Source organism: Marmota flaviventris, chromosome 7, assembly GCF_047511675.1.
Source record: "Marmota flaviventris isolate mMarFla1 chromosome 7, mMarFla1.hap1, whole genome shotgun sequence".
NCBI lineage: Eukaryota > Metazoa > Chordata > Mammalia > Rodentia > Sciuridae > Marmota > Marmota flaviventris.
The window spans coordinates 24,117,206-24,693,921 of record NC_092504.1 but is presented as its reverse complement, the minus strand read 5'-3'; the positions used below and the strand labels follow the sequence as shown (position 1 = coordinate 24,693,921).

Sequence of the window (576,716 nt, the reverse complement as noted above, 5' to 3'; positions counted from 1 at the left end):
GACTCTGCTCTTCCCCTACTCCAATTGGGGTGACGTGTGTACCACGCCGACAGGCTCCTGGACCTGATCCGCTGGTCTGTCGCAGGTCTGCCTACATTGCAGGCGCGGGCGGCGGCTCTGCCCTCCCCCTCCTACCACGCCTGTGGACCGCTGGGCCTGATCTGCATGTTGGTTGCAGGTCTACTCACCCTGCGGGCATGGGTGGCGGTTCCGCTCCGCCCCCACTCCAATTGGGGTCACGTGACCACAACACCGGTGGGGCCTGATCCGGGCGCGGGCGAAGGCTCTGCTCTGCCCCTACTCCAGTTGGGGTGACGTGTGTACCATGCTGGCAGGCCGCTAGGCCTGTCCCGCCAGTCTGTCGCAGGTCTGCTTACCTTGCAGGCGCGGGCGGTGGCTCTGCCCTGCCCCTCCTACCACGCCCGTGTACCACTGGGTCTCGTGTCTGCCCATCTTGCTGGCGTGGGTGGCGGCTCCACTCCGCCCCCTCTCCAATTGGGGTCACACGATCACCACGCCGGCGAGCCGCTGGGCCTGCTCCGGGCGCGGGCGGCGGCCTGTCTTCTCCCCTCTGGCTCGACGACAAATCGAGAGAGACTCGGGTGTCTGTGCTTCACCCTCCCTATCAGGAGACCAACTGTTTCTGTCGCCGCTGGTATTGATGAAGTTCTCTCCTCCGCCGCTTTCTGATGACATCAGATCTCTGCCATGTTGGTATCCTATGTGAATGGCAGCATTTTGTTCCCTTTGCCAGGTAACCAAAGCAACGGGTGAGTCCTGACCGGCCCTCAGCAGGACCCGGACCGAGAAGCAGTTTCTGCGGGCTCCTTAGCCCTGGGCCAGGGCAGTTCCAGGAGCCGGAACTCGGCTGCTCCGTGCTCGGTGTATGCTCTGATAAGAGCAGGCTCCAAGAAGCAGTTTCCGCGGGCTCCTTAGCCCTGGGCCAGGGCAGTTCCGGGAGCCGGAACTCGGCTGCTCCGTGCTCGGTGTATGCTCTGATAAGAGCAGGCTCCAAGAAGCACTCAGGCACTGAGCCTGAGTAATCTGTCTGCAAGCCGCAGGCGAATGGCAGCCTGAAATTACCTGTTCTATGACTGAATGAGCTGCGGTCAGTCGAAAACAGGGATGGTGACGTCAGCTCTCCAAGATGGTGGCCGCTGGCCTCCTCTGTGGTCTGACCGGTGTGGAGAACCGAAATGGACCGCTTCCTTCCCCCGTCTCGAACCCAGAATTCAGCACTGAGTATGGTGCTTGCACGGCTGGCAGAAACTGCAGCGCTGTATCCCTGCGCTACTATCTCCTCCTCGTTTCCCAGCGCGCGCTGCAGACTCTAGCTGCGGGGCGATTTGCTGAATAAGCAGTGTTACCCTCCAAGCGACAAATCTCTTGCATTTGAGTCCCCATATCCAATCCTCGTGCGATGGAAATCCTTCCTCCAGGTTCCGGAGCACCCCACTATTGCTGGAAATTCCTAACAAGATAGCCTTTAGCCGTCCTGACTTGTCATCCTCCCACACAGTGACGTGGCACACGGGGGCAATGCACTCCCCTCGCCGCCATCTTCCTCCGGACTGCCAACTCTGTTGATTGAAAGGCTTAGACAACTGAGAACCTGAACAGGTCTACTCTTCCACGTTTTCATCTGAATTGTCTCCAGTTATTGACAAGAAAGAAAGTCCATGCTCAAAATAGCAAACAGATAATTTCTTAGAGTATACTTAGTAATTTTTAAAAAATCTTATACTCTGATCAGTATTATTTTTACACATAATTTATTCTGTTCAATGGGTAGGTATGTTAGCCTTGGGAAGTAACAGTACAATACTCAAAATTCTTTAACCAATATGATAAAGCCACACAATAATCTGATAGTACAATGAAAATCACTCTGTGCTCTACACAACTATTATGGTGGTAATGTTTTCGTCTACAAAATGTACTAAGCTCAATGTGGTGCTATCATGACAGACAAAATGGAAGAAGGCAAAACTCATTAACACCATGAGGAATGGCGTTTTGTTTTCCACTTTACCAAATCAAGAAGAAGCAAATAAATGTTACTTTTGGGAAATGTTGACCATCACTTTGACCTACTTAGGTAATTCAGATGTTCTTATGCAAATGATCCTGTGGAGCTGAGGAAAATATGTTAAGCACATTATAAAACCAAGGGGAGAAATCTCAAGAAAGTTAAAAATTTTCAGCTATTAGATGCAGTCATTAGTAATATTCAGAAATATTCTGACAGCTTTCACTACAATTTCCTCTTCTTTTGTTTTTAAAAAGTTCTACTCTAAAGAAATATGTTCAACTAGGTTATAATTAACGTGGCTGTCAAAAGATATTATGTATCATCAGCTGCTTACCATCCTAAGGTAGACACAGAATAGCAGCATTATTGTTCTCTGTTCGAATCAGGTCAAAGCAATGGCAACTTTAATTAGAGTTATTGTCAAGACACAGCTTAAAGTTTATAACAGTAAACTATGTCAGATGTTTTTTTCTTGCATCTTTTATTTTATTCTTATTGAGAAAATGGATTTTTTTATTTATAAATTGGCAATTTCTTCTTGTAATATGTGTTCTATTAATATCCCTTCACTTATTTAGCAATCAATGACTAGTAAGTAGTTCACCTACCAGTTCTAATAAAATTAAAAGTTTAATGATGTTATTTATTTAATAATATTACCAATGCATTAATATTCCAAAGCAGAAAAGTCAAGAGAATTGAAACTAAGAATTTATGGAGAGGATTTTTCCTACATAATAGTTATTTTCATGTCTAACATAGTTGTTATGATTTAGAATGAGGAGTTCCTCCAAAGCTCAAGTGTAGGACAATGAAAGCAAGGTTAGAGTTGAAATGATTGGGTTATGAGTACTTTATCTAGTCAGTGCATTAGTACACTAAAAGGGATTAACTGGGCAGTAATTATAGGCAGTTGGTGAGTACCTAGAAGAGGCGGGTCACTGGGGATGTGCCTTTTGTGAGTATATTTTGTCCATGATGAGCAAAGCTCTCTCCCTGATTTTCCTGTCCCATGCTTCTTTCCTCTGCCATGCCCCTCTGCCATGATGTTTGACCTCGGTTTGGGTCAGAGCAACAGTATCGGCCATCTATAGACTGAGACCTCTGAAACTCTGAGCCCCGAATAAACTGTCCTTCTTTTATGTTGTTCCTGTCAGGTCTTTTGGTCAAAGTGACAACAAAGCTGACTAAAACACCGGTTGTTTAGAAAAGACATATATGTTCTCCAAATGTCAATAATTGATTATAAAAATGATTTGGGCTTATAACTGAAAGCATGCTTACAGGAACATATTTAAATGGGCTCCAGACAGATATTCTGTTCTCATTTCTCTGTTTTATTTTAAGTATGGTACATGACTTTTAACAAGATCTAACTATAATGAATGTACTTTATATGCAATAAATGTCCTTTTAATTGAGAAAATTATACATGATTCTGAATTATTATTAGATAGATTGGTCTCTTAAGTTTTTACACATTTGGATAAAAGGAATGATTCAGAGTGCAGTAAAAAGTATATCTCAATGCAGATCAATCTAGTTCATGAAAATAAATAAAATGCATGTTGTCTTCTTTAGGAAAACATATCATTTAAAATGGAAGGATATTTGTTTCTACTCTGTATTCTAATTTATTCATCTGGCATATGCTAATTTTTCAGGAAATTACGCTTGCCCCTTTAAGGGAGCAAGTCTTGTTATATACTGATTTTCAGGTCATGACATATGCAGTTTAAGATAATAAGACTAGCAATTACTTGCTTATTTTGACACACTAGTCCAAGAACAGTGTGTTGCATTTAATGAAGCAGGCCACTTCTGCCTTTGGGATGTTTTCAGGCAGTCCTTCACTTAGGTGGCTTATCTGTCCATTACACACAAATAATCACCCCAAAATGACCAGTGGCTACTTTTTGGATACCAGCTGCCTTTTTTTCCCATTATTTCTTCTCACTCTTTCTGCAAGAAATGCCTGGAGTACTCTGTCTCTTCTCTTCAATATATGCTGCCTCCTGAAACTTCTTGTCTTACCTGTTCACAGTTCTCACAAGAAGATCCCAGAATTATGGGCCTGAACTGCTTCAGAAGTAAGAAAGAGTGAGAGAAGCAGTTAAGCTGCATCCCCCCATTAGTGATCCACTGATGCCCTTCAGTGCCACCCAAGGTCTCTTGCCTCCTTAGAACACTATTCTCATTCCTCAGCATATCCAATTTATGTTAAGTATCTGTCTTTATTTATAGATATTGGGCAAATCTTTATAAATCCCCAGTGTCTTTACTTCACAATTTAAAATTTCACTCCATGTTGTATGAAACATGATAATTTAGAAAAAAATCATATAATAGAAAAGAAAGAAATATATAAAGAAAATAAATATATATAAAAATACATATATACAAAACAGTAATTGTTTCTGTGTGTATATGTATATATGTGTGTACATGTATATTCAGATATATAAATATATATATATATATATATATATATATATATATATATACACACACACAGATACATACAGAGAGATTATGCCATTCTAATATATGTGTGTATATATACACATACCACATGCGTATGTACACACACACACACACACACATACACACACACACATGAATGATATATACAGAGAGAGAAAGCGGGAGACAGAGAGAATTCCATTCTGCTACTTTTTTTAAGGCTAATCCAGTCTGTCAGGGAGAGACACTTCCAAAGATGACAGCATACTAAAGTTAGCAATGTTTTGAGGTCTTCAATAAGAAGAAAATAACTTGGCAGAGATAAAGATTATGGTCCAAAAGCTGCTTCTCTGCCATTCCAGAGTTTCTAATTATTCTAGAGTCTACACCTCATTATTCAGGATTTCCAAGTAGGACATTCATTGTCCTAGACCCACTCTCATGTGCCCTGTGTCCCATGATACCAGAACACTGATACCAAGAAAGTTTGTTTTCCCTGCCTGGGAGTGAAGAGAGAGGCATGACTGGAGATTCATTGATAGTGTGCACATTGCTTTCCTCATCTGGGGTCCTGGGCCTATGTGAACAGTGTTGCACTTCTGGCATTTAGGAAGAAAACAGGTGTATGTGAGGTGGCTTGTGAACATTTCCAATATAGAAAAACTTTTCCTACAGGTCAAATGCATTTTGAATTTCAAACAACTAAGTTACCTATAAACTTTAGGAACACTCTATAAATTCAGTTAGTCTTGATTCTTGCAAAGAATCCATAATGAGTTTACTGGGTTCCTCAGAAATTCAAACTTGCTTCTCTTTAAGAAAACTTTGCTTCAGCATTGAGAATTTTGAAGAGAAGCAGAACAGCATTACACGGAGCTTCTATTTTGCTTTTTTTGTTGCACTTGCAAGCTCTTTGCCCATTGTGTGGTGCCATTTCTTAACTGTAATGCTTGGTCACTGGAATGACAAGGGGGCAGACAATTATTTTTAAAAGTTGTATGAGCAAGCAGGATTTGCCAAACATAAGCCTTTTGAGCAAGTAGCCTCTTCCACTTTTGCCAGAACAACAAAAGGATTATGTTTAAAATGTTGAAAAACAGGAGCTTAAAGCTTTACATCTCCTAAAGGAATGTGCATTGGAACAGAGGGGCCCAAGAATCAAAATCATTAAGTCAGAGCAATGAAACTATCAGGTAATAAGTTAGTACTTAGAGAAGACCTTCAGAAAACGCTGCCTGGGAAACAGAATTTGATGATAGTGAATGCATTTGATAAAAGAGATAAGAGCTCTTTACACTTAGGGCTTATTATTACTTGTGTTATCAGTAAAAGTTTATTGAGTGCGTAGACATCCCTGGTGAACACCAAACTGGGTATGGGGAATGCAGTGGGAATTAAAGTACAAGAGGGAACTTAAAGTCTCCAGAGGAAGAATACAGCATATAGCAGGAGAGATTGAAGCAGAGGGAAAAACAAGACAGGTAACTAATCCAATTTATGAAATTTGGGGTGGAATGAAATTGTAAAATTGTGGGTCCTAAACTCTTCATAAAGAAGTTTAAATTGTCTCAGTTAACTTAAAGCAAGCCAGAAAAAGTGGCCTATATTTATACTGTAATATGACACTTTGAAGATTTAAAGACAGATGTCATTTTTCTGTTTAGACTTCATTTTGTAGGTTATTATTTCTTTAATACATACCAGCAGTTATATTTTGAAACCCCAGTGTCACCAGGGTACTGCCACGTGAGCCATAAGACACATTCAAGGGCTTAAAGAATTATCCCATTTTGACATGACAATGGAGCTACAGTGGTTCCTGACTACAGCTAACCCAGTAAGGACAGCCCAGGTCTTACTCGCAAGGTCCTGTTGACTTATGCACTTTGCAGAGACATTGATGACAATGTTTCTTGGCTACGGAAACATTGGATAGAGTAAAAAGGTCTTTTTCTCCAATGAACCTACTACAAACAGAGATTGCTCCCCTCGAAAGGCAAGTTAAATGGAGTGGTTTGGAGAATTTTTATTAGCAACAAAAGACTCCAGCAGCTCCACGAGTTCATCTTTCCAAAGTAATTTATGGTTTATTTTTCTTGCTTTTTTATACTTTTCTAGGAACACTCCCAAGTTCAAGTAGCTCCCCACTTCCCCCACCAATCCGTTTTGGTGAAGTATGGAAAGAAGACAGGAGCAGTATTTTTGATTTTTACTCCTTTGCATTAAGCAGGCATCAAGGATCAACGTTTGCAATGCTTGCCTCTTATGGAAATTTGTCTGGGTCACAGCTTTTCCTTCTGTTGCAGAATCTGTGTTTGCCTTCCTCATCTTCACCATGGTTCCCTTCACCGCAGGGAGCTCACATCCTACTTGATGACACCACTATGTGAAATCTTGAATATGTTACCAATATTTCTTCACTTAACAAATATTTACTAGATACTAAATCCTGAACCTTGTGCTTGGTGTTTAAGATTCCACAGTAAACAAGACAGATCCTTTAGACAGCTTTTTCACTTCCATGATCAAATAACCCAACAAGAACAATTAGAGGAGGAAAAGATCATTTCTCTCATAGTTTTAAAGGTTTCAGTTCATAGACTGCCAACTCCGTACATCTAGGCTCAAAGTGAGGTAGAACATCATGTTGAGAGGGTGTGGCAGAGGAAGGCAGCTCAGGACTTAGAAACAAGGAAGAAGAGAGCTCCTCTCACCAGAGACAGAATATAAACCCCAAAAGCATGCTCCCAGTGACCCATCTTCTCAAGTCATACCCTACCTGTCTAAAGTTACCACCCAGTTAATCCATATCAGTGAACCAATCATTTCATCTCTGAAACCCAATCATTTCACTTCTGAAAAATTTTGAATTGTGCATGCGAGCTTTGGGGGACACCACATATCTAAATGGTGACCACAGGATCTCTGCCTTCAGGTGCTTGCAGTTAAAGACTTATTCCTTGTCAATACCTTTCACAAAGTCTTATAAGACTTTGTGAAAGGTATTGTCAAGGAATAGTGGAGCTGGTCTGTGACATTGCTATTATATATTATCTAGTTATCTGAGGTTGACCAATCAGTGTATGGACTGAGAAATATATATATATATATATACTGGAGTAAATGACATGGAAATTAAAACTAGAAAAATAAGATGGAATTAGGAGACAAAAAAAAGTAAAATTCAAATATTCTAAGTGGAATGAGCACATGTGTAGAAAAACAAAACGCCCTTTCCTAAAGAACTGAAAGATGTTTGACTTGACTGGACCCCTAAGAAAAGAAGAGGGGAAGAAAGTAACAGGGTCACATTGAACTAAGGAGATGCTTCTTTTCCTTGGTAACCAGAATGATGGAAAGCTTTAATTAAAGAGTGTTAAAATCAAAATTGGTTTTTCTAAAGAATGCTCTAATTGTCCTATGGAAAAGGAGAGACTGAAGATAGTCACAGTAATCTGGATCAGAAGTGATCCTGATGAATTATGAAGAGGCTGGTGAGAAGGATTAAGAGTAGTGAACAGGTCTTTAATGAGCAGCAGTCAAAATTTACTAGAATTGGGGACAGGCTGATTTCTTAGGATATACATTTTTAAATGAAAGTGCCTAGTTTCCTTACTGGTACAAGTAGGTTAAAAGTGCACCAATCCCTGAGACAGAGAACACAGGAGAAGAAGAGGATTTGAGGCTGAAGATAAAACTTCATGTGCATTTTTGGCAGTATATTTTATGCATTATGAGATATATTTCAGTCTCAAGGCCTCACTGACTCACCTGTCTTTTGTTTCAGCTGACCCTGGGTGACCAGTTCTGCATAAGTGATGGACAACTTCTTCCATTTCCAACCTGGCAGCACCTTTTCTGATATGTCACCATGCTGCCTTTATTTACCTCTCAAGGATTCTCTGTTGATACTGCTGTGTGTGGTCATCCTCAGTACCCATGTGTGTCAAACCAAAAGTGCCAGAAATGTTAACACCCTGTGGGGAAAACTGAACAGGAGGATAAATGTGCCTTTGTACCCTCATGTCCTCCTCCTATGGGTAGTTTTAAGGCTACTGGGGACACTTTTCCACCAAGAAGACCAATTTTTCTCATCTAACAGTCACCAGCTTAAGAATCATTTTTGCTTTGGCTTTCCTCCTTGTGCATGTCAATCTACTTATTTCTTACTTTTACTTTATAAAATTATACTATCTAATAAAGAAATAGCAAATAAGGACCCCACCTCTGACTCTACTTTCTTGGAAACTGAAATCAAAAACAGATCCTTATTTTGAGATACTTGGATGGGTTTCTCTCTGGCCTGCTGAATATTAGGACACCATTCTTAGCGGGGAGGTGATAATGCCTGGCATATGGTGGCAACACAATTACAGAAGTTTTTACCTGTAGTTAATTGGGAACAAATTCAGGTAAGAAGTGGAGAATTTGAATATGTGGCAGCTGTTACTGCTGGAAAGACATGTGGCAGAGATAATTATAAGGAGTTTGAAATGGGCTGGCTTATTTTAACTGCAATGGAAAACTTATAAGAGGGAAATGATAAGCTGAGGATGCCTCACTGCCCACTTAGGCAAATTGTGAAAGAGCTACTTTGCAGATTTTTAGAGATTACCATCACCTATATCTTTTGACCGTAATGAAAATTAGACTAGGGTCTTATCCTAATGGTAACAGAACTAAAAAATAAGAGTGACCTGGGGTACTGAGTGACCAAGAGAGTAATCAAGAGAGTTCCTGAGAGACCACCAGGAACCAGGAACTATGGATTACACACACACACACACACACACACACACACACACACACATGGTAGATATATACTGCAATAAAAACATATAACATATATCTGGGATTAGTTTAAAATATGTCTATAAGAAAAAAGTGCATTACTTGACGAGGTAAATCATATACCTTGCCAACTCTCTCTACTACATTAATGCCTCATCTTCAATTTGTACTTAACAACTGACATAGGGTCACTTTTAGTCAAGTGCTAGAAGAAAGAACCTTTCTGGTTCACAGGTAGGCATATTTGGCAATAGTCATTCCTAGCCAAAGAATGTATTTTAGCATAAGAGCCTCTTTTAGGGATACCTTAGGGTAATACAGTGGACCATGAGTAGTGTACTATCCAGTTGTATGTGGAATCGTCTGATGCATGTAGGGGCAGAAATGACCTCAGGTAGAGTCATCCCATTGCTGGCACACTGGAGCCATGACAGGAGTTTATGTGTTAAAAATTAAATAATAAGTTCAACATAAAGGATCACTTTTTTTTCACTCCTGAAAGTTACATATTTCAGCAACAGAGAGTTACAAAACCCTCTAGGACCACATTCTTGAAGGAAACAGACACTTGTTGACAGTTGGTTTCTATCAAACACATTATGCCCTGGAGAGGTCACATTTGTTCTTGCTGGAATCAACATTTGGTCCACCTATGTGTTCTTACCAGCCATGATCATGTCAGCTGCAATAAATGGGAGCTCAGATGTCTTTGCCATGAATTAAAAGGAGACCGTGTACCAATATAGTGAAATGAATTTCAAATGTATCATCTCTATGTAATCACTGGGTCTTAGTGTCAGCAGGTTATCTGCCTTGGCCCATATATGATTTTACCTCATGCTTATAACTCTGAATTGGGCAAACACTCTATTTAGTTCTTAATATCTATAGCTCTAACATTTGTTATGATTTTCTCCTTGGCTTGTAATTATGCTTCTTAATTATATGGTATTTTCATTTTGCTTCTTAAGAGCTATCATAGCATGTATGTTGGCCCTGCACTCCTTTACTTATATTGCTATGAGCTAATCCTTAATACATAACTTTTTATATATTAAGTACTCTGCTTCCATTTTGAAAATAAAATTGTTTTCTCACCTTTGAAATGGAGATATCAGTACAGGTGATCTCCAACTTACCATTTTTTCAATTTTATGATGAAGCAAAAGCAATACACATTCAGTAAAAACTATTTTACATTTTGAGTTTTGGTCTTTTTCTGGCAAGTCATATGCAGAACAGCACACTCCCAAGAGGCTGAGCAGCAGTAGCAGTGAGCTGGAATTCCCACTCAGCCATGCAATACAAGGGAAAGCTACCATGCTGTACAGTGTACTGTGCTGCTAAGCTGTGATGATCTGCAAGTTAGATGTATTAAGTACATTTTCAACTTCCAATACTTTCAAATTAATAAATGGGTTTGTTGGAAGCTAACCCAACCTTAAGTAAAGAAGCATTTCTACATGTACAGGAAAAAGTAAATGGATGATTAACTTCAACATTAATCCATCCACTGAAATGACTGAAATACAGTAACCATTAGACATATAAATAGATACATGCATGTATCACTTTATATTGAACAGTTATGAACCTTAAATTCATAACTTTTTAATTATTGGTAATTTTTTCAGGTACCCTACGGAAATATATCATAATGCAGTTGAGCATGGATAAGATGTCAGCCTCAGTATAACTCCTAATCAGATGAAATAACTTCTAGCTTTCCTGCCAAGAATAGTCCTTACCTTTTTAAGAACACCATTTAATCATCTGGTTACAGGTTGTAGATCACTTTTCTTCCATGCAAGAAGTAAACTTCCAAGTTGAAAAAGGAATATATATATATATATATATATATATATATATATATATATATATATATATATATATGGCTTAACATTATCATATACCAAAGGACATATTTTGCTCTTAACTCTAATTGATAGATGCATGAAGAAAGGTATTAAATCTTTTAATATCCTAGCATATTCTTAAATTTTTCATGCTTTCAGTCTTTACATATGTTATTTCCTCTTCCTGTAATATTTTAAACTGTTTTCTTGAAGACTCAGCTCAAATGTAACTTCCTGTGAATTCATACCCAAACCAAAGAGTAAAACTGCAAATATTTTTACAAGGCCTTGTGCAATCTGCCCCTAAACCCAACTTTTGATCTCTTTATGTGTCAACCCTTTGTACCATCAGATCTTTATACAAATATCACCTGCCCAAAAAGTCATTTCCTGCATACCACTAGTATTTGTTTCCTGAGACTACTGCAATAAATTACCAGAAAATAGGTTGATTAAAAGAATGGAAATTTATTCTTTCACATCTGTGGAGGCTATAAATCCAAAATAAATTTCCCATGGCCAAACCAAGGTTTCAGTAGGGTCATGCTCTTTCTGGAGGTTCTAGGGAGGAATCTGCTCCCTATTCATTCCACATACAGGTGACTTTGAACATTCCTTCGTTTATAGGAAATCACTCCAATGTTCAAGACCAACAGCTTCAAAAGACTCTGCTCCATTTTTGCATTGTCTTCTCTGTGTATGGCAAATGTCCTGTTCCCTTGTTTTATAAACATACTTAAAGCATTAAAGACCCATTTGAATAAACCTTTCCATCTAAAGATCCCTAACTTGTTCACATCTTCAAAGCCATATAAGATAGGGTTCGCCAATTCCAAGAATTAGGCTTTAATATATACGGGATCATCATTCCATCTAGTAGACCTATTTCCCTTTGAAAATTCTCACATGGACCACCATCTATACTGACAAAATACACACCCATCTACTCTGCTTTATTCTCCTTCCAAGAAATTATAATTACTAAAGAGAAATAATTATATTTCACTTTCAACCTTGTTTTATTTTTTCCCACCATTACAATACAAACTATTTGAAATCTGGATGTGACCATTTGAAACTATACAAAAGTAATTGTCAGTTAATATTCCCTCAGAAAATATTTATTGAGGAATGACAGAAGAAAGGAAGGGTGGGAGGGAGGGATGGAAGGAAATAAGCAAGAAAGGAGTGAAGAAGGAAGACTTGTTTTGAAGTCCATGCCTTTATTTTTGGTTCCAAAACATAAAATTAGATCCTCTAAGTGAATAAGTATGTAGAAAATTTAAACAAAATGAAGAGAAACTGAAAGTACCAAACATCTCTAGAACATCCCACCTGAAAACAGTACATTTTTCTCAAGCACATAAGGATCATTCTAAAAAATAATTATGTGAAGTAATAAAAGAAGTCTTAATATATTTAAAAGATTTAATCTTATAAAAATTTTCTCTGATTATATCTAAATTTAATATAAAAATAGAAAGACATTTGAGAAATATACAAGCTTATAGATATTAAACAACATATTTTCCAATAGCAAATAAATAAGGAATAAATCACAACAAGTATTAGAAAATAAAACAAAAGCACAGCACCACCTAAGATGGCTAAAATTTAAGATGGCTAAAATACACCTTAGTATGTCTATGCAAAACAATAAAATGAAAGAATTAACCAACGTTCATTAGCCAGAACAGATTATACCTGTAGGACTGTATTTTAAATATGTTTGATCAAGTGGGATGACACATACAATTGGATAAGCAAAATATATTTATTTGGTAGCTAGATGAATTATGGAGAAGCTATATGCCAACATAAACCAGAGATTCTGGAACTGATGGGAGTACTATAGGACAATCTTCCTTAGGGAGAGGATTTGCTGTGTAGCTGCAAGAAGAGCTGTCAACTGACAGAGTCTACCTGGAAAGCATCAAGGTCCCATTTGTCCTCCAAACCAAGACGTTTACTAATAATACTGCAGATACTGTCCACTGCTCCCAAAATGGGCATGCTCAGAAGGACCACCTTTGCTGTGGACTTCCTGACTGGGTTGGTTTAAAGTCTTCAACATGCATGGTAGCCAGAAGCTCCCCCTGTGCAATCTTGATTTTTCCTCCTTTTCTCTTACAGGTGTCAGTTTTAGATCATATTCTGAAGAATTTCACTGTCCAAATTTGCTCCTCTTTATCTTTCACAAGTGTTTCCCCCTTAAACCATTGGCATGATTATCTCATCATCTTTTTTTATTATATATAACCCCACTGACACATACAATTTGTCAAGTTTGGCTACAATTATAGTTTTATCTGACAGATCTTTAAAATAGACCAAATTTTAGAAAAAGCTTTAATTGTAAATGATATGCTGATAAATTTAATTCAAACTTTTTAAGGTATCACTGTTGATAATCAATTATTTAATGAAATAAACTAACATAACTATAGAAGGATTAGTATAAGCCTGTTTTACTCTCAGTGGTGTTATTACTAGTCTACTGATGATTCAAAAGATTAAAGAATTCATCTATAGTTAAAAGCAGTTGCGATGAGTATTTAAGATTTCCTGCATCAAACTTGGAACAGTATTGTTTTGTTAAAAAAGTAAAATAAACCATCTATATCTAATTTAAAAATGACAATGACAAAAGAAAAAAAACTGAACACTTACATGATCTGTAAAAAAGAAAAAGTGGATTTTACTTGAACCTACTATAAACAAGGATAATTGTCCCCTATCAAGTGATGCCACATAACATTTCATATTTTCATTCACCATGAAAATGAAAATGGTTATTTCTCTGACAAAGAGACTGTCATCTTTATATTAAAGCAAAATAAAAAAATATATAAAAGAACAACTTGAATGTGTTTCTCTTAAGAAAGTCAGTCTTTGTTACATTACATTAAAAAAAAATCTGCAACAATTTTTTTCTTTACTTGATTAAATGTGAGTCACTATCACTCTTCATCACATTAACTGCATTGTCTACTGGCTTTTGGCATAGATGCTGTGACCACAAACTGTTTCTTGAGTCAGAGGCGATGAGGAGGCTTGTGTGCCAATTCTTGAACAACCACTCTGATTGTTGAAAGAAAATTCTTCTTTTCTTGTTTCTTTCTTGATTCTTCAGCTCTTGTTTGCCTGCAGCAGTCATGTAATACAGATTTTCACCACCTGAGGTCTATATATATAGAACAGTATGAAGAATGACATATCAACTTGAAATAGATTTATCTCCCCTAGTTTAGGGATCTTAGTAATAAAATCTGTAACACAGACTACTATAGGTTCAACTGTGTCTCCCTAAAAAGGTATGCAGGAATCCTAACTGCACTACCTCAGAATGTGTACCCATATGGAGATGAGGTCTCTATACAGGTAATCAAGTTCAAAAGGCATCTTCAGGCCTCTTCAAGGACAACTGGTGTCTTTTCAATCAGGGAAGATTTAGACAGAGAGCCAGACAAGTCGTGGAAGATAGTGTGAAAACATAGAGGAAATGCCATCTACAAGGAAAGGTACACCTGAAACTACCAGAAGGTGGAAAAGGAATAAGGAACATATTTTCCCTGAAAGTTCTCAGAAAGAACCAACTCTGCCAAATAATGAATTTCCATTGTTGATTTCACCATTTGTAGTACTTTTTTTTTTATTGCAGTCCCAGGAAAGTAATGTAAAGACTATTTAATTGTAAGGCATACTTACTTCATTGAACAATTCATTTTTAGAGGCACTTTACTATATTTCCCTTTAGTTTGTGTGCTTCTGAATCAGAATATATTCCTCTATTTGTCTTGTAAATTGATTTCCTCCATCCCCACTCCTCCTTGTGCAATAAAGGAAACAATGAATACATACCATTTTGCATAGGGATGTTTTTCTTGGCTGAAAATACTCAGTTGGGGAAAAATAAAACAATAAATCTGGAGGAGTGTGTTGTGGTGGGCACCCTCTGAGATGGCTCACCGTGATCCTTTCCTCATAACATCCATGCATTTTTATGATTTCTTCATATTGAGTATTATCTGGGTTCAGTGACTTGCATCAAAGACTGGAATTTGGCAGGAACTATGGCATGCCACATCAAGTTGAGACTATAAAGACAGTGATGATCATGTTTGGAATCTCTTGTGCTCTGACTTTGGATCACGCACACTGGAGGGAAGTTCTAAGGTTGCAAATGTTTTATAGGGAGGCCTAGGTGTAATGATCATAAAGGGAGATCTTAGTCTAATGGTTCCTGAAAAACTTAATCCAGCCCACAAATTGCACTAGGAGGTAGATAGCTCAGCTCCTTTCAAGTCCTAAGATAGCACTGCATTCCTGGCCAACACCCTGGTGGTAACTTTGAGAGATTTTGAATGAGAAGCACCAATCTAAGTGTATACCAAGATTTCTGACACAGAGATTGTAAGAAATAGTATGTTGTTGTCTTTCAGCTGTTTGGTTTGGGATTAATTTTTTTACACAGAAATATGTAAGCAATACAAAGCTATATGTATTTTATCATCATGGTTAGATTAGACGAATTTGTGATTTTAGGGAAAATAAAAATGACGAAAATTTTGAGGTAAAAATAATCGTGTTTCAGGAAGTACTCAACTTCTAAAAAGTCAATAAGGTTTTAATTTGTGATTTCACAATTGTTTCTTTTGCAATTTCCTTAGAAACTAATTTATAAAGTGTCACCATGAATTCAAAGTATTTAAAATAACCTGCAAATATGTGATATTTTCTAATGCATAACTACACTCTACTTGTCTCAGAGAGTGAAAATTTCCATCTCTAGTTTTTGTTGTTGTATTGTTCATGAAATTGTATTATTTTAAATACATGCTATTATGGTATTAATAACGTTTTGTTTGGTGAAAGGAATCTACAATACCGCTAATAAGATTAAGAAATGTTATGAAGAAATCATGGAGCAGAAAGAAACGAGGCACTACCAATGAAAAGCTTATCAAAAAAGTGCTTTTTCTGTTACTATTCAATCAAATCTCTATAGTGGGTTTATTTGTTTTCTATTGTTGCTGTATCAAATTACCACAAATTTGGTGGCTTAAAACAATAGAACAAAATGCAACTTTTACATTTCAAAGGTCAGGAATCAAATACATAACTCATTTATTTAAAAATCAAGTTTTGATAGAATGTTTCTCTTTCCCAGTCTCCAAAAGCTGACCATATTCCTTGGCTTATACCTCCTTCCTCCATTGAAAGGGGCATATTCCCACAGGGCATAGATAGTTGTTCTCCATCACATTTCTCTGACTCATTTTCTGACTTTGCATCAATCTATAAGCACACCTGGGAAAGTTCTCTGATTTTAAGGACTTGTGTAGTTAGAATAGATCTACCAGGATTATTCAGGTAATATTGAATCTCAGGTCTGTAATCTTCACCATATCTGCAGAGCTATTTTTGCTATTCACAACATTCATATGTTTCACAGATTAGAGCATTCATTCTATCTACCAGAGGAGGTTATGGTTGTTGGTTAAAAAGTCTCAAATAAGATTAATTATGAAAATTCTACCTTAGTATTTAGACTCAAAATATAGAAAGATATAAAAATATATAGATTACCTTAGATTTCCCCTAAAAAAATAAATTTAAGATCACAATAAAAATTTTCATTTTGTAAGAAATTTAAATAGATTAGAGAAAATGAATTCTAATAAAATAGACTGTATACCTAGGAAACTTTGTAGAATGGAAAATAATAAACATTGTTATTATAAATCATTTCAATATAAGTGGAATCTGATTTTTATTTCTCTGTTTACTGAAAATCATTACATACAGTAGAATCAGTTAACTTCCTAAATACTGAATTTTTATGTAAATTTAAAATGGAAATCAGTAAAATATTAAAATATCATTATCAAATACTACAATGTGGAAATGGAAGCAACAATAAGAATCACTATGAATAGGAATATAGCTGAAATTAATAGCCCATTGACCATTTTTCAGATAATACTTTTTGGTCCATTAGTTCATCAATTTTATCACAGTGTAAATTTAATACACATCTGTCAATTTCTTAAGATATTTGCTATGTGATATTCCTTCCAAAACTTATATTTTTTGTAGTTCTCATGTCAAAGTTATAAATTTAACTCTAAGCAAAAATAATAAACATTATTGCTAGATATCAGGCACATCTGACTAAAATTTATAATAAATTTTGTGACTAAAAGGGATAGAAAACACTAGTTAAAGAGAAAAAGAAAAGGGGAGTGGGGATTAAACCCTTTGGTCTTTTATATTTCATTGGTTAGAGTTAGAGAATAAAGTAAAAGTTTTTTGAGCATGTCAATATTAGAATTAAATGATGTAACAGTTTTAAAATATTAGTATTTACTGTATTCTAAACTTTACATTATTTGAAACTAAACAAGATTTAAAAACACATATGACAATTTCAAACTACTCAGGGGAGTCATTTTTTTCTAATATTTCAATAATTTTTGAAGATTATTACTCTCAGTTCTGTCACAGACTCAAATTCAGTTTATCACTTGCAGACTTCCATCCCTCGTGTTACGTTTTCCTATTGGAGTTCTCTGTATCCTACTCTGCAATCACAAACCAGTTCATATCATCTCTCCATTACCTCTCCACACAACATCAAGATCCATTAAACCCAATTTTCATTTTTCTCTTCTTTTACGAGCAGATTTTACATCATGATATACATTCCACAAATTTTATTTTTTTCTTATAACTTTGAAAGGAAAATACTTATTTTTAATACAATGAAATTAATTGGACTTTCAAATTGTCACATTGAACCACTGCACCTTGTGTAAATCTAAGATATCTACAGCATCTTAGTGATATTCTTTCTATACCTTGAAACATTTTTATATTTTATTACCTTACTTGCTAATCAATACTATTAATCTTTGTTGTTGCTATTTAATCATTGCTCATAAATTATTCCCAACTGTACTGAAATAGACTGAAATAATCAGAAAACACAAGAAAAAGGATACAGTCCCTAAGAAGAATGACATAGCAAAGCTATCAATTGTCAGATATGCAAGGTCTTTCAGTGTTGTTATTTCATGGGATAAATATTGCATCATCTTTTAAGAAACTGTATTTAAAAACATTGCAATAATTATACCCATGCCCTATTTTCCACCTTTCATTAATTACGGTTAAAATTCACAGACTTTTATTTTCTGTTCTTAAAAGCAAATTAAAAAAAAATATAAGAAGATATTTCACTAAGTTAGAATAGATCAAAAGATTAATGAAAACAGCAGCACTGAGTCTGAATTCTAGAGATGGTGAAATTGATCATAAGTGAAATCTCAGACTATGGATCTTTAAATCATGATATTTTCAATGTCTTTTCTCAAAGTTAATAATTATGTGCGAATTATATTCTTAAGGACAAAAATAAATTATGATATTCTCATCAGTAGTCATTCAAAAGGAAGGACTTCATTATGCAGTGTTTTGTGGAAAAAAATTGTACCAATTCATTTTGCTAACAATAATAAAAAAATTCTTCCATCTTTAATCATTCCTATGTGCCAAAATATACTTGTTACAGATTTTTAGTAGGCAAATGTTGAAGGCAGGTGAATATACAGAGTAGCAGGAGATAAGTAACATCTAAATAAAATACTTAATTGCTTAAGTCACTCTAAATATCATTTAAAATTCTATAAATTAGAATGGTTTGAAATTAGAGAATAAAAATTATGATATGTTCCATGCTACAAAAAGCTGTCACAGTTTCCAAAATATCTGTTAACTATTTTGTTTTGAAGATGCAAAGGTAAAGAAAAGTAGCAGAAGTAATGCTAAATGAACATTCATTAGAAATGTACTTAAAATTGAGAATCAATAGTAATAAGACATATTACAGGGTGACGAATGGTGGTAGTTAATTACATTCAGAAGCATAGTCTCTATGGGTACAAGTGGGAAAAAGACACATGTAAATGGTACACACCTGTAATCCCAGAGACTTAGGAGACTGAGGCAGGAGGATCACAAGTTCCTGACCAGCCTCAGCAATTTAACAAGATCCTGTCTCAAAAAAAAATTTAAAAGGAAATGTAGTGTAGGTTTAAAACACTGGTGGGTTGAATCCTCAGTCTTTCCCCTCACACAAGAAAAAGGGGTAGACAGAAAAGGATACCAAATATTTGTGTTCAATCCTTTAAAATTCTTAATGAATATTTTCATAAAATTGCTGTTCTGTATTCCTTGATTTTTGCTTCTGAAAATGATTTTTTTATTTTTAGAGAGAGAGAGAGAGAGAGAGAGAATTTTTTAATATTTACTTTTTAGTTTTCGGCGGACACAACATCCTTGTTGGTATGTGGTGCCAAGGATCCAACCCGGGCCGCACGCATGCCAGGCGAGTGCGCTACAGCTTGAGCCACATCCCCAGCCCCTGAAAATGATTTTTAAAATACTGGTTTAGGTGGATATGTACACAAACTAGGTGAATCTCTAGGGAACCATGCTGAATAAAAAGAACCAAGCTCAAAAGGTTACATAGAATATAATTCCATTTATGTCACAATTTAAAAAGACAGTAATCTAGATAATAAAAATAGAATATTGGTTAATGGGAGGAGACAGAAAAGATGGGAGGTGGTTGGACTTATAAAAGGGGAACACAAGGGACCTGCACCCTAACTTGATGATATCTTGATTGGGGTGGTGATGAACTTCATGGATCTTGCATGTTAATTTGGATTAAATTGTGTATCCCCACCCTCTCAAAATTCGTATTTTGAAGCCTTAACCCCCAATCTGCATTTGAAGATAAGGCCTATAGGCAGGTAATTAGGGTAAGGAAGGTCACAAAGGTGGGGATTTAGTGTGATAATACTGATTTCCTTATAAGAAGCAGAGGAGATACCAGAATTGGCTTGCTTGTGCTCTCTCTTGTTCTCTTCCTCTCTCTGGTTCTTTCTCGCTCTCATTTTCTCTCCACCTCACCCTCATGCACACAGAGGAAAGACTATGTAATGATACAGCAAGGAGGCCCTCTGAAGCCAGGCACCTTGATTTTTGGAAGCACAAGAAAAAAAAACAAAAACATTTCATACGATGTAATTTACACAGTCTGTGGTATTTTGTTATTGTATCCATAGGGGACTAATACCTATGGGATAAAACTGTTAGAACCGAAGTCATACATGAAATACGTATGATAGCACTGAGAAAAACCTAGATAGGATTAGTGTTTATGTCTGTATCCTGGTTGTGATATTATAATATAGTTTTAAAAAAAAAACTTGGCTTTGAGGGTAAAAGAAAATAAAACAAAAATTTACAGAAAAAATGGATGAAATGAGGTCCATTGGGAACAGGTGGTAAATAATAATTTTTCTCATATACTACATTTTGAAACTTGAAAAAAAAAATTACTGTGATCTTGGCTCCATATATGAGAGGAACTACCCCTGGTCCTCCTTTAATTGTATTCCCCCTGTATCAAGGAATTCATAGGGCCAAGAAGACATGGCCATGAATTAGACGCCCGAGACCCCAGAAATTCATTCCCAAATATCCTAGACTTCTTAGACATTCATGGGTCTCCTGTCTGAAAAGCAGATCATGAAAGATACAGGGGAAAATTATTTCAGCTGGTGTGAATGGAATTTAAACACATGGCCTGGGGTCTACTGTGCTGGCAGAGCTCTTTCCTAGGGGATCCTATAATGCAGCTAGGGAGACAAGGGGGATGAGGTGATTCTGTGATAATTCTTCATATGGTCACAAAAATCCATTTTCAAATTTGTTGTTCCAACTTACTAACAAGGTACAATTGTTAAAGCCTGAGATTTATTGTAATGCTTTCTAATGTTTAAGTATTAAGACAAGTGTGATAAAACTGTTAGAACCATTGATAGTTTTACTTAGAACCATGAATGTTAAGGTAAAACTTGGTTGAAATAATCAAAACTCAACAAAAAAGTTTAATTTCAGCTTCTTGACCTGTGTGAATGTGTGTTTCCTTCCAAGAAAATTGTAAGGGTAAAAGAAATTGAAGTTAAAGCAAAAGTTAAAGGATAAAAGACTGGGTGTTGTAAAAGTTTCTAAGCTGCAAGGTCTGAGTTAAAATGTAAAGGAGGTATTGTTAGGTTACTATGTTACCTGCAAAAACTGAAATTTCGGTAGCTGTTAAGACAATGCTTAGAACCGCCCAGTAAACATTTCCCCTGATTGTCTGGTTGTTTAATAACTGAAGGGGTCTGTGTGGTTACACGCAGGCCTTGCAGGGCCTGAACCAATCAGTTTGAATGTGTACTCTCCTTAGGAATGACCTATCACTCCAGCCTGACCTGTTCCCGCCAATGAATGAACTAATCAGGTTTAGGAGTTGTTGTTCAATTTTCCCGCGCCTAATGATGATTTGTTCTGATGTATACAAAGCCCTCCGCCCTCCCCAAAAAGTGTACTTAAGCAGTGCTCAGCCCCTGCTCGGGGCTCTGGGCTGCTTTCCCTTCTTGAGTGGGCACGGAGCCCCAGCATGCTGGTTCAATAAATCCCCCTTCTGCCAATTGCATGAGTGGTCACTTGGTGGTCTCTTTCTCCGACGTTTCGCGGGATCCTTACAAAATAATATGTAAAATACTTTGGAAGAGACAACCACACAATCCTTTTTTATATATTTCTACCAAGAAATGTGTATTTACTTGCTTAAGTAAAATAATTTTTTAAGTTACTATTTCGAGAAAAAACTTTCTCCAAAATGACTACAAATAGCCTCTTAAATAGAGAGATATCTAGTGGTACCTCACTTAAGAAAAAAAAAATCTGCATTGCACAGAAGATGTGAGGTAGAAACTGAGTCAAGAAATAAGAAGAATGGCTATGGAGGCTGAGACAGGAGGATCGCTAGTTTAAAGCCAGCCTCAGCAACACAGCGAGGTCCTATAACTTAGTGAGACCCTGTCTCAAAATAAAAAGGGCTAGGGATGTGGCCCAATGGTCAAGCATCCCTGTGTTCAATCCCTGGTATCAAAAAGGAAAGAAGTAAGAGGAAGCAAAAACAAATATAAGGCTGAGTTGGAGGAAAGTAGCAAAGAGAACCTAAATGCTTAGATTCTAATCACTAGTGCCCCAAGTGCCACCAGTGCCATTAAAGTTACTGTATGATATTTGCTGTGGTTTCAGTGTTCCCTCCAAAACATGTTGCAATTTAATTGTGTTTGAGCATAAAGAGGTGGGGCTCTGCCCTTGGGAATTGATTGCTGCCATCATCCTTTACCTCTGGAGAGGCTTTACAATGGAATCAAGGTATCTGGGTGAGCGCTTCCCTGTCTCCTGACACCATCTGCTATATGATGATGCAGACAGTAGGCCCTCAACAGAAGCCAGTACATTGACATTGGACTTCCCAGCCTCCGGAATTGTGAGAATTTTTTTTTTCTTTATAGATTACCCAGTCTGTGATATTCTTTTATGATAACACAAAACAGATGAAGAATATTGAAACAACCAATTCACTTTTGAACTTCTCTGGTCTACTAAAAAATTTCACTGTATTGGAGGAGAGTGGAGACCCAGATTACAAATCCCGATTCTCAGATTCTAGTTCCAGAATGATGTGTCTGTTTGACCTTGGCACATGTCATTTTAATTCTGTAAAACTCAATTTATATACCTTTTAAAAAATAAATTCTGATAAAAACAATATATGTTTACTCTAGAAAGTTTGAAAATGAATGATGGTATAAAAAGAAAAATAAATCACCCACCCAGAGGTAACCACTATTAATATTTTGATATATTCCTCCCATTTTTTTTGTCCTAATGGATGTGTCTGTTTACACCTTTTTTTTTTCACTTCAACTTGTGAGCCTTTTCCCATCTCTTAAATATTCTTCTAAAGTACCATTTTTATTATGTGAATAAATATGCCAATACATATTCTATAATGTGTTTACCCTTTCTCACATTTTAGACATTTAGATGGCTTCAATTTTTTTTTTTTACTATTCTATATAAGAGTCAGGTGAAAATCTCTATTTATAAATCTTTGAGTTTATGACTACTTACCTAGGCTATATTCCATGAAAAGTGGATCGCAGGGTCATAAAATATGACCTTTCTGACAAGCACTTGATAGGAATACACAAATTGCTTGAGCCTCAGTTTATTGGTGAAATGAGAAGCTTGCGTTGGATGATTTCAAAGGTGCTTCTCTCAGCTGTAAAATTGTATGTCTATGACTTTTACCCAGCTCACTGTGGACTTCGTGTTAAGAAGTCTATGATTCATTAATCACCTAATGCTTTCTGACACTTAATAATACCTTGAAAACAATACTGCATTCCTGTACTCTCTCTGTTCTGATTCAGAGGACTTGAGGCTTGATTTGTTTGTCTCCTGAAAGCTGACTTTTCAGGCATAAATTATTTATTAAAGAAAAAAATCCCAGTTAAAATTAGCAAAGGTATGGAAGCAGGACAGAGAATAGGATGAAGCCAAGAAACAGTGTCATTGTTACAGAAGTCCTGGACTTAGTCTGACTTCACAGTACTTGCTAGAAGACTCAACAGCTTGTCCTGTTGTGTCCCAGCTCCAACTACACTGAATTCTTCACATCCTTTAACATGCTGAACTACTGCCTCAGGCCCTTTTCATTTGCTATGCCCCCTGCTGGAGAGACCCCTCTCCCATTGTTTGCACTGCTAACTTCTTATCTCTTGGAACCCAGTGTTTGTACTGTCCTCCTCCTTTTTGAGGCCATCTACCAAAAGCAGAATCCACCCACCACGTGAGCCCTTGTGTGTTGACCCATGGTATTTCTCATATTGTAATGATCTGTCCATTTCTTTCTTTTTGTTTTTGTGTTTTTATTTTTATTTACCAGTAAAATAAACTTCTTATTTACCGATAAAATAAACTTTATTAAAAAGTTATAAGAAAAACACTTTTTGTTGGTTTCTTGTAAGTGAAAAGTTAGAACTAATAACTTTGTAGAGCGTCCTTGGATTCTGGCTGCTGCAGTGTTTCTCCCACTAACATTACTAGGATTTGTAAAAATTCTTTTAATTTTTTTAATTGATACTCAAATTTTATTTATTCTCACTAGCCACACATGACAGAATGCACTTTGACACATCACACATAAATGGAGTATAACTTCTCATTCTTCTGATTGTATATGATGTAGAATCACATGGATCATGTAATCATATATGCACACATGGTAATAATGTCTGATTCATTCTACAGTCATTTCTATCCCCACATCACCTCCCCTCCCTTCACTCCCCTCTGCCAAAGTATCAAAGTAACCAAATTTACCAAAGTAAACTCTTTTTTTTTTCCTAGTGCCCTCCCTCTACTTACTGTGAATTAGCATCCACATATCAGAAAAAAACATTCAGCCTTTGGTTTTGGGGATTGGCTTATTTTGCTTAGCATGATATTCTTCAACTCCATCCATTTACTGGCAAATGCCATAATCTTCTTCTTTAAGGATGAGTAATATTCCATTGTGTATCTGGACCACATTTTCTTTATCCATCCACCTGTTGAAGGACATCTAGACTGGTTCTATAGTTTAGGTATTATAAATTAAGCTTCTCTAAACATTGATGTGGCTATGACATTGTAGTATGCTGTTTTTAAGTCCTTTGGGTTTTAGCCAACGAGTGGGATAGCTGGGTCACATGAGGTTTCCATTTCAAGTATTCCAAGAAATCTCCACATGGCTTTCCATAATGGTTGCACCAATTTTCAGTTCCACCAGCAATGTATGAGTGTACCTTTTCCCCACATCCTCATCAACATTTATTATTGCTTGTATTCTTAATAATTGCCATTCTCATGGAGTGAGATGACATTTTAGAATACTTTTTATTTGCATTTCTCTAATTGCTAGAGATGTTGTACTTTTTCCCATATATTTCTTAATTAATTGTATTTCGTCTGTGAAGTGTGTGTTTAGTTCCTTAACCTATTTATTGATTGAATTATCTGTCTTACTGGTGAAAGATTTTTGAGTTCTTTCTGTTTCTGGAGATTAATGATCTATCTGAGGTTCATAAACTTTTGCCAGAAATATTACAGAAGGACTGCTGAGCACTTAGCATATCATACAGGAGATCCTGGATTATTATGTGTCTCCTGACTGGTCCGGCCAACTTGTATCTTTAGATGGTATTTTAGAGTTGTTCCTTTGTAAACTTAGTTATTTTGTACTTTTTAACAAGTAATTGATGACTAGTTTATAAAGATAAAACATATTATTCTTCATAAAACCTTTACCCCCATATTTTAATACCAGTTGTTACTTGTCTGAAACAGTTACTATTACAATAATTCCCAGTGATTTTCTTATTCTAGTATTCATTCTATATTTATTTATTCATGGATATTTCATGATAAATAAAGATTTTATTTCTATTTTTAAAATTAGGTGTTCATTAATTTTAAATATATGTTAGTGTAATTTTACGGACTATTTATTTATTTATTTTTAATTGATTTATTTATTTTAATTAGATATAGATATCACAGCAGAATGCATTTTTATTCATTGTACACAACTGTAGCACAACTTTTCATTTCTATGGTTGTACAAGATGTACAGTTACAACATATATGCAGTCATACATATCCTTAGGGTAATGATATCCATCTCATTTCAACATCTTTCCTGTCCCCATGCACCCTCTACCTCCTCTCCCTTTGCCCAATCAAAGTTCTTCCATTTTTCCCATGCCTCCCCGCTCTCCTCTGGATCTGCCTCCACTTATCATAGAGAATGGATTATTTATTAAGATTTTTTTAACTTTCTTGCTTTAATACTGAAATTGCCCTAAATGCAGTCAATGTGTCTCTCTTCCCATCCCAATAATGTAATTTTTTGGCTAATTCTTTAGATTCCGTTTTTCTCCATTTATCATTCTGGAACCAGCTATTTCTCTAAAGAGTGATGGTTTCTTGGGTGGAGAATAGCCTTTAGAAACCAAGAGCTTTGTGCTGAGAATATTTGCTATTGGGGCAATGTCCTTGCTTCTGTTTTTTTTTTTTTTTTTAATTTTTTATTGTTGGCTGTTCAAAACATTACATAGTTCTTGATATATAGTTAATAATAATATATTGTTTACTTTAAAATTATAGTAAACATCAAGACTCTCACCATAAGAATTAATGGTAAAAGAAGTGAGATGCTAATTAGCTTGATCCAGTCATTCCATGTTAAATGCATATGTCAAAGTGTCATAATTTATAGAATTATGATTGGTAAATTTAAAACAATAATTTTTAAATAAAAACAAATTTTAAAGTTTAAAAACATTTATTATCTTTCTCCCTATTTTTATTTCATAGGAATGTGCCAATTTTCTATTGATATATAACAAGCTAACATAAACATTTATCCGACACTCATTTATTAGAGTTTTACCAAAAAAAGACTAATATGGAGTGGCTGGACTCTCTCTTTATGTTATCACAAGATTAAAATAAAAATATGGACCAGACTGAACTCTCATCACAAGGCTTTGGAGAAAGAAATATTTACTTCCAAGTTCATTCTGATTCAGTTCCTTGGGGCTGTAGGACTGTGGTTCCCCTTTCCTCAGTGGGGGTACCCTGCACCCTCAAGCCAAAAAGAGAGCATTAAATTCTTCGTGTGCAACAATTCTATACTTTGCTTATCTACCACTAAGTAGAGAAAACTTTGAATATAAGGAGTTCACAGAATTAGGTTAGGCCTACCTAGATAATGCCAATAAAAATAATCTAATCACAGGAGAATTCAAATTGTTCATATTCACAATGATTATTCAGAACTTGTGTTTTAAAGGGGGAGAATTTGACCATATTAAAATTCTACATATTATAAGGACATTACAGTTGTAAAGCAATTCTTCAAAGACTGCCACTTTTCTTTAGTCTCAATAAAGTATGCTAGGAATAGCAAAAAATATTACCTTTATTAAAATTTAGATTAGTAACAAAAGTTTCAAGGTACTCCAGCAAACTGGTTGAATTTGTCAAGTGATAATGGGAGTGGAAACAAAGGTTATTAAGAAATATTTTTACTTCAAATTCAAAATTCCCTTTATAAAAGTTCATAATAATTGGTTTTGTGCACCCATTATCATTGCTCTATTACATGTTATTTGATTATAAAATGCTAATGTCATTGCATTAATATGAGATTTTATCATTTTTTAAATGTTTATGTAAATCTCTCTGTCTAGTATGGTATAGGAAAGCAGTGGTAAATTTCTTTATTTCACACGTAAGAGTTGGAATATACATGTAACAGTTAATGAATAAATTAGCTGGTTCAGCGAGATCCATGAAGAATCACACGAAATAATACATATTCTGACTATTTATTCTGATAATTAATGAAAAAAATAATTACAGAAGAAAAGCTACTGAAGTTTTAGTCAAACTCAATACAGATATAAAGGCAACCCTTATACTTGGAAAAACAGAATGATTACCAACTCTGTTGATATTTTTTTTAAATTTTTTATTGTTGGTTGTTCAAAACATTACAAATTTCTTGATATATCATATTTCACACTTTGATTCAAGTGGGTTATGAACTCCCATTTTTACCCCATATACAGATTGCAGAATTACATCACTTACACATCCATTGATTTACATATTGCCATACTAGTGTCTGTTGTGTTCTGCTGCCTTTCCTATCCTCTACTATCCCCCCTCCCCTCCCCTCCCCTCTTCTCTCTCTACCTCCTCTACTGTCATTCATTTTTCCCCCTTGTATTATTTTTCCCTTTCCCCTCACTTCCTCTTGTATGTACTTTTGTATAACCTTGAGGGTCTCCTTCCATTTCCATGCAATTTCCCTTCTCTCTCCCTTTCCCTCCCACCTCTCATCCCTGTTTAATGTTAATCTTCTTCTCCTGCTCTTCGTCCCTACTCTGTTCTTAGTTACTCTCCTTATATCAAAGAAGACATTTGGCATTTGTTTTTTAGGGATTGGCTAGCTTCACTTAGCATAATCTGCTCTAATGCCATCCATTTCCCTGCAAATTCTATGATTTTGTCATTTTTTAATGCAGAGTAATACTCCATTGTGTATAAATGCCACATATTTTTTATCCATTCATCTATTGAAAGGCATCTAGGTTGGTTCCACAGTCTTGCTATTGTGAATTGTGCTGCTATGAACATCGATGTAGCAGTGTCCCTGTAGCATGCTCTTTTTAGGTCTTTAGGGAATAGACCGAGAAGGGGAATAGCTGGGTCAAATGGTGGCTCCATTCCCAGCTTTCCAAGAAATCTCCATACTGCTTTCCAAATTGGCTGCACCAATTTGCAGTCCCACCAGCAATGTACAAGTGTACACTTTTCCCCACATCCTCGCCAGCACTTGTTGTTGTTTGACTTCATAATGGCTGCCAATCTTACTGGAGTGAGATGGTATCTTAGGGTGGTTTTGATTTGCATTTCTCTGACTGCTAGAGATGGTGAGCATTTTTTCATGTACTTGTTGATTGATTGTATGTCCTCCTCTGAGAACTGTCTGTTCAGGTCCTTGGCCCATTTGTTGATTGGGTTGTTTATTATCTTATTGTTTAATTTTTTGAGTTCTTTGTATACTCTGGATATTAGGACTCTATCTGAAGTGTGAGGAGTAAAGATTTGTTCCCAGGATGTAGGCTCCCTATTTACCTCTCTTATTGTTTCTTTTGCTGAGAAAAAAACTTTTTAGTTTGAGTAAGTCCCATTTGTTGATTCTAGTTATTAACTTTTGTGCTATGGGTGTCCTATTGAGGAATTTGGAGCCCGACCCCACCGACTGTAGATCGTAGCCAAGATTTTCTTCTATCAGACGGCGTGTCTCTGATTTGATATTGAGCTCCTTGATCCATTTTGAATTCACTTTTGTGCATGGCGAGAGAAAGGGATTCAGTTTCATTTTGTTGCATATGGATTTCCAGTTTTCCCAGCACCATGTGTTGAAGATGCTATCCTTCCTCCATTGCATGCTTTTAGCCCCTTTATCAAATATAAGATAGTTGTAGTTTTGTGGATTGGTTTCTGTGTCCTCTATTCTGTACCATTGGTCCACCCGCCTGTTTTGGTACCAGTACCATGCTGTTTTTGTTACTATTGCTCTGTAGTATAGTTTGAAGTCTGGTATCGCTATACCGCCTGATTCACACTTCCTGCTTAGCATTGTTTTTGCTATTCTGGATCTTTTATTTTTCCATACGAATTTCATGATTGCTTTCTCTATTTCTACAAGAAATGCCGTTGGGATTTTGATTGGCATTGCATTAAACCTATAGAGAACTTTTGGTAATATCGCCATTTTGATGATGTTAGTTCTGCCTATCCATGAACAGGGTATATTTTTCCATCTTCTAGGATCTTCTTCTATTTCTCTCTTTAGGGTTCTGTAGTTTTCATTGTATAAGTCTTTCACCTCTTTTGTTAGGTTGATTCCCAAGTATTTTATTTTTTTTGAAGATATTGTGAATGGAGTGGTTGTCCTAATTTCCATTTCAGAGGATTTGTCACTGATATACAGGAATGCCTTTGATTTATGCATAGTGATTTTGTATCCTGCCACTTTGCTGAATTCATTTATTAGCTCTAATAGTTTCTTTGTAGACCCTTTTGGGTATGCTAGGTATAGAATCATGTCACCTGCAAATAGTGATAATTTAAGTTCTTCTTTTCCTATTTTTATGCCTTTAATTTCTTTTGTCTGTCTAATTGCTCTGGCCAGTGTTTTGAGAACTATGTTGAACAGAAGTGGTGAGAGAGGGCATCCCTTCCTTGTTCCAGATATTAGAGGGAATGCCTTCAATTTTTCTCCATTCAGAATGATGCTAGCCTGAGGCTTAGCATAGATTGCTTTTACAATATTGAGGTATGTTCCTATTATCCCTAGTTTTTCTAGAGTTTTGAACATAAAGGGATGCTGTACTTTGTCGAATGCTTTTTCCACATCTATCGAGATGATCATATGGTTCTTATTTTTAAGTCTATTGATGTGGTGAATAACATTTATTGATTTCCGTATATTGAACCAGCCTTGCATCCCAGGGATGAATCCTACTTGATCATGGTGCAAAATTTTTTTGATATGTTTTTGTATCCGATTCACCAGAATTTTATTGAGGATTTTTGCATCTAGGTTCATTAGAGATATTGGTCTGTAGTTTTCTTTCTTTGAAGTGTCTTTGTCTGGTTTAGGTATCAGGGTGATGTTGGCCTCGTAGAATGAATTTGGAAGTTCTCCCTCTTTTTCTATTTCCTGAAGTAGCTTGAAAAGTATTGGTATTAGTTCCTCTTTAAAGGTTTTGTAAAACTCTGCTGTATACCCATCCGGTCCTGGGCTTTTCTTAGTTGGTAGTCTTTTGATGGTTTCTTCTATTTCCTCAATTGATATTGGTCTGTTTAGGTTGTCTATATCCTCCTGACTCAATCTGGGCAGATCATATGACTTAAGAAATTTATCGATGCCTTCACTATCTTCTAATTTATTGGAGTATAAGGATTCAAAATAATTTTTGATTATCTTCTATATATCTGAAGTGTCTGTTGTGATACTGCCTTTTTCATCCCGTATGCTAGTAATTTGAGTTCTCTCTCTTCTTCTCTTCGCTAGCATGGCTAAGGGTCTGTCGATTTTGTTTATTTTTTCAAAGAACCAACTTTTAGTTTTGTCAATTTTTTCAATTGTTTCTTTTGTTTCGATTTCATTAATTTCAGCTCTGATTTTAATTATCTCTTGCCTTCTACTTCTTTTGCTGTTGTTTTGCTCTTCTTTTTCTAGGATTTTGAGATGAAGTATGAGATCATTTATTTGTTGGTTTTTTTCTTTTTTTAAGGAATGAACTCCAAGCAATGAATTTTCCTCTTAGAACTGCTTTCAATGTGTCCCATAGATTCCGATATGTTGTGTCTGTGTTTTAATTAATCTCTAAGAATTTTTTAATTTCCTCCTTGATGTCTTCTATAACCCATTGATCATTCAGTAACCTATTGTTCATTCTCCAAGTGATGTATTCTTTTTCCTTCCTTCTTTTATCGTTGATTTTCAGTTCCATTCCATTATGATCAGATAGGATGCATGGTATTATCTCTATTCCTTCATATTGTCTAAGAGTTTCCCTGTGACATAATATATGATCTATTTTTGAGAAGGATCCATGTGCTGCTGAGAAAAAAGTGTAACTGCTTGATGTTGGGTGGTATATTCTATATATGTCAATTAAGTCTAGGTTATTAATTGTGTTATTGAGTTCTGTAGTTTCCTTATTCAACTTTTGTTTGAAGATCTGTCCAGTGGCGAGAGAGGTGTGTTGAAGTCTCCCATGATTATTGTATGGTGGTCTATTAGACTCTTGAACTTGAGAAGAGTTTGTCTGATGAACATAGCTGCACCATTGTTTGGGGCATATATATTTATGATTGTTATGTCTTGTTGGTGTATGGTTCCCTTAAGCAGTATGTAGTGTCCCTCTTTATCCCTTTTGATTAACTTTGGCTTGAAATCTATTTTATTTGATATGAGTATGGACACTCCTGCTTGTTTCCGAAGTCCATATGAGTGATATGATTTTTCCCAACCTTTCACCTTCAGCCTATGTATGTCTTTTCCTATCAAATGCGATCACAAAACAAGACCCAACAATGTCCTTGCTTCTAAGCTCTCAGTGCTGACAAAGCAACAACCCCCATTGTTTCCATGCAGAGCCATACAGGAAAACACACACATGTATGCATATCCATGCCCATGCCTGTCTTGCCATTTAGATCTATCAATATAAAACTATCATTCCACATAGGTAATTTTCATTCAATTTCAACATTTCAGGTTTGTTTTTGTATTCCAGTTCGTTCTTCACAAATGCTTAACTACTTTATTTACAACGAGAGACCTTTTTCCCTAATAATTTTACTTACTGTATAACCCACCATATAGCCAACTTCCTAACTATGTAGACTTGTGCCAAACAATTTTTCTTTTCTTTTCTTTCTTTTTTTTTTTTTTTTTTTGGTATAATGAAGAGAAAAAAAAGAGTAAGAATGTGAGAGAGACACAGAGAGATTTTATTCCCCACCAGAATTTACCTAATATTTAGTTAATATAAAGTGCTCAATTATATTTATTAGATCAAGGAATGAATACATTGTGTATATGTGGTGATTCCATCTGAAACAATTGTTTTTTCACAATAATCCCATGTAATCATATAGTTTTCTAGTTTTTAATAGGTACTTAATAGATATTTGTTTAATGATTAATAGAATTAAAGTGTTATTTGTTATAATTAAATAATTTTAGCAACTTGTATCTGGTACCACTCCCCTTTCCTATAAAAACATAAACGATTTCTCAATATTGTAATTAATCACAAACATTATATTTAAAAATGTATATTTTTCAGCATTTAATATATCACTGAAATGCTCTCACATTATAAAATGGAGCATATTCTAAAAGAGAGGAAAAAAACTGGAAAAAATATAGAATAGTCTAAAAACTAACTAGATGTATAGTCAAGAAATTCATACCGTAGCCGAACATGGTCTCTTTATAACATTTGCTAAACTGGTCATTTTCTTTGTAACTCCCCCTGCAGATTAGATATTACTATGATCTCTCAAAGATAAAGGAAACAGATTGAGCTCTAAAATTTGCAGTAGATTTTCTAACAACTGAGGGTCTGAAGCAGAATTAAAACTCAAGCAAGTTTAACTTCAAAGCCCGTATGCTTTACCTTGTCTTTGAAATAATAAAGACCTCAGTGCCAAATATAACTTCTCAAACTAGATAGGTATGATCTGCTCTGAGAATTCCTCCAGGTGCAAACCCATCCATATTTAAAATACTCTTTCTGCTCAAGGCATGCATGGAAAAGTACTGGGCAAGCCTGGTAGGGAAGAACAAAATTCAGGTTAGATATTTAAACAAGGATTCACAATTAACTGGAAAACCAGAATTACAATGGAAAATGATTATTCAGATATGAAAAGAATCGTGTACTTGGGAATTGATTGGAAGTGCAGAGAGATGAATGTTCTTGGCTTAGGAACTAATTTAACCTTCTCATTTACACCTTCTGCCTTGTCCAAAATACCTTAATAAAGCTGGAGGAAAGACCCTGAGACTTTAATCCTAGATCTATGATAAAAATCAGAATGGCATGACTTTTCAGTTATTATGAGAAAGAGAGAAATAATAAAATAACAAGAGGTGAGGTGGGGGGAGAGAGAGAGAGTGAGAGAGAGAGAGAGAGAAAGAGAGAGAATATGAATCCAAAAGAAATATAAGAACTGTGATCTAACCACAGTGAGCTCCTTTATGCTCAAACAGGACAAGTGCCTTCCTTCCTGCTTCCAGACTTTTGGAAGTGCTGTGCACACATCCTAGATCAATCCCTCTACTCCTGCATGATTAACTCCCTTTTTATTATCTGAGTCCCAGAAAGGCCATTTCTGTATCTGGATCTCCTTTGCAAAACTTATTGAAGTAAATTCTGTTCAACACATACAATTCTTCTACTTTGTAAATGAAAGTTTGACATGAAACATTGTGTTGGCTTATTTATAGCACTTAACATATTCTGCAGTGGTTTTTAAATTAGCATTTTGCTTATATGTGGATTATCTAAATCTATAATTTCTCTCATGTTTTGGAAATTATATATTTAGATCCTCAGCACTTAGCATGGTATCTGAGATAGACAGATGGGTAGATAGGACACTTAATAATAGTTAATTATTGAGAGAATAAACTTATGCCAATTTTTTACCCTTTTGTACCCTTTTAAAGTTCTTAAATTGGAAATGTTAAATTAAGACAACTACATACATTATTTATATAAATACAAAATGTATTTCTTTATGGCTTTTGACTGAGGATCATTTTTATCATAATAACATTAATGGAAAACATTTAATCAAAATTTTTTAAAACTTCTGAATTAACATTGTAATTTCTTGCATCCAGAATATTTTTCCTTTTTTCTTTTTAGCACATTTGTCAATTTTGATATTTTAATTGAAAATACTTTAAGTAAATCATAGACTGAAGGAACATGAATCCATCATAGGTCATGATGGCCTGTGTAATATCCTGGTTGCATGGACTGTGACTTCAAATGATACTTTTATGCTATTAGTCTCAGAATTTATCATAAATAGGCAGTGTCTCTTTTTTGGTCTTGTTGTTATCAAGTTTCTTAGATATGAATACAAGGATAACTATGGTATAACTTTTGGTAATCTACTTGTTAGTATTGTGCAAGCTTGTTGGCCTGAAAACATCCATAAGTAAAAGAAAAAATGAGATACCATTGTAAAATCATAATTGGGTATATCCTCCATGAAACACACTTTATGCTTTCATTTAACCAATTAAAATTTAGAACTTGGGGAATAATATAAACAATAACATTTCAAAAAGTAAACAAAAAAATTACATTTTTAAAAAATTCTATTTTAAAATGTTTATTTATAATCTGAAGATATTTTTGTCATTTTCTGACTTTCCACAAGTGAAAATCTATGAAGAATTAATTAACATTTTAATGATGTATGCTACAAAGTTAACTTGTAGAAAATAATGTCATATTCAAAAAAATCTAAGTCTGTTCTCCTATACTCCATATAGCCCTAGTCATTAGTGTCTTTCATTTTCTTTTGGATATAAGAATATCGCAGACTACTGACAATGTTTAACAAGCTGTCTTTGATATTATTTTCAATAATTTGTGGTTTTCTCCCCTAAAAGTCTTGTTGTATCTATCAGGGAGGCTAATTTCAACTGCAAGTAATCATCATCATCATCATCATCATCATCATCATCAAAGAAATTCATTAAACTACTTTAAATTTTGGGAAAATTTGCTATCTCACATGAGAAGAAATTCAAGGATAAGTTCATCCACCAGTTTACTAGCATTAATTATCAAGGACTTATGTTCTTTTCATTTTTACTTATGCCAACATTGAATGTTGGCTTTATCTTAAAATGAGTTCTATTAGTGATTAGAAAATGATTCCAAATGGTTCCCATAGACCATGGGTCTGCTTGACCCAAGGCCTTATATTAATATAAGTCATACAGGGAAAAACTAGTTACTCACTGCAGAAACTACATCTGATCCTGCACCCACTCTGATATCAATTACTGACAAAAGAATAAAGATTATAAAATAAGAATAGTTCCATCGGGAATGTTCCCGAAAGTGAATAGAGCCATAATACAGTGGAGTATATTCTTGAAAATTTGGGGATTTCTGCATACATGGAATTTTGCTTATCTACAGAATAAGCAACATACTGTCTGCTCAAGTAATTCAAATATATACAAAAAATGAAAAATGCTATGTTCTGAAAAAACTAACATAAAAATTTACTGTAAATTAGTGACAACAGTACTAGAATGAGATCTCACTGCTTCCTGGTCCTTCGTTTTCCATTACTTTTCATCAGTAGATTTTTCCTGCTGGCAACAGCATTTTAAGCTGCACCCCAGAGAAGTCAAGAATAAACTTCCAACTTCATTAATATGCAGTATGTATATGAGTAGTTTTGTTATTCATATATTTTACTGATATTTACGTTCAGTTCATTATGAACTTTTATAGGAGGGAATGTGTGATTTACAATATTTACTGGGGCTCTGTAATGGTTTTATTATGCAAGCACGGTTAAAGTAATAAAACTACAGCACCACCTCACCTTGAGAGCCTCTTGCTGTTGCTGGGTCTTTTATTAATTTTCCATGGCGATGGCAGTTAAGTCCAATGACAGGATTCCCTTGTGGAACAAGACTCTGGGCCTCTACAAGTCAGAACATATAAAGCCATACAATTCCCCTTCTTCCATCATAGGGTATAGCGGTTTCCAAAACCAGAAATGAGATTTCAGAAGTTGTTTTTTCTGAATGTCACACACTGGCACATTTGTACAGCTACAATGAGAAATCCTTTAACAATTATTCCAATGGCATTACAGGAAATGAAATTCAAACTTTCTGGCAGTGAGCTGTACTTTTTGGAAGCCAGCTTCTTCAGAATCTTCCTGCATCACATAATAAAGGTCAACTGTGGATAAAACTGGCCAGTAGTCATTTATCATACTTCTCACTCTGAAAATCTCCTAATGGTTAACATAATCAAAAGGTTTTCACCCTAAATCATTGTCCCCTTTTTGATTCCCAACGTTTCAATGCTGTTACCCTCAATAACCACAAAGATAAATCTTTAGGATGGGAGTACATTGATTGTGATCCTTTTGTATTCCATTTCATTTACTTTGGAAAACAATCTCATGCAAACATAAGGAATTGGAAAAAAAACAATACTCTTCATGGAGAGAGATATTCCCCTAAAGCCTGTTGTAGTCCATAGTATCTGTAGGAGGATTGGATGCAAGAATAACTGTGGAGAGAAAAATTCATGGACACTCAAGTTCTTTATGTGAAATATCTTAGTATTGGCATGTAACCTCAACATATCCTCTTGTAAACTTTAAATCATTTCTATCTTACTTATAATATCTAATATAATATCAATGCTATATAATTAGTTGTTATACAGTATTTGTTATGGAAAAATAACCAGAAAAGAGAAAAGCATAGCTGGCAATGTTGCTCAGTGGTGAAGTATCTGCTGAGCATACACATGTGTGGCCTGGATTTAATCTTCAGCACCACTAAAAAGGAAAAAAAAAAACATTAAGTCTGCGATTGTTTTGTACAGACATAATTTTGAAAATATTTTTGATCCATGGTTGGTTGAATTTATGAATGTAGAAACTGAAGATGTAGAGAGACAAATATATGTGTATATTAATTTTTAGATACTAACATTCAAAAGCTGTGTATGTCCTAAGACTCTAAGTGTTAGATATCTCCTTCCATTATTAGACAGATGGAATATTAATATTGCAATTTATCCATATTTTCTGAATTGGGATTTGTTCTATCTGTATTGAACTTAGAATGACATTTGATTTCTTCTTTAGTGAAATATCAAAATATGTAAAAGATCACATCTTTATCTACCTTCAGTTTTTTGGCAATGGTTAACAAGGGTTTGGTTGATTTTCAATTTAGTTCTGAAATGATTTATTGAGTGTATACTAAGTGTATACTAAGGTCAAGGCACAGTAATTGGTATGCTTAGAGCACTAATCTCTAGGGTATATAAAGAACTCAAAAAGCTAAACACCAAAATAAATAAATAAATAAATAAAATACCCCAATTAACAAATGGGCCAAGGACCTGAACAGATACTTCTCAGAAGAGGATATACAACCAATCAACAAATATATGAAAAAAAATGTTCATTATCTCTAGCAATTGGAGAAGTGTAAATCAAAACTATGATTTCATCTCACTCCAGTCAGAATGCCAGCTATTATGAAGACAAACAAAAATAGTATTGGCGAGGATGTGGGGGAAAAGGTACACTCATACATTGCTGGTGGGACTGTAAAATGGTGCAGCCAATATGGAAAGCAGTATGGAGATTCCTTGGAAATCTGGGAATGGAACCACCATTTGACTCAGCTATCTCTCTCCTTGGACTATACCCAAAGGACTTAAAAACAGCATACTACAGGGACACAGCCACATCAATGTTTATAGCAATACAATTCATAATAGCTGAACTGTGGAACCAACCTAGATGCCTTCAGTATATGACTGGATTAAAAAAAAGTTGTGGAATATATACACAATGAAATATTACTCAGCAATAAAAGAGAATAAATTCATGGTATCTCCAGTTAAATGGATGGCATTAGAGAAGATAATACTAAGTGAAGTTAGCCAGTCCCCCCCAAAAAATGTCAAATGTTTTCTCTGATATAAGGAGTATGATTCACAGTAGGATAGAGAGCATGGGAGGAATAGAGGAACTCTGGATAGGGCAGAGGGGTGGGAGGGGAAGGGAGGGGGCAGGGGGTTAGAAATGATAGTGGAATGTGATGGACATCATTATCCAAAGTACACGTATGAAGACATGAGTTGGTGTGAATATACTTCATATACAAACAGAAATATGAAAAATTGTGCTCTATATGTATAATAAGAATCATAATTCATTCCACAGTCATATATAAAAATTTCATAAAAAAGAAGAATGCCAAGAAACTTTGATGGAAGAAATCAGATGTTTTTTTAAAAAGTCACATCATTTCTATGTGATATACATTATTATCCAAAGTACACATATGAAGATAAAAATTGGTGTGAATACACTTTGTATACAATCAGAGATATAAAAAATTGTGCTCTATATGTGTAATAGGAATTGTAATGCATTCCATTGTCATATATAAATTTTTTAAAATGATAAAAATAAAAATAAATATTCATAAATCATTATTTTAAGGCTACCGAGGCAGCATGTAACAAGTGACACACATTTTTTATAAGCTGAAGATTCTTATCTATACCATCCATCAGATGAAAAAAAATACATGAAACATTTGTCACTGTTTAATGGATCAAAGCACTGGTTTGATTAGCTTGGGGGGTGGGGTTCTGTAAGTTGCTACTTAATCTAGAAAATGAGAAAAATAAGATTGCCCTCTAAGAATTAAATATTCGTTTCAACCCAAAGGAAGGAAGTGATCCTTAAGGAAAAAAACCCCACTAAATATGTTAATTAAAAAAACATATTTTATCAAAAGGAGAAATCATGGAGATGCTTATCTCACTATTTAATTTAGCCATTGTCTAAGAAGGTATGTAAATTACCATGGGAATGGGGAAAATGTCTCATTCCTATGCCCAGACCATCACAAAAATAAATATAAACCATAGGAGACAGTAAATATTACTTACTACTTATACACATAATAGCACTTATCCTCTGATGTTAGACTAGCTCATTTAACCTGATGTTATTAAACATTCAGCATAACCCATTCCCCTTATTTGGAGCCTTTGCTCAATATGCAGCTTTCAATTTACATAAAAATTAGCTTTTTGATAAAGGGCTCATTATATATTTTTGAGTATTTTCTATCTCTACACTCTAGAATTTTTATAGCAAGTCAAAAATGATGCTTTTCAATGATTATATTTGTTCATGTGCCCTTGAAATTTGATAACGCAAACACTATGCTCCAAGTGACAGTTTTATTCCTTATTATAAACTAACACATCATTATTCTGATGTCTACCTCAGTCTTATTGAGAATGTACAGTGTCATTCAAACACTTAAGACATTTTTTTTCTTCATGCTAACAACCTTGTTTATGAACTTTTCAAGAACTACATTTCATTAGCTTTTCCTAGAACCCAATGAGTGTCATTTGCAGATGTATTTCATTCTTCACTGATCTTTTCAATCACCAGGTTCTAACTTACATCAATAACAAAAGAATATGCTCATTTCATTACTAAACATAGTTTAGCAAGTGACCTAGTTATATCAGAGGAAATTCTGAAGAAAGAAAATCTCTTCTTGCCATCCTAGTATAAATATCTGTGAGGTATACACTCTTAGGATATTTTGTGTATCTTCATTTGCAGCAACACATTTATTTTTCATTTATCATATATATATATATATATATATATATATATATATATATATATATATATAATATATATATTTATGCATATATGTATATGTATACATATATATAATATGTATTTATAATCACTGTGAATTTCATTAACTTAAAGTCAATTTAAAGGGAATGATTTGTGGAGAGTATATTAAATAGAATGAGAGAACCAAAATAAAACTCAAAGTTATTTTCTGCAGGGACTGAGGTTGTGGCTTAGCAGTAGAGCACTCGTTTAGCACATGCGAGGCCTGGGTTGGATTCTCAGCACCACATAAAAATAAATAAATAAAATAAAGGTATTGTGCCAAACTACAACTAAATTTTTTTTAAAAAAGTTATTTTCTGCAGAGTTAATGTGATATTCTCAAGGAATTACCCCAGCCCTTTTCTTTTTCTGTCATCAGTGAAGGAAAACATATTAAGAAGTATTACAGACAATGAAAAATTGAAAAATACAGATTAGAGAAACAGGACAAACCATAAAACTAATATAAAATAATAAGAATTACCACCAGAGCTATATAAGCATTGTGAAAAAGCAAAGAAAACTAAACATATCAGATAATCTTGGCTCAACCCTGGCTTAATTCACCCATAAAAAATTTATCTTGTATGAAACAATTTACATAATTTTATAAATCTCATTTTTCCTATAAGTAAAATGAAAATAATAGCATCCATTTCATTTTATTATCATGATAATCAAATTATATACTATATTTTCAAACTGCTTTGTAAATTGACATTTGGTGTAATGCAGTTAAAGGGAGTTAATGATTTTTTAATATCTAAATATTAATAACAACTCTGGTATAAACATTTCTGAGATGGTTACAATTTCCTATGGGATAAATTACTACTGAGTAAAGCATAGTAATTCAGAATCTGAAATTATAGAATTTCTGGCGATTGAGATGGGACACTATCACTTTAAGGGATTTGAGGCTACTCAAGCTAAAGATAGACCCATAAGAGGCAGAAACACACAATGAGCTTCAGGAGGTGGCACTTGAATAGAGTTGCATGAGAGGTGAAGACACTTTCAGAGACTCAGATGAGGGGCCTCCATCTGGAAGGAGAAGAGGATAAGGGAACTTCCATAGGAGAGTGGTCCCAGGAAAGAAGGAAAGCCCAGCTCAGGACATAGCAGGGCTTCTTTGGGTTGGAGAACTCCGAAGAGAAGTGCAGCTTTTAGCTTTATTGTGGCAAGGCTCTATCTTGCCAGTGGGTCACATTTGCAGGTTGAGGTTTACGGGATATGAAATGCAAGCAGGAACTAAATGGCTAACATTTCTAATTTGGCTGTTTTTGAAACAATTTGGTGTGTGAAAAAAAATAAATTTATTTCTGGCAGACTTTTGAGCTAACAGACTTCAACCTGCAGTGAAGAAATAAACTACCTAGAGAACAATATACAGAAGCTGTCTTTGACTCACTTTGACTTACTTAAAGTAACAGAAACATGATCTCATACTACAAAAGTGAGAGGGTTTATTGAATCTGCAGTTTGCAAAGTCTGACTTGTAAGAGTACATATTTTTATCTTTGTTTCTGGTTACATGTAATGAACAATCCAACCTTTATTTCAATAGATTTAGACAGCAGTGTTATATCAGTTTTTACCTCTAAAACTTGGAAAGATAAAATACCCACAGTAAGTCAGGTATTTTAGCAGGTTCGTTGACTTAGCAAAAATTCATGGAATTTTAATGACAAAAAAAATGTTTGTATACTTACTAAAGTAATAACATTTCATAGGAAATGATATGAAAATTGTCATGAAGGTAATGATTGCCTTCTAATGATGTCCACACTGATCCCCATGTCCTTAAATCGAAAATAGAGAAAGAGCAGATGTCGTAAAGTTAAGGATTTTGAGCTAAGGAGATTACTTTTGATTTCCCAGAACACAAATGTCCTTATAAAGGAAAGAGAGAAGGAGGAGAGTCAGAGAAGATGTGAAACCAGAAGTGAAGGTCAGAGAGAGAAACAAGGAGTGAAGAATGATAAAATATTGAGATATTGAAGAAGAGAGCACACGCCAAAACTGCAGCCTCTGGCAGACACAATAGGAATGGAAATAGATTCTTCCCTAAAATATGCAGAAGAAATACAGCTCTACCAGCATCTTGATATTAGCCCACAAGATTCACTTTGGACTTGACTTCCATAACTGTAAGAAAATAATTTATGTCATTTTATGCCATTCACTTTGTGGTAGTTTGTTGTAGCAATAATAGGAAACTAATATAGTGCTCAATTTTTAAGTGAATTATACGCTGTATCTTAAAATAAAAGAAGTAATTTTAATAAGTCACTTAAAATAGTTCAATAACTTGCGTTTTAAGACAATGTCATTTGCTTGTTTAATTGATCATGAATATATGTTGGAAAAAGATCCCACATTGTTGGAAATCCTTGAAGGGATGAGATAAGAATCAAGTTATGGACTGATTTATGTCCTCCTCAATCATTGAAGTTCAACATTAAAGCCTAATCTCCATTTTTACTGTATTTGAAAAAAGGACCTTTGAGCAGGAACTAAGTTTAAATGAGTTCACAAGGATGGGCCCTAATTCAATAAAATTGGTGTCCTTAAGTGGAGAGAAAGAAACACCAGAGATCTTCCCCATCCCTTGGCATGTGTGCACACAGAAAGGTTATTTGAAGACTCAGTAGGAAGGTGCTATCTGGAAGCCCAGGAGAAAGCTGTCACCAGAAACTTACCTGCCATCACTTCGACCTTAGACTTCCAGTTCCCAGGACTAAAGGAAAATAAATTTCTGTTTTCTATACAACTCAATCTGCAGTATTTTGTTGTGGCAGCTCAACCAGGTTAATAAAGTCTCCAAGGAAACTACTAAGCAAATAGTCTTTCAATGTTTGGTTGAATAGTAATCTTCTAATTTTGAGCAGATTTATATTTTTTTTTCTTGAATAAGAATTCATAGTGGCCATGCTAGGTTTCTGATAGAACACACTGTGAAAAGTATTATGAAATAAAAATTATGAAATTATGCTCCTCAAATAATGACCCCTCAACTTCATCATAATTTAAAATCAATAAATATTTAAATCTCCCAATAAAGTTCATTATCATTATCCAGGATTTCTAATTTAATGGCCACATGTTTCTAATAACTACTTTCTCAGAAATTTAATGATTCTGTAGCCAGTATCTCAATTCATTTTTTGTATCCCTTACACTATTTTTATTATCCTTTTTAAACCTTCTTGGTTTCTATCTGCCTTACATGAATAGAAACAAGAAAAAAAATCTTTGTTTTATTCTCAACTATATCTTGGAAATTCGAAATCAATGTCATACTTAATAGATGCTCAAAAAATGTTTTAATATCACAAGTTTAAAGCCAGCCTCAGTAACTTACTTAGGCCTTGAGAAACTTAGCGAGATCTTGTCTCAAAATAAAAACTAAAAGAGCTGAGAATGTGGTTCAGTGTTTAAGCACTCCTGATTTCAATCCCCAGCACCAAAATAATAATAATAATAATAATAATAATAATAATAATAATAATAATAATGGAATAATCACCACAAAATTAATTAATATTTAAATTCATGAAAGTTTGTTAAATCTCATTTTTTCTTTAATACCTAGTATTTATAATATATGCTTCTTCAAAGTAAATTCCCTTCTAATATATGGCATTGCTATCAAAATCATGATCCAGATGAGATAAAGTTCTAGATTCTGGAAACTAATTAGTACCCAGATTTAATTGATTGTTATAGGTTATTAGTGAAGGTGCAAATATTAGAAAATGGAATATGCAAAATCAATGTGAGCTGGAGGACAACTGATAGTCACTGAGGAGACTTTTCAGTGTATCAATGTACCAATGAAAATAAGTCAAAATGTAATAGTCACAATTAATTGAACATTAGCCTGGCATGGTGTTGGCACACACCTGTAATCACAGCTACTTGGGGGTATGAAACAGGAATATGACAAATTCAAGGCCAGACTGGGTAACTTAGCAATTCCATCTCTAAAATAACAAAATAAACTAAAATGAAGGGAAGAGAATGTATCCTAGGACAGAACATCTTCCTAGTGTGTGTGAAGCTCTGGGTTTAATCACTAGTACTGAAAAAGAAAATAATGAATACTAGTTATTTTCTAGATATGTAAAAGTTAGTAGTGTATGTGTGATATAATATTTGGAAAAGTGAACCAATAGTTTTTTTCCTATATACTTGTCTTAGGATTCATATTTATTGTCACTTAATACTTTCTACAGAGAGAAGATACATCCTAGAATAAATAAGCTAAATGAAATTCTCAGTAATTTCTTTTCAACTTGAAGCAAGGAGAATAGCCACACAAAAAAGAAAGAAAACAAAACATTTTTTTAAGTTGCAAGACTTTGGTATTTTAAGCTATATGTATAAATTCACCTCTGGGTCATAAAGGGACAAATCAAAGAAAGAGCATAGAGTTTTTGTTGAAAATCTTAATACAAATAATGTAGGGCATAGCAGAAAGTGCTGCCTACTTAATGAGAAAAAGATAAAATATTTTTTTCTGAATAGATGGGGGAAAATTTGAAAGGGACAATAAGGAAGGATGAAAGACCCAATCATGACATTTTCTTGTGATTTCTTTACAGGCTTCCTCTGGGATCAAACTTCTGCAAATAAGTGGAAAATTCCAAGTAGGTGAATGAATATCAGAGTGTGTTAGATCTTCTATAATAATAGATTAAACTGACTCACCAGCAGATCCACCCTCAACACTATGGAGATCATAACCCACTTAACAATAAACACCACCTACCTGAAGAGGCTTCTAGGTAGTCTGTTAAATGGGAGTTTACCTTTCCTTGTCATCTGTGTTCTCTCTACCTATTGTTTACAGGCAAGCTCTACAAATTGAATCCTTCAATAGTACCAAAAAAGGAATAGAATTGAAGTTTTAAAATAAAATAAAACACTTCTCTTTATCTTCACAATGCCTTCTTTTCTAAAGTATTCTCAATTTAGACTCTAAAAAGTCAGCCTAGGTCTTAAAGTTGATATTGATTTACTCTCTATAGCATTGTCTCCATCATCCCTTACATGAACAATTTCAGGGTTTAGCCTTTGCAGTTAAAAACTACAGGGTAACATCATGTATGACTGATTAAAATGTAAATTACTTTAATAATTTTATTAAAATTATATTATTTTATATTATCATCATACCTTTATTTGTTATCTGTGTCTACATTTCCTTTACAGTGAAAGGGGATAATAAAAAGCTCCAGTTTGTTTTAGTTAGTTAACGAATGAAATCCGTGACATGCTTTTTAAAAAACTACTTGGCATACAGTAAGCTTTCCAAAAAACATTATCTCATCATTGTCATCATTATGTATGCAGTTAAAATTTAGTGTAAATCTCTACATATAAATCAATTCCACCACCATCATTTATAATACACACAATTCATGAGTTCGTATTTTCCCTTTGTAGAATGAAAATAATGCATAATTTTTCAATTTTACATAAATTAGAGAGTTGGTTTAAAATAGACTGATTAAAACAAAGAATTGATTACCTTCTAGTAATTTTACCTATGTATGCACTATTTTATGTGGCCTAAGACAATATTTAAAACATGGGTTGACTTTCATCTTTCTCTTTTCCTTTTCACTATGTGAAATGAAGTAGCCATAGTTGGGTCAATCAAAAATTTGGGAAAAAAAAGTGTCCCTATTAGATAATCTTCAAGAACCACATGAAAACCACTCCATTTCTGATGTTAGAATACCCAAAGTTCTGTCATTTTGACTGAAAACATTATTTGGAAAAAATAATCCTATTCAAATTTTGAAAAACTCAGAAGCTCGAATATGCAAATTTAAGTCCAAATATTAATATGACATTCTTATTAGCCCTTCATTTGTATAGATACATACATTTGCTAGTGAATATTTATTGTAAAATAAAATGTAATTAAAATGAAATAAAACATAAGATATTCTAATTAATGAAAAAGATTATACAACACAATTATCAGCTCAACAATATAAAGTGTGCTTAAATATTATCCTTAAAATAAACTATATTGGGAATACAGAGTGAGATAAGCCATGCTAGATATCAGAATAAAACATGGCTTCTATTTTGAAACATAATCCTTCTAGAATTAAAAATTAAGTGAGAAAGTTATGTTTAAGTTATCAAATACTCAGGTCTTTGCAGAATATATCATTCTGTATATAAGGGTTTTAACTAATATTACAGATTTTAGAAACCCTTTTATTATTTAATATATTGAAAATTAACTTAGACAACTACTGTTGATCCAGTAATTGCATTAGTAATCAGATGAACATTTCCTTGCTAAATAGCTAGTGTGACCAGAATATTTTCTACTTCCTGAATATATATGTTCTTTCTCATTTCCCAATCTGGTTGCAAACATCAGACTGTAAGAGTTTCAAAAAATAATCTGAGAATAGAAGTCACACTCTAGAACCTTATTCCTCTAGTGATCATGAAGGACATCCTTTAGAATGGACAAAATACAAGAAAATACTAGTCTGGATAGCTAAATCTCCAGCTGAAGTAGCCGCCTGAGAGTGAGCATCTCCATGTGTAACTGTGTGACTGCTCTATCTTGGCTAATGATGACGGGGCATTGGGATAACTTCAATGATGCCCAGAAATAACTAAAGTTAATTTTGTTTGCTCTCTTTATGCCAGACTCAAAGCTCAGAACAATTATCACCAGAAGAACCCTTAATGTACATACCAAAATGACTATCAGTGAAAACACTAGGGAAGACTTTTTGACCTCCACTCTCTTTGGGTTTCTTTTTAGCTGACATATGACAGATTAACAGAGAGAAGCACACAAATGTATTTAATGTAAGTTTAATTTGACATGGAGCTCTCAGAAAGAAACAAAGATCCCAAGAAGCTGTTAGAGTTGAACACATACATTGAGTTGTACCAAAAATAGTAAATAATGAAATAAAACAAGGGGACTTTGGTAAGGTAGTTGATTGTTGAAAAGTGACTAGAAAAAGAAGGGCTAGTGACAGATATTTTGTACACATTTATCCAGCTTCAACTCCCCATCTCTGGTAAGGAGACTATTTTTCTTCCTCCAGGTAGAGAGAAGTCACCTTCCTCAGGGATATTTCAGAACCTGCTTTTAAGATCAGAGTGCACTTCCTGCATCATCTCTATTGTTTAATTGTCTTTCTGAATTCTGAATACCTTCAACTCCAAAGCAGTCAGCAGTGCATAGTCAATGTGAAGCATCAAAGACTACAGTTTGAACATTCCTAATCCAAATATCTGAAATCTAAAATGCTCCAAAATCCAAAACATTTTGAGTACCAACATGCTGCCACAATGGAAAAATTCTACAATTTGCCTAATGTGATGAGTCACAGTAAAAATGCAGGCATACGAAAAATATCATAAAATTACCTTCAGGTTATGTTTATAAGTTATGCATAAAATGTAAATGAATTTCATGTTTAGACTTGGATCCCATGTTCAAGATGCCTCTTTACACATACATACACACGTATTCCAAAATTTTTGAAAAGTAAAATCTAAAGTGCTTCTGGTCCTAAGCATTTTAAATAAGAGAGACTCTACCTGTATGAAATTGGTGAAAGGCTGCATCTTCATGGTCTTTAATTTTTTAACAGATAGATGTTAATCTTGCCACAGTTTTTAGAATATATCCTTTTTCTTATAAAACTTAAAAAAAACTTTTAAAAAATTATTTTGTTACTTAAGTTTTTTATTGTCTTTTATTTATCTGTAAACAGAATAGATTATAATAATAGTAATAAATAATATGAGGGATGAATTAATAAGACTTGAAACCAAGTACCCGGAGGCCAAAAAGTAGTCTTTTCAAAAAGTTACTTCCTTCCACCCAATCCCTAATGTTAGCTATGTGCCAAGTGATAACCAGCTAATATATCTATTAGGCAAATCATGAAACATACAAAACTAGGTGTTCATTCACATTCCAAACCACATGCAATATTTCTGAGCAAACAGATACCGTACAAATATCTACAAGAACATTTTTCCCTAGAGAAGCATCATTTAGCAAAGGGCTATAAAAATCACCTTAAAATGGATTTTTGTAAAAAATAAAAAAAAGTGTTATCAAGGTCCATTAATACACAAAGACAAATTGATTGAATTAGGAAGAGACTTATTCAATTTGTAAACATTAAAATAATTTGGAAACAGATGTTTCATGCATTTTGTTCTATTTCAGTTATTTTTAAGATTAGATTTTATTTCCAGTTAAACTTGGCAAGTGCAAGTGTTTGTGACAGAATCAAGCCCTGGTCTATTAAATATATCTGTTCAATGGGCACCACATACTGAGACCTTCTGTCTTTATTCTGGGCGAGATTAATGCTGTGGCAGTGGGATACAAAGGTTGCACACCTTCTTGTTTTACCTCCAGAAGCAGTGATAAAGTTTGTACAGAACCCCCACTGGAAAGGAAGCATGGTTTTAATCATTGACTATATTTTTCACTTGCATATTTCTCCCCCTAGCTGAATATCAAAGTGCCCCTTTAGTCAAAACAAAAATAACTTCAGCAGGTGTTCATTTCTTCTCACACATTTTATCTCTCTTGAGGGACTATGGTCACCAACACTTCTGCACCACAGGCTATGTTGTAAGAATAAGCTCCCCATAGTGACAGCAAAATTATCAAATGAACCCTTACTGGGGAAAACATTCTTCTTCTTAGTTCTAATATACTTAGTGTGTCACATAATAATTTCTTTGGCTAAAAGGTTAGCAGATATATGTGTACAATATTATGAGAATCTCAGTGGAAACAGTTACATAAGGAATGGCAGGAGAGTTTTATAACTCATTTTTTTTTGCATTTGTCAATACCAATATTTGTACTGGTGTACTTTCCACCATTAAATATATCTATAATGTTTTCTTTTAGATGCACACGGTTGCTAAACCTTTAAATTATTTTTGACAAAAGAAAACATTTAAAAAAATAGAAGAAACATTTGACAAGAACCTAGTTTTTCCCCATTAAGTTAATGACAATTATTTGTATCCATATGTTATTTTGTGCCTTAATATCATTATTTATCCACTTTTCTTATTCAAACTCTATTCACAATATTAGCATTTGTTTCTTTCTTCCCCCCCTTCTTACTATTGAGGAAACTTTTAGGTAAACTTATTTCTTATGAGAAATATAAAAATATTTCATAGGTACATAAGAACTTCTTTTCCAAAAAAAAACAAGGAAGGGCTGGGGATGTAGCTTATCTGTAGCATGCTTGCCTAGCATGCCTGAGGCCCTTGGTTCAATCCCTATAACCAGAAAAAAAACAAAAACAAACAAACAAACAAACAAAAAAATCAAAGGAAAGGAAAGAAGTTGTTTCTAAGTTATCTTTGGTATTTTATTTCCTTTCTTTGGAAAAATCAAGATAATTAACTCACTAATTCAGTCCGTTTCTATGTACAATCAGCTCTCCTTATCTATGGGTTCTACACTATGAATTCAACCAACTGTGAATCAAAAATATTTGGAAAAAAAAAGATATATGTAGTGAACATGTGCAGACCTTTTTTCTTGTCATCACTTCCTAACCAGTACAACAACTAATTTACATAACATTTTCATTGTATTACATCTTATAAGTAATCAAAAGAGATTTAAAATATATGGGAGAATGCACAAAAGTAATATGCAAACCCTAGGCAATTTTATATAAAGGAATTGAGCATCTGTGGATTTTGGTATCTGTGGGGGTTTTGGAAGCAATTCCCCCATGTACACCACAGAATGACTATATTCACTTAGAATATGAAATGTTGGACCATCAAAAAGACAGCAGTATCATTTTCCTTTAATTTTTTATTTGGTAGAGAGAGAAATAAGTGAATAGCAAAGTATAAATCAACAGCATTATATACATATGATACTCTGCCAATTTTGCCACCAATAATTCTTATCATCATCTTTCTTTTTGTAATTCTTTTGGTAAGTTCTCCCAAATGATTCTTGAGTAATCACAGATTTTTTCAATCTTGGTGACCCACTCTCTCTGATCAAATTTGGGCACACTTATTAATGTAAATTAGTCTTAGTATTCAGGATATTGTTTCAGCAGGGCTGGTAGGTAAGTCAAATGTTCTCAATAGTATCTTTTAGAAAGCTAATTAAGACATCAGAAAAATATTTTAGTGTGTTTGTTTCATAACAGTTATGATTACAAGATGCTATAAAATGGATGTAAACCTATTGGTGACATTTTTACACTAAATGGAAAGGGACTTTCATTATAACAGAGGCAATATCCATCAGGACTAAAAGCAGTAAATCTACTTTTAAAATGAGGAAAACTAATAATGAATGAGAGAGAAATCATGAAACAGAGACAGACAATAAACCCTGACTGACCAACTGTTAGCATTATTTGGTCCTAGATCCAAGAGTAACTGAAATCATCAGTACCCATCCACTTTGCAATTATATGAATTGATACACTCCATTTAACCTAACAAAAATATCACTTTTGAGTGTGTATGTAACAGAATGCTAAAAGTAACTTTTTCCTGATATCTCAGATTTTTGCAGAAACAAAAGCAGGTGACATTGTAACTACATGTTAACCTCAAGAAGGTTTCCAGTTTACCTGTGCAGAACTGTGAATAGATAATAATATATTATTCAGCCTGCGCACACCTCTTACCCTAGAACTATATGAGATGAGGAATACCCTTTGAAGTTTGAAAAGGCCAAAATAAGGAAAGACTCTTAATATACTCAATGTTTCCCCAAGCCCTCTGTCATGAAGTAAAAGAAAGGATACTTACTTTTCATTCTAATCTAATTGATGAAGACTAAATAAAGAACAATCAAAAAAACTTTACACGCTCACCTAGAGATAGAGAATTACAGAGCTGGGTTTCTGATTTTCATCTATCTAGAGAAATCTGAAAGCTAGATACTCTGGTTATAATATCCTCTGCTGCTGGTTGAATGAGCTGGAAAAAAAAAATTGAATGTGGTTGGTGCTTCCAGTGTTTGGCAAGACAATGAGGCTTTTTTTTTTTTTTTTAAGATGCAGTGGCCATAGGAGGGTTCCTGCCCACAAGGATGAGAGAACAACCCAAACCCATGAAATGAGCACAATATAGAAATAACCCATTAGAATCTTTTGGGCTCTAGGGAAAGCCATGAATGGCCAGGGTCAGTACATCTACATTAGTGGAACTTTTTATTAGAATCCCTTGGTTTCCACAGAAGAATCCCACCAGAAAATGAGTGAGCCTTTCAAATCTGCTTCTCCCATAATCCCTAACTCAAGATTTATGCAGGACCAATAAGTCTTTATTTTTGCTCTTATAGCTCCAATGGACAGGGGAAACAAATGAAACTAGATAAGTGAAAAAAGAGTTACAAATTCTCCTCCAGGTATAGAAACTAAGAAGCAGCAACTAATTCCCACCCCAATGACCCACTCTGGATTTCAGGAATAAAGCATATTCAATGCTAAGGAGTCAGAAGATCTTTAAAAGTCATTAAACTTTAAAAGAAAGGAAGCATATTATTTAATATAGGCCTGTTTGCACAAATAAATATTCATTGAATATTTGTTGTGTACCTCCTAGATGTCAGACACTGTTCTTGATGATGGAATAAAAGAGTATAAACAAGCAGACAGTAGCTGCTATCATGGGGTTTATATTCTGTTGAAAAGACAGAAAAAAGTCAAATGACAGAATAAGCAAATCTATTTCAGTCAGTGTTATAAAAAAAATAAGCAGGATAAAGGGGATCAAGTGTGACTAAGGGTGGCTGGGTAGGATACTCTACTCTGGGATACCCTCCCTAATAAAATAACAAGAGTAAACCTTATTGCTCATCCAATCCCAGTGTTCCTAAAAGAACATAAACAATGTTTTCAACAAGCACACAGAAGCCTAAAATTATATAACATTTTTAACAGGACACAGATAAGGCCAAACCTCAAGCACAGTGATGAATAGCATTCTCTTCTGATTACTGTAACCCCACCTAATCAATAGTTTGTTTTGCAGTTATTTTAGTTACCTGTGGTCAAGTATGCTCCAGAAACACTTAGTGAAAAATTTCAAAAATAAACAATTTACAAGTTTATAAATTGCACATCACTCTTAGGACAAAACAGTTGCACACAAGCATGTTGATATCATGACAATCGATCTGATCACCTAGATGGCTCTCAAGTGACTATTAGGTGGGTATCATATAGAGCATGGCACTAGAGAAGTGATGATTCACATTCTGGGTGGCATGGAGCAGAACAGCATGCAATTTCATCAGACCACTCAAAACAGCTTCTCAGGGATCAATCGAAAATGTCACTAGCAACATAAAATCCTGTCACACGCCTATGTCATTCACCTCAGTTCATTTCATCACATGGACTTTGTATCATCTCAGATAATCATCATCATAAGAAGGGTGAGTAAAGTACAAAAGGTATTTTGAGAGAGAGAAGACATTCTCATAACATATATTACAGTGTATTATTTTAATAATTCTATTTTATTCATTAATATTGTTTATTTTACTATGTCTAATTTATAAATTGAACTTTCTCATAGATATGTAAAGTAGGCAAAAATGTAGTAGATTAGGGTTTAGTCCGACGGGCAATTTTGGGTGTTCACTGAGAGTCCTGGGATATGCTCCCTGTGCATTAGGAGGACTACTGTAATTGCTGATTTCTTACCAGAACACCCTTTGCTCTGCCTCACTCTTCATTCCTGCCATATAAAATTATTTGGACTTCTACAAAAAAGCTGGAAATCTATGCTCCTGAATCATAATTAAGGCAGGAAAGAAGATCAGAAGGTAATATGTGAGAGGTGGTTAAATTAGCTAAGACACATAAACTATTTAAGAAGATTGGATCTTATTTGATGTGAATGGTGAGTCTTTGGAAATTTTAAGTAGGGAATAGAATAATCTAACTTTGAAAGATTATTTCTATTGCTGTGTGCAAAATATATTAATGAAATAGGGCATAGGGATCATCATGGCAATAATGAACGCAATAAAATGAATGGGATTCTAATAGACTCAATAGTCTGAGTAGGAGATATTGTTGGTTATGACTAGTTATAAAAGCATAAAATATAAGAGCACTGAGTTATGGACATAATATAAAGGAATAACAAACAGGACTTCATGAAGAATTTGATGTAGAAGTGAATCAAATTGTAAAATTAAAGAAATATTTTGGATTTCAGCCTGAACAATTCAGATAAGAAAGATGCAATTGGTCTTTTGGGGAAAACCTGGAACAAACAGGTTTAGGGGAGAAATAAATATTTACCTTTTGATGATATTCAAGTAAATATGTTAAACAAATAGTTAAATATTAAATAGTATGAGACTAATGTGTTTATTGATTTCTGAAATCAATAGAACTAGGTTAGTACTGAATTGTAGTTTTAGGGTTTGCTTGGTGAATTTGCTTACTGTGTATGAGCACAGAAGAACAGAACAGAGATAGAAAATCATGAAATAAAAGAGAAAAAGAATAGAGGATACAGGAGGAAAATTAATAATAGGTTGGAAAGAAGGAAAAGAAAGTTATAAAAATAGAAGCAGAGTCACCCAGCCAGAATAACAATAGGAAGATTTATAGTATGTGTGTTATTGTGAACTTCTACCAGGAAAAGAAGCTGAAATTAGAATGTTTTAAAAGTAGATGTGATAAGCTCTGTCTTATTGTCTTCATGAAACTGTTTTGGGTAGTCCTTCATAGCTAAGTCCTACCAAAAGCAATTTTTCACATTTAGTGTAGTTTTTATCCGATGAAATTGTGCACAGGAAAATATGAGATTTGCATTAGATTAAAATTTTTTCTTAATATACAAATTGCACTAAGCAAATTTGTGTTTTGAAAATAAGCCTTAATAATAGGACTGATTATATTTAAAGCCAAGTGACTCAATAACAATGATAATAATAACAGTACTAACAACTACAATCATTATTACTATCATGAATATTTGGTACTTATAATATGCCAGATGCTATTCCAAATATTTTATGTATATTATCTTAGTCAAGCTTCACAAAAAGGCTAAAGGAGGAGAATGTGTCAGGGAGAAAATAGTGGATTTTTTGTGATGGAGCTTTAACTATGACAGAGGTGGTTTCTGGCTAAGGTATGGGAAGAAAATATTTTTCTAATTTTAATTAAAATCCACAAGATAAAGGTTCACTATTTATCCAGTAGTTTTATATATACAATAAGCCTCAACTGCTGTATTTATTTTACAATCCAGTGGAAAATAAAGTCAATATTCTGATGACTGAGAGGAATTATTGTGCCACATAAGCAATCATCCATAAACTTTGTCCATGACAGATGAAAGTTTAAGTTGCTCAACTCCATTTCTAAAGGCTTTAAAGAATGCACACATTCACACACACACACACACACACACACACATTTTCAATATTCTCTTAAAGTTTAGCTACTAGTATCCAAATTATGAAGGTGATACATTCACTTATAAATTACAAATTTATTAATTAATGTCTATTTTAGTTAGTTATAAGTTACAAATTTATGTTAGGTGAAATTTGTATTTTTAATAACTTTTGTAGCTACCTGGTAACAAGGGTGATTATGGAGGTTGGGATAGGCTGATTGCAAAATGACTTTATTCTTTACCCTTCCCTTTAATGCTGGCAATGCATTCTTTTAGTTTTCCCATTACATTTGGAGTTTATTTCTCATCTTTTGAGTCTGTACTGGTCTTGTGACTTTCTTTGGGCAATAGAATGATGTAGAAAGGATGAGTCATAGTTCTAAACCTACTACTTGGCAAGTATTATTTGCTTCCACCATCTTTCTTGGACCTTGTGATAATCATGAGACTATACCTAGACCAGACTGTCACAACATAAGCCTTATGTTGAGAGACAGTTACCCCAGTACAAATCATTTCAGATGAAGCAGCTCTCAAGAGACTGACCAGCCAACTGTCACAAATGAGAATCTGTTCAAGACAAGTCAAGATCAGGGGACCTGCCCAGAAGACCCATAGATCCTTGAGCAATAATGAGGGATTATTGCTTTAAGCCATCAAGTTTGGGGTTAGTTTGTAACACAATATTATTATGTAAATAGATAATTTCAGTTAGCATTTAGATTCAGTAGCAGCAGAAACAGAAAGCCTAATATGAAATTCTTAATGTAATGAATATCAAGAATATAGAAATAAGACATTAATCTTTTTGGAAGTATGTACTGGGTAGAATAGATTCCTTCCAAATTTCAAATCTACCCCAAACCTCGGAATGTGACCTTATTCAGAAATAAGTCATTTGAAGATTAATTAATGAAAGCAAAGATAGAGATGAAATAACATTAGATTAGGGTGATATCTAAGCCCATTGGGATTATCCTTATAAATAGATATAAAATAATAGAGAGAGAAGATAGTAGATTAGAGGAAGGTATACTTCCCAGCCATTTGTTAAGACTAAACTTAAAAAAGCTGGAAGACTGCTCCTCAGTGAGGTGGATTACTGAGGGATTTAATTCAAGATGATAAAAGAAACCGTAGAGATACAGAAATTTTGGACATAAAAAATAGTATGCTAAAGATACACCAGTTTGACTGATGGCTGTGATGGCAGCCACAGCTACTGGAGGAAGGAAGAGCACAGAGATAGAGAGAGAAAGCACAATGGGGGAAATATTAGCTTGGGGGAATCTGTGGAACAGAGAGGAAGGCTGATCTTAATGGATCCAGAGTTAGTGGGGGTACTTGTTGAGTGAAAAGCAACCAAAATCACTTGGTTCACGGGTGGATAATTTAGCAGAAACTGGGGTCACTACTATGGGAAACCTTTAAAAACACAATGCAGTAGTTCTTAGAGCATATGGGATCTAATCTCCAAAGAGAGAGACCTGCCATGGTTACTGGAACCTCAAATGTGCTCTTGGGAAGACGCCAATAATGGCCAGAAAGGCATGTCTGCACTCCTGGGATGATTCTGGGTAATTCACATCCATAGTACTGAATATGAAACCTGTGGTGGTTTAGACCCTGCACCCTAAATGTGAAGTTTAAGAAGGCCCCTGGTACCCAGATGTCCACAAAAGATTGGCATTACTCCAGCAACAGGGGATGTATATCAAATCTCAAATACCTACAAGTTCCAAAGGTCCATCAAGACTAAAACTCTCAACGAGTAGGGCTTCCAGTTTAGAAATCTCCACCACCAACATTGCAGGAGTACACAATGAGTCAGCATTCCCCAGTCTGCCCCATCCTGGACTTGGAGATGAGAAGTAGAGAACTACTAAAACCAGCTTTGGCTCCTAGCCATAATGGTAGGCAGGTAGGTGAGGAACACAAACATGCCAGACTTAACAACACCTAGTTCTTTACCTAAAGATTACAAAGCCCAAATATAAATCCAAAGAATAAAACACATTCATGCCAATGGTTTTCACCATCTCAGGAGAAACACATTGTTTTTGTTGGCTTTTTGCTATTGTGACCAAAGAACCTGACAAGAACAACTTTTAAGAAGGAAAGTTTATTTGGTGCTCATGCTTTCAGAAGTCTCAGTCCATGGAAGGCTGAATGGAGTCAGTTTCACCTTAGGCCTCAGGCTAGGCACAACATCATGGCGCAAGGGTGTGGTAGAGGAAAGTGGCTCAGGACAGGATAACAGGAAGCAGAGAGACACTCCATTTATCAGGGATAAAATATACACTCCAAAGTCATGTCCCCAGGGACCCACCTACTGCAGCCACATCTTACCTGCCTACAATGACAACTCATTGAATCCTTACCTGAGAATTAATGCACTGAATAGGTTAAGACTCTTACAACTCAATAATTTTACTTCTAAACTTTCTTGCATTGTCTCATGCATGATCTTTGGGGGAGACACCTAATATCTTAACCATAACACAAATCCTATATTCTTCTTAAGAATTTTTATCCTTTTTTTTTTTGTATTCTCTCTGTTTTTTTTACGTGTATGTGTGTGTCTGTGTGTGTGTCTGTGTGTGTGTTTTCTTTGCTTGTTTTGTATTAGGAATAGAACCCCGGGGGCACTTAACAACTGAGCCATATCCCCAGCCCTTTTTATTTTATTTTATTTATTTTTATTTTGAAACAGAGTCTTGATAATTTTCTTAGGGCCCTGGTAGATTTCTGAGGCTGGCATTGAACTTGAGATTCTCCTCCCTCAGCCTCTCAAGCCTCCGGGATTACAGGTGACCATGCCATGCTAAGTTTTTCAACATTTTTTACCAAATTAATTTTTAAAATGTCTTTAAATTTCACTTCATTATGTATTATCATTTTTTCCATTCTGTGAGATTGTGTGTGTGTGTGTCACTGCCCCAATTGATTCAAATTATATGTCTTTACTGTCCTTTTAATTGCTTTCTTCTTCACCTGTGTATTATTATATATAGGTTTGATTTGTTTTGATATTATATTTGTTTGCATGTTTGTACTTTGGTGTTTATCCTTCTTATTGCCCCTTTTTACTCTTTCCCCCTCTTACTCTCTTGTTGTTTTATTACTTTATTATTATTATTATTATTTTTCACTTCTTATTATTTTTTACTCCTCCTTCTTTGTAGCTGTCATCAGCTTCCTATATCCTGCGTCTCCTATGTTCACTTTTTAATTTTTTCAACCTTCTCTTGACTAACCATCCTATTTTCTATTCATTTAAGAAACTGCAATTCTACTATCTGATAGAATTATATAGTTTATGTACTTAACCTATTTAGGTTGTTGAGATGATTAATAAACTGGATGACATTGTAGACACATGTTTGTTTATTTATATGGTATCTACTTCATGTGTTTTTTTTTTTTTAATTGTTGGTACTGATGTTGGTTGACGACCCCACTCTCCTACATAAATGGAAATTAGCACTATAGTTGTCAAAGTAGACACTGGATATTTATCTAAAGCTGTACAAATATTGCTAACATTATTATTGCTGGCTCCCTTCATCCTCTTTAAAGGGCTGGAAAGTGATTGGGGCACTTCAAGTTCACAGAGTAGAGACCCAGGATTCTTTTAAACGAATGAGAGATCATAGAAGAAATCAATAAATTTTTAGGAAAAAAAAAAAGAAAGAAAGAACACAGATACAACATATCAAAACTCTGAAACAGTAAGAAAATAGTACTAAGACGAAAATTTATAGAATTGAATACCTACATCAAAAAAAAAAAAAAAAACATGGAGAGATTCCAAATAAATAAGCTTATATACCACTTCAAGGCCCTAGAAAAGGAAGAAAAAACTAATTCAAAAATCAGTAGAAGACAGAAAATAATTAAATTAGAAAAAAAATGAATGAAACTAATAATAAAAAAACAGATTCGATGCAACAAAGTTTTAGTTCTTCAAAAAAGATAAATAAGATTGACATAAACCCTTACCCAAACTAACCAATAGAAAGAGAAGACACAAATAAATCAGACATGAAAAAGGTGATATCACTACAGACAGTTCTGATATCCCAAGGATTATTAGAAACTATTTTGAAATTGTATACTCTAAAAAAATGGAAAATCTAGAAGATATTAACAAATTTCTAGACACATAATACCTTCCCAAATTGAACCAGAAAGGCATAAAAAACTTAAAGACATCAATATGAAGTAATGAAGTCAAAATAGCAATTAAAAACTTTTTGACAAAGAAAATCCCAGGACCAGATGGATTCTCAGTATGTTCTACCAGACTTTTAAAGATGAATTAATACCAATCTTTCTCTAATTGTTTGATAAAACTAAAAGGGAGAGAACACTCTCAAATACACTCTACCCTGATTCTAAAACCAGACAAAGACACATCAAGGAAAGAAAACTATAGAGTTAGGTATGTCCATACCCTGGGGCCTAAGAGCATGTGGATGTGAACAAAAGTGAATTTTACTACTTCCAGTCTTGGCTCATAAAAACTTTCCCTATGACCATCCCTTCTCTTAGTTCTTTTCTTTTTGTAAGGAAAACACAGCCTTTTGCTGTAGGGAAAATATTAGTCTCAGTAGCCACATGTTCAGGGATGGCAGAGCTTCTGTCACCCTGAGTCTTTGGATAATTTGTCATAGAATCTGAAATCAACAGGAAATCTTTACTTTACATTCACAGGTCTTATGATCAGTTCCAAATCTCTTTCCTTGATATAAGGAACATGAACATGATTTCCTACTAACTTTAGCTCATACAGGACCATTTGATGAAAGCTAACTATGTACTAGACACCATGTTTTGGGATTTTTCTCATTCAAGTTTTTCTAAAGTCCTATCTTCAGAGAAAATTATAAAAATGATAATGAGAGGAAGTCAATCTTATATTCAAAATAGATCTTAGACTTCTACTGGTGTGATGTGGTATGGTTTGAAACTATGATAAATAAAATTTTGTAAGAGTATCAAGGAAACTGCAAATTCATACATTCCTTTTTTTTCAAAACAGAGGTGTCTGGAAGAAAGAACTACACAAAAAAAGAGGGCAATTAAAAAATTACAATTTTGTCATTAATTGGGGTAGTGCCTCTTTTCATATGTAGGTCTCTTTGGCAAATCTTATAATCAGCTTTATGTCCCTTTCCTTGTCAGCTATGTGGGAGCAGAAAACAGAAGAATAAGGCTATCCCCTGTGTTTAAATATTTAATATTGTATATCTCCAGCTTCTACTAAAATTAGTTAATTTGCCATCCTGAAATTCTGTGAAATAGGTCCCTCTTGAACTGTAGTAAGCATGCCAGCACTGAGGGCAGAAAAAGAAAAAACTTTCCCTCTCCATTAAAATATAATAAACTTTTTTTTTAAAGGGCTCCATTCCCAATGTTCACTCTTTGAAATGAGCCCTTCTCTTGTAACAGCTTTCTTTTACCCAAGCTATGCTCTAATTGCCACCAACTTGTTCATTATTATTGTGACCTGTGGCCCCTTCACTTAATCCCTCTCTCCTAGGCCATTTCTCAGTACTTGATCAGAGTGGTTTATCTCAGTGTGTGATTCAGAGTACCTGTGTCAGAATCACCCGGAGTGTTCATTTCCACACAGAAACCTGGCTGTACCTTATTGCTAATGAATTAGCATATCTATAGCCCGGCTAGGGAATTTTATCAAGCATCACAAGTCAGATTCCTGCCTCCAGTGAAATGTGAGAATTTGAGAATCAAAGCCTGAGGCCATTTCAGGCCAAGACCTGTATTGTGCTTATTTCTCTGTCTTGGCTGCACACAAGGGAAGTCTTTTAGAGAATGGTTTACAGTGGCTTAGAATTCCTCAGTCCTTTCCTAATCAGCAGCCCCAGAATCTCCCATTTTCTTTCTTTGCTATACTCTCTTTGTTATCTACCTGACATTGCTGGAAGATAGCAAAAAGTTGTGCCCATTGAATTAATTGTTGCTATATTTGGGATCTTAATTGTTCACCAAAAATCTACATTTAATGGCTTGGTTGGTCTCCTGGAAGGTGCTTCTGAGAGGTTTGTGGAAATTGTGCAAGCTCAGAATGAGAAGGTTTTTAGACTGTTGGGGGCACGCTGTTGAAAAAGATTGTGGACTCCCTGTCACACACACTTCAGCTTCCTGACCATAAGGTGAGTAGCTTTGCTCTGCCACATGCTCCCACCATGAAGTATTTCCTCACTGCAGGCTCAAAGCCAATGGGGCCAGCTGGACTGAAACCTCCAAAGTCTGATCCAAATGAACTTTTCTCTGAATACTTTGATTATCTCAAGTATCTTATTATAGTGAAAGAAAGCAACAAACACAATTGTGCATAATTTCCCTCTCACCTTGGATATTCTTTTCAGTTTGCTTTTCAATTTCCTACTTCCAGTCTCTCAAAATTCCCCCCAAAGACTCCACCAAACCTTCTCATCCTCACCCCAGATCTTTATGCCCTTCTCCAAAGTTCTTACTCCTATCATACAATAGGAGTTGCTATCAGCTGTTTGAGAGATTTTTGTCTTCCTTTCCAACTCAAAAGTATCCTTGCCGTTTAACCTCTTTTTGCTTACTCTACTAGAGTAGGTGAGAAATAAATTTGATTCTTTCTTGCCAAAGAGGACTCTGTTTTTCCTTGGTTGTATCATTTCCTTCCCTTTCACTGGAGGCCTCAGTTCCTAATATTGGCACCTGTCCTATCTCCCCTGGTGTGTTGAGTTCCCATACCCTAAAGGAATTTTTCCATTTTCCTTTTAGTCATCCCTTGCATTTTTCTCTCTTCAAAGCTATCACACTATTTTCCTTTCACCCTCTGACGTTTAGTTGAATATTCTACTGCCTTTGCTTCCCTCTTTTCTTCACTCACTGAAAAAAAATTTTGCAGTGTTTTCACTACACATTAACGGAGAGAAATTACTCTCTTCATGCAGATAATGGTCTCTTGATTGTGAAATTCAATACCATTTTCCATTTTTTCAAACTCTTTACAGCTTTTGATGTTGTAGAAACCCCTTCATTCTTTAAATTCCTTAATCCTTTGATCCCATGTAACTTGGCACATTTCTGATTCTTCTCTGTCAACTCCCTGTTTTTTTCTCTGTCTCTGCTCCATGCCTTCTTATCCCATATGTATATCCTCCTAACAGTCCTGCCCTCAGCTCTCAAGAATGACCCTGGTGTACAGTGTTTCCCATGGGAATTTGGTTTATTCCAAGGGTATCTGCTCTGCGTGTCATTTCAACTACCTAGGTCCCTGTTTCCTATAGTGCTTTCTTAATTTCCTCCTAGCACATACTAGTAATATTTAAATTAATATTTCTACCAATATTACGTTTATGGAAATTTAAACAATTCTTAAGATGACATATAGGTTTTCTCTATGATCCTCATCACCATTTTATGAACTCTTACAGAGTTCTTAGTATCTATATTCTACTAATGTCTGTTCAAGGATATCTAGGTTTTTCCATTACACTCTTGGAAATTTTTCTAGCTAATGTCTGTTGTCCAAACCAAAACCATTTTCTAATATTTAGGCACTTATTAATACAGCACCTCAGCACCAGGTGTCCAAATCTATATTTGTTTTCTATTGTTGCTCATATACATTATCAGAAATAGTGGCTTAAAGCAGCCCAAATTTTTCATCTTATACTTCTGTAGACCAGGAGACTAAAATGGGTTTTAATTGACCAAAATCAAGATATGAATAGTGGCATACTCCCTTCAGAGGCAGGAGAATGATAAAATTTCTTTGCATTTTCTAGTTTCTAGATGGTGACTTGGTCCATGGCCCCTCCTTCCTCCATCTTCAAAGTCAGCACAGTGGTATTTTCTCTTCTCTCTAATTGTTGGGTGCAGAGCAGGCTGAACTGTGTTGTCTGCAGGGCAGGCTGAACAGATGTTGGCTGCAAGATAGCCCACGCACTCAAACCCCCCTCTATCTGGTCCTTTATCACCTGTTTGCCTCAAGTCTGAACATTCAACCCTGCTTAAGGCTGAACACTTAACCCCTCCTTGGGCCAACAAGGCAGCTTGCAGACCCAGAGGCCCTATTAGATTTGGGCTATAAAAACTCCCTCCTGCCAGGCTCCCTCTCTCTTGCTCTCTCTCTTTCTCTCTCTCTCTTGCTCTCTATCTTTCTTACGCGCGCTCTCTGTCTCTCTCTTGCTCTTGCTCTCTCCCTGTTCATCTCTTCTCTTTTCTCTCTCTCTCTTTCCTTTCTCTTTGTTGCACTGCTACAATAAAGATCTTTTGGTTGCTCCGAGTGTTGTGGTCACTTTCCTTTCACTAATCTCTGTTCCAATCAATGCATTTTCTCTCTAACTGTGCTTCCTCCCATTTTTCTTACAACTCTCTTTGTAAACACATGGAATCATACATGTAACATAGCCAACTCTGTCCATCTCAAGGTTCTTATTTTGATCACACCTGCAGAGTCACTTTTACCACCATGTAAAGAAATATATTCACAGGTTTAAAGATTAGGATGTGGACATCTGGGGGCAACTATAATTCAAGCTGCTACATCTACACCTCTGTCTCTAAGCTCCAAAGCACAATTACAACAGCTGGCTATTTGTATACATCCAAATACCTTTTGGCACTTTAAAATCAATACTTCTAAGGGCAAAGTCATCATATTTCCATAAACTCCAGTTAATCTTCTTGACATCTCCTTTTGTTAATGGTCAAAATTGGCAAATACTATAAATTCCACCTCCACAGTGTCTGGTGCATAAATTCCTTTTTTCTAATCCCACTGTCACCTGCATAAATTAGCTTATCATTACAGCTTGCCTGTATGATGATTATTTAATAAATCATGCATTTTAGCTATTTGTTTGCTATATCTTCACACAGTCTAGCTGCTTTAAGAGAAGGCAACACACCTTGAGCATCTCTTCATGATCTGAAAACAGTAAAAAATCTTGTGCATGTGCATATGTGGTCATAAAGAAAAAAACTAAATTGTATATAAATTTACTTGTATTATTTTTGCACAATTATTTACAAATAAACTGGATTTACATGTCATGAAAAGTACATAGAATCAAAGATTTTTTCCAATCCAAATAGCATTTTCACTCAATGAGATTCAATTAAACTCAGAATCATATATTTTCTTGGTCCATGCCAGACACTGAACTATTTGCTAGAAATACAGATGCTCCATGACTTATAGTTGGACTATGTCCCAATAAATCCATCTTACTTTTACAATATTGTAAATTGAAAATACATTTAATATACCTAATCTACTGAACCTTATAACCTAGTAACATAGTACACTGTATAATATTTTTTTTGTTTTGTTTTCCCTCATGATTTTGTGGCTGATCAGGACTTGCGACTCATCATCGCTGTATCATCTTGGATTTTACTAGAGTGGGAAAAGATCAAAGTTCAAAATTCAAAGTGTGGTTTCTACAGAATGTGTATTATTTTGATGTCCAAAAATCATAAGTTGAACCATGGTAAATTGAGGACTATCTGTCTATCAGTGAGCAAGGCAGGTACATTGTCATAGTGGTGAAGAAACCAGAGGAAAATAGTAATTCTAATTTGGTAGGGAACAAACACTGAGCACTCACAGTAGGTTCATGTTGTAAGGCCTTTGTAGATTCTTAGCTGAACTGGAAAGAAAAGCAGTAATAGCCACTAACATGAAAAGTTGAGAAGGCTTTCCAGTCTAGGGAACAGAAATAAAAGTCAGTTCTGTATTTATGGCTAAGATCAATGTGTTTTGAAAAATATCCATTGTACAAAAATTCATTATGTATAATATCTTTGATTTATTCAATTAATTTGATTCTCTTGAATTTGTTATTTTAAATTTATTAGCATACTACCTTGAATCATTTGAAAATATGAACTTCTTTTGAAAAAGAAGGAGAGAGGAAAATGGGAAATGAGGAAGAAGACAGGAGAGGAGAAGGAAGAAAACTAACAAAACCATTCCTGATGCTTGTTCTAGAAAGCCAATGGAAGTGACTTGAAGAAACTCAAGGTTCCTAGGCATGTTTTTAACTACATTTTTATGGGATTAAATCTCAAGAAGCAGCATTTTTTTCCCTCTTGTTTTATTATATAGAAGAGATATTAAAAGAGTAAAATTCCATGTCTCCAAGTAAAGCATAATTTTCCCCCACTAAGCATGAGAGTTTATGAAAAATAAATTTCTAACAACTTTCTCAGAGGTATTATTAGGTAGATATCATTGCTATTGAAATGACAAGCAGTAAATTCCCTAATTCCCTTCTTCTTCTTCTTCTTTTTTTAATCTAGAGTAAAATAAATAAAAAACATCACCAATGATAGAAAAAATGTTTTGGCAGACTCTTTCTTCATGTCTCTCTGTCAGCATTTTAATATCATTCAGACAGAGTTCAAGAGGGTCAACTTTTAATAAATGTAGAAACATGTAAAGTCTTTTATAAATAAAACTAAGCCATCCCGCCTTTTGTCAGTTTGCTTATGTTGTACAGAGCATTCTTTTCCCAGGCTGTACTGATCATATTCTGTTCTTTTATTTTTCTGGGCCCCAACTTCACAACATGCTAATGGATCCAGCTTATTTCACACCATGTGATACCCCGCATTGTATAAGTGTTTGTTTACAAAGGCATTGCCTTAAAATAGAGCAGTGAAAAAGACAGTGCAAAAGACCAATTCTATTACCTAATATCATTAGTGGAAAGATTTATTGTCACTGGAAGTAGTGTATTGCTGACAATAGCTTTGGCTAAGCCACATCTGTTTATCCTAATGCTTAAGGAGCAGGATATGTGACAGGGAATGAGAATATGCCATTTGATTTGCAGCTATTACCTGACATCAAAGACAATGGGTAGGTGCATAAATAAAGGCAGGCCATTATTACAGTGCAGCAACTGGACCTCGTTTTAAAAAGCCAAAGCCCAGGTTGAAGCAGACTGCAGGATTACTGCACCATGTAAACAATATTTTAATACCTTCTCTAATGTCAGGATTTTTCATTCTCAAATAAAAATTGCTTTAAAAAACACTTTTATAGAAGACTTTTAAATGTCATTTTTAATGTGAACCCCTTTTATTATTTTATAAAAATCAAATCAGGTAATTTCTCTCCTCTCTAGCATCTTATACTTTTTTTCCAAATCATTTATTGGTGAGTAATAATAACAGTACATTTAGAAATCATTCTATCTTGACAAACACATAATAAGATTTTTTGGTTGTTGTTGCATATAAAAGACTTCTGAATGCATATTGAGATGAAAGAAAGTCCCTTTGAGGTTTAAGTTTGGTTTCCTTAGAAGATGTAATGATTTTAAGGAAAAAAAATTAAGCCTTAAGAGAACTTATAAGATTCTAATACTAACATGGGCTTAGAGATGAGTTTTAATTCTGGGAACCAACATTTGCCAATGCCGGCACTTGTTACTCTCAATTAATTGCACATTGGAGTTAACCAGGTCTAATTCATATGTCTCCATGGTAAAGTAGAAGTAATATAGATAGTACCTTTGTAAAATAATATCCTTTAATCACTCAGTTTATTCACATGCAATTGTTGGCACTCCTGAAAATAACTGCATATATTTTAAAAATGAAAATAATTATCATAACAATAACTCTAGACATTTTTAAACAACAAAACTGAACTATAGAGAAGACAAGTCCAATTATGAAATTATTCCCATTAGTCTATACCTATAGTGACACCAAATTGTCAGTCATTAAATCGTTTTCATGTGCCAATCCATTGGTTCAATAGTATGTAGGATACATAGAATTGTAAAGATGGCCACTCCATAAAGATCATTTATCTAATATGGAAATCAGAAATACAAACAAGTCACCTTACCCAAAGATTACATGTTCTCTGAGAAAGAGGAAGTTTTAGGGAGTAAAACAGACAGCATTCAATTCTGCCTATAAAGGTTAGAACAACTCCAGGCTCTAGAGGATGAATACTTTAGAGCTCATTATAGAGCAATTGCCTAGCATGTGTGAGGCACTTGGTTTGATTCTCAGCACCACATATAAATAAATGAGTAAAATAAAGTTCCATCAATATCTAATTTTTTTAAAAAAAAAGAGAGTATGGAATCAAAACTGAGATCATACCCAGAATGAAAGTACAAGTGGTCCTCTTTCACTCTTAGGAAATCCATTCCAAGATGCCCAGTAGATTCCTGTAACCATAGATAGTAACAAAACTTATATATACTGTTTGGATTTTTTTTCTTTTCTTTTTGTATATATGCAGTCTGTGATAAAGATTAATTTGTACGTTTGGCACAATAAGAGGTCAACAATGATAACTAGTAATAAAATAGAACCAATTACAACAATGTACTGTAATAAAGGTTATGATAATGTGGCTTTTCCCTCTCTCTCTCAAAATACCTTACTGTGCTACATGTGCCCTCCTTGACCACAGGTAACTGAACCATGAAAAGCAAAACTGCAGATAAGGTGAGACTATCATAAAGGCATGATATTGCATGGCATATTCTGGAAAACTGTGAGCCATTATTAAGAGAAGGAGTCAAAGTTTACAGCAGGTGGGAAAGTGACTTGATTATAATTAAGTATAGAGATGATAAAGTATTCTTGCCTGAGCTGTTAATATGTTTTGAGGAAATTTAGTTCAATATTATTTAATTAGAAACAGTAGATGTATACCATACATGATCTAATGCTGATCAGAAAGAGGTAACTTACTGTTAGGAATCAAGATAAATTTAATCTCTGTTTCCTATCATGTACTAATGCCCTCCTCAGTCATTGTTTTGACCTTCTGCGTGACTCAGAATGTTTTATTCCTCCATTTCATAGATGAGGAAAGAAACTTAAAAGGTGGAGTCACTTCTAGGCCAGTTAGAGTCTGATAAGAGAATAACAAGGAAAGCAGTGCATTGCAGTGATTAGAAGAACACACTTTGAAGACAGACTGCTTAGAGTCCTGACCCGGCACCTGCACATATAAGATGTGCCACTTAACATCTCTGAGAATCAGTTTCCTCTTCTGTAAGTGGAAATAATATTAGAAAGTACATGCTAAGGTTGAATGAGGTTTTATTTGCAAGACAAAACAATACCTAATACTTAGCGAGTGTTGTATAAAGGTCCATGTTTGTGTTAACATCATCATTATTATGAGGAAGAAGAAAGAAATGTAGATGATGACAAATTATTTCTTCAAAGGAAAATAAAATGCAAAGCTGAATATATTCTCCTGATTGAAAAATATAACATCTGAAAATAATAGCAAGGAACTTACTTTTAGCCTGTGTATATGTCATTCCCCATAACCTCAAAATTCTGCATAAGTATATTTTCATTTTATACAGAAATTTGAAATTTAGAAAAAAGCAAGTAGCTGGCTATAGTTTCATCAGTTATAACACTGATAAAATTGGAAATAAAATAGTAGGCTTTCTCGCTTCAATTCCTGTGCAGTTTTGGCCACCACTCTACAGCCTTTGTATGTCTGAAAGAAGCCAAGAACAGAGGCAGAGAAGACTTCACAAGAGGATTTCCAAGTAAATTAAAATTTAAAAGATGAATAATAACAAAATATGTAGTTGAAAGAGGGCTTATGCAAAGGAGAGAAGATATCATGTGCACAGAGATTCCAAAGAAAATTACATTTGGGGAACAAAGAGACCTGTTTTGTTGTTAATGTTGTTGTTGATGATGATGATGGTGGTGGTGGTGGTGGTGGTGGTGGTAGTCATGATGCTGTGCAGCCTAAGACTCTAAAATCCCAAGCATGCATTTACAGATCCCCCACCCCAGAAAAAGACAAGGAACTCAATGGAGAGAATTGGGACATTTCATTAGTCACACTCTCTTAGGAGTGCACCATGCCTGCAAGGTTGCATGCCCACTATGCTGATAGATTTCATCAGAGGTTTTTTGATTTCCTTTTACTCTAAAACCAAGGTCATTCTGCTTTGATTCTCACCTAAAGTGGAGTTAAGGGAAGTGGCCCACTTCCTCTCTCCATTTCCTTCATTGACACATTCTTTAGAGTTCTTCTTATTTCATTGTAAGGTTTTCTAGGTATTGATTAGTGTTGAACTCAACAGATGCTTATGATGACGTGGATGGAGAAGATGTGGAAGAAGTAAGCAGAAGCCTGACTTAATAGGGTTTCATGTGTCATTCTATGTTTTTAATTTTTTTTTAAATTTTTTATTGTGGGTTGTTCAAAACATTACAAATTCCTTGACATATCATATTCCACACTTTGATTCAAGTGGGTTATGAACTCCCACCTTCACCCCATACACAGATTGCAGAATCACATCAGTTACACATCCATTGATTTACATATTGCCATACTAGTGTCTGTTGTGCTCCGCTGCCTTTCCCATCCTCCATCCTCCCCCCTCCCCACCTCTCCCCTCCCCTCCCCTCCTCTCTCCCTACCCCCTCCCCTGTATAACCCTGAGGGTCTCCTTCCATTACCATGCAATTTCCCTTCTCTCTCCCTTTCCCTCCCACCTCTCATCCCTGTTAAATATTAATCTTCTTCTCCTGCTCTTCGTCCCTACTCTGATCTTAGTTACTCTCCTTATATCAAAGAAGACATTTGGCATTTGTTTTTTAGGGATTGGCTAGCTTCACTTAGCATAATCTGCTCTAATGCCATACATTTCCCTGTAAATTCTATGATTTTGTCATTTTTTAATGCAGAGTAATACTCCATTGTGTATAAATGCCACATTTTTTTTATCCATTCGTCTATTGAAGGGCATCTAGGTTGGTTCCACAGTCTTGCTATTGTGAACTGTGCTGCTATGAACATCGATGTAGCAGTGTCCCTGTAGCATGCTCTTTTTAGGTCTTTAGGGAATAGACCAAGAAGGGGAATAGCTGGGTCTAGAATCAACAAATGGGACTTACTCAAACTAAAAAGTTTTTTCTCAGCAAAAGAAACAATAAGAGAGGTAAATAGGGAGCCTACACCCTGGGAACAAATCTTTACTCCTCACACTTCAGATAGAGCCCTAATATCCAGAGTATACAAAGAACTCAAAAAATTAGACAATAAGAGAACAAACAACCCAATCAACAAATGGGCCAAGGACCTGAACAGACACTTCTCAGAGGAGGACATACAGTCAATCAACAAGTACATGAAAAAATGCTCAACATCTCTAGCTGTCAGAGAAATGCAAATCAAAACCACCCTAAGATACCATCTCACTCCAGTAAGATTGGCAGCCATTATGAAGTCAAACAACAACAAGTGCTGGTGAGGATGTGGGGAAAAGGGTACACTTGTACATTGCTGGTGGGACTGCAGATTGGTGCAGCCAATTTGGAAAGCAGTATGGAGATTTCTATGTTTTTGATTTTATTACCCCTTTCAGAGATGTGTGAGTCAGTAAGATTTTTGATCTAGAGAATAATATCATTAGATATGAATTTGTAAGTGCTCACTCAGGCCAGGATGCAGAAAGGGCTAGACCATACACATGGAGATTGATTCGAAAGCTATTTAATTAATGAAGACACTGGCAAGGAAAACTGAAGAAAGGGTGAGGTTGCAGAAGTACCTGGTTCTCAAGATTCTAAATTTTCCCAGAGACCAGTAACATCCCCAGAACTTTCACAGTTTTTGCCTCCTTGCTGTCATTCTCAACAAAAGGTCATTCATTTCCATTTCAAAACAGCTCCTTTGGTTAGCTCAGTTTGCTTGTGTTACTCTTCATTACTGAACACAATACTACTTTCAGTTTGTTTACATGTTTACATTTTAACAAGCATGTTTTAAAAACAATCCCCAATTAGGAGACATTATTTCTAAAGTTAGAAGTTTAAAAGCATCAAATTATGTCATGGAAAAGAGAGAAAAGAGATCCTTTGTACAAAGGGTGCCTCCTACTCTTAAAACATCTCACAATTGCACATTTTTGCCAATAATGTTACATAGTGGCAGAGACATACTACCACAACTTAAAGAAAGAGAAATCCATCAAACAACTTTAACCTTTAAATTTAACCTTTAACCTTTAACTTTTAACCTTTAACTTTAACCTTATTTTATATCTCAACAATTACAATGACTGTATTAAATCAATTTTTTTAAAGATGCCCTTATGCATCATGTCAATTTCATAATTTTATTTCATTATAATGTTAAGCATTCACATTGTTCAATGTAAATATTTCAATGAATTTAAGTGCTATGACTTTATTACACATTTATTTATGTTATACCAACAAAATGAGATTGCAAAAGTATTTCAAAATCTGAGAGTTCTCCGCATGCATTCATTCAGTATTCAGATATTAAATGCCATTCAGTGTTTCTTGATACTAAAGGTATAGTCATATGTTCATCAAATTTAACATGTGCCAGTCAGTGTTCCATCCTTGAGGATCAATAGAGATGGTGTCCCTACCTTCATGTAGTTTGCAGTCTAATGCCCAGTTTTCCAAACTATTGGTCACAAATCATTACTGGCTAATAAAATTACTCAAGTTGATCAAATGAAAAATATATTTCAAAATAAAAATAGAGTAAAATAGAGTAGAAAATATTAGAATGCCTCACATAAATTAAGGATAGTTACACTTCTTGATAGTTACATCTATTTCATTTGTGTGTGGTGGGATGGAATGGACTAATTTGAAAAGTCAAATTGATCTTTTCTTGAGAATCAGGGTCTTAAAATTATAAAGCAATTTATCCAAATTAATAACATTATTGATAAAAATATTTAATTCTACTCTTAAAGGCGTTCAAAACCAGTAGAGAGAAAGAGAGGCAAAGACGAATTACAATATAGAGTGATGAATTGAGCAGAAGCAGGCATAGAGAGTAGAAGTGACATAGAAATGGGCACAATCTTTCTGAGCAAAGAAAGGAGCAAACTCTTTTTTGTGTATTTTTTCTTCCATTTTTTTTATGCTGAATAAAAAAAAACATAAGACTTTTTTTTTTCAGAACAAATTTTATTTGATTAACTTATAAGCTTGAACTTTTTCCTGAAAGCTATGTCATGAAAAGATCTTAAACAGAAAAATAATGTGATTAGATTAGGTGGAGGAGGTGAGAAGAAGATCACAGTATAACTCCATCTTCTGGATTTTTTTGTTATTCTCATCTCCATATCTAGATAATTATATTCTAAAAAGTCCCCCTTCTAAATACTCTTCTCCTTGATCTGACCCTTAGTCCTTTTATCCCCATGATCTTTTTTTTTTTTTGAAAATCAGGGTCTTAAAATTATAAAGCAACTTATGCATCATGTCAATTTCACAATTTTATTTTATTATAATGTTAAGCATTCATGTTGTGACTTGGTTCAGAGCCTAGTCCAATCTGGATGACTGGTCCCTCTTTCTCCACCACATTGTCCCCAAATCACTCTTCAGGCTAGAGTGAAAAAAAGCTACAATACTTTTAAAACTTAATACTTTAATGTATGACTGCAAATGTCTATCATGCCCTAGCCTTTGGAAGAAGAAGTGCCTACATTTTTTTCTGTAGTGTGTTCTCACAGATTTCAGCCTACATTCTACTTAGGACAATATTTGGGGAGAGTTGTCATGGCCAGTAATACAAGCCAAAGGATGAAATTTCAGAAGACAAGTATCCTGTGCATACCTTGAGAGTCTTTCCTATTCAAGAGATCTTCACACCACAGAAACAACATTAGTGCTACAACATATAAAGTCAACCCTGCTCCTTTTGTTATATCATCTTTCAGGAATTTTAGATTTTTGAGTTGTTTCTGAGTTATCTGAAAAAATAATTCATATGTATTTAACTTATAAACTAATTCAAGGGTAGACTAGGCACTGGGTTATGCACTAGCTGAAAAACTAAACCCCAAAATAGAGTTATCAGCCTCAAATAATTTAACTCCTTCATAGACAATGTGCATTAAGTTCATCATGAAATGCATTAATAAATATGTCCCATGAAATGAAATATGTGAAGCTAAGAAAAATAATAATCAGTGAGCCAATGAAAAATTTTCCCAGGAAGATAAAATTTAAATTTGAGGTGGAATGCCACAGATCTCAATACAACTGCCTGCCATCCACAACTAAAACTGAAGGATGCAATGGAGCAAATGTGGAAATGAGGGATGGAAGAGTAGAGAAGAAGAGCACACTACTGGTAGAGGAGGGGATTGTTTTGCAAGACAATGCACATAAAGATCCTGAAGAAGAAACTATTGTACTGGAGGGGCTGAAAACCTAGCCATGGTGTTATCAGAGAAGATGTTGAGTATAACAACAGAAGATCTGACTCTGAGAGATGGAAGTAGGCTGTGAATGGTTTTTGGCATGTTTTCCAAGTTCAGGGTTTTTATTCTATAGATCAACAGGAAGTTGCTGAAGGGCATTAAGCACACATATTTGTAGAAACAATTCAAAACTACAAGGTACATCTAATATCTTTTCCTCACAATAATTCATCACAAAGACATTGTTTGGGTTATGATAATTTGTTCAGTCATATGTTTATATGTTCTTTTGGTTAAAAATTAATATGATCTTATGCATAAATAATATTTATGGAGATATCATTTAAAGAGATTATTTTCTTCTTCCATTAATTGTAATAACACAATGTATAGTGAAGTAAATGTTCTTCAATGGAGAATACTGTATTTGCTTTGTTTCTTTATACTCATTGGCTCACTGATTATTATCACTACATGATATATTGAAGGTGTCTTTCTTATCGTTTTCCTGTTGTATTTTCCTACTCAAGGTGATTTCTTAATACCAAAGTGCACAACCAAAGAAAACAACTTTGCTCCATTGCCAACTCCCACTTACTTTTTCTGGTTTTGTTTAAAAAAATCCTCCACGAAATAAATTTTAACTTTTTAAATCTCATGTGATTTTTCTCATGACTAATATCAACAAAACACTGGTGTTATAAAAGTTAATGGAAAATAGAAAACTCATTGATACTAGAATAGCCTAATAGTTAAAAACCTATCAAGGATGCTTGTCTCTGTAAAATAGTTTGAGGAAAAAAGACAGGCAAAGGCAAGTATAGAAGGGAGAATGATATCCAAACTCTAAATGAACCAATGTTTTGCAAGACAATGCTTCAACAACTAATAAATCAGAGAAGTAAAGACATTAAAATACATTATTGTATGGCCTAGCCTTTTAATTTGTTTGGTCTGAAGTATCTCAGAAGCTATGGATTTGGTGTTACATTAAAATGAAAACCTTATAGAAATAGAGTAATGATTCTGCTGGAGGAGATGTATTTCATCATCTTATTTTTAAGATACTTATACAAAGTTTAATACTATTTTTGATTTCAAAATCTCAAATATAATAGCAATAAAGCTAGATATTCCCACTAAACCATTAGCTCTTTGTTTTACTTATAGCTGTCTTGCAAAAGAATGTGAATTGGAAATCTATTTCTAAGAGGCTAAATTTAAGTTGTTCTTTGTGGATCAAAATTTCACAAGTGAGATATGTGGGCACTGCATTTTTGAGCAGCAATGAGTTACAGCATTATGATAACTGCGGAAAAGAAATTTAATCTCCAGGGTACTCCATGATACAGCTTTAAACCAAAATGGACATTTAAGAGATACCACTTAGAGGCTAAGAAAAGCAATATTCTGAAATTGTCCTTATAAATAAAGGGTAAGTATGTGGATATTGGGATGCTGAAGTCCATATTAACTTTGATTATATAAAAATGACCTGACCATACAATTTATCAGAAGAAAAACATACTCCAGAGCTAATGAAAAGCATTTAGCCACAGCAACATTTACCTTCTTTTGCACACTATTTGTTTTGCACACTATTTCTTTTGACACATTTAGAAAGGACTTTCTCTTTATGGCCATCATGTACATCACTTAAAATGAGGAATTTTTTCTTCCCTTCAAAAGACAATCCTAATGTAGAAATAGTTTTCCTTTCTTCGATGGAAAAAATATATATGCACACATATACATGTATGTAATCAATTCAGAAAATAAAAAAATTATACAGATATATATATGATACATGTAAATAATTAATAAATAAATGTTTTGTTTATTTAGATTTGCTTTTTTAATTTGTTTCCATTAAAATGTAATATAGAGGTATTCTGAATATTTTATTTAGAAAAAGATATTATATCAAATGTCTGGAAATTGAATTTTAAGCTTAGCCATATGACAATTTAATTTGAGGACTTTGACTTGGTCAAGTCATTTAACTAAAACTATAAGAAGGTAGTGTTAGTGCCAAATTGGATCCAGTTTCCCTGAACATGACTGTTGAGCTTCACAGTAAAGAATGATGAACATCAGTATCCACATACCAGCTTCAAATTTGTCCATTTCCAGAACTATATAACTCCTCTTGATATAAGTCAGAGGAAAATTTGGAGACACCAGGTAAGATTGAGGTAGGGACCATTTTCTCTCCTTATTTCTCCATAAAGGGTATGAGGTTCTTTCTCCCTACAAAGTCACAGATATAAGGGCAGAAGAGATAAATAGTGTTAGGGACTTAAGATTGAGAAGTAGAAGGAAAAATTCTAAAAGGTGAGTTAGGGAACATGAAAGTAAAATAGAACCACAGCCTCCACTATAAAACAGTAATTCCCCAGTGATGTACAACTTGAGTCCTTCATGAAGCCAGAAGTCTGGTGGTTGATACTGAAGAATAACAAAATCAGAGACAACAGAGCAGGGAAGCATTATGATGGTGACACAGAGGACCACAGCATGATGCTGCTAGACAGAACAAAAATAACACATTTTAAAACCCTTACCATTTTATGAGCCTTTATTATATGTATGTTTTACAATTAGCTAATTCACTTAATCTTCAACTTCTCCAGCCATGGTTTGAATGCCCCTTCAAGATTCATGGTGAAATTTAGTGGCCACTGAAATGGCATTAAAAGGTAGGACCTTTGAAAGGTGATTAGGTGAAGAGAGCTCTGCCCTTATAAATAGATTAATAATGGTGCCACAGCAGGAGTGGGTTAAATGTTAGTTTCAAGGAAATGAGTTTCTTGAAAAGGGTAAGTTTGTCCTGAGGTTCTTCTGTCTTCATGTGTGATTGTTTGCTCTTCTGCCCTGTCTTAAACAACATGAATGCCATCACTGGATTCCAACACAACAATTTTAAAGTTCCTAGCCTCTAGAACTATAAGCCAGATGGTATTTTATTGTTTATAACTTACCTAGTCTCTGGTATCATGTTTTACCAGAAGAAAATGGACTAACAACTATACCCCAAATTGAAACAGATAGAATCGGTAACCAAACTTACAGTTGAAATAACTGAAGCACAGAGATGTGACATGATGGGGTTTGCTCATAGTCATAATGCTAGTAAATGGCAGGTGTGGGTTCTACCCCAGGCAGCCTCTCTCTTCAGAAGCAATGAAACTGCTTCTGAATAGGTTTTCATCCCTATTGAAAACCAGCCACACAACTGGAGTGCAGTAGAATAAACATAGGTTCATTATGAGTTTATAAACTGAATTTTAAGTAAACATAATATATTCTAAATGAAAATTATCTGTTTTAATAATTACAGTATTTTAAAAGACATAGAATTGAGTTGATATATGTCTTATTATGCTTTTCTACTACATTGTGGGGAAATGATGATTCAATAAATACCCTTATTTTGTATTTATTTATTTATTTAGAAGATATAAAGTTTATTTGAGGCTCACAGTTTAAAAGGCCTCAGTCATAGACAGCTGGCTCCATTGCTCTTGGCCCAATGTAAGGCAGAACATCATGGCAGAAGAGTGTGGTGGAAGAAAGCATATAAGAACTTCACCACCAAGAAACAGAGAGAGAGTGTTCCCCTCACAGCGGACAAAATGTAAAACCCAAAAGCACAGCCTTAGTGACCCACCTCCTCAAACTGCACCCTATTTGCCTACTTGTTAATGCCCCCAAATTAATTAATGTGCCGATTAGATTAGGACTCTCCCAACCCATAATTTCACCGCTAAACCCTCTTAGATTGTCTCATACATGAATTTTGAGCGACAACTAATACCTCAAACATGAAATTCAGGCCATAGCCCCCAAAATATCTTGCCCATCTCACAGTGAAAAATACATGTAGTTCATTTCCAAGAGTCCCCATAGTCTCAAGATTTTCAGTATTGCCCTAATGTCCCATCTAATGTCTCCTCTGAGACTCAAGGCAAACTCTTAACATAAGCCCTTTCAAAAATAAAAAGTTACATATATACAATATATAAATGCACAAAGTATACATTTTCATTCTACAAGGTGAAAATAGGGACATAGAAAGAAGGAATGTGACCAAAATAAATAAATAAATCTAAGTGGGCAAACAAGTCCTGTAGCTCCATGTCCAGCATCTGGGACACATTGCATCTGATGCTCTCTCCATAGGGCTTGCAGAGCTATACCCCTACGTCTTTCTGGTGGCAGCCCACATGGCCTCCTTCTTGGCTTATCTATCTTCTATTCCTGTAGCAGCCATTCTATGGAACAGGCAGGTCTTAATCTCAGGAGTGTCCACTGTAGCTTTGACTTCCTCCTCATATCTCCATGAACTGCCTTCTCCGTGACAGCTTACAGGGACTCTGACCATGGTTCACTTTGCCTGGCCTTCCAAGCCTTCCTCTGTACTCTGGGCAGAAGACCCAATGACCTCCTAAATCCAGAATTTGCATTCCTGCAAAACCAGCATCATGTGGTTGACACCAAAATCTACCACCATCTTGAGTAGCAGCCAAACATCTAGAAAGCATGACTACAACAACTTCTGAGTGCCTGGGTAACTGAGCATGGTGACGTAACTTTCTAGGCCCCTCTGTGCAGGCGGGTACACCACTGGTCTCTTCTTAAAGGAATTTTTACTTTTACACTCCAGAACCTGAGATGGCTGTGGTCTCACCAATTCCTGAGATGCCCTCAAGCTATCTATCCTATGGTTTCTGAGAAAAATTCTTAGCAACATCTCTTTAGTTGCTCTATTCTATTTAACTACCACAACTTTCTTAGACCTAGTTTTACTCATAATTTTCTAGCCAAACTTGAAAATTTTCTAAACTTTCCACTTCGCCTTCTGCTCCTGATTATCAAAATAAACATGGCTAGAAACTGCCAGCAATATTCACACCACTGCTGAAATCCTATGTTACCTAGAAATTTCTTCCAGCACATTAATTAGTACATCATATTTAAATTCAGCTTCACAAAAACTCTCAGGATATCGCAAAATATGAACAATTTCTTCACCAGAAACTAACACAAATGACCCTAGTCTAGTTTCCAATAGAGTTCTTCTTTTCCTCTGAAATCTCATGAATCTGGTCATTGTTTCCACAGTCCTGTCAACGTTTTGGTCTTCTGAGCTCCCAGTAGAATCACCTCTTAAGCTCCACTTATAATAATATGAAACTTCTCCAGCTTCTGTCTATAAACTTGTCGAATTCCCTTCCACAATTTCCACAAAGCTCCAAAAGTTCCTAAACTATATGGTCAAGTTAGTCAAAGCAATGACCCCACTTGGTACCAATTTCTGTTTAACTAGCTTTTACACCTCTGTGACAAAAAAAAAAAAAAAAAAAAAAAAAACCTGAAAAGAACAATTTTAGAGGTGGCAAAGTTTATTTAGGGTCCATGAATTCAGAGGTCCAAATCTGTAGACAACTGTCTCCTATGCTCTGGGATTAGGTAAGGCATAATATCAGGGCAAAAGAGTATGTTGAAGAATGCAGATAAGGACATGGCCATCAAGAAGGAGAGAGAGAGAGAGAGAGAGAGAGAGAGAGAGAGAGAGAGAGAGAGAGAGAGAGAGAGAGAGAGAACTCAACAGACATTTTAAAGCTTGTTGTTTACTGGAAAAAAGTGAAGGCATTTCATATTTATTATCTTCTAAGTTGATATTCCTCAATAAACTGGTTCCGAAAGCCTGTCTCTCTTTTAAAAGGAAGCAGATGAGAACACAGGGTATGGAGTCAGAAAATTAAGTTTAAATTATGACATTTCTAATTTTGTGCACATTTACTTTGGATGATTCCAATTTCTCCTAGCTACAATAAAGATAAAAATGCCTATTTCTAAAAAGTGTTATGAGAATTATTTGAGATGGTAAGTACAAGTTATATAAGGTTATGCTGCAACTTAAACAGTAATACCAACATTTCAGTAGCTTAATGTTATTTCCTATTCATATAAAATTACTGAATGGAAATTCAGGTTTGGTGAATGGCTCTTCTTTATTTGATTATCGGAGAACTAGGCTTATAACAACTGAGTCAGTAAGTATAAATAAATAAAATAAATGGACAAAGAGATAGAAAGTAAAACAAATCCATCTGGCTGGTTTTTATGCGCAAGATACTCAGTGATGAATATGCTTCATGTTTTTGTAAAAAGATCTTAGTCCCATGACTGTACCCAACCACAGGAAATTATGGGAAATATGATCTGTGTGGCCAAAGAATGGAAAAGGGTATTTTGGTTACATGTGCATAAAAGGCTTAGCAGAAGGGCTGGTACAAATTGCAATCAATGTAACAATTATTTTTATCTCTCAAAGCCCCAGTGATATTGAAATTCAAAGAAATAAAATGGAAAATTGCTTTAATTAAACCACAGATAAACAAATGCCTTATAAACAAGATGTGGGAGATCATAAAAAAATTTCACTCAAGCAAAAGCATACACATATTGAAGAGAACAGGATACCATTTCCAGAAAGTAGTAGTTTCAGCATTATAGAATCCCCCTCTCCAAGAAATGACAAAAATAGGTGTTAAAATTTGAAAACAAGGAAGGGACAAATAAAACTAAATCTTCACACACACAAAAAAAAAAAAAGAAATAGAAAAATTCTAGCATGCACTTTCCCAATCTCTTTAAATTTCTGCTTAAGAAAGTAAAAGTGGAGCCAGATGTGGTGAGCCATACCTGTGATTCCAGCTACTTGACAGGTTGCCCCATGAGGATCACAATTTCAAGCATAGACTCAGCAACTTATTGAGACCCTGTCTGAAATAATAAATAAATAAAATAGGTGAAGATGTATCTCAGTGGTAAAGTACCCATGGGTTCAATAAGTACAAATAATAAATATAAATATAAATGAATAAATAAATAATTTGAATAAATAAATATACAGGTGGAGAACAAGCTCACAAATATAGGAAATTAATATAAACCTTTTCTTCCCCAGAAATGACTTTTCCACAACTCTATTTCTGTTCTGTCCAGACTGCTATTTGCCAAGGTACTAACACTGATCTACCTCTATTGGTTCATCAGTTGTGATCTGTTATGAAAAAAATCTAGAACCATCCAGGTAAATATTTAAAGGAATCAAGGAAGTTCAGTTATAGTGTTTGGTAGTTAATGCAACAGTAGAACAGACCTCATTATGCTCAAGGATGAGTTACCAGGGGGACAAAAGAATGTAAAAGTAAAATCAATATAACGAAAAGCTGATACAACGTAATAGAAGGAAATGAACATAGCACTGGAGAGAAAGAAATTTTCTGTATTATCCCCCTTGAGATTCCAGTGAAGTTAAACATTTTTCTAGATGGAGATCAAAGACTGAAAATATGTAGACCAAAATGAAAAGTTAGCTGTGAGATTCGGGGAAGAAAGTTAAGGAAACAAAGAACACTTTAACAAAAAATGCCAGTAGCATAAGAAAGAGGGTTTGGGGAAACTGTCAAGAGCATACATCTAAATCCCTCTCGTTTGAGCCATGTAAGAATTTGGGGATAGAGAAAAATGAGACCATAAATGTTTTTCTTTGTAACTTGGACTTAAATTTCTGTACCATAGCCTGCAAAGCAGGTTTCTTTCAGACTTTCAATGACTACTACCTATAACAAAAGCAATGTTTTATGTCATGATCCTTATTATGAATATACAGATGCAGCAGTAAAGTGAAAAATATCCTTCTGAAATAATACTATGTATGGTGCTCTCCTACATTTTCTTTTCTAAATAATCCAAAATAATGTTGACTGAGATGCATTAATTTTATTTCCTGACCACCTAATGGCTATAATAGTTTGAAATACACTGCTAAAATGTGTATTAATTTGCACTAAAAAAGAATGAATGCTGAATCCATGCTTGATGTTTCTTTTTGTTTAACTTTGCTGGTTATGGTTCCCTATGCACCTAATCTATTTAGAAAGAGGTCCATCTCTTCGTTTAAGCTCTCAGAGGATTCCCCTGGGCAATACTTAATGGAAATTTTTCTAGAAAATGTTATTTAAGGAGAAGAGAGACTCAATTTTTATGTTCACTGTCCACCAGGGACATCAATAAACTTAGAAGAATAGAGACGAGGGACAAAATTGTGGGCATTTGCACAGTGACTAGGCAAAAGTCTGGGGGTTGCCTCCTTCAACTTTTCCCCCACCAAGAGTGAGTAAGACCAACTCAAGTCTGTAGGAATTTTAAGAATTAAAATTTCTTAGAATGCTGCACACAGTAAAAATAAGCCCATTTATTCAGTACAGTTTAAATTTCAGGATACCACTAAACATTGGGTCTTGAAATAAATTTAGTGAGTCATGACAGAATTTTCAAAAAAATTACAGAATGAAACAAAAATATCTGAGCACTTTACAGCTTTTAAGCAGGTTTTCCTGTAATTTCTTCAGTTACTTGAATGTGTATATATGTAAATATATATGTCTGTGTATAGTCATGTATTATATAAAATACTGCTTATGTCACTCAGTAAAGATATTATGAAGTACTTTAGTTATTGATCTGTCATTTCATTTAATAAGTAAACAGGCTGTGAAACTGGCTTCTTATGTTTGGGTTATAGAATTTCAATTTTATTATAATAAAGATTAAAAAATTTCAGTGTATGATTCAGAAAAATCTCAAAAGGAAAAGACAAAATTTAAATCTGTAATCATAAATCCACTGCAAAAAAATTGCAAAAATATTATATAGAATTGCATAATACACAGCAACAAGGAATATACTAGGAATTTTAAAAAATCAATTCAAAATACAGAAAACCAATGACATATATATGATATACTATGGTAATTGTTATAATAGTATTTATAACAAAAAGAAGTGGAACAGAAATATTTTAAAGAAATATTTTAAAATATTCTTTAAAAAACATAAGTGAAGGAAGATATTTATGTTTACTTATCTTTAATGTAAAATCACCTGATTGAAGGAACTTATTATAAGGTAAAAGTGATCTATACTAATTATCATTCTGATGAATTAAACTCTTTAAGTATTTTTTTAAATGGCACTTAGGTGAGAGGAAAAATTAGGCCAAATAATAATAAGAAAAATTAAATTGTAGCTATATTTCCACTGAAAACAGAATCTAGAATTTATGTATTCTTTTACATAATTAGGAAATGAAGATTATTGAAATAAAAACAATACCCACATATAGATAATTAAGAACAATGGAAAATGAGTTATAAATGTGCAATACTGATAGAGATTAAATAAATAATTTATTACACTATGAATGAATGAGTTAACATTTCTTAAGGAAGAAACTAAATGCTGTTCACAGGACAAAATTAAAAGAAAATGGCTGAAACAGTTCAAAGTAAAGATGAATGAGAGGAAACACCAGATGGTTACAAACAAATCCAGAAAGCGAGGGATACAATAGCCCATTTCTACCCTTTGAGTTTGGGGGTAATGCTTACTGCAAAGAACTTTCTATCCTCATATAACTTAGGGACTCCAGACAGACAGACCTTCCACATTCTCATTCTCTGAGTGGGAAATGATTGTTTGACTACCAGATCATTGACCAATCTAGACAAATATCCATGTTCTTCACTTAATCTAACTTGAATCTGGCTTTCCCTCTCCACGGGGCCTGGGACACTGATATTTCTTTAAGTAAGCATTGGAAAACAGAAAAAACTCCTTAAGAATCCCAAGAATCAATGAACCTCAAGGAAAACAGTCCTGAACATAGCTCATCCCATCCACCCCATTCCTTCTATCTTTGTTTACCTTCCCCATAGGAGAATGCTTTTTGTCTAAACATTGACATGGGCATGTCTTATGAATGGAGAGTTCTACTCTAATAACTGCCCTATCCTAAGTATATTTTTCTTCTAAAGAAAGTCTGTCTTTACTAAGGTCCAGGTTCATCTCATTTGACAAAACTTTATTAAAAGTGTATTAAAAACAACAAATAACTTGACAGGAACACAACTATAATCATTAAAATGCACTTTCTCTATTCAACAAATATCAAGTAAAAGAGAAGTAATTTAACTGAAGGAGATCTGAAAAGTAAAATTAGTAGACCTAATTGGTTGGTTATTTCTAAACTAAACAAATAGAACAGCAGATAACATATGTTATCAAGAGAATACTTTTATAATTGTTGTAATGATTTGTGTTCATAAAATTTATTTAGTTAGAACAAATTTTAATAATAGTTTAGTATTTGCTATATGTTACGTGGATATAATATATAATAAATAGTACAATATAATACGTATAATACATTATAATGCACATAATATATTCATTAGGATTTAATACATGCATAATTTAAAAACATTCATAAAATATTCTATTTTAAAAAATAGAATACAATACCACCAGCACAGAAAAGAATATGTTTATTGATATTTCCATTATTCCTGAATTATAAAATTATCTCAATATGTATGAATTTCTAGCAATTTATTTTATGATGGCACCTTAGCCATCAGTAATATTATGGCATCAAATAAGTCTCCAATGTTTGCCTCATACAACCAAAATTTATTTACTGTAAACTTTATATGTCTATTGTAAGTAGTTTTATCACAGGAGCATGTTCTCTGTGTTGGTAGTAGGTTCAATTACAGAGGGGAAAAAACAAAACGGTGAATGTCATGACCCACTAACACTGTGGGTGCAGAAGCAGCAAATTTCACTCTCATTTACATTTCATTGGCAGAACAGTGCATTGCCATTCAAGTTTGATGTCATGGAGGTAGGGAAGTCTATACTCAACAAGACGGCAGAGAATATGTGTAGTTGGTGTCACTGTAAATTGGTGCAATCACTCTGGAAAGTAGTATAGATATTCCTTAAAAAAAAAAAAAAACTTGAAATGGAACCACCAGTTGACCCAGCTGTACCACTCCCTGGTCTATACCCAAAGGTCTTAAAATCAGCAAACTATAGTGATGCAGCCACATCAATATTTATAGCAGCTCAATTCACAGTAGCAAAACTGTGAAACCAACCTAGATGCCCTACAATATATGAATGGATAAAGAAACTGTGGCATATATACACAATGGGATATTACTCAGCTTTAAAAGAATAAAATTATGGCATTTGCAGATAAATGAATACAGAGGAGAATATCATGATAAATGAAGTAAGCCAATCCCCCTAAAACAAAGGCCAAATGTTCTCTCAGATAAGTGGAAGCTGAACCATAATGGGGGAGGGACATGGGGAGAATGGAGAAACTTTAGGCAAAGGGGAGAGATGACAGAGGAGGGGAAATGGAGGCAGGAAAGGTGGTGGAATGAGACAGACATCATTATCCCAGGTACACTTCTGACTGCACATACACTGCAACTCTACATCATATAATACCAGGGAAATGAAAAGCAGTGCTCCATTTGTGTATAATGAATCTTCTGCTGTCATTTATAACTAATTAGAACAAATTAAAAAAAATAAAAACTACTTTAAATAAAAAATAAAAAGTATTTTTTTCTTTTGCTTCCTTTTAAAATAAATTTACTTTTCACTAAAAATCTATAAAAGACCTAGAACTAAATTGCATACATTTATTTATTCATGGACTGAAGAAAGTTTTTCTTTATACCACACAAAACTAGAGCATTTCAGGAAAGATCACTAGGATACATGAAAAAATACGTATGTAAATATTCATGCATATGTGTATGTGTGTGCATGTATAAATAAAAAAAATCAAAAGATGAAATTTCTTAAAATACTTTAAAACCTGTTTTAGAAAAAATGCTGCCAAACTTTAAATGATTCTTTATATGTGTATATTTTGTATGACATAATTTCAAGAGACAAAACTCTCAGATTTATAGATTTCTATATTGTAGGTTTACAGTTTGACAATTTGCTGGCAGTTTGCAGGCAGTAAGGTGTCCTAAGGAAAAGGTCTCTTTTTAAAAATTCATACATGTATTTGGGAGAGGGTTGAGGGAATGATATTCCTACCAGAGTAGAGGAAACAGCCAATTATTTTTATATACTGCACTTTTATACTGGGTCTACTTTATATGCCTCTGGAACTTATGCAAACAACATTGATGCTTCTGTTTAAGAGAATGTTTACAAACATCAGACTCTGCTATTTCCTGAGTTAAGCTCCCCATCAACAGTAAGGCCACAACCTATCCTTTAAACATCTCAAAGGCTCAGGTGTAGTTCAGTGGTAATGTGTTTGCATAGCACTTGGGGGTTCTATCATCAGCACTGCAGAAAAACAATACCTCACCCCACCCCTGCCAAATAAAAACAAAAAAGGAAGAAGAAGCCCTGCAGCACTTTAACATCCTAAAAAGAAATAGGGAAAATTTAAAAGGAAATATAATAGTCCCCACCCAAAGATATTGAAGTCAATGTCAGTTACCAAAGTAATGCAAACAAAAAAACGTGAGTAGTTATTTTACTGTTGTCAATATAAAAGGATAAAATTAATGAAAAATCTTAATATTATTATGGAAGCAGACAATCACTAATTTCCAACATTATAAATGTTTGTGTAAACTAATATTGTTTTCCTGAAATTTGAAAAGTGTCAAAATTCACCGTCATATTATTTCTAGAAACACACCATCAGAAAATATGTAAATGTTTGAATAAGGTGTATGTACCATTTTCATTCTACCACTAGTTTTAACAGCAAGATACATAAATATCATGATTAAAATAAGAATGCTTATTAAAGCAGAAAATTTACAACACATTTCCAAGTTTAAAAGGTAGTAAAAAATATCAACACAATAATATACTACACTTTACTTAATATAATTATTTAATTTTTATGCAAAATATATTAGATCATATAACCTATAATCTATTCTATATCATCCTTATTTTTTTAACTCCCAGTATGCTATATAACAGATAATATGTATTCTATATTATCTTACTATGGCAACTAGTATCACAAATAATATGTGATGTATAGTGTATGTTAGGTCATACATAATTTACTATATAATTGTATCATAAATTTATTGTATTTGATTATATTATATAGCATTTACTACATTTAATTTCTGTTGCAAACTGAATATTCATATTTTGAAAGATTAACTTTAAATGTGAATATATTGAAAGATTGTGTCTTTGCAGATATAACTTAAGATTAAACAAGATCATATTGGTATGGCACTGATCAGATAGAATTAAGGGTCCTTTTAAGAAGAGAGTGCAAACCCCTCTTGTTCTTTCTCTAAATGGACACATCAAGGAAAGACCATGAAACAAACAGCATGATGACTGTCTCTCTGTAAACTGGGAAGAGGGACATCAACTAGCACCTTGATCTTCACTTGACCTCATCTCCAGAACTATGAGAAATAAATTTGCAGTGTTAGCCACACCATCTGCTGTGTTTTGTTACAGCAGCCCAAGCAGTCTAAGACAGCTTCTTCCAAATTTCCAAATTTTCTACATTTCTAATTTTTATAATGCTTTTTGGTCATTTCAAATAATAATTTGCAGCATTTCTTATATTTTGACAACAGTCTCAGAATACCAAATAAAAGTAAGTTGAACAATAAGGTATTGTTTTCTCAATTAAAAAGAAAACAGTCCTCAGAATAGCAAAAAGCAAGTTCAATCTTTATTCAGTGGCTTGGTGTTATTTTCAAGGACTCAGTTTCCCCCTCTGCTATCCTAATAAGACTGCTTAACCTCATAGTTAAAAGATGGATATGTAATTTCTATGATCAGATCCTTATTGGATATTATCCTAAATAGGAAATATGGGAAAGGAAAAAATTTTGCATGGTATTAAGTTAAATAAGCAGGAGACTATTAGCTGAGCTTTCTCAATACTTTGTGTTGCTACATATAACAAAACCTAATTTGGGCCTTTTGGTTTGGTAAAACATATCCAGACATATACAAATTATAAACAGCTGAGTTTCAGCCAATCATAGATTGCTAACTTTTCAGACAATGCACAGATAAGACTAACACTTCAGCACACCATGCCCAAATAAGGTAGATGCCTAGCTGTAGCCAATCAATGACCCTTTAAGTGAAAGCACAGGGAACTGGCATAGCAGCGACTATGGAAATAAGGTAAGAGGATCACAAGTTGGAGGCCAGCTTAGTGTGGCCATCACAAAACAAAACAACAAACAAAATTAAAAAAAAAAAAAGTCTAGGGATGTAGTTCAATGGTAGAGTATTTGTGGGTTCAATCCCAGTACCCCAAACAAATACGTAAATAAGTAAATTTAAAAAGTGTAAAAGAGAGATAAAAAAAAAACATCAAAGTGATGCTATCTAAAAAGGGTCATAACCTGCTTTGGTTACCTTTGACAAGTGAGGAAGTGAGCCAGGAGCCAAGGGATATGAACAGCCTCTAAAACTCCAATGTTCAAGCAAACTCTCTTTCCCCAGAACCTCCAAGAAATAAATGCATTCCTGCCAACACCTGGATTTTGACCCTGTGAGATATTCAACTTCCAGAACTATAAAAAAATAAATTTGTGTTGCGTTAAATCACTGTGTTCATGGTGACTTATTATAGCAGCAATAGAAAACTAATCAGAAGGCTTGATGTTATTGGGTTTGGGATTAGTCCCACAAGAATGCAAGGGTCTAAGGGTAGACAGAAACCCAACTGAGCAACTTCATTAAAATCTCAAGTGATAGGTTAATCTTAACTTCATCTTAACATATAAGTTTAGCTATAAAAGAAGACTTTCTACTATTGTAACAGCTGTTGTTACTGCTTGTGCACTATTTTGACTTAAGACACTTGTATTTACATTTTGCCCAGCACTGGATTTGGGTTTATTCTATATTTATTCTAGCCTCTAAAACCAATCTCAAAGCTGTAATTTTTCTCTGGCCGTGTAATCCCTGAAAAACCACAACTGGCTCATGTTCTAAGGCTGCGGTCCTCAAACTAGCATATACTAAAAACAGAGACATTCGAAGGCTATTCTGAAAAAAAGTATGACCATATAATCTTCACAAATAGACCTCAGGTAATATCCACTGTATCCAAAGATTTCAGGGAAAACAAGTTATTTATTTATTTACATTTTAAAATTGGGCAAATAAAACTATAGAATGCTGTTTCTGGTTTAGTTAAACTAATTTATTTTCTTTCCTTCATGAATATATTGGTATTTATATTATCAGGCTTTGAATGATTAGGTACTTTTATGCTCTCAAAGAATCACATGATGTCAGTGATATTAGTATTGCTGTGTCAACTGAGTAAGAATAGATTACACTATTTTATTCATTGTCATAGCTAATGCTAGTTTCAATGCTCAACCACAATGAAGTGATCTTGGAAACCGGAGAAAAACATTGATGAATTTCTTTAGTCTATCATGTTATGAACTGGAGTTGTAAATTTCATTCATGAGTACACACAAACTTGTGTGCACATGCAAACGTACATGTTATCCACAAATCTACTCAAAACCCTTTCACAATTGAGCTCTATGAAACTTCCTATTAACAAATAATCATATAGTCAATATTTTATGTAAATATTGAAAATGTGTCTTTATTATGTGATTTATTTTCTTAGTACTTTTTTCTTTTTCTGGTTTTCTTTTGTTGTTGTTGTTGTTGTTATTGTTGTTGTTCTGGGGATCAAATCCAGGGCTTCATGCACGCCAGGCAAAAGCTCTTACCCTGAACTACATACCCAGTCTTTTATTATTCAGCAGGCTCTAAATCTATTGACAGGTATACTTACAACAGACTGAACACGAGAAAGAGAAAAAAAAAGAAAAAGGAAAATGTCATTCAAGAGCCTGAGAACCAAGTCAAGCAGCTCCAACACTGGGAGGCACCAGAAGCTCAAACAGGCAAGGCAGAATTTTCCATGGGAAGATAGTTTTTCTGAGACATAGATTTCAGATCTCTGGCCTCCAAAACTATAAGAATATAATATCTTTGATTATTTTAATTTATCAAATTTATGGAAAATTGTTACAGTATTCATGGGTATAATCTCCACTTAAACAAAGATGTGAATAGCAATGTCATTTGGTGAAGAGGCACACTTATGAGAATGGGAGGAATCAGCCATAAGTATTGAAGCCAAAATTAAACAGGCAGTCATTATAGATAGGAAAATAGAGTCAGGTGGGATCAAGGAGGCCAATTTTGAGTGAGTCTGGGAAGTTGGAGACTGTCCCCTGAGAGACTGAAATGTTAATTCCTTCAGAGCCCTTTCTTCACCCTTATCAAGAACCTGCCTGCTGCTCCAACCTGTTGCTAAGGTAACCTGTCCCTACAGGGAGCTATAAGGTTGTTAATTAATGTGTCCTGGTCTGCTTCATCCTGCCCTTCCCCCTCCAGCCCACCTGATTCCCACCTTTTGACCATCCCATGGAGCATTTCCTAGGCCTAGTCATGAAGGCAGGAAGGAGAAAGATAAGGGGAAGAGGACAGGAGAACAAAGGAAGCACAGGACATATAAAAAGGGCAGAACACCTCCCTTCTTGGGATACCAGTTATGGCCACCTTCTCCCTCCTAGGAGAAGTCTATGTTACCCTTTTTTAAAATAAACCCTACTTTATATGCTTGCCTAGGCCTTCTTGTCTAATGTTCAAACCTCAACATGTGAGGAAGCAGAACTTGTCACTGATGACCAACAGTATCAATATGACACCATTACTCATAAAATACGGAAGAGTCATTTTTTCAAGAAATGAAAAATTGAACGAAAATAACAAAGTTACTCAATTAAAATGAAAGATGCTTTGCATAGATCAATATATTTACCAATTCAATTCAACATGCAAATCTTTAAGACTCTTTTTTTATTTATACATTTTATAATTTCCTAGAGAATGCTTATAAAATAGAGAAGAGAATTTTGATATATTATTGTTTTTCTAAACTAACCAGTTTTGCATAAAAAAGCAGCATAGCTGAAAAAAAGGGGAACTTATTTTTTAAAAAATTCAATGATGCATTTAAATGACCCCAGGAGCTTAGTATAGATACATTTGCGTAGATTAAAAGATAGTTACGTAGCTCATAGTACTGATTTATATTTGTTTATATTTATAATGATAATCTCTATAGAACAGTTAATTTTCAAACTGTTATTGAAAAAGATATTGAACATACTTTAATAAGGTGTATGCATTTTTTTAGCAAACTTAAACATTAAAATATAATAGTAAATTCTAAAACCATGCCCCGATGGAGCCAAATCTAGGCAGAACCTAAGATTGTGCATGACATTTCAAAATAATTTTATTATATACCAAATATCACCTGAGTTAATCACCAATGAAGTATCAAATGCATTGTCTTTTTATTATCTCAGGGAGGTAAATGGAATAATAAAACTCAAAGTTTTCTGCAAAGAAAAACTGGCTTTAATAACCACATGCGAAACAAATCTACAATAAAGTACGAAACACACCTGCAAAGTTGCCTTGCCATGCCCTGTTAGCACATAGAAGGCATTAAAAAGTTTTGAACACAGAGCTAATTTCTTACTTCTGATTTTTTTTCCTTGAAAAGAAGAAAGAAAAAACATGAAATGATGAAGTACTTAAAACTTGATTAATTCACTTGCATGAACAATGCTCACTAAGTTGGCTAACTTCGTGAATATATTTCCCAAGTTTAACTGTCCTAAAGAACAACATCAAAGCAAAACTATAAATGTTTTTATGCCATATGACAACAAAAATGCAAAAATAATGAAGCACAGCACCTGGATGAGGGGAAATAATCATAGGCATTGTGATCTGATTGTGATTTGTAATTCATTTACTTGTTGTTTAAATTATAGCTTCAACACGAAGATAAAGAATAGCATCACTAATTATTTTTATTCATTGAAAAAACATTTGGGTGATTATTGCCTTAAGACACTTACAAAGACTGAATAGTAGAACACAGATCATCTTGGTATAACACATAGCAAACAACTGCACTTCCCCTCCCTCTAAAAAATAAAATTTCCACTAATATTTCAATGTCTAATTTCTTAGTTATTTTCTTAGGCAACATATCTTAGTAATTATCTGATTATTTTGAATAAAAAGAAGTGCTGCTATTTGTAGTTAAGTATAAATATAAGGCTAAGTTTTCAAAATACTATGAAAATATAGCAATGAAAATAATTCATCACCTCTTATATTGGTAGTCCATTGTTTTTTCAAGTTGACACATTAAATGTAAGAGCCAATCTTCTATTCAATCTGAAGACAAATAGGAAACATACCACCATTTTTGTTGATAACATAAAACATTTATAGTAAAATAAATATCCTATGTTTTTCGTTGAAAACCTCCCACAAAACCACACAGCTTGCATAATATAAATATATTATATATTCTCACACCAAATACTTGAGTTCACTTACCCTTTTTCTACTTAGGATTGAGAATATGGAGACAAACTATTCCAACATGTTTCTGTTAACACAGCTACACTGTGTTTTTCCAAATATTGTTTAGTGGCACATCTGGCCGTCTTATGTTATATGAAGAACCAGCAATCTACTCTGAAGTTTCTCAAATGTTCAATTAAATCAGCATCAAAATTGGGGAATATTATTACTAGACATAATTCTAGATGGAAGTTCACCATTTCTGGAAAAATCCCTTTTTCTAACTTTTCTTTCACTTTTATGTTTGTCATGGTGACTCAACCTATATGTCCATTTTATATATATATATATACATGTATATACACACACATATATATGTGTATATATATATGTTTTAGAAATATTTATATATAAATAAATGGACATATATGTGTGTGTATATATATACATATATATATGTGTATATATATATATACATATATATATATATATATATATATATATATATATATATATGTATATATATATATGAAGTAAGGTTAAAAATTTCCTCTGTGGGCAACCCAAAGTCTAACACATTCATAAATGAAAAATATACACTTTTTTCTCTACCCCCTCCTCTCCCAAATACATTCACCTTGTAGTATTGGTAAACTAAAATTAACTGATAAAGCTGATGATGTTATGGGAAGCTCACTATTGACAGTGTGATATCCGCTCTTTATCCAGATTCCATATGAGACATACAGTACAACTACTCATCATATTGCTCAGTTCTTTTTATTTTCTTTAAAACACTTTAGATTTGAAGCTTAACTTTTATCAGTTAACCTAATGGCCTCTTAAAACTGTCATTAACTCCCAGAAGGACATCTTCATATTCTTTATGCAGTACATGCTTCCTAGATTATAATACTGCCAGTGTGTTCATGCCTTCAAAAGGCTCATGTAAAGATAAAGGCTAACTTTATCCTTCATTTGCCATTAAATTCTCCATAGGAAGATTGAAAGAATTTTGTGCACTGCATTTTGGAAAAATAAAACAACTATGCACCTTATGTTGGTTTAGTCTTTGCATTTTCTATTACATGTTTCTAGAAATGTTGGAATTTTACTAATCTAAAGAGGCAACACTTGGTTGGAAATGTCACAACTATTTTTATTGAAGAGATGATCAATTCATGCTGGCATTACTAAAAATTGCCAAAAGGTTTTTTAATTCAACAAATAATAGGTTAAGACTATATGACATTTTAAATAATACATTTTCTTAAGAATACTACCTAATCAACGATGTGGAGATCCCAGCTGTTGTCTTCTTAAAGTATACCCGAAGGATAGAGAATCTGTTATTCATAGTCAAATTTCAATTTATTCGACTTGTTATCTAATCTACCTGTCACTTCTGTAGCTGCTTCACATTCTTTTAGATAAACTCTTTCTGGCCTTTATCTATTTTTCCTCTCTTTTCAAGCACCTGCAAGTAAAAGATATGAAATTGAAAGTTATTTAATATGGTTTTGGCATATGCACATATACAGATTTTTGGTATGCTTGGCACTTAAGGTAGGTGGATAATGAAAATGGAATTATTTGTTTTCATATTTTTCATGTGGTTCTAAACTGATCATAAAAAGAAAATAGAATTTCTTTATTGTTACTTATAGTGATTGATCTTTATAAAAGAAATGATACATTATTTCTTAAAGACAGCTCACTTTCCAAGCATTTGGAGTATTTGTTTCATGCTTTGACATGATGCAAGCACCAATTCATTTCCTTGCAGTAGACATTGTTACATAGTTTCCTAAAAATAAATCATATAAGTAAATCTGGAAGGAACTTTGAAATTTGACTTAGTATATGAATTACATATTTGCAATATTTCCTTAATAAGTGAAAATACTTACCATGTGAGCTACTATGGGATAAAAGAATGTTAGTTTCACTTTAGTATTTGTTTTTAAATCCAAGTTCCCTCAGACAATTGGTAAGTTTATTCTTTCATTCAACAATATTTATTATGTGTTACACATGTCAAGAACTCTTCTCTAGAGATTAGAGATACACAGTACTCTAAACCAAACCCAAATCCTTGCTCTAATGGATTTTCCACTCATGTGTGTTGGGGAGGAGGATTAGAAAAACTAGACTTGTGAACAACTTGATTAATGTTTTGGTTGTTGATATAAAATGAAGCATGGCAAGGGAGATGGAGTACCTGAGTGAGTGTTGTTAATTGATACAGGATGTCAGGGGAGGGAGGCCTCTCTGATAAGGTGACATTTCAGTACAGATCTGAAGGTAATAAGAGAATAAGCCCTGCAGATAATCCTGTCAGAGTGTTCCGGGCAGAGCAGCTTCAGGGATACAAAAGGCAAGAAATAGAATCTTTGCTTATCATTACCAAGGGATAATAAAAGGACAATGTGCCTAGTGTTTTTTGTTGTTTAAATTTAATGAAAATGTTTTATATTTAGGAACATTTTTTAAAATATTGCACATTTGCATATATTATTGTGTTGAATCTCACCATATGCTTGATATATCATTGGAAATTATGATCTTAACATTATAAGAGGAGAAATTGAAGCCCCCCAAATTTTAAAGGATCTTGCCTTAATTCTCACACCTGTTGAGTAGAGAAGCTAGAATCAGAACTCAAATCTGATTCATGGTCCAGTTTTTTCCCCATTATTTTATAGTTAGTGCTATAGTTAGAGGAAAGCCATCATTATTCTTTAAAATACATGTTATTCAAAGGATACATTCAATCCAATATTTGAGAATTTGGAAAGAAAATTTGGAACAAAATTTCTATTCAAAAGTGCATGACCAGAAGCAAACACATTGAACATCCACTGAAATCTTCACATTTTAGTGATAGAGATACTGAGGCTAGGAGATACATATTAACTGAAACTTAAGTGACACTTAAATTTAAAATTGCCACATAAGAGGTAGAATATTCATTAACCTTAGAAAATACTATCAGCTATCATCCAATATTTGACTGGAATGATACTTTAACATTACTCAAGTCTAGATGCCCAGGACGCAGCGGATGATTCACTCAACATCTCCTGGACATGGGATAAGCCAGTCCTCTATTTCATTCATTCCTCTACCTAGGATACATTTTCATTATATGTCTGAAAATTTTCTGTTTGAGAAATCATGTGTGGTACCACTGGGCAAAACTGTCCCTGCCTCCTTCATATTCATCTCATGTTGTTCAGATCCCCCTTATTGCTTGCATTCACTCTCCATTTTGCAGCTACAATGGGCTGTTTTTTTTTTTTTTTTTATTAATTGTCTGGTGTATTTAAATGTATCTTTCCTAACATCCCCAAACAAAGCAAATGATAAACTTTTATGGACTGTTGTACTTCTAGACTCTTTATTTTACGAACTCAAATAAACATGTGTGCATATGCATATATGATAAATTATATGATAATCACTTATACAAATACATTCTGTTGAAAGATGACAAAGTGACTTAAATCAAAATGACTGATTATATAAAATTTATGATTCTTACAGACACTTCATCTTCCAGAATCTCATAATTTTATTTTACTGTTTATTTTAAACCAAATGCTTATATTATCCTTCGGGAGTTTGGGGAGGTGTAAAATGTAAAAATACAGAGCATTTTAACACAAATGTTTTTCTTCTTTCCAAATTAATTTTTAAGTTCTGAAATAATACACAAAACATGAATTCTTTAAAAATGAAAATATTAAAAATAAATATGTTCTTTCTCTTCTAGTTGTAATGCCAGTTTTCTTCTCAGTCCCCTCCCACTGTCCCTGCTCCTCACCATTTACTTGAGTCTCTTGCAGAAGCCATTCTCTTCATTTTCACACATACCTATGCATCCAAATTCACCCTTACTATTTTTGTCAGGAATATTTTATGTGATACACACACACACACACACACACACACAAACACATCATGTTAACATAAGATATAAACATTATCATTTTATGTATTTTTCCTCTTATTTTTACACAATAGTCTTTGGAAACATTCTGGTATGCATTCACATGATTCACATGTAATATTCTTTTTAAATACTGCACAGTATTCCACAGCAAGGAATTCTATGGTGAGAACACTTAGTCATTCTCACAAAGAAAAAATATTAGGATGTTCCAAGAACTTTCTATATAGGAAGAATCATAATTTTTCTCCTTCAAACTCTCTGGAAAACCACCTTATTAATGAGCTGAGTGTCTATAGGTCCTTAGACCCTTAGTGTCCCCAATTATATCTGAAGGATTGAATAATATGGAAGACAAAGGGTAAACAGTTTCAAGCTTATTCAAGAATTTTGTGTGTATGAGGGAGTGGTACTGGGATTTAAATTCAGGAACACTCAACCACTGAGCCACATTCCTAGCCTTATTTTTTATTTTATTTAGAGACAGGGTCTCACTGAGTTGCTTAGTGCCCTGCCATTGCTGAGGCTGTCTTTGAACTAGCAAGCCTCCTCTCTTAGCCTCCCAAGCCTCTGGCATTACAGGCTTGTGAAACTGTGCCTGGCTTATTCCAGAAATTCACTAATGGACAGGAATTTCATCTTATTGTATATATTCAAGAAAAATAAAGTGTTTAACCATGTTTTTTCTTAGCACTTGTGAATTAATACTATAACTTAAAGTAAGTGTCTGTGTGTTGTTTTTTTATTTTAATCAATGAAAAGAAAATCTAATAATTTAGCAAAGTACAGGTGATAATTTAAAACAAAAACTCAAAAAAAATGTAAAATAAATTAGCAACCTTACATTGATGCTTTCTGATGATTAATGAATCACAGGGATATAATAAGTTGTATTTTATTGAAGGGACTCCACTTCAGCAACTTGACACATGGACATAGCAACACATGTATTCAAGTAAGCAAAAATATTTTTGCTTTCAGCATAGATTGGGAAGACACATATCCAAGGAGAAAAGCTAAGTTTAATGTTGTCTAAGGTATCTTCCACGAAAAGTATCAGTTTCAAGAAATAGCTCTGATTATCTTTGGGGAACATCTTATGCAATGTAGGCTACTGAATTGCAGAGAAATCTTGGTCCATTGCTATTTCCTCCTGTTATTGAGGTCATGGCTGTAAGTCAAAGAGAATCATGTATAAAGCACTAACTGAAGAAGAAACCAACTGGTAAAGCAAATCATCTACAAAATTTGATATTTCCAAAAAGAGAAAACGGCAGAGCAAGAGAAGTTCTATCCTAAGAAAATAGCATAGTGACCTATAATGTTAGTGGGATTTAGGGAGATCCAAATGTAACACAGTGATCTAAATCAAGAATTGCTCATATCTAGGTGAATTGATGGCACAATGTTGTAGGATTCTTCCACAAAATATAATAAAATATAAAGAATGAAATGTAATTTAAAATATAGGTCAAAAAAAGATTATTTTGGAAGAAAACTTGAAACCGAGAAATTATAGACCAAGTAGCTACCACTTTTCTTTCCAAAGTATGGTAAACAACTTAAAATTTTGAGAAGATTTTTAAATCACAACTACATTTCAAATATACTGTCCTTAATGGATAAGTTTTGGTACATAAGTAATTCCATTTGATGAAAAATGAAATGACCAATTTTGGGGATAATAGGCAGTAGCTGTCTTAGTTAACTCAGGGATTTGTATGACAGTGACATATTACACACATCTGATATAGCATAGTGTAGTTAACATTATATTATGCATAACAAACTTCAGTTTTGCTAAATAAAAAGAATAGTAGCAATTGACACCAAACACTATGTTAGACAAATATACTATGCATTGTATATAGATTTACTTGCTTAATTATTAAAGCAATCATATGAGGAGGTGTTATTTACCCCATTTTCAGAGAGGAGAATTATAATAGACAGAAAATAAATCAAGAATGAGAAAAATGCTAGAGAGCCAAAAGAAATAGAAATATTCAATGAACCATGAAAGCTGAAATAAGTGATCTTGTTTTTGTTTTATTGCTTCAAAGTTTATATATTCCAAGACAGTTGTCCCACTTCCAAATTGGTAATAAAATATCTTGCACATGGAAACTGAATTAATTTAATTGTAGAAAGACTCCCATTTCAAGACATTTACGGAAAAGTGAAGCAACTATTATTGATTGTTGGAAATAGCTACTTAATATTAAACATCTAGACCACAAAAGGAATAACCAATTATTGATATCTATACTGATCAAGACTTGGTACATGAAATCCACTATGCTTGGTGAAATCCACTCTGTCTTTTGCTGATGAACACTTTATTGAGCTCTTCACTTAACTCTGTTAATATTCAAACTCAATTTAAAGGAAAAAGGAAATTAGCAAAGACCTGAAAATCTCTTAAAATTGTTGCATATTGTGTTTGATATCTAGGTTACAGGTAAAACTAGATTTTTCTGAAATTAAAATTATAAGGTACTTTCTTATATCAGGAAGGGAAAAAAAATTGACTTGAATGTTTTCCAAGAATCATCTCAAATAATACTGCTATTCCTTACACTTTTACAGTTTTTTTATGAAAAAAAAAGATATGGTCACACTTTCTATAAAAAGGACCAATAAATTTAATGATGGATGCTTTGCCTATATTATAGTTTTCTATTGTGAAGAGTACAAATATTAACGAAAATAAATTCTAAATGGGTAGTTGGTAATATGTTTATAGCCAAATATTTCTAAATATATTGTTCATTTATGGATACATTTCTCCATTTCTCCATGTCTTCATTCAGTGTGAAAAATCTTGAAGTATAGCAACTCTGTAATCACAAGACACTAAAAAAAAAAAAAAAAAAAAAACCAAGAATGAAAACCTACTGATTAGAAAAATGGGCATTTATGATTAAAATATTTAAAAAACCGCAGGCTCCATTGTGCTATTAAAAAGCCTCTCACACATAGGGGCTGGCTTTCACATCGCTCTGTGCTGCTTTTTTAGTCATTGCTCTAATTTCAATAGCTCTGTCATTTATTTATTTTTTTTTAAATTTGCTGCTAAAGCATTTTTCTTCATTGAATAATTCAATCATCAAGGTACCGCTATCATTTCAATCATTAAAGCATATAAGCTAGTTACTGTTTTGTTTGTTTGTTTCTCAATACTCCAAATAATTACAGACTAGGAACACAATAGTTAAGGGTGAGTCCCACTTACTTGAATAAACATTGCCCAGATAATTTCTTCCTGCTCTGTAACTTAATCTCCCCTGCTCCCTGCTCTGGGCTAGAAAATTGAAATGTATTTTATAAATCAGATGAACAGAAGTAGGAGTTTTTATGCACAATGAATATGATGTTAATTTAAACTGAGGCCACTCCCATTTTTTGCATATAGTCTATTAGGTATTTGATAATGTACACTTCTTTTCCGGTTAGATGTGACCCTGTCATGAGCTATCCTCTAAATACTTTTTTTCATTATCCTTTCTTACATTTTCCAAATGTATTGGGAGCCAATACACTTCCCCCTTGGAGTTTTCTTCTTGACTTTCATGAATTCTGTTAATCAAAGAAATAGTTCTTTTAGTTTGAACAACAAATCAATCTCAGAGAATGATCCATTTATTTCTAAGATATCATATAAAGTGTTCTGACAGGCAATAATTCTTGTACAGTCACAAAATAACAGTTTCCCTGGTTCACATTCAGTTAGGAGGGTGTTTTCCACTTAACCACTTTGTTATATAGAACACATATTGGAAACTCATTTTTGTTTAATGTGATGTAAACTGGTCTCACTAGGAAGTATCTTCCCTCAGACAAATCTGCAATCTTGTTTGTCTGCCTAGGCAAGCTAATCTGATTGTAATCATGTTACTTATCTTTTAATTTCTTTTGAGGCTGATGTATATCAGAAGTGGCATTCAGCTGGGAATAACATTGGTAAAATAGATTTTTATCACATTTAAATGTTTTGGGGGTCTGGGCATGTGTTTTTAGATACACAATCTGAAACCACCTTGGGGTAGAAGTCCAACAGAGAAACTGCAGTCACAAATTCAATGGTGAAATATAACAAGAGTATAATAATGTAAACACAATTGTAAGTAAACTCCTTGTGATTCTGATCCTCACTGATTTCTTTTTACTTTTTTTTTTTTTGCCATAGTGAATTAGGCATGGATAATCATTTAAAAATGCACACATATTTTATTAAAGAACGAGAAAAGGTAATGCTGTTCACACAATGCCTGATTGCCTTCTTGCTCTTGAATTGAATTTACTGCAGTATCAAAAACAAATATTGGGGAAAACAACAACAGTATCTTCTACTTCTAAACTGAAATTTTGAAAGATAAGAGTAGCACTTAATAGAAAACTCATTAACAGCCACCTGCAAATTTTAATTGGTATCCGCTAGTTGAGCAGGAAAAACTAGAAACCATGAGTGATAATGATTTTATTTACTCCTTCTACAAACTACTTGACTTGAGAAAAATCGGAGACGATTTCAAGTCAGAATATTGAACTATATAATCCCTCAAAATCTCTTCCTCAGGAATGAGCCCTGAGAGCATCCACCCTGGTAAAGCAGACACATGAGGAGAGAATCAGGTAAGAGACATTGGGGGCTTGACTAGCAGGCAGTTAGAAAGGAGGATCCAGGATGTGATAACTATCATCTGGTGATGGAAATCTTAGCAGATGGCTGAACTTAGGGAGGCTGATCAATCACAGCATTGTCTCTAACAGCAAGTTGGAAATTACTAAATGCTCACTGTTAGAGGAATAGATAAAATAGAACTTGGAATATTAATAGAACAATTATCAAAAACAGTACAGAACAGTGAGATTAGTGTAGAAGCGGGGAGAGAGATTTTAAGGACAAAATAAAATGTGAAAAGAATCAAGTCATACTATAGTCCACATTTTTAAAATTTTGATTTCCAAACCAAACTTGTTTACTATAAATAAACATGTATTTAAAAATATGGCTAGAAACGTACACTGAACCCCTCATGATATTTGGCTATGAAAAATCTGAGTAGAAATTATTTTAAAGAATGCAAGATTATAAATATTATTGTATTTTAATTTGTGCTTTCCTTATCTATACATGTATTTAGGTAATGAAAACAAAGAATATAAAGAAAACATAATGCAGTAGATTATATTGTGAGAATTATATATTCTGAAAAAGGAGTTGTGGAGGGTTATGATAGAGGAACTGATGGACTTGTTTCTAGGGAATTCATTTGTAAGAGGAAGTACACCCTGCTAGCTATAGGTGATTAAATTAGGACTCTTTGTTACAAGAAATAGGAATTCATTATTGCCCATTTAAATACATGGACAATATCTTAAAAATGCAAGCATTTGTCATAGATAGGCTAAGAATAGTACTGGATCATGGGAAGAAGTTTGAAACTCAGATTTCATCAAAACCCTCTCAATTTTAGTTCTTTGTGCCTGGCTCAATTTTCACTCCCCAAATATAGGCTCCTCATTAATCTATCAATACAGTGGGAAATATGGACATACCAAATCACATATTAATAAATAAGGTACCTCAATCTCAGTCCCTAGTTTCTTGTGAATAAAAACTCATTCATTGTTTGTTTTTTACTAATCCACATCCAATTCAATGAAGTTTTGTATCAAAAAAAAAAAAAAGGAGAGCTACTTTATTTTCAATAAAACAGAAAATTCTATTCTCCTTGTATTTTAGAGTAAGGGAGACTAAATCAGAAAATCACTGTGTCCCATTGAATAAATGAATAGGGTACACATCTTTCTTTCCATTTTAAATATGCAAATCAGTCCATGAAACCTACTGTCATTATGTCTTCAAGATCTAATGTGGGGCTGGGGATGTGGCTCAAGTGGTAGCGTGCTCGCCTGGCATGCATGAGGCCCGGGTTCGATCCTCAGCACCACATACAAACAAAGATGTTGTGTCCGCCGAAAACTAAAAAGTAAAATATTAAAAAATTCCCTCTCCCTCTCTCTCTCTCTCTCTCAAAAAAAAAAAAAAAAAAAAAAGATCTAATGTGTATCTTAATGTGAATTTATTAATGTTTGCATATCACCATCTATCCTAGCTGGTGATCAAATGCTGGGTTCACAAATCTGACTATTCCAATAACTTAATAAAATGACAAAGAAGCATGCAACCACACAGAAGTACCTTTTTAATATCCCTGATGGCTCTCTGACCTTAAGGGTCCATGGACAGAGAGTGAGCCTCTGGAATTCTTTATTCTTATATAAGGAATACACAATGGGAGTTTCCATGAAATATTCTATCTCAAAAAGGCAGAAGGGGTAGGATTACAAGGGAACAGGTGAGTGTAACTCAACCCCACTGGTGATGCTATTCCTGTAGCCAAGCCTCATTATACCAGTGGCCTCATGGGCATCCTGACTTAAAGGTGTGTTCATCCAGGGCAGCCCATTTGCATTTCTTTATTTAAGATATGGAGTTCTCACTATGCTGTTTGGCTGGTCCCAAACTCCTGGACTCAAATGATCTTTGCACCTTAGCTTTCCTTGTAGCTCAAACTACAGGCACACATAACTTAATGTCTGTCCTCAATAGTCAATTGATGTCCACATAACTACTTCATAAATGTAAGAAATGTTGCTAGTTGTGTTAATAAACTTTCTGTTACTATAACAAATATCTGAGAAAATCAATTTATAAAGATCAAAGGATTATTTTGGTTCATAACTTGGAGATTTCACTCCATGGTCAGTTGGCTTATTGCTCTAAAGCTTCTGATAAGGCAGCACATCATGGCATGAGTACATGGTAGAGTAAAACTACTCAACTCATGGCCAGAAAGCAAAAAAAAAAAAGAATGAGGAAGAAGCTGGTATTATGATTTGGGTCTAGGATGTCCCACAAAGGCTTTGTGTTTAAGGCTTTGTCCCCAATGCAACAATGTTCACAAGTGTGACTTCTCAAAATTGATTGGACAATGAGGGCTATGACCTCATCAGTGGATTTTGTTGCTCTGTAAAATATTTTAGACTGGGTAATCTTTAAATGATAGATGTTTGTTAAGACCAATGCACCAGCAGGGGTGGTGTCTAGTGGAGGTTGCTCTCTGCTTCCAGGATGGTACCAGGAATACTGTGTTCTATAAATGTATAAGAGGCAGTGGACAAAGGGTCAGATGTCTCCCACCAAACTCTTTCCTAAAGTCACTAATTCCTTTTTTTGAGAATACTATCTGCATGATAAAAATAATCTTCAGAATAATTAATTGCTAACATCTATAAAACTTGATTTTAAGACTACTTATGAATCCACTATTAATCAAAGCAGTGTAATGTTACCTTAAAATCACTTAACATTGACATAAGTCAATGAAACTGGTTGAACAGTCCAGACATAGGACTATACCTATACAGTGAACTGATTTTCAGCAAAGGCATTTAAGCATTTTATTGATTTTTTTTTTTTTTTACTCAAATGATGCCAGAAGAAGGAGACATACATGCGTGTATATTATTATTTTTTAAAGTGTTGGCCTATACTCTATCTCATATCCAAAATTAGTTTGAGATGAATCAGAGGCTTAAACACAAAAGCTAAAATCTTAAGTCTCTAGGGAAAAAAATTGAGGAATATCTTTGTTGCCTTAAGATAGTTAAATATGTTACACTGAGGATACAAAATTCATTAAGCAAAAAAAGAAAATTAAATGAAAATCTAGACTTCATCAAAATTAAAAATTTTTGTTCATCAAGAGGGAACATGAACAGGCATAGTGGCACATACCTATAATCCCAGGGACTCAGGAAGCTGACATAGGAGGATTGCAAGATTGAGGTCTACCTTGGAAATTTTGTGAGACTCTGTCTCAAAATAAAATAAAAAGAGCCTGGAGGTGACTGGTAGATGTCCTCTGGATTCAATCCCCAGTATCTCACACACACAAAAAAAAAAATTAAAACTAAATCTGAAGTATACTTAATCACAACTTAATGGGACATGCAATAAAAACAATTCTATCCAATATTTGAAAGTAATTTTAATAACGTTTTTCAGAGAGTCTGATCAAAAATTAGCAAAAGACTTAAACAAGTATCTGAAAGAGAATGTGTGTGTGTGTGTGTGTGTGTGTGTGTGTGTGTGTGTGTAAACTGCTGGCTGAAGTATAACAAATACTTACTAGCACTGTTTCTGATCATAAAATCAGTTTCTAATAAAATCAACTATCTAATCTAACAACATAGGAAAAAAAAAAGATCTAACTTTGTGTCACAATCATATCATGTAATGTCCCTAGTAAACATTTTGTTGAGTGAAAAAAAAAGTCAGAAAGTAAATGTTTCTTGAGAATGGGAATTGACTATAAGGCCACAGAGAAAGGTTTGGGGATTACTGAAATATTTTCTATCTTATTTTGCACAGTGGTTACATTGATATTCATATAAAAATTGACAAATTTGTTAATGAATACTGAAATCCAGTGCATTTTTTTCAAGTAAATTGCAAATCAGTGGGATAAAAACTATGAAATCACAACCAATTCGATCAACAAGTAGTTACTGAGTGAACTCCAGAGAGGTTTGATAGTGATTGGAGATGTAATTAATGCTAGCAACACAAGATTCTTAATCTTTTTTCAAACAACTGCTATTTTAGCTACAACTTCTGCTCCATTTGGAACCAAAGGAAGTCTTCCCTATGCAGGATGTAGGTGTATTTTCAATGCAGTCCTGGTTAGTTCACAGGCCTCTAAGGTACCCAGCCCCGGCTGCTTCCCCTCAGACCACTAAGGGCTTCTCTCTACACCTATGTCCCCACTTCATATGCAGGCTCATCCTCTCTCGCGCCCTCCTGGCATCCGCACCCACTGAGGCCTCAGAGACATTAAGTGGGCCCCAGGACCATTGCAGGCCAGCCCTGATTCTGTGTGGGACGCTTGCTGTGGCGGGCTCAGAGGCCCTATTTTAGTTACAAGAAAGAGAATACATATATTCCAAGCCAAATAATAACTTAAAATACCACTCTAAATAATGGCACAGGAAATTTTGTGGTTAATTATTAAAGTCTTCTCTTCACCTTGAGAGCAAAGAATGAGAACAATTTGAAATCAAGGGATCAAAAGGACCTCTTGGATATGATATATTTGAATTTGGCATTTTAATATCAGGTAAGATTTGGTTGGAAGAGACAAAGTAAAAGGAGGATGGTACAGTTAGTATGACCTCTTTAATTTTTTGCTACTTTTGGCGAAACATGGATTTATTAGTTTCTTATCAATACTGTAACAAATTATTATAGTGTAGTGTCCCAAAGCAAAACAAATTTATTGTATTAAAGTTACAGAGGTGAGAAGCCTAGAGTGGACTGTACTGTGCTACATCCAAGGTCTTGCAAGCCTGTTTTGGTTCAGGAGACTCTAGGAGACAATCTGTTCCATGTTCTGCTCCAACTTCTAGAAGTTTCCTGGATTCCTTGGTTAATAATTCCTTCACTCATTGTAAAAGATAACAACATAACCTCTTTAAATCTCTCTCTCTCTCTCTGATATTTAACTTCTTACCTTCCTTTTTTACTGATAAGGACCCTTATGTTTCATTGGGCCCAGAAGGCAATCCATCCATCTCAAGATCCTTAAACCAATTATATCAGCCAAGCCCCTTTTAGCACAGAAGATAGTATAAATACCAACATACCATAGCCACAAGTGAAACTCCCGTGGGAAACACTATTCTGCTTATCACAATCCACACTATGATCCCCAAAGACTCATGTAGTTTCACCCTGTTCAAAAGTCAACCATACTCTCAATCTATTCTAGGATAGATTCAAAATCTTAGACCTCAGTTCGAGATTCCGTCTACGTCATCTAATCTAGGTATCATGAGCGAGACTCTATGTATAATCCTACCATAGTCATATTCTTCTCTGTGAACGTGTTAAACTCAAAAAGTGGGTCTCTTGTTCCAAAAATACAGTTGTGGGAAAGGCAATTGATAGCAGTTATGAGCATTTCCTTTAAAAACAGGGAAGAAAAAAGTAAATTATGAATAGTACAACATATTAACTCAACAAACTATAAACCTGAGAGGTGTTTAGAAAAAAGCTAGTAGCATTTTCATACATTTACTACAGCAAGGATGTAGTTTTTCCCCTTAGGATATAGTCCTTAAGAAAGTATTCCATTGATTATAGTAGGGAAGGTGTACACAATTTCCATAAATTCAGAAGTATGCTCTGATTTCCTACAAAATCTTGAAAGATCGATTACTTCTCAAATCTGTTAGAAACCAAGGTTTATTGAACTAGTGTCTTAATTATCTATTGTTGCAAGCCGCACACAAACTGTGTGTGTGTGAGCCTACTCTAAAGCAGAGGTATGCCCTTCAGAGAACTCTCCCTGCAGTTTCACCAATCAGACTGCTCTGCTGCTTTGGCAGATATTCTGCAAAATTTATTGGCTCAGACAGCCCTAGGTGGAGAGAGATACCAGGGCACCAAGTAGTCTTGTGGCACCAGCTGCCAGGAGGAGAAAAAATTACTACAAGCGATAAGTCCCCAATCAGGCCAGCTTCTGCATGGCTTTCCACTTCTAGTTTACCTTGAAGAATCCCTTCTCACAATAAATTCCTTTGGTGTGTTTCAAAGGAATAAATAAAGCATTCACCGGCTTCTTCTTTTGTTAGGATCAGACCCATCCATCTCTTCCACTCATCAATGCCCCTGCTTTGAAAAATAGTTTGGCTATTGTGAATTGTGCTGCTATAAAAATTGATGTGGCTGCATCACTATAGTAGCACACTGTTTTTAAAGTCTTTTGGGTATAAACCCAGGTGAGGAATAGCTGGGTCAAATGGCAGATCCATTCCAATTTTTTTTAAGGAATCATTATACTACTTCCCAGATTGGTTGCACCAATTTGCAGTCCCACCAGCAATGAATGAGTGTGTCATTCCCCCACATCCTTGCCAACACTTATTGTTGACTGTATTCTTGATAACTGCAATTCTGACTGGAGTGAGATGAAATCTTAGAGTAATTTTGATTTGCATTTCTCTAATTGCTACAGATGTTGAACATTTTTTTCATATATTTGTTGATCAATTGTATACCTTCTGAGAAGTGTCTGCTCAGTTCCTTATCCCATTTATTGATTGGGTTGTTTGTGGAATTTTTTGTTTGTTTGTTTGTTTGTTTTGTTTTTAATGTTAAGTTTTTTTGAGTTCTTTGTATATCCTGGATATTAGTGCTCTATCTGATGTGCATGTGGTAAAAATTTGTTCCCAAACTGTAGGCTCTCTCTTCACCTCATTGATTGTATCTTCTTATGAGAAGCTTTTTAGTTTGAATCCATAACATTTATTGATTCTTGATTGTATTTCTTGTGCTATAGAAGTTTAATTAAGGAAGTCAGGGCCTAATCTGGCATAATGAAGATTTGGGACTACTTTTTTTTTTTTTTTTTTCTATTAGGCATAGGGTCTTTAGTCTAATTCTTGGGTCCTTGATCCACTTTGAGTTGAGTTTTGTGCTTAGTGAGAAATAGGGGTTTAGTTTAATTTTGCTATATACGGGTTTCCAGTTTTCCTAGCACCATTTGTTAAAGAGGCTATCTTTTCTTCAATGTATGTTTTTGGCACCTTTTCTAGTATTAGATAACTGAATTTAAGTAGGTTTGTCTCTGTCTCCTATTCAGTACCATTGAGCTACATGTCTGTTTTAGTTTAAAAACTGGTATTGTGATGCCTCTTCTTGCTAAGGATTGCTTTAGCTATTCTCTGTCTCTTATTTTTCCAGATAAATTTCATGATTGCTTTTTCTATTTCTGGGAGGAATGATGTTGGGATTTTAATTGGTATTACATTGAATGTGTATAGTGCTTTTGGTAGTATGGCCATTCTGACAATATTAATTCTGCCTATCCAGAAGCATAGGAGATCTTTCCATCTTCTAAAGTCTTCTTCAATTTATTTCTTTAGGTTCTGTAGTTTTCATTTTAGAGGGCTTTCACCTCTTTTGTTAAATTGATTCCCAAATATTTTTTTGAGGCTATTCTGAATGGGGTATTTTTCCTAATTTCTCCTTCAGAGGATTCATCACTGATGTGTAGAAATGCATTTGTCTTGTTCCAGTTTTTAGAGAGAAGGTTTCCAATTTTTCTCCATTTAGAATGATATTGGCCTTAGGTTTAGCGTAGACAGCTTTTACATTGTTCAGATATGTTCCTACTATCCCTAGCTTTTCTAGTGTTTTGAACATGAAAGGGTGCTGTATTTTGTCAAATGCTTTCTCTATCTATTGAGATAATCATATGATTCTTATCTTTAAGCCTATTGATGTGATGGAGTACATTTGTTGATGTCAAAACTTAATTTCTTTAAATAAAATTAAGCAACTATTATCTCAGAGTTATCTTAGAGTTATAAATGTGGGAATAGCCTTGTTATTTGGCTCTGGTTTGGAGGAATCTGATAAACTCACAGTCAAGATACTGAGGGTATAGTCATCAGCAAGCTTCACTGAGCCTGAAGGATCCACCTCCTGACAGTTTCCTTAATGGCCAATTGTTTCTGCCTATTGGAAGGAAGGCCTTGTTTCTCTCCATGTGGGTCCTTCATCATGACAAATTAACATGGTAACTGGTGTCCCCTGAATGAGAAATCCAAAAGAAAAACATGGACATGGCAATTTATTTTTGTCCATATTCCATTAGTCACAAGCTCAATCCTAACAGAATTGTGAGAAGAACACAAAAGAGAGTGTCTATCAGGAGATGATTATCAGCAGGGCCTATCAAAGAGATGACTATCACAGTGAACAATAAGGAATGATAAGGAATGCAAACAAAAATGTATGAGATAGAAACTAAGCTTGAAGCAAATTCTCACAGGCAGTGACAGAAAGACCCCCATGATAAACAAAGGATGAAAATTCAGTATTTTAAAAAACTCTTTGATCCTCCTTTATGAAATTATTCTCACATTTGTTTGGAAAAAGAAGATAAAGTAAGCAGAATACTTTATGAAAAGTAGATCATCATTGACAGATAAAATATGAGAATAGATCTGAACATCTGAAAACATTTACCCCAATTCGATACCAACCTGACACTCTGATATAAAGTTCATCAGCTGTGTGTTTAAGGATTAATCTTGCAAAAATGGGCATAGCTTCTAAGGAGTCATTTCAACACATTTTCAAAAACACATTGTTTGTATGGGAATTTAGCCACTATTTCAAAATCTCCTTGGCTCTGAATTCATCATTGTACCATCATAATTGAAAGGGAAAAGTAACATTTTCTCTAAACGGAAGTGTAAGGGTAGTATTAAAAATAAAAGGATAATTCAATGCATCTGTGGTCTAAAGCTTGGCTTTTGCTGGAAATAACAATGACCTATGGTGATGCCCCCAGGCTAATGTTATTCCCCTATTATAACAAGTATATTTATCTTTTTTGGAAACATTAAGTAAAAGCAGGTGATGCCTGGGATTGGGGCCCAGAACAGGGTTGATTAAATAGAAACTCCTCTGCTCTGCTTCACTTGAGGCTTATGATTTCATTTTAGCAATGTTCCTTTTCAGAAAATAAATAAATAAATAAAAATGGTTAGCAATAATCAGATGTTAGAAATCTCATAATCTCTGAAATATCCATTTACCAAAAAAAAAAAAGTATATTCTGTAGTTATTTTTTTTCTTAATATGGTGCTGGACACTGTGGAAGAAATAGAGGAAATAATACAAAGTCTTTAACCTAAAGGAATTTAGCATGAAGAGTCCTAATTCCTGCTAGAGTTTGGCAAGGTCAATTAGTCACTTTCTTTTTCTCAAGGTTCCCCATGGCTCCTGGGCAAAAAAGAGTCAGAAGAGAACAAAAGTGTCAGTTTTATTAAAGGGCATCCAAATGAAGGTGGCTGAGCAAAGGTGGATTAAGGGACAGAGCTGAGATATATCATCAAAGTGGGGTAGACACCATCTACCATTCGTATAGTCACCCTCTCCCCTCCCAATAATTCAGCGTTGATTTCTTTCCATTTGCCCACATTTAGGCTAAACCTGACAAAACAAATGCTTATCCAATACAGCAGCAAAAACTGTTTATCCTTAGGGAGTAATATGCATTTTATCTCCCTGTCTGCATGTCTCAAGATAAACCTAGGGCTACACAGTGGCTTCTCCCACTGTGACAGGCTCTTAGTCGCCCCAGATAGTCCTGGAATACATCCATTACCTGACACCCTCAGCATCTTTCATTACCATCTCTCAACCCTAAGTCCTTTTAGCAGTGCACATATGTGATTTTGCAATCACTACAGTTTACAGCAAACTTGCAGACAAATGACAAGGAATATTTTAGTGAGAGCCCAACATCTCATTCAGAATTACTTCATTAATTTTTGCTTAGTTAAAAGAAAAAAAAATAACACAAGAACACCAGAGATACCTTTAGAAGGTATATTAAAAAGTTGCTTTGAAATAAAAGAAATGTGAAATGGAAATGAATTAAACTGATATTACTTCACTTGACTAATGAGCAAATATTTAAACAACTTTACTTTTCATCTGGAAAGCTGCCAATATGAAAACTCCTTCAATAAAGAGTTGCTATCCTATTCCTTATTAAAACTCTGTTTATATATATAGTCCCATTGAAGATTGTTGGTGAAGAAATTCATAAAGAGTGGCACCAGTGCCTGGCGTGGTGGAGCAAGCTCACTGTGACTTGGGAGCTGGGGGAAGAGGACCATGAGTTCAACCCCAACCTCAACACTTGGCAAGGCTCTAAGCAACTCAGCAAGATGCTGTGTCTAATAAAATATTTATTAAAAAAAAAATGGGCTGGGAATGTGGCTCAGTGGTTAAACGCCCCTGGATCCAATATCTGGTACCAGAAATAAACATATAGATAAAGAGTGGCAGAGGTCAAACAAGTTTGAAATGTTTTAGGGTACATCACAAGCATATGAATTAATAGGATTTAATATCTAATTATTGAAGCTCCTATTATTTTATGGGAGAAAGTTGACATAAGAAAAAGCAAGATGAAACATTTTAATGACTTAAAAAAACAAAATTATGAATAACACAGTTCTTAGTAGAATTAATAGACCAGGCAATCTTACCAATGGCAAGATTTTCTTTGCTGTTGATCTTACCAGTGCCAACTACCAACCAAAACAAAACTCATGATTGGCACACACACAAACACACTCCCACACTCAAACAAAATATGACTTATTTTATGAAATCAGTCATCTTTCATTTTACATATTATGATCAGAACTCCATGTAATAATCAGGTCGCATGTATAGTTACTTAGCTAGCACTTCCAGAAAATGATAATAACAGACTATCAAGAACTAAGAAATCAATATGAAAATGAAGTCATGCTTTTTAATCCCAGTGATTGAACCCTTTTTGGTCAAATGGAGTAGTCACTACAAAGAGCAGTCACATCACTGCTTCCCTGTTAACACTGGCTAAATATTATTGCTCTGCTGTTTCAACAGCAAACTGCAGGACTTTGGAGCCAGCAGGCTCTCCTCAAGGACTTGCTGATGTGTAGCAAAAATATTTTAGTGTGAAAAAACTACTCCCTAGTGCACTTGTTTGCAAACTGCTGAATTTCTAGATAACTCTAACTATGTTTGAGGACTATTTTTGATAGTGCAGATCTGGTGCTGAAATGCCTCTAAAGAATCAACACTTCTCTCCGCACCCCCACCCCCTTTTACTTCTTTTTTTTTTGCTCACAGCATGACAAACCCAGTAGAAAAACAAAGCTGCTTGGGCAGCAATTTTTTTTTATTTTATACAGTAATTTGTGGTGTTGAACTCAGACCTTTCTGTTTCATGCTTACAAAATAGTAAAATGCAGTCAAGTGAAATGCAAATTAATATGAAAATCAAACACTGTACTTAGCAGCTTTCAACTTAGTAGACTCAATTGCCAAAAGAATGTAAAGCAGAGCTTTACACTGCTGTTAATTATGGTTTTCTTGCCAGAAACACTATTGCCATTACCTAGAAATTGTAAAGAATTGTTTTATTTCATCCAGAAATTTGTGTGTAATTTAATTACTGTTTATTTCTGTTTTCTCCTCATCTGCTTTAGTTTACATAAAATCCAGCAATTAAGCAAATATGTTTCATAATGGTTCTGTTGAGATATACATTAAATTGAAGTCCATTTAACTTCTAAAGTCTACTTAAGTGAAAATAAAGATTTATTTTTCTATTGTTATAACTTATATACACCAAACGAACTTTTAGTTTTATGTTCTCTTTTGGGAATATACTTTTGCATGTCTAATTAAATCTATTTTTACTGATAATAATTAAAGAAAAGTTAAACATGTTTATGAAAATGAAATTATGTAATTCAATGTATGGCCATATATTTGGAAAAACTCTTGCCTTTTGAGTATCGTGTGTCACATTTCATTTTACATCTGGTAGTGAAAACAAGACATGTACTTCCTTTTGGAATTCAGTGTCTAGCAAGGGAGTATACTGAAAAACCAGCCTCTACCTCAGAGCAAAGCCTGTCCAAGGAAGGGACATCACCTTTGTCCTTGGAAAGACCCACAGAGCACTCCTAGGCACATTCCCACCCTGCTAAGTTGTTTATCTACAAATAACAGGAGAGATCTGCTGTGCCTGGTGTCCCTGACTCAGTCAGGCTAGGTGGGGATCCATAGCAACCCCCTAGCAGCCACCAATCAGCATGAGACAGGGAAATACCTGGGATGCCAGATGACCCTCCCAGTAGTTTATGGTGGTTGATAACATGTTGGGAAACCATGTAGTTCAGCACTACACCCCTCTTGGCTTAAACCAATCAGTTCAAATGAATACCCCTTTTGTAGTGACCAATCACCCCTACCCAACTTGTTCCTGCCAGTGAATGTGCTAATCATGTTTTAGAGTTGTTATTTGATTTTCCCGCAGTGTGTGATGATTTGCTATGAGATGCTATAATGTATGTGAAGTCCCTGCCTTCTCCAAAGAATGTATAAAACTGCTGCAAACTCTGGGCCCGGGGCCTCTCAGCGTCACCAGTTGCTCTGTGTGTGTGTGTGTGTGTGCACGTGGGCGCGCGCAGGATCCAGCTAGCTCGCAATAAACACCTCTTTGCTGTTTACATCCATATTGGGTCTCTGGTGGTCTTTTGGGGGTCCCGAATTCGAGCATAACAATACATTTAATTAAATAACTAAAAAAACAACAACAACAACAACAACAAAAAAAAAAACTAAGTATTATTGTTAACGCTGTTTACCAGTGAGGAGCTGTTTACCAGTGAGGAGTTCTTACTTCCCGGAATGTGAAGTATAACACCAGAGAAGCACGCCAAGGCCAGTGTAGAGTGGAAACCGGAAGGCTTTATTACAGGATACCAGAAAAGACTTCCTCCTTGAGGAAGAAGTGGACCACATAGGCAGGCGGAATCCGTGGAAAGAGGAGGTCTTCCCTTTTTTATATCTAAGGTCTTCCTTCAGTCCTCCCACATTCCTGTCCTTTGTTTCCCTCTATCCTGCAGTGATAGGATTCAGGTGGGAAGGCCCAAAGGTGAGAGATAAGTGGACTAATGAGGCAGGGAAGAGTAATCTGGGCAGGAAGGACCTGGGGTGGTTTGATTAGCACCTACCTCCCTGTTTGCTGGGAGCTACTTTATTAACAGTTCATTAGGATGGGTCCTGGGTCTTGGGGACATTAAAATTTCAATTTCCCCAGTGTTGTTCTAGTTTCCCGGGACTCAGATTGAACTCCATCTTCTTTATGCACTCGGTTCTCAATATGGTCTCCATTTTCTTTATCTTACTCGATATTAGACCAGATTTCTCTAACTACACTAACTACCTATCTTTAAATCTGGCTTCATTATGATTGGTTTTTGTTAAATTGATACTTGTTTTCTTTTATCAAATGCTTAAGGCCCACCTAAAATATGTTTTTGTTTTTAATTCCTCTGGAAAAGAGGCCTATGTGTAAGTCAAAAGTCTAATGAATGAGTCTTCTTTTTTTTTTTTTTTGGTACCAGGGATTGCACTCAGGGGCACTCAGCCACTGAGCCACATCCCAGCCCTATTTTGTATTTTACTTAGAGACAGGGTCTCACTGAGTTGCTTATTGCATCACCATTGCTGAGGTTGACTTCGAACTCCCAAGTTCAAAGCCTCCCAAGCTGCTGGGATTACGTGCCCAGCTAAATGAGTGGTTTTTTAACTGTATTTTTCCATTACATTGGATGAGTTGGGCACTGTTAATTCATCACCATTCATCACAATTTACAGCATACCTGGTTGTTCACACAGAAAGTCAGAATTACAATTTGGTGAGACCCTTAATGTAGTAGAAGCTTTAGAAAATGATGTCAAACCCTCATGCTAACTTTCTGAACTCAATTGAATTTTTGGCCCAAATATTCTGTTAAAATTATATAAGTAATGAATTACCACTTTACTTTTCAATATGAAAACATGTTCTTTTACATGCTAAAGTAATATTACTAAGGTACCATCTGCCTTGAGAAATTTTCCTAGTGATGGGACTGGATTTGCACTGATCCATACATGACCTGGTCCATTTTGTGACAAAAAGCATGCAATTTAGAGACAGCTGTCATCCAAAGTCAGGGGCTTGCTGTGTGGTTCTGGAACATGGCACTGGTACCTGACTTTACATGGGGATTAAAACTTGGTCTCATTAGTAATATACTGTAATCAGTTGAACTCAATTGTCACCAACAAGTCTATTGTAAACCAGAGCTATCTTAAGTGTGTCCAAAGATTCTCTAATGACATGTATATTGAATTTACTTTTTGTTCTCTTTATTTTCTGGTGAGAGGTTCTTCTCCCTACTGATTTCTCCATTTTTCTGCACTAAAATTTACTCCTTCATCTTACTTTATAAGACTTACATATATCTGAACCCTTTCCCATTCAACATTCCAACCACTCTTTTAATATGGATAAAGGGGCAATTAGTGGTTATAACCTGAAGTTTACTAATATTACACAGCTTTGAAAAATGGGTTTTAAGCAAATAGAATACTCTTACGAAAGTAATAGACTTTGAAGTGATTTTGCTTACTAAAGATTATTATTATAATTACTCACTAAATTAATTTGATCTTCCAGGTAAGGTAATGGTGGGGTTGCCATAGTAAGAAATACCAGTTGTTTTCTTTGCTAGCATAGCCACCTGCAGTTTCAGGCTCATTGGTATTTAGAACTAAAAAATCAGTATAGCACATACTAAAACTCAAAGAAACTAAACACTTCTAGATAATCCAAAAGGTAGGCAAAGACAAAGAAAGTTGTGTTTTACATAAATCAGGGTATACACAAAGCTGATATAACAGAAAGAGTGTGACTTTATTCCCCTTCATATAACAATACAAAGACATGTTGAGGGTTATTTGAAAGGTTCTGCCATCTTTAATGTATAGGATTCATTTCTGGGTGTACCACTCCAGAACTCCAAATGCCCCAAGCATACTGTTTAGTGCTCTCAAACAAAAACTTGAAGGACTCAACAGAGAAATTGTGAACATTTTATTATTTACTCCTCAGCAACAGTGGGCTGAGACACAGTGGGGGGGCTGCCCTGTGCCTACAGGCAGGAGGAGTATATAGGATAGGTTGCCTGTCCTCTGTGCAGGTGGATTTCTTCAGATGTTTTATGAATATGCCCCTTTACTATACAACCAGGGTCACTGTTTGGATCCTCTCCTAAAGATTGGAGAAGTGACCAACTTCCCCTCTCCATTTCCTTCCTCTCCACATTCTTTTAGAGAACTTCTTATCTTGCTATAAGCACAGTGTAGTGTTTAACCCCAAAATGAGTCTAAAGTACAATCTCTAATAGTCAACCTCTCCACATCAGAGCAACAGAGAATTGAAGAATGTTATCTATAACTTCTTATACTTAATAAGCTAGAATTTAGTCACACAGTGTATGTAGCTCTGTTCAAAAGAGTCTTCTCTAATTGGGTATGATTTTTACCAGATCATACATGGAAATAATGTCTGTATTATTAAAAGGATTAAGAAAACCATTGAATACTGTTGGATCCGCAGCACTTTCTGCTATATAACTTTAGTGTCTTGATTCCAGAGATAGGAGTCGTCACAGCTCAGTGGCCTTACAATTTTATTAACTTATTCTTTTGTTAAAATTATTACTATTTTATCAAATTTTCATATCATGACACCATCTTTGAGATTGTCCTAGATGATCTTACCTCATATCTTTTGTGTTCTCTTCATGATAAACTTCTCTTTATGTAGAAAAAGTGAGAAATCTAATGAATACACTTCTTTGAAGCCATAATCAATAGTCAAGAATCTAATGTTTTTGCATAAGAAAGTTAAACAGAAATACAGATTCATTGAATAGTCTTAGGCCTTTATTAAATAAATTACAATATTATGATATTTGAATATAAGTAAAAGAATTCCTATATTTGTTTCAAATTTAATATAGATGAAATATGGTATTCACTGGACAAACTCCAGTGCCTGGAATATTTGAAATAATTTGGTTGCGTTTATGGTTTGGATGTGAGGTATCCTCCAGAAGCTCACATATGAAACAATGCAAGACATTTCAGAGGAGAACTGATTGAGTTGTGAGGCTCTTAATCCAATTAGTAATTAATCCCCTGATAGGGATTAACTGAGTGGTAACTGAAGTGGGAGGGTATGGTGGGAGGAGGTGGGAATTTGGTCATGGTTTTGGTGTATATATTTGTATCTAAAGAGTGGAATCTGTTTCCTGATCACTGTGATGTTAGCTGCTTCCCTCTGCCATACACTCTGCTGTGTTCAGAGTCACCTCCACCAGGAGAAACAGAGCCGGCCTTTTATGGACTTAGACCTCTGAAACTGTGAGCCCTCAAATAAACTTTTCCTGCTCTATAGTTGTTCTGGTCAGATCCTTTAGTCACAGCAGTGAAAAAGCTGACTAAAACAGTTGCTTAAGTAAATTTTGGAATAAATGAATGAATAAACAAATGAATGAGTCAATATTTCCCTAAGACCAACTTTGATGATCTCATAACTAAAAGTCTATACAGATTGAATATTTTTAAACTCCTTATACAATTAAATTTATGAACTTCTTGTGAGATGCTTTTATTTTGCCGTTTGTTTCTCAGATTATTAAAAATAATTCGTGTTCTAACTTTAAGAATTTGATAATCAGAATATGTGTGAATCTATAAAAGTTCCAGTTTGACTTAGTCCTTTTTTTTTTTCCAGCTTTCTGAATTTTCTCAGTTTCCAAGTCAAAACATTTGATGGTGAAGGACACAAATGTCCTCTAGCATATATCAGTAAACTCTCCAAAGACTTTTGCTATATCTGCACCTAAGAGAAACTCCAGTCAACTTCTGTGTCTTCTGAGCACTACTTGAAAAACATAATGATGATAGATTTAGTACATGTTTCCCATCTCCCAAAGCCATCTCCTCCCTTTCCTTTCTTTTTCTTGAGCTTCCTGTAATCTGTCTCCTTAACTCATAAAAAACATACCCCAGAGATTTTGCATTGATATGCTTTGGACATTCTCTAAGAGGTTCTCATTTTCTTTCTTAGTTTTTGGGTGGGAGTTGGAAAAAAGGACTGCTGGGGATAGGAGAATGTACTGTATTGTTGGCCTGACTATAAAGTCTAGTGCTATCTCTTTGTTTCCTTTTCTGTTTGAAAAGCTCTGGCCGGAAGGTATAACCCATTGTTTGGCTGAGCATCTCCAGCCAGGCCTCAGACCAGCTGACTATCTGGCACCACACCCTTAGGAACAGAAATTCCTTTCCTTTGTAGAGTTTAGCTGTCACTGCCCAGGCATTTTTTGCAAGTGATAGCTTTCCTGCTTCCCATAAATACAATTTACTTTTTACAGAACTGTATCTATTGTTTTAAAACTGTTGACAACCTGAAGACATCACATGTCTAATATCAAAATGCAGAAATGATTTTTTGAAAACACACATGTAATCTAATGGGAGAACTAAGGATCCATTAAAATATATTACAGATGATTTCATTGTAAAATCTGTAAATCTAATAACATAACTTCCTGTTTTTATAAATTCAATTTTAAGAGCATTTCCAAGGTCTGATTATAATAAAGTGTCTCTTCATTAATGTTTGTTTCTACTGGCTATAAGCTGATGACATCAGTTCTTTTCTTTTTTGAGTTTTTATTTTAAAACAAATTTTAAACTACAGGGTTATTTTGCTTTCTATTTTGTGAATTGGCAGCAAATGTCAAGCATTTAAATGAAGAATAAACTACAGAGGGATAACATTTCTATTGATCTTGTCTTTGACATATACTAAAAGCATATAAATGGAAATTAGTTATATTAGAAAGGCATGCATAAATGTATTAGCATTTTTCATATAAACCAATTTTCATGGTTCTATGAAATTGCTATATAAAATTTCTCCAAAGCCAAATTAGCAAAAATAGAACCAATCAAAAATCATTAATTACATTTACGTGTATGTGTGTGTGTGTGTGTGTGTGTGTGTGTGTGTGTATATATATATATATATATATATATATATATATACACACATATATATACATATATTCAGAAATTGGCAAAATTAGTGAACCTCGTTTTTCTGAAATTAAAAAGAAAAGAAAAAGGTACAAGATACATTATACCACTTGGGATAAGAATAGATTAACAGAAGACACAGCGCATTCCTTTGAAGTTTTGAAGAGCTGTTCTATTGAGGATCTTTTGTTTTGAAGTGTTAAGAATATACCTAGGCACAACAAATAAACACACACACACACATAAAAAAATGATTATATTTTATTACAAGGGCTTTCTATGGAACACTGACCAGGTATATGATTCTCTTGCAACATTCTGAGGATACTATCAGCACCAAGATCCTGAGACTTCCTGAAAGATCTCCTTTGACTTGAGGGTCAGACTGAACTAGGCCAACCATATGCCAAAAGAGTACTAGGCACATAACCACAAAAGAGTCTTGATTTGAAGTTCATCCCCAAATTTTTACTGGTGCCTTAGGCCAGCAGTCCAACTCTAGAGGTTCCAATGGACCAGCTCTAGCCACCCATCCATCATCCATCTCAAAGGCAACAGAAGAAATGAATTATGGTGAGAGGAAGAAAGGAATTAATTCTCAGTGTGGCAATGCTGGGGAGAAAAAGAGCAGTCAAGGGACTGAAATTCTGGCTCTCTCTCATGGGCTAATAGTCTCGGGGTTATATAGGAAGAGGTAGGGGCTTCCATAGCTAGTGATTCTGGTCAGGGTATGGTCAAGTTGGCCATCATCTCAGGATTGGTCAAGGAGAAATTTGTCCAAGATAACACAGTTGCTTACGCCTGTGTAGTAGTTTTGTCTCTTGTCCCAAGATGTTTATCCGTCTTACCTGTTATTCCTGGAATATGAGGTGACTGCAGGACAAAATGATTCAGAAAGAACTAGTCACAAAGGCAATATGGCCTGGTTTCACTTACTTCATGTATATCTGCTTGTTGGAGTGAGAACACACCCCTAGGGAGACATGTGCCATTAGAGGAAATCATAAACAATGGCTTAAAGGGAAAGCAAATGCTCTATTTGTCCCAAGCATTAAAGGTCCTCCTTTATTTAATCCCACATGAATTCACTATATCATGTTTATTGAGCACTTAACGAATGACAGATTTTCTTCCCTTTTCTGTTAAAAAAGGAAATGATAGTGGCAGGCAAAGTTGTTTCCCTCCTAGAACTTGCGGTCTACTAAGATGTTCTTCACAATATAAGACAAAATAAGGAGGTATTATGCAAATAATCCACATAAGAATATCTTGTCAAACCCTTTCAAACAGGCAAAGCCAAATTATGTAAATAATTGAAGGGTCTCATCTTACTTCATCAGGAAAGGAGCTAGGAAAACTAGTGAAAAATTCTCAATATTAAATTACATTGATTGATCTTATAAAACTAAGCATACAGAACAGCACTCATCAACTTTGATTTTGTTATCACACTCATTAATATTTCTATACTTTTTCAATAGGTTTCTTCAGAAAAAGTGAATGAATTTTTAAAATATATAAAGTGAAAAGCATCCCCATTAGTCGTGTTCAAATATACCAACTTTCTGGCCACCTCCTCTAAATGACAACATCCATTATTGTTAGTCTTCCTTGTGGTTATGCATGCAGAGTTAAGTATGAGAGTAAATTTGGAAATCCATCCTTTTTACATCCTATGTAAAGAGTTTTAAAAAGTAGTATTCATGCTATTCTGTAAATTATTTTTTATTTAATATATCTTAGTGATCTTCTTTCTATATTGTAAGATGGAGAGATTCCCCCATTCCTTTTTATAGCTAAATAGTATTCCATTCTGTTTTCATATATCATATTTTAAATGGTCCTATTTTTATAGACATCTGTTGTATTTCCTATTATATATTTTGACAAATAATATTGAGTAAATAGCGTTTTTCATACATTATTTCTATAGTGCAAAAATATTTATAGACTATATTCTTAGAAATAGGGTTGTTTGTAAAAGTGGATATTTATTTAAATTTTAATTAATTTTGTGAAAAAGACCTCAATAAATATTACAGCAATTTATTTCTACATTCAGTGTACAAAAGTTATCTCCCAATTCAAAAAAGTGTGTTGATATCATTTTTGTCAATATAAAAAGTAAAAATATTATCAATTTATTTCGTATTTCTGTTTTACTAGAGATTGATCGTCTTTTTATTGGTATTAGTAGTAGCAATTAAGAATTAGTAGCAATTCTTGTGTCTTCTCTATGAACTGCTATCCTTTGTTTATATGTTTTTTTCCTACTGAAAAATAATATTTTTTCATTTTTTGTTAATTCTCATGTACTCAGATTTTATCTTGATTTTGTGATGCAATGTGAAAATTATTTCTGTTTACTTGCCAAGTTAAACCTGTTTATATGTAAAGACATGTCAAATATGATCATTGTTATTCATAGCATTTTTGTTCAATATTTTGGTTCTCATAATATTTTTAAAGTTTTAAAGTAGTCAGTTTCTGTGTGTTTCTGTGTGTGTATTCATATGATCTGATATTTTGGAAGATATGAATTTTTGTTCCACAGGTTACCCTTGAAACTTTAACTCAATAAAATAATTTTTGTTCTGTTTTATATTTTATATATATATATTTTTTTCTTTTCTTGGTATAAACAATGACAAATCATATACTAACTTTCTACTCCATTTACTATAAAATTCCATTTTATTGATTCAGTAATTCACTTCTACATTTTAAATGCTCCTACATTTCCATGTTGAACTTTAAGGTTTTTACTTCAATAGGAGCCAATGAAGAAGACATAATCATTAAATTTGCTTTCCTGCAAATTAAATCAACCTCAAAAAAGATACCCATACCCCAGAGTTATTTGAGCATTGTTCACAGTAGCCAAGATATGGAATCAACTGAGATGTCTGTAAAAAGATAAATAAATGAAGAAAGAGTGGCATATATGGAGTCTAGAACACTATTCTATTGAAATCTAGTGAAATCATGCATTCTATTCCCTCATAGAAATAGGAAGCAGAATAGTGATTTCCAGAGGCTAGGCAGGACAGGGCTGTAGACATGGGAGAGATTAGTTACATGGTCACCATCAGACAAGAAAAGAAGTATAAGCATTGGTACTCTGTCACACAGGAGGGTGATTACAGTTAATATTGTATCATAAAATTAAGATAGCTAGAAGGGAGGATTTGTAATGTTCTCATCACAAAGAATGATGAACGTTTGAGAAGATGGAAAAATTAAGTATTCTGAAATTTTTAAAAAAGTTTCCCTTGTCTTTGTTCTCTTCTATTTTTGATACTTGTAGCCTTTCCCAATGGCAGGACACATGCCACTTACATTTTGTTTCATCACAGTTATTTTAGGATTAGGTATATTATTAAACATATTCAACATTCATTTTTGTAACATTTACAATAGTTTCTCCAGGTCTTTCCTGGCTAAAATTCATTTATCTAGTATTTTACTGAAGTATGGCTCAAAGGATTCTTTCATGATCAAAACCATTTTCAGCAGGTTTTTGTTTGTTTGATTTTTGTTTTTCTGGAAAAACAATTTGGCTGTTTAAAAGTTCTCAGTTAATCTGGGCACATAACTGTAATCCTAGTGACTCTGGAAGCCAAGGCAGGAGGATCCAAATTTGAGGCCAGCCTCATCAATTTAGGAAGGCTCTAGACAATATTGTGAGACCTTGTCTCAAAATAAAAAGGACTGCAGATGTAACTCCCTGGGTTCAATCCCAAGAACCAGGGGAAAAGTTCTCCATCCACCTGTTTTCCCCTTAAGTAATAGAAGTATGTTGTGGACATATCTTCAAATTGGTGGAGGAAAATAAGGCTAACTTCAATTTCATATGAATTTGTCTTTGCATTTCTATATGTATTGGAGTGTGTTCTGATATTGACCTTTTTGGGTCAATGTTTCCGCACTTACAGTGTATCATAACAATAAGCTTTGTAAGGTTTTTTTTTTTTTTTTTTCCCTTGAAATCTATCATGAGTTGTATCTTTGCATATACTTTTATACTTTAGACATGCTTATAATCAAATAAAGTTCTGGGCATTTTCTTTGGGGTACTACAACTGTTGAACATTCTTTTTATGTATTTCTTATGTATTTATAGATTTTTTCTTTTTTCCTTTTGTTTCTGTTTTCCTCAGTTATATTACTTTTCACTTGCCTGTAATTCTTCATGCTCTAAAATACTTCATTTTATTCTTGCACTGATTTTTATCTCTCATCTTTTATTAAAATTTGAAAACTTTTGTTTTATCTCATCCTATTATTTAGCATCATTTTTTTTGACGCTTTGCAACCCTGGTCCTTAGTCCCTTTGCAGAGGTGATTGCTTTATTTTTTTAAAAACAAAACAAAACATGAAGTTTGGTGAAATACTAATTTATACTGTTCATCTGTTTTATGAAAACAAGAAATTGTGGGGAAATTTGGTTTGTCCTTTTAAAATTTAATTTTTTTAACTCTACAGATGCTGTGCTGCTACTTTTCTTAACGGATTGATTGTTACTTCCTTGACTAGCCTTTTCCATGAAGTGTGTGAAATAACACAGGGGTCACCTTTCTGGATTCACTAAACAAAGCTATTTTTGGTGTGTGAGGGAGACTTCTTGCAAATATAACTCTCTTGTGCTTTTGGTGGCTCTCTGATCTCTTTTCTTATTACTTTGTGTTCAGAAGTGTTTTTCCTGCTCGCCTTTTGCACTCAGATTTCCACTGTGACATTTTTCCATAAGGGGTTTTCTATTTTCACTTTTTGATAACGCATTCAACTTCAGGAAGTTTGTTTTGCTGATATATTATGAGATCTGCCACCCCTTGGCCCCTTCTCCATTCTTCATGTGTTTAACTCACTTTACTTCTTCTGATTTCATTGTTTTGTCCTATTCAGCTGTTTTTAGTCAGTTTTATTCTCATTTTGAAATCTGTGTATTATATCTTTCTTCTAGATTTACTTAAAATATATTTTTTTTCTTTTTAACTCCTTGAAGGATGCGGGGGCAGATGATCATGTACCCAGCTGGGCTCCTTTTGAAAGTCCCCTTATGTTACTGTTCATGTATGGGAAAAAGGTTAACTACAGACAGTAGGAAAAATTGAGAAACAAGTCTTTTTGGCAGTCGCATCTGTATTCCTCATAATGATAGTAATCACTGAGGCGGATATAAAAATTCATTCTTTTGCCATTTTTTGTTATAACTAGTTATGAAAGATTTTGTCCTTGAGGAATTAAGTACTTATTTGAAATAAGGACAGTATTTTTATGAAGAACACCATTGGAATTTTAATAGGAATTGCAATAAATCTCTATAGCATTTTTGGTAGTGTGGATATTTTGACAATATTAATATTGCCTATCCAAGAACACAGGAGATTGTTCCTCTTCTGATTTCTTCTTCAATTTCTTTCTTTAGTGTTCTCTAGTTCTTATTGCAGATGCCTTTTATCTCTTTTGTTAGATTGATTCCCAAGAATTTTATTTTTTACTTTTGAGTCTATTGTGAATGGAATAGTTTTCCTAATTTCTCTTTCAGCTGACTTGTTGATTTTGTGAGTATTGATCATATATCCTGATACTTTGCTAAATTCATTTATGGGTTCTAGAAGTCTTCAGAGGGAGCTTGGGGATTTCTAAATATAGGATGATGTCAGTAGCAAACCGAGATAATCTGAGGTCTTTTCTTTTTTGTATCCCATTAATTTTCTTCTCTTGCTAAATTTTCAAGGACTATGTTGAATAGGAGTGGTAAAAATGGGCATCCTTGTCTCATTTCTGCTTTTAAAAGAAATTCTTTCAGTTTTTCTCCATTCAGTGTAATGTTGGCATGGGGTTAGTCAAATATAGCCTTTATAATCTTGAGTAAGTACCTTCTATTCCTAGTTTTTCTAGTGTTTTAAGCATGAATGAGTGCTATAGATTGTCAAATGCTTTTTCTGTATCTATTGAGATAATCGTGTAATTCCTTTCTTTGAGTCTATTTGTGTGGTGAATCATATTTATTGTGATTTCAATATGTTGAACCAACCTTGCATCCCTGGGATAAAACCTACTTCATCATGATGTGCTATCTTTTTCATATGCTTTAGGATACAGTTTGCCAGTATCTTATTAAGAATCATTATATCTATGCTCATGAAGGATATTGGCCTGAAGTTTTCTTTCCTTGATTTGTCTTTGTCTGGTTTTGTTATCAGGGTGATACTGGCATACTAGAATGAGTTTGGCAGTGTTCCCACCTTTTCTAATTCATGGAATAATTTGAGGAGGTTTTGTATTAGTTCTTCATTAAATATCTGGTAGAACTAGGCTGAGAATCTGGTCTTGGGATTTTCTTTATTGGAGGGCTTTTGTGTGTTCCTTCAATTTCATTAGTTGATATGGATTTGTTTAAGTTTTCTGTATCTTCATGATTCAATTTGGATAGATAATATGTGTCTAGAAATCTGTCAATGTCTTCAAGATTTTCTAGCTTATTGGAGTATAAATTTTCAAAACAGTTGCTGATAATCCTCTGGATTTCAATCGTGTCTGGTGTAACATTTTCATTTTATCTTGAATTTTGTTGATTTGAATGTTGTTGTTTTTTCTTTCTTTTAATTATTTCTGATAAAGGTTCATCAATCTTGTTTATCCTTTCAAAAATTCAACTATTGGTTTTGTTTTTTCTTTTTCTAGAGTCCTGAGATATGATGTTTGATATAATCGTTGAATTCATATTCATCTGATATATGAACTCAATGCTATAAACTTTTCTCTTAGAACTACATTCCCAGATACTTTGATGTGTTATGTCACTATTCTCATTTGTTTGTAATTAAAACAAATATTTCCCTGATTTTTGCTTCTGTCTATTATTTATTTAGGAGTATATTATTTAGTCTCTAGGTGTTTGAGTGGTGTCTGTTTTTTCTCTTGTCATTGATTTCTAATTTTATTCCATTGTGATATAATAAGATACAAGGAATTATGTCTATTTTTTCTTTGCTAAGATTTGCTTTGTGACCTAAAATATGGTCTATTTTAGAAAATATTCCATATGTTGCTGAGAAGAACCTGAATTCAGTCATTGATAGATGAAATATTCTATAGATCTCTATTATATCCAAATTATTAATCGTGCTTTTTAGTTCTATAGAATCTTAGTTTATGTCTGTATGATCTGTCTAGTGGTGAGAAGTGTGTTAAATGTGCTCCATGATATTGAATTGTGGTCTATTTGATTCTTAATATTGAGAAGGGTTCATTTTATGTATGTAGATGCTTAATTGTTTGGGGCATAAATATTTCCAATATTATATCTTGTTGTTTTATGATTCCCTTAAACAGATGAATTGACCTTCTTTGTCTCTTCTGATTAATTTTGGCTTAAAGTACAATTTGATTGGATGCCTTTTCCCATCCTTTCACCTTTAGCATTAAGATAATTTTGCCTGTGAAGTGAGTCCCTTAAATTTAGTGTAATGATGAATCCTGTTTTAAATCTAATATGCCAGCTTATGTCTTTTGACTACAGAGTTTAGACCACTTATAGTCAGTGTTATTATTGAGAGATAGTTTCATTTCCTGCCACTGTGATTTATTTCTAATGTTTAAATCTGACTTGACTCTCCATTAATTGACAATTTTTCTGGTGCAATTGTTTCTTATTCAGGTTTTTATTTTTATTCTTTCTTCATGAAACATTTAATTGGGCATGTTTTATAGTTCAGGCTTTCTGTTTATGAATTATTTTATCTACTGTTTATTATGGAAACTTTTTTTCATCTTCAATTATGAAGCTTAATTTTTCTGGGTATAGTATTGTTGGATAGTATCCATTTTCTTTCAGAGCTTGGTGTATATTATTCTAAAATTTCCTGAACTTTAGGGTCTGAGAAATTATTTGAAATCTGGATTGATCTATCCCTAAATGTGTCCTGCTGTTTTTCTCTTGAAATTTTAAAATTATTCATTATAATGTGCCTTGGAGTAGATCTATTATAATTTGGTATATTTGTAGTCCTATATGCCTCTCATATTTGAATTCCATCTCATTCTTAAGATTTTTCCATCTTGTTCTTACATTTTTCTGATATTATTTAATTGCAAAACTTGTGCATCCCTTTAGCTTGTTTTACAGATCTTTTATCTACCTCAGTAATTCTTAAATTTGGCCTCTTGATGTTATCCAAAATTTCTTGAGTATTCTGGTTATGCCTTTGTAACTTCTTTTCTTTATGGTCAACTTTATTTTTACTGAATGTAAACGATCTTAATTCTCCATTTAAAATCTACACATTGGCATACTGGATTAAAGAAATAAGACCAAACTGAACATTGTCTCCAAAAAGCACATAACTTCATGCATAGTGAAATACACTTGTAGACTGAAAGTGAAAGGAAAAAAAAATTATATTCCACACAAATGGAATCCAAAGCAAGTAGAAGTAGCTACTCTCATATCAGGTAAGTCAGATGACAAGCCAAAATCAATCAGAAGAGACAAAGAAGGTCATTACATATTGGCAAAAAAGAACACAATAACAAGAAGATATAATGCTTATAAATATTTATACTCTGAATGTCGGTGCGCTCAAATTCATAAAACAGTCTTCCCTCAATACAGTAATACTGATAAAACCTAATACAATAATAATGGGGGATTGTAACATACTACTCTCATGAGCAGACCAAAAAAGAAAAAAAAAGGGATAGACAATTGGAACTATATGAGAGTAAAAAGTTTCTGTGCAGCAAAATAAATAATTGTCAAAATTAAGATATAATTTACAGAATGGGAAAACTATTTGTAAACTAATATGCAATAAAGAATAGATATTCAGGATAAGGAAGGACCTTAAGAAGGCTAAACACCAGAAGAACAGAAAAATACAATTTATAAAATGGATTGAGGGTATTTGAAATCAAGATGGTAGAGCAGATTTAGCCTGCCAATCTTAGCTTTGCAGCTGTTCAAATTCAAAATAGCAAGAAAAAGCTACTTCTTATTCTGATACAATTCCATTTGTCTGCTTTTATTTTTATTACTGTGCCTTTGTGATCTTATATAAATCAGTTGCCTTCATAAATATCTTGAAGTATCTCCTCTTTGTTTTGTTTAAGCAATGCGATAGTTTCAAGTTTAACATTTACGTCTTTGGTCCATTTTGAGCTGATTTTTGTGTACAGTGAAGATCTAGTTTCACACTTCTGCACATACTTGTCCAATTTTTTCAGCAGCATCTATAAAATAAATTTTTTTCCATGTATATTCTTAGAACTTTTGTCAAAAATCAGTTGGCTGTATGAACATGTATTAATTTGGGGGTTCTCTCTTCTGCTTCATTGGTCTTTATGTCTGTATGTCTGTTTCCATGACAGTACATGCTACTTTATTTGGTGTACATGCTTCAAAGTTAGATATTGTGATCTTCTAGCATTGTTTTGTTTTATTTTACCCCCTCATTATCACTTCAGCTATTTTTTTTTCTGGCTCCAAGTGAATTTAAGATTTTTTTCCCTATTTCTGTGAAAGGAATCATTGGTATTTTAATAACAGTTGCATGTAATCTATAAATCATCTTGAGTTGTATGGCTGTTTTATTAATTATTATGATATAGGAATATAAGATATCTTTCCAATTTTTTGTTTTATAAGTTTTTTATTGGCATTTTATTAATCTTTCATGAATATCTTTAATTTATTTGGTTAAATTTATTTCTAATTATTTTATAGCTATTATGAATGAAATTAATTTGTTTTTCAGCAAGTTACTGGTGTTTAAAGTACTACAATAATTTTTTGTATGATGATTTTTTTTCCTGTAAACTTACTGGATTTGTTTATAAGTACTAAGAAATTTTTCATAGAGTATTGAAGTTTTTCTGTGTATAGAATCATATTTATATACAGGGAAATTTTAGTATCTTCCTTTCTAGTTTGAATGCACTTTGCTTGTTTCTCTTGATAGAGATTTCTAGTACTGTATTGAATAGAGTGGTCTTGTGCCTGATATTAGAGGAAATGTTTTCAGCTTTTCCCTATTCAGTATAATATTATCTTTGGGTTTTTCATACATAACCCTTTATGTTTTGAGTTATGTTCTTCCTGTGCTGTTTTGTTGACAGTATTTGTCATGAAGTGATGTTGAATCTTATCAGATGCTTTTTCTACATCTATTGAGATGATCATATAGATTTTGTGGCTTTGGTAGTCCTAGAGCTGAAGAATTTGGAAGGGATCTTTCTCTGTTTCCCAGGGACAAGCTTCAGTAAGTCAGATGCTTTTTGCACCAGCAACAGTGGTCCCAAGGCCATGGTTTAGGGAGAAGACCTTCACTAGATCCTGCCAAGTAAGTGCAGGTTTTGGCAGATGATGGAGCCATTGATTACCATATGCACCTGGAGCTGAGGGGCTGGGTAAAAGTTTATTAGCTCCTAAAGAACAACAGTTGCAGGTGAAGCCCGGACTTTACAACAGCAGCTACAGTCCCCAGCTTGTGGGCTAGAGAACGTATCTTCTCAGCCCGCTGCCGGATGAGTTCAGATGTTGGTAAGGGACACAATCACTGGAAGCCTGTTCCTGGAGGTGTGGGTCTTGGCTGGAAGATTTTCTGGATCCTAATGTACAGAAGTAAATGAATCTCAGAGTGTGCAACAGTGGCTACAGTACCTAGGTTATGAATCAGGGAGCACATATTCCCTAATTAGCTGGGCTAGCACAAATGAGTCTCTGACTTGTGGGTGTTACAATTGCTAAACCTATCTTCAGTGGAATCCCTTCTCCCTGGTGAGGCATATATCAACCCAAAGCTTTGGGCAGTGTCATATTTGTCTACTAGTCCTTAAGCCAAGATGGACTCTAGAAACAGCTTTTGTGATCAATTATGGTCTGAGAGTTGTGGGAGATCCCAAGTGAGTAGTTTCTTTAGAGCAGAGGAGTCACTTTTAGACTAGCTAGCTCTGCAGACTATATTTAAGTACCATGGGATTCTTCTGCAATTAGGATTACCAGTCTGCTAGTATCATCAGAGTTGCTGTCGCTTTCCTGCTTACCTTTGGCCCTGGGATTGGGTCCCCTTCGCCCAGGTTGTGGAGCCAGTAGAGGCTGTATTTGTGAATAACTTCATTTTTTTTTTCTCTAGGGTGTCCTTCTGATTCTTCATACAGTTTAGGTTTCACATCATTTCTTTGCTAATTTACGGAAGTCTTCAATGACCATTACATGTAATGACCATTACAGCCTCAATGGTCACCTCACTCTCCTCAAAATTTGATTTCTCTTTTCTGTGAAAAAAATTGCATGAAGGGCACCTCTATTCAATCATCTTGGCTTATCTTTCCTAGTTGTTGGTTCTTTTAACTTTATTACACTGTAGTTTCAAAACTTATACAATTGAAGACTAAATCCCTTCTTTTTCTGTTTCATTATCTGCATGTATGCTCAATGAATCATTTGCTCAAGTGGTTAATCAGCTGCACCTGCATTTGTAAACCTACACTCTGGTGACCTTTTGAAATTAATATGATGTTTTTATTCACATGTCTAACTTAGAAAGCTAATCAAATGGTAGTTTCTTGTCTAATTCTTCAAATATTTTCTTAGTATTTTCAAGGTAAGTTTGTCAACCAGCAATAAATAAGCTAATGATTTAATTTAAAAAGTTTCTTTTTGTTGTCTGTTTGTAAACTAAAAACATGGTGACATTTATTCAGAAAAATCCTTACAAATAAATAAAAATAAATCTTGGGGATTATTTAAGTCATTAGATGTGCTTCTTATAGGAAGGGAAATGCTATTTCAAAGAACAATAGCCTGTTTACCTCCCAAATCTTATAAATTAGCTCTGTTTTGTTCTCTATGTGTCTCATAGAAAGTTCAAAGGTTGTACTTAAAAGATAATCTTTATGCAGCCTCAATGGTCACCTCATGAGAAGAATAATTATTGGGGATCATGGAACCTTGGGACTTTTATCAAGTGATGTCTAAGTTCAGGTCCTGGTAATTTGAAATGAAGTCAAAAGACAAACCACTTAACCTGAGATGAAAATTAATGGTTGGGAATGAATTAACTCTCTAAATATTTAATTACTTATAGATACAAAAGTCAGTGGTCAGGACCAAAAGTAATCTTTTGACACATGATTGCCCAGAAGGGCATTTTCCAACTAAAAAGTTTGATTTTGGGGAAATATCTAGAAGAAAGTAAATTTTTAGAAAATATAAAGTTAAATAGCAATCCTAGTTTCCCTGAGCATTGTTGAATCTATGGTCTCTATTTTGTCTCAAATTAATTTTTTCATCGTTGTTGTTTATTAGATGCTGAAATCCCACAACATTAGTTTGTTGAGACCTTGAACTTTAAAAGTTTTAGAAACAACGTTAAAAACAATAACCAACCGTAACTGATCAGATGTGTTGTTTTCTGTGGGCCCAGATACATTGACTTCTGCATTCCCTGTATCTGTTATTCTCCTTAAGCATTTGAGATTGGAAATTAGAGAGGGATAAATTTATTTCATGTAGTTCTATGATCCTTCCTGTGTCTGAATTTGCCAAGTCTATGGCCCCTGACCAAGAATCATGTTTGCAGAATTATACACAGGTGGTTTGTTGTTGTAAAAATTGAACAAGCTCATAAGAAATTGCCCCTGAGAAATGGGGCAGTAAGTTAGTGAAAGTATGATTCACTGGGTAATGTGTTGTTCTTTTTATTAGTACCCTCAGGGAAAAAGCTTCTGGACTTTTCCAGATTAGTTGTGTTTCCTCTGAGCTATAAATACATTTCTGTATATGGATATTATGAATGTCTTCATTCAATCTTTTTTTTTCCTGTTCCTCTTTGTTGTCAAGGAGTTTAGAGCTAGCATCATGATCAGCCTTTAAGTACAGAACAGCATGTTGATGTGCTTTTTATTTATTCCTTGTCTTATTCCCCTGCATATATATTCTCCTTGCTCTTCATTTTCTTTCTTTCTTTCTTTACCTTGAAAATCAGTTACGTATTTCAAACTGACCAAACAGGTATTGATGGTGACTTAGTAGCAAATGTTCAAATGAACAAATAGGAATTTACTGTGAAGAAAGATGATGGTTCATTTGATAATTTCCTGTTTCTGCCTGAAGAGTAAAGTGTGTGTGTGTGTGTGTGTGTGTGTGTGTGTACACCTATGTGGCAGATGCAATGGTTACTGACACAGTACTTTCTTGGTAACAGAATTTTGATTTCCTTAAAATATCAAGTAAAGATCCTTTGTTCCCACAGAAGGTAGACCTAAAACTTCTTGTTTAGAGAACAGTCATAAGAATTAACAATTTCTCATGGAAGAGAAAAAGAACAATTTTACTAGGTATTTTTATGGAAAGATAATTGCACAAAGAAGAAATGTGAGATTGCCCCAGCTTGTATCCCTGTCTGAGAATAAGTTTTTTTATATTTGGAACCACAGCATACTTCTTGTAACAATGAGATAACAAACATAAGACTAAAAGTCCAAATTCCAAGGATTATAGAAAGAAAGATGGAAAAATCCTGAGTTTCTTTTGATCCTACTGAACTGCTGAAACCAGGCTTTTCACTTCCAATGAAATTATTGCATAGGGGGGAAAAAACGTTTTTCATAGTTTATTCTTTTTAAAATTTTACTTCATTTGAATTTGATCCTAATGGTATATTCTTAGAAGACAATGTTAGGAAATGTTTATAATTATTCCTAGTGATTGACAGAAACAAAAAAGGCTCAGATCTTATATAATCACATTGCTTCATTTCATTGTATTTCCCAAATAATTAGTAGCCTAACAACTTTTCATTGTTATCTGTCAACAAAACATTTATCAGGAAAATCTTATCAAAAAAGCATTTTAATTTTTAACTATGTTTATTTTTAATGAGAATGTTTCTATCATAATATGTTATTATTATTTTTAACAATTAGTAATGAACTATGTTGACTCTTTGAGAAATTGAACTTTGGCATATAGATAATTGTTTTCTTGAGGTAGGCTTATCTAATTTACATTTGAAATATTCAATCTGAAGTCATTTTTCACTTAAAATATAGTCCTATTTAATACTGAAAACAGAAGTCCTGAAATTATTCAAATCATTTTGTATTAGAAATGGGACAATATAAACAGAAAGAAGAAAAAATAGCTAAAGAGAATGTCAAAATCTTTCTACATAAATAAGAAGGAATGTAAAATCACAAATGCCAGTAACACAACAAGCAGAAAAAGGTGTTAGTGAAGAGAGTATAAAATAAAATGCAGAACTATGAACAACATAATGATGTTAAGCAATGAAACAGAAAAAATCAGAGAAGACATTATAGATATTAATTAGAACATTTTTTCATTTGCCTAATTTTATGTCAAAAGCATTATATATAGACTTTCATTTAACTTTTTTTATTACCAGTCCCTCAACTAAATTATATCATTATTCCCATTTTACAAATGACAAAACTGAATCCTAGAGAGGTTCAGCAACTTAGAATTATACATTAATAATGGAAGTCAGGATTAACTCAAATAATTTTAAAGCCTATATATCCAAAGACCCTATTATAGTGCTTTCCAGTAAACATATAAGTATAGCAATATTTATTCCTATATGGACCATGTATGCATTTTTGTCTAAAGTACTTTGTGTATTTGTATATTAATCTGTACCCAAGATTCTATTTCCCACTGATGCTTCAGAAATTTTAGAACTGAAGTTGAATGTTATGATTTGAGGACTCATGTATTACAAACTTTTATCATTGTACATATCAGCCAATTTTTTCAGCAACTTTATTCATTTCTGTTTCTCAATTAATGTTAATCACAGTGATTATGCTAATTGCGGTTGTATACAGTATACAAGAAATAACAAATAGAACCGTTTTAGGCTAAACAGCCAAAACAAGATCCACAGTAGACACAAATACTTGAATTGTACATAATTTCAATCAGGTCATACACTGAATAAAGAGTAAGCTCATTTAAATTTCTAAGAACAGAGAGAATTTTCTATTTATAATAGTACACTATAGTTTTATCTCTTGATATTTATGCTTCCACACTATCTTTGCCGTTTATGTAGAAATATTGTAATAACATAAAGATGATAAAAATTTGCCCAGACATTCAAGCTGATTTCTATCAACAAAATTGACACTCTATTCACCCATGCAATAGTTAATGCTGCACATATAACTTTTTAGTAGCTAAAAAGGTGACACTTTACTATTTTGTAGCAAAAAGCAATAGGCAGCTGAGACTACAGACTCCCCTTATACACATTTATCAAAACACCATCCCATATTTAGAAGCAATTGGGAAAGGTTAATAAATTCTCTACAATAAAAAAAGAAACTATATAGTCAAGTCTACCTTGTCTAATCTGTTCCGCCACCACTTTAGACCCTTATGAGCCCACCTAGCAAGGATATAATATCTTCACAATCCAGAACTTCTGGCTGATTGTAAAGGACTGTGTCCCTGCCCAACAACATAAGCTGGCAAACAGACATCAGTCTGTCTCATTTAAAACTTAGATCTTTTGTACACCATGAAATTTTTGGCATTAATTTTGATTTGCTTAATATGTGATGTTAAATATTATTTATCTTAGTTACTTAATTTTAGGTCACTCAATCCAACCTAATCTCAGTCCTACTCTCTATGAATCTATTATATAATCATTTACTAAAATTCAGAATACAGTTCAGTCATGCCCAGTGGACATTCTCTCTATAAAGTTACCAAAGGACTACTCTTTTGGAGAGTTGCAATGGGGAAAAAAAAATCATAGCAAGCAATTACTTGAACCAAGTTTTTTATTACAAAACAAAATAGGAAAAACAGAGAAAAGATAATTGCATTTTCTATTTTCTTGAGTTTATAAACAGCATGCAGGTGAAGGTGTAAAGCCATTCCACACTTCCTGTTTTTTAAGAAGCTAAGGTACTTTCTAAAAGTAATGGAGATTTGGCAACTAGAAAGAAAAGGCATAAGTAATTGTATAATGTGATCACGTTCAAGTATGTGTTGCCTTCTTCCATCTGGTCCTCATATTTATTTACTAATACCACTGATGTTCCTCAGTTTGAAATTCATTTTTTGTAACTTGCTATCAGAGTTACATTATGAGCCATCGAAGTAAAGTCGTCATTACTTTTGAGGCACAACACATTTTGTCTTAAAATACGTTTGTGGATTTAAAGTGCCTAACGTTTTCATGAGATGAATGTCGACTATTACCAGAAGCTAAGTCTACTTGCTAAGAATGGCCATATGCCAAAATTAATTAAATTTAAATGACTTTGGCAAGCTTCAAAGGATATTGCAAAGGAAGAAATTAGAAAAGATCCAAATATATATGTTTTCAGATAGTACTTCCCATTTGTTCATAAGTGCACTAATAAGATTGCCAAAAACTAAGCAGAATTATTTTATCATCATATCTTATATGTATTTTTTCAGGTGATGTCCTCCAGTAGTCTATAGATTTGCAATTGGGCTGATTTTGTACAGTGAATCCTAGAGTGTTAGCCAGCTTTGCATTACTGTGACCAAATGCCCCAAATAATCAAGTTTAAAGGAGAAAAGTTTTATTTTGACTTACATATTCAGAGATTTCAGACCATAGTAATTTGACCCTTGCACTGGGAATATGATAACACAGTACATCATGTTGAAAGTATATTAAAGAAGATCTATCTACTCATGGCTTCAGAGGCAAGGAAAGAAAACAGGAAGGGGCTTGCATCACAATATTCTTTTTGTTTTTAATGGCTATACATAGTAGTTGGGTTCATCCTGACATACTAATACATGCATAGAAATCAATTTCACTTCATGATCCCCCTTTTCTTTCCCAAACAGTGCTTTGTTTTGTTTTTGTGGTACATATATTTAAACCTTGGTCCTCATGCATGCTAGGCAAGTGCTCTAACACTGAGCTATATCCCCAGCTTTTCCAATAGTCTCTTCAAGGGCTAATATATTATTTTAATTTTCTTCCACTAGCTCCAACTTGCTGAAGATTTCGTCACTTCCAAAGAGCATCGCTGAGCTCTTTGGATGTCTTCTTTGACAATTATACTAAAATTTATATATTTGCTGTGAATAAATATGGTTCTTTGGGGCACATTCAACATCCACAAGATCCAAACTACAACATGAACTAAACAAAAAAATACACACACACACACACACACACAAACATTTTTTTCACAGTAATTTTTTGGAAATTCCCAAATATTTCCCGTCTGTGAGTTCTAATCAGTGTACAAGTGTAGGTGCATCTTCCATTATTAGACCAGATGACCGTTTCTTTAAGAGGAGGAGCATGGACACAGTTGGATTGTATTTAGGAGTGACATCATTAAAAGTAAATAGTTCTATACACTAAAAAACCACTAAATATACTGATAAATTTACATTGTGTGACAGATGTGGCAACTGTGGCCAAGTAATAGATAATTAAACTCATATTTTAATTTCATGCTAATTAAGGAAGTCTATTGGGTAAAATGTTTGTCACAATAGCCTGCACAGTTTGTAAAGGTATTTTTTGGAGGTGGGGGGAGAGAATCATACAATTTTAATTACTGTAAGTGAAATGCAACTAAGATGCAACTTCAGTACATTAAGGAAGAATGATGTCTTCCTTGACAATTATATTAAAATTTATATTTTTGCTGTGAATAAATATGGTTTCTTGCATGTTTGTGGTACTAGGTATTTTACTTGTGCCTAAAAGAAGAAAAATAAAATTAAACTAGGATTAGTTATTTGTGTGTCAGAAACTGTGGATTAAAACCCGGTATTTAACCCACTCAATAATTATCTAACATTCTTGAATGGATAAAGAAAATTTGGTACATATATTCAATGGAATATTACTCAGCTTTAAAGAAGAATGAAATTATGACATTTGCCAGTAAATGGATAGAATTGGAGAATATCATGCTAAGTGAAATAAGCCAATCCCCCAAATCAAAGGCTGAATGTTTTCTCTAATATGCGGATCCTAATTCACAATAAAACTGGGGCACTAGAGAAGAATAGTGTTATCTTAGATTAGGTAGAGGGAAGTGAAGGGAGAGGAGAGGAGGGGATGTGGGGATAGGAAGGATAGTAGAACGAAACTGACATTATTACTTTATGTATATATGTAACTGCATGACTAATATGATTACATGTACACACAGAAAGATGAGAAATTATATCCTATCTATGTATGATATATCAAAGTGCATAAATGCATTCTACTGTCATGTATAACTAATTAAAACAAATTAAATTTTTTAAAAAAATTATCTAACATTCTAAATTTTTGCTTACTCATCTAAAAACTAAAGGTAAAACATGATATTAATAAGTTTAAATTATATTTGTGTGTATTTAATTATATTTGTGTATTTTAAAAGCAGTACAATATATATTTTGCTTATAATAAAGTACTAATTTGCATGTTTATATACATACAGAATAGTATTTGAGATTTTTCTAAAACTAATTCATTGTAACACTATTAAGACACATATATTTAACACAACTGAAAACATTAATTGGATATGTACAGTTTGTCTTCATTGTAGGTAGTATATAGTTCTAGGTATGCTAACCATCAAATCGTAATGAAATTAAGAAATCTAGCTTGTGTTTTGCCTTACCTACATATTTTCCCCATTTTTAATATTTTTTATTGTATTCTTTCTTGCAGCATATATTTCTTGTGGGTGATACTGCATGTTGCTAAATCCAGGGCTGAAGGTCTATGATGTATTACTAATCATTGATTGTTGAACAAAGACCTGTGCTTTCCAAAAGTTCCAGATCTGAATACCTCAGCAATGTTGACAGTGTCATTTACCAATTATATTCAGCTACAACCACAAAATGTAGAACTTAATTGCTCAAATTTCAGAAACTATATCGGCAGTATATCAGTCAAGCAAGCACAGTTTACTACATTCACCCAGGCACTTTTGGAGAAAAGGAAGGATGATGGGTTTTGTACATTTTCTACATTTATTTGCTTTGGCATACCTGTTGTGAAGGTTATCCTTTCTGACCTTCACTCCCCCCACTATTTAATAGCTGTCGATTACCTAGAATGGCTTGCAACTCTAAATACCTAGAATGGCTTGCTTCTTTTGACCAAATTGTGGCATACCAAAACAGTCCCCAGAAGTAAGTCTGCACCTGAGGCCTTGGCTACTGGAGCAGCCAGGTGGTTCCGGCTATAGCAGAGTTCCTTTCTTTGGAATTTAGAATTAAGAATAAGAGATTCCAGTTTCCGTTGGGGTTCGTGTCTTGAACAGGAAGAGAAGCACATGATGAGCCTTGTGGCTCCTTAAGGACTAAATAGCAACAAGACAGTGGTCTGTGGGAAAGAAGAAAGCAGATACTCAAGAAGAAACACATGTAATAAGAGAGAAGGACAGAGTGAGGACAAAAAGAGAAAAAGTCTGGAAAGTTCCCCGTTTCCCACTGTATTACCCATCTTATTGTACCTTGGGTTTCAAAAAATACACATACATCCTTAGGAAAACATTTCCTAAGTGGTTTAATTGTAGTTCGCTTTTGGTGCTTACAATTTGTAACAGAAATGTCCTAATTACTATCTTTGGATAGATAGTTCTTATCAAGAGGGTAGATGTGTCCAAAATAGAGAAGACACTTAGTAAATGTGAAAGCCTTCTGACTGCACCCATGCATCGCCAGATATATCTGGGTTTAAGAGTCACATTTTCAGATTAAGAGTCCAAAGCCTCCCTGGGAAGCATGCACATTCTCCAACAAACCCTCAGTTACAGATATGAAAGCCATAAGATTTACTGGGACGTGGATATGCTGGACAATTTTTATAACTCTGAAGATTACTGGTCTGTTTACATGAATTTTGTGAAATGTTTTGGCCTTTCAGAGTATGTCTAATATAAAAATCAAAACAATACCCTGCTCCGTAGGTAGACAGAGTTGAAAGAATGTCTTTTATTAAATTCCAGTCCCTGGTGAGGTAAGAAAAAAACTTGAGATCAAAATTAAAAGCTCAATGGGTTTCATAAGGGAAAACATAGACAATAAAGAGGGTTGTAATTATGTATTTTATCCATTGGAAAACTCAAAAAGGCTGCATTCCTGACATACCCCATGCACATCTGTTCTCTTACAATCAGAGAGATTGACAGCAATGTTAAGATAGTTTGAAGGATGCCTGAGAAAAAGGCAAAGCTAAAATGGTCTGGTTTTCTATCCTAAGTAGTTAAATCTAGAAGGGAAAATAAATTCCCTCTAGGAAATGCTACTCACTTGAAAGTAGAACACTTAAAAAGTCCAGGGGAATGGCTGAGGATTTTTAATATAGAGAGACTGATCAGAAATGTTAGAACTCACAAATGTTTCTCAAAAGGATAAAGGATGGGGGAAATGTATAAGAAAATCATTTCTAATCAGGGAAAAGGTCTAGTAAACTGAGTGTTAGACCTCACCTGGAGGGCTCAGGGATTCTGGCTCTTGGTTTAAAACAGAGAATCAATTGCTTGACCTTAATGGTGTCTCATGTCAGGAGTGATATAATCAGGGGGAAAGAACAATGCCACTATGCTAAAATGATCATAGAGAAAGCAGAGTGAATTTCAAGTGAGAATACAGAGCTACATTAAAGTGAAGTTGCCATCAAGTGAAAGAGCTAGGGGTGTAGTAAGTAGTAGAAGGCTTTGTCGAGTATGGGTGAGGCCTTGGGTAGATCCCCAAACAATACTAGAGGATAAAAAAAGAGAACTCCCAGTGGGCAAAGTTACAACATTTTGAGCAACGAAATAATTAAAGCAATACTGAATTAAAAGCCAAAATAAATACCCTTTGAAAAGGGTAAAATAAATAGCAAATGCATAGTAAAAATACCTGACAAAGATCACATCAGCCCCGGTAATCAAGGTCAATATCAACAGTTACACAATGCTGATAGTATGCAATCTTGGTGAGATATGATGAGAATATCACCTTTCTGATCATCCTAAAACTCATAACTTCAGCTAATCATGAGAAAAACATATTAGGCAAAATAGCAATTGATGAACATTCTACAGTATCTCTGACCAGACCTCCTCAAAATTTCAAGATCTTCCAAAATAAGAAACATACAATAAATTTTCACTCTAAATGGAGCCTAAGGAAATATTAGAAGTATATAAAACGTGGTATCTTGGAACAGAAAAAGAATCAGGTAAAAATTAGTGAAGGCTAAATAAAGTGTAAACTTCAGTTAACAGTAATTGTGGTGGTTAATTTCAGGTGAACACTTGGCTACATTAATGAATACCTACATAGCTGCTAAGTCATTATTTCTGAGTGTGTCTGTCAAGGTGTGTTCAGAGGAAACTGGTGTATAAGAGTGCATGGGTTGAGTGGGTAAGATCACAACTCAACATGGGTGGGTACTATTTGACTGGGAACCCAGGTGAATGAAAAGGCAAAGAAAGGGCGAACTTGTGGATTGTCCCTCCTGTATCTGAGATACCCTTCTTTTCCTGCCCTCATACCCGAGAACTCTCAGTTCTTTGGGTTTGGACTCTGTGACATACTCTAGCAGCCTCCATGGTTCTAAGGCCTTCAGTTTCAGATACATGATGACCTTACCTGTTTCAGAGCCCTTATAACTTGAACTAAGTCATACTATAAGCATCCCAGGGTCTTTAGCTTTAGCTTGTAAATCATCCATTGAGAGTCCTTTCATTCTATATAATCAACCACATGAGACAATTCTCCAAATAAATTTCCTCTTATCAGTCTCTCTCTCTCTCTCTCTCTCTCTCTGTCTGTGTGTGTGTGTGTGTGTGTGTGTGTGTGTATATATATATATATATATATATATATATATATATATATATATATATATATTACTGTTAACTGAAATTACACTTTATTTAGCCTTCACTAATTTTTATCTGATTCTTTTTTCTGTTCCAAGATACCACGTTATATATAACAGAAAAAAGAATCAGATAAAAAATAGTGAAGGCTAAATAAAGTGTAAATTTCAGTTAACAGTAATATATATATATATATATATATATAGAGAGAGAGAGAGAGAGAGAGAGAGAGAGAGAGAGAGAGATCCCCTTGGTTATATCTCTTTGTAGAGCCCTGATTAATGAATCAGTGTATCTATATTATGTTATTAATCATAAGAATTTTATCATACTACTTACTGTATGGTGTTACTAGTAGAGGGCACTGTACATAGACTGTAAAGGTCTCTCTGTACTATCTTTGTAATTTATCTGAAAACTTTCACAATTCTAAACAATAGATAATTTTTCACCCTTTATATTGTAAACTTTTTGAGGGCAAGTGTACTCTATGTATACTCTTCCATCCCCCTATATCAACAGACATTTAACATAGTTTCTGAAAGTATTGGTATCTGGAAAATTTGGTTGAACAAATGAATGAATTAAAGAAAATACATAAGAAAAATGTACTAATGGTCAAGATAACACTGAATTTAAAGTGCCTGGAGTTTCGGGGAAGTTTTATAAAAAGAAAACCATAAATTTACAAGAGTAATTGGCTTATATTCTGCTCACGAAAGGTAAGAGCACATATTAAAACCATGTACATTTGTCATCTTTTTGTTGCTTTTCCACACTAACAAAGTATCATGATGTACTAATAGTTAACTGTCCTACTTTGTCTTCAACATAGTATCTGCTGTTTACTGTGGTCTAGCTATTGCAGCCCTAAATTTTCCCTTAAGTAAAAAACCAACTTCATTCTTCATCCAAGATGCTAACCCATTATATTACTCTGAATCCACATAGTTCCTCCCTCTTACCCTCAGATGATCAATTTTAATTCAGTTTTCAAAATCTCAGCATTTTATTATCATTTCAAGTACACACACACACACACACACACACACACACATGCTTTAATGACTGCTAATTCTATAAGCACAGGGATTATGCCTTTACATCCCTTGCATCCAGCATAATGCCTAGGACATGGTATAACAACATGGTTTTTTTTTTTGTTTTATGAGTTAATAAATGATAAAATATATTAATTAAATAGAAATAGTATCAAACAATTGTAGAATACAACAGACAAATTAATTATCAACTTTCCTATATTCCTACAGGGACCATTTTCCCCATCAATAATGGTTTCTTTCTCTCTTCCTATAGCTATTTAACACAGTGTTAAATCTTCATTCCCATCATCCAGGCTACTCAATACTATTGTATTTTGCAATTCCCTCCTAGCATCGACACTTTCTATATATTATGCAACCATTCCTTAAGTTGTTTTACATTTTACAAGACACGCATGACAATTCTTTTCTCAAATTGATAATTCACGTATATGCAAAAACACATAACCTTGCTGCCTATTTTAAATTTACTTCACTTTAAGGGACACTATGAAACACACACACACAAAAAAAAACTGTTTTTCAGCTCTGTGTGAACATACTGCACCACATGAGATATCTGGCTTGGTTCAGTGTCTGAATCCAAAAATATCTCCTTATGTTATTTATGGCTGCTGCTGTCTCTTACAAAATTAGCTGTACTCGCAGAGATAAGAATGCTCTAGTGTTCTAGTGTTTCACATGAGACAAGCACCCCCCCACACACACACACACGGAAGAACAGGGAAAGGAACATACACAAATGGATGCTTTCTTCACATGAACCACAAAAACAATTCTGACCATAAATATTCTTGTGATTTACAGAGTCTTGAAACCTAGTCACAGGATCTTAAATAAATTTAGTTAGTGCTTGTTGAATTGATTTTCCCTTATAAAATATATATAAAAAAAACTGTCATCACCAAATATCTGAATCAGGTTTAGTGTACTATATATTTTAGATTTTTCACCAAAATATAAGACTTTCACTTTGCAGAATATCATCTACTCGTAAGAAATATTGTTTGAGAAACTAAATCTTCAAGGACATCAAGGAAGAGGATAAAGATAACCTACGTGAAGGCAAAATAGCTTAATTTGGTCTTATCCAGATTCTATATACTCAAAGACCCCTGATTAAATCTAATTGTCTCTATTATTAAGGAGGCCTTGTTCAATCTGAGGTATAATCCCATAGAACATTTTTTAAAGATTCCTAAAACAAGGTGCTTTTAGTTTATTTTCATGTCAAGAGTCTGCTAAAAATGTGTAGCAACCTGCCTTTTTACATGAACAAGCAGCTCAGGTAAGTGATCAGAGGACATTTTGGGAACTCTTCCTCTCTTTTATCATAAATACATATTCTACAACTACAAGAGAAATGAAATCAACTGAAATTAATTCAGGAATTTGAACAGAATACCTCTATTTACACACATAATATGTTGGACAATTTAAGGTGGCCAAAAGGATTAGGGAACATAAAGATATGAAATATAGTTACAATATAATACTAGTAAAATAAATCTGAAAGTTTCAATTCATGCTGAACTCTGTAGTCCTAGACAAATTCTTACTTCAAAATTACCCAAAATGGACACTTACAAAATTATCCTCTGAGGACAACATATTTCTCTATGAAAGCAATGTGTTAGTTAATAAATTTTCAGAGTGAGTATCTGGATGTAATATTCTCTTAGAAGAAGAAAAAAAAATTATGTCAGTTGGGACTGAATCTAGTAAGGCAGATGCATTCAACCAACCTTTGAAATGCAATGCAGTATTTTAACAAATATATATATAGAATACATTTCAGGTATATGTTTGAAGGAGAAATTAATTCTGCATCATCCAGAATGTTTCAGAGAGAGATGTCCTTTGAAAGAGTCCAGGAGGATAAGAAAAATGTCTTCTAAAAATAGTATTGTGAAATACATGATGTTTACTCCCAAAGGATGCTCCTCCAAGTCCCATGTCTCTCCATTCCCGATAAGCAGGAAAACACCAGCCATGCATCAAACAGGAGACACCTCAAGAGTCTAAAATCTGTCATAATTTACTTCGATTTTATTTGGTTTGTTTGGCCACATTTCTTTTTCATTTGCATGCACACCCAGTTATTTGAAAAGCACACATACCCCAAGAAAAGAATCATACAAAGACACACAGTCACACCAAGATAATGAAAGAATGCTCCCTCCCACTCATAAACATAATTTTTATTTTCACAAAACACTCAATAAAGTTGAGAGAGAATGCATCAAAAATTGGGAAAGAGTGGATAAAATACAAATTATTTGATTAGGTTTTAAGGACAGTAGAAAGTAATATCCAAAATATTATTTTGAAATATTGCCATAAGGAATAAATGAGGTACAGGCATTAAGAAAATATCAGGTGTAAGAGGGGCAGGCTGATCTTCATCATTTTTTTCCTTAAATTGGGAGATAAAACCCTCAAATTTAAGATAACTTCACTATCCTAAAATGTTGCGACCCCTTGCCCGCAAGGAAGACGCAACTCAGGAATCTTCTTTCAGCAGTTTATTCAGGTCCTTGATATTTCTTCTTCTCTCTCTCGGATGCCCCTCCCAGCCTTAATAAAGCATCTCAAGCCCCAATGCAAAGCTGCCACGTGGAGCTTTCTCATAGGGTGATAAAGGATTACGTGCCAACTCTCCAAAAAAGGAGTTGTTTATCACAGGCCACAGTGGAAGCCGGCGCCATCTTCTAATGGTGGCCACGGTCTATAGGAACGGCTCACCACACTAAAAAGTCTCCTAAAGAGGGTGGAGAAAAAAAATTGGCCCATCCTACAGACCCCTATGGAAACACGTGGCTATGGTGTTTTTACCAACCGAAAACTCTGGAGATCAAAAAAAAAATACATATATATATATGTATAAAAAATACATATATAAATATATATGTATATTTATATATAAAAAAATTTATATATAAAAAAATACACATATAAATATATATATTTAAGCTTTACTCTTAATTCTATGTCAAATACATCAGATTAAACAACATTATGAAAGACTTAAGTAGATAATCTCAAGTAACCCAAGTTTATTCCCATTTACTATAGTTTAAAAAAAATGATACTTTTGTAAAGTAAGTGTAAGATATGACAAGACATACAGACTATTTGTTGAAGCTGATTCAGTGGAAATGAAGTAAAACAGAAATAAGACAAAGGAAAGAAATGATTAAAAAATAAAAATGACACATTGATAATATTACTACTTAATGAATGTTTACTTGATATCAGATGCTTCTTCACATTATTTATAACCCTCACAACAAACCAGAATCAATCTCTATTTTGTGGGTAAGAAAATTAAGTTTTCAAGAGGTGAAATAACTTCTCTCTGGCTCCACAGTGAGTAGAAATGTGGGTTTCACAGTCAAGTTTCTTTGGCACTCATTGCTGCCCCTAGATAGAGGATCTGCTATGGTTATCAGATTTTTCTGGATATAAGTTCTACATGATAAAACTAAGGATTCTAAGCTATCCCACAGTAAATTTTAATTGGTTGATTGCAAAGGAAAATATATGGAAACCCCTGTGATGTGGATATGCTAAAGACATGCTGAAAAATACCAGGTCTGCAGTGTCCAGTTTGATGATAAAAGATCTTTTCTTCTGTCCTTTTTCCTTAGTTTTATAGTTAAATACATGTGCAGTGACAACAAAGGTCAGATATATTGCAACAGTATAGCAGGATGCTCTTTTTAATTTCATCTCATATAATGCACACACACACATGCAGGATTATATTTTTTACTGAATTCATAAAGCTAGTGAACAAAGCCAGCTCTAATTCAAAATACAAGCATTAACCTGGAAGCATTATTTTTCCAATACTTTGACATATTAGAGCACTGTACCACCTCAAAAGTGTGGTTGAACTTCATTACTTTCATACACTTCATTAGCTTAGAGAAATTTAAGAGGAAATAATATATGCATATATTATACAAAAAAGATTCCAATACCTTGAGCTAAAAATGTATTCATAAGATTTTACTGCTCCTATATTTAATGAAGAAGAAATTAAATTACTTTTATTTTCTTAGGGGGGAAAATCTCAAATAATATCTTTGGGTATCTAATTAAAATGCTTATGTGCCTTGCCTAATTAAAAATAGATACTTATTCAAAATAACAGAGCATCTAATGTGTGTATGATATTTGTAAATAAGTGAAATGAAATGCCTGGCTATAAGAGGAAGTGCAGTAATTGAACTCCGTTCATGTATTAACCTTCCAGTCTCTTCACTCATTGTCTCTCTTTCTTTTGGGGGGTACAACTTTTTTATTGGTTCTTTTTAACTATACATGAAATTATAATTTCTTTTCATATAATTATACCAGCATGGAATATATCTTATTTCAATGAGGATTTCATTCTTGTGGATGTTCACAATGGTGAGATTCACTGGTGCATTCACATATATATACTTAGGAAAATTATTTCAGATTCATTCCATGGTGTTTTATCCTAATACCCCTCCCTTCCCTGTATTCCACTTTGTCTAATCTACTGAACCACCCACTATCTTTTCAGAGGAAAATCATGTAAAACACGTGCTGTCATGATCAGTCTTAAAAGACCTCCGATGGAGGCACAGCATAAAGGCAAACATCTAAAGCTAAGAGCTTGATTTTTCTTTGCTTTGCTGTTTCCATTTTTTTTTTTTTTTTTTTTTTTTTTACTTTTATGCCTCAAGTATTGTGACCACAATCCAGAATTCATTAGTCATGCTCGGATCAGAAGATGGCTTTTTCTTAAAGGACTTGAAGTTGAAAGGTCTCATGAATGCAAAATGGACCCAAAGAGCCTGCCCAGTCTGTAGTTGCATACATATCTTAAATCATAGAAAAGAGCTTCTATCAGAGAATACAGAAACTATTTGTGTAAAACTCCCAAACAAATTTTGGATTAGGTCCTGGGGCATGCCTAAATAATGGAATGAAGCAAATAAGAAAATGGAATTTTTACTAGAATATGGAAGAATTCAAACTTGGTTTAAGACTATTAATAAGAATTTTCCTAGAGCCAACATCAAAATTCATTGAGACACAATTTTCTATATTCATTGTCTCTACAAAACTTCAAACATGATTCATGTATATCCCCTCAGTTTTGAATGTTATGAAGTATAATTTTGAAGCCAATAAAAAAATTCCCCTGGGCTGGGGATGTGGCTCAAGGGGTAGCACACTTGCCTGGCATGCGTGCAGCAGGGGTTGGATCCTCAGCACCACATACTGCCGCAGTCTGGCTGGGCACACAATCATGAGCCACCACACAGCTTGTAGATTCAAACAGCAACTCTTTATTCCCGAACTCACACCAGCCGTCTACAATCACATTCTGGGGAAATCCACGTTCTCTGCCCAAATCCACCTCCACTGGGCTTCTGTCTCCCAAAATATACTGTCTGAATCCCATGAGAACTCAAGGGGAACTCAGGCAGCAGGATACGCCCTATTCCCAGCAGGAATAATCTTAAACCTTAAACCTGGAACCTAAACCGGGAACGCCCTAATCCGCCTTGGTCCTTGAACAAGGTCACCTACATTCAATGTCACTGCAACATGGGGTACGCTGGCAAGGAAATTGTCATACCTACTTGGCTAATGGCTCCCAGCACATACAAACAAAGATGTTGTATCCGCTGAAAACTAAAAATTAAATATTAAAAAAAATTCTCACTCTCCCCCACCCCTCACTCTCTCTTAAAAAAAAAAATTCCCCTAGGGAAATTACACAAGTATTTTTGTTTGTTTGTTTGTACTTTGCAACTATATGCCTACAGATTTGATAACCTAGAAGAAATGCACACATTCCTGGACACATGCAACTAACTAAGATTAAATTATAAAGAAATAGAAAACCTGAACAACAACACCAAGTAAGAATGCTGAATTGGGAAAAAAAAAATGCTCCCAATAGCGAAAGCCCACAACCAAAGTTTCACTGCTGAGTTCTACAAAATATTTTCAAAAGAATTATTGTCAATTCTTAAATTATTTAAAAAAAATTGAAAAGGAGGGAATTCAAAAGAACACATTTAATGAAGCCTCCTGCTGAAATTTGGATCAGGAAGCTTCCCGAAAGCTTGCTTATGTTGTGAAGGCTTGGTCCCAGCCCATAGCATATAGAGAGGTGGTAGAAACTTTAAGAGGTAAGGCTTCATGGGAGATTTAAGGCCACTGAAGGCAAGCTCTTGAAAGGGATGGTCAGACCCCAGTCTCATCTCTCTTCCCAATGCGTACTTAGTCATGAGGTAAGTAGCTTTGCTATACCATGTGCTCCTTGCCGAGATGTACCAGCATCCAATAGACCCCAAAGTAATGGGTCCACCAGTCCACAGATTCATACCTCTAAAACTATAAACTTCTTTTTATAAACTAATTATCTCAGATCTTTATTGCAATAAGGAACAACTAATACAGCAGTATTACCTTGATACCAAAAGCAGAAGAAGACACAACCAAGAAAAATCCAAAATACTACACATCAACTACACATCTATGAAAATAGATGCCATAATCCTGAATAAAATAGTAGGAAACTGAATCCAACAGCACATTTAAAAAATTATTTACCATCATCAAATGGGATTATTCTTAGTGATGCAAGGATGCTTCAGCATAGGCAGATCAATAAATATTATATGCAACATTGACAGAATAAAGGACAAAAAAAGATCATCTTGATGGATGCAAGAAAGGCATTCGATAAGGTTAAATAATACACATTTGCATAATAAAAACACTGAGAAAAAAAATATTTATAGAAGGAACATACCTCAACAAAATAAAGGACTTATAAAAGAAGACATAGGGTAAAATCATATTGAATGGGGAAACTGAAAACTTTCTAAGATCTGAGCCAAAGACAAGGATATCCACTTTTGACACTTTATTTGGTTCATGGCTAGAAGGCCTATTAGAGAAATCAGGCAAGTGAAAAAAAGTGAAAGGTATCCCAATTGGAAAAGAGAAGTTCATATTTTCACTATTTACAAATGTCATAAATAGAAAATTTGAAAGAACCCACCACAAAATTATTATGATAAACAAATTTAGCCAAATTGCTGATACATACAAAAATCAGTGGCATTGATGTATACCAATATTATCTGAAATAGAAATTAATAAAACAATAGCATTTATAATAGTAGCAAAAGTATATCTAGGAATATATTTAACAAAGTAAGTGAAGGCTGTTGATAATATAAACTATAAGAATGATTAAAGAAATTTAACAGAACACAGAAAGTGGAAAGGCCTCCCATTTGTGTTCAGATTTATGGCAATCCACAGATTCATGTCAGTCTCTAAGGACCAATACCATTCTTCACAGAACTAAAGAAAAATCTATCCTAAATTGTATGTGATGTCACTGCAAAATAAAAAAGAAAACAATGACCATAGTAATCTTGAAGAAAAGAAAGAGGCAGTAGTCATTACACACCTGATTTCAAAATACACTACAAAGTTGTAGTAATTAAAATAACATGGTGCCGACATACAGACAGACAAGCTGAACAATCAAAAAGAATAGAGAGCCTAGAAATAAATTCATGCATCCATGCTTGACTGAATTTCTACACAGGTGCCAAGAATACACATTAAAGAAAGGAGAGCCTTTTTAATATGTGCTACTGGGAACATTGGGTATTCATATGCAGAAGAATGAAACTAGGTATTTCTTTTTTTGCCATTTATAAAAATCAACTGAAAACATATTGAAGATTTAAATATGAACCCTAAAACAATGAAACTACCAGAATAAACTGATTTAGAACATTGGAATTGTCAAGGTTTTTTTGTTTTTGTTTTTTATTTGTTTGTTTTAAGACAAGACTCTGAAAGTAAGGAAAATAAAGCAAAGAGAGAGAAATGGGATTGCATAAAAATGAAAAGTTTCAACATAGTAAAGGAAACAACCAACAGTGAAAAGATAATTAACAAAATGAGAGAAAATATTTGCAAACTACACAACTGGCAGAGGTCAACATATAGAACATAAAATTAACATCATATATCTATCAGCACAAAAACAAAACAATTTTAAAAGGCGTAATAGGCCCAAATATGCATTTCTTAAAGGACAATACGCATATGGCTAACAAGTAAAAGAAAGTATGTTTGACATCACTGTTCCTCAGGAAAATTCAAATCTCCTCATCGCAGTAAGAATGGCTACTATCAAAAACACATAGAAAACAAGTGCTGGTCAGAATGTAGAGAAAAGAGAACCCTTGCATACTGTTGATGGGAACATAAATGAGTACAGCCATTAATGAAAATAATATGGACATTCTTCAAAAAATTAAAAAAAAAAGACCTACCATATCACCAAGAAATCTCACTAAGGGAAATATAGCTATAGTAAATAAAATCAGGAGAAGGAAGAGATATCTGTAATGCCCATTTTTACTAGGGTACTACCCACAGTAGCCAAGAAATGAAAACAGCCTAAATGTCCATCAACTGATGAATGGATAAAGAACATGTGATATATATACATACACAACGGAGTATTATTTAGTCATTAAAAGAATGAAATCTTGCCATATGTGACAAAATGGATGGGACTGGAAATCATTGTGCTAAGTAAGGAGTGAAGCACAGAAAAACAAGTATTGCACTATTTCATATGTGGAAGATGTAGAAGGATTTTTTTTTTTTATTATTCCTTAAGTTGATCTCATAGGAATCAAGAATAGAATGCTGGTTACTAGAGTTTGGAGAGGGAAAGAAGGGGAAGAAGGGATGGGGCGACATTGATCAATGGGTACTGAGTTAGAGTTAGAAAGGAGTAAGACATTCGGTGTAGCTTGCAAAGTAGAAAGACCATAGTTAGCAAGTACTTGCTATATATTTCAAACAGTTATAAGAAAGGACTTCATTATTTTTATAATAAGGAAAACATAAGTATCTGAGTGGCTAGATATGTTTAACCAGATTAAAATATTTAAAATGTTTAGGGATTGTGGAAGATATCACTTTTATTTATCTCAAAGACCAAGTGAATCCATCTTTGGGACTACAAAAATAAAAATTTTACCTTCCCTTTTCAAGTTAGTGAGCATTGAGTTAGTGTGGTAAAATATTCCATAATCAACCCCAACACCATTTTTAAATCTTAAAATCTGTTCTACTGTATCTCAAAGACTGATCATGCACTAATAGTCCCGTCCCAGTCCCCCAGCCCAAGAAATTCAGAAAAAAAAAAAATAAAAGTAAAACAGCTTTGAAAGAGCATAAAACCATTTAATTAGCTTAACTTTCTTTTAGAGAGGCTTATATTTAAATGAAGTATTTATGATTCTAAAATATACCATATGACACACATTTCTGAGCCTTGAATACTCAAATTGATTTACATGATTTTTTTCAAACCCTATATCTTGAAATTTTAGCAATCTCAGCTTTGAAGTTTGAGCTGTATCAATTTTAAACAAACATACATAGAAGTTATAATTCAGAGCAATCAGTAGTCTAAAGTAGGCCAAAAACTGTGCTCATAGAATATCCAGAATTATTTAAGATTCCTTGCAAAGATGTAGTACAACAAAGCTGTGTACCGCGGTCACCTGGGACAGCCTCTGAAGTCTGTGCTCTCTGGCCTCTTGAAGTACCAAAGATTATGCAAGGCAGTGAGTTGCCTCTGATTTACAGGAAACATTTTTTTTTTAAAGAGATACTCACTCATTCAATGCCTTAAAAAGTCTTATCTCCTTAAAAAGTCTAACTAAAAAGTTGCATAAAAATAGACAATATCCTTCTGTGTCTGAAGAGTGGGGGAGGGGGGGGGAAATGTAACATTACTCACAAATGAGGAGTTAGAGAAAAGAGGTAAAGGGTTCAGATTCTGGAGCCCAAAGGCATGGATTTGAATTTGTTATTTATATTTGCTAACCTTTGGCAACAGCCTATCGTGTCTCTGTTTTCTGGCCTCAAATGTGAGATTTTGGTAATTTTCCATAGCATTATTTTGAAGGTTAAATATGCTCAGGGAGTTGTGCCAGACATTAAGTAAGTAATATGTAAATACGTATTTATGTATGTATGTATGTGTTTGTGTGAATATTTACACACATGTATTCAATTATTTTATGATAATTTGAAAACTAGCTGCCATTTAATTGATCAGAGAGACCCAAGTATAAACATACAATCACTTGCCTAATCTTCATTTTCTCTTATGATAGATACAGTACATAATTGTTGAATGAACTGAAATACAAAGAAAAAAGGATCTGAAGAAGAAGGTCTAATGTTACAGCTGACTAGCCTAGAACAACAGAGAAGCCATATGAGGATTGCCTTGAAAAAGTTATTTAAAGCTCTCCTTTGCAAATTATCCATGGTACTAGGGGTGAGAGTCAATGCTCACCATGCATCTTTCCTTGAGAGAGTACCCTAAGGTCATGCATGCTTTTGTTACATCAGTAGGTTATGTTTTTGCCCAACATAGATCAGAGGGAGGATGCTGCCTCTTAGCCTAGTTAACACCAGTGGAGGAATTCCTTACAAATGTGATGTCCTTACTGAACACTCTTATGACAAAGAAGCAGCTAAGCCAAAATTCACATGAAATTTCAAAAGGGAGTTTAATAGTCACTTTTGTTTTTAGTGGAAGAAATGTATAGAAGTCACCTCTGCTTCCCTCCCAGCCTTGATATGTAAGTGAAACTAATTCTTTATACTTAAATTCATGTGAAGCTTAAGAGAAGAGCAGTTGGATAAATAATAGAGCTATGTAGTCTTTTTGCCTGTTTATGATCAGTGCCAGCTTTCCCCCCACCTCAACACCTTGTTGAGATTTCAAATTATTTTCAGAAAATACCATCACTTATAGAACCTATGGATAGAGCTCATTGCTAGATCATTACATTTTTATTGTTCATTTGTAAAACACATGCTTAAAAGTTTATAACTCAGCTTTCAACAATGTGAGAAAATATCTGAAAATTTTTTAAAAAGGAAAAATTTAATGACTCACAGTTTCAGAGGTTTTAGTTTATGATTGTCTGGCTTCATTGTTTCCGGGCCTGGGGTGAGGCAGAAATTCATAGTAGAAAGACAGGGTGCGGCAAAACAGGTCACCTCATGTGATTTGGAGGCAAAGAGCAAGGAAGGGGCCAGGGTCCACGCTCCCTTCAACCAGGTCCCACTTCCTACAGTTTCCACCATATCCTCACTAGAGTATTCATCTATGAATCCATAAATGGATTAATCATTAATGAGGTTAAGGTGCTCATGAACCACTTTCCCCAAGCCCCACATCTGAATATTGTTGCATTGGGGATGAAGCCTTCAACACATGAGTCTTTGTAGGAGATTCGAGATCCAAATCATAACAGTGGATAAGTAGCTAAGATGATCAAAAGTGGACAAAAATCCCCTTCTGATTTTCCATGTCAATGTGTTCATTGCCTAGTTTTAACTGATGCCTTTGACTGCTCTGTACTACGTATGAATTCCTGTTGTGTCCATTAGTTTTTCATAGCTGTCACCAAATTCCCAACCAGAAAAACTAGAGGAGTAAAAGTATATTTTGACTCAGTTTCAGAGGTTTAGTCCATTCTACAGGTTCTGTTGCTTTAGGCCTGAGGTGGGGTGGAGCATCATGACAGAAAGGCCCAGCAGAGGAAAGCTGCAGAGCTCGTGGCAGGGCAGGAAACTCAGGGGAAGGAGAAAGTGAGCAAAGGGGGTTTCCAGCTCTTCTTCGAAGTGCAACTTGCTGAGGGGTGGATATGGGAGGGATGTTAAGCATATTACTTAGCCATAAAGAAGAATGAAATGATTGCATTTTCCGGTGAATGGATGGAACTGGAGATTATCATGCTAAATTGTAATAAGCCAATCCCCAAAAAATCAAAGGCCAAAATTCTCTCTGAGATATAGATGGGAAGCCACAACAAGGGAGGGTAGGGAAGGGCAGAACAGAAGTTCAATGGATCAGACACAGGGGAATAAAGGTAAGGGAAAGGTGATGGGAATAGAAGGACAGTAGAATGAATTGTACATAACTTTCCTGTGCTCACATGTGAATATAAGACAAGTTTAACTCCACGTTATGTACAACAATGGGATCCTAATTAAAATGGGTTTTACTCAATGTGTGTATGTTATATCAAAATATATTGTCATGTATATGTAAAAATAACATATAAAAAATGAATAACATCAGTCTGGTGTTCTTAAGGTGGTTTCTGGTGTTTCCTCAATCCCAAAAGAGGGCAGAAGGGATACTTGGTTAATAAAAAGAGCAGATGTCTACCATTGGTGATTTATTGAAACTGTATGAAAGAAAAGATTTAATCTTATATAACTGTGAACACTGGAGCTCAGAAACTGACACTCACCAAACTGTTGTGTTACGATATGGCAAGGATTCCTGCCACTCTTTTCCTTATTGTACTCTAGGAATACTGAAAATTTGCATTTATAACCTCTGATTCCTCTGTTTTCTTACCTTAAACCGTATTCATCTCACTCTGTACTCAATTGATTGAAGCAGGATGACCTCAATGCAGCTAGTAGAATGATCACCTGCCTATCAACTCAATTATTCTGTCTAATTCAGTCAGATTGTAATGGAACTCTCCACCAGAATGAACACTGAAGTCTATAAATAGTATTGAATTCAGATTAAATAGCAAAATATAGTTAGCAGGCTACCATACTGAAGAAAGGATATCTAAAGAGAATAATTATTGATCACAACATAAGGAATGGAAGCAGAAGCAGAAATGGGCCAAATCAAAGATGGGACCAAGAAGAAATGAAGAGTTCCTTGGCAATAAGGGGCTTTTTACAGACTGAAACTTTGTGTCCACCAAATATAATTAGGTCCTCAAACCTAATGTGAAGATCTTAGAAAGTCAGGATTTGGGGAGATGATGAGGACATGAGGATGAGTCCATCACAAATGAGATTTTTGTCCTTACAAAAGGGACCCTGGAGACTCTCTCACCCTCCTATTGTAATGTACGAGGACTATAAGGAGGGGTGGCAGTCTGCTATTGTAAAGAGGACCTTCACCAGAACTTTACCCTCTTGCTCTCTGATCTCAGTGTTCCGGTCTTCTGAAATGTCATACATAAATTTGATATTTGTAAGTCATTCAGTCAATGGTACTTTCTGATAGCAGCCCAAATGTACTAAGACAGGGATGAACACAAACTCTAAAACTTAATAGCATAATGAATAAAGATTCAGTTCTCTGAGGGAACTCAGCTGTTGGAATGGACCCTGAACATTTGCACTTCTCACAAGTACTGAGACAACCTGAGAATGTTTCAGTTCCTTAAAATAGAGGATGACAAATAAAGCAATTCTTTAACCACAAAATATTCAAAAATATTTTTTTCAGGGAGGAGTAGAGATCAACATTTTGTGGGTTCATATCCTTTTTACCACTACCTCCATTGCACTTACTTCCCACTCACCTGTCACCCCCCCCCCCGCCCCCCATACTCTGGCTTACTCATTCTCTATCACTTCCCCATCTGGAATCTTCTTTTATGCTCTCAGATCCCTTGGGATTTATGCAGAGTTATTCTTGCCTGGAAACTTCTTTATTCTTTACTCCCAACTCTCCATTCTCTTCCTTAAACTTGGATGTACATAACCTGCTGTAATAGACCAAGATAGATAATGTGCAAGTCAGTCCAAAGAATTTTTATTTTCTTATCACTGACCACACCAACTACCAAGTGGTGCTTATGTAAGTAATAATACCTTATGCCCCTCCCTTAGATTAATAACTCTATAATAGAGAAAGAAAGAGCCACTTCTTTCTCATGGCCATATCCTCAACATGCAACATTGATTTTGATATGACTTATATCTTTGTTAAGTTAATAAATTGTATCAACATTTCCTGGAGGGATTCCGCAGTTAAAATTTAGGGGGTGGTTTACATATGAGAAACTTTACTGCAAAGATATGACAACTTTTCAGAAATTTTCTTTTGAATTATAGCATTATGTATTTCATAATGAGGAGAAATCCTGCGAAAGACAGCAGGAAAATGACCATTTTAATGAATAACTTTTCCAATTAGTTGATTCCCTGCACAATTGGAGAGACTTAGAAGTGGTATCACATCTCTGAGTAGGTGTTACTTATTGAAATATGCTTTCTGATTTGAATCTCTGCCTTCAAATCATGCTATGCCTAACACAGTTATAAGCAAAATTTCATGTTGTTTAAATTAAGTAAAATTACAGCTGAAAAATAAATTTGAAGTTAATGGAGGCATCTAGATTTTCATACATAGTAGTTGACAATATTGAATAAAATAACTATGTTTCACTTGATGTTGGTGACTTTAAATCTACATGAAATGAGCAATATCTCTGAGAATATTTTGCCTCAGTGCTATGGGGGGAACAAGTGGAACAGAGATCAAGTATCTATTTTCTGGTGATTCTAGTGAAAACAATAAATTCAAATCTTTATGTAACCTGACTTCTGGTAATTTGGCTTCAATCCACTATCTTGAATAATCTTTTTATATTTATTATTTCAGGTTGAAATTAAGCCTTAACATATCTTTCTGTTTACATATCTCACTGCCCTTCTTGAAGAGTTAAAGTTTAAATTTGACCCTAATCTTCACTGAAATACCAAGGCAATGTATCAAAGCTGGGTCTGATTATAATAGAGGGAACATTATTTTTCCACCTGTGACACTATTATTATAATCGCCTGACTTGCATTTATAGTCAAGTGGGAGTGTTTGATGAGTTAGAGCCTTTAAACCTGAACATAAGAAAATGCTAGCTGTGAAACACATATAAATCCTAAAGCAGATAAAAATTTTAAATCATCTGTTTTGCTATTTGTTTTCATCTAATAAAAATAGAGAAAAATAGAAATGAATCTGGAGAATTCCAGGCAATAAGGAAGGATTCAAAAGAACAGTACACTAAACATCTCTCCATGTGTCCCAGTAGTTGACATAGCAGGGGTAGTCCAACTATTAGGGGAAAAAATGATTCACTGAAGCTTGAGTTTCTTTAGATAGGAAGTACACAGTCCATCCTATTCACCCTCTCTTTACCAATATCATCCATAGCCTTGAAGCAAGTTTTCCAATATGGTGGCATTCTAAATTGCCATTTTAAATTTCTTAAATGTCTATAACTGATTGCATTCATTCCATCCAATAATGTCAAAGATTATTGTTATCAAACTACTACAAATAAAATATTCATATAAAGCCTAAATATGAATACTCTAAAGCCATTGGAAAGTAACATATTATGCTACTGAGAATGTATCTTTTTTTCTTCATTTATGTTCCCAGATTATTTTAGTTGATGAGATTGTCAATTGTTACTTAGATATAGATTTATGGTAGGTTTTTTTTTATTTGTTTCTAGAGGTTTAACAAAATCAACCAGCTCTAACTATGACAAAGTTGAAATATAATAATTCCCAGATTGAGATTTCAAAGATACTTGTATTAAAGAATTTACACAGAAATAGTCCAGTTTACATACTAAATCCCCATCCATATTTTCCTACATAGCTGTCAATTTTTTTCCACCATTATGTATTACTTTCCTCAGAATATAAACTTCACATTTAAATCAACGACTAGACAGTTTTGAGGTTTAGGCTTTATAAGAAGGGTTCCTTTGTACTAATTTGATAATAATAATCTTTAAAGTTATTTAGCATACCTTAGACACTCCACTGAAATATTAAATAGCTCATATCAAATGTCACAGGCATTGATAATCTAAATTTTTTAAATACAACTTTCTTTGAAATATTATTAGATTAAAAATTCTTGTTTTAAAATTATTTCTCTTACTAATCTTAAGTTTATTCACTCAACTACCCATAATTTTGGAATACTTTCAAAATGCTCACTTTCAAAATTACTAATGTAAAAGATATCCAATGTATACAGTTGGGAAACAGAAAAACAAGTAAAATTAATCACAAGGCTGTAAGTATGTTGTTGCGCTCATTGCAGTGTGTCTTCCTTATTATTTCATGTACATTATTCTCTAACTATGAAACTAGACACTATTTTTTTTTTGCCATGGATAAGGGGCATTTATCTATGGTATTTAAATGGAAATATGTTTAAAGCTTTTTGATACAATAGAAAATAGCAAATCTCCTACCTCTAAACCCAATTGGGCACTTCTAGAATAAGGCACTGTTTTGTGATTTTTGTTGAGTGAACAATGATAATTCCTGCATTAATAGATGAGCTTTCTGCCAGTGGCCTGATAGCCTTATACATAATAGCCGGCATTTCTCATAGAGTCCACCTTTTTTTGATCTAAGGATGGGAATTTTACATAATTAGTCGAGGGGAAGCTGGTCAATGTAAGAAATAACTCTGGAAACTACGGTAACCGTATTATGTAACTGTAAAGTACAACAATTATAAGCTTGCTGGATGAAACCGTAAGCCATCATTGTTCTAGACAAAGAAGGACACATTTTAGAAAGGAGAAAGAGGAGTTTTATGGATGGATTCTAAAGTACTACAAATTGAAGTAGTTTTTGGTATATATCAGGGTCAGCAAACTAAGATTTGTTGTTCAAATTCAGTCCTGCTGTCTTGTCTTCCTCAGTTCTGAACAATATTTACACATCAAAAAGACTTTTATAAAATCAAATTTGTTCTGTCTAGTCATATATAAGTGCCTGCAAAATATCCTTCATTTTATTTCTCAAATTGCAAAGCCCAGAATGCTATTGTCCTTTACAGAAAAAAGTATGTTAAACTCTGTATATACTAATAAATTTTCTACTTTCATCACACACTTATATAATACTTATTATTAATATTATTTATCCAATTCTCTGATTTGGTGTTTCTCTCAACTAAATAAAGCATGAACCCCTGTAAGAAAAAGAAAGAAGGCTTTCAAACTCCAGAAAATACAGTTGTTTAACAATATGTGTATAAACACTGACTTACAAAGCAAACATAAAATCAGCTTCAACTGAGAAATATCACTGAAAATTATGCTAAAAGATCACCTTGAATGTTACATTAATAAAACACAGCACTTAAAATTCTTGTAGAAAACCTATGTTCCTTAGTCTGAAATCGCTGTGAACTCAAATTCTAGTTTAAAGAAATGCTATTCTACCCTAGTCCAGCTGTACTGAAAGGTGTGGAAAAGCAGTCAAGGAATGGTTTCCTTTTGGAGGCAGGTGTTAAAACTCTAAGTAAATGATCTAGTTAAACTTTACTTATTTGCTGCTTCCTAGTATTTTTTGCCCTTACTTCCTTTATACCAGTATACTCTAAAATGGTTTAAATATGTGGTCAAAATTTTATATAACAATCCATAAAACTGCAATAAAATATTCCATATAATATTATATATAACATGTTTAGAAAAAAAAACTAACATGATCCTATTAAGTCTAGAAGATTATAGTGCACTTTCAAATAAATTGTTAAAATTTAAAAAATGTGTCTTTGACCCTCCCCACTTTAAGTTTACTTATTCAGTTGTTTGTTTGGTAGGGTTTTTTTTTTTATCAGAAACATTAATAAATATTTAAAATTTCAAATCGCATCCTAATCTTTAAGATTATATCTAATATTACTGTTGAACTCATGCATTTTTCTTATGGCCTTTCTGATAATGGATCATTTGATACATAACTTTTAATGGAAAAACAACACTGCACATCATTAGTAAACAATATTTTTTTAGCATCATCAAAGAGAATTGGGAAAAAATTGTATAGTTATGAACTCTTGACCATTTTTTTTATCTTCGCTCAGGAAGTTCAATAACTAAAAATTATTTGTTTGGGTCACACATATTCAATTCTACCAATGAATGAAATTTACATTTAATAGAAACAACAACATTTAATAGATTTTTAGCTTTCCATATTTTACATTCATATTCTTTGATTATTCCCTGTCGTTAAGAAAATTTATATTATCATGTTTAATCACCTTCCTGCATGCAGTTTATAAACAAGCATTAGAGTAGGGTATAGAGGCAAAAAAAAAAAAAAAAAAGCAAATTAGTAGTTTGGTCCCTATTCACTTCAATTCCTAAGAGCTCAAGTAGTTGATTCTGTAAATTCCCAATAAAATAAAGATGACTGGGTAGTAAATCCTCTAGCCCCTGGTTAGCTACCTAACATCACCTCTCCTTCCTGGGAAAACCAAGTTTGTTTTGAAAAGGGGAAAACACAGAGTAAATAACTTCTCCGTGTGGCAAAAGACTTTGGGATAGGGACACAAGAAGATGAACTGTCAAAAGAGGAAAAGATAAAGGCAAGACCTCAACTGACAATTTCTTTGTGAAGTCAGTCTATTGAAACTAAAGTCAATTTCTTAAATGTGCCATTATTTGGTCCATTTGATAGCGCTGTCAATTGTGATAATTCAAATCCCCAAAGATAAATTTTGCAACAAAGTTTCACCAAAATCTTATTGTCTTATAGATAAGGCCAGGTCATTCAACAGGAAGACATAATGCTGTATGTTTTCTGTTTATGATTTGGTTATCAAAAGTAAGTTACAATATTTCCAGGGTAACAATATAATATCATCCGAATGTAAATATCTGCCAATCTGCATAATTAGTGTCCCCCTACTTAAATGCTTACTTTACCAAAGGACTATTTTATTCAGGTAAATGTGGAGAGTGTCTTTTTTTTTTTTTTTTTGTCACTAAGTCATGTAGAAATGCATTAATTGATATATGAGCCAAGAGAAGAAAGAATATTAATATTGGTAGACATATGTGTCTGAATTTTTATCAATATGAAGATTATTATTTAATGAAAGTAAAGTTCATCTTCAGGGGTGACTGATATAAAAGTTTCTGCAATTTATATTGCAAGTATTATGAACATTTTGAGGTAAATCTGAAAGTACTTTGTAAACTACAATGTGTTTTGGAAATGTAAGGGATTGTACAGGTCACTGTCTTGTGCAGCTTCTAAGTTACAAGACAGAACTCTTTCAAGGGATCAGAGATGGTAGGAAAATGAATCCTAAGTCTTGCAAGGAATACTGTGCAAATTCTGTGGACTCCCTTGACTGACTTCATGTTTATCTTCCTCTAAAGTGCAACACTATATTTACATGTTTGAAGGTGTTGTTTTGTTTTAAAATATTTTAACTTAAGCATGCCATTTCAGGGTACAGTAAATGTTCTTCGAAATTTAAATCAAGAGTTTAAAATTGAATATAACTCTAATGTACCAATAAAAAGCGTGGACAAAAAAGAAAAAAAAAATTGAATACATACTGACTTAATTTAATGGGCTCTTCCATTGAATTATGTACTGGTGTTGAGTTCTAACAATTAAAAGAATAGTAACAATGAGTGAACGTGACTTTTTTTTTTCACCCCATTACCACCTGAGGTAGATTTCTGCATCCTGCTTCATCCTACTTTCTTCTGTAGGGAAGGAACACTGCCTGCCAGTCAAAATCAATTCATAAGGATCTTTTATTCAAGAATGTAAGTCATTCTATATAAAATATGTTGAATTTTCAAATAAGGGAGGAAAAAATATAATAACTTCAAATTAAGGATCTCTACAATGTCTGTTTTTTTTTCACATGAGTAGAGATGGGGACAAAAAATTCTATGCAATCCTTTAGTATGTATAGAAGATATTGTATTCTTCTATGAAGAATCATACTTGGAAGAAAGTTCACAATTGAAGGGTTAGAGAAGACTCTATTTTGAAATAGATGCTAACTTTGTAAATAATGAAGATAATTATTATGTTTTGTGTACAATTTTGTAATAAATAGCAAATGGAATGGTTAAAACATAAAAAGCAATAAATGAAAGAAATATAATAGGTAGGGAAGACCAAACAAAATAAATAAATAAGTGATCAAGGAAAAAAATAATGTGTTCTAAGATATTTTTCTTATTTTATGATTTAAGTTTTTTTAGTTTATAATTCTTTTTTTCTGTTTGTTACTAATTTGGATTGTAAAGTAACATTTCCTAGATTGGGGATGCAGCTCAATGGTAGAGCATAACAAATAAGGCTCTGAGTTGGATCCCCAGAATTGTAAAATGAGCATTATGAAGATGAAGATGATAATTCCTACATAGAGATACAATCTGAGTCAGGATTAATTACTTTAAATATGAAATTTCTATAGATAACTCTGAAAAAATTCAATCTTTATATTAATAGTGAGATTTTTCTTTGACTAAGATTTCAAAGCTAGATAAGCAAGTATCTCAGGAATTATTCTGATGAAACTAAAGAATCCCAGTAATCAGTCTATTATCAAGCAAGTAATGGGACAGTTATTCTCTCTGTGTCCCCCAAATCAATTATTACAGCTACATTATCTTCTTGCTCTATCTTCATTTAGAAGAAAGCAAACCATCTTAAGTCAAACTGGTCCTTTCACCCATTCACTTCTCTTCCAATCAAAACGGTATTACCTATCAACAGAGAAGTACACTTACAAGTGTGAAACCATTTGACCATGTTATATTTTAATTTGCAGAGACAAAAATGACAAGCAATTTATTTACATAAAACTGTACAAAAGCAAATTAAATTATGTAAAGAGTTCATAAATAGTTGGACGAGTGTTTAATACATTTCGTCATGTTTAGCATAGTTGCGTGCATAGTGACTCATAATAAATGATGATAAATTGTTCTCTGCTTCACTATCAACATCCAAGTAGCAGAACAATAGTCAATGATCAACATTACAAACAGATCGTACCACACTGAATGCAAGTGCTTTAAAATGTAGGAAAAGTTGTCTGAAAATAACCCTAGGTAGCTGAGAAAATGATGCCTCCTCCAGATGTTTTATAAACCTCCACTTGGGTCATGACTATCAAGCATTATTATCTTCCTGATAAGCTTCATTCCTTTCTTTTTTTCTCTTAAGGACACATTATGGATTGCTGATATAATATACCTAAAGTGACTTAAGTCTTCAGATTTTTCACAACTGCTTTAGGATGGCTGTTGGATTCTTGGCAGTTTCTTCTGGTCTGTGTGTTATTTTATTTTCCTATAAGACAGCTTCCCAGGGTAGCCTTTCAGACAGATGTCCTTAGTACCATCTTAGTTCCTCCTCCCATAAAAATAATGCCTCCCTTGTTTTCTGAAACTCAGGCAGCAGGCCAGTCAAAAAATGTACAGAAATGATGTCTGGAGAATCAGAAAGAGCAGTAGATTTTTAGATTGGTGCTACAGATGTTTTAATACACATAAATTTATATAGTTACTCAATTAATAAATGTGTCCAAATGTGTAATGCATGCAGAAAAGTTCACTTGAAATTCTTGTGTACGGAAAAAAAAGTATTGTTTATATACTGTACAACCAAATGAAGAAGCAGCTGAAAAAAAAACAAACAGAAAAAAGAATAAAAATTCTAAATCAATATTTTATCTTACAAAATAGACTGATTTCACCCCTGCTAATATGTCTTTGTGTTACTTGTAAAATAAATGCTTTCTTCCAGTGAGTTTATGCAGCCCATAGTAATGCCTGAATTTCATTTTATGAATGAACAATATTTAAGACTGGTCTATTATCTGAGTTTGTCAGAAGGCAAATTTTTAATATATTATTTATTATTTTCAGAAAATAAACATGGATAAATATACAGGATCAAAAAGTTGGGAATAGCCCATTTCCCCTCATTGTCCAAACCCAACAACCGTTTTTTTACCATAACAACAGGTATAAAAGGCACAGTTGCTTATTTTGCATTCACTCATGTATTTATTTTTTTTGTTTCTTTTTATTGATTTTTTTTCCAAAAGCACTCTATATATGGAGTGGCACCAGATTTAACCTATTCAAAATAAAAGTCATACAAACACAAAATATATTTCTGTGTCATGCCAGCTCATTATATAATAAACATGTTATGATAGCTAATTCTACTAGAATTACTGCGAATACTTACAGTACACTGAATTTTATTCTTTCACACCCATTTTAGTTCTAAAGAGAGGTTCACGAGTTAAATGACAATGACATGAATGTCCTGAATGTGGTGCAAACATCATTGGGAAAGGTGGAGCCAATTAATTTGAAGGTCCAGCATGACCCGTATTAGCTTCATAGACAATAGAAGGGTTTTAAGATAGAGTGAAATGAGCTACCTAAGTGGTTTCAAGTGTCTTGTGAAAGAAAGAAACAAAAAAACACATTAAAAAATGTTCGCTGAACATCTGTGTTATGCAATTATTTCCTTTGTAACGTGCAAGAAAAATATGTATACATTTCATAAGTATCTTTAGAAGTATTTTGTCTTAATAGGTACTTACAGATTATACAAGGCAGAACTGCTTTAATGCAGTTTCCTAACAAAGTACTAGAATTGCATCTTTCCATAGTGTAAATAATAATCAAACATAAACATGTTCAATTACTGATATTTTAGTCCAATGTTTTTGCTTCAATTACCTATCATTTTTCATCCTACCTATTTTACACAAACTAACATCAAAAGAAAACTCCATTTAAGAAAGAGCATAAGGAAATGTTTCCAAAAGAGTGTCCCACCAAACAGAGAAGTGGTTTTCTAATAAGTATTTTGATGACCTATGGTGAATTATCAACCTATATTCCAGGCTGCTTCTTCACCTTGTAGTCTAAGAAATTCTGCAAAGCATGAAACTACTCAAAGCTACTTTTTGTCTACAGTTTCCTAGAGAGCCATCACAGTTATGCCTTAACCAGGTTACACACATTCAGTGATGAGAACATTTGCTCTCTTTACCTGTTATCCCCTATTCTGTCCATGGATTGTCACTTTCATTTGAATGTCCCAGCTCAATTTTAAAGTTTTTATATCATCTTGTGTACAGCAAATGGCTAAATATCTGCATATTCTGCTTCTTTGTATTGCACTGACAAAACTCCATGTTTTCCAACTTTAAGATGTATAAACTGTGAGAAATGTCACTGTCCAGAACTCATTTCTTTCATGTTCAGTATAGATTCATTTAAGATATATATTAAATAATGGTCAAATCACATTAGTGACAAAATCAATTAACTTCTCACCGTATTTCAATGCTGTGAGTCTTAAAACATTTCTACATTGTGAAGAATTCAAAATTAGTGCACTTAATTTTGCAAGTACTACTGAACAGACGCAAATGCAATTGTTGTTTTAAATGTGAATAAAACCAGCAAGCAGAGCTGGGATTCTAAAAGGATACCAGTGGACTTAACTACTTAGACCATACACCAATGTATCTTTCTTTCTTTACCTGACTACCCATAATTATGACTTTAAAAAGTGCAATCTTCCCTGATAATACTATCTGAAATTAAACTTGAACCTCAACATGTTGACTATTACAGTAACAAATATATCTCTCATTTTCTGAGCTTTCAAATAAATCCATTTTAAAAGAAGTAAGATGTTTTCTGGGCATAGAGACATATAAACTAAACTAGTATTTGAGTATTTCTGTTTGTGTATGGGTTCCGTTGCTTTTGTTGTTTAATGGATTTCCACGCCAAGACTAAATCAACTTCATGATTTCCCTGATCTGCCGTATGATCTTTGGCCTCATAATGACAAAATTGTTCAAGTTAGTTGATAATTATGGTCCTGTTCTGAAAAAAAATATTTTTTACAAGTAATAATTAGTGTAATTGATATATGTAATCAAGATTATATGAGAATCTTGAGTGAATGTATGGAACTGAAGTTGATGCTCTTGACCTGAAAATAACAACATAATGCCAGTTTGGGACTGCGATCCCCCTTCAGTGTTGTTTTGCTCTTAGTCTTTGCTAGAATGGTAAAGCTGTGATCTTCCCGGAATGCATTTGAGGAGAGTCCACCTTTGTGAGGACTGTATCTTTAGAGGGTTGTTATCACTTTCAAAGGATTGCCTTTGATATTGATAAACCATATTTTGAGGGTATTTCGAATATAATTTACCTTCTGCTTTTTTTTAACTAGCCGGATGACACTCGAACAAAATCAAAGTGACTAAAATCATGCTTCAGCTTAGGGATAATGAGAGTGTGTTGTGTTCTGCTGATCAGGCTTGTTACCATGAAAGGAACTTGCAACCATCTTTTTTTTTTTCTTTTTTCTTTTTGGAAGGGAGTGGGGAAGAGAAAGTGGGTGTTGGGGACCAGTGAGAGGGTTAGACATGCAAGTAACAAGGATGGAGTCTACATTGTACATTGTAATCAGGCTAACGGTATCGCTAAAGGCCTGATCTGGAGGCAGAAGTGGCAGGCAAAGCTTTGACTCTTTGGTAGCCCCCTCTTTGTGATTAAATGGTTTTGCTTTGTAAGGTTTTTTGCCCCTCATTCTCCTTCTCATACATGAAAAGCACTTTGCTGTTGCTCCTTGATAGCCTACAGGTACACTTCTCTTCTAGTGAGAGTATTGACAGGAGATGGCTTATATTCCCCCGTTTTTGTCAGGGGAATATCCTCAGGGTTGGCTTCCTCATTTTTGCTGAAACTGGCTGCACTGAAGGTCTCATAGGACGAGGTCAACTTTTTGTTCAGGAGGTTTCTGTTGCGGTCACCCATGATGGCGGCCTCGCCATTAGCCAGTTTTTCCTGGCTCCCTCGTTCATCGACCGGCATGAAAGTGGAGAGTTTGGGTTGGCTCTTCTTCCTCTCTGGAGAAGTGCGGACAGGCATCCAGCAGGAATCTGAGTGGCCGTACTCATCACACTCTCGAGTGCATTTTCCAGTCAGGGCTACATCTGGAAGAGGCCTTGAATCTGAAACCCAAGCAGAAGCAGCTGTCAGTGTGAGACATTCCTCCACAAGCTTCCCCCTCCTATACAAAACTGTCCTGGGGGGCAGGGGTAAGGCCTTGCAAACTTATTTCCCATTTTCCAATACCCTGCAGCTTATTCTGTGGAACATTTTATTTCATATATATTAAAGATAAGGTCTTGCAAAAACAAATATTATAGGAGAGAATAGACCAAATGATAAATTTAAGTATATAGAAGAAACATATATGTACTTGGTACAAGATAGGGTCATACAGATATTTAAGAAAATAGTGCTAGGTAGATAAGTATATTTCTATGGATACAATTTTGTTCTACATTCACTAGAGAAATTATTAAATCCAAATAGATAATTTTCCACATCTATAAATTATTTCAGAAATGGTATGCTTTTGCCAATTGGATTTCTTCTTGCTTTTACATTATTCATAGCATGCAAATCTGCAAAACCTTATATTTAAAATACATTCTAAGACATAAGGGTGACTGAGAAGTTGAACAAAAATTGACAGCACATTATGTGGTTAGAAGTATAATACAAAATACAAGCAGGTTATACATATGAGCACGGTAGCAATACACCACCTTCCCCACCCTGGACACAATTCCCCTTCCCCATGTCAAAATGACCTTATGTGTGCCTTAGGATAATTCCCTGAGAGTTACATAGAAGTACCTTTGTCAGTGTGTTTGATGAATGGAAATATTATCTGAATGTAATGTATCATGTAAATGTAGATAAGTTCCTAAACAGTTGATGAAATAGCATATATTCCTAATTAATGGTGTCACCCAAGGGAATGAGAAATATATTCCATTTCTAAAAAGCTAAGTCTTTTCTAGAGAGTTCTTAAGGATGAAGATTAAAGGTGGCAGTCATAAAGAAATTGTATGATTTATAAGTAAAATCATGATATGTGTATGTCTCTGGAAAATAGTTACACATTTTCTTTACACTAAAGATCTTTTTATAGAATATTTTTCTTTGAGAAAGAGTGAGGGAGAGAAAAACCTACTCTACCTCAACAGATTCTAAGAGAATAACATGTTGGATTTAATTCAATTTACAGATTATCACCACATACAAGATCTACTCCAATGTATGTCATATGATATCAATTTATTGCAAGACGTGGGACTTTAAAACAGACAAATTTTGACCTCTGAAATAAATTCTCAGTGACTTGCGTTTGCCTAAGCTTGGGTGAATAGGGTTCAGATAGGAGAGAAGAGGATTATTTAAATCTCAATAGATTTGTACCTTTTGCATTTTTGTACCCATATTATGTCCTCTATTTTAACATTATATAAAGCATTTTTGAAGTTCTACTCTGCTAAATATTTAAAATCAAGGCTCTACAATAATACCTATCATTTTTTTTTCTTCTGTGATGGGTAACAGAAATATGGACATTTGTCAGCCCATTGATTTTTGAACCACACCAGCCTGGGATTTTTATGCCAAGTGCTGAGAGGTCAGAAGGAAATGACAGTGGTGTTCATGGGAAATTTAGAATTAATTTACACTTTCTTAAATGTAAAATGCAAAGGCAATTATTTTTTGAAGTCACACATGCTGCTATTTGAATTCTAAATGAGCAGATCCTCTTAATTTTATCATCAAAAGAAAAAAATCATACTATTCTTATTTTAATTCTAAATTCCCTTTGCTGCATCTCTCAGATATGTATTTTAGAAGAATTAAAAATCAAACTATTGATAAATTTTATGAATTTTTTTTTGTAATCTAGGTGGTTTAAATGAGCAAACAGCAAATTCTTTGGGAATATGTTCTATCGTGGGATACTGTGTTTGAAGCTGACCTAAATGCTTTGAACAGGAAAAAAAAAATGTGTGTGTGTGTGTGTATATATATATATATATATATATATATATATATACAAAAAAATGTAAGACCAGATCTACATTTTTACTCTAAACATTTCCTTTTATCTTCAGCTTTTTAACAAATTCAAACTTTTTATTTTCCTATTATGATAGTGCTTATCAAGGACACATAAAAATAATCAGAAATTTAGCTACTGAAGTAGGAAAAAAATCTTCATGAATGAAATTGTCATTCCCTTCAGAAATGACCCAGAATTATCTCTCATCATTTCTGTAAGTTTATTTATGTCTCATATGATGTGTCAGCTACACAGTGGATTACACAGGTAGCTGTTTTTCGGGGATTAATTTCTATTTTTAGTTTGAAATTAATTGCACTTTTTTTCTCTTGGTTTGATATGCATTTAGAAACAGCTTGTAAAATTATATTGATGCTTAAAATATTTTCCTAACTTTTGTTCAACTCATGTGTATCAACGACCTTTAATTCCTAAGAAATCATGCTCATTTAGATTGATTCAATTTCCAATCAACTCTAAGTGAGGTGCTTGATAATCTTTTCTCTTGGTCTTCATAGTCTGGAGTGTTTCCTGCTAAAATTGATTTCCTTTTATCACTTTTAATGAAAGGCTGTTTGTCTTTGTGCCATTATCCACATGTGAGCTGCCACATCTCTATCCAAGAGGCATGACTTTTAATAAGGATGTCCTGTCATTTCCAAAGTCAAACACTTGATTGGAGACCACAGTGAAAGTTGACAAGCCTAATTGGCTGAGACATGTTGCAGTGTTTGTCATCAAATTTAGAAAATAATCAAGAAAGGCTATAAGAGAATCATCAAGAGCAATCAAAACTTCCAATCTAGATGACTAAAATGAATCTTCAAAAGAAATGCCAATGATTAACAAATGCAATTTGTATTATGATGCAATTTATTAAGTAAGGGAAGGCATGAATGGAATAATATTTTTTTGTGTTTACATATTTTATTATCTTAATTATGTAGGCATATATTATAAAATCTTAAAACATAAAAATTGCAGGGTCTTCAAGAATCACCAAATATTATTCTTCATACTTCCATAAAAGATATAATTTTAAAATCACCTCTTTGGGATTTCATTATAGAGCCAGATCTTCTACATCTAGTAACTTCTTAGTCTTTCATGAAAGAATGTGTTTTATGATATCTAATTATTTCATTCTTTGGTTTAATAACATTCTCTTTAATTTTGACCTGAATGAAAATGGAGATCTTGTTAGTTGGAATGGATTAAAGAAATATAAACATAGAATGTTCTATATGGAAATACAATAGTATCCTCTATACACATTTTCCACAATAAAGTCAGTTATTTTTAGTTTTCTTCTGTTGTTGTGTTTCTATTCTTTCCCTCACTCAATCATATTAAACTGAAAAGATTAGAAACAGAAATGGTGCCCATAAGATCCTGTTCTTGCCAACCTTTTACTTGTACAGGTTTCCATTTTGAATTAATTATGCTACTTACTAGAATCATGGCATCATTTTGGAGAGTTCAAGTTCTTTCTTAGACATAAACCTAAGTTCACTCCAAAAAGCATAATTGTAAGCCATCATAACATAAAATAACCCTAGAATAATTTACAACATAAGAAGTACTGTCCCATACTTCACCCTTTTTACTTATCAGCTCAATCAAATAACAAGGAGTATGGAAGCCATGAGAGGTCAAACCCATGGGAGATCTGAGGCCAAAGGATAAGTGCTTTGACTACCACTTTAATGTTTTCCTATTACACGATATTGCTTCTTTCTAAAATATAACAGCTGAGTTATTTAGAGGTCAATTACTGCTACCCATACCAATAAGAAAAAGCTATAGTCCCTAAAGAAAGGGGGAAAAATAACTGAGCAGCACAGAAAAGAGAAACTACAGTCACAAATTTTACTGCCTACTAAAAAGAATGGTTTAACCTTCTTAAAACTATAAATATCCTAAGATAGAGAAAATTATATACCAATTCAAGAGTCACGTTTTCTCCCTAAAAGGAAGTTTTTGTTCTTACTAGTCAGGCAGGATATGTAGGTGGTGCACAGATGCCTCTAGATGCTGCTATAATGATGCCAACAATAAATGACCACAGATAATATGTAGCATCATTAGAAATAACAAGAAGAGCCCAGATTTATGGAGCTGATATTTCCAGAAGCTCTCCTACACTATTCAGAAACGATCACAGGCATCATTCTTACAAGACAGCACAGTGGATTGTTAAGACTCCTGCAGACAGCGGTGCAGTGGACAGGACTTGCATTATGCTGAGTAATGCATTCTGGCAAACCTGGCAACTCCTAATCCAGGTCCTTGACATGGGCTGAAGATACAAAGATCTTCCATTTACTAAGAGAAAGCAGGACCATCTTGCAATTAGTTTTAATATGTTTTCAACTGAGTTTTTGTTGTTGTTCAGATGCCTAAAGCTATGTACTTTGTTTATATGTTTACAAATTACTTAATTTGTAGACCAAATGAGATAAATTGCTATTCAACATTGAGACTTCCCAGATATTCATACCATCCCTTTAATTTTTCATTAAAATCAAGCACCAGTTCATTCTTCACATTACTTAACAACATTATATACATTAAAATTTGTGATAGTCTTTTTTTTAAGAGGAAAAAAATAAGCACCATTCCTCCTTTAATTTTAATACTTGTTTTTCTTCTTAAACCTTTTGACTTTTGGACAGACAAAAACTTGTTTTCTAGAAATACCTTAAAGCCTAATGGAGTTGAGTGGAGTATAAAAAGGTCTTATAAATGGATAAATTTAAAAAGATGAGAGATAAGTGGCAACTTTTCCAACAAATAGTTTTATATATTATGTATTTTATATTTTATACTTTTATTTTCATTAATCCCAATGAAAACATCTCTATCATTCAAATAATTAAATCAAGTGCTTTATTTTTAAATAGCTTTCAGAAAATTATTTATTTTGGCCTTGCATGAAAGGAGAAGTAATTAAATGTTAGCTACAAGTTTTTCTTATGAAAATTATTATAATCAATAAAGTTAGAGTTGAGGAGAAAATATCCAAAGGATGGACAATAAGTTGAACTTGGTTTTTTTATGTCAATAATTGAAGGGCCCTACTATTTGCCTGTTTAGGAATTCATAAAGACTAGTAGGAAAAAGCACAACAGATAACAGTTGAGGTGGGAATCACTGACTCACACATGTCACCAATACCCTGAACATACATGGGAACAGTCTTTTTGGAACAAGATAAAATGTACAGTTCTGTAAGTGTCACACAATCTACAGTGTGTTGGGGTTCCTAGAGTGTGCTGTAATTTATTACAGCATCACTATTCGTGGTCCAATTAAAAGAGAGTTTCAGGACTCTATTCCTAAAATCTCACTTCAGGTTTGAGCATCACTCCTGAGCATTTTCTTCAAAGACAGTGAGCATCCAAAAAGAGCAGATTTGGAGAACTGACACAACTGAGTTTAATTCTAGGCTCAATCACTTACGAAATGCATTACTTTTGTTATATCTCTGAGCTTCAAGTTGTTCTTATGTATAATAATAATACCTATTCTCCCATTTATTGTGGGATAAAAGAGTTAATATATGTGGAACACAATCTGGTCTCTGATGCAGTGCAGGCATTCAGTAAATAGTAGGTTATATATCTGAACAGATTTAAGCATATGTATTCATATACATATAATATACTCTCTCTTCAGTCTTCCAGTAATTAAATGGGAATTGCTTAAGGGAATAGACTCAGAACTAAAGTGACAATAGATTCAAAGCCTTACTTTGTTTTCCTAGTTATGTGATTGTGAAGAAGTTAGTCATTTTAAGTTTCCTCATCTAAGAATGAACAAACTTATTAGAATTACTGGTAAAATTAAATATATTAATAGATGTAACATACTCAGTATTAATTCTGTACAGGCAGCCCTCAATTAATATTAGCTATGGTACATAATCCCTAATCCAAATTCAGTCCTCAAGAAAGCACAGAAAATCATGTTTCTTGTGTTTGTGTGTGTGTAACTTTACAACAAAACTGATCTGAACTACTATAAGACTATTTTCATCTGTATCTTACACAATCTGTATTTATATGTCTTATTATTGAAATAGTGGATTCAATTAAGGGCTTGATCTTAGACTATTTTAGATCTTTAGTATATATCATACGTGGCATCTTATTGTCTTATTATCTTATTGAAGATAATATTATATTACCTTTTCTCACATGTGAAGAATTTTAAATTTTTACCCCAAAGGTCTCAGGTAACTTATTGTGAATTAATACCAATTTTCAATTAAAATAACATATATTTTTATTACTTTCCCAGTAGTGCTAATGGAGTCATGTTGATAGCATCTGAAATACAGCAGAGCTACCATTTATTTAGGAAAGCATGTTGGCCACCATATTCTAGTTACTCTACATGAGGCATCCTCAGAATCCTGTTTTAGGAGTTTATCAAATATTTATTCAGTTGCTATCAAAACTCAAATGCAAATCATTTATTGTTCGAAGTTATCTTTACAGTCTAAAAAAAACATTCTTATCATTAATTAACTTGCTTGAAACTTTCCCATGGTATGTTGGGTTGCTGGTCTGCTATCAAATATTACCCAAATGGGCAGCATAAGGAGAAGGATCATTTTAAAGATACGTCAAAAATGAGCAGTAAATTTTTTGAAGACTGAGAGATTAAAAAACTAGGTAAAACAGGAAAAGCAGAAAAATTATGTGAAATGCAATGCACCATTCACATAAAAAACAATTAAACAAAAATCAGTCAGCCTGAGCTACTGAGATTCCATTAAGTATTTACATGCTTGTTTTAAATTGTGAAATAGGACCAGAAATTTCTGTAATATCCTTAGACACACACCTTCAGACATTACTGTTTCTACCATCAAATGGACATTCTGCTTCACATTCTTTGATGCCAGGCCTTGCTTGGACAACAAGAATGTGGGATAAAAGAGGTAATGCTGTGCTGTTTCTAACCTATCTCTCAACAAGACTAGAATCTTGTGCTTTTACTCTGGAGACGCTGGGATCACCATCCTGACAGAAAGCATAGTCTCGCCTCTCTGAAGATGAACACCACTTGGATGAAATACCACATGGCAAGGAGCCCTGGCTGTCCCACCTACCTCTGAGGTAGCTCTCCAGGTGACTGCACCATTGAGCAGAATAGACAAAACTATCAGGAGAACCAAGAAGGTAATCCACAAAAATGTAAGAGGAAATAGATCTTTGTCGTTTGTAGTCACTAAGTTATGTTTGCTTGTTTTTATGTTTGGGGAGGTAATGTGGTAATAAATCACTAAAATGATGATCATAGAGTTATTATGTTATCTTCAATAAATAAACTGCTCCAAAACATAGATGGAGTTCTGGGAGTAATGCATTCTAATTCTTTAGTGTCTTTTATGTCTCTTTATCATGGATTAAAAACTGTCCAATATTAGTGTAAACATAAAACTGTGAACTAACATCTTTGGAAATGTAAGCACATTTAATTAAGAAGTTCATAGAGAAGGCTCCCATATAAAGTTTTTGAAATTCTTTTCCTCTAATTACAAGATTTTCCTCACCTTGGAGTGCTCCAATTGGTACTGACCCACCAAGACAATATTTCAAATGTTTAAACATGTTTGAAAGCATCAGCAACTTATTTTATTCCTTAGGATGAGCTCAGTTAAAGAGCAATTGAAAATATTGCAAGAAGCATTTACTGCCCTGAGGCTTAGGCCACTGTCATTCTGAATGTGACATTTGCACATATAGTGGAGACCGTGCACATCATGTCTCAAGCAGGCATGCTGAAACAGCTCAAAAGTGAACCTGCTGGTTGGTACATGAAAACTGCATGGCAGCCAGAAAATGGATGGTAACTGCTCAGGAGTGGTCTGCTTATGCACATCAGAGATGTGGCTTCCTTGGATTGCCCTTTTCACCATGCCAGCAGAGCTTCTCAAATTGAGGGGCATAGTGGAAGGAGAATAAAATGCTGCAAATGATAAGATATTGATCAAGATAGTATAGAAAACCTTGGAAGAAACTAGAGGCATCTATTGCAGAAGGTATCCATTGGTTTTCCCACTGAGAATAGATACAACTGTGGCTATTTCAATTTATTTTTCTACTATAATGATCATGCCTTTCATGATTTTCCTTCTAGCATCCTAAATTTTCTTATATTAAAGACAATTTGCTTCAATGGCCAAAGACTTCATTGATCTCATGAAAATAAGAAGTACTGCTTCCTCTTACTAATGCAGAGATGTATTTACAATATTTTGCAAAAAAAATTCAGTGAGTTTCAAGTTACATGATTGATAGTCTCATTATATTTCCAACATCCCAGTGTATGAGAGAAAGTATATTTTTATAATTACACAATTTCTCCCCCTTGAGTTATAACTAAAGGTTAAGACATATTTAACAATTTAACACCCACCCTCAAAAATAGAATCACATGTGGTAACTGTCATTCAGTGACAAAAAGCATTTTTAAACACAGAATTATGAAACACATACTTAGAAGTGAGAAAAATAATTTAGGCTAGATTATATTAATAATTTAAGTTAGTATTGAAATACCCAACTCTACAAACACTGATAAATTATAAAAAGTTTTTGTTTAAATAAAAACTTACTATTTGGGGGTGGATTTAACTAATTGCTGATTTCCAGTTTAAAAACTTAATTCCCTAAAATCTACATTCAACATTTGCCTCAAACAAGTGTCTTAAGTTGCCAGTAACTGGATGGTCACCTATTTTGCATAGAACAGAAAAAAATTCTTGTGATAGTGAAAGTTTAGAAAAAAAATAATGACCCAGATGACAGTTATTTTTAAATTAATAAAATATGTTAGCTTCTTTATATTGGTTTTGCTGAAAAGAGTCACATGGATAGTACCAAAAGAGCTGTAGGTACCAGTTTAAATTAGTGACACTTCATAGTAATGTTTAAATCTTTAAAGTTCTGATTTAATGAGGTAATTATCATCTGCTGGCAAGATATATTTACTCATTAGTACTACAGTTCAATTATCAATCAAATTTACATTACTGACATAAAGTTGTAGAACATATATCCTAGAATAAACATTAATAATATCTTTAGGACTGGATGTTTACTCTATAGTATATAAAGGTTTTATTAATTGTAAAAATATTGTCTTGGAGTTTCATAGTTCTGAAAGCAGTGAGAATTTTATCTTTTCTTCTCCATATTTATATATATATAATATATCTATATATGTGTATGCATTCATATAAATGTGCATATATATATGTGTGTATGTATACATTTCAATATGATATATATAATTTTATATGAAGAGATTGAAAAATAAAAAAACTGAAAAAGAATTCATTAGTAGACATTATTTTCTCAAAACTTTCTTAATTTCCATAAAAAAGTATAAAACTTATTTTTACAAAAGTGAGAAGTTAAAAAAATATTCTTTGCAATATGTAGTTCTTATCAAATCTCTAGATTTCTAACAAATGCAATCATGTTAAATATTAAATATTAATCAAATTAACTTGTATTAGGGAATAAATATGTTAAGGAAAAAATGCTTTGCTACCATGGTTACCATATGATAGAAGGTATTTCTTTGTGTAGTTTCTATTTATTATTTTGTGTGAACATCTAAAATGGACCACATTAAGGCTCAAATCATGTATGAAGTAGAATTGTAATGTAATTTTTTGCACAGGGGCAAATCATAGCAATTCAGATTTACTGCTGTAATTTTAATTTATATTTAAGTAGCAAAAACATGATACCCATTCATTTTCTTACCATAGTGATCCTGAGAAACAATACAATTACTCTAATGATATGGCCATTTTCCAAACACATTCTCAAACTCCTTGCCTGGGATGCATATTGAAATGTTTTACAAGTCACAGAGAAAAGCTTATCTGGTTGGAAACACCACAGTAACAACACGTTATACAGTTAAAGAGGATTCCATTGAGAGAAAAATAAAGATTTCAACTTTAGCAAGGTTTAAAGTAAACACTTAGTTCTTGTTTTGTTTTGCTATACTGGGGGTAGAACTCGGGGTCTGGCCCATGCTTGGATAAACACTCCCATAGTAAGTCATATCCCCAGTCCATGAACATTGCATTCTGAAGTACTATTTAAAAAGGGGTTCTGAGAGGTTTTGTTTGGTAAGGTCTGAAAAAAGCATGTACGGAGAGAGTTTTAAAACATGTAGAGTTTTAAAACATGCCTTCTTACTCTTTCAATAAACCGATCAATTGAGACTAAAATTGGCAATCACAATTAGGACCAAAAAAGTGTTGAAAAGCTTAGGAGTGCAGAGCAGAGAAACAAAATGAAAAAGGAAATGATCTCTAGTGACCAGCTAAGAAAACTCAATGAACAGCTAAACAGGAGGGGAAATCAATGAAGCAACACTGGATCAGTTTGCTCCATTGATTTTTGCTGCTCATTGAAATGTTTTCCTTTATTTACTTCCTATTTCCTTGGAGAGTGGTAAAGTCTCACTGCTGAGCCTCCCTCAGAGTCTATGATGGATGGGAAAGCAAACTCTATAGATGCCCTCATGCCTTCATTGCTGTCTCTGGCTGCATGGTTCAGAAGCAGATTCCAGCTTCGCTCTGCATGCTTGTTCTCAAGATCCCTCTGTGGTGCACAGAATGGTCCCCTCCAAAGACATAGGCATGTTGAGTAAGACGATAAAGAGGAATTAGGTTTTAAATAGTATTAGCATGGCTAATATGCTGACCTTCAAAGAGGGAGATTATACTGGATTACCCAAGTGAGCCAATTTGTAATCCACAGGATCCTTAATAGTGGAAGAGGGAGATGGAAGAAAAGTCTGTATCAGAGCAAAGTGATGAGAGAAAGACTCAAGGTTTCTGTCAGCTTTGAAGATCAAAGAGGGGTCTACAGACCAAGGAGTATGATGAGAAGGCTCTAGAAATGGGAAAGGCTAGGAAGCAGATTGCCTCCCTGAGCCACCAGAAAGGAAAGCAATGTTTCCAGAAGTTCCATGTTAGTCCTCTGAGATTCATGGCAAACTGAGACCTAGAGAATTTTAAGAGAATACATTTTTTTAAGGCCCCAAGTTTGTCGTAATTTTTTATAGCTGCAATAGGAACCTGATACTCATCCTACCACTTCTCTGGTCAGAGTAGGAACAACATAAACTTGATGCATTTGATCTTTCTACTGATATGTCATTCATTAAAGGAAATAAAATGGAAAAACTTCAATTATCATTTTGCAGTTGAGTCCTGTGCATCTAATTTTTGAGCATTCACTCCAGGGATTTTCCCTTTGCACTTTTGAAAATTTCACTTCACCCTAGTATCTAATTGTTCATATAATCAATCAACCCAGTGCAATTTCCTTTTGTCCAGTAAAGTATAAACAACTCACTTTCCTGGGTAATACCTGTCTTGCACTACTCTTCAGCCATAGCTGCCTCAAGAATTATTACCAATGGGCTCACTTGAAGCCATGAGTGATTCCAAAGGAGAGAAAAGGAAGAGAATTTGACATAATATCGATTAAGCAGAGAGGCAGGTACAAGGGCTGAGTCCTTTATAAAATATGTATATTTTTTTGTGATTTTCTTGTTTCTGTTACTTTTCACATGTTTTTCTTAACTGGATTGTCTCCCTTTTTGTGATTAAGAAGAAAGTTCTAATGATAAGAAAACTGAAACTTCTTTTAAGAAGAAGAATAATAGAGTAACAAGTCTCTCCCTACTTTGAACCCTGTTCCATAAACCTCACCATAAATTTAAAACTCCTTATTTTAGCACAGAAAGCCCTTCTGGACCTCGATTCTGCTTACCTCTTATTCTGGCACTCTCCCACATGCACTGGAGCAGACCGACCTAATGCAGAGTTGCTATTTCTAGAAAGCCTTGTGCTATTACATTTCTTCATGATATTAATGTGTTGCTTCTTCCGCTATTCTTTGCCTTATTATCTATCTCCCGTGAATCCTTTAAACCCAGTTCTAGAACATCTCATTGAATATTTTATTTTTGCCAGATTGATTTTTATTTTTCTTTGCCTCTCCTGTCTTGGTTATTTGTCTGTATCATAACACTTAATATTTGCACTGTATTCTGACACCTATTCATGTGATTTCATTTTGTAATGTGTAACACTCTATGGGTAGAATAAGTTAACTCTGTGCTCTGGATCCTAGCAACATACTAGTCACATATGCAGTATCTGAAAGACATGAAAAGGAGGCAGATGTATGTCATTTCTGACAATTATGAATACTTTCATGCCACAGGAAAAAGTATTAAAAGCATATATATTAATCATAAGTGCAATGTCATTGGCCAAGCTGAGAAAATGAAGTGGGTTTTGCTTGTTTGTTTGGTATGAGCTGATCTGAATGAACTTCTCTATGACTCACTCTCCTCACCCCCTTACAGCTTTACAGGGCCGGTCCTATGCTCTTTCTAATTGAGTTTTTTTGTTTGTTTGTTTTTGACACACAATTTTAGTTGAAAAAAATCCATACATGTATTTCATAGCACAAAGTTTAAACTTTATACTCAACTGATATGGGTAGAAGTCTGTCAGTGTAGACAGTAGAAGATGCTAAGAAAAAGTCTAATGGGAAAATCCTATACTTAGTGGTCCAAAGACTACACACACACATATGTGTGTGTGTTTGTGTGTGTGTGTATCTATATCTATGTCTGTCTGTCTGTCTATCTATCTATCTATCTATCTATCTATCTAAATGAATCTTCTTTGCTATGGCTGGTGGATATTCTATAGTTATCTTAGTGCTGTCAGGCTCTCTCATTGGCACTGTCTGCATGTTTTTTAAGAACAAATTGAGGAAATAGAATCTGTTATTGACTTACACAGCCCATTCCATGAAAAAAAATGTCAAAACTCAGTCATGTAATACAGACACATTTTAATAAGAACTATTGTAGGAAATGAGCCAACTTTATTTGGTTTGATAAATTTTATTTGCCTTGTGGTAGCAACCTGATGGATACATGTTCAAGGATGGGCTGTTTAGATTAGTGCTTTCAAACCGAATGTCATGAACCATAAGTAGACTGAATCCATTTAAAGAGTTATTACCAGCTTTACCTGAAGTTCACATTGTTTTGTGAAGTTTGTTTCAAATTTTTATTAGAGTGTATGGATATGTTTATGCATGTACTTGATCCCCATGTAAAAAGAATTTCTTATTGTGGGTTACACTGAATAAGCTTGAAGTATTAGTAATTTAAACTATACCAAGGATTGGGTGTGTATTTCAGTTGTGGAAAGCTTGTAGCATATGAAGCCCTTAGTAGGATTCTCAGTACTGCAATAATAATAATAATAATAATAATAATAATAATAATAATAATAAAATAACAAACAAATAAACCATATCAAACAGAAATCTGTATATTCTAGGGTATTTCTGAGTAAACTATATATTGTTATGTGACATTTAATAAATCTCATGTACACACAGTATCATCAGGATTTTAAACTATATTTTATTTGCCATTTTGAGTTGTCTTTTATATACTAAAGTTTTATCTTTATTAAAAAATATAACTCAGATAACTCAAAGAATACAGAGTCAGTCACATGTTCAAAAACTCTTTCAGGAAGCCTACTGTAAATTCAGTTGCTTACCTTGACATATTCTGAATTTATGGCTAATTTCCCAGATTTCAATTTTCCAGAATTACATGTAATTGTGATAAGCTTTCTCGTAATCTACTAAAATCTTCTGATAGACTTTGATTTATTTCAATCAGCAAAATGGCAACAGACGCTTTTATAAAGGAGAACTTAATGTGACTTTTTAAAGTCATATAGACATTAAGATGTAGGACACATTTAAACTGTCTAATTGTACCATGGTCTAATGCCTAAGTATTAATCTGTCACAATGTCAAATTACATACATTTAGGCCTTTTCTTTAGTAAAACGTGTCTGTGCTTAACAAACTCATAGTATAAAAAATTCAGGAGTGCAATTAGAATGTCATCTCTCCCCGCAGATGATTTAAGAAAAGCATGAATCAGAGCTTAACAGTCAACATAATTTCATAGATAATCATGGCAAAATTATGGTACTGCAACAATTCAAAGGAGTACAGTGAGGCTACCAGACAGTGACGATCAACTATTCATCTCCACCATCTGCCACACATGCTCTTTATTTAAGTCTTTTTTTGCGTTTTTGTTTTTGCCAGTGTTTTCAGTTTTGACTTTGCCAGCAGTAGGCATCACATAGAAAAATAGGTTTCATGGTGTAAACAGATTTTCCCATGTGTGCAATGAATTAGCTTTGCTGGCTATTCTGCAGCTCTTAGGCAAAGAAGAACGGCTGGAGGGAATTAATTTTAGCAAGCTTTTGTGTATTGGCCAGCATCTTGTACTACTCAAATGCAACAATTCTATAACAGAAAAGATAAAACTGGAAGTACTGTAACAATGGAAATTCTTACAAAATCTATGTTTTGCCAGTTTTCCTTTAAATGACATACTTAAAATATATGTAAACTGCATTTACTATTGGATTACACTATTGGTACTTAAGCACATCAGATGGAAAAAGCTGGCAATTTCTGCTTTCTAACTTGTGGTCTTTTTCTGTTCTGCAAATAAGATGAGGACTAGTGGAGCAAGACTTACTATGGCAGGATATAGGAACTTAGTGGAAATTCTAATACGAAGAGGAAATGTACTCTATTAAACAAAGTGACATGAAGTTTTCAAGCTCAGGAAAGATAGCTCCCACTATCTTCCAAAAATATATTCATTTATAAATTCAAGAAATATTGGTACATCAGGCAATATTCTACAAAATAGGCACGTAACTCATTGTACATTACCCCCATTTTACAGATGAGAAAACAAAGACCAGAGAAATTAAGCAAATTACACAAGAACTTATATTGACTGAGTGGCGAAATGAGGTTATAAACCTAAACAGTCAGACTTAAGAACCTTATTCATAACCACTATACTCTGCAACCTCTCAATGAGCAACACATCAATGTGCTATAAACTCAGGTTGTAGATTAAAAAATAATGATCTTTGTCTAAGTCAACTATAATTGCATTCCACTGTACAAGGAAGAAGAAAGCTGGAAAAAGCAGTGTTCTTGGGCGTCAGATGTAGTATTAACCACCACTGTGGTTAAACTCTTAGCTTGAAATAAAGGGATTGTTTTTAAGCTTGGAGAAAGAGAATGGTGAAAACCTGGGAATTGCATGGAAGGAGATTCTAGGCCAGAGTAGCCCTGCATGTGACTGTTGGTGTCCAACCTGTTTCTCCTTGGGGTTTTCTCTCACAGATGTCCCTTAGTTGGTTTTTAAATGGGATGAAGAATTTTCCATCTAGGTCAAAATAAGGAGACTAAATTATTGTGTTGGTAAAAAGCCTCAAATTTCTATTATTATTAAAGCCATATTCAGCTAAGAAAAAGTCGCCTCCTCATGGTATACGTCTATTTTAAATTCTACCTGGCAGGAAGACTGCTCAATTATGCGGTTTTGGATCATCATCATTCCATAGATAGAAAAGCCATGTTTAGAAACCACACTGTTCTGGGTTGAACTGAGTGTGGAATATGCCGAGCCGCTCCTGGTGAATTGGATGTGACAAATGGAAATAAGTGCTTTAAAATGTAAAATAGTTATAATTTAGACAGTTATTTTTGGCAAGTAAGGTATCAGAGAGATTATGTAGGACATATTAGCCATGATTTGGTTGGTTTAATATGAAAATTGATTATCTTTCTTAAGAGAAAATGTACCCAGCACTTGGCCCACACCTGTAATCCTAGCAATTTAGGAAATTAAGAGAGGAGGATCTCGAGTTCAAAGCCAGCCTCAATGGTGAGGTGCTAAGAAACTAAGTGAGACCCTGTCTCTAAATAAAATACAAAATAGGGCTGGGGATGTGGCTCATTGGTTGAGTGTCCCTGAGTTTAATCCCTGGTACCCACCCTCCCACCCCCCAAAAAAAAGAGAAAGAGAAAATGCACACATAATGATACTTGGCCTGAACTTACTTCTACCTGATTTCCTAAAGAAGTAATTTAATAATACCTAAAATTTTATTATATTTGATAATTATTGGTGTGACCCAAACTAAGGTATAATCTGTAGACTGAGAAAAAGTGATTTTGTTGTTGTTGATTTGCAGTAAGGGAAATTGAACCCTGGAGAACTTTACCACTCAGCTATAACCCCATTCCTTTATATTTGTTATTTTTTAGATAGGGTCTGGATAGGTTGTCCAGGGTGACCTTGAACTTTCCATCCACCCGCCTCCACTTCCCAAGTTGCTGGGATTACAGAAGTGCACCACCGCACCCAGCTATGCAATATATTAATATTAAATACTGAGATAAAATATTTATATTAATTACCATTAATTAAATGTTCATATTAAATAGTGGGGTATAATATTAAATACTGAGGTAAAAAGATTGTGGTGCCTCCAAGTACATGCATATCTCCAGTACTTTTTCATCATTGTAACTTGGAGCATTGTATATGCATTTGCTTTCATTTTGAATGCTTAAAGGAACAGAGTGGTTGACACACTAGGATTTGAGCAAAGGAAGTATGATTTGAGTTCACAAAATGTCACTCACCAGCTGTCCACCTCACTAGGTTGCTCTGAGGACTACATGACAAAATGCAGGTCAGGTACTTAATATAATGGTCTATACAGAGAGGCGCTCAGCATATTCCCCTGCTGTTTCCACTAGTGTTGCTTTCAAGTACTTTGTGTCTCCTTGCCCCTCATATTGTTGAATGATAGATGATTAGTTCTAAATTTTTGAAAATCAAATGTTTTTATTCAATGCCCCCCCCCCCCTTTTGACACAAATTAAAAAAACAGATGATAACCTCTCAAACTTCTTTTTGTACATTGACTACGGGAAAACCACACATATGAAAAATTATAGATTCATATCTTTGTGTTATAATGTATAGTGCCAAATATATTTGTTTTAAATAAGCCTCCAGAAAAGTAGAATGTGAAACAAACTCCTTTTAAAGTCGCTTATTTTAAAATTATTTAAATTAATAAACGTTGAAAATGTATATTACAAGAAGCTTAGAAGAAGAATTGCAATTTAATTTCAAAGATTAGGTGTACATAAGTTAATGATTTTTCTGACAGTTGCATTGTATTTTATAATTACTAGCTGTTCAAAGTTAACAGAAACTTAATCTTTTGTGACTTGCAGGTATGTAATAATAAAGACTATAAATAATAATTAGTACTCTGTCATCTACTTAACTGTGTATAATCTCTCATTTCCCCTGAAGAAACAATTTTTATATAATTACTATTTTGTACATTTTAAAATCACATTTTTTATTGCTTAAATTCTCACTTTTTTTTATATGGGAAACTGAAAAGATGGTAAAATTGAGAAAATTAAAGAGATTGTTTGCCTTCAACACAACATAATATCTACATTATTACATAGGTGGTTTTTAAAAGTATATCAGCAATGTTCAAAAACAAATCTAAAAAAATTTTAAGCACATCAGAAAATATTAAAGCTGCAGAATTCCAGTTAATGCGCATCAAATTATCTTCAAAAAGACGAGTTAAAAGTTAAGAAACAGTTTTCTGCTGTGCATATTAACTAGGCTAATAATGCAGAACTTAAGTGAAAAAGTCAGAATATTTAAAAGAGAAGACAAATATCTTAAGATGACTTGCTTTTATAAAGTGTCAAGTAGAATTTATTCCTCTGAAGAAAAGCTACCAATGACTTTCAGTATTTTAATTTATCCTTTACGCTGGATTAAAATGTTTCATTTGACTATTAAAGATGTTGTCCAGTTAAAATGAGGACTGAATGTCTTCTCATGATATACATACAGGGTTTCCAAAGCAGACACAGATATTTGCCACTAATAAATATATTTAGAATTGCAGTCAGGTTCAGGATTCAGAATAAGATGATCCGAGAAGTAAGACTAGTTATACATTATTCATGAATTTGGGGAAACAGTAAAATAAAATATTTTGTTTGCAGTGTATTCAGATAGTTACGGCTAAATATTCCAAAACATTTAGCATCTGACATGCTTTTATATCTTTGAATTTTGTAAAAAAAAAATCTATCTAAATAGTGATTCTATTGTAATGATGATTGTACAAATACTTAACCCCAGGACTACAAACCAACAAAGAGAAGCACCATGAACATTTTCCTGCTGGGCAAGATATAATTAAATCTTCTATCTTGTAGATAACTAAAAAGATCCACACTTTTTTTTTCTCTTCATACAAAATGGAACCCCTTGTAGATGAATCACTAAGCTACTATCCTTAAACAAAATTAGGCTATTTTAAACTAAGCTGCTGGAACTTAAAATACATTAAAATTTTGAGACAGGTTATTTCCCACCCATGTTTGAGCATGTTTTTATTTGGAAGTTGGAAGGGCTTATCTATGTATTAGGAAAGCTAACAACAGCTACAAATTCCAACTAATGATCATATTTTTCTGAATATATTTTAGAATATACAGAATATTAAAAGTCCACAAAAATGAAATATATCAAAAGGCCGCATCCACAAATTCATATACTGTCACTTACTGCAAACCATGGTATATCAGTCTTAAATTCTTAAGTTACTCAAATTGATTATTCTTGAGTTTTTAAGCAATCATAAGTAGATGGTAGCCTTCCAATCTCTTCATTCCTCTACAGATAAGGAAGTAAACATAGCCATAGAAACATTTCTTCCACTTTTCCTTCCTTTCAAGTGTTATTCTCTTATTTAAAAACAAAATTCATAAATGATGCCTCTTCTCCTCAAAACTGTCATAAATGAAAATTTTATTCAACTTGAGTTCAATTTGGTTAAAAATGTCTTTCTTCCTCTTGTAGCACCTGGACATGAAAATGAAGACAAGGTACAAAAGATGTACAGCCCCAAAGCATCTGGTATATCTCAGACATTGTCCTATGAAACTGTGAACCACACTGCTTAAGATGAATAGCTAAGGTATAATTATGATTGTCATGCATTTATCCCTGCAAAGTTGTAAGGATAGTTCTTGGCACACAGAAGACATGCATGTGTAAGCTACAATTGTTATCTTAGTCATGACCATGGGAACTGATTTTTCAATGCTTGGAATAATTTAAGACATCTTTTTGATTGAGTAAAGAAGAGAAAGAGGCAAGTGTTGTTGTGCTCATTTTTCAGAGGGCTAAAATTAAGAGACAGAGTGGTTTGTCTAAAAGTGAAACATAAGTATAAAGAATTTGGCTAAAGTGTAGCCCCAGAAGTGGACATAGGTGTTTCCTCTAACCCTACTGCTCATCTATGTGTGTATGAAAGTGATTTAATTTTGATCAGCCATTGCTCTACTCCTGTAGAGTCATGATAAAGCAGAAGCAAGATTCTACACCTAAAGTACCTGGAGACATGCAAATGAGAAATTTTCAATAAAAAATATATTTAAGAAAGAAGGAAAGAATAAAATAATAAAGGATGGATCCTGATTTAATCATCTATTATTTCCATTCTAATAAATTTAAAGTGAACACATGGAAACCAAAGGATACAGTCTGAAAAACATACAAAGAAAAAAAAAATAGAACAAAGAAAAAGAATGAAAGGAAGAAAATGGTAGGAAGTTTAGTGAGACGATTGATAGAAAATAGCAAAGAAATTGAAAGACCAGAAAGAAATTGAAAGGAGAGAAATAAAGGAACACAAGGACCAGGAGGAAGGAAGAAACAGAAAAAAGAAGGAAAAGTATGAGGAAGTAAAAAGAGGGAAATGGAAGGAAAAAAACAAAAGAACAAAGGATTAATGTCTTAACTGGACGTGTAACCTGTAGAAGAATTTATACTTGCCACTAACTTTACATAGATTTTCCAGTTGTGGTTTAAGGTGTGTCTGGATTAATTAGCATTGACTTTCAGTGGTTACAGATGTGAGACAGATTTGGGTTTGGTCAATCAGAAGGTATTCTAACAAAAGGCTAAAACATAACTTAAAATATGATTCTAGTATTACACATCATCATGATGTATAACAGAATGAATGAGTTGATTAACCATTTCCTACTATAAAGAAATAAAAATTTATAAAGACCTATGAAATGAATCTAAAATTGAAACCCAGTAGACGAGTTAATGTGAAACTGTGGACCCAGCAAGAAACAAAAACTGAATTGAGGAAAAAACAAACATTTTAGACCTCTGACATGGATCACTTGAACATTTTATATTATCCTGCTCTAATCTCAAAATGATCTTGGTAGTACCTACCTTGATGGAAAAAGGAAGAAAAAGAATGAGACAATAGGAGCTATCTGTTAATCATATATTAAAATTTAGAGTTTTTCTTTCTTTTTTTTAAATATTGATACTTGAGTATCCAACTCTAACCACAAAGGCCTTTATCTAGCCTCTTATTACATTATCTGTAACTCTTGTTCTTTTGCACCATCAGTACTGAAATTATCATTTTAAACTGAAGACACAAAATAAAAATAAAAACAGACTTTAAATTAGATAGTACTCAGATTTACATTATATTATTATTATTATTATCCCTTTCTTTTTAAGCATTTACTAACACTAAATATGTTTTTGCCTAAAATTCTTTTTTAAACTGAAAAACAAGTTTGTTTAGCTTTTCAAGAACAAAAGACTTCCAAATGACTTGGCTAGTCACAGCCATGTATTTTAGATCAACATTAGCAAAATGTTATTTGAGAATTGTTTAATGTTCTAAAAGAAGAACAACTAATGACCTAAAATTAGTACAGGATTTAGAGTGTTCCCAGTGGCTAATTTCAGCCCCCCTTCAAAGTCAATCTGAGTGCTATAAGTGCAGCAGAATCTCAGGGTAATTTACACAAGTTTAGTTAGGCAACTTTCTTGCAATTCTGGACATGGATTTAGAAAAGAATGGTGGTTTTTTAATGAGTCATCCAGGAGTCATCTTATACAGAACTTTGTACCCATTGATTGCCACCAAGTATTTACTGTGTATCTTCTACTCAAGTATTGTGAAAGTAACAATTATTTTAAGTATGAATCTTGTCTTCAGGATGTTGAGAATCTAGGAAAGGAACAAAGGGAGGTAACTTATACTCAGTTTCTGAGCACTAACTTTCCTTAGAGAAGTATGATAAAATAAGTACTGAAATGTTCAAGGAAGAATAAAAATTAAATAAAGTTTGTCTTTTGTCACTGGGCCTGTCATTAGAAATAGTAACACTGGTCTACAGTAGTCCCCACCCACCTTCACAACAGAATTCATTAATAATCTGCCTCTTACCTTCCTTTCCACTAGAGCTGACCTCTACTGCAGAGTCCTACCATTGTTACACAGAATTAGATTAAAAAAAATAAAAATGTTATCATCTCTGAATATGTAAAAGGGGGATTTTTTTGTGTGTATTTAAATCAACTATGTCTGTGATTCTTTTCTACAGAGAAACAATTATAGCTTCATCCAAACTGGAAAGTTCATTTTTTAACAATAGCAATACCGTAAGAATATTAATATACTAGTAGAAAAAAATGTTGGCTTGCTAAATATCCTGCCTTGAAAACTGCTTGGCACATTTTAGACACCAGATGAATAATTGTGGAATAAATGAATTAATGAATACTAAAATATTAACTATATCTCAGCACCATAATACTACTTATTGTTCTGCCGCATGCTTCAAATTTGGGAGTTTTGAGTGTTACTCAATGAAAAACTCAATGACTTTAATGGAAAAAAAGGAATAATTAGTAATTGTGTTAATACTTTTTCCTTTAAAAAATTATTAGCCCATCATCATTGTGCATAAAAGTGGGATTTGTTGTTACAAATTTGTACATTGTTTTCTTTCTTTTTTTATTCTATTCTGCCTCTTCTACTCAAATAACATTTGAATTTACACTGAGAGAAAAGAGACAGGCAAGATTTTTCCAGGGAACAAAGTCATCACCCCAGAAACTACTTGTGTAAATCCTAGTGCTAATACCACTGAAAATGCCACATAAGTGATCAAAACAGTTTGCCCTCCTCAATTCCCTCAGAGCTAAAGTGGTGACATCCTGCCATATAGCTAAAGTCTTTGATGTGTTGACGGGCTTTCCTGATGTTATGTTATAAGTTGCTATGAAAGTGGCTCATGAAAGCAGCATTTTAGTTACTGCCTAAAACAAGCAGAAAAGTTTGAGAACAGTGTTTATGGACCTTTTTATAACCAAATCCACTTTTGATAAACCAAAGATGGTTCCTGGTTTTCCAGAGAATTACCTACCACTCCAAGGGTGCTAAGATACAGTGATCCTGCAGGAGCTCAACAAAGATAGAAAGATCTTTGAGATATTTTGAGCACAAGACAGCCTTTTTTAGTGTCAGAGGCACTTATTTTAGAGGGGTTGGATCTTGTTGAATCATTTCTCTCCCCTCCACTGACCAGACTAGATCTTATAGAAATCTGATTAAGTTGAATATAGAGAGGGACTTTCATATGTTCTATAGCTCCCAGGAATAAGAGAATGCAGAGATGTTGCATCATTCTTTCTCTTAGATTTCCCATAAATAGTATTATCCAGGGGAGGGGAGAGAGAAAGCAGCTTTAAGCTACACCTAAGGCATCTGGATACAATCGAAGTTTTTCTTATCTATTTTGCAAGAAAAAGAGTAAGTGGGAATTCAATAGTGATAACAGAGTAAAGGAGTGAATTTTCTGAGCTGGCAAAATGTATATTTTAAACTGATTTTCTGTTGTGTGAGATCCGATTACTTTTGTTAAACTGCTTTAAAATTCAATACTGCTTTCTTCTATCCATGATTACTAGAAGGAAGAAAGCATAGAATATGTATTTTTCAAGAATTCTTTTCCTAGGAATGTTGGCCATACTAAAAAAATTCATTATATTATACGGCTATCATTACTTATAGTAGGTTTAAGGAAAAACAAGAATCCTACAATTTTCCACAGAATACAGCTTCTACAATATACATATATGAGAAAATTTAAAGAAAATAAATTAAAGAATCATGCTAGCTATTGAAAATAAAGAAGTGAACTGAAAATAAAGAATTCATATTAAATAAGTGCACATATTTCACCATAATACTGAATTTATTTTATCAGTCATCCACATCCAAATAAAATACTTTTTTTCTTTATCAGATGAATATCATAGAGGGATTAAAAATTATCCCAATAATAATGTTGTAAAAATTCAGATGATTGGTAATAATAGCACACTTTTAAAAAAGCATGTGTAAAAAAAATCATCAAAATATACTGTTTGTTCATAAGCTTCTTTGTGTTCTTTGTCCAATACATGTGATTCCATTAAATTTGATTGAAACATGACAACTTAATTTCTGATGTGCTGTTTATTTTGTACTCTATTATACTGTGTATGTTGTTTCTTCTATTCGTAGATTTTCAGCAAGTGAAAGTGGAGGAGGGAGGCAAGTGGCTCAGAATTGACGGCAAACCTGAATCAGGGCGTCCCATGCCAATGAAGCAATGAAAAACCACACTGTTCTTAGAGGGGCAATAATGAATATAAATAGACAAAAGACGTTGAATAGCTACTGGGAGAAAAAGAATGAAGCATCCATTTCAAGAAAGAACCCTTTTCTGCTATCACAGATAGCTTTGTGGGCTGGCTAAATTAGGATGCCATATAACAATTTCATGCTTTAAGGGAAGTCTTTCAAAGACAGCTCTCATACACTTTTATTTAAAGGGTCTGATTTAATAATAGGAATTAGCTTGTTGTTTTAGTTATATATGTTCACCTCTCTCTCTCCCTCTCTTTCTTCCTTCCTACACCTCTCTCTCTTTCTCTCTTTATTGTATTTGTGTATGAGTGTGTTTTAAGTAACTGACTTTAAGATAAAAACTGCTACAATAGATCTGAAGTTATACTTTAAAAATGCATATAAGTTCTTGTAGCTTGTAAGTTCAAGACCAATTTGTACACTTAGATTTGGAGTGATTTATAGGTCAATATCTGGATTATGATCATTTTAGAGAGGAAACTATAATTGACAACCATAAGTGGGTATTGCAAGAAAATATAAAAAATTTCCACATTGTCAAAATGATTGTATTTTAATGGACTCCAACTATTTTTCAAAAAATGTCAATATAACAACCTGTTATTTATTTAAAAATGCCAAAGATATATGTAATAATTCATTAATCGAATATCAGAAGTTGTATATTTCAAATTATATTAGGTGATTTCTGTTGACTAGAGATGTTTTTAATCAAAAAATACAGTAACATAAACATTATTTTGAAGGGAGGCTTAAATACTAAATGTTCTCAATTTTTAAACTTCAAAAATTGTATCTATGTTGTATGATAACATGTTAAGATTACAGTCAATGGTCATTATTTTGTGATTGTGCAAAATTTTAGAAATCTCATTATTAAACAAGATTTTGCATTTGCTTATACTCTAAATAGATTATTCACAAAATACTCATGTAAAATGCTTAATTTTGGCTCCTCTGTATCAAAATAAGTAAAAATGGTAATATATTTATGTAGAAGAGAAGCAATACCAAATGTTTTCTGCACTCGGGCCTATTATATTCTAGTTAGTAAAGATTTTGAGATAGAATGCATAAATATCACCAGAATTAAAATATAACAGATATGTTTAACATCTTTAATAATGTAATTATTCTCTGCTTGTCTCTTAATGACAAAATCAATTTGAGGATTCCTTTACCTTGTCACCTGACTTTGCTGATGTGGATATGATTCACTCTGAAGAGAGAATTAATAAATATGTATATATGGTTACCAAAGGATGTACACAAAACAGAATTTATAATTTACTTACTTTATAAACATTATGGCATTGATGGATATGCTAATGAAACTTTCATAATTTGAACAAAATTTTGATCTATGATTACTCAAAAATCGTTCAATAAGCAATTTATAAGTACCGACAAAAGAAGGTCAATAATAATATTAAGTAGCACTTTTGCTTGCAATGCTAGGCCTGCTTGCTTAAAAAATAACAATAAGAATAAAAGGCGCATAAAGGAAGACCTGAAAAAATGAATCAGCTTTCATCTAAACAGGATCTGAGCAATTACACTGAAATCCATGTAGTGTTCAGAATAGCGTCCTAGACAGTAAATCTGACTATTATCCCAAATAACATAATTACCTCCTCTCTACTAAATACTCTATGCTCTTTTCAAAAGGATGGGCAGAGAGACTAATTCTTTGTAGTTATGCAAATCCCGCCTAGAATGAACACTATCAGTAATAACCGTAGGTCAGTTTATTTCAAGATAATATACCAGGTGCCCACATTGTCAAAATACCTGCATTATAATTCTATTCCAGTTGCTGTTTTTAATTATGAGGTTCTTCTCAACAGGAAACAATCCTACAGAGAACTGAAACAATTTATTTTAAATACTATAAACAACAGAGAGTCTCTCATGGATTTGAGAGTTCTGATTATCCCATGAGCTCACAGCATGTTACGTCAACAGAACGTACAGTAATGCAAAATTTTAGCATTTCAAAATGTTTTCCTTATAAAATACCTTAAATATAGATTAAAATGGCTTTCATGCTTATTACTAATTGGTAAATATATTTTTTTCTAGACTAGGTTTTATGGAAATATAAATATAAATATGGAAATATAAATCAGTTATATGAATCAAATAGACCAGTTCTACCTCCAAAGAACATGAATTCCAAGAAAAACATTTAGATAAGACACAGCTCTGGACATGCCTTCAAAACTAAGTTCTAAACTAGTTGTTAGAATAATGATGGGTCTTTTAAGATTTCCTACACCACGTATTAACACCTTGACCTTATCTGCTTAAGGAAAGACATAGAAAATTGGTATACCTCATCAGTCTAGTCAACTGAGAAAGATTTCTCTTGCTGTGGTTAGGTTAGTATGTAAAAGGGTGACCAAATGACATTAAAAATGTTAAGAAAATAAAAATATTTTAGTTAACCAGCATCTGCCCCCATACTGATAACATTTATAGACTGTTTACTATGAGCAGGTCATGGTTCTAAATGCTTAATTATTAGCTCACTTAATATTTGATCCCCATTTTAAAGATGGTTCATAAAAAAACAAATAAATACCTTGCCCAAATCAATGTCCTAGTTTCTGCCCACGTTGGATTTACATTCAGTCTATCTCCAGAGTCCATGACATACTACTAATAAGAAAAAATATATAAGAACTATAATCTTTTGTAGGAATGACGTGGTACAGGCTCTTTCTAACTCTAACAGGCCTCATAACAAGGCCTGTTAGAGTTGGAAAGAGCTTTGTCTACTGCTTGCTGTTTAGTGGATCTACAACATAGACTTGCTCCTTGTTCTCAGTAGCCTTCCTTGATTTACATTTCTGTATCTCTGCCTGTTGTCATTGTTATTCTTGTTTGTTTTATCATGGTGGAGACTATGTGCACACATATAAATCTGGAACTGTACTTGTGATGGTAAAATGTTGAAAATGTTGAATTTCTCTTTACGTCTTATTCTAAAACCATTACAAAATACATGTGACTTTATGCTACATAAAAGATACATCAAGAATTATAATAGTAAAATTCAGTTGATTTTCTACAATAAATATGGACTACATATTTAAGAATGAAAACTTACAGAATCACAAATAAAATAAGCAAAAAAGTGTAACCACAACTACAACATACTGGTAGAGACTCTGATATCAGTAATTTGAGACTATCAAAATGTAATTTTTTAATATTTATTTTTTAGTTGTAGTTGGACACAATACCTTTTTTTACTTATTTTTTTTTTATGTGGTGCTGAAGATCAAACCCAGGGCCTCGCATGTGCTAGGTGAATGCTCTACTGCTGAGCCACAACCTAGTCCATCAAAATGGAATTTTTATACATAAAATCATACTAAATTTAACAATGACTTTCAACATATCATAGTAAATTTTCTTATATTAATACATACTTGACATTTAGATGATGTAAATTTTGGCATTCTAGGCTTTAAGATTTGTTCTCTGATACTCAAAGCCATGAATTGCTTGGGCAAAATAATGAATCATCTTTATGTGTGTGTGTGTGTGTATATATATATAATATATATATATATATATATATATATTATATATTATATATTATATATTATATATTATATATTATATATTATATATATTATAATAATATAATAGTAATATAATATTATAATATATATATTATATAATATATATATATATTATATATTATATATATATTATACACACACACACACACATACAATGACAAACTTGCATTACATCTTTCACCTAATTTGGAGAAATCTTTATTTCATATCTAATGGAACTTCATGTAACTTAGTTTCCATAACTGAACAAATAAATCTTTTGCTAGGTTTTTTTTTTTTTTAGGAAAAGATGGTTAAATGTAAAGATTGCCGGCAAAGTAAGAACACAATCCATTACTTGGGAGAGTATGAGAAGTTTGATTAGCTGTTTCCCTCTGTGCACTAAGCAATTTTGTTGAATAAATGTATTCCATACTCTGTATTTCTTGTTAAACTCTCTAGGCATGGTAAACTTCAATGATAGTAAAGACCTGTTAATTGAGCTTAAATTTGGTCACACATAAATATTTGTCAACAGTTTTCTTGGCAGCAAAAGACAAACTAATCAATACTAAATGATTAATTTTTTGAGTGGTTGTTTGCACGAAGAAGCAGTATATTTTGGATTTTAAGGGTATTACTATGAAATCAGAGTGGCTGTGTTTAAATCATTGATTTACCAATATGATGTGGCCTTGGAGAATTTTTAATCCATTTTGCCTTCTCAGGTTGAAGTTGGACACAAAATAATATGTATACTCCATGATTTCTGAGAGCATTAAATGTATAAATAATATATAGAAAGTTCTTAGAATAGACAGAGGTTTCCAGGCTTGCTTTGAATATTTGCTTATGGTTTTCTATGTATTTTTTTCATTTCTGATTAATAATGTTGAGCCTTCAGATAAATTATATCCCTGCATTGGTATCAGTTAGTATCAAAATTAATAATTTTTTTTAAAGAGAGAGAAAGAAAGAGATAGATAGAGAGAGAGGATTTTTTAATATTTATTTTTTTACTTTTCGGTGGACACAACATCTTTATTTTATTTTATGTGGTGCTGAGGATGGAACCCAGAGCCCTGGGCATGCCAGGCAAGCGCACTACCGCTTGAGCCACATTCCCAGCCCCAAAATTAATAATTTTAAGAAGACCTTCAATGAATCTAACTTAAAATTATAATGGAATGTGCCAGATTTTAGAGACATGAAAAGCAATTTATGAATCCAACACTTAGATTATCAGCATCAGGTAGCAGCATACTGAATATACCAATGACAGTGTTTGAGAGGAAGCCTGAGCTAGTATGTCGGGGCAGAGTTGACCTGTTATGCCTGAAGATCAGCCAAGCAACCCCCACACAACCTCAAATGGACACAGAGGCAGAGTGAATACCACTAAGAACATTTGGCCCAGCTGACAGGAACCTGTAACACTTATTGCCTTAAACTATGTTGTCTGCAGGTAATTCTTTGCCCAAAAGATGGTCTTTTCTGTCCAGTTTATCCTTCCTCTTCAAATGACTAATGTATCTGATGATCAACCAGCAATTGTTAAAGTGAAGAAATGAATTGATATTTGCTAATACCTTGTCTCTATAATTTATCCCACTTTTTAGGCTAGGCGTTTTCTAAGTACTTTACATAAATTACATCATTTAATTTCCTCCCCAATAAAAATACCAGTTGAGAGTCCTACCTCTCCAGAAGTGAGGCAGGCACCTAAGGCATCCTAAAACAGGTATCATCTTTCTTTGTGGAATTTTGACTGAGGAGGACACAGACCCAGTATCTCTGAGTTAGCAGTTAGCTTAGTTAAGAGGATTATTCAATTACTTGGCACCTTTTCCCCATCTCTCCCTTTCCCCTATAATCAAAAAGTGTATTTTTTACTCTATGCCTTATGTTACAGTCTACTGTAGTTGTAGTTCTATTTTTAGAATGTGTCAGTGGCTGAATATGTAGTGGCTGAATTTTACATTTTTCTCATTAGAAATATTTCTGATCTATTAGCTAAATTTCATGTTTAATAAAAGATTCATTTTTAATAGTGTAGGGTATAGGAAGAACACTTACAGATTTCATACCATAAACAGGATCAAGGTTTATTTTAGTCTCAAAGATAATATAATTTAAAAATAAGCTTTTCCATTGGCTGTCATGAGTCAAACACAAATTTATCTTTTATAGGTTTATTTTTTTCCTTTAAAAATACAAAAAATTAAAAATTAAGCAGAACTCTATTCTGTGTATTAAGAATGTACTGTGTCAGTTTACTAACACAAAAATTGTTGATATTTTGTTATCCCTTAAGTGAATTCAATAAGACCAACTGATAAAAATCCTTTTTACCTGTTCTTCATTGCAAAACCATTTTACATATATTTAATTATAAATACCTTTTCAAACTTTCTATGAGAAAGGTAATTTCATACCCATTTTAAGAAGTATAAATTATTTATTCATTTGAATGTAGAAAACAATGAAAATTCTTTCATTTTATTGACTTTAAAGGCTGTATTTTCCCCACTTGATTATAAATTAATTTTATTTCTCCCAACCAACCACTGTGAACTTTTTAAAGATATATATTGGTGTGGAATCTACTTAAAGCACAAGCTAAAAGTGAAGCAAAGAAAACAATTGGAAACTCTCCTCACAGATGCCTAACTCAGGGGCACCTGACTCAGACGAATATTATACTGACATCTCCTATCATTTTGACTGATGTCCTGTTTCTGTCTCAGAAAAAAAGAACATTTTCCTTCCCCTGTCATCTATGCAAGCGAAAGCAGGCGGGAGATTGCTTCTGGCTCATTCTAATTATCAAAACTGCTTTCTCACTCTCATTACAAGTCTTTGGTCTCTCTGCCTGAACTACATTGCTTCAGCGATTCTGTATGCCAGTTAATGGGCCTTCTATCACATATATTTGTATCACCCTTCCCCGCTTCATTGTGAGAAAGAGGAAAAAAAGCAAATGTAAAACGCATTTCTGTTGCCATTTAGCCTTCAATTTACATTCTATCATCCATGTATTCATGTCATTACTTGTATACTTTAATGCCTAAGTTACAAAAAAATCTTGCTCAGGTCATTTTTATTCAGTTATATATGCTTTTAGTTAGTATATCTGAAAATTTTAGACAGGATAAATTTTGGAACAAGAATTTATGGAAGGACATTTTGAAAACTAAAGAATGAAGGAAATACAGAAAATGATATTTCTTTTTTATACTAGAAGTAGTTATTTTAAGCAAACAATTATCCAAAAGGTAGAAGTTAAAAGTGTAAGTGGGATGGAAAAGAATTCAAAAGAGTAATGGTTAGGACATCAGAATGTATTAGTAGGAGAAGCTTAGCTGATCATCCTATATTAAACATCCTAAACTAATGTCCAGTATAAAATCCATGGTCTTTCATCAGTCACATCTCATGCCACTTCCTGAAACAGAACACTGTTTTAAATGGATCATATTGCTAAACCAGTAGGACGAGTCTAAATATGGTCTAAATATGTGTGTGGCCATTTTATCCATTATCTTTTTTCCGTTATAAATAATTTTGTGATAATTGATGTGAAGTAAATGGTTAAACTCTGGCCTTCTGAGTCCAGGAAGTATGGATAATAATGTTAAATAGGAAGTATCATGACATTTATATTTCTGCCCAAAGGCAGATCTACTTTTAGCACAGAACCCAATCAGAAAGTGTCTCTTCTGTCTAAAGGAACAGAGTATAAAACCCCCATTTTCATCACCAGAGGGCACAGGGAATCTCCCTTCATCAAACTCAGAAAGAGTCTTGCGTATAGCAAAAGCAGCTGTACCCTATGGGTCACATGTACTTGGTGGCTAGCAGACTGCCAGACACAAGGAAGAAAAACAGAGCCTCAACAGCAGACCACATGAAAGTTCTCTATATTCAGGGTATTTCTGCTCAATTTCTGCAAACAATATTAAGGGTTCAACTCATAAAAGCTACTTTCCCCCACAAACATATGAACAGTAAAAAAGATGGAACATGAGAGGCAATGGAAGAACCTCACGAAGAAAAGAAATCAAAACTAAACTGGAACAGAGACGATTGTATCAAACATACCCTAATTGTTTTTGTGTTCTGTCAATTTCTATTTTAGGGAATATAAAAATAACATAATATTCCTGCTATATATCTTTTTTTTTTTTTTCTGGTACCAGGAATTGAACTCAGGGGCACTTGGCCTCTTAGCCACATCCCCAGCCCTATTTTGTATTTTATTTAGACACATGGTCTCACTGATTTGCTTGCTGCCTCACCATTGTTGAGACTGTATCATTTTAATTTTAAAATAATATGCAGTCTATTCTTGTGTATAAATCCATAGAATGAGTTCTATGATTCTCTATAATACTCATTCTTCCAAGTGTAACACACAAAAACAAGACTATAGTAGTGCTATGAAAAATACTGACTAGTGACCTCTATTTCTTTGTCATGGGCATGATGGTGTTTCCCCCAAGGAAGAAAAATAAGTTTCAAAAGTAAGCATATTTAGAGAATATAGTTCTAATAAAGATACTCTAGTCAGGAAGTGTCTCACTCTTCTACGCTACGACTCTTATATACATATATGAGTGGTTTCTACAAGGTTCTCCAGCTGATTCCCTTACTTATACCTGGCAGAATTTAACACAGGTAACCTTGATTTTGAGACTCATCGACATGCATTAAGTATAATGTTATTATAGTCTCATATGAGTTGACGTAAGATAAAAATTTATTGTTGCAAGTCTCATACAATTGTTTAACATAAGTAGGTTAATAGTTTTTTGTTAAGTATCCTTTACTCATATACACAGAAGTAAATGAAGTATGACAATCAAGCAGTGAAAGCAAATGCTTCTGTTATGAGTTAGGTTTTGGATTGTATATTTTCAACTTCAATCCCCATCCTACTTTATATATGAAGACGGGCACCATCCTTTGGGCTCAAATGAAACCCTTTCCCATTTTAAGAAGTTCAAAGGAAATCTTCAAAGTATCACATGCAAATTGTCATGTGATTCTTAAGATACACAGGTGTCTTCATATTAAACCTCTTGTCCCACCTTTTCACCATTTATCCTAGCCAAAGTTTTCCTATCCAGCTTGGCATACACGTCTGACTTTCCTTTAGGGTTGGCGTACTCCTTGTTTGAGCTGGCACTAATCGATCAATACGCTCATACTTCAGCTGTTCAAGCAGCAGCTAACCAGGCAGCCACAACAAACACAATTCTGGCAGCTCCTAATGTGTGTCTCTGCCTGTAATTCAGATGCTGTCTGCAATGAGTTTACATGTAGACCACGTCGCTCTTAGAAAGCTCAGTGCAAGGATTTTAAACAGAAAGCTTATTAGGCACACAGTCCTGCAATTGAAATCATTATAAGTAGTTGCTCAAAATAGTTTGGGAAGATGGAGTGCATGGTAATGTATTTTAATACACAAAAATTAACATTTTGGAGGACAAGAACAATGCTATTTTAAATGATAGCATTCTGGTAAGAAAAACTAAGCATTGATCCAATTGAGTACTTCATCATTTACCTAAGAGAAGAAACTTATTTTTTTCCCAATGAAAATCAGAAAGGTTGAGGACAGAAGAAGAGAAACGTGCATAGGGCCACTAGTTGCTTTATTTTTCATTTGCTTTAAATATGTCTGTCATAAAATATAGCTACAATTAGGGATGAACGCAACTACTCAAAACCCCACAAAGAGTTCATTTCATGGAACATTATTTGGTGCAGATTTGACATTATAGTCAACAATTTGGAAGCTAAGATGGAAGAACAAACTTGGTTCTTCTACTGTAAAACATACAACATTTTAAAAAACTCACATTTAAATACTATAAGCACAATGCACAAAGCAATATGTTATAGATACACATGTCCAAGGAAAAAAATCTCCCTAAAGATTTGAAATTTAATCTGGATATTAAAATGACTAGATTTTGCCCTCCAAGGGATAGAGTAGGAGCTAGGCAAGAATTCCAGTCAAGAGAACAGCACAAGAAAATGCATGGAAAAATAAAAGATAATATCTACTTGAGATCCTTAATGTGCTCCTGAATTGATAAACCAGATTTTATGGGAGGTGGAGGGATGAAGTTAGAAAACATAGGAGTTAACGTTCTTCAGAGCCATGCATATAAATCTCAAAACCTTAGAGTGAAGTGGTAAACAGCTAATGTTTCTAAAAAGTTTTGTCTTATAATGAAATCTATTTTGAGACAACACTCTTACTTCATTTCATAGAGGAGAATGGAGTGGAAGAAATAAGAGGGTACTCAGTAATCCCAGTTAGAAAGTGTTGACTACAGTTCTTGAGAGAAGCAGACAAATTGGAGATAGAATTTCAAAGATGAAATTGGGAACAGAGAGTATAAATAGAATGAAGAGTCACAAAAAATTTTAAATTAAATTTGTTTTTAAGTTGAACTAGCATAAATGTTAACTGCCACTTACTGGATATAAAATCAAAACGACTATATAAATTTTTCCAAAGAAGTATTCATTGCAAATTAATGAACAAACTATCCTCCAATATTATCTAAGCTTTCTAACTATAGAAATATTGCCAGTGAATATATACAAAATTATGTGTATATATAAATGTATGACATTATTTGTATATATTTCAAGTAATATAATTATCAAAATGTAAATGTTACTGGTCTGACACTTTGTCATATTTTATAAAGAGACCTGTGTAAATATTCTACCTAAAGAATATATTGTATAAATTATATTTCTCTCTGTATGCCACATGGTCATACTGATGTAAACATCAAATTATAAAACAAAACACACTTTATGTCAAAACATTAAAAATCCCTCAGTGATTTATATATTATCCAAAAAAAAATATTAAAAAATTATGTTTTTATCAAAGTTATATGCAATATTTAATACTTAAAAGCTATGTATTATTGAACATGAATAATTTAGCTCTCAAGATAAATCTAAATTATATTTCTAAAAGGAAAATTGTATATACTTCTACTATGTAATACCCAAAATTGGCACAGAAAATGAACATACATGTACCTTTGTACTATGATTCTTTTAAAGAGAGAGAGAGAGAGAATTTTAATATTTATTTTTTAGTTTTCGATGGACACAACATCTTTGTTGTATGTGGTGCTGAGGATCGAACCTGGGCTGCACGCATGCTAGGCAAGCGCGCTACCACTTGAGCCACATCCCCAGCCCTGTACTATGATTCTTGACTGTCATTCTGATATACCTGTCACAAACCATTTTTGTTTTCAAAATGTGGCTTTTCCTCAGCCACCCAATGGTGGTATACACATGTAACCCGAAGTTTTGGGAGGCTAACATAGGAGGATAGAAAGTTTGAGGCCAGCCTTGGCAATTGAACAAGATTCTGTTTGAAAATAAACTACAAAACCTGCTAGAGATGCAATTCAATGGAAGAGCATCCCTGGGTTCAATCCTCAGGACCTCAAAAGATTAAACAAAGACTTTTCCTCATTGCTACACATTCATAGTAAATCTACTTATAAATACCAATGTTCCAAAGAATGCTGTCTCTTCCTGTGACTCTCAATGGCCCTAAAGAGGCTAGCAAAATAAAGCATTTCATTTCTAAATTTTTCACTTGACCTAGCTTAGATGGAATCCAGGTGACATTATTACTTTGGATTTAGGATATTGTTTGGGTTAGACAAGAGTAAAATAAAGGATAATATTATTGCAAAAGTAGCTACATTTTTGGCCTACCAGACATACCAGTTTTCATTTAAGATAATAATTTTAAGAATGATGTGTATTGCTGGAATTCTCAATATCTTATTCCTTTTTAAATAATTTGCTGTTACTTGCAGATATGAAAACATTAATAAGGCTTGAAAAATGCTCCACATGGGTAATATTTGAGTCATTAGGGTCATAGCTGTGTGAACTTTTTCATGCATAAAAAGATGAGTTTGTTAAGGCAATATATTCCTACCATGTCCTTTCATTTGTAATAGAGAATTATGCTCGATTCATCCATATTTTACCATGAGGTGTACAGATGCAATATGCTCACATGGGGACCATCTCATATATCTTTGAATTGCTTAATATGCTCTGCAGTGCCTTGCATTTAAAAATAAGTGTGCTCAATGCACTTCTGTAATATGCTCGGTTTTGAAACATTTCAGTTATAAGGAAGATTTAAAGGTCATTGCTTACTCTGCTAAGATAAGACTTTTCATACTAAGAAATAACACCCCAATATGCAGGAATTCAACATTCATATATTGCAAAGAACCTAAGTTATAACAAAGAGTAGTAGATTTTCCAGAACACCTGAATATATAAGGTTAAGACACTTGAATTCAGACAGAAGTTGACAATTGTTAACTGCTTTTTCCCTAAGTCTGCTTATAGGAAAAAGGGAAGAAGACTCTGTTTTATTGTGTAAAACATACACACACACACACACACACACACACATCCTCCAAATCTTCTCACTACAGTATATGACTACCTGAATCATACTTATAGGTATAATTTAAAGTGAGGCATACGATAAGTTCACTAAAAAATCTTTTTTTTTAAATAAAAATACCCCTTTAGATACAGCAGTTCAGAAACCAGTACATAATTAAATACACATGATGGATTTTGCTGAGTGCTTAATGCATGTAAAATTTCCTTTGACAATTCAAATTTAAACTCACTTTAGTTCTTATAAATCTTGCAAGAGTATAATTGACTTAACATTTTTTTCTAAACCAGCTAATACATTACTTTCATTTCTATCTGGATTTTCATACAAATGAGAATAAGAGAAGGAAAAAAATTAAAAAAAAAAAAACACTACCTGGTAATAATCAATGGAGAAGTAGCTTGGAAAAACCAAATGATTTTTTTCCCTCTCCTTTGTAGTCTTTTGTATAAATTTTTGGTGATTTTGAATATGATTCATTACAAGCCACATAACAAATAGGGTAAAATTAATTTTAGAGTTGCAAATATTCTGATAGGAATCAGCAGAGAGAATGCTCCAGGCAAAAATTAACAATTTTTCTCTAGAGATTAAGAAACCAATTTTCCACATGCCAATAAGTAAATGCATGTGCAGAACGATCTAGATTAAAAAAAAGCATTTTTCTATAATTTCAAGTACAAACCATCACAGTTCTATTTCCCAGACTCATTCACTTATGACTTGTCCAGAAAAGTGGATTTTGTGGACAGACAATAAAGAGGGAGCCAGAGATCTGAGATCCATCTCTGTTACCAATCCATAAAATTGGATGACCTCCTGTTAATTTATCTGCAATTCAGATTTCTCTAAACACAGAGGATGAAACTAGATTATTTCTAAAATATCAGGAATTCTAAAATTGTGCTCCTGGCTTCCAATGCTAGCCATAAGGGAAAGGCTAATCCACACCCAATACCTATATTGCATCTGAATTTTCCTCCACTTAAATTTCAGAAATCATGTGGATATATCAAATACAAATCTATACAACAACACATTTTACTAGAATTGACTCTCTCATCTGGGACTTACTGAAGCTCTTTGCCTGCAGATATCCTCAGATTTTGATTTGCATTTTTTACTTGACACTGATTTCAATCATTTCTTACTGTTTCTCCAAAGCTGTTTGACGGGGCCAATCCCTGTATCTTAACCAAACAGCTCTTCCTTAAGCAATCTACCTATGGAACTCTATGTTGGATCAACCTTCAAGTACAACTTTTTATCCTTTAATTGAGGCCTTTCCTGAGTTAAAGATATCAAGTTATTGTTTCATTTAGATTCAAGCTACAGTCTGCATACATATATATGTATTTGAGTGTGGTCACTATGGTGGTGTGGACATACTGTGTCCATGGTAAATGAGTGAATGTGAGAGCCACATTTGGCCTAAGATCCTTTCTCCCCCACTCCCTTGTTTCCTTCTTTTTTTTCCTTCCATCTAACATTTACCTTAATCTCACCATATTATAGGTACAGGGTTAAATCCCATTAATGTAAAGATGAATCACTCACATCTCCATCCTACAAAGATATGGACACATAAATAATTAATCACGATATATTCCTACAAAGGCACATGCAGACATGCTTATAGTCATCTGTTATTGTTTCAGGTTGTTAGTTGTTTGGTGAATACGATCATAGGCTAAGAAATTGAAGGAATCTATCTACTCCACTTGCTAGCTGTTTAGTTTTGAAGAAGTTTTTTAGCTTCTCAAGGCTCTATTTCTTCAACCATGAAGTAGGAGACAACATTCTCTTCCCCCAATTTTAGTAAAAATTAAACAGGTATCATAGTTTCTGACATACTGAGCAAAAGAAAAAATTGCATATGAAATAGTTTTATGGCCGTTTATATACATATACATGTGTATGTATGTTTCTTGTTTCTGAGGCCTTATTAATCACTTTCCCCACCATGTATCTTGAAAGCAATAGACAGTTAATAAATAATTAAAAATGTATTACTTATGATAAAGCATATCTGCCCTGACTTCGACTTTTTTTTTTTTTTCAAGTGCATCATCTGTCCGTGTGGCCAAGGCCAGACATGTACCTTTACACAGAGTCCTCAGAAGACACATAACTCAGAAAGCAAACAAAGTCAAACTCCACAATACTGGCAACAATGACTTCTCTTTGGCCTTTTTTCAAGCTGCATAACAAGGCAATCTCTGTGCCTTGTATTAGAGGAAACTAGCATGGCCCAGATTATAGCTAAATTGAATGGAATGGTCTCTCCCTCTGTGTATGCGCAGAATAGTATGAACTCAAAATTCATGTTAAGACTAACCCACCCTCCAAACACTGTGCTTATATTTGCAAACAGGGCCTTTAAAGATCTCATTAGATCATAAGGGTGAGGCACTAATTCAATAAGGCTGTTGTCCTTTTAAGAAGAGACATCAGGATTATGAGCCCACAGAAAGGGTCATATGAGGACACAGCAAGAAGGTAATTGTCTACAAGCCAAGGAAAGAGGCCTCAAAAAAAAAAAAAGTTTCCTCAGTCCTTGAATTTGGACTTTTACCTTAGAGAATAATTCGAAAATACATTTCTGTTTGTTGGGCATACCAATCTATGGTGTTTTATTATATCAGCCCTGGTAAATAAATATACTGTATTGAAGTACTGACCAAGGATATATCTAGTTTGTCTATTCAATTTTAGAGCCAAATGGAACTTTTGAAAACAAGGTTAGCTTTTGTATTGCATATTTACTATCTGTCAGCAAAAAAAAAAAATTGTAATGATTATGAAATTAAAGTGACCAACCTGATGTGAACTCAAGTCATCTGTTGCCAGGTCCCATGATGCCATCACAACACTGTTAACTCAACTCTTTCAAACAATGATTAGCTTTGTGGTCCTGTAAAAATTGGCCTACCTCCCTGAGTTCTTGTTGGGAAGATTAGAAATAATGTATGTAAATGGGTACACTATTAATAGATGCTAAATACACGATATTTCTGATTATATATGTTTTTTTTTTTAACTGACTCACATTGTGCTAAATTACATTTCACATAAATAGCCTTTGATTAAGGTTGAGTTTTTTTCTAGTGGTCAATCATGAGAACTGGAAACAAAAGCAATTTAACTGTTGGCAATACAGTCTAAAATGAGAACAGGAAAGCCCTGGCCTGCCTATGTGGGCAGTGACATGCCTGGGTAGTGGAATCAGCAGCTGCTGGCACATAACTCCAGACCCTAATTCCCTTTGTCTTTTCTCTGGGTGGAAAAGCAAGCAAAGCATTCCCTAAGCAGAAGTGTACAAGGACCTTGGGTTGCAATGCAACCCTCAAATATATTCCATTAGGATAATTCATGGGCTGAAAGACCTTTCCTAGAAAACCATTCTTTTATATCAAAAATGTTCTTCTTATCTTGAAACACCTACATTTCCTTATCAAGAACGAAATAACACTGACCTATACCTCCATTATGTTGGTTCCCAGTTAACCACCTTAGTTAAAAGAAACTTCCTGCTTCATAATCAAGAAGAGAGCAGATCTTTATTATGGTTAACATGTGAAAGGAGAAAAATGTACAAATAAAAGAATATAAAATCCAACCTGTCATTTAAGTAGGTCAGCTCTTTGTTCAATGTAATTTTATATATTAATTTTGACATCAAATAGATAACAAATTGTATATGAAATCATTAAGCTTTACTGGGGAAATTACATAACATATCAATTATATAGTTTTGGAAAAATATTTGGAACACTCACAGCAAGTGCATATGTGCTACTGGAGAAAACAAAATAGAAATATATCACAATGTCATGCATGGTCTTAAATATATATATATATATATATATATATATATATATATATATATATATATATATATATATATGTAATTTTTTTCTGTTAGTGAATACCAGGATAAGACATGGAGAAAATTCCTATTTCTCCCCCCTCCCGCTTTCTGTGTCCACATAGATCTACAAACATGAATAGGGCTAGTGAGAAAGCACATGTGTTCACACCCACTCCCAAACACACACATTGATAGAACTCATTGACAAGAAAAAAAAGAAAGAATTCATTGATATTCTCACAACAATCAATTATCAATTATGGACTTTTAGTGCAAGAATACTTATGGATTTTTTTCTGGTTTGTCTTTCTGAAGACACAATAAACTTGATAACAATTTTTATATTTCAACAGAATGTAAAGATCATAGAATATACCCACCTGGATTGCTATTTTCTTCATATTAATAAATATCTAAGTTTTGAAGTAAACAATGTCTCCTTATTATGTTATACTTTGGAAAAGTTTCCCCTTCTCCATATATTAATTTATTCCCAAAAACAAGAGATTGGATTATTTATATACCATCATCTAAATTTTTACAGATAAGTGATTATTTATTTTATTTCAAACTCTAGAAACAGATTTAATTCAAATTTTTGAGGCTATAAATCCCACAGGTTGATTATATGCTACAAAAAGAAATTGTAAATTTGCTACCCTTTAATTTAATTGAAGGTGTCTACTTCTACCCAGTATTTTGGTACAAGGTCAAAAGGAGATTCTTTTTTAGACCTTTTTATATCTCCCAATTGCCTCCTAATTTTTTTTCCCTTCCAGAACAAGTGAGACAACTTTCTATTTTCATGTGAGCTTGATCACATAATTTTCCACATTGGAAAGGTGACTAACAACTTGGGAAAAGTAAATATAAAATAGATTTTCTTGAGCATCTAATTCGACTCTATAAAATATTAATAAATATCATCTGATTGTCTTAAACTTTTCATAACAGAACAATTTTACATAATACAAATAACAGAATACTGTGGGGTTTTTTACACGTAGGGTTTGCTTGTATTGCTTAATATATATATATATATATATATATATATATATATATATATATATATATATATATTATTAGTAATATTATGTTGTGCAGTATTTCCACTCTTACTAGGGCCTTGTAACATTAGGCAGATTCTTTTCATATAAGTGTTTAAATAGAAAACTGGGAAAGTAGAGATGCAATGAAATGCAGTATCAATGACAGTGATCATCCTAGTAAGACTGCTTCACGCTTATATAGGTAACAACTTATAATGACCTACTTACACTTTCTGTGCACCTTTATTTGTTTAAGAAAGCAACAATATATTAACAGTCAACCATAAACAACCATCCCTGCAGGACGTATCTAAACACTAGTACAAGAAATGCTAGGCAAGGCTACAAATTTACAGAAAATTTCGTAAACACCATGTTAGTGAACAGTAGTACTTCTTAATTGATTTTTTTAACGATAGTATTCCCTCTCAGAAAATCTAAGTTGATTATTTCACTCTCAGGCCCCATGGTATCAGGGCCTGTTCCTCTGCCAAGATCTGGCTTTTACTCCCCTTCATAAGAGTGCTTTGTGATTTGTAAATAAATACTACCATGGCTGAATGTGTCATCAAAGGTTATGTGTTGGAAACTTAATCCTTAATGCAGCAGTGTTAAGGAGTGAGGCCCTTAAGAGGTGGTAAGGCCATGAGGGTTTTGCCTTCACTAATGGATTAATGCTGTTATCACGGGAGGGGGAGGGGCTGGTTCCTTATCAAAGGACAAGTTCAGTCCAGTCTCTTGTTTGCTCTGCCTTTCTTATTGTCCCTCCACTATGGGAAGATAGGGGAACAAAGCCCTTGCTAGATGTCATTCTTCAGCCTTGGACTTTCCCAGACTCCAGAATCATGAGCCAATACTTTTCCCTTCAGTGTGAATTACCAAATCTCTGTTTTGTTTTTTTTGTTGTTGTTGTTGTTTGTTTGTTTTGTTTTGTTTTTTAAATAGCAGCATAACATATAAGGACTAAGACAAACACCCATGCTAAAATTATTTTTAAATGAAAACGAATGACTTCATCTCTCTCTCTCTCTCACACACACACACACACACACACACACACACACTCACACACCCTGTATAAAAGACACAGAATTTATTTTGAAAGACAGAAAAAGCAAGCATAGATATTCTAATAAGAAACCAGATTCTATTGAAGAGCCTACAGAGAATAGTTGTGGGGAATAGTGAGATAATTTTCAGTGAAAAAAAAATTGTTATAAAACCCCTTGAAAATGTCCCCATTGAGCTACTTCTATTCCCTTTGGTTCATATCCTTACTCATACTCTGATTCAACACTTCAATGTAAAAGCCAGGGCGACAGGGAGGGTCTTATGATGCCAAAGAAATAAAATTTCACTTCAGTACAAAATCTACCATGGGACCAATTTTTAGAACCACAATTAATAGCCTAAATAAAAGGAAAGAAAATGGCACCAGAGATATTTAAAGCTGAGGTTGCATCCATTAAAAAAAATACCCTGTCTACTAGATCTACAATGAAGTGCCCTGTTACATCTTTGACTCTCCTATAGGCCAAGGTCTTTTTGTTTCTAAAAATTTAAATGTAGCAACTGCATTTGATTTTTCACCTCACCGGCTACTCCTTTACTAGAGACATTACCATTTTGGCCATAAATATTTAAACTCAAGTATCTTGTCTTTTAAAATAACAGGGAATTATAGGGTCAATTGGCACTTGTTGCTAACTCCCAAATTCTTCATAATGCATTACCAAAGCATAATATTTTTGGTAATGTAGATCACAAAATTTAACCTGCATGTTTTTAAGGATTTTAAGAGTTATGCTTTAGCTGTAGGCAATGTTTTGGAAGAGCAGAATTCAACTCCACCATACATGTCTTGTTTGTGTGTTTGCTATCAGTGGTATCTGGATGAAGGGCAGGATTTTTGCTAAAGCTCTCCCCAGTTCCATTTGCCTCTAACAGATGCTGTGAAACTGCTCCCAGTCCCACTACTGGATGTTCCTTGCTGATTTGCTTCTGTTTATCAGAAATGCTTTCTGTTATCTCAGTATGACCTGTCTGTGATTCTTCAGGATAAAATAAAACATTTCTTAGCAATAAAATACACATTTCTCCCCACAACCCATTGTGAAGATTTTTCAGTCCTTAAGACATTCTTGGTCCTTTATGGAGTCTTTCATTGATTTGTTTTTAACATGTCCTTATGTCATAGCTGGTGAAGGGAGGGTCATGCAGTTCTCTGTATTTTTAATGAAAAATCCAAATAGATTTGCTCTGTTCTATACCAAGATTCCTGGAACGTTTGTGTCATGGAGAGTGTTGCAGGTATCAGCACACATTTGAATATCTGGCTTTTCAGATTGAATTAGTTTTGATACTTTGATGGCTTTTATTTAATCAGAGATTTGAAAAGGTGGACCTCCTGTTTTGCTTTAGTCATGAGTAATCTACATTATTTCACTCAGTCTCTTTTTTGAGGACACTAGAGAAACAAATATCAAGATCCCTCTTCAGAGGAAGTAGAAATTATATGTATAAAATTTATAAGATGACTCTAAACATCTAGCAATAAATATGTCTTGAATTAATATTTTTCCAAAACATGTCTACCATAAACAAAATGAAATAGAATAATGGAAGTAGATTTTGCTCCATAAATATTGATGTGGCTGCCCACATATATACAAACGGAATATGTATATATACAAATGGAATATGTATATATACAAATGGAATACTACTCAGCTATAAAGAAGAATGACTTCATGACATTAACCAGAAAAAGGATCGTTCTGGAGACTACCATGCTAAGTGAATTAAGCAAAAAAAAAAAAAAAAAAAAACAAGAGTCAAATAAATGTTCTCTCTGATATGTGGATGCTAATACACAACAAGGGGGTGGAAAAGAATAGAAATTCAATGGATTATAAAAGAGGAATGAAGGGAAGGGAGAGGGAATAGGAATAAGAAAGACAGTAGAATGAATTTGACATAACTTTCCTATGTGAGTACACCACAGTGATCTCAACATCAAGTACTTCCACAATACTAGTACCTAATTAGGGTAAGATATATTCCATGCTTGTATAAATATATCAAAATAGATATTATTGTCATATATAACTAAAAGAAACAAATAATAAAAAAGAAATAAAAATGTAAATAGGAAGATCATTTAAACTTCCACTTTTCAATTTATGATAGACTCAAATGTCACTAACATAGATTTGTAAATAGCTTTTTTTATTATCCTGTGGTATTTTATTTGTTTACAATAGGCTTTTGCATATATTATCTCACTTAATCTTAACAACCATCATGGAAGAAACAACCAATTTTGTCGCATGTTGATGCCTTTTAAAGTCTCAAGTGTAACTTTGCCAAGATCACAGAAATAACCTTCAATGAAGCAAAAATGTTTATAGTGATGCTTTTTATAAAAGATTTTGGTTTTAGTTAAAAGATTTTACATCAAACTAAAATATAAATGTGTGTGTATGTGTGTGTGTGTGTGTCTGTGTATATATAGAGAGAAAGGTTTTACTATAGTTTGCAATTTCATTTCTGTAACTTCAAAAAAAATCTGTAGCAGACAAATGTTCCTTGTGTTGCTCAGGAAAATTCGAGCTCTTTAAGATATTCCAACACCTCAAGAAATGGACTCAGAGACATATGTTTGTTAAGAGCACAAAGAAATGTAAAGAAACCTGCAAGTTATTTTTTCCCTATCAAAATTCATTGTGCATCTTATTTTTTTTTTAACAAGAATGATGCAAAAAATAGAATTTACCTTTGACTATCACTTAGGGCAAGAAAGAAGCAAACAGTGCTGCATTGATACTCCCTAAAATTGTAATGAAATGCATTTCATGAAAATGAACGTTCCTGCTATTTTTTAGTTGTCACAAAGCTCTTATTGTAGGAGATTAAAAATAATTCCTTGTGGTTTACAACAAAGACCATCCTATCCTGTTTGAAAATCAGGTAATATCTGTGGGAAATAAGAATACAGCTTCCAAGTGCCTGTCACTGGAAAACAGGTTCCCTAGTGCACATTATTCTTTGCAGATAGAGAAGCAAACACTTAATAGAGAAGTGGAGCAGCATAGATCAGACAAATCTTTAAAATGGAAACACCACACACACACACACACACACACACACACAAGAAAAGATGGACTACTTTTTCCACCTACAGAGAAAGATTAAGTAGTAAAACTGAGGAAGTCTTTGGTAGAAAGTGTAGGTTGCCTTTACCTATTTCCATTCAGTCATAAAAATTAAAAAAAAAAGCATGAAGTGGGAAACTGTTTGAAATATTATCAGTGTAAATCACCAATTTAGAGACATAGGAAAAGTTCAATGGAATTGGAACTGTACTTCTCTGAGTCTTTAGTTTATTTAAGTGATTTATAAAATGAGTTTTCAATAATTAGAGACTCATAAATGCATCTAAGTGTTGCATGAATTAACTGGAATTCTGGAAATATATAGAGATTTTTGTGCAAATTTGTAATTTTAGGCAAATGTAGAATTTCCCAGCAAGAGAGTCTGTTATCTTATTCACAAAGCAGCTCATGATCTCAAATCAGTTAAAAATAATTGAAACTAGATGATCTCCATGTGCTTTTTCAATGGTAATGTCTTGTGATTTTATTACGTCAAATAGTCTCAGAGAAATGTTACCAGTTCTCTCTGGAGAATAGAAATACTATCATGAATAGCTAATTAAAACTTGATCTTTTGTTTATAGATTTGTATGATTCTCCATTTTTCTTGCTATTTTTATCCCTACTGAATTTTTTAAACTTTACTTCTTATTTTACTCTTACAGCCAACAAAATAAAGATTCTGGTATTTGCCTTTATATTCATATGTAAAAGAATCATCTCATTTCTTAGAGATAAGAAAGTATATATATTTTGAAATACACACACACACTCACACGAAACTATTTGTAGATTATTTTCATTATTCAAAGAAACCTTATTGCACATTACTATGTACCAGGCACTTGTGAGAATGGTGAATTAGACAGTTGCTCATAACATAAAATATGCAGAAAATCTCAGCACATGCACAGGGAAAGAATAGCAACTCCATCAGGCAAGACATTACTGAAACAACTGACCACTAGAATGGAAAACATAGTACTTCAGGTTTAGCCTGATTAAAATTTCACAATTCAACTATTATAAATACTTCTAATTTTTCATTTTCTTTAATCCACAAGCATTTAGCTCCTTTCCTTAATTATATACAGTCTAGAATCTCACTCTCTGTTTTCTAAGTTCTGAAATTTTTAATTAAGTGAAACTTTATTCATAAATGTATAAGTAGAATGAGAATTATATTTTATGTGTAATTACATGTTATACTTTGGTTGAGTAAACTTTTTCACAATAACTGAGAGACAAAAGAGTGAAACTACGATGTAAAATTGCCTTTCATAAAATTTACTTGTTCCTTTTCATCTTAGTAGTATATAATAGCATACTTAATTCAAAATGCAATCATAAACCAATTATTGATTAAGTAGTCTGAAAAATCACTATGGATTCAGAAGCTAAGAAAGATAATATAAATAACTTCTTAAACCTATAAGAAGGACTTCAAGTTTTTTTTTTCAAGTAAAAGACATTTTCTTAAACTTTTTTATAATTTTGTTTTCTAAAAAATAGACAAATAAATGAAATTCAGAAACATAAATAACAGCTATTCCAAAATTTTAAAATATTTTTTCCAGGTAAGAAATATACAAATGCTAAAAATGCACTTTGATCTATCTTTTTATGTGTTTTGTATTGTCTGTTGACATTGCAGATTGTTTGGATGCACCCTATAGTTAATGATAGTGTGTCATTATTTCTCATGGTGGGTTCTCACCCCTCCTCGCTAGCTCAGAGAGTGGCTTTAGGTTTTGATGGCAAGGTAGAATAAGTGTCCAGAAAACTCTGGAGAATTAAAGTCTAATCTGAGACAAAAATAAACATCAAAAATGAGTAATTATTATCTCATGTAAGTATTCATTACATTGAGGCAAATATGTTTACATTATCATGTTCACATCACAAAGACTTCTTTTTAACTGTAAGTTTTCTATTCTTAATACACTTCAACATTTCACAGGCCCTGAGAAGGCATAAAAAGTGGACCTAGGTAACATTTCATAAATTTCTGGGAAGAAGACTGGAATTAAATTTTACTTATGTGTTATTGGATTTAGAATAGAAAAGTAATCAAAGAAATACAAAAGTGGTACATTTTTCACCAACTTGCAAACTTTAAATATTAAAAACAATCTTCTTCAATACAAAAATGCAGAATTTAAGGGGAAAAATACATTTTTCATCATCCTTAGATGATATATCTGCTTTAGTGTTGCTGCAAATACTCATTTTATTTAAATTTCTTTTTTTTTTCTTTTTGGTTAATATTTGTTAGCATTCATATTAAAGAGAACTTGCAGGGAAGAATTCCTCTTCTTTTCTTTTTTAAGTAAATCTTCCAGAACAATGTTTACATTTAAATACTTGGTACATAAAGGACCCTCTCTTGATAGGCCCACTTAGCATAAGAGCAATGACCTGAATAAACTTTAGACTGGAAGGTTACCCTGAAAACAGTTCTCAAGGGCTGCTGACTCGGCATTTAGCCACTAAATTCAAAGGAGAGGAAGGGGTGAGGACTTGTGGTTTGCATATGTACAGGACATCTGAGTCAGGTGTTTCTTAATCACATCTTAAAGGGTAATTATTAGGTCAAATTACATTTGACAGGCTGCTCAAAAATCTTCCAAAGTTATCTGGAGTCTGCAAAAGAAAATTTAGCTTACTTTACTCAACAGAAATGTATGAAAGCTAAAATGCTGAGCTCATTAACAGCCATTTTTAGGATCTTTCTTATTGTAAGATTATGATAGGTATTTGATGGTTCTTTGAATATAATGTTACTTCTCCATTAGCTAAAATTACTATTCAAAGAACATCATTATGTGGAATTATGGGAAAAAATGAAGTTCATCGTAAGGAGCATTTGTAAATGGCTTCAGAGATTTTTCAAGAAAGAAAACATATCTAAACATGTCACTATTCTAAATTTAGCCTTAACATTTCTATATTATACTGGTACTTGAATAATATAAAAACACACTTGTAATTTAAGCCATTTTGATATTTTAAATGCAGCACTCAATACAGAACCTATCAGCAGAGATTAATTTACAATCTTACTCAAACTGACTTGCAAGCATTTCCAAGACAAGTAATATATATATATATATATATATATATTTTATATATATATATAAAATAACTTGGCATGTTATATTTTTATAAGTAGCCAAAAATCCTTAAACTGTTAAAATAGCATGTTGGCCTTTAAAAGGCAGATATGTTTTTTTCTGTTTTTATTACAAGTTCTTTTTCTGTTCCTAAAATACATTATATTATGTTCCTTATAAACCATAACACTTTACATTTTATAGTATAAAAATAATGTTTTGAACACGTAGTCCAGTTATACCTACTGGTATAACATTGCCAACAACACAATGTTCCTGTGGTGTGGTCATTTTCAGTGTGAGAGGTGATAAATGACCAGGAACCCATATTATCTAAAGCAAACAAGCGGTGCTCTTAGCTATTTTCTGACTGAGTCAGAGTTACAAGATAACATGTTTGAAATAGTTCAGAAGTGTAGAGCAAAAACACCATATTAGGAGGTAAAGACAGAATACTTTTATTCTGTAAGATATTTTGGGGTATTACACATAATATAATGTAGCAGGTACGAAAAATAACTATTGGCGCTTAAATCTATATTTTAATATCATGACTAAAAATATTTATGGTACTTGTATCTTACATTACACTCCACCAGGTATGTAGAAAGAATAATGATTATTGTTAAATGCTGACTTGAAAAGTGTTTACACTGAAAAGATGGCAGATATTAGTATAAAAATTTTGAGAGAAAATGTAATTTAAAAAATATTCTTATATCAAATATACATTTTAGAAGAGCCAGAAATAATGTTCTAAGTCAAATCATTTATAGAATGTTCTTTTTATTGCTAATTTTGGTAATTATAACTGATATCTTTGGCAGTTTTTTTTTTTTTTTACTGGTAATAGCTAAATCATGAAGACTATTAAAAAATTACTCTTGTTTAAAAAAAGACTAAAAAGGGAAACAAATATCACAAATATAGGTTGCAAAAAGTCTATGGTATGCACAAGATACAAAGAAATTAATTTAGGCAAAATTAAGAGGAACCTATCAAACTTAAAGTGATTGTTTTATAAATAGGAGGTTAATAAGGTCACTGTTATTCTATATGTGGTTTGGATGGTGATTTTTATCAACAAGTTTTTCTATTAACAAGAAATATTAACAGAAACTCAAAGTCATATGCATCTCTCAAAATTTAAAAAAAATGTAAATAATCTTTTCAGATAGATTTCTCTGAATGGCTACTAAAAAGACACTGTCCTCAACTGATAGTCTGCCCCACATGAGAGATAAATAATCTCATTATGAACGTCTATGGATATAAAAACATGCATTTAAAAGGATGCCTTGGCTTTTTTAAGGTATAGTATGGCTAGATAGGAGTACATAATCTGGAGAAAATGTACTAGTTACAAATCCAGTCATTGACTTAATGACCTTTTGCATCTTACCAGAAAATTTGTGATTAGTTTCTTTACAAAAAGAATGAGGGGTCCTAACTTCATCTTCTCCTTAAGATTGCCATAAGAATTAAATGAGTTAATACAGTTAAAGTATGTAAAAGATGTCCTTTATTAGAGGATCATCTGGTGCTTTACTTAGTAAGCAATGTCCCACTGTTGATCAATTTGTGCAATTTGTGATGCTCTATGAAACACAAGTCCAGGAATTTCCAGGGTAAAAAACAAAAACAAACAAACAAACAAAAAACAACTTTGGAAGGATGTAGTTTGAATGAAAAAAAAAAGAATGATAAGATGAATTCTGATTTAGACAATATTTCAGTCCCTTTCCTACTGTTTTCCAAATTTCTTAATGTGTGTAGTTAAAGGAATCAGGAACTTTTATTAACATCCATATTTCCACTATTATTTCTCCCACTATCCCTGTTCCTATCTGCCATTCTAGGCCACTGCTTATTAGCATAGGTCATTTCCTTGTCAACAACTGTCTACACCTAGATACCAGACAGCTTTTCTAAAAAAGGTTCAGGCTTATTCTAGTAGAGGCACTTGTTAAAATATAGAGAAATGCATGTTTTCTAAGAAGCACAGATTCAAATATAGATGCATAGTATGTGAGCTTTATCTTAGGGATAAGTATCACTCATCAACCTTTATATATAAACCTTCCCACTGAATACCACACAGCCATCTTTCTATTATCTTTACAAAGTATAATGAGCATCAGGGAGTGCAATGAATTCTGAGAGTGAATAGCAAACAGGGTAAAAAGGTTTTGATCTACCCATGGCTTGTATTTGATATACTGATTTAGGAATGATTTGAACAGGGTGACTACCTGCCCCATGATTATTTACTGTCACCATCCTGAACCGTGCCTTGTAATTAATCACACTCAGCACTAGCAGTGAGGGAGTCTGCTCCCCGCAATGCAGTGAAACGTTATTTGCCTCTCTCTCACTTGGTGTTTCTGCAACCCTGTTGTGATTTTGTTTCCAGAAAGACTTCTGTCCCTGCTGTTTGGGGAAATGTATCTATAATGTCTTGATCCAAGAATTTCATATTCAACAGATGGTATTCTTGGCTATGTATTCACTGTAGTTTCTCTGAGCAGAGTTGAGTGCTTAATATTCCTTGTTCTCTGCCAATCATATCTTAGCATACAAGTGAATGTTGATCAAGTATGTATTATTCTTGTGCTTTCACTCTAACCCTAGGGGAATTCTGATCTTTATCTAGCATGAACTGTGAAGAAAGCAAGCTTTTTTTTTTTAATGGTCCTGTCTTAAGAAAGATGCCCAATATTGTATATTTATGTGCATAGATAAAATACAAAATATGTCTGTACTAACAGAAACAGGAAAATATGAATATGAATATTACCACAGAGACTGAGTCTCTCTGAAACTAAAATTTTCTTTGTAGTATTTTCCTCTGTGCATATATATATATATATATATATATATATCTCCAAATCTTATAAAACTTAATGAAATAATTATTATGCATGATAGTACATTTAGGTTAAGCATTTTTAGCCTATAAATCTCTGTGCATAAATGTCTGTATTTGCAATGAGATGAGACATTGGTGTATATCTGTGTAGACAAGAACATACAGATACACACACACACATTCACTACATACAAAATCAGATTTCTTAAAACTATCTGTGGGCTATTAGCATCTGAGGATTTATAAATACTGTAGGTCAAGAATGAGGCTTTTTGCAGCAATTTTAATTTCTTCCCTTATAACCAATAAAAGCAAATCTCCCTTGCTTGCTTTCTTCTCAGGTCTGAACATCAAAAAGACAAATGGAGGAAGAAAATGGTAAGGACAATATAGGCTTCAGGAACCCAAATTTCATTCATTTTTCTGCCTCACCTAACAAGCCTCTACAAGGCAACAAAGGAAAGATTCTATTTTTCCAAACAAAGCCAAGCCAAGAGTGAACTGGATTAACTGATTCAGAGCCTTCGGCTTCCTTGTATGCTTCTTTAGCTGGCAAAATCCGCTATTTTTCTTTTTTGACTTACTTCATTACTTCCTGGCATTCTTTTAAGAGTTTCTTCCTCTTAGGAGCTAAATCTGCCATCAGCAGATTTGACATGGTCATTTGTAGACAAAAGCCTGGGATTTCTTGGAGAATAGGAAAAGATTTAAAAAAATAAAAAAAAAACAAGGAAAGGAAAAAAGTCGGATGCGTAGGATGTCACAATATATTTCTGACTTTATCATCAATTTTAGTAGTTGCTAAATAAAGAGGCAAGTTTAACACTTATTAATTGGTGAATTAGGAAACTTGATGGAAACACCCTACACTTATACTTTAAAGACAATAAAGTTCAATACCTACACTTTTGAACTAATTTCATACCTCAGTGTATTAATGCAGGGAAATTAAATTCCTATTCCTGGAAATGAACCTATCAAATATTTTCCAGTCTTTCAGTATTTCCCTGTAATCTGTCTATATATTCATTAGGGGCAATCAAAAGCAGCCTTCCTTAACTAGTATTGTATATGCCCATAATATAGTCAGGTCAGTTTCACTTTAGGTATTGTCATAACAGAAATTGTAATAATATCTTAATACCTGCATCAAAAATATAAACCAAATATCTATTTGAAACTCCTGGGTAATATGTATTATTTGTATATGATAAATTGAATATGATAAACATAACAAATAGGATAACTGACAAATGTATTGGCCTATAACTCATAATGTTTAATAAATAATCATTAATTTTTCATATTTATTGTTACCTATCTTCCATTTATGATGTTTAAAGAAAAAATACTTGCGAGGTTAGGCATTTGCTATTTATTAACTCAGCAACACTGAGAAGGTTGGGGAGGAATGTGCTACAAGCTAAAACTTCTGCAATAACTCCATCTAATAACATAATGAATGAAGAGCTGTCACACTTTGGCACATCTGACTTATTTGATGAGGTCAAGGGCTTGGAGATTCTGTCCTGCCCTGCCCCACCACTGAGAAATGAGCATATTGAAGACAGGTTGGAGAGCTCTTAAAGACACTGCAGTCTCTCTCCTTAATCCTGCTGGAACATTTACAACATCGCAGGATGTCTCCTTTGAATGTCAAGATTAAGAACGTAATCCTTTAAAATTTGGCTCAGACACAAACAAAAGTGAAGTTAGGGTTTTACTTTTTAAAGTATAGCAAAGAAGATGCTCTCTATTACTTGTAAAGTTCAAGGAAGAGATGATTTTGAAACCAGAACCATTCAGTTGATATGTAATAAAAATAAAAAGAATGGATTGAAAAAAATCACTCTTTCTTAAAATTAGTAATAATCAAGCTATTGTTCCTATCCATATTAAAAAAAAGACATCACAAGATTAAGAAGGATTTCTCAATATATTCTGATTATTTTTTTTGAAAACGGAAATAAAATCAAATTCTGATGTCATTATTTATTATCGATCTCTTCCTTTTTAAATTACACTTTTTTTCAGTATCCTCAATTGTCTAAGACACCTATATTTGAGCTCATTTTAATACATTTAAATATTAGTATCAGAATTATATAAAATACATTTAGCCAAATCTTTATCATATTTTGCTTTATATAATTTGGAATAAAAATCTGTTTTACTGTTGAGGGAAAATAAATAAAAGCTACTCCCTTTTATTATGTATGTTTAACATAAAGTTCTCATCTTAAGCTTGTCTTATGGTTGTCAGTCCCCTATGGATTTTGACTATGTTGGTTTTGTAGCCCAGGAAATTTACTATAAGATTGAACAATGACTTGAAATAATATAGATTCATTTAAGACTTGTCTGTTTTCTACTAGAAATACGAAGGAAAAAAAATTTCTTAAACAAGTTTGTTTCATATTAAGGAGTTTTCTTACAAGGCTATCTGATTGTTCGGATGTTAAAAAATAAATAAGAAGTTGGGGAATGAGAAAATGAATCTTGATAATGTTTCTGAGATAAATTCATGTAATCTTAGCTATCTTGGCCAAAAATCATATAAGAGAACCTAAAATAATAATGCTGCAATATTGAAAGAGACAGAAACATGAGTCATAGTAAAGGTGTATCATTGAGACTTTTGGCAAAGTTATAAGCAGAAGAAGTTTAAGAGCATATTAAGATCACATATTTCCAAATCCATCATACTTCCATTTATGAAGGGGAATATAAGAATGATCAAAATGTATATATAGTATACAGTTATTCATAATTAGGCAAAAAACCCTAAGAAATGATAAATATTAGAAAGCATCCTCACTATCTATAAAACACACCCAAATTGAATGCGAAAGCAGCTCTTCTCTTTGGAAATCTATAGCATGAATAGGTATTTTAATACTACAAATTCCTTTCAGGGTTTTTATTTTTTTTTAAATGCTGCATTTTATGTACTTATTTATATTATTCAGCATGGGACCATTGCTGAGACTGGCAGCTAATTAATTCTTCATTTCATAGCTTTCTGTGATTCTACGTCTTCAAACAAACTTTGTTATACATGCCTTACAAAGACAGGGATAGCTAGGTATAGGGGTACACACCTGTAATTCTAGCTGCTTGGGATGCTGAGGCAGGAAGATAAAAAGTTTGAGGCAAACATAGGGAGACACTGTTTCAATAAAAATAAAAATGGCTGGAAATGTATGTAGTTCAATGGTAAAGCATCCTGGCATTGATCCCCAGTATTTCAAAATTAAATAAACAACTAACAAAGATAAATGAAATGCCATAATTTTACTTTTTATTTCCTGAATGCAATAATGTTCCAATTACCAATAGCCACTTATTTATTTAGTAGCGAGTCCTAATGGTCTCTAAGAAAGCAAATTATTAAATACAATGTTTTAATAGTACCCTGTCAACTTACTAGTGAATTTTTGCATTGTTTTGTTTTTATCAAGGACAAAAATATAACACGTGTTGTCCTTTTTTGAGGTAATAAAGAAATTCTGATATTTTACCATATTAAATATACATACCATCTTTAAAAGTCTAATTGATTAATCAAAGCTGCACCAAGGAATGATTGACCTAGTTAAATATAGCTTTTCAAACAATGTAAAGAATATCTACAGATTTGTAAAGGATACAAGCTAATCAGGTGATATTTTACAGCTAAAGCATTTTATCAGCATTTTTAAAGTCATAGAGGAACCTTTATCGGTTACATTTAAATTCCAGACTAACTTCCTGATTTAAGGAAGGTGGTGTGAATCACTGAGTAACTAAAGTAGGCATGTTGAAAGACCTTGCTGTTATGCTCTTTCAGGGAGGGCTTAGGTAGCAACAGGCAGCCAGAGGATTGTTATAGTAGTGGAAGAGAGAACATGGCACATTTTCTCATTTTTCTTTTTTTTTTTTTTTTTTTTTTTTTTTTTTTTTTTTTTTTTTAATTTTTTTTTTATTGGTTGTTAAAAACATTATAAAGCTCTTGACATATCATATTTCATACATTAGATTCAAGTTGGTTATGAACTCCCAATTTTACCCCAAATACAGATTGCAGAATCACATCAGTTACACACCCACGTTTTTACATATTGCCATACTAGTGACTGTTGCATTCTGCTACCTATCCTATCCTCTACCATCCCCCCTCCCTCCCCTCCCATCTTCTCTCTCTACCCCATCCACTGTAATTCGTATCTCTCCTTGTTTATTTTCCCATTCCCCTCACAACCTCTTATATGTAATTTTGTATAACAATGAGGGTCTCCCTCCATTACCATGCAATTTCCCTTTTCTCTCCCTTTCCATCCCACCTCATCTATCTGTTTAATGTTAATCTTTTCTTCCTGCTCTTCCTCCCTGCTCTGTTCTTAGTTGCTCTCATTATATCAAAGAAGACATTTGGTATTTGTTTTTTAGGGATTGGCTAGCTTCACTAAGCATAATCTGCTCTAGTGCCATCCATTTCCCTGCAAATTCTATGATTTTGTCATTTTTTAGTGCTGCGTAATACTCCATGGTGTATAAATGCCACATTTTTTTTATCCATTCATCTATTGAAGGGCATCTGGGTTGGTTCCACAGTCTAGCAATTGTGAATTGTGCTGCTATGAACATCGATGTAGCAGTATCCCTGTAGTACGCTCTTTTAAGGTCTTCGGGGAAAAGTCCAAGAAGGGCAATAGCTGGGTCAAATGGTGGTTCCATTCCCAGCTTTCCCAGGAATCTCCATACTGATTTCCAGATTGGCCGCACCAGTTTGCAGTCCCACCAGCAATGTACAAGAGTACCCTTTTCCCCACATCCTCTCCAGCACTTGTTGTTGTTTGACTTCATAGTGGCTGCCAATCTTACTGGAGTGAGATGGTATCTTAGGGTGGTTTTGATTTGCATTTCTCTGACTGCTAGAGATGGTGAGCATTTTTTCATGTACTTGTTGATTGATTGTATGTCCTCCTCTGAGAAGTGTCTGTTCAGGTCTTTGGCCCATTTGTTGATTGGGTTATTTGTTTTCTTATTGTCTAATTTTTTGAGTTCTTTGTATACTCTGGATATTAGGGCTCTATCTGAAGTGTGAGGAGTAAAAATTTGTTCCCATGATGTAGGCTCCCTATTTACCTCTTTTATTGTTTCTCTTGCTGAGAGAAAACTTTTCAGTTTAAGTAAGTCCCATTTGTTGATTTTTGTTATCAACTTTTGTGCTATGGGTGTCCTATTAAGGAATTTGGAGCCCGACCCTACAATATGTAGATCGTAGCCAACTTTTTCTTCTATCAGACTCAGAGTCTCTGATTTGATATCTAGCTCCTTGATCCACTTTGAGTTAACTTTTGTGCATGGCGAGAGGAGGGGATTCAGTTTCATTTTGTTGCATATGGATTTCCAGTTTTCCCAGCACCATTTGTTGAAGATGCTATCCTCCCTCCATTGCATGCTTTTAGCTCCTTTATCAAATATAAGATAGTTGTAGCTTTGTGGATTAGTCTCTGTGTCCTCTATTCTGTACCATTGGTCCACCCTCCTGTTTTGGTACCAGTACCATGCTGTTTTTGTTACTATTGCTCTGTAATATAGTTTTAAGTCTGGTATCGCTATACCGCCTGATTCGCGCTTCCTACTTAGAATTGCTTTTGCTATTCTGGGTCTTTTATTCTTCCATATGAATTTCATGATTGCTTTATCCATTTCTACAAGAAATGCCGTTGGGATTTTGATTGGCATTGCATTAAACCTATAGAGAACTTTTGGTAATATCGCCATTTTGATGATGTTAGTTCTGCCTATCCATGAACAGGGTATATTTTTCCATCTTCTAAGATCTTCTTCTACTTCTCTTTTTAGGGTTTTGTAGTTTTCATTATATAAATCTTTCACCTCTTTTGTTAGGTTGATTCCCAAGTATTTTATTTTTTTTGAGGATATTGTGAATGGAGTGTTTTTCCTCATTTCCGTTTCAGAAGTTTTGTCGCTGATATACAGAAATGCCTTTGATTTATGTGTGTTGATTTTATATCCTGCCACTTTGCTGAATTCATTTATTAGTTCTAGTAGTTTTTTTGTAGACCCTTTTGGGTCTTCTAGGTATAGAATCATGTCATCTGCAAATAGTGATAATTTAAGTTCTTCCTTTCCTATTTTTATGCCTTTAATTTCTTTCGTCTGTCTAATTGCTCTGGCCAGTGTTTCGAGAACAATATTGAATAGAAGTGGTGATAGAGGGCATCCCTGTCTTGTTCCAGATTTTAGGGGGAATGCCTTCAATTTTTCTCCATTGAGAATGATGCTAGCCTGAGGCTTAGCATAGATAGCTTTTACAATGTCGAGGTAAGTTCCTGTTATCCCTATTTTTTCTAATGTTTTGAACATAAAGGGATGCTGTACTTTGTCGAATGCTTTTTCTGCGTCTATTGAGATGATCATATGGTTCTTATTTTTAAGTCTATTGATGTGGTGAATAACATTTATTGATTTCCGTATATTGAACCATCCTTGCATCCCAGGGATGAATCCTACTTGATCATGGTGCACAATTTTTTTGATGTGCCTTTGTATCCGATTCGCCAGAATTTTATTGAGAATTTTTGCATCTAGGTTCATCAGAGATATTGGTCTGTAGTTTTCTTTCTTTGAGGTGTCTTTGTCTGGTTTCGGAATCAGGGTGATGTTGGCCTCATAGAATGAATTTGGCAGAGCTCCTTCTTTTTCTATTTCCTGAAATAACTTGAAAAGTATTGGCATTAATTCTTCCTTAAAGGTTTTGTAAAACTCTGCTGTATACCCATCCGGTCCCGGGCTTTTCTTGGTTGGAAGTCTGTTGATTGCTTCTTCTATTTCATCTATTGTTATTGGTCTGTTTAAGTTGTGAGTATCCTCCTGACTCAGTCTGGGTAAATCGTATGACTTAAGGAATTTATCGATGTCTTCACTATCTTCTATTTTATTGGAATATAGGTTTTCAAAATAATTTCTAATTGTCTTCTGTATTTCTGTAGTGTCTGTTGTGATATTGCCTTTTCCATCCCGTATGTTAGTGATTTGAGTTCTCTCTCTTCTTCTCTTCGTTAGCATGGCTAAAGGTCTGTCGATCTTATTTATTTTTTCAAAGAACCAACTTTTAGTTCTGTTAATTTTTTCAATAGTTTCTTTTGTTTCAATTTCGTTGATTTCCGCTCTGATTTTGATTATTTCTTGCCTTCTGCTACATTTGCTGTTGTTTTGCTCTTCCTTTTCTAGGGCTTTGAGGTGAAGTGTGAGCTCATTTATTTGTTGGTTTTTCCTTTTTTTGAGGAATGACCTCCAAGCGATGAATTTCCCTCTTAAAACTGCTTTCATTGTGTCCCATAGATTCCGATATGTTGTGTCTGTATTTTCATTTATCTCTAAGAATTTTCTGATTTCTTCCTTTATGTCTTCGGTAACCCATTGATCATTCAGTAACATATTGTTCATTTTCCATGTGATGTAGGATTTTTCCTTCCTTCTTTTATCATTGATTTCCAGTTTCATTCCATTATGATCAGATAAAATGCATGGTATTATCTCCACCCCTGTATATTTACTGAGGGTTGCCCTATGGCATAATATATGGTCTATTTTTGAGGAGGATCCATGTGCTGCTGAGTAAAAAGTATATCCACTTGATGATGGTTGATATATTCTATATATGTCAGTTAAGTCTAGGTTGTTGATTGTGATATTGAGTTCTATAGTTTCTTTATTCAGCTTTTGTTTGGAGGATCTGTCCAATTGTGAGAGAGGTGTGTTGAAGTCACCCATAATTATTGTGTTGTGGTCTATTTGATTCTTGAACTTGAGGAGAATTTGTTTTATGAACGTCGCAGCACCATTATTTGGTGCATAAATATTGATAATTGTTATGTCTTGTTGGTGAATGGTTCCTTTTAACAGTATATAATGTCCTTCCTTATCCCTTTTGATTAATTTAGTCTTGAAGTCAATTTTATTCGATATGAGGATGGCCACCCCTGCTTGCTTACGAGGACCGTGTGCGTGGTATATTTTTTCCCAACCTTTCACCTTCAGCCTGTGTATGTCTTTTCCAATTAGATGTGTCTCCTGGAGGCAGCATATTGTTGGATTTGTTTTTTTAATCCATGTTACCAGCCTATGTCGCTTTATTGGAGAGTTTAAGCCATTAATGTTTAGAGTTACTATTGATATATGGTTTGTACTTCCAGCCATGTTTGATTATTTATCTTCTTCTTTTTTTTTTTTTAATTTAGTTTGTTTCTCCATGGTTAGCTTTCCCCCCGCCCTCTGTCTTTATAGAGGCACTTCCCACTGATGGTTTTGGTTATTGTTTTTCATTTCTTCCTCGTGTAGTGTTTTGCTCAAGATGCTTTGCAATGCTGGTTTTCTGGCTGCAAATTCTTTTAGCTTTTGTTTATCATGAAAGATTTTTATTTCGTTATCGTACCTGAAGCTTAATTTTGCTGGATACAGAATTCTTGGTTGGCATCCATTGTCTTTCAGTGTTTGAAATACGTTGTTCCAGGATCTTCTCGCTTTCAGCGTCTGTGATGAAAAATCCGTTGTTAACCTTATTGGTTTACCCCTGAATGTAATCTGCCTCCTTTCTCTTGTAGCTTTTAGTATTTTCTCTTTGTTCTGTATATTGGATATCTTCATAACAATGTGTCTTGGCGTTGGTCTACTGTGATTTTGTGTGCTCGGTGTCCTGTATGCATCTACAATTTGTATATCCGTTTCCTTTTTTATTTCTGGAAAGTTTTCTGTAATTATTTCTTTCAGCAGGTTACTCATTCCCTTGGTTTGAATCTCTGTACCTTCTTCTATCCCAATGACTCGTAGGTTTGGTTTCTTTATGTTATCCCATATCTCTTGGATGTTTTTTTCGTGGTTTTTAACCAGCCTTTCTGAGTTGGCTAGGCTCTTTTCAAGATGATATATTTTGTCTTCATTATCTGATGTTCTGGCTTCTACTTGCTCCACTCTGTTAGTGATACTCTCAATTGAGTTTTTAATTTGGTTTATCGTTTCCTTCATTTCTAGAATTATTGTTTGGTTTTTTTTTATAATCTCAATCTCCTGATAAAGATGCTTAACTTCTTCTTTTATCTGTCTATGTAATTCATTTTCAAAGTGTTCTTTCACTGTTTGAATTTGCTGTCTCGTATCTTCTTTAAGGTTCCATTCCATCTGTCTAAGGTATTCCTTGAGTTCTTTATATGACCATTTTTCTGCTGACTCTAGGTCCTCCTGAATATTTAGGCTGTCCTTCATTGTTTGTACTACTTTTCTTCCTTGCTTTTTTATGCTGCTCATGTTTCTTCTTGTTCTGTTTGACTGCTGAGTTACTGTTTACTCTTGTAGATTTATTTGATGCTTGAGAGGAAAGATATTAGAAGGGAAGGGAAGAAGTCAAATCCACTGCTGATTACACATTCAGCTTCTCCGCCCGGAGCGAAGCGAAAGAGGAAGCAGATGGGAGCAAAGCGCCCGCGGCTCTGGGCAGCCAAGCATCTCTTTTTCGATTTCTTTGTTCTTCCTGCTCCTTGGCAAAGTGGTCCGCTACAGATTAACGGTGAAATGAGCTCTAACAGAAATCTCTATTAAAGCCGCTGCTTTGAGCACCACGCTCAGCACTTCAGCAACCCCCGTACGCAGCGGCCATCTTTTCTAGTCCGCTCTCTCATTTTTCTTTAATTGGGTGCCAAACTCTTCTCCATTTGTACTCATTATGGCTTAACTGCAGTAGAATATTACAATGTAGGAACCCCTTGGAATATGTGGATCTAGAATTCTGATTAATGGACATTAGTGCCGTGTCCAAAGCTGCAGTTAACCATCATGGACACATCTCAATGTGTTTAGGTATGAGAGTGTCTCTAAGTTCTATTTACAATAATTAATGTAAATGTCAATATATGGAACTCTACTGGTTACTATGAAATTTCATATTTATGTGACTCTGCAAAACTGTACTGTTGAAAGACAGTATATGAGAAATTCTGTTTCTGTACATCTTTACTATGCACTCAGTATTTCCAGACATTATCCTTTTTTGGAATCAGGGCTGTCAAATAGTATTTAAATATAACTTAAATCAACTATTTCTTGATTACTAGTAAGATTGAGCGTCTTTTGATGTGCTTACTGGTCAATTGAATATCGTTTTTTAAAAAATGTTCTAATTATATATATGACAGTAGAATGCATTTTGACATCATACATAAATGGAGTATAATTTTTCATTGTTCTGGTTGTACCTGATGTAGAATCGCACCAGTTGTATTATCATATATGCATATAAATAATGTCTGATTTATTCTACTATTCTTCCTATCTGTATAACCCTTACCTCCTTTCACTCCTCTCTGCCTAGTCCAATTATTCTTCCCTAGAATGTCTTCTTACATCTACTTCTTTTTGTTTTATTTTTTAAAATCAGTCTCTATATTATAATATTATCTTTTCACACTGTAACCTTTTTATTAATTAGTTTAGGAGGTTTTCTGAAGTATTGATGTTTCTAATGTTAATGAAGTTTTTGTTTGTTAAATTTGTTTTTCAAAGGTAGTCATTTTAGTGTCCTGTTTATGAAAAAAGTCTTCACTCTGAGGTGATAATGTTTTCCTATGTGACCTTCTAAAAGTTTTCAATTCTATTCTTAAATATTTGGTCTTTAATCCACTTGTAATTCATTTTGTTCATTCGGTGAGGTAAATTTATACTGATTCTAGCCCCAGTTATTTCAGGTTATTTATCAACTAGAGTCAACAGGCTTATTTCCTCCTGAATTCTAAAGCAGTTTTGTAAATTAAATATCCACATATATGTGCATCTTTGCAACTTTTTTCTTCTGTTCCATTTGTTTACATTTTCTAACATTGTACTAATTCCAAACTCTTAGCCGTTTCGTCTTTAAAATGAGTTTTAAAGTTGGATGTGAAAATCTCCTTCTATTACCAAATTGGTTTTAAAAATTTATCTTGCCAAATTTTGGACTTTAAAAATTCCAAGTAACATTTGGTATTGGTTTGTTAAATTATCTGAAAAGTGTACCTACAATATTTGATTGCTTTAAATTTTAATAAGTGAAAATTGGCTATACTTACCCTGAATCTGACAGATAATTATAGCTGACTACATTTTCTTTTTAAAGAATTTCATTTTTAGTTTTACATGGATATAGTACATCACTCTACCACTGAACCACAACCCCAGTCCCTGTTGTGTTTTTTTAAAAATCAATTCCACATGAGCTCCCTTCCTTCACCTTCTCATACTATGACCACTTTGACATGGGTGACATGTTATTACCTTCCAATTTCTGTACCTGACCTTAGCCCTACTTATCCAGGGTAGCACAGAATCTTACTGTTCTACCTCACCTTTATATCCATGTTGAACAGAACTAAAAACAGTGATAGTACAGCTATTTCCTCTGCAAGGTTAAAACCTAATCATGGGAAGCATTTATGTCACCTTTGACCTAAGAAATTCTGTGATGGAGGCTATTCCAAAATCATCCACCTCATTTTAATTATTCCCTTAAAATAGTACATCAACTCTTCTCTTTTGCTTTCCAGATTTCTGTCCAGATGCATGTTGGTAGATGATGTACCTTCTAAATTTCAGAATTATATACCAAGTTCTCAAAGTAGTGACATTGAAAGCTTTCTTTTTAGTCAACCTGGCTCTTCTATCAAGCCCATTGCTGAGTGTGCATAGTTATCAGCTCTTAACAAGCAAGCTCTTAGCAAATCTACCATTCCATAAAGCTCTTTCTGCTTTCTCTCACAAGCTTGAAGTGGGAAGAAAGGATATTATAAAATTTTCCTTTAAAATTTGCAATTGATTTGTCTACTACTGTCTGATATCTGATATCTATTGTCTTCACAACTCATTCAAACCAATAATTTAGCAACTTTTTTTGCATTTTCTTTTTTTTTTTTTGCATTTTTTTTGCATTTGCATTTTCTTCATTAAATTTTTGCAAATTTATCATATTATTAGGTTTATGTGCACATTCATGTATATATTATGGTTTCCAATCATTACAATTATTTTTTGTCCCTTTTGCACTGAGTGTAAAATAGAATGTACCAGGGCAGTGATAATGAACATTGTTGTCTACTTTCAAGTTTTAAAGTCTGTTTTACAATGTTTTATCACCAAGTGTAAGATTTCATGAGGATTAAGGAAATTATTTTTTATTCCAACTGTGCTAAGGTTTTGTTTGACATGAATGAGAGTTGTTTCATCTGTTAATATGATCATTATTTTCTTCTTCTTTAATCATTTAATGTAGTGCATTACATTAATAGATAATCTGTGTAATGATGCTGCATACAAGATTTCCCTGCATGTTTTGGATCTTCATAAAATAATATCTGTAATAATACTAACTATGCTGAAATGCTGAGAAAGTACAATGTTGGCTGTTTCTTTGACATTTAGAGAATTTGAGAAAATAAGACTAAAACATAGTTTACCAAGTATTGGTTTATTTTAATAAAGTGTGCAGAAACTTTGTAAATGTGAAGATATGTGCACCAATTTATCTGAGAAAACAATATGAGCACTATATTTCAGGTAGTATCTTTGTTTACATTAATGTTGTAATTATGTTTTAGATAAGTAGAAAGAAAGAACTGTCTATCTTTAAGATTTTCCTTTGGAACATTTCTTTGTGAAAGGAATGCATCTTAAAGATGTTTCTTTTCTCTACTAACAGGCCACATAATTAAATATGAATTAAAATAATCCCTTTAAAAGAATGATAATACAAAAGGTTAACCTGTTGTATCCTAGATGTAGGATTAATTAGTGCAATTTAATATGTATTGAGGGAAATGCTAATAAAATTCAAAGAGTATGTCAGAGCTGGACCTTGAGACATCCTGGTAACACACATACACAGAAAGGGCTTTAAACTTGAGATCACATAAGAGCAAGCAAAATGATTATTTCACCCCACTAAATTATATATGCCAAATAACATTTGTGTGTTATTTGAACTTAAGTTCAAGGATGTTTTAAAGATACAAACATCTCTATGAAGTCAGAATTAACAACCTGGTCTTAGACCTCCATGAAATCTGCAGAGCTTGCTGGACTATTTCATATCCCTTCTAATTTACAGCTATTTAAACTTTGCTTTAGGATATAATAAGATAAACTGAAGACATTTTTAATAGAAAAACGTGAAATTGTGAATTTGGTTTTAAAAATGAAAGGAAGGAAGGAAGGAAGGGAAGGTTAGAGTAACCAGCTATTGACAAATCACATTCCTCATCAAATTTAATGCAATTACCGTTGTCACCTCCCATAAGACACTACAGGAATGAAATCTAGCTAGGCAGACACTGACCTTTGCTTGCTGTGTGATGGAGCTAGCATGTCCTAAGCAGTAGTAGAAGTGGGCACATGCCCCAAGATTCTGAAGTTATAATCCACACCTTCTGTTCTCAACCCTGGCACATATCTAAATTACTACCGGTGCGTCTTTAAAAGTATTCATTTCTCAGACATAAATAATTTGATTCAGTATGTTGCACATTATTTATTTCATTAATTTCTGAGGAAAGATATTAAGGAAGTATAAGCTAAGGTTCTAGAAGACGAAGAAAGATACCCATTGCCCAAAGCCCAAACCCAAGTTGATCAGGTAGGGGAAGTGGCTCTGGAATCTCAGTTATTTTCTTTTCATGTACTCAATCCCTGGTTGCTTCTTTCTTGGCACATGACTAATTTATAAACACCACTATGGTATCCCTATAATTAGTATCATACCATGCAAAAGGAGCACTTTGAAACAAATACATAGGTTGTATTTGTTATTGTAGAATAGAGCTGAATAAATCAGAATAAGGCAACAAGGACACCCACCCCATCAAAAAAAGGGGGTCTTTTTAAGGCAATATACTGTTCAAAAAGGAAGTTCATGATAAACACAACACTGTCACTTTATCTACATCTGTCTCTGTTTGTGAGGGTGAAGTCCAGAGAGTCATGTATTCTCTTTTTTTTTTTTTCAGGCTCCCTTTCAAAGCCCTTTTCAACAGAGCCTTAATAAGTAGTCTGCAGATGAGAAGGACATGGATGATTATATGCTGGAGTAGGAGGAGAAGAAGAAAGGCCACTAACATTCTCTCCTAATTCCTAATAATTTTCCTGGTACAAATGATGAGCAATATATCAGGGTGCATGAATCTCATATGTAGAGAGGGATGGTCCCTCAAAATGATGAAGCTTTTACCCACACACCAAAACTTCATCTTCTGTGTAGTGAGGAAATGAATAAGAGTTATACATTTTTCTTTTCAGGCTCCCTCAGCTATAATTTGTAGTCATTGTTACTGACATCATTTTTAAATGATCTAAATATATAAAACTGTTTTATTTTCATTCATGCAACTGATCACCCCTTGCTTAGGCCCTCAGAAAAGTCATAAGCTGAATGGATAGACTACATGTCCTCCTATTTGAAATCTCATTTGTGTGTACTGCGTAGGGAAGAGAAAAGAAAACTTAAAGCCACACACAAAGAAGGAGGTAAATGAGTGGCTTCAGATATTATATTTTGTAGGGTACATATATTTCTTATTGGGTTAAAATATACACTAGCCTTATGAAGAAACAGCTGCAGCAGCCTTATTCTAAAATCTTTCATTTGATCACTTAGCAGCATGTGAGTATCAATGTGCTATTATTTGTTCCATTGCTGTGTTTCACTTGAAATTAAGATACTTATATTACCCTGGGTAGATTTTATTATCAACTAATTTGACTAGTAGTATATCAGGTAGATTCTTCAGTTCTTCTAATGATCACGACAATATAAACTCTACTTGTTTCAAAACATCAGAAAAATTTAGAAAGTATTAGATATCAGGGGTTGACTATATTACAAACTATTTTATTTGTCTATGTATGCTATAAATCAATGCCAAAGTAATGGTGTTAAATTTTGAATCAGGACTTTTTACCTCGGTATTAAAATACTTTCAAAGGTTGAATCCTAACCTAAACACAGCACTCAAGCCCTCCTATATTGACAAATGAAGTCCCTCTGTCCCCGCTCCAATTACAAATATTTATTTCACTTTTTTTGATCATTCCCCTAACTTTCTCACTATCCACTATAATATCTTCGCATCCTCAGGATTCAGCTTAAATGTCAACTTCTTTGGTAACATTTTCCTGATTTTCCCAAGTAGATTCAGTGGCTGCATGTGTCTGAAAGTTACAATTGAAGAACTTATTACATTGGTTTGTTATGATTCATTTATACTTTTATACTCTACAATTAAAAAAATGATTCTTTCCTCTACAGGTACCATATGTGATTTGCTGTTTATTTGTTTGTTTGTTTTTGTTTTTTCATTTATTACTATTGCATCACTCATTCTTTGAGTTATTATCACCATTGCAAGAACTCAATAGACTCAATGGACGAGTGAACAAATGAGTGAATGCATGTCCTTGTTTTACACATTCCCATAATGTGGTCTGTGTAAATGAAACTGGATGAAGAGATGGTGAAATCGACTCACAATTCTACCCTTCATGTCTTTACATGTATAGTTGCCTACTCTTATATGTCTATAACCATTTACCAATGACTACCTGTTGAATCTTACATGTCTTCCAAAATCTAAGGTAGTCATTCCTCTAGGAAGTTTTATTGGCTTCTACTTCAAGAACCTCCCTCCCTCCTCTGTATTCCTTCCCACATAGTCAGAGTCCCCATTTTAAAGCTTAATTTTTTCTACATTGTTTCTATTAAAACATAATTATGTGTGCATGTGTCTTTATGCCAAAATGCAATTACAAGTTCTTTAAACAAGATCACGTGATTTTCTTTGTTCTGTTCTCCTGTGGACATTCACATAAGTGAGTATATCAGGGCTATATAATTGTAATGCTCAACAGAATAGTTGATGTAATTATAAATTTTCTCCTGTTGTCATTTTTTCAAAATATATTTTCCATATTATTTCTGCCCAAAATGACAAACCCAGAAAAACCCTTTATTGAGTTGGACATTTTTATTTGCTCCCAAAATTTCCTTAGGGTTTCATATTACTTTTGTTTTGTTTTGTTTTTCCTGGAGGTGTGCTAACGTGCATCCATATATAGGTCTTAGATTACTTCAATATTGTTTTTCACAGAAAGTTAACTTTGTTATACTTCCAAACTTAGAAAAACAAATATAGGGAAAATGAGTCATAGCTCAGACACTGTACTAAAAGTAATTATTTATAGAAACTAATCTAAAAGTAATAACAACTAAATAAACTCTTTTTACTCTCTTCAGAATACACAGAATTAATACTACTATTGATATTTACTATTAATTACAAAAATCTTCTCAACATTGAAGGAAAAGCTCCCTTTAAATACTGGATACCTGTGTTGTTTTAACAGATAAAAGGAAAAAAATTCTGATGGAATTATTATTATTCCAGGAAGGATGATGGGAACATGTTCTAACAAAATCAGAGCAACTCCTCCACCACTGAAAGAAGGTGGGTGGGATAAATGCAATGAATTGAGCTCTCTCTGCAGACTTACCCCATTATTTTACCACTAATGAATTGATTTGTCAAACATCAAAAGCAAAGAGAATAGAACCAAAATTTACCTGCATTTACTAAAAGCTTCAACTATCACTGTAATTCCAAAGTATCATTACAACAGGATGCTCTTGTCAAAGACACATTTAACATTTTTCAGTTTATAAAAAGGATACTCAAAAATTGCACACCACATTTTCTGCAAAAGAATTGCTTTTTTATTAAATATGACTTATTTAACATGGATAATAATTTATAAGTTTGTTTGTAAATAAACACATACCCAGTAAGCATGAGAGAGTGGTTTCCAATTATGGCTATACAAAATCTATGGGTATTGGCTTTGGGAAAATAACCGCCTCAGAGTGAATTAATACTATGTATTTTCTCTATATTTTCCCTTCACCAGAGACTTTTAAAAAAAGAATCTATTAAAGACTATTCTACCTGTGAATGAGCTTTGAATTACCTTTGCTTCTGTCAAAGCCCATTTATCAAATTGACAGTGTGAGTCTCTAAAAGCAAATAAGGGCAAGAAGAGGCCCTGCACTCTTGCCTTGGCAGAATTAAGCTTCTTTTCCACAAGGGAAAGGCATCCCACAGACAGCTGAAGTATTTTACACAAACTCAGCTAAACATTGCTTAATGTCTGTTTTTGGAGGATCCTATATAAATTGTGTTTGATATAATTTTGAATGCTCTTATTTTGCAACACTGCATTAACAAATACATATATTTGTTATAATCTTCACAAATCAAATGGACTTAGTTTTAAACTATAAAAGCCTAAAGGAAAAAAAAATATATAAAGTTTTCTCTATTTTATACAAAGTAACTCTCATTATGCATTCTTTTGATATTTTTATATGTGCTTATAATCTTTATATAGAAACCTACAGATATAAAACAGCTTCATATTTTAAGGGAACTATTTTATGTAGGCTATAATGGTTTAAAAAAATCAGATTAGGCCTAAGAAAGTCTGTTTAATGCAGTGGTCATTTTGTTAATACAACTAGATATATAGAGAATGGTTTGCTTGAGCAAATGCCTACATATAAACATTCAACATCTAGACACAAATATCTGTGTTTTATTAGACAATGTCCTTGAAAACATATCTATGTAACTTGAGCAACTCTTTTTTACTAATGGAGTGGAACATTCTAGAGAGAATTCTATTAAACAAAAAGTCAGTCGTATTATTAGATCTTGCTGGATCAATGATGCCCAAAACATTACCCAGACAGTTTGAAAACTACTCCTTGTCAGATGTCTATCTACCTAACTATGGCCAATTGCTTAATTGAAAATTACATTGTTGATGATTGTGTGTATCAGGCAATTAATAAATCCAAATACAGGTAAAGTGAGTGTTTGTAAATATCCAGGGTAGAAATTGGTGGTAAATAAAAGGGATTTATTCTCACACATACGTGAATGTTTAACATGCTTTATGGAAGGCTCTTTGTAGCAATTCTATCTAATGTGGAAAGAAATATTCACTTTCAACCAAATCTATTTTTATGATTTTATCTCAACTGTGACTAGTTCATTCACTTACAGTTTGAATGGAAGATCAGTTACCTCCTTAGTTAATTTAAATATTTCAATAATGCAAAGTATTTGGACTGTGAAAGATTTTGCATGATTTCCATTTTTAAGAGATTCAAATCTCATAAATTTAATTTTTAGTTCATTTGTTAATAGCACCACTAAATAAAAATGAATTGAACTAGGAAAAACAGGTATCAATTTATGTGTAAATATATTCAGATACATTTTTATATATTTAATAGTATGTATATTAGAAAAAATAATATTATATATTAGAAAATAACCCCCTGAATAGTTAATACTATCTTATGGATGGATATTTATAAATTAGCATAAGAACGATCATGATAAAGATATTAATAAAAATTATTCCAGATGTATGTATGGTATTATCAGTAAAAAATTCCACCTCATTACTCATAGAAAATCTTCAGCTTTTAAGAAAATTTTGGAATAATTACACTAAAAAACTTTTACTACCATTTGCTCTATTATTATGGAAAAACAAGCAGGATTTTCTGAATAAGTTCCAATCTGTCTTTTTAAAGTACCATGTTGAAGAAAATGTATTGTGATGTTTTTTTTGCTTTCCTTAAATATTTTATAATGATTTTTATGGTTTTGTATATATTTTTTCTGGCCCTTTTCCTGCTAATTTTTTTTCATTTAAAGAATCCCTCAAATTATTATAGAAATGCGCTACATCCTATGAGAAGTGAAGAAGTTCTCACAGAGGAACTTAAAGCAGGTAGTACCATGCTTCTTGCTTATTTCAGCAAAATGCATGAAGTGCATGAAGTTTCTGAACACTGGTCCTACAGATTAAGGCAATTTTCTTCAGGAGTAGTGCTTCTGAAAGTTGGAAGGGCCTCTTCTGCAACAATTGGCATAGAGATACTTTATGATTACCATAAAGTCCTTTTTTAAAACCCTTGTTTATCCCTAAAAATAAAAACACAGAAGGAAACAGTAGAGTTTAAAAGGTATTTATATTGTCTACCAATTTAGTATTTAGCTCAAACAGAATAGCTATGTCAATATGTTTTATGCATATACATACATACACAAATATATATGCATATGTGTGTGTATGTGTGTATATATATCATATGTACTTAACAAAGAGGTCACTTTTTCTGTCACCTCAACATTTCTGGGACATAGTCAAGTGAGTGTCTAGAATCATATTTTAAAACAAATGTTAGACTGAATTATAGGTCTTAAGTCTGTTCTGGAAATAGGCACATGGCCAGTATAATTAAGGCTTATATGAGTCACAGAGGCGGCTCTAGGCACTGTTCATCCTATTTATACTCTATCCCTGGAACAAATATTGAGAAGCTAAAGAAACAGTGACAAAGAACAATGTCAGGTGGAGTTCACTGGACACAGCCTCCTTTCTTATAACTCAAACACAACTTAAGGATCCCAGCAGACAGGTTAGGAGACCTCCTACTTCTCTGGAAGTCCTTAATGGTTATGAGGGGACAGGCAGGCAGGTCACAGATTCCTTTGAGATATGACCTTGCTGGGTTATTAAAGAGAATTGGATCCTACTGAAAAATTTGGCCATAGCAATTTACTCTGCAGCAGAATAATGTGTTCACAAGAGAAGTGTCAGAATATTCAGTTCTTTGTGTTGAAATGTTCTTTGGCTAAGAATGTGTGTGTGTGTGTGTATACACACACACACACACACACACACACACACATACTGGAGCTTACAATCCAAACAATTTCTACATATTCTGTCTGCCTTCTCCTTACATGTCATCTTGTTGTGCAGGAATGTTTTCAGAGCAACTATTTATTAGTTCCACGTTATATACTCTTTTTCTATTTTCTCTATTTTTGCATTAAATGTAATTTAGAGTAGTTTTAGGTTCACAATAAAATTTAGAGAAAGGTACAGAGATTTTACATATATTCCATTCCATCAGGCACATTAAAGCCTCCCACATTATTATCTGTTTTCTCTTAATAGTATCAGAGGAAACAAAACAACAACAAAAACAAAAACAAAAAAGATCAAAATGCTAAAAATTATAGATTCAAAGGTTAAAATAAAAGTCTTAAAAGTTATATTAACCTATAAGGCAAAGATAGCATACATTTATAAATTCTTATCTCCATTGTGTGTCTTTTCATATATAAATGTGTGAGAACTGCATTAAACTATAAAGTCCTGGACAGTAGGAATTATATGTATTTTAAAACTAAGGCACAATTATGTCCTTGAGGCGTAGACAGCAAGTTTTGAAAAGTGTCTCTTTGTATGAGTGCAGTCTTGAAGCTTAAAATATTCTTTCTTACAGAAGTCAAATTATCACTTTTTGTTGATTATATAATCTGATACTCAGAAGATCCAAAAAGCTCCACCAAAGACTGGTTGAACAAATAAACAAATTTAGCAAAGTAGCCTGCTACAAAACCAATATTCAATGAATCTACTGAAGAAATCAGGAAAATAATCTCATTCATCATAGCCTCAAAACATTTAAATAATAAATTAAACCAAGGATGTTAAAGAACTGTACAATGAAAACTATAGAACACTGAAGAAAGAAATTGAAGAAAACACCACTCCAGCCAGGACCCTTTGCTGAAACCCAAACGCAACTTAGGTATTTACCAATAAACCTCCATAAATCCCATCACAAGCCTTTCCTTCTGAAGGGCAAAGACCTTCCTGAAGAAGACACAAGAAAATGGAAAGAACATCATGTTCATGAATAGTCAGAATTAATATTGTCAAAATAGTCAAACTAAAAAAGCAATATACAGATTCAATGCAATCTCCATCAAAATACCAAAGTCATTCTTCACAAAACTAGAAAAACATTCCTAAAATTTATTTGGAAGAACAAAAGACCCTGAATAACCAAAGCAATTCTTAGTCAAAAAAGCAATTCTGGAGGCATCATCATGCCTGTCTTAAATTGTGCTGAAGAGTTATAATAACAAAAACTGCATAAAACCAGACACATAGACCAGTGGTGCAGAATAGAAGGCACAGAGAAAAATTCACAGAGATAAGTCATCTGATCATTGCAAACAGGTGCCAAAAACATTTACTGAAGAAAAGACAGCATTAGAAAAGAATGGTGGGAATCTATATGTAGAAGAATAAAACTAGATCCTTATCTCTCACACCCTACACAAAAAATTAACTCAGAATGGATAAAAGACCTAGAAATTAAATCAGAAACTATGCAACTCCTAGAAGAAAACATAGACCAAACACTCCCACATATAATTATAGGCAATATTTCTCAATAGAACCACAAATCTCAGGAACTAAGTCCAAGATTTAAGAAACAAGATGGCATCAAATTAAAAAGCTTTGGACAACAAAGGAAAAAATTAAGAATGTGAAGAGAAAACCTACAGGATGGAAGAAAATTTTGCTAATTACTTTTCTAACAGAGAATTAGTATTTAGAATATTTTAAAAAACTCAACACCAAAAAAAACCCCAAAAACTTTAATAAATGGGCAAAAAAAATTTAAACTGTCCCTTCTCAAAAGAAGAAAAACAAATGGTCAACAAATATATGAAAAAACACTCAACATCATTTGCAATGAGAGAAATGCAAATCAAAACTGCCCTGAGCTTCCATCTTACTTCAGTCAGAAAGGCATTCATCAAGAATACAAACAATAATAGATGGAAGACATTGTGGAGGGGAAAAAAAGGAACACTTTTACACTGTTGGTGGCACTGTAAATTTGTACAACCCCTATGAAAATCAATATGGATTTTCTTTTAAGTACTAGACATAAAACCACCACATGAACCAACTATACTACTCATTATAGTATCATATTATCATTATAGAATGAAGCATAATACTATAATGATACACGCATACCCATGTGTTTAGCAGCACAGTTCATAATAGCCCAAATATGGAACCAGTCTCAGTTTCCATCAACAGATAAATGCATGAAGAAAATGTGGTATATACACACAATCGAGTTTTATTCGGCCATAAATAAAATGAAACTATGTCATTTAAAGGGAAATGGATGTAACTTGAGAATATTATGTTAAGTGAAATAAGCCAAACACAGGAGGTCAAGGATCATGTGTTTCTCTCATATGTGGAAGCAGGCGAAGAAAAAAGGATAAGAAAGTTGTGTGTCTGTATGGGGGGAGATCTCGTGAAAATCAAAGAGAGATCAGTAGAGTAGAAGAAAGAGACCAGGGGGAAGGAAACAGGGGAAAGAAAGAGAAATGATATTGGCCAATTTATATTGCTATATCGTGTGCTTGTATGAATATGTAACAAAAAATCCCACCATATGTATAACTAAAATGCACCAATAATAAATGCAAAACTATATTCTTTCTTCCAGAATGGGAGGTATTTCTGTCATTCTCTTTATTCCTCTGTGTGTATTAATTTATTTTTAGCAATGAAATAACTCTTTTGGTTGACAATCTTCTATTAAAATCTAGAATGAACTTATCAAAATTCTCCAGAGATTTTTAAAGGAAGAATAGTTTTTGTTCTGTTTGAACTTTGCTTTAAATGATGCTGTAAGCTCATACCTGAATGAGCTAAACTATTAATACCATGGAAACTTCAAAGCATTATTTCACTCATCACTCATTTTATATATTTCTATTTCTTCTTGATCTCTTGACACTTTTTGATTTGGCTACTATTTGTATGCCTTCTCATCTGTCCCTCCAGCTAATATTAACTAAAACTAAATACTATAATCCATGCAATAGCCCATGGCAACACAAATAATACTATCATCATTTCTCAGAAGAAAAATAAATACATCACAAAAATTTAAAGTCTTGCCTTCCAAGGCAGATAGACAAGATTCAGACTAAAATATGGCTCCTTCTTATTCCATGTAGGCATACTAAGTCTTACTGATGAAATTTCTCTGCTTTTGGATTTGAGAATAATATCCATTTTCAACTGAAATGGATCTTAGAGATCAATGGAACAGTGGTTTCCAAACCTTATTATGCATCCAAGTTACTGTGGAATTTCTAATAAATAAATAAATAGATAGATAGATAAAATTACAGATTTTGGGGCACTGCTCTGAATTTCAGATTCCTCAGGAATAAGGTACATGTAACGTACTTTTTATTTTTATCATGTATGTATGTTAAAAATAAGAATCTATTGTGCATCAAATTCACAGTTGGAATTTGAAAAGAAATCAGAATTAACTCAGTTTAAAAACATGGATCTCCTCTAAGTTTCTTATGGTAATGATGATACCTCTGAAACTTGTTTTTGTGACTATGATAGGAATAAAACACAGACCTTCTGTTCATCTTATCAATCTTCTCTTTATCATGATAAGCAACTGGCTTATACATACATTCTAATGAGAAAGCACACAGAACAATTTAATCAAGCTCATTATAAAGTGTCTGAGATGGTGTTACTCCTTAAGATTGTTCTTTGGTCAGGGAAAATGGCTAATAATAACACATAACTAATTTCCCACTTGATTTCTCACTTTGTCTCTAATCCTGTATTAAATAAGGGCTGAAAAATTAAAAGATTATGAAGTTTCTAAATGCTTTGTAATGTTTGGTGAAAAAGAAATGGTTTATTAATACTCTTACCCTTGTATATTATATCATTAACATTATAATATGAGACATCACAGTAGATAGCATTCAATCTGGATTAGCTCTAAATCCTTCATTTAACATAGAAAAAAATAGAGCCTTTCTTTCTAATCATTGACATGTATTTTCTCTTAAATTAGTTAGCAAAACTTAAGAAAAAATAACCTGTCTTGCAGTGTACTACCAGTGCCACACAGCCTCAGATGGAAAGTTGAACTAGATATCCAGTCAGTGTTTGCTGAATGATTGATGTAGCTAATGCAGCACAGGTTGGTGGTCATTGGTTAGCATGAGTATTCTTAATGTAGGAGAAACATTCACATATGAGAACCTGGCTTTCAGAAACATTTAAGGAATATGGTGCTGCTAAGAAGGTCAAATATTTAATTAATTAGTTCTTGAGTTTCCCAGATTCACTTCCGTTATCATTAGAACTTGGTTTTTAACAGAAATGTTATTGCACTATTCATCCTGACATTAAACTTTTTTTTCTTCTTTCCAACAGATTCCACAAACGTACAAAATTTCTGTTAATGCTTAATTAAGTTATTGGGCAATGATGCTTAACAACTCTACCTTGGTAAACATTTTCCAATTTCTTAAGGGTTAAAAAGCTGAAAACGCAGAATCACAGAAAATAAGGGGAATTGCTTATAGTCACTGTGGCAGACTCAAGACTTAATACTCAGTTAATTCTGATTTCCATAATAATCATCAGTAGGATGTCTATTATTTGCATTTTCCCCTAATGCCACTTTCATATTAAAGTTCTCACCCATAGACTGCATGTTACATTTTTTCCTCTCCTATTGCTGACTACATGCTTTGTAATTGGAGAAGCATTAATTTTACCCTGAATGTGATCTCTTAGCAACAGGTAAGTGAGGGAAAAGAAAGTTGAAAATTGCAACCCTGTCTGCAAACTACAAAGTGAAGACAATTTTCGGTAAAGTCCATTTAATTTAAAATCTCTTTTCTGCCCTCTCAGACAGCCTTACCACTAAGCACTGCTATTAAAGTGCTGCTCATTCCACCTCACTGAAGAATTGCTCTCCTGGATGCTACAATGACTTAGACCTAAGTACACTAGACAGAAGCTGCTGCACAGATCTTATATTTATTGCCAATAAGCAGGCAAAAGGATGAATATAAGTCAAATTTCTTGTGTTCTTGCACTGCCCAGGGAAAATAACAACATACCAGGTTAACTCAGCATCCCTCAGAGGGGATCTTTGTTCCCCACAAAAGCACCATTTGGGTAATAAAATACATTAATCCATATTTGACAAGCAAAATTTTAAGTTAAGAATCTTTAACTTCCATATTGGAAATCAAAGTGAACTTAAGATCTACCATCAAAATTAATCTTAATGAGTGACAAGGTAAGTTGTTCAGAAATTAGTAGGTGGATAAGTGATGAAATGCTATGTGAATTCAAATTTCTCTTTTACAAAAGGAAGTTTGTGTCTCTGTGTGGGGATTCTCATTAAAAGGATGAAGTCTTAACTTCAAGTTCCTTAGAATGTGATGTTATTTGGAAAAAGGGTCTTTGAACAGATGCAATTAGTGAAATACATATGGAATCATACTTGAGGATGGACTCTTACTCTTATATGACTGGTGCCTTATAAGAAGCTGGAGGGTAATATGAAGACAGAATAGCGGGGTGAAAGCCCTGTTTTCCCAGGGCCAAAGTCTGGAGTACTACAGCCTCCAGCCAGGGAACACCAAGGTCTGTGACCACCCAGAGCTTGGAAGGGGCACAGAAGAATTCTACTTAGAGGTTTTGGAGAGACCAGGACCATGCCAACATCTAGATTTGAACATCTAACTCCAGAACTGCAAAAGAGCAATTTTTTTTCTATTGTTTTAGATTATATAGTTGGTGGTACTTTGTTGTGACAGCCTTAGAAAACGAATCCAGTTGGTGAATATAATTAAGACACCTGCCCTGCCAACCTCCTTCTCACATACACATGCAAAAACAAGAACATGTGGGTATGTAGCAATATTTTAAAGTTTACTATGTCTTGGTAACAGGAGTAAGGTGACAAGGTAACTTTCTCCCTGCATGCTGTTTTGAAATATTCTGTATTAAATATGTAATTGTTGTGATAAAATAACAAGATGATGAATGATCACAGAAGGATGCTCTCCATCATGGCCCAGTGGACAGAAGCCAACTACAATTTTATGTTCTTCAATTTGAATCTAAAAGTTGTAATTGACATTCTAAATTTTCATTTTGAAAATGTTACTGATACTTATTACATAACTCCAAACATAATATCCTGTCCTTTTACATGATTTTTGATATTTAGAATATTAGAATAATCATTTAAAAATTAGATATTATTGGACTTGGTAAAATATTGTTATAATTACTATCAACTCTTTGATTTGGGAAAAGTTTCTAAGTCACTCTCAGTCTCGTTTCCTTCATACATAAAATGTGAATATTTATAAAAATTAAGCACTGCATTTATTGAGATTCTGTAAGACATAGAAGAGATAATGTATAGAAATTGCTGAACCCATTATCTGGTACATAACTGTAGGTTAACAATAGAGACCATAAATACATTACAGAATAGCACATACAAATTAAATAAGGATTTTATTAATCCACTTTCTTATCAGAAATAAGATCATTCTTGATCTTAATGATTGCTTTGAATTCGATCTTATTGATTGCTTTGAATTTTAGCATTAGAAATTAATAAGTACAAATCTTCTCTACAAGTTACTTCCTTATAATCCTGTTTTCTCAACTGTTAAATGAAAAAAATAATACATACTCCATCTAGATTGTTTTTTAATAATAATAATGATAGTAGGTACTATAATTTATTAATTCCTAAGGATGGGTCAGGCTCTGGATTGGGCATGGCACACATAGTAGCATATTCAATCTTTGCTAAAACTATGTGAATTATGTTTAGGATTCAGTCCCTGAGAATTAAATGCACAAGGACACATAAATCTCATAGAAAAATTAGTTGCTATTAAAAACAAAAGGTAGCCAGGTACAGTGGCACACACCTGTAATTCCAGCAGCTTAGGAGGATTGCAAGTTCAAAGCCAGCCTCAATAAAAACAGGTGCTAAGTCACTCAGTGAGAACCTGTCTCTAAATATAATACAAAATAGGGCTGGAGATGTGGCTCAGTGTCTGAGTGCCCCTGAGCTTATAAGATGGTTACTCATATCAAAGTTTTATTATCTTCTGAATATGTGCAGAACACTTTAGAAGAAAAGATTATATAGTTATTTTCCTTGCTATTACAACACATATTTTATAAATGATTCCCATAAGTGAACAGATAAATGAGAGAGTGAATTAATGAAAGAACAGTATCTGTCTGGAGGTATCTGGATTTTCTTTTGTATTGGAGATTTGTGTACTTAATGAGGTCTTTCACTTTAAATTTTCATTTTAAATTTCATTTACTCAAAATATTCTCAGATATCCATTAAGGATTAGTTGGATGTGGTGGCACATGCCTGTAATTTGAGCTATTTAGGGGATTGAAGCAGGAGGATTGCAAGCTTGAGGCCAGTCTTGGCAATTTAGTAAGGCCCTGTCTTAAAATAAAAAAAATAAAAAGGTCTGGGGATGTGATTCAGTGATAAAACACCCCTGGGTTCAATCCTTAACACCAAAAACAAATAACAACAACAAAAATCAGTAAATATACACATAGGTAATATATTAGTCCATTTTGTGTTGCTAAAACAAAATATCTGAGGCTGGATAACTTAAAATAATGGGGAGGTTTACTTGGCACACAGTTTTGGAAGCTGAAAGTACAACAGCCTGGCTTTGGCCTTTGATCATGGATTCCCTGGTTATGTCATAATATGTTGGAGAGGCATTAAGAAAGAAGGCGACATGTAAAAGTGACAAAATACTTTGGTGGTCTTGCTTTATAATGACCTGCTCTCATGATAATTAATTCACTGCTCTGACATCAACTCACTCTTTGACACACATTGCATTGCATTCTATCAGGCCAACACCTCAAGGTTTCATTACCTTAACAGTGCCCTGGGGCGATTACGCTTCCAGCACATGATCCTTTGGAGAATAAACCTCATGGCAATTATAAGCACACATGTACTTCATACATGAAAACACTGCAGGTAGTATATTAGAAATATTGCACATAGGCTCAAATTTTATGCTAAAACAACAATAAACTTGGTGGTTCTTTCAACATTTTCAAAATTATGAAAGCATGGTATTTTTTTTTTTATTTTGCTTAAAGCCTCCAAAGTTACATTTCATACCAATCAAAGTGCACACAAAAAATCAGGTTTCATGGGACATCCACCCAGAAAAACAAAATTACATTTTGTATGGCCCTGTGGCATTTTGACAAAATGGCCCTGAAAAGAATATGAAGAAAGAGTATGAGGAAAGGATCATGAATGTAGAAGGAAATTGTTTTTTATTGATTTTCATTGGCAGTAGAGTTTATAACACAAGAACTAAATTTACAAAATCGGTTGTCAATTTGGCACTGAGAGACAGGCTCCTCTAGAACTCAAAGAGTTTGGCTCTCATATCCTTCTGATTATTAATTTATGGGTTCTTTTTATGATGTCCAAATAATAAGAACTAGAACAAAATAAAGGAAATTAGATATTTCAAATGAAAAAGAAAAATCCTGCATCCAGATCTTAGAATCTATATGGTTCTTTTATGTATTATTTAATTTTTTTTCTACATAACGTTACCAGTACAAAAACCAAAACTTGACTAGGAAATACAGATATAGAAAGCAATATCCTTAGTTCATTCAGATATATCCGATTGTCCTAGGATGTACCCTAATTTTTTTTTAATGTTGAGAATTTTTCCAGTTATAATAGATGATTATCATATTGTCAATGGCTGGCTTTCTGATAACATCACGGAAGCCAAATGTTAGATACTATCTTTAATATAACAAATAAATGCAACATACCAACTACATGAGAATCTGAAATAATTTGTAAAGACTATTTCTCTGGATGTTAAATAATTGCAGGATCCACTATTACTCTCCCTTGTGTATGGTTCTATTTCCATTTGCTTTCTGACACATTATTAAATGCAATCATAAAGTAGAGTGTTTCCTGGAGCAGAAGAGAAGCAGAGGGAAATCATATTACTGAGAATATCCTAAATTCAATAAACAAAGTCTCTGTGTATATGCACAACCAATTTAACAATGTTGACTCAATTGGTCAATCAATTCTGATTTAAAGCAAAGGTCAGCTCAGTCAAACCAGCAATCAATTCAAAGAAAATTAGTAATAATTTTGCTTTCAATCTGCATGCTTTGAATATTACAGGTGATGCAATTATTCCAGAAAAGAAGAAAATAACACTTCAAATCCTGTAACACTGACCTTAAGATTATTGAGTTTTAAGTCTGTTTTGTTAAAATGATATTTTTACTCTTTCTTGCCTCAAGATATTTTTACTGAAAAAGACAAAAAATAATTTAAGGGCACGGAGACAGTATTCCACTGACAAAATCCAGATAAATTTTATAATAAATAAAAATAAATATGATTTTTATATTTTAATAATTATATTATAATTTAATAATTTATAACTTCAGAGACAAACAATCTAAGATTTATTTGGGAAAAAGGATTCATTCTCTTGAAGAAAATTAAAATAATAATCTTTGAAATTTGCATTATATCACCACTTAAATTATTTATTTATTATATGATTGTAAAGATAAAATACAAAACAGAAACAACTTTGTGAGACAAACCTAATACACAATAATCACCAGATAGTTTCTGGTGAAATAGATCTAAAGATAAAATCACAAATATTCAATTGGGAGGGGTGCCATAAATGTTACAAAATACAGACTTTTAGAAAAACAATGAACTTGTAATTTAAAGCTTTCTTGCAAAGTCTGCACATTCTCGGATTTCATATTCTGTAGAAACTTACGTGGCAATAAATGAAATCAATAAGTAGACAGAATGCAGGCATGCTATTTCAAAGAGAAGTTTATGCTGAGAAATTATTACAATTTGAGCTCAGAGGAGTCTAGACAGAAATCAAGAGTCCTTCCTTACAAGTTGCATGAACTTGAATCCAAGTTTCTTGATTACCTAAGTCCTGTTTTCTTGAGAACAATGAAAACTTTTCATAAATTTATAGTGAGATTAAATGAAAATCATGTCTCTCATATTCACTGCAGAGAATTTTGGATAATTAGCCTACATAAATGAGAGCTAGCATTATTATTTATTTATTATGTAAGTTAAGTAAATCAAAAATTCTATGCACATGACTGTTTTTGTTCTAAAAAAAGAAATAAAATTTTTAATTAAAAAAATTATGAGCAGAGTAATAGAAGATAATACATTCTTTTTTTCTTCGTTTTTTTATTGGAAACCAATCCTCCTTCCTTCCTTCCTTCCTTCCCTCCCTCCCTCCTTCCCTTCCTTCCTTCTTTCCTTCCTTTTTCCTTTTCTGGCCTAACTTCCAAATATGTTGAAATTGAATACTTTTAGACTTTGAAGATGGTAAGAAATAATTGTTCTTGAGGAGTAATTAAGACTCAAGTCATATGGATAGTATTTTTAATGTACTTTCTTCTTTGTTGTTTTTGTTTTATATTGATGCATTAAAACTATACATAATATAGTGGACTGCCCACATATTTGTACACATATACAATGTAATAATATAATTTGGATAACTTTGTTTCCCAGAGCCTCTTCTCCTCTTTCACATGGGTAGTATTTTAAGCATACATTTCTATGTATGCATGGATTCTATGTATGTAGTTGTCCAAGTTGATAGCAAAGACTGTTAAGTTGAGCTTTGGTGGATATTCTTTAACATCATGAAAACTGTCCCTCAAAGGCTTTCATTAATATTTGGCCACAAAGGGCCATCCAAACACCATGACAATACACAAAAGCATTAAGGAACCTAGCTGGGTTATGGGAGTTCTTTAGACATACAAGAAATAAAGATTTCTTTGAAATTTTATACTAACAAATGTAATTACAAACAACTATCCATTGGTAGAGTCTCCATTATTTAAAATATTAAGAGATATCATCTATTATCATAGAAAAATTTAGTCTCATAACTGAGATTGGAGACAATGTATCTACAAAAGTTGGTAGTTTATTAGTAAATGAATAAAGGAAAAAAAAATGAGTTTAAAACCAGAAGCAGCTGATTTATTCTACACAGTACTTTCCAAACGTACATGAACTTCTGTGTGTGAAGACAAAGGCTCTTGGTGGAAATCAGTACAGCCCCTATGTTTTCTTTTTTTTTTGGTCTGCTATGCTTGAATAAGCATGTATGCTGCTACTAGGAGAGAGAGGCAGGCATCAGACTGATGCTAGCTTTCCTGATTCCTCAAAAATTGTGCAATTTTGTGAATCATTTTGCCTCACTATTGTTCAATTGCCTAAACTTGTAAAAGGGACCTATAGTAAATGATACATAAAAGTTTACTCTCAGTCTAATATTTTATATATGTAAAGCAGTTATAAGCTAAATAGTAAAGTATGCAGAACTTTCCAATTAGATCTATATAAATCCATTGATGTAGTATATGACATAATAAAATATTATCTTTGTTTTCTTTGAACTACTAGAACCATAGAATCAAATTTACAGATATTTAATTCTATTATTACAATAAATACAAAATATTTTTAAAATAAAAATGCACATCAATGTAATCCAAGTTGAGGACTATATTATTTTACCACATTTTCAAAACTGCGTTCTTGTATCATTTGTAGTAAATGACATGGAGCTTAATGATTATAAGAAAATATTTGCATAAATTATAATGCTGATTTTGAATAAATATTATTTAAGCAACCTCAATAGATACAATTATGTCATGTTCTCAGTGAGTGTCAAAAATGGCTGAATGGTTATATTTTAAATGATTTTATTAAATAATAATTGTAAAATGTTGTTAGAAATGTTATTAAGATGAACATAATTTTGATTTTTATTATTATAAGAACACTTTATTTAAGAAATTCTAGAAGTCATATAGATGGTAATTGTCAACAGGAACTCATGGACTATGTCTTATCAGTATGAAAATTTGGCTCGAAGTTGGTTGTCATTTTAAGTTAATTCAAACATAAATAACTAAACACTTAAGAAACGAAAAGGAAAGCCCATGAATATCAACATGATCTCAAGGAACAATAGTGTAAGGTAAGGTAAATATTTCTATTTTTAAAGTCCATTCTAAGAGAAGCTTCCTAAGCCTCAGCTTTTTCTTTATAAGGGGAAAAGTGGCTTCAGTTTCTCTTGTGTCTTGTGCTGGGGCCTATCTCTTTGCCCAGTGGAGATGGAACAATAGGTTTTAAGTCTGCAGCCACTTACACGTGGCAGCAAGTGTCAGCCCATAAATAGCTCCACAATTCTGTGCATCACTGCCTCTGTTGTTCCTTCTGCTTGGCTCTGCTCATTCCATTGTTCCCCTTTCGAATGACTGTATCTAGAATCCTCCACTAAAGACTCCATCATTATCTGAAGCACATTTGTCTACATAAGAGAGTATTTATTAAGTTTGCCACTAGAATGCTAACACAGTTGGTCTGAGAGGCTGCCAGGCAATTGACTTCCTTATTCAATAATTTCCAAAAATATTACCTAGGTCTTTTAATTCCTTAATAAAATCAGTTGTCAAATTATATTTATAGTTCTCAGAAAGCTTATTAAAATAAAAGTAATAGTAACCTAGAAAATCATCTTTTCAACTGAATATTATATACACATATCATTCACTTCCCAGGTAGATGAACTTTGCCTACCTTAATAATAACTATTTGTGCATTTGGTTTATAAAATTTTCACTTAGTTTTGCCTGGGTAGACTGGAATATGCAAATGAAGCTTTAACAAATAAATTGATATTGCTTATAAAACCATCAACACTGAATTCCACAAAATCTTACCTATTGGGCATGCACTAAAACAGAATGGAATAAAACAAAGTGCACAGTTACTTCACTTTAAGTGAAAATGAGTATCACACAGTTCCTTAGCTACATCTCTGGTTTGGAGTCAACTGGTAAAACTTTTTATATTTTTTGTTTTGTTCCTGGGATTTGGTGGAGTTTTTGTTGTTGTTTTTGCAATGTTACAGCATGCCATAGTTTCTTTAATGCTCCTACACAAAACAATTTCAGTACTGCAAGTTCTTATTGCACACTCTTGTTTTATAGCATATTCCTGTTAGGAATCTTATGGCTTTCAGTTTGTCAAAGGCCATTTACACTTAATTGGATATGTACATCTTAAGAATCTCCTGTGAGCAATCACTGAATGATTCTGCTCCTCATTGAACTCCTAATCAGGCTTTCTATGATTCTGCAGTCTCTTAGAAAATTCACATTTTTTTTCAGGTACATGTCTTGTTTCACCTTTGAAAAGATCTTGTAAGGATAATTCATCAGTTTAGCATTCTGCTGCACCACCTATATTCAGGAGGTGCTAAATAAACCTCTCTTAATGAAATGGTTGTATGGAGAAGTAACTGTTTCTAACAGTGGAGACAGACATGCATGAATTTACAAATGTAACTTTTCCAGATAAGATTTTTCTAGATCAACCAAGATTTTTAAATGATGCACTTTTCCTTAATCACACTTCTTCTGGCTTCTAAAGGAATTTACCTGTGCTTGATTTGACATGGAACTACTTGGCTTAAAACCTTGATGATCATGTTTTATCAGAGCCCAGCTCACTCAACAAGATCTTAGCAATATTCTATTTTCTTCTCTAAGAGCAAGTACAGATGAGTTAATATATATGAACATATTCATGCAATTAACTCCTCAATACCTATTTTTTTCTCTGAATCACTACTGTTAAAAGTGACAATACGTATTCCATTTAATAGATTGTTCTTTAAGATCATATCCTCATTTTCTTATATTCTATGATGATTTTGAAGAAAGGTGGAAAAGAGATCATTATTTTAATAGAATCAGAAAAATAATGTCAATTTCTGGTAAGTATAGAGGAGAACTATAAAAGAAAACAAGGCTATGATTTCTATGATTTCTTTTTTTATGAAAATCAAGATCTCTTTGATGGGTAGCAAAACAAAAAAATAAGAAATAAAAAGGGTTCATGAGTTTATAAATTTTTTAAATGAAGCACATTTGTATGTGGTTTTATGATTAAATATATTTAACAAAGGGAAAAACTTATTTAATAATACCATTTTTTTCTAGACACAAAACACTTCTAAAACTAAAGCCTCAGTAGTATCTCTCTAAAAATTTTTTTAAAATTTTCATTTATTCACCATGTATCCAAATGGGACAAGTTTAAAGATTATAATGGCATATATAATCTGCAGAAAACATGTATCTCCTCTTTAAAATGAAGTTCAGTTATGTTCTAGGTAAGTAAAACGTCTCTGAAGTCCTACTGATCACTATCATTAGCATTTAGGCAATGTTGAATGTGCCCACACCCTAATACCTGGGCAGTGACTCATCTAGCATTTCCTTTGACAGAGATGAGGGAGAGTCTCCTGTCACAATACTTAAACAAAAGTCTAATGAAAGAGGTGAAGGATTTATACAGTGAAAACTACAGAACCCTAAAGAAAGAAATCAAAGAAGACCTTAGAAAATGGAAAGATCTACCTTGCTCTTGGGTAGGCAGAATTAATATTATCAAATGATCATACTACCAAAAGTACTATACAGATTTAATGCAATTCCAATCAGAATTCTAATGGCATTTCTAATAGAAATACAAAAAGCAATCATGAAATTCATCTGGAAAAATAAGAGACCCAGAATAGCTAAAGCAACCTTAGAAGGAAGAGTGAAGTAGGTGGCATCACTATACCAGACCTTAAACTATACTACAGAGAAATAGTAACAAAAACAGCATGGTATTGGCACCAAAACAGACTGGTAGACCAATGGTACAGAATAGAGGACACAGAGTCTAACCCACAAAACTACAATTATCTCATATTAGACAAAGGTGCCAAAAACATGCATTGGAGAAAAGACAGCATCTTCAACAAATGGTGCTGGGAAAACTGGAAATCCATATGCAACAAAATGAAATTATACCCCTATCTCTCACCATGCACAAAACTCAACTCAAAGTGGATCAAAGACCTAGGAATTAAACCAGAGACTCTGCATCTAATAGAAGAAAAAGTAGGCCCTAATCTTTATCATGTGGGATTAAGCCCCAACTTCCTATTAAAGACTCCTAGAGCGCAAGAATTAAAACCAAGAATCAGTAAATGTGATGGAATCAAACTAAAAAGTTTCTTCTCAGCAAAAGAAACAATCCATGAGGTGAACAGAGAACCTACATCCTGGGAGCAAATTTTTACCCCTCACACATCAGATAGAGCACTAATCTCTAGGTATATAAAGAACTCAAAAAGCTAAGCACCAAAAAAACAAATAACCCAATCAACAAATGGGCCAAGGACCTGAACAGACACTTCTCAGAAGAGGACATACAATCAATCAACAACAAATATATAAAAAAGTTCATTGCTAGCAATTAGAGAAATGCAAATCAAAAAGATATCATCTTGTAAGGGTCCTGCGAAATGTCGGAGAAAGAGACCACCAAGTGACCACTCATGCAATTGGCAGAAGGGGGGGTTTATTGAACCAGCATGCTGGGGCTCCGTGCCCACTCAAGAAGGGAAAGCAGCCCAGAGCCCCGAGCAGGGGCTGAGCACTTCTTAAGTACACTTTTTGGGGAGGGCGGAGGGCTTTGTATACATCAGAACAAATCATCATTAGGCGCGGGAAAATTGAACAACAACTCCTAAACCTGATTAGTTCATTCATTGGCGGGAACAGGTCAGGCTGGAGTGATAGGTCATTCCTAAGGAGGGGGTTACATTTAAACTGATTGGTCCAGGCCCTGCAATGCCTGCGTGCAACCACACAGACCCCTTCAGTTATTAAACAACCAGACAATCAGGGGAAATGTTTACTGGGCGGTTCTAAGCATTGTCTTAACAGCTAACTCAGACCTTGCAGCTTAGAAACTTTTACAACACCCGGTCTTTTACCCTTACAATCTTACTCCAGTCAGAATGGCAGCTATTATGAAGACAAACAACAATAATTGTTGGCGAGGATGTGGGGAAAAGATACACTCATATATTGCTGGTAGACTGCAAATTGGTGCAGCCAATATGGAAAGCAATATGGAGATTTCTTGTAAATCTGGGAATAGAACCACCATTTTGATCCAGCTATCCCTCTCCTTGGTCTATACCCAAAGGACTTAAAAACAGCATACTACAGGGACACAGCCACATCAATGTTTATAGCAGCACAATTCACAATAGCACAACTTGAGCCAACCTAGATGCCCTTCAGTGAATGAATGGATTTAAAAAATGTGGCATATATACACAATGGAATTTTACTCAGCAATAAAAGAGAATAAAATAATGGCATTTGCAGGTAAATGGATGGCGTTGGAGAAGATAATGCTAAGTGAAATTAACAAATCCCCAAAAAACAAGTGCCGAATGTTTTCTCTGATATAAGATGATTGACTCATAGTGGGGTAGGGACAGGGAGCATGGGGGGAATAGATGAATCCTAGACGGAGCGGAGGGGTGGAAGGCAAAAGGAATGGGAAGGGGATTAGCAAGGATGGTGGAATGTGATGGACATCATTATCCAAAGCACATGTATGAAGACACAAATTGGTGTCAACAGATTTATATACAACCAGAGATATGAAAAGTTGTTGTATATATGTGTAATAAGAATTGTAATGCATTCCGCTGTCATTTATTTTTAAAAAATTCAATTAAGAAAAATATTTTTTAAAAAAAAGTCTATGCCTTTAGATTATGAGGCTCCTTTCTAGGATCTGGTATGTTGCTAGGTATTTACTGAGGTGACTGAAACAGTGCCACTGGGGTTTTTAAAACTCTACTGTTGCCCAAAGCCATTATAGTCTATAATTAGATTTTTTAAAAACCTATTATCACCCAGAGTTTTATAGACTATAAATTATACAGCTACAGTACTATAAACTGGAGTCTTAAAAATTATATTTTGATTTTTTAAAATTTATTTTGATAACCAGAATGCATACATTTCTCTGAAATTTAATTTTTTAACCAAAAAATGCTATATAAATCTGGGAATACAGTTTTATTAAACAAATCTGACACGTCTTTTTTGATGGAAAAAACATTATAAAAATGTAATACTTCGTTTTAAAGAAGTATCATATAAAGGAAGAAATAAAAATATCAGTTAAAGAGAAGAAAAAGCCAACATATTTATGAAGCTAAAACTAGTGGCATCAATGTCAAAACCACATTTGCTACTGTAAAAATAAATGCTTTGGTATTCATAAGTTACTGAAACATCTAGGGACAAAATATGTAGAGGTAATACCATAAAAAAAATAACAAGAAAGCAAGCTAAAATAAGACATTGACAGCAGCTTGAAAGTAACATAAAGTGAGATAGAATTAATTTATGTCAAGTTGGTATAATAATTAGATAGATAAACCCAGCATAAATAAAAATGTTTTTTAAAGAAACAGTACCACAGGGAAAATAGTAAAGTTCTTTTTTTAAACTTTTTAAAATATTTGTTTAATTGAAGTTCTTAAAAAAAAAAAAGAAAAAATATATATATACTGCAGATAAATTAGTCTAAATTTAATCACCAAAAGGAACTAAGGACATATTGAATCAGATGTGTCTGACTGGCATCTTTAACCACTCTGCATCTCCCATATAATGGCACCATAAAGAAAAAACAAAATCTTTAGTGTGGTTGATCTCATGTCATTCAGATATGTTCCTTTAAGTCAATTCAGATAAATGTTTCAGTTACTTTCTAATCTCCTAATGGGATAGAGGGTCTGAAAGTATTTTCCAGTATGTAAAAAGCACAGGATCTAGATATTCATAAAACATGGGCACTCCTTTCAAAGTTGGTGTGATTTAATCTAGAGGCATCTCTTACTCTTTCAAATTGCCAGCCATTTTAAGAGGTTAATCTGCATCAACTTGCTTGCTATAGCTCCAGTTGTGATATTTATTAATAATCATCAACATTTTTGTACATATTGACTTGGGCATATTAATTGTCTTCAGATTTGATGTGACTGTTTTTATTTGACATGTAACTCCCAAGAAATTCTTCCTTAACCATTGGATCGAAAATTATTCCATGGTGGGTGTTCCACCTACACACCTATAGGTGTTTTATTATCATTAATGTTGAAAGTAATATCAAATAGCTTGTAAATATAAGTTTTGTAAACGTATTGTTTTTAATATGTATTTCATATGGAGAGATCAAAAGAATAACAAAATGTAGCTACCACCTCCTAGAAAGTTAAGCTCAGCTGTAGCATAAACATATGGAAAGAAACAGGCCAATAACAGTTGATGTCAAATAGCAAGTGAGAGTTAGCACATGGAGTGTCTTAAAGTCACAGTGAAAAGAATGCAGATAACTTAGAGGAGCAGGGGGGACACAGCAGAACACAAAGAAATGAAAATGAGTTTTGATGTGGCAAAGGAGTTAGCAATATTGGGAAAGGCTGATGTATTGCAAGTTGAGAAAATAGCAGAAGATACATGGAATAGAGAAGGAATCTGAACTGTGTTGGAGAACAAGATATAAAGTTTGGAAAGAGAGGATGGGAGAGTCAATATGACTAGGTAATTTTGTGAAAGACCCATGACAATAGGTAAAAGACTGTGCAGAGGGTAGTAGCATCATGCAAATGGTGTTTCCTCCAGATTAGCCTGGTGGTGGGTATGCTGTGTTCCAGGAGTGGGGAGAAATAGAACCAGGAAGGTCAGTGGGGGGACTCTGAAGAGTCCATGTGAGCATTGATGGGCGTGAGAATAAAGTGGAAAATGCGACTTCCCTTTTGGCTTTTATACATCAAATCTAATTTTTTGAAATCCACAAAGATAATCTTATATTGCCAGAATAAAACATATCTTAATTGGCACAAAGAAAAATCTAGAACTTGATGTTTAAAACAATCTAATAAGGACATTCAATAGATGAATGAATAAAGAAAATGTGGGATTTATAATGGTGGGATACTATTCAGCCTTAAGGAAGAAAATGTGTCATTTGTGACAACAAGGATAGAATTGAAAACATTGCATGAAGTGAAATAAGCCAGGCATAGAAAGACGGATACCACACATTCTCACTTATCCTGGAATCTAAAACACCACAACTCACAGAAGCAGAGAGCTGAATAATGGTTACCAGTGTGAAAGGTTTTGGAGAAAATTGGGGAGATGATTTATGTTTTCAGTACCAATGTTTATGATCATATAGATCAAAGGGCATAAATTCTTAGGAGAAATAAGTTCATTTTTTTAGATGAACAGCACAGCAGGCTAAACATAGCTAATTGAGTATGTACATTCCAATATTACTAAAAATAAATTTCTAATTTCTCATCACCAAAAATGTGTTAAATATTTGAGGTGATAGATATGCTAATTAGCTTGATTTAATTCTTCCACATTGTGTTAAAAATCATAACACTAATTTATACTCACAAATATTAAACTATAATTTGCTAGTATACAATTAAAATAAGTTTTAAAGCTACACTATGAGATCTATTTTGCAAGAACAAGTGTGACCATATTATTTTCTTTTGTCCTTCTCCTCCAAATACTCTGAAATTCAATCTTACACAAGTGGTTCCTATGACAAATAAACCACATATTCAAATTCTGGCACCAGCAGCAGCTCATCCAATTCAACAAAGTTTGCAGTGTGTCAGAAACAAAGGTCTTTTTATAATTGCATATGCAGATAGATTTTTCAGAATCACTCATGCTTGTTATGAGTCTCCTGACTCCTGGTCACTTAGAACATTCTTATTTTCTAAAGAGTCATTTTATGTGGAAGAGTGCATGAGAGTAAAAACTAGATTTCTGAGACTCTCATGTTCTTAAAGAAAAATATGTATTTTAAAACTTTGCTCCACAAAATGATCTATGGATTGAATTCAATGCCTTATTTTATCTACCACCACCCACAAATACTTTTTTTTTATATCTTCCCAACTGTTCTGTCACCTCTACTCAGGAGTTGATTAAGTTCTTGATATTAAATATACTCTTGAGAGTAGTTCTACAATGTTCAGTGCTAAGGATAACATCACCACCCACAGCTGATAGTACTGAGAGTAGACAGAATTCTGTTATTAATTTAAAAAAGTCTCAAAACACTGGCACTGATATCATAGTATAGAAAGGACACTTTGGGATAAGCCCACATTGACCAGGAACTGGCATTCCTTCCAATACCAATTCCACAGCTATTACCTTAAAGACAAAACTCAGGGTTCTATGGTTACATTCAGTACCCAGACATGAAGTCCATTAGCTCCTACTAGCTAGTACCTGCTATAACTGAACACTTTGTTTAGATATTTGCAAGAATCATAGAACTAGAGGCCATTTATTTTCTGCAGAATATACATGAAATGAATTAACTCCTTTGAACCATTTCTTTCACTTCCAAACACCACACCACACACATACACACACACATATACACTTGTTAACAAGAAGCAATGCTTTGGTTTCAAAAGATCAAGTCTGCTCCTATTTAAGGTTTTTACTCAGAAGTTTCCATACCTGGTGAGGTGGCAACTCAAGGCTGTTATTTTTATGTTATTTTTATTTTATGTTTTAAATTCTGTTAGCCATTAAAAGCAAGTAATTCAGTGCAGTTTCATTGTACTTGTCAAGCATTAAATTTAAAACACACAAGGACTCTAGATCAAGAAAGAGCATCAAGCTCTGATGTGAGCAATTGATAGACATAAGGGAAAATACACTGCATATGACATCCAGGTACTTTATGCTATGGCTGGAGATAATATTTCTTAGCTCAAGCTTCAATAGTCTTCAGAAAGCCACTCTATCCACACACTTTTGCTATTCTGTTTTCCATGTTTGTGTGGTTCATCCATGAATTCATCAAACACTGACTGGTTAACTCTTGGATGCCAAGATCCTAGTACTAGTAACTGATGTTACACAGATGCATGAGACAAAATCTCTTGTCTTAAGGAAACTCACAGTTCAATTGGAAAAATAGTCGTATAAACAAATCATTATAATAGAGTGAGACATGCTAACAGATGCTGGTACAGTAGGGCTGTGCTGACAGACAAGGAGAATTTGCTTTGGACTTTGAGGAAGGCCTTGAGCACAGAGCATTGTCTGAAGAAAGAACTGGACTTTCCAAGGCAATTCATGAAAATTAATGAAAGAGGATGATAAATAGTTACATGAATCAAGTGATGATACAGGTGCAACTTACAAGTCATACCCTGCTCTAAATACATTAGTAGAGGAGAAACTAACATGAGGCAAAAGAACCCAGCTCTGAATTTCAGATCATAAAGAGACTCAGGGAAATTCCATAGCTCTATTTTCAGATTGAAAACACCTGATTCAGAGGATTTTGGGGGAAAGTATACAACTTGTTCTGTGCATTTGAAAGCACCTTCAAACATTATCTACTTCATTATACTCGCTTTTGTCCCAGTATTGTGAAAGTAGAGGTTATTTAATTATGAAGATGAACTTCTTAGAAACAAACAGGCCAAGAGGCAAATTTTAACATTCCTCTGTAATATAAGTATTATTTCTGTGAAATATGAGAAAAAATAAAGTCTCTTTATATTACATTATTGTCATTAATTCTCATAAGCCTAATCAATTGTTGAACATGGGCATCTATGATAAAACACGGATCATATTTAGGAGAAATTTACCATGAAAGAGTCCCTCAACAGATTACTGTCCTTGTAGCCTTGCTGAATACATAGACTTTTATTTTTTTCCCTAGTAATTTTATTTTTAGGTCATGTAATTGCAAATACAATTATTAAATCATATGAAAATTATTTCTTATACTTACCCCTGTCCGCATAATGTCAGCATAACTGATAATAATATTGTAGTTTCTCTGGTAGAATGCAGTAGTAATAGAATCAACATCCACTTCTAAAATAAGGATATTTTTTAAGTTGTTTCTTCAAATTGATATGCAATGAATCTGACACAAAGCCAGCATTTGGCAAGAGCCTGCCTGGGGCTACTCTTCTCTGCCTATGTCTTCCTGAGGCACATTCTTGAAGCTAAAGTATAGACTTAACTTAGAAGACTTTAAAAGGTAGTGCTGAATCATTGTATCTAATGTCACAGCCTGAGAGGTTCTCACTATAACGACTGACTTATTGACCAATTTAGTAGACATTTTTTGTGTCCTTGCTTCCCACAGTTATTTCCCTCTGTTTTTTTTTTTTTGCAAATACATTATTTTGCTTTGAAAAATTAACCCCTTTCAGCATTTAGTCCATGCTAAAGCAAAGCTTATGCTATTCCTGGTTCCAGGATAGACATGTGTTTTGGACCTAAGCCAATCAGTTTATTACATTCTCCTACCATGAGATTGGTTCAGATATATCCAGTGTCACACCAGTGACCATGAGACTATGATGAAATGTTTCTAGGTGCTGTATTTTAATTACAGAATGGAATAATTTGAAAATCGAAAGAGAGATGACTTTACAGAGACACTCCAACAGACTCTGATGACTACATTTGACCTTGTATACAGTCATTTCAGATCAAATTTTAAACATTTCAATCCCTTAATTCAATTTGTGTTTAAAAGTTATTTGGAGCCCTTTGTGGTGGCACATGCTTGTAATCCCAGTGGCTTGGGAAGCTGAGGCAGGAGGATCGCAAGTTGAAAGCCAGCCTCAGCAACTTAGCAAGGCTCTAAGCGACTTAGCCAAACCCTGTCCCACAATGAAAATCAAAAAAAGGGCTGGAGATGTGGTTCAGTGTTAAAGTACCCATTCATTCAATCCCCGGTACTTAAAAAAAAAAAATGGGATCAAGTTTTCTATCATTTGCAATACAATTAATAGATACTCAATAACAGCAATCTGTGCCCTATCCCCCTTACTAGCAGCAAGAAAGAATTATACTTTATTTTTTGACTATCTCTTCCCTTGTCCTCTTAACAGTTTTGAGCCACTCTTACATATCCATACCCTCAATTTCCTACCTCCAAAATTCTAAATCGTATGCATTTGTGGATTATGTTAGGAATGGACTATGCCTACTCATGACTAAATGTTTTCTCAAGTGTCTTGATGTTCCTAGTTACTCCATTATCATTTTAGATTACCTGCCTTGATATTTTTTTCAAGTGGCAATATTAAACTCCACCTTTAAACTGTATCCATGGTTTGTTTTTCTGTTTTGGAGTTACAGTGGATAATACTTTCATCACAGTTGTGTTCTCTTAGCTAGTACCTGTTTCTCAAAGTTGTTTTGTCCTTTTACAACGTGAAGCTCTGTTAAGACAACATTTTGATATGACGTTCTTACTAGATTCTGCGGAAGAAGAGCTTGTGCTGTGCTAGGTTAAGTGCATTTCCTTTGAGTGATAACAGCAACCTTACTTAAGGAATTAAGCTTTGCCTTTTTTCTCTTTTCAGCTACACCAGTGGGATGCCTTCTTCTGAAAAGCTGAGTCTCTGGCATATGGAAAAATCAACTATTTGTAGTAAAAGCTTGAGGCTTCTGAGGACTTTTGTGGGCATCCCATATAAATTCAGTGAGTTGGAATTAACAGTTCTGTCCTTGCATAAATGAACAGAAAGCCTGCAAAGTAATTCTCTGCTAATCACAGCAAATTAGTCTTGGATTCTACTGACATGGAAAGATTCTAACTGGCATGAGGCCCGAGGACTAGTAACAATTATATTATCATAGATTAGAAAGTGTCAATATTTGCAAGCCTTATTTAGATGTAATCTTTATTGAAAACAGAATGACTAGTTTTACTCAACATTGTGATTCTCTGATTATTGACATGGTTTTGGCCTTGATAAATTTTTGTTTGGGGACTGAGTATAGCCTTGGTTAAGAAATTCGGAAACATATCCCAGCAATCTGTCAGTCTTTGAAACTCTAGGGTTTTTTTTAATTTTTTTTTATTTGCCATTTAGTTGTATTTGGTAATTGCTAAAATCTTTATTTTATACACTTATTCAAAAAGTATTAATTGAGTACTCCTCACTGCACCATTCTTGAGCTGAATGGTAGAGATATGATTATGTAAAAGAGGAAGACAGATCCCTTTCCTCATATTCTAATGAATATTCACGTGAATAAATGCTTAATTAAAGTTTAGTATAATAACTATGAAACTAAAACATAAAAATATTATTTGTAAGATGTATAATCAGGTCAGAAGTCATAATGTATGTGGATCTTTAAAAGTATTATTTTAATAAGTACTGATACTGAAAAAATCAAGCAGCTTTTCTATCAAATGGGAACTTAGCACTCTTCTTTCAAGTCCATTTTGAATGCAAAATACACGCTGGCCTCAAGGAAGGAATGGTCAAAATGAATGAGGTATGGACTAAGACATCTGGCATATCTGCCTTTGCAATGACGAGAAACATCTAATTAAATAAGACCATTCAGAGCTTGGCAAAGTAACATTGGTTTCAAAATGTAAAAATGAACTCATAAAGAAAGCTCTGAAATAAATCAGGTATCTAATCAATCAATAAATTAACTGAGCAGTCTCTCCTTTGCCCCTACTGTATTTTTCTTCCAATACAAATGAGTGCTTTCTGAGAAGTAAATTTTGAGAAGGGAGAAATGACAATTGTTCGACTCCTGTGGAGTAATAGAAATTAGATAATCAGGGAGAGGCAGGGACAGTGGCTCCTATTACAGTGAACATTTGTCCAAAAGATGCAGCTGTACATGCCCTGCTGTTATAATCCCTGAATTAAAACAAAGACAAAAAATAGAGTAATGACCAACTTTCAGAACACAAGTTTGCACTTTGAAGTTTAGAAGTTGGCAATCACGTGTTTGGTACTATATGCACGCATAGTAAATTGGTTTTTGAATATTTGCCCTCAACAACAGCTGAGGAGAAATCCACATAAATTCATTCATTAGTTTAATCTTCCAGAGCATTTCCAGCCCATATTATCTGGTTTTAAAAACAGTTACTGTGTAGTTTTCAAGTAACCTGGGTAAGAAGAAAATTTCAACTGCTTGAAAATTAAGTCTATTTATGAACCAGAAAAGGAAAAAAAAAAAACTTTTTGTTAACTTGAAACCAATTAAAACTTCACTAACCAATCTAACAAAACAAAGCACTTTTATTACAGAAAGTTATAGTAGCAATAGTGGTGTTTTTACTCTCTTTTTACCTTTTCAAAAATAATTATTAAATTAAGAATTCATAATCATGCTTGTAAATTACTATTTTGCATTTATCATGCATAAATATTTGCATAATTTCTGTGTAAAACTGTAAGTTATGTTAAAATTGGTTTTTTTCTCTTAAATAGTCTTTACAGAAGAAATAATTGAATATGGATACAAGTATCATTTAAAAATTTTCAAAATGTTTCACGTCTTATGCTTTAGAATACATAATTTAAAATATTTCACTTCTTTGAGAAATAAATGTAAGTTACCTAGAACAATTTCCACAAAACTGTGTGTGTGTGTGTGTGTGTATGTGAGTGTGTACTTTGGGAAATATTTTCAAATTTTGAAGATTTCTAAAGTCCACATCTAATAAATTAAAAGTGCACAGATTTTGAAAAAATATGTTGAAATTTTTCAAATATCAAATACCAACTAAACTATAAAACCTATTTGATGATTTGAGTCATGGCAAGTGCAATGGAGAACTTTTGAAATATAAACTTTTAATGAAGTTAGCTTATTTTTCACTTATGTAACTCATACAGTCCCTACAAAAGATCAAGAAAAAGTCATTTTTTTTTTAATATTCACATCCTCTTAATGTTAGAGCTACTATTTAAAATCCCATAGTCTGGCTCTAAAATTAAGCATTGCATGGAAACACATGTTGTAGAATATAAAGCAATTATATAAACTATATTTTAATGGAAAGTTGAATGAATTGATATTAAGTGGGGATATTGTGAAAGATCCTTACAAACATGTGTAGACTTAAAATTTACCCTAGTTGCATCCATCCATAAAAATGCTAATGTTAGAAAACTTGTACACTGGTGTACAAGTCAACCCATAGTCTGTTACAATGGTGGGGGTTGAATTCTGTATAATAGATGGAATTCTGTATAATGCCAAGTATGCAAAATTCCATTTCAGATAAAATGATTAAAACCACCCTTCTTGTATTGTGAGGGGTTTAACAAAAGGATTTAAATGATGAAATAGATAAAACAGATGATAGTGCCCTCTTGAGGATACAACTGAAATTTGACACCAGCTACCTATTCAAGAATTCTGCAGGTAAAATTGATATACTTCCATGTATTATAGAAACACTGTGCTTTATTTTTACAATTTTAAGAAAAAAAACTATAAGGGCAATGCAAGAACTATTCATATGGATTCTTCAAACTTTTTCTCAAAAGGCAGGCTTTGAATTTCTTACTAAAAAATTAATGCAAGTATACAGGCAGAGTAGTTTTTGTTTCTAAAACTATGGGACAAACATGTTGCAATAACTGAATATATAGAGAGAATTTTGATTTGGCTCTGAAGATTTCCACTAAAAATATTACTAATATATACCTGTAACAAACTATAACAAATTAGGAATTTCATTTGACAAAAGATTCTAAATACGTTACCATCGTATGTATGCACCAACTTATGATTCTGCTTATTGTGCTATAATGTCTAAGAGCAAAGAACATAACGGCTTGTCTAAGTGTTTTCTGTAACTCCTGCCTTATTTCTTTGGACAAGAATCTTTATGGTTCCTACAAAAATGGACCTCTGGCTCTTCCTGTTTTCTCCCGTGAAAACAAATATGCATGTGTGTATACATACCCATATTGTGTGCATTTCTTTCTAAAACCCTAACACTATTGAGGATTTTCAACAAAATATATATCCCATGAAATAACATTGTAGGGGTCTAAAAACTGTACAAAGAAAAAGCCAAGAAGATACACACTAAAAGAACAACGTACATTTTATCAGAAAAAAAAGTAGAAATTCAGAGATCTCACTTAGGAAAAAGTATCAGAAATTCAGAAATCAAGAAAACAGACTAAAGTAAATGGATTTTCTTTCTTAAAGCCACTGTTATTCTTAGGTGCCACGACTGTGCTAGAATAAACTCTTAAGATGCCTTTAAATTACAAGCCATTCATTTACAGGCTAACTTCCTGAAGAAATCTAACTGCTTATTTGCATTTCTTTTAGGTCATAGAAGAAATATGAAAGGCAAAGTAAAATAAAATAAAATGCTTAGGAAAGGCTCTCCAAATCTTCATAGCTGGAGACTAAACCTCAGGCAGAGCAGCCAAGGGCTAAAACAAGCATCCTCTGTTCATTTGTTATTTGAGCTCAGAGAAAATTGACAAATACTTTTCCCTTCCCCTCCAAAAAGAAAACAAAGCTACAGTAGATCTTATATTAACTTTTCATGAAAAGCCTACTAAAAAATCAATTAATTTACTTGATATTCCTGTTAAAATTGCTTGTTAAAACATCAAGTTGTATTACTGGAAATATTCACATAGTTTTTCTTTATTTTGCTACTTAGTAGTCAGGAATAACAAGAGTATAAGAAGTATGGTATTATTATCCTGAACACATAAAATAATTATCTCTTAAAAATCCAGATTAAATACATAAAAGAAGAATCTTTGGGCCTTTAGCAAGGGAAGGCCTCTTCTCCTTTGTTCCACATTTAATTCTTTTTCCTAATATTAATTCTATTCTTCTCCATAACATCTGTTTTGGCAAAGCTTCATGTTTATCATCCATGAGAAGGGTTTATATACCTATATTTCTAAACTTATCTTTGTCTCAAACTATAAATCTTTATTCATCTCCACTTCTCACTCTCCTGGTCATTTGTATATTCTTAAAATATATAAAACCACTTCAAAACTATATCCAAAAATTAAATACACCACCTTGCCTCCAAGAGTCTCCCTCAATTCTCTGTTCTTTAAATGTTATAATGGACATTCCCTTTAATTTGTTCTTTTTGTTGAACTAGTGGTCATTGTATACATTTTACTTATTTGCTACATTTTTCATATGTAACATTTTAAGTTTTGTTATTGCTACCCAGTGTTATACTCAGTGTCTTCCTTAGGGATTATTATAATAGCCTTCCACTGCTATCTTATCTAATTCCAATCTATTCTGTATGTTGCTGTCAGATTAGTCATTTTAAAGCTGAAACATGTACACCAATTCACCATTGCACATAAATTAAAGTCCAATCATTTTAATCTGACATTCAAGATCTTGTATGATCTGACCTCATTTTACCATCCCAATATTTTGTATGGCCTGCTTTTATGCAACTCGTAATACTGGTTAACACAATTTTAATGTATTTTTTTCTTATTTGTCTGTTTTTTCCAAGATATAACTGCCTATACTGTGTTGCCCTTCTATGTCAATAGAAACATATTCTATCTTTTCTTTTTCTTTTCTGCCACTTAATCTATGAATATCTGTTTAATTCCCTGGCATAGAGATAATATGAATAACTCACAGAGGCACTAGCTTCTTTATGTGCATTATTTTGCTGAAAGCCATCTCTTTTTCTGTTAGCTATCACTAAATATTATCTATTTCTCTTAAGTAATACTGCAGTTATTGTAATTTATTGTATACCACATTTATTTTGTGTTATTTTCTCTCCCTAAAATTCTTGAGGTCAACTTTCGTATATCATAATCCTTCCCCACTACTGAGCACAATGCCCTTTCAAAACTAAGTTGGAAATTAATTTACAAATCTCTCTTCACTTGAAGCAATCTCTATAAACTGTATGTAATTATGATATACATATACACACCTATATGTGCACATATATGATGGTTCTGATGTATTATCACAACACTATTCATCAAAAAAGCTGAACAGTCAATGTAATTAGCAATCACCAATACAGCATGTAAAGATCAAAAGGAGACTGGATATTTCTATAGGGCAAAAAGATATGGTTGGTTTTTGCAACAAGAATATTTGACTGATTGCCATTACTCTAACAATTTGACAGTTACCAGGGAAAGCATTGTTAGGCATTGCTATCCTTCTGTCTTACCTAGGAAACAGGGAAGACAGGACAGTCGTGCAAACAAATAAACTTATAAAAAAACAATCAAGCTTTGAAATCCTTGCACATATTCAAATGCCATGAATGACTGAGCACTGAGCCCTCCGTATTTCTACGTTACTGAGCAGAGCTGCACATCAGCTGATGGAAACCTTCGTGCCCTAACTCGCTGAACACTAGCTCACTGAATACTCTGTCGATCAGAAACACTGGTAGCTTGTTGCAGGGGGAATGCTGCCTGGATTCACATGATTACCTTTTTGATTAACTTTCCTACTCCCATTGCTACCATTTGTCCCCTGTTACACACAGCACTCTTGAAGGAAAAGATACTCAGTTCCATAAACAGAAACCTTTGCTTTTTTAAAATGATATTTTGCTTTATGCCCCTTTAGACAGCATTTTATTGATTTTTAGAAATATTAAAATGTCATTATCATTTCAAGAATAGTCCAACTCATTCGGTGGCACTTTTACATCTTCAACATGAGGAAGCATATTGATTGCACTAAAAAAACTACATAAGCAAATTGGAACAGTTTGTTTGAAGGAAAATTTCCCTGACCCAAAGAAAATGTGTGTGCGTAACCAGCAAAGCCATGCCAACCGAAGCAATAGCCTGCTTGGGGGCAATTCTCTTCTTCACAGGATTGCTCATTATGAAGTTGGAGCTGAATTTTATTTGCATGCTGTGCTTCTTCAGGACTTCGCCTAGAATTACATGACTGCCAGCAATCGGGAGCCCATGATTTGACATGCACTTGTGAAGTTAGAAATTGCAGCCATGATAATTTGTATGCATTTCAACATGCTAAAAAAGGAGGTTGCACTTGAAACTGCTCTGAATAGAAGAACACAAGGTGAAGAAAAATGAAAGGTCAGTGTTTACATATTAAGTTAACTGTAATATTCAACCTTCTGTCAGGATAATCAAATACTGGAAACAATGAACTTATAAGAAGAAAAAGGTTGTTTTGGCTCATGGTTCATGAGGTTCCATTCCAGTATTAGACACCAGGTAGAAGTTCATAACAAAGCAAACTGTTTACTTCACTAAGTACAAAGCAGAAGAGAGATACTGAAAAGACCAGAGAGGTCCTAAATTCCTTTCAAAAGCATACCCCCATTGATCTAAGGACCTCCCAAATGGCCCCACCTCCTACAGGTTCATAGCACCTCCCAGCAGTGTCACTCTGGAGAACACAGCTTCAGCACATGAGCCTTTGGAGGATATTTAATGTCTAAATTATTGTACCAATGCTCTACTGCAGCATTCTCATGATTCACAAAGCATTCCTGAAATAATAACCAAGCAAAGAATTCTAATATTAGGTAGATAGTACACATACTAGGTAATTCCCCTATGAAAAAAACATATTTCAGAAAAAAAAACACTATTTTTCAGGAGGACTTAGGTGGCTGGTTTCATGCAATGATTCATATAAACCAAGAAGAAAATATAAAACAAAACCCTACAGAGTTGCTCCAAATGGGTAAAGCATTATAGACTTTTAATGATGACAATTATAATATAAACTGTTCAAAAGAAGTCATTGCTATCAAAACCCACTTCAACATTTTCTGTCCCAGAAAGTTGGGAATTTTTTTCTGTTTTTCTAAGTTGATATTCACATGTGCTCCTCTGGTCCTGTTTTTTTTTTTTTTTTTTTTTTTTTTCTCAATGTACATAATATCTGCATGCGGACACACAGAGAATCACTTTAAGTTACTAAGTTGCATATGACTTAGTTTTGCTTTTTTTTTTAACTTTTAGTGTACAAAGGAACAAAATATACAAGAGGACATTGATGTGCACAAATTGGATCTTCGATGTCAGTTTATTAAGCTCAAATGATTCAGATTGTAAGAACATTAATGAATTTTGTAAGGATAGTAGTGCTTACAAGGGCGCCTGCCTACAAGGGCAAAATAAATGGTGAGTAAAGCTCTTCCCACTGAATTACTGAGAGACTATATTGTAGATTCACTTGGGTTTAGCTCACCTCTCCTAAACTCAAGATGTGTCTCCCATTTCTGATTAATGGTGGGTATGCTTTCTGCACTCAAGTGAAATCATTTATCATTTGTTTCAACTAATTCAATATATCACTTTGAATTAAACTGATTTAAATCATTGAACATGTACAAATTAACGTGAGTATAATTTTACAGCAAAAATCAATTTTCAAAACATCCTTTCTTTTATGAATGTCATGCACATACTACTGAGTAAAAGGAGAGAGACAAGGGAAGTTGACATCAGTACACCTCCATTCATATGAAATGTTAGAACAGGTCAAACTAAAAAGATGGTGATAAAAATTAGAGGAATGAATGATTGCTCAGATGGATGAGGAAGGATTAGGAAGGAATGGAAGAAGGGACTGTTAAGAGGCACAAGGAAATTTGCTGAGGTGAAAGAAATATTTTATATATTGATTGGAGTGATGGCTTAATTGGTGTCCATACTTGTCTAAACTCATTAATGTATATAAGTTATTTTAAAATTACTTTCCTTCCTTCCTTCCTTCCTTTCTTTTTTTTTTATTGTGAGACAGGTTCTCACTAAGTTATTTAGGGCCTCACTAAGTTGCTGAGGCTGTCTTTGAACTTGAGATCTTCCTGCCTCCTGAGCTGCTGAAATATAGCCATGTACTACCACACCCAGCCAAAATTCAGTGTTTCATTGTAAATTATTCAAACCATCTCGATAAAGTTGATTTATTAATTATACAAGCAATTATTCAGCCATGGTTTTCTCAACTGCTACAGAAGCCAGTACCATATATCTTAGATTTCCTTTTTGAATACATATTTACATCTAAATTTATAATCTTGTACTATAGGGAAGCACAGTCTTAGTCTCCAATCTCATTCAGTTCTTTTTGTTGACATTAATGAAACTTACCTACCCTGCTTTAAGGATTGTTGCCTATAATTTACTCTTTCACCATAAAGGAAAATGTGACTGAATTTTTCTTTCTATTATGAAGGATTACTACAGCACCCCACATACATATAACAACAAAATATTTTGGGAAAAAAGTAGGCTTTTCAATTTATCTTATGGAAAATTAAAATGTTTCAGAGTCAAGGATTTCTTTAATATTGTATGAGAAATAAGAAGAAGGTTGGGTGAGCAGAGGGTTTTGGAGTTATATGTTACTGCAGTGGAGAAGAGCCATCAAAACACTTACTTGTGTCTAACAGGCTATCTACTTTAGGACCTGCTCCCTCTTCTTGAGGAGACAGAACCTTAGACTGGTTTTCAGCCTTCAGAGACTCTAATCTTCTTTATCTGATGGCAGATGAGTTGTGATTAACAAACACTCAAATATCTTCACTCTTTCACAAAACTACAGTGAACTAAAAAATACTAAAGGGAAATATCAAAATGAGTTTATGGTTATTGTGCTTTGAACCCTGATTATAAATATCACAGTCCTCTGATCTGAGAGTCAATGATCTTCACGAAAACAGTTCCATTGCTTTTGAGCAACACTAACAATGATAGCTACCATTTATTTTGCCCTTGTAGGCAGGCGCCCTTGTAAGCACTTGGTATTTGTTATCAAATTTGCTGTTGGCAATCCCTTTCTGTGGTTAGTTAATATTATCAGTTCTATGTTTCACACAGGAGTGTTCAGCTTTGAGAAATTGGGCAACTTATCCCAAGTTTAGCAGTATCTTATAGTGGCCTGGGATTTTAAAACACAAATACCACAAAATATGGCGTGAGAGTATAAACAGGAGCATAGAAAGTTATACCAAAAGATTGGAAACAATTCTAATGCACATAAATAGAATAGTTGATGAATAACTCTCCTGTAGGCTTTCAATAACATACTGTATACCATGGAAAATCAATGAACCACAACTATCCACATCAACATGGATTAAACTCTCAAAGAAAATTTCTGATGAGTGAAAACAGTCACAGAAGAATATATAACACATGACTACATTTATATATAATCCATAAGCAAAAATGTAAAACAATTATGTTTTGGGGGATATATGCAGATTTATTAAGACAACGGTTGAAAATAACATATCAATAAATCTCATGTCTTTTCTATATATTTAGCTTTGTCTTTATTTGCTTATATATAGCTTTCAACTGCTGAGGAATAAATAAGTTTCATGATTTTAGTCACTTTATGATTCTAAAATATATTTTAAAGAATGTTTAGGTTTATCATGGGTAATGCAACTAATAATGATACTAATATTTTATTACAAACTGTCAGAAAATAAAAACAGAACATTTTTTTGTTTTATTTTTTTCCTAAAAAATCGTGTGTCAATTTCCTTTGTTACTGATGAATTTCAGTCAAACCCAGATCTAAAATGAATCACTAGCCATCAAAGAATTTCCTCACCAGACTTCGTGAGGATTGAGTAGTTTGGCTAAACCCTTGAGAACACTCATCCTCCATATCATATAGTTTATTTTTATAAAAGTAGATCTCTGTTTTAGACACACTTCTAGAATTGCAGGTCAGGTTTGCTCTCTGAGGTGTTGGCCTGGGCCTTACTATCTGCTGCCAGACCTTCTTGAATCCAACTACTTTCCTCCCTGAATTCTGAGTATCAACATCTTCCCTTGGTCAATGAATTCACCATCAGCCAAGAAACACTCACTGTCACTCATCATCTACCTGTCTTCTCTCACTATGTTATCATGATAGTATAGTGCATCTGATTTTCTACCACTTAAAGCAAAATCCACGGCTCAATTACTAGTTTCACAGTAGGGGTGTGATAGGAGAAGCACAAACTTCCAAATTATTCTCTAGAGTTAACTCTCCAACATTTCTTCCAGAAATGAGGCAAGAGGTAAGAAAAAAATGAGTACATTTAATATGAGGGGATGAAATCTCCCCAACTATTCATGTACATTCCAAAGAATTTTTTCACTCACTTAGTTGACCAACAATTGGAGATTCTTAAATGTTTGAATCATTGAAGTACAGAGATAAATAGCACATGATCTGTATTCCCATGGTGCACACTGCTGGGAGCCATTAGCCAAGTAGGTATGACAATTTCCTTGCCAGCGTACCCCATGTTGCAGTGACATTGCATGTAGGTAACCTTGCTCAAGGACCAGGGCGGATTAGGGTGTTCCCGGTTTAGGATAATCGGGTTTAGGGCGTTCCAGGTTTAAGATTATTCCTGCTGGGAATAGGGCGTATCCTGCTGCCTGAGTTCCCCTTGAGTTCTCACGGGATTCAGACAGTATATTTTGGGAGATAGAAGCCCAGTGGATTTGGATTTGGGCAGAGAACGTGGATTTCCCCAGAACGTGATTGTAGACGGCTGGTGTGAGTTCGGGAATAAAGAGTTGCTGTTTGAATCTACAAGCTGTGTGGTGGCTCGTGATTGTGTGCCCAGCCAGACTGCGGCATTTGTGCTGAGCCAGACTGCGGCAGCACACTAATTATTATGTTCACAATCATATAGAACTTGGCAAAAAATTTAATTAAAAATATAAACAAAGTAGAGTGGTATCAGGGAAAGGCCTTCTAGGACAGCTCATATACATAAGCTGAATCTTGAATAGTATTAATAATGGCAATAATATTAGCAAAAAATTACTTCTTAACTAGCATATGGATTAAATGAATGAGATGTTTCACACATTTTATGTAATTCATCAACAATTTTTATGTTACTATGTTAGTCACCTACTTTACAGTTACTAGCACAACGGTTTGGGAGGTTTCAGTTCATGATCTATTGATGGGCTCATTATTTTGAGCAAATGGTGAGGCAGCACGTCAAGGTGGGAATGAGTGGTGGTGCAAAACCCTTCACCTTATGTCCAGGAACCAAAAAAAAGGAAAAAAAATAAATAAAAATAAAAAAGATTTGGGCTCCATACTCCCCTTCAAGGGCATACCTGCAATGATCCCAAATGTTTCACTAAGCCCTACCTCTTGAAGTCTCCCTGGCTTCCAATAGCACCACCCTGGGGAACAATCCTTTAACATGTGGGCCTTTGAGGGATATTCAAGATCCAAGTTATAATAGTTACCTTTTTTTTCGCAATACATGGATGCAAAACTAAGTTTCGGAGAGATCAGGTAAGAGTTTTAAATGATAGAGAACAGAGCAAAGGTTTGGGGCAAAGGTGGGGTTGGAGCAATTAAGAAAATAACATGAGATAATTAAAGATTAAATAAAGTTAATTCAAAACGCAAGGGATGAAGTTGGAGGGGTCAATATGGTAATGTTTGGAATTTTTAAAATTTCACCTACTGTACAGTTACTAGCACAACAGGATGTACCACTAGTACAGTGGCGTACTTTGTATGTAATAGACTATATAGAAATATTTTTAAGGGAAGAATGGACACTACATAGTTTGCTACCTAACTCAATTTTCTTCTTTGTAATCTAGCAAAGTTTACCTTACATATATTTTATAATGTGAGCTTCAGAGTCTTTTGAGGACATAATCTTCTATTTTTTTATACTTCGAAAACCATAATCTCTTAGTTTTTATTCTCAGTGAAAAAGACAATACAGCACTAGCAAAGAATATTAAACTATTATACTGACTAAAACAATGAAAACAAGCTGCACTCTTATAATATCCTATAAATCTTGTGTTAGCACTTCCTAAGATTTTGTCCAACTTCCAAGTCACAAAAAGCATATAAATCCAAACAACATGTTTTCTTGACAGTGAAAAATTAAAGGTGAAAGTCCACTTACACTTCTTAGGAACATCTACTGATGTCTGCCAAGGAAACACTTATCACTATCATCAACATTTTACTATCCATGCCAAAAAATAATTACATACAAACATTTCAAGATCATTTGAATGCCAAGAAAATCCTTCTACATCCTCAAGGAACTTTAAGGAAAACACACTTTACAATAATGAACTGCCTCCCATTTTCCTCTATTAAATGATTATCTGATGTCAGATACTTGTCACTTAGTTGTAGCTTAATTACATGGAGGCACCACCATTTGGGGAATTATAGTCTAATGTCACGCTCACCTAAAAGTAATTTGCATGCCACCTGCTCTTTGGTTCTGAGGATGACATCAGCCACTGCAGAAGCAAAGAGCAAAAATGTTATTAAGAAACATAGATATTTTCTGAGGTCATATTGAATTGATAGTACAGAATAAGCTAAGGACAAGTGCATCTCTTACTGGAAGGGATGCCATCACCATGTTTTCTGCCATGAGAGACATGTATTCCTAAAGCACCTCATCAATCATTCCATGAAAAGTGACCTGAATTATAATTTTCTTCTCCAGAAATCTGCTTTGAAATATCAGAAAAGCTGTTGATTCTCTAAGCCCCAGTCTCCCGTCTCAGGGCTAAGGATGTGTTCTCCCACATCACAGGGGTGTAATTAATTAAGGTGCAAACATTTTCCAACCTGTGGATGAAGGTAACAGGTGCAAATTACCATTTGAAAGAGAGATTCATGTCACCAAGACTAACTGCTGACTAGGGAGGCTTAAATCAACCCTATTTGAAGTCCTATTATTTTTTAAATGCTGACAGAGAATCCACACTTACATACAGCATCTCTTAGATAAGATATGCTCCCTGCCCTCTGAGTCTGCCATTTCAGCAAAACAGATGGCGAGATTAAAGAATGAATGGGGAAGCAACAGGCAGGGAAATCATGATAGATTTTTACAATCCTAAAAATGTTCTTCAATACCATTAACAGTAGGTAAATGAGGCTTAGATACTAGCAATTTCTAAATTCAGATGTTTGTCTGAATTTTTGGAAAGGAACTGAGCAGCTGGGCTTTGCTCATCCTCATTTTAAAAAATCTGTTTTTAAAATAGGTATCATTGCAACGCTAATATTTACAATGAAATATAAAAATCAAATACCTGAACACACGATTGTTGTTTATATCATAATTATTGCTAAAAGACATCGCTGATGATGAATAATTATTTCCTTTTTATGTCAGGTAAGTTAGCTTCAATTTTGAGGCTGTGCATGAGGGAAGGTAGTAGTATTTTGTGAAGAGATGAATTTTAATGTGCATTTGCACACAAAGCCCAGTTCCATTTGGAGAAGTGTAAGGAAGAATAGAAGGAAACAAACAGTGAGGGAGTCTGAGGAGAGAGAGGAATTGATCAGGGTGAGGAATAACAGAATTAAATAGAATCTTTTTTTTTCCTCCCCTGCATGGGAAAATTGGATAATTTTTAATACAAAAGAACAAGCTACAGAACATTTAGCAAGTGGAGAGTGAATATGAAAGTGGAGGTGAGGAAGCAGAAAGCAAGGAAATAAAAAGTCGGGTGGAAAAAAATATTCAAAAAGGTAGGAAATGGTTAATTCCTATGGAGTTTTGATGTATATTCCAATTGTATAACATGATGAAATTAGAGTTAGCATGTAGAACTAAATTCCACAGCAACAGTAATTCTCCCCATGTTTTTCCCACTCCCTTCTCCGTTTTTTTTTTTTTTTTTTTTTTTTTTTGTATTTTTTCCTACATGTTCTGAAGTACTACTCTTTGGTTATTAGATAAAAACTTCCAGTCTTAATATTGTTGTTGTAAGTTAGCATTTTTGAGCCTCATAACTAACATTTTTTTTTGAAAGAGAGAGAGAGAGAGATTTTTTTTAATATTTATTATTTTTTAGTTTTTTCGGCGGACACAACATCTTTTGTTTGTAAGTGGTGCTGAGGATCAAACCCGGGCCGCACGCATGCCAGGTGAGTGTGCTATCTCTTGAGCCACATCCCCAGTCTCACTAACTAACATTTTTATTGGTTTTACATGACATGAGGCTTAATAAAAAAGGATTATTTAAGCTTTGACAATGCTATTTTACATTTGTGTCCATACTTTCTATTTTTGGCAAATGTCTTGATAATAGATAAAAATCAGATATTACTTTAAAACTACACATGCTACAAATATTTTCTGAATTACTAACCACATAATAGATATTGAGTTAGTTATGCTTTCTATCCAATCGCAAACTTTAAAGTAAAAGAAGAGAGGCTAGCAGAATTACAAAGGAAAAGCATCAACTACTATATGAATTATTCTCAAAAAAGCAGTCCTATGAACAGGAAACTGTTATACCCAAAATCTGCTTCTTATTTATTACTTTCCATTAGAGTTTAAGATAATATATATTTCATAGCAATAATCTGATCTTCTAATTTCATACAAAAATGGATTTTTTTTTCAGCATTTGAATTATGGTTTTCAAATCATTTGTTTGGTTGGTCATTATCTGTAAAAATCAAACGTTCAAAAATGGTAAATCCAATCATTAAATTCAATCATTTTTATGATAGAGAGAATATAGGCCATATGAGGATTCTCTAAATATAACATTATATATAATTTACACATGTGTAGTTCTGTAATTAGAGGCCAAACCTTTTAAGAAGGGTGTATCTTCTAATGAAAAAAGTTTCTCTGATCTTAAGAGGTTGTGTCTCATAGCTTGACACATGCAGATAATTATAATCAAATAATTGTACTAAGGCAGATATGTAAAAGCTTTTTTTTAAGTTAATTGAAAATGAAGTAAATAACTATACACTTTATCTTATGGAGGTTGGGCAATAAAAATAGTGACACATGTACAATACTGCACACTACTTACATATAATTAAAATAATAATGAAAACGCCATAAAATAATTAAATGGATAATGGAGGAAAGTCATGTCAGACTTGTGAAAGCATTAAATCAGAATTTCAGCAATTTTCTCAAAGAAAAATCTCTTATTTTTCATGAATAAGTTTGAAGGAACCTGATAGATAAAAGAACTTTTGTGTAAGGAGTTATTTTAATGTGTTTCCTAATGCCCTGTTAATTCTTAATACTAAGAAAGGAAGAAATATTTGAAAAGAATGAAGCCTACTGAATATTTGAAATAGTGTTTGAATAATAAAAGATTTTTTTAAAAAAATCTATTATATCAAATGTAAAACATTTTTATCAGTTGGTACTAGAAAGAGCAACAACTAAGAAGTTGGAATTCTTTAATCTGACATCAAAATGTATCCATAACTGATTATAAATTGTCTTTTGAACCTTCACCTACCTTGTGCTCTCTTAAATACCCTGTGTCTCTGGCAACCTAGACTACAAGGTACTTCCCAAAGGCCCTAACCCTTGCTCTTGAGGACACTCTTGCTCATGCTGGGGGGATTCTTTGTACCAGGGTTGGCACTATTAACAATTTGAGGGGTATCAGCTTTTGTTCTGGTGGTCTGCAATACAGATGGTAGGATGTTTAGTAGTATCCTTGACTCTTATGTACTGAATGCTAGTTTCATTCCCCCCAGTAATTAAACATCTCCAACATTGTCAATGTCCCCTGAGGGGATGGAGTGGCCAACATCTTTCCTTGTTGAAAATCAGCACTAGAGCAGATTATGCTAAGTGAAGCTAGCCAATCCCTAAAAAATAAATGCAAATGTCTTCTTTGATATAAGGAGAGCAAATCAGAACAGAATAGAGAGGAAGAGCATGAGAAGAAGATCACCACTAAACAGGGATGAGGGGGGGAGGGAAAGAGAGAGAGAAGGGAAATTGCATGGTAAAGGAAGGAGACCCTCATTGTTATACAAAATTACATATAAGAGGAAGTGAGGGGAAAGGGGAAAAAAAAAACAAGAGAGAGAAATGAATTACAGTAGATGGGGTAGGGTGAGAAGATGGGAAGGGAGGGGAGGGGAGGTGGGATAGTAGAGGATAGGAAAGGCAGCAGAATACAACATACACTAGTATGGCAGTATGTAAGAAAGTGGATGTGTAACCGATGTGAATCTGCAATATGTATATAGGGTAAAAATGGGAGTTCATAATCCGCTTGAATCAAATGTATGAAATATGATATGTCAAGAACTTTGTAATGTTTTGAACAACTAATAAAAAAAAAAGAAAATCACTGTTTAATTCCCTCAATACATGCTTAAGGAAAACTTAGCCACTCTGCCTTTCCAGAACAGATCAAATATGATCTCCCTATCTTCCTCATAAATTCTTAAATCTCTTTTCAAACAACTCATTTGTCTTTATATTCTCTGTACTGATGTGCAGATCTTATCTACAACATCAGAGAGAAATAAGGGTGCAAGCTAAAGTCACCCATTTTCTTCATTGGTGTGTCCAAACGAGCTTTGCTAGGACAAGGTCCTGTACCTCTTATTTTCTCAGAAACCATCAAATAGTTTGTTCCCTAATAAGTAACATTATCACCACCGGTGCTTTGCCTGTACAACAATGTTCATACTGTAGTTTTTGAAAAAGCAAAGCATGATTAATGTTCATCAATCTGAAGCATGTTGCAGACAAGTTCTATTCCCTCCTTTCCTTGAAACTGGAGAGTAAGTCATTGCCATTGAAATCAGTAATGGTCTTGTTGTCTTTTCTCTGTGCAGATAAAGTTCATTACTAAACAAATTAGCTTTTCAATTACTGCTGCTAAGCTATAAGTAATTGGAATTCACTGGAACTTTCACAGACTTTTTTTTCTAGTTGTTCTTTTGTAAGCACCAATAATTTAAAATAAAATGAAATTATGCTGCTCATGATTTAAAAATACATGAATAAAAAAAGTAACTTAGCATTCAGCCTGATGACACACAATTCAGATAACTTCAACTTAATTTTCTCTGTGTTTTTCTGTCTTTCATTCTATACTGAGATTAATCAGAGTCAGTTTGGGGATAAGATTTTTAAATGAGAAACTTTGGGTTACTAAAGGTAGCTAGGCAAATAACCACATCTGGCTCTATTATTTCTTAGAAAGGGTAGCATCTTAACAAATTGCTTAACTACAGCCTAAGAGGGAAGACAAACAGAACAAATAGAATCTTTAATTAAAAGAAACAAATAGCCACACAGTTCTTTAAAAAATGAGGTAGACTTTCCCTACTGAAATTAACAAACTTGAAAGATGAGTGTTCCTGTTTTAACTAGCTCCAGGTTAAGGCCCTAAGGAAGACAGTCATTTTGGACACAAGGAAAGATGGCTGCAATGAGGAAATACAGCTGGTTTTTCCAGGACAAGTGAAAGCAACTGACAGCATTGCCACTGAACTCACCCTTGCCCTCGCCACCGGCACACCCAACCCAGACAACTTGCCCTCCCAGTCATAACAAAAGTGCTATTGACTGCACAGTTACAAATTCACAGCTCATAGTGGATATATGGAGGTAGATTGATTCACAAGCACAAACCTGGAATTTTCTACAAGACCTAGTATAACCAATACTCTAAGTGTGATGGATTTGCTTTGTTTTGATATCTCTTTAGTTTTTAATTAGTTTATTTTTATAAACCAACTAGTCACCAAAGTTCATTATGTGTCCAGACCAACAGATAACTTTTTAATCCTACATTTTTATGTCTGAACCCTAACACTGTGATTAATGCCCCAATACTTTATTAGATTCTCATTTCAGTTATATCTGCCTGCCTGGAGTTCCAAATTTTTCCCAGATTTCTCATCCAGCATACTGTTTACACACTGGAAATTCTGGATCACTTCAACTTGTTAGTAATATGAATTGAGAATGGCAGACCTGAGTGCAAACCCCAATATGTCTAATGTTAAAGTTTTCTATAAAATTCCTTGCTACGGCTATGAGGGAAGACATGTGAGTGCTGTACCTGGGTGCTGCTGATTTTTCAGATAAGGCTAGAGTAACAACTCCTCCAGGCCATGGTTAGCCTGTGTGTAAACTCATCACCCAATCCGAGCATCTTCCTCTAGGATCCATTGGCTCCCATCCACCAAGATCCTCTGTCAATATTTGGATTCGTAGGACATTTCTGACCCTGTTGTAATGTTTGAAATCCATAGGTCTCAGTAGCAGACTACCATTTTTAGTTCATGATTAGCTAATGGGGCATTAACTAAGACTGGCAAAGCCTCTTCACACTAAAAATACAGACTTGCATGACTTTAATCTGGACAAAGTTGCTGGCAATGCACTAATGTCCTTTAGTTGTTTTTTTTCCTGGCCACAGAACACACACAAATGATTAGCAGCAAAATAAATTAACCAAAACCTTCAAAATTGAAGTTGTACTTAATATTTGCCACATTTCAGGGGACAGATGATAAAATTTCATAATCATCTATGAAAATTGCTACCACTTGTACCAAATCACATTTCTGCAGCCCTGCTTAATTAGCTGTTCTGAGCATAGTCAAACATCAAAACAAATCAAAGCTCCCAGTCAGTTCTTGTTACTTTTGATCACTGGGGTAGCTACTTTTGTGACACAGGTGTTTTTTTTTTTTCCTACTTTCCACACCTATTACACTTCCCAAATCTTCATATTATCCTAGACTCAGACATCTTAGCTACTTTTTTGCAAGATTAGCACATGTGTTATCCAGTTTGAGGGAGTATAGTTTAGTATTAAACAAAATGTGCTAATAAAATATCTATACTAATCCTACAGTTTGAGTAACTTTGAAATAAAATATACATTTTCTTCTGGTATGAAAAAGTTTTTCACACTGAAATAAAGTCTGAAAGTGTTGTACTGCATGAACTTTGAAACAAACAAAAACCCAGGGATCCCTCTATCCTTCGTACTGGAGACTGAACCCAGACATACTTCACCTCTGAGCTATATCTCTAGTCTTTTTTTTAGGAAAAAAAAAAAAAAATATATATATATATATATATAAACTTTGAGACAATATCTTTCTAAGTTTCTGAGGGTCTTGCTGAGTTGCTGAGACAGGTCTCAGATTTTCAATCTTCCTGCCTCAGTCTCCCAGGATTATAGGCATGTGCCACCATGCCTGGCTAAAGCCAGGGTTTTATGAAAATATATTTAAGCCTTTTTACTCTTAGAATAATATCACTAAAGTCATATCAGCAGACATTATTTTAAGCTACTCAAGGTTAGTATCATGTAAATTAAATAAATTGGCTTAATTAAGAATATCATCTAGAGTACTTTCTTACATTTTTAAAGAAAATGTTTTGAATTGAAATTCAGAGTTATAAAAGGCATAAAATGTCAGTAGCCATTAGAAACTCATCTAAATACAAAAAGAGTTGTTACCATATCTGGAATACAATTGGCTGATTTAATTTCCACAGGAAATTGAAGCATTTCTACAATTAAATAAAGTTGATGAAATACCAATAAAGGACAAGCAGGATTGATACAAAACAGGTTTGTTTATGTTGCAAAATAGTATAAACAGCAATTTAAATAGATCCTAAAATCAGAGCCTTATTCACTTTTAATTCTACTTTTTAAAGTTAGGTATATGCTTGTATATAGGAAAAGTTTACATTAACATCAGGCATATATAAATGAACACATAATCACATAGATTCATAGAAATGCAGATTTGGGGGAAAGTTTTAAAAGAAAAATGTAGAATCTTATAAAGAATGATATAGAACACTATATCAAACATGTAGAAAGAATAAGGTGTTTGAGCAAACATAAAGCAAAATTTTCCAAACACGGAACATAATGCCATTCATGCCACAGTTCAGAGGAAGCTCAGCTGGCAATTTCAAGAATCATTGTGGACATGAATTTACCTACTTCATCAAGGTTTAGCAGAGAGTTGTGAATTGGGTCTGGTAAAGACAGAATTACATCACCAGTCAGCAACAATGGGACTGGGCTTCCTCACTGTAAACTTGGAAAGTTCTGTGAAACCAGGAAAGAGAATTCTAGGGCAATAAGTGGATTAGATTCACTTAAAACACTTTGAAATAGATTCTAGCTTCTCACTTTCACCTTTTTTTAAATGCAAAAAAATGTAAATATTTTGTGGGATACTACTAAATGGATTCCATTTATTAACTATACAAATTGTGGATCAACCAAAGCCAATCAGCTCTGCAATGTGGCTAATGTATTTCCCTCAATGCTGTGGTCATGCAACACTAGGCTATCTCCGTGAGTCCACAGGGGTGGGTAGATGTCTGCCTGTATGCTTGTGGTTTACTTCTTGTTTTCCAAATGAAAACCAAATAACGCAACATATCTTTGTGGTAAAAATAAACGGTATTACGAATATCAGTGATGTGTAGAAATGTTTCAGTTCTGTGGGATGCCAAGGTAGCAGAATGTTGGGTCCTGGAGAAAGAAAACGAGGCAGGCAGGGAGGCACGTATGCTAACACATATTTGCTCACAGACACATACACTTGCAGCTTTAAAGGGAATACATAAAAATTATGCTGCAGACAATATCTTTATACAAATTTATCATAGCATCTGTCAGCTTCATAATATGTTCATAAAACTAGGAACACGCGTCTTCACAGTATGCTCATTTTGGGATGCCCACTGTAGTTATCTCTAGTTTCCTTGCTGCTTGTCTGGCTGTTGTCATTCAGATCACAGCCTCAGGATTCCTTGTAATTTACCTCCACATCAAAGGTACAACTTGCAGGTAAAAAAAAAAAAAATAGAGGGAAATGACACTGTATTTAGAAATAAATGATTCAAATAACATTTCTAGAATTGGAGGGAATCAAGGAACAATCTCATAGGTGAGTTGGCATAAAAGGAGCGAATATAAAAATGTTAATGATTTGTTAATAAAAATCTAATCCTGATTAACATTTTTTAATGCAAATGCCAATGAAAACTCTACTCTTTGGAATTATCAATAATAGTAGTGTAAGACATGACCCATAAGAGTGCTTTGCTAAATTGCTTAAATGAGAAACCACGGCTGCATGACATTCTAGAAATACATCAAAAGTAGTTGTCAAAAAATATTTATTATCTTCTATCTTAAACATTAGTCATTTAATTAATTAATTAATTGATTAATTGGTCTGCATGTCCTAAAAACTTGTAGCATTTGCCACAAAGATTTTAGTAGAAAAATATTGTTGTAATATTTATACTTTCAGTACTTATAATAAAATACATTTTTTAAGTTATACCTTTACAAAGACTGGACTTCCAAAATACAATCTCAATAAAAAGTCACCAGGTTCAAAATCTGTGAAATAATGGAGAAACTGCACTGTATTATATTTGAGAATGTATGACTAAGTTAAAATATGTAGTTAGGGCTGCCAACTACAGTATGAATAGAGAGATTTTAGAGAAATTTTCTGTTAAATAGTAGACAAACTAAAATATTTCTTCCTTCATTCATCTGGTTAACTACCTATGATAATCAGTGGCTAAATCATCTACTTCAAAACAATCAGATTTGCTTGATACTTAAAGAATAGTACAGGACTCTGAATCCTTGTTAAATGGTATAAAAATATTTCAGCTGAAAACAAACAAGAATTCCTCCAAATACTTACTCTTTGCCAAAGTTGGGATTTCGTCCAACTCTTAGCAGAAGCACATTAAGAATCAAGTCACTCTCCTAATGCATTTATACACTAATAGCCATTTCATTTAGCTTTTCATAGCTGAAAATTAAGGGCAGATGCTATGCAAGATGTTAAATGCAACATGTCCTCTATGTGAGACAATTTGTCTGAAAATCCTGTGAAATTTATGTCAACCTTTTCCTTTTCTTAGATACTATTTCAAAGAAAAACAACATAAAATAATGTATTTCATTAATCTGACCAAAAACTGTAATAGATATTTGCAGCATCATTTCTTAGTAAGATTATGAATTATATAATATTTAAGATTTTAAAAGATCACAGCTGATGTGTCTACTAGAGTTTATTTAATGATTGTTAAGTAAAAACCTATACTCTTTCTCTGAGTAATATGCCTACAGTGTATAGTTCCAAAAAAATCAATCCTTTGAGAGAATCTGAGAAAAGCGAAAAATAAATGTGGTAAGATGGAAAGCATGTAAGTGTTGTACCAAAATCATGTTCATGTCTGGTACTTACTCTGATAATTATTTGTATCATGATATTGGTTGATAAAATCTTCCTAACCATCAGGTTCTGCATTTCTTAAGTATAAATAACAAGAATAATTATAGTAGCTAGAATAATTATAAGGGCTACCACTATTAAGAGAGCCTAATATGTTTCAGGCACTGAACCTAGTGCATTTCATAATCACCTGTAATTTTTCCAATGCAGCAGGTGTTATTATTCCAGTCTTTAACAGATGTAAAACCAGGCTAAAAGAAAAAAAGGAAATTAAAATATGAATAATATCCACCTTGAAGTGTTTTTTTAAAGTATTAAAGGAAATTATGTTCTATTCAGTTACAAGTATAGTGCTCTGAAGAAAAAATAAGAGTATATTTCTAGAAATATTTTTCATGGTTCTCCACTCACCTCACCTTTCTGGAGTATGACTTTCCTCAAACACATACTGTCTTCAATCAAATGACCATCCATCCATACTACAATCATTAGCATCTCCAATTTAATGTTCTTCTTCCTGACAAACATCAGCCCATGCTTCCACCTAAATGGACATCAAGGTCTCCCAGGCTTTTGTCAGTACTCTGTTTCCACCACGCCTCATTGCATTCCCTGACCTTGATTACCATGACATGGGACTAGGACATGCCTTTTCTTTACATGTCTATGAACATTTCTTCTGTATTCAATTTCTCCTAAATCCTGAATATTATCACTTGAAGCTTTGCCTTAAATTAAGACTTTCTTTGCTATACTATGATGTAAGGCACAGAAATCCTTTACCATCTTTTTTGTACATAGCCATTCTTCCATAATTCCAAAACAAGATCCCACAAAAGGAAGAAAAGATAGAAAGACTGAAGAGAAAATGGAACTTTTCATGAAAGTAGGTATCAAAGGAATTAATCATTAGGTCAGATTTATTCTGTGTTCCTATTACTTCAGATGCTTACCTTCACATATATGTTATTTCACTTACTGCTAAAAACAGTCTTGCAAATGAAGAGTTCCATTTTACTTAAAAATAATTTTTAGTTTAGAAAAAAAATGCAGTATTATGGTACTCCATCCCTTACATATAGGGGATAGTTTTCAAGACCCTTTGTGGGTGCCTGAAACCATAAAGAGTATCACACTGCTGGGCGTGGTGGTGGAACCTGTAATCCCAGCAGCTCCGGAGTTCAAAGTTCAAAGCCAGTTCAAAGCCAGCCTCAGCAACAGTGAGGAGCTAAGCAACTCAATGAGACCATGTCTCTAAATAAAATACAAAATAGGGCTGGGGATGTGGCTCAGTGGTTGAGTGTCCCTAAGTTCAATCCTCAGTACCTTCCCCCCCGCAAAAAAAAAGAGTATCACACTATATATTGTGTGTGTGTACCTGTGTGCATGATTTTTGCTATATATGCATACATATGAAAAAAAAGTTTAATTTATAGATTAGGCACAGAAAGATAGTAACACAATAAGTAATAATAAAATACAATATGTAAGAAAATCCTTTATAATAAAAGTGATATGATTGTGGTCTTACTTTTGCAAAATGTTGGAAAGTTTTCCTTTATCAGCTACAACTATATAATTATATATATATATATATATATATATATATATATATATATATATATATATATTTATTTACAGTTTGAAGTGTAACAGCAAAGCTAGAAAAAGTGAGCATGAACTTATTTTTCTTTTTTCACTTTTGTCTTTTCACTTACAGGAAGCACTTTACACCTTCTCTCTTGGCATATCTGAATTGCCAGCTTAAGTACTTTTGTGCTTTGAGACCATTAATAAGAATAATAAGGGTTAGTTGAACATAGCACTGTGTTAACTGTGAAAATTAATCTGATAACCCAGAGGGCTACCCAGTGACTAACAGGAGCGTGATGTATGTAGCTTATTTACAGTGGATACAAAGCAATGATTTGTGTCTTGGTAGGACAAAACTGAAAGCTAGAGATTCCATCACACTTCTCAGGATGGCTCAATTTAAATATTATAACTTGTTTATTTTAGGAATTTTCCTTTTTTTAAAAAAAATAGACAATGATTGACTGTAGGAACATGAAACCTTAAAAAATGGACAGTCCTGTATATGGTCAACTTGTGATAGGTTGGGATTTGATCCAGGTCTAACTACAAAGTTCTTATTCTTCTTAGCCATGCTCTTAGAAGTTTAGATGTCACAAGTTTAGATGTCAGGATAAGAAAAGTGATAATGAAATGTATTATACATGTAAGAACCTTGAGTTCTCAAGTCCATTTTTACAGCCTGCAGAGATGGCTGGGGATGTGGCTCAAGCGGTAGTGCGCTCGCCTGGCATGCGCACAGCCCTGGGTTCGTTCCTCAGCACCACGTACAAATAAAGATGTTGTGTCAGCCAAAAGAAAAAAAAAAACCTAAAAAATAATTATAGCCTGCAGAGAACTTTAAACCATAGCCAGTTCCCTGCAAACAGAAATTCAGACCTTGCCAATAATGAAGTCTGAATGTATGAGACTCTCATCAGCTTTGCCAGATCATCTCTGCTAATTGACCTTGACCTTTGCACCCAGCCCACTACCTCTTAAATTCAAAAATATCATCCTAACATTCCCTAAGTCTTGCTTCAATGTCCATTGCAAACATTTACCAGATTCTCTGTTCATCTGCTTTTCGTATTAACTCAAGTCTCTTGTTCAAAGCAAGATAGCTGGCATTCTTTATCTGATTTTCTTATTTCCATTCCCCTGTCACCCAACGTTTATATTTTCTCTTGAAGTGTTTTCACATTAGCTTACCTAGCCTTTTCCTCCCTAATTCTTCATCTACTTCATTCCATTTCCCTTATCATAAGCATCACATTCTACCCTGTACTGCATCTGAAGTGTTACATGTTATTTCTATTGCTATATATAAGCTATTCAAAAGAGAAGATGCCACTTTGATTCGAGTCTGTATTTCCCTCAAGGCCCAACATGTGTGCTAACACACAACAGTGTGCAACACCACTAATCCAAGCACAGATAAATTAATATCCTTTTCCAAGGAAAACCAAGCCTAGAAATGGAGGATAGTTTATGTGTCCCACTTACATCTCAAGATGATAAATCTGAATTACAGTCGAACTACCTGGGTTTAAAATAGCTTCTAAATATCCATGTGTTCTACCTTTGATCTAAGGGTATGTTTTTATTTAAGAAATAAATAAGAAGCATACAAAATATTCAGTCATGCATTATTTTGAATGTATTTTTCTACTTTCCCACCATGCTCCAAAAAATGTTTTGCTTCATTACCTAAATAGATTTAATGATACAGTAAGCAAAATTATGTACAATAAAACTAAGCACTCAGAATTTTAGAGCTTATAGTGTGAATTTTTAAAGTCATTACCTACTCTACCATTATAAATAATCATCATCAACTGTGCAAAATCACAAAATCTCTGCAGTGCCAAGAATACTTGTATCAGTAAACCCAGGATTTTTTTCTATATGAAACACATGAGATTTATAAAATTATTATTAAATCCCTAAAGGACTACTGCATGCAATCAGTTGCAAACAGAGTCTGTTGATACAGAAAATTATAAGTCTCATTACTATTTAACTATTAAGAAGCTTTTGCAATTTAAAGAGTGAGTTTGGTAAAAGGTATTTTAAAGGAAGTGTTTTGTATTTCATATATTTATATGCAAATGATTCTCCCCAGAATATCAATTAAAAATAAGATGTGCAAATTTCTTAATCCAAAGAATATGAAGCCTATCATTTCAGAACAACTAAAGATTGGGCTCCACTAGACCATATTTCCTAACTCCCTTGAAAGTAGGCTCAGTAGCATAATGGTGGTTGAACACTGGACCACAAATAAATAAAATACCTCTATTAAGTGCTGCTCTCCTTCCTTCTTATCTCCCTGAGAACTGAAAAGACTCCAAAGTCTTAGAGAAAACGCAACTACAAGTTGGAAGGAGCCATCCACACAACACCTACACAATTATAAGATGAAGTCAAGTTGGGTTAAAGTACTAAAAATCTGAATCCATTTATTACAATATTTAACCTATGCTAACCAATAAAGTTTCAGAAATGTTTTTCCAAAGGAATATAGTTTTTATTTGATTAAGATTTTTTCCTAGTCCTTTGTTTACAGAGATATTTTCTCAAAGATTTGAAATAGGAATGGGGAAATTAAAGTTTTTTGTCTGAGCAGTGATGGATCTAGTCCCTGTTACTTATAGCATGCATTTCCCCAGGGGCTGCATGAGGCCACTTGAGAAAACAATTGAAAGTGTCTTAATGAATTAGAGCAATGACATCTAATGCCCTGGGCTTTGTGTCACTGAAGACTTTTAGCCCATCACTTAATCAGATAAAACTGTTAAATTTAAATCAATATACTTTTCTTTTGTTTAAGGCAAGGTTTTATCTTATAGACTGATTAAACATATATAAGCTATTTGCTCACTACATTCCTAAGAATATTTTCTAAAATATTATTTTTTAATGTTTAAGTCTAGAAAAATACTTTTTTTGCCAAAGCACACAAATATCTTCCTTGAGTTCAACCACTCAGATGCTCAATAAAGGAAGGAGAGGAGGAGGAAAAAACCCTAATCAATTTAGATGAGAATCTTTGCACACAATCAGTGGGTAGAAATCAATGTGAATCCTAATCAAACATGGATTTCACAGTGTGAATATATACAGGCCTCCATTATTCAAACAAATGGCTAGTGTTGCTGTGTATAGTCATAATGAGGCCTGGATTGCATTTGTATTAATGCAGACAGAATCCTACTGTTAATTTACTAAAGCAAGATTGCTAGGGAATTATAGCTTGTGCCACTTGATAGCAGACAAAGAATCAAGCTTCAGATTCCACATCCTCCGGTACCTGACACCTATCCTGAAATACTTTCCTGGACTTTTTAATTGCTTGAGAGCTTAAGAGAACTCACAAACTATAATGACTCCCAAGTTTACTGTCAAAATGTGAACTAGAACTTGAATGTTGTATAACACTTTAGAAGTTGCTTCAAAATCCAGCCTCTCTCAACTACTCATATTACACCCCCCCACACACACATACAGAGATATTATATCCAGGTAATACAAGAAAAAATATTTTTAAGGAATTTGTAGATATTACCTACTAGAACCCCCACTAAGAGATTCCATTTCTTCTGACATGTTCTTGGATGATACTCGTGATTTGGTTCTCATTTAGTTTTTATAATGTTGAAAGGGAATTGTAGATTTCAAATGTCATTTGTTTCTTTGTACAGAGTACAAAGGTGAAAGGGACTCTGGATCTCTGTTTTATGTGTTTTTTACATGTATACACTTCCCTTTTTGCTTTAAAATAACAACAAGCCACAGTTATCTCTGATTTTAATAACAGTTCACTTTGCTTTCAAGAAGAAAAATTTTATTTCTAGTTATAATACATCCTCCTTTCTTCTTCTCATCAGAATAATTCTTTCCAGTTCCCTCCCTCCTAGGACCCCAAGTACTGCTTTTTCTAGTACTTAAAATAGCATTCCTATGGTGGTGGTGGTGTATGGTAGGTTTAATGAATTTCTCCTCCAATGAATTGTGAGCTCCATGAATGAAGGAACTTTATTATACTCACCATTTTGTCCTCTGGCCCAAAACAAGAGGCCTCACACAAAGTCAATATCAGCCAATATCATTATTGACAAAATAAATTACATTATTGTGGTTTTTTTAATATCTCATATCAATAAACGTAACTAGAATATTTCTTTAAGACAAAATAGTCTTGCCATGACATTGTAATTTATTTGACAATAATAATATAGATACCCAGAGTATAGGTAACTTATTTTTATTGTTTTTGCAGTTATATACAATGGGGTAATATGTGTTAGTGTAGATACATTTTGACAATTTATCTCTTTTGTAGAATAAATTTCTCAAATTGGAATGTTAGCTCAGTAGTCATGTATTTTTACCTATGATACACATTTTTAAGTACTTCATTAAAGTTGTACAAATTTATACTCTCTCCAGAAGTGTAATTCAAAATACTTATTTTCTCTCAGCTTCATCAATACTGTATACTATACCTATATTTTCATGTTTGTTAAGTTTCGTGGGAAAAATAATCAAGACTACTGATATTTCATTGTTTTCTTCTATCTTTTGGTCATTTTATGTTGTTGTTTTTAATGTACAAGGATTTTATCTTCAAAAATATATCCTGGTCTTTTATGAACTTAGTAGAAGAAAATTAAAAGGAAATACCTTGTAAAAACCAAAACATAAATTGCCTCAGTTTTTTTTCAGATATTATACACAAAATGTTGCAGGTTATCAGTGGAGTTAAAGTAGCAGGCATTTGCAGGTTTGGGCTCAAATTTCTAATTTCACCAAAATAAACCTGATATATATAACCTTGATCTTAAATATTGTAGGAATGTAGAGTATAATAAGCTTCAAGAATTTACTTTTATTTATGAGTTTGTAAGTGACCAAACTAAGAAATGAGCAAGATTTCATATATATTTCCAGGATTGAAAGATTGCAGATGGTTTCATAATATGGAAGTAGGTGCATGGCAGGTAAGTTGAAACTGAAGTGTACAGGGGGAAATGTTGGTAATAAGAAAGGAAAAAAAATATATATTTAATAGAATCCAGAATGCTGTTTTGGACAAATGGAGTTCATCTCTATTTATAATTCTCATTTCAGTGACTTTTTACTTTCTGATCAGAATTTTTCAATTACACTGGTGGATATTTTTCTTTTATTGATTCAGCGGAACTAAAAATAAAAGTAAGATAAGTGATGATATGGGAAGAAACTCAAGGCAGGCTAAATATATCAGAATTTTGCAGAAGAAATTTTCATTATCCTGTCAATCACCACGTGCTGATAATCTTCTTTTCCAGCTTTTTCTCCAAGTTAATTAAGATTTCCTAATATTCATAAGAATGAAAAATGCCAAAGGTTTGAAAAATAAAGTTTCTTGTTTTGATATTACAATTATTAAAACTGTCTAATTTCTAATTAAAACAAGGTTGAAATTGACTTTGAGTTATTCAGATAAATGGAAACTTTTATTGCTGTAATACTATTAGATAAAATATTTTATTCATTTTCAATAAGAGAAACAAAGTCTCTTGTGTTAATAATGACACCATCACTCGGCTCTCATTACAAACTCCTTATATATTGATCATCATGGTGCCTTAATTAGAAGATGGAATCAATGTACCCTTGACTCTAAAATAAGTTCCTTACTTGTTCCCACCTTTTTCTGAGTATTCTAATTATTATTCAATTTTCTTCCCTCTATGTTGTTTTCATTACAGCAAACAATCAAAGAGAGCACACTGTTTTTGTTATATAATCATTATTATTGCTGAGCAGTGGTAATGATTATGCTGTGTGTGTGTATGCGTGTGTGTACACATGTATAGATTCAAGAAATATTTATGCCACGAGTTTCAGAAAAGGAACAGCTGTTCCACCTGATTGTCTCTATTTTGGACATCTTCATTCAGTAATAAATGATTCTGACTACTCATTATGCATTATGAGCTATGAAAACTTTATATCTTCCTGTGTATATTGATATATTGGCCGTGTGTGTGTGTGTGTGTGTATGTGTGTGTGTGTGTGTAATTTAGCGCTGCTAACAAGGGCTTTGTCCTTGCTGAGCAGACATTATAGGTCATGTCATAATGCTATATATTAAATATTTTAAAATAAGTATACCTCATTTCAATTTTGTATTTGTTACACAAATTATATCTTTATTAATAATAATCCAAACATGAAAGTTAAAGGCGGAGTTTTGGAAGTCAAAAATAATCAGACTGTACGTGGAAGGAGTGGGGGCATAATGACTGGATCTGGGATAATTCTTACAGTTGACCAACTAGACCTCTTGCTATCCTACCACATGTCCCCACTTCTAGTCATTTTTCTTAAATGAACTTTCACATTAGTTGAATAAATTTACCAGTTCCACACAGTGTAGAAGAGCTCAATGTTGTAAACAAAGAAGAAAACAAAACATTCTGTTTCTCTCTCTTTTACACACACACAGACACCATCTTCCCACACAAGCACAAGATAGAACAGCCCTTACTCAATTATTTGCCTGACACTGTGTTGAGATAATTTAGAGAAGAGAATTTTATATCTTAACTATCATTTATATTGATTCCAGTTTCTTCCCCTTAATTTATATGAATAGACCATAACAGAATTATTTCATTAATAAATGTTCATAATCCTACTCTAAAAACATTACTGATCAGTCTCTACCTGCCACCCAAACCACTGCATTCCTGTTGTTGTCTGTGTTAAATGGCAGCTCCTGAAGTTCTCCAAAGCACAATCTTTGGTTGAGCCCCAAGTTCAGAAAATGGTCCTTCCTTCTCTCCTGTCTAATAATAGTGGTGTTGTACCAGAAAAATCTGTGTGCAAAGTAACTGTCTATTCAGTTACCTGCTTGGTAACCTCCTGTATCAAATCAATTTTCAGAAGATATTATTTTTAAAAAGATGCAAGAGAATGTTTTAAAATCTATTCCCTACTAAAATCATTCCATCCATAAGGTGTTTTCAATCATTCATATTACCACTGTAATCTAGTAATTGTTAATGTATAGCTATTGCATCACCAATTACAGATAAACAAGTATATTTTTCATTGGGTCATTTGGGAATTAAGCATGTTTTGTGAATTAACTAGAAACTGTAATAAGAACCTGAACATTGGTCATTTATAGGTCTTACTTGAATATCCTCAGCCATTTAGAAGCCAATTCATTACATTTTTGTAATAATTGGTTAAATTTGGCAGGTGAAATATTGGCCTTGAATAGTTTAATTGCATAAAATATAATAGATGATATTACACCCACCCACCATCCCTGGTCCATTCTTTTTCTGTTGCCAAAATTTATGTATTTTAGTAACCACATCACCAAATTAATTTGTGAAAATTAATGAATGCACATACGAACATAATTAAAAGATTTAATTTCAAAATAAATCAAAGTTAGATTTTGACATATTATGTATTAAGTAAAATCTGTTCTTACACATGTGATCTATAATTCAATTAAATATTTATTAATATCCTATGGAAGAGGCATCATACTAGAAAGTTCAGAAAGTGCAAAGATAAAGCAAACATTGTCACTACTTTTTAAGAATTTATAGTACACTGTAAGACAAATTATGTTAAAGATTGATATAATATAATAGTTTTACTATTTACTATGATGTAGTTTTACTCTACTACAAAATAATGTGTTAAATGATATAATGCAGGCATAGATAAAGACTTATGAGTGTTTGAGAGACAGATTCTTGGCAGAGTGAGAATTTAGAATTAATGAAAGAGGTGGAATTTGTATTAGGCTTTAACAAACAAAGATTTTCCATGCCACTTTTGTAAAACATGCTTTTGTATACATATTTTCATGGCAATTCTTGATTGATAGGGACAAAGTGTTGCACGGTTTGTCTTATGTGTTTCCACTTGACAGACATATTTTACTTATTATGTCAATACAACTTATAAAACACACTGTGACTCATCACCTGGGTATTCAAAGTATATGTCTGTAAAATTGCATGATACAACTGTCATAGACTTGGCATTTCATCAAAAAGTGTGGATATGAATTCATAATAGCTGGATTGTATTTATTTTTACAGTAAAACAGCTGGTAGTTTTCTGAGTTTTTGCATTCTGATTTTTGACAGAAAAAAACAGGACATGAAGTACAGTGACTTCTTTTGTGAGGAAGAACAGATATAAACCTAAAAAGACTTTCTCATTGTGAGTTTGGAGAATCAGCCACCACTGTACATGCAGTACACAAATGGTGCTGAGGTCTTATCGTAAACAATATGGAAAAAATGTTACATTCAGACAGAATTTCAGAAGATTAAAAAAATCTCTTATTAACTCTTCCAACAAATACTGGGTTGTCAATGTCATGCCAGGCATAAAAAATTTCACTCCTTACATTACTTTACATTCCAATAATAGGACACACATAAGAAATAAATTAACACAAGTATTTATCAGGCAGTGTGATGAGTCTTTGTAGAAAAATAAACTCAAATCAGAAGAGAGAAAGTTAAGAAAGGTCCAGAGGATCCTCTTTAAAGTGACATTTCTAGAAAACAAAGTAAGATTCCAATTCTGTCCACCAAGTAATTTTCCTGTGCTATCACTTATGAAAAGCATATTACTACATTTCAAGGAACCCATATCACATCTCAAACTTTATAACTTTTTCAACATCATTGGGAAGGGTCAGAATAAAATGCATTCTCATTTAATATTGAAATAAGATTTTGTTAAGATAAAAACCAAGGTGGACTTGCTCAAGAAACATAGAATCTTCTTCTAATTAGATGATGCGCAGATATATTGTATCTTCTTTGCCTTGCCTTTCCTTCTTCTCCCTGTCCTGCCCTCCCTCTTAGTCCTATCCAATGCTCTACTTTTCCTTTCCTCTTCCATCACTCCCCTTTCCTCACTTCTTCTTTCCTTTCTTCCATCTTCCTGTATATATATTTTTCTTTTTTTACAATTTAAAATCTCATTAGGTGTCATGTACGCTTCTTATAATAGAGTAACTGTAGAAACAAATAATTTCAAAATACATTAGAAATAGCCTTTTTTGGTAGTGATACTGAAGTGATATCAGGTGACTTTCGGAATAAGTCAAGTATATTTCCTCATTAAATATATTTTTAATGATAAAAAGTTAAATATTTCTGTATATAGTTCACTATTTATTTATTTATTTTTTAAAGAGAGAGAGAGAGAGAATTTTAATATTTATTTTTTTTTAGTTCTCGGCAAACACAACATCTTTGTTTGTATGTGGTGCTGAGGATCGAACCCGGGCCGCACGCATGCCAGGCGAGCGCGCTACCGCTTGAGCCACATCCCCAGCCCTATAGTTCACTGTTTAATAGAAACACTTCAACCATTTTTTTACCATTAAATTTCTGTTTTGCTTTTTAATTGTCCTTCTACTACATTTTTGCTGTAATATTTAAACAGACCATTTCCTTTCCCTTTACTAATGCACACTTCTATGCAAATCAGGATTTCAAATGAACCTACACTATATTATGTATTTTAGCACTGACAACTTTCTAATCTCCAGATAATAACTGTAAATACCTATATTTTCCAGAATTAGCCATATGGTTTTACTTTCTGTATGATTTTTTTTTGCAAATATTAGCTTATATTGTTGACATAATTAGTTACATATCAGAGCTTAGACAGAAAAATCCCTGGTGTGACAGGAGGATGGTTCCATCTGTAAGAGGTTGTAACTACCATGAATGCCCTTACCATGAATGTAACAGAATGGAATTCTACGTAGCAGAAATATTTTTTAAAATATATTTATTCTTCATGTAAATTATTTAATGCAAAGTGATTCTCAACCATGTCTCCAGGATGAAACCCTCCCTTAATGTATGTTCTTGCCAATTGTAAAATATAATGAATATATTGAATTTATGTAAAGAATAATCTGAAATAAAAAGTTTTCTATGTACATTCATAGAGATGATCCTTTCTCATAGATCATATGTATTAAACTAAATACACAGAAATATTTCCCTACATGTATTCTTTAGTTGTTGATTCTTTAAAATTTAATGTTTCCACTCCGACTCTGCTTGGAATTGAATAGAAAAATTTGTAAGAAATGTTCTGTTCTAGTGAAAAAAAAAGTTACTATTACTGTTTTAATTACTATTTAAATTTCTGGCATTCTCAATGCAAAAGAAATTTTATTTTTTATAGAGACACCTTATTTGAAGTTACATATTAAATGTATTTATCAAATAAAACATACATCTTTTGCCTCATTTGAACAAAATTTATTGTACAGGTATTGTATACAGGGCCCAGTAAATATGAGGACAATCTAAAAGTACTAAAAGTTCAGACATGTATTCCATGAATGCTGCCCTTTCATCTTTTTTAGGAGGGGAATATAGTTATAAAGAAAATGAAGGCATCTTTTTATCTTTACTTATCAGGAGACAATCAAGCAATTATAAGCTTACATGACAAATAATAGGAGTATTATTTATGAGATGAAAAGGGAAGGTTTTTTTTTTTTTTATATAGACTGATTTTTCTTTTGTGTATGTTTTCTATGTGGCCAAAATATAACTAAGCCTGAGAGATGGAGGTAGCTTTGTTTTGATAACAGACTCTGTTCTCCAGCTTTGATCCACATATTATCACAACTTTCAGTAGGAAACTTCACTGTTTTGCAACTCTAACTATTGTTTTTAATAAAATGGTTTGGTGCTGACAGAATATTTGCTAATTCACCTGATGCCTGAATACATTATATGGAATGATATTTTTTAGTAAGTATATAATTATACTCATGTAATTTAAATGCAAGAATGCTTTACTTAAATATTTATTGCTTCTTATTGATTTAAATGATATTGTTATTGGAAAAGTAGGCCACAAGAAATCATTATAGTGTAAGGGTATTGTTTTCATCTTTTATGTTTCCATGTATAATCTATAATTTCCTTGAGTATAATCTCAAACATTAATTTTAAGTAAATTAATCATGTTTACAGGTTTGCAATGTTGTAGTGTTTCAATAGCTAGTTATTATAAATTTGCCAATAAAATCATTTTGGGAATAAAGTGCATATTATTATTCATTTTTAAAAATTTTTAGACAATCCCCTTAGGCCACAGATTCTTCCATGTTTATCATTACATGGTTTCCACAATATCTGATGTAGAATGTCTGACTTAAAATGTATGCAAACATTAAAACCTGTCTTATTTACAAGGAAGAAAGAAAAAGAAGAAAAACTAGGAATAAAACTGGTCTTAAAGCCTAGGAATCTATTAAAAGTATTAATTATTAACATGCAATTCAAGATACTTCACTAGACACTTAAATGTGTGGAAAGGAGCCAAATAGCAGGAATAAAAGATTCCTGTTGAATTTTACCAACAGACCAAGTTCCCAGAATAGTGACCATATTTCAATTGACATACTGAACGAAAGAGCAAATTGATGTACTTTCTTATAGCGGCACAGTTCCTTAATACCTTCTTCTAAAATGGCTTAATGCATTTGTTATCTTCCAATTTTATTTCTTTTATGAATAACCTATCTATAAATGCCACACCTGCTACAAAACTGCAACCTTGTGGTTGCCCTTGTCAATGTAACCTATTGTTGGCTATTTACCTTGATTTATTTTGACCACAATGGTTAATTGAGGGATGTTATATATATTATAAGAATCCACAAAAAGATAAAGGACTTGATTTCTGTGAAAGTTCAGGAGAGGCAAAAAAAAAAAAAAAAGTCTTCTATTTTGCTGTAGAGAGAAAAATACATTTCCACAGATTTCTCAGTAGAAAAGGAGATTTGTCATTTATTTTCCATCAACTATACATAATATATTTGCTCTCATATTGCTGTAAAGACTGAAATTATTATCTTAATTTTATTAACGCACATAAGAAGAGGCTCCAAATTATCAAATTATTTTTGCTACATTTTTCCTTATCTCCTGTAGGTGGTAGTGTGAATAGACAGGCTTCTGGGTGTCTCATTTTAAAAGTATTACTCCTATTCCAAAACTGAGACAAGAGTTGAAAATTTGACAAGTTATAATATGGTCAGTTTTTTTCCCCCAAAATTGCTTAAGAATATTAATTTCTTATTAGGTGAACTTCAAATATCTTTTTAACGTACAGGTATGAGCTCTGAGTTGGAGCAATTCTAATATAGTAATTTTGACTTGTAATTCACTATGTCAACACAGTAGGAATAATCAGATCAAGCTAAGGTTGATTCTTACTGATAGGCCTCATATAATCTTGCACTTTCCCATTTAATTAGGCCGGTTACTATCCTTAAATGAAGTGTTGCTTTAATTTCCTATTTTATCATCAAAAAGTAAAAATCAAAAACAAGGGAAAGATTTGCAAGCACAGAAAAGAAAATGGATTTAAAAACTATAAAGACTGGATAAAAAATTTACACAAAACATGTTATTTACAGTAAACCTTTGATTAACCTTAAGTTTTTGAGCCTAAATGGAGTTTTGTAACAGAATGGTTTGCCTGAAAAGTCAGGAAAAATCCTTCTAAGTTGTTCACGCAGGCCTGAATTTCAAAATCTTTCCAGCTTTATAATGCGAACATGGATTTTTTTTTCTCTCTCAATACATTTTTTTTCAGTACAATGAGGACTTTAAGTAATATACTAAGTTTGGGGTTCATATCACAGGGCATTTAAAAATATTTTTGCAGGCATAAAAATGGCTAGAATCATCTGGTTCAGTAGGGATCATGGTCCCCAGCCCTCCAACCCTTCCTAGCTTATAATTCAAATGTGGCCAAGCTACTTGTATCTATGTTCTCCAAAAATTCACCTTTGGCCTTATATCAATAAAAAAGTTTTACTTCCTAAGAATTGCTTTCTGAAGTTTTATTAGAAAACTTTACCTCAGCAGTCAGTGAATAACAACTGTCCAGTTCCATTTTGGTCACCCTCAACAATATGCTTCAGGCTAAACTAAAGGTGGGTTTATTATTAGGAAATCAAGCCCAAAATAAATTTGCTGAATATAGCCCATACATATTTGTTACATATACCAGGGACAGATAAGGATGAGTATATGGAGATGTGGGAAAATATGCTTTGATAAACAAAGTAATTAATTAAAAATTAATGATAAATCTCTCCCTCATAATATATACAATTCAGTGATTAAAAATTTTACCTGATTAGAAATTTACAAGCCAGGTGCAGTGGCACACACCAATAATCTCAGAGACTTGTGAGGCTCAGGCAGGAAGATCACAAGTTCAAACCCAGCCTCAGCAACTTAATGAGGCCCTAAGAAACTTGGTGAGACCCTTTCTCAAAATAAAAGATAAGAGAGATTGGAGATGTGGCTCCATGGTTAAGGGCCCCAAGGTTAAATATCCAGTGCCAAAATAAAAATAAATACATAAATAAATTTTTAAAAAGAAGTTTGCTGAACTTGTAACATACAGGCCTCTTGTGGTTCCTGTCAGGGCTTCAAATTTTGTGTTTTCTTTTTATCATGTCTCTGTATATATGTGTGTATGTCTGTGCATGAATCATATTAAGATTTCAATCTTGTTTTCCATAAACATAAAAATCTCTCTCCACTAACATTCCAAACAAATGCTTCACTATTTCCACAAATTCAAGCAAGCTTTGTCAATGCCGAAAAGTAGAAGGTGAAAAAAATGGCCAAAAAGAAATGCTGTTCTGCTAAAGGGTATGCCTGACAGTTTAATACTTGAATGAAGTGTATCTGCCAGTTTATATTTTTATAATAGACATTATATGATATTTCAATGTTAATTTTATTTTATATTTCAATTATACAGAACCAATGCTACAGAAAATTGGATTCATTTTTATTGCCTCTCACTAATATGTCAATGATTTTGAAATTTATCTTTATTTTGATTATTGAAACACCTGGGTTGAACTGTTCTGTAGGTGTTCAGTGATTTAGTATACTATTTTATGGTATAAAAAGTGTGACAAGTGTAGGGAATGGTCAGGGGATTTATCTAAAATTACCCAAGTCTGCAAATTTAAGAACACAGTAGAAGAAGAGTGAAGTTGAAAGTAGAAGTAATAAAAACTATGTTAGCTTAAGGGGAGTTTTTTCCTTAAAATTACTTTTTGAAGGGATTTTCCTTAGCACAAACTTTACTGAACTGTAGAAAATAAAGAGAAAGGTGGACAAAAATCACATGGCAGGCAGTCTGTGGATATCAGAGTTAGAATAATGCAACTTGGTTGATTTGGTTTGAGAAAATAGGACCAAGAATTTAAAATGGACCTTCAAGGGCTATTTTACACATTATTCTTTAAAAGAAACCCTGTAAATTAATAAAAGAAAGACAGGAATGAAACACTAACATTTCTGTAGTACTGTTTTTTAGCTTTCAGTAGTGCATTATAGTTGTACATGATAGTTAGGTTCATTTAAAAAAAATATTATTAGTCATAGATGGACACAATAATCTTTGTTTTATTTTATTTTTTCATGGGGTGCTAAGGATCGAATCCAGTGCCTCATATGTACTAGGCAAATGCTCTAACACTGAGCTCCAATCCAAGCCCTTTAATTTCATTTGGACATAACCATATGTGCATGGAATTTAATTTACTCCCTATCAGCCCCACGATCCTTATCTTTCTTCCCCCTATCCCTCCCCCTGATCCCCTTCTACTGTACAGTGTAGTACTTTCATTTTCACCATATAACTCAGAACACCTAACCTACAAAGTAAACAAAATATATATAAATGGTAATTTACCGATTTAGAAAACAAATCTTTGGATATGATCTGTAAGAATGACTTTTAACATAAATCGTTCAAGTTTACCAGGTTAAAACATGTCTATATTTTACCGACACAATATTATCCCCTAAATTAATCACCTGAGAACTATATTCTCAACAACAATAAAGTACAATTAACAAGTAAGTCTTAAAAATGGAAAATACATAGTAGTACTGTGAAAAAATGTTAGCACCTCTCTGGAATTTAGTGTCATTTATTTTTCATAATTCATTTGACTAACTTCTCCATTCTCCAGCTGTGGTGCAGGGGGTCTGCCTTCTGCCTTAATACCATATCATCTGCTGTTTCCTACAGGTAGTATTCCTACTGTTTTTGTTTATTGTCAACATTTCATGACATTTTCCCCTCCTCTCCATATCAGGCTGCAGTGATTAAGTAGTGCATAGTAGTTAAAACTGACCTTTTATTTTGCCTCTTTACCATGGGCTTTCAGGGCAAAGCATGTTCAGGCAGTAAAATAGCTGACTGTGGAACTCACTGTTCAATGAAGCTTCAAGGGTAATAATGATGCAGTTGCCTTTGAATCCTAAAGTCATACACTAAAGCTATTACAAATGATTTAATAAATACATATTTAATTATTAAATCATTTTAAGTGCACTAATTTCCCTACCACAGATGGCACAGAATTACTAAATTTACTCAAGTTTCTCTAAGTAATTTCCATTAGCATATATTCTCACTCTTTTTTTATCCCCCTGAATTTGGAAACTATTTAGATGATTGCCACAGAGAGTGCCCAAACATACAAAAAGAAATAACAATGATAAAAACAACATAAAGCAATAACCTAAAGTAAATTTCATAAAAAAAACATGAACATACTACATAGAATTTTAGAAAATACATGGTAATTAAAGGTGGACTTCATAAATTCTTATATTTATATTAAAATCTCATAAAGTATTATTTTACGTTATGATGATCTTTATAATTAAGAAAACTGACAAGATACTTTTACACATCCTATAGCAAATTTGTAGGAGAGAAAAGGAGGAAGAGAGGAATTAGAAGAAGTCTGTAAAATCACAGCTAGACACTCCAAAGCTCTTGTTCAATATTGGAAGCAATGTATATTACAGTTTCATTAAGTATCATGCATTCTACTTATTAATTTATTATTTTCACCAAACCCACAGGAGTATTTACAGTTATATCCATTTATGGATGGAAAATTCAAGGACAGAAAGATTGAATATTTTCCAAGTCATTCAGTTTGTAATTTAATAAAAAGGTCCCCATCAATGCCAGGAAGTCGTATCAGTGCCTCCCTAAGGGATTTTCAGGTAGTTTTATTTATTAATTTTATCTGTTTTCTCCTATAAACAATGGTAGGCTTTTAAAAGAGGTATGTGTAATAGAACATTTCCCGATAATTATATGAGGTTTTGTTTCTCATGAAAAAACAAGCTAAATTCATATTTTACATATAATCAACTCTGAAACTTATGTCTATTTTGAATCTTGGCCAGATTTTTTTTAAATGTAAACATTAAAGATTATTAATTAAAGATTAATAGGTTATGCTTGAGTAGATGTGTCCCTTTGGTCATAGATACTAGTATCAGATTTGTTTTTCTATAATTGTAATAAAGTCCTTTTACCACTAGTCTTTCACATGGTTTTATCTGCTTTCAGTTCTGTGCCTTGTGCTTAAAAATGTTTAATAGTCCCAAATCCCTTTTGAAAATGGACTAAATGTATATGAATAAATGGAAGTAATAATGCAAAAGTGATTAAATATTATAGGGACCTATTAGATTGTTTGTCTGAATCTCAGGATGTGCAATTGATCCTTTTATAATGATATTTAATTATACTGATATTTCCGGGTACTTAAATAGATGCCCAAGTCATCATAATGATTAATATGATTTATTTAGCCCTCAGTTTGTGTCACATAGTAAGTGTGTTATAGATATTTTCATTTAATTTGTATGACAACTATGTAACATGAGTACTATGACCAAACCCAGGTGGCAAATAAAGAAATGAGGCTCAAATATGAAGTTGTCCAAAGCTGCACCGCTAGTAAGTAAAGAAGCTGGCCAACCATCTTGGACATGAGATTCCAGCTTCACCTGTTAGTCATGAATCTGAACTACACCATTCAACTGAACTTCCCACAATATTGCAAATGAGCTATGAAATAAAATAAAATAAAATAACAATGGCTAAGTGTGACTAAGCAAGTGGTGTTTTAATTTTATTTAATCTTAATTAATTTATATATAAAATCACCCATGCTCAGCCAATGGTTGCCATATTGTCAGTATAGTTTTCCTTACTCATATTTGCTTAGTTTTATCTTACAAAAATTATAGACTTACTGTGTTTCCACTTTTACTTGTAAAGTGGTTAAAGTTCTTCTGATTCTGACAAAATATTGTGAATAAACACAGTGAGAAAAAAATATTATGTTTTTGAAATCACATGATGCTGACATCCTAACAGAATGGGTTACTAGGGAAAACATTCATAAACCATTGCTTCCCTATTTGATATATATTTTTCCCACACATGAAACCTATTTTGAACTTGGTTTCTTGCTTTCCATCTGTTCTTCGGTTTCCTTTTTGAAGAAAGGGTGGAGACACCCTAGTAACATTCTTCATACACTTAGTCCCCAACAAAATTTGTTTCACTGATTCCATCTCCATTTATGTACATTTCTTCCTTTGCATCACTTTTCCTGTAAAAATCTGTGACTAGGGAGAGTCTCATAGAAAATAAATGCTAAGGAGTGTCACTTTCAGTTTCTCAAACCTTCCCATTAGAAATAGCTCAATCAAACACTCAGTTTCTCATAAAAAATAAAATAAACAACACATAAAACAACTAACATCTGCAGAACAGTTGATGCATTGCTATATACTTTAAAAGAAAAAAACAATTTCATTTCAAGAAAACCTGCAAGCTGTAGGCATATGATTATGCATACTTTTATGAAAAAGAAGTTAAACTCACACATTTGTGCAAATTTTACAGAAAAAGAATAACAGTAAAATTACAAATAAATATTTTAGAATTTTGTTTTGTTTTATTTTGACTAATCTTAAACTAAGTAAGTCATTTTGTGTGCTTTTGAAGCCAGACTGCCTAATTTTTAACTGTTTTAGCCTTTCAACTCTGTGATTTTGGATAAGTTAATTAATCACTCTGTACTTATGTATCCTTATCTTTAAAATGGGAATAACAGAATTCCTACTGGAGAGTACTCATGAAATTTATAATTAAGAGAAAGTTAATAAGAGTTTCTAGCATGTACTAAATCTTCAATACATATAGGCTATCATTACTGTTCTTATTAATCTGTCTCCTTATTTTAGTATTGCCTAGTCCTCTTGGTAACGTTAATAAAGCATGTATTGCCCTGCATTGTTGAAGAGTTATTCTAAGTTTGTATGGTTTCTTCCTGCTATTATCTTTCAGGATATTGTTCTGCCCTTATTTCTCTCACTCTTGCTTCTTTCCCTGTTCTATAATTCAGGTGAATCCAGCTTAGAGGATGTAACCACCAATTACATGCAGAATGAAATTAAATGTGTGCCTCCGATGTGCCTGATTTTGTAGATTGGGAAAATTTTCCCCAGCCATTATAGAACAGGGATCATGGTCACAATCATTGTGAAGTATATCTCTAAGGATCAAAAGGTAGCTCCTCTCTCTAAAACTTGAAAGTGATTTGCATATTCACTCTTCATGCCTCAGAAGGCTTTGAGAATAGACTTACTTTGCCTATGCAATCTATAATGCTGGTTCATTAAAAAAAAAAAAAAAAAGAAGGAAAACCTAGTTCACTCAATGTTAGTTAAAATTAAGAATGGTATTTATTTCATGAGTGATGAAAAAATGAAGGTAAGTACCAAAAGAGGGCAGATGCAATTGCTAACAGAAAAATCACTTAGTATTTTCTGGAGTGAAATACTTACAGTGCAGAAACTTCTTTCAGAAGATCCTCTAGACAGAAAATTTATTAGTAAGATGCTACTATTTATGATTCACTTTATTCATGCTCAATAGAAGCATTTTTTTTTCTATTGGATAGTCTGCCCAGAAGAATCCAAAAGTAACACTCTTAAATAAAAATATACTTATGGTGGTAGGCTGGTAGGTGATCCACAGGCTTAAAAAAAATAAGCTTTGGTAAGAAATTTTAAATAAGCTTCATTCTATTTCTTTTAGAACAACTGTGCCTTCTCAAAATACTGCATTAATGAAAAAATGTGAAAATAGTTGTTATTTTCAAAGGGATGCATCTATCTATGGAAATGTTAAGGTTTAAGTCAAAGTCATCTACACAAAGCTAAAGTTTGGGCTAATTAAAGTATATAAATTACTTTTCTTCTGACCTTGAGGAGATAGGAGCAGGCTGGCATCAACCTGAGCTGTGATCTCAGCAGGGGAATTATGATTACAAATGGCACAGAGCTTCAGATATTGCAGGAATGCTCATGTCAAAATATTTGGGGCTATAACTATAGACAGAATCAATATAGCAGACACGTGCATCATTCTCTGCTTGATTTTTCTATTAAGTTAAGCTGAGAATACCTCAAGGAGTAATTATTTCATGCCAAAATTATTGTAAAATTTGCATTAATTACTAAAGCATGGCTTCATTTAAAGAAATATTCTACTTGGGTGAATTTTTTTATTGGCTTACATAATGTATTTTCTAGTTTTCTTGGATTTTATCTCTATTTCTACTCAAGTCATGCATCAGAAACTAATTTTGTTAGCATCATTGCAAAAAATCTTGCCCTTTATACCCAAGAGTCATCTAAGTAGGGCCTATAATGCTATCAAGATTATTTATGCCAATTTACTTTAAAAACCAGTCTACATTAAATATACGGGAGCACTTTGAATAGCACAGTGAAACTACTGGGCTATTAAGTATTATTAAATCATGCACAGTGTTTCAAATAGGAATGATGTGTCTAGTTTGGAACTGTGTGAACATGTACTACTGGTGAAATCATGGTGCCTGGATGTTTATTATTTCATTCCTTGGAGAGGCTAACATAGCCCCAGAATAAGAAAATTTGACTCAGGGCATTCCTGTTCTCTTTGTGCCTTTTGGTTAAATAAAAATCACTCTATTTTTCAATTTATTATTATCAAATACATGTGTTTATAAGCATGCTGATAATTCCCAGTGAGGTTAAAAAAAAGAAAGATTGACAGAATTTATAGGGGTAGGGGAATGAGTTTTTTGATTGAAGTTGTTTATAATACTAAAGCAGTTTGCTTTACATATTAAAAGAAGCTTTATTCTATTACATTGGTTCAGCATATTTGATCATTATTTCCAGGAGTTTATAATTAGTTTCAATAGTACAGTCTAAATGATGCTTCTGTTGTTTTGTTGTTGTTTACAATTGTTTAATTGGACTTCAATGTTATACTTGTTAAGAAAATAATTACAATGTTGATCATAGAAGTAAGGGTAAATATTTTTGTTTTCCAACATCAACTATGAACATATTATTGGATTTTCTCTTCATTCATTAACTATTCCCAACAAGAAAGATAACAACAAAGATATTGTTCCAAACAGCTAATTTATTATCAGGTTTGGGCTCACTTTCTTTACCTGATCATTTAAAGACTCTGGTAGTAGGCATGTTTTAAATTTCCTTTTAAAATGTATATTCATGCTGATAAATGTGTGTGTATGTGTGTGTGTGTGTGTGTGAACTGTCTGGATGAATACAAGTTAACTGAGTTATTATCTATTTGAATGTGTGTTTCTGTGTATATGTGTGTGTATGTGTATGGTCATCAAAAACATCAGATATATGTATTTATATATATGTGTGTGTGTGTGTATATATATATATATATATATATATATATATATAAGCATAAACATAATTAGCAAATTCTGAGGTCCTATATAATGAAAGCTATCATATATGCTAGGGAAACTCTATGTTGATTTTCTCTGGTCTTGTAATTCTCATTAATTATGTATATATAAGCATGAGTTTAACACTTTATCATGAAAAAACATATTAACACTGTTTTAAAATATATTCTGAAGAAAATTTGTGCACTCTTACACACAAAATGCACATTTGCCTTATCATTTTATGTTTTTGGAATCCAAATGTATTACCTGAATTTTAACTAATATACCTTTTTAATGAATGTATATAAGTCAAGTTGTGGGATACTTCATGAGCTTTCTGTTTTACCAGGGACTTTTTTTATAGATGGTTTAATATTTAGCTAACATGTCTTGACCAGAATCCATGAAGAAAGAGCTTATGGTGAGTATAAATACTAATTTGACACATGTTTTATTATCAACATGGTTTTGCCCACTCTACCAGGTCCTTGTTTTACCACCTAATTAATGTATTTTTGAAGTTTCATCATCTTTATAGATTTGTGCACATGTGTGTATATGTGGATCACAAAATATATAAAATATGCCATCATAGCATAATGAATAAATGACATTAAAGATAATAATACCATCTCCATTCTGTCACCATTTCACCAGATTTAAGAACATTTTGAGGCAATACACGATTTTTTTGTTCTAAAGTTTTTTTTTTCTTTTTTTCATTTCTTTTCTGGCACAGGGGATTGAATTCAGTTTTGCTAGATTTTGTACAGACAAAGTTTGTGCTGTTTCTTTTTCTCTATATTCACAGTTTCCCATGAATTTATGGGAAGAAGGAATGAGAGAGTCAAGGACAATAAATGGGAGGATGGGTGGGAAAGTCAAAGGAAAGACATGAGAAGAAAGCACTGAGTGGTTGCATCCCACTGTCCACACTTTCTCTTACCTACTTAAATCTTCCTCTATTTCCCCTTTACAACATTCCATAAAACTTTTCCACAGTGTTGCCCAAAATTTACAATCTTGGGAAATCATTTCCAAAAAGAAAACAACAGGCCATTTAACCCTACATTGACAAAGTCATATAATCTGCTCAAAGTTCAACTGACTTGTTATGATTAAGAAATCAGATTTTATAAACTTCATTCCTATCAGACCAATACATTCAGATGTGAGCCAGCTATCTGCCTATACATACTTTCCTAGAGGGACAAGCAAATCTATCTCAAAATAGATATGCCTTTTGGCTATGATGAAGTCATTCTTCTAGCTTGAACACCTACTGACCTCATCTTCTTAATGTTAGAACTGACAGCAGAAACTTACCACTGATTTCCGTTATTTTGTAAAAATCTCTGCCCACTTCAGCCTTTTCAGTTGCAAAGCTAGTCAAGATGGGACCGTGAAATTTTTGCAGCAAGTTGTACAGAACATAATTTTGTTCAATAAAGTTATTATGCCACACGCAGCTGTATACTGCCATATAAATGAGCACATGTGCAATAGAATTCTTGTATTATAAGTTTTATAAAACTAAAATTGAGATTATACAGCTACCCACAATAATTTATTTGAAACATCAACATGTGCGTTGCTCTAGGGTTACACAAATGGTGCCATTCCTTTTCCAAGAGAAAACGTTTGTCATTTAATATTCAGTATTAACACAAATGTTTTCCTCAGAATTATAGTTTAAATTAGGTGCTTTAAAATACATCAATAAATCATTAACTTCTTACTTTAACATATTAGATCTATAGAAGAATCAATTCTCCCTAACAATGGTGAGAGAACCTAATCACTCTCTAAATTTACTTTTAATTAGCATCATCTGCATTAATTGGTGTAGCTGATAGCAAAACATTACAGTACATTGCTATTTTATATTTGAAATGTAATATATCTTTTGGTCCCACATCTCTCCAAAACAACCTTAGTCATTTTTTTCAGTAAACCCTCAGTAAATATTTTCAGATGCATTGCTCAAGAATTTTCTCCAAGACACTCAAGGATATGAAGCTATGTTAGGAATGCTCTATTCAAAAGAGTTTCTAGGTAACAATTTGGTCTTGACTTCCTCTGGAAATATCCTCAGAAATATATATTATTTTTCCTCCATTCTTTTCCTCAAACTCATTGTTTCTCCACCAAATATTTGGATAACTCAAAGAAAATGCTGTGTAATCAGCTACTAGCCAAGAAGGAAGAATTTACTACACATTACAAGCTCTCTGTTGCCAGTGACAACGTTGTTATTGCATAATTGTAATGACATGCTTGTGATGCTGTTGTTACATTGTTCCCTGACAAAAGTTAACAAAAGATGGGTGATTTTCCCATTGTCCTGACAGGTGCAGATAAGACCAAAAAACAAAAAAAAAAATCAAATAAAAAACGCAGAACTCTAAGTTATCAAAGGTAACACAAGTAATGGTCATAGCTACGTGGAATCATAGATGTAACATAGCTATGGTTTGGGCCTTCTGTCCCCAAAGTCCAAGGTGTTTACTGCTATATCACATATTCTAATGGTCCCCGCTTCTTCTCTGTAGAGGTAGACTACAAATGCATTAATAACAGACTTTCTGGTTCAGTGAAACCCCAAAATTGGTCAAATCAAGACTAATTCCTAATGCTTGGCACCAGACCTATAATTTTGTTTGTAATAACAGCTTTTCTTACCAATTGCATATTTTCAAAATCACTGTTTTGAGCCTAATTTAACTGTTGTCTTATATAGCCTGTCTCCTTAGTAGTTTACAAAATAATTTTGCTATTCTTAATTAGTCCATATTTTCCAATCTATTCAATCCTTCAATTCAGGGATTTCTACTCTGCAAATACATCTCTAGGCAGTTGTGTTCAAATAGTAGTGTGTCTCAGATTCTTATTGAATCATAGGTTGCTCAACCCCAGCTCAGGGCTTTCAATGCCTCCAAGCAACTGGCGTTTTTGGCAAGTTGCCAGGTAACATCAGCACACTGATCCAGGGACCACATTTCTGGAAGATTTCTTCTACTAGGTTCTTTTTGCCTTTGTCCACAGTGGTTGAATCATGTTCTCAGCATATAGAGACAATGACCCAAAACACCAACTGGATATTTCAGTCATTTCCTCCCTGCCCCCATCCTGTTTATCCTGTACGACTCTAGTAGATAAAACACAAATCAGATAGTTATTCGATTAACACCTCTCTATTGTCTAAGTGGAAACCACTGTTGGAAAATCAGCAGGATCACCTCAACCTAGAGTTTTCATTTGCTCTGCTTTGGTTTACTTTGACAGTTTTCTTTACAAGAAGCCCTCCCTTCATTCTGAGTGTGGCCAAATACCATTTAACTTTTAAAGTCTATTTCAAAGGTCATATTCTTTGTGAATGTGTCCAAACTTTCCCTAGAATAGTTCATAAATTACTACTTTGGACTCTTATTTTGCTTAAAAATGGATCTATTAAGTTGCTCATTATATTTTACTTACCACTTTTAGTTCCTTTAGAGATTTATTTCTATTTGCCTAATCTACCACCAATAAAAGAAAAAAAAATCCTTTTTTTTTTTTTAATTTGGGGAGTGGTACTGAGAATTGAACTCAGGGGTGCCTAACCACTGGGCAACATTCCCGATCCTTTTCTTTTTTGAGACAGGGTTTTGCTAAATTACTTCAGGCCTCACTAAGTTGCTGAGGCTGGCTTTGAATTTGCAATCTTCTTGCCCTAGCCCCCCAATTCACTAATTACAAGCATGGGCCACCAAACCCAGGCAAAAAAAAAAAAATTGAAATATATTTGGGTTTTTATGATTATTTATTTCTCACATTCCCTAGTAAAAATTAGGACAAAAATCTGATAATTTGGCCTACTGACTTTCCTTTAGTAAGTGTTCCTTAAAAATGTCTTGAATACAATTGTATCATTTAGTGTATATTATCACCAACATAATATGCTCATTTAGAGCTAGGCTAAAGAAAGTATTCAATATTATTGTCATGCATCTAGAAAAGATAACTTGTGTAGGCACATGTTTCTGAGGCACACATATCTGAATCGATGGACAATTATTTTGCGTAGTTTGTCATGCATTAAAATACATACAATTTTGCCTTGATCAGTGCCTCAAAATTCCACCTGTCTCTAACATCCAAAGTTTTAGGATTTTATCTGTTGCAGGAATATTTGAAATTTAGTACTATCCACATCAATATTTTTGAAATAATATAGATATAGTCTAAATTCTAAATTTACTGAAATAGATCACTAAGGGTTTCAGAATCTAACAAAAGCATCCAAGTTGGGGTTGAAATTACTCTGAACAAATTTTTACAGAAAATAGTATTTTCCTTCCATCTCATAACTTATTACTAATACTGAATAGACAAGTTTTTACAATAATTACTTCTAAAATGAGTAGAGAGCTTCATAAGTATACAGAATTATAAATAAATTTATTTTTAATTCCTCAAATTTATTTTATCTGTATTTATATGGTACATTTCCAATTAAAATCTTCTACATGGAAATAATGCAAACTTGCCAGAACAGTGATGATTTTCATTTCATTGGTGTGAGCAAAGCAGAAAAGAAAAAAGAAAACAATACTAAACAAAAGAAAAAAAAGTATTCAGCTTTTAAAAATATTCATGGTATCTAAATCTCTATGTTTAGAGTTTACTAATTTTACTATTATAATTTTGGCAATTAGTACCCAATTTAGCTTCGTCCAATAGGGCAAATGAATAGTGATCCTAAGTCTTGTTAAATCATTATCAATTCTGACAACAAGAAAACAATTTAAACATTGTAATTCAGAGTAGGAGATATCTTAAAAGACAGGCTTAACTTAAACCATGAATTGTTTAGAAAAAGTCTTTGAGTTCTTTATGTAAAAGTACAGTGACCAAATTGTGACTTCTACTCTCAACAATTGTGGTATAATTAAGTCTAGTTATCTTCTAATATATAAAAACACAAAGGTGAAAAATGTGTCTAATAAACTATACTTTTAAAATAAGTTGAAATTTTCCTGGTATCTGATAAGATGTTGCCAAATATCTGGCATAGTTTCTGAGCAAACCCACTTTTCACTTAACAGTAGCATGTCCCAAGATAATTTCAAAAGGCCTGAGCAGGTATGCTAAACTAACAGTCTCTTGGAGGGGCAAAATAGTAGTTCTCTTCTTTCCTTTATTTTGCTCTGTTTCAAAGCCTTTTCTTCTTCATGAAAGGTCTAGTGATTCTCTCCATGCTGAAAAATGTGCTTACCCACTGGAATTCACGCTCTGTTCTTTCTGGGTGTCTGCTGCATTAGTTAATAATCTACCTGAGGAATATAGCAAATGATCCTAAACTCTGAGGGATTTTGGTCTAATTAGAGCCACCAAGTTAAAATAGACAACTTAGTGTTCCTACGTTCTTATGTACTAGCTTTTGGCTATGACTATCTGAATGAGATATATAAAAAAAAAAAAAAAAAAAAACTACAATAAATATTTAGAGGTCTTAGATGATGACAAAATCAGTACCAAAAAGGAAAGGCAGAAGACAGTCTGAAGAAAGACATTGATGTTTTTCATGAAGGAGAGAACATAAGATAGATGACAGAGAGATAGATGATAGATGGATTTTTATATATTTATCTATTGTATTAAATGTAAATATATGTATAAACATTGCACTAGGCATAATAATGAGAATTTAAAGATGTCCACACCCTAATCCCAGGAACCTGTGAGTATATCAGATTATGTGACAAAACTGGGATTAAAGAGGCAGATCATCTGACCTTGAGATGGGAAGATTTCCCTGGTTTGTTTAGGTGGATTTAATGTAACCATATGGTCCCTATATGTGTAAAGGGAAGCAGAGACAGACAGAATCAGGGAAGTTGCCATGTTAGAAGTATTTGATAAAATGTTGCTTTGAATACCAGGAAGAAAGGGCCCTTAATAAAGGAAACTGAACAAAGCAAGAAGAATTCTTCCTTAGGACCCTGGGAAAGGAATGCAGCCTTGCTGGCATCTTGATTTTAACCCAGTGGGATCCACTTTGTATTGCTAAACTCCAGAATTAAAAGATAATAAATTAGTATTATTTTAAGTTTATGGAAATTTGTTACAATAGCAATACAAAATCAACATACACTTGCTTCATTGTTTAATTTTAGGTTGCAGAATTTTTCTATTCTTTTTTTCCCTTGTACCTTGAACCCAGGAGTGATTTACCATTAAACTACATCTCCCATGTTTTCCATTTATTTATTTATTTTTCTAAAATTTGAGACAGGATCTTGCTAAATTGCTGAAGGCCTCACTAATTTGCTGAGGCTGACTTTGAACTTGTGATCCTCCTGCCTCAGCCTTTCAAATTTCTGGGATTACAGGCATGCACCACCATGCCTGGCCAGAATTTTTCTTTGGTGCATAAAGAGAAACACTGTCAGCATCAATTCTGACCAAGAGAAATACAAATACAATGAAAATTGTACCTGACAGCAACAAAGATAATAGAAAATCTCCCTGTATACATGTTTTTACAAAAGCAAATAAGTGAAAATGACACTAATATGAATGCTATTCAAACCTATATATGCTAAATATTATTACAGCAATAAGTAATCATTATAAAATCACTAATAAGATATTTTTCATTCTTTTTGTCTATACTAAATCCTTTAAATCTGGTATGTCTGTTAATACTCACAGCACTTGTCAGTTTGAACTAGCCATACTTCAATCGTTCATTTGTCCCAATTGGCTAGTTGCTGTATTAGATAGAACAGATCTGTAAATTGAAATATTTTAGCTTCTTAAGCCAAGCCAATTTTGGTGATAGTTTTGAGTATAATTATCTGATTTTGAAAGTACAATTTTATTATCCTATCTATTTCTAATAAAGATAGAAATTTCCTTAAACATTTTCAAAGTATACTTTGTCTTCCACCTAGACATTGCAGAAAAAGTACAAACTTGAACACATAAACTCATTTGTTATTAAATTTAAACATTATTAGGAGCAACTCCACATATAAATTATTTTCAAATAACTACATAGAATTCATGGTATTCATCTCTCTCATGCCTTTAGGTGGGGATGTTAGAAAGCTGATCTAGTTTTATACAAATATGATTTTTGTCATCTACTATCTTTCCAAATATAAATTTCTATTTTTCTATTTGGTTTTGACTCTTGAAAGCTAAGAATCAAATTTGGGTGGTACAAAATAAAGACAAATGAAAACAAATCTGCTTCTCTTCATCTGCTTCTCAATGGCTGCTTATTCATACCACAGCATTATGTCACAAATCTGTCATGGGTAGTGTTGTCTATTCAGTGACACTGACCTGAAAGAGCCAGAGATGGCTGTTGAGAACACAGAGACTTCAGGTCATCATGTCCCATGGCCAATTAAATTCTATAACTGTCCAAATGTTTTAATTTGGCATAATATAATAAAGGCAAGAATGCAATTTTTTTCCTAAGGAAATACTATAAGCAATTAAAAAAGATAATAAGCAATTGTAGATTTTGAGAATCCATAATCCTTCTGAGAGATTTTTATTCCAACCTAAACAAGCAGGAGAACATCCTCCCACCACCACCCCCAATCAGGCTTGCTTTTCTAGATAGAACTTTTATTTAGCATTTCAAATAACTCTACCAATACTAGGCAATTTAGTGTACATGCAATTCAAACATGTATGCTTTCTATTCAAATAATTTACAACCTAGCTTTTCTTTTTATTTTCCAGTTTCCAGACCATAAATATCTTGGGGATATTGTAAACCGAGAACATACACCCTCAATAAAAGCACCCTATTCTAAACATTTATGAAATTGCAGTTTTTTAAAGAAAACATTTATCCCAGTCTTTTAGTATTTAATTAAATATTCCAACCCTAAGCCTTTTTTAAAAAAATCATCACTATTTAGCTAAAAATTTAAATGGAAGGTGTTTTTTCAAAACTTTTAAAATAATGTCCTGCCTATAAAACAATAATAAAAATGAAATTAAATATTTTTCTTGTCCTAATTCGGTTTTTCTTGTAAGACAGTATCAAAACTTAAAGAGACAGTGAATCTAATGCTCAGATATGACAATGCTGGTTTTTTCACAATTACCTAATACTTACATTAGAGACAGATTTTCCCTATAATTAAGGAAGTAACATGTTTAATGCATGCTATATGTACCATCATTATCCGTGTCAAAGTATCTTGTGACTTTGATGATCCCTTCTCCATAAACTTTAATTCAGTCTGGGTTATGGATGCATTAGATTCATGGGATACTGTGACTCACCTTTCAAAGACCATGCATAATCACACAATTTGAATTTATCTGAATACCTTATTTCTTAAATTTACTTTAAAAATTGCCAAGTACAGTATCTATCTATCCCCTTAAGACACTGCACATGAGAAGTGCAAAAACTAGTGTTTGAATAATCAGACTGTCATTTTTGGTAGTTCTGAGTGGCTGTTTCATGTCTGGAAGTTATTTGTTGAAAAATAGTAGGAAAATTTCCCCCAGTGGACACTGATGTTAATAATATTGGTTGGGGGCAGGGAGTAACACAGCTTGTTACATATATTTGAAGTCAATCTTTTTTTTTTTCTTTCTTCACATCCCACTTGGTAGTGTAAAATCCTTCTTTGACGTAAATGATCTACAAGAACACAAATGGTGGCCTCTAAAATTACAAGGGCTACTCCCTAAGTTTCGCTGCGGTAAATAATTAACCCCATCTGAAAGTTAATGGTTTCATGACTTGGAAATTTTGCCTTAAAATGTAAAAAGAAGAAGCCCAAAAGGAAGCAAGATTACATGCATTATTTTCCTTTCTTTGGATGATACTTCATAGCTTAACTATATTAACTTTTCCCAAAAACTGTAAAGAATTGTTAAACAGAGGTATCCTGTTAAGATCACCCCAAGTCTTTTTGTGTGGCCAGTGCAGGAAGAAATATTAAAATCCATGGATGCTGTTAATATTCAGTTGTGTTTGGAATTATCCATTGTTGTGCACAACAAAACGAAACAATGTAAAATATTCCTTTTGAGAATATGATGCACTCAACTGACCCCTTTGAAATATAAAGAATAAAAAAGACTGGCTGATATGCTGACATCTGCTAAGTAAACATTAATAGCCATGCAAAATGATGCTCCATGCTCCATTTTACTAGCTCATGTGCTAAGAAAAATTATTGGCCCTATTTATTTTTAAGAAAATGAATGCCTTGCAAGGCTTAGTTATTTGCCCAAGGTCAATCAGCTAGTCACAGAACTAATATTTGATTCCCTGTAAGTTTGACTCCAAAGCCAGGGCTCTAACCAGCACACAGGAGCAGTTTTAAAGAGAGCTCCATGACTAATAATTGCATGAAATCTTTGTATAAATATTTACTAAAAATTCACTAATAAAGAAAATTTGTGTTTGTTTTTTATATTTTACAAACATGATATATTCTATTATATTAGTTATATGTAAATTACATATATATATGATATAGATAAAATCTTAATCCTTAACAATATTTTAAGTGTATTCAGTGAAGGAGGAAGTTAAAAAACATAAGAAGTCAAGATAAGTAATCTGGAGTTAGCAAAAGAACACAGAATGTCCACAAGAATCAGTTTTATTCCTTGATGTCTATTTCAAATGCAATATTGAAAACATTTAACCTTTGCTTGTGAGGTGTTCCCCAAAATTTCATGTGTGAGACAATGCAAGAAATGTTACAGGAGTAATGATTGGGTTATGAGATGCTTAACCCAATCAGATAATTAATCCCCTGATGGGATTAACTGGGTGGTGACTGAAGGCCTCAGGCAAGGGTATGGCTAGAGGACACCGCCCCTGGGAGCTTGCCTCTGGGGTATATATTTTGCATCTTGCTAGTGTAGTCTCTTGGCTGCCTGATCGTATTGTGAGCTGCCTTCCTCTGCCACACTCTTCTACCATAATGTTCTGCCTCACCTTGATCTCTAAGGAATGGAGCCAACTGTCTATGAACTGAGACCTCAGAAATTGTGAGCCCCTAAATAAACATTTGCTCCTTAAAATTGTTCTTGCTGGATCCTTTAGTCACAGCAGTGAAAAAGCTGACTAAGACACATGGGGTTATTATTATTAACAGTTTGCATAAAAGACTTATTCAAGAGTTCTCATTTTTTAAATGAGAGGTTGAATGAGACAGGGTTTTAGATTGTGAAGTCTTCAAATAGAAGAGGACCCACAAGATGCTGTGCCCACTTTTATCCCTTGAAAATGGTTTCAAGGATAAAGATGAATATCATTGGCATCTTTATTTTTAAAAACATTAATGATTATTATAATCACAATAGCATTCATCAACTATAACAAGACTGGTGGATTATATGATTGCTTTGCCCAAGTCTATATAATACCTCCTTAATAAAGTTTACACAAGGTAGATTCTTAAGTAATGTCCTCGGGGGAAAAACAAAGAAGAAGAACAAGAAGAAACAAAGGAAGGAAGGGAGGGAGGGAGGGAGGGAGGGAGGGGAATGTATGTATATGTAAACTAATGTGACTTTTTGCAAAAGAAAAAAAAAACTATTTGGAGGAATTAACTAAAAAGAGTGAGAATCTTTCATTTTTCCTTACATATGGAATTTAAGGACATATATATTCTGGAATTTCAGGATGATAGATAGGTAGATATATTTACAGATACACATATACACACATTGCCCCACTTTTTTGAGACCATATCACTGCTTATGTTTTTCTCCTTAGGTTCAAAATTTTATTAAAGTAAAATTCCAAAAGCTTGATCTTATTTAATTGACTATATTACATTAAATTTTTTTATAATTGTAAAGAGAATTAGACAAATAAAATTAAATATCTAATCCTTAATGTAATTAATTTTGTTCATGATCCCTTGGTCCATTATTAATCTCTATTTATCAGCATTCTAATCTAGTCGACCTTTGTATTACATTTTCAGATATCAACTATACTATTGAGCACACTACAAAAAATAAACAACATGTGAAATAACTTCCAATGCATATTTTTAGTCACATCTTGAGGAAAAACTTTTCATGACGTAGGAATAATGATTGATTCATTTCTCTCCCTCTCTCCATCTCTTTCTTTTTACTTGAAAGATATGATTTGGGGAAGGATGTCAGGTAATCGCCAATAAGTTTGCAGTGTACAGCATGGCCCTCATTCAGTCATTAGCTAGCCTGGTTCACTTTCTCAGTTGGTTGTTTGTATCTCACTCATTGAGTCTTTTAACAGTGCAGTGACCTCCATTGCCCAAGGGTAGGTAAAGAAAGAGGTTATCTCTTAAGGGTGTCTAAATACTGCCCATTCTTTTAGTACCTGCAGTTCCTTGGAATGGTGCGGCACCTGTAAAAGGTTAATGAGCATAGAGACTTTCAGGCATAATGCAAATTACAGACAGACACTACACAGGCATTTCATCGATACACAGACAAGCTGCATGCATGCTGCAGGCACACTACAGGTGGCAGGTATTACTGCAGCACCACCACTGGGAAATCTTACATATTCGTGAGATATATATGCTTGGTGAGGTTTCATTTTCTACTTTAAAAAGGGAGAGAGAAATCATTTTCTAACAGCCTCCAGGTCTACCTATCATAGTTTGATTTACAACCACATATATCTATCATACTTGCCATTAGAAATCTCTTCAACTTTATAAAATAAAACAAAGAAACAAGTTTTTTTTTTTTTTTAAAAAAAAGCTTGATTCACTTCTACCAAAAATATGTTGAATTCTCAAATCTGGCACCTTTTCCTTACTATATTAAACAATTTTTACTGCTTTTAAAATAGATCGTGGTCTAAATCATCTGCAAGAAATACTTTCAATAGACTTGAACTCTGACCTGTTAAAAAAGTAGAGTGAGGACCTCTGATGAATTGCAATTTAAATAAAGAAATCAAGCCATCAGGTTTTCTAAAAGTCTTGAATTGTTTATCTTCAAAATTCTAGTCATTGCTGTATAAGAATCATCAAGCATTAATGTACATGCATTAATACTACCATCATTGCAGAGGGCCTGCAGAGAAAGAGTTCTTCCATTCCCAGTTTCATTTTTTTTTAAACAATCTCTTGCTAATTTTGTAGCACTCAGCACTAATAGAAAAGTAATCAAATTAGCATTAGCAGTTCATGTTGCAAACTTCAATTTGTATTGCTACAACATCAAAGTGAAAATATTTGCATATCAAAAGTAAAAGAGGAGGGATTTAAATGAATTTAGTGTATTACACAAACTAACTAGGCCTTGATGGTAACTTAAATGATAAATTGTTCACAAATATAGAAATTGAATATATTTATAATTCTTTTCAAAAAAACCCCCAAGGCCTGTGTACTAAATGCTAATGAAATATGAATATTAGAAAATAATGGAATATGACAGTGCATATGGAAAATGTTAGGTTTCTCATAAGCTGAGAACTCTGTTTAAATTTGATTCAGATTACAGTGTATACAATTGTTTATAATTAACTAAGAATATGTAGGTGATAATTCTATCTATCCTCCCATATATCCACCTATCTAACACATTACAATATGCTAATTATTTTCAATATTTCACCATGTAGGTAATTAGAATAGATACATTTGTGGGCATAAACATGCCAAAATAATGTGATTACCACAAAATGCATCCCTCATTTTTTATCACACACTATTATCATGCAGTTTCCATCTGCCTACCATGATGGCTAATGGTTTAATATCCCTTTCTCATGTGGTGATTCATATGGCCAAATTGGGTGATGCACAATTTTTATGAATGGGTATTTTTATGCAACTCATATTTATGTGCTTTCCAGGGAATTCCATGTTTTCATAGATGCAAATCTGGCTTTTAAAATAATTTATGTTTCACCCTTAGCTTAGTCTCATCCTGACAGTAATTTTAGTGAACCACCACCATTTGCAATATAATGTAATTCCTAGAAATTAAATATTTTCTAATGTACCTAGGAGATTCTTTTCTCCTTGGCACACATTCTTGAATTGCCCTAATAGGCACTTCCTAGATCTCATTAGTATCTGACTATGCATTAGTGTTATTTGTTGTTTCATATTCCAAGTAATCTTTAAAATAAAATGTTTCTATGCCGCTACCAAGCTTCAAAATACTCCTGAAATTATCTGTAAGAATTAAATATATTCATTTATTTTTGATCCTATGTAAGTATCTAGAAAAGAAAGAAAATGCTATTTTATAAGCCATTATCATGACTTAAAATTATGTGGCATAATTAAATTATTACTAATGACAAAGTTTCCCAGAGATACTATCAATAATATTCACCACATTGTACAGCTATTAAATGAGGTTCATATAATCTAATTTAAATTCTATACTCGGAAGCTTTTGACCATTATCTGGGAACCCTTACAGAAAAGATATCAGGAATAGGTAAACAAGCAAAAATACTTTCAATAGAAATGTGGCATACTATAAGTATGGATGATTATTTCTAATCTCCTTAGATCATCTATAAACTAATTGTATGATATTCTAAGGTGAGCAGGCAAAGAAATAAGTGTTGCATGCTCTTATTAATGAATTAGTTCTTAGACTTGAACTGAGTTTTGTTTTTGTTGCTCTTTGTTTATTTCCATTTCCCTGTGGGTGGAAGAAGAGAAAGATTTTTTGTAGTACAGTCTAATCATAATATTGATTAGCTTTCTCCATCATAAAATCATAAAGGAATGGACTGGGGACAGGGCCAGTTTCTCTACCCTACCTATATGGAAATTGCCGTTTCTCTGAAGGTGTAAAATAGCATAATGTATTGGAGAATATTATGCCAAATATGAGGATATTCTCAAGTGTAGTCTGATAATGTTAGAATAATTTTAAGTTTTAGGTAGAAATATTGAACTGTACACAGATCACCTTTGTCATTGCTCAACCATTTCTTCATAACGATATTATAGGACCATTAGATGATTTTTGTGGGGGGAACAAATAAAACAAGGATTTATTATACATTCCTCACAAGTTTCTCTTTTTACATTTGCTACATTACTTAAATAATTTGATGATTTAGAGTGGAAATGGTTATTTTGTTTGAGTGCTTTAAGGTCTTTATAGCTAACAACTCTTTTTTATTTTAGATAAAAGTAATCCTAATCTCAGGAGAAAGAAGACTAATTAAAAAAGAAAAAGACTAAAAATGACCTCTTGGGAAGACAGGACAGAGATCTGAATATTAATGTAATCAGTAGCTGTCATTTATCATGCAAGGAGAAATCAATTGCAGGTCCAAAAAAATAATTTTAAAAACCTGTAACATACATGTCTAAAACATAATAGTAGAAGAAAAATTTTAGCTTTTAAAAAACAACTCAATTTGTGGACTTTTTCTCAATTTGGGGGAAAGAAGCAAATATATTTATCTCAATTCTTTTATTTATTCCAGGTGACTATTATACTGTTTTTCAAGATGATTCATCTACAAGACTAGGATTTCATTTTAAAAAGCCACAGTAATTAAATGTTTGGTTATGACATGTTTCTTCAAAATCAAGCTTATTAGCTTATGAGTTATTTGGCCAATGTAACTCCCAACCTGATGTCTTAGATAGAAATAAAGACAAAAGCTAAATTACAAAAGTAGGACTCTAAGCAAACTTACAGGTAAAGTTTATAAGCAAATCCACATAATCAGTTCACAAGTATACCTTTCCTTTCTTTGAATGGTGTTACAAATCTCCCTGTTAGCCCCTGACAACAAATGCTGCTCAAGTTTGTTGACTACTTCTCTTCAAGAGTTTGTATTAATCTATGGCTGCCTTTCTGTCTCCCTGAAATGACAGTTTTAATTAACTTGCATTTGCCACATTCTACCTGTATTGCCTTATTACCACGGGGTTCTCCTTTGGATTTATCCTAGAAATTTTGCTGTCATAGAAGAAGAAAACTGCTTGCCTATACAGGTGACTCATAGGAACTCGAAATAAATTTCTAGAACTACATGTTTACATGTTTACAGGCAATTTACTCCTGGCTCCAGTTGGAAATTTTAAGTTTTACTCCAACTTTATTCTTTTCTTGAGGCACTAATCACCCTATGCTAATGATCAGAAAATCGTGGTATTCTAGAGCCAGTCAAAAAGATCTATAATATTAGTGAGTCCAAATCCCTTATGTTTATGTATAAGAGACTGAAGGTCTAAGAATAAAGCTATATAAAAATAAAAAATTACCAAGGAATGTCAGATTCAAGACCAAATTTAGAATTTTTAATTCAGTACTTTTTATATATGTTCTCATAATATTGTGAAACATACACTCCAATATTTTAGAAATCTCCAAGAAAAGAAAGAAAGGTGAGGCCATTATCCAAGAATATAATGTTGTAGCCTTTGTTGTTTCTGAATAGTCTCTATTGATTAAATTATTACTGACCTCTACATATTGACACCATCCCTCAGTTCATTTTTACCTCCTTCATAACATTGATATATTTTTCTTGTATTTTACATATTTGAACTTATTAGTATTTGAACTTAGAATTGTTTTACTGAATTTCTTAATTCTCTAATTCTATAAACAATGAACATAGTTATTATTTTTTTTTCAAATCAACCAATCTCAGGACTATGGACACTAGTGAAAGATGAAGAAGGCCAAATTCTGGATGTCTCAGAATTTACTACAGAGAAATGTAAAATGTTTTTTGTTAAATAACCACGAAGACATTCTTCAACTCAGTGGTGTGGGGCATATACTATGACAGTACTGAGTATCAACAGACAAACAGAAATATACTGTTACAATTCTATTATTAGTATTTATAACAGCTCTAGTGCTCTTGATAAATGAAGCCACATTAATTAGTTTCGGGATCTTATTCTCACTTTGGCATATCCACTAGCACTTCTGAACATGCAATTAAAATATTTCAAAATGTCACTTAGGTTTCCATTCTACAAGAAATGCATACTGATTACTGCCACTTGATTTATACTAAGCCACATACATATAGAAACAAAAATATGTTAACATTTTAGGGGTTAAGAAATCTCTCGAACACTGCATGCAATGAAATTTGATGAAAATAAAGCTATCAATGATTATACAAAATAAAGCTACACTATTTTCATTTGAGTATGAAAACTGAATATGAATATTTCCTGTTGTATAGATTTTTAAAGATTCAATTCTGGTAATAGTTGTTTTACTTTTATTTGTAAAATACAAATTTAGTGAAGATTTTGGACTGCAATCAGTGAAAGCAGAGAACTTTTTTTTTCCTTTGACATTTTCTAAGTTACCTCTTTATTAAACAAGTAGCATATCTGATTTGAAAGTTAGATGCTGGCCATGCGCTCACTTTACCACAAGCTATCTCCACATTTAAATATCTTGATATTCCATCTTGGTCTAAAGAATAGCAGAAATTTATTCATAGTAAATATATTTTAGAATATTATTACTTTTGTCCTTTCCTATTAAACAGAAAACTAGGTCTTAATTACATAGATGAAAATATATGTATGCATTAAGATATAAGGTAAGGGGCTGGGGAAGTGGCTCAAGCGGTAGCACGCTAGCCTGGCATGCGTGAGGCCAGGGTTCAATCCTCAGCACCACATACAAAGATGTTGTGTCCGACGAAAAACCAAAAATAAATATTAAAATTCTCTCTCTCTCTCTCTCTCTCTCTCTCTCTCTCTCTCTCTCTCTCTCTCTCTCTCTCTCTCTCTCTTAAAAAAAGATAAGGTAAGAGAGAGGAGAAAGAGAGAAAACTTGAATAATATTTTTTTTCTAAATTATTTGGCCAATGTAATTCCAACTTGCTTAGGTTGAAGTAGAGACGAGAGCTAAACTACAAATGGAGCCCCGAAGCACTTCCCTTGATCCTAGAAAAAGGCAAAAGAAGTCTGGATAAGAGTTATAACATTGTCAATTACTTCTTTATATTTGATAAGTTGAATTTTGCAGAAAGAAGATTTCATATATCTGCAGATGCCAATTGTAATTAATATTTATGACTAAAACAATGAAATATTTTCCCTTCAAGTCTTTATACCCTTTTAAAATCAATAATACAAAATGGGGGTAGAAGAAAATGGGGAACATAAACTGAAATCAATTTCCATGCATGTTTGAGTTTGTCAGGATGAACCCAAATACTATGTATAACCAAAAAGCTCTAATAAAAAAAGAAAATCATCAACAATACAAAACTTTATAATTATTATTCAACTCTGCAATACTCTTTCTTGGTAATATGAGAAATAGGTTAAAGCATTTCTCTTATCCTGGAGAGGTGAAGGACACTAGAAGAGATAACACAGGGAGAACAGCGGAAAGAGAGGGTGCTGTTAAATATGGGCAAGATCAGTAAAGTGTTCAAAAAAACGACCCCAGGAATTCTGAAATCCTCTGAATTATTTTATATGTAAGGTAGCTGGTCATACATGTATTACTCCAAGGATAAAGTGTTGCTTTGTTAGTTTACTTTGTAAAGGAAGAAATATGAAGTGAAATACCCAAATGAAGTGGGTGTGAAGAGATGATAACGTTGTTATGAAGATGAAGCCAAACCTTGGTGACTTGCTCAGATAGCAGTACTATTTTCTCATGATGGAAAAAATAGTGAGGCTTCTTAAGACAAAAACTTAGAGCATGAGTGCACCAGCCAAAAAAAGTAGAATAAATAAAGAAGTTACAGAAACTGCTAGAGAGGCTGTGGATGAGAGAGTTTGTTGAAAATGCTTGTGATGATTCCTCAAGAAGAAATAATGCTTGAGAGACAAAGTACTAGAAAATGCTCCTCCAGCAACTCTTTCTTTCTCATCACACTTCCCTTTGTACCTGCAATTCTCCTTTTTATAACTTGCTTTTAATTGAAATGCAAAAATTCTACATATTTTTCATGTACAGCATGATGTTTTGAAGTAAGTACACAATGTAGGATGGCTCAAATGCACTACTGATCATATGAGTTACCTCACATATTTATTAACACTTTGTGTGGTGAGAATACTTCAAATCTACTCTCTTGATGATTTTCAAGAATACAGCATATTGTCATTAAGTACAGTCACCATGTTGTACAATAGATCAACTTAATATTCTTGCCTGTCTACCTATAATTCCCTTCTAATAGAGTCCATATACCAACAGAAATAGAATAAAGCCTGGCCCATGAAGGTGAATGGTGTTCTAAAGTGCAAAATTTATGAATTCTTAGTCTCTATACTGGGCATTAAGGGGAAAAAAGAGCAAAAAAAGAATGAGAGAAATGGATATATAACACAAAACATTTTCATATCAGATCCACACTGACTTGAAAATTCACATAAAGGGGCAAGGTTAACAAGAAGGGTGAATAATGAACCCTTTATTATTCTTAGATACTGTAATATACTACTCAAACTGATATGTTCTATTAATTTTAAAAGGGATCTGTGAAGGTCTTATATTTTATTCATTGATAGACCATGGCTTTTTATTGTCTAAATTTGATTTCTAATAAAATATTTGCTTCAACCTTGGATGGCACAGCACTAGATAGTTCAATGTGAGAGAGTAATCTTAGGAAAAGTTGTAGAATTTTTTAAGCATCTCAACTCTTCTTATATTATCCATCAAATTCATTTCCCTTATAACTAAATCTGTCATAAAATCTAGGCATCCAAATATGAAATATGTTTCCCAGCAATAATCTACTATCAATAAACTTGATAAAGCCTTCAAATGAAACAACACTTTCTAGTGACATTAAAATGCTTCACAAATACAGTATTGATTTTTGTTGTTGATGATGGCATTAACAGTCTACTATAGGAAGGAAGCTGAGATAAGAGGGAAAGGTTAATTTGTCTCAACCATTCTTGTTCTAATTTGCTTTTAATCTTTCGTGATTAAAAACAAATAAGTATACAGAAACAAAAATAAATTCATATTCTGATAGAAATTTATGTTTTTCCACATATACTCAATCAAAATGGATTCTCCTTTTAAAAATTTAGGAATTATTTAAACTTTGAGACAATTTTTGAGAATAAAAAAAGTAATTTCAAATATAGATATTAGAAGGTGACTTTTAATCAACAATGAATGAATCTTATGTATTTGAATTGTATTTATTTATTTTTCTTTTCAAAACTTTGGTTTTCTTGCTTAGGCATAATACTCAATACTCATATTTGGTTGCATTTTATGTCTAATAGTATCTATTGCTTGGACTAAAGTGTGTTAAGCATGAAAGTTAATAGTATGCTTTTTCTAACAATTAATATATTCTTTGCCAAAAAGAGTCTGAATTATATATAACATCTTAGTTTCAATAATGAGGTAATGAATTGTAGATTATTGTGATTTTTGAATTACTAGTCTAATATTTAGGAAAACGTGTTTTATTACCAAGAAATTCTAGTGTAGACTGTTATATTGGAAACTTCTATGCCTAATGTTATTCTATGTGAGACTTGGAAGGTGCAAAATGATTCTTACAATGCTAGTGTATCTTCAAGCAAGATGCATCTTCACTTCTACATAAGGGAATGAAGAAATCAGAAGGTTCCTCATTTTCCAAAACTATTAACATTGTCATTCTAACAAGTGGAATGAAACTAGGATACAGTTAGACAATTAAAACTACTGAACAGTAATTCTGTTTTACAATAAGCAATGTCCCAAAATATTCTCAGGGTGGGAGCTATGATGCCCTATCATTGAATAGGAAAATAAACAGCATTAGGCAGGGGGTTATGAATAAAAACATGCTAGAAAATAATGGATTAAGGAGCCTTTGTAGAATGTACATTAACTACTGAAAAAACAGGTCCAACAAATATTAAAGAATAAAATTCATTTTATGCATGCTTGGGTCATTGGGAGAGATAAAATACTAAATATATCATCCCTGATTTCGAGGGCCTTTCTATATAATTGGAAATCAAAAAACATCTAGGTGAAACAATAAGTAACACTAGTAGGCAGTGATAATAAAACAAGACTGGATTTTCAGATCACATGATATTACCTGTCATATTAGCATGCAGGAGAACAATGTTTGGGAGTGACAGAAATTCCTGCTGTGATTTGCAAGAGAATACATTTTCTATTATCAGATTATATTTTTAAAAATTCAAGTCATTTTTTTTTTATGTCTGGTTCAGGTAGTCTATCACTGTTGAAGCTTGTAATATTGATCATCTCATTGTCTATTCTCATCTTTTACATTTCCTTATTTGGCAAAAGGATTAAACAAATTATCAGTCAGAGGTTCAGCTTCAATTTTAGGTAGTCCCAACATAATTTTTAAGGGATCATTCATTCAGCTACCTGATGATTCACTGATCTTTCCTTACCTGTGAAAACCGTTATCAATTTGAAGAGTCCCAAATATGAGACATGGTTTCTTTGTGGCTTTATTTTAAAATAAAATTGTTTTTATTCATAGTAGAGATAACAATTAATTTCTCTCTCCCTATTCAAGACTGGCTTTTCATTATCTTTCCTTTATTGAACTTCAATGAAAGCTGAGGTTTTATTATTTACCAAAGCGGGAAATTATCTTGAATTTTCAACATTCACTTGTAATATATTAATTAGTTATTAATGCATGTTATTGCAGACATTGCTAAAATAAAAGAATTATTAGAAAAGAGAAAATATTCAATGAATCCAAATTTTGCCAGATAATGGAATAGCTGTTTTAGGACTCACAATAACTTTAAAATTATTACTATCCCTTTTGTGTGTGTGTGTGTGTGTGTGTGTGTGTGTGTGTGAATGATGAAATCCAAATCCAGAAAGTTTAAATAACTTGCCTGAGATCATATGATTCAATTAAGATTTGAACATATGTATATGTAGGACAAATCAATACTTTCTCACTAAATCATAGCACATCTTGATGTGTAAATATTTTCACACACACACGCACACTTTTGTTCTTCTGAGAGCAGGGAAGTGCAAGCTATTGAACAGAGTGCTATGATTCTCCTGTTTGAGGGTAGAAACAATTCTTTAAAACGAAATTTGAGTGTGGCAAAGTATTTTCAAAATAATCAGTAGCTTATGTAATCATCAAATGTCACATGAGGAAATTAAGGCTCAGAAAGGGAAAATCTGGGATCCAAGGTACACAACATTCTGGAGGCAAAGATACGGATTAAAAACATAATCCAGGATGGTAATCAGTCCTGGTTAGCTCATAAGACATTTTCTTATGTAACCCTACAAAACCCTATGAAGTCAGATTTTTAACAGACTATTTCTCCATTAATTGGGCCATACATATAATTTTTAGTTCAATGTGATATTTCAATGTCCTTCTGAGTGATACTCATTAATATGGGCAACCATCAAAACAAATTCAGAACATAGGAGAAAGACAACCAGTTTGAAAGTCTAGGTCATATATGAAAATCAAGTGCATGCCTGTGTACATCAGTAGATGGGCAGTGCTCTCTGCTGTGCTAAGAACCAAGTGACTTCCACTTTAAAGTGGCTAACACAGGAGAAGACAATTGTAGTTCTTAAAACATTTTTTTTTTAAAACTTGATCAGAACATTTCTGCCCAAGATAGTCAGGAGTTAGAAGGTGGAAACTTAGACTGCATAATGAACAGCCCAAGTCAAACTGGAAAACTTCATGGTTCTCTCTCTAAAGAGGAAAGCACAGAATCAGTAATGGAATTCCTGATGTGGAACCTGGACATAATTTCAGAGAACAGTAAGTGTAGTCCTTAAAATTGTGCACTGATCAAATTTCTTAACATATCACAATATTCCAAACTTCGAAAAAATACAGGTCAAATTTGTCCCTATGAATGGGAATAAGGGAGGAAAGGAAAGAAGAAAGAAGAAGAAAAATGAAAAATTTTATTTTGCCTTTCAAAGAAAGTTTTCCATTGATCAGTGAGACTATTCCTGCCTTGACTTCAAAACGCTTGGTAGAGCACTCCACAGACAGCAATGGCTGAATTATCTGGGGGAGCAGATCAAAGGAAAGAAAGAAGACCGCAAGAAGTGCATTTAAGTATGGCTTTTATAAAAATTATAATTAGGAATACCAAGGTGTCAAAAGAGAAACTACCAAGGGCAGCCTACATAGATGCTCATTTTAATTCTTCCAAATAAGAAGATGGAACTGAATATAACTAAGATATTTCTCGTAATTGTTGTATACAGAAGACTTTCAAAAAAAGACATTATAAATGTGTGCTTATTTGTTGATATTCTATTTTAATGTGTATTGAAGTCTTTAAAATGTATCCACTTACTAAAATAATCATACATTTTCAATGAGAATAATTATTTACAAATAAGCACAGCACAGATTTAAATAACTTGCTATCACTTGCTATTAGTGAACTTGGTAAATGTTTACTAGATATACAGTTTCCAGATAAGCTACTGATTACTTTTAATGAAACAAAATAATCCTCACTTTTTGGCCTTGAATATCAAGCAGTATAATTGTTTACTTTTATTTAACAATGACTTTTGCTCTAAATCCTAACAGGAATCAGATTAAGCCATAAGACCTTGTCAGTGGCAACCAAATATAGTTTCATACTATCGTGTTTACTGACTTCTTTTAAAAAGCATTTTATGTTGAAAGTAGATATAAAACCTCCTGGAGTTACTTCAAATCAGTTTCTGATTTTAGCGATTCATTTTTGGAGACTTCAGATATTAAAGCCCACTTGGATTTTGATTTGCATTTTTTTTTAACCAGAGAAATCCTAATTGTGGAGTAGCAGGCAGACATTTATGAATAACCACATAATGAAAGCTGGAAATTCTTTCAAAGTAAGACAAATGCTCACCTGAGGAGGCAGGGATTTACCAGGACTGAAAGGGATTGAAGGACATAATGGAAATGCTGTGGGGGGTTGAGGTTAGAGACCAAAGACTGCCTGGGGAACTTTGGCATTCCTATCTGGTTTAACACACCACAGGGAGGAAGGAGAGGGAGGGGGCAGCTTTAACATTCACTGACAGTAGGCAAATAACTACAGTTTCAGGACTAAGGGCATTTTCCCCCCACAAGTCTAACAAAAGAAGGAGCCATTTCTAGGCTACTATCAGAGTATGGAATGTGTTCAGGAGCTAAACATAAATTAAGAAATAAGTGAATAAATAACCATCAATTGATTAATATAACTTAAGTAAAATTGGGAAAACTAATATTGTGATTCTTTTTAAGATAGAAGTACCTTAAAACAAAACCAGTGCAGGTAATGGGTGTGAGGAATGCCTGCTGTCAATCATTTAAATACTTAGTAGTCTTCCTTAGGTTGAAGAAAAGCCTGAGAGAAGCAGGGTTCTTTGTAATGATGATTTTGTGTGTGTAAAGGAAGTGACTCTAGTATATTAGCAATGAAGGAGAAAAAGGATTCTGATGATTGTGGAGATATAATATTAGTCGCGATTACTCATTTTTAGATCTTTCCAGAGTGATATATCCTCTGAGAATCTTCGTGGCTTTTTATAAAGCAACCTATGGGTGGTTTCAGACAATCATTGTTAAGAAACTTCCCTAGGTTCCTGGTAGGAGGTACTCTACACACACACACACACACACACACACACACACACACACACAGAGAGAGAGAGAGAGAGAGAGAGAGAGAGAGAGAGAGAGAGAGAGAATGAACGAATATGAAAAGAAGCTCCATGATGGATTCCTACAATATTGCTCTCTCTCTTTCTCTAAATTAGAAACCTCTGAAATCTCTACTGGGAATCACTCTAGTCACAGCTTTAAAGTCAGTGAACCAATCATGTGCCAGAAATCCAGAGCATGGCAGCCTCCTTGCCCTGACAGTCCTTTCCAGAGAGTTGCAACTTATGTGCCTAATTTAGGTTGCAAAGAATAAGGAAGTCTGTGAGAGAAACAGGAGCCAACTACATAAATGAACTTTTCTTCTCTGTTACTAATTCCTTCCAACTTGCCTCCTTTCACCCCAGGACTACCTCCTTTAAAATAGCCCCCTTAAACCATTAGAAAAGTCTTATACTCCAGAATTTTTTGACTGGATATTTACATTAAATGCAGCCAGACAATAGAAAATACTGAGTGGAAATATTGTTTCCAAAGGAGGTTATAAAATACTACCTTATATGCTTAATTTGTCTTGGCACTCCTGGATATTTTGGTTAATTATCAGAAATTGGCTTGAGGGAATGATTAATCTTTTTACTTAGCCAACACACAACTGGTAGTTTCTAGTTAGTCAAGTCCCATGACAGCTTCCACTATTTCTTATCATTACCAAGAAAAATGGGAGGCTTGTGTGGCAAAAGCAAATCTCTATTATCCAATTTAATTCATTAAGTATCTGACTTTCGGTTATGAAATGAAGCATGCCTGGAGATTTTTTTTTTTAAGTTTCCATAGTTCTCATATTTAGTGGAGAATTATTCTCTTTGTATAAAATTTCTGTATTGTTTTCCTCCCCACATCACCCAAGGAATTATATCTAGAGATCAAAGAAAGGAACTAATACATACATTAAAAAAAGAAAAAAGAAAAGAAAACTGCAACAATCTAATTTCCAGAAAATTTTAGGTTTTATTTTTCTAGAAGGAAACTAACTCTATCCATTTGAGTAATTTTTTTCAAGGCCAAATTGAGATCTATTATAATAGAAAGTAATAAAGCTTCCACCCACAAGCACACACAGGATACACTGGAATCTACACTGAGTTTTTAAAAAAAGCTGAGGAATACAAAAGAAAGAATTTGAAGACCGTGACCTCTACAACTCAGCATTCCTGGTACATCTTGCCACCAGTGGGGTTTTATCCCAATTTTCCTCTTTCTACCCACTGCCTGCTGCCACTAACACCACTATCCTCCCTGTTTTTCACCCATTCAGACATACAATTTAGGTTGTGTCCTCTTTTCCAAACCTCAATTACTCCTCCTTTTAAAAGAAGTACTGCCTAAATTCCAATAAGGAAGTCTTTGATTCAAGAACTGAAGTGTCTCATCACACTCTGTTACAGCTCCTGGTGTGACCATCAAGGGATGCCATCATTTGGTTCTAATACACTTATCCAAACTCCGCTCCCACATAGTATTCTCCCCAGTCTCACACCAATTTCCTCTCTCTTCCCAAGCATAGTAAAAGCAGTCCCCAAAATGCTCATGCTGTTTCCTTCCTCTGTCTTTGAGTATTTTTCCTTCCCCCCTCCATCTATTAAATTTGGAGGGCTCTTCCTTAATTTGTCTCCCCTCCCAAAAACTTTTGTAATTGTCATGTTTGTTCTCCACCACACTCTTGTACACTTAATGGCAAATTTATTAGTATTTTAATCTGTGCCCGAGATCTTATTCTGAAACATTTTAGGGAATTTTCTTCTGAATGTCTTATTTCTGAATGTCATCTCTGAGAGGTCAGAAAAGATATTTATCATGTTTTTCATATCTCTTAGTAACACTGAACATTCATTCCTCATCTAGAAAGTATGTAGGAAATATTTGTAAGAATGAAAGTCTATACTAAAAAGAGGCAATTGCAATGGCAAGGAAGATGGTGGTAGATGTGCTTCCAACTTTTTTTGAAGATGGGTGTGGATTTATGCTCTCAAGTGAGTCCATCTGTGTGGGCTGGAGTGGGGTGGGGCACAGTTGGGATGAATGGGTCTGAGTGCTTAATAATTATATGTCATGTTACAAGATATGAAACTTGCAATGTGGGATGATGTGGGTGAGGTCAGTGGTTTTATAAGCAAAATAAGATCTATGAAATGGAACTAAGTTTTAGAGATAATTTGTTTGTGTTGTAGAGGACAATTACCTTAAAATAGGTTAGGAATTATTATACTCTTGATTACCTCATCCTTTGTAAGAGCCTATGCTCCTTGGAAGGTTTGTTTAATACACCTCCACCAGAAATGGACTTTATATTTCAGTTTTGAAAAAGATCCTATGTCATATTATTCAATTATTTTATCTAGGTGACAGTAGCTTCTACCACGTTCACTGTTCACTTTTTTTTTTTTTTTTTTTTGGACACAGGGATTAAACTCAGGGGCATTTGACCACTGAACCACATCCCCAGTCATATTTTGTATTTTATTTAGAGACAGGGTCTCAATGAGTTGCTTAGCACCTCGCTTTTGCTGAGGCTGGCTTTGAACTTGCGATACTCTTGCCTCAGCCTCTCAAGCTGCTGGAATAACAGGCATGAATCACAGCTCCCTGCTCACCTTTTATAATCTTTATTTAACTGTAGGGAAGAATTACCTCTGTGGGGGTAGAAATTCTACATGTAAAGATACAGAAAATACTTTTAAAAAATAGTAATATTAGCTGATTGGCCCATCCCAAAAGCTACACTGTGTTAAATTATCATAATAACTGACAAAATTTAACAACTGAAAATGAAATATTGGTATTAGACTAGGAAAAATTGGCACACTCTTCATCCATAATAAGAATTCTGACATTTAAAGAGCAAATTATTTTAATTATAAAATATTTTCCCTTTTATCTTAAAAAAAGTGATATGAATAACATCTCTTATCAGAGTGTCTGGGGCATATTAGATTTTCTGTAAATATTAAACAAATTATAAATAAAACCATCTCAATATTTTACTGTTCAGATGAGCTTTGTAGTTGATCATTTGAATCATGGATGAATTTTTTATGAAGTGTTCATGGTTGATGTGGCTACTACAGGCCTCTGCTAGAAAGGAGACAACTGGCCTAAAATGCACCACTTATGGTGCATTTCTGTCAAGAGGTTTATTATTTAAATGGGAGGGGAAGAGAGAAAGAGAGATTGGTGGATTTTTTTATCAAATGTTTTGGGGGAGCCAGTAATCCTATTGGAAGGCTTGGAAGGCTGAGGCAGGAGGATTGGGAGTTCAAAGCTAGCCTCACAAAAAGTGAAGCGCTAAGCAACAGAGTGAGACCCTGTCTCTAGATAAAAATACAAAAAAGAGCTGGGGATGTGACTCAGTGGGCAAGCACTCCTGATTACAACCCCAGTAATCCCCAAAATTAAAGATTTGTGGGTCCACAGAACTGCAATTGTAACAGATGATCCCGATGTAAATGGTCTTAGGACTTCATTTTAAGAAATACTGATCAAATTTGCAGTAGTTACTAATAAAGCCAGAATTATTGAGTCACAATTACTTGGAAAATTTTAGAGAAATAATCCTGCCCGAACTTGATTTCATAAACACACAGCAGGTGTTCGGGGTTATTTTCCTATTGCTTTACTGCCAGAATTCACAGAGTACTTGGAGCCTTGGTTTCAGTCTACATGGAGTTATTGTTTTGTTTTGTTTTCTCAGATTAAGAAACCTGAATATAACCTCTGCTAGTCCTTTCTTAAGGTTCTTCTGATTACACATGCACTTCGTTTATACAAACACATTAAGAAATTCAGGGTGATAAAATTTCTTTACAAGCTAGTATAGTTCACCTTTCAACTCTACAGTTATACTTTCTAAGTCACCTCTGGCAAGAAATTATTTGACTATTTCAAGTAACCCAGTGTATCTGCAAACTTCAAAAACTAAATGATTCTATATTTGGGTACCAGAATTACCCTACTGAAGTGCATGTAATATTCCTAGAACTTCATCTCCTCAACTAGAGAATTGCTGTGATTAGTGCTGGAAGCCTCATTGGTGTTTGAACTCTGTGCCTTCCATAGGAAAAACCTGAAGCTTAGAGACCCATGAAGCAAATTTCGGCACTTCTCGGAATTCCATGAGAACACTGGTACTAATAATATTTAATACCATAATTATAGCGTATTATATATTCTTTCTCACTACAGAAAACATACCAAGCCCCTCTTCCACCTGACAAATTTAGTTAACAGCAATATCGGTTCTGTAAACCAGTATAGATTACCCGGTATACCTGGTACACATAGACATATGTGGTGCGGGTCTTCCAAAGAGTTAGAGGAAAAAAATAGTCTGATATTTAACAGGTATTATTCAACTCTAAAGAAATACTATTTGTGCCAGGAAAAAAGCAAAACTATCACTTGTTATACTATATACTATGTAATTTGCAATAAAACACCTGGAGCTTAATACGCCTGCTTCACAATTGCCCTTAACAAAACCCCACACTCTGTAAATGCATGTGAAAGAGTGATATGCACAGGACCTGAGATTCAGACTCTGGTCTGACCACCTGGGTGAAATTCCATGTGAGTGACCAGCACAAAAGGAGTAACTGTAAGCCTCAGCTTCCTCATGTGTAAATTGAGGAAAGATTATTGTGATGATTAAATTAATTAACACATAATTCAGAGAGCAGTCTGGTACATAGAAATAATATCTCTTTAAGTGGAAAGAGATGCTGGGCAAGAAAGATAGAAGTCTAATGATACCAGCTTCTAATAAGAGATAAGATTTGATCTAGGGTATATTTGACTCAAGTGTCCATACTTGTAACTACTATCATGAGTTAAAACCAGAGAACAAAGTCTGAATTCCATTTCATATGCATTGATAAGAGATAAGATGTTTAAAATCACGTATTTCATTTGCAGTTTTCAGCTGCAAGGATTATTTCTAGCTCACTTGATTTCTCCTTCTTCCTCTCTTTTGTCTTCCTTCCCAAGAAGAGATGGCTTCCAAATTGGACTACATCCTCCAACAATCCTTGCTTCATATTACCAATCTTCTGTGAATTGGTATAAGAACCAAACAAAAATTCTGCATCACTTGGATTAGCTGATGCATTTCCTGAATTGCTTTCTCTATGTGCCTTTTGATTCCTGGAAAATTCACCTAACAGAAAGTGGCACTCCCCCGGAGAGCACTGAGGAAGAAAAGTGAGACAGAATTCTTTCTCATCTAGGAATTTGCCACATAGGTGCAGACATTGCAGCTTCCAGGAAAGAAACCTGAATGGGAAGTGTGAAAATGCTCAGGGAGTCTTTATGTGTTGTATAGAGGTGTCAACCAAATTATCAAACTGGTATGGCAAGGGCATAGAACATTCCGAGTGGATGCTGGCTGTAAATACCAGTAAGTCTGTGCTCTGCATTCTTCCCTAAAACAGCCCTGTTTCCACAGCTGACATGACTCTTTGTTCCTGGAGTAGTGCTCTTAACAATGCAGGCTCTGGAGGAAATTGTCTTGGACTGAGATACATACAAAATATTACAAAGGAAAGGAGAAATAATAACTTTATGCAGGATCCAGAAACTGTTATATTAGTTCATGGAAATAGATGGCATTTGTAGATGTTAATATATGCATAAGATTGTTCAGGAAGAGAGAAAACTTGTAACAAGGCAAAAGAAATGCAGAGGTATACGGTCACATTATGTCCTGGAGAAACTTGTGAGATATCCTATGCCACTGTAGAGTACTATAGGCCAGGTTCAGTTTTCCAACACATAATGAGCATTTTTTTAACTTACATGATGTTCTTGTTTACATACACTTGCTAGATAGAAAGTGTTAGGCAGTTCTTTATAAAGCTGGATTCTAAATAAATGCCAAGTGAACTTAAGTAACCTTTCAAAATCCTTGAATTTTTAAAAAGAGTTACATACTTTGTGCAAGTATGTAACTCTTTTTAAATGTACAATAACGCATGTAGGAGGTTAAGGGGAAAGAAGAATGTAGTTTAAGGTTATTTTAAGAGGTTAAATCAGGAGAGAAGCAAGAAGATTCTGGTCCTGTGCTATCCTCATAAAGTAGTTTCCAACTCTGGCTTGAAGACTAGTTTGTACTCTTTTTAAAAATATTATTCTACTATAATATCCTTTATGTATCTTTAAAACCATTTTTTTTCAATTGTAAGTTTTTATGTTGTTCTTCCTGCTAAATCTTGAATTTGTACAAGCAAAGACACAATATGGTTAATATTTTTTTTCTCCCTAAAAGCTAAACAGATTTCATTCAAAACATAGTTGCAGAAAACACAAGCAGGAATGGTAGAGGTTATATGGAGAAAAAGTGTTCTTATGTTTGATATTTGGCTTTAGGAACACATTTTAAATAAAATCTAGGAACTGCATCTATTGTTCAACTTTATACAGGAATCCTTTGGAACACAAGATACTGAGTTGTGAGTTAAGCATATACATATCTCTGCTCTCAGGGTTCTCAGTGGAAAAAACAGACTCACAAACCAAGATTGTCTGAGCTATGATGCAGATTCTGCTATAAGTATGCATAAAACATAGGTCTGCCAGTTCACTTTCCTCAATTGTAGGGGGGAAGAAAAGCCCTTGCCAGGTGCCTTAATTGGGAGGAGTACTACAGAATGGGACCAAAGGTGAAAGCAGATGATAGGGACATTTCATTTCTTAAATTCCTTGCCTCTAACATGAGGACTTTGAAAGCTACTCAAAGCATTAAGTTCACTGGCCTACATTTATTAATGAACTTATTTTTAGGTATGGTTAAAATGCTCAGTTTTAATGTAACATATATGCATATGACATATGTATACGTTGGAGGAAAGAGAAGTATAAGAATGGTTCCAGGAACCTATGACCATCTACAGAAGTATTTTTTTTCTTGAAGACTCAGTGTTTATTGCTGTTAAAGTGCACTTTAGTTTTCACACTTGACTATTTTTTCCTCCAATTACAGCTATATAGTTCTCATGCAAAAGTATAAACTATAATTTTAAACAGAGAGCAAAGTTAGAAAGCCATCATATTTAGACTGTCCATTGAAAAGAATAATACCAGCCATAAGAATTGCTTGATTTTAAATGTACAGGAAATTCTATTTCGCTCAATTTGAGAAAATATCTATTGCTAGCTATTAGGCTTTTTTGTGATTAGTTTCAAAAGTATGGTCTGAAATTACAATTCACACAAGTGAAAAACCAAGAGGGTAAAAATCAATTGTGTTTATGACAGATTTTTTTTTTCCTTTTTACAATGTCAGCTATTTCTTTCCTTTCTTGTAATTCAACATTCTTTTCAGCCATTTCTTTATATGGATTGGAAACTTCTTTAAAATTTTTATTATTCTTAAAGTTTTTTAGTTTTAATATTCACATTTTATGTTTGTTAATTAATTAAAAATACCTAATGCAGAAGGGAAAAAAACACCTTAAAACTACACAGGCTGTTAAAGTCTTTAGCACAATTCCACAATTTTGCGATATGGAAATTGAGGCATAGGGAGAATAATATATTGCCTAATTTATGGCCTAATAAGGATTAAAATGTGTAATTCTTAGTTTTCATTTTGATGCTCTTACTAAATTATGTTCTTTCATAAGAATAATAGGATTTTGTCCTTGAAGGCAATTTTGATAACCTAGATTTCCATTTCAGCTTTAACAGTAATTTGATGCATGGTCTGAGGTGACTTGCTTTCAATTTGCAACAAGGCCAAGTCTCAACATAGGATGCTTACATTTATTATTTGTTTGTTTGTTTTCCAGCTACTGACAATATGGAGCCTTTGGGCTAAAGTTGATGAAGACTTTGCATGTGATTTTCTATCTAGCTTCTCTCAAAATTTGGAATATATATAAAAAAATCTCTCTTATTCAATCCACAATCCCTCAAAAACCAAGTGAACAAATAACAAAAACAAACAAACAAACAAAAATCCTCACAAAAACTATAAATGTGTTTCTCTTCTTTTATTCAAGATCCAAGGCCCCCCAATGTTTCCCATTGTCCAAATGTTGTTACTCTGCATTTTGGAGCCAACACATGAAAACTGCCATGAAATACTTTACTTCATGGATATTAAATTCTCTCTCTCTCTCTCTCTCTCTCTCTCACACACACACACACACACACACACACACACACACAATGACAGATATCCTTAATGAGTTATTAGATAAATCAAAAGAGTGTTATTTTTGCCCTGAACACCATTATGTAAGGTAAAAGTATAACATGCTTTTAATCCTGTAGAGACATTTGAGTATGTATGACTCAAAGTTCAAATGACTGAGTTATAACTTAAATAGAAATTCTGACAGTGTAGTTCTTGCTTTGCAATAATATATGCTGATTGGAGAATAGTGCTTTACAATTTCTTGGAGGGTTTCTTCCAAGCTCTGACATCCAGCCAGCAGCAGGCAGGGATCTACAATGAAAACCCTTTGATTTAAACAGCTCTGGCTTTGGAAAGTCTGATGAGTTATAATGTTGATGGTCAGAAACAATGAAGCATGTTTAACAAGGCCAGGTTAGCCACTTAAATCATCTCGTGTGCTCTGGAAATTAATTATCCTGAAAAATCCCAAGGGAAAAATGCATTTTCACCCCACAGAATTACTTTTAGTGGAAAATGGTCATCTTGCCCAGATATAGCATGATAATAATAATTTGGCTGGAGCTTTTTGGAAATTCAGAGAAATATTACTTTTCTTAATTTTTTTTTCTACTTCAATGATTGTAATACTTCAAACATTATTTTGTTCTGATAAAAGCACAGAGACTGGAATGCAGAAGGGCAAAATATTTAACAGAGCTATCTCCAGCTGACAAATATTGCACTGTAATTTCTTTAAATGTTGGAGAATGAGGAAGAAACCTAATTTGTTTGGCCAGATTCAACAGCATAAGATAACATCTCTTGTGAGGAATAAATGCTAAGAATTTTGAACATTTTTTTGCTTTACATGATTGGTGAAAGGTGATTCCATAGCTTCCATGTGATTTATAGAAGGACTAGCTTTAGGATAAAATAAAAACCTGGTGACTATTTTAATTCTCCAGTGAAACAAATTTAAAACCAAATTATTTTGATAACAGGGATTCATTGCAATTTGTAAAAGGCTTAAAAATTAAATTTCATGTATTCCTCCAAAATTATCCCTTAATTTAAAAGATGTTACACTATAAAATTAAGATTACAGAAATACAGTTTGTTTCATGAATTCATATGTCCATGTGCTATGGCTGATTCTAAAGTACATTATCTCCAAGTTTTGAGTTAGGATCAACAAACATTAAACTACATTGAAGAAATGTTTATCATGTTTTATTATTCTATATAAACTCACATGTTTAAAATATAAAGGTCTATGCTTTAAAGACCACCTACTGAATATACCACATAATTATTGCAAATCATGTTAGAATACAAACCAACTAAATTAAGAGTTTTTGAATTTAAAATAACTGCATGTAAGCTAATTAACATATATTCATTTCTTATGAATTCCAGAGTATGCCTCAAGTCCTTTGTGTGAAAAAGTATGAATTTAAAAAAACAAGCACTCAAGCAAAACTCACAGCAATAACTCGATATCACCCACTTTCTCTGAAGGGGAATCTTAGGCAATGGAATGGAAAGTGCCTCTCTACTTACCACAATTGGCAACAGCACTGAGAAAATATAAAACAAAAACCAGCTAGACAGTTCATCTATAAAATGAAAAAAAAAAAAAAAAAGCAACAGGCTTTCTAGTTGGCTCATGAATTCCTTGAGTGGAATTTCCCTTCACTCATTACGTGCTGGTATTCCTAGTACTGCCACTCCTATTGTCCAAGGCTCTCAAGCTGCACATCTACTGTTAATTCTATCCACCTCAGGGAGGTCTAAAAAGAAGTCTGGTCAGGGTCCTCACATGCAAAGACATGAAAAATGAAATGCAAAAAGCCCCCCAAATAAATGTAACTATTACATCTGAAGGAATTTCACACATGCTGTCATTTCCCTCTGTGGCAAACTAAACCATGAATTAGACAGTCCCCAAGGAAAATGAACTCTGATGCACACAGCAGCCTCAGTTCTACACCACTATTGGGGTAAGATAATGTGCACACGATTTAATGTTAACAGAAAATGGAATATTTTTGTAAGAGCCAAAGTACACATATTTTCTAAAGATATATCAGGGGAGCAAAAATAAAACACATGTGTTGGAAATGGAAAGATAATATGTTTTGTGTCTCATACATTGTAGAAATTGTCCTGGAATGCATCTCCCATGTAAAATATGATCCCTCTGATACTGCCAAGATCCACAGGACTCAAGAGTGATCTTCTTCATTAGGTCATGTTCATAGAGTTGGGAAAGGCTTTCATTCATGTCAAAATTTCCCTAACCTTGAAAAATGAGTTTAGAAATGAGATAGAGGAGTAGTGTTCTTGGTCCTGCTATTTCTGCCTTTTCTCTTTTCTGGCATTCTACTCGGATTTGGCAGGTATCATAAATTCTAAGATGCACAGTATACACCGCTTTACTATCTATGAGCTGTGAAAAATGCAAGAATATGCAGCCATTCTGTTTGCAATGAAATAGGGGGAAAAATGAAGAAGAAGCAACAGAAGAAGCAGATTAAATTCTTCAGTCTAGCACCTAGCATAGGCCTAGCCTCAAAGAGATACTCGATAGTCTTATTCTTATTAATTAAGTGAAAATTAATTACCACTATTTTATGAAGGTATACTATTCTGTAATGATGAAACATCAGGGTCCTCACATGCAAAGACATGAAAAATGAAATACAATAAGCCCCCCCCCCCAAATGTCCTAAACAATCATGCAGAGCTGGGAAATTTTATTCATAATTTATGAATCTTTAATAATGAGAGAAAATATATATACAAATACTGAGCAAATAGTATTATTCAGGGAAAGAAACTTAACCAAAGTTAGAAATATGAAATCTCCAATGACTTTTGAACATCAAAGCATATATTTAGCCAACATATGGCATGATGTTTCATGCTAGAAAGTCTTAATTTTAATTTAATTGATTAGTTTTAGGCCAAAAGCCAGAAGGATCTGAGTCATCCCCCATCACATCTTCTTGATTACACTTACTAAGAGTCACAGAGTGAATTTCGTGTGATGATTTCAATAGTGCCTCAATGTCATGCGTCTTCCATGTTTCTTACCCTGACAGTGCCTGTCATGACCCTACTACCCTCCCTTCCCACAATTAATGAACATCTGAAATGTAAATGCTAAGAGTTTTTAGGTTGATGATAAAGCCAGTAATAATGCAACTTGGTCTGTAAGCTTGTTACCTTCATGCTAGAAGTCCAACTAATATGGTGCCACTTCCCCAAAAATAAAGAACTGGGATAACTACCGAGATAAATACAAATATGAAGTCAAGACTCTTTACTGCAGACTAAAATGTATAAACATCCAATTAATTGAGAATGACTATTTTTAACATCCTGTCACAGATAAATGTGTGCATGCATGTGCACATAAACACAAACTATAGATTTTACATAACTCAAGGATTAAAAATTTAAGAAAAGAATGACTTTGGCTTTCCAGTTTGCATGAGTCTGGCTGATTTGACTTGGCATCAGACTTTTCTCTGTATTTCCCTACTAATAATTCAGAGTTTCCCCATCATTTCGTAATACTTCTTGAACCTCTGTCACTTGGAGATTCATCTGCTTACTAAACATTTTTTAATAAATGTACAATTCTCTATTTTAGAATCTTAATGGTATTCGTATATAAAAAAGAATTCAACTCAAATAGTTGGTTTCCTGAAAGATGAACTCAGGTCACTCATGAACTTATGTGCATTTATTTAACAGGACTCATCCTCCTGCTCTCAAACTCAGAAGAATGTACTTGATAAATGTGAATGTTGATGGAGGAAAGAGGGAGGTAGATTGCCAACACTGGAAAACAAATATTCTTGTTTGGGTAGTGAAGTGAATAAAGAAGATCAATCAGTTAGGTCAAAAGAAATGCTTTAAAGTTCCAGAGACAATATTTTAAACATGTTTTTAACATATTCTGTTAGGTAAAAAACTTATCCACACCTGCTACAGCAGATGAGATGTATTAGCTCTGTTTGCAGCAGAAAGATGGCAATGAAAACATCAAGAGGGTACTAGGTCAGTGGACAAATGTGTAATGTGTGTGTGAAGTCCACATCAACTGACAATATTCATGTGGAAATCAATCACCAATATTACATTTTTCAAAAACAAGAAAAATGCATTAAGGAAAATAGGACCATGGTCAACTTATGTTTTCAGCATAGTAACTATGACAAGTTGTCAATGTCTTATGATATATTTTATAAATCACTTTCAAAAATTCTAATAAGATATATATATAAAAATGTAGGTCACTATTTTAACTCTTTAATGGGATCAATTTAATATTTTAAATGCTGTATTCAAAGAGAGCTAACAGAGTTTACTCAGATTTCTAAAAAATACTTTAAAATACATTTTCATTTCACCTATTCTTAAATCACTAGAGATGTTTTTTGATCTCATTTATTGACCTATTGTTATTTTCTTATTTTGTATTTTATAAAAACATGTGAATGTAACATGAGAAATGGAGGAGTTCCCCTTAATAATTAAAGTTAATTTGTATTAATGATATCCAAGAAAATCCTTAGTAAGAAAATAAGATGCAAAGGAAGAGATGCTTTGATTAACTGATATTTGAGAATTAGTAGTTCTCTTATTTTCAGTCTCACGCTTACACACTTTTATCCTTATCTGTATTTGTAAATTACTTGTGGCCCAACATTTTCTATACTTGCCTCGTTTTCTTTCATAATGAAATGAGCAATCATACATGTAGTGATTGTCCCTCTAATAGCATGAAATGAATCCTATAATTTCTTCCCCAGATCTTTTTGGTGACCATTGTATGAGTTCTCTAGAAGATTATTCTAAAAATGAGGAAATGTTAAAGGAGTGCCACCCACACTAGGCAGTAGGAAGTATATTGATCCTTTGTTAACTGCCTGGCTTGCTGGTGTGTTTGCATGGTGCCCTGCTCCATAGTTTAGTCACTGCCAATTCTCATTTTTCAGTTTATTTCCAAAAGCATTTCTCTAAGCCTGTGCACTTGCAGATTCAAATTTTAACTGCAAATTTTTTGATTGTATCCATTCTTAATGCTCCTTCTACTTAGATGTAGCATCCCCAAATTGCATGTGGGACTGTTGTCTAATATAAATCAGTAATAATCCCTCATACCCACCACTCTCCTCCTTTCTTCTATTTCAATCCATCTGTATACTGTCTGGATGAACTGTTGGGAGCTTAATGCAGTATGACTATGTAATCATTTCATAGGTAAAGAAATGGAACATGGAGTGACTAGATTATCAATATTTAACAAGTGATAATTCAGTATAAGCATTTTGTTTTCCCATACAATTATTCATTGATTAAGTCTATATCCCCTTACATTTAGGATTTGTGTTAAATGAAGTGGAAGCTTTCAATTATTTATTCAAAGAAGGAGAGACAAATAAACAACAACGACTTACTGAAAAAATAAAGCAAACATATACAGTACTACAAACTAAGATACATGACAACTTACATTTGCAGTTTAAGTGTCTGAGTTTCATTATCAATAAGGCATCCTTAAGTGTCATGGTCACAGGCACTAAAATGACCCACAAACACTTGAAATTGATTTAATGCCACCAGCAGAAAAAGTAATATACACATTTTGCAGATAAATATAATATTCATGCAACTGCAGGAAACACGCTTTCATTAAGTTGTAATCATACCAAAGCAAACTCCATGACACTTAATGATAGTTTATGGCTTTTCTTTTCCCCAAAATGCCCAGCTATAAGCAGTTATGATTGTTAATTTTACTTCTTTTTCCTAAAATTATATAACTCATCCAATAAGACAAAATAATTTGTAACTCTGATATTTGGACTTCAGAAGAGCCCAGAAAATACTTCATCGTTGTAATTAGAAATGGTGTTGTATATATCACATACTTCCTTAGAGCATACCACTACAAAATCTCACAGCTATTTATAATAAATCCTTGATTAAAAAAAAAGTCATATTGCTAAAATGCTCCTTTTTGTGCCCCTCAATTTATGAGAAAATTTTGAAAACTAATTCTCATAAATAAACTACATAAACTACATAAATATTACATAAACCTCATAAATAAACTACAATTGCAGGTAAAACCCTAAACAAATATTAAAACATCAGTAAATGACTGAATTATAATATCTTTGGAAAATGTTACTGGTTTTTAATTTGAATGTATACTTTCTTAATTTTGGAATGGTCAAATTTTGCTAATTTAGTTCTTTGAGCCTCACACAATTGAAGGCAAGCTGGCCCCTCCCCACTTGTTACAAAAATGTAACAAATTAGAAATAATTTCCTTGAAGTATTGTTTACTTTTGTTTATTGGTAATATTAAAATAAATTGGAGATTGAGTACAGTGCCACAAACCTTTAGTATCAGCAGTTCGAGAGACTTAGCAAAGCCCCGACTCACAACAGAAAAATAAAGTGGTCTGGGGGTAGAGTTCAGTGGTAAAGTAGCACTGGGTTCAATTCCTGTAAAATTCAAAAATGAGCAAATGAAAACATAAATTAATTACGGTTGGGGTTGTAGCTCAGTGGTAGTGCACTTGCCTCACACATATCAGGCCCTGGGTTCGATCCACAGCACCACATAAAAATGAATAAATAGAAATAAAAATATTGTGTCCATCTACAACTAAAAAATATTAAAAATTAATTAATCAGTTAATTAAAATAGATTGCCAGTTACTTGGGAGACTGAGACAGGAGGATCACAAATTCAAGGCCAGCCTGGGAAACTTAGCAAGATAAAAATTTTAAAAGGGCTGGGGATGCTCAGTGTAGAGCACCCCTGGGTTCAGTATCCAGCACCAAAAAAAATAAATTAATTAACAAACAAAATGTATAACAAATATGGTTGTTCAAAAATACATTATTATATACTAAGTAAAACAGTTTTATGGTTTATCTATTCATGATGTTTTACTTTTCTTAAAAATTTTCCCTTAATTTTGTAATGGGAAGAACTTGATTTTTGTCTTTTCTAATTCACTATTCCAAAAATAATAATGGTTTATTATGTGAAACAACTGACTTTCATTTTCTTGATTAGGTAAGATAAACATAATTTTTTTCTCTTTCTCAAAAGAAAAAACAAAACACAATGCTGCATCTTTTAAATGTATCATGATGTCCTCTAATCATTTACTTCACTTTAAACCATTTCACTTTCCAGACTGAAACAATTTATTTTGCTAACAGATTATTGGAACTTTAAAATGCTTTGCCAAAAGTGCAAAAAGTATTTTATCTTATAAGTAGTAATAAATTCTTCTGAAAACTCAACTAGACTGGTTCAGGAAACTTTTATTACATAATATATATTTTATATTCTAAACTTGTCTTCAAATTTTCCAAAGTTATAGGTATTCTGATAACACTATCAAGTCAACCTCAGTGGCCATAAGTTTTTGTTTTCTAGATAAGTGTTTGATATGATGCTATGTTTACACAATCTTCACATATCTGTACATGTATTCAGGAACACTCTGCCTACCCGGCTAACTATATGAGATATCTACAGATGGACCCTAGACTTCCTTTCACCTTTAAGACATTTTTATTTCCCTTTTTCCATTCCACCTGCTTGTGTTGTCACCAATAATCTAATTAAGTTAAAATTAAGTGCACTTGAAAAAACTCACTGATTAAAATTATGTGCATTTTTAAAAATCACAGGCTCCCTATCTCATTGACTCTTTGTATGCACATGCACCTTGTTCTGCCTTGTTCTGATCTGCCTCTTCCTCTTTCCTTCCCCATAAAAATACTTTCTATCTGTAACAGTTCAGCATATATTTTCAGTTTCTGAAGCATAATCACCATTTTTTAGAGGCTCAAGTGTCACAAAACACACTGAGGTGATTTGATTCCTGCTTATTTTCTCACTCATGCTAAATGAAGCCAAAACCATTTGGATATTCTCCCTTACCAAATGTGATCCAGCAGAGTTTGTAGGAAAGAAATTAATGTGTTAGCAGAGAGTTACCTTTTATTGACTTCCACAATAAAATTATAACATAAGCACCCTAGAAGAAAATGTTTTATGGATACATACTAAAAGATATTTAGTGTACAAAACCTGACCTTGAACACATATAAGACACAATGTGTTTTTGACAACTGGTTCAGAAAAAAGAAGTCAGTGATTTTATGGCAATTTAAAGTTATTGATTTTATGGTACTTTATTGGAAAAGCTATCTTCAAAATAAGGGGTATACACCTTTGCAAAATAACTTCCCCTCCCAACCTCATTTTTGTTCTCATTATAAATACAGAGATCAGCAAAATTTCAGCAATTTGGTGAAGTTTTCTACTGTTCTCACAAGTGCACTAATTTCAAAAATTAGGTCTACATTTCTTTGTTGTATTAAAAGTAATTCCTTGCCTTTCTTCATTGCTTGAACACACTGGCTTATCATATTTCTGATGCTCCACAAAGATCACAAAGAATTATAATCCTGAACAATATGCACTACTAGTGTTTAAGGTCATTTTTTCCCCTGTCAATTAACTAATATCCTATTACAATCAGCTAATGTGCCTGTGTTAACAATTCTCTTTATAAGCTGATGTTCCATTTATTTAATTGATGTCTGTTGTCCTGATTAAAGTGGACAGGCCAGTTTAAGTAATGATGGCTAAATGTGGCTAATGTTTATGATTTGAAGTCTTTGGTAACTACAGTTCTGTTTTATTTACTTTGACCATTCTGTGGTCTCCAGAGGCACAAGATGGTGGCAATAAAGTCATATTATGCCACTCCTGATTTATAATTGTAGTGTTTTTTTTTTTTTTTTTACTAGTTTCACTTCTAGAAAAAGTTGTTAGTGGACTACAAAGAATGCTTGTAATATAAAATTCAGAAACAGTTGCCAATCTTGGTGTCTCTCTAGAAGCCCCTAAGGCTAAACTACCTAGTGTTTTACTGTTTATTCTTTATAAGACTGTTTGTTTTGTTTTCCACTTTATCCTGTCCATTCAAGACAATGAATACATCCAAAAACACAAAAAGAAGTGTCAGCTCACTGAGATCTGTACTTTTAAAGTAACCTACTGCAATAAATTTGGTTACTCAGGTTGAGAATTTAGGAAATCTGATCACAACTCTCGCTGAATAAACTTGGAAAAGTTACTTTTTTTTCTTCTTTAGACTTTTCACAATCCCTTTTAAGAAAAATAACTTATGATTCTATGGGAAATGCTTTATGTTCCACACCTTGATACGTGGAAAACAGTCAATAGAGATGTCAGCAAAACTTCAGCAATTTGGTGATATTTTCTACTGTTCTCACAAGTGGTCTAATTTCAAAATTAGAACTACATTTATTTGTTGTATTAACAGTCTTTTCTTGCATTTTTTCATTGCTTGATCTTTATTATTTTTTTGCAAGTCAGATTTATTTAACTTTAATTATCATCAGTTATATTGCAATAGAGAAATGGCATTCACCATGAGGACAGAGCAAGTAGTCTACAACAAGAAGTGCTGGGTCCACAAGTGGAAAGTGGTGACTTTCTCCTCAGAAGAGTAGCTTTGATTTAATAAAAACACTTCCCTAGAATACCATAACAGTGGCTGACAAGTAAATGTCTGGGCTGAGAATTCTCAATTATCAATACCCATGCAATTTTTGCAATTATATCTCTAAATTATAGTACAGAGGTACTGCTAGTATTATGTGTTGATTATTATGGAATCACAGACCATTAGCAATGGAATGCATTATGTCTAACTTACTGTCTTATGAATGAATTCCTCTAATAATGACTGAGAAATTGTCATGCAATCTAAATGTTAACATCTTCAATGATACAGAATTCGCAGCACAGACTAAGCCATGAACCAGCTTTTATTAAGTGATTCTTACTATAATAAATTTTATTTTTATATGGAAACAATTTTTCTCATATAATCCTATTGGCATTTGTTCTGCCACTAAGAAGCACAAAAAATACAGTGAAACACTCATTTCTCTTCGGCATTAAAATGTTCCAAGTATCTCAACTGCCTGTCTTCTTCTCAACCTGCTTTCCTTAAGGCCACCAGGCATTCTCTTCGATTCACATATTTTCAAGCATGGAAAGCATCTATATATCCATAAAAGAAGGAAAAACAGCAGTTTAAAATTGTAATTTTTTTTTCTTTTTGAATGAAAACCACTTTTAGGATTCATGTAGCAAGTCTGTGACAGAGCATGTAATTGGTCACATGCTCACAACCTTCCTTGTCATTGTGTGAAAACAAATTGTCAAAATACTTCTCCAGAGAGAGCTCTACAAAGAAAAATAAGGTGATACTTGCTCTCACTAAAGATTACATCCTTGATCTAACTTAGTCTCCTCATTGTACAGGTGAGAAATCCATGCTCCAAGAGGGTTAAATTCAGTTTATTGGTAAACTTAGAAGGAAAGCTTGACTTAAAAATCCCTAGCCTTCTGTATTCTGTTGAAAGTGAAAATTAAAGCTAAGCTAGTCCAAATGACTCATGTTATGCAGTTAGTGAAATCTTGAGGAGTTAAGTGATTAATCTGTATCTCCTGCTTTTCACTCCGCTCTTATTTGATACTAACAGAGTGAAACATATTAAATTAGACACATTGAACATGGTATACACCTCCAAGAGCAGTGTGAGACAAAGCAGATACAGGTTCCCTGTTGTTTTAAGAACACTGCCTTAGAATCCTATGTATAATCAAATACCTGAAGGGTATTGCTTTGGGAATTGAATGTCAAAAAAGCAGAGGGGGAGATGCATATATACTTGCAACTTACAAAGCAACACTTGGTATTATAGAAAAAGAATTTATGTAGGCATTTGAGCTTTTGAGAATATAAAGTAAAGCACTATAATTACCATATGGAAGTCCTTCATTAAGATTATATAGGTTTGTAATATATGAAGCACATCTGAAAATGGAAATCTTGGGTAGGGTCAGGAAAGAGGCATGTGGCATAAGAAGTGTTCTCTGCCAGCAAATTAATTAAATTTCACAGTTCTAGAAAAAGCCGTATATTAGTGTAGGCACTCACTGAAAGTCAGATGTGCAGGGCCTCTCTGTGAGTGTGCCGTAATCTACTCATAAATAGAACTCGCCAAGGGACATTGACAGCAATTTGGCATTAAGTAAGAGCTCACATAAGGGAGGAATTTACTTTGCAGTCACTTTTATTAGGGAAAGCTTGGAGCTGACATTGCATGCTTTACATACATTTCAATCTGATTTTGCTCTATTTTGACCTTCATATAACATATTGTTACATTGGAGCTCATATTATTAGTCAGCAATAATTTATGTTGAGAAAATAGTTTTCATTTTGCTTTGTCTTTTACTTCCACTAACATTATTAACCCCTTCAGAGTATTATAATTTTAGTGCATTTTTAAAGAAAAAGGAATGAGTTTCTTATGTAAAGATTCTCTTTAATAAAGATGGAAAATTTTGCATCAAATACTCTCATTATTTGAATTGTTTTTTACATACTGGTATTCATTTTTATATACTAAGTACTATCCAAAGTTGACCTTTATTATGTATAAATTCAGAACAAAGCCACACAGTTGTAAAGCATATTTCCTTCCCCCCCCCCTTTTTTTTTCTCAAGATATTTAAGTGGATTTACTAGGTCCTTCAAATTGATTAAATATGAATATAAACTGTAGGAGCCCATTGTGAATTCCTTGCTTTATTAAAAAGCATTTTGCACTAAGTGAGAAAATGAGAATAAACAGAATACTAAAAGGATTTATAAACAAGCCACAGAAAAATTAGGAAAATTGGGCTGCAAACCAGAAAAGAAGACACAGAGAGGCACTGTATATCTCAACCTTATGACAAGGTCTGTCTGAATTTAGTTCTAGAAATCTTTCATTTGGAAAAGAAATAGAAATTATTTTGTGTCTTTCCCTTGGGAAAGGCACAATAAATGAATTCAACTTATAGGAAGGTAGATTTGAGCTCAAAGAAAAAACTAGGAAGTTATAGGTGTCCTAAAATAGAGTTACCTCTGTACTTTGTGTCACTGGAATTAATCAAGCAGAGATGAGCAAATCTTATAAATGGTGTTGAAGGATGCATGTATAGTCTTAGACTGGATTGGTTGACCACTAATCTCTCTTTCCACTCTTAAATGCCGTGACTAATTCAGGAAATATTTATTCTATGCTCCAAGCACTCCGCATAAAGAAAAAAACAGATACAAAACGATACTTATATTCACGGAACTAAAAGATTAATTAATTTCATGATTACCTTGGTAGAAAGCATGATGAGGAGGGATAAATTTTGTCTTGTACCCTAATTTCCCATCAAGCTCTCTTTCAGTTGTGTTCTCCTGGCACAATCTTTTAAATTCTGAACACATAGCTCCATGTTAATGCATAAGCCCTTATCTTACTTGAAAAAGCACAGTTCCCATAGAAATAATTCTTAAGCAAATACTGTACACACATCAACATATCTTAACATGCCCCTTTTCACCCCAACTATTTTACCTCGAAGGTTTTTCTAATAAAGAAAACACAAACTCTTAGAGTTATTTTTTTCCACATACATTGATTTTTTCTTCTCTCCCAGTTTTATTTGACTTTTTAAAAAACTACTTTCAATATTTATGGTTTTTGATCATAGAGTCCCTTTACAATTCATACATTTTGAATAATTTTGCTTCCTTTTTGTCAGTTATTTTTCCCTCCTTTGATTGGACATTTTTTCATTATCTACATTTTACTTCTCTAATTTTATGGTAGACTGATAGGACCATTTTCATATTTGATACATATTGCCCTTATTTTCCTACAACATAATGTGTAATATTTTTGGATCTCCTCTCCTCAAATTTCTAAACATTTTAGTTAATTTATTTTCTATATGAGATATAAAAATTTCTATAATTCCTTTCCTACCATTGGAAAATTTTATGGAATTTGAATTATTGATTCCTTTTTAATGAATGCAATAACTTTATACTTAACTAGTTTTTAATTAGAGGTTTTAAGTCTAGGCAAAATAATAAACTATATCTTTTGATAAAATGTATTGGTCATCTATGAAACTGATAATGGTCAAAAGCCATAAGGTAAGAAGAATAAAAACAGTAGAGAGTTGTATGGGTGAGGGAGGGGTTTGTGTTTAAGTGAAAAAGAAATAACTGTTCTGCAAACATTCATTGGTTCAACAATTTAGTGAGTAAAAAACACTGTGGACATTGAAGATGGAATAAAGGTGAGGCAGAGTCACTGTCCTCTAGGAATTCAGGGTTCAGTATGAATGAGGATCTTAGCCAGCATTGCTCCAGAGGAATCAGGAGAAGCTACAAAAAGCATATAATGCTTGAGGCAATCCTGAGTGACTTTGACAGTGGTAGACTTCCTGAAGCATCAATTCTCTTACCATTAAGTACAGATATACACATTGATTAAGCAATGTTTTGTTGTGTGGACAATTTAAGAAAATGGAGATCAAGTCTATTAACACTGTACCTGGTACAGTAGCCTCTCATGTGTTTACTGCTTCTATTATTGCTTTGAGTTTTCTCAACATGGTATGGGTTTAGGTGCTCTCCAGATGGAGGGACCCAAGCACACAAAGACCTGTGAACATAAATGACCACATCTGCTGAGAAAGATGTAGAAGGCAGATCACAGGGTGAATCCAGTGTAGCGGAATTTAAGATTGGAAATAAAGCAAGAAGAATCATGAAGGGCAGCCAATGAACAGAGCTTCATATGAAAGGAGTCATACATTTCTGATTAAAGATTAATGGGACAGCCTTACAACATTCTTTTTTCCAGTTTCCTTGATATTCTAGTGCATTTAAATATAGTGGAAGAGTTGAACATTATCTTTTAATGTTCAGCACAAATTCATGTAAATCATAATGTGTTGCTTTATTAATATACATATATGGGTCTTACCGTACTGCTTTAGAAAATGCCACACATCATGCTGCCATATACAGGTACAGCTATAGATGAACTTACTATTTTTTTAAGATTCCTGCCAATATTTTTTTTCCTAGCCCAAAGATAACAAGAACCTGAGCAAGTCATAATGATGCAATGCAGAGTACAAGTGATCTTCGAAACAAGCCCCTGCAGGAGCTGGAAGGACCAGTTTCTCTGGCAGAAAAGGAAATCAGGAAGGCGGGCGTTTCCCCATAATGACTGAGTGTTCACGTTTTATAAGGTATGACTCTACTAGAGTTTGAACCCTGAGGGTCTAGCTCCTTTCAAAATGTAGCACCATGAAGGGAGGTTATCTGAAGATTGCTTGAACAAAGCAGTTCCCTTCCATCTCTCCGAAATGTCACCAGATGAGTGACAAAACAAAGTTTTGCAGAAAGGAATTAGCATGCATTCATGTTTTATATGTGAATGGCATAGCTCTGTAGGGATTTAGGTTTATTTGAACTGACTTATACCTAATTTTCTATAATGAGAGCAGTATTATAATTAATGTGCACATGACTTTGTGTCATGCTTTTGAAAATGCAAATGTTACGATAATTGAATTTTGAACAAAACTTCACAAAATACTCCTATTTTACACTTTTCAGTGATACATTATAAAAAAAAGTTGTTAGTAGAACATTAAAAGTGGCATGTTTATACATATCAGTCCCATTTCTTTCCTGTATAATTGTTTGAGCACAGCACCTTTCTCTGAGAATATCATATTTAATTCTTCTGTATTCTCCATTAAAGAAAAAAAATCTACAACAGTGTACAGATTTCTGAAATGCATAGCATGCTGGAAAATGTAAGAATACACCCAGGTTGAATAATTACTCTGAATCAGTAAGCTCTGTGTAGTGGATGAAAGTGTCTTCTAAATGGAAAAGAGGTTAGACTCTTAATGGAGAACTCAGAAGAGGGGCAGCTGCACTGCTTCATGAGAACCACCATACCTGTTGATTAATGGAGAGGCCTTAACAGCACTCTTCTTCCATGCGTCTTGCCATGAGGAAAGGGGAGGAAGGGAAAGGTAGTGATGGCAGCAACACCTGGGGAAGGGAGATGGGGAAATATGTAAAGGGAAAATCAGCAGCCCCTACACCGTGGTGTCCATCCATAGACCTTGCCAATAAAACAATTTCCACCAACTCTGAACTTGTTTACTTTCTTCCCTTTAAAAAAATCTACATAAATTTTAAAGATAATCTAAACAAATTAGTTGTTTTCAAAGGTGCTAATCTGAAGATTATACCTACAATATTCCAAATCATGGGACAGAGTGGGCTGCTACATATAATGAGCCACCATCTTTTCTCACATTTTAACTAGGCAGGGTAGCTTAAGGCAGGATATTCACATATGGGCATAGAATTTTTAGGTAACAGATTTAAGAAAAACTATAGGAAAGTCTAATACCAAATATACATATATTTTTCTTTCAAACACACAGTAGCCTATTATTTTGTCATTCTGTTTCTAATCAGTGGCTTTATAACTGGTTCACAATGCACTTTTCTTCTCATATTCTTCTAAGGGTATGCAGTGTTGACGTCAAAACAACTTCAACTTGCTAGCTTAATAAAAATAGATTAAATTTAATAAGATATCTTCATACTAGTGGAGGTCAAACTAATAAAAGTTGTAAAAATGTTCACGTTTTAGTTATGTGTTTGGTAGGTACGGTTTAATCTGAACTATATGTCATTTTTAAAATGTTAACAGAACTATATGGAAAGAAATGAATGAAAGTGTTTAATACACAGTTGATGATAGTAAACTATTTAATTGTCTCAGTAATATCAATATATGAGATAAGGCTATACCTGAAAATCAAACACTGCTAGATTTTGCTCTTAGTGTTTATTTTAAGACACTTTATAACTTTTAATGTTTATATTTAAGTACAAACTGTATATGAATATTTCTTTTAAATTATTTATTTAAAGAAATTTGTAAAGTGGGAAATAAACTTGAAAAATTAGATTTATCTTTTAGGAAGAAAAAACGTGAAAAGAAGACAGAATTTAGTTTCTACTGTTAAAAAAAAAAAGAAAAAGAAAAAAGAAAAAAAGAAAGAAATTGACCCCTTACCCAAATATGTTTCTCAGTGTTTTCATTATGGAAGGGCTGGGACATTGTTGAATTTTTCTCTAAGGACAGGGATTTTCATGAATACATGTTTGCATTCTTGTTTCTGAATGTGATTCTAACCTTTAATCCCAATGTTTAGGAAAGCAGCTATCACAAAGATCTTCGGGGCTTGGAACATAATAATCCTTTCTGGTCTTGCCTTAATCCTGTTTAGACAGAGTGTCTCAAAATTTTCCAATTTCTCAATGTCTCTGGTCTTTGACACACTGCTTACTAATAGCCATCCTGTTTAAAGTAACATGACCCACCTGAAGCTTAGGCAATATATTAGTCAGCCCTTGAGTTGAGAAATTTGGAAACTAGTTGGTTATCATAAGAGATTAGCATCAAAGAATTCTGAAGGAAAATGTAGTATCAAGACCAGTTGAATTAAAAGAAATAACTCTGAGTTGGAAACTTAACTTTTATCTGATGTGATTGAACATGTTCTTTTTATGTAGTTTTGCTTTGATTCTTATAAGTTTCATGCTTTTACATTTAATTTAAAAAATATTAATTTAATGTTACACATAATATTTTAAATGTTGAATCCTGTTCCAAAATTAAAACCTACATATTTCAGTAATAACATTTTATTAAAGATTAAATCTAATTATTCCTAATATAAATATTCCTGAGTGGTTATTTTGGGATGAACATTTATCTTTGGAAGAATCAAATGTGAGAGTCTTGCATACCAAAAACAAAAACAAAAAAGAAATAAAAGGAGAGAAAGAAACCACATATTCTCTCTCTCTCTCTCTCTCTCTCTCTCTTTCTTTCTTTCTTTCTCTTTTTCTTTTTTGGCCAAATACTTGCACTAACATTATGAAATTGTTTTGTTTGTTTCTTTGTTTGTTTGCTTATAGATCCCTAATATGCTAAGGCTTTAGTACATAGTAAAATTTTCCTTTTGTTTTAGGAAGGCTGGATTTTTTGAGATAATATAATTATAAATAAGCATAGTACTGTGAGAAATACAAAAGTAAACAGTTTTATGAGAAATGTTGAAAAGTAAATATATACATAGAAGACGCAGAACACTGGTAGGATAATTTATCATGACACAATGAGTAATATAAAGTTTACAAATAAATGAGACAGCTTAAAAGAGTAACCAAAAAATTAAGCTGGGATTTGAAAAGTCAAGAAATGACAGAATGAAAACTAGAAACTTCCGAAATGAGAGAAACCAAAGGTATATATTAAAAGGTAGAGACCAGAATAACAAATGAATCCCTTTTGCTCATGAGAAATTCCTTGTAGGAATGTGTTTATGAACAATGACCTGAGCTGGATTTCCACCTGATAATAAAAAAGTGAAAATGAGCTCGATGATACATGAGAATTAACAGCAAACGGAGAGATAATTAATGATTTTATAAAGAGTTTGTAATGAATGTGTTTTTCCAAAAGAATGAGAATTCATTCTCACAAAATAAGAACAACGGCATGGAGAATAGTATGGCACAGCCCCATATAAATCTGACTCTTCTAGATTCTATTTTTGGAAACATGTCTGACCATGGTAGCAATACTAATACTAAGATATTAATACTCAAGCTGTGTAACTTAGTTAAATAAGCCTAGAAAACTCATGTTGAACCCAAAGGGTAAAGCAGAATACAGCCCACTGGTTCCTATTCTAAAGGATTGTATTTTTTTGTGAGTTTAAGGGGAATGAAATTCATTAACAAAATACCAAACTGCTACTTAAAAACTGGAGAGGACATGGATGAGAGAATGGATTTAAAAAGTCTGCAGCCAGGGAGGCAGACACAAGTGGGAGGAGGAAGGGGGTAAATACACTGGTGAGTCAGTGAAAGTTTTCAACCAACACGGATTGCAATGGTTTATGATAGTGATGGGCCCCTTGTTCTCTGCTCACTGCTCACCAACCTTTGTCAAAAACTGGCGTGTCTGGTGTAAAGATACGTGAGAAGAGGCATACACATGCCTGATAAAGTACTGTTTTCCTTATCTTATTAGTGAGGCCTATCTTAAAAGAAAATTTTCTGTAACAATTGGAAAAAAAAGAAACATTAGCTCTGGTATGACTCCAAAAGTTTCCCACAGTCTGTCATATTTGTACACAGAACATTCCAGAATCTTTTGGGGGAGCCCATGCTTCAGGAAATGAGATTTTTCAGATTTTCTTTCATCTTTCTTCTTGCTAGTAACAGTTGGATGATTAACAAAAAGGACCCTTCAATAAACATAGGGCTACAGTCCATCACGTTAGGGGAGGGTTGGAGTACTGAAAGGCCAGCTCCGTCACTGCACCAACTCTGCCACTAACTCTGCCACTGTGGGAGTGGCAGGGTCTGCCTTGGTGGAGTAGAAATGGTGGTGGGTACAGGGGAATCTGAAACCCTGGCAAGGATGGAATGCTCCCTGTTCCTGTAGGACTCAGGAAACTGCTCTACCACGGAGAGGATGTTGCCTGATGTGCTTTTTGAGAGCAATAAGCACTATTTTAAATTATAAAATATTGATTACAACAAACTTAGGGTGAGGTTATCAGTCCGAATTTAACCATCCATATGGAAAAAAATAAACTAAAAATGGTAAAAACACCCTCTGAAGTATTTTTCCTCAAGCCAACAAAAATAAATGAGTTAAGATGAAGACTAGTTGGTGATTAATCCTATATTCAGCTCTATTTTAGAGTGAATGATATTTCTAGGATCCTGTATTTTTAATTTTATTCCTTAGATATAAAGGCATAAGTTGCATAGCTTAATGGCAAAGAAAAAAAAATCAGCTAAGTGTTTAATTTTACCAGCTACCAGCTTTAGTTTAAAAAAAAATAAATTGTAAAATGAAGGATTTAGAGATGAGTATAACAAAGGTTTAGGTGTAAATCTAGCTACAATTACTGAATAACATTATACTTGGGTTTGATATGTAGATGTATTTATGAAAATTTTAATTATGATATATTAATGTTAGTATCTAATAGTTTAAAATTTTAAATCGAGTAAAACAAGCAGTGTACTTTCTTTAATTAAAGTTATTCATTAATTTTATATAATACTATACACTTCTTCCTAAAAATTAATTTTCATAGTACTCAAACTCTTGCCATATTCAAATCTGAAGTTATGATAAAGTTTCCTTAGAAGGCATTTTTATTAAAAATTTAATATTTACCTCCATTAAAATATTTTATAAACCTACTAGGAAATTTATGATCTTTCATTAATTTCAAATTTATAGTGTTTTATAAATGTGAATTCTTAAAATCTTGAAGTATGTAGCCAAAATAGCATACCCCACTGTGTCCTTTATAAAAACAATAACCTACCTAAGTACCTAATTATTCATTGATTAATGACTTGAGTCATGTTTGCTTATGACTTTAATTTTAATCAATACATAGTTTATTCAACCAATATAACTAACATTCTAATTTTACTTTTTCCCCAAATATATTTTGTTTAATGAGTGCTCAATCTGAGTTAGACAGTGTTATTCTGACATTTAAGCTTCATGACTTCTTTTTATTCTACAAATTATATAGTATGTCAAAGAGCTTTGGTTTATGTGTATCTATTGTTATTTACCATATTCAAAATTAAAACTAAAACAATTTTAAAATAATTTATTACAAATCTATTTGAAAGTAGCCATTTTTACATACTGACATGAATATATTGTGAAAAATTTTTATATTTTTTAAAAAGTGAAATGAGTGACATTGTTTTATACTTTTGCACAACTCTTAATGATTGAATTACTAGAAGAAAGCTGCTCTGTGTTCAATATGTTGCAATATTCCACAGCATGCAGTCTCAGGGAAATTCCACTGTGCATATGTAAAAGAATGAGAATTAAAAGGATAGATGATAGCCTCATATTATCATGAAAATGGTTTTGAGTCCTGGAGATTTGAGACCACACTTTGACAACTGCTAGTATAACCCCTTCAATATTGAGCTGGATTTAAAAACTAAGTAATAATAATAGTAATAATCCAGTCTCATTGAAGCCACATTCTAACAAGAAGAATGGTACACATGTTTTTTTATGATATAATGTGAGATATGCTGACACAGATGTACAATATGCAGAGAGTTAAGGAGGTGATGCCCTCAGTAAACGCTAAAGGAAGAGCTGGCTCACGGAAAAAGAGATGCTGGGGAGAAATGTTGAGAACCCTTCCAGTGAGAGAAGGTCACAACTGGAAATAGCGCAATGTTTGGGTTTATTTGACAAGTTGTGTTCAAACCCCATCTCAGCCACTCACTAGCTATGTGACGTGTAGCAAGTTACTTCTAAGGTCTGTGTGCCTCAGTTTATTCCTCTTTGAAAGAGTGAAACTTAATCTAGTAAGGATTTAGTGAGATGAAATATGTTAATTATTCTTACCTTTAATTAGAACACCGAGTAATAGTGCTGATTATTTAAAAACAGTGACTTGTCAACATGATGAAAGCTCAGAGTACAGAGAGGTGGTGGGGACAGAATCAAAGTTATAAAATAAAAGTGAAAGGGCAGAAACAAAGCCAACTTGGCTTGGAGGTTCGATATGGATGCAAGAGATTTAAAAAACAGAACTATGATAATGAAATGTAACTACCCTGGAAATTCTAAGAGAGTCACTTCTCATGTAGACTTTAGCAAATCTTCATTTTACCCAGTATCATCCTATGGTTTCACAGAAAAAAAAGAAGAAAACAAAAGAAACTGCTATTTTTAAAAAGTACACCAGGATATTCATAGAAATAGAATGAAATATATACAGAGCCACATAGATGGTGAAAAACTTACTTAAAATAGAAATGTAATGAAACTTCCAAGAGAGGTTATCTTGATGTAATCTTACAGTTGTTGTTTGAATTAGATTTAAATTATGACTTAATAAAGAATGACCAAGTGGATAAATATGTAAATAAGAATATATTTAACCTTACACACACAATGTATTATAAATTTGAGCTGTTGTTGTTCTCATTCACAAAATTTACTTATCAGTCCCAATTTCTCTAAAAAGAAATTCTGTTAAGGGCACAGTGCACAAAGAATGTTATGATTTTTCTCCAAATTGTCTTATATCTTCAAGGTCCTTGATGAATAGAACATTTAAAAAAAAACTATTTCTCAGTTACAAAACAAATATTTTCCATTGAGGTACTTTAGTTCTGTTAATTAAGACAATGAAAGAAAAAAAATGTACTTATTATAGAAGTTTGGATTTTAAAAGGAAAAATATGTACTTTTTATAGATGTATGGTTTTTGAATTTAAAACATCCTCTTTGTCAAGTATCTACAAAGAGTTTAGGATTAACCTATTCCTTTTATAAATACCATGTGTTTTATACCAATGAATTATTTTGACTAATTTATCCACCAGCACAATTCAACCTAGATTATCACAAAAGAAAAAAAATAATAGAGCAAAAGTAATAATTTAAAATGAAATCTGTAAATAAATCTTGGATGCAGAAAATATTCATTTATTTATTACTCAGTTCAAACAATTTTATTGAGTAGCTAATACATGCCAGGCACTGTTATGAATAGCTGGAGATATAATGGAGAACATGAAAACTTGTTCTCCATCTTCATGATATTATGAGTCACAATGTCTACGTGGTGAGTTACTAAATCCATTCATAGCACACACCTCCACCCCAGCCAAGGAACATATAAATAATTCTAGAAATTATTTTCAAAATTTTTTAAAATTATATTTCATAAAATTTTGAAACAAAGTTTTTTTGCTTTATAACCTCTCATTCAGCCCTTGTAAATGTTGATAGTAAAGCCTATATAGAAAGACTGTCTTAACTCCACCTAGCACCTAGGATTTACAATTAACTATCTTAAGAACCAAAATTAAAGATGACAGTTTTTACCTCTATTCTCTGGTCTTACGTATATATGCATGTGCATGAAGTCGAGGTAATGATCAACTTCTGGCAATAAATATTTTTATTATATTGACATTTTAAACCTAAGACAGCATACCCTATTCAGCCATCTTTCCCCAGAGCTCAATTTGCTCAGAGATTTTCCTTGGAGATATCTCTGCTTTTTACAACTTGTTATCTCCCTTCTCTTAGGATCAACTACCACATATTAACCTTGTCAAGTGAAAAAACAGTTGTCAATTTTGAGTCAATTTAGCCACGTAAATGTAATAATGCACTAGCAATTGGAAAACATTTTTTTTCGTTAAAAACGTTCCAGTCTTAAGTAAGATTAGCAGAAGCTACGCAAAGCCATTTTGAGTTTACCCAAAGGAAAATGAAAACAAAATGGATGATTTCCTTCGTAAAGTAGAAATAACTCTGCTTTGCAATGTTATTTATAATTTTAAAACCTCAAGGAATGATTATTCATAGATATGTGGAATGGGAGGAAAGTTAAACAGTCTGTTCACCCTCTCCTTCACTGAAACACTGCTCACTGTTCTTGGTTAATGTATTTTAATTTATTTTTAAAATACAAGTTGTTCTTTGCCTGAAACGCGTCTCAGACGCTTAGTAAAACTTTTAAAAATTATTTTCTCCTCAACATATTCATGTACAGTCAAACAGATAAGCAGCATGCTCTAAGTTGGAATCCAGGGAATACAGAACACCTTTCTCAATGTTGTCATTTAAATGACATAAACTCAAATGCCACTTGGGGCAATGCTATTCCCTCAAAGCATATATCTTATTTCATTACATATGTATGTATTCATCATGTTTTATTTCAAGCCTATAAAATATGGTATACTCTTGAAAAATCTGACAGATGATAAAACGGCATGAGGGTGGTACATGTGCTTGTTTTCATACTTCCGCATAACTGCTGATTTCTTTTATTTCAATCAGCTGTCGAAATTGGTTGACAATCATCAAATTTAATAAACAGCATATGGGCCTACTCATGTATGTGAAAGACCTGTTCTTTCTTTCTTTTTCCCACGTAACATGCTCTTTTATATTTCAGATAAGTAATACATTTCAAGGGTAGGGAGAAGTTGAAAATAAGCCATATGCCACATGGATTTCACTGTAAAAACAATAACTAAATTTATTTTAAGAATACTGTAAAAAAAGAAACTAAGTTTTTGTGTTAGTATATTCTAGTTGCACATCATGCACAAAGTATATTTGTGCATCCTGATATTGTACATTTTTTTTCCTGTTTTCAAAACGTAGTTTTATTAAATGTTATGTTCTGTGGCTAAATGTTTGTAGAATTTTAAATATTAACATCTCAATTGATGGGGGTACCTTATAACGAGAATCTTAACATCATCCTATTTTAAAACAAAATTTACTGACCGAATACAATGAATATCTCCATAGAATTTCAAACCAATTGAGAGAGTTTTATGGTAAAAACATCTTTAAAAGATCAAGATAAGAAAAATCCACTCGTTAAAATGGGGACTGATATTTTTAAAAGTCTGATTCTTAGGATATAAAGAAAGAGATGGAACATATTTCAATATGTTAAATGTCCAGAATATGATATAACCCTCACCCTCTTGCCTGTCATACCAACATGCCTCATTCCAGTGTAATTACCGGTCTCGGAGTCCAGGCTTGTACTCATCAACCTTGACCTGCTTTCTTCTGTCATGAAGCAAACTCATTGTCCTATTCTTAACTAACCCTTGCATTTCTTAACATTAAAAGCAGTGTATAAGGATATATATCAAAAGCAGTATGTACGTGGAATATTATCTTCTGTGAAAGCGGAAGTGCTTCTAAAATAAACTCGATTCTAAATTTTCCTACATGAAATTCAGATTTGCAATGTCAGGCTGTGCATGATTAGAAATGCCAAAGGTATAAATCTAGAGTAGTACCTAGTCTTGAGATTTTACATTACAATAGCATACCATTTTTACTAGGCATTATTGGAATATTCTCCAACGTGTATATTAGATTCCTTTACAGAGGCAGTCATGTTCCTACAAGTCATAAATTTAATAAATCATCAGATATATAACTTTCATTCTCACATTTACATTACCAAGTATTTTATGGAGCAATTTCCTTACTCATGACAGTGAGACTGTTCAATGATATAAATAAATAAATAAATACTATTTCAACATAAATTCCTTAACTGCAAAGGAAAATAAATATTGGAGTCTCCCAAGAATAGAATTCACTATGAAACAGAATATAGTTATCAGTAGGGTCTATCTTGGATGGCATCCATGAAGGTTTATTACCAGGAATATCAGAAGGACATTATTATAGCAAACTACTGAAGCCAAGGACAGAGCCATGGCTGGCTTCCAATGCTCAGAGAAAGAACGTGAAAAGCAGAGTGTACCACAATATTGAAAAGGTTATTATAAATAACTGGTACATTTACCTCAGATTATCAAAGGTTTCAAAAGAAACTTGAAATACCAACTCTGTCCGTGTCAGACTCAGGGCATGAGTTCTTTATTTGTTGAGACCTGTTTTTCTGCATTAGCCCTGCCAGGCCTGAGTACTACCAGGGAATTCTAGGATTGTGTTAGGCAGAAAAAATAAAATAAAATAAATTCCATGTAAGTAGAAGCAGAGCTTTAGATATAAAGGAATAGTTGAAAAGTCCAGTATTTTAAATTTCTCTAAAATAGAAGGACATATTTCCAAGTCTCTATTGTAAACATACATGTGCACATCTTAGTCTTTAAAGGAAAAGAAAACAAAAAGCACTGTAAGGCATTCAAAAAACGACTGCCTTCAATTAAACCCTATATATTTTTTTTCAGTATTTTACTTAAAGGATCACCTTAAATGCCAAGTTGGTATGTTAAGAGAAAATGATTCAGCTTTAAGGCACATGCATTACAAATTTGCTATTTATAATTTAATAAAACTTCCTTTGACATAGTATTTTTTAACAATATAAAATTGCAATTATAGTAGGAGTCTGCGAAGTTCACAATGTTTCAAACTGTTGACTTTAATAGAACATTTCCAAATTAGAATATTTCTAAATGTATAACTTATTATTCAAATTATTTCCAAGTTGTGCTCTAACATGTTGGCACAGTCCATGAAGGTTAGAATGTGAGTGTGTTTGCTTGTGTGCATGTGTGTGTATGTGTGTGTGTTTCCTCACTGAGCAATGTCAGATTTTCCTAAAGTTCTCTCATACATTTCAGAATGTGTATAAAAAAATGTACAGTAACTGGTAAGTCAAATCCTCTACATGTTGGTCCAATAAGGTAAAACATTTGCTCTCACAATCATTTAGGAATGCACATCAGGTACAAATAGATAGTTCATAAAGTCCAATCAATAAGGAGACTAGCTAAATGAAGTGCCAAAAATATTAAAATGGATCCTCTAGCTCTTGGGAATCAATGGCAGTAAACTTCCTTTAGAAAGAATGTGGCGTAGCAATAACGTGTACCAATATTTCTCAAGCTGCTAAAATAAAAAGAGCTCAGAGGCACACACTCTCCACGTAGCTCCTACTGTGCTTTCTGTTCTTTTTTCTCTTACTGAGGCAAGGGAACTGCCCTAACCACTTCAGAAATGCCCTGTCTCTTTGCCAGGAAGGAACCGGAAGCCTTACCACTAATGGTAAGATATACGTGATAATTACAAAAGAGCAGCAGGGACAGATGGGGGCTGAGACTTGCTTAATGACTAGGTCAATTATTAGCAAGCTAACTATGCCAGCTTCTCAGTAGAAACAGGTATTTTTACTTAACTCTACATTGAAATATGCATCAACTTTTCTATATATGTGTTCCTTAGTGCATGTGATTCCAATATGTTAAATTTAAAAACACACATTATTCTCATTTTAAAGGAAAAAAAAAAATTACAACATCTTAACTGCTAACCCCCAACTGAATAATACATATACTTTTGTAAGGCATATCTTCTGACTATTAAAAAACTGTAAGAAGAAAAATTATTGAGAATGAGGAAACTTGGAAATTTTCTTTCTTTTTTTTTTTTGTTAGATAATACATAGTCTCATTTAACTTCTTTATGCTGGTAATTTTAAAATTCTTTTCTACTTTATTTGAATTTGCTACTGTATCTGAGAGAGTTTCTTATGCTTAAACAAGTTTAAACAAGTCCAGTAATTTAGATCAACTGGTAGGTGTAATTAAAATAAATATTCCCTAGGTAGGTGGTGGTGTGGTTCTTGTGATGTAGTTAAAGATATTTGTGCCTAAGTCCTGAAATAGATATTTTCTCATTTAATCACAATTTATAAAAATCATAGTGTTTAAAATAGTTTTTCAAGCATTTTTGAAGTTAGTGATAGACATAGAAATATTTTTCCTATGTATGGTCTTACAGAGAGCAAAGTTTGAAAGACAAATCTCTAAGTTTACACAGTTAGCAGAAATTTGGGGGTTATTTTGAAATTTCCGGGATAATATCAAAAGTATTAAATAAACTGTCTAAACATCTTTTTATTGCTTGCTTTACTGAATTATTTGCATACTTTAAAAGTTAATTGCTTTATTTCCAACATCTTTTTGGAGTCATGGGATCAACTGCAGAATCAGACTCTTCATGCAATAATTTCTTAAGCTTCTTCCCATTGAGTTGTCTTTCCTACTTCAGTAGAAAGATGTAATCAAAGTGCGTGTGTATGTATGTGTGTATGCCTGGAAAGAACTCTTAGCAAAACACAGTCAAGGGAATTTAATCATTAAGCTAAACAAGTGAATAAAGGACCTGTTATTTATTCTTACATTACTTTGAGTAAACTATATTTCTTTACCTGGCTCATGATACTGAGTCTACCATCCTGTTATTCTGAAATAAACAAACAAATGTAAATAAAAACAAACAAGACCTCATCTATTGGGTTCCTTTGTATTTTTATGATATGAATACTTAGTTACTCCACTTATGATCCCATGTATCAACATTCATTTCTAAACCACAATGAACATTGGCTCTTGAAGGAGAAATAAAGTATTGGTTTATGCAAAAGAACAAAAATCCATTGTGTTTTCCAATACATGAATAAAAACAAAACTCCCTGAAAAGTAGGTTAGGCATTAGATTACTGCTTGCAATATATACAACAGCAGCAAGCTAAATAAGTGATTTCCTCAAAAATTTACAATAAATTAATGCTTCTGATAAACATAAAATAAATGTCTTTTTAAAATGGAAATAATTATAATGGCTACTATGGGTTTTCCTGAACTTTGAATACAGTAATGCAAATATAACCCTTTGGAGTTAACAGCAAACACTAAATAATAATATAATAATAAATAATAACAACTAGCATATTTCATATACCTAGAATTATCAGGCATTAGACACAATCCTATATATCTTCTCAGTTTCATTATCCATAAAAGGTAGTCCCTCCCTTAGACTAACTACATAAAGCAAATGAGTGTGCAATATTTTCAGGTAAGCATGAATGTACTATGAAAAATTAGTTTATTAATCTAATTTTCCCCTCTACTTATTAACCTTTAGTTTTAGATATCTAATTAAGATACTATTTCATGATTTCTGCAAACATTTTTGATACATTTTTCCACTTCAGTTTTTTTCTTTCTATTCCCTCTCATATTCTTCTCTGTGTATATGTATGAGAAGGAGTTAATAAATCTTTAATTCATTTGTCTCTGACATTCAACACAATTCTTGATGACTTGGTTGCTTTGAAATCACTTTAGCCTTTCTGCTTGAACTGTATTGTAACTGAGTGTTTTGCACCATTCTTTTAAAATTATTTCAAATACCCATAAAGGTTGATTTCTATATTAATAAATGCATTTGGTTTAATTAATGAATTAAATGGAGATGTGAATAAGTTCTATGAATGGGTGCCTAATTGCCAGATTCTATCCACTCTGTTATTGGCCATAATCTTTAGAAGGCTTTATTTATTATCTTGACTATTTGAGCGTTGTCTGTAATGCCTTTCAGGATGACTCTGCCACTGGACACTGAATGATCTTTAATAATTTGATGAAATCTCTATGAGTTAACTGGTTTCTGTCATTTCCTATTCCTTCACAATAAATTGAGAAAAATATGTGCAGGCCTCTTGCAGACAGAAGCCATTTGGCTGGCAGAAAGTAAATGTGACACACTGTTAACATATTTTCTTTCTCTCTGGTTTTCACAGAATTATATTTGTGATAAATACAGGAACTTGTTCACAGGAGATAGAGACCACGTGCTCTTAGCCTAGAGAATTGGAAACCTGCAGGGAACTCAAGGAGGACAAGGAATAACTCACCTTTATGGCTAAACATGTGAGGCTAGTGAACAAATCTGCAAATTAGAAAATCATCACGCATTTAACAAATGTTGTGAACATGGCAAGTCTGAGTTAAAATGGAGGAAAAATGGAACTATACAACCAGAAGAATTTTTTAAATATTATATCTATATACCATTGAATATAGTTTTTAAAAAAGCATTTTGGAATAATTTTTATTAATGCTAATTTCCCCAAAATATATGTTCTTATAAAATTTCTCAATAACTGTTTGAGGTAAATAAGGTAGTAATGATTATACTTATATTATTATAATTATATTTGCAATTTTTGTTACATTATTCTCTAAATGATGAAGACAGTACATAAATTGATCCAGGTTCCCTTCCAGAAATATGATGGAGTCTGAACTAGAAAAAAATACATGTATCTCTTATTCTTTGTAAATACACATATTACATATTACAACATAGATGGATTAAATTAGATTTAAGGATTTTTTAAAACTGAAAATTATGGAGTAGACTCTTCTAGAAGTTATCCCAAAGGAAAACAGACATTTGATAGTCAGAGATGACTCATATATAATAAGTTTTAGTAGAGAAAATTAATTATTTAATCCCCCAAAGGTCAGAGATAAGGCATTATAAGAGAAAAAATGAGCATGAGATGGTAAAGTTGAGAAAAGCAAAGGAATACGTTTATTAGAATAGAGAAAAATTTTAAAAAAGACCTGAGAGTCAATCTATGGAACAGTCCTTTAATTCTCCTTCAAAAATGAAATGACTGATAGAGAAACTCAGAACTTTTTATTAAAATAAAGAAGAGTGATGTATTTTCCAAAACATAAAAAAAAACCAGAAACTAAATAATCAAGTAGAAAGTCCTATACTTTGTACTCTGAAATAAAATGTTTGTTATTTAAGAAAAACACGCATGGATAGCTCTAAACCTATGGGCAATTGCTAGAACTAACTTAATAGCTACTTGATCCTGGGGACATAGATAATTCTCAGACATGGGCTGCAAGAGAAAAGCATGGGACTTGATTTCACAAAAAGAGGATAAAAACAGTCTAAGGCTGAAATAGGCAAGAATTAGATTTTAGATCTTCATTATTCTGGGAGAAAATGATGAACCAATGTTGTCCAGGAAACTTGCAGAGCCTCTCAAAATTGAATTCCCAAAGAACTGGCGAAGGCTGAACACAATTGATCACACTGAACAAAGGGCAATAGCTTAAAAGAAAAAATCCTGATAAAATGCAGTTCTGTGTGAACCTGCTGTGTCCAGTCACCTGTTCAAAGATGATGTATGATTAACATTGCTTTCACCAAAGTTAAGGGAAAGAATAAGGTTGGTACCCTAAAATTCAATGTCCTTAAGGATTTGTGAGACTGAACATTACCTTGTTTTAGATGGGAGTTATCTGGGATAATAACTATTTAAATAATTATTTTCAGTAATCTTTTAAATAATTATTTTAAATATTATGTATGAATCCAAGGGTGTTTGAACTTCAGGTGTCAACAGTGCAGAAACTGTCAGGTAGACAAGACTGATGGATAATTGTGAATGTCTAGATAAGGCAAAGTGCTTACAGAATGGACCAGCACCAAGAAAAGGTAAATAGTCTAGTTATGCAAGGATATCTAAAGCTAATATGGGGGGAAACATTTATGTGTTTTAAAAAATAATAGGCAAAACTTTAAAGATATAATCCCAAAAGAAAAGAGAAAACAAACAAACTATAGTCATAAACATTATGTTAGAATTGTGCGTCAAGAGTACCTCATGAGTACCTCAACAGATCTTCAGTCCAGGATAGATTTGCTTCTATAGGTCTCATCAGGCCTCAATGGTTCTGGGATAGGAAATACTTCCAAGATTATCCTTATCAGATATTATTTTTAAAGGAACATTGATTTGTCTTGGATCTCCTTAAAGAAAAGGAGAGGATGCTTTGGAGAAGATGCAGGGAACTTTCTATCTCATGAATGAGTATTCTCCTGTTCTTAATTTAATAAACCAATATTCTATGTTGGCATCAGGATTTTGTAATATTTTTAAGAATTGTTTATGGCACTTGGCTCTGTATAATTTGGAGGCACTGATAAAATTATATACACCTAGAAAAAAAATTTCCAGATACCACTCAAACATCACTTGGCAATCCAAGTGGCTTCTCTTGTTACACACTACATTTATATAATTCTATTCAGTATTCCATGAGAATGGAAAGTGCGTATGCCAGGCCAAATAAATGCACATATCTAGGGATTTTTGATGAAATGAATAGATGTATGAATTGCATTTTTCACTTAGAATTTATTATGTAGCAATTAGTTAGAATATCTTAGGCTGGAGGACAAGTTTTACCAATATAGTCCTTATTTGTAATTCTTCCTAAGCAACAAAGAATTCAGAGAAAGGAGAAGAAACTTAAGGGACATTGATGGCCTTTATTTTAGTCAGCTTTTTCGCTGCTCTGACCAAAGACTTGATAAGAACAATTTTAGAAGAAAAAAACTTTATTTGGGGACTCAGGGTTTCAAAGGTCTAAGTCCCTAAACAGTTTACTCCATTCCTCAGGGCATAAGGTGAGGCTGAACATCATGGCAGAAGAGTGTAATGGAAGGAAGCCACTCACATGGTGATCAGGAAGCAGAGAGACTCTGCTTGCAGATACACAATATATACCCTAAAAGGCACCCCCAGTGGCCCACCTCTTCCATTCATACCCTGCCTTCAGCTACCACTCTATTAATTCCTATAATGGGATTAATTTGCTGATGGGATTAACTAGCTCTCATAACCCAATCTGTTAGAGTCTGTAAACAAGTCAAAATAACACCTGGCATTTTGCCAGGGGAATGTTAGAGTTCATAAACAAGTCTGGATGGTGCCTGGCAAAATGCCAGAGGGAGTGGTTTGAGAAGTAACAAAAGCGAGCCATTAAGTGTGGAGATTTCTTATTGGTTGACTGATGTATCTAGTTTATGCTAATTAGATAAGCTGTGTGGAATGTATAAATACTGCTCCTGTCCTGCAATAAGCGGCTCCTACTCCTGCTGTATCCACGTACACAAGTTATTCGTCACCCCCCGGTTATTTTGCTGCAGCCGGACTGCGGCACCAATCATTTCACCACTTAGCCTTCTTGTATTGTCTCATGCATGAGCTTTTGGGGAACACCTCACATCCAAAGCATAACAGTTATATTTCCTGTGATTAAAAATTTTTTTTAAAAACACAGAAATTGATATCCTTCTGGCAAATAATTACTAATAAGTATTTGCACATAATATATTAGAGGTGTTCCCTTGAATGGTGTACTAGTTGTGGCAAGCATTGTTGACCTGGGTGCTGTGCACATGTTGAATGGACTAAAATTAGTCTTTTTATGATGAAATTTGAATTTATTTCTCATTCAAATTCCATTTTTTATTATTTTCTGTTCTGAAGCACATCTACTTGCATAGTACTATTAACAATTGACAGACCTGTTATAATATTAAAGATCTCAAAATTATAAAATATTTTTATTGTTGTTGTTGATGACTGAAACAATGTCATCAATTGCACCACAAATGCAATTAATCCAATATTCTTTTAATTTCAAGTAAATAAAATGAACAAGTTATTGCACAGTATAATATAAAATGTAAGAGTCATATAATAAGACAAAGGTAGTCTAAAAGAATAATTATTATATGATGACTTGTTTCTTGTCTTCCCTGCAGCACCAAATATTTGAGAACCACTGCTGTCCTGATTCCAACTCCCTGTGTTAGTCTGCCATATTTTATTGGTTTATTTGCTTTTTATTTTATTTTATTATATTCCCACACAACCAATAATTAATTACATTCTTACAGGGACCCTCAGTATTATTATCTCTATTTTTCCTAAGAACATACTGAGTTTCAACAAGTCTAATAACTTAAAGATTCCCCCCAACATGATTTCATTTTTAATATACCTCTCAGCCATTCTTACTAAAGCCTTCTCTGTTATTCTCTTATATTTCAATCCTCTGGAAGCCTCTGTTTTGGTATCAGCACTTATTTGACGTCATTTGCTTAAGTGATGGTCTCATCTATTCCCAAAAGTCCATCATTACTGGTGTGCTAATGACTCCTAAGACTATATTAGTTCCATTATCTATACTTTCAGATTTCCAATCTATATTCCCAATAGCCTGCTGGATATGACTTGCATTTTTCAACGATGCCATAAATCCTAGAAGTCTGCATCAAACCCACAGAGATGGGCTATTTTTTTCTATTTTCCCCAGGTTGGCAAATGGCAGCACTCTTCCCTCCCTTTTCAGGTTGCTATTTTTGGCTTCCCTCTCTATTTTCGAAAAACCTACCCACATTTCTGCTTACAAAAAAAAAAAAATCTACTTACTCATCTTTCAAGGCTTGGTTACAATTTTTTACATCCCCAACTTCTTTGGTCCTTGTTGTATGGAATCTTCCCATATAGTATCTTTCATACATTTATTGTTATCTATCTCTCTATCTACCATCTACTCATCTATCATCTATCTCTGGATACTGGGGATTGAATCTAGTGTCACTCTACCAATGAGCTACATCCCCAGTCCTTTTTATTTTTTATTTTGAGCAGGGTCTTACTAAGTTGCCCAGGCTGGCCTTGAATTTACAGTCCTCCTGCCCCAGCCTGCCAAGTAGCTGGGATCACAGGGCTATGTGACCAAGCCTAGCATCCTGACTTTATGTTTAACAATATAATTCTGTCCACATCATTCTCCATTGCAATATGTAAACATGTAGAAAATGGAGGCCATGTCTCATTCACCTTTGGGTCCTTCATGGAAATTTGTGTAGAGTAATTACTCAACAAATGCTTGCTCAATTTAACTAAGTGAATTTTCATAATACTCTGCATTCCCTGTTCATTGTATAAAATTTCAGCTATAGCTTCTGTGACCTTTTGCTGTGAATGCTGGGTGGGTGAGATGTGGCCTCATATGGAATAGGAACAATGTGCACAACTCATCCCAGGACACTGTAGCTGCAAGGAATGCAACCTCAGAGCAGTTCATTAATCACAGATCACATATGGGTCCCCTACTGACATCATCATCTAAGATGTGAGCATTTTAAAGCAGATATATCGTAGAAAATATATTTCTAAACAGAAATGAATAAGTTGGAAGTTTTTAAATAGCTAATTGCTATTCTATTATCTATTTATCACCAAAACATTTTACACCACTCGACACCAATTTCATTGGAACATATAGTTTTAAAAAATTACTTTCCTTTGAGATTATCACATGTCAACAGTAAAAAGCCTGTTTTTGAGGAGGTATTTAAATCTGCATGCATTTTAAGTATTTTATCATTCTACTAATGAATCTGTAATCATATTTGTGGATCACAATGAGAAAGCAAACAAGATAATGAGACTCAACAACAAAAATTCTACCTATGTAAATTAAGGAAAATTCACTATAAAGATTTTAATAGGATGTAACCCACTGTCTATATTACAAATAAAGAGGGAATGAGACTTAAAGAGAAATAACCATAAATATAACTTGAATCTTGAAATAATAATTACAAAACAATTTGCAACCACCACAAAAGAAATGAATTGGTTTTCAAAAAATAAACCTAATGTGATCCAATCTACTCTACTCTAATGTGATCTAATCATCTATTTAATTTGAGAAGTATAACTGGTCTTCTGAAAATAAAAAGAATAATTTCAAAAAATTATTTACAAGCTATTATTAAATTTGAAAGACCTCATTTAAAGCATACATGTGACTAGTAATTGCCCATGGTTATATACAAGGAAACAGACATAAAATTAATGTTTTATAGTTTAGATCTGGATTTAGCTTCTGCTGACAATTGCATCAATGCTAAATTTTAGAGGTTTTGAAATAATTGTGTTTAGCAGCAAAAAAGAAAAAAAGAGTGGAAAATAAAGTCTTATGAAAAGAAAAAAAGAAGATGTAAAAAGAGAAATAGTGACATTAATGTGATTATAATAACAAAATTTAAATAATCTGAATTTAATTGGCTTAAACATTAAACCTGTAAACCAATTTAATAATTGTTTTAAACTAGATTGAAGATGAGTAAAGAGAAAGGATATGAGGCAAATAACACTTCAGGGCCTTCTTCCAACCCCAAATTTTATTTATGAATTGTAAAATTTCCAATAAATGCATGTATAATTATTCCTCTGTATAGTTTACTTTGCCCTTTTTCTGTACCTTACACTACTCTGAACTTCTCTAATGAGCTTCCTACTTTTTACATTGTACTACCATTAAGGTTGCTATCATTAAGGTTGCCTCTCCCCAACATAAGGACTTCCATTTTAAAGGTTGGGATTCTTTTTTATATATTTAAACTCCTTTGGAAATCTTTGTTTTAGATTATTTTTAATATAAGTTGATTGGATCAAAAATAATAATCACAGCTTCGTCACCTTGTAATCACTCTGTGAAACAAGACACCAAAGACATTGCTATGCCTTGCTTCATTCAAGGAAAAAATGTTTCATTTATCTATAAAAAAAAATAAATCCTGCAATAGAAGTGGTACAGTGGGAAATGCTTACCCCAGAATAGGGACATTGAGATGAATCAGTTTCTCAATAACTGAGCCAGCCCCAGAAGTGAAGAGTGCTGACTTCAGAGTCACTGTGTTCCTGTTTATTTACCACAGAGAAGTTGCTTAAGAATATTGTCGTATTTTATTAACATAAATATTTTATACATAATTGTGGGGAAAAAACCAGAGGAAATCTAGAAATACATATGATTTAGACACACAGAAAAGGAAAGCAGGAAAGATTGGAATAATGCCTTAACTAAGTAAGGACTAAACAACCAAATTCACTGTCAACAAAAAGATCCCCAGAAGCCCAATGCTTGGAGAATCTGAAGGCAACAAACCCACTAACTGACCTCCAAAGTCACTTTGAGATTTCATAAAAGCTCATTCCCTTCTTGAATGTCATAAAGGTTCAGCAGAGTGATGTAGTTTTAAAGGACCAAATTAGAATAAAAAGGGTAATATGGCCGCACGTTTTATCAGTATTAATTATTAATACTGAGATTAGAAAAGAAAGGACTGAGAGTCTGGTAAGCATGTTAATTGGACATTTTTTTAGTTCATTTTTCCTGACATTGTGAATATTTTGCCGCAGTTCAAAGGGAAATATACACCTGAAGAATAATGCACTCAACTGGAACACTGGATATGAATGTAAAAACTTTAAAAAAGAGAAAAAGAAAGATAACGATGGAAATTCCAGACCTTTCATGAAAAAGAGCACAAAGAACTAAGCTGATTCTATGTCAGAAGAGAGAAAGCTTCCTTTCATTCATTTAGATCTTTGCTATGTTTGTAAGTCACTGTCGCTGAGGTCATCCCATGTTACCCCATGAAAATAAATAAAAACAAAAAGGACTGGAAATTATCCAAGATGAGAATATTACTCCAACCAGTAATTTTAAAATGCTGTCCTTGTAAGACTAAACATTTTATGAAGGCCAAGATTAAGCCATTGGATTATATCAAATCCACTTAGATTTATAATCAAAATTATCTATAATAAATAAAAACAGCAAATAATTTCATCAATTAACAGCCAAATTATAACTACTGTTATTTATAAACTATTGCATGCTAATATCTTTTCAATTTCTTCCACAGTACTGTGATTTGTAATTGAAGAAACTGGGGCTGAAAATGGTGAGAAAATTATACTCTTAGTCTGAGGTGAAACCAGGAATCAAACTGATTCATTAGATTGCAAATTTTTTTTTTAATTCACTAGATTGTATCTTCAATGCTGCCAATTCTCCTGTAGGTGAATATTTTTTTCAGATTCTTTCAGATTGTACTGTTTATTTTAGTGGAAAATTGAAAAGTAGCTGCAGGACATATCTTGCTTGGCTGAGACCTGGCTTAGACATTGTCCCTACAATTACTTTCTCTCTATAATCACTATGAAGTAGAAGGGAATGCAGCCCTCCTGAATGAGTGGCATGAAGATTTCTTGAGGACACTTGGGAAATTCAGAACCATGTCACAGATGACTGGAAAAGTAGGAAAATTAACCTCAGTGAGACTCTGGCAACCAAAATGTCAGGAAGAAGCACAAAACCATGGAAATGAATCCATAGTGATGTGTATTAGTATTTTCCTACAAAAACAGTATGTGTGAGCATTTGTTTTTGAGATATAATACTTATGCCATTCAGAAGTCTGTGAGGCTCTTGGGCATGATGGAAGAGGCCACTTTGCCACATTACTCAGTCAAATGAGAGGACAATAGTGCCTTGTGGACAGATACCTGTCGATAATTGGGTAGGTAGGTGGGAGAAAAGGAGATGGAGAGGTTCCTTTATCTTCTACAAAGATAATGTGTTTATTCTCCATTCTCATTACCTTTGGCCTTATAAAAAATGTGTAACTGATGTAATTCTGCAATCTGTATATGGGGTAAAAATGGGAGCTCATAACCCACTTGAATCAAAGTGTGAAATATGATATATCAAGAACTATGTAATGTTTTGAACAGCCAACAATAAAAAAATTAAAATAAATAAATAAATAAATAAAATTAGGGGAGGAAAAAAATGGTTTATTCCCAATGAATCTGCATTTACTTCTAAAATTTCATGGCAGATACAAAGTGGATTCACAGTGTGCTATATCATGTTTTAATTATCAAGAACAAAACACTCTAAACACTTATTTAAAGTATGTGGAATGAAGAGATGAGGTATAAAGAATGAATAGAACAATGGCATCTATCATATGTAAATTTGAAAAAGAAAGTTCAGAAGTGGGAATTTCAAAACATTGGTGTATAAAAGTCAAAGGTACTTTTTCTGAAAGATTTGAGAAAATCAAGAAGCATAAAATTAATTAAGGATTTAGAGTTTCCAACTTGCTAACCTCATTTACCTTTTTAAAATCTGTCTGATGGATTACCTGCTGTGTTCCTACATTATTTGTAAGGTATTCTATTTGTAAAGGTTTACTTAAGAAAAAAACACATTGTGTTCATCTCTCTTCATTCTTAATCTGACCAGAGTTTAAGTTGTCAAGCAAGAAAATAAACACTTATTCCATTGCGGCATGTCTTAATCATAATTATCTGTGAAGGGCACTGTGGCAGGGGGTGAGACCAGATCTCCAGACGGCCCTTGCACAGTATGATTAAGGGAAGCTCCCAACATGTCTCCCACAGTACCCTGCTGTGGTGCCAACCTTTCCACCCACCTGGCCAGTACACCAGTTAGACTCTTTGATTTTTACAATAAATGCATTACCTCTTATTAGAACTCACATATGTTCTGCGGGTTGAGAAAAAGGCCTTAGAATTACTACTGCCACACCTCATTAACTTATATTATAAAATTTACTCTCCATCTCACTAAGAGACACAAAGTCTCTTTCTGTTCTCTAGAGGAAAAAACACAAGGACAACTGGATGTTCAGAGAGGATCACAGATTGTTGGATGGGAGTAAGATTTCATATTTAATGTAGTTAATTACTTAAAGATGATCAGAAACAAACAAGGATTAAGTGACCTACAAACTGCTGATGGTGAAGTCGGGATTAAAGGCCAACTCAGTGTTTTCTGTGTCTGAGCCACACATAGAAATGGAAAACTGGCTTTGTAAAGATGATCTGGAGGTGTCTTTTGAAAGAATAAATATGTCAGTGGGTCAAGATATATAGATAAAATAGACCAAGAAACTATTAAATCACACTCCAATAAAAAATCTGAAGATTGCTGCATCATCAAGGTAAGGGTGAGATTGGATGCTTTTAAAGCTAATATCTGTTTTTTACTTGAACATCAGTTTGTTGATCTACATTTTAATTATTTTAACTTCTTCATTGTCAAACATTTTATCATAATAATTTCCTATCATGTTTTAAAATACCTTATTCCACTAATTTTTAATGAGATATTAAAGAATGGATTACCCCAATTTCATCAATCAAAAGATCAGCATGAAATCATAAATATGATTACTATTAGTAATCTTTGCCATGAATGAATATGTAATTCACAAGCTTTTCCTAAAATGTTTTTGACTGGTATAATTCTCATTATTACTTTTTGAAAGCCCAAAGGCTATAAATTCTATAGATTTGGATCATCAAAATGGTGGGTCTCATTCTACGATACTCATGTTTCATGAAATTGTGTTTACTCTTGCAGTGCATTCCTTTTCCTCAGCTAGTCAGAGAAGAAAACTCCATTCCTTATTTGGCACCAATGTCTGTTGGAATACAAGTTAAAGCTTGTTAAAAGGAGAATTAACCAACAGGCCTTCTACATGAAATTATTTTATTATGCTAAAGTACAGAAGGCAGATAAAAGCTTTAGTAAAACACAAATACATTTCAATGTCTATTTATTTAAATTTGCCTGTTTCAGTTACTTCCTTGACACAGCATCTGTGACAACTTATTTTTATCCTTAGCTATCCTAACTTATTCCTGGTTTGCATCATGATATTGGAATGTTATATTATGTTATTGCATTGCAAATTATCTTCCAAACTTTACAATGGAAGTTAATCCAAAACAGTTAGTAAAAACTGCATTATTTCACACAGGTTAAAATTCAAGGAAAATATATGAGGTAATAATTAGGAACTAGGACAGCATCCAAAATGGTATTTCATGGAAAATCCAAATGAAAATCCAATACAAATCCTGATTAAAACCTAACCAAGCAAAACACTGCAGATTACCTGGATTCCAATTAAATGTGACAAATGAATACTTGACAGGTTTCAATTCCAATTCTATTTATGTCAGAATGACCCATTAATATCAAAGATGAAATTACCAGAATTCAAGCAATACAATTGTGCTTTCTGGCTAGATTAGTAGTCTAAAAACAGGAACTCCATCAAAACTGTGAGTCGAATATCCACTGCTATGCTTGGATCACACAAAATGTATCACATCTCCTTCTGTCATTACCTATACATTGGGACCAACATGAATCACAGCTAGCAGATGCCAAATCGTTTATATAAACTCTGCATTTCAAGTGTCAGTCACATACAAAATTAGGAAAAAGCAGTTATATTATCATGGGCCTTGCTATTGACAAGATACAACAGATGTTTACAAAAAATAACTAAAAGCCTTTTGAGGGGAATCTTAGTAAACTTTCTGTTCTATTTACAAGCTCACCTGTTGTTTTCTATGACATGTATGCTTCATAAAATGGATTTGATATGTATTTGTCATATTTAATTATGTTTTAATTATTCATAATTTCTTGATTATTTTAAAGATGTTGAATGGCCTTAAACTCACAAAAATGGAAAATAACATTAAAATGTCTTTATAATGCCAGTGTACAAAGTCCTTCCTATTTCTATAGCTGACATTCAAAAAAGGATCCATTGTGTACTATATTACTAATAACAAAAATAAACACTTTTTAAAACATAAAATTGTTATCAAATGATGATCTAAGAAATAGTAATAATGAAATAATAAATTAATACTGCTTTCCTCAGTAGATAAAAAATATATATGTATACATATATGCTTACATATGTAGGTAAAAGCTATATTTAAATAAATCTTTAAATATTTATATATATAAATACACTTAAAGATATTACATATATGTTATATATGTAATATCTTTAAATTTAATTTTAGTTTTCTCCAAAGAATATTGAATAGACTTGCCTCAAATATTCATCAGCATTTCAATTCACACCAAAATTTTATACTCACTTAAAAATTTTAAAATTTTGTCTTAAAAATCACATCAAACTCCCATCCACATAAGCACACAGCACCATACACACAGATAAGCATGCCTTTATAGCCAAAAGGCAAAATGCCACTTAACACCTGGATAATTAATCAAGAGGGACATCAATTATCAAACCCTGGTAGCATATCTTCTCACCTGATGATAGAGTGGATAAATAATTATTTGGCATGATTTAGTTTAGCAATACTTCAACTTAGGGTCATTTATGAGAATATATATATATATATATATATATATATATATATATATATATATACTGGATTTTAATATTCATAGGTAAACTTACAGAAGGAAAAAGCAATCTTTTTCCTGCATTAATATGCTGTACTTAGCATATCATCACTGAAGAAACTACCATATAACAGAAAGTTAAAAATTTTTCTACTTCACTAGAGGATTGAGATAGAGAAAGACATAAATCCATTTTGAGTTTTTACTAAAAACAAAATTTCCTTGATGCTCCTTCCTTCCCTTATATATGACCATATCTTTTTTATATACAAAATAATGATGAATTTAGGAAGAACTTGTACCATTCCATTAACTGACATAAATTCATCCTCAAACATTCACTTATGATTTGAAATCCAGAAAATGGATTACCAAATTGCCTTTGGGAACATAAACAAATGTGAACAGTTTTATAAGTACTGCTGCAATATAACTTTATGATCTAAATGAAAATGTATATAAGGTAAATTGTAATAATTATGAGAATAGCCTCACAAAAGGGTAAGAATATGGAGAATTATAATTTGTGTTCCTTCCTTTCTCTTGCACAAAAGTGAGTAACACCTTATACTTAAATGAGAGAGGAACTCTAATAGTATTTACTGCATACTGTGGAGAGCAAGACAGAGCTGTTCTCCTTCTCTGACTCAATTTCAGCTAGCATTGAAAGGAGAGATTTGAAAATGTTTTTCCTAAAAATCTAGGGGGTAAGGGGAGTCAAGCAAGGTGTGTTTATGGTCATTTCCTTTCACCAAGACTGGACAGTAGCAATTGAAGAAATAGTTGCATGACAAAAATGAGTATTAGAAAACTATCAGAAAAGACCTTTCTCGGTGGCTATTATTGAGAAATTGTGCTCTAATTTAGCATTTTCATAGAAGACACTGCTCTGGTTTTATTTGTATGTGCATTTATTTCTGACAGGCCATTTTTAAATGATGGTGCAATTTTGGTGAGTTTTATCTACATAATTATGTTGCTTTATTTGGCATTTCTATATTTTAGTAAATAGTTATTATTTAAAATAAAATAGTATTGGAGTCAGCTATTTTATTTTAGTTTTAGACTGACCTTCGCCAAGCCTACTTATTACGGCTCACTAGCGTGATTATGTGTGTGGATGTTGTGTTTGCCCCTACCATTTTCCATATGCTCTGCCTCACCAACACTGCCATCCGGCGTGGTCCTTTCATAGTTGTCCTCTGGGAGTGGAAGGGCACCCAGTCTTGGCCCTGATGAACTCTTACTGCTTGGTGTTTCTGACTCCTCCAGCCCGCTGTCATAGCAACTCTGCAGTGACCCCTGATGTGGGTCCTGAGGCTGACTCACAACAGAAAACGTCACTCTACGAAATGGCTGCAAAAGAAAAGATTCTGAATGTCACTAAGATATAAGATTGTAAATGATCTTATTAAAAAATACATAATTACATACATTAAAATCTACTGACAACTAATTCAATAAATATTGTTAAATATGTTGAAATTGACTTGGTGAACTATATATTATCTTAGACAATGCTTGGAGCTTGGATAACTGAAAATTCTCTTTCTGAAACCAAGATAAGAAAACAGAAATTTCACTAAAACATGCATTTAAATCTGATATATTAGTTCCATATACTTAACCTTTTTTTTATTCAATAGTCTTAATGCTTTTTACAAACAGAATTCATAAAAACAAGGATCAGTGATGTAGCAATAAGTGCTGAACTAACCCAATGTCAAAAAATACATCATTTTAAAATACCTCATCCATGAGATATAAAGTTTTAAAAGATTTAATGTGCTGAAACTTGACATAATTATTAAAATTACAGCTGATAAAAGGATTCCAGATGCAGGGCTAGGAAATTAAAGTATATTTATTACTTCTTTTTATAAAATTATTGTCTATTTAAAATTGTATGAATCACGTTAAAGTAAAAGTTTTCTTAAATAATGAATAGAAAATAATCTAAAAAGTCTAAACATATGTTTTACTATGACTATAATTAGTTAAAAAACAGTAAAATCATGTGCAATCTTTAATTTGTATTTAAAAAGTTCTGCAAAACTTCATCTAATAGGAACCAATAATTTATTATGCTTATGATAATGAACAAACTGAATATTTACTATAGATGAAATGTAAGATTATCTGAACTACATAATAAAATAAAAAAGAAACACTTAGGCTTATTAAATGAGTAAACTAATATCAGATAGTGGCTGTGCTCCATACCAACAATAATTTTGAAAAACAATCAAACATTGTCCCATAATATCTTTCTGAGATTATTCTTGGCAATAGTTGTATCCACTAAACTCTTGTGTGAATGTGAAGATGGCAGAGTGTATATATTTTTACCTTATAACTTGTTCTTTCCACCATATAGCATCAAATTAAATTTACCAGATAATAATGAAAAAATGAAGAGCTTTTTTTGTACTTTTGTAGCTTAAATGCTCAAGGTACAAATAACTATTATTAACTGGGATCAGTAGAATTCTATAAGTGTTAAGAATGCTCAAGATACAAATAACTAATATTAACTGGGATCAGTAGCATTCTAGAAGTGTTAAGAATTATCTGCACAAGATTTGATATTAGTGAGAAAGCTAAGAAGAATTGTGGCATTTTCCTGTAATTTATAAACTGGTTTTGCTAAAGACAATCACATGCTTCCACAAAATTTCCTTTTTTTTTTTTTGTTATAGATAGAAGATTTGCTAAGAATACAGTACATTACTGGTATTTCTCCCTAGTACCTTGCCATTCACGTACTAAAGTGTAACACACAGTCTACAAAATTCTCTTTTTCATTCTAGTTCAAAATCAAATTATTAGAATAGCTAAATCTAAGAGTAAAAGAGAAACCTTCAAATCACATTCTTTTCTTTATAAAATTTCACTGATTTGGGTCGGCAATATTGAAAAACAATTACAAAATATTTCTAGTATAAATTGCAAACACATTATGGGCCAAAATTTACATGCAATGTGCTCTAGAAACACTATCCTTATTTTACTAATACTTCTCACATTTCTTTATATTAGTATCATTGTACATTTTACTCTGTATATAAATAAATGTAGAAATATATTTGTATTTACCATGTTTCACCTTTGGTGTGAATTTTCTTTTTATAAAATCTTCCCATTTATCCCTACTAGCTGACTGCAAAGTATCTGTGATTGATGTCTTCGTTGTCACCTCAGAAATAAAACCACTGACAAGTGTCCTAAAATCACATTGCTCTGCACACAAAAGATACTCTGCAAATACTACTGCACAATGAAATTGTAATATCAATGTTGAATTTAGGCAAGAACTCCAAGGGTCAGGCAGACATATTATCACTTCAAGACACAGAAATGGGTTAAAAATAGATATATGGATATTGAAAGATAAAAGAAGGTCAAATGCTATACTTAATTCTATTTTAATAACTTTGAAATCTTTTAGGATCTGGCTTTTCTAACACAAGAAAAATTTTCAGGATGAATACAGAAATCCGTAAATAAAATTAATAAGTTGAAAGAAGAAAAATAAGAAATCATGAGAAATAGTGTTTCATTTTGATATAAAAACAAGAAAGAGAATGACATTCATGTGGAGATATTAATCTCAGAATCTGTGTTTACATGCTTGTTCCACCAAAGCAGTGATCGGAGAGCATAGATGGGTCATAAACTATGTTTGCAATGAAAAATGTCAAAAATAAAATAATGATTGCACTGTAACAGGTTAAATAATGACTGCCATGAACTTATGAACATTTTATTTACTTGATTTCCTACCCTATTGTGATTATGAATATTTTAATCTCCATAAATTATTTTAGAAGCAAGAAGAGTATAATTTTAATATACTAAGATCTATTTATATAGTAACAGATAGATTCATCAATGCTTCCTTTTTTCTGTAAAAATCTTTTCCCATTTAAAATAATATCTGGATGAATGAAGAAATAATTTATAATAAATGTACAAAATAAAAAGTATTACACAAAGGATCAGAATATGCTGTCGCATCATTTTTATGTACAATTTAAAATGTGGCCTTAGAATTCTACAAAGCATTATTAGCATTTATAGCAATCACTAAATCTTAAACTGATAATTGTGAAAAATTAAATTCTTACAGCAATATATTTAAGTTGTTAATATGAACCAAATTGGTACAGATTCCTATCTTTTGAAGAATAGTCTATGGATGCAAAGAGTTAAAATTTAATTCCAGTAGTATATCATATATATTGAGTTAGACAGCTAGATAGATAAAGAGAGAGGAAAAGACAGAGAGAGGCAGACAGACAATATTTATATACCATCTACCATCATTAGCTTGGGTCTATTGAGAAGGTGGTTTATAACATTCATAGCATTTATAACAGTGGCTATAACACAGAATTCAAGTTATCTTTATATTCCAGGAAGCCTCATTAAAGTGGAAATGCAAAACAGTGTTGACTACATAGCAGGGGATAAATTTGCATTAAATACGTGACTTTGACTTTATCACTGATACTCTGAAGCAAAATGGTTTAAATGATGATTCTTCAGCCTACATGCACCTTACAATCACCCCAGAGAACTTGTGGAAAAAAATAAATTCAAATTCTTGGCCCCAACAGAAGCCCAGTGAGTCAGCTTTCAGGTGTGACCTGGATATTAGTAATTTTTAAGATCTCCTTGATTGATGAAAAGCACAGAGAACAAAGAAAAATCCTATGGTCAGGAAGAACCTATGTAAAGACATAAAAGAAAGCAAACTGTTCCAGGAAGCCAGCGAGTTCTCTTGGGGTTGTAGCAGTTTCCAAGGAAAGTCAGTAGACTCTTGCATGGTTCCATCTTGAGACTCAAAAACATGGGCATGAAGATACTTAGTGATCTGGAGTGATGGAGCTTTGTCTTTTTCAATCTTGGCTAATAAACGATTTTGTGTTCTGCAAAGCAAACTGATCTATTTTAAAAGAGAGAAATCAAAGCGCTTGAGGAAGAGCACAGGTCTTCTAGATTACTGAAAGGGTGAAGAGAGGCTAGTGTCCTGAACAAGTAAGGCAAGCAGGAGAACTCAAAGAAGATGATTCTAGGGGCTTGGGGCTGTAGCTCAGTGGCAGAGCGCTTGGCTGGCACATGAGAGGCACTGGGTTCGATCCTCAGAACCACATAAAAATAAACAAATAAAATAAAGGAATGCTGTCCATCTGAAAGTACAAAAAAATTTTTTTTAAAAAGAAAATGATTCTAAAAAAATTGGTGGTGGAAAAAGAATTCAATTAGGTGAACAAATGATGTGATTAAAGGGTCAAGCTAAAATCTGATCATTTCTTACAAAAAAGGAGGAAGAAGAAATTTGAAGGAAGGCAGATGATTATACCAAGACATTTTGAACTATAGAGAAACATTTATCTAGCAAGGGGGTAAGGTTGAAAGAAGGTGGCAGCCGTGAGAATGAGTAGCATGGCGCTTTTGAAGCAAGCGTGTGTGGATGATTGGATTCAGTCATTAATTCACTTAACTTGTATTTATTTTGCACCCATTATGTTACAGGGTTTCAACAATAGTTCTACACACTGGAAAACCCGTAAGTCTTATAGGCTACAGAAACACTCAAAATACAACACAATCAAGTTTCCAATACAATAGAGGCAGAGAAGAGATGCTATAATCTGCATGGGATTTAGGTGTGTGGATTGAAATCCCTAAAGCTGTTTGATAGACAACATACATTTAAGGGCCATATTTGATGGATCAGCAAAAAGGGATAAAAAAACAAGTGGGTAAAAAAAAATCAGATCATATTTGAAACTAAAAAGCCCGGTACTCAGACATTTCCAGAAAGACAAAAAAAAAAAAATGATGTGATTAAAGGAATTAGAAACATTAAGAAGAATGCTCAGAACCACAAGTCTGTTGGAGTCATCTACTAGAAGGTCATTGTGGCTAAAAACCTCCAAACCATTGCGAACAAAGAAAGGTGCAAATATAGAACAAAAGAAAATAGGTATACAGCAGTAATTTTGAAAAATATGACAAAAGGGAAGAAGTTGTATAGCAGCTTAAAGAAAAAGATCTGTGTAGAGATTTACTTATCTAGTTTTGTTGTCTTCCTTCATTGGCAGTGAAGTGGTGTTTTTTTTTTTTTTTTTTAGATGAAAAGATCAAGATGTAAGCAAAAACAGATGTCCAACAGTATATGCTGAGAGGGGACTGAAAAACATCAATACATAAACTAACTAGAATTACAAGAGATTAAATTTTAAAAATTATAAAAGGAAAATAAGCAGTACAACATGTGAATTTCATTTATGGGTGTCAGTATGTCTCTGTGTGTGTATGTTTAATGAGAAAAAAAAAGGAGTGCACTAAAAATAGCAAAAAAAGAAAAGAATTATATACATTTTTTTTAAAAAGCCCTATAGATTTTCTATGTGACCTTGGGCAAGTTAGCTGACCTCTAGTTCTGATGCCTTAGGCTCAAGGTCTGTAGAATTGAGATAATATTATCTGCCCTTTACCAACTTAAATTCTCTGCGAATTAATGAGATCATTTATAAAAAGAGCCTTAAGCTCCCTTAAAGACACATACTATAAAAGGTACCATACCTCAGGCCACAGCTATATAACTTGGGCTATCTCACATCATTTTTTAGGATTTTCACTTTTTTCTTTTAAGAAAATATAAGGCTAACTAGTAATTTACAAGGCTTCTAAACAGAATTTTTAAAGTCCATACAAAATTTCAATCCTAATTATCCTACTAATATACTTAGTTTTTATTTTTTAAATGCAAATTGTAAAGCAAATATGTACAAAACGCAATTCCAATCTGGTCCTTCGCTGAGCATGAGTATTTCTGCATTGGTTTATTTTAGAATGGTATTTATCAACAATTTTTGTTCTCCATTATGGCACACTACAGACTTTCACCTGAGGCCACACACACCCTCCTACAGGATCTATGCCAATATTTTAGAGGTCATTGCAAATGTATTCAAAGGCACAATCCCTGGAGCACTGGATGTACCTTCATCCTCCCAGGGCTCCCAATTGAATGAAATGCATTAGGATTTACCCTGCTTTAAACCTACCATAGACCTGTAATAGGCATTCCCCTTCTGCACACAATTTTATTCCCTTTATTTTCAGGAAATCTAGAGGTCACACAGGAAGTGGAAAAATGCCTTAAAAGTCCTCTGTCTGCCATGCTTGCTTTTCTGCTGTCAGGGGACCTGGGGGATGGCAGCCTCTTCCTCCCCTCCCCTTTTCCATGGAAATGTTGGTGAACCTGAGGGGAGGGTTGTGTGATTACAGTGATCATTTTTATTTAAAAAATAATTTCAGGTACTTAAGAGGAAAAATTAACAAACAGATTTAATAAGTTGAATGTTGTGTGGTGTACAATGTAACATATTCAGAAGAGTCATTTGCATTTAATAGTTTTGTTTTCTGGAAAAATGTGAGCAGATGCTAAAATCCGTATATTGGAGAGCTGGAGATACAGAGAGAAACAGCCTGCCTACATTAAAAGAAGATTTGTAATACATCTGGAGAACAGAAAGAAGGCTTGTGTTCCAGCAACATCATTGTTAGGCACTCATGGAGAGTTTCTAAGGCACAATGAGGAGAACTTCTGATTCATTATCCCTTTCTGTAAGATTGTGTCTCTATTACTAATATTGTAAAACAGCTGACAGGAAACCCAAGTCTCTATAGCCCAGCAGGTATAGAGGTAACAAAAAAGGTCCCCACAAGCTCTGCTTTGCTTCACATATTGACCAGTAGTCAGATCCTACACTACTTACACATAGTCTCCAAGGAAAATTAAATAGATCAATTTCAAATTCATTAGGGGATTGAAAAAATTTTCTAAAATAATTATTTTTGTGAAAAATTATATAGAAAGCTGAAGTCAAATTGTACTACAGATATAACTGCCTGTTTTTTATCTTGCACATAGATTTTAGAATTTGTAAAAATTTTATAAAAGCATATAAGTATCCTCCAGTTTTTGAAGCACTTATATAATATTATGTACTCTTTTTTTAATATAGAGAGAATTTTTTAATATTTATTTTTTAGTTTTCAGTGGACACAACATCATTATTTTATTTTTATGTGGTGCTGAGGATCGAACCCAGCACCCCACGTATGCCAGGCAAGCGCGTTACCACTTGAGCCACATACCCAGCCCTTATGTACTCTTCATATCTGTACATTTAGGAATATTGAATTTAAAATTAACATTAATGTGTTTGTTATTCATATTGTGTCATTAATATCTTCCATTTTCAGAATATGAACATTATAAAACCTGTATAACATTTCAGGTGTTACCTATTTAAAGTTTTTGTCAGAAAGTTCACGTACGGTTTCTAGGAAAAGCTGAAAAGAACAAATGAATACATGTATATGAATGGTAACAAAACCAATATTTTATTAATTCTAAACTATATAATTAAATGTATCCATCACACTCCAAAATCAAATATTATGTCCATATCAGACAAACTTAAAATATTTGCTTTCTATCAATATTACCAAAAATCTTTAAAATTGAAATGTATCGAATAAACATGGATTATTTGCTTTGATATAACAGTGGTCAATTTTAGAAAAAGAAAACAAAAAGTCTTAAGTTCTAGGAAACTGTTATATGCATTACTTACAGTAAAAGAGAACATACAGCAAGGGACTAAGAGTGCAGGCACTTCCCCTAAGAGCCCGTTTTTTATAACCTAGTGACAGTACCTTTATAGGGATTTTATTTTCAAGAGGATAGTCCCCTAAGGATGCTATGTATTGAAAAGAACCTCAGGTTAAATCTTTTTCCTTATTGAATACTGCTATGTCTAACAGACAACTTTATTGGGAACTTTAAATCTGCACCTTCCTTTTTAGCTTCAGTGGTTTCTCCATAAATTGTCTCCTTATCTGGAGCTCACATACAGCTGTCTCAGTCACATCAATTATTTCTGAATGGGCTGAAAAGGCTTTTTTATTTTTTCCAATTCACTTAGTTATGTCCATCAAACATAGTTCTAATGACTCTCTTTGTCAGTCATAAAGCACTGAAACAGTCATGGAGCAGAACATTGCAGTATTACAAGGAGAGCTGCCTTTTATTTTTAAAGAGGAGCTATCTAATATTGGGAGGCCTTTCCTTGCAATGAACGGGCTCTTGATTAATCTGCAAACATCCTCAGCCAGCATCAGTGCTACTGAACAAACATACCTAGGATTCCATGGTGCATTAGTTACAGGATATCTGGCAGAGCACTCAAACAGATTTTAATCAGGTCTTTAAACTTTTTAGGGGCATCTGCCTTTACTGACATCTCAAGATCCCTCTGTACTTCAAACTGCCTTTCTTTCTTTCAAGTCGATAGCAGATGAAAGGATATTAAGAAGAAACATGTTGAAACATTTGGATCAGTTAATTAAAACTCTCATTTGGGGAAGGTGAAGTTAAATAACTATCTCCTTTGACTGGCATGCAGTTACATATTTGACATTATTGTTTATATTATACTTCAGAAACTAAGGACGCAGGTGGTACTTTTTAGTCCTCTGTCCTGTAGGTCACAACTACTTAATTATTATAAAAGAATAATGATACTGGTATTTAAAAAGTAGAATCTAGGATTGTGCTAGGATTGCACTCTTTATTTCACTTAGGTCACTTCTCCTCATGTGTCGTATTAATGTTCTGATTTTGCAAATGACAAAAAAAAAATTCAATATTTAAATTACCCACAGGAGCTACTCTAGCCTAAAAGTGTAAATTAGCCTCTTGGTGTTTTTTTTTTTTTTCCTTCCCTCATGAAAAATATTAAAGAACAGAATAGCCCAAGATCTGAAACTACTAGTAAATATAGGCAAACACTTCAACACTTCTTTTTTAACTTTAAAAAAAAAGATATTATGTTCTGAAACCCAAAAGATAGGTCATCTATACTGTGGACACAGATTTTTTTTCCTCTCTTTGATCTTTTTTTTCTTTCTTTCTTTTTTTTCTCTTTCTTACTAGTTTCTTTTAAACCAAGTCCAGGGTTTGGCAAAATTTTTCTGTAAAGGGTCAGAAGATAAATATTTTAGACTTTGTGGGCCACAGATCTCTGCTGTAGCTCCTCAGCTCTGCCATTGTGAGGTGACAACAGCCATTGAATGTATAAGTGAATGGACATAATCCCGTCCCAGGAATACTTGATTTGTGGATCCAGAAATCCAAATTGCAGATCATTTTCCCATTCTAGGAATGTTTTATTTATTTCTCAATATTTAAAAACGTAAAAAAAAAGAAATCAATCATATCTGGCTTGCTTTCAAAACAAGCAGAAGCCCAGATTTGGTCTAGTTTACCCATTTCTTACATAGTTCAGAATCAGGTGTTTAAAAATATCACAACAAAATGACATTTATTGAAAGGGACATTATCCATCTTGTGGATTATCTGGACTCTTTGTTTCAAACATTTGTTGCTGAACTTTGATTTCAAGCTTTTCCTTGTTACTTAGTGTGAGAACATGGTTAAGTTAGATTGAAACACCTTTCACCATTATATTCTCGTCTAGGCTATGAAACACTATGTTGGTATTTTCTCATAGAAAAGTAAACATGTTGTGGACACTTCACTAGCCTCTTGTCAGAACAAGGCAGTGTTCTTGTCCCACCTCTACAGACAGAAGAAATTGCACAGGGCTCATTGCCTTCCCTTCCTCAGACATGACATCCCTCAGCGCAGATGCTTTCACCTTCCAAAAGAAATTCCAAATAAAGATATACCAGATGCTGACAGAAATGTAGATCCATTATTCATACCAGTTTTCCAGAGTGACTCAATGATGAAATGAAATTGAACATTTATATATGAAACTTATGGCAAATGTCTCTTATGTATCAGGCACTTAAAAATGGTTGAAAAAATAATTGAAAATTGCATATGACTTAGTATTCTAACAGTTCTTCCACATACAGTATATTTGTGCTCCTTTGTAACAACCTTAAATAGGCAAGACATTGTTTTTCTTCCCATTTTTTCAGATAAACTGATTCAGAGATTAAATGATTTCAGCAACAGGAATCCTTGTGGTAGCTATCCAGTGGAATTAGAACACCAACTGCTCTTTAAAACTATCCTTTCCAAGGGGAAAAGTGGAAATACATATATGACATATTCTCATCAGTAAAATGCAGGTAACACATTGAGCTCTTTGGCTATTTAAGCGAGGTATTATTCATGTTCCTTATACAGCCCACAGCACCATGTCTTTCCATGAAGGTTATTGTAAACATATAATAGAAACTTGATACCGTCACAAGATGAGAGTATTCACAAGTTACTGCCTTCCAGAAGCTGCTGGGTCTCTGAACTACTTAGTAAAACAACCTAAAAGTAGTAAAGCAGCAAAATGCCACCTCTGCTTCCATATAGCAAACTTATCATAAGGATTTTTTAGCTAATAACTTGTACTTCAAGTCACTATAGTGTATGTGAAAAACTACTTGTGATTTGGGATCAGAAAATAGTATAATTAAAATTTAATCTTATTTCCATTCACTTTATGGCTTAGAGAAAATAATGTCCGTCATCTGAACTTCAGTTCCTATCAATTAAAATGGTATTTTCTAAAAACTGGAGCAATGACGTCTAACTTACAGAGTTCCAATAAGTATTAAGAACAATTTACTTATGAATTACTATAGCACAATAAATACCTACACATTAAATCACTGAATCACTAAATATCTGCAGATTATATAAACATAAATAGTTTTTTTAATGTAAGCAGGTATTCCTTCTCAAATTCATCGTGTTTGTTTCTTGTTACTTATTTGTTGTGTTTCTCTTCATGTAAGAATAGGCAATTGGATCATGGAATCCATCATTACCACCAGGTTCTATTGACAATTTGGCTTTTCACCATGCTTCTTTTATCCTTAGCAGTTAAATTTAATCCTTGATGCATGCTGTTTTGAGGGACACAAACATAGCTACTCCTCTTTCTCACATTTTTCCGTATCATGGCTAAGTACACTAGAGGATCCTAGCCCAATTTCTAATCTCTGTACACTGTCTAATTAATCTGTCTCACCCTAGCATTGGGCATTTGAGCCTTCCCATTGTTTCTCCATCCCAGTTTTTAATCAGTATAATCCATAGGGGACCCTTTATTCAGGGAGTGCATTTATTTAACTCCTTTACTTGTGTACACCATAAGCCCAAGTATTTTTCATTTTCATGATGTGTTGCTGAGAATTCCACCAATAGGTCATTAGTTTGGATCTCTTTTTAATAATTTTGTTTTTCCTTGCACAAGGATATCCAACAATGTGTATTTTTAATTATTGCTGGGGCTGTAATCAGTTCTATTTTTAATTCCCTGAAATGCAAAGTTCAAGACGCTATATAACAGCACTTTTCTATTATATCAAATTGTCAGAAGGTAATATTTGCCCCACAAAGTATATCTCATTGTTTCAATATTTGTTAATCCTTGTGTTTTATTAACATTTTGATTTGTTACTATGGACTTTTCATCTAGATTTGAAGGTCCACACAAACCTTATACCTGTTTTAGTAACAATATTAGAAAAGATTTTATAAATTATTATTATTAATATGATTTGATATTTCTTGTCTGTTTTGGAAATTCCTCTGAACTGGGGATAAGAAAACTTAGATTTGAGAAGTAGGTCTGATAATAAGTGTGAAATATGGGGCAATGATTAATCTTTCAGCTTTAATGTCCGCAACCATAAAATGAGAGGCTTATAGCAGATGATATTTAGTATACTTTCCAGTTTTTTAATTCGCTTAAGCTTTAAGATTGTGAAACTACAAGAATATATGTGCTGAATCAAAGAATAAAGGGTTGAAATCAATGATTTCAAAGTGAGCTTTGTTCAACCATTAAGAAATTCCTTAACATACTTTATGACCCTGAAAATATTAATGCTTCTTGGATCACATTTTCTCATCAAATAAACATCACAAACAAGAATGTGCATGATAATCAAACATTTTAGTTAATTACCTTAATGAAAAGTTACAAAGATGGCATGCTTCCCTCAGGCTTAACATCTTTGTGAAAAGAAAAACACATTCCCAAACATCAGCTCCATGAAACATGCTTGTCTAAATCTTTGAAACCACCTCTTCTGTGATTCCTCTTTGACTTGACCACATAAAGACGTTCATTTTTGTTCCTACTGTATGTATGCAAGAGGCTGTAAGATTCATGCCTAAGATGTATAATTCTAATAGTGGGGACTGGCAAGTTTGGCACAAAATAGAATAGTGAAAGCATGCTGGACCACAGTTGGATTTCACTCTCTAATTCATTGAGACATGTTCCCTTGTAAGTCTCAATGTTTACATGAACAGAAGGACATGAAAACAGAGGGAGTCCTAGGATAGGAAAAGAGAATATTGGCAGGCGACTAATGAGAAAAATACTATCTTCACAATGACATTCAGTCCAACAAAGACTTACTAAGTGCTTGCTTTGTGCCTACCACTGTGCTAAGAAATCTACAAGCTGAACTCTCAGTCATTAGACCCAGCTGGGCAAGGTGTGGATTAATCATTCAAAAGTGTTCACTGAATACACGCACAGGCTTATTTTTATTTATTCTTTTTTACTTTTTCACTTAGGCATTGTGATAACCATCCAGAGCTCAGTTCTCATGCTGGTTAGCTGCTTTGCATGACTACCCTACACACCCATGGAGTTCCGGAAACAGCTGAATGAGATCGATAAACCTACGCGGTAAATTGCACAGTTGGAATTCGTCTGCAGCCCTTGAAGGGAGCAATGCTGAAGAACCAAGTGGAACTCCAGCAGGACTGGTGGGGTTTGTAACTATTGAAATACTAGAAATGAACACATCAACAATGACAAGAAACTTAGAAAAGCTACCTCTTTAAATACATAGAAGCACAGATAGGTGCTTGCCTCAAAAGCATTTGAATCAATTCTCCCATATTGAAACGAAAATGAAACATGCATTTTAGATTTTAGGATCTTCTCAAACAGATGCTCTGTTTTCTTCTTCTTCTTCTTCTTCTTTTTTTTTTTTTTTTTTTTTTTGCCTTTTCTATCTTAGACATTTCATGAAACTGCACCTGGTGAAATCTGTTTAGGAAGCTACATACATTTTAAATCCTCCAGATTTCATATTCTATGGAATGAAAGTTTGTGTCCTTAAATACCTTCCCCTGATCTAGATGCATTCATATGTCTGGCAGGAATCAAGACAGCCAAATAGAGTAAGCCTCGGAAGTGTTATTTAAGCCCTTAATTATTAAGCTGAATAAAATCAAAACTAACTTTGAAGCCTGTTATGGTTTAGATTAGGTGTCCCTCAAAAGCTCACGTGTGATACAATGAAAGAAAATTTAGAGGTAAAATGATCGGGTTATGAGCTGTAATCTAATCAGTGTATCAATAACCTGAACGGGATTAAGTGAATGGTGACTGTAGGCAGGAAGGATGTGGCTGGAGGAGGTGGGTTATCAGGGGTGTGTCTTCAGGGTATATATTTTGTTTGTGTGGAAGGGAGTTCTTTTTCTGCTTCCTGGTGCTGCGTTCCCCAGGTGCTTTCTTCAGCCACAATCCCCATGGTGTTCTGCCTCAACTTAGGCCCAGAGGAATGGAGTTGGCCCTCTATGGACTGAGACCTCTGAAACCATGAGCCCACAAATAAACATTCCTCCACCAATTGTTCTTGTCATGTCTTTTTGATCACCATAGCAAAAAAGCTGAATAAAACAAAGCCTAACCATACTACAATTGTGTTTAGGAAAATCTGTTGATTTTGCAATCAGAAAACCAGAATTTCATCTCCTGACATCCACTATAAACTGAATAATCATAGGCCACTTACTTAACTGTTCTGAGACATGATTCATTTTAAGTAAATATAAATAATAATCCCTCTATTTTAAAGATGTAGTGAAGATCCAATGAGCCCTTTATACAGGATACAAATTGGTCTACATATGATAACAGTGAGTTCAGTCCAGAATTGTGTCCACAAGCCAAAGATTTTTATGGCACTGTATCATGCATTTAAAAAATTTTAAAAATCAGCATGTGTGAGATACTAGGTTCATTCTCCAATACCACAAACGCAAAACAACAGCAACATGAACTTAGAATAAATGAATTATTTCCACCACATTAGGATGAATTTTTTTAAAAAGTAAAAAGAAATGATGGTGTCAAGAATGTATTCCTAGATTTTCAAGAATGGCCTTGAGAAGAACTATTAAATACCAACTGAAGCCTAGCTGTGGTTACCACACCTAAGGATATTTCTTCTTGTCCATTTCTTGTTTCTCATTTCTTCATTGTTTATACATGTAAGGAACATTTTAGAAGGATGAATTCTTTGTAAAAAAAAAAAATGCTTGAGCTCTCCAGAAAAAAATGAAAAATAAGCTCACTAAATGAATATTAAATTTTGATATTTCATGATTCTTTAGGGAAATGAGGATATTCACAATCTGCCTAAGACACAGAGACTCAAAGGTAATTCCTATATTGTAGGGCACGTAGTCAGAAACACTCAAGCTCAATTTTTAGACATAATTTCATAATATAACATGGTTATCTAATATTTGCCATGTACTATTTCAATACTAAATGCCACAAAAACCATTTATTTTGTTTATCATCCTCTTTAGAAATATGGTTGAATCCTTAAGCTTATGTAAAAGGAACATTTTTAAGCAACAGGGAAAAACAAGTCCATGAGGCAATAGTAGAACAATCATATTTTATTACTAATACTATTTAACTTACTAAGACTATTTACCTTTCATATTTGAAAGAGATTTGGAGATCCATATCTAAAATAAAATATTTTATTCCTTTTTTATCTTAAGACTTTTTTTAAGTCTCCAAGTTTTTTTCTATACTAGTTTATAGACATTGCCATTTTCTAAACATTTGTTGATACCTTAATTTTCACTTCATGAAGTTTTTAAATCATAATATTTTGGCCCCTATAATTCATTAAATTATCTATAGCCTATAAAAAATGTATGACTTATTGGCATTTCTGCCTCTTGTTCTCATTATATATATTCTATGCATTAGGAAATAGCAATAGTAAGGGATGGGGCTATAGCTCAGTGGTAGAGCGCCTCCCTCATGTGAGGCACTGGGTTCAATCCTCAGCACCACATAAAAATGAATAAATATATTGTATCCATCTACAACTAAAAAAATACTTTAAAAATAGCAATAATAATAAAGCATGAATTATCATTTCATTCTTGGGAAAACAAGAGAATCTTGACTTTTTAAAAATGTTTTACTGCAGTTTTTAAATGAAAATTACTTATATTGGCAGATAATAAATTAACCAGGCAAAGTATATATTCTCTGCACTCCATTTTACAGCAAACTCTAAAATTTTAAAAATAAATAAATAAACTGACTGAGAAGGAGACTTATGTACTGCAACAACTGATCAATAGAAAGAAACCTTCCCAATGTTAATTAGTAATTGGTAGCACACAATTCCTAGAATGCACTGAAAGAAGGCAAAGCCTCATTAATGATAGAGTTGATAGCGTGTATTCAAAATGCATCGTGATGTTCTCTAACACTCATCGATTGCTTGCTGTGTGTCCATTCAGAGCTTGTTTAATAATAAATACCACTATGGGTAAATACTCATATTATTGTGCATTTTACAGAAGAGGAAACCAATACCCATGGAGGGAACTTGCCCACATTCATGCTGTTGCCAAGCAATCAGCAGATCTGTTCTCACCCATCAGACAATATAGTGGCCTTGACTGAACCCTGATTTGTTGATAAACAGTCACTGAGACTTCTGCATATCTTTGTAAGAGTGTTAGTGTAACTAAGTCATCTGCTAGCACAGGCCAGCTTATTTAAAAATAAAGGGTGCTAGAACCTGGACAATAGGAGAAAACCAGTACTCAAGGGAATAAAGTCAATTATAACCATTGCTGGTGAGAGTTTTTCACAAGTTACTTAGGTTGAAAAATTAGACATCCAGATTCAAACTCCACTGAATATTATCTGTAATTTGTTACTGTTTCATTTAGGCCATCTCTAATGGAAATAATGTATAGTTTTCTTTCTATCCTGTGAGCTTAAGCCATTAAAGTCCAATAAACCTTCCTCCTTGTTTTACACAGGTCAGCTCTTCTCAACTCTGGCTGCACATTTGAATTACCTGGAAAACTAAAATATATAGATGCCTGGATCACATCCCCAAATTATTTTGGGATTGTATTCAATATCTATGTCAGCAGGGTTGAAAAATTCACTTTGGTCCTAAAATAAAATGGGAAATCAGTCTAATTTTATCTGCCTTAGCTGGAAGTAATCTCAGTACTCAATCATCATACATTTATAAGCCTGAAGAGGGTAACTATACTGCTTATTCCACTTTCTGTGTGTTTTTTTGAGGTAGCATTTATATTTCAATAGTCTCACTATGAATATGATTTATTGTAAAATATCTCAAATCTTTTGGAAACAGATAGTCTATATTTTGAAAACAATTACAGAAAAACTTACATAAGTATTTCTTCCCATTCACTTTACTTTGTAAAAAATGGCTTGAGTGTTTTTCTTTTTATAGCTATAATACATTCTAGGAAAAGTAATTTGTAATTAAAATCAGCTGTACTTGAGGTTTTGTTCAGACACAGGATGACTAATAGAGTTTTATTTATTAGTTAGTATCTCAGTAACCAACATGCCATTAAGAAACAGGAAAATACATCTTCATGAAGTTATCTAACACTTATCATGAAACGTATAAGGCCTATTTTGTCTGTCAATTAGCAATTAGTCCTGGATGGCTGGTGAGAGTTCTGTGTTTCTCATAAGGTTATGAATGTGTATTGCCATTCCTGACTCTATTTCCATATGATCAAATGCTACTTCCTTTTCCCTGACCATGTCTTTACCACTTCCTCCTCCTTTTGGCATTTTTTATGCCACTTTTTTTTTCACTTCCTCTTTCCTCCATGTATCTCAAATCATTCTGTTAACATAATCACAACAAAACCATCTAAGACAAATTACATTTTTTTCTGTCCTTGGTTTTTAAATATCCACCATAAGGATATGAAGTTTATTTATGTGCTTCTTTCTAGTTAGGATGTTGCTACTTTCAGACAGCACTGAATCTTAATCCAATTAAAATCTTGATGCTTATAAAATAAGAAATAAACCATAAAAAGCACTAAGCACACTAGTTATTTTATTCTTATTATTATTATCATCAACATTTCCATTGTTATGGGTAATCTAGAGATGCAGTTTATAGCAGGTGAGAATGTAGGAATCATGTTCACACATTATCAGGAAATTTAGTTATGGCAAGACCCAATGCCAAGGATGACAGCTACTTCCTGCCTCTTATTGTGCCTCTCCCGGCATACATACACCCACACAAACACATGTATGCAGTTAAGAGCTGCAAAAAGATGGACAGGATATTAGAGTCACAGTCAAGTGGATCCTTCCCTAGAAGGATACTTGGTAAAAGTAAGGAAATAAATACTAAATGAGGACCTCAACAGTAGAGGCAAATCTAAAGAAGGGTATTTTTACTCATACATTGCTGGTGGAACTGAAAATTGGTGCAATCACTATGGAAGGCAGTATAGAGATTCCTTAGAAAACTTGGAATGGAACCACCATTTGACCTAGCTATCCCACTTTTCTGTTTACACTCAAAGGACTTATAATCAGCAAACTATAGAGACATAGCCACATCAATGTGCAGAGCAGCTCAGTTCACAATAGCTAAATTGTGGAACCAACCTACATGCCATTCAACAGATGAATGGATAAATAAACTGTGCTGCATATATACAATGGAATATTACTTGGCATTAAAAGAGAATAAAATTATGGCATTTGCAGATAAATGAATGGAATTGGAGAATATCATGCTAAGCAAAGTAAGCAAATTCCCAAAAACCAAAAGCGGAATGTTCTCTCTGATAAATGGATGCTGATCCATATTGGGGTGGGGTGTGTGTGAGGAGAATGGAGGAGCTTTGATTGGGCAAAGGGGAGAGAGGGAAGGGAGGAGGCATGGGGTAGGAAAGATGGTGGAATGAGATGAACATCATTACCCTAGGTACATGTATGACTGCTCATATTGTGAGACTCTACAGCATATACAACTAAAGAAGTGAAAAGTTATGCTCCATTTGTGTACAATATATCAAAATACATTCTTCTGTCATGTATAATTAATTAGAATAAATAAAAACAAAATTAATAATTAATTTAAAAAATTTTAAAAGAAGGGTATTTTGGAAATTATTGGACGACTTAACCTAGACCTGGCAGACCTGCCACTGCTTCCCATTTGCTGAAAGCCTTGACTTAAAGTTGCAGCTGGTGACATAAATGCTACATCATGAAGGGTAGGCTTCATGGTAAGAGCCTTGCAGGAGGCATGTACACCTTGAAATACAGCTTTAGGGAAGTAGGGATAAAAAAGGCATGGGAAATTAGGCAAGGATGCTCATTTAGCAGAAATGATGTAAAATATACATCTGAGGGAAGTCAAATTTTATACTTTAAAATCTGGACTAAAGCAATATCTCAAAAGTCACTCCCTAATAAATTAAATTTAGGTATATTCAAGATGGTTGAGGGAGAGAATTGAATAACAGCAGATGGGGTAGAGAGGGAAGATGGGAGGGAAGGGGAGGGGGGATAGTAGGGGATAGGAAAGGTAGCAGAATACAACAGTCACTAATATGGCATTATGTAAAAATGTGGATGTGTAACCGATGTGATTCTGCAACTTGTATTTGGGATAAAAATGGGAGTTCATAACCCACTTGAATCAAATGTATGAAAGATGATATGTCATGAGCTTTGTAATGTTTTGAACAACCAATAAAAAAAAAAAAAAAAAGATGGTTGAGACAGGAGTATGCCAGAATTTGTGTTGTTTTGGACAGTCATTCTCAAAATGACTCCACAACATTATTTTCAATGAAAAAGAAAATCACAACCAAAAGTGATGAATTTTACATTTCTGTCCTGTAAAGAGAGGTTTCATAAAACAATACTTTCCATTACTTCATTCAGTGCACTCTGATTTTTTTTCTTCTACCATAGCCAATTCCATTCCATTTCATTTCATTTTAGTCCTTTCTTTTCCTTTATTTAAAAAATACTGGTTAATATCAACCAAATTGATTTTATGATTCATTACTGGCTCTCAATCAAACTGTGGGAAAGAAAATAGCATTTGTTAAAAATGGAGACTTCAGCCCTACCTCCACCCCAAGATGTGCATTCAGTAGTTGTGGCTTAGGAGTCAGGGCTCTGTATTTTATAAGCACCATAGGCAATATTAACCTGTTAAAGTCTGTGACCTGCAGACTTAAAGACTACATTTGGAAAGAACTGATCTCACTTCTCCTCCCTTATTGTCTTCACCTTCCTGTTCTGGTATGCTTCTCCTTATAAACCAGAATAGAATGGACCTCAGATACTCTTCAATTCAATGCCTGGCACCACATTTAACATGTGAGTAAACTGAGGCCCTGAAAGGGTAAGTACCAGAAATATATTTAAAACCTCCTTCAGGTTTTGTTCAGATCAAGTCAACAACAATCAGGAAAAGAGCCCTTAAATGCAATCTATGGTTATTTAGTTCATGCAGAATGTTTCCTCCTGAGGCTACCTTTACGTTTAGAAAATAGAACTATGTTAAACCAATTTGATTGGACACTATTTTAATGTATATTTATCTCACTGCAAATTGGAAAACTTAATTTCTCCATTTTCTTATTAGGGTTCAACAGAAAATGTACCTTTGGGGGAAAGAAGGCAACATTTTCAATGTACTCTGAAGCTATATCAATAAGTTGGACCATTAGAAGGTTGAGAGAGAGAGCTGCTTATGCTAAGCTATAAAGACATTCTCTATTACTACTAAAGAATTGTAGATATTGTGCTAGTTAGCTAAAATCTGAAACAACTTCTCAAATAAATCTAAAAACAATTACACTACCATTCTCAGGATATCACTGCAGAAAAGTAAATAGAAACCATTTTATTGTTTATAATGTTCACCTATACTTATGAAAAGAAAAACAGCTATATGGTTTTAATTAATTCAGCTTACTTTATTATCTATACTCTTCCTGATCAAGAAAACAAAATTTAATTCACATATTTTGGTTAAGAAATTTAGAAATTGCAGAACTGTAACCCTGTTTTAAAAAGTGGTATCCAATTGAATATGTCCAACTAATATTCATATTAAATACCTTTGCCAGATGCTAATTAAAATATTTATACCAATCAGCTATTCTGTAGAAGAATTAAAGGAGATAACTATGTCGATTAAGAAATGTTTTATATTGGGTGTTTCCTTAAGTTCACCTTAAAAATCTTCCATGATTCCTTTGGCATGGATATATAAAATATTTGAAAATATTTATGTGTATTTATAATTTCATAGACTACAACAAATAAAACACTATTGAATCAATGAAGTAATTAATGAGAGAATGAGAAAAAATGTTTTTTAGTTCTGGGTATTTAACGTGGGGCTTGCACTAACTAGGCAAACACTCTGCTCCTGAGCTATATCCTCAACCTGTTCTAATTTTACTTTGAGATAGGATCTCTCTAATTTGCCCAGGCTGGCCTTGAACTTGTGCTTCTCTAGCCTTAGACTTCCCAGCAGTTGGGATTACAGGCATGTACCACCATGCTAGCCTAGAAAGAGTGATTTTTAAATCTCACATTTTCAAGTCCCTTTAAATATTTGTATTATCACTGTAAAAGGAGTTTGGGAGGCAATTTAATGGTGTGAACAAGCTACTGGCAGGGGGCAGGAAAGTAGTGGGAATTGTTTGGCTAACCTTTCAAAAGCACACTGGTATCCATGTAAGTGCAAAAACGTGTGCAAATTGCAAACAATTCACATTTTTGCTTAAAAAGTAATATATGAAATCAGTATAGTGACACTTAATTTGTTATTACTATAAGATATTGTAGATATTTTGAAAAATATTTTTAAAAAAACATTTTATCAGATGTTCCACATTTTATTAAAATTTTCCACACAATTAGTCTGAATTAGTGTGTTTTTTTACTGTACTTAATTGGTTAAATTACTGTTTAAATTACTCATTATATGTAGGGATAAAAAGGGGAAAATATCATTAATATCATTTTTGTTGCAGTGATGAGGTTTGTATTGCATATTCAAAGTACAAGGTAACTCCTTTATAAAAATTGAGTTTTGTTATTTTTGTCATTCATAATGAGTTAGAACCCAAAGGGGGGAAAAAGCTACAGAACAAACTACAGACAGCCAGTTCTGGCCTGGGATTACTTCCCAAATCAATAAAAGCAATTAAGCTTCATTGGAATATGTAAACCATTTCAGTAAGTAACTTCATATTTTGTTTAGTTTCCAATTTCATGGCAAGGATTGATTGCCTTTTCAATTTCATAACTAAATTGTAAACTAAATACTTTCTACACATCCCAAAATTTAGTTTAAAATGCAACTATAAATAGATTTAGCCAAAAATTGTCTAATGATAAAGTGAAGAAAAATGAAAATGCCATTAGAATATTTAGTCATGTAACAGGGTTAAGAAAGAAACAACACCCTGCAACTTCTCCTAGTTTATGTAGTGAAAATTATTCTTGAGATTAGATGAAGCCCTTTACTCTGGACATTGAACCAGTGTTATGTGTAAGATGCATTATATGAAGTATTAAAAAAAAAAGCATTGATAAAGTTTTATTTTGAAGCAGCTTGAGAGACTGAGGCAGGAGGATCCCAAGTTCAAAGCCAGCCTCAACAGCTTAGGGAGGCCCTAAGTACCTTAGTGAGACCCTGTCTCTTATAAAGATATTTTTAAAGCGGGCTGTAAATGTGGCTTAGTGGTTGAGAACACCTGGGTTCAATCCCCGTACCAAAACAAACAAAAAAAGTTTTGAATTATTGGTATGTTCAGTGGACAAAGCAGACATCCTCATTAGCTTCATCCCTTCTTGTTCTGAGCTTCATTTTGAATATATTTGCTATTATTTAGATTTGTTTACATATACACTATTCTGAGTAATATGACTTTTAAGGAAAGTTAGTCACAGGCACTGGGCCCAAGCAAAGCCAGTATTTCTAGCTACTGTCATCTATGTTCCTGGATTTATTTTTGTGGGAAGAGACACCCTAAAGCCTAGGATGTTCAAAAGAAGACCTTTTTAAACCTTTATGACTGGTAAGCTGACAAAAGGAGTATTGCTCTGCTTCCATTTAGAAGCAAAATAAATAGGAGGCAATAAGATGGATAATAGGAGAACAGGAGAGTGTGGGCATGGTGAGACAGGCACCATTGCAAAATTCCACTACAGTCTACCCTACATTGTAACTCCATCATATAGTCACAGAGCTAATTACTTAGGAGCTTTCTGTTACACTGACTCTTTAAATATCATGGACAATATCTGGTTGTCTTATCTGAAGATACTTTTAAGTATTTCTATTGCTCTACATAGCTGAGATCATGTCATGAATGCCATAGGTCTACCTACAAGAAGGTATGGCCAAATACTTAACATGTACCTGATCATGTACTGAATGCACTCCTGACTAGCCTGGAAGATTCTTCAGAGTACTTGATTTGCAGTCCTTTGCACTCCCCTTGTTACCGGAGTGAAGTTTGTACTCATTATTTTTGCTGAAATTCTTATGTTCATATTGAAATGTAATGATTTAAGTTTCAAAAAATCATAGAAAAAAATATAAAATTTCCCACTGGTAGAAGATGAAATTGATGCATGAAACTGTACTATAATAAAAAAATCATACAATAAAACTAATGTAATTACCAATGATTAATTTGGTAAGCAAATGCATTTTTAACATACACTGATTATTAATCACAAAAAACTGTGTGACATGAATTATTATGTCAGTATTGTAGAGAATGAATCTAACTTTCAGAATGTCTTACCTTCAAACACTCAAACACACAATGTAAAGCCACATTGCAAAGATTCACATTTTTCTACTCTTAAAGTTACTTTTTCATCTCATCATTATCATATAATCAAATAAAGAACCTGCATTTTTCTCATAAAATATTGCTCACAACCAACACTTAAACCTTAAAGATCATTTACTTGGATTTAACTATGAGACTGTGATTAGAAAACACAAATCTTTTGTCAAGTATACATTCTCTAGATCTTGCATAATGATAGTTCATCTGGATTGCTCACCTGATTGAAATAAAAGATGCCAAGGAAACACATAGGATTAAGAGGTGTGGGTATGTTCTTGAGGGTATTTCCAGAAATGATTGACATGTGAGACAGCAAACAGGGGGAAGAGCTACACTGAATGTTACAGCACTATTCAATAGGCTGGGGGCCCCAGATGGAACAAATAATCAGAAGGAAGAAGCCACAGTAGACAAAAGCTCAATTCTTTCTGAGTGAGTGGGTATATTGCTACTGCATGGCTTGAGGACATGGGACTCAAGCTCCTCACTGTTGTAACATGGACTCTCAACAGGGATTCTCCAGGGAGTTTCCAGGCCATTAGTCTTGGACAGGGCTTTAACATTGGTCCTTCACGTTCTGCGGCTCCAGCTTCTTAGACTGAGCAGCTGCTGGTTCACTGTTCTATTCAGCGCCTTATCATGTAACTCGCCCTAATAAATCCCCTTTTATAACCATACATATATTTATCTTATTGCTTCTGTTCCTGTAGAGAACCCTAACTAATGCAAAGCTTCTAGCCTCTTCAATATCGAACTCTAATGGAATTTATCTAGAAAGCTACAAACCAAAAAGACTGGTAAATAACCACTAGTTTGCTCTTTGCCCCAGATGGTGGAAAAATTTTCTCCTAACAATTCCATATTCAGTAGTATTTTTAAATAGAGTTATTCTTTAGGATAAGTATTTACCCTAGGGTGCTATTGTCTGGTTGAGTGGAACCCAAAGTTTGCATATACCAGCTAACAAGCACACCTCAAGTATCTGATTCCCACATTCTCACTAAAGATTATTTTAATCATTTGAGGCTTATCTTCCTGCAGACGTAATTTCTTTTTTTAAATTTTTTTTTATTAGCTACTCATGATATTACAGTGATCTTGGCAATTCATACATTTGAATCATTGGGGTATAATTTCTCATTTTTCTAATTGTACAGATTGCAGAATCACAATGGTCATAGAGTCACCTATATACATACAGCAATCACAATGTGTATTATATTCTGCTTCTGCAGACATAATTTCTTAAGAACAAAATAAAATAGCCCCAGACAATTAATGACTCATTATCAGATAATATGGGAAGATTGAAAGGTTCTTTGGGCATGAGGAGCATTTGAGCAACTCTATAGTACCCAGGGATGTCACCTAAAGGACTATGAATGGTTTTTGTCATCAGTGGCCTCTCTCTCATGGATTACACAAACATTTCATGAGAATAATGTAAAACTTATCACTCTCTGGATGATCAAATATGTTAAACCATGGTGCTATGTGCAGGCTTGTCTAAGTGGCAGCCATTTTTTTCAGTGGAAAACTCTTGGTCCTTCAATTAATAAAATCAATAGTGTATTTTATTTAAGTGAAACTCGCCCACTATTTCACCACGAATGAACTTACATCTTCGGAAAGCAGAGTTACAGAGTGTTTGCCAGATATTCATATTCAGTGAAATTGGTCTTATTATCAGGAGATTGAATCTTTCAGCCCACACATATAGCAAATAGAATTTCTGCAGAAGAATAGGTTCACATACCTGCAAATCTGAATATGTGTCAAATCGGTGACTTTACATCCAAAATCTAAAGTAGCCACAGCTTCAGAATTAGAAAAATAGACACTACTCTCTACACATCAATATACTGAAAATCTGGCAACAATGAAACCTAATAGTAATCCAAGAGAAAGTTTACACATATACCACTTTTCTTCTCCAAAGAGAGGAATGTCAACTTTTTGGAGAGTAAAACAAACCTACCTATGAAGTGACCACAAGCTTGGAAAAATAATAACAATGGCATCTTGGAAATTTTGAGATTACTGAAAATATTAATTTATTTTAATGCTTAAACAAATTCATTATCTGCTTCTTTCATCATGGAAATACAGTATGTGATAGAGGATATACACAGTGTAATAAGGAATAACTTCTCGTGAAGAGAATGTAAACTGTGTTCAAAGAAGACTGTGATATCCTTATAACATTTTATTTATTTACTTACTTATTTTTCATACCAGGGATTAAGCCCAGAAGCACTTTACCACTGAGTCAAATCCCCAGCACTTTTAAATATTTTATTTAGTGAAAGGATCTCTCTGAGTTACCTAGAACCTCACTAAGTTGCTGACATTGGCTTTGAACTCATGATCCTCCTTGTCTCAGCCTCCTGAGCCTCTGGGATTACAGACATGTGCCACGGTGCTTGGCCTTATAGTAGTTTAAACAATGATAATCTCACTTCAATATGCTAGTCAGACTAGAAGTTGAAGCAGCTACTGTATGGCTGTCTTAGTTATGGAAAGGAATGTGTCCTGCTTAATTGTGTTATGGAAAAATGACCTATGTAAATAGAAAGTGACAAATTGGTGGGAGGGATTCAACTGACAATTGTTGAATGTCCTAATCCATGAAAACATTTGTGAATTTATTCCTTCCAATTTGGGAAACAAAATGCGATTTTGTAGATTCATTTTCTGTTATTTCATATATACATTACATTCAATACCAAAAAATTGAGAAAACTTATATTAATATATTATGTTGTTATTATTCATCTCACAAAAAGCATTCTTGTTTACCAATAATTCATTACTTAAATTTATTAAAGGAAAGGCACTTGGCAAACTGAACATATCATTTTTCACAAGCTTATGCAGCACAATTTATAGCAAACAAGGTACCACTTTCAAATTCTGTTTCAAAGTGAGTATTTTTCTGTTAGCGTTATTTGAATCAGTTTCTAATTCACTGTGAAATGTTCCAATAAGCTTTGATATCTTCTCAATTAGTTTGGGATATGTTATTATTCTTCCTAATATTTTTCTCTTTTCATATATTGAACAGTTTTCAGTTTAGAGTCTATCTTTCCACATGGATTTATTTTACACACAATAGCTAATTTCTATCAATCTTCATCCATATTTTAACTAAAATGTGTTTAAGGTAATACAATAAAAATCTGTGAATTTAACATTTGTACCTTTTGACAGAATTTCTTTTCCCTATTTTATGTGAAATGCATGTCAATTCATAAAAATGCTGTGAAACATTTTTCACTTATCAAATATGGTAAAAGTCTGACAGGTTATTCAGACACAAAAAGATAAAATTAGTCCCTAATATTCTGGAGTATTTAATAACCTGGATACTCTGGAGAGTGTTACTTGGACTCTTAATAGAAAAAAATGAGTCAACTGAAAACAGGAATAAAATCAAAATAAAGTAGTTGATCATAACATGTAATTAATTAGGAGTTTTATATTAATGAATAAATAGCCTTTGGTCATTATCTCTCCTTCCCCTAATGGAATTTGTTGCTGCTGCTATTCTCCTATTTAGCTGAAAGAGAAAAAATAGTAGAATTGGATCATATATCATTGTAGGGAGTAATCATTTCCCCATTATGGGAAGAGAAATTTCTTAAGGATAATGAGATCCTAGCCAATCATTCGCTTAATTCACATGTAACAAGGTGTTTTAATTTTACAAACTATTCTATACAAGTATATATAGTAAATGGCTCTCTGGATTTGGTAAATATCAGGCTTAATATTTCAACATAAAAATTCATGTTACACAAATGAAAAGACTAGAATTACAAATCTAGAATCCAGATCCTTCCAAAGAAGAGCCCATTTAGCAATGCTCCTACTCCCATTTGCTGAGAGGCTGAAAACTGTTAACATATCTCCAAAATGTGACTGATGTACTCTCTTATTACTGGTAAAGTAGACACAATTGCTTACTCTATTATGAAATTAAATTAACTTAGAAATCCAGGTAATAATAATAACAATGAAAGAAGAGATAATAGATGACTCAATATGATAGCTAGTAATTATAGCTCTCTCCTTCATTTGAAAAGAGATACAGAAGATAAGACCAAGTGTATATGAAGCACAAACTCATTTGACCATGAGAGCATCTACGTTTCATCAAGCATTTATGAAGCACATACCGTGAGCCTATCCCTAATCTTGCAAATGTTCTTCATTTGTGTTGCTTCATTGTGTTTAAGAACTTCTAAAGGAGGCTCCAGTTGGCTGAGTTGCTACAATAATTGAAAAGAGCAATTTCCTATTTTGGTGATGTTAGTTGTTTCAATTGTATTTTACTAAAATATTACTGATAACATTAGGTAAATATAAGGTTTTATTACAGTAGGTAAATATTAGGATTTTTAATGTACCTTTAGAAATAATATGATTTTTTTTTTCAAAAGAATGTTGGCATGAAGCACTTCTATAGAAATATCTTGTACATTCTGTTTTTCCAGGAAATCTATAAGAGTATTGATTTTTTCCCATCCAACCTTGAAAACTATTAAGATAAACTAATGACTTGAACTGCATTAATGCACATCAATAGAGATGAACTCTTAGAACTTTCTCATACCTGCACAAGAAAAGAGCTGAACGTTTATTTAGGTCTGTGTTCAAAACATTTGAATTTCAGCAGTTGATATTGACTATACAATGATCAAGAAAAATAATATATGATGAGATATAATACAATTCTATCTTTTAACAGACAAATAAAACAAAGTATGCTATAAAGGACATAGTAGTATAAGGTATTTACATTAAGCATGCAATTAAAATGAAAGCACATTAAGTGTGTAGGGCATTTTTTTTCTATCTCCTCAGCTTCAGAATCCCTCAAATTAAATGAGTATGAATCGCATTAAATGAAATCAGACATGCTCGGCATATAAAATATATGTCTCTTATACATGAAAACGATGGTTTTCATTTTCTATGCTTTAAAAGATATCCTTATAAATACTGGTCAAAGGCAAATTTTACTCTGAAGTTTCTGTTATCAATATTCTGTTAATAATAGCTCCAGTTTATCATTCAAATCACAAGTAAATTCTGCACATATAACAAATAAAAAAATAGCAACCTCTTTTTTGACATGCATACCAAACAAACTGAATTGATCAATACTTCTGAGTTCAATATTCAGCTCTTATATTATTGTCTTACAACAATTTATTTATGTCCTTATCTATATATAAAAACAATTCCTTTTGTTAAGTTATGGCTGACACTGGTCTCCACTGAGCAGTATGGTGCTGTGATGGTCTAAACGTCAAATTGGCATCTCCCTCAAATTCCAATGGTGAATCTTATCACAGAAATGATAGTATTCAAAGATAGGATTATTGGGATGTGATTAGATCATGAAGGTGAAGCCCTCTTGAATGAGATCATTGTCCTTATGAAAGATGTCCCAGACAGCTGCCTTGCCACTTCCATCATAGAGGATGCAATGTCTATGAAGAAAAGGACTTAGCCAAATACCAAATCACTACCAACATGATTTTGGACTTTCCAGACTCCAGAGTGTGAAAAATAAACTTCTTTACAAGCACTCAATGCATTGCATCTTGCTATAGTAGCCCTGAGAACTAAGACAGATGCTCAGGCACACAACATATTTTATAGAATTTTTTTGTATTCAAATGTTGAAAATTTTGATTGTAATATTATCATCAGGTCTCACAATATTGTACATCAGTATGAAAGTCCTCTAGATGTTTTAGATTCTAAAACTTGTGTAATGTGAGTTGGGCATAGTGATGTATGCCTCTAATTCCAGTGGCTTGAGAGGCTGAGGCAGAAGGATCACGAGTTCAAAGCCAGCCTCAGCAACTTAGGGAGGCTCTAAGCAACTTACCAAGACCTGTCTCTAAATATAAACTATAACAAAGGGCTAGGGATGTGGCTCAGTGTTAAAGTGCCCCTGGGTTCAATCCCTGGTTCAAAAAAAAATGTAATGTGATCTAAGTCTAATTTGCTTTAGTTTCTATCATTTTTCTTTGTAAAGAAACCAGTTGTGAAATATATTGCCTTTATATATTCCAAATCAGATTTAACTATTTTTTCAAACATTTAGTTACTTAAAAATAACAGCCTAAACTTTCCTTAAAGTTATCCCACTTTCCAGTTTAATAATTCCAGCAAATCAGTCAATTTAGTAAATAGTTGCAAAATAATATATAAAAACTTTAAGCTTGGTTTTTGATGGAAAATTCCAAACATATAAACTTTTTTAAATATAACTGCTTGAGTCCCCATGCATGTGTGCTATATCTTGAGCCACATCCCTAGCCCCTAGTGATCAATTTTAACATGTCCCTCAATCCTGTAGATTTTTAAAGGCTTATGAGATCCTGTGTATATGTTTGGTTTTGATTAAACTACCTCATTGGAAATGCCCATGGTATTTGAATTTTAACATTATGGTGGATCCATTATAAAATCTATTTAGAAAAGAGAAAGCTAACTGTTTCTTCTTCAAGAAAACCAGACGAGCGCCATGCAAATGCAAAACTTATACATTTCTATGAGTGTAAGTTAACTTGTCCACACATTCTTGTGTACAAATCTTCATGTAGAAAACAGAATATGCATGCCTTTGTGGTTGGCATCACACCTGAACTTTTGAATCTAAAATTAACAAAATTATTTTAAACCCAATGGTACTCACATTTGTTTAATGTTTTTAGAGAAATTAAAGTACTATTAAATAGAAGGAATGTGTCTTCATATGTGTTTTGTATAGTTCTATGGTAAAACATGATGTTCTCTGGATGATGAATGTGCATTTACCTTTTGTTGTGTGCCTAAATTGCACTTCACACAATGGTGTTCACTACATTAGAGACAGTAAAATATTGAGTGTCTACTATATATTTAGTGTTGTGGACGCTTAGGATATAAAGATGAATTTAAAAGTGTGCAGTATAATACAGAAGAGACATATGCACAAATGACTCCTGCTACAGTCTTCTTATGATATGAGTATTTTGGTAGCTATTCCATTTCTAAGAACTCAAATTGAAATAAGCTGGTGATTTCAATAAATCTAACATCCTTCCTCTCAATAGGGAATTATTATTTAGTCAGAGCTACCTCAGCATACCTCTGCTTTATTTGCCAAGAATAAGATTGCCCCTATTCACAATCTTTAAATTATACAAACACACACACCTCAAAGGAGAATAAAAGTTCTCTTGAAAGACACTGAAGAAATAGCCTCCACTTGTAACATGCTTATTGTATACTATGTGCTATTATGTGTTTTCTACCTATTATTTCAGTTAACTCTTCCAATACTTAATACACAAGCCTAACTAAAATTACCAAATACCAGAAAAGAATTTCAGCCCCCTTGTCTGATGACTCACACTAACATGACAAAACCAGGAGTCCAGCTGAGGTTCCATGGCTGCTGATTCTGTTTTGAGAACTGGATACAATGCCTCTTCTACTAAATAGGTGAGAATCTAAGGAAAAGCAGCTGATTGTGTTCTCTACACTAGAGTCTGTTTGCTTTCACTTGGATTCTGGATCCATAGCCTTTTGCAAAGTGATTCTTATCCATTTCTCTTTGTAAAATGTGAATAGCATTGGTCACAACCACAAAACAGATGCCCTCATAGTTCACAGAAACTGTGTGTACAGTGTTTGACAAGTGGTGTGGTACCTAAGAATGTAGCAATTATCTTTTCCTCCTGTGCCAATGGTATTTAAAATTCATTTTGAATGAAGGGAGTCATTATGTCTAATATATAATATTGAAATTAATAGAAAATGATGTAATTAGGGGAAAAACTTCCTCTGCTGCCAATTACAGGAATAAAAAGCTACAAAAGGAGAGAAAAAAAAAACATTAAGAGAAACAAACATGTCAAGAAAAAACAGAAAACTCTGGCCCTCTCAGTTTCCTCACTGAATAGTATAACCCTACGAGAAGTGTTTTGCTATTATAGGGTCAGGAAAAGTGAGTCTTGTTGATTATTTAAAATCACACAATCAGTAAATGACAATGCCAAAGCTCTTATTTTTCCACTACATCTGTGCTTTTCACTCTTTCAGTCAAAATAATTTAGAAAAACATGAGATCATTTTGAGTAGCTTAAAAACAAGATTAAAATAAAAATAGAAGAGAAGATGAAATATCAGTGTACATCATATGAAGGAAAAGCAAATGCTGTTCAAAGAACTGTTTAGGTGTCTGTGTATATCCATGGGACTGCTGGTTTCAGGGAACTTGTACTTAACTCATAGAGCAGCTGGGATTCCAGGGAAGAAGCATAATCTAAACATACAGTACCACGTCAAATTCCTAATAGAGGTGTGATATTCAGTCAAACAAACCATGATGATTGCCTCAAACTGCTATGGTCATGATCCAATAATTACACTGTTTGTGCAGCTCTTAAGAGATCTACTGCACTCAGGACACCAGACATGGTGGTCAAGGACAGATCCTAAAAATGATTCAGGGGGAAAAACCTCATCACATATAGACAGAGTCATGTGCAGCTTTCTGCTGTCACATTTCTGGGTACTATGTGCAGAATTCTGTTGGATGATGGTTACACTAATGCAAACAAGCTGAGTAGGTGGATACATCAATTAAATTTTATGTTCCTTAGGTTTTTTCCTGTATAAAAAAGGAGATAACAATTCCTTCTAACTACCTCTGTGGGATCTGAGCTGTTAGGAAAAAGTCAGTGCAGTGATTTAGAGAAATAATCCAGAGGAAGGTGTGACTGTGTGTGTGCATGTACACACACTCAATAAGAAGAATCCAGTCCCCACAGAAGAAAGGGCAGAGAATCAGAAACCACTTAAAGAGAAATCACACTTCCTAGAAACCAGGGATATTCTTTATTTCCAACTAAATTTGTGAGTAATAAGAGTTGCTGGTGCTAAGATGTGAAATATGAAGGACCGGAGAAATGGAGGGAAGTTGCCACATATGTATAAAAAATATCAGGAATTCCAGGGAAGAAGCATAATCTACAAATGTGTGGCCTGGGTTCAATTCTCAGTCATTGCAGCTATAGCTAAGGCAAGGCCTTTTATAAGCCAACATTTTATTTTGTTTTTATCTTCTTTCAGCTCCTCAAAGAGTAAGTAATGCAATAAAAGATTGATTTCCCCACATGACTATAGATCAGAAATAGTAAGTTCACCGAGTATATGTTTTATTTATTTGACCAACTGGTACAAAGAAAAGAGGTTTCTAGATAACATTCTCTGAAGCAGTAGAAAAGCATTCTCAGCATTACTGACCCCACATTGTGGCATCTAGAATAAGACTCTTGTCCCCACTTGCTGTTAAGGCTGTTCCTCTGCTTCCTGGCAAGTTATTTTAGTGCTTTGAATAAGTGTTAATTTATAAATAGCCTCAATTTTTTATTGTTAAAATAAAAATAAATAATTTGAAAAATATTTTAGATTCAGGAAAAAAAATCCATCAATTTAAGGACTATTGCTAGGGGTTAGTTTCAAACACTGCTAAAAACAATGTGAAGGTGAAAGCTACAAGTCTCATAAATGAAGATTCAATTTTGGCCAATTTTAACTTAATATGAAAGCAGCAGATGGTGTGACTTATTGAAAGCACTTTTCAATTTTCTGGGCAAAGTAATTTCTTAAATGAAAGTACTCCTTTAGGCGCACAAACACTGCATTGCAAAGCTGTTAAGAGACCTAGCTGTGTGCACAACACTAGATGTGGTGGTGGAGGACACCCAGAACTCAGAGAATGACCTTCTAATTGTGCTTCAACTGACAAATTCTCCAATGATCTCTTATTGCCATAAATGTGAATGTTTCCATGCATGTGTATGGAGATGTGGATAGATGGTTGTTTGGCTTGATGCCATTCATCTTTCTTCTCATGGTAAGGAAAGCTATAATTTCCCGGTGAAATCATTCGTCTCATACTCCCTGTCCCTGTAGTGATCCCACCAACATCTCCTGGGCTAGTCACAGTACCTAAGCCTGGCCCCAAAGCAAAGAAAATGTCCAGTGCATTCATCCCAATCTTGCTCAGATAATTAGATTCATGTGGTTCAATAAGTGCTAATTTGACAGTCTTAAAGTTGGGAAGGTATAAATCTAAGCTTATGAAGCCCCACTGTGGAAGACGGACAGTGAGTCCACCACAGAGGTCAGCAAAGCAAACAAATGAAGGGAACAAGTCTGATGTCCTTGTTCATGTTTCCAGATCCAGCCATACCTGCAGCAAAAACTGCCTCTGGATTTTCAGTTAAGTATGCCACTCAATTTCCTTTGTGTATGCTCCATGCTTATTTTAGACAAATTCACTTCTGCTTCTTCTGATCATTGTTAACTCTGGATCACTCTTGTTACTCAAAGTGGAAACTATTGGCTCACATTTTTGGCAAAAAAAAAAAAAAAAGGAATGGTTGGCCAATAAGTTTTTATATAACCTAAGGAAATAACTAAGAGAGTAAGAAAAAAAAAATGGAAATAAACTACCAAGTATGGAAGAACTCATGGCCCTGTGCTTTGTTTATTGGCTTCAAGCTGTATGACACTAAGCAGATACCTCAAAAGATAAAGAACATTATTGGAAATTCAATGCAAAGTTTCACCTATTGAGCTGTGCTAACACTGGTTTCATTGCTTCTCACTGAATCACAACTATGATTCCTTTGTGCCCTATAATAGTTACACATAGTCTAGATATTGCTTTAAAACTATCTAATGAAAATTTGGTTATTTAGACTATTTTAATTAAGCTGTTTACATGAAAAGTCTTTTGCAACATAAGTTGTCCAGAGAGAACTTGAAATCTGAGTCAATTCTTTTTCTTATGTAGCTTTGTTTTCTTGTACTTATGGATGATGACCACTTACCCACTGAGAACCTTAGAGGAAAACATGCTGCCATATGTCGTTGACTATTTTACTGTAGTTAGTTGGCTTTTAATTCTTCTTAGGTATTACATTTTGCCAAGAAGTTAAAATCCATCCTGAGTTGTGAAACACCTAAAGAACATTCCATTAAATATTGCATGAGTCAATCTAGTATATTGATTAAGAGTGGAGTTTCCAAGCATTATGTTCCAAAATGGAAATTATGATTAGGGTTTAAGGAATCTGTAAACCACTTAAATTGTATGCAAAATATTTCAGGAACATGTGTCTGGGTATTTTCTTTTTCCACAGAAAAGTTCCAGGCTTTTATCAAATTCTCAAGTCTATAATCCAAAAAATGTTATTATAAATGGGAGCAAGCAGAGGAATTTGGGTCTTTAAGAGAAAATCAAGGGGAAAGTGATACTACTTTGTTTCCTTACAATTTTCATTTTCTATTTATCTTATCAAAAACCAGCTTCAGTTCGATATCCACAGCTGCAGGTAGCAAAGTTATGAATATGTAAAATTAACCATGACATAATCCACTTAATATTGCATATAATCAGAGCAATAATTGCTTTATTGTTCAGTGGTCAGGTTCCCTGCCAGGAAGCGTAATCCAAATGAGAATTAAGTGAAAGAAGCCTATGTCCATGATGTCACAATTAAGCTCAGTATAGATAAACTTGAACTTAAAATTCCAGTTTACAAACTTTTAAGGATATCACCATATAAATGTTTCAAATTCAGGTCTTAAGATAAAAATTTCGCAAAACTATACCAATAGACTTATATGATAACAGTTTCAAAATTTAAAATTATGTTATGCAAAATTCCTTTATGCAAAGATGTTCTTGCACATTTAGTTATGTTAGTCCTGGAGAAAGTCATTCTTGGTGTTTTTATGTCTAGATATCAGTTAAATCATTGTTTCAACTCATTTATTGAAGAAGGAAAGGAACTAATCAAGAAATGAGGGAAGAAAGGAAGGAAAACATGATAGAAGGAAAGAGAGAGGGAAAGAAAGAGGAAGAGAAGGAGGAAAGGAAAAATAAGGAATTGGAAGATTTTTTATATATTACTGCAAATTTGCAGAGACACAGCAATCTCTCAGTGGCTTTGATTTGCTCCATTTCCTAATATCTTATAATATTTGATATATGTCTTTGCTAAATGCAATTATTAAAGAATATGCTTTCCATACTTGTCTTCTTCTTGTATTTGTCAGGACACTGATGGCTAGACTGCTGTAAAGAAGACTTCAGACGATAACAAAACCACAGCAGCTAACATGTAGGCATGTTTTTATTTCATGTCCAAGTCTGAAAATGGAAGCATATCCCTGCTTCATTTGGTCATTTGGAAATCCAGGTTCCTTTTGTCTTGTACCACTCCATCCAGAAGCTCAGTTTTGGAAAGGGCCATTGGCTGTCCCGCCATTTTTATCTTAGCATCTCTCTTTTACAGGGAAGCTCAGAAGGACAGCATTTCCTAACCTTCCTTCCAGGTAGATAAGATCACTTGACTAATTTATGGGCAAAAACAAGTGTACAGAAGGGAAGTATGAAAATCAGATCCTGCTTCGAATGCTCCAGATGTGGACCCCTTCCCCTTTATTCTTCTAGTACTAACTTATGTACAAACATCTGAGAAAACCATGAGAATGATGGCAACTCATTGTACATGGGGAAGCATCAAGACAAAAGGAGCCCATACTTGTATCACTGAGGCCAGCCACTGCACCAGGTTGATGAGTTCTCTCCTGAGAGAAAAATAACATTCTACCTTTGTTTAAGCCAGTGCTATGCTAGGTCTATGTCACAGAAATCAAACTTATATTCTAATTATTGCAATAATATATCATATTCTATTTTTCCTCATACTTTTTTTTCTAATATAAGCATATTTATAAGCTGCTTCTGCTCTATTTTTTTAACATTGTTTGCTATATGTTAAATAAACTAAGGTGCTATATTAATTTAGAGTTCTCACTAAGGAGAAAACTTATTACCTCCAAAACTTATCTAACAATCAAAACCATCAAAAAATTAGCAATTGACACCTTTCCATATCCTTCTATTGATTCCAGTGTAAATCATCTAAATACAGAAAATTTTGCCTAAAGTAATATGTACTGAGATTTCCATTGAAAATCATGTGTCAGCATAAAAATAAAGTCAAAATCATAGGGAAAATAGATTATGAAAAAAAAAATAAAAGGATAGAGTGTAAAGCCATGTGCCTGAGCACTGATGTCAGATATGTAAATTACATATCTGCTGTCAGCATAGGAGAGAGCCAGCACCAGGAAGGCAGAGAGCGAGCTAATCTGCCTATGGCATGGGCTTGCTTCCTACTTTCTTTCCATTCAGTACATCTTTTATTTTATTTTATTTTCATTATGGCACAGGTATTGTTGCCTGAGGCATGTCTTTCGTTGATAGCTACAACTTCCTCTTCTTAAGGCCTATCTCTCACTAATCAATACACAACAAGGTGCCAGAGTAATTTCCTTCTTATAAGACTCTTACCACTTCCTGACACTTTTCACATTTCCTCCCTAATTATTTTCCAATTTTAACACCAGATAGAGAGTTCTTGTGCTCCTAATAGGCATTCATCCTTCACAAGTTGGCCTAACATTTACTCAATCCTGGCCTGTCAAGCCACCCACCCGACATCTTTTGGTTTCCGTCATACTTCCAAAAGTACATGTCCTAGCCTAACTCTGTCCTTACATCCTAAGCAGCAGCCCCCCGCCCCTTTTTGTCCTTCTACAATTCACTATTATTCCAACAAAGCTCTTCTTAAAAACTTTCATAATGCCCTCAATCACTACTGAGAAGTGTTTGCCTGGAGGAAAAAAATTTAAAAATCAAGAATACTTATCAGGAGTGGTACTGGATATATTACTAATTATATATCAAAGGTAAGTGACTCACATTCCAACCTCACGTACTTAGTAAATATCTGTTCCCTGATGTCTAAAGTATTTTGAAACTAAGGTTCTTAATAAAATGTACTTCAAATTTTGCATGCAATATCATAATAAAAATCTACAGTATTATAACAATGTATCCTTCTGAATGTGTTAGTGTTATGGATGTATCTGCATTATTATCATCTACACCATCTTTAAAACATTTTGGATCTTAAATATAAAAAAGTAATAAGAACAGTTGCATTAACTTCTCACATCTTACGTATTTTAAGCCCAAAATAAATACACATTTATTGTATCTCATACTTAGCATATGTTTACTGCAATATTGCCTATAAATAATTTCCATTCTCATGTGTTTTCCTATTCACTAGATGATAAAAGATAATAATATTAACAGTGAAGATTGACGTTAATGCCTCTGCAATCTGCTACCTTCCTCCGGCTGATAAATGTGTGAGTGGCCAGGGATGAGGTAAAGGAAATGTGCTGATTTAGATTTCCTATGACTGACTAATTCTTCACAGATATCACAGGAACATTGTCAGTACTTAGAAATGTTACAGATACACTTGGTTAGAGGTAACAAATGCTCTTTGGAGACCAACCCAGTGTCAGAAGCTACTTATATAACTGTTAAAGAGCTCATGACTGAGGACCAGTGAAACTAATTTTCAGCCTATCTCACACGACAGAAGAGAACATTCCCAGGCCTTGTTAAAATTAACCGCCTAATGTCTAATCAAAACCAGGACTACAAGAACTCCTAATAAATCTTTGCTAAGTGAATGAATTATAAGTAAGTGTTGAAGATATGTGGAAAATTAGATTAATAATACTTACTTCTGGGACTGGAAACCTTAAACTAAGAAGTAACAAAGCAAATATGGTATCAGATGACCCTAAATTACGTCCATATAAGTTCAAACATACCCTAGTGAGTCCATAATTGTGCTGCTTTCAGTCAGGAAAGCAATCAGGTAGCTTTCAGTCAGGAAGAAGAAATAAATACTGTGGGGTGTGTGGGATACTCCCCGCTGAAGTTAAGTTTCCATTTCTGGAGAACATCATGAAATCCCATACCCCTCCCCCTCCTATCCAAAGGGTGCCAAGCCTAAAAGCGCCAAATTCAAAGTTTTCTTGACCAATCCCCACAAGACACAGTGTCTGCTCGCTGTTCCTGAGTCATCCTGCCAATCAGCACCCACCACATCACCTATGCAACCCTTCTTAAGCCAAAGCTTGCAAGTTTGTGCTCTCTGCCCTCCTCCTTTCTTCCTTCTGCCCTCTTCCTCTCCCATCTCTGCTCTTTGGCTCTCCTTTTTTTTCCCCTTCTGGCAGCCCCCCAGTAAAATCTCTTGGTTGAATCTCCATCTCGGGTGAGTCACTTGCCTTTCAAATACCATCAGAGAGAGAGAGAGAGAGAGAGAGAGAGGTGTGTAATAGAATACGTAGAAAATATATGTAAAATAATTTGGCCAACCTAGGCAATTTAGCAAGACTCTATCTCACTCAAAATAAAATATAAAAACGGCTGAGGATACAGTTCAACTCAGTGGTAGTGCTCTTGCCTAGCATGTGTGAGGCCCTGGGTTTAACCCCCAAAAGCCTACCCCACACCTCACCCCCTGCAAAAACAAAAAGAGAGAGAGAGAGAGAGATTCTTGTCCTGATTCTAACACAAACAAAAATGCATAAGCTTGAACTGTTGCTTAGCCTCTCTATTCTCTCATCTGTAGCACTTAGGAGGTGGATTTCTACATAATATCTGTGAGAAATTAAAGGAAGTGTCTCCCAAATCCCTAAATTGAAATCCCATGAAGCCATATGCCTTTTACCTCAGAGTATGACCTTATTTGGACATAGAGTCTTTGCAGCCTTAATTGAATTCAAGTGAGCTCATTAGGGTGGGCCCCAATCCAATATAACTGGCATCTTTTAAAAGGGGACAATTTGAGATTGCATACAAGGAGAATATCATGTGAACTTGATGATGGTAATACACACCAACAAGAATTGGAACAGTTCTTTCCGCAAAGACATGAGAAGGAATGACTCTAAGAATGCCTTCATTTTGGTCTTCTCACTCTTAGAACTGAGACAATAAATTTTTGTTGTTATGCTTGTGGTACTTTGTTACAGAAGCCTTAGAAACTTAATAGAATTACTCAGATTCAATCTAACACTGAAAGACTATGAATTAGGGGAAAGGGAAACTCCAATGAGCCCTGAACAAAACTTTCTAAATGGGGATAGGTTAAAAAAAAAAAAAAAAACAATTGTTGGAAGTGGGGGATTTGTATCACAGTATCACATGCCGAGCTAGCTCATCTGAGAGCTAGCATAAGCAATACTCTATATTCAAGAGGCACAGTAATTATACTTACAATAACAATTAATAAAAAAGCTCCAACAACTATAGCTGAAGAGAAAATTCTACATGAATTAAAGAGGTCAAGGCAGCTGAATAAGGGTCTCTGGGTAGAAAATGGGGAGAATATATTTAAAATTTCACCCAATAAATGATATGATAATGCCTTTTCTCCAATTTTGCTAGTAATTAGTATATGGCCCAACTGAAATAACTAGGATATTTCTGAGTTATTACAATGTAGGAAGCTTTCAAATGCTGTTAAAGTTATTCAGACTTTAATTATTTAACATTAAAAAAATAAAGTCTTCAAAGATAAATAAGAAACAGAACCACATTTCAATGGGTTTGACTCAATTCAAATCAGTGTCCAGTGGCATTTTTGTTGCAAATGTGGGACATATCACATACAAATTTCAAAATAGAGAAATAAAAGTACCCAATTTTATCATAATTTTATGACCTCATGAACATACAGCAAACCCATCAATTGAACAGTCAGTAATATGACTTATTTTCCCTCTTAATCTAAGTGAGAAGCCAGCTAGATAATCATTAAAATTAGTTCTCCCCAAGCAGTTTTCATTATTTAGTAATTCATATTTCCAAACTAAAGTTACATTTTTAAGTTACTAACACCAAAGTGTTCTAATTAGTAATTTTCTGATTTACTAGTCTAATTCTATTCTAGGTTTTGAGTAATTTTCATTCTTACTTGTTTCCCAGAAAAGTTTCTAACAGTCGTTAATGCAAACAAGGAAAATGCAGTATGTAAGAAGGCTTTCTCTGTCATATACCCTTGAAAAATTCTCAATCATACATGAACAAAATATTACCCAATTTTCTATATTGGTTTAATGAAAAAGACTAAAATAGTGTCTGAATTCCCAGATACAATAGGTAAATACTGTGTATCAGTGCTGGCTCTATAGAAAAATTCCATTTTCCTTTAACTTCTAATTCTAACATGGGTGAAAAACTTTAGGCCCAGAGCAACTGGAATAGAGGAGTTGTCTTCATAATTTGATGGTTGTCTCCTTCCTAGTTGAGCAGAAATAACTTAGAGAATAAGAGAGAAAATGTTCTTTCTTCTTAATCTAACTGATAACATGAAACAGAATGTTTAGGCCTGAATATCATCTTAGCTCATTCTTTGACATAAATTCAGGAAAAATAAAATTCAATAATACATTCTATTGCTGAGTAACAAGAGAAACCAATCATAACAATAATGGCCAATGTGAGTAGGTAACATTTACTGGGTGCTTATTAAATGCCAGGCAATGGTCTAATTGCTTGACATGTATTAAGTCAGTGAAACCTAATAAGCAAGCTAAAAGGTAGGCTTTTATTATCTGTATTTCAATGATGAAAAAAATGTGGCATAGTGATATTAAGGAACTTGCCCAAGATCAAACACTAGAAAGAGAAATTGCTCTCATCCAATATGCTCTACTGCCTTTACAAAGGAAGGGCCACATAAACAAGACATAGGAATACCTACAATGAACTAAGCACTTCAGGGAGTGAAGTGCTAGGGTTTAGCTGAATAGGAGAGAGTGTGTGCAATGCCCTGAGTTTAATCGAGAGAGAGAGAGAGAGAGAGAGAGAGAGAGAGGAGAGAGAGAGAAAGAGAAAGGAAGGAAGGAAGGAAGGAAGAAAGAAAAAAAAAACTAACTACAGGGCAGTTTTACATGGCAACACAGGGAGTGTTTAGAGTGACACAGCAACAAGCCAAGGAATACCAAGAATCCAAAGGCACCAATGTAAACAAGGAAGAGGCAGAAAAGGATTCCACCCAATGTCAGAGAGATTGTGGTCCCACTGACCCTTTAATTTCAGACTTCCAGTGTATAAAACTGTAAGAGAATAAATCTCTATTGATCTGCCCTGCTCATTTTGTTTTCTATGGCAGACCTAGGAAGCTAACTCAATGCCATTTTCAGATATGTAGAGGTCTGATGTGTTTTGAACAGTATAGCATGTGTGGCCAAGTGACCATCAAAAACTTGTCTCTGGTTTTTGTTTAGTAGACTAAAGAGTTGGAAAGTGATTACCCTGTCTGCATTTCCTTGCCCCACTGGCTTTAGTTAGTGTCATGAGACTAACGCATATCAATGGAATGCAGTGGAAGCAGGATGGCCAACTGCATTTAAAAAAAAATATGGTATGGCTTCTGCAGGATGGATGTAGAGAATCCAACAGATGACCTGGATGCAGTAGCGCCAAATAACGGAAGGAGCCTGGGCTCTGAAGAACTGCATGAATAAAAATCTCAACCCTCCCTCCTGTTCCAACTGTTCTCTACATGACAGAAAAGTCTACTATTGGATTAAGCTCTGAAATGATTTTGTGTTCTATCATCTATCATTACATCATTTACATTGAACTATAACCACAAAACTAAGTCTCTCACCATCACTAGTATTTGAATTTCCTGTAAGTATTATATTATGATTCCTCTATTTTTAAAAACAAATGGGGAAGGACATCACTAACGCACAGTGCAAATGTTCATTAACTCAAACACAAGCGATATTTGCTATCAGCCAAAACTCCATGAAATCTGTAAATGATACACAGGACAAGAAAACCTCCAAGCAACTACCAAGTAGAGAACTAAAGAAATGAGTTAACCCTCAGAATTTGGGGCATGAAAGATATTTACAGGTGCCATAAAGCAAAAAAATCTACTGAGAAGATGCAACTGTGAACAGTTGAGAATAAAAGTATCTTGAAGGTTAATCTGACGCAAAACCAAGACCGTGCTTGAAGAAAATCATGAGCCAGAGGTGAGGATAAATGAGTCACCCTGACAGCTCTCCTTTATGCAAACAATAGGTTCCAAATGACGCCAAAATGTGATCTTTCTGTGGGTGCAACAGGGAAGTCAACTGATCCTATTTCCGTACTTCCTAGATGGAATAATGCATCTAGGGAACAGGCTTTGTCAAAGACAGGCTTCAGAAATGCAAGTCCATAGTAGCTGTCTATGATTGATGGAACATTATCTATCCTGAATAAAAGAACATGAGATGCCAAATGTGAAAGATCCTGCATGAGACATTCCATGTTTTTCCTTTCCTTTTCCCTCCCTCCCTTCCTTCCTTCCCTGTAAAAAGTAAGTCATCCTAATTATTTTCTGAATCTACATAGGCTAAGCTACAATTGATCAGTCAACATTTAATCATGTTTCCATTTTGTTTGATTGTAGACTTTCACTATGAGAAGTTTTGATGGAACTTCAGATTTCTCTTCTTGGGGTGACATACTGCTTTATGATGAATGGTTCTGCTGCCCCCCTGGAACTAGAATTCTACCTTATAATATTTCTTTGCTGTCTGACAGAAGGGATTCAAGATTATCTCATTGCTCATCACTATTGGAAGAAAAATTTAGAAAATTAAAAAGGTTGGTAACATTCTTGCCTTTCTTTGGACTTAGTATTATTTTATTCACTCTCTTTCATTTTACTAATTATTTTTCAAATGGTGGAAACATTTTTTGCAGATAAAACTTTATATAAAGTAAACAAGAAAATCTTTGAGTGGAAGTCACAGTGTACATCAGAAAGCTAGTGCTACAGACAAAAACATCTGTCAACATATGGCTATGCAGATGTACTGCAACACTTTAGGGTTTGACAGCTTCACATTGGATGTGCTCTTGAGTAAAAGAACAAATTGCTTTTGTCTTCTTAGACTTTAAAACACCAGGTTTATTCCAGGGCTCAAGAATTCTCCATATTAGATCCTGGCTTTCATCAGTCACACTTACATAAACATAGATTGTGTTTCCCATTAGAGAGTTCATCATTTAGTTATATTGTTGAAATGCATGTAAGGCACAAAAAGAATGGGGGAGGGGATTAAGCATGCAGAATTGCCTTTACACGAAGAGGATTCTTTGAATAAACATTAAAATGGAAGGTAATGCAATGCATCAAAGTATATTCCTCATCAAAGTAGCTAAATCAGAAAATATACAAGGCCTGCTCATAAGTGCTCAGGAGAACTCAGAGGCAACTTATCAAGGAACTTAAGTCAACAGCACAATGTTTAAAATTGGGGATTTGCAAACTGACATACCACTTGAGTTTCTGCAGTACCATTTCGTATGATCCTAACATGCAAATTAACCCAAATCATCATTTCTTCACCTCTAAAATAGCATTATAATAGGGATTAAATGAGGTGATATATGTAAAACACTTAGCACTATGCTTGGCATATGGGAATTATATAGCCAGAAATGGGAGCTTTAAAAAGTGAATATTCATAGCAGTTGTTATCATTAAGTGAAGTCCCAGTTAGTAGTGCATGAATTTTTATTTCTGTCAGAACACATTTCTGACAGGACTACAGAAAACCAGTGAAAATGATGGATTTTACAAGACATGTAATGACGGATAATAACTATTAATAATAACTAATGTGGCTTCAAATTTGAGCCTCTTTCAGGGAAAGGTTTTGTGACATCCTCTTATAGAAACACCAGCATGACTGACAGACCTAAATTTCAACATATATTAAAAATACCATGCAATTTTTAAACTGTATCCTCATCTGGAACTATATGTTAGTTTCTCAAAATGAGAATTTCACCTCCGATAAAATTCAAATAGCTTTTCTGAATAGCCCTACAATCAGGTTGAAAAATGAATGTTATTTCCACCTCAGGTGATCTGTGTCTAGTGACAGGGATAAATAGGCATATTCCACATCACCCCATGCAGTCTGTTTTCCCCTTTATCACAAGGAAGGGGTAATACCAGGAAATTGCCAAATCTCTCTGTTGGATCCCACCCAGGGGAAGGCACTGAGTCAGGCTCTCACATAGATCCACAATGCTTAGCATAAACCCTCACCCTTCCTTCTACCGGGAAGCTTATAACTCAGGTGATGGGGCCTGGAGAAAATATATGAAGAGTATGAAGGCAAAAGATACCGGGTACATCCTGGACCTATTAAGAGAGGCTATTCCATTGCTTCTTGTTAAACAAGCATTTTTTATTAGGCGCTCTGAAATGTATAACAGAAGCTCTGGATAGTCATAAAGCACAACAGAGAGCCTGTATACTTTTTCCTGCTTGGAGTATATTCTTTAAAAATCAAACAATTTCCTCAAGGGGGGGAAATAGCAAGTTGGCCCCTCACCTCCAGCCCCACCATTCACTACCTACGCATACAGAGGCTAATTCCACGTGGGATAACAGAATCAAATCAGAACTAAAAGTTCAAAGGAGCAATAATTCTCAATCTGTGGTTTGTGTTTCTGGAAAGCCACAGAGAACTCTGATCCGTGGACCTGTACAGACAGCCTGGGCTGACATATCAATTTGATCTCATCACCCTGGGCAAACAGAATCTCTAATTCCATTTAGAAAAGGTGTAGGAAAGAAATTTCCCATTTCTACTCCATAATTCTTAGTTTTCCCTCAGACTTAAATGTATGGTTATATTTCTTCTTTGTTTCCCCTACAGAACTCTAGCCTTGTGTTCTGGAAAAGAAGAAAAAACAAAGCAAAACAAAGAGAATAGTAGGTTTACTCCCCTATCAAGTGAGGGCCACATGTAGAAATTCTTTTTTTTTATTGCCTCTTTGAGGTTTCCTCTTTGCTTTCCAAACTCTGCTCCTCTGTAAACGATTGTCTTATTCCACTTTACCATGTAAGGATTTCAGAGAAAGAAGTAAAAACACATCAAAAGGAACAATGCTTTTTGCCCAAGACACTATTTGTGGAAAGCATTTTCCTTTTATGGTCATGACCAGAAAGCAAATGACTGCCGAGCAGAGCTGTGTAAGCAAAATATCCATTCAATTCATTTCACAGAAATGCAACCTGAAAAACTGAACAGAAAAGTTGGACACTGGACTAAATTTGCTCTAACTTTATTACAATCAGCTGAAAAAAAATGTGTCTGTTAAAAATGCCAACGTCAAATAAGGCAGCCAGTAGTCTATAATGGAAAGAACATGGAGTTGGGGTCAAACTAATCTCATTTTTTTCTCAGTTTCAGTCAAAACTTCATAAACTGACCAAGCATATACTTCCTTAAATTTATAATGTGAGTGATAATAATTCTTTCTAGAGGAGGTATGGAGAACTTAACAAAAAAAAAATTCTATATTTTAAGTAATAAGTAAACAATTTAGTAATAAGTGAATTGGAACTTCTCAAATGTACCCTTATATGAATATAAAAATCAAGTTAAATTTCTTGATAAGGTAACAACTTCTTTCATTTTACCAAGCAAAGCAATGAGGAAAATGAAAGGATATAGGGGACATAAGATAATAAGCAGAAACAACTCAAGATGATCAGCCAAGAGGAGAGCTTTTAAAAGATGAGAATGAAGTCATAGCACAAATATTTAACTTGAAGGAATTTAGCTATACCAGTTCAGGCAAAAACACAAAAGGGAGGTTGATACTGTATACATAATTTTGTCCATTTTCCACTCCATCAATGTATGGCTCCAAATATGAGTTAAAGAATAAATTTGCTCTTCCTTTGGTAACATCCCCTTCAACCATCCTCCCAGAATGTGAGACTCTCTCCATACCAAGTGAGACACAGAGTTTTTATAAACGTACTTTACAAATATGGATGGCAACTTCCACTTCAACCTTACTCAAGTGTCAATTATCTATCACTGTAGAAAATTCTGATTGTTTTAGAAAGATAAAATGTATGTACATTTGTATCAGTTCTTCCCTATGATGTTTTCCAAAGTGATTTCCCTCAAAAATATGGCCTCACTGTAAATCATTAAGGATGTTTAGAAACTATTGTCTACTTTCAATGATCATCTCAAAGCATACATGTCATGGATCCTTGTAATCTGTAAGATTGAAAGATTATATTTAAAACAGTCGGAGCACAATTGCTCAGATGCTCAAATTCACTCTACGGGTTTCAGTGAACAGTTCTAGGTGAATGGTCCAGTTTCTGATAAGATCCCTTTTCATGTTTGAATAAGCCCCCCTGGAAAATTTTATACTAATCAGAAGCCTCTCTTCTTGTAACTTTCCATAACTGTTCTGAGGACTACAACCTATTGCTCTTGAACATGACATACTTAAAAATGAAGCTTTATGAACATAAATCTTACATTCAAGCCAAACATTATAAAAATGTTCAAACTTTTTTTATATGGCCCTTTTCCCATCTTGACTTCCTCTTAAAAATTATTCTTCGTGTTTGAGCATGTTGTATCACTTCTTACCTGGAATGTCTAAAAATAAGCACAGTGCAACTACAAGGGTGTGACCAGTGTAAGACCATGTATCAGCTCCTATTTCTCATATGCTATATTCCTAATCAAGCTTTCTAAAATTGCAGGCGCTCATTTTGTTGTGAAAGCAGTACTCAGAGATAAACAACTTATGTTAAACTTACATGAAACTACTGAAAGATTTTTTATACATATTGCTGTTGAAGTTTAACTCCCTCATTCTTTATTCAAATATCATCTTTTACAAATTTTCCTATTATCCATATTGAGATGTGTTTTGTAAGACTCCACCCAGAATCCAGCCTGTGAGAACCTTTTGCACTTGTTCACTTTGAGATGTTTACACATCACATGTCATAGCATCTTGGCAACCAGGAATGTGGAACAGCATTCAAGGTTCCTCTGTTGAACTTTGAAAATGTAAACTTTTTCATTCATGATTTGAGACCCATAAATAAAATATAAAAGCACCTAATTTTGATGTACTGAATTCATTGTGAAACAAACACAACAAATCATTCACTTAAATTTAATCTATGTAGGCTATATTTTGAGGAACCAACAGAAGAAAAAAGTTCAATCTCACTAGTTTCACTAGTAAGCTAAGCTGGCTACCTTGGAAACGAAATGTGTGTTTACGGGTATATATCTGTGTGTGTGTGTTCCAATCATCATTCTTTCTAATCTAAAAACTAAAGGACTTTCTCATAATTACTGTTTATTAGTTTTGAACATACAACTTCATCTTTGTTCAGGAACAAACAGAATTAATATTGCACTTATGGACTTATTTACATATCTTTCTTTCACTCTGAGCATGATATACTGATGGGTCAGGGGACGTGTTTTATTGTTTATTGTTTCTAGTGTAATTAATATGCTCCTAGTATAATTAACACATTCTACTGAATGAATAAATATATAAGTGAATGAATGAAAAGGTCATACAATTGAAAATCAATATGGGAACAAAGAGCTGGTCTTGGAATAACTAACCAACTTCCTCTTTGGTTGCAAAAATTCCTCTGCCAGTCTTTTGTGCAATGTGTTGAGCTGATTACAGATTAAAGTAATTACAGTGAATTCTTGATTACTGGCATGCAGTCTAGCTATTTTGTGGATTACCTATCACAACTAATTCCAAACTTATCTGCTGCCACCCAGCATATGTCTGAGTTACAGTCAGCCTCACTGATAGCAGATGTATGCTTCAGGAAAGCACATTTATGTTGATATTTCTGTTCAGAATACATAATTATGAAATTCACTCTGGTGGGGGTTGGAAAGAAAACCAACAAGTATTCTGAAATAAGATGCAGAGATTTTTTTAAACTGTGCCATTTTTTGTATGCCAACCTCAATACAAAAGTTTGAATAATGATTTGCTAACCTCACTAATGAGTACATGGAGAAATAGCATAAAATCTAAACAATCATAGTCAGTCACGAATCAGCACACAAGAAACACAGTTTGAAGAGGCAGAAGACTATGCCTTGCCTAGTTAAAAAAAAAAAAAGTCTTATAAACCAATAGATGTGAAATAAAGGTGATATATGGGTAAAGCAAGAAACGTATTTTGGGTTTGATAATTCTTTGTCACAAGGGCTTAGCTAGGACACTGTAGAATGTTTATCAGCACCCATGTCCTCCACCCACTAGGTGTCAACCAAAATGGCCCCACACATTTCCAAGTGTTCCCCTGGAGTGTTCACCTCTAGTTGAGAACCACTGCTTTACAGCCACATAAGGTACTTTGGGATTACAAAATAGAGAATAGCTAACTGAGTAATTAGGGGAAAAGGCAGCATTTTCTGGGCAAAAAAAAACAATATAATATCTTCTTAATTCCATAATATTTTTGGAGTGAGGGAAAGTTATTTCATAATGGCCAGGCAAAAGTCCAATTTCCTTTAGTGGAACTCTGATCCCAGAACACATATGAACTTGAAGAGAACTTTGAATTTGCAAAAGGGACACATTTGTTGGTAATGTTAAATCTGGTAAGGGGGAAAAAAAGTCCCCTTTAACTGGTTTTAATACCTATGTAAAAATTTCTTTTAGTTCAGTATTTGTGTCATCCATAGAACTGGAAAATCATTTTTTTTCATTCCATTAATTCACATTGAACAGTATGTCTGCATGATCAGAATTATGTTTTTCTAATCGTGTGGTCTAGCACTGCACTAAATCAAATACATTGTCCTGTATTAAACCTTTAATAATATACTGCTATGGATATCAGAATGTCAAGAGAACAGATATTTTCATTTCAAATATGAAAGACTAAATCAAGTGATGCTTCACCTGATCTCACTTCTGACTGTTTTTGTTATAGGATTGAGAGAAACTGCTGAGCAAAGGGAGAAGGGAGCAAAAAGCAAGATTTTTCCGTGTATTTATTTAAAACCTGCAGTAGCTGAAGATTCAGCAGAGGCAGCAAACCCTAAAAGGATATCTGCTAATGGCATAAGATACTATCTTGGTAAAAACACTGGATAAAACATTATCAATTCTAAAATATAATTCTGCAACATCTCACTATATACACTTCAAAGAAGGATTACTTTAGAGACACATTTCTATAATTTACAATAGTCATATCATTAGCACGAAAGCCTCTGCTCACATGATTTTCTAAGTTCTAAGCATGGTCTTATAAGGTGGGTAATAGATTGATGACAACAAGGAAGTTTACTGTGGGAAGAATAACATAATTTTGACAATTCTGGGTCCTATGATGGCAGTATGTTAACCTACAAAGAACTTGATACTGTCGGCCTCTTTCTAAAATCTCTAAGTACACTAAACTACTTTCAACTTGACACAACTAGAAAATCCTACTGAGATTTTACTCTAATAATCATTGAAACTATATTATTAATTACAGGCTAGTTTAAAGAAATATATTATGGATAAACTTAGAAGATTAAGGGCCAGAATTGAGAAGACATGGTCAGCTACCCAACCGTGCAACCTTGATCTAACCCTTAGTCTCTTCATCCATAAAACAAAGGCTTAAAAGTCCTTATTTCCACAGCCCCTCTCAGCTTTACTAGTAGACACACCAGGCTACTTAATAAGATTTTAATAGGATAGTATTTTTTCAGATTTTGAATTTATTCACAGTTTATAATTTGAAACTAATGAGAGCCAAAATGAATTCGAAATCTAACTTTGAAAAGTCAAATAAAAAACTTCTAAGTAGCTCAGACATAGCTTGTGGTTGCCACAATCATACTTCCTACCATTAAAAATATGTGCCACACGAGGATGTGGGGAAAAGGGTACACTTGTACATTGCTGGTGGGACTGCAAATTGGTGCAGCCAATTTGGAAAGCAGTATGGAGATTTCTTGGAAAGCTGGGAATGGAGCCACCATTTGACCCAGCTATTCCCCTTCTCGGTCTATTCCCTAAAGACCTAAATAGAGCATGCTACAGGGACACTGCTACATCGATGTTCATAGCAGCACAATTCACAATAGCTAGACTGTGGAACCAACCTAGATGCCCTTCAATGGATGAATGGATAAAAAAAATGTGGCATTTATACACAATGGAGTATTACTCTGCATTAAAAAATGACAAAATCATAGAATTTACAGGGAAATGGATGGCATTAGAGCAGATTATGCTAAGTGAAGCTAGCCAATCCCTAAAAAACAAATGCCAAATGTCTTCTTTGATATAAGGAGAGTAACTAAGAACAGAGTAGGGTCGAAGAGCATGAGAAGAAGATTAACATTAAACAGGGATGAGAGGTGGGAGGGAAAGGGAGAGAGAAGGGAAAATGCATGGAAATGGAAGGAGACCCTCAGAGTTATACAAAAGTACATACAAGAGGAAGTGAGGGGAAGGGGAAAAATAATACAAGGGGGACAAACGAATGTCAGTAGAGGGGGCAGAGAGAGAAGAGGGGAGTGGAGGGGAGGGGAGGGGGGATAGTAGAGGATAGGAAAGGCAGCAGAATACAACAGACACTAGTATGGCAATATGTAAATCAATGGATGTGTAACTGATGTGATTCTGCAATCTGTATATGGGGTAAAAATGGGAGCTCATAACCCACTTGAATCAAATTGTGAAATATGATATATCAAGTACTATGTAATGTTTTGAACAGCCAACAATAAAAAATTAAAAAATAAAAAAAAATATGTGCCACAAATAATTAATTTAGCATTATTTTTATATGTACATATACACACAAAGGTGATAGTACTGGATTTATTGCTTCAATAAGAATAACAATAAAAGCAAATATCCCAAGAAAACATTGAATGATATAGTACTACATAAGAAACTAATGTGTGGGAATTACTTACACTACTTGAACTATACTGACCAAGAAAAATAAATTTTACAGTTTCAGTATAGCCAAAAATTATCTATCCCCAAACTTGCAATTCACTGGTGATATCTCTCCCAAATCTCTGGCTATATAGCAGTAAATAGGGAATGGAAGTAAGAAAGTATATTTATTCTCTTTGTCATTTTGATGCTGTACAAAATGACAGAGAAAATTGCTATACAAACTGTCAAAGAAAATAACATATGTATATAAAGCTATTTTGCCTGAGCAGTTATTACAACATAACATATAGATCTGTCCTACCCACTGCCCCCCCACACCCAAAAAAATACATCAGTTGCTCAGATCCATTGTTAAGAAAATCTAACCACCACCCTGGTCAGTCATGCTACACCTACATGCTTAGTATCACTATGGAATCAACCTAGGAATTTCATCCTAGGAATTGGGGATGAATCAGAGAAAATTAATTACCTCAACCAGAAAAACAGCTCAAGACCATGTAACACTGATTTCCAATTATTACAGGTATCATCCTTAAGTACAAAAATCAAAAAACGAAAAAAAAAAAAAACAGCACTTTAATAATATAAGGGAGAGTTGTCACATAATACAACCAATTCAGAAGACTACTCATGAACAAATCTCTCCCTCGCTCCTTTCTGCACTAACCTTTTCTTAATTGTCAGGCAGATAAAATCTTGCACAAACTCCAAAGGTCTATCCAAATCCTTTTCAATAAATTATGAAATATGTAGATCAAAGGGTATTTTTAAAATGATTTTTATACAAAAAACAGTTCTATGTAAACAACATAAGACTATTCAATTCAAAAGCAGGTGACAGCATATTGGTGCTAGAAATTCAACTATGAGGCTTTTTTTTTCCTCCATGAGCCTAGAACATAATTATTAAAACTGAAATAAGCCTGCATATTATACTGTGAAAAAGCAATGTTAAATTTTCAAAGATCAAAATAGAATCCTAGTACATTTACATTTATTTTTACATACAAATTTTAATATATTTTATCACTTAAAAATTTGAACATTGTAAAAAAGCCGATGATACTGTTTTTTTCTCTGGGACAGCTTTGAGTTAAGAAGGAGGATCTCATAGGAAGAGAAGATCCTGGACAGTTTTAGTCACCTTTTTCACTAATGTGTCTTAAAAACCTGACAAGAACAATTATAGAGAAGGAAAAGTTTATCTGGGGACTCACAGTTTCAAAGGTCTCAGTCCAGAGAAAGCTGGTTCCATTACTCAGGGCTTGAGGTAAGGGAGAACATCAAGGCAGAAGAGTGTGGCAGAGGGAAGTGTCTCATGTGATGATCAGAAAGCAGAGAGAGACTAAGCTCAGTTCACCAGATACATACCCCAAAGGCATACTCCCAAAGACCTCACTCTTCCAGCCACACCTACCCGCCATCAGTTCTCACTCAGTTAATCCAGATTCGGGGATTAATTCTACACTGATTGGGTTAAGGCTGTCATTAACCCAATCATTTCTCCTCTAAATCTTCTTGCATTGTCTCACATATGAGCTTTGGGGTGACACTTCACATTCGCACCATAACAGGACAGAAAAGCAGAACATCAGACAACACATGGTCATTACACAGACTCCCAAAACACCTAAGGAATGATGGATGACTGAAAAACTACAATGAATAGACAAGTCATATCCGAAGAATTCAACCTAAAACTTTTCAGTTTCAAAATACAAGTGATGTTAAAACAAACAAATGGATGGAATGCTAGGCAATCTTTTTTTACTCCTAACCAATATCCTCTCTACTCTACTTCCTTCAGGCAGTACCAAAATTTTTTTCCAGTTCAATAGCAATTTTTTTTTTTTTTTTTTAATTTTTATTGTGGGTTGTTCAAAACATTACAAATTTCTTGACATATCATATTCCACACTTTGATTCAAGTGGGTTATGAACTCCCACCTTCACCCCATACACAGATTGCAGAATCACATCAGTTCAATAGCAATTTTTTGAGAATCAGTGAGTTCACTAAATGTTTTTATTCCCTTTGATGACATTCTTCTTTCTACACCCTCATTGAGACAGAAATATTATGGATTTGGAAGCCAGCAGGAAACTTGACGCTTCATTACTTAGAAAACACACAGCAAAGTATTTAACTTCTTTGCAATTCCAATTTCCTCATCCATATAATGGGAACAAAGAGCCACCTTTCAGAGCTCTGAGAATGTAAGGTTTGTTTGTTTGTTTGTTTGTTCTTTAAAAGGCTCTAACAGGGCTGGAGTTGTGGCTTAGTGGCAGAGTGCTTGCCTTGCACATGTGAGGCACTGGGTTCAAACTTCAGCACCACATAAAAATAAACAAATGAAATACAGAATCCTGTCCATCTACAACTACAAAACAAAATTAAAAAATGAAAAAGGATCTAATATATGGTAGATGCTCCAAAAAATGCAGGTGCTAATTTTTTTTCACTATTTAGTATTGTTCCTCAAAATCTAAAAGGTTCCCAGAATCAATCACATTTTCATAAAAAAAAGGTTTACTTTTTTAACAGATATTTTCCTTCTAACTAGTATTCAAAGCACCAACTTATTGGGTGACCTCATTTTTTCTTACATCCAATGTGCTCTACTCAGTCATTACATACTCCTATATGTGTTAGAAACAAAAGCTTGTTAGATTTTAGTATTCTTTCAATAGCCTAACTCTTACCTTTCCTAAGTAAGACAATTGATACTCCAAAAAGTCACAGTTCTTTTACTATCTGTATAGGAGGAAAAAAATCAATAGATACTACTTTGACTATATCACACACTCACAGGCCATGTATGAATGAGTATTAGGGTAGATTTATTGACTTCATGTGATTCCAGTGTGATCTGATTACAACTAGAAGTCTATGAGATGTTTAAGATGTTGGTGGGTTATCTCCCTCAGACCCTTCATGTCCTTGTTACCTGGAAAGGAACTAGGAAAAGAACAACATTTTTTTTTAGATAAGCAAATAGTTCTAAGACTGAGAAAGCATTGCACTAAAAAGAAAATGAAAAAGTTCACTACAATAAGAAGAACAGAAATAGTAAAGACCAAAAAGACAAAACAAAAGAAACAGGCTATTTGGAAGAAACCCTAGAGCAGTAGACTGTAGGGCTCCCCATGAAAGACAGAGAGCATTAACAACGTTAGTCATAAATATCTGTGGCCATCAGACAACAGAGCATCCTTGCAGCTAGTTGATCTTTATTTACACTATCAAATGTGAAATAGCTTATAGAAAGTTAGAAGAACTGAAGGCAGGAATTTAAAATATTCATCTCAAAAACTACTATGACACTAAACACATTTAAGAATTAAAAAACAAAATGTATCACATGGAGTCAGTGCAATAACAAGATGAAGAACTAAATGCCCAAGGGATACTAACCCAACAGTAGGAAATCAGTAAACAGCTAATTAGCCTGGTTACACATACTCGAGCTGTCTCTACTCTTGCCTAATGAGAGACCCTCTCCTTGCTTGAGAATTATTACCAAAATTACTTAGTTGCACAAAAAGAGATTCTAAATAATAATTTATGGTATTATTTCTTAATAATATGCTTATCTATAAGCCTATCTCTGAATATAATTTTAGTGATAAATTTACTCAATTATTTTCTTGGTTTGAAATAATAATTATCCTCACTTATATAACGGAAAACTTATGCAGGCAAAACAAAACAACAGAAAAGATATAATAAGTTGAAAAGTTTTTAAGAAACTGAGGAAAATATTTGCAAAGACGTTCAGTGATTAATCAAATAGATAAGGAGGTTTTATAATTAATAAAGGCCAAAAGAAGAAAAGGACACTTTTTTTTTCTATCAACACAAATAAGAACAAAGGACATGAAAAGGTGATTTGAAAATTTTTATGGAGTTAGTGATAAAAGAAAACAAATGAAACTTCTTTCATAAAGATCAGAATGGTAAAAAGAGCATTGGTAAAGTTCTTTATTAGTTTTGATGTAAATACAAAATGGAAATCTTGGGTATTACTGGTGATATATAATAGTGTAAATCAATGCGACAAAATGTTTATATCAATAAATAAATCATTGCACAGAAAAATGACTGGAAGTAAATTTGTAGAAATGTTAAATGCAGGTTGCGTGGTTGGGATAATTTATGTTTAGTTTTCTCTTAACCAAAAATTAACTTCCTTCTTAATTTTCATATTTAAAAATTCTTAACTTTTCTTTACTTATATTTTGAAATTTGTGCATATAAACGTAATGCTGCCTCTTTTGCAAAGACCTGCATTGCTTTATGTGAAGTGTTCAATCCAAATAAATCATGGCACAAGACGGAAGGTTGAGATCTGCTCTGTGATTCAACATAAACAAAGGAGAAATGATCCAGAACAAAAACGATGAATCTAAATCACCTGGGTTTTAGGGTCCCCCAAAATAGCTCTAACAAGGATAGAACTGTAGCAAAGGGCAGAATGGAGTATAAGAGAAAAAATCCTAATGAAGTGTCAGGGGTTCCTAACAGACCTCCTTGTATTGATGCTCGTTGGCAGGACAAGAGTCTCACTTCCTTCATCTTTAAATAGAGGAGTCTGAGCTCCAACTGTGACATGCTGAGGACTTAAGATCCTTAGACCACCTATTGATAACCCAGTCATGTTTTACTTACACCGAAAGAAAAAAAGTCTTGTAAGATTTGCAGGAAGTGCTGCAGACAGACATAAATTGAAATTATAATGGAAAACAGCTCCACATAAAAAAGTTAACTTGGCGAAACCACATCCTTTATAAAGGATAAGGGTCTGTCGTCTTTAAAATTTAAGATGCTCTGAGTGGGGGGAGATAACTTCCCTGTGTCACCCTCAATAATACTCCTAATGACTTGATGAAAACAGCAGCCTAGACAGTCTAAAATCGTTAGGTTTCCACAGTATCGCTGATCTGAAGCAGACAGCAAAATTAGATTTCTAAAATATGCCTATTAAATGAAAGGCATTCAGAAAACACACCCCTGAAGAGAAGTCAAGTAGCAAGGTTGCCATGAGATTCAAAAAGAGGGGGGAATAAGTTGTGTTTTGACAGTGGGTTTGAAAAGGTTTCATTCAAACATCACCATTAACCTTGTTTTCTAACTTCAGAACATATTTCATTACCTCTCTGTTTCAACCTCCACGTTGAGTCACCACCACTACTGCTGCTCCTTGATAATTAAGATGCCTGACAAAGTAGAGTCATTTGAAGATTTAAAGAAGAAAAAAAGCTTCTAAAATTATTTGAAGTTATGGGTTAGATGTACAATTTCAGAATCCATCATTATAGGATTTGATTTTCAGAAAGTACATCTTATTAACTTTAATTTTAATGATAAAAGTGTAAATTTTGAAAGTCATTGAAGTGTTATATTCAGTAGGCTACATACATGTCTGTGTGCAACTATATATAAACAAATTATGATCCTGGTTTATACCAAGTAAAAACATATATTGTTAGCATGTTAAGCACTTACAAAATGGCATACAATTAACTTCAGTGTTACAGTTCCTTAGGCATTAGTAGAATAGGCATATATATATGCACATAATTGAGATTTTTGTATTTTATAAGTAGAAAGTTTTGTGATCAAACATACTGGCATATAACAACTGCAGAACACAAAGTCCATTTTAAAAATCTTATATTTAATCTTTTGTAATGTCTTATAATCTTCAATTATTTAAGAAGCTCAAAATTTGATTGGATTTCTTCTTTTCCCTATTAAACTCTTAGCACACAAAAGAAAGAAAACATAGTGTATCATGGAAACTTGGTTCTAGCAATCTCAAGGGTTAATAAAGACTCCTGTACATCCTTGATGGAGGAAGAACTAGCCTCTGCTCAGAAACAAAATGCAAATATTATAAAGGATTATTATAAAAATCATGAGTTAGCACAATGTAGAAAAACACAGTGCTTTTAATCTTGTAAAATTACTTTTTTTTTTTCTTTTGCTAATCTGTTAATTCTTCTTGGCATAACCTCTAAGATGAACTGAATTTGGGTGTAAGGGTGAGAAACATTTTCTTTAAAACTGGCATAGAACTCACTGTATTTTCTAAAATGTCTTCATTCCATCAAAAGTAAGAAAATGGGTTCAAAGGAAAAAAATCAAGAGGGTTAAGTTTTTACTTGCTACTTCAATAAAATTACTTGTCAGCACATTCCCCTGATGATTACCCGGACAGTGCCCCTTACATTAACTATGCCGACAGATCCGACATTTTACTGATGGCAATGGCTGTCCAGCAGATTAAAAGCACAATGTAGATTTAATCTCCCAATGACTTGATAGCCTCAAATGAAGGATTCTTAAATTTCATGGTTCTGACCTATTGAGGGTGAATAAGTGTATAATAAATTACCTGTCCCCTATCTTTGTAATAAGAAAAAAGAACAGGATTGGATGATTCCCCCTGCTAACTCCAATGTATTACTGTGTTTACCAACATAATCTGCATGATATAGAGCAAAAGATCACCCTATTTAACAGATCTTGAGACATTAATTTGCATTGATATATGACCCTGCTTAATGCCAATACAGTAAGGTGATAACAGCAGGTTCCAGAGAAGACAGATTTCAAGAGAGGCTCATTTGACTGGTGATTAAGGATAACTTCCAGTAAACGTGATTTCTCATCAGGGAGGACAGATGAGTTGCTGCAAAGAGCAACAGTGCCCACTGGCCAGCCAGTATTAGTCACAGTGACACCAAGTGTGCATGTCAGTCATGCTGCATAGTCTCACTAAAGGGTCAATGTGTCATTGATGTCCTAGGAAAGGACAAGAGTCTCGAAACATAATAGAGATGAAACATAAATGAAGAAGCTGATTCACCTGGATGATTTGTTGTGAGCATGAGAAATCGAACATCTTTAGGAAGCTTTAGTTTTTATTGTATTTTCCCTAACTCCAGCTGATTAAATCAGAGTCTCCACTAACCAGCAATATTGCTGCCTATGCATAGGCACTTCACCAACCTGCAGCTTTGTCAGCAGACTTGGAAATACAACAGCAGCAGAATTTGTGGATATTGAAAATTAACAATGAGCCTTCTGACTTCCAAAGGCAAGTGCTTGTCCTCCATTCCCCAAGCACTAGAAGTTTGAGCCAAGGTAATAGCTGGCTCATGAGTTGAGGTGAGTCACTCAACTCAGAACCACAGAGAGCCTAATCAATAAGATATAAAAAATAAAATTTGTTTTACCCCAAAATAGCTGTTTAAAACATATATGAACATTACAAAGAAGGTAAATTTTACTTCTTGGATGCTATTAGGAAATGTGCTATTGTCATTCCATCCTCCTCCCAAAACCTTCCCCATTGCCCTTCCACTTCTCCAATTCCTTCAAACAAATTTTCATGATAACCAACATCAACTATAAAAATTCAGACTCCTAGGTGACATTTATAAAAATAGACATGGTTCCAGTATTTTTTTTTTTTTTTTTTTTTGCTTTTTGCTGCAGTTTTAACCTATTGCTTCAGCATCCTTTCTGTTTATCTCTCAAAGTCCCTCCCTCAATGACTTTCTATCTCTGAATATTGTTTTCCCCTTTAAGAAAGAGACAGAAAAAAACCAAACCTAATTATTTTAGAGTTAAAGAAAACTATGAAAAACTCTCCTATTTAAGTTGAGATCTGGTCCAGAGGGAATAAGTAAAAATATAGTAAGGGAGTGGCAGGGTTTTTTGAATAGTAACTTAGTTCTTATTTCCAAATCAGTGCCTATGTCTGGAGATATTTTTGGTTCTTGCAACTGCCAGTGGTGGGAAGGGATGATTTACCACTGGCACAGAGTACATAAAGGTCAAGGATACTGCTAAACATCCCACAACACTCAGGACAACCCATAAAGAAAGAATTATACAGTCCAAAATATCAATAGTGTCAACCATTGAGAAACACTTATGGAGCCTATAGTTGGGGAAATTGAGACCTTTCAAAATGAAAGTATTTTTAATAGAAGTTGTAATCAAGTTTGAATTGTATCTTAAAATGCCAAAGCCAGTGTGTTAATAATGGTTTTCCTTTCAAATTTCCATTCTCTGCCCAAATACACCATGAAACAGAATGCTTCCAATTCTGCACAGAACTGGTATTTACTACCATCACATTTCATTTTACCTTGAAATGTTAATTGCTGTACAGAGGGGCTGCATGGTTGATTTAAATTTACATTTGCTTTTAAATTTGATTAATCTAGTCTCTTAGGAGCTCATTCTTGCATATCTACTCAGACGGAAAATAAGCTTTGGAGTACACAATGGCTTAAAAAATTGTAGTTGCACTGATAGTTACACTTTTACATCTAAAGTAACTTTTAACTTTAAGCACACAAAAAATAAGAGATGCTAATAGAATAAAATATATCATCATTTACACTGAGTCTCTGTTCTGAATATCTTAGGCCTGCTGTGACACAGTAATAAATACAAGAGAAAATATAAATTCAAATTACTTTTCATATTCCAGAAAATGTCACCTCTTATGACTATCCTCACATTTGATTAAAAAATAAAAATATATATAACATGAACAAGTCCTCCTCTGAGCAAATATATTTGCCTACAGGAAACACTGCCTGTGTCTAACATCTGGCTTAACTTGATACTCTCTTCTGGGACACTCCTGTTGGTTAGTGCTGCACATGGGGCACAGGCCCATTGCAAAAAGATTCTGTAACTGTGCAGGGAAGGCATGGTTAATGAGAAATAGAAAAGAAATAACATTTCTTAAATAACTAATACTGCACATGCTGTCTCCTAGATATTTCATACCTTTTATCCTCAAAAAGGGAGTAGGAGATTAGAATCATTTTTTCGGAATAGAAATTAACACTAAGTTAAGTTAGTTTACTCCAAGATCACACAGTTATGAGAGGTGAACCAGCATTCAAATTTATGTCTGTCTGACTCCAAAGGGCTAGTTTTTCCCTTTATAGGTTTTCCCCCTTTTCTCACTTTCTAAGCCAAAAAATGCCAACTACTAGAAAGAACCCTTTCACCCTCACATTCTAAGGCAGGACTAATCAATCACATCACTTTCCCAATAACATGGATCTACCATAAAATCCTTCTCAGGGTAGTACTCTAGAAAGCCATTACCAATCAATCTCTATGAAGGAGCATGGGGAATGAAGACCATTTGCCATCTCTGATCAACACTAAGGGCACAGGCAAAGAATTCTCTGCTATTCCATGAAGCCAAATCAACACTCTTGAGCAGATTTTTTGTTTTGTTTTATTTTTCTTGAGCTTGACAGAACTGAATTTGAATTCTGGTTCTGACATTTCTACATCGCTTACTACCAACTATTTAACCTTAGCCTTCACCTCACTCTAGGACAGTGTAACTGAAAATTCCATAAGAAATGTATTGAAATTTGGAGGGCACAATATTATTAAATAAGAATTTCATCTGCAAAGTTTTAAAGTCCTTCCACCTTCAGGGATTTTTCAGAAGGACCATTATGATTCAATAAAGAACGTCAAGTAGTGCTGCTTGATTTGATCACCAAGAGGTTTGCTACTCTACCGCCATTTTGGTTAACATATTAATAACTTGAGACTACTCAAGTAGTCTCTAGAGATAGTTTAGGATTCTGGCTGATTAGATGAAGTAGTATTGCTGAAGGACACATTCTCTTCAAACATATCTGAAGCCATTAATTGCCTGGACAACTATCTAAGATCTAGAATAATTATTTTCCCATCCTCTAATCTCTCCTTCTTTTAGCTCTTCTGACTTTAACAAACTTGTTCAATTCCACAGCACTTGAGTCTGAATATATCTACACATAAACAAAGGGCCTTCACTGAACCTGAGGGAATTCTATAGCTTGGTAACGCGTATTAGGATAGTATTGTGCGTTTTGTCATAGTCTTTTAAATATAAAACATTAAAATGGTGCAGAGACACTCAGCTTGTTGGTCAGAAATAGAGATGCTTACATCACAATCCTTTTTAGTTAAGAAAACCTATTTTTAGGTCTTTTGTTGAAGTAAACAACATAAAATAGCACAGAGTGTTAAACGGCACCTCGTACATATTTTATCCATTGCCTTCCATCAATAAATATTTTTTCATAGGCTATAACTAAGCTTTTCTTTGATGAAAAACACTATCATTACTTCTATGTTGCACAATTCATGAGCTGATTTTCACTTGTGTATGTGTATGAGTTTTCAGGGGTAAACTACAAATTATCATGTCTAGCTAAATATATGAAAATACTGATATATTATCAGTGGTCATCAAATTACCATCTCAACTCTATGCTTTCAAGACAAATTAGCAAAAACCATTACTTAGCATGACTAGCATTTTAGGATGGAGAGAAGGAAGAATAAAAGCACCAATAAAGCTATTGACAGAAGGGATATTTCATGAACACAATCTTATTTTGGCCATACAATTGTCTTTATCTTCATGTAATAACTGAGGCAACTAAAACTCAGATATGTTAAGTGATTTCACCAATCACTTAGTCTCTGATAATTTACCTTCAGATAAAATGAAGTCTACTTCTTCTTACCTCCGTGACATTTAAGTCATAAAACCATGGATGTTACTCCTTTCTGTGATATTAGATGAACATCCTCAATCATAGAGCATCATATGTCATAACATGTGAAAAACATAGATTCTGGAGCTTGGTCATCTGTACTTTGAATTCTGACTCTGGCACCTAACAGAATTTTCCCCAATTTTACATAATTTTAGTAATTTGAGAAACCTGATTCAAAATGAGATAAAACTGATTGCTAGGCTTAAACTTATCCCAGAATTCCACAGTGCCTCTGGAAGTAAGGTCTTTATGTCATCATTTTTGTTTCATTTTGTTATGTGTTTGGTTTGTTTTTTTATCATTTTTGTGACACTGCTACATATAAACAGATATACATAGCCTCATAGGGAATTGAAGGAAATTTGCAAGGTCATGAAGCGCATGTCTTTCATCTAAAACTAGACTACACATCTCTAAAAATGGTCCTATGAGAACTTTATCAAGAATTGCCAGGGAAGTATTCCTTGGCCTCCTTTCACACCTCTGTCAATCATAACAAGAGACTTAAAAAAAAAAGTAGAGACTGTACATACAAAAATAATTTCTTTCTTAGGCAAACAACTGGAAGAAATACAAGGGGTCAAGGAGAAGCAGCAGGATACCTGAAACAAAACGGTTGGAGGATATTGGGGGAAAAAAAAAAACAACAACAAGGAGATATCATGGAACCTATACAGAATTACCAAGTAATCAGTCAACCAGAGAGGCCAGGTCTGGGGATTAGGAGTAGGCAGGCAGTGGGCAGTCAGCTGTCTGTTGGTGAGTGCCAAGCCATGGGCAGGATTTGACATATGTTTTCAGTCTCTCAGAAACCTAGGAAGAGAAAGGTCATGGAACAAGCCTGGATGCCAAAGGGAGCAACAAAGTTAAACAACCAGATAGAAAGCAACTGTGGAGTGTTAGAGATTCTAGTAACAAAAAAATGAAACAAAAACTTGGTATCTGCACTCCACATTAAATGGATTCAGGTCAAGTCACTTAGGATCTCTGGAACTCAGTTTTCTCATATATAATATGAACTGAAACCAAATTATCCCTAAAGCTATTTCTAGCACAAATAGACGATGGCTTGGTCAGAAGAATGAGGAGAAGAGCAGTTAGCAAAATTGGAGGTAGAGTGAAGAGAAAAATCAATACCAGAGCAGACTCAATGCTGAGCAATCATGTTGAAGTTTAAAAGTCCATTCTCCTTTCTTCAATGAAGACTGAATGCAGACAGTGAGAGACACAGAGAAACCATGCCCCGACAACAAATAATGTGTGTATACTTCAGAAAATATCTCCTCAGCTGAAGTCTTCACAAAAAAACTGTAATTTCATTATACTTGTAATCAAACAGTATTATATGAGGAGAGATAATAGCTGGTGTCTGTGAAGGGCAGATTGGAGTTATGTGGAGACAGGTAAGAATAGAGCATCCAAAAGAGAAAATGGAGCCACAGGAAGCAGAGCTGGCAGGTTCTTTTAGAGAAAAAGAGAAATTATGCCATAGGTAAAGTGTGTTATAGAAAAAGTCCAAGATCCCTATACAAGTGTGGCTTTCAAGAAAAGAACTTTGACCTGAATCTAGAAAATATAGATATAGATACCCAGACTAACAGAGACACATCTGTGCTCACTGAGAGTGAAAAACCTATTCTACCTCAGATTCTGGGAATAGGAATTAAAAGTATCAGTAGAGAACAGAGAATGCAAGGGATTTGGAGCTTGAGGAGGATAAAACTAATGTGAGATGTAAGTGGAAGAAAATGATTGAGGATTTAAATCTCCTGAATTAAAAAACTAATCACCTGAACACACAACAGAGTTATATTTTACACACAAAGAACTGATATCAAAAAAGATGAAATAACAAAATTAGTAGCTAATTAATTTTGAATAGGATCAAGTTATAGGGCTGATGCTGTGGCTCAGTGATACAGTACTTGCCTCACATGTGTGAGGCACTGGGTTCTATTCTCAGCTCCACATTTAAATAAATGAATAAAATAAAGGTCCATCAACAACTAAAAAAAATATTTAAACAAGAACAAGTTATATGTGTGTAATAAATTCATAAAAAGAAACTCCCAGAGGCATGAGGAAGTGCATATTGTCTCTGTCACTAGTAAAACAATCCTTTAATTTGCTGAAGATCTGTCTTATGACACAATGGGTAGGCAGAAGGAGGAAGATGAGAAGTGACATGAAAGGTCAAAGGCACTGAAAGGTCTAAGTCTACCTGCATTAACAGTCAGGAAACCTATGCTGTGATCTTGCAGTTAACACGCCATTTTCCATGTGATATTGAAGAAATCATCTCAACTTTAAAAGTGGGGAAGCTGAAATAATGTGGTCTTTCATTATATGAGCTTGTGATTTCCCCAGTGGTGATCTTTGGGAGTGGAGGTTATTCCTATTCCTCTCTGATATGCAAATACACAACTACCAAAAGGGCAAGTTTCATTCAATACTATGCTCTCTTGGATGCTAATTTTCAGTATAGTTATTTACATTATAAGAAAGGGACATCCTCATCCTATCCCCTACACACACACCCCCCCACACTGACAAATCACAAATAAGTGAATGCTTTTAGTTGGAATGGAATGTTAAAGGCCAGTAAGAGTTATTAGCAAGGCAAAGAATGTTTAAACATCTTCATTTTAAAATCTATAAAGAACCTAGCATGATTTCTCTAAAAGGTTCAACCTCAATAGTGTGCTTTTCTATTTTATAATTAGTAATAAGAAGAGGTGTGCAGGAAAGAAAATAGCATTTCCACAGCCTCACAGCCAGGGCCAGTTTATCACCTAACGAGGATAGTACGATTTTAATTGCATATTTAAGTCATTGGCTGTAGGCACTGATAAGCTGTTACCATGAAACATCCTAAAATCAATAAAGAAAATGTTAGAAGAAGAGGGAAGTTGTAAATGGAAATGTTAAGAGATTCTTAACTGTGCTGTCTTAAATGCTACTGTTGGAATACAAACTGAACTTTGAGCATGATTTAGCAGAACTATGAAAAGAAAAGACCTCTGAACCACAGCACTTATTTCCAATTGTACTGAAAGCTAGCTGTGTTGTGTCTATGCCAGACTAATTTAGTCAAGAGTAAAAGTATTCATTTAGGCACACAGCTCTCATTGCATCTGTCCTCATCTGAGAAGAAGAAAAACTCAAAGCAAAAGGAGGGAATGCTCTTTGCTACACAAATCATTAAAAATGCTCAAAATTGCCAGTTAGTACATCATAGTTTGTCCGTACTGTGATAAATACCTATTAAAAATACAATTATACACATAATCACCTGATGATATATTACTTCTAATATTTTTTTTGTTTTGAAAACAAATCACCTTGTTGTTCATATGAATGCTTCCAATTTTAAAATGGTCTCTGAGTTGTTACCTAGACAAAGGAAAGATGCTTGCAAAGTTTTATGTTTTAGTGAAGATTTCAGATTGCCAATGTTATACTCACTAAAACTATTACAGAAAGCAGTTTATATACAGAAGACAAACGAAAGCACAATGGTGTAAGCTTGTGCTTATAAAGTACATAAATAATCGATTTATATACAATTGATTGGGTATATATTATATGGAAGTGAGAAAAGTATTGCTCATTAAAGATAGAGCAGCCAAGCATCAAGCAATTCATTAAATATATATTAATAGTTGCAAAATGGGAACAGGTTTGCACTTTTCTCCAGAAAATCATTTTAAAGTAATCTTCTATCTTTATTGGCATCAACTCTAAATCCCAGGTTCACAATGATATATTACTAGGTTTAGAGATGCAATAGTAATAGCAAATATGAACAAAGTAATAAAGGAAGGGCGGGAGAGAGGATAGAGCAAGGAGATAGGATAAAAATTGAAAAGCTGTTGGTAAAATATAGAATGTCATTCTCCAAAATGAAATAAAAATCATACTGTAATTTATTTATAAAACTTTGCATTATTAAAATCTACTGTAGGATTAACTTAAAATTATGTTTTTCAGAAAATGGCAAGGCATAAATTCCATCATTATTTTTAAAAAGGGTTTATTAAACCATCTATCCTATGTATGGAAAAACTCCAACTCCATTTGATTGGCTAAAAGAAGGGATAATTTAACAGCAAACTGATCACTTTGCATTGTGGATGTGAAGGCAAACAAGCATTTTGGCAAGTGGAGCATTAATGCACGCGGGTGTGGGCAACAGATCCTTCGCGGGACAGCTGGATGAGCCCTATAAAGATGTTCCAGCCAAATGTTTACTCTAAAGCCTTCTGGTGTGAAGCACAAGGGAAGGCCTGCAACACAACTAGCTTGAGCCAGCCCTTACTGCAGAAAGCTAAAACTGTGGTAGTGGATTCTCACAAGTATTTTCTTTGAGCACAAGGGTCTATATCTGCATCTGTGTTTTATCATTCCATTCTATGAAAAGAGAGGTAAAAGTCCAAATTCTGAGAGCAGCTTTATCAGCTATGAATAAAGCTGAAACATTTTCTTTTAACCTCTGTATGCTGCCTTTTAAAAGCTGTATTCAATACCTAATACTGAGAGGTTAAACACATGTATGCACGTGTTCACAACGTATAATTTGAATGACATTAAAATACAGTTGTGCATACTTATCTTGGAAGTGAGAGTTCTCAACAGCAGCAATTTCTTCTCAGGTGACATTTGGCAATGTCTGGAGATATTTTGGATTGCTAAGATTTGGGTGGCACTTCTGGAGTCTAGTAGACACCAGGGAGGCTGCTAAATACCCAATAATGCACAAGAAAGCCACACACAACAAAATCACTATCCGAGTCATCATATGGAAAGCTCCAAGGTTGAGAAACTGCTATAGAAATATTATGACAATGCTGCAGTCACTATTTAAGTACAATTTTAATGAATTTATAGTAGGATATATTTTGATTAAACAATTACTTATTTAAAAGACAATTTCAAATGAAAATCAAATTTTAAAAATTCACTTCTCCAGTACATAGAAAGTTTCACAATATTCAAATAAGAATAGGTGGCAAATAATCCCATTCTGTTGTACCTTTACATCAACATGTGCTCTGCAGTCCCAAGCACACATAAGCTAGTGATACAATTCCCTAACAAAGTAACACATTGTGTAGATGCATCATGAGATTGGATTGATTTTACTAACCACAAATTACAACACATAAACAAATGCTAAGTAATTCTCCTACAAATTTTCTAAGTTACACTTCCAGGTCAAAATAAACATCTCACTTAAATTGAAAATAAATGCAAGAGACGATTTTTCTGTCAAATACAGCATCTGAAAAGGTTTCGTCTCCTGTTGAAAGAGCTAATATGCTTTTAATGTGTTTCACCTTTTGAGACCAGTGTGTAATAAAACCCTCAAATTAAGTAGATTGCATTTTAACTTAGATAAACTAATAGCACAATTAGAACAACGCATAATTCACCATTACTGCTCCAAAGGAAATCACTTAAGTATTTAAGCTCTTTAGAAGAATTTCACTGATAAAGTAATAGCAAAAGTCTCCTGAAGATTAACAGTATTGGTGCCAGTGGTAGATGAAGGGGTGGAGGTAGGTAAGAACACTTAGCTTTCGAAAATGCACTTTTAGTAGCCAAAATCATATCCAGATTTTTGAGGACATCTGTTATGCTTCTCACTTCCACCCCATTCAAAATGTCAAAAAGAGGTGGCCATGTGGTTAGTCCCACCTGATTTTACCCATGAAGTACAAAATTTTATGGATGTACTAATTATCACATGTCATAAATTTGTACTCTTTTCAATATCACACCATCATCCCAGAATAAGTTCATTTCATTAATATACAAATTGCAGTATGCCCAAATTTTCTTTGAAGCAGAGATGAATATATCTATAGTAATGCATATAAACATACACAAATAATATGGCTTAAATGTATACTGTATTTGTGGGAAGAAAAAATTACAGCTCAATGTTTCATTAACTTCTTTCTAGAACCCATATTAGAAATGACTATGAAAGTTTTGCTCTGAAAAATGTGAGGAAATCCCAAGTAGAGATTAGGCATTGAAAGTCAATGAAAATCAACACTAACCTTGAATGCACAGGTTCACAGGTGACACATTAAAATGAAGATATTTGAAAAGTTTATTTTCTGATAATTAGAATTCAGTATACAAGAAAAATAATTTAAATGGTGATCCTACTTTTGTTCCTCCTCATAGTGACATCTTGCTAGGGGATAAGCTGGACTCTTGTTTGTTTATAGTTACACTACTTAACACAGGAAAACTCTTCTCACATTCCTAGCTTTCAGATGGGAGTGTTCATGCTTAATTCCTAGATATGAATTTAGTAAGAGGAAATAGACATGCCCACCTGTCACATATAAGAATCCAGCGGGTGGGAACGTCCACAGGTAGCAATTGTCACAAGACAAATCACATATGGAAATAAGCTGATATTCTCAACTTTCTAGTTAAGAAAATTCCTGGACATTGAAGACAAGAGAACCATACAGTGCAAGTCATTTGTAATAGAAATAGAATTTGGCTGTCAAGATCACTTATGTGTTCCTGGATACTGTGACTTCTTTTACCACTGAGATCTGCAGATAAATCATCATTCTGGATGTCTTCCTGAGGTTTTCAAAGAATTTTAGTGCCTATGCACAGGGAAGTACTTTCTGTCTTGAAGAGAAAGAAAACTTATTTAAATAGATTCTTGTACTGGAAACAAGGGACCATTCAAATCTTGATGAAAAGGTAAATTGCAATCACAGCCCCAAATGTACCACAGATCTCTAAAGAACAAAATCTAGGAACACATTTGTTCTTTTGATTCTGTGTTAAGATTAGCTGGATAGGTTTTGTTTGTTTCCTCATGTTTAATAGCACACAAACTCACAAGGTGAAGACAGAAGTCAGAAAATATGGCAGTTTTTGCAAATAATTGTTACCTCTTCACTTGGAGGAATTATGTCTATTTGATTTAAAGCTTTATGCCCAACTGATAGAATGTAGATGGAAAAGCTGCAAGTTTCTCTGTCTCCCCCCACACACCCAAAAAAAAGAGATTGGTAGAAATATAACGTATAGCTCAACTGATATTTATAAACTGCTCCCCAACTATGCTCAAAATAATATTATATATATATATATATATATATATATATATATATATATATATATATATTCATTAGTTTCTTCAATAAATATTAATTGAAGCCAGTGGTTGTAATTTATGGGGCTATAGTGTTACATAAGAGAAATATCGTCTCTTCTCTTATAGAGGGTGTTTTTTTGTTGTTGTTTGTTTTTGTTTTTGTTTTAGCTTTTGGTCACTGTGAAAAAAAATACTCAACAAGAACAACTTAGAAGAAGAAATATTTATTTGGGGCTCATGGTTTCAGAGGTCACAGTCCAAATATGGCCGACTCAATTGCTGTAGGCCCAAGAGAAGGCAGAACATCCTGAGAAAGCAGTCCATCAGGGGAAAGTGGCCCAGCTCATGGTGAGGAAACAGAAAGAAAGAAAAGAGAGGAGGAAGAGACTATGGGTAAGATGTACCCTTATGGGGCATGGCCTCAGTGACCCACCTTCTCTAGGCACACCTCACTTGCTATAGTCCCCAGCCAGTTGTCATGCACTAATTAGGGTACAGCTCTCAGAGTCCAATCATTTCACCTCCAAACACTCCAGAATTAATACAGGGGTTTTTGAGAGACACCTCATATCCAAACCATAAAAGAAGGATTAATAGGGATTGATTAATAAAACAATGAATGTATAAATAGGCAAATATCAGAGAGTAGTATGCATCATGAAAAAAATAAAATAAAGTTTACTATAGGTTACCTACCTAATGTGCTTCCTGCTGCATCCCTCCTCCATATAGTCTTTACAGTGATCTGCTAAATCTTGACTTTATTGTCAAGATTTTTTTTCATTGTCTCTTTACAGAATATAAAGTAAATATATGTGGTAGTCCAGACTCTTCTCAAACTGTCTTCCTTGGTCATTCAACTTCCAACGTCATCTTCCATAAAAGCCACCATGTTGCATGATATATAACTGTCATCTGTTCCTTCATCCATTTATCCACTCATTCATTCACTAAAGAAAATATTTATTGAGATGCATATATATGTGCTTGGCTTACAATAAAAATATAAATATTCATGGTTCTTTCCATTATAAGAACTTATAATCTGGAAATGAAGCCAGATACTAATCAAATTTTAAAAAGAAACTGCAAATTTGAAGCATGGAAGGTATTTCAAAAGAAAGAAGCCTGGCTCCAATAGAATCATTAAAAAGGGATATGATCCCCAGAGTGCATGACAATTGGGTAGCTTGGAATTTATCTTACTGTGTTCTAATTAGGTGTTTCTCTATGTTCAAAACATTTGTGTGCTCCTGAAGACAAGCTGTTTCTGGGTGCCAAATCAAGTATAAGTATATAGTGTGCATATAAAATATTACATGTAATAAAGGGATTATGGCTAATAAGTGTATGCCTCTTTCTAATTGGTTGTATGTAGCCTGAACTGTCGCTAAAAGCAGAGGCCTAGGACGGAAGCCTACACATCATTATTATGAAGTATTTTCCACCCAGATTCTCACCTCATCTTCAACCCAACTCTTGAGACCAATGGTCTTTGTCTTTCTCCCTCCAACTGTATATGTAACTGTTCTCAGACTCTACATTCCTAAAGGAAAGACAATACCAATCTGCTCACATCTCCCTTAGAAAGGAGCATCTTAAATGTATAGACTGGAAGATATTTTGTCTAGTAATAGAAAAGTTAAGGTGATATTAAATGTGCCTTACAACATTTTGGGGTGTGAACATTTGCTGGGTATGTCCATGATGTATTTCCAGGCAATAGTCATGTTGCACTGAAGTCATAAGGTGCTAAAAATAATTCAGCACCAGGTATTCCTGAGCTGGCCCAGCATGGTGCGTGTTTATGTTGTTATGTCTCTGAGTATATGTAGTGTTTTACATTTTTCACAGATTCAGGGGGTAACTCCAACCCCAAATTTAGAGGTCAAACACTCAAGCTATCCCCTCTTTCGATCTATTTGTGCTTAATGCTTAAGGCTGAAAAGGTTTAAAAGACATCATAAAATCACATTGCATCAGAAAAACAACTTTCTTAGAATGTCTGGAGGGTAATATTTTGGATAATTTAAACTAAAACATATCAAGGAAGTTGCTGGTCTGCAAAACATAATGTTCTTTTTAACTAGAAAGATAGAGCACAGAGCTACAGAACAAGAACAGCAGAGACATTTAATTTTTAATGTCTAAACAATTTAGCTCTTTGAACTCATTATATCAAGATGAAATTTGAGAAATAATTTTTTCCTATAAAAACCACTGGAAAAAAGTATCTTACTAGGAAGCAAGTTGTAAAATGCAAAGGTAAAATATATGGCTTCTTTCATTATCTTACTTTGTGCCTGTCATAATCTAAGATTATTATCTTGAAAAGAACCAAATTATACTAGAAAATTAATGTTTCTGTCTTCGATTTAATTCTGTTTCTTTTGCAGAGTACATTAGAACTATTCTAAAGATTTCTTGGCAGGTGAAGTGCTTCAATGTATATTTATCAAGATCAGTTGCATTTATTTAAATCCCTTACTCTTATGTTTTAATTATATATTTTTAGTTGTCATTTCAAATGTTTAAGCAAGGGAATTTGAATTCCCCAAAACTCGGTCCTTATGGGTGGCAGTGTTTCTCTGGGTATGAGAAAGCAAACTCTTGATTTTGCAGGGGGGAAAAAAAGGGCCAAAGAAATTATATGAGAGCAACTGTATGTCCTTTTACAGCTAGAAGTTGGCTTTACACATTCCGCGACTCATAAATAAACAGAAGAGTTCTGTGAACTATATGCAGATGGCTGGGTCTACACTGGGAAGCTTTTGTGATGACTTTGGTTTGCTTCTCTGTTTTGCCATCTCTTAAAATATCTGCAAAAAAAAATTTTTTTTTTCTCTGCTCCTCAGAAATAGGACAAGTAAAATCCTGTAACTTGAGAATTTGCCCTCTGCTTGCTTAGACCTTTCTGAAGCTTGGAGAAATCCATTTTTCCCCTCATTATTGCTCACATAAAAATATCCATCCCCACAACAGGCATGAAAATACTAATGCTTGAAATATTGATGGCTTTATTTTTAAAAGATAACACAATCTCGGATGTACAATGAGAGAGGCCAAGCTGCAAGGTGGTAGAGGGAAGCAATCACCAAAAAGGGAAAAAAAAATCCCACAAACCACATGAAGGAAGAGATGAGATCAGCCACTTAAGTAAGTGAGTTTAAGGTTACCACTCTGGCACTGAGCTCAAGTGTTCCTGCCAAGCCCAAATAAGAAAAGAGTGGGAAGAATAAGGACATCCGACAGAGCAAGCCAGGCAGACAAGGGAGGAAAGTCAAGTGGAAATGCTAAGACAGCAGTTTCCCGTCTATTTTTCTCCCCATCTGATTGTGGCACAGAAATCCTAGTAGGGTAGTGAGGACCGTGGATATAAAAGAAAAAGAACTGAAAGGATATGCATGCCAGTATTTATTATCACTTAAATGTTGCAAACCCTTTTGAGCAACTAGCCTCAGACTCTCAGACTTGTCCTTCTCTTTCTCTTCCCCTCCTCCCCCCTCTCTCTCTCATCACCATTAATACTCTAGCAACAATCCTCTGCTTGGCTAATCATAATGCTTCTTTCTCAACAGCAAAAGCCTAAGGGCTTTGACAATGCACAAAGTATTGGCATTTCTCTGATGTATATTCAAAAATCTATATTACAATTCTTAATTCAGCATGCATGAGTCAGCAATAGATACACTGTATCTTTAAAAAGACATGAAGGTTTCCAGTCAAGCCTTTTAAAGCTTTACAAATAACATTTCAAGAGGGTTGAGAATGTGGACCAAGATAGCAGATGGCTTTTAGTACAATACTGCTCCAGGATCCTTTGATTTTATTACTTTTCCTTTTGATGGTGCTCTTTTCTGGTTTGTTTTGATGACTTTGTGGCCTAATGGACCGAAATCAGACAGCGAAGCCGAAAACCCTTAAGTCCTAATGACAAAGAGTGACTTATTGGGTGACCTTGAGTAAGTGTTACATTTCCTCATCACAATTTCCTATAGCAAAAGGTAAAACTTATTCTAACCCCCAAAGGATGGGCAGAGGAGACTAGTAATCCTTATGCAACTTGCCTAGTATGAAATCACACTCAGTCTTTTGATTAGCCAGACACTTTTCCAGGTACTTAATATATTTTGTGACTTATACACAGAGCTGTATAAACTATAAATAGGTAACCCATGTTACACATGAATAGATGAAGCAAATTACAAGTCCTTTTATTATTTTGTTTGCTATGATATCTCTACTAATGAATAATGATAATTAAGTTTCACAATGTTTAGTAAATATTATTTGGTTATATTACAAATAGTAATTATATATACTATATAATGTTGCAATTACTATATATGGTAATTATATACACTTCCATATAATATACTATATGTAATGTATGTACTATATACTACACAGATTTATTATATTTAGTATATATATTTGTGACATGTAATAATTATTATTTGGTGATACAATATTATAAATTAAGGGTGATGTTTTAGATTTGTATCCCATTGTTAATTTATTTTCTTAAATCTATGTATACTAGAGTATTCTTACTGGATAACAAATGAATAAAAGAAAAGAAGGAAGGATGGGAGGGAGAAGGAATTGAAGAACAGATGGGACAAGGAGGGAGACACTCTTCTCCCCATGGGTCTGTAAGTACTTTTAGATGTTGAAATGTGTGGATGATGAATTCATTTGTGAGAGCAGTTGGCCTCTGATTTGCAGGTAAAGTTCTGGATGCTAGACTCTGATTTTTTAGTAGTGGGTTTTGGTTGAATTATTTTCTGGTAGTTAAGTGTTCTGCAGCAGGAAATAAAATCCACAGATTTTTCCAGTTACAGGGAACACAATGAAGGAACAAATTTGAATCTTCACTTAAGAAAAAGAAAAGAAAGACAGAAAAAAGGTGAAAATGAACTCTTGAGCTACCTGCATTTCTCCCCCAAATACCACATGACATTTTTGTTAAATGAATGCTGTTTTCTATGTGGGCTTGCTTGTAGATTGCTTTCATGTACTTGATATGTTTTCTTTTTATTTAAAGCAGAGAGAAAACAAAACTTTAAAATGTATTTGAGAAATAGCGCTAAGTTAATGATGAGGCAAGGGTTTGACTAGACTGATCACAGACACTCTGAATACTAAGGTATCAAGAAAACACCTAATTTATGCACATCTCCTAAGAGTTAATAAGGAAGGAAAGATCAAGCCACTGAGTCAAAAAAAAAAAAAAAAAGAATCTTTGATTCCTAATTCTGATGCCTGGGGAAAACCACATGCCAATGGTTTCTTTAAAAATTTTATTTATTTTTATTTTCATTTTGCCTGTCATTCATTCAGCAAGAGCCTCAAAGCACATTAGAACATTAATTTATAATACTTATGCATATGTAGCAGAATTCCCTATGATTTTAAGGACTATCTTGCCAATGGAAAATAGGCCATATGGAGCAACCAGGCATTCTGTACACAACCGGAGTCGATTATCCCTCCTAGCCCCCAACCCCAGCATGATAAAGAGGATATTTGGCTACAATATTTTGGAAGCTAAAGTGCTCTTGTGGATGGCCGATGCCAAATTGGAACTGGATTGGTCTCATATAAAACAGTAGTGGATTCAAACACAGTAAAGTTTTATATATATATATATATATATATATATATATATATATATATATATATATATATATATAACGTATATATATAAAATCAATAATTTTTAAAGTGGCACTTTGTTTATTGCCTTATTATAGTGTTTCATTAACAAAGATTAATAATAGAATGATAAGTAATTCGTAGAAATCAGAAAAATTAAAGATTTTCATCTGGCAAGCATATTTCCTTCAACTTATAAAACATTATTTTTTCAGAAAATTCATGCGACTTTTTCAGACCATAAAGGAGAAATTGTGTACAAGCCTTGAGTGTATCAATCTGAAAAGAAATGAAACTGACATACTTTGGCAGAGCAAACCCTCTTTGTCCCTCTAAGACTCCACAAACACATTTATATTCCTGTTTCCCCTACATTTTCCATTTTGTTTTTTATTTCTTTCTTTATGTAACACCAACCACTTAGGTCTTAGATTTTGCCATATTTTTTAAAATGACATAACATGTTTCTAGATAAAACGGTTGGCAATTATCTCTGGAATGTTGCAGAAAAGAATTCCTTAAACCTCTGGCTGGTTGTAGAAGGCTTACATTAATCATTCTCTCTCTGCATGCTTGTCTTCTCTTAGTAGTGTCCAATGTCAAGTCAGACAGTCCATGCAGGGCCCTTGATAGAACCGTAAAAGGGCATTAGCACACATTATAGGCGGCCAGCAGGAACAAGGCCTTGGTCCGGAGTCATTTTATTAATTTTTGCACAGAGTCATATCTATTGCTTTGGGCATATTTGCTCCTGAAGTAAATCCTTGTTATGCTACTGAACATACAACTACTGATACAAAATATTTTTTAATGGAATATGCATTTTTTTAATCCCATGCCACTCTAGATTTTATGGGTCTGTTATTCAGTACTTGTATTTTGAAAGTACTAGCACCAAAAGGTGTGTATTACAATTGTGAAATTGTGTGTGTGTGTGTGTGTGTGTGTGTGTGTGCGTGAGAGAGAGAAAGAGGAACTGGGGATGCCCAACTGTGCTAGCTAGTGTGGCTGAAATAAAATCAGCTTTAACCAACTCTGGACACTCAGTTCAGCTATGGAAGTTTAACAGGAAGTTATTTTTGACATGCATTGAAAGTCACAATGATGTAAATGGCATATTCATCAGGGGATTTTATCTCTCCTATTTGAAACCTGCAGATATTGTAATACCATCTTGAAATGATCTGAGCCAGCTAGAGATAGACATTTTTTTTTATTATCATAACCTCCAGGTTACAAATGTTTATCATAACATTATTTTACTCATAGATCTACTGATCATGTTTTCAAAACTATTTACTTTTCACAATAAAACTTTCAGAAGAGAAATTTAAATTTTCATAAACCTCAGTAAATGTTGCTATGAAAAAAAAATCACCACTATATACAATCTTCCAAGTAGCATTGGTTATTTCTTATAAAACAACTTAGGAGATTTCAATAAATTGATAATACCCTCCCCTACACTATTTCCTGCAAACTGCATGATTTTAAACTGTGTTTTTTTCTTACTAAAGATAAAATCCAGATTGTTAGTTATATAGTTTTTCATTTCATATTTTCACTACCACCTATGAATACCTGAAGCTATTCTCTTACGGTACTTAATACGTTTGGTCTTGTAAACACACATTTTATCCCTATTATCACTTGTAAATTGCTCTCTCAAAAGGCACAGACTGCATCTTATTTATCTCTGCATTTTTTTGCAATTCCTTATAAATAATAAATGCTCAATAAAGTGATGAAATGAATCAAATAAGTCAGCCCTGCAATACCTTTATGTTTTGGCATCTCTATTAACTATTTGAGTAACCAAATATGGGTTACATAATATAGTGGATTAAAGATTAAAATAAATTAGCACTGCTAACATCTTTATTCTCTTTGTTTGGGACCAATAACTATCTGAGTCACCTGATAAAGGCTATATAAGGTTATAATATAGGAATCAAAATAAGTAAGTTGTGCTTAATGCTAAATTAGGCTTTTCTATTCCATATTTTGTGATTTTATTGCCTATTTCTTGTTCAGAATTATACTTAGGACAAGAAAATACCTCAATTTAATATCTTCTTCTTTGCTTTCTAAAAATAATTCTAGATGTATTTGTATTCATGGGTACAATTGGTCTTTACATCATCTTGTAAAGGGGACAGAGCAGATATTATTAGGCTTACTTTATAGATGATGAAATGATATACAGCATACCTATGAGCTGCCTAAAGGTGCACATGAGCTACCTAAAGGTGCACATGCTATTAGCTGGCCCTTGACATAGACTTTATCTGATGTGACCTCTATAAGATTAAATCTCTTAACCCAATGGATTCTGTCTGTGCTCCCTAAGGATAACTTCTTATTATTATTACTAATAATAAAATTATTATTATTCTATTAGCATGCCACTAGCACGTGGTACATATAAGACCCTGGAAGATGTACATTGCAAAGGTAACTCTTCTGCCTTTCCTACACACAAAGTATGCAGAATGTTCTTCCTATCCTTCTTATATATTATATGACACTTTCCACTTGTTTATCTGCACAATTTCTGTCTCAGCATGGCACAAAGAATACATAATGGGGCAAATATTTAAGACAACCAAGTCCTGATCCCTCTTGTGTTCAGATGGAAAGTACCTTCAGTTCTATATTTCCATCCTAATATCCAATCCTTAACTAGGAAAAAAAATACCCAGTTGTCCAGAAAAAAGACTTCCCACGCAGGTTGCCCTATTTCCTAAAACCTATGAATATATTGTGTTACATGGCTGTAGGGAGATCGAGGTTGCAGATGAAATGAAGGATGCTAACAGTTGATGTTAAAATAAAAGATTATTTTGGCTTATTCAAGTGGGTCAATATAACAACACATGCCCTTAGTGTGGAAGAGGGAGGAAGAAGAGTCAGTGTCAGTGAGAACACCTTAACCACTGCTAACTTTGAAGAGGGAAGGAGATGACAAAGCAATGAGTTTAACCAGCCTAAGGAGGCTGAAAAAGCCAAGAAAGCAGATCCTCCCCTGAAGCCTCCAGAAAGGCATACAACCCTGTCGACACCTCAATTTTAGCCTACTGAGATTCTCTCCCAACTTCTGACCTCCAGAATTATAAGACAATCAATTTGATATGGTTAAAGAAAATCTTTGGTGCTTTGTTAGAGCAACAATAAGAATCTCACATGATATATACATACATGTTTGCATGTACCATGTATATTCATACCATAAATATTCTTCTGGGCATTGGACATTCCTATCCCTGTTCTGTAAATACCATCACAAATGCAGACTTATCTTCCTCAAAGCCATCAGGATCTATTCTTGGACACTGGATGCTAAACAAGTTTGTGCCTTTCTGCTGCAGAGATACCATAATTGCATGTGCAAATAGCCTTTGTTCCTGGACTAAGACTGGGAATTTTTACCCTCCACACTGGTTCTATTGCATTGGATGAACTATTTCTTTACTGTGTTGATTATACTTATTGATGATTAATGTACTTACACTTACTAGAGAGGGACTGACAGGAGGAGAGGAACTTGCTTTTACTCATATCTACATTTATTAGAGTATCTAGAGGATCCTTGGCACATGACAGGCCCATCAATGTTTCTTGATTTAAATTAATGAGTGAATGGCTAGAAATCTCTTAAAACACATGCACACACACAAGCATGTTTAAAGAACAGCTCTGAGGCTGAAGCAGGAGGATCACAAATTCAAAGCTAACTTCATCAACTTTGCATGGCCCTAAGCAAATTAGCAAGTCTTGTCTCAAAATATGAAAAAGGGCTGGTGATGTGGCTCAGTGGCTAAGTATTCCTGAGTTCAATCGCTGATAAAAAAAAAAAAAAGAAAAATAAACAAACAAACAACAACAACAAAAAACCCAGGCAATATCCTGCTGCATGTGGATGGAAAAGTGAGATAAAATTCTTCAACAGTGGAGTCGCAGCATCTATTTTAGTGTTATTATGGATTGTATCCTTTTTAGCTGAAACCCAGTTTCATTCACCCTCAGCTAGAAAAAATTCACAAGTCTGCATCAACTTGTGATGCTGAGCTTACTTCTCGGTGTGAAGAAATTTGTGTTTTTCCAGAAGAAATTTAACAAATCCAACTTAGTCATGTGTGAGTTACTGTGTTTTTTAAAGTGCCACATTTGGGGAATCATTAAAGTACTGATTCATATGCAGCTACATATCAATGAAGGATTATATGTTAAAAATGCAAAATTATGAAAATTATAAAACATCTGAAACATTAACCATCCATAGTACTCATTTAAGAAATGAAACTCATTAGCAGAAAGAACACATGCCTAGCAGAGCATGACAAAGAATTTTTATTGATGGTTGCATACTTATCCATTTTACACATGAGACTGTGATCCATAGCTAGAACAGAAAACAGACCTTCCATCTCCATCTTATTAGGGCAAATTGAAGCTAAGTTTGACTCTAATGCATTTCTTCCTGCTTTAGCCAGGATAATGGGGAGAGTATGCACATGAATAAAGGCCCTTCTGTCTGGTTTTAGTTGCTTTTACTTTGTGTTAATCATTATCTATGAATAGTTTTACAGAATATTTTAATCATTTAAAATAATTTAACAGAATATTTGAAAATATGCCCATTAAATCTGTTGGCATAACCATATCTAATGCCCAATCTGGGAACTTTTGCCCAGCATTTCACAAATGTCATATAATACAGTTTAAAACTTACCCTACATAAGTTATTACACCATTTATCAGTGACACTATTGTTCCTTTGTTACTATATGCCAAGTCTAAGATTTGAACCCACTTCTTTTGGGTAATCACGTCCGTATCCCTAACTACATTTTTAAAATGATTCTTAAGATGGTGGTAGACAGTAGAAATATATTCCATCTGACAAAATTATACATGTGACTCTTCTTAATTGTCCAGGCATAAATTGATGAAGCTTATGATGGATTAAATGTGGCCAATTAGAGAGAACATAGATGCATCACAGATAACAGACAGATACACTAGAGAGCTAGCTGCATGTGCAGAGAAAGGAAACACAAGCACCAAGGAAAGGCCACCTTTGGACAATTATTAAATAGTGAGATCTCAGTATACACATGCTTTTAGAAAATTATTTTGATGAAATAGTATCACTCTACTTAGTGTGATCAGATGTATGTGTATACATATAAAAAGGAGAGGTGCAACATTTAATAAGGAGAGAAAAAGACAGTCAAATGAGTTGAAATAAAAGAGAATAGAGAAACATCGGAGGCATGATAAGGAAACATAAATTGGAAAAGTAGTTGTCCAGTTAAAACAACTGATGTTAAAGTACATAAAGCTTTCAGAATAATGAGATGGAAAGAGAAATGCAAGAAACTTGTGGAATTTGAAAAAGGCAGAAAGGATTCTCATTCTGGAAGGACTGTAAGGCTAATCAAATACAGAGCAGTAACCCCATTGACCCCCACCAATCTCCTGAATCTGGGTCCAAGTCTTCTATTATTGTTGTTAGCATTAGCACCACAGAGCAGGAAAGAGAGTGAAGATAAATGAAGAAAAACAAGTCCTATCTAAACTGGGGAAATGAGAGCCAGACACGGAAGGAAAGCAAAAGAAGCGTGAAGAATGATTTAAAAGGAACTAAAATAAAGAAAACATGTTATTTTATTTTTATCTCTTTTAGTCCAAAATAATGAAATAGAAAATATGCAAAATGTGGTACCTAAATCCATCAACAGCAGGATGTACAAAAATTATAATGTCTCTATTACATCACCATATGTAGAACTTTTGATTGCTAATTACACTATCAGATGTATAGATGTATGTGATGTGAATAATTTATTTTATTGGGTTTTTTTTATAAATCTAACTTTGGTTCTTGCATACACTGACAAGATTCAAATGTGCAACATACATAATGTGGGAATAGTGCTTTAAGCAATTATAAGTATACACTTTTTGAAGCATTCATATTTAATTTAAATAACATTCATTTAGGTATCTTAGTTGAATTGCATTTGACATGTGGTGCATTTTAAAATGTCTCAAGATATGATTCTATTAGGAAAAACGATTGTATAAAACAAAGACTGATACAGTAAAATGAAAAGAGCAGAATAAATAAGTTTTAAAAATTAGCAATCTCCAAACTCAAAGCAGATTCTGATTGGCTAAATGTGCATCTATGATTTACTAGTCTATTTACTCGGCTACTCAATAAATAACGTGGTGTCAATGGAGCAACTGTCGTATCAGAAAGAATGCTGGCCGTAAACTGGTCCACATGGCAATACATCATCAGCACGTTTCCATCCTCCTTCTACTTTAGTGTAAATTGTGTGCAATAAGATGATAAAAGTTCCTACACATTCACAGCCGTAGTTCTAAAAACTGTGGATCATGCAAATTATTTGGTTCTTTCTTTTTTCAGTTTATTGAAAGCTTGGATTGGTGGCTTTGTCATAGTCTCATCTATTTAAAATAATGGCATGTAGTAAAATTTCAATCCCGACACCTGGCAGTAGAGGAATTACCCTTTATTGCTGTTAGGAGAGTTCTGAGCATATTTTTTAACAGTTGGCATTTGCAGAAGTACTTTATGGACATCAATTAGTTATTGCTGACAATTGCTTCATGAAACAGAGCTGTATCTTTGAGCTCAGGCTCCTGCTTCTACACACTAAAATACTGATATCTTACCCAACAAACACATCATTTCTGAAGACCAAAATCTGATTTATTAATAGAGAATTTAATCTCCAGATTTGTTTACAATTTGGGAAATTTCTAAACTTACCCCTCAACTTCATCTCTGATCCATATCATCTGCTTTCTTAATCTATGTTGTGAATTGCATACTACTTGTTCCATAATAGGACAACAAAGGGACATTTTTCCATATTCATGTATTTATATGCATTTAATTTATATTAAGTATTTTTTGCTTGTGAAATGAAGGGTTGATTTTATATCTAGAATCTTTTTCATATTTATCACGAGGTACCCTGGGTGGAGTCTTCTCCCTTTTAGCACATACACTCCAGTGTCATTTCCTCAGTCCTGCTTCCCCTCCAAAACTAAACACAGAAGAACGGCTGCTCCAGGTCAAAAAGAAGAAGTAGCAAAACTAAGTGTGGATACATGGATACACGTGCATTTGCACAAGTGAGTAGGTTAGATATGGATTAAGTTCAGGAGTACACTTTCATGTCCAGGTGAGTTTACGCTAAGGAAAACCTGCCCTGATAGCCGTGTTCAAAAAGAACTCCCAAGGCTTGGTGACCTCTAGATGCTTTATAAAGCACAGTTGAATAACTATTGCAAATGAGCAAGAAATGCATTGATTAAATGTCACTAGTAATATGTACAGTTTAAAAAATGCAGGGTCAAAGTAAAAGCAGACTGTACACACAGCTTTGTCAACAACAAACTAGAAAATATCTTGGGCAGCCACAGTTTGCACTATGATAGTGAATGTGTATACTGTCGGTAGAGAGAAGTGAACAACCTTTAAAAAAAGAGTCACTCTGGAGCTGGGCTTGTAGGACAGTGGCAAAACATTTGCCCAGCATGCATTAAGTCCTGTGCTAGTTCCCATGCACAACATTAAAAACATTTTTTAAAATAATTTAGTAAAGTACTTCTACTAAAGTCATTCTAACCAGAAAACTATGTTGTTGAAATCATAGTAGCCAGTCTTTCTCACCCCAAGAAAATCCAATTTGGAAAACATGCAAGTTTATAATTTTTTTTTTAATTATTACATTTCTTTCACTTAACCATAATAAGATTCCACAATGAAGACATGTATTTTCACAGATAGATTGCCCACTTAATGGAAGAGAAGAATTTTAATGAGATAACTGGCACTGTTCTTTAACCACTAACAGGTGAATAACCTGGCATATCTGATATGTTTGACATTGAAAATTACAAAGCTAATTTTACCACATTCCTCTTGAGAGTGTCTCTGTTGGTCACCAGAAATAAACTGATGATTGTACCTTCTGCAAGCACCTAGTATATATTTACTCTTGTCTCTATAGCTTAGGTGCATGACATTTGCTCTCCTTGCAATATCTTTTCCCGCTTCTTTGAGAAGGATAATATTTATTGAGCTAACATTGTTTGAATACTTTCTCTGTGCCAGCTTTTGCTCTAAATACTTTATATACATCAACTCCTTTGAAACTCTCAAAATGAACAATAAAAGTACTCATTTAGTTCTTCTGTGGATTCAATGATTTATTTGTGTAGTGTTTAGGACACTACATACCAAATAATCAGATGAAATAGGTTGGGTTTGTTGTCTTCATGTTGCAAATGAAGCAATAGAAGCAGAGACAGATTAAGTCCCCAGGATCACAGGCTAACAAATGATGGTGCTGAACTTTAAGTAGCAACTGTGTGACTCTAAAATCTATGTTCTTAAAGATTCTTAACTCTAAGGCTCCGCCATGGCTTCTGCAGCAAATTGATCCTGGACACATCTTCAAGTTTTCCATACAAAATCCAGACACACATGAGATTGTAGACTTCTTGAAAATACAAACCATATTCTGCCAGATGGTCATCTTTTCCAAAGTACTACTGTCACTGATCATTGCACAATGAATATCCATAGTTGGCATAATAGTCCATAGGGATTGACGGCCTTAAGGTATAATGTAAGCGATGATACTTTAACTTTAAAAAATTAACAGATATACACTGAATATTTTATGCTTGAAATCAGAAATATCCATCCAGTTTAATTATCCTTTTTAAAAATTTTCTGAGTAGATGATAACCAGGTACCTGTTCAATGACAACTTTCTATACTTATCATTTCCCAAAATATTCTTAAAAGAAAGTCTGACAGTCATGCATGCATATTTGCAGACAAAGATTTGAATTTGTGTCCCAGCTCTGCCACTATGAGTGATAATAGCTGTGAGTTCTTGGAAAGGTGACTTAACCTTTAGCAGCCCCATTGCCTTAGCTTTCCAATGGGGACTTCAGGACCTATTTAATAAAGTGATGTGGAGGAGTAAATAAACCAAAGGAATCATTTGCACAAAATAAGCAGCATACAGTAAACCTGTAAATTGCTTTACAGGATTTCTTCAAGAAAATGAGTTATAAATTTAAAATCAATAAGCATACAAATTAAATTAACTGTAAGTTTCTGTTGAATATGTAGGTTTTCTTTGCAATCTGATCTTTCTGATACCAAGGGGCAAATGTATTATCATTACTTATATACACATTGACTGCAAAAGATGGGAAGCATAACAGAAAAATCTAAAGTAACATTGGGAAGTCAAACACAATAGTGATTTCCTGAGAGTAAAACATGGGTGGATGACAGTACCTCTGAGACTTCTCAGATGACTTGTAAGTGGCATGCTGTGCAACATCTGGTGGTTTGGAAATCTCTAGATGTGCCTGGATGGGGAGTGTACACTTCTGGGTAAAGCTCCAAAAGAAGAAACTCCTTGATTCTTATTTCCAGGAGTGACCCTGCAAGGTCAATATTCCCTAGCATGGAACATGCCGGGAATAAGCTATAGAATGGCATTAAATAGATTGGATATATACTGGAGGCTTGGCTGAACTGAAGATGGATTGTTGACCAATTGTATTTCTGTGATGAATTTTTTAAAAGCATGGGTTTGCTCCTATAAGGTGCTGTTCCAAGTTCATCGCAGCGTTCAGTACATTTGTTTTATCTATGTACATAATTCTTTTCCCAGAGAATCCGAACCACAATAGAGCACCACACACTTGACATTTGATCAGTCCTGCTTCCTTTTCACAAAATTTTAAATGAATATTTTGGACTCTAAACTCAATATAACTCCTTGAAGTAAATAAATGATAGTACTTCCATATCTTGAACGAGGCTATCAAATGGAGTAGAACTGAAAATTTGCCATTGGTTTCTAAAGAATGGTGCCTAAGAGAGGATATTTCTTTGGGACATGATAATAAGAAAGATGCAACAATACTGCTTGAAGAAAAGGAAGAAAATGAAAAAGAAAGAAGAAAGGACAAGGGAGTAGGGCAAGAAGAGCTTTTCTAACCATCTACAAAGCAGAAGCTAAATGTGAAGAAAAAGCTACAATTATCTAAGTCGTGTTCACTACTCTTAAGGTGCTGGCAGCCACCCATCTTATTAAACATTAATTTAAAAAGCCAGTCAATGCTTGGCCCAGTCTGACCTGCCATTTTGGAATTCAAACAGGGAAAAAAAATAGCCATAGAAAGGCACATTAATATCTTTGGATATATATTAGAAATGATCCAAGGACGTGAGCACTTAAACCACTGTGGCCTCTCCTACCAGTCCCCAATGAAGTTTTGACCCTTTCCTTGTCATGGCTACATGTCTTCTTTGCATTTTTATGAAGGGATTCTATTTAGTGTCACCATAGTGGCAAAGCAGCAGTTAAGCAAGAAGCATCAATAACAACAGATTTCTGGCATGTTTCCTTTTCCCTGGCTTGCTGACAACCCTCAGAAATGAAGCATGTGGTTTTGATGAAGTAGTTCCTTAAATTTTAATGTAGCATTGATCTATCTTAGGATTCCTAAAGGTTCACGGGCAATACACTAAGGAAGGAGAAATAACAGCTGTAAAGGCAAAACATGCTGAAAGTTTATTTGTATAAAAAAAATCTGTAAAGTGTAAATTAGAAATGGTACTACATTACACCAAAACACAATATCATTGATAACCTTTTGGTTCGTATCATGGATTTTCAATGTCAACGCTGAAAAGTGAATCACATAAAAATTATGCCTTCTCTATAAACCAAGACATGATTCAACCATGCTGAAGTAGTAGAGAGAGGAAAGAACACATTGGTGATATTGCCTCAAGGCTGGTGGGGTACACTTCATCTAGGTTATTGGCTACCTCTTCTGTTCCACGTCATCTGCATGAACACAAAGCATTTGCACCCCCTCACTAAGTCCTGTCAATGCAACTTTATACTGACCTTTTGCACATCTCTCCCTACTCCTCCTTCACCGTTGCCACCTGACTTGTGAGGCTATTCATCATCTATCTGTAAGTCCCCAGGCTCTTTGCCACTCGATTTTGTCCACCCAACTCATCTGCTGTCCAATTCATTTTATAACACAAATCTCAAATAACTACAATTTATAAGCTGGTGACAACTTTCATTATCTACAGGGTAAAGTCAGAACACCTTTCCACATTATTCAGATAACCTCAAGCAACCTACGATCTCAGATTCTGGTTCCAATATTCTTCCCTATGCTTCTATTTCTTCAGAATGGAATACTTCTGAAGTATTATAATGGAATACTCTCTCCAAAACCATTTTCCTTTTCCTAAAATTGTGCTTGTGCTCTTTCTTCCTTCTTTGTTGGATAAAATTGGTCATAGTCAAACCACTTCTTCCCTCTGAAGTCGGACACTACCCTAAAGCAAGTCAATACCCCACTCTTTTGTCCTTAAGTAACAGTTGAAACATAGCATTATTAATAGATTGGATTTGTTTGGAGAGCTTCATCTTTAAATTGCAAATATAAAGTATACCTTCCAATACAGAAGAATATTATTGTCTATCAATTTTCTTAAGGAAAATGTACCTCTGAATTGCCCAGAGTGTGTCTCTGCAAAACACTACAGCTACAAATTTGAAGTTTTCCAAAGACCATTAAAATCAAATTTTAAAGCAGGTTTTACTTATTTTTTTAATGGAGAGAAAACACACAAGGCTATACTCAGTAGAGAATGATTTAGAGAAATAATATAGATTTGTGTAGCTAATGTGAAGAAGAGCTTAAAGAGAAGGACTTCCCAGAAGATGGAGGCAGAAGAACATAGATGAGGGAGAGAGAAAAGAAACCCACTTTATTGTACACTATCAGACAGACAACCACTAAGAGGGACACTGTCTTGGCTATGACTGAAATTGCTCTAAAATCCTCCTAAGTTACTGGCCTCTTCAGATTCTGGATTCTTTGCTTCAACTTTGCTGAAGAATAAAAGGAAACTGCTTTTGCTGAGCAAAACAAGAAGGAAAAAATGCACTTTGGGAGTGAAATGTAAATGTAACCCTAAAATTAGAGAAATTGGAAATTCTCATTTTTGGTTGAGCGCTTTTTGTTCTGCAGAGACAGCAATCTCGGACCGGTGCTGAGTGAGCCTACCCTGATCTGGAATAATTTAAGAATGTTATATTTCCAACTAATCTAAACCCAAGATTCTAGCTCCTGATACTGTCAATCTAGTAAGAACCAGATGTTTCCATAAAGTGATTTAAAGGAACCTCTATCATATTTTGCTCTCTGAAAGGCATTTCTTCACATGGCTCTTGTAATCAAAGCCCCCTCTAGAAGGTAGCATTGCATTTAAATTTTCAGGGTCTTTATTGTAATCTCAGCAGTATCTGGCTGTCAGCAAGAAGGTGGCATAATAGACTATAATCATTTTGCACAGAGAAAGGACAGGTCTAGTAGAAAATGTTTAATTCTAGGTGATGGCTCCTGCAGAGTCAGTAAAGGGCACATACTAATAAGGAACTGCAAAAAAGTACCAGTGACGACATGCTTGCCTCAAAAGGCAAGCTCAGCAAATTCGCCGCAGCTAATAGAACCATTACTACTGCATGTCAGACTATGAAAAATACCAAAGGACAGGAGCAACAGAGTGAAAGGGACAAGAAGATAGCAACCACAAAAAGACAGAGGTAAATCAGAATACCCGAATCATTCCTCCATTTATTTTTACCAGATGAAAGTTATTAACTCAGCCATGTTATCATATCTGTGAAATAAAAATGTGCCAAAAAGCTTGCACAGGACAAATTTCATGTTTTACTTTATTATAAGTATCACACTCTGTACCCAAACTGTTTACTATATGAATATCTGCTCCAAGCCCATTTCTAATGATGCCAATATTCTCACCTGCTACTACATCAAGGTGCTAAGGCTTTTATCTTTATTATTTTTATACTTACTTTTTTTCCTAAAAATCCATCTTACATATAAATGAAAGTCCCATGGATGTAGAAAAGGATAATGTATGAAAAGAATCCTGTTACTTTTAAAAGGAAATTTATTCTATATGCTATTTATAAAGGCTTCACTTACTATTGGAAGACTGAGACTCAAATGAGTTCTCTAGAAAACCAGGAGGTAGATCAGGAATAATACTCAGATTATTCTCTGCTCACTGCAGTTGCTTTCTGTAATAAAGGGCAGTCCTTCTGTGCAATGACCACAAGAAGCACGGATGCTTAAAAGCCTCAGACTTGGAATTCCTAACTAAAGATATAAATTTTTAATATAAAGAGGTAGAAGTGCAAAATAAGCAAACCAAGATGGATTCATAAAAATGCACATGATATTCTCATAGGAATGCAAAGTAGCTATTTAGGACTTACAGTACCATTTAACAGCCAGAAAAATAACAACACAAACAAAAGATGAAAACACAGCACCTGACCTTTTACATAGCTTGCTGTTAGTCTGTGCCAGGCTGTGGCTGTTTAATTCAACACAACAATGAGAAAATGTTTTTGGAGGTGGCGTGTGGCATTCCAAAACCAGCCTTCACTGATCTGCAGTGTAAAACATTTATATCATCTAGTCCTCCATTAGGCAAGGTTTTACATTAACTCATTATTTTAAGTAGAAATGAAATTAAGTAGCAGAGATGCCTGAAAATAAATGTAAAAGCAGGTACTCTTTGAAAATGAATTTGCTTGGGGTGGGAGGAACTCCCATGACCTCACTGTCAAGGAGTTTAATTAATCATGCCTGGAAGAGAGAGGAAATGCTCAGTTTACAGGGCTGTGCTTAAGAACTTACTGTCTGCACTATCACCCAATATCTGAGATACTGATCCTTTGTCATCACCAGTTTCTATGCTGCTATGTGATGGGGCTTAACTCAATTTATCTCACTCTTAATTTAACTGTTAATAAAAACTGAGCGTCGAGGAACATAGCTCAGAAGGTTCTGAATAGTGCCTCTGGGATACACATTTTATCCTTCCCACTGTTTCTATTCTTGTTACATCAGTATGCAGAAGCCATTTCAATTGAATATTCCTAGACACAATAACATTGTATGCAGAAGAATGGATTTGGGTTTAAATAAAAAGTTTCAGGTTCTGGCAATTTACCCATCATGCACACATCACCAGTACACCAGATATCCTGAGCATCCATGAACACAGGCCATTTATCAAAAGAGATTATGAAGGAAATTGGTGAAGGAGCAAGGATGTCTCTCTTCAAGCTTAAGAAGACAAGTGAATTTGCAACAAAAGCAACATCCCTTATACCTATCTCAGATCAGGCTATGGGGTGGGAAATCTTTTGATAGGCAATGCCCAGCATCTAAATTAGACCTTGAGAAACCACAATGCCTTGCTTTATCTCAGAACCAGTTTAGCCTCATTTGTATATTTTGGACATCATGCCAGGCTATGAGAACACCAAATACCATGAGGCAACAGTGGAACTGCACATCTCTTTTCCCTCTGGTACCTAAACTGGACTGATTCTTTTCTCCAGAATTGGTTCTCTGGAAGCCAGATAAATCAGAAAATGGATGAAACACTTCTCTTGGGCCACCCTCAGCTGATAAGCAGAAAGATCACAGTAGGTGATCTTCAGAATTTAGAGAGAACTAGTTCAAGGTGGCAAGGACTTGGCCTTGAGCATCAGACAGACATGAGTTTCAATCCAATGCTATCATTTACCAGCTCCAGGGCCACAAAGAAGGTTACTTAACCTTCCTTAGTTCCCTGTTGATAAAACGGGTCAAACACCATATCTGTCTTACAGAGGTATTGTGACAATTCATAAATCCTTAGCACCAATGACTAGCATGTAACAGATGCTCAAGAAATTCTGTATATTTGTTTATTATCAATGTATCAGTGCTACAATATCAAAACTCTGGCAATTCATCCAAATTTTTGAAATGAGGCATAGAAAGAAACCTTTGTTATAAGGGGAGTGGTGGTGGGAACATATGCTGAAAATTCCCTGAAAAAAATGCAGTAACATCTCCCCCAAGTTCTCTTTATTGTTCCTTACTTTTATGAACACTGAGTTTCCTCATGTGTCATCTCCAGTAAACTCAGAGAGTCTATGGTATTCTTGCAAACATGCTAAATAACGAGTTCACATTTAAGACATTAATAAGTTCATGTTCATAGGAAAATGCGGTTTCCCCTCTTGGCTCCTAGATGAATTATATTTTTTAACAAATGATAGTCATTTTTATATGTTTGATGTAACCCAGATATTCTCAAAACACCTTAATTCTTTAACAACAAAAAAGCTAGTGTTGTTTACTTAACATATTTTTTCTTTGCCACAGTAATATGCTCAGTTTCTCATCAGAATAATATTTTACTATTTTTAGATCAATTTGAATATGATTTATCATCTTTCACTTGTTGCTATCCATATGGTTCTTCATAGGCAATAAATACTCAAATATACTTCTTTTTGTAGAATCAGACTCTTTTCAAAGAGGTCAAACTTAAATAGAATCATTCAGGTTAATATATCATTTCTTACATATTTCTAGATAGTGCCTTGGAGAACTATTTCCATTTTTAAAAATGCCCGAGTCAAAAGTGTAGAAACAGAGATAAACTGGGGACTTAAACCCCCACCGGGGCTTTTTATACCTCAGACATTCTCTCACACAGATAAAAATACCTACCTTATTTTATTATTTCTTTTGCAACTTTGGGTTTGTTTTGAAAGTGACCATATTATGTTCTCTTTCTTTTCCTATATTATGTGCTTGTTTTTCTTTTAATAGCAAAATAATTTTCCTATCAGGATATTTACATTTGGAAATTGCAGAAGTTCTTAGAGAATTATTTTGCTCTTTATATTCCGACCTATCAGCATTTCACTATCTTTAGTTGTTCAGGATTTTATCAGTATGATAGTAATTGTTACTTAAATGACAGAGATGCAGTCTGAGGAATGTGTCTGAGAAATGTGTTATTAGAAGATTTTGTCATAATGCAAAAATCACAGAGCGTGCTTAAAGGAAACTAGATGGCACACAGCCTGCTACATGCCTAGGCGGCACGGCATATGCGGATGTATATGCAGTCCCTCAGTGCATCACTGATCAAATGTCACTAAGGGGCACATGATTATATTTAGATCCCCTTTTAAAGGCAGGGCATTTTGCATCTGCTCAACATTCTTCCAAGGAGGATTTACTCAGTTTGTTTGTGATGATACTATCTCATCTAAGTTATCTTCAATGTAGAAGAGACCCCTTTCTCCATGTTCATCCTTAACCCCTCTCAAAATTCTTTAAAATAATTTTCTTGGGGAATTCAGTTTTCAAAAAGAGTTGGGCTTGTGGCGTGGTATGGTGCATGACTGTAATCCCAGCAATTTGGTAGGCTAAAACAGGAGGATCCAAGCTTGAGGATGGTCTCAGCAACTCAGCAAGACCCTCAATCAAAATTAAAAAAAAATAAAAATGACTGGGGATGTGACTCAATGGTACAGAATCCCTGGTTTTAATCCTCAATGGCAAACAAACAAACATACAACAATGATAGGCTCTTAGATTAAGCCCAACTATAGAAATGTACTCACCATACACTGCTACAGAAAATTTCCACTTACTGAAAATTATCTGAGCAAAACTCACTAAACAAACGATTTCATAACCATTTTAACTTAATTATTCAAGAAACTATCATAATATAACACCCCCATCAGATTAATGGCAGGGATAGACAATCTGAAGATGAGTCATTTAACTTGTCCTCAGCAAACGGCAACAGAATCTATTTTTTACTTTATCTATTCAATTTCCCCCTAACAATGTAAAATTCTTGTACAAGCACAAAGCCATCTGCACTTAATTAATCACACAATCCACCCAAACATTATCAGATCCCAAGAGAATGAAAAAGTATATATATAGTTAAATAGAGTTCTCGTGTAATACATTTAAATCAGAGCATATCTAAATGATCTAGAAAAAAGCAGCACTATTCTGCCCAGTGAGTTCAATCTCTTAATTTCAAGGCGAGCAGCACAGACATCTGGGGAAAGGCTTCCATCACAACTTGTTATCCTCTTGATGCTGAGTTTCCTCTCTAGAAGATATTGTTTACATTGAAAGTCTCAGTACCAGCCAGGCATAGTAGCACACACCTGTAATCCCAGTAGCTTGGGAGCCAAGGCAGGAGGATCAGGAATTCAAAGCCAGACTCAGCAATTTAGCAAGGCCCTAAGCAACTCAGTGAGACTCTGTCTCCTACTAAAATTACAAAAAGGGCTGGGGATATGGCTCAGTGGTTAAACATCCCTGGGTTCAATCTCTGATACAGAAAAAAAATAAAGAAAGAAAGTCTTAGTACGTGTAACAGAAATTTCTAGAAGACCTCATGCATAATGAGGTATGGCATACTCTTACAAACAAGGAACACATCATCCACAGAGAACACTCACCAGCATTTTTTGTTCTGCAGGCTACAGTTCAGCCACCTCTCTTATCCTGTGACAAGAAGAATGACAATCTTTGAAAAAGAGTTCTTCCCTCTGGGGTCAGGTTATAGAAACTCAAAATGGTTGGGAATAGGAACAATTACAGCAAGAATCAGTAAGATGAAGTTTTAGAACTACAGGTGTAGCAAAGGGAAGAGAGGTTGGAAACTCTGCCTGTTGGGCTGTTTTGCAATCCTCCCTGCCTGTCATCTCTTGGTTGCCAGGTCTTGCCATGTTTCTCAGTTAGTCATTTTATCCCTTCAGGGTTGTTTTTCTGGGAATCATTAAACTGCATATTTTAGCAGCAAGAACACTCCCCTGGGAACTTGGTGTTCTAGATTCTAATTCAAGCCTTTCCAGTAGGAATGGGCATGTCTGAGGCCAAGATGCTGACAGATGCCCCTTATCAGTAAAGTGCTGATTTTCCAATTCTAAGGGACAAATCTGAGAGTTGCTATGTTTATATGCTTATATATACATATATAGAGAATTAACTAGGTAAATTGTTGGGTCCTCTTCTAAGGGGAAGGGCTGCTTTTTCATTGCTGGAAAAAAAATTGTATATATATATTTTACAGCTGTGGTAGAAGAAAGCAGACCTGGAATTAGATGCTTCAATCTGAATGGGTGCCAGATGTGGAACCTTGGACAGGTCATCTAATCTTGAAGCCATCTAATGTTGTGTTTGGAAGTCAGAAATAGCCAGTCCCATAGCATGGATAGAAGGCTCATTTTATTGACCCTAAAGTTTCCTTTAGATTCATCTGACAACTGGAAATACTAAAGCTGTGAAATGGTAAATAATAAGAGAAATTTCTGACTTCATGGAACTTAGATTGTAAAAGGTGGAAAAAAAAATCAAATAATTAAATATTACACGCACACACACACACACACACACACACACACATATACTCACATACACTGCACATCTATATCCTAAGTGAGGGTGGGAAAAAAAGAATAAAGGGTAATGTATGTCTTATGTGAGGAAGGAGCTAATTCAAACAGGGTGGTTGGGAAGCGCTCACTGCTGAAGTGATCTTAAAGGAGAGAAAAACAGATTGAGCTAAGTAGAAGTTTGGAAGAAAGGCAGTGGAAGACAAGCATGTACAGACCCTGAGCAGAAAGAAGCGCTGGTCATGCTACAAACATAGGGAGGAGGCCACTGTGGCTGAAGTTGAATAAGACAGGAACTAAGTAGGAGATGACTAGAGACTCAAAGAGACCAGATCTCTCTGGACCTTGAGGGTTTGGGCTGTAAGTCAGATGGAGATGGAAAGTCACTGGAGGCTTCTGAGCTGTAATTTGAATTATGTTTTAAAAGAACTATTCTGGCTATGATTTTAAAATAGACTGCTGTAGGGGCCAGGGTTGGAAGCAGCGAGACCAATTAGATGTATTTAGCCACAGTTTGCCAGGCAGAAACAGAACTAAGACAATAGCATGCATGCCCGAGTCCAAGAAAAACAAAACATAGCCCTAACAAAAGCCCTGTAACCAAAATCCACAACATCCTGAAAAATATGACCCTGCTCAGTTAAATTTCCAGAGTTTGACTACACATCTCAAAAGCAAAGAGCCAAGGAGAATGAACCCGTATGTTCTTCGACAATTTAGCTAAGTCCCTAATATTCTATTTATATCATATCATTCCAGTGTACAGTTTTCTACACTTATTTAGTGACGTTTACAGAAGAGATACATGTAACCAAAGGAAAATTGAAACCAAATGTTTAATTTATGATGCAAAAACCACTCATAATTAAACTGAGACCTAAAAACTAAATATTTTAAAACATTAAAAGAACATAACTCGGTATACTGAAACAGGGAAAGAATTTCAAGTTTCTGAGCACTACGAGTAAAAGCTTCCAATATTGTATTTCACAGAGTTCTCACAACATCCTTTTATAGATGGAGATGAAAAAACTCTGGCTACAAGATGTGATGCCCTGTCCAAGGTTCCACACCTGGTACCCATTCAGATTGAAGCATCTAAATCCAAGTCTGTTTTCTTCTATCTTACTTGAGCTTTTTTGTTTTTCCCTGTACATTCTCCCAAAATATAGATTGCATAACCAAATAATCAGATACTATGAATGGTCAATATGGTCAGTAATCTACCTTGACTAGTCCAATCTGAACTCTCTTGGTTTGTGCACTGAATTTCTGGCCAAGAGATATAGAAAGAGTATTATGCTAACTCATAATGAAGTGGCTGATGAGAGTCTTCTGTATTTGAATGGAAGCAAAATGACTTTAATAAAAAGAGAAATTCCAAAAATGTTTCCTTCCCTCAGGGTGTTTTTTTTTTAATTTTTTCTTTTCTTTTTTTTCCCCCCTGATGAATGCCTCACTGATCAGATTCTTTTATCCCTTCTAACACTCTACAGTGAAATCCTTCTTCAAATTCACTGAAGAAAACTTTCCCTAAAAAGTAAATACACATTTTGTATCCCACACAGTCACTATTTGAAGAAAAAGTGCTCTATTTTCCACTGCCTAAATGAAGAGATGGAAAGACATTTAAAAGTAATTGTGAGTTTTCATTTAAACATGCTCATAAACCTATGCACTTTCCACTCCTCTAATCTAAGACAAGTAAAATAAGTATCACTCTAAAATATTACCTTATTTTGTAAAGAATTACAATATAGATTTAATTTAAAAGAAGCAACATAATTAAAGAGCAAAGTCCCAGCTTACATGTTTTAAAAGGTCAGTGTCAAAGTTGACACAAGAAAATGTGTTTCAAATTGCACCTTTTAAATTTAAATTCTTCTTTAAACATTTTCCTACAAAGTCAATCACTGCAGGGGAGAAATACTTCAGGGATTTCAGTACTGAAAATATATCTTAAAGCAAAATATGCCACTAACAGCATTATATAAAAACTCAAGACAACCTGACATCATTTGAATTTCTTTAAATGTGTACAATGTATTGTAAAATATATTTGAAGCCATTTAACCAAACTGAGATGGATATAACTGCATATGGTAACTGAGTTACCATAAAAAAGACTAAAATGGTATTTCAAGAGAATGAGAGAATGAACAAAACAGATTATTTCTCTGTAAAATATTGCAAACTCCTAATTGATTAGGAGTCTCACTAGAGGAGTATCTCTGTGTAATTCAGAGATCCAATCATTAATTTATATAATGAGTTCATTTTACTGTTTCAAGTATTTTTTCTCCAAGTTCTGGCTACAGAGTGGTACTGGTTGGATGTATTCCTTATTTTTTAATGCAATTTATAAGCACATACATACATACATACATGTATACAATTTGTTCTCACAAATAAAAAAGAATATAAAATTGATAGCCTTTGTCGTATAAATTACAATTGAACTTTATTGCCTTTTTTATTAATATAGTGCTATTTCCTTGGTGCTTATTAGTCTTCTTCAAAGCTTTACTCTCAAATCCTCCTCATACAAGAATAGAGCCTTATACTTTTTTTATATTCTCATCACGTCAAGCATATAGGAAGGCAGATGCTCAATTCACAAGTCTTAATTAACACATTTGCTTTAATAAAAATTATGAGAAAATCGACTCTAATTCACTTTTATATCCTTACATTAGGAATTAAATGTGAGGAGCTAATAAATTTTTGCAAAACCTAAAGAATATATTTAATTACTAAGTTACATAAAATTTATACCAGTCTTTTGTTTTAGCCATCTCTTACAGGAAGAAAGAAACTGCTTGGTTTGTTTCTGTATGTCTGTGTTTCTGTGTGTGTGTGTGTGTGTGTGTGTGTGTGTGTGTGTGTGTACATGATGCTGGGGGTCAAACTTAGGGTCTTAGTGTATTCTAAGCACATGTTTTACTGCTGAGCTATCCCACCAAACCACCTCCCCCCTTGTCTTTGTAGTAGTTATGCCAGGGAGCACTGAGTGTTGAATAGAAGTCACAGAGACTGCTAATATAAAACAGTTTACTCGTGAAGAAAGAAAACTAAGAAAGGTAAAGAAAATAGTATTTTAGGCCAAGATAAAGTTAAAAAATATCATAATGAATTTCAGAGAGGTAAAAGTACATAAAATTAAGTCAATATTACATTGTGTACAGTTTTAAAGCAAGAAATTAATGTGATCACCTCTAAATAAGTCAGTAGTTGGTATTCATAAGATGAATGAAATATATACTGTGGCCCTGGTATGAGATTAAAGTTACAGCCGGGGGCAATGGCATATGCCTATAATCCCTGCAGTTTGGAGGCTGGGGCAGGAGGATCATAAGTTCAAAGCCAGCCTCAGTAACTTAGTGAGGCCCTAAACAACTCAGTAAGACCTTGTTTCTAAATAAAATGTAAAAAGAATGGGCGTTTGGCTCAGTGGTTAAGTACCCCTGAGTTCAAATCCCAGTGCCAGGAAAAAAAAAAAGAAAGAAAGAAGAAGTTGAAAAAGGATAAATTAAAGCTACAGGAAAATTGCAAAGGTATATTTGAGACATATGTACATATATATGTAAACATTACCCATATGAAAATAAGTAAATGTTACCTACATGTAAATATAAGTAATAAAAATCTGAAGTAAAATGAAATACAATTGCATACCCAATTACAGAAAATAATACATAGATGATATAAAAAATTCATGATAATTTCAAACATAGATAAAACTAGGCATTTTTCTTTGAATTACACACCCAGTTCTTGGATAATCCTCTGTGAGCAATGTGAAACATTGTTCCTTAAAACAAGTCCAGTGACTCTCAGGCCTGAGTCCATATGCCTTCCTTCTCCACTGAAGAGAAGTGGTTCTATAGCGACATCATACTGCATTTCCATTGGGTTTCAATTTCTTATACCAGAGTACAAATTTTTTTGAGGGTGGAGATTATACCTTGTATGGTACTACAGTCTCTGACTTTACCATAACATTTTTTACCAAAGCAAGATTTTCTGGAGTGACTAAGTAACATTTATTTTGGGAGATTAATGGAATTCTTGCAAAATCACCCAATGAGTAACAAGCTAAAATGCATAGTTCACTTTTTACTAATGTCTTTTTCTGCTTTCCCCATTTAAAAATTTCAGTCATAAATAAATAGGAAATAAATGGTAACGTTGTTTAAAACTTGTAGATTTTTATTTAAAAATATAATAAAAAAAAAAGAATGAATAAAACTCCAGATTGCAACTCAGCAGTCCAACTACTTTCTCATACAAGACACTGGTTTGGTTTTGAAGATCGTGATTATGATGAACCACATTTGTTTCCAAGTCTTTCCTATAGGCCCTCTAAGACAGATTTGCAAAAGCTTTCTTCAGAACAGAGCTAGAGATGAAGACATTCTGATTGAATTACCTCATCTCCCTAGATGTGTTACCCTCCAGAATCCCAATATGTCTTCATAATGCTTAAAATTATGTTTCCTCCATTTTCTAATTAAAGGCCTGATTATATTTATGACAGTTGAGAATTTAATATGTGGATGTTTACTTAGTTGAAAAATTGAATCTATCAGCTCACCTACCAATCACTACAGCTTTTATCACAAGAAAACTGTCTCTGCCCACTGAACTGAACACTAATTTGGAGACCATGTCTTATGTATCTCTGCATGATCTCTCTGTATTTTCATAAGTCTGGACCTTGGATTTGGCTGATAATTTTGCCCCCTACTAAGTAAAATTTTACTATTAACACAAGGCCTAGCTCAGGTCCTCTCAATCTTGTCCCCAACCTCCTCTGGCCTCAACCCTCTCTCAGTCAAGGCCACATTATGACTTTACTGGGCCCCAGGCTCTTTGGCCTTTGTGAGATAATTTCACCTTTAAAAATACAAATTATATCTTATAATTGTGTTTGTATAAAAAGTCACATATTAATATTACATACTATAATATTTTACGTGACCCAAAACTTCTTTGTTTTAACTTCTGATTTATAAAAAGTAAAACACTGAAACATAGTCATAGAATCCTAAAAGAAGTATGAGTCTCAAGTGTTGTACCCGTGCCAAGTGGAAAGGCAGACTAGTCCCAGGGCCTTCACCCTACATCAAGAATGATAGGTTCTGAACTATTCTATTCCTAGCATTTTATTTGTACCCAAGACAGTGCCAGGCAAAGAGCAACTCCTAACAAATGCTTATTGAATGTCAGCAATTAAAATTTCCACCACTTATAAGTAATTAATTATATTTTGCCTTCCTAAAGTCAATTGTAAGTACTTCCATGAAAGGGTCAAGGCATTATTCACTTTCACAGATCTTAGAAACTCATAAATTATTTGGAATATAATACTTTTATGATGAATAGAGCCAAATAAAAATTATGCTCATCTTTGCCAAATTAAATCAGTTTTAATGGATTGCCACTCCAGAGGAAAACTCTTCCAGGATAGGGTACAGTGCCATTCCACATAAGAGAAATGTGTGAAACTTCTGATTGTCATTCAGATGTATCCAGTTTTCTGAACCTCAGTTTTGACATGAAATGGACAAACAGCTGGAAATGATCTATACTGTCATCCATTATACAGGGTCACCATTAGATTTCATGACCTGTGTCCTTATATTGTTACAGTTCCTCAATTTTATTTGTTAAGGTTTAGTATTGACCTCAATAATAAAAATACTTTAAATGGTACAAAAAAGAAAGGAGAAGATGAAGATCAGGGATGTAGCCTAAAGGTAAAGAGCATGTGTTTAACATGTGTCGAGGACTTGGGTTCAATCTATCCATCAAAAAAAAAAAAAAAAGGAAATGAGTAAAAAATCACTTTTAAAAGGCCATAATTTAAAAAGTTTTCATCATTATTATGCTAAAGAAATTTAGTTTATTCACATGGAGCATAAAAGCACAAAATAAACTAAGAACTTCTCTGTAGAATATTATTTATATAAGTGTATATCTAGTTAGTCATTAGGTATTCAATATTTCCCCATGTGTAAACTAGTTATCATGCTCTTTCATCATTTAACTAACATATAATAAGCACCTATTATGAAACCAGAGCAGACATAACTATATATTACAGAAAATCTCAGAGTATTGAAGCAGATAAACAGTCTGTTGTATTACACTCAGATAATTATTAGAAGAGGTGAATAGATGTGATATGAAAACCTAGGAGAGTGGCTCCTAATCTGATTCTGGTTTCAAGTTAGGTTCTTCAGGTTTTTGTTAGTAAAGTCTTCAGATAGCATTTTTAATTATAAAAGCCATGAAAGAGAACTAGAAAAGTGAAATGCAAACAAGAAAAAAATTTACAAACACCTGTAATCTAAACCACATATCTAAGTTGATCTGCATACTGAAGAACAAGACAAATTTTGCAAGAGGAAAAATAATTTGTATCCCAGGTTATACGAAAAGCAGAGTGAGATGGCAAAGGTGTCCCCAGATCAGAAAAGGTGCTGGAGCCCTGAGCCCAGAGGCTCAGTTTGTGCTATATATCATGCATATCAGACCAACTCATTCTGTTTGGAGCTCACTAGGGTGTCAAAGGCAGAAGGCAGGCAGGGAGAATGAGGACTCCCAGGTTGTCCACAAAGAAAGAAGCCCAGGTAGGTAGTATTAGATGAAGTTATTCAATATACATGAGCCTCCAAGGGGCTGTGGCTCAGAAGGTATCAGGGCTGAAGCAATTGCTCAGTATGTAATAGGGCTACATATTTTCTCTCCTCATAGATAAAATATTTTAATCTTTAGGTGTGTGATTTTTTTTTCAACCTCAGAAGCATATATGATGATAGTATGTCTGTATTTATGAGGTACTTAACTGTTACAAAAATGTTTTATATTTTTCATTTAATTTCTCATTACAACATTTGAAGACTAGGAGAGATATTTCTAACATGTGATAATCACAGAAAAGGACTCTAAGGAAGATGTAGAGGTTTGGTCAAGGTCAGAAATTCCAAATAACAACATGAGGAATACTCTTTCAGTGGAGATACCTGAGTATTCAAAGCCTCTAAATTTTATAGTGGGCATACAGAGAACTGGGAAGGATTGGGAAGGGCTGTGATGGTTGTATCCAAATGATTAACTAAGAATGCTTCATTTTTGCCTTGATTTATTCAAATGATTGCTCTAATTTTCCATTTTGTTGATTATATGTAGATACATAGCTACATCATTAATCCAATTTGAGTTTTTAAAAGGTTATAGACTTAATAGAGAATGAAAAAAAGAATTATAAACTCTATTTTGCCAGATACATTTGTAGGCTTTTCAACAGTGGCACAAATATGAATATTTCATAATTGCATATTTTCTTTTTGAGTACCAATCGCCATTTTAATATAGAAACTGTTAATAGAATTACCAGATGGGTGCTTTATTTGCTTTTAAAGTGGGTTACAAATAGCAGCAATTAGTCACTGATGGAGACCTCTAAGTTGAGAGGTTTTTCATAATTCAGCACCATGATAATTTTTGGTATCATCTGCAAAACAATAAATACAAAAACGTTTGTAAAAGCAACATATGTCTTGACAATTTTCTAATTATCTGTGTATAAAATACTCGATTCTTCTGCACAGACGGAACTTTTCACATGACATATTTGTACGCTAAAGCATACAAAAGATTACTAGAAATTAGTGAGTCCATATTTCTATGATTTGTTTTTATCTGATTCCATCCAGTTAGAATTCAGAATTATATTAATTTTTCCCACAAAAAGAGGTAACTGGTTATATTAAAAAACCAGGGGAAGGATGGATGTTGAGCTGAAAGCAGAATTTTTCTCAGAAATAGCATAGAAATGAAACTCCACACTTTTCAGGGAAAATAAGAAGGAAAGGATGCCAGATGGAAATTGGCCAAATGGTGTTCTTTTAGGAATTGTGCCTAAGTTATTCTGAAAGAAAAACAAAAGAAAATAAGAAGGAAACAGAAAGAGACTAGAGAGGAATGCCTTGAAAAAAGTTTTTGACTTTAAGAAGCAGAAAACAGCTATACATGACAAAGCACATCTGTAATCCCAGCCAATAAGGAAGGAGGCTAAGGCAGGAGGATCACAAGTTCAAGGCCAGTCTGGGCAATGTATGGACAACCTGTTTCAAAATAAACACTAAAACTGGCTGGGGATGTAGCCTAGTGGTAGAGTGCCTTTAGGTTCAATCCCCAGTGGAGGGAAAAAATAAAAAACAAAAACAAAACAAAACAGAAACCAATTAACAGTCAAGCATCTTATTAGATCCATAGGAAAAGCCACTGAATATTTTAGGCTGGAAAATGCAATGTATTGTGGGGTTTTTGTGTTATTTGAAATTTATCAATTGTGCACTTATAAATCAATTATCAACAGTTGCCTTTAACCTGTTTTTGGTATGCTTCTTCGTTGAGTCAGTCCCGGCATGTCTTCTATCCATCCCAAAGCCTGAGAACATGTTTGCCTCTTAGTCATGTTCTGCAGACCAAGACAGAGATGTGCCTATGGGCGTACCTCTCCCTCCTATATGAACTAAAGAAGGAAGATGTCCATGTCACTGTAGACTCTCCAGAAAGTCCTCTGTGGTTGCCAGTGCTTTTGCTCCTTCATAACAAGAGAAACTTGTCCTGACACCTCTCTTGCTTCAGAGAGTCTCCATCAATATAAGCTCTAATAAAGCATCTCACTTTGAAATATACAAAATACTTAAGAGCACTCTACTCTCTCAGTCCTCTCTATTGATTTTGCAACTGTAGTAATGCTAAATTCCCTTTTTTACTAGTAGATGCCAACTGTGACTATATGTGCAAGGTTAAGCCTTAAGGTATAATTCTTAGAACATATTGCTCCAGGGAGTGGGGACTGTAACTGGGTGGTGGAGTGCTTGCCCAACTTTGCCCCATCAAATCTTCAAAATTGTAACCAGAATCCAAAAATCTGATACTTGTGATTTTAGGTTACGCATAAAAAGCCTAATTTTACATTTAAATTCTTAGTGTTTATAAAATGTTGGGGATGCATATAAAACATTGTGGATTTATTCTACTTTTATAGTGAAAATTTTATGACTGCACTTCATTTATACCTTTTATCCTTGTTTTCACATCAGTGTTTAAAACAGTAAATAATAAAATAATTTCTGATTCACGTGAAGTACTTTTAGGCTTCAATATTCCATTCAGGTCATTTTAACAGTTCCATCAAAATATGTCAAAAGAATACTAGCTCAATTTTTCCAAACAGAATTCTTCATGAGAAATCCAGCCGAAAACAAGTATTCTTTTATGTGTATCAACTTTTACAAATTGAGGAGGATAGCTGGACATGTTTATCATTCAAAAATGCCTAATGAATTAGCAACTATGGATGGTAATTCAAGTACATGACCAAATACACACAGAAATAAAATTTAAGAAATTTAATGTCCAAAATATAAACCATCAGGTAAATCAAGTGAAACTCCATTGCAGGTCTTTTCAGATTTAGCAGTAATAAATATGAGAAAATTAAAGTCAAGTCAGGGATTGCAGATCACAATTAGATTACGGAAATTAAACCAAAGAGGATCATGATGGCAGTGGTGAGGGCTGGTTCTGTGAGGACTGCCATTTGAAGTGAGATTTACATGGTGAGGAGGTAGACAAGAAGACCTGGGGGAAGAAAGCATTTCAAGCATAAAGAAGAACAAATTCAAAGACTTTGACATGGAAAGTCTTTTGTCATGTTTGAGTGACACACAAAAAAGGGTCAGAGTGACTTTGATTTGATGAATAGTGGTGATAGTCAAAGAAATTGAGGTCACAGAAGCAGGCTGATATCCAATCAGGACATGCTGGATACTACTAGAGACTGGACTTTGCTTTGTTTTTCCTGTGACAGAAAGCCACTGGTGGATTTTAAATAATGGATGGACATGTTTGCATTTACACTTTAGAGAGATTCTTCCATGGGGAATAGGTAGCATAGCAGAATCAGAGACTCCAAGCAATGTTGGTAGTTTGGAATATGGTTTCAAAGAGAAGGTGGTGAAAAGTGATGAGATTCAGCATAGATCTTTTCTTTCTTTTTCTTTTTTTTTTTTTTTTTTTGTTGTTGGTACCAGGGATTGAACTCATGGGCACTCAACCACTTACCCACACCCCCAGTCCGATTTTGTATTTTATTTAGAGACAGGGTCTTAGTGAGTTGTTTATGTACTTCACCATTGGTGAGGCTGGCTTTGAACTCATAATCCTCCTATCTCAGCTTCCCAAGCTGCTGGGATTACAGGTGTATGCCACCATATCCCAAATTGATAGATATTTTGATATAAAGAACACAGAAATTGCTGATGCATACGTAGCATATAAAGGAAATGTTGAAATAAAAGATCATCTCTCAGTTTTTACTCTAAGCTGGGGTATGGTAGTATTATTCAATCATATAAGAAAGGTGTATTAGGGAAGAAAATTGGAGTACGTCTTAGTTTTCTGTTGCTATGAATAACACATACTGGATAATTTATTAAAAATAAGGTATATTCACTTCACAGTTCTAGAATCTCAGTATTGATAGGCCACAGCAGGGCCTTCTACTGTATAATAACAATTTAAAGGGCATCACACAGCAAGACAGAGCTTACCCATTCAGATCTCTTTCCCACTTCTTATAAAATCATATATACAATCACGTGAGGGCTATCCCCTTGAAATGAGCTAACTCTAACATTTCTCAAAGGCTTTATCTCCAAAGCACACTGATTTATGATTCTGAAGATCGAGTTTCCATCTTCTTAATACCTCACATTGGGGATTAAATTCAATATAAGTTTTGGTGGGTAAATAAGCATCCTAATAGGGTATTTGAGGGAAAAATCAATGGTTCTCCTTTGGCTTTATTACATTTGTGATAATATTAATAACTAGTACTTATTGAGCACAAATTCTATGCCAAGTGCATGTCTAAACTTGGTCACAATTTTTATTTATTGAATCATCCCCCAAAGCTCCATGAACCATTAATTTTAGAGATAAAAAATATGAATTAGAGGGATTAATTAATTAGTCCTAGCCAGCCAGCTTAAAGGTGATCAAGTCAAGGGGGAAGAGAGGATGGTGCCAGAACTTACCATAGGAGAAGCCTTTACCAGTGGAGAAGCCAAGTAGGGACTTGCACTGAGTAGAAGACCTGGGGAGGGTGTTACATAGAAACAGAATTATGTGGACACTCAAGACTTAACTATCTAATGGAACTAGCATAGGAAATTGGTGAAGATACAGTCAGCAATGAAAGACAAAAGTCAAGTGAATGTGGTAAAGAAAACTGCTTCAGGGAGAGGGCTGAACAACTGTTCCAATGTCAAGATTGGGATGAGAGATAGAACTGACCATTGGATTTAGCAAAAGCAAATTTAATGACCATGTGATGAGCCATGTCAGTGGCTTGCAAAGGACAAAAGCCCCATAGTGGTGGATTAATAGATCTCGAGATATAAGCAACTGGAAAATGACCACAGGGATAATACTTCGGCAAGCTTTGGTGAAAGAGAGCAGAAACATGGGGTTGTCCTTGGTGATGACAGATAAGTCAGAGAACTTCCTTCATGGTTAGTTAAGTAGTTTATGTTTAAGTTATACTCCCATGTGTTCATATGAAAATTAACATGGTCTAGTAGAGAGAAAGAGATTTGTCCAATAGAACATTTCATAGCCAAACACAAAATAAGGTTCCATGCATAGGAATTGTTTCCAGTGAGTTTCAAGTTTTTATTCACATACATTTCGCTCCATGCAGGAATACTGCTAAACTAGTAACCACCTCCTAACTTACCATAAAGAGGACAAAGGATATTCTCTTTGACTTCCCTTTTAAGTTCTGGGATGCAGTTCTACTACCTTAGTACAATCAGTCCTCTATTTGCCAAGTCCAAACAATTGGATTTCTAACTTGCTTCTAAATCATGTCATCCACAAGTAGTTCATCAATTCTCTTGAATTATTTAGCTGCTGGGTTGATGTTGTTGTTGTTTTCCTTCTCTAACTTGTTACTATTCTAGATGACTTGGATGACTCACTCTTCTAACTCCCAAATACTTTGACCTGTGTATTTCAGTAATCAGTCACGTTCTCTCACATTGGCAATTCACACCCATAGATACAAAACAGGCTGTTTCCAAACAAAAAGTGATCTGCTGTCATATCTGGAATTGTGAAATCCCCCTCTCTCATCACCTCTCCCACTCACCCTTGCCCACAGAAGCTCTTCCTGCACTTCAAAAGCTGATGACCCCACTGCTTTGCCCTTCCATTATTAAGCAGTCTCCACTCCTTCCTGGCTTGACTTCCATCTCTCTCCAATTTTGATCCTCCTGATAACCATTTGCAACATGCTTTCATGGGTGCAATTGATTTCTTCCAGTCTTTGACCTTCTCTCACAGCTGCCTTGCCAATCCCATTACCAAATCAGTCCCACCATCTGTTTGCTCTCCTCCTCCTCCTGGGCTGCCAAGAGTTCCTGAGAAAATTGAATAACCACGCTGATTGACTCTGCTACAAATTTATGATTTCCCAAGTCAGCTGAACCCCACAGAGCTGCTCAGCAGCCCTCTTACTCATAGCTATTTGGCTGGGCTTCTCATTCCACACAGCAGCTGCTCCCACCACACCCTCCTCAGGTCCCCACCCTCATCCTCACTGCTTCCACCTCAACACATGATTTCACCTCCTACTCTTGAGAACTCTGATGCTATCAGGCATGAGCCCTTCCCCTCCCTCTCCAGTCCCCAAGCTCATCTCTACTCATCTGCACCACATTTTGTGTCTCAGAAGAACCCCTATTCTTTTTTCCATCTGATATTTTGGCGCCACTTCTTTCTGCATCTGCTAAGATCTTGTTTCATTTGGGTGCTTCCTCTTCCCTGTTCAACCTCTAACTTTCTTTCAGCTCATAAACAGACCTGAATTTTCCTATTTTGTAAAAGGAAAAAAAAAAAAAAAAGAAAAGAAAAACACCTTTTCTTCTCTGGTAGTCCACTATCGAACTGGTTCATAAAACTTGATCTTATTTTCTTACCTGATTACTATGCTGATGGAACTATGAGATATGCCATATAAGGTAGTCTGAGTGAGGAGGTTTGGCTTTAGTATAGATTAGCTCACTTATTAAATTAATGGAATCTAGGCAAGTTATTCAACTTGCATGGGTCTACTTTTACACTGCTGTCCTGTGTTTTGCCTTCTTTGATAAGGACATCTTGGTTTCCACCAAGCAAATCACTTTTCACCAACAAAGTAGTCTGGTAGGCTGCTGTTCAAAGAGCATTATCCTTCTCTAACCAGAAGGTTGGCATTAGGACATGTCAGCATTTCCTCTCTAATGATCACGGGGACCAAATAAATTGACATAATTAGATTTAAGTCATTGCAGCAGCAGTGTTTGAAAGAAATACTTTACAAGTCCCTTCTAACCTCTGAATTCACTTCTACCCTCTAGGGCCAGAGTATACCTTTCACTTTCCTGAGTATGTCCCTTCATCCTCCAACTTGTGAGTTCTACTTCATGGTTCAAGAAGCTCTTTCAGCTTTAAAATTTTAAGTTCTAAATTGGTTTCTTTTGTTTTAAAACACATATTATTGTGATTAAATGAGATAACTTGTATAATATATTTAGTTCAAACTTAGTGCCTGGAAGGTACTATTGAATTTTGCTGCTGTTATTGCTTTTGATATTATAATTATTGTCTATTCTTAGCTGAAACAATTTCCTTCTTTATTCCCTGTCACTTGGTTTTTCTCTTATAATTCTAAATTTACTTTTTTTTTTCTTTTGTTCTCCTTCTGTGGCTCATTGAGATTACTTCTCTGCTTCTACGCTCTCTCTTTCTCCATATGGGGATCTTACACACATGCATGCAGTCATCTATCATGAAATGTAGATGAACTTATTATTTCCTTCTAATCTTTATCTCCTACAGATCAAATTCCAATTACTTATTAAAATTTTCAAACCTAAAATATGAAATAAACTTCTTTTCAACTCTTATTTTCCTTTTCCTCTCTTTCATATCATCTGATCACCTACAAAATATTTTACATCCATAAATCCATGTACCTCTTGATCAGTCCCCAAGGTCAGTATGGAAGAGCATGGCTTCAGAATCACAGGACCAGACTGCACGCTCTAGGAGTCTCCTAAAAGGTACTCCTTTCTGCGCTGATTTTACTCTATAAAGCCTTCCACTCTGTGAATAGAGCCATCTTTCTAATCACTTTAGGTATTATCACTTGCTTAAAAACTTTCAGTGACTTCCAAATGCTGATGGGATAAATTGAAACTCCTAGGAGTAAATTCAAAGTCTGTGCTGATCTGACTTCATTTATCTTTTCATGTTCATATCTAGTCACACATACTTGCCAACACATACACACACACACACACACACACACACATATGTGCATATATATCCAGAATAATACAGCATATTTACACTCCTTTTGTTAATGCCTAGACCAAGTCAACTCATGACTGGAGACACTGATTTTCATGCTCCTGATATATTGTATTTTTATATCCATATGTTATATTAATAATTGCCACATCAAGAACTGAGAAAATCCCAAATTTTACCCAATAGCAAAATATTCCAATAATACAATATATCACATATTAAATGTTTTCATAATATTATTACTGAGAAAATTTGTATAACTATGTGAATTTTGAAAACTAAAATTTTTTAACACTTTCACTAAGAAAAATAAAGCTTGCATTGTCAAATCATGGGTCACAGCAGTATTAAAAGTATGATGGTATTCCTACATAAATCTATCAAAAACAATCAAAATTCCAAATAAATACAGAATCATCACAATCATATGATAATGTATGTTGCAGGTGCAATGGCACACACCTATAATCCCATCTCAGGAGGCTTCAAAGGAGGATCCTGAGTTCAAAGCCAGCCTCAGCATCTTAGCGAGGCCCTAATCAACTCAGAGAGACACTGTCTCTAAATAAAATATTAAAAAGGTTGGGAATGTGGCTCAGTGGTTAAGCATCCCTGGGTGCAATCCCTAGTACCAAAAAAAAATTATATGATAATGTACACTGAATGATTTATGTGGAACTTTGTGCATACTTTATGATAAACATATGTTTAACAGAGGCATTTTGGAAACTGGGTATTATTAATTTGGATATTTACAAACAGAACCATCAGTTAAATACCTTCCATGGATATAATATGTATAACCTCTGCATTATGTGAAATACTAAGAATGGCTTCAGCAATACAAAATAACTTTATGGCCATCTTTCTTAGAAATTTTTACAATAAAAGTACCAAATATCAATAATAATTATTCATAGGCCAGGGGTTCTATATACTTGAAACATCAGATAGTCCCTAATATTCTATGGGTTCTTTCAGCGCTAACAGATGGAAGCTAGATTTCTTTGGTTTCAAGTCAAAGATCAGACTAAAAAAATAGGAGCAGAAAACATCTAGTCTGGTAGAATATCTTTTAATTGGAATTAAAGGTGAAAAAAATAGAAGAGGAAACAAACAACTCTACAGACTATGCCTTCAATAATTGATGATCCTTAAAATTTCACTGTCACAGAACTGCCAGACCTGTCTTACTGAAAATGAGATCTCATAAATTGTTGTATTTTTTTCCAAAAGAAAACAGTAATTCCTATAAACTACAGAACTGTGATTATCATATCTGTACTATTCACATTTTAAATTCGGGGGTTTGTTTTTTAAAACCATGAAGGACAAGGACCAAACAGAAAATATTGAAAATAATTTAGTAATATGCCACAAAATTAAAAATCAATCAAAAATACATTTGGAGATATTCTGAAATACAAATCAGTTCACACCCTGAAGAGTAAGTCCAGACAGTTGCAGAGGTAGAGAGGGAACATGGACCTGCTGGATGACGATGCTGAGCCATTAACCTCAAGATAGCCTCTTGGGCTTGGCTTCATCCAGATATTAGCTTAACCTCAAGGAAATTCTCTTTTAAATTAAAGCAAAGGAATTTTTATATTAAAAACATGTTTCATTGTTATCCCAAACATCATACAGGTTTGCAATATCGTCACATGTAAATAGTTTAAGTATAAACTAAACTCTGTTTGAAGACTAGTTCCATGTCTAGGGATGTACGTAGTTTGTTAAAATTATTATTATTAATCATACTTTTTCCTCTATTAAGAAAGTAAGTCTCTAGTGCAGTATACTATACTGGTGCTTACAAATGGCCAAATGTTCTCTTCTACTACTTCTTATCCTCCACTAAGAGTGGCGACTAATGCCAACCAGAGTCTAAAAATAATATGCCTCAGCTAAGCGCCCAACACACATGTCTTTAGGGTTGTTTGCTTCCTCCCTCTATATTGCTTTCTCTGCACTGCCAGGAAAATTATTCCACTAACAAATGAGAGCCTCCACTCCCAAGTCTTTGAAGACCTCTGTTGTCTGATTCCCAGTTCTGCAAAATCAAGCTGAATCTCTTAACATGCAATATAATGCCTTATACATTTTAATCTATTTTTTAGTCTCCTTTTATAACATCCTGCCTTGACACCCACATGTCCTCTCTCAGATCACGACTCCTGTCCATGTGTTTTTATCACTCCTGCATAACATACATTCATCTTGCCACAACTGAATTCCTGCAGTTTAGTAGATACTGAGTAACAAAGAAGAATGTGAGGACCACGTTGTTCTTGTGATTTTTATTATGTTTGTTTGTAAACAAGTACCTTTCCCCTTATCAGTGTTTTTTTTACTCAGACAAGATTTTTAGTACTATACACAACAAATAATAAATTGTAGCAACTCAATAAACATTTACTGAGACTGATACTTACACACTTTATTAAATGTCCTAGAAAACACATAAATTTCTCATTGATCGTATCAAATGAATTCAACCATTCTTTACTAAGCATCTACTATAAGCAAAGCACTCTGCTAAGAGCTGAAGAAGGGAATTAGGTGAAAATAAATCACACTTGGACCTTCCCAGTGAAAAGATGTATTGAAGAAATTGCATATGTACACACTTAGATGCACAAAATATACCATCATTGAAATGGGAAGCTCAGAGTAACATAAAATCACACAGATAAGGTAGCTTAAAACTAACCACTAGCAACTTGATAGTTTGAAAATAAGCTTAATAAAAAAAGAACAAAAGGTAAGATTTACTCATGTAAATTTGGAAAGACAAACTGCGGGACACTAGAGTATGGGTTAGAGTGAGCTGGCAAGAAAGGAGAAAGTGAATAAAGGCTCTGGAAAGCTAGCAGACCCAACTTATGGCACTGATTTCATGAAAATGAAGACTGCAATGGACAGATGGGAGCAAGAGATTAGAGTAAGAGGAATGGGATTCTAAAGAAAGAAATTTAATTTGTTAGAAATAAGTAAGTATTTGATGTTTCTGAAGCAAGTTCTTCTGCATTTGCAATGTATGGAATGGGCCAGCCTTCTCGTCATATCCGAATTCACTCTAAATAATTTTCCACAAGCTTTAATATTAGTTTAACTATGCCCTCCAGCATAAGGAAGACTTATTTTATTTCATAATCTAGATCAGTTATCACAGTAGTACGTAGACAGATTTTGCTTTTCTTTTTTTTTTAACATGTATTTTTATGAAATAATATTATTAGATGGCACAGTGAGTGGAATGACTCTTAATAACAGTTATCAGGGCATATTAATTTCGAATTCAGACTAAACAAGAAGTTAGAGTGACTACTGGGAGAGACCATTCAACCACATGACCATCTACTCAATAGTACTTAACCTGAAGATCCAACTGATGTACATGCTTGAGAAAGCAAGCTACTGGGGGAAATTGCAACAAAACAGCTGAAGAAAACTGAAATAAAACATTCCTAAACATCATAGTAAAAGAAAATAAAATGATGTGACAAAAAACGATGCAACAATAACCACATATAAAATGCCATTGTGTTAAAAGTACTTAACAATTTGATGTCTTTGATTAATTAAAATCTCAAAACAAAGAGAGCACATGTGCATATGAGAATATGAGCTTACCAATTCCTTTCCCAAAATCTTTATTAGAAAATAAATACATAAATAAATAAGGTTGTCCCTCTTTTTTGAAGTTTACTTTAGTGAACGGTTTCTAAATTGAAGGAGATCCTGGTGTCCCTTTGAAAACAATTGAAGTATGCATTGATAATTGATAATTTTTTGGTATGCTCTCATTTACAAATATTACTTGCTTTGATAAGCACATTTGTGTGTTCTAAATGATCCCAAATGATACTCTAGTTTCATTTAAAAATCATGCAAAATAGCAAACTCATTTATCAAGGTTTTCAAGTCTGTTCTAACAAATGGTTTTTAGAATTGAACTTCGATTCCTAAAAACACCAAGAAAATTAATGTTGCAAGACAGATACACCTGAACTTCCAATCCCAACCTAGCTCTTCACTACTTCAAGATCATTGGAAAACAGAGGTGATTGTTTTTAATATCAGGTAGCACTCAGAGGCACCTATCATATGACAGGCAGGGTTCTGTATTGCATTCAGACTGCTTATGAATCCTTAGCTCAAATAGAGAAGGTAGGTGTCCTGTGTCACGTGTCAAGTATTAATAGCAACTAATACTTTAGTTGTTCACTTTATGCCAGAGAGGGCTGTATTATACATTTACTTACATATAACATATTCAATGAATCACATTTTCTAATAATGTGATGGAGTGATCTTCATTTGAACATATGATTGAATAAATAACTAGCCCAGAATTGCTCTAACTGGTCCATAACCTGTGCTCTAAACACTTCATATTTTAATTATCAAACATATATGTGTATATATATATATATATATATATATATATATATATATATATACTTTAAAGGTATATTTATATCTATGTCTATGTGCATCTGTAGCTTTAAATTGTGTGTTTTCATAATACATCCAATAAAGGACCAAAGAGAGTAACTCAAACTTTCAGTAAACATTTAGATTTTAAAAAAATCACTCTCTGATCAGATTATTGTCAGGTAACATCGGACGAAAAATAAAACTGCAAATTTCTGCTTATCTACATATACAAAACCACCAAACTAAAAGGAAGCGTAGGTGACCCACATCTTTGTGTTCTCCCAGCACAAATGTTTACTGAACGAGTGTTTTTATCACCAATTCAAATTAATCCTCATTCTAGAAAATAGAATTTTCAAGTGAATATTTGCCATTGATTAAAAATTTATAATATTTACATACTTTCTATGCCAATTGTCTGAAATCCCTACTAAACAAAATCAAACCATTTGGATGTGTTAAACAAGGAATAGAACAAGAAGAAAAAAAAATTAATGACTTTGTCTTTATAAAGTTTTACATAGCAATGAACTTATACTTCCATAAGCACACAGTTCTGTGAACAATTAATTATCTGCAAATTCATGATAACCAAGTGGTATCTACACATTAACTATCAAGAGAAGCTTGGAACAATTTTTGAGAGGGCAAAGGAGTTGTTTGTGAACTACTGTAGTATCCAGACTTAAAGGAATCTAATAGCCTCATTATAAAGTCATAAATCAGAAAGCCAAGAGCTTCTAGTAGTTAGAAAAGCAAGTTTTACAGAATATCAAGATCTTAGTCAGATTCTTAAAGTGTTTTACTCCTTTGTATGTATTCAATTGTGAGTGGTGTGGAATGGGGAGAAAAACGCCGCAATATTCACAACTGCTATGGCCATTCTTTATGCTGCTGCAAAGAAACTTCCATCCCATGTAATAAAGATAAACATGAGCAATCTGAATACATTCTCACTGGGGCAGAAAGAGGGAATGAGAGAACCCTTTTATGTCATGCACATGATAAATTGTTTCTAAGACACACTTTTCTTCCTCAGGCCTGTCCAAAGGCAGAGTTCTATTGTGACTCTCCAGAATGCTGTCCTTTATAAGAAATTCCAATGGTTCTTAATAGAATCCTATGAATCACATTATATATTCAAAAATATGATTACCCTTATACGTATCTTTTATGTTCACTCCCGAAATGGGGGGGGGGGGATTTATATATATATATATATAAATTTGTATCTAAGTGCATTCTTTAGGTATTGATATGTATGGTCACTTAGAATTTAAAAATGTGGTTCATTTAACTCTTTTGCACTCATAATAATTTGATATGGTTTTAATTTATGGAAATACTTCATATCATTAAAATGGCTTTTAAAAATATCTTCTAGATTCAGGAAAAAATAATGTGTAGATTCTTTTGTTCTAAAATAAAACATTATTTTTAATTCTGTTGGTGTATGATGCAGCTTTCAACAATTCTGCAGCTTTTTTTTTTTTTTCATTGTCTTCATTAAACCTATTGGGAGTACCACAGCTTAGGTCATAACATGAAACATCATACTAATTAAAGTGCTAATTAACTGGTATAAGAAATATATTGCATGAAATAGATTGCTGTAATACTTTGTTTTAACTTTTGTGGCATTTCTACTTGGTAACCACTAATTTAGAGTCCTCTAATCATGCTCTTTAATCCAAATGTTAATCTCAGATGACAAGAGCACATGATTACAGAGCCCTAGTGCAAGACATATTGCATTTCTTTTTAGTTGTAAAAATGGGCTTCTGAAAGATAAAAGGATCCATTTTTGTAGACTCCTTGGTATTTGTTGGAATACAACCTCTCTTTAGATACAACTAATTGGAAATCAGACTCATAAACATTTTCATAAACTCCCCAATCTAAATAGCATGCCATTTACGTGACTATCCATCAAAAGATTTTTATTTAAAAGGTCCACATGATAAATATGATTGTTTCCTTAATATTATTAGAGTCTTTCTTAGCACACAGTGTTTTAAAATTACATGACTTAAATTAGGTTTCCACTTTTGGTTCAAAAAATGAGATAAAATTTTATATAATAAACAGGAAACTTTTTTTTATAAAGTCAACCAGCAGAAAGTTAGTGTAGTCTGACTGTATGTACTTGAAATGTATTATCAGGAGGTAGCCAGTTTCTGATCTTTCTGGAATGCACATACCAAATGTCTGCTTCTTTCATGAGCCTGACACATATGGGAGAACAAACCCTCTGACCCTCCTTTAACAGCTAGACACACAGGAGGAAGAAAGATTAGAGACCTGGATCCCCCTCAGCTCCCACTGAGATAGAATTTTCACTGACACAATTGGGCAGTAGCAATTAGAAAACAGGCTGAGCTGCCCTGATCTCAGAGCACCAATATCTTAAAATAGGAAATGTTAATTTTTTCCCCTAACATCTAAAGATATAGGCTAGGAAGATATTCATTTTTAATCACATTAATTTTAACTCCTCGTTAGTAATCCACAAAAAGCAGCATAAGACAGGTTTGGATGGTAATGGTAAGGTCCATAAAAATAGAATAGCCAGCTCTTTCATTAAAAAAGTAAAGACTACTGAACCTTGTAGCCTAATAAAAATCTGAGATTGGCTGTATATGCTCGATTGCTAAACTATGATATGAATACTCTTGTGGTTACAAGTGAGGTTCTGTACTTTCCAAGGCCACAGAGCCACTTCTGAGGCCTATATTTTCCAAGGTCACAGTTCTTAATCAATATACTCTATTCAAAAAGTAGTTTCAAATAGACAAAACTGAGGGTAATGGTTGTTGATTTTTTTCTTCTCCAAAACAAGTTAACCAATAACCAGGTTTCAAGTGAAAGCCACTAAATTTTCAGGTATTAAGTATCATCCAGTTCAATTCAACAAGCATTTATTTGGTTTACACTTTACATGTTTCAATCATATCATTTAATAAATACTGTACATTTGTTATTTAATGATTTTGAAAATAAAGTCCTCCTCAGACATAATAAGTCCAGATTATTTTCAAGAATAACAACTACATATTAGTACACTGATGATTATAATCTGCATTATTCGTAATTTTCATGATAATATAATAATTTATAATTTTAGTTTTCACATTTTTAAACTATTAATTATCAGAGGAAAATGTATATCTTTATGACTGTGGATAAAATCATCTGCAAAAATTGTTCTTTGACTTTTTGGAAACCTTCATCATTGGCTTGTGAACTGTTTGATTTCAAACTTCACAGTTTCCTCTCACTTGTCTATGCCTGAAAAAATGATAGACCATACAACTTTAAGATTTGAATTATAGTTGATCAGAAACTAATAAATTTCCCTAAAGAATCTGTGTCTGCTCAATTTTGCTGAGTTCTGCACCATAATATATGAAGAATATTGGAGATATGGTGTTGCCTTTTCTTGACTGTTTTTATTTCACTTTTCATAGTGGTATTGGGTCTTGTTTGGTCCATAAATGTCTTTCAACCACTATTACTCTCTATTCCTATATCGATTATAAAAACAACAATTAGAAAATTAATAATTGTCAACATTTATTGAGTTCATGTTATGCCATGCATACATTGCCCACATTAATCTAATTTAATGGTCACCACTGATTTATGAGGCAGGCAGTTATTAACTTTATATCACACAGGAATAAATATAAGCAAAGAAACACAGTTTCTCCAAAGATCATCTACTTATAAGTAAATTAATTTCATTTCAAACCCAAGAAGACTGGATTTCAAATTCCACTCTCTTATATGCTATGAAATTCCACAAATGGCCACATATTTAGCTAAATGAAAAAAATGTTCCATGTGACTAGTTCTCTAATAAGAATCCCAAATGATTATCCAGTCCACCTTGTGATTTACTTGTGAAAAAAAAAGTAACACTATTTTGCAAGCCAGTGTGCTACAATTATATACACATACACACACACACACACATATACAAATGTGATTATATGTTCTGTGTATATTATATATATATATATATATATATATATATATATATATACACACACACACACACACACATATGTCTATATATCTAGTCTCTATCTATATCTATACTTTCATTTTGTTTCCTGTTTCTCTGACCTTCCACTGTTGGAGTAGTAGCAGGAAACTTAAATAGCAGTACTATTTTCTGTGTGAGGCACTTTGTGATAAACATTAATCGTGAAATTACAACAGTTGCAAGACTCCTCTGCCTGTTGCTTCTTCTAAGCAGAGAATTACCATTAGATGAAAGAGCCTACAGCAATAAACATCAGGGGCTAGTGTTTGCTTCTCCTCTGAACTCAACCAGGCTGATCCAAGTCCAGAAATGTCTTTGAAGTCACGGAGACCTTCATGTACTGATCAATCCTTGGGGGGTAAAGAGCAAGAAAAACTGGTTCTCTTACTTTAATATTCTGCCAGGGAGTGCGTTCAACTCAATTCACAACAAAAAGGTTTTCTCTGTTACAAACTGAGTGATTTTGTACTTGGGTACTGCTTGCTTCAATTAACTTACAGGACCTATTGATCCCAGAATGTGATTATTTTTACTGTGGTCTGTATTTCCATTAGGTTAAACTATAAGCACAGAAGCAGCAAACTTGAATTCATATTTTCCCTGTTCTCAAGGTACGTATTTTGTTTTGGGTTCATTTAAGTGAAAAACAGTATATGATTTTCTTAATAGCAATAGTCAATGTTGATTATAAATGTGATAAGTATTATCAGTTCACAATATTTCTAAGTTAATAAAATTTTAAAACTTAAGAATTAAAATTATCTGAAAATTGAATGTGTAATCCAAAAGCTCACTGGAGTCCTGAGTACCTGAGAATTCAAACAATTGATTCTTCTGGTGTGGCTATTTTGCAGCAGAGCAAAATTTGACATCAAGACTTGTAATTCATTCAGGCATTATTCCTACACTCTCTCACAAATATCTTTATCATACCTTTTCTTTTTATCTTTAGAGTCTAAGCCTTTTGTTCTCCAATTATAAAGATATGGAGAATTATTTTTAAACCAGCAATGTGAACATATTTTATATCCCATTATGTTTTAAGAGATTATAAAATAGAAAATACAGGCATCTTATAAAGTAGTTTTCTTTTATTATTTTGGTCACAGAAAAATATTCAGTACAATATAATTATATAGTTGGTAGACATACAATTTATTATAAGAACATAAATAAAGACAAAAATCCCTGTAATATTATAGATAGGATACCAACTGCAGTTGATTGTCACATAGAAAGAAGAGGTAAAAATTTCAACTATAAAGTTAATCAGCAAGATAAAGACAAATGAATACAAAATACCAGAGAACAATAGTTTCAAAATTATTATGGCACATGGTGATTACAAAAAAATATGTCAATCTTCTGCAAATATTCACTAACTTATCTGTTAACATCTGATTTTTTTTTTGTTATATAATTTAGGTTGAAGAAAACTGGGGGGAACCACATGTAACTTATTGGGAGGATCAAAAAGTTCTGGTTAGAATATAAATTTTCCCTGCTCTCTTTGACAACAATGTCTACAATTCATTCACATCCTGTCACAGAGTGAAGCAGTCTGAAGGGTTATAATATGACTTTTCAACTATCTGAAGACTGATTTCACATGAGCTGACTCTCATTATTTTGAGACATTGGTACCATCTTAATTTAAAAGGCTCAATTGCATTAAATATTATATTTAATTGGGGATCATTTGCAGTAGTCATTCTATTTTAGAATTGCTTCCTTTGTGAATAATAATCTCTAGTAATAACAGAGATGAAATGGCTTAAGACAGTTTACTCCACCTCTTTACATTCTAGGCAACAAACCAAAGTGCAAATGCTAATCATTAAATTTTACCTCCTTCCACTTACACAAGCACACATCCACATATGCTCACACTCATACAAAAATTAGACTTTATGTTTATACAGTATCATCAATTGAGCAAGTAACTATAATTCAAAGAGGTACTTCCTGCATGCAATTCATCCTTAATAAAATAAAAAGGCCCTCCTCTACATACATAAATGCATACGACCACAAATATAAAAGGCCAGTTTCCTATTGATATAATGGCCATACATTCCTTAAACATTTCCATGGTTAATCCTAAATTCAATCAGAAAATGTGTAGAATGTCTGTGAGATATATTGTGTCTTATCTTATACTTTTACACCATAATAAATTATGTTTCAACAAGTATTAGAATGGCCTAAATTTTATTTCTTCTCTTGTCCTCTAGTTTTCTTACTCTCCCTGATTGGCAGTAGTATTTCTTCTTAGTGCCTCATTAAATAGCATGGAACTGTCCAATTTTCTCGGAATTCAGTCCTGAGGTATACATTTCCATTTTCTTTGTTGATCTAGCACAGGTTCAGGTGATTTCTACATAATACATCCATTAGTTCAAGCAAGGCAAATGAAATCACATCTATACTAATCTCCACATTATTAACTATAAACAGGAATGGGGTGCATATCTCCACTCTTTGTTTGAGTCCATTCAAGTGCAAACTGAAGAAAAAGGATTTCCTGTTCTTCTTTTCATACTCCTGAGTGTGGTGATACCTGATTCTGTCTCTCCACTGTAATTGATAAGATTGCAAAACCTCTCTCACATCCCTCCTTTAATACGAACTGAGAACTTGATTTTTTGTTCACTTGTTGGCAAGTATAGTTTGATTCATTTTTTTTTTTTGTAGAGATCTTATTTTAAAGCCATTTTTGTTTTCTTCAAAATCAGGGCTTCGTTTTAATCATCTAGTAATCCTGCCCCTTGGGAATCGATTTCTTTGTATACAAGACAAGATCCAGGTCTATTAGAATCCAACATATGGAGTTGGAACTTGGCATATATTTCACTTACGAGCACATACATTCATTTTACACGATTCCTCAATGTGGCCAGGGGGGTTCGTGGTCTGCACTGTATCCACCTATAAAAAATACAAAAATATATGTCTGCTTTACAGGGATGTGAGTAGGGTTTTGCTAGCCTACTTCCAAAGCTTGAACTGCACATCTTGGCTGATGGCAAGTATTCTTTCCTTCTTTAAGATGTATTTGCAATGGCCATGACCTTTTTTCAGAAGTCACAGAGACATAACTGTTCTCACTACAATTAACAACCCTAGGGCATCTAAATCAATACAGCTGGCTAATCTCAAGGATGGGATCCCTGAAAAGAAATGTCTGCATGATATAAAAAAAAAAAAAAAAACAACATTATGTTAATTGTGTTTTAGGGTTCAAGCTTTTCTAGGCTATGGGAGGGGAAGTTGGGAAAGTGTATGTTTTGTTTATACTATAAACACAAATAATAACAAAATGGTAATTTTATGATCAATGTTTTTACAACTTGCACATCCCTAAAATTTTAGTGATATGAGCTTAATTTGAAATTCACACCCATCGAAGTAGTTTTCTCCTTTTTAGATGAAATCCTTAGATGATTCTCTCTCTTCATATAATCTGGGCAATTTACATGCTATCTACAAATGGCCTATTGATATCTGTTCAAGGAAGAATTACTCTTTCCCTAAAAAAAAAAAAAAAAAAAGAAAAAAAATATTGGGGATGTGGTTCTGTGATTAAGCTTCCCTGGGTTCAATCCTCAGCACCAAAAATTTTAAAAAGACAGTAAAAGAGCAGTGTTTTCCAATATTTTATCTAGTTTGCACAAATAAAATTCTTTAAGATACTTTGGTGCTAAAGCCTCCTTTAAATAGTGTTAAATAATGCTCTGAACTTCTGTTTTCAATGCCAAAAAGAAAACAAAGTATCATTTTCTAATTGAATAGTAAAGTTTATGTTACTAAAATCTTCAGTAACATTGAATATTGCCATATAGGTGGTTAATAATTTCCAGAGATTACACTTTGTACAGTTCACTACCCAAAATACTTATCTTTAATTTAATAATTAGGATCAGAAAAGAGAAATTATCTGCCAAAATTCTATGGTAATAATGGATTAGTACACAAGTCAAACTTAGTAAAGAAGTGGATAGTTTCTTTCCCTGGATGTTTGATCAACTTTTTTTTAGAGTAAGTGGTATTTAATAAAATGTAACACCTAACTTAAAAATTAGTTATTCATGTTTAAGAGCACAGAATACTTTGAAAAAAATGTTCTCACAGCTGATTATCTATATTAGCTGTGTAAGTTTAAGCCACTTTAAAATATGTCATATTTTAATTAAATTTTATCTATTCCAAAAAATAAGATTTTTATTCTCTAGTAGCCTAAAAGTTAACATAATTTGTGATGACATTCTAATGAGTTACATAAGCAAAACACAAATCTCCATGATTTAAATTAAAAGTTTAAGATGAACACAGGTTCTATTATTGTATATAAAGCATATCATGCACCTTTAATTTCAAAACTCCTCAGTACTGAAATTAAATATTTGAAAGTTTCTGATTTTGTGTTTTCTTTATGAACCATAAGGCATGCCCAGACAACACTAGACCTCCTTTCCTATTATGTATTCTTACTCTATGTGACATATTTCCACAGCACTTATCAAATACTTAACTGTCTTAAGAAGTTAGTTGTTCAAGTAATTTCTATGCAAGGCTACAATGTGCTCCCTGAAGGCACACATCATGTAGACTCTGTTTACTGATTCATTCTTAATATCAGCACATGGTTAGTCAGTAATAAAAAATTGGATTAATGAATAAATGCATATCTGGGAACAGCTAATTAAGTAAATAACATTACTTGTTATATCACAGTATCACATATATAATTCTAAAATTTCGAAATCTTTCAAACTGCAGAAAATGATCTTTATTTCACTGCATATTATTTTCCTCTTATTTGTTAATTCTTTCTTAAATTGAATCTGACAAACTAAAAGTTATACTAAGTGCTTTTTAATCTTTTCTAGTTATTCTTCTCTCCTTTCCTTAAATAGACAATGTAAAGTTTTCTGCAAAATTTTTAATAAATGAACAAATGAGCAAAAAGATTTTTATAAAAATAAGAAATCAAAGGTCTCACAACATTTCATAATTTATTTCCAAAGCTTGACTTGTAATTCAGATTAATAGGACTATAGTACATCTAAATAATATATTCATCATTCTTCCATGGACCATAGTGAAATTCTCTAAGATGTTATTCAGAAACAACTCTCATTTCATAAGTTAACAACTTCATATGTTAACTTTTGAAGAGCAGGCTTCTTCTGTTTTTGTGGCTTTAGGCCTTGATGCACTGAAAAAAAAAAATGCAACTGTGTACTAATATTCACCTGTCACTGAGAAAAATGGAGCCTTTTCTCACCATTAAAGATTAATGTTCAGAAACAAAAGTGCATATTTCAAATTACTTATAGAGTTCACAGACAACTATATAAGAATCATAGTTCTGAAAACTGTTGTTCAGAGAGTCACGGTAGAAATGGATGTTACCAGGATGTGTTTGTTTTGATTTGAATCAGCTAATTAAAATGGCCCTGGAAGCAATTTTCAGATCACTGCTGCTAAGGAGATAGGCTCCAGTAAATCAGACCTGACCGATCTTTCAGTCAGGTCCAATTCAGTTCAAGTCACTATAGACACAGCCTTTGTCTTTGCCTTTCAACCTTCCTTCTCGATTTGTTCTATCACCACAGCAACATGTCTCACACACTCACACACACACACACACACACACACACACATACACACAGAGTCTCTCTCACAGGCACACACAGAGATCAACAATTCTCATACACACACACACACATACAAGGTCAGTAGATCACACACATACATAAACAGAGATAAATCTCTAGATTTCACTCAGCGTCCAGTTTTTAACCCAGAGACTGAATTAAGCCAGGAATTTAATTTTAAAAAAAATTGTCAATAAAATATTCAATTATAAAAGCCATAGTCTTCCCCTTTTCTAGTCTTCCCTGACCAACAGTAGGTGAGAAGTACCAGGAGAAGATAGTTGAGTTTTGCAAAGAATGGCAACAGTATTTAGAGAACTAAGTATGAGAATATCTGGAACACTCACACATTGGAATAGACCTGCTCTCTATCTAGAAAGAAAAACTTCAAAACCATAAACAAGGTGATATACATATTTGAAAGGACATATATCTATTTTTTTTTACTGTTTTAGGTAAGTTTTAATGCTAAATCACATTCACCTTAGTAATTGGTGTAGATTAAGCAGAAATATGTGTTGGTTGTATCTGCATATAATTGGCAATATATAAAGAGATTCTATGAATATTCATTAATTTTTCCTCAAATGGTGTTGAAACCTAGGAAAAAGTAAAAGGTACCTTATCAAAAAAAAAAAAAAAAAAAAAAAAGCACAGTTCATTTCACAACATAGAGAACCAAAGTAATGTCAGTTTCCACTATCTAGAAACAGGATATTGATATTTATTTTAGAGCATAAAGCCTAACATAGAAACTGAACCAGGCACAGCACCTCATCATTGAAAGCTGTTACTTCATTTTAAATACTAAAAAATCATTTAAAACAGAAAATGACATATGGTAAACACAGGCTTTAGGCAAGGGGAGGACTACAAGAGAGAAAATTGTAGATGGTATATTGGTCTTTCACTTTCTTCTGATTTATATGAATAATGTATTAAAAACCATAAATTAAGATTTGTTAATGACTACAACACCTGTATAGATATTATGGGGCTTAGGATATACTACCCGAGAACATGGCACCTTGACCTTAGAGGAAACAGGCTGACTACTCTCACCTACATCTTCGTCTGGACCTTCTCCTTGAAGAAGGTCATAAGAACCCTCATGTGAGAGATATGAATAGTTGAGATGTGTATATTCCTGGAGGGAAAGAACATCCTTATCTCTGAAAACACAGAGGCAAAGAAGAATCTGAACAAACAGGTCTTGCTCAGTTCCTGCAGTTTATAACCATTAGATCCACCTCCTATGCCAATCACACTTCTGCACCACCATCTACCTCTTCATCTAACCTGCACATGAAACTGTTCAAGTTTTCCAGCTTTTCTTTGGGTCTATTTCCTTATGAAGGCTCTGGTGTCACATAAAACTTACATTGAATAAATTTATATGCTTTTATCTTCTTATCATATTTTTATTGTAAGGGCCTCACCCATGAACCCAGTGATGGGTGAGGAAAACAAATCTTTCTTCCCCTACAGTGTATTACAAGATCATACTTAACTGTCTAATTTAACCTCACAAAGTCCTTGTGAAGTGGGAATCATAATTTTGCTCATTTTACATTTGAGGGAATTGAAGCTCAAAGAGCTTAATCTTCTTATATAAAATCATACAGATAAATGGTAAAATCAGGGCCCCAAACCAAGACTTTTGGCTCCTAATCAAATATTTTTTAGACTACAGTATGTTCACTCATAAATTATTTTTTTAAACTGACTTTAAATCTTTGAAAAATAGACAGCTAGGTCATAATTATAAATGTCTCTATTTTTAACATGGTTTAGGAAATGAAAAGAAAACCTAAGCAAGTTTTCTAAATTATTATAGATGAATGTACTAAGCTCACTTCTGGAAGCCTGTGTATTTTTCTTACTGTATCATAATTATTTAAATTCATAAATACATACATTCTATCATCATTATTTATACTGATGCAAATATAAGAAATAACTTAGACATAATTGAACATTATCTGAATTGCTAAAAAGGAAAATAATAAATAAAACCAATTCTATTCAATCAAAGAAAGAGAAATGTGTACCCACTTACATGTGTGAGAGTACACACACACAAACACACACACAAACACACACACACACAGAGGCTATTCATTAACACTGTTTCAATGACATTCTTAAGGAATAGAAATCGTTTACATTGTTAATCAACCACTGAATGCCCAGGAAAGGGGATAAATAATATTATACCAATTCCTTATCATATGTTCTTTGCCCTGACTTCAGATTATGAATGATTTGGAGCCTAACAAAAGAGTGCCTTGGGTTGTATAGCCAACCAATCAATATTATTGACTGGCTGCCTGTTAGAATCATAGAATTCAGTGTTATAAAGAATGCCAAAGGTTATAGAGTCCAATCATGTCAAAGGCATGGTAGGAAACACAGAGAAACCCAAGAGAGTATAGTATAAAAATTTCTTGAGGAAATTTTTCTTTGGTTTTTGAAGAAATATATACAAATATTTACTTATAAATGAACTTAATCTTGGAGAGAAAAAGAACCAAGTAGGTAAAGTTATGGAAGAACCATGAGATCCAAATAGTGAGAGAAGACAGGTGAGAGAAAGTGGAAGACCGTTCCTTCACTTGAACCTAGAGTTGAATCCTAGAGAATGGCTAAGGGGGAGATCCATGGAAAGGAAGGGCAAAAAACATTCCAAGAAGACACAATTTTTGAGGATGAGAAGAGAGGAGATGAGAAAGCAGTGAGTGGATTCCATCTTCCTTCTCAGCAGGAGATTTCTTCTCAACTGTCCTACTTTTGTAGCTGAAGTCCACATGTAATAGGAACCAGGGAAACAGGAAAAACAAAACAGCCCTCTTCTGAACATCCTCAATTAAAATATACAGGCAAATTAAGTCAATACATGTCAAAAGGTGGAACAATGTAACTTTAAGAAAACTGTTTGCTATGAGAAAATTAATGTAACGAAATATTTGCAGATTACGACTCTATAGAGGCCTGTTCTTAAATCTTAAATCATTTGTATCACAGTTCGTTATTTTATTTCATTCTAGTTTTTATTTTAAATAACTATTTCAAAGACATACTTTTTCTGAATTAAGGAGGGAGAAAGAATGACCAAATATTGCTATGCATTATTATGAAGATACACAGTAGCATAGATTCCAACTTTACAGTTCCATTTACAGTTGGCCAAAACTGAGCATTAATGCATTCTACTCTTAAAACTCATAATGAAAATATATCATGATGGAAACTTAAACTATTATCATTATTCTCTTCAGACCATAACATTGGCCACCTTTGGAAACAAAAGTAGTACTGGCTGCTATTCATGTGCCAAAGCAATAAGTGATCTGAGAGAAACGAGAACTAGATGTTAATGAGAAGATGAAGTGAATAGCAAGCTCAGCTGTCCTTAAATGCCACTAGAATTGCAATCATGTGCCTGAAAAATTGAGAGCTAGTTGGGGGAGTCTTGAACACCCACAGAGGGGACTAGGAAGCAGAAAGTGTTTCCAGGTGATGAATAAAACCACCAAGAGTTTAATCTGCTACCAAGCAAATAAAGTAAATGTCCAAGGAATTAATTGAGACTTGAAAATGTAAATGTGAGACAGGAAAAATAAAAGCAAATCTTAACAAAGAGTTTCCTTGCTTATAAAGACATGCTAAAAATGTGAGAATTGGCATAGTGATTATGTGGTTCCTTTGGTTGATAACAGATGAATTTGTAAGTTGACTATAATTCTCTTTTAATATAATTTGTGGTTTACTAGTTTCAAAAATCTATGCTTCATGGCTATTAGAAATCTCTAGAAATTTTTTTTCATGAATACCCTCACAAATACTGACATTGATTTAAAAATTGATATGAATATATTTAAATATTGATTTTAGTACATAGAGAGACATTGCATTAATAACTAATGTAGAACTGCAATCTCAGAGATAAAGGCCATCTGGATTCTTCCTCTATTACATTATACATTTTACCAGTGACAACTTCTGATGTCCAGAAAGGTGAAAGGACATGCTCAATAACTGGACCTAGGGTTAAAACTAAATATCCTCTCTTCCAAGTCAATGCTTTATTTCATTTAAGTTATGGAATTACATCTCAGAATACTGTAGGATTTTGAAATAAGATTCTGTAAGTAAAAGTTAAGAATCTCTAATTCCAGTACACCCTGGCTATGAAATGTAGGGAAGGAAGGTATGTTACATAGGCATCCTCTTAATGTATAGTGAACTTTGCATTAATAATATCAGATGGCTCATCAAAAAGAACAAATGCAATGCAAAAAATACTGCAAATATGTTAAATTACAAAACAACATTCCATGTTATAAAAATAATTCTGTGTGGGGAAAAAAAGGAGAATCTCTTTATTTTTAATAAGTGAAAAACCATAAGAACTTAAAAAACAAAACTACTCTAAAGTTAGCTTTTCATAGCTTCATTTCAAATTTTTTTGGGGGGTGTTTTCAATCAATATCCCATAGAGCATTTTAATATGCTTAATATGCCCATGGCAGGAAAAGGACTGCAAATCTTACCCTTCAAAATAGGTCACAAGGCTTAAAGTGCTTAATCACTAAGCAATATGGTGTTTCTCAATAGAAAAAAAAGAAAAAGATCATTTGCTTCTCGTTTTTACCCCTTTGTCTTCTAAGTGAAGTGCAGTGTGATATATTAGTTTAATTAAAGTCTACCAAATTATCATAAGGATTTTATATGTAGCAAATAATTGGCTTTTTCTCCTATGTTTACTTTTTTGTAAATGGAAACAAAACTTTTTTCTTTAAATGATTCTTGGTATAAGACGCCAGAACACTGCAGAGAAGAAAGGCAAGTGGGGTGTCTAAAGAAGTGTCCTTTGTCATCTTGCACATGAAATAAAATTAAGCCTGTGCTAATGCAATGAAAATAAGTCAATGTTTCCAAAGAGTTAAAAGGATTGATAATATGGCTCAGAGCCAAACTATACCAAGAATCTTACCGTACATAAAAATGACAGTCCTATTAATATGAAAACTTGGTAGGCTCTAAAATGATGTAAAATATATAAATTAATCATGCTATAAGGGTTTTAAAAAAATGTATACCATAATGAATCAATCTTTTTCATGGGAAAGATTGTTATAATAACTCAGGTAAAATAATACTATCAGTTAACTCTTTAATAAAAAGCAAATTTGTATACAAGTGAACAAATAATTAATAAATGCAACATATTAAATAAAAGTGTAAAAAGTATCAGTAGTTTCATAACCCCTGTTGTTAAAGGTAAGAGGAAACAAACTGTAATTAAAATATACAGAATTTACATAATACTGCCATCTCCCACAGTACCACAGGAACAACTGAGAATAATTTGAATCCAAAATAAGTTGTCCAGCATGGTGGTACATGCCTGTAATCCCAATGACTCTGGAGGTTGAGGTAGGAGGGCTGCAAGTTAGAGAACAACCTCAGCAATTTCATGGGGCCCTAAGGATTTAACAAGATCCTGTCTCAAAACATAAAAAACAGTCTAGGGATGTGGTTCAGTGTTACTTAAAGCAAGCTTGGGTTTAATCCCCAGTACAAATTAGAAAAAAAAAAAAGCAAAACTGATTATGTATGAGATCTGAATGACAAATCTATCAGCAATTTCCTGTAATTCCTAAAGCAATACAGAATATGGATGTTCTGTAATAAATGATAATCAACAATGCTTTTGTTAAACAAAAGCAATTATCATTCGTTTACTACTGTCCTGAATTATGAATGTAATGCACTCCACTATTGTCATGTATGTAAGAAATAAAAAAATGAATCATAATCTCTATATTACAGAATTCCTGAAAATTTTGTTGTTAACTCATCCTCTGAATTACTTCTTTTAAAAAAGTTTCTGCTGCTGTTCTTGGCCTCATCTCACATTAAGCATTTTCAATTAGTGATAATAACTAACAGTCTATTGAGTGTTCCTGAGGTTTCAGGCTAACTGGCAAGGTCACTAGGAAGCAGATACTATCAGTAATCACGTTTAACAAAGAAGGGACTCAGGAACTGAGAAAATAATTTGGCCCACACTGAAGATCTAAAAAACATGGCAGTGCTGGAATTTTAAGCTCAGGAAGTCTGGCCCTGGTTTCTGCATTCTTCACTTGACTACACTCTACTGCTTCTCAATCACTGATAAAAGTGTTCTTAAAAGATGGTTTTGTCAAACTTGCTGTGTCTTTTCAAATATACTTTAACAGTATTTTTTTTAGGTAAAGAACATTCATATTTTTAATATATCCATAGAACCGTTTAGCATCTAACTAACCTTAGGTTTTTAATTAGCTCACTCTCTCTCGCCCGCCTTCCTCCCCTCTGTGTGTCTTACACACACACACACACACACACACATACACACACATTTATATACACACACACACCACATAACAAAAATAGTAATTATATTTCTGAAGAACAGCCCATGCATGTGTGTACATAATTATTGACTTGGATGGCATGAAGCCTGTAGATTTTCCTCTCTTCTTAAGGTGTAACTATGGTCTTGTGAAATTCCATGACCTCACAAAGTGCAAAATCAAAAATTGAGTCAAGAAAACAATAGTATTCCAAAATCTGAAGAAACACTCTCAGAAAGGAGTGCTTTCTCAGTGAGTGTACATGCATATTTTGAACAGATACATACTTGATTTATTCCATTTGTTTTAAGCCAAAGAGTGAAAAGGAATCTTTGACAAAACTGTCATCTTTAAAACACGGTGATATTTCATTTTCCCCTTCCGTACTATTTAGATTGCTTGGAACTGAAATGCTTCCAGCAGCTCCTGTGCCCAATTTTTCAAAGCTGTCACTTCCTTGCAAATCTGCTTAAGCAAAATACTTAGGTTGTTAGAAAACAGAACAAACATACATTATAAAATACATTCTATTCTTCTTTGCAGGTCAAAGTCTTAGGCAACAATTGGAACTTGGGAGAACATGTGGAAATAAATTAAAAGATGACTATGATGGATTGCTTGAAGTCCATGAATTGGGTGCACCTCTGATTAGTTTTCAAAGATACACTTGGACTTAGCCCAGTAGAGTTTTCTGAACAATAATCATATAATCAGAATGTTATTTTCAATGCTTTCAGTAAAGGTCGTTAAATTTGAAAGAACAAGTCCAAGGGAAAATGGGACAATGAAAGATGACTATGGTTACTCTTCCTCAGTTCCTGTCTATAACAGCTATTACAACGTAACTTGTCAACATTCTTTGTCCCAGAGGGTAACAAAAAATCACCCAATGGTACATTTGTAGACCTGTGGCCTTTCTGGTTGCAAGTATCATAACTTATACCCTATAGTACCTGATAAAAGAAAGCACAACACAAGCAAACTTTGAAATAATGACTATAAGAATGAATGGTATAAAAAACAATAAAACTTGTTATTACCAAGCAGCTTCAAATGTGATAATGAATGAGCCTCAAAAGGATTCAGCCACATTGACTTGAAATATTACTCAAAATTCTTAACAAAAAAATGCACTTTCTGGATAAACACACACAAACATGCACTCCAAGTTGTACATATTTAGATATGTAGTATATAAATTTAACACATATGGAATTTTTTTCTCCTTTATGCATGATTACACAATTCCAGCTGAAATCCATCCTTCCAAGATTATGCAGGAAAAATTACCCAAGACCTACAATTCCTTCCATTACTTTAAGAAAGCAGTCATGTCTCAGCAAAAGCCAAGACTGCTTATGGTGTACAATCCGAAACCCAATTCTCTCTTGGCACTTTAACACTAGATCTGTCACCCTTTAACACCACAAAATCAATACCCTGGAATGTCATGGTTCTCTGATGGCCCACAAAGTCAAGGCATGATCAATTTCAACTTCCTTACTAGACAGAATTAGACATAGACAAATAAAAGATTTCATTCAAGTTAAATTCAATAAAACAAAGGAATCAAGGTAGAGGGAGTCAAAGATTTTAGAATTCATTTTGACAAATTTACACTTAAATCTAGATCAATTTTTAAATTTGACTAATTTGCACTCCCAGCCAAAAAGAATATATTAATTTACAACAAGTATATGAATTGCTCCTGTCCCTAAACTAAGAAATACACCAACTGTGTGTGTTTCCTTCATTGCTTTAGTTAATAAGCACTAGGAAAAAAGTAGTTGTCTGAGTTCTTTACTGTGTATCCCTAGCACATGGGGTAATATTTGGCTTTATTGCTCAGCAATATTATGAGTCTTGTCTTTCTTGTCACAAACTATATATGCAGTACCTTAAGACAATCCTTGATACAGAGGTAACCCTTAATAAGTTTATTTGGTTACTATATGAAAAGCAATGCATGCATTAAATATATCTGCAACATAAACTCTACTGGGCAAAGGCTTTCTCCTTGTTCACTGTTGTATCCCTGGCATCTGCAATGCCAAACACATAGCAGGGACACAAATAATATGTGCTTATTTTGATGAAAAGACAATGTATTATATATTATCAGTCATTTGCAATTAGCATTCTATAAAATTTAAATATCAGATTTCAAGAATTTTTTTAGGTAATAAGCACTTTATATAATAGTGGTTTTATACACCTCTAAATTTCCATATATATAAATGTAGTGGATCCAGGCCTGAGAGTTTAGGAAGCATGGAGTGCAGTTTTGGTTCACTAACTTGCTATGTAATTTTGCCCCTCCAGGTCTCTCCAGTCTTACTATAAAATGCAGAGGAAAGCTAAAGAGAGACTAGGATGGTTCTCAGGTATCCCCTTGGGAGTATGTAGGAATATACCCTCTGGGGTATTTGTAGAGACAAGGATTCAGAAAAAAATCAATGGAAGGGGCTCTAGAGGTCAAGAAAAAGGATGGGAAACAATCCTATTAAGAGAGTTAAAAGAAATTGGAGTCATGAAATTGGGCAAAGAAAATGCTGAGAAAGCCTTAGCAGCCCCTCTGTGTGGGAGAATTTAGCAAACACCTGACTTTCTACTTCTAGTTCTGCCTAGGCAAAGTGTTTACAATGACCCACTCCCTTGTTTTCCTGTGCTATCAAAGTTACAAGAAAAATTCCAAGCTTCCATGTAGATTGTACCAAGGGGAAGCTATGTGACATGGTTCTTGTGTGACATGACAAGATGTGAAAAAGTCCTTGAGAAAGGAATCCCCCAGAATGGAGAAAGTTAATGGGACCAAGGAAGTGTTTCCCTCCGGGTTTTTGTCCCTCTTTCTTCTCTACATCAAACAGAGACAGAAATGAAAATAGCAACCCTCTTGGGAGCATCAGCAAGAAAACCAAATTCTATAGATGGAGGGCAGGACAACAGCCAACACCAGCATTTTTCAGTAAAACTTGCTAACTGATGACTTCTAGAATTATCAGGGAAAAGTTAAACCCTTTGTTTGTGGTGAACCATTATTTGCAGCTGAGTTCATGCCTAAGAAATGCATTTAGTAATAGAAAAAAGAGAAGGATTTGCAAAAATTAAAAAAAAAATTTAAAAAGAGAACAAAACCTCATGATTACGAGATTTTCTTAATAATACTATTAGACACTCAATAAAGGTCTGTAGGTACATTTGATTGGATCAAATCTCATGTTGCACATTATTTTATATTATAGACATCCTGCAGAAAGAAGACAGCATTTCAATGTAAAAAAGCTCTGGACAAGTTATCAATCAGAAGGCATGCGTTTTGATTCTATCTCTAACTCTCAATAATTCAAATTTTAGCAAGAATTTCTTCAATATAAAATGGAAATCCTAGTAAACATTTGATAAGTGATTGTTAGGATTAATAAAATAAGGCACATAAAACATTTTAAAAACATTTACAGCATTTTTTCTAACAGTTATTTACACTGGATGGCACAAGTAAAACACTCAGCATATTCCTGGCACACACTAGTGCTTATCTATTCTTACCACTGTTACCACAATATAACAGCCTCTGTTCCTACCTTCTTCTTTAGAAAATTTAAACCTTGAGGATAGTCTCTCAACAGGTACATTTCTGCCTCCTGACTTTTCCTTTTTTGGGGTATAGCTGAGAGAATAAAGGGACAACTTTGAACCCAAGTGAAACCAGAGTCTCTCTTCCGAGCATTTAAAATTATTATCCAGGAGATTACCAAAAAGAGTTTTGCACACAGACGGATAGGTAACATGTAAATTCAGAAACTACAGAATTTATGGCCATAGTTTATCTCCTTCTTATAGAAAAAGATTTAAAGAAAGATCATTTTCAGTATAAGAAGAAATAAATTGATGTAAGAGATGAGCAATGGAGAGGGAGAGACGGAGAATGGCCTTGAATTTCCAATTCATTTTTGAAGACTGAGTTCAATGTACCCCCAACCCTTTTGCATATCACTTGAGCTATTTTATTTTATGAAAACCAAAGAGTTTTAACTAAATGACATTAATTTTTGTTTTAGCATTAAAGCATTTTATCAAGCTGGTTATAAAAATCTGTATCTATAAAATCTTATAAGAAGATGCCCCCATCTTCCTTTCTGTTCTATTATTTTGTTAGTTCTATGATAGTAATTCATGTAGCATCTTACAAAGCAAAAAGCACATTTAAAGCAGAAAATAGCTTCCTATTTACTTATGATTCCTAATGCCTATAATCAATTAAGAAATGTGAAATTAGTTGAAATCCTGAAGCTACAGACTATTTTCTTGAAATTTTTAATCTGTGTCTTCTTGTAAAACAAAATCAAGTGAAAAAAAATAACATGTATTCAATTTTCCACATGGCTGTGAGCCGCAAAGAGCCTGAGGAAGAAATAGAAATTTTATGTGCCAAAGAAATAGAACTGACCCTATTAAGGTCAACTGTGGAGGCTTCCCTAACTGTTTAGTAAGCACTAGGAGCCTCTGTCTGCATCATGGTGCCCAGATCCTAGAATAAAATTATGGGTTTTATGAAGGTGGGCACAGCCAAATGGCTAAGTACTTTTGGATCAAGTCCCAGAATGCAAGAGCTTATGTGCATGATCTTGTTTTGTTTTGTTGACAATAAAGAAAAACTCCTGAGTTTTCCCATAATCCTAGTTTAACAGTAGTCATTTTTCAGTTCTAGAACTGCTCAAACTATGGTCAGCTTTATGTAGCAAAGGCAAAATTATGAGTCTTTCAAAATAATGAATACAGATTATATGTGAGAAATGTAGAGGGATATTTCCATATAATGACAATAAATAATCACATAAGACATATTTCTTACCTAGAATACTCAGGTAATTTATTTTGTCAAGAAAGTGTTAACTTGCATGTTTTAGTACATGAAATTCCCAGAACTGAGAAGACCCAATTTAATGTTAACATTTTAAAATGACTGAGCTCAGATCTAAACAACCTGCTCATTTGTGGTGTTTTGTCATGGAAAAAAAATAGTCATATAAAGTCAGCTTATATCTTTTATAGTTTCTTTTGTAATAAATCTTGTAGTATATACTATTTTTAAAATATATATATTTAAAACACAGTATTTTCCCCTCTTCACAATTTAATTGCTTGTGTAACTTTTGCTGTAACCGATATAAACTTATGATAATTATATAATAGACTTTTTATTCAATTTTCCAGGTTTTGAAGGAAGAAACCATAGTTTATTATGTAACACAGATTACATCTTTGATTATACTGCAACTTCTAAGAGTGAAAAGTAGTTAGGATAATTCAGGAACTCCATTTAGTGTTACTGGGGTGAATGACTCTATAAAGACAGAAATGTATAAGCTATCATGGAACATTCTATCCCCACCTGAGTTTCATATTTCTCTTTCCATTGACTTAACCCCAAACAGTTTCCATAACAAACACATCAGGCAATACGGCCAAGACGCCCATGCTGTTTCTCATTGTTTAGAAGCAGGAAGTCATAAACCATTTCAATCCACATTCCCATAACTAAGGAAATCTGCCAAGATACATGAAAGTAATAATGACTTAGTCCTTGCAGAAATGGAAAACCTGATGGATTATTTCAAGGGAGGACAATTGGAACTAGGTGCATTAGCAGATTCTGTGGGATCTACTTTTAGAACACATATTACTTGTTTGAAAACAGAGCATGAAATGATGTTAATCTGCAAGTGGAGGAAGCTGTTCATGGTCCTCTAATCAGAGCTTGGTGTACTTGAATCATCCGCCCTTTCATTTTTCAACTCAGATTACCCACTGTGTCTGCTCCAGTAGCCATTATGAGTACCCCACTCTTAATAAATTCAATGGGTGTTTTGCAAGTACAAAGCCTGCGGGATTGGACACTTCAGGCTAAATTTTAGCTGCATAATCAAGAATATAGCTGGAAATGCCAATTAATGGTGCAAAGCACAAATCACCAAGCCTTAGCAATAGGAAAACTGTTTATGGACTAAAAATATCACCTATGTAATCTATCCCTGACTTTCCTAGATGGCTCACCAGAATATTAACAATGCTATCTCAATAATATTCTTCAGAGAAATAGAAATCAATGAACAGTAACTTCTTAGCTTAAGAGAATTATGTAAGATAAAAATTAAGTGGAACAAAATTATATACTTACTTCATATTCTGTTATTTAACCTTTAAAGAAAGCAAAACTAGAAATATAGCAGTTTTAATGGATAAAGATCCTCAAAAGAGTAAGGATGAAATATAAGTGGATGCTATCATGCATGATGGCATGTTTTTTAAAACCTCTCAAAGCCAAGACTTATGGCATAATAACAAGCACAATTAAAGGGAATATACTTGCATGAGGAAATTTCATTTTGAGCTGAAACTTGGGAAGGCAAGTCTTAAAGCCAAATCGAGGCTTATCAGACAAATATATGTATGCCAGACAAGCAGCAAAAAAAGCTATGAAAGAATATCAACACAGATGGGAAGGAGATAGCTGACTTGCAGGAAACCATGCGGAGTGACAGCTCTGCAGTATCTCCACACCTGATCTGGCAGCAGTGCCTAAGGGGGCTGCGCTGTAGCCAAGTCAGCAGGGTCCGGAGGCAGATGTGCCTCCACCCTAGCTGTGTGCAGGAAGTCCTGGTGCCTGCAATCCTGCAACTCTGCAAGTGGTTTCTCAAAATGTGTATAAAAACTCATGACTCGTCTGTGCTTCACTAGATGCAAACTAGATTTCTATTTTAGGGAACTTTATCAGGAAGGAAATGTCTGCCAATAATTGCTATGAGAACATTTATTTGACCCCAATCCATGTTGTCCACCAGATTCAATTATTTTAAATAATATATAGAAGTGGAAACACAATCATTGCTAATCAATATTAGATTGATTCAGTTATAAAATTCTATATATTAAAAAAAACCTCAAACCATCACTACCTCCTAAATTTGATTCACATTCAATACTCCATTTAAGAAATGTAGTTTACAATAATGCTTTATCTTAATTTGTTTTCACAATAAATACCATTACTTGTTTATCTATACTTGTATTTCTAAATGCAAAGCCCTCTGAGATAGGCTTCCAGTTGATTTTAAAGACAAATGGGAAGTAACAGAACAACAGAAATTGAAAATCAAATCATGGGTAAGATAAATTATATATCACCACAAATATCTTGTTATAACAATTCATTGGCAATGTAAACAGCAAAAGAGTGCTTTTAAAGAACTTTTATAGGAAAACCTCCTGTTTCAAACTTTATTCAGTTACAATATTTATTGAGCCCAGTTTCCTGCCTGAGAATGATGGAATTGTATCATTATTAATCTCACATACAGGCTGACTGGGGTCTTCCTGCTCCTACCTCCTTTGCAAATGGAACTTCCTGGGGAAGCTGAAAAGGAACCAAATATTTCACAGCTGAGACTATTCACCTGGCCTTCCACTGCCGACACAATTCCACCCGTTTTTAAAAGTTCTAACATTTTCAGTAAGGAAATTAAAGTTGAAGATGTAAGTATACTAACAATAGTAGCCAGTAAACTTGGTAAATAAATACCCAATTGTTAAACATAAATTAAGGGATTAAATATGATACCCTTGCTAGCTTGACAGGATCATCAGTTGATTAATGCATGGTATTATATTTATTGTAATGACAGCTACAGATTTACACAGATGAAGATCATTCTATCCAAAAAAAAAAAAGGTAAAAAATAAATGTTAAAATCTTCCTAGTATTTGAATATCGCATTGATACAAAATATCACATTGTTAAGGTATGATGACTAAGAAAAGATTATTAAACAATCTTTTCTGATAAAATAGAGTGGGTGTCATTTTCAACTGATAAAACTACAATAATAAAGGACAGGAGGTAAGTCACACAGATTGGACTTCCACCAACACCTTAATGGTTCAGATGCGGCACCTCTGCACGTGCCCCTCTGTGCAAGTTTATCTTAGCAGAAGTGTAATAAGGAGATTTTTCTGAGAAGTTTAAATCTCTCAAGTTTCCAGCTCAGTGTTCTAAACTGTGTCTGCCTCACTAGTAGAATCTGATTTTACTGTTTTGCTTAAATTCTGAAACTCTTTTTTCACTCAGCATCTCTGGGAGACTAAGGCTTTCCCGGTTGTTGGCAGAGGTTCTAAGGATTTCTAGTCCAAAGGAAAGGGTGATTTTCATTTGAGTCTGAGTTTTTATGACCAAACCTTCACAGTTTTTTGTTGTTGTTGTTGTTGTTTTTGTTTTTTTGCCATCTCTGTCCTCTTTTTAAAAATATAACTTGGACTTCTGCTAGCAAAGCTCAAATGTGATTGGAAAATCCAATAGACACTACCCTGTGCTTTGAAGTTGCCTGTTCACTAATGTCTCAGAGGCAAGTTTACCACTTGATGAATCATTAGTATCACTTCCTGTAGCACTGAAGTTTTCCCTAGGGGTTGCCACTAACTAAGAGCTAATCACCCGAGTTCTTATTTAGCTCTTGAGTTCCGATTAGATCATAGTTTAAAGTAAATGACTGCAGATTGCCAACTCTTACCTGACAACACACGACACAAAACCTACATGCTCAAGAAATACATTTTATCTTTTCCTTTAACAAATCCATACCTTGATATTTTTGTCATTAAATATGCAACCATGCTGAGTCTAGCAGCTCAGGGAAAAGATACTAATGATACTTTAGTGGCCACATATTATTACTATGGGAATTCCTAATGGTTAAGATATTCACAGCCCACTACTATTTTAAAAACATTATATGGCATTACAAAAAAATTGTTAAGTGCAGGTTCATATCAGTGGCAGTATATTATAGGTCAAGTTCACCCAACAATATCTTTGAACTGAATATTTTCTTGAGTAAATGTTTTCATATGTATTTCTCTCACAGCCGCAGGCAGGCCCATCTCCTAAAATCTTTTTGATGGATGATACATTTTATGCATCTGCTTCCAATTGAAATAAAATTGCATTGATTAATAAAACATTACAATTTGAAGATAATATGAATAAAATGGCAATAACAGTAATACAAATGAATCAGATATTAGCATCCCAGAGAATCCTTTTTTTGGTAATTTTCCATCAAAACTATTTCTAAAATACAGAAGGGATTTCCTTCTTGTTTTTTTTTTCCTTATATAAATGGGTGATTATTTTAATGATCTATATCCACATGTGTGTATATGTTTATCCTCTGCTTATTTTAAATAATATAGTACTTCTAAAAATGCCAAACTATTATGCTTGTAAATACACCGATACCATGAGTGAATTTTAAAACCTGTGTTCTACTTCACCACATTAACACAGTTATCATAAAATAAAGTTCTAAATCATATATCATTGTTATTTATCATGTCACAAGTCCTGTTAGATCAAATCACTTTGCAAGTAAATTCTGATAAAAGAAAAATAAATAGTAACTGAAACTTGAGTTTTGGTCACATGTTTCAAAATCATATATAAACAGTCATTGCTAGATCTTACTTATAACATTGGATCATTTTATAATTAACCGGGGGGGGGGGGGGGACGCTTTTTGTCAGAATCAGTTTCTTTTTTCCCTACTTGGAAAGAGAAAGATCCCGATGGGACAGAATCCCCAAACTCTCTTTCCTGTGACGTCTTCTCTAAGCCCACTAGTGTCTCCTGGCAGGCGTCATTTGGTTCCTTTTTCAGTCTCAAGGCAATTTGACTCCTTCCCACTCCCTCCCAATTATAAATATGCAGGTTAAATCAATGGCCCACCCCTTTTTCTGACTCATTGCCTAAACAGAGCAGACTGCCTTCTAGTACAGAACTAACAACAGGTGGGGGAGGAAGTACTAATTAATCAAGCTGAATATCTGAAGTCATTATTGCCTCAAATCCTTTGGTACCTTGTACAACTCTCAATCATCAAACCCCAATCCCACCTGCACTTCTCACACTCTAATCATGAAACACAGAAAAGCATTTTAAAATTGCATAGATTTGTGAATAAAGATATGGGCACACATGCATGCTAACCGTACTCTTTTCCCTTATCATCCAAGAGTTCACAATAGATCCTCAAATTTAACAGTTGAAATGTTTTTTAAAAAATACTATTATAAAAGGCAGTGGAGCACAACAGACACTAGTATGGCAATTTGTAAATCAATGGATGTGTAACTGATGTGATTCTGCAATCTGTGTATGGGGTGAAGGTGGGAGTTCATAACCCACTTGAATCAAAGTGTGGAATATGATATGTCAAGAAATTTGTAATGTTTTGAACAACCCACAATAAAAAATTAAAAAAAAAATACTATTATAAAAACAAAATAAATATTTATTCCTTTGACCCACAGAGTATCTGTCTGCTCCACTATCTCCACAAGAAGTATGATTTGAAGCCTATGAAAGTACTAAAGGAATAAGAACAGAACTTTGTACAGGAGGTACTAAATATTAACTGAAGGTAATACAGCCTAAAGAAACAAAGCAAAACAAAACAAGCCCCCTGTGGTGTCATGCACTTGTAATCCCAGGGATTTGAGAGGCTGAGACAGGAGGATTGCATGTTCAAGACCAGCCTCAGCTACTTAGTGAGGTGCTTAGCAATTTAGCAAGACATTGTTTCAAAGTAAAGAATAAAAAAGGACAAGGAATGTACTTCAGAGGTAAAGTAGCCCTGGGTTCACTTCAGTACAAAAACAAGAAACAAAACAAAACAAAAAAATCAACCATACATTCTATAATGCAAAAGAAAAATCTCTTTGAGGGCAATTTACAGCTTCTATTCCAGCTTCTTGGATTTGAGTGGCAAAATGGGATTTGTGTATCAAGGTGGAGATTTTTCAAGTTGGTTATCTAGTATTTGGACTTTAATCTTATCATTCCATGTATTTATTTAGGAATAATGTGCAGGAAATGAGACACCCCAATTTGCAAATGTCACTTTAATTTTCTTCTTACAAATATGTGTGTACCTGAATCCATGATAAGTGCCTAAAGTTCTCCACTTTCCCTTAGGTGACCTGTTTTTTATTGTAAATGTCATTTCTCAGACAGATCATATATGCAAGAATACAAATGAGAAAAAAAGACCAAATATTCAATTGGGTCAGTTGTGGGTTTCAAGTAGAATTTGACTTCAGTGTTTATTTCATATAACAATAAAGATCTAATGACTCCTTAGGCTGGTATTTCAAAGTTAACAAATTTCATTTACACACTTCATTTCTTTCAATGTCATGTAAAGATTTAACAGTAACATTTACTTTTATGTCTTTGAAAAATCCGAAGTCAAGAATTGACTAGGCACTGTTGCACTGATAAAAATGTTAGGATAGATTGTAAACTATAAACACTTTATAATACTATATTCTTCAATCATTACTTAAAATTAGATTCGAGGATGGCTCATTCATGCTCACAAAATTAGTTCTATGTGGTAACATATTCATTAAGTACACTTAAAACCATTTTGAGTAGAAAGTTCCTAAAATACTTTCTATGCTAATCAGAATTCTTTTTCTTTTTTTCCCTGTTGATACTGGGGATTGAACCCAGGGACACCTAAGCATTGACATACATTCCCAGTCCTTTTTGTTTTTATTTTGAGACAAGGTCTCACTAAGTTGTTTAGTTCCTTGCTAAGTTGCTGAGGCTGGCCTTGAACTTGCAATCCTTCTGTCTCAACCTCCTAAGCTGCCAGGATCACAGGTGTGCACCATGCTCCCAGCATTAATTTGAATTCTTAAATAAAAGTTACACAAAGATGTGTACCTATTATAAATACGAATTCTGATACCATTATAAATGCTAACTACTCAGTGTCATAAGATGTCAATGTATTATGTTTAACGTTATGGACCTAATAAAGATTCTCTTATACATCCATTTATTTTCCTTAGAGTTGGGTATTATTTTACTAATAACTAAATATATGTCTTACTGATGCCTCATGTTTCAGATCCTAATTGATTTATATAGCCAACCTAGTAGTGGGGAAAAATAAATATATCTGGTTTGATTATGGTTTGACAGAGAAGAAATAACTGACATGTAAGGATGTAAATGTAAGCAAATTCTGTGAAATTTCCAACTTTCATTTAGTAGCACTTTTTTTTTTTAAGTTACCAGTGCTCATTTTTGCTTGGTTCTCAGTTTAATTTCATTCCAGTAGTAAAGGTTAAAATGTGTAAATTTATCAAAATGTATTTGTAGTAAAGCAAGAAGAAACTCAGATACCAAGCAGCTAGGATAGGAGTAGGGTAATCTTCCATTTTCTCTTTCCAAATGGTAGCTTAGGATATTGAGACCCTATTTCATCATTAATGAAAAGGGATTTGAGAAATACTGAGATCAAAAACAAAACTGATCCTGAAACCCCAGGCTAACAGAGCACTCTGGGATTATATTTCCTACTTCTGCCTAGACAGCAATACCCATGAGTAACAGCTGTACTTAGTGAAACACTGATTCACTGACTTGGTAATGAATGTACCCTCAACATTAATACATTTCTAAGTCTCCATGTTTATCTTAATACATCAGTAGATGATTTCATATGTTCAGTTTAAGAGAGCTCCTGATATTCAAAATAGTTTACCCTAAAATGTTTGGACACAGATCTTTGTGATAAATCATCAACAAAACATTTTCTCTCAAATTGATTTTCTCTATACAAGTATGTTTCTAAGAAATTTTATTTACTGACTAATAACTATATACATAGTATCATAAAATAAAGATTTAAAGATAATGCAGTCAACATAGGCCAAATATAATATATTTAAATTACTGTTTGTCATTTATCTAGGCCCTTCTCATTAAGGTAAGTAATCAAGTTTAGAACATTCTGATTATATGTAGATTCATGCTAATGACAGGCATATAAGGATCCAGTAAGTTGATTCTGTTTATAATAACTGAGAGAAATAACATGTTTGTTTGATTTTGTGTTCAATTCAACATTTTACAACTGAATTTAAATTTTCAAAGCACTTACAGCTTTAATCTGAAGATCTATTTCAATCCAGTCCAAGACAGCAATAATAGGAGACTAATGTTTTCCATTTAAAATAATATTTTCTTTGGTCTTTGAAAATCCTCAAGGGGTAAACTATTTTAATTTAATAGGTGCAATTGATCTTCAAATATTCAGCAATATTAAAAGCAAAGAGAGTCCTTCTTTTTAATCAACCAAGTTAGAACTAAAATAAATGAAGATGTTTGTATCATGAGTTCAGGAAGCAAGGGGAAAAAAAGAGTACAATCACTTTTGAAAATAATCTTCTTCAAACAAATGATTATATATTAAAAGTCTTGCCCTTAACGAGGTGCAGCTCACCTAGTTTTATTACATATGGGGACAGTTTGATGACTTATTAAATCATTCACATATTTAAGAAAATGAATAATCATTGGCAAATGGCTTTTTACATTATAGGTTATAATGTTCCCTTCCTATTGCTTCCAAAGGAAGAAAAAAAGCACTCATCTTTAAGAAATGTGAAATTGCTAAGAAAAAGATCATCTTTAAGAAATGTGATATTGCTAAGAAAAAGTTATTAACATTTCAGCATTTTCATAATACACAGTTTTTATATCCAGTCCTCCCAAACATCCCATTCCAAGGGTACTTATTCCAATTCTGGGATGTTCAATGGCATAAAAGATTAATTTATAAAGATAATCCAGTTACTTCTAAATTGTATTTTCTAAATACCCTCATATCATGCAATCCCTTGAATGTGTATAAGACATTAACACAGAAAGAAGCATGAATGTCATTTAGTTGCCTAAGAAACAAGCACAGTGTTGAAGAGGGTCCTCAAGGGTGGTTAGCAGGTGTGCTGTGACATCTTATCAGACTGGTTCTGTGTCTTTTTACTCTGCGAGTTGGGGCACATATACCACTAAAGACAACCTGTTTTTGTTTTGTTTTGTTTTGTTTTCCCCTTACTGTTTTTCTTTTTCTTTCTTTTACCAAATAGATAAAGCCACATATTCCTGTTGCATGGATTTTATAAAATGATGCTTTTCCTGAATTTAGCTTGGTGTTAAGCATGTGATAATGCAAAATAAAAGCATATTCTAACCTAGAGTCAAGTGATTGGATTTGAGCCTTCCCACATTACAGGCTTATTTACTAGATTTGAAAGCAGTTCAAACTGTGCTGCTCAATACAGTGGTCACTAGCTCCAGATGGTTATTAAATTCTTGCAATGATGCTAAACTGAATTGAAAGGGTTGCTATAATTAGAAAACATATACCAGATTTTGAAGATTAAGTTTTTAAAAGAAGAAGATAAAAGGTCTCATTAATAATTTCATGTTGATTAAATATGGAATAATATTTTGGATACATGGGGTTAAAGGAAACATGATGTTGAAATTAATTTCACCTGTTTTTCTGTTGTACTTCATTAATGTGGCTACTTGAAAATTTCAAAATGTACATACGACTTGAATTATGTTTGTACTAGACAGGGCTGCTCTAAAGTATTTTCCATGAGACTGACCCAGAGCACTTTTTAGAAGAGCAGACCTTGACCCATCCATGCTTGAGAGTCACCCAGCCTAACCGAAACTCCTTGAAGCTCCCCTATTGAATTTTTTGCAGGTAAAATTTTGAAAACTGCTTCCCTAAGACTTCGTGTATTAAATATTGCCAAGAAGTCAGTCTCAACTGGACTTTGTTCCTAAAAGTCCTGAGAGATTTGGTTATTCCTACTTAATGTCTAATGTGAATACAGGATGATATAAGTAAAGGGCTTCTATTAAGCATACAACACTTCCTTCAGGCAGTCACCTAACCAAATGGTCAACCTCAGGGTTAAGTGAAATCTGCAGTCTTCTTGTCTGACAAGTAAAGCACAAATAGAATTTTAAAAAATATGACTGGGAAAGTGGCACCCTGTTAGAACCCCCTATGATACACTCTGGGATATGTCCAAACGACCCTGGATAGGACATGCACTGAGCTGTACAGAGGGAGAAAAGTCAAAGTGAACTCTCCTTCACTTACCAGTGGTTCTCAGATGTGATTGGTTGGGTGACTCCTCAGTGTCACGGGTCCTTTGAGGAAATTATGGCATAGTAATGTACTTAGCTAATGCAATTAATAATAAAAAAACAGTTTTGCATGTAGAGAAAGTCATACATTAAATTTGTTCAACACAAATTCATATGCCAAGCATATGTATATACCGGGGAAGAAAGCTCAATGTTTGCATTAATATTATAATAAAAGTTTGCTGGATTATTCACTTTGTATGTTTTCTGTATTTTATTCTATCATTTGGAAGAATCAGCAAAGGAATTTTAAGAGGCAACAGAGGCACATGCAAAACATATAGAAAAAAAATCTAAAATTGAGGAAAATTGCATGTGTTAATTATATTTCCCTACCAGAAAAAAAAAAACAAAGAAAATGACTGTATTTACTTTAAATATAGAACAAGCAAATCTTAATCCTATCAGCCTTAACCATCTGCAAAACACAATCATCAACTGATCAAGTAGATTCTCTGTGGTGTGTCTAAAGGTGCCCGCAAAGAGTAGAGAACACTTGAGACAAGGACCCAAAATTCTGCCAGAAAAGGAGTCCCAATTACAGGAAGAATGCACTAGAGGAACACTTAATGGAGCCCTAGGGATGCAGGTGGGAAGCGAACTTCCATCAGCATTTTGAGTGCTAAAAGATCCCTTTCCGTTTTCTATCTCCTTCCTCCTTGATGTTCCACTCCTCCAGCAAGAAATATGAGACAGACATTGTGGGAGAAATTTCGGTTAATGAAACCCCTTAAATAAGTAAAAATGCTAGGCAATACTGACCTTGAGAAAAACAAACAAACAAATAAAAAAAAACAATGAACTTGGGATTTAATAGCAGAATTCTTGAATTTTATAATTTGTTTTGTTCTTATCTTTAAAGTGTCAACCTATTTCCAAGGTAGAGAGGTGATGCCAATGTTTTGAAATAAGAATTTAATGAAAACATTATCCTAGTTTCCATTACAAAGAAATTACAGATTAAGAAGCAAATCAAGAGGTTGTAGTTCAGTGTTAGAGTGCCTGCCTAGCTATATGCAGGACGCCGGATTCAATCCTCAGCATCACATAAAAATAAATAAATAAATAAAATAAAGGAATTGTGTCCATCTACAATTAAAAAATATTTTTTAAAAAGAATCAATCCAAGAGAAAGACAAGCTTTTGGATCACGCAAATTATGACCAAAAAATAATTAGTAGGATCCTTAGAATTCAGATTTGTTTGATAAAGATGATATTTTCTTACATAATATAATATTTCCTTATTGTTAATGCATGAAAAAATCATATGTTGCATTTAAACTATTTCATATGACTGTAGGAAATCCTTTGAAATCCAGTACATATGTTTGTATATCTATATGTATATATGTGTGTGTATATGTGTATATATACACACATATATATATACTCTATGCTTGATATATTTTAATGTATTTATATCATAATAATATGGTAGCAAAGGTAGAGAAAAAAATTTTATGATTTTTTTCTCTTCCTGTAAAGGAAAATATCTGACATTCAAAAATTTAATATTCAAGTTCCATCTTTTCATTCTTTCTAGAAAATAGGAATACTATCTTTCGCTATAGAACAGAGATTGGCATAAAGTTGGCTGTTTGATGAGCTTCCTTTTGTCTTTCAAAGGTCCTAGACTTTTCATAATTTCCTAATATCTGACCCTCCCAATTCTAGGGAGCTCAATATCATATTTTTATCAGAACAGTATATGACCTCAAAGTAACTATAAAATTGCAATAAGGTACTGGGATAGAAAACAAACAGAATGATTTCTTTACCTATCCATAAAGAAAATGCTGATATCCTTGATGTGGCCACTTTCCAAAGTGGCCCCAAAGAAATAAAACAAAATGAAAGCAGCACACAGCATATAGATATGAATGTGTTTGAATTTCTAAGAAATAACATCTATTTAATTAATGAGAACAACTACTTCAATAGCTCCTCGTAGAGCACACTGTCCTCTTTCCAAGAGAAAGAGCAAATGAAAGACAAATGGCAAGTCCTGGGCTATTTAGGAGGCCAGTGCAGTGCCACACATCCTCAGCTATGTTTCTCTCCATTCTTGTGCACTGCTGTGAAATGGGTCGGGTTCTTAACACTCACATAATTGTTACACCACTGTAGGAGGAACCGTGAGTTTTACAAATACTGCTTGTCCCCAAATATAAATAAGTGGGAAAATAAACCATAGCATCAAGAACGTTTGCTGTTATGTTCCAAGTCAATGTCCCAACCTAACAGCAGTAACTGTTCATACTGGCACTCTAAGATGATTGTTTTAAATTCAGTAAACTATCACACTTGTCAGAGTTGCAATGGCTTCCCAGGTCACTGGGGTAAAATCCCCTAGATCTCACACTTAGTCCCCTCTGAACTTATCCACTAACACTTCCCTCACAGCTCCTTCCCTCCTGCAATACTGGTTTCCAGGACTATGCCTCAATTATCTCTTGAACTTTTCTATCCTTACCTTTCTCTTTATACCCGGACAGATCCCAATACCAACACGATTGCCTCCCTCCTGAACTTCAGGTCCCTCAAAATAATATCTTGTCAAGGCCCATTGACAGTCATATGTAAATTGCAGCCTTCACTGCCTATCTCTTATCTCTGCTTTTTAAAAATATTTTTCAGGTCCTGGATCCAAAATGGAGGGCCAAAGGGAAGCAGCATTCTGTGTTGTCCATGCCCCAGTCTCAACTAGTGGGAATACTGCCTTTCTAAGAGTGATAAAGGACCCCTCCACAGCTGCTCCTGATCAGGAATCATGGCTGCCATGCTGCGAAGGGCCCCAAGACTCAGCGTTAGAACAGGACTCCCAACTCAGGACTACTCCCCCACACAGGTCTGGTGGGTGCCTTAGTGGAAACACCTGTATCAGCACTGGGCACAGAATTCCCAGGCTCCTTTATCATGCAGGACACTCAGCCATGACCCATTGATTTTTGGTGGTGGTGCAGGAACTCCAGCCAACAGTCCCATGTGATCCCCCATCTGTCCCCCATCAACAGTCCCACTGTGGGGCTCCCTCAGTCGCTTCCATCCCCTACTTGGGGTAGCCTACCTGCACCTGGGGACATCATAGGCTCTGAAAAAAGCTGACAACTGGGACACTGCACACCACAGAGCTCATCTCTGAACAGCATGGCACAACCCCATCGTCCGGCTCCCCCAACCTGACCTGACACCCCATTGCTGAAAGCAGCTGCCTCCATCTTGGGTCACTTCCATCACCGTCTTTAGTTGGGGCAACTACTAGTTTGGAACACCAGATAGCCATTCTCCCATAGTTTTCTAATTCCTCCCAATCCCGAGCAGCTGCTAACTCAGCAGTGATTACCCAATTCAAAACAGCCCTCCAGGACAGGTGTGCAGCCACCTGAATGCAACACAGGTGATCCTGGGAGAGAAAGTAGAAAGGGAGAGGGTAAGGGAAATACACTTTAGAGACTACTGTGGAGGGCAGAAACTGAGGTCTACAAACTGAGGTCATAGGAGCAGACCTCAAAAGAGGATCCTTGAGGTACAGTCTCCCAACAGGACCTGCAGGTGCCACACCCCATTTCCGGGTGCCCTGCATCCAAGACCAACCCTCACACGGGGTAACCCTCACCATCCTGAGAGCATAGATACCTACTAAGAATAGACAGCCCCACCTATTGGATGAGAGGGAAGCAGGAAAGATACTGATCTCCAACCTAAACAATCCTTGTTGCTTCCTTGAGATTTGTTTTTCTTTCTTTCTTCTCCTTTGTTCTCCTGCCTTCACATCCCCAACATACATGAAACCAAGTACTTTGATTAAATTAGGATATTGAGGACTGAGATGACTGAATAGTATATGATAGTTGTGTTGTATATTCTCTTTTTTTCTCACCAATCTTTACTATTTTACTATTTTTTAATTTTTCTTAACATATATGTGTGTTTGTCTTATGTACTCTACTGTCTTTCCTCTTTGTCTACCCCAAATTACTACCTCTCTATTCTCCTGTTACTAATCTTCTTCTTTAGATTTCTCTTTCACACTTCCTAAGATATAATAACTCTATATCCTCATCTCATACCTCCTCAGCATATCTTCCTACACCTCACCCCTGGTTCTTTGTCCACCATCAGAAACTGTAAACCCTATTACAAACCTACTGATTATATTTTAGATAATATTTGAATTCACCATTTCTGTATATTGTGACCAAACTGAAAATGTCTTAATAACAACTATTTGTTTTTAGGTGGTATTTTGTTTATATTGGGATCTATTAACAGTGTCTTGCCCTTCACAGGTGAGGTACTGGAACCCTACAGGGGCACAATAATCCTATAGGGTGAAAACGTTAACACCTCTGATCCACAGTGCCAGAAAGAAAGCCACAAGAGCAACATAAAAAGACAAGGGAAGACAGTGCCCAAAACAAATCAAAATACCGCATTATTAGAATCCATGGCCAGCAGAGCAGATGAAATGACAGAGAAGGAGTTCAGGAAATACATAATTAAAATGTTCTGTGAATTAAAGGATGATGTAAGAGAGCAAATACAAGCATCAAAAGATCATTTCCAAGAAGAGCTACATAAGTAAATACAGGAAGCAAAGGATTACTTCAATAAGGAGATAGAGATTTTAAAGAAAAACCAAATAGAAAGACTTGAAATAGAATAAACAATAAACCAAATTAAAAGCTCAATTGAAAGCATCACCAACAGGGTAGACCACTTGGAAGACACTACCTCAGACAACAAAGACAAACTATATAATCTTGAAGGGGATGTAGACCACACAGTGAAAATGGTAAGAAACCATGAGCAGAACATTCAAGAAATATGGGATAGCATAAAAAGAATAAATTTAACAGTTATTGGGATAGAGGAAGGAATATAGTTCTGAACCAAAGGAATGAACAATCTATTCAGTGAAATAATATCAGAAAAATTTTCAAACATGAAGAACAAATTGGAAAACCAAATTCAAGAGGCTTACAGGACACCAAGTATACAAAATCACAACAGATCCACACCAAGACACATTAGACTGAAAATGTTTAACATACAGAATAAGCAGAGAATATTAAAAGCCATGAGAGAAAGGAATCAGATTACATATAGGGGAAACCAATTAGGTTATGTGCAGATTTTTCAATGCAGACCCTGAAAGCTAGAAAATCCTGGAACAACACATATCAAGCTCTGAAGGAAAATGGATGCCAACCAAAAATTTTGTATCCCTCAAAATTAAGCTGGATTTAGATTTGATGATAAAATAAAAACCTTCCATAATAAACAAAAGTTAAATGAATTTACAGCTAGAAAACCTGCACTATAGAACATCCTTGGCAAAATATTCTATGAAGAGGAAATGAAAAACAGAAATGAAAATCAGCAGAGGGAGGTATTACACTACAGGAATAACTAATCAAAGTAGAAACCAAGTAGTTAAAATAAACAAAAATGTCTGGGAATACAAATCATGTCTCAATAATAATCCCTGAATGTTAATTGGTCAAACTCACCAATCAAAAGAAATAGGTGGGATGAGTGAATTAAAAAAAAAAAAAAACACAATATGCTGCTTCCAAGAGACCAAGAGACTCATAGGAAAAATCATACACAAACGGAAGGTGAAAGGTTGGGAAAAATAATACCACTGACATGGACTGCGGAAGCAAGCAGGGTTTTCCATCCTCATATCAAATAAAGTAGACTTCAAGCTAAAGTTAATCAAAAGAAACAAAGAAGGACATTTCATACTTCTCAAGGGAACCATACACCAACAAGACATAATAATTATAAATATATAAGAATCTATGTAGCATCTATGTTCATCAAACAAACTTCTCAGGTTGAAGAGTCAAATTGACCATAACACAATAATTCTGGATGACTTTAATATACCTCTTTCACCACTGGATAGATCTTCCAAACAAAAGTTGAACAAAGAAACTATAGAACTCAATAATACAATAAATAACTTAGATTTAACTGACATGTAGAATATTTCATCCTTCAACAAGTGAATACACTTTCTCAGCCCCACATGGATCCTTCTCTAATATAGACCATATATTATGCCACAAAACAATTTTTTTTTTTTCTGGCTGAATTACTTTTTTTTTTTATTGGTTGTTCAAAACATTACAAAGCTCATGACATATCATCTTCCATACATTTGATTCAAGTGGGTTATGAACTCCCATTTTTTACCCCAAATACAAGTTGCAGAATCACATCGGTACAACAAAACAATTATTAACAAATACAAGAAATACTACCCTGCATTTTATCAGATCATAGTGGAATAAAATTAGAAATCAATGACAAAATAAAAATAAAAATTATTCCATCACCTGGAGACTAAACAATATGCTACTAAATGGAAAATGGGTTACAAAAGACATCGAGGAGGAGATTAAAAATTCTTAGAAGTAAATAAGAACATGGATATGACATATCAAAATATCTGGGACAATATGAAAGCAGTAATAAGAGGAAAGTTCATTGCATGGAGCTCATTCCTTAAAAGAAGAAAAAGTCAACAAATAAATGACCTAACATTACATCTCAAAGCCCTAGAAAAAAGAAGAACAAATCAACACCAAATCAGAGCTGAAATCAATGAAATTGAAACAATTGAAAAAATTTTCAAAACAAAAAGTTGCTTCTTTAAAAAAATAAATACAATTGATAAACCCTTAGCCATGCTAACGAAGAGAAGGATAGAGAAAACTCAAATTACTAGCCTCCATGATGAAAATGAAAATATTATGACAAACACTACAGAAATATAGAAGATAATTAGAAATTATTTTGAAAACTTGTACTCCAATAAAATAGAGAATATTGAAGGCATCAACAAATTTCTAGAGGCATATGATTTGCCCAAATTGAATCATGATGATCTACACAATTTAAATAGATCAATTCAAGCAAGGAAATAGAAGATGCCATTAGAAGCCTACCAACCAAGGAAAGCCCAGGACAAGATGGATACCCAGCTGAGTTCTACAAGACCTATAAAGAAAAACTAATACCTATACTCTACAAATTATTTCATGAAATCAAAAAAGAGGGAGCACTTCCAAACTCATTCTATGAGGCAAATATCAATCACCCTCATTCCAAAACCAGGCAAAGATACATCAAAGAAAGAAAATATCAGATCAATATCTCTAATAAATATAGATGCAAAAATTCTCAATAAAATTCTAGCAATTTGAATACAAAAACATATAAAAAGATAGTGTACCACTATCAAGTGGGATTTATCCCAGGGATGCAAGTTTGTTTCAACATATGGAAATAAATAAATGGAATACATCACATCAATAGACTTAAAGATAAGAATCATATGATCATCTCAATTCATGCATAAAAAGCATTAGACCAAATACAGCACCCCTTCATGTTCAAAAATACTAGAAAAACTAGGGATAACAGGAACATATCTGAACATCATAAAAGCTATTATGCTAAGCCCCAAGCCAACATCATTCTAAGTGGAGAAAAATTGAAAGCATTCCCTCTAAAAACTGGAACAAGACAGGAATGTTCTCTTTCAGAGCTTCTATTTAACATAGCTTTGAAACACTGGCCAGAGCAATTAGATAGACGAAAGAAATTAAAAGGATACAGATAGGAAAAAAAGAACTCAAATTAGCACTGTTTGCTTATGATATAATTCTATGCCTAGACGACCCAAGAAATTCCACCAGAAAACTTCTAGACCTAGTAAATTAATTCATCAAAGTAGCAGGATACAAAATCAACACCCATAAATCAAAGGCATTTCTGTATATCAATGACAAATCTTCTGAAAGGAAAACTGCCCCATTTACAATAGCCTTTTAAAAAAATACTTGGGAATCAGCCTAACAAAAGAAGTAAAAGACCTCTACAATGAAAACTAAGAATGCTAAAGAAAAAAAATTAAAGACCTTAGAAGATGGAAAGATCTCCCTTGTTCTTGGATAGGCAGAATTAATTTTTTCAAAATGACCATGCTACCAAAATCCCTATACAGATTTAATGTAATTCCAATCAAAATCCCAATGACGTTCCTCATAAAAATAGAAAAATCAGTCATGAAATTCATCTGGAAAAATAAGAGACCCAGAAGAACCTAAAGCAATCCTTAGCAAGAAGAGTAAAGCAGGTGGCATCACTATACAGACCTTAAACTATACTACAGAGCAATAGTAACAAAAAAAGCATGGTATTGGTACCAAAATAGACTGGTAGACCAATGGTACAGAATAGAAGACAGAGACTAACCCACATAATTACAGTTATCTTATATTAGACAAAGGCACCAAAAACGTATATTGAAGAAAGGATTTCCTCTTCAAAAAATGATGCTTGGAAAATCCATATGCAACAAAATGAAATTAAACTCCTACCTCTCACCATGCACAAAACTCAACTCAAAGTGGATCAAGGACCTAGGAATTAAACCAGAGACACTGCACCTATTAGAAGAAAAAGTAGACCCCAATCTCCATCATGACAGATTAGGCCCCAACTTCCTTAATAAGAGACTCCTATAATGCAAGAATTAAAATCAAGAATCAATAAATGGGATGCATTCAAACTAAAAGGCTTATTCTCAGCAAAAGAAACAATCAGTAAGGTAAATAGAAACCTTACATCTTGGGAGAAAATTTTTACCACTCATACATCAGAGCACTAATCTCTAGAGTATATAAAGGGTTCAAAAAGCTGAATACCATAAAAACAAATAGCCCAATCAATAAATAGGCCAAGGAACTGAACAGACACCTCTCAGAAGTTGATATACAATCAATCAACAAATATATGAATAAATATTCAACATCTCTAGCAATTAGAGAAATACAAATCAAAACTACTCTAACATTTAATTTCACTCTAGTCGAAATGGCAGCTATTCAGAACACAAACAACAAAAAGTGTTGGTGATGATGTGGGGAAAAAGGCACACTCATACATTGCTGGTGAGACTGCAAATTGGTGCAGCCAATATGGAAAGCAGTATGGAGATTCCTTGGAAATCTGGGAATAAAACCACCATTTGACCCAGCTATCCCACTCTTCAGTTAATACCCAAAGGACTTAAAAACAACATACTACAGGGACACAGCCACATCAATGTTTATGGCAGCACAATTCACAATAGCTAAACAGTGGAACCAACCTAGATGCCCTTCAGTGGATGAATGAATAAAGCAAACCTGGTATATATACACAATGCAATATTACTCAGCAATAAAAGAGAATAAAATCATGGCATTTGAAGGTAAATGGATGGAGTTGAAAAACATAATGCTAAGTGAAGTTAGCCAATCCCCCAAAAAACAAAGGCTGAATGATTTCTCTGATATAAGGAGGCTGATTCATAATGGGATTTGGAGGGGGAGCATGGGAAGAATAGACAAACTCTAGGTAGGGCAGAAGGGTGGGAGAGGAAGGGAGGGGCGGGAGGGTAAAAAGACAGTGGAATGAGATGGATATCATTACCCTAAGTATATGTATGAAGACACAAATTGTGTAAATATATATTATATACATCCAGAGATATGAAAAATTGTGCTCTATGTTTAATATGAATTGTAATGCACTCTGTTGTCATATATAACAAATTAGAATTTAAAAAGAAAAAATATTAACGTATACTTTGCTTATTCACATCTTATTAAATATGTGTATCCCTCCACTGAATTGTAAGCTGTATGTGACAACAGTGATTTTTTTCAATGCTGTTTTTTTTTGCCATATCTCAGCACCCTGAGCATGCCTGGCACAGAGCATATTAATATGTATTATAGGAATGTTTGTTGTTTGCATTCATTAATCTATCACTAGAGCCATTCTACAGGCTTTTACTGAGAGCCTACTATGTATGCTGCACTGGATATTCAGTGATAAATACTATGCAGTGCTTTTTTCTTGAAAAGGTCACATTATTGTGGGAACAGGCCTATAAAAATTTAATTGCAATGCAAAGTGATTAGTGTATGTCGAATAGACACTAAAGGAAGGAGAACGACTCATAAGGCGTGGGTGGTAGGGAAAGCTTTGATAAGATGTGACATTTGAGCTGAGTCATGAAATATGAGTGTGTTTCTGAGGAATAAAGAAGGATCAAAAAACATTTCATACCAAGAAAAAGAAATGTACAAAGGCATGTATCAGACAAAGGGAAAGCCCTGTTGGACAGCCAGCAAAGTTTAGTGTGGTTAGAGCAGAGAGTGTCAGATAGGAATGAAGCTCACTTGCTGGGGGTCTTCCTATCATGTTCCTCAGTCTTTGCTTTCTCCTGTGGGGTGGTACAGAAGGCTTTTACAGGCAGAAACGACCTGGGTTATCTGTAAGGCAAGACTATTTTGTACATTAATTCTTAAGGCAGCATGAAAGGTGAATGTGAATGGTCTATGGATGTAGGCTAGAAGATGGAGCAGAGGCAGGGGGTGGCAATGGAGAGATAATGAGATTGTTTTTGCCAATGTTGTATTTAGACTTGAGAGGCACACAGATATAGAAAGCAATTGTCACTAGAAAATAAAAGCTTTGACGATAAGTGGTGACTACTAAAATAAGGAACATACCCTGTTTTTTTTCTTTAATATTTATTTTTCATTTGTAGTTGGACACAACACCTTTATTTATTTTGATGTGGTGCTGAGGATCGAACTCAGGGCCCCACATGCTAGGCAAGCGCTCTGCCGCTGAGCCACAACCCCAGCCCAGGAACATACCCTTTTAACAGAAGCTTTGGGGATACAATATTGAAAAGGTGAAAAAAACGGAGAAATGTCCAGGAAGGTAGAGGTCCACCTAAGAATAGGGACAGCTGCTATTGGAAGCCCTGGTAGTAGAGCTTCAGACAGAAAGTAGCCCAAGAACAAAAGACCACACCTCTCATTCAGATGTAACAGCAGCAGCAGGTTAAGACTAAGCTAGAGAGTAGTGAGCTCAGAGGCACAAGGAAAATGAAGAATGGAAGACACAGGGCTAAAGACTCCTTTTTATGATGAGAGACCTGAGAAAAAGTGGGTATTTCCTAAGATATTAGTGCTCTCACTATATTTACAGGTAGAAGGAATAGAAATAGAAGGGAGAGAAAAAGAGAAGGCAGAGAATGACTAATGAAGCAATGTTTTAGGAGAAATACAGGAGGTGACATGGCATACAAGGATAATGAACTTAGCCTTAGCAAAACAAAACAAAAAAATGTTTTGTTTTTCATTTTTTTAACTTTGCACAGAGACACAAAAGAGAAAGCTACAATATAATTTGGGATATCTGAATAATGTAAGGTTAAGATAGAGGTCTCTAGCTTCAGATGCTACAGGATCATGCTCCATTTTTCCACTTACTGGCCGTAGGATACTGGGACAGTTACTTAACCTCTATGTGCCTCAGTCTCCTCATCTGCTCGGGCTCAGTAGAGGGTGGTAACAATTCCTTCCTCCCTCTTGCAATTGACCTGAAAATCAGGAGCCAATGCCCTCCTTGCAGAGCTTAAATGACAGTGGGTAACTCTACTTAGTCACAAAGTAAGTATTGGTTGAGAGAGTAGAAGTGTGAAGAGGTTTGGAGGGTTCAGGCTTCAAGGACTCTCTTTTGCTCTATGAGGAGCAGTGCGGAAGAGAACAAGGAGGTGAAAGCTGAGCAACATTTAGTGCTCAACAAAACGAGCCTATTCACAACAGACTAGCATTTGCAAACTTCTCAGATTTATTAGAAGGAAGACCAAAATTGTGCCATCACCACCAACAGATGAGGATATCATAACATGGGTTGTCATTAAACCTTTTAAAGATACATTTTATTTCATACACACACAGACACAGACACAGAGTCTTATTTATGAAGAGAAAAGCATCTGTAATTTTAATCACTTGGATGGTTTAAATCTCTAAGATCAGAAAATTTGAGGTTTTTCCCAATTAATATTATAGGAAACTCTTAATATTATAGGAAACTCTAGGTGGGACCTGTGAGTAGTCTTAAGCAGAAATGCTAGAGTCACCCTGCCTTGAGTTCCAGCCCAGGTCTACCTCTTTGGGATTGTGTGATTTTTTGACAAGTTATTAAACCCTGAATCTCAGTTTCTTCATCTGAGAAAAATAGCATAAAAAGTTTATATCCATCAGCACTGGAAGAATAAAATGACATAATCAACCTACATATACCTTGCCCAGGGTCTGATACATGATAGAACCTTCATCAATGTGGATTTCCTTAAACCTCATCATAAATAGATTTGAAAACATATGAACATTACCAAACAATTATGAGCACTCATAAAAATCTTCACCACTCATCTACTTCTTAAACCACATAATTAGATAATGTCAAAAAAAAAAAAACATATGGGTTTCTTAGGGGTTGGCTTAAAATATTTAAGTACCAAATTGAACTGAAGATAAAATACTGAAATCCTTTAAAAGGGTATCTGTGTGTCATATGAAAAATGATGAATCTTTTTAAATGTCTTACATACTTCCCTGAATAGTATTATCTTGTGACCTTCATTTTTTTACAGCAATAAAAGTACCTTGAGCCTGACAAGATTTATTGTTTCCAACTAAGATTTCCTGCACTGAGTGTGAATTTCATTCACATTAACACCTTACAATTTAAGACCTTTAATTCATAACTTTTGCAAGCACAAAACACCTTAGACCCTAAACAATCTAAAATAAATCAATATATCATGTTTTCTGCAGAAGAAAGGGAACATGATAAAGTGATCCATTTCTGCTCACATCACTGGGGCTGTTTGAATATGACAACTGCCGTCCTTTTCACATGACAAATGACTAGGGAATGCTCTGCTGCTTGCCTGATAGGGAGCTAAACTTATTTCAGGACATGTTCTAATGAGTCATGGAGGAGGCTAATAGTAATCCCTGCTAGGTTACTTCCTCCTTCCACAAAGTAAGCAGGCAGTCTTTGCAGCAAATGTTGTTGGCTTTGAACAGATGAAAAGGGGTTAACTGCTTTCAGGAGATTTAAATGTAAGTTAAGTCTGAGTTCAATTTGACAAGTCTGGATATAGTGCTATCAGTACATCTCATAAAAATGTTTTGTAGAAGCATACAGCACTGTTGTATTTGATAGTTTCTGTGATCTGTAGCATTTTGGGATAAAATCACAGTTTTATCTGTAAGTTTCATAATATTCAAATAAAATTTTCTTAATTTTAAATTATAGATATAATGATTGAGTTCTTCCTGTATCATTTTTTTTATTGATTGATGCAATGAAATCAGAAAGTACTGACACTGATGCTACTCATTGGTGATGGGGAGAAACACTTGGACAAAAAATCAACAGCACAATTTTTACAATTCATCACATATGGAAAAAATATTTACGCTTCCATTTCAAATCAGAATGTAAGCTCTACAAGAAACAGGAACAGAGCAAAAATGGGTGTAGATGTATAATAAAATATGTACTGAATGACAGAAGAATCAATATGTCCTTCAACAAAGCCAAAAAAAGTCCTTTACAATTAAAACCTAGCTAAAAACTATAGTGATCCCTGCGTGAGAAAATCCAGATGGCACATGGCACCGCAAGATGCCTTCTTTCAGGATGTGCTGCTATCGGTCTGTGCTCATAGAAAATGCCTGCCTACAAAATGACAGTTTTGCCTACAACACACCTTCATACATAACTTACCTAACTTCGAAATTTACGTGAAAACATATTTCTTATATGTTTCTTATTAATTTGTCCTTATTACTATCCAGTAAAATATGCTGTTTTCCGATAATAGCTACCATGTATAAAATGAGGTCCTTTAATTCTGCTTCCATATCAATAAAAGAGAGAGCTGTAAAGGTTATCTCTCTTTTTACAGTTAGAGATACTTGAAGGGAAATGAGATATGTACCAGAAATAAAAGAGATCCTGAACGGAGGAGTTAAGAGAAATGCTCTGACCTTGTCTTTTCCAGTGCCCATTATTGTTTATAATGGCTTAAAGAGTTGTCTAGGCATGATGCTGACATTTATGGTATTTTATCTCCCATACCAGGCAGCTAAGAACTCTTCCACTTTCACTTATATATTTTAATCAAATGTTCCTGGAATCTAAATACTTCTTATTCCTTTCAGAACTTCCCAAAATCCATGACACCAAGTTCAAATGCTCCCATTTTAAACCCGGTAATTTTTAATTGAGTTACAATAACATGTCATTTACTTATTCATTAGAGACTGAATTATCACTTACTTAAATTCATACATTGTACACAGGGCCAACCTTTATTCATAAATTTGTTGCACTTTCCAGGTATATATTTTCACCCCTAAAGGTAAGAGGGACATAAGACTGGTTGTTGCCCATGTGGATTCTGTCACCAACATTTTTCAGCCAAAATGCATTACTGATATTCCATCCTTCAACAACAAAGGCGAAGACTTCAGCAAGGTTTGCAAAAAAATGTCACTAGCAAAGGAAGAGTCTATATCTTCTCATATTAATTTGCATTGTTGACTTTCCTTATATGCACATCAAAGGATATCACTGAAAATTTATTTTCAGAAGTAGAAACATTAAGGCAATAAGTACCAATCATAAGGACATTTTCCTCCAAGTGTCAGATTCAAGACTGAAAACAAGGAACACCAGGTAAGCATAAGGACCACCCAGGCATATTATTTTCCTTTAAAAATAATCATGCAATTTTATCTCTAAAAATGATTGAAGAGCCAACCAAATTCTACCCTCAAAAATCCTTATGGCAGCAGGCTTACTGTTGCAAAATCAGAGGAAATAATCACCATTTTTTTTTTTTTTTTTTTGGTTAAGCACTACTGGGACTGAACCCAAGAGCGCTTAGCCACTAAATCACATTCACAGTCCCATTTATTTATTTATTTATTTACTTATTTAGAAACAGGAGCTCACTGAGTTGCTGAGGCTGGCTTTGAACTCCCAATCTTCCTTTCTTCAACATCCTGAGCCCCTGGGATTTCAAGCATGCACCACTACCCCGAACAGAAAATTACATTTTTAAAGCAGTAGTGGGTAGCATGAAAACTGCCTTAATTTTATTTTGAAAGTATTTTTTTACAGCTAATAACAGATGTATTAGTAAATATCATGTGGAAAGCAATGGTAAGCCCTACATAAACATATAGGTGCTAAAGTTCCTTCAATATCTAATAATCTGACAAAAGTGAAGTCCACAATCTCAATTCAAATGCATTATTAAGCACCCACAAAGCATGGTATCTCATTAGGTGGGAAATACAATGGTTAATAAATTTTATAGAACCCAAGAAAAATATATATGTACTCATTCTTAAGCAGTATCAAATTAGGAATGTCCATATAATAGAAAATTTGACTCTCCAATTACATATTAGACTATGTGTCATTACATATTTTTAAAAATCTGTTCTCCAACTATGACTTTCTCAACTTTCTAAAAGATATATAGGAAAGTTTTGCAGATGTAAGAGAATTTAGAAAGTATTTATAGTTGAGAAACAGAAGAGGGAATCATATTCTCAAAATATTTCTGGGATGGTTGATCCTTTAGTACTCTAATCAGAATAGTCTAGCAAAGGATACAGATTAAGTGCTATCATTTTAAACATCAAAATGTCTCAGTATTATCTTCAATAAATTAAGCTCACTCAAAAATAATTGAATCTATGCAGAATTAATTGTAAGATATTGTTTTGAAAGATTTTAATTTATAGACAAAATTCCAAATAGTTCATACTACACAAAGGTATAGCGATTGGAAATTTTTTAAATTAAGTCAGTTTGCATATCCATACCATTATTGGTTCAATGTTTGTCTAATATTGACAAATATTGACAAATTCCACTTTCACTTATATATTTTAATCAAATGTTACTGGAATCTAAACACTTCTTATTTATTTAAGATGTTATAGTTTCAACATCTTAACATGGTACACAAAGTCTTTCATAATTGAAACCCCACCTTATTTTAAAGCCTCATCACCTACTGTTTCTGCTCCAACACACAGAACCCCTCTAAGTATTGCAATAACTTCTCCTACTTTCCTGGGTCAATAAGTGCCCATGTGTCCTTAAGACTCTATCAAGGTCACCTACTCTGCAAAAACTTTCAACATCCTAGCAAAGATTCTTTAGAATAGTAGTTTATGCAAAAATGGCCCAAGTGGTGCAGCAGTTAATTTTATATGGCTGTCTCTTCTGTTTTCAACAAGAATGGCCACCCTTTCACATACATTGTCATATAGATGATTCTACCCAGAGATTTCATTTCTTCCTGCACTCTTAAAGCTGAATATTGAAAGAGTGAGTCATGGTTGTGGTTAGATATCTTCTATTTCCCACCCCACCACACACCTACTGTGTTTCCCATACCCATTGTGATCAGGTTCTATGCCCAGGTCTGTCAGTATGGGTTACATTCACAAAGTTCCTTGTCCTCTACTTATAGCTGAATTAGGTTGATGGGAAATTCCTGGTCTTAACTAAAAAGAGGGAGAAGAAACTGGTTAGAATATTTATTACCTGACTCCCAGCCTACAGGGTCCTCTGCAGTCCCCTGCAAGTGCCTCTCCTTTTTCAACCCCTTAAATTTTCCCTGTCCTGGTACCTTGAGCCTGGGGCTCAAACACAGTGACTTACTCAAGGTGGACAAAGTCTCTCTACCATGGCATTACTGACATTGGGTGTAGAATAATATTATACTATGAAGTGCTTCCTTGTGTCCTGCAGGATATTAGGGATGTTAGTAGCATTCCTAGCATCTATGCACTAGATATAAATAACATTTGTATAGCAATTTACAATTTATAAATTGCTTTCACCTATTTAATCTCACTTGAGCTCCAGAACTCTGCAAACAGATATTAATAGAATCATTGTTACCCATGAGAAAATGAAACTAATAGTGCTGTATCTAAATATTCTATAGAAGAAGGATACATTTGGAGTTTTGTAAACACAAACCAGATCTAATTCCCATTGTACTACGCCTGCCTTATAAGTGCATCTTATACTGAAAGTCCCCATGTTACTCTTTGCCTTAATGCCAGTGTTTCATCAGCAGGGTTAATGGGTTTCATATGAAGAACAAAATTCATAGTGGAGTTCTACGGGCATTATGTTAAATGGGAGTGATATAGTCAGTCATCTGTTTTCTCTTTTTCTTCCCCACAGAAGGATAATGTCACAGACATGTTTTATTGACAATTGGAAACCTCTTCAAAGATAATATATTCTGAACCTCAAAAAGTCCACCAGGATTACAATAGAAAAAAATAGAAAAACTCCAGGAATTCTCATGTATGTAATCATTTTGTGTTAAGTCAAGAGCGATGCTTAATGCATTTCAGAGTTCCAGAGACTGCATCCTTCCTTTCTCCCCTCTGGGTGCCACCATCATGAAGAAGAAAACACAGTTCTATTTCAAATAGGATTTGCTTATTCAGGCACACGAGAAAAGGTGCCATTTAGACTTAAAGCAATGAAGTGATGTCAGGACAACGTGCCAGGACAAGTTCAGAAGTCAAAGTAGCAAAAAAGGACTGTTTCCATTAGGATCTAAGGAAACATCAACTGATGAGAATTGGTGAAACCAAATATTTTCTCCAGAGACTATAGTCAGTATTTCCTTTTCTTTTGTCTCTATTTCTTTCCCCATCTTCTTTCCTTCCATTGCTTTCTTTCTCCCTTGGGGAAACACTTTCCTAGATTCATAATCCCCAAGATAAATATAAGTATATAGAAATAAACTGAATGTATTTGAGAAAGCTATGACTGAATGATCTTATTGTCTTCACTAATTCATCACCTGTCTCTTTCTCCTTTGACAACTACTTGTCCAATAGTAGTGATTAGTGTGTTAGTATAGGTTCCTGTCATAAAGAAATGTACAAAATAGTAGATAGAAAGTGAGAAACTATGACTCAGGCCATATATTAATTACATCTTGCTGCTTTCAAGGTGGTCCTGAAAAAGCCTATCAGGTTGTTTCTTCAGTGAGGTCATTGTCAGGCCATACCTCAGGGAGTAAAGATACCTTCTTTAAGTTCCTATGCATGCATTCCTTAATGCCTTTAACCCTAGCAACATTCCTACGGGACAGATAGTGTTACATCCAACATACAGATTCAGATTTGCATGCCCAAAGAAGTAGAATCATATCTACATCACGTCATGGCTATTTTTACCCTTCTCTGCCTCTGTTGGAGAAAGTCAGATCATATAAAACAACAGTCACTGAATTTGTACAGAATAGGTGGTTGGTAAGTTGAAGACATAGTTTGGAAAAAGTTTCTCAGTCTTGTAATACTAACAAAGAGTGAAATCACTAAATAGGCAATCATACTAATGGTCTGTGTCTCAAAATATGTGACAGTTTTGTCTATGAGAATAAACATTACATCTTGCAGAGGAAAAAACCTGGTTACTTCTGAAAAAAGTTTTTTAAACACTATTAAATTATTTTGAGGGAAAAGCAAAATGTAGCATGGATAACAATGAAGAAAATATTTGGTGATTAAAAATTAAAGTACTGAGATTGCACTTTCAAAACAAAGTCTGGCTGAAGACTCCCCAAATAATATTTAATGACTTATGAAGTGCCTATTTCAAAGTTTGAGAACGCTTGCATACCAGATCTGCAGTAGGCAAAATGAAGGTTCCCCAAGAGGTCTAAATCCTAATCCAGGGAATTTGTATATGTGTTACTTTACATAGCAAAGTGGGGATTAAAAATGCAGCTGGAACTGAAGTTTTAAATCAACTAACCTGAACTGAAGTTTTAAATCAACTAAACTTTTTGATTAGTTGAGTGAGCTCAATGTCCTCACAGTACACTCAAATGCGTAAGAGAGAGTGAGAAAAGTGTCAGAGGAAGGAGCTGTGACAAAGACTCTACCAGTTAATCTTGTCTTAGAAGATGGAATAGAGTGAAGAGCCAAAGAGAGAGCTTCTAGAGGCTGCAAAGGACAAGAAAACAGATTCTCTTCTCAACCATCCAGAAAGAAACACAGTCCTGTCAACATATTGACTTTATCCCAGTGAGAACCATTATGATTTTTAACCATCACAGCCATAATAAATAAATATTAAGTTGCTGTGATCATCTTAATTTGTTATTGGGGCAACAGGAACCTATACAAGACCAAAGCAAGGGCCTAGAAAACACATTGGAAATTACTGATGAATGCATTATCCAACATCACATAGGACAGGAATTAGAATCTCTTGGTTGCATAGTACTGATGTCTCTATTTTCTTAGACACAGTTCACTGTCATTCATATAAAACATATAAAAACATTTTAACAAAACACAGATTGTTTTAAATAAATGTCTTTTAAAAATTGTAATATAAATTGCCATGATGGGAGTGATTTTAAAATGCTCTGAAATACTTAAAGTATTAAGGCACATCATATATCTGGTTCAAATGATTAATTAAGCTACTCTATTCTGATTCATTAAAGAATTCACCAATATACCAGTGGCAAAAATGACCCAGTGATACAAATAACATAGATTACTAAATCCTCATGTGGGGATAGCCCAGTCCAATGAATATTTAAGGTTGATTAGACTATATAATTAAAAACTTGAAAAAGGAAGAAAAATAGAGTAATAAAAGAGAAATGAATGAATTTTTTAAAAAGTCTTTTTTTTTCCACATCAGCTAGACTCAGTTGAAAAAGCCACAGATAAAGTTTTTTTTTTCCATCAAGTCAATTTCCAATTCCTACAAATAGCCATGAGTAATGTTAACATATTAAACCACTAATATTCACCAGTGTAAGCATACTCTCAGTAGAATATCCCAGTCAAACCATGGCCGTGAGAGAATTAGAGGGAAATTCTGCAAGGTTTTATAGAAACTAAATGGGACAAATTTCAAGAATAGTTACTGAAAATGAGGTCTCAGGAGACTAGAGAAGTTGGCAGAATAAAAACCTAGGAAACTGAGATGCCAAAATATTAAAGGGAGAATTGCAACCAAGGCAAACTGCTCTATGATGCTCATTCCAGAACTGCTGCTCCTCTGGCCTCTCTTGATGTTGCAGGGCTTTACAATAGAGGATAATTCCCATGAAATCAATCTGGTCATTCTTTTAATAATTAACAACCCTTTACCAACTTTTGCCCTGAGGTTGTACAAGTACAATTTATAAATGTCATTCTTCTGACCCTTGCTTCTTTTTAACACTTTTCAGAAATAAGAGAAATGTGATTTTAAATGGTGGTGGTTGTTGTTATCTAGGCTAGAATTATCGGCCTTTATTATTTCCTGGTTTCTAGACCTACAATTACCCTAGGAGTTTTTAAAACATTTATTTAGAAGATATATTTATATCAAATGAACTAATTAGTTTGATGCTGAGTAACATTAGCACTGAACATGTAGTACCTAAGTTCCACCTGGACCTCAACTAGGGGTTAATTGTCAGTTACAGCTTAAAGAGCCTAAATCAAGAGACCAAGAGGGACAGGGGGAAAGCCACCCAGGGTTGCTTTGCCTCCAGATATTTTCCTCTCTATTCTACAAGATACCTCACAGGAGTTCCTTCATTAGAAAGGATCACATCAGGTCTTTCTGTTCTTCCAGAACCCTCCATAAATAGGAATATAACTGGGAGAGGCAATATCTTAAAAATTGTCATCAACTGGTCACTTCAGCAGGATTATCTGAAAGCCAGTTGATACAAGTATTACTGACATGTAGGTGCTTGGGCAAAAGGAGAGTACTAGAAGAAATGAAAAACACCAGAAAACAATTAGAAATTGTTAAAAAAAAAATGAATAACCATTCTGATATTTCTCAAGATATTCCAGAGCTTGAAAACCTTCTGCAACCAATGCATTTAAAAAATATACTGGGTACAAAATATGTGATTGCTTAACTGTCCTTAAGAAAATGTATGTATGACTCAGGTGAATTGTTTTATTCCTCAAAGAAGTTACTTTGGGAAGGTGCGAATATTCCAGTATTGTTGCCATGATTCAAAGCATCCCCATAACTTCTCTTTTAGAAATCACTTCATAGCATCTGTCCTTTTTCATTCAATCTCTGCAGCGATACTAAAAGTTCCTATTTGAAGGTGTTTTGACATCTAAAAATAACTAAAAGTCATTTAGAGCCAAGTGTGAAGAATTCAGAGTGAACAGTTACAGTGGGAAGATTCAGTTTGGGTCAAAATCACAGAATGGCAAAAATGCAGTGAAGCTAACTAAGCTGCTCATTAACTGGTTCTAATATTCACGATCAAAGGAAAAAGAACCATTAGAAATCCATGAAGAGCAAAAACTGTTGAAATGTAAAGGAGGGTGTGGAGAAAAATACATTTCAATTGAGCTCCAATGAGAACAGTCGATGCCCCATGGCCAAGGTTGCAATATTGATGCAGGACTATAAAGGAGAGAGAAATCAAAGTTATATTATAATTTCCTTGTGAGGCAATTGTCAAGCATCAACCTTCCCGTGAATTAGTAAGTGCTTCCCCAGGGTACATATGGTTCCCATTATATCATACTACATTATTATTCCTGTATAAAACTATCTCCCCTACAAAATTGTGAACATCTGCTTTACATTACTAGTAGAATAAGACATTAATAATTAGGAGTTAAATAATTGAGTAAATAAGGAATACTCATTTATACATATAAATTCTGGTAACATTATTAATGTCTTATTTAAGGTCTGATCACGTTCTGAATCATAACTTCATAAGGACACAGCTTAGGTATACTTGGATTTCTACCTCTACTGATTTTTAGACATCATCAAGAAATACTGGAAAATTGATGGTTAAAAACAAATTCCAGATTTGCTGATTCTTTATAGTTTTCTCAATGCTGTTGGGATACAGGAGTCAGAAAAACATTCAGTGTTTAAAACATTCTTATCCCTTGGCTGCTTGGTAGTGACTTCAGACTCCCTCTTAGACAGTAAGAACAATCAGCCTACTTAGCGCAAAAAATGAAGATGGAGCTGGTGTAAAAGCTTACAGGCTGCCACTGGGGAAAGAAATGAGCAGCACCTCATGCTCATAAACGAACTCTGCTGCAGAGAAAGCTCAAGAATCCAGGGGGACACAGATTACCTACAAATCCAATGTCTTTCAGGAACATTGCCAAAAATGGAATTTCCACTTTGCTGAAGTCATTATTCTAACAATCTTCTTTCACAACTTGAAACTAGTGAGATAGTTAATAATACTTTTTCTGAAAACTGTTTCAAAAATGCCAATATGCGCCCAAAATTTCAGTGTTCATCAAACTATTTTTGCTTTAATTTGCAAATATAAATGGATGGCTGTTTTAAAAGGTAAAGTAGTTTGAGCTGCTGCTTATGGTTGTAGTGGTAGTGCGTGTTCTTGGGTGCCTATGAGAGTGTGTGTGTGTGTGTGTATATGTTTGAGAGAGAGAGAGAGAGAGAGAGAGAGGGAGAGAAAGCAGGAGAGAGACTGTGTGTGTGTGTGTGTGTGTGTGTGTGTGTGTGTAAGCACTTCAGGTAAACGAGCCTAGAATGTTAGGATTTATTCTCTAGCATTTTCCTTAGGGCTTGATTTTTTTTCAGTGCTTTTCAACTATAAGTTTAGGAAGAAATGTAGGCAATCATGAAAGTACAGAAAGATACAACTTCCTATCTATATTCCCTTAGTACTTTTATTTCTCACTATATTTTGCCTTTGATGAAAAAGTCCCTCCCCTACCCAATTTTTTTCAATTATTCAATAAAGAGGCCCAGCAAGATACCAGCTTAAGTGATAAAAAAGAAATAAGCCAAACATTTTTTTGGACCCCTGAGCAAAATCCTTGATTCTTTTTTTTTTTTTCCTTTTGTAAATTGAGACTTTCCTCTCTGGTTCTAAAGCATATTTTTTTCTCCTTTCTTCAATAAAACATTTCTGCATTGTCTCAGAGTGATAAAACAATGTCTTCAATTTTTCTCCACAGAAGAGTGCTAGGAATGAAATGTGACAACGCTATTATTTTTGGTAACAAAATATTCTTTAAAAAAAAAAACTTAATTCTTCTAGGGAAATACTTAAGTTCAACTCGCGGCACCATTACTTCATTTTCAATTTTTTTTCCATCCATCCTCCTCATATGTATTTTCTTTACACAATGTGTAACAGAAATCACACTAACCAATATTCCAAGTTTCATGGTCAGACTTTCACAGTTCCCATTGAGTGTTAAATGAATTAGTTAAGACGAAAGGTAGAGGGAAAAGTTGTTCAACATCAGAGATCAAAACCAAAACAAATCTTGTAAAATCTGCATCTGCCTCCAAGCCAGGATTGTACCCACCCAAACAAAGGCACATTATGCTACAAGCCATGCTTGTTGATGTGAGGATTTTTTCTGTGTTTCAATTTCTTTTTATACAAAGCAGTATGTGATGAATAATTTCTTTCCTTCTGATATTAAATAACATCAAAACAAAAGTTGTAGTTCAAGTGGCAGCACTCTGCTTCCTCACAGACACCAGAGATTAAAAAAGCATCACACCGGTCAACTCTGAACACAAGCTAAGTGCCAAGAGTATACACGACACAATAATTAAAGACTATAAATGCTTCTGGATTTTCTTTGTTTAGGCTTCATACAAATCACTATCATTTTCTCTGCAGGGCATCTTTGTTGCCTAAAATGTAGCAATGAGCATTTCTGAAGTGGAGTTGAGAAATTTATACAGACATATGTATATGAACATCATGAAAGTAATATATAGACCATTTTGCTTGTTCAAGTCATGTCTATTGTTCTTCCACTCTGTGCAGATGCTGTTTTGTTAACTGGAGTGTGACATGGTGGGGACATCGGGCACTTTAAGTCCCTTCTGATGTACATTCATCAAATAATTATCAAAATTATTATATATTTGAAATCATAAACATAGCATAAAACTCAATTCTTCATTAAGCCATTTCTGAAGCTAGCCAACAGTGATATGCTTGTTTACCATTTGAATCCCTGGCTTTGTGCTCTAGTGATAATTGTTAGCTTACAAGAGAATGATCAACAACTTCAAGATTAATAGCCATGAACTCTTAAGAATTCATAAGCACACACTTTTATTGCTTGCTTACTTGGTAAGGTTAGTGTTCGTACTACTTATTAGTGGGGACTGAAAACAATTCCCAATTGTCTGAATGCACACACAAAAAAATCTCAAGGTATATCCAGGAAACCTCTTGAAAGAGTGATAATTATATATACAGAACAATTAGTGGATTTCACCAAGTTCTTACAGTGTAATTATGCAAAACATGCTACATCCTCAATCTTCTCTTTCCCCTTCTTGAAAGTGTGCCAATACCATTATTGAAGTTTATAGATTCATAACTAATTGTCAATTCTCAAACACTAAATTGAACAACCTTTCCAAATCAAGCCAAATTATTCCTACCCCTAATTTTCTTATAATCTAATGAGTTAGTAATTACAAAATATATTTATGAGATCCATAGTTAGTAAGCCAATAACAAACACTGATCAGTTTCTAGAGTCCTGTGCCTTTAAGGTGGCTGCTTATAAACTGGAGTTAAACTTTCATGAGAATAACAGGGAGGTGGTGTATCACGCTGTTAAGAATTCAAGTGGGATCTGGGCATTAACTGGGACTTATTTTCCCTAATAGGAAAATAACTGCAATGTTGGCAATATTTTAATCCATTGTCGAGGAAACAAAATTCTACAAATGTTTAAATGGAATGAGGAAACAATAGTATCAGAAATCAATTCATTGGTTTTGGTACTTGAAATGTTAAATTATTCTACTAATACTCAGATTGATTCAGTTTTCATGTATGCAAAGGTATTATACAACGGAACACAGTTATTTCAATGATGAATATTTGGGAAAGCTGCTTAGGTAAAAAGGAAAATCCAACAATAAAAACTGTTACTGACACATTAAGACACTACCTCGATCAAAAATTAGTATACAATTATTTTCATAAAGAATTGACTACAGGGCTGAGATGTAGCTTAGTGGTAGAGCACTTGCCTAACATATCCAAGGCCCTGGTTTCCATCCCTGGGATGATTTAAAAAAAGGAAAAAAGGATCAAGTTCAAATGAACTTTAGAGCTACTCATCTACATCTTTTGCCAACTAAATATGTTTCATTAAAACTATGTAAATTGTAAAAAATAAAATGATAATATATTTTAAAAGAAAGATTCTTACATGATAAACCATATTCCATCCTACTGCATGGTTTCCATAGTCAACTGCAGTCTGAAAATATTATGTAGAATATTCCAGAAATAAATGATGCATAAATTTTAATAACTTTTATTATAGTATACTGTTATAATTATTCTTTTTATTATTAATTATTGTTGTTAACCTCTTACTGTGCTTAATTATAAATTACATTCTATCAAAGATATGTATTATAGAAAAAAACACAGCATAAAGTGTATGATTCCATGCTCTCTGCAAATTCATGCATCCACTGGGAATTTTGGAATATATCTCCTGAAGATAAGGGGAAAACACTGTAGGTCATATTTAAATTGAATGGTTAATAATAAGCACCTAATTTAAAGAAATGTTAAAAAAAAGTTTCTAAAATATTATGTTAATTTATGTTCACTTTACTTTCTTTCAAATATTGTGAACACTAAAAATCAAGAGAAATACATGTTTTATTATTTTTTTTTGTAAAAGGTAAATGAAATGTACTAGTTACAAATTTTGGGTCAAAATTTTGCTCTTCATTAAAAGGCATTTCCTGTCCTGAATCAAATAGCGATTCAAAACTTTTTAAAAAATGTTTTTCCAATTTGCACCAATGATGTACAAAACAGAGTAGGAAAATACTGAATAAAACAAAAAAATATTAAAATAATGAAAAGAAAAATATATTTTATGTCATTTTCAAATAGCACAGGATGAGTAGAAGGAAGAAGAACATCAATTGGTCTAATTTCCACCTTCCTATCTTTTGATCTGCACTTCGATTTTAAGGTTTAAGGTGATACTATTAAAAAAATAAATTGAATGACCTAATATCAAGAACATAGTAAGTTAATAAAATAGCAAGGCTGAATATCACAGAAGCCTTTCAGAGAAGCAAAAGATGGAATTTCCTTCCCACAGAAATAGCTGGTTGTGTCACAGACACGTTTCCTCTGCTTCACACAGGAACAGAGACTGAGCATGTGGCCTGTGTAGCTGGACTGCCTGTCCTTAAACCTCAGCTCTGCCACTTTACAGCTTCTGTAACTATGAGCAAATTACTCAACTCACTGCTCATCACTTTCCACATCTGCAAAATTAAGGTAACCATAGGAACACTGGAAGGCTGATATGCCTATTTAATGAATATTAATGTGTATAAAATATGTTGACCAATACTCAAAATATAGTGTACAATATACATTTACTCTTAGTATTTATATATTTTTCCACTGAAACTGAAATTCCAAAGAGGTAAGCATTTATGTCAGTTTCTGTTATTGCTATTTCTCCAGGGTCTAGAATAGTACCATGATCATAATTGGCATATAGTAGTCACTCAATAAGTATCTGCTCACAGAGATATTAATTGCATAACTTCTCTGTGTGTATACACATTCTGCATGTGTATACACACATTGTACATATGTGTGCCTGTATATGTATATACATATGCTATATATACATTTACATGCACATACATGTAAAGTTATATATATACATACATATATATATATAACTTATTAAATGTACATTAAAGAAAAACCCCACAAGTTTATTAACAAAGCAAATTTTAGTGTTCCTGACCAAACAGTTGTATTGGTTTAGAAAAACAGTAATTATCAACATTTTTCCTAATGTTCTCTAGAAATGCCATCTCTGTATCTAAAATTGATCCCTGTAATCACAGTAAAATATTTAGAAAAAAACATTTAGATGGAGTTTTTAAAATATATCTTTGTCAATTAAATAATTAGTGATATTCCCTGAACAGGGGTATGTTAAACTTCCTTTTTAAAAAATGTTGGTAGTCAAATGTAAAATCAGATCTAGAAGCTTGGACAGGTACTTTTTAGGAAAACTCCATTCAGCTATTAATGTTTCATTGCCTGGAAATACTGACCAAAGAAAAAAGGTGGGAGTGGTACTTCAAGACTTTGATGAACTTATGGTTTATCACCCTACAAGGACACCCCTGCATTCACCATGTTGGATGTTTATGGAGCTCCAGATTCAGATTAGTCTGTATGTATCTTATCACCTGACATTTTAATTTTATTAAGAAAATAAAAAAGCACAATAGGTGAATGAAAGCATAATCCCTGACTTGTGCATGGATGCGTCTCATTGTGAAAAGTTTACTACCCACGTTAAAAATAATAATTACAGAGGAGTCTCTGGGAGTGGGGATTCAGCCTTGGTTATACGCCTGGTCATTTCCATCTGCCATGAGAAATCAGAACCTCTAGGTCCCTGTACAATCACTGATGCCACCATGCAGAAAATTCACTGAGATTTTCCTTATAAAAAAAGAATTAGTAAGTCTACATTTCTGTTCACTTCCCTCTCCATTTAATTCCTACTGCTTTTCATTTGGATTTTCATGTTGAAAATGTATTAGATGGTTTGCACTAAATATTAATATTGTAATTTAAAATAACTCATCCAAGCAACTCAGGAGACTGAGGCAAGAGGAGTGCAAGCTTGAGACCAGCCTCAGCAATTTATTAAGGCCTTAAGCAATTCAGCAATACCCTGTCTCAAAATAAAAACATAAAAAGGACCAGGGATACATCATTGGTTAAACACCCGCAATTTTAAAAAATGAAAGAAAGACAGAACGAACAAACAAAAATTCATTCATGAAACAATTTTGTACTATTTTATGCAAATTTTGATGTTACTTTAAGTAATATGCATAAAAGAAGTTATTGGTGGGTAAAATTGAAATAATTAAGATGTTACTTAATATTATAAATTTCCACGAAAGCTGGAAATGGCAGAAAGTATTTAACTATGAGCATAAAATTTAGATGTGGTAAGCCAAAGTGTATTTTAAACTTTTTTGTACATGCATATGTATTACAGATTCACATATTTTTCACAAAAGCCAGAGCAAGTCTTCCCATTCTTCATCAATTGTAAGAACACATTTATAAGGTTGCTGTTTGGAGCTCCTCTGGAAAGGAAAAGTGGAAGGAATACTCTCCCACGAATGTTCACACTGTATGTAATGAATAACAAGCTGGTGAGGAAAGGATGATGCTGTCCAATGTATTCTTGCTTAGACCAAGAATAGACTCTGTTAGGGACTGAATTGTGTCCCCCCCAAGTACACACATTAAAGTCTTAATCCCTAATGTGACTATACTTGGAGATAAGGCTTTAAGGTTAAATGAGGTCATAAAGTTAGGGTACTAATCTGATAGAATTTATAGGAGGATGGGACATTGGAGCTTTTTCTGTGCACATGTACAGAGGAAAGGTTATATGAGGACACAGAAAGACAGCTGCTGCCTACAAGCCAAGTAGATAGGCCTCGCCAAAAGCCACGCCTGCCAGCATCTTAATCTAAGAATTTCAGGCTCCAGAACTGAAAAAAAAAAAAAGTATTTAGGACACCCAGTCTGTGGTATTTTGTTATAGCAGCCTGAGTAGACTAATACAGACTCTACTAAACCTGCTGGGAATTCAGAGCAGGTATTGTGGACTAGAAAATCATACCAAAGCTAAAAATGTAACTATGTAAATGAAAATCTATGAGGAAGACTACAATAATACAAATTCTCATATATTTAGAGAAAAGTCTGTTGGAGGGGATTTCCATAGTAGAGGGACCAGGAATTTGGAGAGGCTCCATTTATCCTGTTTCCTGTGTCATATGGAGATTCTGATATTACTTGTTTCTAGGACTGCTGGAGGAAGTAAATGATATAATACAGCAGAGCCCTTGGCACAGTGATCATCAGCACAGAATAAAAGTTTCATAAATGACAGCTGTTACTTTTAGTTGCTGGACAGGAAGGGAAAGATAATGTCCCAGGAAACATCATATGGCAAGAAGAAATGACGGTTGAAAAGTGATAGGATTTTTAAAAACTTGTCAAAAATGATGTTTCAGAATTGTTGTGAACCTCTCCTCAACTAACTGTTCTACAACCAGAAGCCATTACCACTCCTGCTTCACTACAGAGAGATGAGCTTCAAGTCCTGGAGGTCTTTTTAACACTAACCAGTGCCTCATAGCATATGTACAGAGCCACACATAGTCACACCTTGGTACCAGATTAGCACAACTTGGAAGATGACCAGGCTAAGAGACAAGCAGAGGTTTGAACATGTGGTTAGGACAAATATTCTTTTAGTCTTTTAAAAATAAAATACAATGAAAATACGACCAAAGTGTAAAAGCACCTTCCAAAGTGTTTAGAGAAATTCATGGATGACTAGAAATATTATGTCAGTTGTGATAGTGCTTCAAAAATTCTCAAATGATTCATGTGACCCCCATAAACCCTGTCATATAATCAGCACTAGGGTCATTATGTAAAATGACAGAAGAGGAGTTTCTAGAGGCTTCAGGACTTGAAGGGGTTACATGAGGTTACATCAGCCAACTAGTGACAGCTGGGATGGAGGGCAGATTTTTTTCAGATTGCCTCACCTAGTTCCCATTTTTTTTTTCTAGAGACCTTCTAGGAGTGAAGCAGTAAGCAGAAGTTAGGAATTTCAAGGCCTATAACCTAGAAATTTCACTGTCTGGCCTAGCATCTGCAACCAGAATTGAGAAGGGAGGAATACATTAAAAATTCAGGTTTCTAGGCTAAAGCACTAATGTCCTAGAATCAAATTTCTAAGAATGGGGCAAGTAAATCTGCATTTGTAATGATATTTATGCAAAACAGAATTACACAACTCTTATATTTGATTAGCACAGGCTTGTAGCACATTATGAAATAAGCACAATATTCTTCACCAAAACAGTTCAAATTCCTTTTAATCTTCATTGTTTTACTAAAATTTATAGCTTATTAAGTAAAATTATTATTTCTCAAATCTTGAAATATTTAGCCCACCCAACCAGGAATGAAGGGAGCCAGTGCATTTTACATCTGGTCTGCTGTAAACATTCCACAGATTTTTGTCAAATGAATTTTTCTGAAGTTGCTCCCAGCATTGAACAAAATGCTATTATCCTCTTATATCTCAGCTTCCTCAAGTTAAAACCAGGATAAGAAACAACTGCTGACAATAATGTCTTAATAAGTGACAACAATTTTTATTACACTAGTCTAATAATAATAGTAGGGAGAGGTAGGTTATCTGCCATGAAGGTTTTGTACTGCTTTGTTCTTTCTCTTAAAAGTATGGGAGCAGAAAATTAGTGGAGACAGAGCAGTTGAACTGGATATTAAAAATAGAAAACAAAACCCAAAACACACAAAACACCTGGTCTAAAGGGAATAAAGTGGAAGTTACCACTTTTTCACTCTTAATCTTGCAATCATATCAAGCCATGACATTTAGTGGAATCCTTAAATTCTCCAGGGCCAAAACTCAAGGCCACAAACATTTGCCTTTGTCAGGCCTGAATGGCCCTTTCAGATGTAATCCCCCCTACCTCCTGACTCAATACTGGAGTTGGAGACACTAAGTGCTTTAACTGACTCCTCTGTCTTCCAAGCTGGGAAAGGCTGCCCACCTTTCCTCTATGCCCCAAGCAAAATTCCTACTTCTTAAGGATTATTGATATTTGCAATGTGCTGACTTAGTTATCTTTTAGCAATATGCACCTGGGTGAGCTAAAGACTGAAACAGACATTGGTCACAGGTCATTCACGATTTCAAAGAGGAGCTCCTCAGGCCTTTCCAGCCTCCTTAGGAGTCATTTTGTGTTGCAAGGCATTTCTCTGCTCCTGTCTCACTGCCCACCACTTTGAACTAAGAGTGTATTCCCTTTTTTAGGCCTTTCTTTAGTAAATGGAGTATGTGTTTCCTTTCACAGACATGCTGGACATATCACCTTTTAAAAATGACTGTCAAGGGCTGAATGAAAATGGAAACTTTATCAGTGAGCATGAGTTGGCACAGTGAGTGAATAAAATATGCAGGAATATATAAATTGACAGACACAGAAATTTGTGCATGTGTTTGGGCGTACATGTATCTATTTTTTCCCCAGATAAGGATCCCCAGAAAAATACTGAAAACCCATATGCTTGCATGGTTCTTCTTTTATATCCCCTCAAAATAAGACAGAATCTTCAGGGTGACCAGTGCTTCCTTCACTTGCCTTAAACATTTGCTTCAGTTTATCTTATTTAAGGGTCTGGTGTTTACACCACCACCAAGAAGGAAGAAGGAGAAATCAGAGAATTATTCATATGCTACTGAAACAAGAGGCATAAATTAGGAAGTGGAGACTGGGGCTCCAGCCAACCCAGCAGGTAACCTTTCATCATGGTATACCCTCCCAGCAGGGAGAGTAACAGTTCCTGAAGAGCTCAGAACCTGATAAAAAAGTGGCTATGCCAAATTCCAGATACAATCTACAGGCTACCTAGCATCAAGGTCCGCAACTTTTGTTCATTTGTTCAACAGATATTTATGAGTGTCTCCTGTAAATTGGGCATGATCCTGGGCATGAGGAAATACTATGATGATGGACAAGACAAATGTAGGGGCAGTCACTCTGACCTTCACGTATTTCCCGTTTTATGTGTATCGTTTTTTGTATTGTCTCATCTATGGAAGGTAGAGACCTTGTAATAATCATTTTATCTCCTTCCCAAAGTTTTACACTGTGTAATAAAGATAGAGCAAAACAATATGCTATCTATGAAATGAAGAGATTTAAGAATCACACACATCAAAGAAAAGTTATTGCAAAGGTAGAGATAAAATTTTATTCCCTGAGAGGTAGTATTAATAGTAGTAGCACTTCCTAAGGACCTTAATAAGTTTTCCAAAAAATGTCTCAAAAATAAAGTTTGGGTTAAAGCAATTTGCCTAATTCTTGATTGGGTTCTTTTAAAAATCACTTATACACATCTAGTTAATTAATTAGACACCCAAATTACACCCACGATGCCTTTTCTTCCTACCTTCCTTCCTTCCTTTAAAGTATGAAGTGCAGTGTGTGACTTCTGGGGTGGGGGGAAACATTTAAAAAACAGCCTGTTTTTTTAAAGATTTCTTTTTGCAAAGATTTTGTCCAGAGAAGTCTGGAAAATATACCCTATTACAAAATGCAAATTTTACAACTTTTCTCATATACTTTCAGAACTCTTGAATTCTGACTCTGTTTTGGGAAGACGTTGTGCAGAGAAGTCTGAAAGAAAACTCTATTTAAAAACAGTCTTGTCCTGGGGATGTGCTTCAGTGGTGATAGGCTTGTGTGGTATGCATGAGTCCCTGGTGTTCCATCCCAATCACTACAAACAAAACAGAAAAAAAAAAAAAAAAAAAAAACTCCACAAATCTTAAAGTTTCCTTCAAGTGCTTTTAGTACTCTTGAATTCTGACTGAATATTTTTTTTCATATTTTATAAAGTTGTGTAGTTAATTCCATCAGAGTCATAAAAACCTTCATTGCTTCACTATCCTCATCTCAGGAAAAATAATGGTGTTCTTCCTCACAGTTTTTTCTGAGTAACAAGTGAGCAAACATGTATCCAACACATTGAAATGTAAGAGGAATGATAAAAAAAAATCATCATTTTTCTGTTCTGTAATCTTCTTTCTAATATATTCATTCTAAGAGGGCAAAGACTCATTACTCTTTGCATAACCAAGACCAGGGCTGACATAAGTTCTACTAAAAGAAAAAACTTTAATGAATGAACTAAATAAACTGGTCACCAGCATTACCATGTTCCTCCTTAGATTTTATAAGGGAGAATTAATTATTGTCTTTCAATTTAAAATAAAATATTCAAATACTAAAATCAATAGGGTTATCTCCTTATTCATAAGTTCCAGTAATTATAACAGAGACTGATCAAAAGACCTGAGATTGGTAACAATAATCAGGAGCAGGGGTATGGGGAAACAGTGAAAGTCTATGTCTTGAACCAATCTCTCTCTCCTCTCTCTCTCTCTCTCTCTCTCTCTCTCTCTCACACACACACACACACACACAAGAAGCAAGGAAGTGATAAAAAAAATTTCTCAAAAAAAATTTTGCTATGGTTAATGCTGCTATAAAAACTATACTTTTGATTATTCTGATTCAGCTGAATAATGCACTAAAATCCTCTTTTTTGCTTTGATTTATTACATATTTTAATCACAATAGAAAACAGTCTTAACTTCCTACCCCAGTGAAGAGTACGATTCTCAAACTGTTTCCACCATGAAATAGATAGATAAATATGTGCCTGTGTGTGTGTGTGTGTGTGTGTGTATATATATATATATATATATATATATATATATATATATTTACATATATATATATATATATATATATATATATATTTACATATATATATATGTATATTCATATATTTTTTGGTTTTGTTTTCTTTTTTCTTTCTTTCTTTTTTTTTTTTAACATAGGAACCAAGAACAGGACACTCACAGGCACACAAACACAACTGAAACAAAAAGTCTACCCAAGACAAGTGTTTTTTCCTATGGCAATGTACTCCAGATTTTTCTATTTTGTTTCATATCTTTCTACTTATGGTTAGAAACCCGATAAATTGATGAATCCTCCAAGAGTGTATCACAACCTATTCCTAAATGCCAACTCTGAATGTTCTGAATGAAGGTATTCCTAAATCTTACCTCTACGCCTTGAATTGTACTTTCAAGGAACCACAAATTTTGGACTTTGATTTTTTTTTTTTAATCACTAGTATTTGAGTGGATCTGATTTGTTACAGGATTCACACTTCAAGTTGATCAGAGGAAGTTTACCTCTTGAGATGAAGAAAGAAGCAGAAGTAGTAAGGGTTCTTTAGCCAGCCTCTTGTACTGGCCCTTATGTTCAAAACAAAATGAGAGGTTGAGGATAATTAAGTTTTATTGAGGAATTTCACTGTTGTCTCAATGATACTTGAGACAATTTCCCTTTTGCAGGTTTAAATAAATAGCTAATAGAATAAAAATCCACTAGCAGACCTTTGGGATTTGCATGGGTAATAATGTATTTCCTATTACTTTGCGTTTTAATGGCATTCCTGTATTTATTTATTTTTTTCCAAAAGGGCTATTAGACTGACTTTGATTCACAAAACAAAACAAAACAAAAATCATAAAAATTTGGCATTCTTCTTTGGAATTTCCAATCTTGTAGCAAATTTTAATAGGGCAGATGATGTGGTAAATGTATATGAAATAATCAAACTTTACATATAGAATACTTGTTTTTAAGCACATAAATGCATACAACATAACAAATAAACACATAAATACATAAACATGGAGAATTACGGGGCCATCCAGAGGAGGTCCTGACTTAACTAGAATATCAAACAACTAAAATCCAGTCACCGTCCCAATAGTGCAGCATGCTGAATTGTTAGAACTGCTGGAGTTTATGCCATCTGACATTAAATAGAATAGCCTTCCATTAAATTTAGTAACAGGAAGCCACATATTCCTTCTCATTGTAACTAAAGTGACTTAAGTGAATTCAGCCAACATTTTTGAAATTTTCTTATGTAATTTGTCAAAAAAAAAAAAAAAAGCCTTGAAAATTTTAGACATACTTTGGTCAATAATTCAGGACTTACAGAAAAATCAGTCTATAGCAATGCTGTGATAAAAATACAAAATCAAACTCTCATATTTGTTTCATAACTAACATTTTTATAAATACTGCTCAAAGTCTTTGCATATACAGGTATGGGTACAAACACAGATACACACAATGGCATTTAGAGGTGCACACACAGAAAAATCAAAAGACTCTTTTTTCCTCTAACATAACTATCTGGCCTGAAAAACAAGTTGTGATCACATGACATTTCAAAAATATTAATTTAGATTTTTATTTAAAGTCAGTCTTTAATGTAGACAAATGTATAGACACACAACAGACCTAATTTTGCTTTGTTCACACAAAGCCCACGTTTAAAATTATTGTTGAATTATGTGTTTGGATTTTCTTTTTTTTTTTTTTCTAATGACTTCACTGTTAGGATAGGTGCTAACCCTTTTAGAATGGAACTCCTGGTGACTTTAGAATCTACTTGTAGCAAATTTCTGTATTAATACTGTCTCTTTTATAAGTTTATTAAATTAATATTATTTTTTTCTTAAATGAGAGGGAAAAAGAAGTTGAAAATAAAATGTACAAGTGGAACATGCAGTGATTGGCTGACACCCCACGGCCAAGGGCAGGCTCCAGCAGGTTTCGGAGTAGCAAGGTCATCACAGTATGGTGCAAAATGGAGCATCATATAAGAGTGGAATTCAGCCAAACACAGTAATGTATGGATGTAGACGCATCTGAAAGAAGGAAAAAAAGATTTATGCAGGTAAAAAAAAAAAAAAGAAAGAAAAAAGAAATCATGATGAAAATTTCCCCCATGTTTTATGCTCAATTGGAATGCTATGAAAGAGGTTTGGGAGCAGAGAAAAAAAATTATTTGCAAATTATGTATTTGTAAATAATAAATACACTCAGGGGAACAAAGTTAACTTGTCAGAGAAATTCTATTTGGAAGCTTTAATAGTTTCATTGTTTGTACACAGCATTTGAGTTCAATACAAACATCACTGAATTCCTGAAAATAAACCTTTATTCCGCCTTTAAAACATTAATTCACCAGAAGTGATAATTAAGATTAGTTTTACTGGGTTCAGCTCAATTCTTCTTGGAATGTGATTTCTCCCAAAACACTAATGCTAAATAAAGCACTGTGTAATGTACCGAAACATAGTCTCTGCTTTAGAAAAGAGTTTAAGGGCTTTTAGAGACAATAAGAGAGGCAGAGTTTACTCCAGATATATCTGAACAGATCTTACTCTTTCTATAGAGACATAGTAAATAAATGAATGGGGAACCTTGCCATAGTCTAAAAATCGGTTACATACACCTTAAACATAAATAAATGATTATTACACTACATTTCCTATACCAACTCCAACTTAACCCCCTACCTCCCACCAATAACTTAGTGATATTAAAATGTCTAGTAACATTGATGGCTATGTAAAAACGATGACTTCCTCGTGCTACATTTTTCTTTTTTAAGTTCGGATTTTATTTTTGAACTTAATAAACGCCATAATCTATATTTTATCCCTATATAAATAATACATTAGATTGTTAACTCCCTAACAAGGGAACATGCCAACTGAAAAATCACAAAATGTCATATTCTTCTAAAAATTTCTAGTAAACAGACTGAAAGGAAAAATCAGTTCACTGTTGTTTATGTACCAAGGATTCTACTAAGGTAAAATGTATTTGCAAAGTGAGTGGAATGTAAAGGAATTCAGAAACCAAAAGGAGTTTTTCCTATTGATGGAAAAGGCCAAATATTATCTCAATTAGAATGCATAGAAAGTTTCATATATAACATATAGAATATTTTTATTCTTTTCTATTAAAATACATTTTTATTGAGGGTATGGTAAATTCTAAGCAGGAATTTACATATGTTGTCACTGTCCTGCTAAAATTCAAAATCTTGTCAATGAACTTGTTGAATATATGTTCTCAACTATGTTAAGTTACTTTAATGAATATCAACTGCTACCTTACATAGGCGGAAATTATTAATTTCTTTTTAAAATCTATAAATTTTTGAATTATAAATTCCAAGACATTTTTACACACAAGAACTGAAGCACAAGGCCAAATTATAGTCTATTATAAAAAGATCTATCTTTATAGCCAAGTGTATTGTAACAAATACATAAGTAAATCTAACCAGATTTCTGTTATTTCTGAGGTTGGTATAGAAAAAGTTACAGAAATTCAGTTTTTTTTTTTTCTTATAGAGAATATAATGAAATAAAAAGGAATACTAAACTCTGAAATCCATGATTTGGACTCCAGTTTACCTATTGTACCTGATAATGCTGCGCTTCCAAATTACTTTTTTATGTCAGGCCTCAGTCTCTTCTTCCATAAAATGGGAGGAGTTCTTAGTTGATATCTTCTAAATCTAAAATGTGATGACTCTGTGATTTTTAAGCCATTGATTATAAGGTCTTTTGGCTTTGTGTATGTTCAAATTTCAGGTATTATTCATATATCAATGTATGAATATTGTAACAAAATAAAAAACCATTGGCACCATACTTGTTATACAGGAACATAAAGAGTTTGTGATATATATATATTATTTATACTTTTCCACAGGTGAGATATTAAAGATATTTCAAAGATAGGAATACAATAAGAAAATGATTTTGTAATATTTAGTGTCCTGCATGACTTACTTAAAATCATTAAATTGGCTTTGCAGCTTTATATCTACATCACTAATGGATTTAGGATAAGTTTGGGATAAGTTTTAAATTGTCATATGTGGACTTCCATTTAAATTTGCATAGCTATTACTGCAGGTCAAATCAGTGAATGACTTTTTCCTTATTTCATAGATATCCAAAGATTCAGGCAATGTTGTTTTAGTAGATGTCTCTCAACTAAAGACATGGTCTCATTTCCATAGTTATTAGTCTATTGACTGTATCAGGCCAAATATAACAGCAGTTTCATCATATGCAGATTCACTGTGCCTCTTGAAAGACTCCATAGTTGAAAACATGAGAGTCATATTATAGAGATTATGCTTATGGAATTAAATTAGGAAGTGGTGGCTGGCATCATTATGCAGATGTATTACTACCAAAATATATATAGTGTTTTTATATATACACAAATAAATTGTTATACATTTCCCTTAATGCTTATTGCTCCGAAAATGATGGCAAGTCATCCATTTGCTTCCAAAATTGAAGTAGTTAAAAAATAAACAGGTTCTGCTATATTTTTTCATTAGTATATAAGAAATATATATTCTAATGAAAAAATATAGCAATTGAACATAGATTGATCAATTAAAGAGAATATTATTCAAACTAATTCAACAGTTCCTTATAAAAGGAAACTGTCACGAGATTTAATATAATTTTTCCTTAAGTATTTCAGGATCAACTACAAATGGATTTTAAAGTGAATGTTTATTCAACCTAAATTCTTGCCAAAAATAAATTGCTTTACTTTCCTTTTACTAAGTACAATAAATTTTTACTTTTATGTGCATTATCTAAATAACAGCATATCAAGAGTAAGCTCAGCAGGACTTGAGAGTAATAAGCAATGTTGTAGCTGTATATTTATATTATCAATTTTTGGAGTTATATTATTTTTTAAAGAATTTTGAAAAACATTTAGCACACAGTAAAACACTGGGTATTTAAAAATAAACAGAAAGCATTCTTTTTAATTTTGCAAATCAAAAGCACAGTTGTATTTTTAGACCTTCAACAGGACCAGGTTTGCCAGGCAAAAGAAGAATGAAATGGAAAGGTGGACACTTAATCTCAATTATTCTGTCAATGATCCAGATTTGACTCAACAGAAGGTGGTTGTCTGAATGGCAAAGGTATGAATTATGAAAACCTAAGCTACATCATCAGTTTTTCTAATATGTGAATTTCAGAAATAATTCCAGAAACTTTGCAACACACATCTATAGTCTGCCAAAGAGTAACTCTAGAAGCTTGACTAGACTGTCTCTAGAGTCTAGGAAAACAAATGTAAAAGAAGGGGGAGGGGACCATAGTATGAGGATTTCTTACAATCTTTCATTACTAGGGAGTTCTTTAGCTTACAACTACATAACCACATAGAAGCAACACTTCAAAATGTCTAATTCTTCTGAAGATAAGAAAACTCTAAGAACCACCACTCCACCACTTCCATTTTAATAAGGAGCTATAATGAGGCAATTCAGGAAAACTCTAAAATAAAAGCTCCATATCAAATTAAATATCATGTTTTAAATTAATCTTTATTATAAGCACTTAAAAGAATATAACTCTTAAATTTTTCCTTAGATAAATTCATTTGTTGAAGAACATAAATTGTAACAAAACCCTGCATTTGTTTGTTTGTTTGTTTGTTTGTTTCTAAACAAAAAGTTTACTTGAAGAAAATATATCATGGCAGTTCTGTAAAAATTAAAGGTAATATCTTTTTAAAATAAAAAACAGAAAAATCACCTACTTTAAAATAAAAATGAAAATCAGAACAAAAGGGTTCTCTGTATGTCAGATACCTAAATGGAATGTAACTTTGTAAATGGATCCCTTGTCCCCTGACAGCAATATTGAGAAGATGAAGCATATCAATTACTATTACTAATTACACTAAGGGGGATGTGTTTCATTTGCCTTTATTTCACTGTAGGTCAATTACTTATTTGTGGTTAAAATTTATACATCTTTTTAAATACATAATGACATACAAGGTTTCTACAGTCACTTTTGGTAAACTATATGATTATTCTAATTGCTTTGTGGGTTTTTGTTTTGTTATATGGACTTTGCTCAGTTAAGAGACTAATATCATACATTAGTTTATTTATAAGCGTATCACTTTGCCTTTTAAACAATCTTGATATTGGCTCTTTTAAAAAATTGAAGAACATACAAGTAACACCATCTGATGGGTCAAAAGGAGTTTAAGTGAAAGCATAGAACTTATAAGGCATTTGTATAAAATACCTGTAAATCTGCCACTTATATATCCACTTAAAAGCATAATATTACACAATTTAGAATGCAATTTTCAGTTACAGGACGAAAGTACTATTAAGATGACAGGGGAGAAGTAAATATTCGGCAGAAAAGATCTCTTCACACTTTTTTGCATTATGTTTTGTCACTTTCTGGGAAATTTTTAAAACCTCAATTTATTTGTGGGTTCTTAAATGTAATCTTATAAAAGTAAAATTATTTTAACTAAGAATCCTCCTTGTTTACAAATCTGATAAAGGCATGAAGAAACAAAAGAAAAAATTCTTTCTAACTCTAGGTAAAGCAATAATATAACAGATATAAACTTTCCACAATATCAAATCTTGGGTTAAAATAAATAAATTATTCAATCTTGCATGCCTCAAAAGACATATCTTCAACAGCCATTTCGTACATTATAGTGCAAACCTATGTTTTTCTTGTATTGCTTTTACTATTGGATATAAAATCAGATTAAGGCTGTTTGTTTTTATCCAAATAGCTACAATAATGGACTACAAACAGAAAATATTTCTTTAGGAAACTAATTTTAATAATTATGGGAGCAAATAAGGAATTAATATATTTTCTATATCATCTTAAATAAAGCAATAAAATAAAATATTTCTTTGCCTCAATTCTTCTCAGATCCCATATTCCACAAGCAAAGCATGTTTAGTAGTAAAACTATTAAAGAATATTTGACATTCATAAAAGTGGTTAAGATATGTTCTGTCAGTGAGAAATATGTATTGTTTTATAAGCAGAGTTTGCTGCAACATCAGACAGAGGAGTTTCCAAAAAATTTATTTGCTGTGTGTTAAACTTTGATTGGTATAAAAAATAAACTTTCTAAGTATCATACAAGTAAAACTTTAAAAAAACAAAATTTATATTTTCTGAAGTTCCCCTCAGATACATATATGAAATATATATATATACACATATATATGTATATGAAATATATATATATACACACACATATATACATACACATATATGCATATATATACACACATACATATGGATGTGCTACTATTTTCACATTTTTCCAGGAAACAATTGTGTCTAATATTCCACACAATCTTTATAGTCTCAGAGTATTACAAAGAATATCAAAACAGTCTTGCACACACTACATCCATTATGAACATTTTCATTGCTTGTATTAAAAAACAAATGGCCCTTGCAACTTACTTTTTGTTTATACACTTTGATACTGAAATGAGTGCAAATTATGATTGCATATCATCACAGAAACCCAGTTGTTATAGATATCAATTGTTGTAGACATGAAGTATTAAAAACATAGTTTTTCATGACACTTGCATATCAGTAAATATTTTTAAACTAGCTTTTTTGTTGAATTAGTATTTTGACATTTCATACATGGCACTATACTTGCATAAATCAATCTTATTTGTAAAATTCTTCATTATGTGTATATAACACAGCTAAAACTTTCATTGTGTCCAATCTGAACACACCACTGTAGTGACTTAAGAAATTTTTTCTCTAGATATAATTATCTACTTGGAACTATCCAAATAATATACGCATATTTATTCTATAAGCAGAGAATACAGGATGGATTAGGGCTGTCACGTGCAAAGACAAGGCAAAACACTGTCCACTTTAAATATTTTCCTGTAACTTAGTGGACACTAGGTCTAACTTGCAAAATACAGTACTACAACTCTCATTGAAGGCCTCTGCTATTTAATAGCATATGAATTAAGAATTAACATTAAATTACAGTTATTAAAATTTTAAATAATAATTTTTAAAAAGAAAAGACAAAAATTTGCAGAAGGTGATCTGTCTCAGAGATATTAGCCCTCTCTAGAATATTTTAGTATATTTGGGATGCATCTTACCTGTTTGCTGTACTTGTTATTGGTTTGACAGCTGTACTCAGAGCAGTGATCTGATCCAATTGAAATGTTGTCTCCTGCTCCCACAAATGTGTTGGCTGGTGGTAGATCTTGTACAGCCTGGTGTTTTTTTCCTGCAGTTGGTGATTGTGGATGAAGCTGGACAGTGGGTAATGGGGAACTAGATTTGTAATGCCTTGCCAGGTCAGGACTGCCAGGCCCACCATTAACAGATCTGTATCGCCCCATGCTTGGGCTGTCTGACAGCTTCTCATTGACACTATCATACCTCTGTCCATTTGGTTTAGAAGCTTCTACAGTGACAATGCTGCTGTAGAGAGGCTGCTTAGATTTTTTGTTTTTCTTGTCCTTTTTAGGCTTTTTAGATTTGTCATGCTGTTGGGGTGTAAAAAAATCTTCGTGATCTTTTTTGCCAGCTTCATAGCCATTTTTATTTTTAGACCTGCAGTACCTTGCCATCACGACAATTAAAATTATTAGAATCACTGTCATAATGCCAGCAACCACCCCAATGACAATACTGAGTCTCTGTTTGCTAATTTCATAGCTTGGGTCACCAGCTATATCCTGGGTCAGTGGGGTGTGCAAACTTCTGGCTATCTGAGAGTCAATCACAGTTGCATTTGAAACACTTTCATTGACAAAAACATGCACCAGGGTGGTGGTAGACTGGGAAGGCTGCCCACTGTCATTCACTTGCACCACCAACCTGTGCAAACCATAATGCTTTTGGGTGAGTTTTCCCACCAAGGAAACCACACCACTGGTGGGATCAATCTCAAACAGCTTGAAGGGATTCCCTCCCACAATGCTGTAGTTCAGGTCTGCATTGATGCCATCATCACTGTCTGTTGCCAACACTGTAGCTACTACTGTCCTGACATTACTTGAAGGTGGCAGTAAAGTGTAGGAAATGTTTCTGGGAAGGGTAACTGTGGGAGCATTGTCATTTTCATCCATCACAAAGAGAGAGACTGTGGCTGTGGCAGATCTGGGGGGATCTCCCCCATCCACAGCCTTGACTCTGAAAGTGTATGTGGTCTGATGTTCCCGATCAAAAGACATGGTAGAGTAAATGGTACCTGTGTCATTTTCAATAGAAAAAATGTTACTGTTCTCCTCTATGTACAGACTCATCTCTGCATTCCGTCCCTTGTCAGCATCCATCACGGTGACCATTCCCACCGGGCTGTTGGGTTGCAAGTTTTCTTTCACATAAAAGGTAAAGACGTCCTGCATAAACTTAGGGTCATTGTCATTCTTATCAGCCACCTGCACAATTACCGTGGTGCTGCCCTGCAGCACAGGGATGCCTTTGTCTTTGGCGTTAACTTTAAACTCATACCTGTCAGTCTGCTCGCGGTCCAGCACCGTATTGACCAGGATGTCCCCAGAATCGGGATCAATGGCAAAGGTCCCCATCACTGATGAATCCAGCGAGTAGGCGATCTCTGCATTCTTTCCGCTGTCAGCGTCTGTTGCCAGCACAGTAGCCACCCTTTCGCCAGGTATGTTGTTTTCTGGGAAGTAAACCTCCACCACTGACTGGCCAAAGACCGGTGGGTTGTCATTGGTGTCTCCAACCTTGACCACCAAGGAATTGTTGCTGGAAAGGCTTGGGCTGCCAGAGTCCACCGCAACTATGACCACGTTGAATTCCCTGGTGGTCTCATAGTCTAGAGGAGCCGACGTGTGCAGGAAGTACTTTTTTTTGTTCTGGTCGCCCTCTGTGTCGCTGGCCGGCTTGAGCTGGAAGGGCACATCGCCCACCACTGTGCAGGTCACTACCCCATTCTCCCCTTGGTCTCTGTCTGACACCTGTACCAGAGCAATAGGGGTGTCGACCAGAACGTCCTCTGCCACGTTGGCTACCCCGTCCTTAAGGGGGATGCGCCCGATCTTGCGGATTTCAATGGACGGCACGTTGTCGTTTTCATCCTTGATGTTGAGAACCACGGTGGCCTTGTCTGTCTTGGGGGGCTGCCCACGGTCGCGGGCCATGACTGTGAATCGCAGCTGGTTCACTTCCTCGCGGTCGATACGGTGCAAGACACTGAGCCATCCCGACGTCTCGTCGAGGCGCAGTAGTCGTCTCACGGACTCGGTGGCCGCCCCAAACACGTACTCGATCTGTCCATTGACCCCCACGTCCAAGTCGGCGGCGCGCAGCTGCAGAATGGGGGTCCCAGGGGCGCTGTTCTCAGCCAGGTCAGCCTCGTACACGCTCTTCTCGAAGCGAGGGCTGTTGTCGTTCACATCGGTGATGAGCACCCTCAAGATGGCCTGGGAAGATCGAGGCGGGTCGCCGCCGTCGCGCACCCGCAAGGTCAGCTCATAGGAATCGCGTTGCTCGCGGTCCAGCGCCCCCTTCACGATCAGTTGCGGTTGCTTCTCGCCGTCCGGGGTGTCAGCCACCTGAAGCTCGAACACGCTGCTGCGGCTGCTAGGGTTAGTTCCGCCGCCGCCGCCCTCTGGAGCGTCCAGCCGCCGCTTGGAGCCTCCAGGGCCGCCGCCGCTCGCGCCATTCCCGCCGCCCCCTGGGTAGGGGGCGCTGTCGGCTGGCCCAGAGCGCCGGCCCTCTCCACCGCTGCCGCCGCCCCCGGGCTCCTGGAGCAGCTCGTAGCGCTCGATGCCGTTGCGGCCAAAGTCACGGTCGGTGGCGGTTGGCAGCAGGTACAGCGTGCCCACAGGCCGATTCTCCTCCACCGTGAGCGTGAGCACCGGAGACGGGAAGGTGGGCGTGTTGTCGTTGATGTCGAGCACGATGACCCGACCCTCAAACAGGTCCACCCAGCTCTGCGAGGGTCCTATTACCGACACCTCGAAGTCCAGGAAGCACTCATTCTCGTCGAAGATCATCTGACACTGGGGGAGCTTCTCGCGGTCGATGCGCCTTTCGCTTGTGCTCAGCTCACCGGTGAGGTTGTCGATCTTCAGGTACTCGGAGCCCGACTCAAGGCTGAAAGTCACCTCACCCGAGCCGGTCACGATGCCCAGGTCCGAAGCGACATTGCCTATCCGGACGTCGGCGGGGCCCTCCTCCGCCAGCCGATATCGGAGGAGTTGCTTGGCCGCCGCCAGGCTGAGCCAGAGCGGCAGAAGGAGGCAGCAGCCCAAGCACCAGCCGCGCGCCCATCCCGTCGTCCGCATCCTCAGCATCTTCTCCTGCTGCTGCTGCTACTGTTCCTTCTAACCACAGCCCCCTCGGCGCCCCCCTCCTCCGGGGCTGACCGCCTGCCCTCCCCCAGTCCTCTCTCCTCTCCGGGAAAGGAAGGAACGAGAGGAAGGGGAAGGAGGGGGCAAAAGCAGCTTGTAGAGTCGGCCTATGGGGTGGGGGTAGCGATAGATCCTTCTTTTTCTTCCTCCTGCTTCTTCCGAAAGTTATTGTTTCATAATTCATGCAATGGGTGCTAATCGCCCGCTCGCCGGCCGCGGTTCAGTCGCAGTACTCACAGTTCACGGGACATTGCGCGCCGCGGGTTGGGCGCCCCCCCCCAGAGTCATCCCCGCAGCGGGAGGAGGATCCCCGGCTCGGTTCCCCGCTCTGTCGGAAGGGGCCAGAATCGCTTCAGCAGGCGGGCGGTGGAACCGGGAAGCCGCGGGTAGCAAGCATACAGCCTCCCCCGCCTGCCAGCCACGCTAGTCTTTGCTGCTACTCGAGTTGAGTCCAATTCACGTTCAGCCACTCACTCTAGACCCAGCCCCTGCTCTGGCTATGGATGCCCAAGCAAACGTGAGTCGCTTCCTGCAGGAGGCTCCGGGGCCAGCAACAAGCCAGTCTCAACTCTGACTCCTCTCAGGCAGCGGAGAAGCCAGTCAACAGAATGAAAAAATCCCCAGCAGGTCGCTTCGGGCACGGTGCAGTGAAGACTACTCGCGTCACAGCGCGGTCCGCGTCCGGATTCCCCCGGCGCGCCAAAGAGCAGCCAGAGCCATCTTCAGAGACACCCGGAGTCAGTCGCTTCTCACCCTCTGAGAGCTCGGGTTTCTCTTTTTTCTTAACAACTCTGCGCAAGGTCATTAGTCACGAAGCCGCCGCCTGAAACCGCAGAAGCCGTTCGCCCGCGGGGGCGAGGGTTGAACCGTGCGCCCGCGCGGTGCCCAAGTTTGGGTTAGCAGCCGCAGAGTCCGTGCCTTTCCTCACCTGCATTCGGCCCGCATGTCGGAGCTGTGGGATCTGCAGCGCTGTGCGCGATTCAGGGAGGAGATTGCAGCCTCTCGCTCTCTCTCTCCCGGCTCTCTCTCGATCCCTCCCCTCCCTCCCTCCCTCTTTCTCTCCTCCCTCCTCCTCTCTCCTCCCTCCTCTCCTTTCCCCTTTCCCCCCTCTCTCACTCGCTGTTCTGCACGGATCTCACTCCTTCCTGCCAGTCCCAGTGCAGGGAACTCGAGCTGAACTTGATCCCTTTGCAGTTCAAAGGTGAGCAAGTCAAGCTCCGAGCACAGTCGGCGTTGGCCCGGCGAAAGCGCACGGCCGGGCTCCCCCAATGGCAATTAACAACGTTGCCCAATTTTGTCCGGATTTCCGAAGAAAAGCCAAAGGCGGGGGGTGGGGGGAGTAGAGGGAGAGGTGGAGTCCAGAGACAGCTGCCAAGTAGCTTAAAAAAAAATCCAGTTTGCCAAGGGGAGAAAAAGTGCCAGTCGGCTGTTGTCTCGAAGTGCCCTGGCACGGCGGGTGAATTCCGCAGTTGTCTTGTCCGCTTTCGCGTCTAAGAGAGTCTGGTGGGGGCGCTCCCGCCGCCTCTCCGGCTGCCTCGACTGGGAGACACTGAACCACAACTGGAAAGCTCTTACTCTCTACCCACGAGCCAGAAATGCGCAAGTTTGCCTAAAGTGGTGGCTGCTGCTGAAGGTTCGCTTGCTGGCGACTCAGACTTGTCCCTCACGCTGCTGCTGAGGCGGCGGCAGCGGTAGGAGCCCCAACGCCGAAACTACACACTCGCAGCGAGCGTGGGAGGAGGGCCCAGCAAAAGGAGGCGGGAGGGAGCACCAGCCATCCGCTGCGCTCCGTAAAGCCCAGCTTCAGCTCAGAAGCCGCTTGGAGACTGCCCAATCTCAACATCTTTAAGTCAAAGCCTAGTCCCCCCAACTAGTACAGTCGCTTGTTCTCTGGGAGTGGGACGGGGGGCGGGGGCAAACATGCTTTCCTTCCCTCGCGCTGGTAAATTTCCTCCTCCTGATCTCTCACATGAGTGCCTATGAGAGATCTGGATCAGGTATTAGGACACCTTTCTCTTTCGTCTCTCCCCTTTCAGAAGATTTTCTACTCTCCCACAAAAGTGTCTCTGAGCAATTTACCATTTGGATTAGGGCACGGTTACTGGCGGGTTGGGGAGCCTACGTGCGTCCACAAAGCAACGCTGGTGTTCTGAAAATCCGTGATGGGCTGCAGTAGTGAAGAGAGAACCTCAAACTCCAGAGAGAGCGGGAGAGGGATTCTTGTTCTGGGAGCGCAGACTTTGGAGGGTTGGGATGGGGCGGGGGTGGGTTGGGGAGGATGCCTGTCTTTGTTTAAATGCTTGGCATTCCTGTCATCGTGCTTACATTAGGGGGTAGACCGTGTGTGCGCGCGCCTGGGGAATAAAACACATGTTGGAAGCCTGGATATTATTTTCTGAGCAGAAACCTGCAGCCTGTAGTAACTGGTAAAGTGTAGCGTCACCTATCTGGATATAAGGGAAATAAACTTTAATGGCAACTTTGTGTACCAAAGTGTCCCTAGCTCCTTTTCTCTCCTTTTGACTTTGTGCCACTAGATCTTCTCTGCTATTTCCCTATGCTAGGTTTCCCCAGTTAATTTTCAACCATGACCACTGCAGACCACTTCATCAGATCTCAGGTCTGATTGTGCTTTCTGAACCGAATCCATTTGCTCCTTATTTATTTAAGGGGCCCCTGCCAAGATTGAATATTGAAGCGGGCAGGAGATTTGGGGGGAGAATTATTACTATCTCAAAGGAGAAAAAGGGCTGCTGATGGGATTGGGTTGGTACTTGGCTCTTTTGCCCAATCTATAAGCTTAGAAGGGTTTCTTCTTTAAAAACAACAAAAAAATTGAAGCGGAGTGGGGGGGGGTAGTGGGAAGCAAGGAAGGAGGAAAGAAAAGAGGCAGGGAGGAAGGAAAAGAGAGAGAGAGAGAGAGAGAGAGAGAGAGAGAGAGAGAGAGAGAAAGGAGGTCTGTCCAGACTCTCTTTAGACCTGGATGAGAGGCAGAATGATGTAAACAAGATAAATACTAATAAAATCCCGAAGTAGATGTAGTGTGCGGTTGTTTGGACGAGCAATGCGAGCAGGAATGGGGGCGGCAGGGGGCGGGGAGGCGGCAGAGATTTCCAAGCTTTCCTAAAGGGGATCCTGGAAATGCGGAGAATGGAAGCGTGTGTAGTATGTGGTAGGGAACCGTCAGGTATTTTCCAGTGTGTTCAAGCAATAGCATTCGAGAGTGGCAACTCCTCCTCTGAGGATAGGGCTGGGGATCCAGCCTTCCCACTAACCCTCCAGCCGCCGTCATCCTAGCCCCTTAGCTCTGTATCTGCAGCATCAGCGAGAAAAGCTCGGTGCGCAGGCTCAGTGCGCACCGCCGCAGTCTCCAGCCGGGGGCGGGGGCTGCCGCTGCAGCGCCTTTGCAGCCGCCTAAGTGGCAGTAATGCCAAATCCCCTTATATTTGGCAAGAATACGGGCTTGTCGGAATGCCTGCTTTCCACCGACCCTGATTACAAAGGGAAAGAAAAGCCTTCTCCACTCCCAGGCCAAGCGCCACGCATTCCGATGCGCGGCAATGTGGTGCAGTGCACTCACTCCCCTCTCCGCCTTTACTAAGGTTTTGCAAACTTCAGACAGCCGCGTGGGCAGAGACGCGTACACTGCCTCATCCTACTCCAGACCATAAACTTGAATACACCCCTCTCCGTCTTCTAACAGTTGCGCGCTGCTCTGATGCGCCCTGGCCAAACGCACATTTGCTGGGGTCGAAGGAGTGGGCGGCTTTTCTCTCTCAGACCGGACTTTTCTTCCCTGATGACAGGGGGAGGGGGTGAAACGCGTCCTTCACAGTGGAGTGGTTTCCTCTGCGGGCGGGAGGTAGTCTCCAGCCCGCCTTCTCCACTCTCATCCCTACCAACTCCGCGGCTGAGCCAAGTCAGCGTGGGAAATGGGTCCGACGTGTTCTGCATTTGAACAGCGCTGCCAGACTGCCCGGGCCCTGAAGCCTCCTGACTTTGCTCCCTCCCCCAGCGGTCCCTGGCTCCGACCTTTCCGCGGAGCCGCCAAGAAGTGACAGCGGCTTTGCCCGGCGGCGCGGTTCTCGGAGACCGGAACTGAATGGGCGGGGAGAAGGTGCGGGGGAGGTGAGCGGAGCCCTACGGGCGCCCGGGCCTCGGCCAGAGCTCCCAATCCTCTTCCGCCCCCAGTCTAGGGACTGACACTCTCACTCCAGCCTCCTGCGGTTGCGGAGGATGAATGGAGGCGAGAACTCGTTTCCCCCACCCCCGCCCCATTTCCGCAGTCTTCCAGCCAGTGTCACAAGTGCTCAGCAATTTCATTAAATGGAACCGGGGGATTTAATCCCCTTAGTACCAGACCTCACCAAAGGAATATGATATCCGGGTTCGCTCCCACCCACAAACCCCGCCCGGTTTCTTAGACCCGAGGCTGCATTTATCTTCTCAACCTGAGAGGCAAAGGTTCAGAAGGAAATGGGATCGAAAGTGTAACCGGCTGCAATAAATTAAAGATCTTGCTGCTGGTGCTGCTGCTGCTTTGGTAGTCAAAACTGAAAAAGAAAATAAGAGCAGTGTCCTAAAGCCTGCATTGATCAGACTAATAAGACGTCATAAAGTGTAGGAAGCAAAATGTTTGAGGGAATGTTGTTAGGGACGTGGGGGGAGGAGGGAAAGAGAGAGAGAGAGAGGAGACAAGACAAAGAAATGTCCCTTCCCAACCAAGATGTACATAATGAAATTGATTAAAATAGAAATCCATTTCATTCTAAGATACATTTAATAAAACGTGACCAATGATTCCTATTCTATGCTAAACATCTCTCCCTAGACTTACAATATTAGCTATTTTCCTTTTGAAAACTTACCTACTAACCTCTTTTGCTTAAAACTGCTTTGCAGTAAAGAAATTTTAGTGACTTAGCTGAAAAATAGCATTCAAGGTCCTCGATGTAGTTTAAGCTTAAAGAAAAGACAGGAAGAGAAGTAACGATAACAGTTTACAGGTAAGAGTACAAAGGAATAGGTGCTAGCCATAGGATCTCAGGGGGCTTTCATTTTTATTAGACGCTGTATTATTCACAATAATACGAGAAAAAAGGTTAAATACAGTAAACATGATAGCCAGTTCTGAAAAGTAATATAAAGCAGTTTGACGGAAAGGGAGAAAGTGACTCAAGAACTCCACCAAGGGACAAACAGAGGAAATGACACCCGACATCTCCAAATCTATTGACCTTTACTCTTTTTAAAAAGGTTCTTCTAGGTTCTCTTACACATATGTAAATGTGTTTGCGAGGCCCATTTCTCTAACTTCTTTCATCAAATTTTTTGATTCAGTCTTTCTTCTCTAATTTTAGAAATATTGTCCTTTTAGTGTCTTATTTTAAATAGCATACATAACTATACATAAATATTGTCTTATAGCAAGTATGATTCTAGTCCTTGGGACTGAGAAACTTTAGGCAAATTTTGTAGCTCTAAATCCATGCTTGTAGTAGTAAAATGTGTAGTAGACTAAAATGGTTAAATTATTCATGGCAACAACAGCCTTTTTGATGGACACTAAAACTTAGCAATTTAAATAAGGAAACCACAGATTTCCTTTTAAGCAGGTAATAACTGCTTGCATCATTGGTTATTTAATTGGTCTCTAGCCAAGAAACAGAATAAGTTATACTGTTTAAATCATGAAGTCATGTATGCAAGCTATGTTAAAATATGTCAATAAAAGAAAAACAAAAATGTTAGAAACTAAATTGATTTTTGCTATTATTAGGTAACTATAAAATATTTCCATAAGTCTGATATAAATACTCTGTTTTAAAAGAAAAACAAACCCTTAAAAATAAATTTTAAATGTTTAAATGTGAACTCATAGGCTGTCTGATTTTCAGATTTGAACAAAGTGTTGGTTTTCAAAATGACGCTTGATAAAATTATTTTCACTTTGATCTTAGGAAGGACTGACAATTGATTCTTTTTGAATTTATAATGCTTTAAATTCACAAACATAAGCAAAATAGAACAGATATACAATCTATGCCATGTATATAAATATCCAGTCAGTTACCGCAACAGACAAAAAAACATTGTCTTCTATTTACAACAAATTTATGGCTTCATCAGCTTTACATTAATTTCACACATTCTCAAAAATCTAAGTTTAGGGAGATCACAGTATTTTATAAAATCGGAGTGAGTTTTTGGAAAATATTCTTGATAGGTTAACAGCACTGTATCTTACTTAGGGCCATCGGAATCTATTCTATACCTGTGGTCAAGTTGGACATGTCAAAGCCCTTGACAGGAAGAATGTGAGACATTTGACATTTCTTCTCTGTAACGACAGGCTATGTTAAAGGCCACTGTGAATAATCAGCCTTGAGCTAGGTAATAGGTATGTTGAAATTTTTGAGAAAAAAAATTAATGAATTTTATTATTTTTATTTTAATTAAGATAATAATTACCTTACTTGTTCTAGGAATGGTCAAAAATGATAAATTAGCTTTCTAAATTTTAATCTCTATGTTTAAATATGCTAATTCAATAATTTCTTATGTTGTCAATAATAGGTGGTGAAAAACTTTATTCAGACATATTTGACAAACTGTATTTAGAGAATATAGGATGCAGACTGTTCCTAGTCCAGATGATATAATGAATTTGACTAACTACTTCAGCAGCAACGAATTTTCTGATAGTGGTTGCTGATATTCACATGGTTGACATTGAGACTTTTACCCAAATGTGTGTTACTTGGGCTCTAGACTACCTATAGGATTGCACTTCTTGGCCCCCTGGTGGCTGGATGAGGCCATTGACTAGGCTGCTTTGAAAGAAGGGGAATTTTACTTAAGGGGTGGAAGGAGGGAAGGGGTAGCTCAAATGAAATCACTGTTCAATTCTCTAGCAGTAAAACTGGCCATTAATCTGTCCTGGACCAATACCTGATTATTGTTAATGACTGACAATGACTTCATAAGTTATTATATTTTAAATGCTTGTTTCAGCATTTGATTATTTATTCAAGTAAAACTGAATTAAAAGTCTTATCAAATTGGACAATATAGGTTTAAGATATACATACCTATAAATCTGCATGGATACTGTTGAGTCAAAGATGAAAATATTGTCCCATTCGCAGGACAAGGTGTTCATGAAGCTACATATATTTGCATTTGGTGATTTTTGACATTAACAAACATAGTTTAGTGTTTTTTTTTTTTTTCCTAGTAACTGGTTTAGAATTCAACACTTTAAACAAGAGTTTTCATAAAGTATTGTTAAATCACAATGGGATGAATATATTTAAAAAGCCTATTCTCATATTTATAATTTTTGTTTTTATTACCTGTTTTGTCTGTGTAGATGATTTTCAATATCATCTCCAAGTGACTAGATGAAAAATCCACCAATAGAATGTGAACGTAAGCTTTTATTTAGACTAATTTATAAAAAAATATGAAGTGTTTTGTTGCATTGTTAAAGCAATGATTAGTTACAGTATGTATCTCCAACAATACATATCTAAATTCAGCACTGATCTAATTGCTCCTTTTGTTTCTGAGTATTTCCTTGTGCTGATCATGTCTGCCTATAAGTGGGGAAAAAAAAAATCTTCCCCTGACTTTTCAATGCTATCTAATATAAAGCTTTCCTTTTCACCTAACAAATAGCATTGCTACTAGCCTTGTTATAAAACAGTGTTATTTAAGATATAGGAGAATGTATGGCTTTCCTCTGTAAAACAGTATTTTCCAAAGATCTAAAAACCAATTTAACCTTCAGCTACCAAAAGTTGTTCCCTTAGGCTTCCTGGTCATTGTTGACCAGTTTCCCAATTTTCTCAGAGCAGACTTCCTGGGATGCTAATGAAGCTTACCTTGCAGGATCTGTCACTCCCAAGAGCCTCTTCCAAGACCTGAGCAGTGGTCCAGAGGGATGTGTTTACACAATCATATGTTTTTGATATTTGCAAATTTGAGAATTGTAATTGCAATAGAGTAAGAATACAGTGCCCTTCCACTCTAATTCCCCTTTCTCACATTTTTTGTTTGGAAGCGTTAGAGATACCACAGACATTTTACAGTTCTGTCTAAGGGTAAGTTCAAATGGGAATATGTTTGAGTATAAGGTATACTTAAAAAGCCTATTCTTCATATTTATAATGTTTTTTGAGCTCTAGAGTACCTGTAGGATTGCACTTCTTGGCCCCCCTGAGTATAAGATGTACTATTGTGGGTTCACACTAGCTTTCACTCATAGTTAAATTCTTGCTTTTCAGGATGGTGTAGAATGCATCCACAAATTTTGTAACAACCACTTTGCCAGATTACCTAGTGTGGTGGCACAAATGTGTACTGTAAGTGGTTGTGCTTTGATTGATTTCCAGACTTAAGTGAGTGGTAGAGTCAAGCCAAGGTTTAAAAGTATAGAGCCAGAAATTAGCCTATAGTAAGTGCTTCCAATTATTAGTCATGTAAAATTCCAGGTGGAGAAAGTGCTCATTTCTTATTGATTTTGAAGGGGTTCAGAATATGCTACAGTGACCTGACCATTTTGAACTGATGACATTTGAGAATCAAGAGCAGCAGCAAGAGGCTTTCTGAGCACTTCTTATCTTCTTAAAAGCAAAGCCTCTCCAAACAATTCAGTTGTCCTACATGCCTCCCCCAGAAGTTTTAGAGCCACAAAAGAGTACCTTATCATGAAAGTCAAGAAGTCAGTACATAGCAGCACATTGTTAATATAAAATGACACTGTCATAAATTATGAGATCTCCCATTTATTTTGTTAAAGGTCCACACTGATTTTTCCCAAAAGTCATTTGTTTTCTTAGAAGTGCCTTTTGCCTCCCTGTCACCAGCCCCTGTTAAAATGGTATGTAAGATGTAAATCCTAGCTACCTCCTGTAGACATATTTTTTGTCAATTTCTGTGCCTATGTAAATAATTAAATCTATTTTCATTCATACCAATCTGCTTTTTCCCGGTTTAGTTTGCACATCTTCAAAAACTGAAATTCAGAGGGTAGAGGAGAAGTATTTCCTCCCTGACAAAGTCTAAACAAAACAAAAATTCTCTAGTCACGAATTATTCAACAAGGCCGCATATACACTACAAACACATTTTTTTTTCAGCGTATGTTTGTATTTTAAACAAAAATTCTGAAAATACAAATTTCATCTAAATTCCTGTGTTTGAGGATATTAGCAGTTTGCAAACAAAATCAGTATGTGTGCTTATATGACATTTATATCCCAGGGCACCGAACTCATCATATCACATCTTTTCCTCACAAAGTCTGACACATCAAGATGAAATGACACACCCAATATCTAACAATGCTGTACAGAGAGTCTAAAGAAACAAGTGTTTCAGTAACAAAACTGTTACAGCTATTAATCAATAAGTCAAAGAATGCTGTATTCACACATTATAAAGCTTAAATCAGTGCGATACCACTTTTTAAAGAATCCATCTCATTTGTTGTTCTTTATATTTTAATTTTGGAATAATTCTATATGTTTATATTTTCAAAAGTATTGGTCATACAAAAATTTTTTAAAAAGGACTATAGATATGAGACATTCTTTTAACAAATTTAACAAATTATGGATTTGGAGAGATTTTGTGGTACTTATTTTGTAAGATATTTAAAATGTGAATTTTTTTCTATGACTTTAATAGTTATTTATCTTGCAACAACTCCTCCTTCTCTTCATCCTCTCTTCTCCCCTGCCTTCCTCCTTCCTCCTTCCTCCTTCTTCCTCTTCTTCCTTCTTCTTCCTCCTCTTTCTATTCCCCTTCCCCTCCTCCTCCTCTTCCTCAGCCTCCTCCTTTTCTGGGGATTGAACCAGGGTCTTTCACATGCTAAGCATGTATGCTGCTACAAATCTATGCCCTCAGCCCCATGCATCTGTTTTCAGTATTATTAATCCATTTTCATGCATTGTATTTTGCATTTTTTTTTTTTTTTTTTTTTTAGAAAAGGTCACCCAAGGGCTGGGGATGTGGCTCAAGTGGTAGCGCACTCACCTGGCATGCACAGGGCACTGGGTTCCATCCTCAGCACCACATAAAAATAAAATAAAGATGTTGTGTCCACCGAAAACTAAAAAAAATAAATAAATATTTAAAAAATTCTCTCTCTCTCTTTTAAAAAAAAGTCACCCAAATTACATATACTTCAGGTCTAAAAAAACTGACTCTGTTCTTGCTTGTAATGCTTAAGAGTTTATAATATACAAAGTGATTTTAATGAGTGAAATGTGGATATCAGAGATTCCCTAAAAACACACATTAAGTTCTGCACGATAAAATAAATGTTTAAGTTTTCATAACCTACTTTGTAAGTAACCACTGCTTAATGATAGTTTCCTTAGGACAACAATCATATTTATATATCAAATAATTATTGGACCAGATGGTTCATGTTAGAAGTCGCTAATGTAGTAGCTTGGTAAAAAACAAAAGATTTGGGCAAAGTATTTGGAGATGCTTTGCATCTCTGGACTTCCACTTTGTCCCTCTGTGTTATGGATTCATTTGTCTGGACCCTTGTTTTTATCATTTAGTTCAATATATCAAGCATCTATTTACATTTGATGCTAATTAAGGCTTTATCTTAGATTTTGGGTGTGAGTATAACTCACATCCTTGCCTTTAAAAAGTTCACATTTTAATTCTATTTATAACATGAGACTAACAATCCACTTTTTAAGTTATGCCTAGTAAGTTAATTTTACTAGACATTTGATACAACCTGGAGCAAGTTAAAATTCTTAATAAAAGTTAGTCTTCCTCTAATTCTCCCAATGCCTTTTTAAAGATTTAGGGCTGAATGTCCAAGATTTTACAGAATCTTCATTTCTCTTATTACTTATATTTATGGCTTAGAATTGAGGTAATTTACACTTTATTGCTCTTCATTTGTACAGGGGTTAACAAATTACAGTCTACAGGCCACATTTGGCCCTTCTCTTGTTTTGCTTTTGAATGGCCTGTGAACCATGATTTTTGTTTTTTAAACACTTTGAAAGGGTTGTTAAAAAACAAACAAAAAATAATATGGGGCAGAGATAGTAGGTGGCCTGCAAAGCCTAAAATATTTATTATTTAACTCTTAACAGAAAAGTTTTTCCAAAGTTTTTAAAAAAATATATTAACTCCATGAGGATTGTGAAAATACTAGAAAGCATGGTATTTCAAATTACAGGTGAGAAGGAAATTACTGAAGTATGTAAGCACCCTGATGGATCATATGTAATCAGACTCCATGTAGAAAGCTTCATATACATAAAACTCAAGTGTACCTCATGTCACATTAGATAATCCATACATAGTGATATGCTGCTTTTACCATAACACAAACTATCTAGAGAATGCCTGTGATTTATTAAAGATAGTCATTCCATCTGCAGAGGGATTTATTCTCAGTCTACTCCCTTTGAATCAGGGCAGACTTTGGTGAGTTTTATCAATAGAATACAATGGAAGCATTTTCTCTGGAAGTCCTGACCTGACACCTAAGAATTGGTCTAATTACCTTGTGATCACCATACCAGAGAGTCCTCATGGGGATATTGTGGGTGACAGTCAGCTGATCCCCACTTTCCAGGCATTCCCTTGAGTCACCAGACATAAGAATCAAACCATTTGGGACCCTCTAAACCAGTTCATCTGTCACTGAGTAAAGTAAGTTGACATGATATGGAGCTGATATATCACCACCTGAATCCAAATTCCTGATCCTCAAAATACGAATGAGATATTCATTAATTGTTATGGGCATTAAGTTTCAGAGTGATTTGTCACTCCGCAATAGAATGCTGGCACATAGGTATTCTATTTATTAATTTAATGGATGCTGAATGCCAGTACTAGATTTAATAACATTAATTGTTATCATATTGTGGCTCATTTATATTCCTGACACCATTTTCAATGCATTCTATAAGGCTTTCCTTTAATCTTTGAAGATAATCATTTAATATAATAAATGATGTGATTATTAGATTATGGAGATTGTTTTCTACATACTATAGATGAAGACACTGAAATTTAAGACCTTGAGTAATAAAGAGGTGTCATAGCTACTAAGTGACCGAGTCTGGGGGAGCCAGCTCAGTTATTTCATATTTGAAAACCCTTGCTCTGATGTATTATAAATACAACTTCACATTATAATGGGAAGCTGATCTAATTAGTGTATGAAGCTTTAGCCATAAGAAGATACACTGAACATCTTTCTGTTTCATTTTTAACATTATGTGTTTTCCCTTTAAAATCTGTCTTCATTGTAGCTCATATTAAATTGCTCTCTCTGTTCAGAATTCTCTGGACTGAAACAAGGAGTAGGATTGTATTTAAACGTATTTATTTCCTTTATGTCAGATAAAAGCAAATATGCAATTTGCTCCTAACTTTTAAAGATGCTACATTTAATTCAAAACACTTTGAAGGAAACATTCAATTGG

General features: G+C 34.1%; 1 protein-coding gene across 2 annotated transcripts; it reads right to left on the bottom strand.

The window, feature by feature from the left end:
- Positions 1-164,517: 164,517 nt before the first annotated feature.
- Pcdh7 (protocadherin 7) lies at positions 164,518-564,177 on the bottom strand. Of its 2 annotated transcripts, none has more exons than XM_027937534.3 (3): positions 561,001-564,177; positions 376,885-377,101; positions 164,518-164,972 (listed from the first exon to the last, which is right to left on the bottom strand). In XM_027937534.3, the coding sequence occupies exons 1-3, from the start codon at positions 564,175-564,177 to the stop codon at positions 164,596-164,598; spliced, it is 3,771 nt and encodes a 1,256-aa protein (XP_027793335.2). In that variant the 3' UTR covers positions 164,518-164,595. The 2 variants fall into 2 exon arrangements, with proteins under 2 accessions (XP_027793335.2, XP_027793343.2); XM_027937542.3 differs by having other exon boundaries at positions 376,909-377,101.
- Positions 564,178-576,716: the final 12,539 nt, after the last annotated feature.

What these genes read in the sequence shown, in the direction of transcription:
- Pcdh7 (XM_027937534.3), bottom strand. Translation starts at nt 564,177, where the DNA reads ATGCTGAGGATGCGGACGACGGGATGGGCGCGCGGCTGGTGCTTGGGC. An exon ending in ATAACAAGTACAGCAAACAG is followed by an intron (nt 377,102 to 561,000) that starts GTAAGATGCATC and finishes TTTCTTTTGCAG; the next exon opens with CCATTTCGTAGAGTGACGTT. An exon ending in GGCAGAGCATATGGAAAATG is followed by an intron (nt 164,973 to 376,884) that starts GTAGGGGCAAAC and finishes CTTGGGTTTCAG; the next exon opens with ATTCAAGGCCTCTTCCAGAT.